The sequence below is a fragment of the Podarcis erhardii genome, assembly GCF_964252035.2.
Source record: "Podarcis erhardii genome assembly, chromosome: 13".
NCBI lineage: Eukaryota > Metazoa > Chordata > Lepidosauria > Squamata > Lacertidae > Podarcis > Podarcis erhardii.
Genome location: NC_138502.1, coordinates 34,446,996 through 34,864,831, shown reverse-complemented (window position 1 = coordinate 34,864,831; position 417,836 = coordinate 34,446,996). Strand labels below are relative to the sequence as shown.

Genomic DNA, 417,836 nt, shown 5'->3' with positions numbered 1-417,836 from the left:
GGGGTTTGGGGAATGGGTTCCATTTACCCTGTGGAAAAACAGGGTAGCAGTTTATCAATGCTTGTTGGATGGAATGTGTGCTGTCTTTCACACTTACCATTTGTTGACGCCAGGTGGTGCCCTGACGCCTTCGTTCCGGGCAGGAGGCCCTGCAACTTCCACCTTCAGCAGTGCCGCTCGATGGCATTCCTATGCTCCCTTTCCATCTTAGAGGGATGGAGCATGCTGCTCTCAGCATCAAAGGGGTGTGGGGCCCACAAAAGCCAATCATGCATAGTGGTTTCATTCCCCATTGGGTGTGCGCATGGCACATGCATTCAGCATCTTTGCTACAATCCTTTTCTTTCTTGGGCTGACTGATGCTGGTCAGTACATGTGGCTAGAAAAAACAGCCGTGTGCAATTTTCCGTTTGCCCCCTGATTTCTAGGCACGGCTACAAGCAATTTCCCCTGGGCTTGCTGATTCCCCTGGGGAAACCTGTTCTTTACAGTTGCATCAGAGCAAACGTCAATTTGCAGAAAGCCTGGTTGGTGTTTGCTCCGATTCGGCGGTAAAAAGCTGGTTTTCCCTGGGGGAAGGGGGGAGGACAAGCAGAGGTGTGTGGATTGGCCCCTAGTTGTGCCATTGATCTGCCTCTGTAGAAAACTACTGTGCTACACTGCCTAACCTGCCTCACAAGGGACGCGGGTGGCACTGTGGTCTAAACCACTGAGCCTCTTGGGCTTGCCGATCGGAAGGTCAGCAGTTCGAATCTTCGTGACAGGGTGAGCTCCCTTTGCTCTGTCCCAGCTCCTGCCAACCTAGCGGTTTGAAAGCATGCCAGTGCAAGTAGATAAATAGGTACGGCTCAGGTGGGAAGGTAAACGGCGTTTCCGTGCGCTCTGGTTTCTGTCATGGTGCTCCATTGCACCAGAAGCGGTTTAGTCCTGATGGCCACATGTCCCAGAAAGCTGTCTGTGGACAAACCTGCTCCCTCAGCCTGAAAGCAAGATGAGCGCCGCAACCCCATAGTCACCTTTGACTGGATTTAACTGCCCAGGTGTCCTTTACCTTTTAACTTTACCTCACAGGCTTTTTGTGAGGTTAAAATGGCAAAAGGGAGAAAACCACGTATGCCGCTGCCTTGAGGCCCGTGGAGTGAAGCTGGGGTAGAAATCGAATAACTAATATACCCCCCCCCACTCCTATTCACGAGGCCGTCGTCTACACATGGGCTGTCCCCTGTGCATGTGCAAAGGGCTGCCTCAAACGCACAGACCACAACCAAACTGCAAAAGTGAATATGGCTCACATTTTAAAATTGGATGGAAGATAGGAAAAACCCAACCCAACGGGTATTTCCGCAGTGCACTTAAGAGCCAGCACAGAATCAGTTGTAAAAAGCGTTGTAGAATACAAAAGTTTCTGACAGAAGAAGAGGAGGCAGAGAACATACAGTGCAACATTCCTCTGATTAAAATTGGGACATCCTATTCAACAACAATAACAACGATTTTACTATTTATTCTCCACCCATTTGACTGGCTTTCCCTAGCCACTCTAGGCAGCTTCCAACATATATTAAACCATTATAAAACATTAAACATTTTAAGAACATCCCTAGACAGAGCTGCCTTCAGATGACTCAGGGGCTGGACAACTCTATATCCTCCCAACGTGTCTCGGATCAAAATAGGGACATCCTAAGGAAAAGCGGGGCATTCTGGGATCAAATGAGAAACCGGGGTGGCTTCTGTAAAATAGGTACACTTTGGAGTGGCTGAGAGGAGGGGCTTGAGAGGCCTGCCTGAGATTTCAGGAGGGAATTGCAAAACTGCAGAGCCGCTATGAAGAAGGCTGGCAGGGACCTTCTCAAAGGACCAACTTGCCACCCCGATGCCGATCTAGGGACAGTGTTTCTCATGGGTGCAAACCGACCTTCAGATTACCTGTCGCTACCTAGGCTTTTAAGCCCCTGCTCACACCTTCACGGGATCAGGTTTCCAGAGGAGATTCCAGGCTGTTGCACAATTATATTTATTATATCATATTATATATTTTTATGTGCTGCTGTATTTCATACTGTTAAACATTTCTCTGATGAAAATAAGGATTTCCTGTATAACAACAACAACAACAACACTCCACCCATCTGACTGGGTTGCCCCAGGAATTCCATTTAAATTGGCATCCATTTAAAATGCTTTCGCACTGCAGTAGAGTTAATTGAACGATGCTCAAGGGTGCTGCACTGCATTTTCCCATTTTTTAAAAAAACGCTTCATGGGTGGATTTAGGAATGTAGCTAACTTTCCTCTCGCAAATGCCCTGGAGAAAGGGAAACAGGCTCCACGCTAAATTACAAGGAAATGCAAAGCTGCCTAGGCATGCCTCAGGGTGAAGCAACAGGTTGTATTTTTAAAGGTGAGGTTCGGCCCCTGCTTTTAATACTCAACCTTGGAAGATGTGGAACAATATTAAGGAAAGAACCAAGTGCCTCTGCTTTCATCTCCGGGGTGTGTGTGTGTGTTATAAGTACTCCCCCCCTCAGGAGGCACAGTTAATAAAAGACACACAAGGAACGTTAAACTTCCTTAAGGGTTTGCATGTTGTGTTTGCGAAATAAGACACCTTCTGCTTGGTGACACAGACCCCCACACTAAAGGTAAAGGTAAAGGGACCCCTGACTGTTAAGTCCAGTCGCAGACGACTCTGGGGTTGCGGCGCTCATCTCGCTTTACGGGCCAAGGGAGCTGGCGTTTGTCCGCAGACAACTTCTGGGTCATGTGGCCAGCAGGACTAAGCGGCTTCTGGCCAACCAGAGCAGCGCACGGAAACACTGTTTACCTTCCTGCTGGAGTGGTCCCTATTTATCTACTTGCACTTTGATGTGCTTTCGAACTGCTAGGTTGGCAGGAGCAGGGACCGAACAACGGGAGCTCACCTGTCCCAGGGATTTGAACCGCCAACCTTATCGGCAAGCCTTAGGCTCTGTGTTTTAGACTTAAAGGTAAAGGGACCCCTGACACTCTAGATTTCTGCAGTTATGTTCTTATCGTCAGAGTCCTATAGGGGGAAAGAAACAATGGGGATGGAATGCTTGCTTAAATGTCCAAGCTGGGCACCACAATGCGTCCTATCAGGGGACAGTTTCCGGAGAAGTGTTGCACAAACAGGGAGCCCCATTCATGAAGGAAACAGGAAACAGGGGTGGGGGGGTGGGGCGTGCGTTGGGAACGGGGAGGGTAGAGAGAACAATCCCAGATAAATATATTCCCAAGGGAAGCTGTCTGGGGCAAGGTGGACAGAGGAGACAGCGAGGGGGAAACAGAACAAATTAAACATCTGCTTTTAGGATCTCAGCTGGGAATATAGTGCAGCTATAATGCAAAACATCAGGACAGGTTCCAGCAAAGATGGAGGAGGGGGAGAGAGCCTATATTTTGAAAGGAGGAAGTCCGAAGCAGCTGCTACCAAGGGCTAAGCTAGGACAAATGTGTTTACAGTGGTACCTCGGGTTAAGAACTTAATTCGTTTTGGAGGTCCGTTCTTAACCTGAAACTGTTCTTAACCTGAGGTACCACTTTAGCTAATGGGGCCTCCCGCTGCCGCCGTGCGATTTCTGAATGCAAAGTTCTATCCTGAAGCAAAGTTCTTAACCCAAGGTACCATTTCTGGGTTAGCAAAGTCTGTAACCTGAAGCGTCTGTAACTCGAGGTACCACTGTACAGAAACGGGGTGGGGTGTCTTCCAGATGTCACTGAATTATTATGATTTCTGTTATTCCTTCCCATCGGCCATGCTAGGAGTTGGGAATCCGACAACGCCTGTAGGGCCACTTTAGATGGTAATGCAGGCTGTTTTATTTGCCACCACAATGTGGTAAGCCAGCCTCGTTGCATTTGAGGACCACCTTGGCCCTTCACCTGGACTTCTGCCCTGCAATTCCTGGCCTGATAACACCACTTGAGAGAAGGACAAGAGATGGCAACCAAGCCTTTTGAGTTCTCCAGATGTGGTTTTAGGTCTAATGCAGGGAATTCTGAGCAGCCTTCAAAGTGTTGGTGCTGATCTTAAAGCCCTAAAAGGCCTCGGCCCAGTATACCTGAAGGAGCGTCTCCACCTTCATCGTCCAGCCCGGACACTAAGGTCCAGCTCTGAGGGCCTTCTGGCGGTTCCCTCACTGTGAGAAGTGAGGTTACAGGGAACCAGGCAGAGGGCCTTCTTGGTAGTGGCTCCCTCCCTGTGGAATGCTCTCCCACCAGATGTCAAGGAAATAATAAACTATCTGACTTTTAGAAGATATCTGAAGGCAGCCCTGTTTAGGGTAGTTTTAAAAGTTTGGTGTTTTATCTTGTTTTTAATATTCTGTTGGGAGCCGCCCAGAGTGGCTGGGGAAACCCAGCCAGATGGGCGGGGTATAAATATATTATTCTTCTTGTTGTTGTTGTTGTTGTTGACCTATGTATTCTTGCATTGCAGTGGGTTGGACTAGATGACCCTTGGGGTCCCTTCGAACTCTACAATTCTATGATTCGATGGGCCTTCCAGTGTAATAGTGCTTTGAGTGTAATATCTTCCATTCCTGTCTCCCTGCCATCCGACCGTCACATGCAATGTTAATGCAAACGCACATGTCATCTGCATGCTGTGCTCATGTGCATCTCTGATTAACCCTTTCCTACCATCTCTCCACAATCCACAAGGGACGCGGGTGGCGCTGTGGGTAAAACCTCAGCGCCTAGGACTTGCCGATCGCATGGTCGGCGGTCCGAATCCCCACGGCAGGGTGTGCTCCCATTGCTCAGTCTCAGCGCCTGCCAACCTAGCAGTTCAAAAGCACCCCCAGGTGCAAGTAGATAAATAGGGACCGCTTACCAGCAGGAAGGTAAACGGCGTTCCGTGTGCTGCGCTGGCTCGCCAGATGCAGCTGGTCATGCTGGCCATGTGACCCGGAAGTGTCTAGAGTGAGATGAGCGCACAACCCTAGAGTCTGTCAAGACTGGTCCGTACGGGCAGGGGTACCTTTACCTTTACCTTTTTACCATCTCTCCACAATCCTATTTGCCCCCGGGGACTTTTGTGTTGGCCTTTTAAATGCCTGACCTGATGTTTGCAAACATTCCAAGACATCTTAGTCGGCAGCTAAGCCAATACCTAGGGTGAGCTCAGGTCCAACTACTGAAGCCAACGCTCTGACAAGCTGTGAGAGTTTCGAAGATGACAGCCTGTGCTTTAAAGTTTTTGTTTATACTTTTCAAGTTTATACATTTCATTAGTTTTGCAATCAATTTAACATTTCTAAGTTTGACTTCCTTCCCCCTCTTTCTGTGGTCCTTTAAATGTATTTTTAAAATATCTTCTGCATATCCAAATTCATTTAATTTGCTCATTGAATTATCCACTTTAAATATATACTCTTATGAAACTGCAGGTTGTTACAATAACCCTGCCAATGTTTTTATCTGTTTGCAATTTATCTGTAAATATTCAACAAGCCATTTCCATTCTTTTATGTAAAAAGTTTGTTATCTTTTTATAACATCTTGATTTCTTATTCTTCCGGGAAGTTTTGCCATTTCTGCATATTCTGTAAGTTTTTGTATCCATTCTTCCTTTGCTGGGACTTCTTTCCCCTTTTGGGCAAGTAACATTCTTGCTGCTGTAGTAGCATACATAAATAAATTTCTATACAATTTAGGTAGCTCTGTCCCTATAATTCCCCAAAGAAACGCTTCTGTTTGTTTTTTTAAAAGTTATTTTTAACTCTTTCTCTGCACGTTTAAGAGTTTTGTGCTGTAACTAGACACATCATGAATCTTCCCCAGTAAGTGCGCTAGATTTTCCGAAGCTGGTTTAAACTTTGCAAATGGACAATGAAATCAAATTTGTTGTTGAAACCCTAGATGAGCTCCATTGGTGGAGCATGAGCCTCTTAGAAGCATAGAATTGTAGAGCAGGAAGGGACCCTGAGGATCATCTAGTCCAACCCCCTGCAATGCAGGAATCAAACCCGCAACTTTGGCATTATTTGGCATTATAGCTCTAGCCAACTGAGCTATCCAGGCTCTTAATCTCACGGTCAAGGGTTCAAGCCCCATGTTGAGTTAAAGATTCTTGCATTGAAGCGGGTATGACCTGTGGTCCCTTCCAATCAGTGCCGGATTTATGTATAAGCTAAACAAGCTATAGCTTAGGGCCCCAGGGCCCCCCCAAAAAATTAAAGAAAAAAAACCTGGATGTACATTTCCAAAATATAGTATAAAAAACAAATAAAATAAAACCTACATACAGCAACAGTATTTTGTGTTGGGTAGGCTCCTATTTGTTATGTGCAAATGGTTTTAGATACCTATAAGCTCTATAAATTACCATATAGCATATATTCAACACAAAAAAACCAGCGACAATTTGTTGTTGACAAAGGACAGCTGGACATACAGTGGTGCCCCGCAAGACAAACGCCTCGCAAGACGAAAAACCCGCTAGACGAAAGGGTTTTCCGTTTTGGAGGCGCTTCGCAAAACGAATTTCCCTATGGACTTGCTTCGCAAGACGAAAATGTCTTGCGAGTTCCTGCGGGGTTTCCCCCCCCCCCTTTTTCTAAGCAGCTAAGCCGCTTATCAGCTGATCCGCTAAGCTGATAAGCCGCTAAAAGCCGCTAAACCGCTAATAGCGCTAATCCGCTAAGCTGTCAATGGGCTTGCTTCACAAGACAAAAAAACCGCTAGACGAAGAGACTCACGGAACAGATTAATTTCGTCTTGCGAGGCACCACTGTATAAAGGGCCCCATTATCTTCAGTAGCTTAGGGCCTCAGCAAACCTAAATCTGGCCCTGCTTACAACGCTACAATTCTATGATTCTTTGAGGATGAAAAGCTTGCCTTATGCTCCCTTTCCTCCCGTTAGCAGTAAAAACCATAATTATAATAATGTAGCATGTTCCTGAGCGTCCACAGCTCTTTATCTTAGTAAGCCTTACAACAAACCTATAAGGTAGGCTAATGTTGCCCCCATATTACAGATGGGATGGTTTTAACTTTAGAGATTAGTGGCTTGCCTGAGGCTACACAACAATGAGCATGAAATTGGAACATAACTGCCTATCCATAGCTGGGATTGCTGTTTCCTTTCACTAACAACACAGCCTTTCTGTGGGGTCTTCCGATGAAGCGTTCTGTGTGACTGGAAAAGCTTTCACATTCCTTTGCTCGATCCTGATGATTCGCACGCAGTGCAGATGGAAAAAAGCTTTCCCTAAACTGGGGGGAAAGAGAATATAGATATTCCCGCGTGGTCATGGAGAAAATCTGAGTCCTGAACGGTCGCGTAGCTCTCAAAGTATGAAAGAAGCACCAGGATGCGACAGAGCCAATTCACATGTAAAGCATGGATAGTTTGGGGCCCCAGGCCAATTATCTTCCAAAACATTATTTCAGAAAGTCGCTCTCCCCCTCCTCCTCTGAGCCCCACGCGAGAGCCCAGATCTGGATTAGCCTTCCACCCACAGCCTTTGAAAGAAAAAAGGGCAAGCCACAAAATTAACATAACATTTAGTTTGGCCCATTGTTCACCACTTGGGGGGTCGTCCTCCCCAAAAAGGCTCGGCCTCCATTAAAGAGGCAGAAGGCTGATCTGAAATTCTGGACTGAGATCTCTCTCTCCCCCCCCCCCCCCGCATTATCCTGATCGAATCCTTCTCCGCTCTCGCATTTGTGGCACACATTCACCAGTTGTTTAATTTCTTCTGGTGACAATATCATTTTAAGATCTCCCTCGTGTGTCAATCTACTCATGGGTGCCATTTTGCAAGCTCCATGCCTACTGAGAAACGGCGGCGGCGGCAAAATACATAAAACCCCTCAAAGCTCATAACCTTTTCTAAGAAACCAGAGGCTTTTCTTTTCAGGATATTGGGATTAGAGATATCTGAAAAATATAAAAACTTATTTACATGTGCGACCACAGCAGCTCGTATGATATTTGCCCCCCCAAAATGGAAAGAAGACAATGTTTCGACCAAAGAAGAATGGCAGCAAAAACTATTGGAATATGCAGAAATGGCGAAACTTGCTGGAAGACTAAGAAATCAAGAAGATTCAAGACTCTTTTAATTTAGAGTGGAAATCGTTTACTGGGTATTAAAAAAATTATTGTCAACAGATACAATCATTAGCAGGGTTAACGTAAAGACACACAGTGAGAAAATAGTAATCTTGAATGTATGGGATAATAATTAGGCTTAATGTAGGAGATGCAGCTAAGATATTATGAACATAAGCAACTGCAGAAAGGGGAGGGGAGGGAGGTCAAAATGGGGTACTGGAATTTGAAGTGAAATTATATCTTTTTGTTTGATGTAAAATGACATACACACACACACACACTCCACAAAACTCAGCACTTTAGGAACAAGAAGAACGTATGCACTGGAAATGAATGAAGTCGGTACCCAAACGACTTCATCTTTGGATGGATTCATCTTTGCATACACTGGTTTACAGAAAAGGCGGCCAATCTGAGATGCTTTGGGGCTACCACGTTCAGAGGTGATATGGGGGCAGGAGAGAATATACGTGGTTTGCAGGATTCCCAGAAGCACGTCCGCTTGGTCATTGTGAGAAATAGGAGACTAAAGGAGCTGAACCGTGTGTCTGGCCCAGTAGAACTTTGGAGAAGTTGCTCAGCAGTAGAACATCTGCTTCCCTTGCGGTTCTAAGTAGGATCGGGGGAAAGTCCTTTTCTAAAACCCTGGAGAACTGCTGCTGATCAGTGCAGACAGATAGACTCAATATGGGCAGGACTCGAACCCATCACTTCAAATTACAAGAAAGTCAATTCTGACTAAACACTGGGAAGAACTTTCTGCCAGTAAGAGCTGAGTAGAACAGAGAAGTGGTGGGCTCTCCTTCCTTGGTATTTTAAGCGGAGGTTGGGTGGCCATCTGTTATGGATGCTTTAGCTGAGATTCTTCCATTGCATGGGGTTGGTCTAGATGACCCTTGGGATCCCTTCCAACTCTCCAGTTCTATGATTCTATGAATATAAGGCCGCTTGCAGTATTCGTAAAGGTAAACGGGCCCCTGACCATTAGGTCCAGTCGTGGCCAACTCTGGGGTTGCGGCGCTCATCTCGCTTTATTGGCCGAGGGAGCCAGCGTACAGCTTCCGGGTCATGTGGCCAGCATGACTAAGCTGCTTCTAACGAACCAGAGCAGCGCACGGAAACGCCGTTTACCTTCCCGCCGGAGTGGTACCTATTTATCTACTTGCACTTTGATGTGCTTTCGAACTGCTAGGTTGGCAGGAGCAGGGACTGAGCAACGGGAGCTCACCCCATCACGGGGATTTGAACCGCCGACCTTCTGCTCAGCAAGTCCTAGGCTCTGTGGTTTAACCCACAGCGCCATCCGCGTCCCTTCCAGTATTCTTACCATTGTTTTATATTCTTAATCCCTTGGGAATTTCTCTCCTCTGACACCAAGTGGAATTTCTGCTAAACAAGATCTTCGATCAGGATCCTCGGGTCAGAAGGAGACTTGTTAAATAGGAGAATTGCCTGTCAGATTGGCCCAAGTTTGGGCTTCATTTTGTCTCCAGAGAGCTATGTCGAGCACACGGTAGCTGCTTGAAAATCGTAGGTGTATCAATTTCCCAGTCTGGGTTTGTGTGCAGTTTTCCGACACACAGTTTCGCCATCCCTTCATACTTGATGATCGGGAGACTCTGCAATCTAAGCTCTGAACCGTTCAGAAAACTCACTGGAGTCCAGGCAGCCAAAAAAAGAAGAAAAAAGTTTTATTTTATTTCACTTTTTTTTTTTGTCCAAGTGGCTGGAGAAATGTCTGGCAGATCTATACAAACCATGACAACCCACTCATAGTCCGAGCCTTGCCAGTTTTTCTTTCCTTGAAAGAAGCAAGCAAGAAAAGCTTGGGTGAGGGTAAACAGAGTTTGTAGATGCTGCAACCGCAGCTCCCCCCTCCCTCAAATTCCTCTCTGTCTCTCTCTCTCTCTCTCTGCACAGACAAATTGGCATGAATGAATCTTCAAACACCCCACTCAACACCCCTACACACCCCTGGCCCCTCCCACTCCCTTGCCATTGGCCGGCCGGTTTCTAAGAAGGAATTTAAAAAGGAGGCCTTGGTTTTGCATCGCTTAGGCTCCAAGAGGACAAGAAGGCAGAAAGGCATCTCTCCCACAGCCTTCCCCACTGCTGCCTGGCCTGAACATGCAGACGTCTCAGGCTCTCTGCTCTTTCTGCATCTTCTTCCAAGTCTTCCTCCCTTCGGGCCGAGGCTGGCAAGTGCTTAAAAACGATGCCACGGAAATCGTGCCCGACTTCCCGGAGAATACCGAGCCGCCGGCCGAGCAACCGTACGTCCAGAGTGACAACAACACCATGAACAACCGGGCGCAGCAAGGAGAGAGGCACCTGCAAGTTGCCCTGGGCAGGACGGGTAAGGAAAACAATATATATACAGAGAGAGAGAGGGAGAAAGCAACCTCTTTTAGTTCTCAGGTGTGTGGGCATCTCTAGCTGGCTGTTGTAGCAGAGCAAGCAGGTACCATTTGCTGCAGGTTAGTGCACACATTTGATGCTGTTCCATGGATAAGGGAAAACCTGTGGACACACAGATGTGGTCGGACTCCAACTCCCATCATTCCCAGTGGTCCAGGATGATAGCAGTTGGAGTCCATCAGGATCTGGAAGCCAACAGGTGCCATCATCCCTGGTTTTCATTTTTATAGAGTTGGAAGGGACCCCAAAGCCATCTAAGTCCACCTCTCTGCAATGCAGGTAACTTTTGCCCAATGCAGGGTTCAAACCCACAACCCTGAGATCAAGAGTCTCATGCTCTTACCAGCTGAGCTATCTGTGAGCTTTGCCTCGCAGGAGCTCTCCAGGGTCTCTAGGTGAAGGCAGAGGTATTTCCCATTAGCTGGGATCGGAGGAGGAACAGCAGAAGGTGCCCTCTCTGGAGTCAGACCATTGGCTCAGCATTGCTCACATGGACCAGTAGCAGCTGTCCAGGGATGCTGGGAATCACACTCAGGAGGAAAGCAATTGCTCTACTTCTAAGCAACGGACCTTTCCCTTGCAACCTGAGATCCTTTCCCTGGAGGAGCTGGGAATTGAACCTGGAGTGCTTGGCATCCAGAGCCTGTGCTTTCTCCCCTGAGCTATGGTCCCACCCCACCACAGGTGCTAAAGATTTAGTGATTGGGCTCCTGAAATGACTTTTCAGGAATTACATTGATTTACCCTACGAAAGGCAGCATTGTGCAGTCTTCACAGGTGGTCTCCCGCCCAGGCACTGGTCAGACACAGATCCGTACAGAATCATAGAAGAGTTAGAAGGTACATCTAGTCCAACCCTCTGTAATGCAAGAATCTTTCGCCCAACGTGGGTTTCAAACCCAGGACCCTGAGATTAAGAGTCTCATGCTCTACCAACTGAGCTATCTGCTTGCCTTCATGAAGGCTGTAGCACAACCTGCCTTCAAACCATTGCTTGGGACTAGGACAGCCCCACGTGGTCTCCCAGGACTAGATCCTGACCCGCTTTGTTTCAGGAAGGTCCCTGCAATACAACGTGCCTTCATAACCACACCTTCTGCCTCTTGTAATCTGCCTTGCTTGTTGCACACAGCCAAGAACTGTCCCCTAGCAAAGGAGCTCTGTGTAACATGAAAGCTTTCACACTTCATGGGCCAATAATTTTTTACAGCCATTTGGTCCCCCAGTAGCCGTTTTCATCCGTGAGACTTAAAAGTGGCTTTTGTTTCGACCAGATTTTGTTAAACATAAAACCTATTCGGCCAGAATGTTTGTTGGCATTGCAAGCATGTCTCCTTTGCTTCCTGTCCTGCAAGATCAATGATTAGATCAAAACAAAATAAAAAAATTCCTTCCAGTAGCACCTTAAAGACCAGCTGAGTTAGTTCTAGGTATGAGCTTTTGTGTGCATGCACACTTCTTCAGATACACACTTCTTTCGTGTGCATGCACACGAAAGCTCATACCTAGAACTAACTCAGTTGGTCTTTAAGGTGCTACTGGAAGGAATTTTTTTATTTTATTTTATTTTTTTTATTTTGTTTTGACCATGGCAGACCAACACGGCTACCTATCTGTAAATGATTAGATCGTAACAGGAACGCTTGCCAAAGGACATGTGTGAAAATGCTCTTAAGAAGGTAGCAATTTGTCCTGAAATATGACCCATGAACACTGCGGAGTATTGCGGGATGGGATCTTCAATTAGGGCTCTATTTACAGGTTTTGCAATGAGACAGTATGATGTTCTGACCTCTAGGGGTGGAGGAGAAATTGGATTCAATTTGCATTTAAAGGCGAACCTACTTAATTCACATTCTCTAAAACAAGATGCGAAATATAGGAACTTTAAAAAAAAATTGTACTGCTCTGAATTTTGCAGTGCTGCTCTTCAGCTAAGTAATGTGTGCAAAAGGGCACATACTAGGGTAAATGTCCATTTTTGTAAGTGCAAAAAAGGACAATTTTTAAAAGATAAATGTGCATAGAAAGTCATATGTTGGTGAAAATAAGATACAAAAAATGCATTATATTAGGGAAAACTGATTTTGCAAAAAAACAAACAAAAAAACATTAGAAGATATTTGCACTAAAATGCTGATGAATTTTCATGAGAAAAAAATTGCTAACTGATGTGGAGATCTGGAGACTGGAAAAAACGAAACCAGCCTATTTCCCAGTCCTTACGAACTACAGTGCTCTTTGCAATGTCCCGTGCCAAACTAGAAGGCTGCTCCCCACAAACTTGCTAGAAAGGCAGGCTGGGTGGGAAGGACTGACTGACTGAGCTACTTCGCCTGAAAAACAGATCCGTGCATGGATGAGCACCTAGCATGTGCCTTGCCATGACAGGGTGAGAGTAGGGGGTTTTACTCATAAAGTAATTCCGACTCATACAGTTTGCAGATGGGGAAAACAAAACTACTGTTTGTTTCCCCTTTATTTTGGTCCCATTATAAAATATGAGAGCGAGAACTGATGCAAACAAAGCCTTTTGGGTGCACCCTAGATGTAACTCATTCCATTTTGAGGTTGCTGATGTATGAAAGTTCCTGTTTTCTCCACAACCTGGAAATGTACCTGGAAATGGGGATTTGATCTGGAATAGCTCAGCCTGTAGACCATGAGACTCTTAATCTCAGGGCGGTGGGATTGAGCCCCTTCTAAAAACATCTCTCTCTCTCTCTCTCTCTCTCTCTCTCTGTGTGTGTGTGTGTGTGTGTGTGTGTGAATCCTAACTTCGATATCCTTGCAAAAATCCTACTGCACAGGGTTGTATCCAACTAGGAGCAAACCCGTTGCAATTAATGAACCGAAGTGAGCCGTGTCCTTTAATGGGCTTACTCTGAGTAGGACCAGTATTGGCAGCAACCCACAGGATCCTGTCCTCCCCTCAATCACAAGAGGACAAGGGCTAGAATCACAGAATTGCAAGGAGCCCTGGGGAGCAAGGTCTGAGCTATCTTGTACCATAGAACAGAACCATATACTTGGTTAGGCTTTGCATGACAAGCTTGTAGCTACACGGAGGTGCAGAAGCCTTGTTCTCTTTTTCACTTGTGTGTGCAGAGGAGGGGGTTCCCTGTCAGGGCTGCAGCTGGGGAAGGGAGGCTCAAACCTCCTCTTCCCCACGCCCTGTGGTCCTGATGAAAACCCTGCCCACCCCACAATGCCAATTGCTAAGTTAAAAAAATAAAATAAAAATACAAGCAGGTGCCGTTGCTATTTGTGCAATGAAAGTGACTTCTCGCTTGGCCCGGAGCGTGCGGCTGCTTCGAGGCGTAAGTGACAGCCCTCTGACAATGTGTGTCTGTGGGATCTTGTCACCAAAAACCGCATGAGAAGTTGGCACACTCGCAAGCTCCTTCTCATGATCTGTCTCGGATTATCAACCCACTTCCTGCTTCTGTCCGCATGGGGGAAGCTCATACTTTGCTTAGGAAACAGTCCCCTTCCTGAAATTGGGCTGAGCAAGCAATTCTAGAATGTTCTTCCTCTGGGTCATAACCATACCTGTTCCTCTCCGTTATCAGAACAGCTCCCCTTTTAGAAACAAATCTTTTGTGTAGTCTATCTGCATATCACTCCTTGCTGATTGTTGTTGTTGTTGTTGTTGTTAAAGGGATTGTGGGCTGCTTTGGATCTTTCACAGCCCCGACGCCTTCACATTCCCATTGAATGATCTCCTTCCTCTCTTTTTTTTTTTTTTTTGGCAAGTTACATCGAAGTTTTTGGCTGAGTCCAATTTATGGATGGGCATTGTGCTGTCCTATTACTCAGAGGCCTGCAAAAATGCAAGCCAGAGACTGCCTCCTGAGACCCCACATTTTCCAAATTAGCTGGAGGGCCAGTCTAAGGTTGAACAATCCATGGGGCTCTCTTGATGAAGAGAATCTAAGTACATAAGAAGAGCCCCACTGGATCAGGCCAAAAAAGGTCTCCACCCCCATCGTTCAGCCCAGACACTGAGATCCAGCACCGAGGGCCTTCTGACGGTTCCCTCATTGCGAGAAGTGAGGTTATAGGGAACCAGACAGAGGGCCTTCTCGGTGGTGGCGCCCGCCCTGTGGAACGCCCTCCCTTCAGATGTGAAGGAAATAAGTAGCTATCTTATCTTTAAAAGACATCTGAAGGCAGCCCTGTTTAGGGAAGTTTTTAATATTTAATGCTGTATTGTTTTTAATACTCTATTGGAAGCCGCCCAGAGTGGCTGGGAAGACTCAGCCAGATGGGCGGGGTATAAATAATAAATTATTATTATTATTAAAGATGATGTGGTGCTGATGATGATAATACCCTGCCTATCTGGCTGGGTTTCCCCAACAATGGCTTCCAGCAAAATATTAAAATACAATAATTCATCAAATATTAAAAGCTTCCCTAAACAGGGCTGCCTTCAGATGTCTTCTAAAAGTCAGATAGTTGTTTATTTCTTTGACATCTGGTAGGAAGGTGCCACTACCGAGAAGGCCCTCTGCCTGGTTCCCTAGGCAGCTTCCTGTTCTCACAGGGGCCAGCCAAATAACTATAGGAAACCCACAAGCAGGTCCTGTGTGTGACAGCACTCTCCACAGTAACCAGTATTCAGAAGCACACCACTTACAATGTTGGAAAATCATCGCTAGTAGCCATTCATAGCCTTATCCTCCAGGGATTTGTCTAAACTCCATTTACAGCCATCCAAGTTTCACTCCGTTCTGCTCTGGAGAACGGGGGTTCATATTCTACAAGCAAGGAATATGAATCCACAGCCTTCACTCACAGTCACCAAGGTCTCTGTGACTCCTCTGAGATCTCCTGATCAAAAAGGAAAGTCTTGGAGATGTCTAACCATGCCAAAGTGGCCAGCTTCAAGGAAGCGCCCTGTCCTTTTAAATTCCTGCTGGCTAAGAAGCAGGAGCCGACAGACATCCAGCAAAACTATTCCGCTAATAAAGTTCCCTGTTGACATTTGGTCATAGTTGGAGCAACACCTGCTTCCCCCCAGGAGCTCTCCAAGGTCCTGTAGAATCTGCCTAAGGCCTAGTTCTGACATAGCAGGTGAGGAGATCGTAAACCTGTTTCTGGGTTGTACCACTTCAGCCTGCCGGTGGGTTTAATAAAATGTATATATTGCTAATTGCAAGAGGTGGGGGGAAAACTCCAAGTGGTTTACAGTTAGTCTGTAGCGTGTTCCATGTAAACTCTCACTACTCCCCCCACTCCACATATTTTTTATGTATTAAGGCTTTTTTTAAATGGAAGAGCGTTCAGCCATTGAGCGCCCTCCATTGGTCTGAAGTGGAACAGCTCAGTGGTACAGCTGTTCTTTTTCTGAACTTGGAATGGGCTAGCTGATGCCCTGTCAGGTGAGCTCACCGACTGGCCAGAACTTTAGTGGTGCGTAGAAAACTCTACTTGACTCCTGCCAAATAGCAAATCAGATAGAATCCACTGACGACTTTGACGGCTGGTTTTGTACTCATTCAGAGCATCTAGTGCTGTCTGGACGTGTGTGGAATATTTTCAGGATCGAAGCCTGCATTTCCTTCTGGGGGAAGTGGCGAATGCGGCATACTGGTGGTAGGTGGGACAAAATACAAAAGTGTGCAGGCCCAAAGATCCTAGTACTTGGTGGGGCTACTGAGGGGAAACAATAGGTTTGATTACCCTCCTCCCAAGGTGAGGGGAAGCGACCTAGCTGAGCCTGACAGGGCAGCTAACTCTATAGTATTAACCCCTTCATGCAGTAATTCGACTATTCCGCAAAAAACAACCCACCCTTCTTTCTCTCTTAGAACCACTGGAGTTCAGCTGCCGGGAAACATACTCGACCCGCTACATCACTGACGGTCTGTGCCGCAGCATCAAGCCGCTAAGGGAGCTGGTCTGTTCTGGCCAGTGCCTCCCCTCCCACCTCCTCCCCAACTCCATCGGCAAGGGGAAATGGTGGCGGCAGAACGCTTTGGATTACCGCTGCATCCCGGCGCACAGCCACTCCCAGCGCATCCAGCTGGCGTGCCACGACGAGGAGCTGCGGACTATCAAGATCAGAGCCGTCACCGCTTGCAAGTGCAAGCGCTACACCCGCTACCACAACCGCTCCCAGCTCAAGGATTTCAGCAAAGAGGCCACCCGGCCCCAGAAGAACAAAAAGCCACGTCTCTCCAGGGCCAGGGCCAGTAAGGCCAACCAGCCGGAGCTGGAGAACTCCTACTAAGCGGAGGGGCCTTTGGCGAGGCCCAGCCCAGATTTTTGTTTTCTGCATGGCCCACCCTCTCTTTTCATTGTTGTTGATGGCGACTGGATAAACATGGAATGGAGTGAGTGGTGTCGAGGGGTCTCCATGGCCGCTGCCCCGGTTGGAGGTTCAGAGCTCATGCAGCCCAAAAGCTATCCGACTCTCCTCAAGGTGGTCGGACGAGAGAGGTGAAGGGTGGGGTGGGGGGAATGGACAGAGCGAAACTGAGCTGGAGGAGGCCTGAGAGATGAGTCGCTCAGAGGGTCCGCAAGGGGTGGTGTGATTCGAAAGGCCAAAGCGAGTGAGCAGGGTGCACTTGTTCCGCTGCCTCCCTTTCCTTGCCCTGACTCTGTTTGACAAAGGACTGGCGCCTCTCTGCGAAAGCAAACATCAGTTTAGAACCAGGTGACATCTCTCCAGGTGTGTGCTCAGCTGCACGCCTTCTCTGCTATCCTTGCTTCTTCACACGTTGCACATTAATGCGTCGCTTCTTGCTGTGCCATGGCATTGCCTGAACTATGCGCTAACCTCTTGGTCAGCGGGACGTATTTGCTTCCTGTCCTGTGATCTGTTGGGTTGCCCTTCCATTCACCAGGAGAAATGGGACACTTAAAAAATTAAAAATGAAATCACACCTTATTGTACAGTGCCAAATCCACGCACGTCTTTGCAGACAGCTCACTTTGCAGGGGCAAGCTGGACCAGGAAACCCGAAAGAATGGAGGGGGGGAGATTTTAAAACCATGCAGTATTGTACAGAGCCTGACTTGTATATAAATATAGGGTGCTCGAAGGCTGAATGTGGCTTGCTATTTTAGGGTCAAAAAGTATATACCGTGCAGCAGCCTTTTACTAGTATTCTGGGAGTCCCAATTCTTTTTTAAAAAAGGGAAAGGCAAAATAAGTTTCTAGTCCTCAAAGTAGCTGAAAAAAATATTTCTTTTAGGGCTGGGGGTGTTTTTTAGGAACACAAGGGCAATTCAGAGGGGACCCAGATTCATTTGCTCCAGTCAAGTGGATTCAATCTTTTTGTGGAAATAGGTTTCTAAACGTGGACCAGATATGCTAGCTGTGCAGAAGTTAGAAGTCTGCACCATGGAGTTACTCCTTTCATTTGTGATGTGTTCATCAACAGGTGCGTCAACCTTGGCACACGTGGAGCCACCCTGGTGTTCCCTTGTTTGTCTTGAGCATTTGTTGATTCTTAGGATGCCGTTGATCTGGTGCAACTCAGTATAATGTGGCTTGTCGGTTTAGGCATTTGCCACTTCCCGCCCCCTTCCTAGCCTTTGATCTCGATTAGAACTGGAATGTTGTTTCTACAATGCCAACACACAGCTGATGCTTAAAAGCTGTTCTCTGCAACAATGAGGGCTAGAAACCTCCTTTTAAAACACCGAGGAAGACCGTTTCTCTGCTGCAGCAGCAACAATAATAATAACCAAGCATAAAGAATTTCCATTGCACTCGATAAAAACCTTTTGTGCAGGAAGTCATAGATATCCCCATTTTGCTCCAGCGAGGCTTGCAGTCCGAGCCTATGGGTGCAAGTCTCACTGCAGTCAAAAGGGGCTTCCTCCATATGTGTTAGTTTTGTGTCCGTTACAGTCCTATCCATGCCTAATTCCCACTGATTTCAGCAAGGCTTAGGGATGATTCCCACTTACCTTTCCTCTGCTCTTTCCAGGCACGGTCCATGCTTTAATGCTCCGTGTCTGAGCACCTTTGTTGTTTGTTTTGCTCCAGAGATTTTCCTCAAAAACCAGCTCTTTAAAGCTGAATCGGAGCAAATGGCAATCTGCAGAAAACCCAGCTTGACATTTGCTCCGACTGAGCGCCAAAAAGCGGGTTTTTGCAAGGAAAGCTCCAGGGCAAACACACACACACACACACACACACACACACACACACACACAATGTTCAGATCAGAGTTTAAACCACAGACATGTGCCTGGAAAGAGAAGGAGGAAAAGTTAAAAGATGACCCCTGAGTCCTAAGTAAGTGGGTATATTTAGATACACTGACTTGCCAGAAGGCACCCAATAGACTTATGGCCAAGCTAGGATTTGAAGCCCAAGAAAGACCAATATTCTGTCCACTGGAGACCTACGTAGTTCTAGATGCCTCATGGCTGATCCAGAGAACTTTGAACGTGTTGCCAATTCTGCCGTCACTGAAACAGGAATCAAAGTAATTTTCCGTTTCTGAAACGAGCAGCACCCAGGCCTCAAGCCTCCTTGGAGTTCATTCCCTCGACTTGGACACCTTCCCCCCTAAATCCAGATGTGTGAGTCTCGGTTATTTGGCAGTGGGAAACATGTGCTGCACATGAGCTCAGCTGCGCTTGGTTTAGTGCTCCCTTCCCATTCTTTTAGCATCCTCCAGGCATCAACATCTGGATAGCCCATACGGAATCGGCAGCCCTTCCAGATGTTGCTGGACTCCAAACCTGCTTTAAACAAGAAGAAAATTCAGCACCTGGGCATGTCCCTTCCCCCAGTTGTTCCTGCTTCGTCAACTTGTAAGATATATGTGTGTGTGTGGCCTTTAGGATTTGTTTCCACTGGTGGACTTGGCAACGGAAAAACTGCATTTCCCAAGATTAAAATGGCATATTTATTATTTCCCTGTAAAAAGTATTTATGCGACGACTTTCTTTCTTCTCTGCTCTTCATCATGTAGCAACCGGGCAATCCTGCTCCTGAGATATTTAGCTTGATGTTTCAGAGTTATACAGATATATTCCTAAAAAGTATTAAATGAATAAAGTCATGTCCATGGAAAATAATGACTGGTGTTTTTTGTTTTTTTAAATGTGCAGTGCAGGGGTTGTTAACCCGAGGGCCATGTGGCTCCTTTAGCCATCTGGAGGCTACATAGCTGCGGTGGGCGGGGTCAGAGGCAAAAGTGGGTGGAGCCACAGACATGAATTTTACACCCTCTCTATCCTCTGCCCAGACAACGAAGAGGCGTTATCGGAGCTCAAGGACTGTCAAGGGGCTGACAGGACAAGCAGGTCACTCACAGACCAAAGAGGCTAACATGCAGTTACCGTAGCTTCTTTATTAAAGCTCGTAAATAATAATAATAATAATACAGTGGTACCTCAGGTTACATACGCTTCAGGTTACAGACTCCGCTAACCCAGAAATAGTGCTTCAGGTTGCTTCAGGATGAGAACAGAAATCGTGCTCTGGCAGCGCGGCGGCAGCAGGAGGCCCCATTAGCTAAAATGGTGCTTCAGGTTAAGAACAGTTTCAGGTTAAGTACGGACCTCCAGAACGAATTAAGTACTTAACCTGAGGTACCACTGTAATAATAATAGTAATAATAAATTTTATTTATACCCCGCCCTCCGCAGCCAAGACCGTGCTCAGGGCTGCTAACACCGGATATAAAAACAATTGATTGAAATACAACTTAAAAACAAGATTAAAATACAACATTAAAATGCAGCCTCATTTCAGTAGGAACTCAAATCAAAAACTTTTTTGGGGATTGTCAGGGAACTGCCATCAGGGCCAGAGGGAGAGAGCGGGCTCCGGAGGGGTCCCAGAGAGCGTCCCGGGATGGGGAGAGGCAGCCCATCTTCTGGGGAAGAGAATCAGCGTAGCACCAGTGGAGAAGGGGGGCAGATGGGGGAATCGGCGAGGCGGTCCCATGACTCCTTGTCAGGGACCAGCGGGGAGAGTAAGGGTCCTCCGCTGCCTACACCCTCCTTGCGCAGAAGGCTTCCGCTCAGGGAGAGTAGGAGGAGACTAGGCGTCAAAGAGCTTCTTTGCTGGAAGAAGTTCAAGAAATGCCCACTGACGGATTCTGCCAGCGATTGAGACAGCCTCCGGACAGAAAAGGTTCACTCAGGCAACCCAGCCAGGTGTTGCACCGGCACCGGTTTACGCACGAGCAACCCCTAGAACCATTACAGGGATGAAAACGCCTCTCCTTTGCTCTCTAGCCCTCTGAGTCAGGACTTCGCCCCTGTAATCTTCCCCTATGGCAGAAACCTCCTTTCTGTGCCTGTCTGGCCTGTTCCTCAGCAACATCCTTTGCATTCTGGGAGTCAGGGGGCTGGAGAGGCTGTGCTGTTGGTGGCGCAGGAGAGCTCTGTGGCAATTATGCTTTAATCATGCGGAAGTTTCCCAAAGTCGTTTGGCCCTTTTTAAACAGTTCTCTTTTCCCCCTCCTAGAAAAGACTGCACAAAACTCGTGGTTTAAAAGTTTAAAATAACACATTGCTTTACTTGGTATACTGGAACATATTTACATGAATTTATATACGAGGCTGACTAATATTTGCAGAACTGATTCTGAGGCACATAGCAGCATAAAACAACATCTGCTGCTCTCACAGTTTAAAATCCCTCTCAAAAGCTGCAGGGTCTGGCTCCCCTCTGTCAGAGTCAGCATGCAAACTGGAAACCTCACCTCTCTGTCCTGTACTGGGCCCACCTGCCTCTCCGTGATCCCTCACACTTCCTGCTACTCGTACCTCCCCGCGGGTCCCCCACTCTGAAGCGTGGCTGGTATTTCACCACCAGGATCCGGGATCTAAATCATCATCTTCTGCGCTCTCCCTGGGGGCTCTTGGGCAGGCAACTCCTACCACCCTTCCTAATCCTGCCAGTTCCTGACAAGGACACCATCCAGAGAGGCAAAAAACCCCCAAACAAACAACCCCCCCACACACATACAAGGAGCCTATGAAGTAAGACTTTTGAAGGGGGTAGTGTGACTCATGCAATACGTTGGTGATCAATATACACAGAATAAAAAATTATCTATTCTTTATCAACCTTCTGAGAAAAATACAAAACATTAAACAAAGCCACAGAGACTTGAGAACTACCCAACCGAAGATGAACTTATAATGTCTGGTTTCAATAGGTTTTTCAAATGCGTAACTCAGTCTTTTAGATAAGTTCATGAAGATACCAACAAAAGGTAATTTCGGAGTTATTCACAATACCGAGAGATGCTAGTGGAGTTGTAGATAGGTGTTAATGAAGTTGTAGATGACAGGGTGCCAGCGTTTTGCACCTGTTTCGCCCTGGCAGTCCAAGTAATCAAGAGGCCGCTGTTTGCCCCTGATGGGGCCCTTTTATTGGGGTTTGCAGGTAGCACACTCCCAAGATAGTATTCCAGGCTTCTCCAGTGGGCTAATCTCAACGTCTTGATACGTACAGTGGTACCTTGGGTTACATACGCTTCAGGTTACAGACTTCGCTAACCCAAAATTAGTGCTTCAGGTTAAGAACTTTGCTTCAGGAAGAGAACAGAAATCGTGCTCCGGTGGCGTGGCGGCAGCAGGAGGCCCCATTAGCTAAAGTGGTGCTTCAGGTTAAGAAAAGTTTCATGTTAAGAACGGACCTCTGGAACGAATTAAGTACTTAACCCGAGGTACCACTGTATATTGATATTCAATCTTATAGAGAATGCTCTTTCCCGGCTTAAGCTCAAGAGACTGATTAGCTTTGAAGGGTGTAGCCTGGGAAGAGAGTGTTTGGTTTGGGAGAGTGTGTGGTCTGGGGGGGAAGTCTGAGGGTTGGATAAACTGGACTTGTATTTCGCACCTGAGCCTGAGGTCTCCCACCTTGTTGGTGTAATGCAAATACTGGAGGCCATAGTGTAGGAGGGGGGATGGGGGCAGTTGCCCTGGGCTCAAAACTGGCACAAAATTCCAACACCCGGTGCTGGCTTAATACAGTTGTGCGCATCTGTTGAAAATGGCTTCTCCTGTGCGAACCAGGAAGTGACCTCTCCAGACAACGGAACAATTCTTCTTTTCTTATCTCTGCAGCTGCAATATCCTGGGTGATGTCGACATTGTTAGGCAATTGAATGTGCATGGGTACTCCATCCATTTCCCTCCCACCCGCCCTGGGCACTGGCAATCCATGCTACACCACTCTTCGCAGGATAGGAGAGTTGGAGGAAACCAGACGGTTGCCCCATCTCATCAGTACCTCTCCAGTTGCTGCCTAAGCAGGCATATTTTCATTTTGTTTCACTTTTAATTTGTATGTTGCCTTTTTGTTTACTATACACAAGGTGATTTACAAGATGAAGAAGAAACAAAATAGACGGGGGAGATTGCACATGTAATAACAATCTGATAAAATACAAAAAAGGTCACAATAACTTTAAAACAGTCAGCTTATATCAAACAAAGCAGTGTTCAATAATCCAGTATTCAATAGAATAGTAAATGGTAAAATTAAATATCAGCAAAATATCAGCACCTGCCCTGCACACAGAAGGCCACAAATTCATCTCTAGGAGAGACCCCAGTCTGAAATCCAGGAGAGCTGTCAGTACAGACAGTAAGGTAAAAGGGTAAAGGACCACTGGACGGTTAGGTCCAGTCAAAGGCGACTATGATTTGCAGTGCTCATCTTGCTTTCAGGCTGAGGGAGCCGGTGTTTGTCCACAGACAGCTTTCCGGGGCGTGTGGCCAGCACGACTGAACCGCTTCTGGTGCAACAGAACACCATGAGGGAAGCCAGAGTGCACAGAAATGCCATTTACCTTCCCGCCACAGCCGTACCTATTTACTTGCGCTGGTGTGCTTCGAACTGCTAGGTTGGCAGGAGTTAGGACTGAGCAACGGGAGCTCACTCCGTCAAGGGGATTCAAACCGCCGCCCTTCTGATCGGCAAGCCCAAGAAGTTCAGTGGTTTAGACCACAGCACCGCCCACGTCCTGTAGAGCTGTCAGTACGGAAAGTCAAACCAAAGGTCTGACTCAGTATAAGGCAGCATTCTATAGCTGTAATTTTACTTCCAAGGAAGAGGAAACAGAGCAAAACCTCACTTCCTGACTGGAAGTTTGAGAAGGGGCATTTCCTGAGGCTACAACCACACCCTAATTATTTTTATTTCATTTATTAGATTCATATGCCACCCTTTACCATAAGATCTCAGGGCAGTTCACAGAATAAAATACAGGATAAAAGAACAAGTAAATAAGTAAAGCAAAACAGCAAAACAATAACCCACCGCCCATTCCTACAGACACATTTAAAGCCCTGGTTGAAGAGAAAGGTTTTCGCCTGGTGCCTACCAATATACAATGAAGGCGCCAGGCGAGCCTCCCTAGGGAGAGTATTCTACAAATGGGGAGCCACCACAGAAAAGGCCTGTTCTCGTGTTGCCACCCTCTGGATCTCATGTGGAGGAAGGCACATGTAGAAGGGCTTTAGAGGGTGAACACAGAGTTTGGGATAGTTTGGGATGGTTTATATGGGGAGAGTCAGTCCTTGAGGTATCCTGAGCCGTTTAAGGCTTTATAGGTCAAAACCAGCACTTTGAATTGGCAGACAGTGAGGTTGGGCCAGGATCGGTGTACTGTCTTGTTCTAGTGAGCAACCTGGCTGCTGAATTCAGAGGCAGCCCTACATATATTGCGTTGCAGTAATGTAAGCTAGGGGGACGCGGGTGGCACTGTGGGTTAAACCACAGAGCCTAGGACTTGCCGATCAGAAGGCCGGCGGTTCGAATCCCAGCGACGGGGTGAGCTCCCGTTGCTCGGTCCCTGCTCCTGCCAACCTAGCAGTTCGAAAGCACATCAAAGTGCAAGTAGATAAATAGGTACTGCTCCAGCGGGAAGGTAAACAGCGTTTCCATGCGCTGCTCTGGTTCGCCAGAAGCGGCTTAGTCATGCTGGCCACATGACCCAGAAGCTGTACGCCGGCTCCCTCGGCCAATAAAGCGAGATGAGCGCCGCAACCCCAGAGTCGGCCACGACTGGACCTAATGGTCAGGGGTCCCTTTACCTTTACTTTAATGTAAGCTAGAGGTTACCAGAGCATAGACAACAGTAGTCAGGCTATCCCTGTCCAGATAGGGGAGTAGCGGGGCCGCCAGCCAAAGCCGATGGAAGGGACTCTGGGCCACTAAGGCCACCTGAACCTCAACGGACAGCAGCAGATCCAGGAACACCCGAAAGCTACCTACCTGCTCCTCCAGAGGGTGTGGAAAGCCCTTACCTCAAAGGATCCTGGGAAGTGTAGTTTCTAAAGGGTGCTGTGAGTTGCTAGGAGACCTCTATTCCTCTCATGGAGCTACAATGTCAGAATGGTTCAACAAATGATCTCACTTCCTAGCAGAATTCTTGGGGGGGGGGAGCAGTGCTTTTTTTCTGGGGGGAAGCAGAGGTACGCATACCCCTAAACATTTTGTGAATCTAAGTTTGGCCTCATTGAGGGGCAGTATTTCAATAGGAGTAGGAAAATGAGAGTACCTCTAAACATTTATTTTTTTTTAAGAAAAAAAGCACTGGGGGATTCATCAAAATGTATTACAGTGCTTTAAATGTATGGTGTGAATTTGGCCAGAGAAACTTGGGGTTTGTGTCAGTTCGTGACATCCCTGTGCATATGAAGGGAAGACTGAAAAGGCTCCAACCCCCTGCAATGCAGGGATATGCAGCTGTCCCACATGGGGATCGAACCTGCAACCTTGGCGTTATCAGCCCCATGCTCTAACCAACTGAGCTATGGCGACCTCAGCTCATGGCAGGAAGTTTTAGACGATTGTCCACAGACTCATGCTTAGCCCTGCTGACATGCAGTACATGTTGGTTTCTGCTCTCTTCACTGTGCAGCGAAATGCTTGTCACAAGACAATGTTTACATTCCACAGTCAGAGTTACTGTTGGGTTTTCCCATGGGAAAGGGAGACTGGATGTGACGTACACTGGTTTCCTGTTTTTCACTGTCCTTTGCAGTTCAGTGTGTGCTTTAGAGGAGAGAGGATGCTTTTCTCTGCTCCGGCAGAGGCAAGATGTTTTCTGTAACATACCAGCTTTGAAATGTAAATAAAGCAATATACAGTATGTAGCACGTACTCCTCATCCTTCCGCTGTGCACGGGACTACTGCTTATCAACTACATTTGGTTATGGGCCCAGAAAAACGCAGTCATCTTAAGAATGGGCTCCAGAAGTCGAATCGGAGTGCCGGCAAAGGATCGGAATGCAGGGGGACAGATCGGAACGGAATCTGCTCTGCGCGTCAAGATGATTGATGAGGTATGTGCTACTGCTCCGGGCAGCCTGCCAGCTTCTAATTAATGGCTTTATGGCTGGACTTTGAACTTTTAAGGCAGTTTTGCCGGGCTGGGGAAATCGAAAGTAACTTTTAAAAGTGCTCTTGGAATAAGCAGAGTGGCACAGGCAGAGGCTGTTTTGAACTTGCTTTTGGAATGAAGCAGCACAGACGCAGCTTGTATAAAGCAGCCTGATTTAAAGCAGCAGAGATGACACAGAAGGCTAATGCCAGAGTCATGATGGCCCTTCAGGATGCTTGTGGAATTCCTAAGCTCAATAAGAATAACTATGCGGACTGGGTTCTCTATGCAGAGGCTATTCTGCGGAAAGAGGGTCTGTTTGAAGTTATTACAGACACCCCCCCAGCTCCAGTTACAGATGCATGGGAAGCTAAAGATTCCAAAGCAAGGGGAACTCTTACATTGATAGTATCCCCAGAAGAGCTCTGTCTATTGCGTGATAAGACCTCAGCCAGACAAATTTGGGACGCTTTGAGAGAGGCTCACTTGAGGACAGAAGCTGGATCCACCATGTTTTACTTTAACAAGCTGCATAATATGGCTCTTGCTGAAGGTGGAGATGTGCGTAAACATCTGATGGAGATGCAGAATCTGAGACATGAGCTGCAACAGAGAGGACTCAACTTTCCAGAGGCTGTGTATTCCTTCATGATACTACAATCTTTGGGTTCAGGTTGGGAGTCTGTTGCGACTCAGATTGCTGTACAGCCTACTGCTCAGCTGACAGTGGACTATGTTACTGCCGTGATTCTGAATGAAGCAGACCGCCGGGGTGCTGGCTGCATGGGCAAGTGGGAGACTTCACAGACGTCATCCCATAGTGCAGTGGAACCACCAGATGGCGCCAAAGCTTTGAAGGCAGTGAAATGCTACTCGTGTGGACGTCTAGGCCATATGAAGAGGGAATGCAAATATCCCAGGGCCAAGACAGAGCAGCGCAGTGGAAGCTCATCGCGTGGAAGAGGCCAGAGCAAAGGCAAAGGTCCAGTGTCCAGGACAACGCAGCACAAGGCAATGGTCTCACGCTTCACTCCAAAAGTTGCAGAGGTCCAGAAGACGTCTAGATCTTTCTTCGTTGTTGATTCAGCGGCGACCCATCACATGTGCAACGATAAGCGACTGTTCGTGTCTTTTACACCGCAGGAAGGTGCGATTCACCAGGCAGATGACCACACAATCCCCAGTAAAGGCTACGGAACTGTTGTTCTTCACAGTTTGGACTTATTGATACAGAATGTGCTTTATGTGCCGGATGCCAAACATAATCTGCTCAGCGTTGGACAGCTGAATGAGCGGAATATTGACGTTTCCTTTAAGAACAAAAGGTGCATCATCACAAAGAAAAATGATTATGTATTGTATGCTGAATATGTTGATCGTTTATATGTTTTGTATTATGATGATGTTGTGCAGGATGACACTTGTTGCATTGCAGGTTCTAACAAAAGTTTGCATGCAGAATGTATTCATGATTTTCATCGAAAACTTGGTCATTTGCATTTTGAGGCAGTATCTAAGATGCCTGCCTTGGTTGAAGGTATGACTATTAAACCCTGCAGGTACCACATGAAGTGCAAGGCATGCGCAGCAAACAAGGTGAAAATGGCTGCGAAAGGTAAGGTGTCTAGTAGGCAAGCTACAGAACCATACCAAATTGTTCATGCTGATTTGGTTGGGCCACTAGCGCCCTCTTTGGGAGGAAACAGGTACTTCATGGTTCTCATTGATGCATTTTCCAGGTATATTTATGTGTACAATCTCAAGCAGAAATCAGAGGCTTTTCCTAGGTTCAAGGAATTCTGTGCTTGGTTGAAAATGTGCATGGTAAGAAGGTAAAGACTCTTTTCAGTGATCGCGGGGGAGAATTCACTTCTCAGCAGTTTGAAGCTTTTCTGACTGAGAAAGGAATTCAACACGATTTGTCTAGTCCTCGCTCGCCATGGCAGAATGGACTTGCGGAACGAGCAAATCAGACATTGCTTCAAGGGTTAAAAACCTTGCTGCATGATGCTAATCTTCCAGAGAGTTATTGGGCCGAAGCTCTCTCTTGTTTCACTTACAGTTATAATCGCAGGTTATCTTCAGCGATTGGTTGTACCCCGTATGAGAAGATGTTTGGCGAGAAGCCATACATCAAACACATGAAAATTTTTGGTTCTGACATGTGGGTTCACTCACCACAAAACTCCAAGTTAGACAAGCGTGGATTGCATGGTATCTTTCTAGGTTATCAGAAAGGGTCTTACAGAATAATGATGACTGACTCAAAGGCAATTAAGCTCACAAGAAGTGTTGAGTACAATGCCAAGTGGGGGGAGAATGTGGGAATTTTCCAATGTTATCCTGATGACAGTGATGAGACTGAGGATAGTCAAAAGCAACCACAACAACCCACACCCACTGATGAAGGTTCTGATTCTGAGTCTGAAACTGAATCGGGTGATTCAGAGGATTTCAAGAGTGCGAAAGCCTCTATGCGACCCTCTGAAAGCTCTGATCAAGAATTGGAGGAACCATTGTTCACAATAGGCCACTTTTCTCCCAAGAAGGAAGAGGAGAGTGTTGAAGACCTACGGCTAATTCGCAGGTCACAGAGAGCCACAAAAGGCAGACCTCCAAAGAGATTTGCTGATGAGTTTGCTAAGATAGCAGTAACAGCTGTTAAAAGCTCCAAGAAGGTATTTGAACCTTCAAGTTTCCAAGAAATCCAGGATTTGGATTCAAAGGAAGCTGAGCCATGGTTAAATGCCATGAAGGCTGAGCTTGATTCCTTGGAAAGGAACAAAACGTGGGACCTTGTTCCAGTAGTTCCAGGAATGAAATTGCTTGGAAGCAAATGGGTCTTCAAAGCGAAGACTGATCAAAATGGCAAGATAGTCAGACACAAAGCCAGATTGGTAGCCAGAGGTTTTGCACAAGTACCAGGTGAAGACTATCACGAGACCTACTCACCCACAGTGAGGTATGAGAGCATTAGGCTTATGCTCAAGCTAGCTGCAGAGGAGAATCTACACATTAGTCACCATGATGTAAATACAGCTTTTCTGTACGGATCTCTAGATGAATCACTTTATATGCTTCCACCTGATGGCGTACAGGTAAAACAGGGATTTGTTTGTGCTCTGAAGAAGTCCCTTTATGGTCTCAAACAAAGTGCACGGTGTTGGCACACAAAACTCACTGAAGTATTGTTTTCTCTAGGTTTTAAGCAAGGGAAAGCTGATCCATGTGTATTTGTCAAAGAGGAGGGGCAAAAGAAACTGTATTGTTTGTTTTATGTTGATGATCTTTTATTCTTTTGGAAAGATGTCACAATGTATAATAACGCCCTAGCTCAACTGAAAGAGCACTTTGACATGAAAGATCTTGGTGAGGTAAACAACTACCTATCTCTGGAAATAGAGAGAGATCAAGATGGTAACATTCTAGTACACCAGTCACAGAAAATTGCTGATGTGTTAAGCAAACTAAACCTGATGGATGCTAACCCTGTAGACACACCGATGACAACAGGTTATCAGGTAGATGACACTGAAGAAGCATTTTCTGACACTACACTGTACAGAAGTGTGCTAGGCAAGCTAAACTTCATTGCCAGATGTTCAAGACCAGACATTGCTGTTAGCTGTAATTTGCTAAGCAGACAAGTCAACAATCCTACTGTTAAGGATTGGAAAGCTCTGAAACGCATAGCGCGGTATTTGAAAGGCACTATGCATTACAGACTGAGATTTAACAATCAGAAGTCTGGTGGTCTTGAGATATTTGCAGATGCAAGTTTTGGAAGTGACACTACAGACAGGAAAAGTACGTCTGGAGTTTGCTACATGTACAATCAGGGTCTATTTGATTGGTCATGCAAGAAGCAAACAACAGTTAGCTTAAGTACTTGTGAAGCTGAACTGAATGCACTGTCTTATTCACTTAAAGATTGTGAATGGTTGTTACAATTGTGCAAAGACATGAAAATTCCTGTCAAATGTCCAATCCAGGTTTACCAGGACAACAAAGCATGTTTGGCTTTGCTGAATTCTGAAGGTTGTAAGCAAAGCACAAAGCACTTGCAATTGAAGTTGCAACATGCTAGGGAACGTATTCAGAAGGGACTCGTAACGGTGTCCTATATGCCAGGTAATGAAATTCCTGCTGATGTATTGTCCAAGATTGTATCAAGGGATCAACACTGTACCTATGTGCAGAAGTTGGGTTTGTACTGATATTGTACAAACACGCTGCCCAGTGATGTTCACAGAAAGGGGGAGGATGTTGGTTTCTGCTCTCTTCACTGTGCAGCGAAATGCTTGTCACAAGACAATGTTTACATTCCACAGTCAGAGTTACTGTTGGGTTTTCCCATGGGAAAGGGAGACTGGATGTGACGTACACTGGTTTCCTGTTTTTCACTGTCCTTTGCAGTTCAGTGTGTGCTTTAGAGGAGAGAGGATGCTTTTCTCTGCTCCGGCAGAGGCAAGATGTTTTCTGTAACATACCAGCTTTGAAATGTAAATAAAGCAATATACAGTATGTAGCACGTACTCCTCATCCTTCCGCTGTGCACGGGACTACTGCTTATCAACTACAGTACACTGAGTCAGCTGCTACCTCACTGCAAAGGTGCACAGGAAACCCTCCCCGGCGGTCAAAGGTCTTAACGGTTAGGAGAGGATTTATTAATTGCAATTTATCCCTCCAAGTGCCCATGGGTATGGGCTGAAGAGAGTTTCACAAACCCCATCCTTGGCAGCAGCAAAATCAAAAGCATAGGAATTAGGTTGCAAAGCCTTCTTTTGAGCAATGAAATAAGCTGGCGTTCCCCCTCATACTTAAAAAAGAATCAGGCAGCAACTTGAATCAGGCAGCAACTAAGTAAGTTTAAAGATAAGATTTACTTACTTTATAACCATGCATTGGTTGTCAGCAACAGTAGCAGTAAAAGCTATGCAGGCAAAATACTTATATTCAGCGCTATTTTTCTAGAAAAATAGGTGCCGGAGCTCACCACAAACATCTCCCTTGTTCTCTTAGAATGGCAATGGCACCCACCTGAGAGGTACCGGAGCTGAGCTCCAGTGAGCTCTGGTTGGGGAAAAAGAAGAAGCCATGCTTATATCTCTCCACTTAGCAAGTGGAGGCATGTCTGCAGCCCATGTTGGTCAAAGGAAGAGAGAGAGAAACAGGAAGTACTCTATGCTCCTTTCTCTCCAGGAGAGGAGGGGAAATGACACGGCACAGAGCCCTCTCTACCAATCGCATTTCTATGGTCTGAGTATCTGCCTGTCAGCAGTGGTCTGTGATGTTAGCCCCTTCTCATGCCAACTAAAAAGTGTGATAGGAATTTTGAGGTCTTAGATATATGTTAAATGTTCATAAATGTACCAACCAAGCACGTACATAGATCAGCACAGGAAGACCGACCTGAAACCATTTTGATTCCCAAACTGAGCAAATGTTTTCTCTGCAAGGTCAAAGGAAAATGGAAAAGCCTCCCCATTGTCTTTTCCTTCACAAATCCTTTCTTAAGGGTATGTCTATGTTTGAATAGGTTGAGCCTATGACCTGACTCAGGAACTAAGTATTTATCGTTACAAAAGACTGGCCAGGCAGCGTATCCAATCAAATAAGCAGACAATCCAATCAAGTGACCATTAAACAGGTAACCTGTCAGACGAGATAAACAAGTCACTCAGATTTCTGTTTTAGACCACCTTTTCTGTGTTGTAGGTATGATGTATCTGGGGGGTGGTCTTAGGTTACACCCCTTCTGTGATGTATGTATGATGTATGGAGGGGTGGTCTTGAGCTTCAGGACGGGCAATTTAAAATGTCTATATAAGGGCCTTTCGTGCCATTGTTCTGGGTTCCTCCTCCTTTCCTGTGTGTGAGGGGAGCACCCTGTTGCAACAGATCAATAAAGATCAGGCTTATTAGCTGCTTTACTTCTCAATATTCTCTGGTTGGCCTCTGTTATTTTCTCCTACCAATAGGGAACCTACGTAAGGACTCTATATGGGCTCTTGGATAACCCATAAGGGGAAAAGGGTAGGTTTTGTTTACAACAGAAGAATATGCATATGTTAGGTTTGGCCGCTACTCTCCCATGAAAGCAAGGTCCTCTGCAAACCACAAGGCCCTTTTATTGGTTGCATTGCATTGCTTTGATGCCCCAAAGACCTCAGGTGGCATACATGGTCCCTTTCCTTCCTCAATTAATCCCCACAACAACAGGTGGGTTAGGCTGAGAGGCAGTGACTGGCCCAAGGTCACCCAGTGATTTTCATGACCAAGGGGAGATTTGAACCCTGGGCTCCCAGGTCCTAGTCTCACGCTCTAACCACTACTCCACACTGACCTGGTATTGCTGGGTTAGGCCAAACAAGGCCTGTTGTTTTGTGCTATTGTGGGGAGAAAACACAGGCAGGGTACCCCTATCCCTCTGAGGTGTCCTTTACAAGTTTTGGCCTAACCAGCCTTCTTCTCTCTCTCTCCTTCTCTCGAGGTATTTTTCAGCTAAATCAGTCCTTCTGTCCATCCTCTGTGTCCTTTCCGACCTCCTCCCGCCAAGCAGGGGCCAGCCAGTTTTGTTTACATGGCGGGTTATCGGGCCCCCGGGCTAAACAGTGCACGCCTTTATCGCTTTGCCAATTTCTGTAGTGCTTGTGGCGTGAGGTTATTTCCATGACTTAAGAAAACAGCTCACGCCTGGCCAGACAAACACACACAATGAGCTCATCCTTCATTCGGATTCTTTCTGTGCAGAACACCCCCTGCGGGAACGGCCTTGGGACAGCCTGGCTCCTGAGAGACTATTTGTATCTGATCGTTTTTTCTTCCTCCTTTCCCTTCCTTCCTTCTCTCTGCTTCCTTCCTCCCCTCTGCTATAAAACACAGCCCGTTTCACGCTTGTGTGTAATAAATCCAGCTTTCAGGGAGGGGGGGGGAAAGCTCAGGCTTTCGTGGTTTATTCCCCCCCCCCTTAAGCCTGAAATAAGTCTCCAATTTGACATAATTACACCCTCATTTTGAGGGGTGAGAGCTATTTGTAGGGACTTGAGGTCTGTTTCCTCTTTACTTCTGCTCTGGCAAGTGGTGGGAGGTGGTGGTGGGGGTATGAACGCGAGGAATTGGGGGCCAGGAAAGTGAGGAGAAGAACGCAAGAAGAAGATTGCAGAAGGAGAAGTAGAGTCCTGCTGGAATAGACCAAAGGCAATCTAGTCTAGCTTATTCTCACGGTGGTCAAATAGATGCTTAAGGGGAGCTAGCCAGCATGACCTGAGAGCACTAGAATTCCCCCCACTAGGGATGGGGGCGGGGGAACAATGACGATGAAGATGAAGATGATGATAACATGAGATGAGCCTGCTGGATCAAGCCAGTCTTGTCTAGGATCCTGTTCCAACAGCGATCAACCAGATTCTTATGGGAAGTCAGCAAGCAGTAATGGGAGGCACCAGCTAGGGAACACCCCCCCAAGGGAATAGGTGGTAAGATGACTGTGTGTGGTCAGAGGGAGAAGGAGGAGAAGTCTGGAAAGAGGAGGTGTTGGAAGCCGAAGAGGTAACAGGGCTTCGTGAGCAGGGAGACTCTGTGGCAGACAGAAGTCCAGAATCAGTGGCAGAAGCAGAGGCAACTCTACAGGATTTTGGGAAGGGGTCTTTCCCAATTCTACCTGAAGATGCCAAGGATGGAACCCGGGACATTTCTGGTACTTTGTCACTGACCTATGCCCCTTCTGGCAGTTTTTGAGATGCTGGATGACACTGAGGTCCAGCGCCGAGGGCCTTCTGGCGGTTCCCTCGCTGCAAGAAGCCAAGTTACAGGGAAGCAGGCAGAGGGCCTTCTCGGTGGTGGCGCCAGCCCTGTGGAAACCCTCTCACCAGATGTCAAACAGAACAACAATGACCAGACTTTTAGAAGACATCTGAAGGCAGCCCTGTTTAGGGAAGTTTTTAATGTTTAACAGACTATTGTATTTTAATATTTTGTTGGAAGCCACTCAGAGTGGCTGGGGAAACCCAGCCAGATGGGTGGGGTATAAATAAATTATTATTATTATTATTATTATTATTATTATTATTATTATTATTAACAGTTGATAGTAACGATGCTCCTGTGTCAGGGATAATGAAACGGACAAGCTTGGATGAGGCCAGACAGTTGCTTAGCAGAGGGTAGCAAGTTTGCTATGGATGCTCGCTCACAGGGAAACTCTCCATTCCTTGAAGGCTGTTGGTACATTTCATTCCTTCTCTGGAACAAGATGTGGCCTCCTGGCTTCCTCCTTGATAGAGACCAAATAGAAGTGTGCACTGCTTTTTTTATGGTTTCTCCCGTTGCTTAGCTTTTCAGCCATTATCCTCTGCTGCCGGGACACATTTTCTCAATCAACCTTGGCAACTGCGCAGTCTCTGCTCTCCTGTAAACAGCTGTGAAATAAACCAGCCATATGTCTGTGGGGTTCATTGAAGGCAGAAGCACAGGGACCTGCTTTTTTTGGGGGGTGGGGGTGGGAGTTGGGACACGTGCCTGGAAAAGTGCAGTGTGGACAGTTCCAGCTCCATGTTGGCCCCTGTGACATCTTTCGGCTCCACCCTGATTCTACAAAGCAGAGCTTCCTAACTGTGTCGCGATACGTCAGTGTGTCGGCTGCAGTGTGTAGTTGTGTTGTGCAAACACTCCCGGTGCTCTTACTGACGCTGGAAAGGGATTAGTTTAACCTCCAGTTTTGCTTATAAAACTGCATGTTTAAAAAGTGTGTCACCAACATGAAATGCTCTGCTGTGAAGCAACACTACCTGAGCATGTACAGAATTCCTCCCATTATTGTCGAATGAATGCAAGCAGCTCCCATGCTCTTGGGACTGGGAGGAGATGGAGTGGCAGGTAAGGATGCTTGAGGAATTCAATTTGTGCTAATCCAGATACAAATTGGCCTGACCCACACTAATGGTAAATCTCATTTGGGTTTCACAGCTCTCTTAACAATGCAGTTTTTGGCTCAAGAAAATATTATTTTAAAGATGAAATGTGCACTTCTTTTCCTTTTTGTAATAATATTTTATTCTTTTTTCCCATATAGGAAACCACATTTGTTACTCAACAATTATATTCCAATTCGACAAGTGAATTTCTGCTTACCCACCAGCAAAGTTTATAACTCAAATTACATGCAATTGCATTTTAAGGTTCCATCTTATCTGATTTCATCCTCTCTAATGTGTTTCTTAACATATTCTGCTGTTTTCCTACACTTCAAACCCTGCTGTGGTCTTTGCATATGAATAATATATTTTTATATAGACTAGAACTGGTTTCCAGTCTTCTTTATAAGATTCTAACTTTGTATCTTCTATCAGTGCCATCAGTTTTGCCATCTCTGCATGTTCCAAGATTTTCATCAACAGTTCCTCCTTGGAGGGTATGTGTTGAGTGAGATAGGAACATTTAGAAAGGTGCACAACGAACTAAAATCAGCTGATCTGCTAGCAGGGCTGTCAAAAGCATATGCAGCACCGGGGGCAAAGATCCGCCCAGTGTTCCCCTCTGGTTGCCCAGTCCCAGGTGCGCAGGAGGGCAGAACCACCCGCCTGCCTCAGTGTCTCGCTGGCTCGGGTGCCCCTGAACTCACGGCACAGAGCTGCCAGCAGCAGAAGAACCTGCCATGGTGCTCTGACTGACGGACGGGCTCTTCCCCAGACTCAACTCTCATGCCTTGGACTCTTGGCCTGGTGCCCCTGAGAGCCTGGCGCCTGGGTGCCCTGCACCTCTAGCACCTATGGATAAGATGGCCCTGTCTGCTAGGGTTGCCATATTCCTGACACCTGCAACATTGTTGGGCTTTTTTTTTAAGGAAGACCCCTAAATTGTTAAGCATTTTTGAAACCTCCAAATAAAATGGCAATTCTAAGCTTTTCCATTGCATTCCCATATGTCCATACCAGGGGTCAGCAAACTTTTTCAGCAGGGGGACAGTCCACTGTCTCTCAGACCTTGTGGGGGCCAGACTACATTTTTTTTTAAAAAAAATGAACGAATTCCTATGCCGCACAAATAAACCAGAGATGCATTTTGAATAAAAACGCACATTCTACTCATGTAAAAACACCAGGCAGGCCCCACAAATAATCCAGAGATGCATTTTAAATAAAAGGACACATTCTACTCATGTAAAAACACTCTGATTCCCGGACTGTCCACGGGCTGGATTGAGAAGGCGATTGGCCCGGATCCGGCCCCCGGGTCTTAGTTTGCCTACCCCTGGTCCATACCATACCAATTTGGCAAAATTCCGCCCGACACCATTTTTACACCCGAAAACCAGGACATGGCAAGCCTATGACCTGCGCTTGTGAAAAACTGTGCATGGAGCTTCACAAGTTCCGGCAATCAGCTGGTGCTCATTGTGATTTCAGGTGACTGACAGGTGTGTAGGAAAGACACCAGTAGTCTGGCTCTTTGGCTCAATCCACTTCCCCACTGGAGCTCCTGGCCAATCAAAATGGGAGTCATTTAAAGGTCTGGAAGGAGTCAGGAATTTTGTGAATGGAAATGACATATACTTTCTCTCACCCTCTAAAATTGCTCAAAACTCTCCCATGGTGCGTATTTCCTGAAAATCCTCTAGATGGGTGAATATTTTATATTCCGTTCCAGCATTCAAATGCCACTATAACAGTCATGACTTTCCCCAAAGTAGCCTTGTGAAAGGTGCTCAGATTTCCTAGGGGACCCCCTTTGCTGAGCTGCAATTCCCAGCCCCTTTAATAAACTACAGTTCCTGGGATTCTTCAGAGAAAGCCAGAAGAGGGCTTCAAATGTATGGTGTGGATTAGTGACCTTAGAGCCTGCACTGAGACTTCACAGCCCATCACTAGACGTGGCATGAGAACCCAGGGTGTGCCAAGCTAATTGGTGCCTTTGGATGGTATGGAAACAGCCCTGTGTTTCTAGCCTTCCTGGTTGGCATAAAGTATTTATTCAGGGCTTCTCCAAATGATCTGTTTATTCAGCACTCATCCTGATTTGCTGGCACACAGCTTATGCTAAGGTTAGACTATGCTCAGGCTTTGTACCACATTTATTCTGATACAGTCATACCTCGGGTTACAGCTGCTTCGGGTTGTGCGATTTTGGGTTGCACACTGCGCTGAAACTGGAAGTACAGTGGTACCTCAGGTTACATATGCTTCAGGTTACAGACGCTTCAGGTTACAGACTCCGCTAACTCAGAAATAGTACCTCAGGTTAAGAACTTTGCTTCAGGATGAGAACAGAAATTGTGCTCTTGCGGTGCGGCGGCAGCAGGAGGCCCCATTAGCTAAAGTGTTCCTTCAGGTTAAGAACAGTTTCAGGTTAAGAACGGACCTCCAGAACAAATTAAGTACTTAACCCAAGGTACCACTGTACTGGAATGGGTTACTTCCGGGTGTCGGTGCATGCGCATGCACAGAAGCACTAAATCGCGCTTTGCGCATAAGTGCCGAATCGCGACCCGCACGTGCGCAGAAGCGGCGCTGCGGGTTGCAAACGCTACGGCTTCCAGCATGGATCATGTTCACAACCTGAGTGTCCACTGTATGATTATAGGGTGGTTATATTACAGTGATCATCCTTTCTGATTTGCTTGCAAGGTGTTCATACATCTCCCCATTAATCATTTGTTCCTTCCACACACTTTTCAATGCATTTCCTTATTCCTCTCCCAAACACCAAAGGCTGCTTTTTAAAAAGTATATTTGTTGCACTTAGAGATGTGAAGGTCCAGGAAAACCCCCAGAGAAACTCCCCCTTGGTGTGTTTTGGCGGGCGGGAGGGAATGGTAGAAGGTAGTTTTTCCCACCCCACCCTATTTTTTTCCAGGCCTTCACATCTCTAATTGCTCCTACATCTTCAATCTCTTCTAAATGTGCAAACCTAAATTTCTAGGATGCACTTGAATCCCTACTGCAAAATGCTGACAGCCCGGATGCAAGCTTCTTTTTATCCTTTTTATTTATAATTGATGTTAAATGCATCATAGTATCTCACCTGCAGGATTTTTAAAATGCACATTTTATCAGCTTGTGTGTTGGGAGGACTGATAATTTTTGAGATCAGAGCAAGCGTGGAGGAGGAATGTAATCAATGGTCCGAGGGGTCAATAGATGAATCCCCGGCCAGCAAATAGCATCTTCAGAAGAGGGGTTTTTCCTCAGGACCACAGTAGAAGAGCAAAGGGTTGCCTTGCAGGATTTCTATGGGAGCTAGACTGGTGACTGGGAGCGGCCGCCGAGACCACATAACACCAGTCTTGAAAGACCTACGCTGGCTCCCAATATGTTTCTGAGTACAATTCAAAGTGTTGGTTCTGACCTTTAAAGCCCTAAATGGCCTTGGTCCAGTATACCTAAAGGAGTGCCTCCACCTCCACCGTTCTACCCGGACACTGAGGTCCATCTCCGAGGGCCTTCTGGTGGTTCCCTCGCTGAAAGAAGCCAAGTTACAGGGAACCAGGCAGAGGGCCTTCTTGGTAGTGGCTCCCACCCTGTGGAACGCCCTCCCACCAGATGTCAAAGAGAAAAACAACTACCAGACTTTTAGAAGACATCTGAAGGCAGCCCTGTTTAGGGAAGTTTTGAATGTTTAATAGACTATTGTATTTTAATATTCTGTTGGAAGCCGCCCAGAGTGGCTGGGGAAACCCAGCCAGATGGGCAGGGTATAAATATTATTATTATTATTATTATTATTATTATTATTATTATTATTATTATTAGAAATGGCTAAGAAGTAAACCCTACACAAATCCAGAGTGGAGTCCCTAAGATAGTTTGATGGCGCCTATTATGTCACCTTCTTGTCTCTCCTTGCTATTTTTTGGAAATCTGCATTCAATTTCCTGTATCTTTCACTATCTCCCTCGCATTTTGCTTGCCTTCTCTCCCCCGCTATTTGTAAGGCCTCGATGGACAGCCACTTTGCTTTCTTGCATTTCCTTGCTCTGGTCCATGGGGTCACAAAGAGTCAGACGCGACTAAACAACAACAATTATGTCACCTTGCAGCAACTCCTGCAACCAAGCTGGTGCCAAACATATTGCTCTGTTTCGCTTTGGGCCCCATCAGTGAAGCTGAGAGGGGGGTGTCTTATCATCTGGGCAGCCCAGGACCTTCATAAACACTGCCCAGGCTTGCACCCCGGGGGGGGGGTGACTTTGGTGCTGCTAAAGCAGTGGTTTGACATCACCCCTGGAATCACACTCCATTGTCTCTCGAGGCAAACAAATGCCAACAACCACATGGACATATGTTACAGACAACCGGCTCCCCACATGGCTGCAGCTATCCATGTGGACCACATCAGCGAGGCCAAGACGAGAGTCTTGTTGTTGTCTAAACACACTGCCTGGGCTTGTGCCCTGGGGCTGTTCATGCAGTGGGTTTCACTTCACCCCTGGAGGTGCACTCCATTGTCTCTCAAGACAAATGGTTTCCCCCAGTGCACACTGGCTCTGTACCTAGTTAGGCCGTGTACCCACCATATATTAAATGCACACACGCCTTTGCAAGAATCCTGGGACGTGTCGTTTGTTAAGGATGCTGGGAACTGTAGCGCTGTGAGGGGGCAAACTACAGTTTCCACGATTCTTTGGTGGTGGGGGAGGGTGAACTTTAATTGTTTGTTGTGTTGTTGTTGTTTAGTCGTTTAGTCGTGTCCGACTCTTCGTGACCCATGGACCAGAGCACGCCAGGCACTCCTGTCTTCCACTGCTTCCAGCAGTTTGGTCAAACTCATGCGGGTAGCTTTGAGAATACTATCCAACCATCTCGTCCTCTGTCGTCCCCTTCTCCTTGTGCCCTCCATCTTTCCCAACATCAGGGTCTTTTCCAGGGAGTCTTCCCTTCTCATGAGGTGGCCAAAGTATTGGAGCCTCAGCTTCAGGATCTGTCCTTCCAGTGAGCACTCAGGGCTGATTTCCTTCAGAATGGATAGGTTTGATCTTGCAGCCCATGGGACTCTCAAAAGTCTCCTCCAGCACCATAATTCAAAAGCATCAATTCTTCGGCGATCTGCCTTCTTTATGGTCCAGCTGTCACTTCCATACATCACTACTGGGAAAACCATAGCTTTAACTATACGGACCTTTGTCGGCAAGGTGATGTCTCTGCTTTTTAAGATGCTGTCTAGGTTTGTCATTGCTTTTCTCCCAAGAAGCAGGCTTCTTTTAATTTCGTGATTGCTGCCACCATCTGCAGTGATCATGGAGCCCAAGAAAGTAAAATCTCTCACTGCCTCCATTTCTTCCCCTTCTATTTGCCAGGAGGCAATGGGACCAGTGGCCATGATCTTCGTTTTTTTGATGTTGAGCTTCAGACCATATTTTGCGCTCTCCTCTTTCACCCTCAATAAAAGGTTCTTTAATTCCTCCTCACTTTCTGCCATCAAGGTTGTGTCATCTGCATATCTGAGGTTGTTGATATTTCTTCCGGCAATCTTAATTCCGGCTAGGGATTCATCCAGCCCCGCCTTTCGCATGATGAATTCTGCATATAAGTTAAATAAGCAGGGAGACAATATACAGCCTTGTCGTACTCCTTTCCTAATTTTGAACCAATTGGGAAAGGAGTGTAACAGAAAGGAGTCTGTTGTGTATGCAGAATTACCAATTTTTTTGCTCTATAAGACTCACTTTTCCCCTCCTAAAAGGTAAGGGGAAATGTGTGTGCGTCTTATGGGGCGAATGCAGGCTGCGCAGCTATCGCTGAAGCCAGAACAGCAAGAGGGATTGCTGCTTTCAGTGCGCAGCAATCCCTCTTGCTGTTCTGGCTTCTGAGATTCAGAATATTTTTTTTCTTGTTTTCCTCCTCCAAAAACTAGGTGCGCCTTATGGTCTGGTGTGTCTTATAGAGCGAAATATACAGTAGTTGTCAGCCCTCTTCATCAGCAGATGCAGTTTGCATTTTTAAAAACCCTTGCACGCTTGTTGCTGAGACCCACTTGCCATCAAGTGTGGTTTGACCCCGTGCCCGGATCTCTCGTCCAAGCAAAGCGCCCTTTTGCTTTTCATGCATTGGCTGCAGAACAGCCTCGTGATCCCCAAAGAAGAACTTCTTAGGTTCTCCCTGGAAAGCTACAGACCAAGACATCTCCAAACCACATGGCCGAAACACTGGAAAATAATTGTGTGTATGTGAACCAAGCCAGCGAGTTCAAACAGATTTCTGCAAGAAGACAACAGAACTAGAACTATTTCCCCGTTGTTGATACACAGCCTAACCTGCCCACATCCTCTGTAATTCCAACCGCAGGCACGAGAAGTCGCTATAAATTCCTTCCTGTGGCTTAACAAGTAGAGAAGATGCCGGGCTGTGGTCGACAAATTGTTTTCTGGTACGCAAATGGGAAGTGTTGCTGAGGACAGGAGATGCTGTCTTGAGTAATAATCTCTAGGCAATAACAATACACAGCAGCCAGCCAAGTCCGTGGATTTCATGTTGGTGTGCGAGCCAGGCTTAAGAATGATGGGAAATCATGCTTTGGGTTTCGGGTGCAAAACCCAAGCCCTTGGTCTGCAGGCACATGATACAGCCACCTCATTGAAGCAACGCTAAGCAGGTCTGGTTCGCATCCAGACTTGGATGGGAGACAGCCTGGGAACTCCGCATAAACTGCTTGGAGTTCCAAGAGAGAAGAAAAATAGGATAGATGATATATGATAGATGATAGACAGTCAGTCAGACAGACAGACAGACAGACAGATAGTTGATAGAGTCTTCAACAAGTTCAACAGGGAGAAATGTAAACACCTGGTGCTATCTCAGTACAGTGGTACCTCGGGTTACATACGCTTCAGGTTACAGACTCCACTAACCCAGAAATAGTACCTCAGGTTAAGAACTTTGCTTCAGGATGAGAACAGAAATCGTGCTCCGGTGGCGCAGCAGCAGCAGGAGGCCTCATTAGCTAAAGTGGTCTTCAGGTTAAGAACAGTTTCAGGTTAAGAACGGACCTCTGGAACGAATTAAGTACTTAACCTGAGGTACCACTGTACAGTTGCTCGTTTCCATTGCTGGCCTCTGCTGAAAACAGCTTATCCATGCGAACCAGGAAGTGAGCTCTCCAGAACACGGAACGACTCATCTTTTCTTACCACTGCGGCGGAGATCTCCTGGGTGACGCAGATGCCATTAGCAGTGGCGTAGCGTGGGGGGTGCAGGGGGGGCCGGCCGCACCGGGCGCAACTTCTGGGGTTAGGGCAAATCCACGGGTTAGGGGGCGCAAATCCACGGGTTAGGGGGCGCAAATCACTTGCCTTGCCCCGGGTGCTGACAACCCACGCTACGCCACTGGCCATTAGGCAGTTGAATGCGCATGCCTACTCCGTTTCCCTCCCACCCCACCCCCTTCGTGTGGCCCTAGGTGCTAGCAAACCATGCTATGCCACTGTTGTCCTTTGCAAAGTCCAAGACTCTGGCCGAACATTGCCATAAAGCAGCCTTCACTAACCCGGTATCCTTCAGATGTTATGGCCTGCGACTCCTATCAGCTCCAATCAGCATGATGAGATGCAGACGCCTGTTAATTAAATGTGCCCAGACCTGTTGAGAAGACTTAAGAAAGAAGTAAACAAACAAACAAACCTTGATCTTCCTTCTGCCCTTCCATCCTGAAAAAGTGTCCTCCACTCCACCCTGTTTGGATTAAGTCTACAAGCTTGGCTTAAGTGCAAAAAGGGTGCGGGGACGAATTGGATTTTGTCCGCTGTTTAAGGAGAAGCTACCTCAATTGCACTTCTCAGAACGATACATAATCATCAATAGGCACAACTATTCTTTGACATTTGCATTTCTCCAGGTTTTTCAGTGTAGTTCTTCATCCTACCCATGGGTACGAGAAAAGTGCATATAACATACAAAATGCAATTATATCAGAGGAAAATGCTTGCGAAAATGTGGGTATTAGTCAAAACTGCACACCAAAACTTATTCAATGGGATAAATTTGCAGCAGAAATTTCCATGGCATTTTTAAAACAATTCTGTTTTTTGCAACTTTCTGCAGAAATGTGGGGAACGCAATTGGAGGCAGGTGAGAAATGGAGAGGAACCAAAATGACAGATAATGTCCATCCTTTACAGGCAAGTATCATCATTCTACGGGGGCGCAGGTGGCACTGTGGGTTAAACCACAGAGCCTAGGACTTGCTGATCAGAAGGTCGGTGGTTCAAATCCCCACGACGGGGTGAGCTGCTCCTGCCAACCTAGCAGTCCAAAAGCACGTCAAAGTCAATGTAGATAAATAGGTACCTTTCTGGCGGGAAGGTAAACGGCATTTCCGTGCGCTGCTCTGGTTCGCCAGAAGCGGCTTAGTCATGCTGGCCACGTGACCCGGAAGCTGTACGCCGGCTCCCTCGGACAATAAAGCTAGATGAGCGCCGCAACCCCAGAGTCAGCCACAACTGGACCTAATGGTCAGGGGTCCCTTTACCTTTACCTTTACTATCATCATTCTATAGCCTGGGAACATTTGCTTGGGGAGGTAATGGTGGAATTCAGCATCAAAGAGCTTCTTAAGAGAAGTTTTGCTCCTCTTAAGCAAAAAATCCTCCCCTCAAATGGTCATATGGTGTGCACCTGTGTACCTGCAGAATACCTTCTTCACAAGCTGAGGTGTGGGGCATGGCCTGGTCTGCACGAGACACTTTTAAGCGGAATATACTTTGTTCATGCTCAGAGGTTATCATTCCACTTTCTCAGGGATGCACTGATTCTCTGAGTACTGAAAACCAGTTCGGGGTCTCATGCTCCTGAAGTCTAATTGTGACTGCATGTGACGAATTTTCTGCACATATTCAAAGGTCCTGTTCCTTTGTGGTGTGTGTGCATCAAAAATATATATAAAATATATAAAAATATATATATATATAAATATATATATATAAATAAGTTATGGTCCGGTCTACAGCTGACACATCGCACATTGAAATCAGGTTTCGTAGCTACTAGGCCCTTGCACAAATTAAGCCCTGCCGACCACACAAGCGCACAACCTCAACTCCTGTGGTCCGGCAGGCATCTATATACCACACAGGAAACACATTCGTTCTAAATTATCGGCTAGCTAACGCGGAAGATTTCTGCAAGCTATACATGGCGCTCCATTTTAGACGAGGGCCAGCTCCTCCTTGCTTTTCAAACGGGAGGCTGGACCGGAAAATTTGCTCAGATCTTTAACGCGGAAAGGGTTTTTCCGTTTTGTTTCTTAGTACCATCTGCAGTCTCAAAGTAGAAACAGTGGCCAGTACCGCAGATCCACCTGTGGAGACCTGGGTCACATCTGCACAGTATGTTTTTAAAGTCCTCATATACCACTTATAGCTTCCCCCCAAAAGAATCATGGGAACTGTAGTTTGCTAAGAGTGCTTGGAACTGTAGTTCTGTGATGGGTCTCCAAACCTCTCCTTCACATGCAGGGGCTCGACAGCACCAGCACCACTGCATGACAGCAGAATCCAATCTGGCTACAACCACAGCTCACTTCTCCAAACATTATGAGAACAAGGACTGGAATTTCCCACTTAATGACTGCTGCATGACAGACATGTCATCAGGGTGGTGGTGATGGGGGGGGGCGAGGACGTGATGAAAAGCACTTTTCAAGAAGGGGCCAGGACGTTGCTTGGTGGCAGCCCCCTCAGAGTGCGTCAGGGACACATGCAACTGGTTTTGAGCAGGTTTCTGGTGGCTATTCGTGTTCGGTTGTTTACAAAGAGCGGAATTCAGCATCAAACTAAGGCAGTCATTCCATCAGCACGGACGTTTCGGCTTGACAGGTGGGGGAGTCCTGTGGTGCTGGAATAATAATAATAATAATAATAATAATACCCTACCCATCTGGCTGGGTTGCCCCAGCCCAGGGGTCAGCAACCTTTTTCAGCTGGGGGCCGGTCCACTGTCCCTCAGACCATGTGGTGGGCCGGACTATATATATTTTTGCGGGGGGAAATGAACGAATTCCTATGCCTCACAAATAACCCAGAGATGCATTTTAAATAAAAGTGCACATTCTACTCATGTAAAAACACCAGGCAGGCCCCACAAATAACCCAGAGATGCATTTTCAATAAAAGTGCACATTCTACTCATGTAAAACACCAGGCAGACCCCACAAATAACCCAGAGATGCATTTTCAATAAAAGGACACATTCTACTCATGTAAATCACATTGATTCCCAGACCGTCCATGGGCCGGATTGAGAAGGTGATTGGGCCGCATCCGGCCTGCCCCTGCCCCAGCCACTCTGGGTGGCTTCCAACAAGTTATAAAACCACAGCGTAACTTTAAACATTAAAAACGTCCCTATACAGGGCTACGCTCGGTTGTCTTCTAAAAGTCAAGATAGTTGTTTATTTCTTTGACATCTGACAGGAAGGCGTTTCACAAGGTGGGCGCCACTACCGAGAAGGCCCTCTGCCTGGTTCCCTGTAGCTTCACTTCTTGCAGTGAAGGAACTGCCAGAAGCCCTCAGAGCTGGACCTCAGTGTCTGGGCAGAACGATGGGGGTGGAGACGCCAGTGACAGAGCAAGCTGATTGGGCTCCTGGGGCGGTGCATGCGCCCTGCAGCCAGAGGCGGGGCCAGCCAGGGCAGGACGCTCCGCAAGGCCTCCGAGAAGTCTGCCTGCCTCCTCCCCCTCAGCTGCCCTATAACTGAGAGGGAGGCGGCAGGCGGACCATTTGGGGCAGGGCAGAGCCTGCGAGCGCCCAAACCAACGCGTCACTCCCTGGAGCACGCTGCAGGCGCCGCCCGGCATTTTGTCACCCCCCTCAGTGGTGACACCCGGAGTAGCCCGCCCCCACTGCCCCCCCTTTCCTCCGCTCCTGGGAGACGCTCCTTCAGTTTCATGAGGGAGCTGTCAGGCGGCACATTGGCGAATAGCCGAGAGAAACCAGGCCTGCAGTGAGATTCTTTGTTAGTTCATTTATTAGTATTAAACAGAAATACAAGAAGATCCATAAAATGTACTTCCTGGAGGCTTGAGCTGCTGCCCAGAATGCCTGCTCCTTCTCACAGCAGCTCACTTCCTATGTATCTCATCCCTCCTGCTGCCAGCGACGGCTGCCAAGGGACCCGTTCTGCTTCTGTTTGGTTTTCTGCTCTGTGATGGGGATGAAACTCCTGGTTTTATGAGTGGGGATCTATCAGGCTCTCAAGGAACATAAGGTAGGTAAAGGTAAAGGACTCCTGGATGGTTAAGTCCAGTAAAAGGCGACTATGGGGTTGTGGGTCTCATCTTGCTTTTCAGGCCGAGGGAGCCGGCGTTTGTCCACAGACAGCTTTCCAGGTCACGTGGCCAGCATGACTGAACAGCTTCTGGCGCAATGGGACACCATAATCGAAAACAGAGCGCACAGAAACTCAGTTTACCTTCCTGCCACAGGTGTCCCTATTTATCTATTTGCACTGGTATGCTTTCAAACTGATAGGTTGGCAGGAGCTGGGCCAGAGCAAGGGGAGCTCACTCTGTAGCGGGGATTCCAACTGCCAACCTTCTTATCGGCAAACCCAAGAGGTTCAGTGGTTTAGACCACAGCGCCACCCACATCCCTTTCAAGGAACATAGTATCAACTGGCTGAGGTACTGTCTCTATCGCATCTGACTCCTGTCTCTGCTCAGGGCTGGTGCATCTGTTAGCTTGCCCCTGTTCCTCACCCTCCAATATTTCCCAGCTCTTTTCTTCTTCTTGGGTGTGTCCTGTTATCCCATCACCATAAACCTGGGTCTCCATACACTCTTCATCTGCCCCGTCCCTGGAAGACCACCACACCTCCTTATCTGCCTAGTTCCTGACATTCAGGTATACAGGGCCGAGGCCATTTAGGGATTTGAAGGTCAGCACCAACACTTTGAATTGTGCTCAGAAACGTACTGGGAGCTAGTCCAGATCCTTTAAGGACTGGTGTTATATGGTCCTGGTGGCCGCTCCCAGTCACCAATCTTTGTTGAGCCAAGGAACATAAAAAGCTGCATTATACTGAGTCAGGCTATTGATGCTTTTTGATCAGTACTGACTTCTTCTTCTTTGGTGATCATTCGTAGCCGAGTAAGATTGTCTTCCATAAACACAGTTTTAACAGTGGGTCCGTAAGTGACAGTGCAGGCCAATTCTGGATTCACATGTCCTTCCACAGTGGGGACATAGGTTTCCAGGCAGGAGTTGATCACTGTGAGGGTTTGCCAAGTGTGCCTTCCTCCTAGCACGTTTCTTCCTGCGTTCGAGCTTCTTCAAAGCCCATGACACCTTTGGTAAAGGCTGTTCTCCAATTGGAGCGCTCGCAGGCCTGTGTTTCCCAGTTGTCGGTGTTTATACTACATTTTTAAAGATTTGCCTTGAGGGAGTCTTTGAACCTCTTTTGTTGACCACCAGCATTACACTTTCCATATTTAAGTTCGGAATAGAGTACAGTGGTACCTTGGGTTAAGAACTTAATTCGTTCTGGAGGTCTGTTCTTAACCTGAAACTGTTCTTAACCTGAAGCACCACTTTAGCTAATGGGGCCTCCTGCTGCCGCTGCACCGCTGAAGTGCGATTTCTGTTCTCATCCTGAAGCAAAGTTCTTAACCCGAGGTACTATTTCTGGGTTAGCGGAGTCTGTAACCTGAAGAGTATGTAACCTGAGGTACCAGTGTAGTTGCTTTGGAAGACTATAATCTGGCACCCACACAACATGACCAGTCCAATGAAGTTGATGTTGAAGAATCATTGCTTTGACACTGGTGATCTTTGCTTCTTCCAGTACACTGGCATTAGTGTCTTCCCAAGTGATGTGTAAAAATTTTTGGAGACACTGTTGATGGAATCTTTTGAGGATTTGGAGATGGTGTTTATAATTACTGGCTACACTCTGGCTCAACAGAGTTTCAGGCAGGATTTTCTCCCAGTCCTTCCTGGAGAAGCTGGGGTTTGAACCCAGGACCTTGTGGCTGCAAGGCTAATGGAAGGCCACACTGACCCCGGCCAACTTTCCAGTGACTGCATGCCAAGCGAGCATGGCTGAAGCATAGAAGCAGGCATTGCCAAAGTAAAAAAATAAATCTACCTTTCCCCTGTAATTAAGAGCAGCGACTTTATTCTTTTCTGATCTATCAAGAAGTCACATCCACCTTAACTCATCAAATTACTTTCACTGCCTTCCATGATTAATATTACTTTATGCTCCAGAAATGCATCACCCCACCTTCCCCTTTTCTGCCCCCAAACTAATTGCCTTCCATGATTAGCAATTAATTGGTTCTCTATCTCTTTCCTCCTATCAATCTTCTTTCCTTTTACTCCCCAGTCCCTCCAGTATTTTAGTCTTTGAGCTTCAGCAAGTAAACTGCAGCAGGTGGGTCTCCCCCACTGAATTTAAAGCACACTCCCCTTCCAGAAAATCCTGCGAACTGTAGTTGGTTAAGGGTGCTGGAAACTGTAGCCCGGGGGGGGGGTCGAACTACAGTTCCCAGAATCCATTGTGAGGGGGAGCCATATGCTTTAAATGCATGGTTTTTGTATGTAGCTTTATTGTTAGTAAAGGTAAAGGGACCCCTGACCATTAGGTCCAGTCGTGGCCGACTCTGGGGTTGCGGCGCTCATCTTGCTTTACTGGCCGAGGGAGCCGGTGTACAGCTTTCGGGTCATGTGGCCAGCATGACTAAGCTGCTTCTGGCGAACCAGAGCAGCGCACGGAAACGCTGTTTACCTTCCCGCCGGAGCGGTACCTATTTATCTTCTTGCACTTTGATGTGCTTTTAAACTGCTAGGTTGGCAGGAGCGGGGACCGAGCAATGGGAGATCACCCCCTCACAGTGATTCGAACGGCCGACCTTCTGATCGGCAAGTCCTAGGCTCTGTGGTTTAACCCACAGCGCCACCCGCATCCCTAGCCTTATTGTTAACGGGTGATGAACCGCACCAGCATTTTGTGGGGAAGAAAGAACACGGCGGGCAAGGGAGAGCTGCCCGTGCGTAATAACTCATCTGTGTCACTTTCTGGAAGACAAGGAGATGTTGTTGCTGCGTCTAAATTGTTTGCAGATTTTGAATGCAGCCCCCATCCCAAGTGTGGGGGGGACATACGGGAGAGATGAAGCCGGGTCAAGAGTCAGTACATTGGAAGAGAAAATTGGGGAGGCAGTGGGTGGCAAGAGGGATTCTACTGAAAACACATTTAGAGCTGCCTTTTGGGGAGAGGGGAAGGCGAGGGGGGAAGACCTCACACGCAGGCCTCGTGAGGAACCAGTCATGGAAGCAGAGCCTCTCCAGCCAAGCATAACATGGAGTGGATGAGGTAGCATTGGCCGAGAGCATTGGCAAGGGAGTCTTCCTGAAAGCCCCTTCGACGCAGGATGTGGGGAATGGTCTGGGGTCTTTACAGAGCATGCAGATTCACGGGGAAGGAAGGTTAAGACGGTGGAAGACAACATGGGTCTCTCGACAGGCATCCTGGGAGTTCCAGTTCTGCTGTTTTCAGCCCATCACATGACAAAAGTGCGGGGAGGGGGTGTCAGAGAGGCCTCTCTTAACCAGATATAAGCATGCAGGATGCTTTGACAACTACAGTGGTACCTCAGGTTAAGAACTTAATTCGTTCCAGAGGTCTGTTCTTAACCTGAGGTACCACTTTGTGCCGCTGCCGCCGCACAATTTCTGTTCTCATCCTGAGGTAAAGTTCTTAACCCGAGGTACTACTTTTGGGTTAGCGGAGTCTGTAACCTGAAGCGTTTGTAACCAGAGGTACCACTGTACTTCCATTTCTCCCAAGGCAGCATATTACCTACCAGTGTTAGAAACTCTCATATACAGTGGTACCTTGGGTTAAGAACTTAATTTTTTCTGGAGGTCCGTTCTTAACCTGAAACTGTTCTTAACCTGAAGCACCACTTTAGCTAATGGGGCCTCCCACTGCTGCCAAGTGATTTCTGTTCTCATCCTGAAGCAAAGTTCTTACCCCGAGGTATTATTTCTGGGTTAGCAGAGTCTGTAACCTGAAGCATCTGTAACCTGAGGTACCACTGTATCTGACTTTTAGAAGACATCTGTTAGAAGACATCTGAAGGCAGCCCTGTTTAGGGAAGCTTCTAATGTTTGATGTCTTATCACTTTATTATTATTAATAATAATAATAATAATAATAATAATAATAATACAGTCGTACCTTGGTTCTCGAATGCCTTGGTACTCAGACGTTTTGGCTCCCAAATGCTGAAAACTCGGAAGTGAGTTTTGGCTCCCGATTGAGTTCAGGAAGCTCCTGCAGCCAATTGGAAGCCGCGCTGTGATTTTCGAACATTTTCAGAGGTGGAATGGAGTTCCAGAACAGATTACGTTCGAGAACCAAGGTACAACTGTACTCTGCTGGGAGCTGCCCAGCAGATGAGTGGGGTATAAATAAAAAATTACCGGTATGGTGATTTTGATGATGATGATGATGATGACAGGATCATGGACAGGGATTCAGAGGTTTCTCCGCAGCTGTAAATTTCCACAGGCCCCAAGCCTTGAGGATAAACAGCCATTTTAGATTTGGTCCTAACCAATGTTGATGACCTGGTTAGTGGGGTAGAAGTGGAAGGATCATTAGGCGCGAGTGATCATGCTCTTCTGAAGTTTACTATACAGCGGAAAGGAGCAGCCAAGCATACTAGGACTCAATTTCTTGACTTTAAGAAAGCCGACTTCATAAAACTTAGGGAAGTGCTGGGTGAGATCCCATGGACAGTAATACTAAAAGGAAAGGGAGTTCATGATGGCTGGGAGTTTGTTAAGAGGGAGATAGTAAAAGCACAACTTCAGGCAATACCAATGAGACGGAAACATGGAAGGTGCCTAAAGAAGCCAGGGTGGCTATCTAAAGAACTTTTAACTGTGTTAAGATTAAAAAAGGATGTGTACAAAAAATGGAAAAGGGGGGAAACCACCAAAGAGGAATTCAAACAAATAGCCAGCACGTGTAGACACAAAGTCAGAAAAGCTAAAGCACAGAATGAACTCAGGCTTGCTAGAGAGGTTAAAAGCAACAAAAAAGGCTTTTATGGGTATGTTCGTAGCAAAAGGAAGAACAAAGAAACAGTGGGGTCGCTCAGAGGAGAAGATGGTGAAATGCAAACAGGGGATACCGAAAGGGCTGAACTCCTCAATGCCTTCTTTGCCTCAGTCTTCTCCGATAAAGAAAACAATGCCCGACCTGAAGAATTTGGAGCAAATGATTCAGCAGAGGAAACACAGCCCAGAATAACTAAGGAGATAGTACAAGAATACTTGGCTAGTTTAGATGTATTCAAGTCTCCAGGGCCAGATGAACTGCATCCAAGAGTATTAAAAGAACTGGCAGATGTGATCTCAGAACCACTGGCACTCATCTTTGAGAATTCCTGGAGAACAGGCGAAGTCCCGGCAGACTGGAGGAGGGCAAATGTTGTCCCTATTTTCAAAAAGGGGAAAAGAGAGGACCCAAATAATTACCGCCCAGTCAGTCTGACATCAATACCAGGGAAGATTCTGGAGCAGATCATTAAGCAAACAGTCTGTGAGCACCTAGAAAGGAATGCTGTGATCACCAATAGTCAGCATGGATTTCTGAAAAATAAGTCATGTCAGACTAACATGATCTCGTTTTTTGACAGAATTAAAAGCCTGGTAGATGAAGGGAACGCAGTGGATGTAGTCTACCTTGATTTCAGCAAGGCATTTGACAAGGTGCCCCATGATATTCTTGTAAAGAAGCTGGTAAAATGCGGACTTGACTATGCTACCACTCAGTGGATTTGTAACTGGCTGACTGACCGAACCCAAAGGGTGCTCATCAATGGTTCCTCTTCATCCTGGAGAAGAGTGACTAGTGGGTTGCCACAGGGTTCTGTCTTGGGCCCGGTCTTATTCAACATCTTTATCAACGACTTGGATGATGGACTCAAGGGCATCCTGATCAAATTTGCAGATGACACCAAACTGGGAGGGGTGGCTAACACCCCAGAGGACAGGATCACACTTCAAAACGACCTTGACAGATTAGAGAACTGGGCCAAAACAAACAAGATGAATTTTAACAGGGAGAAATGTAAAGTATTGCACTTGGGCAAAAAAAATGAGAGGCACAAATACAAGATGCGTGACACCTGGCTTGAGAGCAGTACATGTGAAAAGGATCTAGGAGTCTTGGTTGACCACAAACTTGACATGAGCCAACAGTGTGACGCGGCAGCTAAAAAAGCCAATGCAATTCTGGGCTGCATCAATAGGAGTATTGCATCTAGATCAAGGGAAGTAATAGTGCCACTGTATTCTGCTCTGGTCAGACCTCACCTGGAGTACTGTGTCCAGTTCTGGGCACCACAGTTCAAGAAGGACACTGACAAACTGGAACGTGTCCAGAGGAGGGCAACCAAAATGGTCAAAGGCCTGGAAACGATGCCTTATGAGGAACGACTAAAGGAGCTGGGCATGTTTAGCCTGGAGAAGAGGAGGTTAAGGGGTGATATGATAGCCATGTTCAAATATATAAAAGGATGTCACATAGAGGAGGGAGAAAGGTTGTTTTCTGCTGCTCCAGAGAAGCGGATACGGAGCAATGGTTCCAAACTACAAGAAAAAAGATTCCACCTAAACATTAGGAGGAACTTCCTGACAGTGAGAGCTCTTCGACAGTGGAATTTGCTGCCAAGGAGTGTGGTGGAGTCTCCTTCTTTGGAGGTCTTTAAGCAGAGGCTTGACGACCATATGTCAGGAGTACTCTGATGGCGTTTCCTGCTTGGCAGGGGGTTGGACTCGATGGCCCTTGTGGTCTCTTCCAACTCTATGATTCTATGATTCTATGATTCTATTCTATAAACTTCATAGGATGATGTTCAGGTCCATATTCACGCGGAGAAAGAAAATAATTTATTTCTATATTATTTTATCTAGCTTCTATCCTGCTACCCTTCCTCCCAAAGGGTATAAACAATACAATTAATTGGTATAAACTGGTATAAACAATACAATTAATTATTATTTTTTGGAAAGACATTTAAAACCAATGAAGACCGTTTAAAAAGTAAGCAGGGCAAAATGGGATATATGTATGTAGATGTTGTTGCATGTATTACATTTATACCCCACCTGTTTTCCAAGGAGCTCCACATGGCATTGCATGGGTCTCCCTCCTCTTGTTTTATCCCCACAACAGCCCTGTGAGGTGGTTTGGGCTGTACTAGGGTTGCCAAATGACTGCGAGAACCTGCATAGGTGTGCTCCTGTGCTTTTAGCAACTGCAGGCCATCCGATTTTCCAGAGATTTACAGAACCCATCCCAGTTTCTGATTTGATCCCAGAATGTCCGGCTTTTCCATAGGACGTTCCTATTTTCATCAGAGAAATGTTGGACGGTATGGAGTTATGCGACCCCCGAGCCAAGGAGATAGGTAAAGATTGTAACCTTTAGAAGATATCTGAAGTTTTTAAATGTTTAGTGTTTTAATATGTTTTTATAGGTGCTGGAAGCCGCCCAGAGTGGCTGGGGCAACACAGTCAGATGGGCAGAATATAAATAATAAAATTATTATTATTGTAGAATAGGACGTCCCTATTTTCATCAGAGAAATGTTGGAGGGTACGCAACTGCACAAAATGGAGAAGGAGAAAAACATTCTGCCAGTGATGCTTCTTGGGGAGCATAGAGATAATCTATGCAAATAGAAGAAGAAGAAGAGTTTGGATTTAATATCCCGCTTTATCACTACCTGAAGGAATCTCAGAGCGGCTAACATTCTCCTTTCCCTTCCTCCCCCACAACAAACACTCTGTGAGGTGAGTGAGGCTGAGAGACTTCAGAGAAGTGTGACTAGCCCAAGGTCACCCAGCAGCTGCATGTGGAGGAGCGGAGACGCGAACCCAGTTCACCAGATTACAAGTCCACCACTCTTAACCACTACACCACACTGGCTCTCTGCAGAACAAGCATATAAAGTATTGTAAATAGCTGCAGAACACGCTGGTTACTGACAGCGGAGGAGCAAGAGCTGGTAAAAATGTTGGCAACTCCGCTAGGAAATTGTGGCAGCAGCACTCAGGTCAGCGTGCTATTTAGGGCTTTTTGAGCTCTCTTTTGAAGAAACTAAACAGCCACCACCTCTAAATATTTTGTACCGTGCCTGAAAGCAAAATTGGCACCTCTGCCATAGTGGGCTCCCTGGGTGGTCCCCTTGGCCAAGAACTCTCTGTTCTCCCAAGTTCAGCTCCTCATCTGGAAAACTAGAATACATCTGGCCCTTACTGCAATCGACACAGCAGAGTATGATTTAGTTCACTTGCCGACCTCACCTGCTGTGCACCTGGATGGGAAAAAAGGAAGGGGGGAGTGAAGGAAGGGCAGTGCCTCAGACAGCTCACAATTTATTTAGATGGGATTCCCTCACCTCTCACCTGCGTAGTCCATCTCTTTAGAGGAAAGCATGCACAGATCTCTGTGCACACACCTGTTTTGCCACAGGTGCACACACGATGCGCAGCCAGGAAAAAGCCACCGGTGCTCTCAGCCCTGGCTTTGCCTGCAAATCTCCTCTGCAGCCCACAACCCGTCTCAGTCCAATGATTGAAATTACCACGAGCAACGATTATCATGCCTCTCCTCTCTCCCCCCCCCCCAGTTGTTGTGTTGTTGTTGTTGTTTTTGCCGCAGTCATTTGTCCTGTTCGGATGGAGCCAGGCCGAAATAGCAACAGGAAATCATGACCGTATCGTGCTCGGAGCCGCCTTGGTTTTTTTTTTTGCAAAGTGATAAGTGAAGCCACAACAAATTAATTTCATTGGTCCCAGATGGAGCCGTTCAGGAGCTGCCATCGTCCTTCCAGGCCGCAGTGTGTGGGCTGGGAAAGTTATTTCCCCACCCCCACCCCGCAGTTTGACCAATTTAAGGCATGTTTTGTAGGAGGTTTATTATTATAAGACAAATGGTTCTGTTCCTTGCTGGGCCTGTCTTGCAAAGCAGAACCCAGAGATACACAAACTACTTTGGCCTTAATTTTTTAAAAATAAAATATTTGTAATAGGACATTGACTGATGCGGTATTAATCAGTGTGCCCATGGTATCTGGCGGAACTGGTATCTGGCTCCAATACCTGCCTCTTGGCTCCATTAACCTCCTGATAGGAAAAAAAGATGTTTCTTAGCACCATCAGGGTAGTCCAGGCTTCTACTCAGCAAAAATCCACTCCTGGATCCTCAGCAGACAATTGACCCTGGAACAGGGTTCAATGTCTAAAACCATATTTGCCCTGCAAGACAAAGGCTTGCCGGAACAAGAAATTTCGGGTGGGGTGTGGGAAGTCATTAATTTCACATTTCAGTGCGAAATGACCTAATTCGCACTTCACCAACCTGTACATAGCTATCCTTTGAAAAGTGCAATTCTCTAAATTTTGTTCCCCAACACAAATGCGTTAACTTTAGCAATGATCCCTCAGGATGGATGGATGGTTTGATTTCAGTCCCCCGCCCCAGTTTTTTAGTTTTCCTGCATTAAAAAAAGTCCTCAGGGAAATTCACCAGTGTTTTAGTGAGAATATATCCTGATGTTCATATTTGTGTATGTGATCTGCCCTAATATACACACTGCTGGATCAGTGGATCAGGAATCCACTGAGCAGGAGGACTCCTTGATGTAGCAGCTCTAGCTTACCACAATTTTTGCAGTTATCACACCCACACCGTCCGTTTCAAGCACTCTTGTGCCAGGTAAACAGCCATAGCTTTCCGCAAATAATCCTGATACGTATGGTTTGTTAAGGGTGCTGGGAACTGCAGCTCTGGGAAGGGTCCCCTAACAGCGCACATCAACCTTAACAAACTTCAGTTCCCAGGATTCTTTGCGGGAGGCCATGCTTGTGTACGCACAACATTTTATTCTAGAACAACTTGCTGTTGTTGCTTTCTGCGTAGTCCGCATACGATCTAGATCTGTTGCATTGTTATTATTATTTTGGCCCCTGAAAAGTGCTTGCTGAGAAATTGAACTAGAAGCTCCCTGCAGATTGATTCTGCAATATCTCATAGTGTGTCCACTTGAAATCGGATGTAGATAGTATCCTCAGCTGCCCAATGATGTTCTGGTATTTGATATATACCAAGATTGCAATCTCCACTTCTTCTTCCTCCTTCATTCATCCATCAGGGGCTTAGGTGGGCGGGCGGAGGCATGGATATCAAGGGGAGGTTTTTACAAATGCACATTGAATAAGCACACCCATTCTTATGGATGGCAGGTTCTAGATTCAAAGGCGTACTGTCCCTAGGCTCCTTTGTGTACTTGGCAAGGCATTGTATAAGTCCGTTCGACTTCCAAAAACATCTGAAACCAAGGCGCAGCTTCTGATTGGCTGAAGGAGCTTCCTGTACTCAATTGGAAGCTGTGGAAACTGCGTCGGACGTTTGGGTTCCAAAGAAAGTTCACAAACCGGAACACTCACTTCCAGGGTTTGCGGTGTTTGGGAGCCAAAACGGTTGAGTCCCAAGGCGTTTGACAACCAAGGTACTACTGTATGGGGTAGCACTTGCGTTGATGCAACATGGCCTTGCTCTCCCTGCAAACAAATCAGGATGAATCCTCACTAAACAGCTCATCTGGAAGTAAACACCGCTCCAGATGTTGACGTGCCATGAATTTATAGGAGTGCATTATTATACTGACTGATTTATTGCCAGCCTCTTCCCTCAAAATCCCCAGCATGGAATTTTCCTTCTTCACTGATGCACCACACTTGAGGTGACATTTTTATCGAGTAATCCGCCCTTTCCTGGTTAGTCACTGTTAGCGTCTGTGCGGTGAAAGTTAGGATTTATTTTTTTCCTTCCACATGTCTCACTTTACAGTAACATGGAACCTAATTTGCATACCCACCATTCACCCTGTTTGGAAATGTTCTTTTTGAATTCTTCACAGTTCCACGTGGGTTTTCACTGGGCTCAATTATTTTGTGTCATCCATGAACTCATACCCTTCAACATTTCTCGGGCGAAAAGAAGGACATTTCTCACTACCCCAACTGACCTTCTTTGACCTCCATTTTTTTCTTCCACCACTAAAATGTAAAGGTCAAGGACCTCTGGACGGTTAAGTCCAGTCAAAGGCGACTATGGGGTTGCGGCGCTCATCTCACTTTCAGGCCGAGGGAGCTGCCATTTGTCCATAGACAGCTTTCCGGGTCATGTGGCCAGCAGGACTAAACTGCTTCTGGCGCAATGGAACACTGTGATGGAAGCCAGAGTGCACGGAAATGCCATTTACCTTCCTGCCACAGCAATACCTATTTATCTACTTGCACTGGTGTGCTTTCGAACTGCTAGGTTGGCAGGAGCTGGGACAGAACAATGGGAGCTCACTCCGCCATGGGGATTCGAACTGCCGACCTTCTGATCAGTAAGCCCAAGAGGCTCAGTGGTTTAGACCACAGCGCCACCCGCATCCTCCACCACTATATCCACAGGACACAGTACATACACACACACACTGCCATCCTTAGAAAACTCCTTAAACCCAATTTTATTTCATCTTTGGTAGATTTGCAAAAAGAGAAACATACTTCTGTTTGCGGACCACTTCGGCAGTGTTGGACATCATAAAACAAAGCTTTACGGATTGTTTTCACCAGATAAGAATCTGACCCATTGCTTCTTTCAAAGACTTGCATAGTCCACAAAGACTATCGTAGACTTATAAGATTTATGTTTGTTTGGTTCTATGTTTTCAAGAGAATCCATCAAGAGTGCACATTTTGTGACTTTCAGAGATTTATCAGATCTCTGTTTATTTGGTTTTGCAGAGAGTGCAAATTTCATATATTTCATATTGTTCAATGTTCTGTATAGATTATATAAAGAGTTTATATTGATATTGCATTGTTGTACAGTGGTACCTCGGGTAACAAACGCTTCAGGTTACAAACTCTGCTAACCCAGAAATAGTATCTCAGGTTAAGAACTTTGCTTCGGGATGAGAACAGAAATCGTGCTCCAGCGGCGCGGCGGCAGCAGGAGGCCCCATTTGCTAAAGTGGTGCTTCACGTTAAGAACAGTTTCAGGTTAAGAACGGACCTCCGGAACGAATTAAGTACCTAACCCAAGGTACCACTGTTAAGTTGTGGGTGAACATATGAGACGACACAGCGATTCTTCAAACAGCTCTTGTTTATTCACAGGCCAGAACAGAACTGGGCTGAAGGGTTCAGCCAATCTGCTTATATAGAGCTCCACTACAACGCAACAGTAACCATTTTCTGTAACTATCCAATCACTGAACGTCACTTTCAATCCCTTATTTGCATATGTGGCCCTGAGTGAAAACTATCTACAGTATCCCCCTGCTGGCCCAGGGTGAGTACATAACAACAGGAATTCGTTCATTTCCCCCCCTTCAAAATATAGTCCGGCCCCCCACAAGGTCTGAGGGACAGTGGACCGGCCCCCTGCTGAAAAAGTTTGCTGACCCCTGGCATAGACAATAGATAGGGCAGAGCTTCCCAAACTTTTCATGTCGGTGACACACTTTTTAGACACGCATCGTTTCACGGCACAGTAATTCAGTTTTACTAGCAAACCGGGGGTCAAACCAGGCATAGGCAAACTCGTCCCTCCAGATGTTTTGGGACTACAACTCCCATCATCCCTAGCTAACAGGACCAGTGGTCAGGGATGATGGGAGTTGTAGTCCCAAAACATCTGGAGGGCCGAGTTTGCCTATGCCTGGGTCAAATTGACCCCTTTCCAGCCCCAAGGAGAGCTCGCGAGACATACCTACTGTGATGGCCTGGGATTCCGATTCAGAGGATGAACCAGAGGAATCCCAGCCTGCACAGGAGTCCCCGCCTCCAGGGCCGGCTGAACTGGGGCAAGGCCTAGATGCTGAAGAGCCTGCACCTGTGACAGAGCATCAGGAGCTGGCCCCAGGTGAAGCCCTTCTGGCCCCAGAGGGGCTTGACGACTCAGTGGCCACAGGTGAGCCTCCTCCAGGGCCCAGTAACCCTTCGGCCTCTCCTGATCTGCAGAGGCTTAGGGCAGAGAGGCGAAGGGAACTGGTTGCCCCCAGGAGGAGTGCTCGCCTTAAGGCCAGAGGAGGCGGGGCTCCTGGGGGTCGGGACCGCCCCCGGCCTTAGAAGAGAATAAAAGCCCAGTCAGCCTGGCCCCAGGTTGCGGGAGCAACGTCGTTGTTGGCTTTGGACCTTCCTGTGTTCCTGATCCCTGCTTGGCCTCCTGTTCCTGACTATCCGGTGTTCCAGTTCCCAGCTCGGCCTCCTGTTCCAGCGTACCTGTTCTCCGCCCGGCTCCCCGTCTTGGACCTCGCCCCTCTTCGTGTGGACTCTGCTTACACCCACGGTACCTTCCCCCGGGACCAGCACACCTACACATTGCAGCCAATACACTAACCTGTCGTGACACCCAGTTTGGAAAGCTTTGAGACAGGGGTTCAGCTGGGACACCAGTGAAGCTGGTGGAAGGCACTCTTTGCCACTGAGGCCACCTGAGCCGCCCACCTGTGACTCCCAAGTCTCCCCCAAGTTGTCAAAATGAAGGGGGAAGGGAGGAATGCTGTTGGCAAAGCGGCGCAGCTCCCCCCCTTACCCCGATGGCTCGGGGTAGGTTTGGGAGTCGAGGGTGCCTGGCACGCCGAATGTCACCTCCCTCAGTGAGGGAACCCGGGGCGGTCCACCCCCACTGCCCCCCTTCCTGCGCCCCTGCCCCCAAGCTGTGTACCTGCTCCTTCAGAGGGAGCGCAATCCCATCGAGAGCAGGCCACCTCCCACCCATCTGGTCTAGGGAACCACCCACTAACAGTGCCTCCAGTCTTAATCCGGATCGAGCTTCAGTTTCTTGGCTCTCGTCCATCCCGTTCCCAAGGCAAGACAATGGTCCAGCGCATCCATTAAGGAATTAAAAACCTGCTTTGGTAAGTTTTAAACTGTTTAAAGGGTGAAACTAGTCAGAATGCCACCAACCTATTATTGCATGGATGATATGTTACAGAATAATCCTGCAAACAAGGGGCGGGGGGAGGTAACAACAACATCCATCTGAGGGGCTCTAAATGGCTGCTAAGTTTATTCAGGAGGTTTTAATGAGGGATATTTTCAAACATTTAATGTCCCCTGAGCTGCCTCTATCTACATGTTTGTTAACAATGTCAAAGAATAGAAGGTTTGTGAGGCCAGACTTTCTGTTGCAGAAGGAAAGATTCTTCTCTCCCCCTCTGCCCCCAAAGATAGCAATTCTGGCTTTAATCAGTGTTTCTATGAATGAATTTTGGATAGGCGTTATTTTACATTTTATACCCTGCTTCACCACTGGAATACAGTGGTACCTTGGGTTACATACGCTTCAGGTTACAGACTCTGCTAACCCAGAAATAGTACCTTGGGTTAAGAACTTTGCTTCAGGATGAGAACAGAAATCGTGCTCTGGCAGCAGGAGGCCCCATTTGCTAAAGTGGTGCTTCAAGTTAAGAACAGTTTCAGGTTAAGAACGGACCTCCGGAACGAATTAAGTTCTTAACCCGAGGTACCACTGTATAGCAGTCAACAAAAGGCAATCTAAAATTAACACTCCTTGCACACCAAAAGAGATAAGATTAAGTTCATCCATCACTAATTCTAGTATGACTTCTGGTCCCCTAAGTAAGGTTCCTTATGCTGCACATTTAACTTTGTATCTCCTAAGTTCTTCTGTTGGTTTATATCTGTAACAATCTCTTATTTCATGCAGAAATCAATCCAGGCCTGCAAAAGAATTTATTTTATTACCATGTTCTTTTAAGTATTCTCTGTAGATATTCCACGCTTTATTGAATATTTGGTCTGTATGGTCTCGGAATCTTGCTGTTAATCTTGCTAGTTCTGCAAGATATACTAGCATTTTATTTTGCCAATCTAGTTTAGAGGGGGCAGAGTCCCCTTTCCATACCTTAGCAATTAGAATTCTAGCTGCTACTACCACATACATAAAGATTTTCCTTACTCTTTTTGGAATTTCGTTGCTCGTTATGCCTAGTAAGAAGGCTTTGGGCTTCTTTGGGAAGGAACATTTAAACATTTTTTAAAGTCCATCGTAAATTATTTCCCAAAATTCCCTGGTTGTTGTTGTTGTTTTTTTTTTTTTGCAGTTCCACCACATGTGAATCACGGTGCCTTTGCTCTTTGTCTTCCAAGGAACTCACCTGACTGGTTTGCCAATCTCTCCAGAACTCTTAACACCTTGAAGTAAGCAAAACTCATGTTTGCTAAGGCTGTACTGAATCAGGAAGATAAGGAATTGTAGACAGGCCAGAGCTGGTCACAGCACAATTAAGGATGTTCCTATGTGTATGTACAGTCATACCTCAGGTCGCGCGTTTTCAGGTTGCGCATCGGAATGGGTTACTTCCGGGTTTCGGCGCTTGCACATAAGCACCAAATCGCACTTTGTGCATGCACAGAAGCGCCAAATTGCAACCTGCACATGCGCAGACGCAGCGCTGCGGGTTGCAAACATGCCTCCCGCACGGATCACGTTCGCAACCCGAGCGTCCGCTGTATCTGAATAGATGTGTATGAATGTGTGTGTGAATGCCTTTGGGTGGCTATGCTCCACTTTCCCCACACCTGTTTGTTCTAGCTCCACCCATTTTTGGCTCTGGTTATGCCTGCGGCCCAGTTCTGGCTGGGGCAATGCAGATGTCAACAGGAAAAAATATTCTCCAACCCAGCCCTCGGTAAACTGGAATTCACGATAAGTGTGACGCAGGTCAGAACGAACCAGTAAAACAGTAGGAACAAAATGGGGTGTGTGTGTGTGGAGTTCTCATGTTCCCTACCTGTAACCTGCATGTGGTCGCTCTAAAATGGTTGTGTGAATCAGTGCTGAGAAGAGAGATGTGGATCAAAGCTACATCTGGCTTTGAAGCTTCCTGCTCTCAGATGCGTGTGCATAAGCTGCTGTGAGTCAGTGTGCTGGTGCCGAGGGTTAACCGTGCGGTGAGGTCCGAGTCCAGTCCGAGGTTGAGGATGCAGTATGGAGGCTGTCTGTCAAAGCTGAAGCTGGGTCCAAGACAGGGAGTCGGGTGAGGTCAGGAACTCTGGCAGGAGAGCAGGACAGGGTGCAGGCAGGAACAGGCTGCCAACAATGTTGCTCCCGCAACCTGGGACTGGGGCTGGCTGGCTTTTATCTGCCCCGAGGCATAGGGCAGCCCCGGTCCACAGGTGACTCGCCTCTCCTGGCCTGGAGGCGAGCACTCCTCCTGCAAGAACTTAGTTCCCTCTGCCTCTCTGCCCTGAGCCTCTGCAGCTCAGAAGAGGCTGGAGGGTTACCGGACCCAGAGGCAACCTCAGCTTCCTCTGATGGGGCTGAGAGTGGAGCACCTGCAGGCAATGGGTCCTCCATCACCTCAGGAGCCAGAGCAGACTCAGCTGGTGCCTGCATCTGAGGATCCAGCACAGGTGAGGACTCTTCAGGCTCAAGCCCCAGCCCCGGCTCAGCTGGTTCTGGAGGCAGGGACTCCTGTGCAGGCTGGGATTCCCCAGGTTCAGCATCCGAATCCGAATCCCAGGCCATCACACCCAGCAGTGGAGGGGAGGGGAGGGGAGGAAGGCAGTCTGCACTTGCTCAGAGTTCCTCTTTCCCTGTGTTGTTGTTGTTATTACTTCCTTCCAACGTATGAAACTTACACCTGCAAAGGGAACTGTTGGCATTAACCCCTGTGGAAAGCCACAAGCCTTTCCCATACTTTAATTGCAGACCTACTCAGTGCTCCACCCGGTCTCCTGTTGTTTGGGTTGCGTGCTCCTCGTTGGATAAATATAAATATAAACCCAGCCGCGGCCAATTTAACCTGGACGAAACGGCGGGGGGAGGGGGGGAAAGTAATTTCATGGTAAACCATAATTACTAGTACAAACCAATCCCTTCATTTGCAGACCCATTTGGAGGAGGTGTTTGGCGACATGAATTGGCATAATTAGAATTCTGTCTGCTTGTAATAAATAAGAGACGATTGCTTATAGTGTTCTGGGTTTGACAATATATATAATATAATATATACATTGCAATGGATGGACTATTTTGGATATGAAGAAACGTGGGCATCTTGGGCGTTTCCTGAGATCAACATCTACGGCAAAACTTTCTGGATGCTCAATTGCTAAGTCTTCAAACTTAACTTACCCCCTCCTCCCTGTTTCTCTCTTTTACACACACACACTTCAATGGAGGCGAATTTCGTCTGCGCTGCAGTTTTAAGAGAAGCAACCTAATTTACACCTCCTGGACTAACAGGCAGCTCAGAACATAATTATTCTTCTTCGGATTCTGCAAGAAAATATGTACCAGCACATGCAAGGATGGGGGGGGGGTGTATTTTAAGAGAAGCTACATTTAGAAATGAGCATTAGTATCAAGATAACAGTAAAAATGTGGTAAAATACTATTCACATAAGCATTGGAAGTATGAATCTTTACATGGACTTTGCCAGTGTTATTTTTCTAGAAAAAGAGGTGCCAGAACACATCCTGAACACATCCCTCGTTCTCTTAGAACGGCAAAGGTTCACACCAGTGAAGGCGGTGAAGGTCTTGTGTGAGTGTCTGGAGGCGATTGGAGGATGGATGGTGGCTAATGGGTTGAGGTTGAATCCTGACAAGACAGGGGGGGGGGGACTCCCTGGTCCTGAAAGAGGTAACTGTGCCCTTGAAGGACCAGGTGCGCAACCTGGGAGTCATTTTGGACTCACAGCTATCCATGGAGGTGCAGGTCAATTCTGTGTCCAGGACAGCTGTCTACCAGCTCCATCTGGTACACAGGCTGAGACCTCCCTGCCCATGGACTGTCTCGCCAGAGTGGTGCGTGCTCTAGTTATCTCCTGCTTGGACTACTGCAATGCGCTCTACGTGGGGCTACCTTTGAAGGTGACCCGGAAACTGCAACTAATCCAGAATGCGGCAGCTAGACTGGTGACTGGGAGTGGCCGCCGAGACCATATAACACCAGTCCTCAAAGACCTACATTGGCTCCCAATACGTTTCCAAGCACAATTCAAAGTGTTGGTGCTGACCTTTGAAGTCCTAAACAGCCTCAGCTGAGGTCCAGCCCAGATGGCCTTCTGACGGTTCCCTCACTACGAGAAGCCAAGTTACAGGGAACCAGGCAGAGGGCCTTCTCTATGGTGGCACCCACCCTGTGGAATGCCCTCCCACCAGATGTCAAGGCAATAAACAACTATCTGACTTTTAGAAGACATCTGAAGGCAGCCCTGTTTTGGGAAGTTTTTAATGTTTGATGTTTTATTGCTTTATTATTATTATTATTATTATTATTATTATTATTATTCTGTTTGGAGCTGCTTAGAGTGGCTGGGGAAACCCAGCCAGATGGGCGAGGTATAAATAAATTATTATTATTATTATTATTATTACTACCTGAGAGGTGCCAGAACTGAGTTCTGTCTGGGGGGGGAAAAAAGCCATGGGCTTTGCTGTAAAAAGATCAGAAATATGAGGAAGTGTCACAGAAATCACTTGTGTTACAAATGAGCAGATGCAAAATTGACAGGGAATGGAAATAGACAATTCATCCGTAGTCACTCATCACAGATGGCTTGGGGGATCCATTTGTTTCATTTGGTTGTTAGTTAAGACGATTTTCAGAATTTATTTTTTTTAATTTAATCTGGCGGTTCTCAGTTGTTTGCTTATTTTATGTCAGGCTGCGTATTGTTTTATGTTTGCGGTTATCGCTCCTTGGCTGTCAAATCTTTGTTTTGGAATCGTAATTCCAATTTCGTAAAGCCACTCGACGTTTCGCACAAACAAGAAGCAGACCTGTTGGAAGGATGCTGGAAGCGCAAGCTCAATATGCAATTCTGTGCTCCCGGTCTGAACGCAAGCTTCCACGCTGTACTCCTTTCCAACGGAGGAAGGGAAATGCAGGCTATATTTTAAGAAAAGGGGAAGCCATGGCACTCCAGATGTTGTTTTACTCTTGTCTTCCATCGTCTCCAGTCAGTATGGCCCAATGGTCAGGGATGATGCAACATCTGGAGGGTTGTAGGTCCTCAGCCCTGTTATATTGAATTGTCTATATGTACCGTATTTTTCACTCTATAAGACGCACCAGACCATAAGACACACCTAGTTTTTGGAGGAGGAAAGCAAGAAAAAAAATATTCTGAATCCCAGAAGCCAGAATAGCAAGAGGGATCGCTGTGCAGTGAAAGCAGCGATCCCTCTTGCTGTTCTGGCTTCTGGGATAGCTGCGCAGCCTGCATTCGCTCCATAAGACGCACACACATTTCCCCTTACTTTTTAGGAGGGAAAAAGTGAGTCTTATAGAGCAAAAAATACGGTATTTTATTTATTTATTTATTGAATTTATATACCGCCCTATACCCGGAGGTCTCAGGGAGGTTTACACAAAAGATTACAATATATAAAATCAAAATAAGAACAATAGCCCAATAACAACCCACCCCCGCAAAGCCACATTTTAAAAGGGTGTTGGATGTTGATCAGGTCAACCAAGGCCTGGCGCCTAAAGGTGTGTAATGAAGGCACCAGGCGAACTTCCTTGGGGAGAGCATTCCACAGATGGGGAGCCACTGCAGAGAAGGCCCCGTTCTTGTGTTGCCACTTTCTGGACCTCTGGAGGAGGGGACACACAATGGAGGGCCTCAGAAGGTGATTTCAGGGTCTGGGTAGGTTCATATGGGAAGAGGCAGTCTTTGAGGTATTGTGGTCCTGAGTCGTTTATTGCTGGACCAAGGTTGAGAAAGTGGACTGAAAGGGACGGTTGTCCCAAAGAAGATGATTAAATCATTCATGTATGCAACAACAGCAGCCAGAATCCCATATGTGCAAAAATGGAAAGAAGGGGAAAGTCCCATCCAAGGCTTTTAAAACTAATGGACTATGCAGAAATGTCAAAGTTGAGAACAAGACTAAGGGCAGATCTACACTCGTGTTTTTTTTATCATTAAGGAAGGGTTAAGGAATGGTATAGATAAGGTAAAGGGACCCCTGACCATTAGGTCCAGTCATGGCCGACTCTGGAGTTGTGGCGCTCATCTCGCTTTATTGGCCAAGGGAGCCGGCATCATGTGGCCAGCATGACTCAGCCGCTTCTGGCGAACCAGAGCAGCGTACAGAAACGCCATTTACCTTCCCGCCGGAGCAGTACCTATTTATCTACTTGTACTTTGATGTGCTTTTGAGCTGCTAGGTTGGCAGGAGCAGGGACCGAGCAACAGGAGCTCACCCCGTCGTGGGGATTCGAACCGCCGACCTTCTGATCGACAAGTCCTAGGCTCTGTGGTTTAATCCACAGCACCACCTGCGTCCCATGGTATAGATAGGGTTGCCGTATTTCAGAAAGGCCGCTTTTCGGAAATTCCCCCCAGACATCAAACCCGCCTTTGAAAATCCGGTAATGTCCGGGGAAATCTGGATGTATGGGAGCCCTAAGATAACCATATGGACACAAGACGTTCTGCTTTTAACATTCAGAATGCTCTATTAAAATTTGATACTGGAGGGTGCTGCAGAACAACCAGCAACGAGCAGTAGGGGATCAGCCATTTTGACGGAAAAAACCCCAAAGGTAAGAAACACTTTATTTTAAAATTATGCCTTGTGATGCTTTAGAGCGATATACAGTGGTACCTTGGGTTACATACGCTTCAGGTTACAGACTCTGCTAACCCAGAAATAGTATTTCAGGTTAAGAACTTTGCTTCAGGATGAGAACAGAAATCGTGCTCCGGTGGCTCAGCGGCAGGCCCCATTAGCTAAAGAGGTGCTTCAGGTTAAGAACAGCTTCAGGTTAAGAACAGACCTCCGGAACGAATTAAGTACAGTGGTGCCTCGCAAGACGAAAATAATCCATTCCGCGAGTCTCTTCGTCTAGCGGTTTTTTTGTCTTGCGAAGCATCCCTATTAGCGGCTTAGCGGATTAGCGCTATTAGCGGCTTAGCGGTTAAGCGGCTATTAGCGGCTTAGAAAAAGGGGGGGGGAGGGAAAAAACTCGCAAGACTTGCAAGACGTTTTTGTCTTGTGAAGCAAACCCATAGGGAAATTCGTCTTGCGAAGTGCCTCGAAAAACGGAAAACCCTTTCGTCTAGCGGATTTTTCGTCTTGCGAGGCATTCGTCTTGCGGGGCACCACTGTACTTAACCCGAGGTACCACGGTATCTACTATCGTTCTAATAATGTTAAACAGGCCCATGTTGCCCCAGCCCAAGAGATCCAAGGCATGAATTTTTTACTGAAGGGTGGACTACTTGAGAAAGTTATCGTAGTCAAATAAAGTCGGAGGCAGGATTTAAAATATGAGCAGCGGAAGGGAAAGGATTATAATTGTAACAGAGGAAATATGTATTAGATAAAAGTTATGCTGTGTGATGCAGTAGGAAAAGGATGGGAACAAAAACACCTTGGTGGTGAGGCTGGGAAGTCAAATTGTTAGGGGAAATAAGCATTGAAGCTGAAGTTAATTTGTTAATTTGTTTGGGAGTCTCCCTACCTGTGGATCCTAGCAACGGACATTCAGACATGCAGGTCGGCCGAGTGGGTAGATGCTGAGACTCTTAATATTGGGGTCATGGGTTTGAGCCCAACGTCGGGCAAAAAGATTCCTGCTTTGCAGGGGGTTGGACTAGATGACCGTGAGGTTCCCTTCCAACTCCACAATGCTATGGTTCTATGAAGCATCCTGCCTCTTTACCAGGAAATAGGTATTGCACATCGGAAAAGTAGTATCTCCTAGGACCATAAAGATGTTACAACAAACTTTGGTTTCCTTGCTCCTCTGAAGTTTGAAAGCAACTTTCTCCAAGGTGGAGAAAGCAGCAGACACCGTTCTTTGTCTCCCTGTTTTATCCTCACGTCGATCCTGCGATCCTAAATTAAACTAAGAGATGCTTCCTGGACCAAAAACACCCAGGGAGTTTTGTGCTAGATCTTCACGCCTGTTTTATGGTGCGTGGGTGATGGAAAAAAAGAGGACTGTGTATTGTCTCTGATTTTTGTGCACAGATTCTCTTTCTGAAATCGCTGGTTCATGCATACATTATGTTCTGCCCTTTATTCCCAGTTTTTCCACCCATGTGCCTGTTCTGCTTTTCCATCCGCACTGCGAAATCCATTCCTCAGAAACCCAGCGCCACGTTCTTTTAAAACTTCTGATTTTTTTTGTCTTCTTCTCCTTCCTTGAGGCCATCCACGAGGCCCACAATGTAGCTGGAAATAGACACCTATTCTATAACCACTGGCAGTCCCAAACCATGCGCCTGTCAAACCCCAAATTACAGGGTTTGGCTGCTGTGGGCCTCCATCTGCGGCTTTGCAAGAAGGATTTGAGACCAATGCGAAGCGCTCTCCTGACTTGCCTTTGCATATATGCAATCACAGGAAATATTTCGCTGGCCTCTCATTGGCCAGGCCTGCCAAGTGGAGGAAACCAATGGGGTGCACTTAAACACCTCCTGTTGACCACACAGGCTCTTTACCCCATGACCCGAGAAGCTGACAACACAGCCAATGAGCTTCCTAGAAGCAGGTGCCCTGCTGAAGGAAGTGCTTATACAGTGGTACCTCGAGTTAAGTACTTAATTCGTTCTGGAGGTCTGTACTTAACCTGAAACTGTTCTTAACCTGAAGCACCACTTTAGCTAATGGGGCCTCCTGCTGCCGCCGCGCCGCCGGAGCCCGATTTCTGTTCTCATCCTGAAGCAAAGTTCTTAACCTGAAGTACTATTTCTGGGTTAGCGGAGTCTGTAACCTGAAGCGTATGTAACCTGAAGCGCATGCAACCTGAGGTACCACTGTACAATCCAGCTGGGGAGCTTTGCCTGGCCTTACCTCAGGCACAGGCAAACTCGGCCCTCCAGATGTTTTGGGACTACAACTCCCATCATCCCTGACCACTGGTCCTGTTAGCTATGGATGATGGGAGTTGTAGTCCCAAAACATCTGGCGGGCTGAGTTTGCCTATGCCAGCCTTACTTGCACACACCTGGTGAAGCAGCCTTAGATGGGAATCTGCCTTCCCATTAACCAAGGGATTTGGACTAGGGATGGGGAGAAATTTGATCCCATCCACGTTTAAAGCTGAATTGCATGTCCTTCATCAGTTCTCTGATGGAAATAAGGACATCCTATTTCAGGCACAGGCAAACTCGGCCCTCCAGATGTTTTGAGACTACAATTCCCATCATCCCTGACCACTGGTCCTGTTAGCTAGGGATGATGGGAGTTGTAGTCCCAAAACATCTGGAGGGCCGAGTTTGCCTATTTCATACCCTCCAACATTTCTCCAATGAAAAATAGAGACACCCCCTCCAACGTTTCTCTGATGAAAATAGGGACATCCTATTCCATATCCTCCAACACTTTTCTGGTGAAAATAGGGATCTCCTAAGGAAAAGCAGGGATCAAATCAGAAACTGGGATGGCTTCTGTAAATCTGGGACAGTTCCTGGAGAACAGGGGTGCTTGGAGGGTCTGGAATTGATCAAATCCATGCTTTCCCAAACAAAATGGGAACTGAAACAAAACCATATTTCAAAATTCACACTTATTTGAATTTTGCGCACATCTCCCACTCTTACATATTAGCCTTATCTGAGACTAAGTCCCATTGAATTCAGTGAGACTTGCCTCCAAGTGGAAATGCAAAGGATGTCCTCCGGCAAATTAGCTTCACTTGAGTCCCATTGAACTCAACAGGTCAAGTATATCCCATAGATTTCAACTGGAATTAAATGTAACCATCAATATGGATCAAACCCATAGGAAGAGTATATGCAGAGTTTCTTACTGAATGAGAAATGTCAGCTGGTCTGAACAGATCTTTTTTTTTTCAACTTAAATTTTTATTAGTTTTCATCAAACATACATTCCAATACATTCGTTGTATTAATACATCTCATACATAACATTAGCTCTATTGAGCTTTGGACTTCCTTCCTCCCCTTCGGTAAGTAGCTGGTCTGAACAGATCTAGAACTCAGCCTGGCCTGCACATATTAGCAGAAGGTGGTAGTAGAACGGATTCTACAACTTCAAACTATAGGTGTGGGGTGTTTCTGATTTGATCCCAGAATGTCCCGCTTGTCCTTAGGACGTCCCTATTTTCATCAGAGAAATGTTGGAGGATATGGAGTTATGCGACCCCCGAGCCAAGGAGTTACTTAGTTTAATCGCAAAGTATTGGAAGACACAAGATTTACCCACTCTGGAAGAATGGCAGATGCAAGTGATAGACTATATGGAATTGGCAGAAATGACTGGCAGAATCCGAGACCTGGGAGAAGAGTCGGTGGAAGAGGACTGGAAGAAGTTCAAAGAATATCTCCAAAAACATTGTAAAATGTTTGAATGTTAAAATGATGTTGGATATAAAGATAACATGGCATCAGTGACATAGTTAAAAGGAATATGCAAAAATGTTTTAAAATGGAAAGGGTGAAAAGACCAGAGTAATATTATGTCAAATCTAAACAAAATGATCCAAGGGATTAAGTTATAAAGAACATGCAAAAATGGATTTAAAAGAAAGGAAAACCGAAGACATAATAGGTTGAAATGTATAATATTAAATAAGATTGGAAAGAGGGTAAGGAATTGCTGAATTTGATTGTGTAAAGGGGAACGCAGAAAAGGGAGATGCGAGGAAGTCAGGAAAGAGGGTTATGAAGATGGTTAGTAAAAAAATGGGATTTTTATGTTTTTTCTGTTTGTTTTTTCTGTTATGCCTTTTATTGTGTTTAAATGTCTATGTTGAATATTTGTTTTATTATGTAAAATTTCAATAAATATTTCATTAAAAAAAGGAGTTACTTAGTTTAATCTAGTTACTTTAGTCCAGTTACTTTAGACAACCTTTAGAAGGCAGCCCTGTATGGGGAAGTTTGATAAGGTTTGATGTTTTATTATGTTTTTATATATGTTGGAAGCAGCCCAGAGTGGCTGGAGCAGCTCAGATGGGCTGGGTATTATAATAATAATACAGTGGTGCCTCACAAGACGAAAAGAATCCGTTCCGCGATTCTCTTCGTCTAGCGGTTTTTTCGTCTTGCGAAGCAAGCCCATCGACGGCTTAGCAGCTTAGCGCTATTAGCGGCTTAGCGGCTTTTAGTGGCTTTTAGCGGCTTAGCAGCTTAGTGGATCAGCTGATAAGCGGCTTAGCGGCTTAGAAAAAGGGGGGGGGAGGAAAAAAAAGTCGGAAAAACTCACAAGACATTTCGTCTTGCGAAGCAAGCCCATAGGAAAATTCATTTTGCGAAGCGCCTCCAAAACGGAAAACCCTTTCGTCTAGCGGGTTTTCCATCTTGCGAGGCATTCGTCTTGCAGGGCACCACTGTAATAATAATAATAATAATAATAATAATAATAATAATAATAGAAAAGGAAGCCCCTTTTTTCATCAGAGGAATGCTGGAGGGTATGCGTAAATTGGAGTTTTCATGAGGACGAAGCAGCTTTTAACTGGTTCAAATAGCTCACCCCACAAACAGCGAGATAAATCGTCTCCTCTCCTGTCCACTGAAGTGAAATACCGCCATCTAGAGCCTACATTCTGTAATATCCAAAGGAAGCTGTTCACTGGCGCAGAGGCGAGGGGAATCCATTGCTTTTAGTTACTATAGTGGTACCTTGGTTCTCAAACTTAATCTGTTCCGGAAGTCTGTTCCAAAACCAAAGCGTTACAAAACCAAGGCATGCTTTCCCATAGAAAGTAATGCAAAATAGATTAATCCATTCCAGACTTTTAAAAACAACCCCTAAAACAGGATTCCACATGAATTTTACTATCTAACGAGACCATTGATCCATAAAATGAATGCAATAAACAATGTAGTGCAGTCACACAGTCTATTAATCAGTAGCTGAACTGGGTTCCACACAGTCACAAAAACAAAAAAAGAGCTGCAGAAACAAAAATGCAAAATAAATAGCAAAAGCAGACAGACCTCAGTGTAACACTCAAATCAAAAGCATAACACTCAAAACGGAGCATGTTCAGCTTCTGAAAAAAGTTCGCAAACCAGAACACTTACTTCCAGGTTTGCAGTGTTTGGGTTCCAAGTTGTTTGAGTACCAAGGAGTTTGAGAACCAAGGTACCACTGTACTGCCATTTCAGTGTCTCCCCTTCATAGCTTTCAGTCTCAAAGTGGGTTAGGACTACAGGGGGTACCTCCAGTTAAGAGCTTAATTCGTTCTGGAGGTCCGTTCTTAACCTGAAACTGTTCTTAACCTGAAGCACCACTTTAGCTAATGGGGCCTCCTGCTGCTGCTGCGCCGCTGCTGCACAATTTCTGTTCTCATCCTGAAGCAAAGTTCTTAACCCGAGGTTCTATTTCTGGGTTAGCGGAGTCTGTAACTTGAAGTGTATGTAACCTGAAGCATCTGTAACCCGAGGTACCACTGTATGTCCAAATAGAAACCGTGTTAAATACACATAACTATCCCTGTAGTCATCTGTGGCCATGATATGGTTATGCAAATAAAAAAGGACATTTTTGTATCCAAGGTGGACTTAAAATCCATGAACTCCCTCCCTTGCCCCTGCTCAGCCAAGACACCCCAGAAATTCAGTAAGGAGACCTGATCTCTTTGAAAACTGCTTATGCAACAGGCAAAGTAGCTAAACATATAACACAGGATTTACTCCTGGACCAAACTGCCCTTTACATAGAAAAACATTCTTGATTTGATCTCCCAACTTAAGAAAGAAAGAAAGAAAGAAAGAAAGAAAGAAAGAAAGAAAGAAAGAAAGAAAGAAGGAAGGAAGGAAGGAAGGAAGGAAGGAAGGAAGGAAGGAAGGAAGGAAGGAATGCAGACATCTCTGGGAGTGGCAGACAGTTTCACTGGACCACTAGCAGAGGGGAAAATGGATGTTTAACCATCTCCCAGTGAAAACCACTGCCGTTGTCTTTCCCCCAGTTTGGGGGGAGGGAGATTATCTTCCCCTTTTTCCACTGTTCCTGCTACAATTGCAAATAAACTCCCTGCCATCTTGCTCCAACGAACTGCCTTTCGGTTAAACAAAAGATGAAAAAACACCAGCATCCTCAGGGAGATTCAGTAGCCGGTTTTCTGCATGAAGCGCAGTTTGGCCGCAAGTGTTCTGTTATGAGAAAAACTGTTCCCTTATGGGGTATTCCGGAGCCCGTATAGAGTCCTTAAGTGGGTTCCCTATCGGTAGGAGAAAACAGCAGAGGCCAAGCAGAGTATATTGAGAAGCAAAGTGGCTGGAAAGCCTGATCTTTATTAAAGGAACTGTTGCAATAGGGTCCTCACTCACCACACGCAGGAGGGAGGAGGAACCCTGAACAACGGTGCACAAGCCCTTATATAGTCTTTTGAAATTGCCCACCCTGTAGCCCATGACCCCACCCCAAAACATCATACATACATCACAGAAGGAGGCTTTCCACAACAGAAATCCTGTCTGCCAGGATACTTGATAATGGTCACTGATGGCATTACCTGGGCAGCCTGGCCATTCTTTGGTGATGGTTAATACTTTAGTTCCTGAGTCCAGGGCACAGGCTCACCCTATTCATACACAAATACGCCCTTTAAGGTAGGATTTGCAAGCAAAATGACAATGGGGAGGCTTTCCCCATTTGCCTCCCTTACTGCAGAAGAATATCTGAGGTCATTGGGAGAGTCAAAACGGCTTCAGGATTGCTCTCCCATTCTATTTCAGACACGTGGTTCATGTATTTAGATATGTGTGCATTTATGAATATTTATTCTATATTTGAGACCTGAAAATTCTTATAACATTATTATTACATTTGGATACAACCCTTCATCTGTTGCAGTTATCTAACCTAGAAGTTACCAGAGCATAGACCATGGGTAGGCAACCTAAGGCCCGGGGGCCGAATCCGGTCCAGTAGCCCTCTCAATCTGGCCCGCGGACAGTTTGGGAATCGCCGTGTTTTTAATGAGTAGAATGTATCCTTTTATGCAAAATGCGTCTTTGGGTTATTTGTGGGGCCTGCCTGGTGTTTTTACATGAGTAGAATGTGTCCTTTTACTTAAAATGCGTCTCTGGGTTATTTGTGGGGCATAGGAATATTTTCCAAAATATAGTCCGGCCCCAGACAAGGTCTGAGGGACAGTGGACCGGCCCCCGCTGAAAAAGTTTGCTGACCCCTGGCATAGACAATAGAAGGGCAGAACTTCCCAAACTTTTCATGTCGGTGACACACTTTTTAGACATTTAGGTGTGTGTGCATTTATGAATATTCTATATTTGAGACCCTGAAATTCTTGTAACAGTTCCAAAGGGAGAATCCTGCAACCGAATCGGTAGCAGCCAGTGCACATTCAGACAGGCAGGAAGACCAACAGTAGGGGGAGCCAGAGCCAACAGTGGCTAGAGCACTGGTGGGCCCAGCCCACTGCTTGAAAAACACTGTGCTAGTGCAAATGTAAGAATTATAGACATGCCCACTTGACTGCTCTGATTTGCAGAGCCAGCACTGTTACTGGTGAAGTATAGCAGCCATGTTACAGCTACAAGAAATCAGTCTTTCAGCATGATGGCACCCACACTTGAGAAACCTGCCTATTGACATCAGGTAGGAAATCAATCTTCGGAACTCCTGCCTATTGACACCAGAAAGAGACTGTCACTGGGTTCGTTTTTGGTGCCTGCTCAAAACATTTTTGTTTTTGAAGCAGAATTTGACAGAAGCAATCCTCGAGTACCACGTTTGACAGCAAACACGACAATTCATTTATTTTTTAGCTGGGGCAATTAGAATTAGATCTACCATCTGACTAACCTGTTTGGTGCCTAGTAAAGAAAGCCCAGGGACGTGGGTGGCACTGTGGGTTAAACCACAGAGCCTAGGGCTTGCCAATCAGAAGGTCGGCGGTTCGAATCCCCGCGACAGGATGAGCTCCCATTGCTTGGTCCCTGCTCCTGCCAACCTAGAGTTCGAAAGCACGTCAAAGTGCAAGTAGATAAATAGGTACCGCACCGGCAGGAAGATAAACGGTGTTTCCGTGCGCTGCTCTGGTTCACCAGAAGCGGCTTAGTCATGCTGGCCACATGACCCGGAAGCTGTACGCCGGCTCCCTCGGCCAGTAAAGCGAGATGAGCGCCGCAACCCCAGAGTCGGCCACGACCGGACCTAATGGTCAGGGGTCCCTTTACCTTTACCTTTAAAGAAAGCACACTCGTCCATATGTTGTTGTTTTTTGTGGTCAAGGACAGTTATTCACTCTTTTATTTGTATCATTGTGAACTTTCAGAACGCATTTTGTCTAGCCAACCCTCTAGCTATATCTGTATTTTATTGTATCTGATTCCTTTGCTACGGCGTGTGGCAGACGCAAATAAAGATTTTATCTCTCTCAAACATTTTTGTTTAGGCAAGTCTATCCAGCCACACCAATGCCAAGGAGCTTTAATCTTTTTTATTGTTAATTTTAATGACCTTTAAATGTTTTAAATGTTTTAAATCAGTTTTTAAACTGTTGTTATTGATGATTTTAATATTTCTTGTAAACCACTTGGAGGTTTTACAACAATCAAGTGGCATATACATTTTGTGAAATAAAATGAAAGTTTCCCCTCTCATTTTTTCCATAGAGAAGTGCAATATCTGTCCTAGATTAGAAAACCAAACCATTTACTGAGAGCACAAAGCAGTCTCTCGATGAAATTGCCTTCTTTATCCTTCTTCTTTATCCTTTTGTGTGTGTGTGTGTGTGTGGAGGGGAGAATCAAGGTAATTATTCCACGCTATCTAGGATGCTGTAAATCATCTCTATGCTCACAAAGCAATCCAATTATTATCCAACATTTTCTCTTAATTTTCTCAAGTATCTTCAGTGGCAGAAATGCACAAAGCCTCTGACTGTTCTACAGGCAAATTAGTAAATTGCCTTTATAAAATTTGTGCAAATTTAATCAGCTCTGGGGAGAGAAAAGCTGTTTTATACCAGGCGGCATATGGAGGTAGTGTGGTATAGTGGTTTGGGTGTCAGACTAGGACCTGTGAAAAGTACACACATAATTAAAAAACGCGGTGAAAATGCTTTTTTAAAAAAGTTTTAAAAAATACATTGAGTTTTGCGTAGCTCACGGTCGCCATCTAATGTCACATTTGTACATTGCACCTTGTTGTTGTTTACTTGTTTAGTCATGTCCGACTCTTTGTGAACCTGTGGACTAGAGCACGCCAGGCACTCCTGTCTTCCACTGCCACCCACAGCTTGGTCAAACTCATGCTGGTAGCTTCGAGAACACTGTCCAACCATCTCGTCCTCTGTCGTCCCCTTCTCCTTGCGCCCTCCATCTTTCCCAACATCAGGGTCTTTTCCAGGGAGTCTTCTCTTCTCATGAGGTGGCCAAAGTATTGGAGCCTCAGCTTCAGGACCTGTCCTTCCAGTGAGCACTCAGGGCTGATTTCCTTCAGAATGGATCAGTTTGATCTTCTTGCAGTCCATGGGACTCTCAAGAGACTCCTCCAGCACCATAATTCAAAAGCATCAATTCTTCGGCGATCAGCCTTCTTGATGGTCCAGCTCTCACTTCCATACATCACTACTGGGAAAACCATAGCTTTAACTATACGGACCATTGTTGGCAAGGTGATGTCTCTGCTTTTTAAGATACTGTCTAGGTTTGCCATTGCCTTTCTCCCAAGGAGCAGGTGTCTTTTAATTTCGTGACTGCTGTCACCATCTGCAGTGATCATGGAGCCCAAGAAAGTAAAATCTCTCACTGCCTCCATTTCTTCCCCTTCTATTTGCCAGGAGGTGATGGGACCTTAGAGCACATTTAAAACATTTTATTTGCAGCTGTGTAGCTGAGGACCAGGGTTTGAATCCCCACTCAGCCATGAAGTTCACTGGGTGGCTTTTTTGAACTGCTGACCCAGACGAGGTCTTGCAGGAGTAGTTTGGTGCAGGGATACTGAAGAAGAGTCATCAGTTCTGATGCTTTATTAAAGAAAGGTGTAGACTTACAGCCTGCCAGGTCTCCTAGGCTTGGCAGATGCAAGACAGGCACAGCAGCAAGGAGAAGGCTTGTCCGTGCTCAAGCAAACATTTGCACATTCTTTGTACACAAAGCAGCATACGTTACTTTGCCAATGACTTCCCTTCACTCCACCTGCCCAGATGAGGGCATAGGATTTACGTATAAGCTAAAAAGCCACTCTCTTGGGGCCCCCCAAAAAATGTAAAGGGAAAAAAACACCTGGATGAACATTTCCAAAATATAAGATAAAATAAAATGAAATAAAACCTACATACAGCAACAGTGTTTTGTGTTGTGTAGTGGTGTAGGACACAGGTGGCGCTGTGGGTTAAACCACAGAGCCTAGGACTTGCTGATCAGAAGGCTGAGGGTTTGAATCCCTGTGACAGGGTGAGCTCCCGTTGCTCGGTCCCTGCTCCTGCCAACCTAGCAGTTCAAAAGCACGTCAAAGTGCAAGTAGATAAATAGGTACCGCTCCGGCGGGAAGGTAAACGGTGTTTCTGTGCGCTGCTCTGGTTCGCCAGAAGTGGCTTAGTCATGCTGGCCACATGACCCGGAAGCGTTTTTATTCCTTCTTATTTATGATTATTACTTTGCCAAAATAAAATAAAAAAATAAAAAAAAATTAAACATGGAAAAGGAAAAAATATATATGAGAAAGTGAAAGAGACCGACATTGACAGACCCTTCCATCCCTGCGTCTGTGTAAAATGCAGAAGATTGCTCTGTAAGCCTGCACTTCCAAAACCCAATTGCTTTTAAAATCCTTTTCCCAAGCAAAGCCTCGCTCGTTAGATTTCCTAACACCCCCTTGACATTCCTTGGATGTCCTGCCCGGCTGGAACACCCAGGTTTTCCTCAAGTTTCATTGTAGGCGAAGTTCGCTGGCAACTCTAGATCTCTCCCAGCCCACGGCCTGAGATCCTTTAACGGGAGGCTCTGCCAGAACTCCCAGTCTGGGACTTGGAATTGCAGAGCCAAGCCACAGAATGTTTGCTCTGCTGCTGATCTATAGGGACCCACCTCCAGGCCCTTTAAATTCTCCCATCACTTCACCCATAAGCAGATAGCAGTCGAGCATGAGACTATTAATCTCAGGGTCGTGGGTTCGAGCCCCTTATGTTGAACAAAAGTTTCCTGTAGGCAGTTGGGCTAGATGACAACAACAACAACAACAACAACAACAACAACAACAACAACAACAACAACAACAATAATAATAATTTATTATTTGTATAATAATAAATAAACTATAATAAACTATAATAAACTAAGATGTCACACATTAAAAACTTCCCTGAACAGGGCTGCCTTAAGATGTCTTCTGAATCTCAGGTAGTTGTTTATCTCTTTGACATCTGATGGGAGGGTGTTCTACAGGGCAGGCGCCACTACCGAGAAGGCCCTCTGCCTGGTTCCCTGTAGCTTTGCTTCTTGCAGGGAGGGAACCGCCAGAAGGCCCTCGGCGCTGGACCTCAGTGTCCGGGCCGAACGACGGGGGTGGAGACGCTCCTTCAGATATACTGGGCTGAGGCCATTTAGGGCTTTAAAGGTCAGCACCAACACTTTGAATTGTGCTCGGAAATGTACTGGGAGCCATTGTAGGTCTTTCAAGACTGGTGTTATGTGGTCTCGGCGGCCACTCCCAGTCACCAGTCTAGCTGCCGCATTCTGGATTAGTTGTAGTTTCCGGGTCACCTTCAAAGGTAGCCCCACGTAGAGCGCATTGCAGTAGACCAAGCGGGAGATAACTAGAGCATGCAGGTAGGGTCTCAGCCAGAGATTCTTTCCCTAAGAATCAGGAAAGCAGGCTAGACTTTTAAAAAGTCACATTCATCTCTAAATGTGTGCTCAGCACAAATGGTGCTTCCTGTGAGAACGAATTAAGGCTGAGCAGTGGATCGGACTATTATGGATGGGCAGAATTGTCATAAATAACTGTTGCACATTTGCAATAGCTCAGTTGTTTAGTTCTACACTTTGGAGCTCCCTGCCTATTGAGATCAAGCAGGCTGCACTCTTTTTGGTGCCTACTAAAGGCATTCTTATGGGACACAGGTGGAGCTGTGGTCTAAACCACAGAGTCTAGGGCTTGCCAATTGGAAGGTTGGCGGTTCGAATCCCCATGATGGGATGAGCTCCCGTTGCTCGGTCCCTGCTCCTGCCAACCTAGCAGTTCAAAAGCATGCCAGTGGAAGTAGATAAATAGGTACCGCTCCAGCGGGAAGGTAAACGGCATTTCCGTGCACTGTTCTGGTTTGCCAGAAGCGACTTAGTTATGCCGGCCACATGACCTGGAAAAACTGTCTACGGACAAACGCCGGCTCCCTCGACCAATAAAGTGAGATGAGCGCCGCGACCCCAGAGTCGTTCGCAACTGGACTTAACTGTCAGGGGTCCTTTACCTTTACCTTTTTTAAAGGCATTCTTGTTTAGGGAAACCTACCCAGATGCTTAGAAAGTTTTTAACCTGTTTTAGTATTTTAGCTTGAGTGTCTTTTTAAGCAGGGTCGTGAACTTCTCGCTATTTTACTGTTTTATATCTTGTGAACCACTTCAAGGGTTCGTTTTTCAAATGCAGCCCTTCAGGCTGTGGTATATGACCCTGCCCACCCCAGGACTCTGTCCTCAAGGCACACATCCCTCCCTCTCTCTCTCTCTCTCTCTCTCTCTCACCCACCCACCCACCCACCCCTTTCCACCTTCCATGAGTGTTTTCACCTGGATGGAAAAGTGTCCTCTAGCTCTGATCATGTTTCTCGTTTGCCTGGATGGAGGTCAGAGTGGGGTTTGTTTATTTATTTACCTACCCCATTTAGATCCTGCCCACTTGAATTCGTACCCTTCCTAAGGAGCCCAAGGCAGGAAACGGATACACTCATACCTTGGGATGAATACGCTTCAGGTTGAGCATTTTCGGGTTGTGCTCCGCAGCAACCCAGAAGTAACGTAGCACGTTACTTCCAGGTTTCGCCGCTCGCGCATGCACAGACGCTCAAAATAACATCATGTGCATGCGCGGAAGCAGAGAAACGCGACCCACGCATGTGCAGACGCGTGTTATGTTCGCTTCAGGATACAAACGGGGCTCCAGAACGAATCCCGTTCGCATCTAGAGGTACCACTGTACATCATTTAAAAAAATAAAACAGAATTCTCAAAGCAGTCACAACCATTCTTGGTCTCTCTCTCTCTCTCTGGGGGCCAAGTCAAACCCGCTGCATTAGCAGCATGGAAAGGGCCTCTCCAAGGCACAAGCCTGGGCAGGATGTGTGGAAAACAACAACAAGACCTTCCTTTCGGCCTCACTGACATGGTACAAAGCAAAGCGGAGCAATACATTTGGCAGCAGGTTGGCTGCAGGAGTTGCTGGAAGGAGGCGTACAAGGCGCCATCTTAGGGACTCTACTCTGGATTTGAGTAGAGTTAACTCCTTAGCCTTTTCTTCTCCTGAAGACATCTCACAAGGCAGCAGAGGTTTAGGATCAGAGTTTCACTTCAAATAAGTGCTGGAGATGCAATGAGGTTGAGGGAACATTCTTTCATATGTGGTGGACCTGTAAAAGGGTAAAAGAGTATTGGGAAATAATCCATAATGAATTGGAAAAAATGTTTAAAAGTACTTTTCCAAAACAAAACAAAACAAAACAAAACAAAACAAAACAAAACAAAACAAAACAAAACAAAACAAAACAAAACAAAACAAAACAGAGTCCTTTTCATTGGGGATAATTCAGACTGAAATTTCCAAGTATCAAAGGTTATTTATGTATGCCACTACTGCGGCCTGTGTTGTGTTAGCCCCCAAATGGAAAAGGAGTGAGGTCCCAACCAAAGAAGAATGGCAGCTTAAACTGATGGAATATGTGCAGCTTGCGGACCTAACATACAGAATAAGAGAACAAGAAGAACATACATTTGAAGAAGATTGGAAAATGTTTTTTGACTGTATGGGGGGTGGGAATTGTGAACACTTGAAAACGTTGGCAGCATTAAGATAAAATTAACAGTGTAAACAAGTTTTGATGGATGTAATAATGGAATACTGAATGGTATAGTTTATGTAAAATATGCAGGGATTTATGTTATGCAAAATGAACCATGGAAGGAGAAGAAGGGAAGTCATTGATATTTCAAGGTTGTTTAAATGAACATTCTAAATTGTAAAACAGAACATTTAATAAAAATTACACACACACACACACATTTTTATGTATACCCTGCCCTTCCCAGTTTAAAAACCAGGCTCAGGGCGGCTAACAGCAAATATAAAACATTGTTTAAAATGCAACTTAAAAACAGCATAAAACAGCATAGAATACAACATAAAACGCAGCATCAATATCAATAAAATTCAAAAATTCAGGGGTCATTTTTGGGGGCGGGGGGGGAACCCCAGTCAGTCAGATTGACCCCCCTGACGATCGTTAGCGTTTTCTATGGGGAGGAGGTTTGGAGGCCAGAGCGATTGGGCTTTATGAGCGAGGCAGTCACATCCATTATCTTCATATCTCCACATTAGACATTTCATTATGTCTGTCCTTTTACTCTCTCTCTCGCTCTCCCCTCTCTGCTCAGAAACACGGGGATAATGATTTCTCTGAAGTGAAGGCTTTAATGGAAGTGACCCATATGTCTCATTAATCAAGTTAACATCATTCTGTTAAAAAAAAATAAAAAATCTGGGTTCGGTTTGCCAATGTTATGATCTTCTTTTCAGATGTATTTTTAGCAAATGTTCCAACCATTACAAAAAAAAGAGGGGGGAGGGGGAGGAAAGGAGAAACTTTCACCACATTTTTATTTTCCATCTCCCTTGCTTGAGTCTCTTTGATACAAATAGTTCAGTTTTGCCTGCCCTCTACAGCTCTGTGACAAGAGAATTGTGGGCACAGGAACCTGTTTGGCCTCTTGTAAAAGGTCAAGGTCAAGGACCCCTGGACGGTTACGTCCAGTCAAAGGCAACTATAGGGTTGCGGCGCTCATCTCGCATTTAGGTCGAGGGAGCTGGCATTTGTCCACAGACAGCTTTCTGAGTCATGCAGCCAGCAGGACTAAATCGCTTCTGGTGCAACGGGACACCGTGACGGAAACCAGGGCGCACGGAAACATCATTTACCTTCCTGCCGCAGTGGTACCTATTTATCTACTTGCACTGGCGTGCTTTCAAACTGCTAGGTTGGCAGGAGCTGGGACAGAGCAAACGGGAGCTCACTCCGTCGTGGGGATTCAAACTGCTGACCTTCCGATAGGCAAGCCCAAGAGGCTCAGTGGTTTAGACCACAGCGCCACCCGGGTCCCTTGGTCTCTTGTATGCACCAAGGAACCCCCCGTGGTGAGGGGGAAGGGAAGGTGCTCTTCTGCACAGCCTGGATAGCTCAGTTGGTTAGAGTATGGTGCTGGCAATGCGAATGTTGTAAGTTCGATCCTCGCATGGGATGGCTGCATTGCAAAGGGAGTTGGACTAGACAATTCTCTTCCAACTCTACAATTCTACGATTCCAAGAGCTGCCACACGGCAAAGTCATTGAGTGGGGTTCTTCTGCATAGCGGTACCAGGTTACAGGATGCTGCCCACGTGACAGGGTTCAGATAGCCAGAGAGAGAGGCATCTCCATGTGGAGAATCCGGCTTGTATTTCATGGCTCGGGGAAAATGGAGTAAGAGAAGACAAAGAAGGAGGGCGTGTTGCGGGCAGGTGTGGCATAAGCGCATGGAATCCTTTTTAAAAATAATAATAATAATATTTTTTTTTGTTGTTTTGCAAGTTTATAATTATAATCATACCACATCAAATCCACAATTAAGATATTCCTCCGAATCTCTGGACTTCCCAGCTTCCCCTCCGTGGGTTCTGTTATCACCCCTTTTCTGCTGCATCTTTTTCCAATAATCCAAATATTATGTTTTTGTCATCCCATGACAGTGGTACCTCTGGTTAAGAACTTAATTCGTTCTGGAGGTCCATACTTAACCTGAAACTGTTCTTAACCTGAAGCACCACTTTAGCTAATGGGGCCTCCTGCTGCCGCTGCGCCACCGCCGCACAATTTCTGTTCTCATCCTGAAGCAAAGTTCTTAACCCGAGGTAATATTTCTGGGTTAGCGGAGTCTGTAACCTGAAGCATATGTAACCTGAAGCATATGTAACCTGAGGTACCACTGTATGTCCATAGTTCTCGTAACATTACAAGTGTCATTGCAGTCCTGCTAATGTTTTCGACTGCTTACAGTGGTTTTCTAGGTAAGTTACAATTTCCCCTCCATTCTGTATTAAAGTTTTGGTCTTCCTGGTTTCTGAGCTTTCCAGTCCGTTTTGCGATTGGAATGCTTGGGCCATTGCCAGACCATCTCCTGGAAGGATGAGCTGTGGCCTCGTGCCAACACACTGGCTGGATGCACAGGGATGGCTCAAGGTGTTTTGACCCCTAAGGTGAAATGCTCCATTGCCTCGACCAGACCTTGTACGCCTCCTTCCGGCAACTCCTGCCGCCACACTGGTGCCAGACGTATTGATCTGCTTTCTTTTGGACCACATCAGCGAGTCCAAGAGGGGTGTCTTGTCGTCCGGGCAGCCCAGGACCTCCAGACACACTGCCCAGACTTGCGCCCTGGGGAGGTAACTTTGGTGCTGCTAAGATAGCAAGAGCAATGCAGGAGGCAGCAGTTATGAGTTACCGGTCTCTGCAGCCACTACAGCCGCCGTGATTCTCCAGCCATTTGATTTCGCTTCCAGAAGCGCACTCCATTGTTTGGCGGATGCCAACAGGGCCAGATTTAGGTTTGATGAGGCCCTAAGCTACTGAAGGTAATGGGGCCCTTTATATGTCCAGCTGTCCTTTGTCAACAACAAATTGCCGCTGTTTTTTGTGTTGAATATACAGTGGTACCTCGGGTTAAGTACTTAATTCGTTCCGGAGGTCCGTTCTTAACCTGAAACTGTTCTTAACCTGAAGCACCACTTTAGCTAATGCTGCCGCCCTGCCGCCGGAGCCCAATTTCTGTTCTCATCCTGAAGCAAAGTTCTTAACCTGAAGCACTATTTCTGGATTAGCAGAGTGTGTAACTTGAAGCGTATGTAACCTGAAGCGTATGTAACCCGAGGTACCACTGTATAATGTATTGTAATTTATGAACCTAGTAGGTATCTAAAGCCATTTGCACATAACAAAATATGTATTTTATCAAAGTAATTGTTGGACTGAAATACAATTAAGAAGAAGTATTTTAATAGTGAAATAATTATTAAGCTCTAACTTAAAATGATTGGGGGCCCATCACTTACATCATACAACACAAAACAGAAACTGGGATGGCTACTGTAATCTGGGACTGTCCCCGGAAAATTGGGACATGTGGACAATCTGGAGTTGACCAAGGATGAATCCAACCTGCAGGTCAAAGAATGTCGCCTACAAACACACCTTAGAATACTGAATCCGAACGCTTCATTGCAAAATGATTTCGGGAGAAAATGATGGTTTCCCATCCCACTCTGTCTCACACTGACTGAACTAAATTGAAACCCCCCTCACCCCCCCCCCCCGTCCACCAGACATCGCCTCCCTGCCTAGACGGTCAGATGCACAAAGGAGCTCAGCTGTTTTGTCTTGAGTCACCAAAGTCTGGAAATCTTCCCCACATGCAGAAAAAGAAATACAATAATAATCTCAGCCCCTCCCCCCCCTCCTCCCACAATTACAGAATAGGACAGAGTCACTCAGTATTAAGAGTGCATTTTGAAATCTGATAGCGGTTGACTAAGCCAGGGGAGAACAGGAGGGCTTTTGGGCTGGAAGACAAAAACCATTATAAAGTCCAACAGCTGGGAGGTGAAGTCAGACGAAAATGAGCCCTGAAATAAACCCCACTTCCTGGTGGAGGAGAATACATACGCTCTGGAGCTTCTTACTTAAGGAAAGAGCGAGGGGGCGGGGGGAATATGCACGCCACCGGCCAATTTTTACATGACTCGCACCTGAAAGACTGCAAATGGAAGCTTAAGAAGTCCACACTCCATCCTGTGTCCTGTTCGGCTTAATACCTTTGTTTCTGCACCTCCTAGGCCTCCCTCCCCAGACTGATTTTTGTGTTTGTATGTGGGTGTATTGTGCAATATGCCATTGGCTGTGTACACCCCAAAGTGCACGTGGGTCACGCAGATCCAATTTCTCCATGTGCAGATCCGGCCGAACACAAGTGCTCCCAACTGCCCCATCCTTGTGTTTTCCAGCCAAACCATAGCTGTCAACCTTCCCTTTTTTTGTGTGAAATTCCCTTATTCCAGCGCCATTTCCCGCTGCTTCCTGCTGCTATCCCGGATTGTTAGATATCCCATAGACTGTCCCCGGGACAGGTGAGGCTGCTGATCCCTTAATTTTGAGGCTGCTGATCCCTTATTTTGAAATCTGAAGGTTGACAGCTATGATCCAAACCTGTGGGCAGTGCTTAAATGGGATGCATTCACACTGCACGCTGTTACCCCCAATCAGTTAGTACTCCCTGAGATCTGAAGCCTAAGGTGCATTGTGGGCATGCACACAAATATTTGTTTACCTGTGTGCATGGCGATTTTTTTTTAAAAAAAAAACTGTGATACCAAGATTTCCACTATACCTGGGATACGGGTGGCGCTGTGGTCTAAACCACTGAGCCTCTTGGGCTTGCCGATCAGAAGGTCAGCAGTTTGAAACCCCGTGACGGGGCGAGCTCCTGTTGCTCTGTCCCAGCTCCTGCCAACCTAGCAGTTCGAAAGCTCACCAGTGCAAGTAGATAAATAGGTACCACTGTGGTGGGAAGGTAAACAGTGTTTCTGTGCGCTCTGGTTTCCGTCATGGTGTCCTGTTGCACCAGAAGCGGTTTAGTCCTGCTGGCCCCATGACCCAGAATGCTATCTGGCGTACTTTCAAACTGCTAGGTTGGCAGGAGCTGGGACAGAGCAACGGGAGCTCATCCCATCGCGGGGATTTGAACTGCCGACCTTCTGATCAGCAAAGCCTAAGAGGCTCAGTGGTTTAGACCACACCCCCCACCCGCATCCCTTTTTCTTGTGCTATAGCACAACGCAAGCAGTATGGCTCCCAGTACGTTTCTGAGCACAATTCAAAGTGTTGGTGCTGACCTTTAAAGCCTTAAACGGCCTCAGCCCAGTATATCTGAAGGAGCGTCTCCACCCCCATCGTTCTACCTGGACACTGAGGTCCAGCTCCGAGGGCCTTCTGGCGGTTCCCTCACTGCGAGAAGCCAAGTTACAGGGAACCAGGCAGAGGGCCTTCTCGGTAGTGGCGCCTGCCCTGTGGAACGCCCTCCCACCAGATGTCAAAGAGAAAAATAACTACCAGACTTTTAGAAGACATCTGAAGGCAGCCCTGTTTAGGGATGCTTTTAATGTTTGATGTATCATAGTATTTTAATACTCTTTTGGAAGCCGCCCAGAGTGGCTGGGGAGGTCCAGCCAGATGGGCGGGGTATAAATAAATTATTATTATTATTATTATTATTATTATTATTATTATTATTATTATAAAACAAGCAAGCAACCAGAGGATTTGTGGTATGAAAAGTTACATGATTTCATGATTTCAGCGATTGAAAATGAAGCAGTACGTCTGCCCCAGAGCTTTTGCAGGAGAAAACCTTCTTAGAAGCGGGACTGCGCATAACTGCACCAACACCATCATAGCCACAGATTATCATGGATGTGCAAGGAAAAGTTTGGAAGTGCCCTTGGTATGTATCAAGACCAGGAGTGGCAAACTAGGCAACTGTCTAGGGTACCCAAATCCTAGGGAAGCCTATCTTGGCTGCATCATATGAAAGTTGGATTGATTGTATCTGCATTTTACTTTTTAAACTTTGCACGCAAGCCACCCTGCATAATCATCATGAAAAGAGGATAGCGATTTGCATGTATATGTATAGACACACACTTCATACCCTCCAACATTTCTGTGATGAAAATAGGGGTGCCCTATTTAATAATAATAATAATAATAATAATAATAATAATAATAATAATAATACCTTGTCCATCTGACTGGGTTGCCCCAGCCACTCTGGGCAGCTTCCAACATATATAAAAACAGAATAGAACACTAAACATTAAAAAGCTTCCCTATACAGGACTGCCTTCAGATGTCTTCTAAAGGTTGTATAGTTACTTATCTCCTTGACTCCATACCTTCCAACATTTCTCCAATGAAAATAGGGATATCTTAAGGAAAAGTGGGACGTTCAGAAACTGGGATGGCTTCTGTAAATCCAGGTCTATCCCTGGAAAATAGGGACACTTGGAGGGTCTGCACACTTGTAAAGAGCACCCTTATTTAAACAGAAATATAATGCATTCCATCATAGTGGAGAAGACGCCAGTGGACTCGAGTGCTCAGCTTGCAGACCTGGTGCTTCAAACTGCTGGTGGGCAACTTCTGAGCTCCTGCTCTCTCCATTGTAGTTCCTTATACAGTGGTACCTTGGATTAAGTACTTAATTCGTTCCGGAGGTCCGTTCTTAACCTGAAACTGTTCTTAACCTGAAGCACCACTTTAGCTAATGGGGCCTCCTGCTGCCGCCGCGCCGCCGGAGCACGATTTCTGTTCTCATCCTGAAGCAAAGTTCTTAACCCGAGCTACTATTTCTGGGTTAGCCGAGTCTGTAACCTGAAGCGTATGTAACCTGAAGCGTCTGTAACCCGAGGTACCACTATATTTAAACCAATTTGGGACTGGACAGCCCTTCAAACAGAAAAATAAGGAGTGTCCTCCTTTATAAAGGAGTGTCCTCTGGCAGGAATCTCAACTAAGGCATCCATGACAGACAGCCATTCGATACCTTTAAAACAGAGGAAGCTAGGGGACAAGGGCAGATTGGAAAATGAAGTAGAATGTCCACCCCAAAACCTTTTGCAGGTACAAACAGTATACCTGAAGGAGCGTCTCCACCCCTATTGTTCAGCCTGGACACTGAGGTCCAGCTCCAAGGGCCTTCTGGCGGTTCCCAGAAGTGAAGTGAGGTTACAGGGAACCAGGCAGAGGGCCTTCTCGGTGGTGGCACCTGCCTGTGGAATGCCCTCCCATCAGATGTCAAGGAAATAAACAACTATCTGACTTTTAGGAGACATCCGAAGGCAGCCCTGTATAGGGAAGTTTTTAAAGTTTGATGTTTTATTATGTTTTTAATATTCTGTTGGGAGCCGCCCAGAGTGGCTGGGGAAACCCAGCCAGGTGGGCGGGGTATAAATAATAAAAAATATCATCATCATCATCATCATCATCATCATCATCATTAATTGCATGTGACTGCCCCAATAGTGTCCTGAGCACAAATAATCACAAATGCACAATAAAAAAGGATACCTGGAGATATCCTTGTTTCTTTGCTCTCTGTTCTCCGGCGAAGAGGACCCTCTCATGAACCTAAACTGTATTTCCATGTTTCCTGTGACTTTGGGGGGGGGGGGTAGAAGGAGTGGAGAGAGAACGGGAATTATAAACCCAAGCACATTTCATCAGCGTCGGAAGCAGTAATCCTGTGCGATAAGACGCACTGCCATTAAATTAGCAATATAGAAATATGATGTCAGAAAACTTAGCAAGAGCCAAAGAGATCAGCCTGCGTTTGGAAGGGAAAGCAGGAGAGGATCCGATTGTGGATGGGCTTGGGAAACGGAGCGTTATTCTTTTCTAAGAAAATGTGGGATTCTGGAGTGCTGAACATGCTCGGGGGAAGAATAATCATTCAGGATCTCCCAGAATCTGAAAAGCAGCCTTTTATAAACTCACTCAGTCACCTTAAAGAGGACATTCCCATTTTCAGTGCCACCCCATCTGTCAAATGGGGATGATGCTATTGACGTACCTTGCAGGGTTGCTGTGAGGGTTGAAACAAGATACAGTCGTATCTCAGAAGTCGAACGGAATCTGTTGCAGAAGTCCGTTCGGCTTCCAAAACGTTCGAACACCAAAGCCCGGCTTCTGATTGGCGGCAGGGAGCTCCTGCCGCCAATCAGAAGCCCCGTCGGATGTTCAGCTTTCAAAAGAATGTTCGAAAACTGGAACAGTCACTTCCGGGTTTCGACTGTTTGGGAGCCGAAACGTTTGAGAACTAGGCTGTTCGAAAACCAAGGTACGGCTGTAATGCCCAGGAACCACTTGGAACATTTGAAAGCATTCTGTAAATGCTGTAGTATTGATACTGAGAAATGCTGCGTACAGCTGAAAACACTGGTGGCATGAAGATAGATTTGGCAGTGTAAATAAGTTCCGGTGGATGTAATAATGGAGTACTGAATGGTTTAGTTTACGTAAAATATGCAGGGATTTATGATACGTAAAATGAACCATAGAAAGAGAAGAAGGGAAGTCAATGATATCTTAAGGATGTAGAAATGAGTGCTTTAAATTGTAAAACAGAAAATTTAATAAAAATTATATATATATACAGTGGTACCTCAGGTTAAGTACTTAATTCGTTCCAGAGGTTCGTTCTTAGCCTGAAACTATTCTTAACCTGAAGCACCACTTTAGCTAATGGGGCGTCCTGCTGCCACCGCGCTGCCGGAGCACGATTTCTGTTCTCATCCTGAAGCAAAGTTCTTAACCTGAAGCACTATTTCTGGGTTAGCCGAGTCTGTAACCTGAAGCGTATGTAACCTGAAGTGTATATAACCTGAGGTACCACTGTGTATATATATGAATGATACTGAGAAATTGTAACAAGTGGCGGGGACACAGGGAGCTGCGACATATTGAGTGGGGGGCTGGACTATATTTTGAAGGGGGGGAATGAACGAATTCCTATGCCGCACAAATAACCCAGAGATGCATTTTAAATAAAAGGACACATTCTACTCATGTAAAAACACGCTGATTCCTGGACCATCCGCAGGCCGGATTGAGAAGGCGATTGGGCCGGATTCGGCCCCTGGGCCTTAGTTTGCCTACTCATGAGTTAGACCATTGGTCCATCAAGTTCAGTACTGTCTACACTGATTGGCAGCATCTCTCTGAGTTTTCATACAGGGGACCCTCTCAGCCCTGCCCGGGATGGAGCCAAGGGCCTTCAACACCCAAAGCAGGTGCTCTACCAACTGAGCCCTGGAAAGAAACGGCAAAGGGGCATTCCTCTTCCCCTTGCTGTGAGCTTTGCCTACTAACAGAAAAGCAAAACAAACCTTAAAGGGCAAGCTTTGTCACACACAAACACACAGGAACGCAAAGCCAGGATCTGGTGTTCACGCTTGACCAGAAGAACGATTTCCAGCTGTCCTGCCGTGAACGCGGGAGATGGTGACTTTTTGGAGGTTAAAGGTGTCTATCTCTTAATGACAAATTGCTTTGCGTGAGTAAGGAGGAGAGGGGGAGGCCGTTTTTCCCTCCTGCCCCCCAACCACCCCCCAGAGAAAAGCACTGCCCCCCTGCAGAGGAGATGCCTGACAACAGCAGCTGTGGAAGGGGTCATGGCCGGAAGGGGTCACGGGTTCCCATTACTGAAGAATGTGAACTGCCCTGTGTAGCCCTAAAGAGAAGCATAGGGTAGCAGAGGACATGTGTGTTTGTGTTTTCTGTGGAATGGCGTTTGCTCTGAATCAGGGGTAAACAGTGAGTTTTCCCAGGGAAAGAAGCAAGCAGAACATATCCCCTCCAACATTTCTCCGCTGAAAAGAGGGACGTCCTGAAAAACCTCTTGGACCAGAGGCGTCGTCTTCGCAAGGTGATCGAGGGGCCCCGGTGTGATGTCCTGATATTAAGCGATGTTCTGATGCTGTGTGTACAGTGCCGTATTTACGTATAAGCTAAACAAGCTATAGCTTAGGGCCCCACTCTCTTGGAGGCCCACAAAAAAATTAAAGGGAAAAAAACCCTGGATGTACATTTCCAAAATATAAGATAAAAAACAAATAAGATAAAACCTACATACATCAGCAGTGTTTTGTGTTGTGTAGGCTCCTATTTGTTATGTGCAAATGGCTTTAGATACCTATTAGGTCCATAGTTTACCATATAGCATATATTCAACACCAAAAGAGCGACAATTTGAGTGGCAGATGCAACTGATGCCTAGCCGAGATGACTGGCAGAATCCGAGACCTGGGAGAGGAGAGAGTCGAAGAAGACTGGAAGAAATTCAAGATTTACTTAAAAAAATACTGTAATTTGGTTGAATGCTAAGAAAGGATGCTAGATCATAAATAATTGTGCACCACTAAATTAGTGAGAATTAAGATGATAAGTAAATTTGAGGAAAAATTATAAACCTTTTGGAGAATTTATAGATTATATTTAAATGAATTTGACATAAGAGTGTAAACAAGATGATAAATTGCTGGCAAGAATTGGCAATGATGCAAATGGGAGCGGGAGGCGCGAGGAAGTCCAAAGATGTTATGAAAAGATGTTATGATATATGTTATACTGTTTTTTATTTTTGCATTTAAGTTTGAAAAATCCAAATAAAATATTATAAAAAACAAAAAACAAAAGAGCGACAATTTGTTGTTGGCAAAGGACAGCTGGACATATAAAGGGCCCTATTACCTTCAGTAGCTTAGGGCCTCATCAAACCTAAATCCGGCCCTGTATGTGTGCAACATCCATGGAGCTGGGGTGTGTGTGTGGAGCTGAACGCCCTCTGAACATTGAGGAGGCCTGTCCCCTCCAAAAATACACTGGGGGGCCAAAACTGCCTTGGCCCCTAGGAGTTGGCGCATACATCTCGGACCTGTGCCTAGAAAGCATGGGCAAAGTGGGAGAAAATACAGGACAAGCAGCAGGGTGGACGAGCCTGATGTTGCATCAAACAAGCACTATATTACATGTTCCAGTACATTTCTGCTTCACTTTCCTTGCAGCAAAAAGTCCCAGTCAACTATCATCGTCCTCCTGGCAGTGAAGCAATAAAACTGCTAGCACATTTGGAAAGCTAAGCAGGGTCCGGTATGGTTTCAAATTGGATGGGTGACATCCTGTTGAGATTGCTGCATTGTGGGTTGTGGGTGTGTTTGGACTGGATGACCCTTGGGGACCCTTCCAAGTTACAGAGTCATAGAGTTGGAAGAGTATGTGTTTTTAAATACCACCCAGAAATAGCGACAATCTGGAAGTGCCCTTATTCTCTCTGTGTGATTAAGCCCCTGCATTCAAACCCTCTTGTAATACAGATAATGTTTGTCCTGGGGTTGCTATAGGGCTCAGTTAGCCCTTTAAAAAAAACAAAAACAAAATAATTGTTATTTGATTTTACAAGTACAGTTATACCTCAGGTTACAGACAGTTTGGGTTGAGCGATTTCGGGTTGTGCACTGTGCCGAACCCGGAAGTACCGGAATGGGTTACTTCCGGGTTTCGGCGCTTGTGCATGCACAGAATCACACTTTGCACATGCACAGAAGTGCCGAATCGTGACCCACGCGTGCACAGACGTGGAGCTGCGGGTTGCGAACGTGCTTCCTGTACGGATGACGTTCGCAACCCAAGTGTCCACTGTATAGAATTATAACAATACCAAAAAAAATCTGTATTTAGAGATTTCTCCGAATCTCTGGGCTTCCCACCTTCCCCTCCATTGGTCCTATTGTCAACTTTTACAACTGCATATTATTTAGTAATCCGTATTTTATGTCTCTCCATTTTGTCCATAATATTTGCTACGTTACAAGCGTTATTACAATCCTCCTAATGTTTCCGTCTGCTTACAGTGGTCTCCCAGGTAAATTATAAATTTTCCCCATTCTTTATTAAAGTTTCGGTCTTCTTGGTTCATGAGCTTTCTGGTCAGTTTTGCCATTTCGGTGTAGTCTGTCAGCTTGGTTTGCCATTCCTCTCTGGTAGGGACCTTGTCTTCTTTCCATCTCTGGGCAAGTAGCATCCGTGCAGCTGTCGTCGCATACATAAAAAGTCTTTTCTGCTTTGTAATCTCGGTCCCTACAATCAGTTAGCCTTTTTGTGTGTGTCACCCGGGCCATGAAGAAGCCTATTCTCCTAATTTCAGCACACCAAGGCCTTGGAGATCCTCTTGTCTAGATCCCTGTTCGATGCAAGGATCTTGACAAAGTCATGGGAGGTGTGTTTCGCTGGTCAGTGGACAAGCCTATTAAGGATTGGTTATTGCCAGTCAGGGAAGAGGTGACTAATGTCAAAGATCCTTCCCGGGGCAGAGGTCAGACGATGAGCTCCTGGTTCTTTTCAGATTCATTAATCTTGTTTGGATGGCTAGCAAGAGCAGATAATTCAGGGCACCTCAGTCAGCAGAGCATGAGACTACTGATCTCAGAGTCGCGGGTCTGAGCCCTGTTTTGAGCGAAAGATTCCTGCGTTTGGACTAGATAACCATCGTGGTCCCTTCCAACTCTGCAATTCTATGAGATTCTATCATTCTTCCCTTGCTCTTGACTCCACTTCTTGGATTGCCCCAAGGCTCTCCTCACCCCAACCTCCTCTTCTAAGCCCGTGTTTACAAAAACAGACATGACCTCATAAATCAACTATCGATGTCTTGCCAGTGGGAGCCATTTGGCGTGAGAATCCCGACAGAGAAGGAAAACAGGTTGTGTGAGGTTTATTTATTTTTTATTTTTTTTATTTTCAGGTTCAGCCAAAGAGGGCTCAGCTTGGGACTACAGTGGTACCTCAGGTTACATACGCTTCAGGTTACATACGCTTCAGGTCACAGACTCCGCTAACCCAGAAATAATACCTCTGGTTAAGAACTTTGCTTCAGGATGAGAACAGAAATCGTGCTCCGGCGGTCCAGCGGCAGCAGGAGGCCCCATTAGCTGAAGTGGAGCTTCAGGTTAAGAACAGTTTCAGGTTAAGAACGGACCTCCAGAATGGACCTCCAAACCTCCAAATAAAACGTACTTAACCCGAGGTACCACTGTACAACTTTTATGCTGCAGATTGAATATTGCGGAAGGCAGAGAGGTCAGCAGTCACTGGAAGAATCAGGGAAGAGTTGGGGTCCCCTGCTTGCTGTCTCTGTGATTTTACTTGGGTAGGAATAGGGGTATTGCTGTTTGATTGCTCTTGGAGGATCAATCCTTCCGTTGCCCTCCCAGTTTTGAGAATGTTCTCTCCAAAGGGATATGAAAAGAGTTCATTCAAATAACACTTGTAGGGAGGAATGCTAAATTCTGATTTAAAAAAACAAAAAACGGGCTCTCCAAGCAGGGACAGGAGCTAGAGCTACATTTAAATTGGACGTTACTGGCTTTAGGATGAGGACAAGCAGTTAAAAAAATACTTCTCTATATTATTTTCAGCAATAACACACATCATTATGCAAGCCTTACCTCCCGCAAGTGCATTTTCATACACATTGCCTGGGTGGAGAATCGGACTAAAAAATTTGGAGAAGTGAATTTCAATGGATGGCTGTGTTTCAGTGTTTGCATACTGGTTTTAGAAAGTGTGAATTATGTAGGTTTGCCTTGAAATGTGAAATGAATCAAATTTCTCCCCAGTCCCTGGATGGAAACAACATTTCCCCAGTACTGTAAGCATCTGACGGGACATAGTTTTACAGCTCAGGCTCATGAAATATTGGCTAGTGGTCAACCTTAATCTGCAAATGATTTGCACAATATTCAGTTTCCAGAAAGCGAGATGTTGCGTCTCAAATGTACCTAGAAGCTCATATGAAGTACTGTACTCTGTGCATGCTCAGGAGCTAAGGTGGCACAATGGCTCAGTGCGTAACCAGAAGGTTGGTGGATTAAGACCACCCAGGAACAGCTGGGGGCAGGATTCCTGCAGCGGGTTGGTGTATAAGATGACGTTTTTTCATAAATCTTTTTAGTCAAAAATTAGGGGTTGTCTTACATACAGATGGTGAATCTACAGCATTTTGTTTTTGGGTCTCAGGCTCTTGAAATATGGCGACCTCCAGAAAACTCAACAACTTTGAACTTTGGCCAACTTCCCTCAAAAAAGCTCAACAACTTTGGGCAACCTCCCTACAGAAAGCTCAACGTTGTTCTGTTTGATGTTTAAAATATTGATTTCTTAAATTTGAGTTCAAAAAAATATAGGCCGTCTTATACATGGGGGCATCTTATACACAGAGAAATACGGTATATCTAAATTTGCACCTATTTAAGGTAGCATATGAAAATTACATGCAAATCTCAGTCCCATTTCGTCCTCATGTTTGGTGATGCATAAGGGACTACCCTATCAGAAGCTCTTTTCTTTGTATGATTACATTAGATTTTGTAAGGCCAAACTGTAGCACTGCTGGCAAATGCTGGGGGACTGAGCCCTCGATCCAAGTACATCCCGCATTCATTTGAACAAAGCCGCAATATGATGTCTAGAATTTTACTTCCAGGCTTATGAATTCAACTCAGGGCTCTTAGCGAAAGAATATGAGTTCAAGGGTTTATGGATGCTTTAATGAATGCTTCTGGTTTGGGTAATGGTATGACAAAGGATTCAATAAAACAGTTATCCAGTACAGAAACATCCACTGAATTTAAAATGCCTTTGTAAAACAACCAGAAAGGAAAGTTAAGCATATATATATATATATAGGCCTGTGACTATCACAGGCCCTCCAAGTTTCCCTATTTTCCAGGGATTTACAGAAGCCGTCCCGGTTTCTGATTTGATCCCAGAATGACCCGCTTTTCCTTAGGACGTCCCTCTTTTCATCGGAGAAGTGTTGGAGGGTATGGAGTCATACAACCCCTTGAGCCAAGGAGATAAGTAACTAGACAACCTATAGAGGACATCTGGAGGCAGCCCTGTATAGGGAAGCTTTTTAATGTTTAATGTTTTTATATGTATGTTGGAAGCCGCCCAGAGTGGCTGGGGCAACCCTGTCAGATGGGCGTGTTATAAATGATCTTCTTCTTCTTCTTCTTCTTCTTCTTCTTCTTCTTCTTCTTGAATAGGACGTCCCTATTTTCATCGGAGGAATGTTGGAGGGTATGGGGGACACCCACTCACCTGTAAGTATTCAGAGGCATACAGCCTTTGACAGAAGAATCAAGTACATAAGAGGTAAGGTCAAGGACCCCTGGATGGTTAAGTCCAGTCAAAGGCGACTCTGGGGTTGCAGCGCTCATCTCATTTTCAGGCCGAGGGAGCCAGCATTTGTCCACAAACAGCTTTCCAGGTCATGTGGCCAGCAGGACTAAATCGCATCTAGCACAACAGAACACCCTGACGGAAACCAGAGCTCACAGAAACGCCATTTACCTTCCCGCCACAGTGGTACCTATTTATCTACTTACACTGGCGTGCTTTAGAACTGCTAGGTTGGCAGGAGCTGGGACAGAGCAACGGGAGCTCACCCCATCGCAAGGATTCGAACCACCAACCTCTTCTGATCGGCAAGCCCAAGAGGCTCAGTGGTTTAGACCACAGCACCACCTGAGTCCCTTTTGGCAAGTATATAGGCGGCACACACACAATACCTTTAAAGGGATTCGAAACATATTTCCCCCCTCAAAGAATTCTGGGTACTGTAGTTTCTTAAGGGTTGCTGGGCATTGTGACTCTATTGGAGGTAAACTACGGTGCCCAGAATTCTTTGAAGGAAAGCAAGTGCTTCATACTCAGCCAGAGCCATCACGGCTAGCAGTCCTTGTTAGCCTAACCCTCCATGTAGCAATTAAATTCACGAAGCAACTCAGGGTTTCCGTTCTGCAGCTTTGCTTAGACCACTCCTGAAGTCTTTGCGCTTCACTCTCCGCATAAGCTTTCAAACTTTTAGGTCACGCCTTAAATTTTTAAATATCTCCCCCTCTTTACCTAGCTTCTCTTTCTTATCTTGTCTCCCTTTGGACTGGCTCGTGGGTCCTTTTCTGAAAATGGAAGGCAAAGGGTTTTCTTTACCGGGGCAATAAAAATAACTCCAGTGTGTGAGAAGGAAACATTAAACCCTCCTTTTGTGTGCGTGTGTACATTTCTCTCCCGCCCCCTCTACAAAAAAAAAAGTGCAGACAATGTTTCTTTAAAACTCTCCATCTGCAGTTCCCATTAGATGCGCCTCTAAGGTTTCGGGTGATTAATAGCTTGCATGCTTGGCTTGGGTTGGAGGGGTTGTGCATGCAGGTTAAGCCCTCCCCCTCGCTCCTCTCTCACATTTCCCTTCCTAAGCTTGTCACTCACACCCCAGCAAAGTATTTAAAAAGTGTTTTCTGGGCTTCAGCACTTCACAGCAAGGAAGCTTCAGGCTTCAAACGCAACAGATGTGAAGTTTCTCCTGTGGAAGCTATGGAGAATTCTGCAGGGTTCCCCCTCACCGGCAAAGCCATGGCGGCGAGCTGGAGAACTGTCTAGCTGCAGAGGACCGGTTTCTTTTCCTGGGCAAAAAGTTAGACCATCGGGCTCCCTTTGCAACCGCGTTTGAAACAAGGCACTCCTAGATGGAGCCACCTGCTACCAGTAGTTGCATGAGAAGCTCTCACCCTACCAATGCGCTCTGGGGTTGCCTGCGAAACCAGCATGCCGAAGGTGGAGGGACCACTGGGCCACACCATTACCCACAAGCCCCCTTTTCGTTCCACCACAAACCGGACTTTGGCATCTACTCGGACTTCTCCAACTCCTGCCTGGCTGCAGCCCCCCAGAGCCTTCCCCGCAACGAGCGAGCTTTCGACGAGCACCACTCTTCCTTCCAGCACCCCACGTGGCATTTTGCAGCCACAGAGGGCAGGCAACGTCTGGCGGCCGAGCTGGCTTTGGTCTCCGGAGAGCCAGAGGGCAGCGGCCCACATGTGGTGGATGCCGCCATTGGCACGAGCGAAGACTACGTCCTGGCAGAGAACGTGGTGAGCGAAACGGAAAAGAAGACATTCAGAAGGAAGAAAGGGAGCGCAGGTAAGGTGGCATTTAAGAATCCTAGACTGGTAGAGTTATGTTTCCTCTGAAGGAGCAGGTTCGTAGCTTGAGGGGTACTCCTGGGTGCTTTGCTGTCGCTTGAGGCTCAGGTGGCCTCAGTGGACCGGAGTGCCTTCCGTCAGCTTTGGCTGGTGGCCCAGCTACGCCCCTATCTGGGCTTTGTTTGTTTGCTTAGTTGTGTCCGACTCTTTGTGACCCCATGGACCAGAGCACGCCAGGCACTCCTGTCTTCCACTGCCTCCCGCAGCTTGGTCAAACTCATGCTGGTAGCTTCAAGAACACTGTCCAACCATCTTGTCCTCTGTCGTCCCCTTCTCCTTGTGCCCTCCATCTTTCCCAACATCAGGGTCTTTTCCAGGGAGTCTTCTCTTCTCATGAGGTGGCCAAAGTACTGGAGCCTCAGCTTCAGGATCTGCCTATCTGGACAGGGATAGCCTAACTACTGTGATCTGTGCTCTGGTAACCTCAGGGTTCGATTACTGCAATGCGTTATATGTAGGACTGCCTCTGAAGACGGTTCGGAAACTTCAGCTGGTGCAGAATTCAGCGGTCAGGTTGCTCACCAGAGCAAGACAGTTTGAACCTATTACACTGATCCTGGTCTGACTGCACCAGCTACCAATTAGTTTCCGGGCCAATTCAAAGTGCTGGCTTTGACCTATGAAACCTTAAACGGCTCAGGACCGAAATACCTCAAGGACCTCCTCTTTCCATATGAACCTACCCGGACCCTGAGGTCATCTTCTGAGGCCCTCCTTTGTGTGAAGAAGGCCCTTCTTCGAGGGGTCTGGAGGGCGGCAACAGGAGAACGGGGCCTTCTCCGCAGTGGCTCCCTGTCTGTGGAATGCTCTCCCCAGGGAAGTTCACCTGGTGCCTTCAGTACACACCTTTAGGCACCAGGCAAAAACAGTCCTTTTTAACTAGGCCTTTGGTTGATCCGGCAAAAACAGTCCTATGCCCTTTTAAAATGTGGCTCTTGTGGGGGTGTATTATTGGGTTATTGCTTTTATTTTGGGTTTATATATTGTGATCTGTTTTGTGAACTGCCCTGAGACCTCCGGGTATAGGGCAGTATATTATTATTATTAATAATAATAATAATAATAATAATAATAATAATAATAGTTGCAAGGGACCCCGAGGGACATCCAGTCCAACCCCCTGCAAAGCAGGAAACTCAGATAAAGCATACATGACAGATGGCCACCCGACTTCTGCTTAAAAATTTCCAAGGAAGCAGCCCCCAAATATATAAATATCTATGTGTGAGTCCAGTTATGCATCACAGAAAAATGTGGACCACAAAAAGACACAGATTTGCATAATTTACATGCATTTGCTAATTTATATGTAGAGATGCAAATTTAGAAATGATTACTGTGATTTGAATAGAAATACATCTCACCCTGGCAGAGAAGACAGTGACCAGATGCCCCATCTGCCTGCTCCACCTCAACCCACAAACAGAGGAATTTGCTGCATACTGTCAGACCACTGGTCCAACTCATAGCTGTCAACTTTCAGATTTGAAAATAAGGGATCAGCAGCCTCACCTGTCCTGGGGACAGTCTATGGGATATCTAACAATCCGGGATAGCAGCAGGAAGCAACGGGAATAAGGGCATTTCCTGCAAAAAAAGAGGGAAGGTTGACAGCTATGGTGCATCTAGCTCAGTACTGTATACAGTGTTTCAGACTTGGGGTCTCTCCCAGCCTTTCCTGGAGAGACCAGGGATCAAACCTGCAACTTCCTGTTTGCAAGGTGTGTGATCTGCCACTGAGCTACGCCCGTTCCTCTGATTTCTCTTCCTGTAGTTCTTTATCTTTAAGGTGCCCTTGGATTAGATGGTACTTCAAAGAGAGGACTGTTCTCTGTGAAGTAGGATACATGGCCACTCTAGTATCTATTATTGATTTGTTTTCATCTGGTCCAAAAACCTTCCTTTCAAAAATAAAATAATTTTTTAAAATCCATTTTTGCCTTTAACGATTACCATCGCAAATGAATCATAATCGTAAACACATAGGTTTCTCTGAATCCCCGGACTCCTTTCCACCCCTTGTTATTCTTTTCCAAATGCACCTTATAATTGTCTCTATATTTTCTTAATACTCCATTCTCACCATAGTTCTCGCTACATTGCAAGTGTTTTCTAAAATCCTGCCAGTGTTTTAAATTGTTTACACAGTGTTCTTTTAAGCACCGTATTTTTTGCTCTATAAGATGCACCAGACCACAAGACGCACCTAGTTTCTGGAGGAGGAAAACAAGAAAACAAATATTCTGAATCTCAGAAGCCAGAACAGCAAGAGGGATCTTCCTGTTCTGGCTTCTGGGATAGCTGCGCAGCCTGCATTCGCTCCATAAGACGCACACACATTTCCCCTTACTTTTTAGAAGGGAAAAAGTGAGTCTTATAGAGCAAAAAATACAGTAACTTATAAATTTCCCCCCATTCTTTATTAAACTTGTTATCTTCTTGATTTTTGATCTTCCCAGTCATTTTCGCCACTTCAGCATAGTCCATCATCTTTGTCAGCCATTCTTCTCTTGTAGATACTTTATCTTCCTTCCATCTTTGGGCAGAAACCTTCCAAACAGTTCGGAATGTAGACAACAAACTCTCTGGCATATTAATCATGGTGATGATGAAAGGAAACAAGACATCATAGAACAGAGATTAAGCAAAACAAGTGGTGGGAAATGCACTGAAATGAATTCCAAGGTAGAGAATCCTGCAGTCCTTCAGATTTTGCTGGACTCCATCTCCCATCATTCCTGACTGCAGCTGCTGGGAGCTGGAGTCCAAGAATGTCTTGAGGGCTCCAAGTTCCCCCAGCCCTGGCCCATCATGGAAAAACAAGATTTCAACAGGCCCATCTAAAAGGCAGTCATAAGAGAAGGTGGACTAATGAGCTTCTTGGGGGAAAGGGAATTCCACAATGTGGGTCCTCTACATAGCTATCAACATTTCCCTTTTTTAAAGGGAAATTCCCTTATTCCAAATAGGATTCCTTGCAAGAAAAGGGAAACATTTACAGCTATGGTCCCCTACAGAAAAGGGCCCTTTCTGGCAGCCCAGCCAGCCAATTGGATGGCAATGGGAATCAGAGCAAGGCCTGCAGTGTCCAATGGACCACAGGGGGAGGGCCGGTTCCTGTGAGAGAAGGTGACCCTGCCCGGCTTTGGACTGGTGTCAATATTGGGTCAAAGCGACCGGGCACCTCTTCCCGACAAACTGAAACGATTCTGAAATGGATTTCAAATGTGATTGCTTTTCTCCCACCAAGAGTCTTGAAAAGTGCAATGCTGAGATTATGCTCAGGTGTCCTTTCTAGAAGATTCTAGAAAGGCGAATCTTCCTCTGTGAAATAGCCGCCATTGCAGATGTTGTTTCACATCATGGAGATGATCGCAACTCCAGATTTTGCAGACAAAGTCTAGTTAAAAGAAAACAATAATAAAGCACAGAGTTCGGCTTATGAGCCAAAGGAGCAAGAAAGGAAGGAAGGCGTTTAGATTATCTAAAATAAAAACATCCCTGATTCCCTCTGGAGATGAGAGTGTGATCATCTCCAGCCTGCAGTCATTACAAATAAGCTTCCCAGGTTGCAACTCAAAGATGGTGTGTAACGTCCTTTAAATGTCACATGTTTTCAAGAGACCATGCCACCTTGGCTGGCCCTCCCCTCTTTTCCCATTGGTTCCCTTCCTTGCCTACTCCCTGTGCCTCCTTTGGGACGGAATCAGATTCCCGCTTGCTATAGCAGGCCCAGGAAGAGCGTGGGCAAGGGGACTAATGGCTGAGAAACCAGGTGCTGCTGGACTACAAGTCCCGACATCACTGATAGTTATCTCCCACTTGGACTACTGCAATGCGCTCTACGTGGGGCTACCTTTGAAGGTGACTCGGAAACTACAACTAATCCAGAATGCGGCAGCTAGACTGGTGACTGGGAGCGGCCGCCGAGTTCACATAACACCAGTCCTGAAAGACCTACATTGGCTCCCGGTATGTTTCTGAGCACAATTCAGAGTGTTGGTGCTGACCTTTAAAGCCCTAAATGGCCTCGGCCCAGTATACCTGAAGGAGCGTCTCCACCCCCATCATTCTGCCCGGACGCTGAGATCCAGCACCGAGGGCCTTCTGGCGGTTCCCTCATTGCGAGAAGCAAAGCTACAGGGAACCAGGCAGAGGGCCTTCTCGGTAGTGGTGCCTGCCCTGTGGAACGCCCTCCCATCAGATGTCAAAGCGATAAATAACTACCTGACATTCAGAAGACATCTTAAGGCAGCCCTGTTCAGGGAAGTTTTTAATCTGTGATATTTTAGTGTATTTTTGGTTTTTATGGAAGCCGCCCAGAGTGGCTGGAGAAACCCAGCCAGATGGGCGGGGTAAAAATAATAAATTATTATTATTATTATTATTATTATTATTATTATTATTATTATTATTACTGACCATTGGCCATGCTAGCTGGGGCTGATGGGAATTGGAGTCCATCAACATCTGGAGGACTGCAAAGCTTCCCCATCCCTGGGATAAGGCATCAGCAGGACCAACAGCTGCACCATCCGACAAAGCCTCGTGAATCATCCCCACCGGAATATGAGACATCCCTAAACCACAACTTGGCAACTCTAGTTACAGTACTCAGCGCACGCAGATTAGATGCTGAGGTTCGAGCATGCCTTGAAAACATGCCCTCTGGCCTGGAAGTTCTGCCAGGCAGGTCAGGCCAAATGCTCAAGCAATGCATTAGCTACCCTATCAGAATTGCGTAGGTCTGTTGAATGACAGCATTTGTCTTAGCTACATAGACAACCACACCTTGCCCCATAACCTTTGAAACAATGCACAAGGAAGCACATGTCTAGCTTGGAGGCAAGGGACCTGGTTCTTTCAGGGCAGACAACACATAATCTCTTCTGCTGGCATCCAGTGAAGGCCCTGAAGAGCTGCTGCCAGTCAGAATAGGTGCTATAGGGAAAGGCTGGCATGAACCTTGGGGAGCCCTGGCAGGGCCCGCTGGCACTGCTGCCCTCACGCCATCATAAAAACACGGGCAAACTCTTCCCTCCCCTAATAAGCAAAAGCTCTTTGAGGTGAATTTTCATTACTCTGGGAGAATAACACCAGGTAACTGAAAATAATAACAACCACCACATCATAGTAGTAATAAAATAACAGTTTAAGACAGTAGTTCTCAAAGGGTGTGGCATACCACACCGATGGCAGAAGAGGATGGCAAGTGTGGCAGGAAAATTCATCAGTATTATATTTTGGGAATGATTCGTGTTCTTACGCGGCTGCGTTGTTTTATACAGTGGTACCTCGGGTTACAGACACTTCAGGTTACAGACTCCACTAACCCAGAAATAGTACCTCGGGTTAAGAACTTTGCTTCAGGATGAGAACAGAAATCGGGCAGCGGCAGTGGGAGGCCCCATTAGCTAAAGTGGTACCTCAGGTTAAGAACAGTTTCAGGTTAAGAACGGACCTCCAGAATGAATTAAGTTCTTAACCCCCAGGTACCACTGTACTTTCTGGGTGTTCCACGATCATATTATAAAGTTGTTGTGTTCTAGCACATGCTAAGAGTTGCTTCTTTTTGTTTCCTAAAAAGAAAACTGGCGTGCTGTGAGCAAATGTTTATTCTGAAAGTGTGGACCAGAGAAAAATAGTTTGAGAACCACTGGTTTAAGACAACAAATCTGAGTAGGCTTAGAGAAGTCCTACGAGCAGGTAAATATATTTTTCTCTAGCAGCAAAAATAGCAGCTGTTTTTTGTGTGTGCGTGCAGGAAAGAAGTCAGAGAAATGCTACAGGAAGAAAGGGCAACCTATTTTTTCAGGTTCTGTTGCTCCAGTTCATTTCAGACCTTGCCTCCTGGCAATGCACAGACACCTGGTTTAAAATAGAATATCAGGAGACCCAAACATTAATCCTTGATCCAATCATGGATTTCCCACACCAAATGTAGCCAGAACCCAATATGCCCTCACAAATGAGAAGTGGCTCATGAATCTTGCAGTGGCAGGTGACTGACGTCCCCACAGTGCCCTGGGCCAGTGCAGGATTTGGGCATTGCGGGGCTGTTCCAATGAATGGTACCAGGTGGGGGCAGATTATCCTTCACGTTCGTTGATGCTACTGCTGCACACGGCCACCATCACTGTTGGGAAGCCTGTTGGCTTCAGTGGGGTGGGGTGGTCACTGTGGAACGGCTGGGGCCTCCCTCACACCCGGCACTGTCCGTGAATCAGGTCTGGTATAAGGCAGTGTTCTTTGTTCCTTCCTAAATTCAATCCTTCCCACTGGACGGAAAACACATGCAGTCATTTTCAGGGGGTTTGGAGGCTAGATAGCATGAGTGGTCGTATCGTTTAATCCAGACCTGTACTGCGGGCCAGGAAAATACAGCCAGCAGCTCCCTGTGAGGCCCAAAAATGTTGCGGCTGAGAGGACGGTTTAGGCAGAAATCCCAGCCCAGGACCTGCATTATGTTAGAGGAGTGTTCTGCAGACAAGAGTGTTGCTTGACACTGAACTTGCTTTTGGGTCTCCCCATGGCATCTGCTTGGCTCTAGATCAGCGGTTCTCAACCTGTGGGTCCCCAGATGTTGTTGGACTACAACTCCCATCATCCCTGAGCTCTGGCCTTGCTAGCTAGGGGTGATGGGAGTTGTAGTCCAACAACATCTGGGGACCCACAGGTTGAGAAAGGCTGCTCTAGATGGACCACTGGCTTGCTCTAGCAGGCTTTTCTCATAGTTGAGTTTGAGACTGATCCTGTTTTGGACACTAAGGTTTGGTTCTGTGGGATAGGTTGAATAGGTAGGAGAGGATATATGAATTGCAGTTTATCCCTCCAAGCACCCATGTGTGTTGGGTTGAACAGACTTTCAAAATCCTGTCCTTGGCAGCAAAACCAGATGCCTAGGAATGAGGCTGCAAAGCCTCCTTTGAGCAAATCTAGCTACAAAGCAAGCTGGCTTCCCCCTCCTCACGAAGCTTGAGAATGAATAAGGCAACAATCTGGGGAGCAAGTTTAAAAATAAGATTTTCTTGCTTTATAATGATGCATTGGTCCACAGCAAAGGCAGCAGTAAAAACTATGCAGGCAAAATACTTACATTTGCAGCATAACCAATCGTAAGGAAGTGTCTAGGACATAAGTACGTAAGAGAGAGGAAGAGGAAGTACTCTGTGCTCCTTCCTCTCCAGGAGAGAGGGGAAATGACACCACACAGAACCCCCTCTAGCAATCGCATTTCTATGGTCTGAGTATCTGCCTATCAGCAATACAGCTCTGTGGATTTAACCCCTTCTTATGCTAACTAGCAAGAATACACATTCTTGCTAGTTAGCATAAGATTTGGCTGCTAATCTTCCACAGGTTCTGGAATATGTGTGATCCTGATGATGAGGAAAATGTATCGAGCCATAGAAGAGGGCCTTTCCCTCATCACCAAACATACCAGAGTGAATTCCCCATACAAGAGCCGCATACTGGGGAACTGAGAAGGTGGACCACTAAACCCACCTTCGTCCCATTCTTTAACCATCTTGATTTGTGAATGCTGGATAAGACAGGAATGAGGAACCTGTGTCTGGACTATAAGTGCCATCATCCCTGGCCACTGGCCATGCTGGCTGGAGCTGATGGGAAGTTAATGTGGGAATGTTCTGGGGTGCAGGAGAGGATATATTGACTAATTATATCCTTATCCAACTTGTGCTAACAAGTTCCCAAAATATCAGCAGAGTTTATAGACATTCCCCTTTAAGTTCGCAACGGTAACGCTTGCACAGGTTCGCTAGAACCTCTATAATAATTACTCTGATAATTTCCCCTTTGTTCCCTCTTAAAATACAAGACACGACACAGTCTTTATAAAAGTATAAAAGAGTTTACTCACGTTCTGTTCACAATATGATCCCAGAAGGTAGGCAGGCTTAAAAAGGTTACATGCAGTTAGAATCTATCTTGTAGCAAGATATTACTGTCCTCTCTTGGCTGGGAGCCAAGAGGGCATCCTTAGATGTTTCCTCATCGAAGGAAGATGGCAGAGAGAGAGGCAAGAGGCAAGAGGCAAGAGGCAAGAGGCAAGAGGCAAGAGAGAGAGTGGCTGCCTGCCCTGTGCTTTTATCATTACCTGCACAGGTGAGGCCACACCCACCTCTGGTCACATGCGGAGGAAGTCCGTCCCCAGGAAGTTTACCTGCTTGCTGGACAGACATCCCTCCCCATGTTCTAACATGTACACTCTAGGAATGTTGTCATTGACTGCTCCTGTGTTTACATCCCACATACCCCTTCTCAGGCAATACAACATACACAAAACATAAACAACTTTATTCAACCACCCAGAGTCCCAGCTTGACATGTAGATTCTGGAAACTCTCTCTTGGTAGGGGTTTCGTCAGGATGTCAGCAGTCATCTCTTGGGTGCTGCAGTAGGATAGTTCCACAAGTCCATCCTGGATCATCTGGCGTATGTAGTGGTATTTAACCCCAATGTGTTTTGTTCTGGCCAGGAACTTCTCACTCTGCGTCAGCTTCAGGCAACTTTGATTGTCCTCTAGCAAGCTGACAGGCCCTTTTCTCACCAACCCAAAGTCCTTTATGAGTTGATCAAGCCAGGCGATCTCTCTGCAGGCTTCTGTTGCTGCAACGTATTCTGATTCTGTGGAAGATAATGCTACACAGCTCTGTTTATAACTGCCCCATGAAACAGGTCCATCACCAAACATGAAAACATGACCACTTGTTGATTTATAATCAGCATTATCCCCAGCCCAATCCGCATCAGTATACCCAACCAACTTAGGGTCTCTGACGGCTGGTAACCTTAATTTACAATTCATGGTACCCTTCAAATATCGCACCACCCTCTTTACACCTGCCCAATCATGCTCAGTGGGAGAATTCACTTTTCTGCTAAGAATCCCCACAGCATTAGCTAAGTCAGGTCTACATGTGGTAACTAAATACAAAAGTTTACCAATCGCCGACCTGTAGTCATTGTTGTCTGGCAACTGCTTCGAATCCTGCTGATTCTTCAGGAAGTCAGTAGCCATCGGTGTAGCAACTGGATGTGCGTCTTGCATCTGCATGTGCTCAATCAGCTCGTGGATCTTCTGTCTTTGGCTGAGAAGAAATGAGCCGTCCTCTTCTCTTTCCACCTGGATCCCGAGGTAGTACTGGACATCTCCTAGCTCCTTGACCTCCACCTCTTTGCTAAGGTGTTTTACTATCTGTGTATAGTCTTTCTCACTTGCTGTGGCAATAATCAGGTCATCAACAAATGCTAAGATATATGAGAACTGTCCATTATTTGACTTACTGTACAAGCACTTGTCAGCGTCGCCTTGCTTGTACCCAAGTTGCGTCAGCATTTTATGCAACTTCTGGTTCCAGGCTCTAGCAGCCTGTTTAAGTCCATAAAGTCCTTTCTGCAGTTTGCACACTAAATGTGCCTCATGTGGTTTCACAAAACCTTTGGGCTGTTTCATATAGATTTCTTCAGAAATCTGCCCGTGTAGAAAAGCGGTAGCAATGTCTATGTGTTTCACTCTCATTTTCTTGGAGGCTGCAATGCTTAAAAGCATTCTTACGCTGCTGTACCTCACGGTTGGTGCAAAAACTTCATCATAGTCTTCACCAAAACGCTGTGAAAATCCCTGTGCTACAAGTCTAGCTTTGTAGCGCTGCACTTCTCCTTCTGACCCCTTCTTAACCTTGAAAACCCATTTACTGCCAATGGCCTTCTTACCGGGAGGCAGCTCAGTGAGTGTCCAGGTCTTGTTCTGATGCAGTGCATCCATCTCCTCCTGCGCGGCCTTCCTCCAGAGACTGGCTTCTGCAGCTGGCATCTCCTGTATCTCTTCCCAAGTGGAAGGTTCCTGTGGAAACGCTGACCCTGCAAAGTAGGACAACCGTAATGGTGGGACACCTTTGTTGGTTCTGGACGAGCGCCTGACCTCTGGTTCTGCGACCGCATCAGCTTCCTCATCCTCCTCCAACGCAGGCATGTCCCCATCTGAGTCCTCATCTTCGTCTCTGGTGCCGCCAGGGTTCTGGTCCTCTGCGTCTTCTGGTGCGTCGCCTGTAGGGGGCGCTGTAACACTTGAAGGCAGATTATTACTTTGTGGGGTCTCAAAAGGGAAATATACAAACTCTTGAGTCCTTTCTGACTCATCTGAAGAATCCACAACAGTGTTCTTAGTGTCTACCTTTCCATATTCATCAACATAAACCGCATGGTATGCATTTGTCTTACCAGTTTGTAAGTCCATAATTCTATATCCTTTGCCTCCAGAGGCGTATCCCACAAGGATACCTGCTTTTGCCCTGGAGTCAAGCTTGTGTCTGTGTTCCTTGGGCACGTGGAAGTAACACGGACTTCCAAACACACGTATGTGCGACAGATTGGGAGCTTTCCCATGCCAAAGTTCAAATGGTGTGCGCTCTGCACCTTTAGTTGGCAGTCTATTCTGCAAATAGACCGACGTGTACACTCCTTCGGCCCACAGCTTCTGTGGCAAACATGCATCCTTTAGCATGCGCCTTGTCATGTCCATAATGGACCTAAACTTTCTCTCAGCTATGGCATTCTGCTGTGGTGTGTAAGGAATTGTGGTTACATGTGCAATTCCTTCCTTGGCCAGGAGAGCCTGCATTTCATTTGAGCAGTACTCACCTCCATTGTCGCTCATTAGCACAGCTGGAGCTCTTTGGAATTTATTCTTGACCATGGCAATGTATTCCTGGAGCTTGTCCACTGTCTCACTCTTCTCTTTGAGGAAATACACAACACAAAATCTTGAAAAGTCATCCAGAAATATTAAAATATATCTATTCTTTCCCAGTGAGGGAACATTCATGGGTCCACATATGTCAGTGTGCACTATGTCAAGCACTTTGTTGCTTCTTTGTTCTGCACAACGTGGAAATGAAGGTTTTACAGCCTTCTCAGTAATACAGCTTATGCACTTTGCTGGAGCTTTGTTGCTCTGCTTTACCTGCAAGCCTCTTACAAGATCTCTTTTCTGTAGATCCAGAATGACGTTGGTGTCTCTATGTCCAAGCCTTCTGTGCCACAGGTCCAGATCTGCTTCATCCTTCTGGCTGGAATGTGCCACTTTTGCAGACTGATTCTCTGAAAGATCAAGCTCATATACACCATTGATTAGCTTTGCTTGAGCAAACACTTTGCCATTTCTAGTCACTTTACATTCTCCATTTCCAAATGTGATCTGGAAACCTTTCTTGTCCAAAGTGGACACGCTGATTAAATTGCAGCTCAGCTCTGGAACATACAAAACTCTAGAGATTGTGTTCTCAATGCATTCATTGTTTATATTGCATTTCAGACTCATGGAACCTGCACCTTTTGCTTTAACAATGTTCCCATCTGCAATTTCAATTTCAGATCCTTCTTCATCATTTATCTCATTAAAATAGTCCTTTTTATATGAAAAATGTGAGCTGGCACCTGAATCAATTATCCATTTATTACGTCTATTCTCACGATTCTGGACAGTTAAATTCCTTTCTTGCAGTAGCCATGTGCATTCACATTTCCCTTTCTTTTCTCCTTTTGGCTGAAAGGGGTGGGGTTTCTTGGCTTTAGGAGCCCTGCAATTCTTTGCAATGTGTCCTTCTTTGTTACAATTGAAACAAATCACTTTCTTAGGCATCTCTTTGGACTTTGTAAATTGCCTAGATGCATAACTGCTGTCCTTGCTTCTAGCATTTCTCACTGGAGATTCAGCTCTATCTCTGCATTCTTCTTTTAAATAACCAATCAAGTCTTTAAAAGTCAGACCTTGTCTATGATCCATCAAACTTACAAATGCGCTAAAGCGTGGTCCAAGTGATGATAACAAAAATGCTATCTTTGTATCTTCATCAAAAGCTTTGGGAGTCAAATCAATTCTTTGAATAATCTCAGTAAACTTGTTGATGTGCTCTGTGAATTCCTCTTTTGAATTCATCCTCACTCTGGTTAATTTACACACCAAGTTTCTGAAGCAGTTTATGCTAGATTCTCCATACACGCGCTCAATATCTCTTAAGATTTGAGATGCATCATCTGTACTATTTATTAATGATAGCTGCTCATCGCGAAGTCCACTCAAAATTATGTGTCTAGCTTCGCTGTTCATGCGTTTCCAAGCACTTATCTTGGCTAAAGCTTCCTCAGACGATCCCGTAGGTTGAGGGTTTAAAGCTTCCAAAATGTGCTTATAATCTAAACATGCTATCAAGAGCTGCTTCCAGTGTATGAAATTGTGTTCATTCAGCACAGGCATTCCTAGCTTTGCATCACTATCAAAAGCTGCTCTAGCCATCTTAAAATACAAAAATTTGAAAATTCTTCAAAATTTCAAAATTTCTCAAAATTTTAAAATCAAAATCTCAAAAATCTAAAAATGCAAAACAATTCTTCACTGCCTTGGGTCACTGTGAACTCTGAGGGAAGGGGGGGTTGCTTAATCCCCACTGCACAATGGAACAAAGGACCATGTGCTTACCAGGAAGTTAACTCAGAAAAATACTACTCAACTCAAAATCACAATCCAACGCAATCCTTCAAAAATACGCAGAAATATGCAATACTGGGCCCAATAACCCTTTGTGGGAATGTTCTGGGGTGCAGGAGAGGATATATTGACTAATTATATCCTTATCCAACTTGTGCTAACAAGTTCCCAAAATATCAGCAGAGTTTATAGACATTCCCCTTTAAGTTCGCAACGGTAACGCTTGCACAGGTTCGCTAGAACCTCTATAATAATTACTCTGATAATTTCCCCTTTGTTCCCTCTTAAAATACAAGACACGACACAGTCTTTATAAAAGTATAAAAGAGTTTACTCACGTTCTGTTCACAATATGATCCCAGAAGGTAGGCAGGCTTAAAAAGGTTACATGCAGTTAGAATCTATCTTGTAGCAAGATATTACTGTCCTCTCTTGGCTGGGAGCCAAGAGGGCATCCTTAGATGTTTCCTCATCGAAGGAAGATGGCAGAGAGAGAGGCAAGAGGCAAGAGGCAAGAGGCAAGAGGCAAGAGGCAAGAGAGAGAGTGGCTGCCTGCCCTGTGCTTTTATCATTACCTGCACAGGTGAGGCCACACCCACCTCTGGTCACATGCGGAGGAAGTCCGTCCCCAGGAAGTTTACCTGCTTGCTGGACAGACATCCCTCCCCATGTTCTAACATGTACACTCTAGGAATGTTGTCATTGACTGCTCCTGTGTTTACATCCCACATACCCCTTCTCAGGCAATACAACATACACAAAACATAAACAACTTTATTCAACCACCCAGAGTCCCAGCTTGACATGTAGATTCTGGAAACTCTCTCTTGGTAGGGGTTTCGTCAGGATGTCAGCAGTCATCTCTTGGGTGCTGCAGTAGGATAGTTCCACAAGTCCATCCTGGATCATCTGGCGTATGTAGTGGTATTTAACCCCAATGTGTTTTGTTCTGGCCAGGAACTTCTCACTCTGCGTCAGCTTCAGGCAACTTTGATTGTCCTCTAGCAACTTTGATTGTCCCCAGGATTGTCCCCAACTTTGATTGTCCTTCAGGCAACTTTGATTGTCCCCAGGAAGTTTACCTGCTTGCTGGACAGACATCCCTCCCCATGTTCTAACATGTACACTCTAGGAATGTTGTCATTGACTGCTCCTGTGTTTACATCCCACAGTTAAGCCTGTTAAATTCAATAGGACTACTCTGGGTAAAATTTAGCTGAATGCTACTCCCTGTTTCCCACCTAGAGGCCCTACCAATGAACTGGGATTGCTTGATCTTTGCATTTCTTTCATTATTTAATAATGTATGTATTGGATCTGTATCCTGCCCTTCATCCAAAAATCACAGCATAAAAATACAAAACGAGAACACAAAATACATAATAAAAACAAGAACAGAAACCAACAAATATCCCCCACACAAATGCATGTAAAATGACATAGAAGGTTAATCGGCCAAAGGGAAACATTTTCACCTGGTGCCTAAAGATGTGTAATGAAGGCACCAGGTGAGCCTCTCTGGGGAGAGCATCCCACAAATGGGGAGCCACTGCAGAGAAGGCCCCGTTCTCGTGTTGCCACCCTCCGGACCTCTCATGGAGGAGGCATGCGAAGAAGGGCCTCAGGTGATGGTCGTAGGGTTTGGGTTGGTTCATATGTTGAGAGGCAGTCCTTCAGGTATTGCGGTTCTTGAACTGGGCCAGCTCTCTTTCCCCTAAAAGGTAAAGGTACCCCTGACCATTAGGTCCAGTCGCGGACGACACTGAGGTTGCGCTCTCATCTCGCTCTGTAGGCTGAGGGAGCCAGCGTTTGTCTGCAGACAGCTTCCAGGTCATGTGGCCAGCATGACTAAGCTGCTTCTGGCAAACCAGAGCAGTGCATGGAAATGCCGTTTACCTTCCTGCTGGAGCGGTACCTATTTATCTACTTGCACTTTTTCAAACTGTTAGGTGGGCAGGAGCTGGGTCCAAACAACGGATGCTAACCCCGTCATGGGGATTCGAACTGCTGACCTTCCGATCGGCAAGCCCTAGGCTCTGTGGTTTAGACCACAGCGGCACCCGCGTCCCTCACTGGACTCACTTTGCTTCCACGAGGAATGTTTCTGTCCTTTCCCTCTTCCAGAAAGCCAGGACACAGGCGGCGGGGGCAGCAGCAGCAGCACAAAAGCAGAAGTCAGCAGCTCCAAAGCAAGGAAGGAACGTACGGCCTTCACTAAGGACCAGTTGCGGGAGCTGGAGGCAGAATTTGCACACCACAACTACCTGACGAGGCTCCGGAGATACGAGATTGCGGTGAACCTCGACTTGACGGAAAGACAGGTGAAGCTCCTCTGCTCCAGTGGTCCCTTGAGGCTGGGCTGCCTCCTCTCCAGCTTTGGGCAACGATGCCTGGAGACAATGGTGGAGAGGAGAGGGAAAATATTGGGTGAATGTTCATTTGCTACCTCGGGTTAAGAACTTAATTCATTTCGGAGGTCCGTTCTAGATATAGGGTGCCTACATTCTGCATGTGCAAATGGCTTTAGATGCCTATTAGGGTCCATAAATTATCATATAGCATATACAGTGATACCTCCGGTTAAGAACTTAATTTGTTCCGGAGGTCCGTTCTTAACCTGAAACTGTTCTTAACCTGAGGTACCACTTTAGCTAACGGGGCCTCCCGCTGCCGCCACGCAATTTCTGTTCTCATATTGAAGCAAAGTTCTTAACCCGAGGTACTTTTTTTGGGTTAGCGGAGTCTGTAACCTGAAGCGTCTGTAACCTGAAGCATCTGTAACCCAAGGTACCACTGTACACTGATTCATTTACCAAAAACAAAAAACAAACCCCACAATCACAAGGCGAATTCACCCAACACAACTCCTCCTCCTCCTCCTCCTCCTCCCCCCTTCTTCTTCTTCTTCTTCTTCTTCTTCTTCTTCTTCTTCTTCTTCTTCTCCTCCTCCTCCTCCTCCTCCTCCGCCTCCTCCTCCTCCTCCTCCTCCTCCTCCTTCTTCTTTATACCCCACTCATCTGGCTGGGTTTCCCCAGCCACCCTGGGCGGCACCCAACAGAATATATAAAAAAGCGACAAAACATAAAACATTAAAAACTTCCCTAAACAGGGCTGCCTTCAGATGTCTTCTAAAAGTCAGATAGTTGTTTATGTCCTTGACATCTGATGGGAGGGCGTTCCACAGGGTGGGTGCCACTACCGAGAAGGCCCTCGGCCTGGTTCCCTGCAACCTTACTTCTCGCAGTGAGGGAACCGCCAGAAGGCCCTCAGTGCTGGACCTCAGTGGGGGTGGAGACGCTCCTTCAGGTATGCTGGGCCGAGGCCGTTTAGGGCTTTAAAGGTCAGCACCAACACTTTGAATTGTGCTTGGAAATGTACTGGGAACCAATGTAGGTCTTTCAGGGCCTGTGTTGTATGGTCTTGACGGCCACTCCTATATAGAATCACAGAGCTGAAAATGGGAATAGGTCAGTGTTTTTCAACCACTGTTTCAACCACACTAGTGTGCTGCGAGATGTTGCCTGGTGTGCCGTGGGAAAAATTGAAAAATTTGAAAGATTTAAAAATAAAGTATTTTATAATTTTTCATATTTCTGTTTACTTACTATTTCATAATAAAGTAATTATAAAATACTTTCTTTGTGTTTATTTGATTCCTATTCAAGAGAATTACTTTATATATAGTCAATATAGGCACAGAGTTAAATTTTTTAACATTTTCTAATGGTGGTGTGCCTCGTGATTTTTTTCATGAAACAAGTGTGCCATTGCCCAAAAAAGGTTGAAAAACACTGGAATAGGTGAATCTGAATTTCAGGTCTGTCTGCCCTTTTCCCTCATTTCACCAACCTTAAACTCAGTTCTCCACATTTGCATCTTACTTGGGGGTTCAGTTCCCAGTGTTCCACATATTCACAAAAACGGCATGTACCCAAAGCCTTTGAGCTGCCCCCAAGGCTAGTGGGTGAGGGGAAGAGAGGGAATCCTCAGTGCTTCCAAGCTCTCTGCCTTGTTTGCATTTACAGTGGTACCTCCAGTTGCAGACAGGATCCGTTCCAGAGGTCCGGTCGGATCCTCAGGTTTCCACGACCTGAGGACCGCTTCTGCACATGCATGCCCGGCGAAACCCAGTAAAATACTTCTGAGTTTGCCGCGCGTGCATCCCGAAGTTTACAGAACCAAAGGGTTTTGTAAATGGAGGTATGACTGTAATTGGCACAATTATAACCAGTCTGTCTTCAACTGTGTATGGTTGAAATGGCGCAAGTTAAACAAGTGTACAGTGGTACCTCAGGTTAAGTACTTAATTCGTTCTGGAGGTCCGTTCTTAACCTGAAACTGTTCTTAACCTGAGGTACCACTTTAACTAATGGGGCCTCCTGCTGCCGCCGCGCCCCCAAAGCATGATTTCTGTTCTCATCCTGAAGCAAAGTTCTTAACCCGAGGTTCTATTTCTGGGTTAGCGGAGTCTGTAACCTGAAGTGTATGTAACCTGAAGTGTATGTAACCTGAAGTGTATGTAACCCGAGGTACCACTGTAAATTCAACAACTATTCAGTGCAGATTTCTCTCAATACGAACATTCTTGCAAGCCATTTCCCTTAATGTGATGCATGATTTATATTCACTAATACAGTGGTACCTTGGTAGTCAAATGGCTTGGCTCCCAAACACCGCAAACCCAGAATTTCAAACGTTTTCTGGAAGCCGGACGTCCGAACGCGGCTTCTGATTGAGTGCAGGAAGTTCCTGCAGCCAATCGGAAGCCGTGCCTTGGTTTTTGAACCTTTTCGGGAGTCGAATGGACTCCCAGAACAATTAAATTCAAGAACCAAGGTACCACTGTACATGCAGTCTCATGCACACTCGACCCTAGCCGGTGCAAATTTTTTGGGGGGACATGTGGCTAGAGAACCGCATTGCAAAATTCGGAAAAGTGTGAATTTGCAAGGGCTGTGTTTGCATGCATGCAAGCTCACCTTAATCCTCTCCCTCTTCTCGCACAGGTCAAAGTGTGGTTTCAGAACCGCAGGATGAAATGGAAACGTGTGAAAGGTGGGCAGCCGGTGTCACCCCAGGACCACAGCCTGGAAGACATGGACTCAGCTGCTTCTCCAAGCTCAGAGTAGCCCTGTACACAGTGTCTCAGAAGGCCTGGACCAATCTCTTGGCATCATCACAGCCCAGATCGTCTGCTCTCTCCCTAAGACTTTGCAAGAGTTGGCTGAAGAAGGAGCAGTTTCGGAAGAGACCTGGCCTTGCTTTCCCAGGTAGATCTGGGCTCTCTCCTTCCTTCCTTCTTATCTCTGACGGAATTGCTTTTCACAAGCCACCAACAAGGGAAATCAAGGCACGGATGGCTTCCCAATCATTCTAACGCTGCAGACATGACATTGTTAGAACCATGAAGCGAGCATGTACGTTGTGTTTGCTCCCAACTTGGCATCCCTCTCCAGGATCACATTCTGGAAAACAGCAACAAGCTGACGTTTCGAGTTTGCAGCAGAAGGAGGCTAGACCACCCAGGAGGTCACCGAAAAAATCTTACAGCCGGTCTCTCAAGCTCCCCAGAAGAAAAAGTGTGCATATAGAATTGCTTTAGGCAGTTTCAAATCCCACTGCGAAGTGTTATAGATCGCCCCTAGTACTATATTATCTTCCGCCATTAAAAGAAATAAAACGATCAGTCCTTGCCAAGGGCTGGACAAGAATCTGCACTCCCAGAATGTGTCAAGAATTGCCACTTTCTTGCCTATGATTAATAGGCTGCTTTGTTGCTTGGAAGTGTGTGCTATGAATTTTGATCCCTGCTGCTCACCGCACCTCCCTGCAAAAACCACTTGAAGAGCTCGGATCTCTCTCAGTAATTACAGGGCAGCTACAGTGGTACCCTGGTTCTCAAACTTAATCTGTTGCGGAAGTCTGTTCCAAAACCAAAGTGTTCCAAAACCAAGGCACGCTTTCCCATAGAAAGTAATGCAAAATGGATTAATCCGTTCCAGACTTTTAAAAACAACCCCTAAAATAGCAATTTAACATGAATTTTACTATCTAACGAGGCCATTGGTCCATAAAATGAAAGCAATAATCAATGTGCTTTACTATAAAATAAGATGGTATTGTAGATGATAAAAAATAAAATTCTTATTTTTTCTTACCTGCACTGCTGATAGTCATTGTTTGGATGGGGGGGGGGTACTTTTATTCATTTCCGCAGCCATACAATCAATCAATCAATCAATCAATCAGTAGCTGAACTAGGTTCCACACTTTCACAAAAACAAGTTAACAGAAAAAGCCTCAAAAACAAAAACGCAAAATAAATAGCAAAAACAAAATCACCAAACTTAATCCGTTCTGGAAGTCCATTTGACTTCCGAAATGTTCGAAAACCAAGGCGAAGCTTCTGATTGGTGCAGGCACCCCAGAAACAATAGCCAACAGCCGCATCGGACATTCGGCTTCTGAAAAACATTCATATACTAGAACACTTACTTCCGGGTTTTCAGTGTTTGGGAACCAAGACGTTTGAGAACCAAGGTACCACTGTACTTGGTTGTGCAACAGTTCTGCAGATTTGGGGGACTTTGCATTTTGATTCCTTCTCTTGGTCGTCCAGGCCTTTCTCTGCTTCTACCATAAACCTGAAGTCTATATACAGGAACTGAGATGACACTGTACTGATAAATTATAAAAAGGAGGGTTGGGTTTGTTCATAGGTGTCTGTAGCCTGCTTCTGTTTGTGACATGAGCTGGCCAGGGCGGGGGTCCCTCTAGGCTGGTGTTTTACCGTGGTTGTATTCTGCAACGCATTTCTGACATAAGGATAGTGTGCTACACAATCACAGAATTGCCAAGCTGGAAGGGGTCTAGGCCACCCCCCTGGAATGCAGGAAATCACAGCTAATTAGTGGTGGGTTTATTCTGCTCTGGTTTGTTCCAGCGATGCTTCCCTAATGCTATGACGCTATCCCTGCCGGGCTATAGGGCAACAAAAGCGAAAGAAAAAGTAAACTAGAAAGTTTGCGGTGTTAAAAGTTGTGGGATTTCCGCAGGAAGTGACTGGAGATGAAGCAGTTTGACTGCCCAGTGCTGGATTTATGTATAAGCTAAACAAGCTATAGCTTAGGCCCCCACAAAATTTAAAGGGGAAAAAACTGGATGTACATTTCCAAAATATAAGACAAAAAACAAACAAAATAAAACCGACATACAGCAACGGTGTTTTGTGTTGTGTAGGCTCCTGTGATGTAAGAAATGGGCTCTGCCTGCTAGTCTGCTCCCTAAAATGTCACTGGTTTGCTCATTTCTAACAGCGACAATTTGTTGTTGACAAAGGACAACTGGACATATAAAGGGCCCCATTACCTTCAGTAGCTTAGGGCCTCATCAAACCTAAATCTGGCCCTGTGACTGCCCCAAAACTTCTGCAGGCCCAAACAGTATTGAAAGCAGGATTGCGTGTAATAATAGCATCGTGCACACAGATCATGTAAAGTAAAGGTAAAGGGACCCCTGACTATTAGGTCCAGTCGTGGCCGACTCTGGGGTTGCAGCGCTCATCTCGCTTTATTGGCCGAGGGAGCCGGCATACAGCTTCCGGGTCATGTGGCCAGCATGACTAAGCTGCTTCTGGCGAACCAGAGCAGCGCACGGAAACGCCGTTTTCCTTCCCGCCAGAGTGGTACCTATTTATCTACTTACACTTTGACGTGCTTTCGAACTGCTAGGTTGGCAGGAGCAGGGACCGAGCAACGGGAGATCACTCCGCTGCGGGGATTCGAACTGCCAACCTTCTGATCGGCAAGTCCTAGGCTCTGTGGTTTAACCCACAGCACCACCCATGCCCCATGTCCCTCCCACAGATCATGAGTGCACCATAAAAAGGATGTCTGGAGGGGCTATTTCTGTTTTAGTGCAGAGAACTTGTCAAATCTTTGAATTTGTTGTGCCATTTGCTGATTCGGATGCTGCTTTAGTCCTGCCACATAACAGATCACTTTGTCGCACCTCCAACAGTCTGATTGTCAGAAGGCTTAAAAATAAAATAAAATAAAACCTAGCTTGCTGGCCACAGGGGACCACCGGAGAGAGCGAACCTGACCATCTGCAGCTCGCTCTTGTTGCTTGCATGGCATCGGAAAACCAGAACCGTCCCTGGTCAACGTCAGCCAGGGGTAGGTACGTGCTGCGCACGGAAGGAGCAGCAGGAAAGTGCTTAGTCGGCAAATAGCGTGGGATGACTCATGCAAGCAGAGATGGGATTGGGAAGCCAATAAGCCCCAAGGGTCACTGCTAGCTTGACCCAGGAGGAAATTACTTCCTGACCACAGAAGCATGTCAGCCCTGGAGCATGAGCAAAGCAAATGGGGGGGGGGAGGAAATGTAATGGGGTGAGTGCTTTGCGTATTACAAAAACCTGTCTCTTGTTGTAGCGGCCACAGGATGCCCCGGGGATAGTCAAGGTGGTGCCCTCCATAAATAACAACAACAACAACAACAGTTTATTATTTATACCCCGCCCATCTGGGTGGGTTTCCCCAGCCACTCTGGGCAGCTTCCAACAGAATATTAAAATACAACAATCTATTAAACATGACCCGGAAGCTGTACGCCGGCTCCCTCGGCCAATAAAGCGAGATGAGCGCCGCAACCCCAGAGTCGTCCGCGACTGAACCTTTACCTTTACCTTTACCTTTACCTTTACCTTTAAGATATGAATAGGGTGTGAGCCTGTGACCTGGCCCAGGAACTAAGTATTTATCATTACAAAAGACTGGCCAGGCTCCCCAGGCAATCCAATCAAGTAAGCATGGTATCCAATCAAGTACAGTAACCTGCCAGGCAGGAGATAAACAACATTCAAATTTCTGTTTTAGACCGACCACCTTTTCTGTGATGTAGGTATCTAGGGGGTGGTCTTAGGTTACACCCCTTCTGTGATGTATGTATGATGTATGGAGGGGTGGTCTTGAGCTCCAGGGCAGAGAATTTAAAATGTCTATATAAGGCCTTGCGCGCCATTGTTCTGGGCTCCTCCTCCCTCCTGCGTGTGGTGAGTGAGGACCTTGTTGCAACAGATCCATAAAGATCAGGCTTACTAGCTGCTTTGCTTCTCAATATTCTCTGGTTGGCCTCTGTTATTTTCTACTACCAATAGGGAACCTGCGTAAGGACTCTGTATGGGCTCTTGGATACCCCATAAGGGAAAAAGGGCGGATTTTGTTTACAACACCACCATGCTGGCTCTCAGAGGTACAACATTCCCTGGATGGCACCACGTTGGCAACCTCTGCTCTAAAGTAAAGCGAGGGGGGTGGAATGCAAGGGCTTAATCTGAGCCAGAGTTCAGACCCATCTTCTGTTTTCAGGCTGGGACTGAGCCCTGAGAACTTCGCATTACTGCCAGTTCGACAATTGAAAAGCGACTCTGCCAATTTTTCTCCGATCCTTTGCCCAATAGGCAAGAAAGCTTCACAGGAAGCCTCCGCCCCCGTCTATTATTATTATTTTGTTTCCTCCATTTGCTTCCAAGCAGGTCCACAGTGCCAGCAGGAGGAGAGTCCCAGAGGCTGGTTGCGGTTTGAGCTCCAGCCGCTCACTTTTGTAAGCACAAGTGAAGTCCTGGGAGCATCGCTTTCGCTGCATCTCTCTGCCTGTGTGAGTTTGAGGCCGGCTTCCTTGGGGATATTCCAGGCCTGCTCCCAGAATTCTCTTCTTTTAGACTGCTGGAGATGTGAGGGAAAGCATGCATATGCAAGGTTCTGGCCAATCTCTCACTAAGGGACAAATCCTATCTCTCTACCACCATCCCAGACTGGAGGGGATTTATTGTCGTTGATGGATCCGCAGCCCTGCCATGCCTGGGGTGGAAAGGTGGAAGCCACAGAGATCAGCCCACAGAGATCAGTCCATGTGACAGCAGCAGGACCATCTCAGGAGTCAATGGATCCTAGGCCAGCTCAACCCTGGACTCAGCTACATTACTGTATTTTTCGCCCCATAGGACGCACTTTTTCCCCTCCAAAAATGAAGGGGAAATGTGTGTGCGTCCTATGGGGTGAATACAGGCTTTCGCTGAAGCCTGGAGAGTGAGAGGCATCGGTGCGCACCAACCCCTCTCGCTCTCCAGGCTTCAGGAAGCTACCCGCAAGCCTTGCAAGCCCGGCGGGAGTTCCCGCGGGCTCACAAGGCTTGCAGGCAGCAGCCTGCAGCCCCGGCGAGTGTTCGCAAGCCTTGTGCGCCCGGCAGGAGCTCCCGCCGAGCGCGCAAGGCTTGGGGCGGCAGCCTGTTGCCCGAAGCACAGGAAGCCCTCTGGAGGGCTCCCTGTGCTTCGGGCGAGTGCCTGCAAGCCTTGCGCGCCCGGCAGGAGCTCCCGCCGGGCGCACGAGGCTTGGGGCGGCAGCCTGCCGCCCGAAGCACGCGGAGCCCTCCGGAGGGTGCCCCGTGCTTTGGGCAGGCGTGTGCAAGGCTTGGGGCAGCAGCCGCGGCTGGTGGGGGGAAATAATTTTTTAAAATTCATTCCCCCCCCCCCAAAAAAAACGATGTGTGTCCTATGGGCCGGTGCGCCGTATAGGACGAAAAATACGGTAGTTAAAAAAAAGAAACAGCAAGCGTTTTGAATGCATTATGAACATTCAACACGAGATGGTACTGGAGAGCAAAAAAAAAAAAATTCTTTGAGATTTTCCATAGCGGTTTTTTGTTTGCTATTACAATTTGATTTATGACTTATTTATAGTGGGGTCCCCCCCCGCGTGCAGATCCACCCCCTGTCTCCAGCGACAGTTCTCTGCCACCTGTGGCACGATGATAGTGCCACTCTGCATGCAGCGGCTGGTGGAAGGATGGAAGGACTGGGCCCAATCCAGTCTCCCTCTGCCCCTAGCTCCTTCCAAGTTGTCATTTGGGTTTGGATTGCTTTGCTGGAAGAAGAAAAAAAGTTTACACCATGCTTTATTCTGGCTAATGAGCAGAATAACAGGCGAGCCCAAGAACCTTAATTTTTAAAATGAATACAATGAAGAATTTTAAATATACTGTGTATACACACACACACACACACACACACACACACACACGCCTGCATTTTTGTTCTGGCTTTTCTGCAATGATTCCCCACCCCTTCAGGCCCCCTCACAACAACATTTCTAGCGATGGGCCCTCCTGGAAAACAACCCAAGATCACATATTAGGGATAAACAAACCAAAAGAGATTGCAGCTGAGACACCAAGTCCCAGAACTTAACTACAGAATGGCAGGAGCGCCTCTGAACATATATGGAGTGCCTTTCGTCTTCCACCCCACCGTCCATTATCCAGTTAATATAACTAGAATGGTAATAATAATTTTAACATTGGGAAACGAAAGGCAGCCTCTCCTTTTATCATCCTGAATAACTATTGATTTAATTTGAAGTGTTTTATCTTGCCAGATAAACTTTGACATTAACCTTTGCCCTTTTTAAAACCTGAACAGTATTTAATATATGATGATAGATTTTTTTAAAAAGACAATCTCTGTAACATAAAGATTTGCTTTGGCATTGACACCAAACTGCACCACTGAAATTTAATAATAATAATTTCCCTATTTTTTCTGTTAGAGAATATCTCTCCTAATAACCATTCATAATTGTTCTTATATACATAATTCAAGAATTTTTTTAACCCTATCCCCAGCTATTCCACTGGCTTGCTCCTGCCCCTCCGGCAAACCAAGGTATAACCAATTTCTTCTTTTAGCTGTTCTTGTTGAATTTATTTTTATTCCCAAAAATTTCGGTGGCCTTTTGGCCTTTAACAACAACAGCAGCAATGTACCGCTCTCAATTTAAAAGGCAAAGGAAAATCTGTTTTGAAAGAACTGCTCTGGGGAATAGGGCTGGAGCGGAGTTTGGGATGCCTGAAGTGTCAGACAGTCAGCAGCTGTGAACTGGCAAATTGTTTCCCCTAAACTTGATCCATATAGGAAATTGTAAATCTGTGCTAGCCAAAACAGAGGAGGTGCCATTTTGGCAGGGGGGAGGGGGGCAGCGGAGAGGGGAATCCCCTTGCCAGACACATGTTTCCCCATTTCAGGATAACTTGGAAGTTCTGTTAAACAGGTCAAAAACGTTCTCCCATTCAGAACTAGGGCTGGAATCAGGGCCGGCCCGGGACATTTTGGCACCTGAGGTAAAGCCATAGCTGTCAACTTACAGATTTGAAAATAAGGGACCAGCAGCATCGGAAATAAAGGATCAGCAGCCAAAATAAGGGATTTTCGGGCACAGGTATGTTCAACTTCTGAGCCCCTCCGAGCTAAAGGCAGAAAGCCCAGCCAGCAGCCAAACGAAGCCTCAAGCGGTGGTTCCCACAGCGCAGCAACCCGGCAAAGGGGATGCAGCAAGGAAAACCACTGTCACCTCTCCGCTGGGAAGCGCTGAGCAAAGGCGAGTCCCCAGGCAACGCAGCCGATTTGATCGGCACAAGGCATGCAAGCTCCACCCCCCAGTCGTTCTTAGACTCCTTATTGGGTGAGCAACACAGCCAAGCAACACCGTTGGAGCCTCCCTCCTCCCTGGCCGGCAGGGAGGGAGGGAGAGGAGCTGCTTCCTTTGAAACCCGGGAAATTTAAGGGACATCATCAATAAGGGGCAGCAGTGGGAAACGGCACTGGGATAAGGGAGTTTCCCGCCAAATAAGGGACGGTTGACAGCTATGGGTAAAGCACAAAATGGTGCCCTCCTCCCTGCCAGGGAAGAACCAGCGAGTGAGGATCTACATCAGGAACAAGGGGGCGGAATAAAGATCTACATGGGGACCTGCTGCCTCTATGGACTGCAGCGCCTGAGGCGGTCGCCTCACCTTGCATCATGCGCGGGCCGGCCCTGGCAGAATTATTGACGTCCTTCCCTCAGATTTGGCTTTGTTGGCATCATCTTGGGCAGCCTTATCTGACCGGCTACATGGTGCCCCATGCTATGGGGTGCCATGGGAAGGAGCCAAGTGATGTGGGAAAGGCAACATTAGGGAAAAGGCCTTTCAGATAACCATGCGAGGGCCCCTAAACTCTGCTTTTCCCACTGAAAATACCCCCTCCCAACTGGCTCAGACCTGGCCACAGCTGAGTTGAGTATTACTACTAATATGCCCTTCACCATAAGGTCCCAGGATGGGCTACAACAATATAACAATGCAATATTAAAATCAGTTTTAAAACATGCAGTCAGAACCATGTTGTTGTTGTTTGTTGTTTAGTCGTGTCTGACTCTTCGTGACCCCATGGACCAGAGCACGCCAGGCACTCCTGTCTTCCACTGCCTCCCGCAGTCTGGTCAAACTCATGCTGGTAGCTTCGAGAACACTATCCAACCATCTCATCCTCTATCGTCCTCTTCTCCTTGTGCCCTCCATCTTTCCAAACATCAGGGTCTTTTCCAGGGAGTCTTCTCTTCTCATGAGGTGGCCAAAATATTGGCGCCTCAGCTTCAGGATCTGTCCTTCCAGTGAGCACTCAGGGTTCATTTCCTTCAGATCAGAACCATAGTTTGGGTTTAAACATCTCCCTCTATCAGGTTTCAATGGGGTACAGAGAAATGTGTATCTTTATAAAATGGCAGTGCTTATGACCTATGAAGGATGTCCATATCAATGATGGGCCTTTGGGACTGAATCTGCCACCCAGACTGCTCATTGGACCTCTCTGGCCTGATAGAAATATAAGAGGGCTTCCTCTGTCAGAAAAGACTTGCTTGAGCAACGATGAGCTGTCGCATGTCTTGCGTGTGTGTGTGTTCTTACTTTTCAGCCCTGATTTGCCCATGGATCCCAATTGCTTCTTGGTCCTGACGTACGGCTTGCTCTTTGACCTTGCCTCTTGGTTTGTCCTTTAGTCTTCTCCTATGGCTTCTGCTTCTTCAGCTCACCTCAGACTGCCCAGCCCTGGTCTCATGACTGGCTCAAGACATTTCCCTGCCTGAGGAGACAGACAAGATGACACCCCCCTCATTCCATTTCAAGTGCAGTACATTTCTTCTTCTTCTTCTTCTTCTTCTTCTTCTTCTTCTTCTTCTTCTTCTTCTTCTTCTTCTTCTTCTTCCACTCATAGCCAAGTAAGATTATCTTCCATAAACACAGAGGCCAATTGCAGATCCACACATCCTTCCACAATGGGGACATAGGTTTCCAGGAGGGAGTTGATCACAGTGAGGGTTTGCAAAGGGAGCCTTTCTCTTATGTTTATCCCTATTGTCCTGAGTTCGAGCATCTTCAAAGCCCATGACTGTTCTCCAATTGGAGCGCTCGCAGGCCAGTGTTTCCCAGTTGTCAGTGTTTATGCTACTTTGCCCTGAGAGGCTTTGAACCTCTTTTGTTGACCACCAGCATTACACATTCCGTTTTCAAGTATGGAATAGAGTAGTTGCTTTGGAAGACGATAATCAGGCAGCAGAGGGGCAGACATGCATATCTCTGTGAATCTGTCTCTCTTAAAGCCAAAGGCCACCAGCACACCTTGTGGCAGTGAGTTCCCTAGGTTATGTAGTGCCATATATGTATTATGCCATCCCCCAAGCTCCTGAAACAAATGTTGGGATCACAGATATAGGAGGCAAGAAATAATCCGTCATAAATAACAACTGCTGGTTCGGATTGTCTTCCATAGAGTAGTTGCTTTGGAAGACGGTAATCAGGCATCCACACAACATGACAGAAGTACACAGACGTGGCAACAGACTTGACGCAACACCATCACCATCTGACTGCTGGCAAATCAGGATGAATGCTCATCAAATAGCCAGTGCTATCTGATCTCCACATGAGGGACGCGGGTGGCACTGTGGGTTAAACCACAGAGCCTAGTGCTTGCCGATCAGAAGGTCGGCGGTTCGAATCCTCGCGACGGGGTGAGCTCCCATTGCTCAGTCCCTGCTCCTGCCAACCTAGCAGTTTGAAAGCACATCAAAGTGCAAGTAGATAAATAGGTACTGCTCCGGTGGGAAGGTAAACGGTGTTTCAGTGCGCTGCTCTGGTTTGCCAGAAGCGGCTTAGTCATGCTGGCCACATGACCCGGAAGCTGTACACTGGCTCCCTTGGCCAATAAAGCAAGATGAGCGCCACGACTGGACCTAACGGTCAGGGGTCCCTTTACCGTTATCTGATCTCCACACCAGTGAATGAGGCTGAATGTTCATGAAAGTGGTTGTCTGGGATCAGTCTGTGTTGGAGGAAAGGCTGGAGGTACTGAGTTCGAGGAACAAGCAGTCCACCTCTAGTCAAAGACGGTTCCCGAACACAAGAATTTCACACAGAACCAAAGCCTGGCTTGGCAGTGTCCCCCTGGTTTGTAAAACTCAAATCTGAAGCAGCTGCTGCTTGGAGAACCCAGAGAAACACACAGTTTCACTCCACCCTCCCTCAGGCTCCCACTGCCGAGATTTCGGAGGGTCTAATTGAAAGAGCAGGCCTGGTGCTGTCAGCGTTACAAGCTGGTGAAAAGCCTCCGGAATGGATACCTGCCGGCGAGTGCATTTCTCGCCAGTTTCGGAGTCACAAAGGTGTCCAATAAAAACACGATGCTTCCTTTTCCAGGAGGCATTACTTAAGTGGATCTGACGGCATTTCACCGGGGAGCTGAGACGGTAAGAAACCGAAGGCGGATGGTTCCGTTTTCCTTCAGTGCGCTTACAAAACCTGTGACACATCCCGTGGCAAAGTTTGTTTATTCCACCTGCTGATCACTTCTCCTCCTCGCTTTCTCCTTGACCAGGCCTGAGGCAAAGCCCTTGATGAAGCTGAACCCGGCTCCACGCCAGCCAATTGTCTCCTGCCCCTCCAAATCCCTCTGATTTCTTCCTCTCATCCTCCCTCTGGGTCCATAGGGAGGGAGGAGGAAAGCGTGGCGCTAAGGAACACAGCGAGCATGACAGAACATTCCAGAAGCTGTGCGTCCCTCAGATCCCCCTCCGCCAAAAAGTAAAATAAAAATGGCCGCTCTTTTTATCCAGCTAAATTTGTTGCCCTTCTGGGATTGGGAAAACGAGTCCCTCCTCACCCGGCATAATATGTCTGGATGAACTACAATCATATGACACAACATTAAATTACTCCTTCCTCTCGGTTTCCTTTCCCTGAGCAGTAATGGATGCCAGAATACGTCAAGGCAGACAATACCTCTTTTGAGCTGGGGTGGATCTGGGTCCGGAGAGCAAAAATGTTCCAGAAGGGGAGGGGTTGGGGCAGGGGAGAGGAAATTAGGCAATGTTTTTGCAATGCAACCTCAAACCCACTCCAATTATTTATTTATTTTGTTTTTAAAAAAACCCTGCTAAATGGTGATTGACCGTCCTAGGCAGTTAAGAAGTATTGCAAGACCCACATGGCAAGTGATTCAAAGAGGGGGAGTCGAAATGCCACCTCTTGTTTCGGGGGAAAGGTTATTTCAACTCCATTTCCTTTCCAGGAGCCCAAGGGGGAACTGTGCTTACCCTCCAACATTTCTCCAATCAAATTAGGGACTTCCCATGGGACGCGGGTGGCGCTGTGGGTTAAACCACTGAGCCTAGGACTTGCCAATCAGAAGGTCAGCGGTTTGAATCTCCACGACGGGGTGAGCTCCTGTTGCTCAGTCCCTGCTCCTGCCCACCTTGCAGTTCAAAAGCACGTCAAAGTGCAAGTAGATAAATAGGTACCACTCCAGCAGGAAGGTAAACGGCGTTTCCGTGCGCTGCTCTGGTTCGCCAGAAGCGGCTTAGTCATGCTGGCCACATGACCTGGAAGCTGTACGCCGGCTCCCTCAGCCAATAAAGCGAGATGAGCACCGCAACCCCAGAGTTGGTCACGACTGGACCTAATGGTCAGGGGTCCCTTTACCTTTACCTATTCCATAATAATAATGATGGTGATAATTTTATTCTTTATATCCCACCCATTTTACTCGGCTGCCCCAGCCACTCTGGATGGCTTCCAACATATATAAAAACATAACAAAGCATTTAAAAACTTACCTAGACAGGGCTGCCTTCAGATGTCTTCTAAAGGTTGTATAGTTATTTATCTCCTTGGCTCAGGGGCCGCATGACTCCATACCCTCCAACATTTCTCTGATGAAAATAGGGGCGTCCTAAGGAAAAGCGGGACATTCCGGGATCAAATTGGAAACTGGGATGGCTTCTCCAAATCCGGGACTGTCCCTGGAAAAAAGGGACACTCGGTGGGTCTGAGCATGTGATCCAACGATTTCCCTTCTTTGCTTTTTTCTGTGCCAGCTTCTGGATTTCCATTAGTGTTGCGTCTGGGGTGGCCAAGTGGCACACTATACAGAGGACGTTCCTCTATTTGCAGAGTGCAGTTTGAAGGGACGCGGGTGGCGCTGTGGGTTAAACCACAGAGCCTAGGACTTGCCGATTGGAAGGTCGGCGGTTCGAATCCCCACGACGGGGTGAGCTCCCGTTGCTCGGTCCCAGCTCCTGCCCACCTAGCAGTTTGAAAGCATGTCAAAGTGCAAGTAGATAAATAGGTACCGCTCCAGCGGGAAGGTAAACGGTGTTTTCGTGCACTGCTCTGGTTCTCCAGAAGCGGCTTATTCATTCTGGCCACATGACCTGGAAGCTGTAGGCCGGCTCCCTCGGCCAATAAAGCGAGATGAGCGCCTCAACCCCAGAGTCGGTCACAACTGGACCTAATGGTCAGGGGTCCCTTTACCTTTACCTAGATGGGTTGGTAATTAACTGTTGAATGTTCTCCACTCTAGTCATACCTTCAATCCCGAACGCCTTGTGACTCGAACATTTTGGCTCCCGAACACCACAAACCCGGAAGTGAGTGTTCTGGTTTGTGAACGTTTTTTGGAAGCCGGCCATCTGACGTGGCTTCTGCAGCTTCTGATTGGCTGCAGGTATATTGTTGCTAAGTCATTCAGAGTACATCATCTGTAAAACCTTGAATTCAGCCTCGAGATTTATCAGCAGCCATGGGCGATTCTTTAAGAACCAGAACACAGTTCTGATAGGTGTCAGAACCTGTACTTAACCACGAAGTTGTTAGTGCCACACTTTTTAACAAAAACAGAAAGAAGTGCTGGTACTGCTGCTTCAAAATAAGAGCGGCTCACTTAAGCATACTTTTATTTGTTATAGGAAAATCCTTGGGCTCACTTGGATTACCAAACAAAGACACCAGCCAGGAACATAGGACCAAAACAGCAGCCAGTAGGCCTGGTCTTTATTTTAAAGGACTGTCACATCAGGACTTCTACTCACCACACGGGAGAAGCAGGAAGAAGCCCAGAACAAAGGATGGCTCCCACTTTTATCAGTTTTACAAAGATACCCACAACACCCCTAAAATTACATCATGCATACATCAGAAATACATCACAAATTGGGTCTGGTGACAGAAACCTGAGCATCAGGTTTGCCCCCACCCTTCCCTTGACCTCCACCTCACACCCATCAAGTAAGACAAAAGAAATATTTACAAGTTCCTGGTTTCCCAGGCCAAGTTAATCACACCTCTTTGTCCCGACCAAGAACCTAATCCATTCCTGGGTGGTTTGCCATTGTCCATGGGATGACTGCCTGTTTGACATCCATTTGCCAGGATGCCAGCGATTACCTCTTGTGCAAGAGGCTGCTGTGTACATGACCCCAGGTTTCAGGGATTATGGGCGCCCACATCCCAAACTCCCCGCTTCGTAAGCCATTCCTTTCCTGAACAGAACAAAGTTGGAATGGTGCAAATCCATACTGGAACAATTTTATTTGACTTTCTAAAAATATTCCCAGGGAGCCAGTACATAGATACACTTATCAGTGAATTGTTACGTTTGGTAATGTGCAGCAGAGGCCCTTTGAATGTTGTTGCTGTTTAGTCGTGTCTGACTCTTCGTGACCCCATGGACCAGAGCACGCCAGGCACTCCTGTCTTCCACTTCCTCCCGCAGTTTGGTCAAACTCATGTTAGTAGTTTCGAGAACACTGTCCAACCATCTCGTCCTCTGTTGTCCCCTTCTCCTTGTGCCCTCAATCTTTCCAAACATCAGGGTCTTTTCCAGGGAGTCTTTTCTTCTCATGAGGTGGCCAAAGTACTGCAGCTTCAGCTTCAGGATCTGTCCTTCCAGTGAACACTCAGGGCTGATTTCCTTCAGAATGGATATGTTTGATCTTCTTGCAGTCCATGGGACTCTCAAGAGTCTCCTCCAGCACCAGAATTCAAAAGCATCAATTCTTCGGCGATCAGCCTTCTTTATGGTCCAGCTCTCACTTCCATACATCACTACTGGGAAAACCATAGCTTTAACTATACGGACCTTTGAAAAGAGATAGGAAAAACTGTGATGAAGTGTTTTGTGATTGTGATAAGAATTTTAGAGTCTTAGATATATAATAAATGCTCATAAATGTACCAACCAAGCACGTACATAGATCAGCACAGGTAGACCGACCTGAAACCATTTTTGATTCCCAAACTGACCAAATGTTTTCTCTGCAAGGAGGGAGAGGGTCAGAGAACCTTCCCATTGTCTCAGGAATTGGAAAATCACCATCTCAAAGGGTGACAGACTACCAGGAAAGGCAATCAGATAAGGCACTATCAGATAACCTGGCAGACAGGAAAAACAACAACACCTTTTCTGTGATGTAGGGGGAAAAGGGCACATTTTTGTTTACAAAATGGGGACACTTTCCGAAGTGATTGTGTTGATTTTGGTAGTCGGGTGTTTGTGTGTGTATGATATGACATGATACCTGCTGGAGGAGCAACCCCCCCAACCTTTACATATATTCCTGCAACATATTAAAAAACAAAAACTTATCATAACGTTTTGTTTGGCCCTCTGTTCCCTACTCCAGGTGTTTATGGAAGCTAAATATCAACCAGGGCTTAACTGTCTGGGCTGCTGTTAGACGAGACCCAGCAGCTGGGATGCAGGAGCTAGGATTTGTGTTGAGAACGCTCAGGGGACGCAGAGAGGAGTCGGAGCCAAGGAACGAAAACCAGGAGTCTGAACATAACCCAAACATGCCAAAGAGCCAGGAGAACCATTGTTTGCCAGACAAAGCCTCAGGACAAACAGGAAGCCCTGAAAACATCTTTCTGTCTAGGTGAGGGACCAGCGGTCTGCTTGGGTGGGCAAGGCCAGTCCGGACTCAGCCAAGGACACCTTGCCGCCCAGGAAGGTGTTCCATGCTGCAGTTCCGGTAGCTCACCACAAAGGGTAGCTGCACAGGGAACTGAAGGTCCCTGGTTCGAATCCCAGCAGCGTTCTCGGAACTGGGATGGTGTTATCTTGATTCTAGTGCAGAGGCAGGAAAGCACGACAACGCCCCGCTGGCCACTTACTGGGATAGTGGGTGTTGCCGCGAATGTGTTTTGAGTTGCAGCTGCCCTGTGGGAGCCAGATCCATTGAGCAAGACTAAACAATCTGAAGCTGGATGGAAAAGGAACCGCAGTTCAGAACTGGACACCAAGCGCAACATTCAGAGCCGGCAAATGCCATGCAACTTAGGCGTAGAAGGATTTGCCCATTTCACTTCTCTCAGCCTCTTGTTTTTCCAAGTCTTAAATTCAATTCTCCACATTTCTGCAGCAATGTGTGTGCGTGCAAGTGTGTGTGGTTGCTCATCGAGAAAGTTATTCAGCATTTTGGTGCAAATTTCTCCTGAGACACATGCAGTTTTGACTAATGTGCGCATTTCTGCAAGCAACTTCTAATATGGTGCAGATTTGCATGCTATTCCCCGCCCCCATGTCTTTGTTTTCATCTGCACTTTGCCCTAAGGCAGGGGTCAGCAAAGATAAGACGATGCTGCACCAAAGCAAATCCCACACTGTCACGTACAGTTTTCCAAGACTTTCCTTATCGTGAAAAGTCCGATCTTAGGGGGAATCCGTTTTGTTGCGCAAGATCTCCTAGTCAATTATAATCAGGTGGCACGAATTTGCTGGTATGCAATTGAATGCCACTCAAAAGTAGTGACAGACTGGGAGTGCCCTGTACTGTTTAAATTGTGTTTTATGTTGTTTTTTATGAGGTTGATGATGTCTTATGGAATTTTATCATTACCTTACCAGAAATCTTTGGATGCTGGGCAGGATATAAACAACCTAAGTACCGTATTTTTCGCTCTATAAGACGCACCAGACCATAAGACGCACCTAGTTTTTGGAGGAGGAAAACAAGGAAAAAAATATTCTGAATCCCAGAAGCCAGAACAGCAAGAGGGATCGCTGTGCAGCGAAAGCAGCGATCCCTCTTGCTGTTCTGGCTTCTGGGATAGCTGCGCAGCCTGCATTTGCTCCATAAGACGCACACACATTTCCCCTTACTTTTTAGGAGGGGAAAAGTAAGTCTTATAGAGCAAAAAATATGGTAAATAAATCAAGCATTTTGCACAAAATCCCACCATTTCCTTCAACCTGCCCAGAGAGAGAGCTCGTTTTAGAAATTACAGCCTCTCTTCCCGAAGTCACTGGAAAAACCAGACTCCCCCTTTCCCTCTCCCCTTCCCTTAGATATGAATCTGTCTTATCGTATGACTGTCAAAGGCTAATGTTTGGTTAAGAGGGGCAAAGGTTAACGTGCAACAGGTGCTCGCATATTTCTAGGGAGAACCGATCTGCTCAAAGCATGCAAGGCTCAAAATCCAGGGAAAATATTAGTTCTTCACTTGAAAGAGGGGAAGCCGCCACCACCATTGAGAGAGGGGTTGTCCAGCAGAAAGACTGCTCACATGATCTCTCATGACACTAGTCCCCTTTGGTCCTGTTAAGTGGGCGAACATAGCAGACGACACAGTGATTTCTCCAGAGCAGCTCTTTATTTGTAAGCTGGACAGAACTGACAGCAAACAGCTCAGCCGGCCTGCTTTTATAGGCAGCCGTCTGTCAACATTTCACTACTGTAGATAGTGAAAACTATCTACAGTATCCCCCTGCTGGCCCAGGGTGAGAACCTCAGTACATAACACCCCTCCCCACTGAGATAAGGCGTTAGTTACAATCATAATGGTTTCCTTATATACAGCACTACACGTAATGGTTCAATTAGGCACAAAAGCATATCGGTTACATTTCCCATACTTAGACCAACAGTGATACATGTCCAACAACATAGTCCTTTAAATAAGTTGGGCGCTTGGAAACTCTGCCAGACCGCCAGGGACTGGTAGCCAAGTCCGGGGGGCCACACAATTCTTGTTAAGGCTGTGGTGTGACTCTAGGTGGCGTTGAAACCAAATCCCCTGGATCCGCTGCTGTGGGTGGAGCCTCCGCAAGTGGAGTGGTCTGAGTCTGTGGTAAGTCTGGCGGAACCTCTGAAGTGGCTTGGTTCGGCTCCACGCTGGCAGTTTGCGAGGGAGGTGTAGGTGGAGCCTCGCCATATGTGTCTCTTCTGGAGCCACAAGCGCAGTTGGGGGCACCACAGTAGTGTCCAAGTCCCCAACCCTGCGCCTAAGCTGGTCTATGTGCCGGCACCACAAGCGTCCGTCTTCGAGTGCCACCTGGTACGAGCGAGGTCCAGTGACTCCCACTACTGTGGCTGGCACCCAAGGAATGTCCCCCACATAGTTCCGGGCAAAGACCTGGTTTCCTGGAACAAATGACCGTGGCGTGTTGGCACAGCCTGGGGGTTTGGCCACGGCAAAGTCCGGGTGCAGCCGGTTGAGCGGTGACCTGAGGCGGTGGCCCATAAGCAGTTCAGCAGGACTCCGCCCTGTGGCCGCATGAGGGGTGATGTGTTGCACGAACAAGTATTCGGCGACCCGCTCGTGCCAGTCTCCCCGGTCCAGGCGCGCCAGTGCCTCTTTTGCCGAGCGCACCATTCTCTCCGCTTGCACGTTGCTGGATGGATGAAAGGGTGCCGTTAGGGCATGGCGGATGCCCAGTCCCAAAAGATACCGCTCAAAAGTGCCTGACGTGAACTGCAGTCCGTTGTCGGAGACAAGGACATCAGGACACCCATGCGTCGCAAACAGGCCTCGAGGCACCCGGATGATGGCCTCGGTAGTGGTGGAGGGCATCAGGGCCACCTCCAGCAATTTGGAATAGGCGTCCACCACTACCATAAAGGTCCGGCCGTGAAAGGGGCCAGCCAGATCAATGTGCACCCTCGACCAGGTGTCTTTGGCGTCTCCCAGGTGTGTCCCTTAGCTGCCGGTGGTGCAGGCCTCAACTCTTGGCACGCTTGACAGGCGAACACCCAGCCAGTGATGGCATCGTCCATGTTAGGGCACCAGACGTAACACCGAGCCAACACCTTCATTTTGACAATTCCCGGGTGGCCAACGTGCAGAGCCTCCAGGACGTGCTGACGGAGTCCCTGGGGAATCACGGCGCAGTCTCCCCACAGCAGACAGCCGTGATGAGCCGAGAGTTCATGTTGTCTGGTTGCGAAGGGCTGGAACTCCGATGCAAAAGGCCCTTGTGGCCACCCCCTCCACACCCAGTTGAGCACCCGGCTGATGGTGCAATCCTGGGCAGATGCGGAGGCCACAGTGGCAGCCGATACAGGCGCTGCTGGAAGATCCTCAATCAGGAGGAGCGATGAAGCTGGAGCCGGGTCTTCCACAAACACTGGAAGAGGGCAACGGCTGAGGGCGTCGGCATGGCCCATCAATTTCCCCGGGCGATGGACGAGCCGGTAGTGGTAGGCAGCCAGTAAAACAGTCCATCACAGCATGCGTGGCGAGAGGACCGGTGGAGTTGGACGATCACCGGCGAGGAGGCCCAGGAGCGGCTTATGGTCAGTGATGAGGTCAAAAGTCCTGCCATAGAGGTAATTATGGAACCTCTTCACTCCAGCCACAAGTGCCAGTGCCTCCTTGTCGAGCTGGCAGTAATTCCGTTCCGTCGGTGATAGCGTCCTGGAAAAGTAGGCGAGCGGTGCTTCTTTCCGTCTGGAAAACGGTGACTAAGGACAACGCCAATGCCAAAAGGTGAGGCGTCGCAGGCAAGGACCAGCGGCCTGGATTCACTGTACTGTACCAGCACACGGTCCGATGAAAGGACAGCCTTGACCGCGTTGAAGGCCGCCGTCTCCCGATGACCCCAGGACCAAGGCGTCTTTGTGCTGAGGAGTCGGTGAAGAGGCTCAGCCACCGTGGCTTTGTGGCTCAGGAACATGTTATAAAAGTTCAGCAGCCCCAGGAACGCCTGCAACTCCGTCTTGTTCTTTGGGATGGGGGCCTGCTGGATAGCATGGATCTTGGATGTGGTCGGGTGAAGGCCGGAGGCATCGATAAGATAGCCCAGGAACTCTACCTGAGGAACGGCGATCTGGCACTTCTCCCTCTTTACCTTGAGCCTGGCCTCTTGGAACCTGGTCAGCACGGCACAGAGGCGCTCGAACAGCTGCTGGTGTGAGTCTGCGGACACCAAGACGTCATCAAAATATGGTACCACGCCCGGAAGCCCTTGCAGGAGATGCTCCATAAGGCTTTGGAAGATGCCAGGAGCCACACTCACCCCGAACTGCAACCGGCGGCAACGGAATGCCCCTCGGTGGGTGACGATCGTCTGGGCTTCAGCAGTGGCATCATCGACGGGTAGTTGTTGATAGGCTTGGGCAAGGTCCAGCTTAGCGAAGACCTTACCCTCACCCAGGGAATGCAGCAGGTGTTGGACAACAGGAACCGGATAAGCGTGCTGCTGAAGTGCCTTGTTGATCGTGCACTTGTAGTCAGTGCAGATTCTCACCGACCCGTCTGGCTTGACAGGCGTGACGATGGGGGTTTCCCACTTGGCGTGGTCAACCGGCTCCAAAACTCCTTGGGCGATCAGCTTGTCCAGTTGTTCATCCACCTTAGCCTTGAGAGCAAAGGGAACCCGGCGTGGCTTTAGCTTGATGGGGGCGACTTGTAGATCAAGGCTAAAGGAGATGGGCGTACCTGAATATTGCCCCAAAGTGCCATCAAAAACCTCGGCAAAGTCTTTGACCAGACCCTCAGTCTTTGCGTTAGAGATACAGTTGATGCCGGTGACTTCCAGGCCAAGGGCATCAAACCAGTCTAGCCCTAGGAGGCTTGGCCGCTGACCTTCGACCACCACCAACCGGAGCAGGCCCGAAAAATCCTTGAAGGCAATCCGGAACTGGCCAACGCCTACCACGGGAATGTCGTTTCCCTGGTAGTCTCTCAGGTGTACGCGGTGAGAGTCGAGTTGCCTTTTGGACACTCTGGGTACCAGTCTTTTGATGGTGCTCCAAGACACGATGGACAGGGCAGACCCGGTGTCGATCTCCATGTCACATGGAGCTCCTTCAATGAGCACCGTGACGTTCAGCTTGCGTCGCGTAGGTGAGTCGGTTTGGCCAATCGTGGTTCCAGACGGGCAGCGGCAGTTGGTGAGAGCGAAACAGCTTTCCCTGGCAGACTGGAGTGAAGACTTGGACTTGCGAGTCGGTGAAGGGGGGGTGTCAGACGGAGCTGATCGGCAGACCTTAGCAATGTGGCCCCTCCTGGAACACTTCCTACAGATGGCGTCTCTGAATCGACACTTGGCACGGGAATGGTTCCCTCCGCAGCCGGCACATTCCGGTTGGCCCTTGGACTTCTGTTGGAACTTCCTGCGCTCCCGCTTTGTCTGGTGCACGTCATCGTCTTCACTGGAGGATGCCTCATCACTGCTGGCCTCTTCATGATGCACTGGAACTGGCTTCCTAGCAAGACGCGGGCTGCTGGATCTCAGCAGCTTCTGAGGCCACAGCCTCCTCAATGGCTTTCTGTAGTGTGAGGTCTGGCTTGGCGAGGAGACGCCGTTGCAGATGGATGCCCCGGACCCTGCAGACGATTCGATCCATCAGGGCATCGTCTAAATCTCGGAACTCGCAGTGCATTGCAGCCTGTCGCAGGGCGGTGGTGTAGTTGTTGATTGACTCCCCCTCTGCCTGGTTCCGGTGATAGAACGCATGGCGGGCAGCAATCTTGGACGGCTTTGGTGCGTAGTGGTTGCGGAGCTTCTCTTGGATCGTGTCCCACGGTGTTGCCTGGACTGCTTCAGGTGCAACCAATGCTTGGGCCGTCTCAAACACCTCAGGCCCACAGAGGCTGAGGAATAGGCCCTGCTTACACTCCTGTGATACTTGAGTCAGCTCGTTGGCTTGGAGGTAGCAGTCAAACTGAGCGAGGTAGGAGTCCCATGATTCAGAGGCTGGCGCAAACGGCGGTAGAGGCACAAGTGAAGCCATGATTCCGATGCCGGCGTGAAGGGCGATGGGTGGAACACTGTGCTCTAGCCAGAACAGTCAGCTCTGAATTGGTTCTGTTCAGTGATTTCACTCAGTGATTCAGCTCAGTGATTCAGCTCTGCTCAGAGGTGGCTGCATCTGGCTGTGCTCTGATGTCCATCGATCCCATCCTCGTCGCCAGTGTTAAGTTGTGGGCGAACATAGCAGACGACACAGCGATTTCTCCAGAGCAGCTCTTTATTTGTAAGCTGGACAGAACTGAACAGCAAACAGCTCAGCCGGCCTGCTTTTATAGGCAGCCGGCTGTCAACATTGTAGCAACAACAACCCAGGGTGCCGTTAGGGCATGGCGGATGCCCAGTCCCAAAAGATACTGACGTGGACCTGAGTGAAAACTATCTACAGTATCCCCCTGCTGGCCCAGGGTGAGAACCTCAGTACATAATAGGTCCCTTCTCTTAGAGAGCTTTTGGGGCGTTCTTTTCAAGCATGCCTATATTACAGACATGTGTGATGTAGGCAAAGCCATATTTTTGCATCTGCAAATCTGCTTGGGTGACTTACATGCTGCCAGTTATGACAAGTGCTGGAGAACTTGCTTTGCACTCACAAGGGACTCAGCTACGCAGCTGTAAATAAAATGTTTCAAGTGCGTTGCAAACTGCAATATACAAATGTGACACTAGGTGGCGATGCCGAGCTATGGCAATGTCAATATATTTTTCAAAACGTTTTAAACAAAAACATTTTCACAGCGTTTTTTAAATATATATGTATGTAGATTTCACCAAGGTCTCGGGTTCCATTCCTGGATGTCTCCAACTAGCATTGCGAAAGAGCCCAGTCTGAAAGCTTGGAAAGCCACCGCCAGTCAGTTGAGACTAAGCTAGATCAGGGGTTGGGAACCTTTTTGGGTTCGAGGGTCCCATTCCCTCACAGAGAACCTTCTGGGAGCTGCGTTCTGCTGCTGGTGGGCAGGGAATAGATCTGACTCTTATGAACTAGCCATAGGTTGCTGTGCTGGTCCCGGGGGAAGGTACCGTGGGTGTAAGCAGAGTCCACACGAAGAGGGGCGAGGTCCAAGACGGGGAGCCGGGCGGGGAACAGGTACGCTGGAACAGGAGGCCGAGCTGGGAACTGGAACACCGGATAGTCAGGAACAGGAGGCCAAGTAGGGATCAGGAACACAGGAAGGTCCAAAGCCAACAACGACGTTGCTCCCGCAACCTGGGGCCAGGCTGACTGGGCTTTTATCCTCTTCTAAGGCTGGGGGCGGTCCCGGCCCCCAGGAGCCCCGCCTCCTCTGGCCTTAAGGCGAGCACTCCTCCTGGGGGCAACCAGTTCCCTTCGCCTCTCTGCCCTAAGCCTCTGCAGATCAGGAGAGGCCGAAGGGTTACTGGGCCCTGGAGGAGGCTCACCTGTGGCCACTGAGTCGTCAAGCCCCTCTGGGGCCAGAAGGGCTTCACCTGGGGCCAGCTCCTGATGCTCTGTCACAGGTGCAGGCTCTTCAGCATCTAGGCCTTGCCCCAGTTCAGCCGGCCCTGGAGGCGGGGACTCCTGTGCAGGCTGGGATTCCTCTGGTTCATCCTCTGAATCGGAATCCCAGGCCATCACACCATCCCCCCTCCCAGGCCCCCCCCTCAACCGAGGGTCCGGACCCGGCTTGCCGGGGTACGTCGCATGGAACTCTCGGAGGCAGGCAGGTGCGTGGACGTTGGCCGCTGGTTCCCAGGAACGGTCCTCCGGTCCATACCCCTTCCAGTCAATGAGATACTGCAGCTTTCCCCTGCGGTATCGGGAGTCCAGGATGCGTTCCACCTCATACTCAGGCTCTCCCTGAACCAACACTGGCTGCGGACGGGGACGGTTCGGGTGGAACTCGTCGGGTGGGGCCACCGGACTCAGCAGGGACCTGTGGAAGACCGGGTGAACCTTCAGGGTTGCGGGTAACCGGAGACGGAATGCTACAGGAGAGACTTGGTCCACGATAGGGAACGGGCCGGTGAAGCGGGCGTCCAACTTCCGCGAAGGTCGAGAGGGGTGGAGGTGGCGAGTGGAGAGCCAAACCAGGTCACCGACGCGAAGTTCCGGCCCCACCTGGCGGTGGCGGTCGGCCTGGGCTTTGTACGCTTCCTTGGCCTGGTGCAGTTGCTCCACCAAAAGCTGTTGCTGGGACTGGAGCTCTTGAAGCCACTCCGTCACCGCCGGGACCGCGGATGCCGGCAGCACATCTGGAAACAGCCGTGGATGATAACCGTAACTGGCCTGGAACGGGGTCTGCTGGGTGGACGCATTCACCGCGTTGTTGTAGGCGAACTCCGCCAATGCCAGGTGGTCGACCCAGTCATCCTGCTGGTAGCTGCAGTAACACCGGAGGTACTGCTCCAGCACCGCGTTCGCCCGTTCCGTCTGGCCATCGGTCTGTGGGTGGTAGGCTGACGAGAGGCAGACCTCTGTCCCGAGGGTCTGGTGTAATGCTCGCCAGAACCGGGATGTGAACTGAACGCCCCGGTCGGACACCACGCGCTCTGGTAGGCCATGCAGGCGGAAGACATGCTGAAGGTACAGCTGAGCGGTTTCCTTGGCTGTGGGTACAGATGGGCAGGGGGTGCAGTGCACCATCTTGGTGAAATGGTCGGAGAACACTAGAAGGCAGGTACAGCCACGAGACGGGGGTAAGTCCACTACAAAGTCCAACGAAACCGTGTGCCAAGGGCGCGGTGGAACTGGCAATGGCTGAAGTAGGCCGGGGGGTCGCCCGGTAGGACCCTTGGCGCGCCGGCAGACATCACAACCAGCAACGTAGCGAGCCACGTCGGCCTTCAGGCGGGGCCACCAAAACTCACGACTGACCAGATGGGTGGTCCGATACCGTCCAAAGTGCCCCGCTGCTGGGGCATCATGGGCCATCCGGAGAACCTCCAGCCGCAGTGGCCCTGGCGGGATGTACAGACGGCCGTGGTGCAGCAGAAGGCCCTGATGCAGGACCAGCCCCGGATACTGTGGGCTGGACCCTTCAGCCAGCTCCCGGAGTCGTTCCTGGGCCCAAGCGTCGACCCGCTGCTGTTCCCGCACCCGAGCCTGCAGTGGTTCCGCCTCCTGGGTGGCCAGGAACGCAGCTGGAGGTAGGATCGTGGTGGGTTCTGCTTGCTGTACCGTGTCTGCGTTGTCTTCAGGTTTCCGGGACAGGGCATCTGCCTTCTGGTTCTGAGAGCTAGGGATATAGCGGATCCGGAACTGGAACCGGGAAAAGAACAACGCCCACCGGATCTGTCTTTGGTTCAGCTTGCGGGTGGTCTGGAGGTACTCCAGATTCCGGTGGTCGGTTCTCACCTCCACCGGATGTCGTGCCCCCTCAAGATGGTGGCGCCAGACCTCAAAGGCCACCTTGATGGCCAGTAGTTCCCGCTCCCACACAGTATAGTTACGCTCCGCTGGTAGGAGCTGGCGGGAATAGAAGGCACAGGGCAAGAGTGGCGCTTCAGGTCCATTCTGTTGAGACAAGACGGCACCGAGAGCCGTACTGGAGGCGTCGGTCTCCACCACAAAGGGTCGAGAGGGGTCAGGATGTTGTAAGATCGGCGCCCTCTGGAAACAGGCCTTCAACCCCTGGAACGCCTCCTCTGCCTCCTCGTCCCAGGAAAACGGCGTCTTTGGGCGCAGTAGCCGGGTCAACGGGGTGGTGCGATGAGCATAATCTGCGATGAAGGTCCGGTAGTAGTTGGCGAACCCCAGGAAACGCTGTAGGTCCTTGCGGTTCCGGGGTGCCGCCCATTCTCGAACCGCTGCCACCTTCCCAGGGTCCATCTGCACCCCATCTGGAGAGAGCCGGTGACCAAGGAAGTCCACAGTCCGCTGATGGAACTCGCACTTGCTGAGCTTTGCGTACAAACGGTGCTCACGCAAGCGCTGCAGCACGGTCCGGACATGTCCCTCATGGCGAGCCGGGTCACGGGAGTAAACCAGTATGTCATCCAAGTACACCACCACGTACTTGTCTAACAAATCCTGGAACACGTGGTTGATGTAGCGTTGGAACACAGCAGGCGCGTTGCATAAACCAAAAGGCATAACCAAGTATTCGAACTGCCCGTACCGGGTCCCAAACGCTGTCTTCCACTCATCCCCGGCTCGGATCCGAATCAAGTTGTAGGCCCCCCGGAGGTCCAGCTTGGTGAACACCTGTGCCCCTTGCACCCGCTCCAGCAACTCCGAAATAAGGGGCAAGGGGTACCGGTCTGGGATGGTGATTTTGTTCAGGGCTCGGTAATCATGGCAAGGACGGAGTTCCCCACATTTCTTCTTAACAAAGAGCACTGGTGCCGCAGTAGGCGAGGTGGAAGGCCTAATGAACCCACGCTCCAGGTTCTTGCGCAAGAAGTCCTGCAAAGCCTCGCGCTCTGGCTCTGTTAGAGAGTATAAGCGACTCACCGGTAGGGGCGCTCCGGGCTGGAGGTCTATGCCGCAGTCAAAAGACCGATGCGGCGGCAGCTGGTCTGCCCCCCGTTCCTCGAACACGTCTTGGTAGTCCCGGTACACGGCTGGGAGCGTGGGTGCTGCCTCCTCCGTGGGTGCGGCCGCTAGCATCTGCGACTGAGCATGGGAACATGGATCTGGGAAGTGTACGGTCCGTTTGACCCAGTCAATCTGAACGTTGTGAGCCTCTAGCCAGTCCATTCCGAGCACCAGGGGGAACCGGGGCATGGAGGCAATGTCCAAGGTTCGCACCTCCCGGTGCTGCTGGAGACACAGGACCAAGGGCTGGGTCTCCCGAGTGACGGCACCCGAACGCAGGAGCCGTCCGTCAATTGCCTCCACCTGTACCGGTTCTGGCTTGTTCTGAAGTGGCACCTGATGATGAGCGGCAAAGGCAGCGTCCATATAGGAGCGGGTTGCCCCCGAATCTACCAAAGCGTGGGTAAGAATCCAGGGCCCACCTGGAGGGTAGAGACGCACCGGTACCATGAGATGTCGCAATTCTACTGGTGAGGGCCCTTCTTGCATGGTTTGGGACCCCACGTTGCTAGGGCCTTCGGCTACCGAGGTTGGCGGTTTCCCTGCGACTGGTAGCTTCTCGGGACAGGAACGGGCGTAATGTCCACCCCCACCGCAGTAAAGGCACAGGTTCCCCTCCCGACGCCGCGACTTCTCCGAGGGGGAGAGCCGAGGTCGCGCAGCCCCGAGCGGCGTTGGCTCGACTGGCAACTCGGCTGTGGGCGTGGACCTGCTGGGAAGGACTGGCGCCAGGAGTCGGGAGTGCTGGCGGTCCCGGGTCTGGCGACGGTCCTCCAACCGATCGTCTATCTGCAGGCTCCGCTGAATGAGGGTATCCAGTGTGGTGGGACGATCCATCATGGCCAACTGGTCCAGTATCTCGTCCGACAGTCCCTCAAGATACTGGTCCCGTAGTGCAGAGTCATTCCAAGACAAGTCTTGTGCCAACAGCCGAAATTCTGTGGCGTAGGCGGCGGCTGTGGACTTGTCCTGTCTCAACCGACGAATCGCCCGATTGGCTTGGCTCTCCTTCAGTGGGTTACCAAACGCAGTCTCTAAGTGGTTACAAAACCCCACATAGTCCGTTAGCAAAGGAGAGTCTTGCCGGAGCAGTGGCAAAGCCCACTTGGCCGCCTGGTCCTTTAACAAACTGATTAAAAAATGCACCTTGGTGCGGTCGTCAGGGAAGTTCCGGGCTCGCCCCTGAATGTACAACTTGGCCTGGGCGAGGAACATGGGAAAACTCGCCTGGGTCCCATCAAATTTCTCTGGCAAGGCCACTGGGTACTTGCCTGGAGCTAGGGCGTCGGCCCCAGGATCTGGAAAGGCTTCCAACCGCTGCTGAAGCGCCGCAACCACATCGCTTAGCTGCTGAACGGTGTGGGTCAAGGCCTGGTTTTCCTGGGCCAATGCCACCAGCGCAGCCGCCTGGTCAGCCATGGCCTCTGGCTCTTCCCGAACGCACCCCAACGAAGGGGGAGTGCGGGTGTGGCGGGAGCAAACTGTGCTGGTCCCGGGGGAAGGTACCGTGGGTGTAAGCAGAGTCCACACGAAGAGGGGCGAGGTCCAAGACGGGGAGCCGGGCGGGGAACAGGTACGCTGGAACAGGAGGCCGAGCTGGGAACTGGAACACCGGATAGTCAGGAACAGGAGGCCAAGTAGGGATCAGGAACACAGGAAGGTCCAAAGCCAACAACGACGTTGCTCCCGCAACCTGGGGCCAGGCTGACTGGGCTTTTATCCTCTTCTAAGGCCGGGGGCGGTCCCGGCCCCCAGGAGCCCCGCCTCCTCTGGCCTTAAGGCGAGCACTCCTCCTGGGGGCAACCAGTTCCCTTCGCCTCTCTGCCCTAAGCCTCTGCAGATCAGGAGAGGCCGAAGGGTTACTGGGCCCTGGAGGAGGCTCACCTGTGGCCACTGAGTCGTCAAGCCCCTCTGGGGCCAGAAGGGCTTCACCTGGGGCCAGCTCCTGATGCTCTGTCACAGGTGCAGGCTCTTCAGCATCTAGGCCTTGCCCCAGTTCAGCCGGCCCTGGAGGCGGGGACTCCTGTGCAGGCTGGGATTCCTCTGGTTCATCCTCTGAATCGGAATCCCAGGCCATCACAGTTGCATTCCAGCCATACAGCTGGGCTTGGGGCAGGGTGTCTTCTCCTGATGGACTACCACGGGAGAAAACTGGGGATGGAGTTCTGGGATAGCTCAGATAGTAGAGCATGAGACTCTTAATCTCAGGGTTGTGGGTTCAAGCCCCACGTTGGGCAAAAGATTCCTACATTGCAGGGGGTGGACTAGATAATCCTAGTGCTCCCTTCCAGTTATGTTTCCTAGCACAATTCAAAGTGTTGCTGCTGATCTTTAAAGCCCTAAACGGCCTCGGCCCAGTATAGCTGAAGGAGCATCTCCACCCCATCATTCAGCCCGGACACTGAGGTCCAGCTCCGAGGGCCTTCTGGTGGTTCCCTCCTAGCAAGAAGTGAGGTTGCAGGGAACCAGGCAGAGGGCCTTCTCGGTGGTGGCACCCGCCCTGTGGAATGCCCTCCTGTCAGATGTCAAGGAAATAGGGAACTACCTGACTTTTAGAATATATCTGAAGGCAGCTCTGTTTAGGGAAGTTTGAAGTTTTATTGTGTTTTTAATATTCTGTTGTAAGCCGCCCAGAGTGGCTGGAGAAACTCAGCCAGATGGGTGGGGTATAAATTATAATAAATAAATAATAATAATTATTATTATTCTAGGAACTGGAGACTCTCTGGCTAGGGCCCCTTCACTAAATCTGGGGCAGCTGGATGCGAAGATGGGGTTCGGTACTGAAGCAAGGGCTCAGATTCATACTGTCCACATTCTGCCACGTGTCTGTGGACGCTCCCAGAGCCCTCGCAAAACAGGACACTTATGCACAGAGAAGCAGTGTGCTTTCTGAGGCCTGGTTTCAGCCGAATGAGCTCACCTGAGACCTCCAAGTGCCCTTATTTTAAATCTGATACGCTGGGGGTTAGCAGTCAAAGATCTTGCCCATCTAGACTACCGGTGGGATTTTCCACTACTCTCCAAATGCATTGTGCTATTTAAGGAGAGAGCCCCTTTGGGTCTCCTTTTCCTTTCTCCCCCGTCTGTGCCGGTGGCTAATATGACATTGCCTCAACCACTACATCATGCCGGGACTTGACTCCTCGCACCAGAGAGGTGCACGTGTTTGTGGAAGATAAGACCCTCCTTGAGAAAGAGGAGACATTTTCCTCTGCGAGCCAGGCGTCCCACACAGGCCAAGGTCTCTGCAGCTCTGACGAAGAGTCAGGAAATGCCTTTCCTCCATTTTCACAATTCCGACACTGGAGGGGCTTCTGGCTGGCTGGGGTTTGCCAGGGACCCCGGGAAGGCTTCCCCTCTCCCACTTCTCCAAACACCCCCCCCTCCGGACAACCTCTTTTGGGGCGGCATGTCTGAATCACGGCGAAGCTGTTTGCGGTATCTATTGCAAGGCTGAGCGCAGGCAGGTGCAAGCTAAGCCGTGTGGCTTCCTCTCCTCGGGTGCGTGGTTTTAATTCTGAGGTAAAAGGGAACAGCTCTGAGTCAGCCTTGGGTCTGTACCCTCCTCTCCCTCCTCCCAACTCTTTTCTCTCTCTTTCTCCACAACAGCCAACGATCGTTTCATTTCTCTGGGCCTGCCATTTCTCTGAGAGGCAATGCGGCACAGTGGTTAGAGTGTCAGACTAGGAACAGGTTAAGTGGGTTATGATACGCCGGGCAAACGACTTGGGACATAATATTCAGATGGCAGGCTGGGAAAGGTTATGGAAATCAGATTTGAAATTTATGGCATGTTGTACATTGAAAGAAAATTACAGCCATACCTCAGGGTACAGACGCTTCAGGTTGTGTTTTTTCAGGTTGCAGACCACTGAAACCTGGAAGTACTGGAATGGGTTACTTCTGGGTTTTGGCGGTCACGCATGCGCAGAAGCACTAAATCACACTTTGCGCATGTGCAGAAGCACCAAATCGCAACCTGCACATGCGCAGACGAGCCGCTGCGGGTTGTGGATGCTGCGGGTTGCAAACGTGCATCCTGCATGGATCACGTTCGCAACCCAAGCGTCCACTATATATAAAAATGATGTACCAATGAAAATGATATACAGGTGGTACATGACACCAGTCAAGCTTGCAAAAATCTATCATTTGCCAGATAATAAATGTTGGAAATGTAAAGAGACTGAAGGTACATTATTTCACCTTTGGTGGACGTGCCCAAGGATTAAGACTTTCTGGGAGATGATCTATAATGAAATGAAAAAGGTATTTAAATATACCTTTCAGAAGAAACCAGAGGCCTTTCTCCTGGGCATGGTCGGCCAATTGGTGCCAAAGAAGGACAGAACTTTCTTTATGTATGTAACAACAGCAGCAAGAGTACTCATCACGAAGTATTGGAAGACACAAGATTTACCCACCCGGGAAGAATGGCAGATGAAAGTGATGGACTATATGGAACTGGCGGAAATGACTGGCAGAATCCGAGACCAAGGTGAAGAGTCGGCGGAATAAGATTGGAAAAAATTTAAAGTTTATTTACAGAAACATTGCAAAATTAAGGAATGTTAGAAGGTTGTTGGAATGAAGTAATGTGGTTTTAGCAGAAATGATATAAGGGATTAGGTTAAAATTGATTTATTAATTGGTGAAAGACGAGAATTACAGTATATTAAGATAAATTATTAGGATAAAAACAAAGCTGGAAAGGATTTGCTGAAACATCTAATTGAACTAGAATACAAAAAAGGGAGGTGTGAGGAGGTCAAGGAATAAGTAAAGGAAAGAAAGCTATGTAAAGGTCTGATCTGTTTTTTTTATTGTTTGTTTGTATTTCTTATGTCTTTTTTATTTTTATTTTTTATTGTTCCTTTTTGTAATTTTCAAAATTTGAATAAATATTATATTAAAAAAAATAAAAAAAATGATGTACCGGTGGTATTTGACTCCTACTAAGTTAGCAAAAATGTATAGGACAAGTTCAAATATCTGCTGGGAATGTAAAGAAGAAGAAGGTACCTTTTATCATATGTGGTTGACATGTAAGGTAATAAAAGCTTTCTGGGAGATGACATATAATGAAAGGGAAAAAATGCTTAAAATAACTTTTGTTAAGAAACCAGAAGCGTTCTTACTAGGAATTACAGGTACCAATATTCCAAAGGAGCACAAAAGACTCTTTATATATGAAACAACAGCCGCCCGGATGCTACTAGCCCAGAGTTGGAAAGAAGACAAAGTCCCTACCAGAGAGGAATGACAAACCAAGCTGATGGACTATGCCAAAATGGCAGAACTGACAGGAAAACTCAGAAACCAATAATAATAATAATAATAATAATAATAATAATAATAATAATAATAATTTATTTATACCCCACCCTCCCCAGCCGAAGCCAGGCTCAGAGCGGGTAACAACAGTAAAATGATACAACATTCTAAAATCATTTCATTATAAAATGAAATTGTTGGGCAAAAGAATGTTGCACCGCAAGGGGTTGAGCTGGATGACCCTCGTGGTCCTTTCCAACAATTCTGCGATTCTATGATTCTAGGGTGGATGATGTGGCATGTGGTCAGTGGGCTAAATGTTCCTGCCTGTCAGGCTTCAGGGAATCAGTTCCCTCTCACAGTGGCAGCCCAGAATCAGAGAAACGGTCAGGGGCTGGTCTGGATCAGAAGACTGGGGGCTGTGCAATCGTGGGGAGATCAGTTCCTAACAGAAGAGGAGGGGGAATATTTGACCCCGCCTGCTTCCAGCGTTTCCAGAAGCAGAGAGACAGGCAGACACAGAAGCTGCACAGTTAGAGAGGAGGTACCCAGCTATGAGATAGTAGCTAAGCAACCAGAAGGGAGGGAGCAGCTGGGCGATACATCAATCAAGAGTGTGGGGGGACCCCCTCCCTCCCCCAAACTTGGAGGTGCGAGCGTGTCAGAGAACAAAGGAAACGGGGGGGGGGACGACTTCCTGTTGGTGCGCTACTTGCTGCGGAAGTGGGGAGGAGTCAGAGTAGGCAACTGATATCTTTGCGGAGGGTTGCCTGTTTGTGCTGGTAACAGAATGCTGTAATAAAAGGACTATAAATCTACCAAATGCTTGTTAATTCTTATCAGTGAGCCACTGGAAGGGAGAGGGGAACTCCCGTACTTGACAGAAACGATAAAAGTTCTTACTAAGCAATTTATTCAATAATTCACAGAGAGCACTGAAGGAATGCAGCCTTCCCTAACGCAGTGGCACCTCCAGTTAAGAACTTAATACGTTCTGGAGGTCTGTTCTTAACCTGAAACTGTTCTTAACCTGAAGCACCACTTTAGCTAATGGGGCCTCCCGCTGCCGCCGCGCTGCCAGAGCACAATTTCTGTTCTCATCCTGAAGCAAAGTTCTTAACCCGAGGTACTATTTCTGGGTTAGCGGAGTCTGCAACCTGAAGCGTATGTAACCTGAGGTAGCACTGTAATGGTGTTGCTCCAAGTAAAGTCCCACTCCCCTACATTTCCCCCATTAGACGTCACTCCTGTGTTGGTTAATCTGACTTTTCTGCCTCTGAGCTCTCTGTTGTAATACCCTCAATGCCCACCTGGTCCTGGGAGAAGGGTGGTGGTCAGGAATGCATTCCAAGGACACTGAGTCTGTCGGCTGTCTCTCCTCTGGTGCTTTTTCTTCTTCCTGCTGTTCCTCCTCCAATATTCCCCAGCTTCTCCCCTCTGCAGCCTCTGAACTATGCCCTTCTTCAAGCCACTGTTCTAAATCTATACTGTCCTCCTGTTCTCGGGAAGGTTCAGGAGAAGGGGCGAGGCCTAGGGAGGGAGGCACGATGCTCACATGCATGACGTCGGCCCTCCCCATCACCCTCGCAAGCTGGCCCCTCTGGCCCTAACTGTTCCCTTGTGGAAAATTTCATTGAATGCCACTGTACACCACCTTAACCTCCTTGGAGACAGAAATGAAGCAAACAAACTTGTAACATTCCCCCCAACTCTCCATCTCACTGGACTGTGCTTCTCTAGACTGAGCATTGGTCCTGGTTTTCTTGCCCAACATTTACACCAAGGTCAGACTACGACCGCATGCACACCATCCTGTAAAGCTCACCCTCAAAGAATCTTGGGAACTGTAGTTTACCACCCCGCACTGAGCTACAATTCCCAGAACCCTTGTCAAACTGCAGTGCTGAGGTTTCTTTGAGCAGGGGGAAGATGGGATTTAAATGTGTGTACACAGCCATGCTGAGCATTCATTCTGATTTCTTTGCTGGGTGGGGATACATCTTCCTGTTCGTTCACTGATTCCTCCCACACTTCTCACCATGTTTCCCCATCACTTTCCTAACTGCAAAAAGTCAGTCTTATCTGTTTTGAAAAACTGGACTGCTGCATTCTGGGTCCTATTGTTCTAGGACCAATCAGACTGCTGCATACTGAATCCTATTGTTCTAGGACCAATCAGACTGATGCATTCTGAATCCTGTTGTTCTAGGACCAATCAGACTGATGCATTTTGGATCCTATTCAACTCAGTACATAACAACTTCCATGTGGCCCTTGAAAAGTCACCTAAAAGGAAATGTGGCCCTCAGACTGAAAAAGGTTTCCTACCTCTGTTTCAAGGCATCACTGAAACAAACGAATGAATTTCAAATGGAGCAAAACGGAAAGCTTCCCCCCCCCAAGCAATTCTGCAATGCTGCCAGATTTGTGCAGAAACCGTAGCCCAGAAGCACTCTTTTTTTTTTTTTTAAAAAAAAAGATATTTATTAGGATTTTGTATAATAAGACAAACATCAGCGTCTATGTCCATGCACAATGAATGAAGTAGAGGACTTCATACATTTCTTTTTCTACTGCCCTATTTATGAGCTAATAAGAACTAAGCTCCTCCTCTTGATCCCGTCCACCATCACATCTAAGGAAGACTGTTTGAAATCGCTTCTTGTGGACGCAAATCCCCAAGTTACACGTGGGGTGGCAATCTTTATAGTGCAGGCCTTGAAACTCAGGGCTACTCTGACGGGGTAGTGTGTCCTAGACCTGGACCTGTCTTAATTCTTTTATTACCTTTTTAACCTAATGTCCCGAGCCTATTTTGGGGCCATTATATGCTTCATATACATTCGCAGTAATATCGCTTTGAATTTTGTTTGGTTGTTTGCCTCTAGCATTTTTATTTTATTTTATTATATTTTTATTTTATTTTTTATCCTGCTATGGCTGTATGCTAATGCAATAAAGGTTTGATTGATTGATTGATTGATTGATTGATTGACAAACATCACAATCCAAACAGAAAAATACAATAAAAAACATAGATAGAATAAAAGAAAACAAAAAACAAAGAAAATCTGGTTTTTTACTTATTATCTTTATAACCCTCTTTCCTGACTTCCTCGCATCTCCCTTTTCTGTGTTCCCCTTTACACAATCAAATTCAGCAATTCCTTACCCTCTTTCAAATCTTATTCAATATTATACATTTCAACCTATTATGTCTCCAATTTTTCCTTTCTTTTTAAAACCATTTTTGCATGTTCTTTATAACTTAATCCCTTGTATCATTTTGTTTAGATTTGACATAATTTTAATCTGGTCTTTTCACCCTTTTCTTTTAAAACATTTTTGCATATTCCTTTTAACTATGTCACTGATGCCATATTATCTTTATAGCCAACATCAATTTAACATACAAACATTTTACAATGTTTTTGGAGATAGTCCTTGAACTTCTTCCAGTCCTCTTCCACCGACTCTTCTCCCAGGTCTCGGATTCTGCCAGTCATTTCTGCCAATTCCATATAGTCTATCACTTGCATCTGCCATTCTTCCAGGGTGGGCAAATCTTGTGTCTTCCAGAAGCACTTTTTACTTTTTCACCGGATCACCTATTCCTGCATTTAAAAAGGGGCCTAAGGCCTCTCTGACATTAGGGACGTTTTGATCTCTATTATTCACACGTGGAAAAAAGCAGCTGCAAGGAAACAAATGTGTGGGATGCTCTAAAAGCCGCAGCTTGGATAGAGACCCTGGGCTCCAAGGCTGCTCCTTCTCCAGATGTTCACGGAGCTGTTTGTTGCTTTGCCATCTCTTACAAATGCCAGGAAAAAAAGAGGGGAAGAGAGAGAGAGAGGATGTAAAGCAGCACTTGGAAAACAATGCAGGTTTATAACATTGGATTTGGACGCAGACGGAATCCAGGAAACTGGCGAGAGAATCACTTTCCTGGCCTGGGACAGGCATCATTATAGGGAGCAAAATTAGTTTGTTTTCCTCCCAGTAAGAGAAATGAGCCAGGAAGAAGGAGAATGTTGCTGCAAAGTACCTGCATTTCTAGTATTCTAAAGAGGGAACAGTGAATCTGTCAATTTCGATTTCCCTCTGCTTCTCATTTTCCTAATCTTAAATTCACTTTGCTAAATTTCCCCATCCGTTTGTTATATTTTAAAGCCCTTGTGCAAAGCCATCAGCATTTCCATGTGAATTTTTTCCTAATAGACACATTTTTTTTGCATGCAAATATGCCCAATTTTTGTGTGCTACGTTCCTTAAGAGTTGCAATTTTTATGCACACCTTAAGGGTTGGAGACTGGGATGTGGGTGGCGCTGTGGGTTAAACCACAGAGCCTAGGACTTGCCGATCAGAAGGTTGGCGGTTTGAATCCCCGCGACAGGGCGAGCCCCCGTTGTTCGGTCCCTGCTCCTGCCAACCTAGCAGTTCAAAAGCACCTCAAAGTGCAAGTAGATAAATAGGTACCGCTCTGGCGGGAAGGTAAACGGCGTTTCCGTGCGCTGCTCTGGTTCGCCAGAAGCAGTTTAGTCATGCTGGCCACATGACCCGGAAGCTGTACGCCGGCTCCCTTGGCCAATAAAGCGAGATGAGTGCTGCAACCCCAGAGTCGGCCACGACTGGACCTAATGGTCACAGGTCCCTTTACCTTTTAAGGGTTGGAGAACAGCACTGCAAAATCCTGAAGATCCATTTCCAGGCTTAGACAGCCAAGGCATGAATGATGTTCCAAGTGACTAGAACAGCTGGCTGCCCATTTGTCCCCACTGTCATCTACAAATCCCAGACTATATGAAAGCCCATTGCGCATTTTGGTTGGCTCACAGTTGTTAAAACCCCTGGTGCTGAAATGTGGGCTGGAATTCTTATTTTTTCAGTGAAAACTGAAGGAGCAACATGTGTTCCGCCTTGGTTTTGTGGGCATTTTAAAAGCATAGGTCACCATCAACCCGCATGACTCAAGCAAGTGAGCAAAGCCAATTGCCACAAGAGAATGAAGGGGCAGGAGGAAACTGCAGGAAAGTTGTGCTTAGTGGAATATAGGAAGGTGCCTTATTGTCATGAATTGGCTGGATGTAGAGGAATGGTGGGAGAAACCAGCTGGGGAACCCCCAAGGGAAGAAGGCTCAGAGCCCAGGGAGTGGGGGTGAGAGAATGATGGGTGGTCACAGGGAGAAGACTGGAAAGAGGAGGAGTCGGAAGCTGAAGAGGTCACAGGGTTTAGTGAGCGGGGAGAATCTGTGGCAGACAGAAGTCTAGCATCAGAGGCAGAAGCTGAAGCAGGAGAGATGGGGGCGGGGCTAAGAAGCAGAGAAGGCTGGCTGCTGAAGAGTCGCAAGTATCTCCCCCTCCTGCTGCAACAAGCTTCCCTCTTCTCTGGTCCCCCAGAACCAGGAGAGGCATGAAAAGGGCGGAGGGGAAGTTAGCTTCACGCGGGCGCAATCTCAGATTGCTTGGGAAGGGCCCAGGAGACGAGGAGACTTAGGCAGCTCTGGGAAGGTGGGGAAAGGAGATTCCAACTAAACATATGAAAAAACTGATAGTAAGAGCTGTTCAACAGGGGAATGGTCTCTCTCGGGAGGTTGTGGACTCTCCTTCCTTGGAGGTATTTAAGCAGAAGTTGGATGGTGTCAGGATGATTGGTGGGTGCTAGAAGAGATAACAGCCCGGGACTCCAGCCAGCTTTACAAGGTTTCTTAAGTCCATTATACTATTTACAATCCGGAGCTCTTAAAAGCATGTCCTTCTTAGTCGGTGTCAGTTGCCGAGACTGGCCCCTCCTTTCGTCCTCTCCAGCATAACAACTTCCTGAAGCCTCCCCTTTTCCTTCCTCCTTTACGTAAAGAGCGAAGCCCCGGAAGTTGCTTCCCCCTCCCTGATTCATTGCTTCCTGACAACCCCTCGTCATCCTCCCTCTCTGACGAGGTGCAGCTGCTCATTATCGGAGGCTGCTCTCTATATTTCCCCAGCGTTTCCCCCTTCTCAGCCCCCATTTGTCATGGGTGCTTTAGCTGAGATGCCTGCATTGCAGGGGGTTGGACTAGATGACCATTGGGGTCCCTTCCAGCTCAACAATTCTATGATTCTATGACCTTCGATCTCCACAACCTTCAGACTTACTTGAGAAGAGCAGCTGTGGTCATTGGGCCTGGCCCTCCTGAGCGGATTCTGTTTCTTCCAGTAAAGAGTTAACTTCATGTAATCCGTGTGATTTATTGCAGGCTTGCTCACGACACTTATACAGGATCAGAGCACTGGTCCATCCAGTTCAGTACTGTCAACACTAGAGGGATTTCAAGCTGGGGATTGTTCCCAGAACTACCTGGAGATGCTGTGGATTGAACTTGAGACCTTCTACATGCGAGGCCAAAGCTCTACGGTTGAGCTACAGCCTCTCCTCCTAAACTGTGTGTGTATAGTTCCTTTGTGGCCCTAAAGGTATATCAAGCGCCAAGCCAGAAGGTGTCCAGCTGCTAAGTGTGCTGACGGCCGCTTCAATTTTGGTGTTATGCAAAAGCCTTTTCGGTGGTCCTTGGGCAGCTAAAGGAGGCCTTCCCCAGCCGTCCAGAATACAGCATCAGCTCCTCCCCCCCCCCTGAGCTGCACAGCCCCATCTTTCCTGTTGAATTCCAGATGGATGACATTTTCCTGGCTGTCGGAATCTGCTCCTGGCAGCTGCTGCAGCAGCAAGTAGCAAACATTTCTTCCTCTGAATCACAGTAAATCAGGGTTTGAGGTTTCATCGACTGAAACCTACAACCGAAAAGACTCTCTGGGCAGGAGCTGCTTTTCTGTTTTTTAAGGGGGGGGGGAGTTGGCATTCACCAAACGGAAACCATGACTTCATCCCTGAGTAAGCCAATCTGGAAAGCCCCAAGTCCCTTTGTTTGCTGGGACCAGGCCAGCCTTTGGGTCGGGACCATCAATGGATGCTCTGCTGTCACATGACATGGAATAGCCCTTTGACTTCTACATAAACCAAGTTCGAAGGGCAAAAGAAGATCCTACTGGATCAGGCTCATCTAAACGGCTTCGGTCCAGTATATCTGAAGGAGCGTCCAGTGCCGAGGGCCTTCTGCCTGGTTCCCTCACTGTGAGAAGCCATGTTACAGGGAACCAGGCAGAAGGCCTTCTCGGTCGAGTGGCGCCCGCCCAGTGGAACGCCCTCCCACCAGATGTCTAAGAGAACAACAACTACCAGGCTTGATTGATGTATTACTGTATTTTAATATTCAGTTGGAAGCCGCCCAGAGTGGCTGGGGAAGCCCAGCCAGATGGGCGGGGTATGTATGTATGTATGTATGTATGTATGTATGTATGTATAAATAAATAAATAAATAAATAAATAATATTATCCAGCATCCTGCTCCCACAGAGACTGAAAAGTTGGGGGAAACCAGGAATCAGGATTCGAGCGCAAGAGCGCTCTTCCTTCCTGTGGATTCCAGCGAGCAGCGTTCCCAAACATGGCTGCCTCCAACTCGCTTACACCTCTGAGTGTCCTGATTTTTCAGGGACAGTCCTGGAATTACAAAAGCCTTCTGATTTGAACCCGGAATGTCCCTATTTTCCCTGCCATCTTCTCCAGCTCCGAGCTCGGGGAGGAGAATGAGCTGGTGCTTGTCCTGAGTGGCGGTGGCAGCAGTGGCGGATGCCAGAGAACATCCCATGGCCTCACTATGGCCACTGCTGCCAGCCTCCTTCCTTGAGCAGCTCGTAGCAGCTGCTGGAGAGTGGGCAAGGAGGAGGAGAAGCTGCCACTGCGAAGGCCCAGCCCTGCGTGACATGCCAGGTCTGAAAGGTAGGCAGTTTTGGAGATTCCTTTTGTTGCAGACATGGGCATAGCTGTCAACTTACAGATTTGAAAATCAGGGACCAGCAGCCTCGAAAATAAGGGATCAGCAGCCAAAATAAGGGATTTTCCTAGCACAGGTATGTTCAATTTCTGAGCCCCTCCGAGCCAAAGGCAGAAAGCCCAGCCAGCAGCCAAACGAAGCCTCAAGCGGTGGTTCCCACAGCGCAGCAACCCAGCAAAGGGGATGCAGCAAGGAAAACCACCGTCACCTCTCCGCTGGGAAGCGCTGAGCAAAGGTGAGTCCCCAGGCAACACGGCCAATTTGATCGGCACAAGGCATGCAAGCTCCACCCCCCAGTTGTTCTTAGACTCCTTATTGGGTGAGCAACGCAGCCAAGCAACACAGTTGGAGTCTCCCTCCTCCCTGGCTGGCAGGAAGGGAGGGAGAGGAGCTGCTTCCTTTGAAACCCTGTAAATTTAAGGGACATCATAAATAAGGGACAGCAGCGGGACACGGCACTGGCATAAGGGACTTTCCCGCCAAATAAGGGACGGTTGACAGCTATGGACATGGGATTGTTGCGTGTCACATGTCTGTTTAAATTCCAGCACAGACTGCTGGGTCCCGTGAGCGGAACTTCCACTCTGTGTATAGCTTTTCTTTTTGTCTCCCTCTCAGAGAAGATGGCAAGGAGAAACGACATGTTTCTTTGTTCTGATTTATGTAAAATAAATCCGTCGTTTTAGTATGTATCCACAGCCTCAGCCTCTTCTCTTGTGCAGTTCACTCTGCTACGTATTGTGTGCTCCAGGCAGCAAGCTTGAGTCACTGATTTACATCGGAGCCGGAGGTTGATGAATCTCCGCAGCGTGAAGGCTGAGAGGGAGATGATCCACCTGGGGCCTAGCCAGCTGTCCTCTCAACCCCCGTATGCTGACATTCAGAGGGCAAGGGCTGCCCTGGGCATGAAGAAAGGGAGAGTCTTGATTTAAAAAGGGGGGGAAATGCTTTGCGTGTCTGCATACATACATAAGGTAAAGGTAAAGGACCCCTGGATGGTTAAGTTCAGTCAAAGGCAACTATGGGGTTGCGGCGCTCATCTTGCTTTCAGGCCGAGGAAGCCGGTGTTTGTCCACAGACAGCATTCCAGGTCATGTGGCCAGCATGACTGAACCGCTTCTAGTGCAACAGAACACCGTGACGGAAACCAGAGTGCATGGAAATGCCGTTTACCTTCCCACTGGAGTGGTACCTATTTATCTACTTGCACTGGTGTGCTTTTGAACTGCTAGGTTGGCAGGAGCTGGGACAGAGCAACGGGAGCTCACCCCGTGGCGGGGATTCAAACCGCTGACCTTCCGATCGGCAAGTCCAAGAGGCTCAATGGTTTAGATCATAGTGCCACCCGCGTCCACATACATACATAACATGGGGGTGGGGATTTCAGCCCCTATAATCCCTATCAGAAACACTTCGGGCTTTCTCATTTTAAACATCTTGTGTTTTTCTTTTTGTCAATCTACCAAAGAATAAAATAAAATAAAATCAGATCAGTTGGGGAGGGGGGAGTGAGAAACGTCCCTATTTTCATTTGAGGAATGTTGCAGGGTTTGCAGCTGCAGAGGCAGAAACTTAACCATTGCGGCTAGTAGCCATCAGTGGCTGTCTCCTCCATGAATTGGTCTGTTGTTGTTGTTTAGTTGTTTAGTCGTGTTGGTTTCTACACTTAATTTGGTTGTTCCTCTTTTCGTACTTCTGAGGGCGTTTCTTTTTCTCCTGCTGCTGTTTTGAATTGCTTTGTTGTTGTTGTTGTTTAGTCGTTTAGTCGTGTCTGACTCTTCGTGACCCCATGGACCAGAGCACGCCAGGCACTCCTGTCTTCCACTGCCTCCCACAGTTTAGTCAAACTCATGCTGGTAGCTTCGAGAACACTGTCCAACCATCTTGTCCTCTATCGTCCCTTTCTCCTTGTGCCCTCCATCTTTCCCAACATCAGGGTCTTTTCCAGGGAGTCTTCTCTTCTCATGAGGTGGCCAAAGTATTGGAGTCTCAGCTTCAGAATCTGTCCTTCCAGTGCGCACTCAGGGCTGATTTCCTTCAGAATGGATACGTTTGATCTTCTTGCAGTCCATGGGACTCTCAAGAGTCTCCTCCAGCACCAGAATTCAAAAGCATCAATTCTTCGGCGATCAGCCTTCTTTATGGTCCAGCTCTCACTTCCATACATTTCCATTCTCTCACTTCCATTCCATCGGTCTAGCCCTCTTTTAAAGCCATGTGGGTTTCACCTGTGGACACATAAGGCCATTTGATCCCTGTTCATCTTGTGAGCATATTCGGGCCATCATTTCAGAGCTCCTTCTTTTCTTTCCCTACCTGCATCACCTAGCATTGCAGTGGGGTGCACTAAGTCATAGAACCATGCTTTCGCATACAGTCGTCCAGCCCAACCCCTTGCAATGCAGGCATCTCAACATGTGGCTCCCCATCCAAATTTAAACCAGACCGGACCCTGCTTAGCTTTGCAAATGCACTGGCAGTTTTAATGCTGCACCACTAGGAGGCTTTTAAAAATAAAACCTTTATTAATTGTTCTATTGAATACCACCCTCTCTTTTTGACACAGAACCGGCTCATCCTATAGGAAGCTGGTGTAAATTAGGCTTGGATAGGTTACCCTAAACTTGGTACAGGAATTCTCTAGGAGGGATGAGCTGGCAGGTGAGTGTGGGACTGAGTTGTGAGGTTTGGGTCACATGAACCCAGCTGAATAGAATTTGGAATAGCTATGAGTTTCTCCTTGCCCCTCTACTCCCCCAGAACACCCATTTTTTGGAGGCTTAACCCAGCATAAATTACGCTGACAGCGGTGCCAACATGAATAAAATATTGGGGAGGCCAAGTGAGCCCTCGACCCCTAGAAATTGGCTCCTATGCTGTCTGATATTCCAGTGTTATCTCTGGCTGAGCGGCTTTCACTGGTGTAGCCCTGGCTCAGCTGAGAAAGCCCAAGATCCACTGAATCCAAAACCTATCCCGGTGGGTCTAGGGTTCGAATTACACTGCTGGGCAATCTAAAAATTAGTCAAGCTGCAAAGATGGAAGGTTAGGCTTTTCCAGAGGTGTGGAGCAAAGGGACTCTTCCTTTCCTTTTTTTAAATAAATCCCAAGCTGCGGCCTGCAACCCCAGAGACCTTCCTTGCCTCCCAGGCCTGCTGTTGCTGCTGAGTTCATCTGGTCTCTTTTCATAACTGCATCCACCCGCTGCCCCAGCTCAGCAGGCAGCTTGGCCTGTTTATTCAGCTGCTAGCAGTGGCGGTGCCCTGGGATCATCAATCATGTAGGTTTTGCTCTCAAGGGAATGGGGGGGGGATGTAGGGGTTGGCAGGGAAGGTTTAAACACAGGCCCTGGTTTACACATCAGCTCAGTATCTAAGAAATGCTCCCCCCCCCCGGCAAATTCAGGCTGCACAATTAAAGGCGATTTGGAGCTCTTGCACAACAAACTTGCTCCCCCTCCACCAAATTGGACTTTTTGCAGTAAGGAAAGTGATGGGGGCGGCAGGAAAACACACTGGGAAAATGAGGGATAACACTTGCTTGACGTAATGCTAGCCTCCCTGCCAACCAAATAAGAATGAAGGTTCACTAAATAGCTGTCGTCATTTAACCGCCCTGCAAATCAAAAGCGCAGGCAAATGAGGAGGAACACTCAATAAGCAGGTGGTCTGGAAACAACCGGGAATTCATTTGTCAAGATCTCCTTTGGTTTCTACACTTAATTTGGTTGTTCCTCTTTTTGTACTTCTGAGGGTGTTTCTTTTTTTCCTGCTTCTGTTTTGAATTGCTTTGTTGTTGTTGTTGTTTAGTCGTTTAGTCGTGTCCGACTCTTCGTGACCCCATGGACCAGAGTATGCCAGGCACTCCTGTCTTCCACTGCCTCCCGCAGTTTGGTCAAACTCATGCTGGTAGCTTCGAGAACACTATCCAACCATCTCGTCCTCTGTCGTCCCCTTCTCCTTGTGCCCTCCATCTTTCCCAACATCAGGGTCTTTTCCAGGGAGTCTTCTCTTCTCATGAGGTGGCCAAAGTATTGGAGCCTCAGCTTCAGGATCTGTCCTTCCAGTGAGCACTCAGGGCTGATTTCCTTAAGAATGGATGTGTTTGATCTTCTTGCAGTCCATGGGACTCTCATGAATTGCTTTACGTTTTGTTAATTATAGGGTTTATCTAATGGAATGGATTCTTCTGTATTGTGTTTATCTCTTAATCTTGGTCTTGGATGGCTTGTGCTAGAAAGGGAGGGAGAAAATATTGGAAATAAATCAATATAAATCCTCACAGCCAAGGGCCCTGGCTCCTGGGGGCCGAGGCACTTTGGGGCCCCTCAATCTTTTTTGTTTGTTTGAGGGGGCTGATCCCCCCATGTTCAATGGGCCTTGTGCGCGACGTCAGACATCGTGTGTCATTACGCACGAGTCAGGACGTCATAGAATCATAGAATCATAGAGTTGGAAGAGACCACAAGGGCCATCGAGTCCAACCCCCTGCCAAGCAGGAAACACCATCAGAGCACTCCTGACATATGGTTGTCAAGCCTCTGCTTAAAGACCTCCAAAGAAGGAGACTCCACCACACTCCTTGGCAGCAAATTCCACTGTCAAACAGCTCTTACTGTCAGGAAGTTCTTCCTAATGTTTAGGTGGAATCTTCTTTCTTGTAGTTGGGATCCATTGCTCCGTGTCCGCTTCTCTGGAGCAGCAGAAAACAACCTTTCTCCCTCCGTCTTATGGGGTCCCCTCAATCCTCTGGAGAAGCTGGTGTCTCTGCTCACAGCACCTCTGCGAGAGAGAGGTCAGATATTATCCCTGTTTTATAGATGGAGAACTAAGGGTGAGGCAGCAACTTATGAGGGACCACACAATGTTATTGCAGAGCGAGGTGGGCCATAAACCCAGATCCTGGGTTGTCATGAACTTCCAAATCTAATACATCTGTATTTTTTAACAGTATCTAATCCCAAAGCCAGCATAGGCAGAACACTTCATAATATAACTTCACATCTGGCAGGGAGAAGCTGCCTCTTTCTTTGGAATCTATTAGTAACTTATATTTCATTCTTGGCTTTCCCCCCTGCCAGATACATTTAGATATTGTTTTTTTTGCCATTCTTTAAAGTGCCCTGCCCCACTGATCATGGGTGTTGATTGAAACAAAAATGGCATTCTTGGTAACACATTCACTTTTATAGCTGATATCCTTCCCCAAAATGATAAATTCATCCTTCCCCACACCTGTAGGTTTTTATTTATTTATATTTTTTGCACTTAACCATAACCCTAGGTATTTGAACACCACTGTAATAAACTAAAATCTGCCCTTATTCCCTTATGGGGGACACAAGAGCCCTTATAGAGTCCTTTGTAGGTTCTCCATCGGTCAGAGGAAAAAAACAGAGGCCAACCAGAGAATATTGAGAGGCAAAACAGCTTGTAAGCCTGATCTTTACTGGACTGTTGCAAGAGGGTGCTCCTCTCACACGCAGGAAAGGAGGAGGACCCAGAACCAAGGTGTGTCCGCCCTTATATAGACATTTTAAATTGCCCACCTTGGAGTCAAAGACCACCCCCAGAAACATCATACCTACATCAAAAAAAGGGCAGGCTAAGGCAGAAATCTGAGTGGGTTGTTTACCTCCTGTCTGGCAAGTTACCTGTTAATGTTTACTGGATTGATAGCCTGGGGAGCCTGGCCAGTCTTTTGTAATGATAAGTACTTAGTTCCTGATCCAGGTCACAGGCTCACCCTATTCATACACAGACATACCCTTAAGACAGCATTTGTGAAAGAAAAGACAATGGGGAGGCTCTTCCATTTGCCCTTGTAGAAAAAACACCTGGTCAGCCTGGGAGTCAAAATGGCTCCATGGCTGCTCTCCTGTGCAGCTTCAGACATGTGGCCTATATATCTATGTACACCTAAAGCCAAAATCGTGAGTTCAACAGCGGGTGAGATTGCCAGTCTTTCCCCCCGGACATCTGCCCCTTTCTGTTTCTTTTAAAAAAAAAAATTGCCAAAAAAGCTGAATGTGCATAAGTTAAATGTGCTCTAATTTCTTACCTATCTGTCCCCGTCTGCTTCCTGTTACTTCCGATGCTGCCACCTCACGGCGACATATCACAAACCACCCTAATGTAATAGAACACTTGGTGTGAAATATGTCTAAAAATGTTTAGACTCTAAAAGCCTGGAGGGCTTAGGGCCAAACTAAATGAAACGTTAGGAGAACCATGATCAGATATGCATTTTTGAAAAAAAGAAGAAGTTAAAAGCAGCCACAAGAGGGAGGCTTAGTTTGGGACTGCAACACCAGAGACAGGAGAAATGTTTTAATTCTTTTCAATGTCTTGCTTTCCTGACCTAATTCTTAACTCGTGCTGCTATTTTGCCATGTGGGAAACGCCTTCAATGTACTCTGTGGGTACCTGTATGTTTTCCTTGGTAGATGCTTGTGATATTTAATATTTTATTGATTTTTGTTAAAAAGTGCAAACATGGGGGGGGTTGCTGTTTTGTTGTTTCTGTTTTAACTATTTATTTGTGCTTTTATCTCATGCCTGGCATGCTCTGGTTCATGGGGTCACAAAGAGTCGGACACGCCTAAACGCCTAAACAGCATCTCATGTTTTTATCTTGTGAATCGCCTTGAGATCTTTTGATCTTTATTAATCTTGATTATGGCCGCAGCATCAAACACCAGCCGTTTTCCTAGGCATACCCTGCCTATTTCTTTCTTCTCTGCAGAGCAGGGATGGGGAACCTGCGGCTCTCTAGGTGCTGTTGGGCTCCCAGACATCAGCCCCAGGCAGACACATGGCCAACCAGCCAGGGATGATGGGAGTTGTAGTTCCAGTAACATCTGGGCTGTGCTACAGGCTTCCCATCGCTGCTGTATAACTGTGTGTATGTGAGAGAGAGATGGAAGGAAGTAAAGGTAAAAGGACCCCTGACCATTAGGTCCAGTCGTGGCCGACTCTGGGGTTGCGGTGCTCATCTCGCTTTATTGGCCGAGGGAGCCAGCGTACAGCTTCCGGGTCTTGTGGCCAGCATGACTAAGCCGCTTCTGGTGAACCAGAGCAGCGCATGGAAACGCCGTTTACCTTCCCGCCGGAGCGGTACCTATTTATCTACTTGCACTTTGATGTGCTTTTGAACTGCTAGGTTGGCAGGAGCAGGGACTGAGCAATGGGAGCTCACCCCATTGCGGGGATTTGAACTGCCGCCCTAGGCTCTGTGGTTTAACCCATAGTGCCACCCGTGTCCCCCATGGAAGGAAGCAGTGGGGTCCTTATTTGTTGGCAAGCACAGCAAAGAAATGTGGGGGTGAATATGACTAGTGGGCCAGCTGGGGTCACCCAAGGGCCATATCCGTGCCGTGTGTCCACCTCCAGTCTGAATTCTGCCCCCTTCTTCAAAAACCGAAAAGGAAAAAGGTACATTGAGAAATGAGCGCCAGGGCTCTGGAGAAAACGGGTGGAACTTAGACATTTGGACAGTACCCTCTTGTGGACAACCCTTGGAAATGCAACATTATTGGGTCTTTTCTGCGGACCAAGCCACATAGCACCTGCTTTTCCGATGCCTTCTCCAGGATGGGTGGCCCAGAACGCTTCCTTTTTCCATTGAATGCAGTCTATTCTTTCCCTTTTTAAAATAATTATTTTGACAAAGCAACAATCACAAATGGACAAGAACAAAAACGTGCACCCCACCACTGAGACCATTCCATTGTAGCTATCCAACCTCCCAAAACCTCTTGCAGTGGTTTGACCCCTTTCCATTTTAACAGTATGAATGCCATCTAATGAGATGCCCTCGCCCCTGGATGCTCTAAGCCAGGCATAGGCAAACTTGGCCCTCCAGATGTTTTTGAGACTACAATTCCCATCATCCCTGACCATTGATCCTGTTAGCTAGGGATGATGGGAGTTGTAGTCCCAAAACATCTGGAGGGCCGAGTTTGCCTATGCCTGGTTTGCCTGGTTTGCCTGGTTGGAAGCAGAGGGAGCTTCCAAGTTGTCACTCATTTCCAGTGGGATTTCACCACGTACAGTGATACCTTGGTTCTCAAACGCCAAATGCTGAAAACCTGAAGCGTTTCAGTCTTCAAACGTTTTGCAGAATCCGAACATCCGATGTGGTTGTTGGCTATTGTTTCTGGGGCACCTGCACCAATCAGAAGCTGTGCCTTGGTTTTCAAACATTTCAGAAGTCAAACAAACTTCCGGAACGGATTAAGTTTGGCGCTTTTGTTTTTGCTATTTATTTTGCATTTCTGTTTCTGAGGCTTTTTTGGTTAATTTGTTTTTGTGACTGTGTGGAACCCAGTTTAGCTACTGATTGACTGATTGTGTGACTGTGGAAATGGATAAAAGCCATCCAAACAATTAGTGCAGGTAAGATATATTTTTTAAAAAATAAATTTTATCATCTACAATATTATCTTATTTATTTTATAGTACAATACATTGATTATTGCTTTCATTTGATGGAACAGTGGCCTCGTTCAATAGTAAAATTCATGTTAAATTGCTGTTTTAGGGGTTGTTTTTAAAAGTCTGGAACGGAATAATCCATTTTGCATTACATTCTATGGGAAAGCACGCCTTGGTTGTGGAACGCTTTGGTTTTGGAATGGACTTCCGGAACGGATTAAGTTTGAGAACCAAGGTACCACTGTACTGCCAAATTCAGGATGCGTGATTATAGTCGCTCAGGAGGCCTTGTGCGACACAAACCCACTTCCCCCCAAAGTTCCCACTTTTTGCACTCAGGGAAATCAGTGAGGAAACGCACCAGACACTGTGAGACAACAGTTGGCTTGGATGCAAAATCCCCACACCTTTCTGCCTACAAACCAGAAGGAAGGCTCACTCAATAGCCAGCATTGTCTAACCTCCCTGCAATCAAATCAGAACAAACATATCGTCTGGAAGTACCCAGAGAAGAACAGGGACTTTCCTACGCCAAATGCACCTGTATCGGCAGCTCTCTGGGGCTCTGAGAGTTAAAAGCCTGCTTGCGCCGTTCGGTGGCTCCTTTCCAAAAGAGGTTGCTGTTAAACCAAAGGTCCCCCCATTGCTCACTCTCGTTAATAGATTTCTCCCATTGATTTCTCCCTTTATTGACTATCACTTCCTTTTTCTGCAGGGGAGCTATTAGCTGGGTCGCTGATCCACCGCAACTTAAAAGGCCGTCCATTGATTGGGTTTTATTGGCGGCTCCTCCAAGTGTGTGTGTGGTGTGTGGCGCAGGAGCGTTGCTAAAGACCCAAACACCCTTGGCTAAGACGTTGGCTGCCTCCCCACCTGCTCCCGTGGCTGGCATGTGGGACTCTCCTCAGCATGGGCAGGCTGCAGGGCCGGATTTAGGTTTGATGAGGCCCTAGGCTGCTGAAGGTAATGGGGCCCTTTATATGTCCAGCTGTCCTTTGTCAACAAGAAATTGCTGCTGTTTTTTGTCTTGAATATATGGGTTAAGCCACTGAATCTAGGGCTTGCCGATCAGAAGGTCGGCGGTTCGATTCCCTGCGACAGGGTGAGCTCCCGTTGATCGGTCCCAGCTCCTGCCAACCTAGCAGTTCAAAAGCACGTCAAAGTGCAAGTAGATAAATAGGTACCGCTCCGGCGGGAAGGTAAACAGCATTTCCTGGTTCGCCAGAAGCGGCTTAGTCATGCTGGCCACATGACCCGGAAGCGGGATGAGCATAGCAACACCAGAGTCGTGCACGACTGGACCTAATGGTCAGGGGTCCAGGGGTTCGCCAGAAGCGGCTTAGTCATGCTGGCCACATGACCCGGAAGCGGGATGAGCATAGCAACACCAGAGTCGTGCACGACTGGACCTAATGGTCAGGGGTCCAGGGGTACTATATGCTATATAGTAATTTATGGACCTAAAAGGTATCTGAAGCCATTTGCACATGTTGCCCTGCAACCAGTCCATGCAGAATGTAGGCACCCTATATATAGAAAGGAGCAAACCAGTGATATTTTAGGGAGCAGGCTAGCAGGTGTGGCCCATGACTTACATCATAGGAGCCTATCCAACACAAAACACTGTTGCTGTATGTAGGTTTTATTTTATTTGTTTTTTATCTTATATTTTGGAAATGTACATCCAGTTCTTTTTTCCTTAAATTTTTTTGGGGGGGCCTAAGCTATAGCTTGTTTAGCTTATCCGTTAATCCGGCACTGGGCAGGCACCTCCAGATGGTGAAAATGTCAGGTGCCACCCTGGCACCTGCACTTGTTCGTAAGTGGCCAATAAGCAGGTGCAAAATGTGCCTGGTGGATTTCAAATGCTGGCTTTGCCCCAGGGACCTGATTGCACCTGAAAGCTACACAACCCATTCACAAATGTCTCAGTGTCAGGGGCTGGACTGAGGAGGAATAGTGGGAACCGCCGGCCCCCTCTTCCTGTACCTTCCTGAGAAGAGGAGGACAGTATAGACTTAGAACAGTGGTTTGTAGAAGGCCATAGATCAGAGGCTGCAGAGGGGAGGAGCTGGAAAATATTGGGAGAGCAGCAGGAAAAAGAAGCACCACCAAGGGAGAGACAGCCGACAGACTCAGTGTCTCTAGAAAGCATTCCTGACCTCCCTTCTCCCAGGACCCGGCATGCATTGAGAGTAGTAGAACAGAAAACTCAGAAGCAGAAAGCACAGATCAGCCGGCACAGGGGAGATGTAGAATAGGAGGGACTGAGAGGGTGGGACTTTACTTGAAGCAATGACATTATCTAAGAGAGACTGCAGTCCTTAGTCTCCCTCTGTGAATACTGAATAAAATACCATGGTACGAACGTCTTGTTTCCCCATTGTGATGGCCTGGGACTCAGGCTCGGACTCAGAACCAGAGGAGACTCCATCTGCACCGGATCCTTTGCCTCAAGCATCATCTGAACCTAGTCTGGGGCCTGATCCTGAAGAGTCCCAGTCTGTACAGATTCCCCTGCAACAAGCACCAGCTGGGCCAAGTCAGGGGCCTGAGCTTGTCCTGGCTCCAGATGCAGGGATCACCTTGTTGCCTTCAGCTGGGCCATCACTTACAGCTGCTCCACTACCGGTTGGGTCAGGGGAGGCTGAGGCGGCTCCTGGGTCTAGTAACCCACCGACGTCTCCCGAGCTGCAGAGACTAAGGTCTGAGAGAAGGAGAGACCTGAGTACTTGCGGGAGGGGTGCTCACCTTCGGGCAAAACAGGGAGGTGAGGCGCCGGGGGATCAGGACCGGCCGTTACCCCGACAGAGATAAAAGGCTGTTGGTGGCGGGAGCAACATTGCTGTATGCTAGATCCTGCCTGAGATCCTGTACCTGTCCTTGCCTGGTTTTCTGCCTCATGTCCCGCCTTGGCCCTGTCGGACTGACTCCCAGCAGAACCTATGGATTCTGGACCAGTCCTGGACCGCGTTTCACAGGTTACCCCCGGGCCCAGCACACCCATTTCTGGCTGCCAGCCGTGAGGGAGGGGGATCAGATTCCCTGAAGCCTTGACACTCAGGGAGTTAGGATCTGCCCTGGTTTGGTGGGTCAGATCAAAAGCCCTCAGGAGTGGCACACCTGCTGCTCCCATGATGCTATCCAGCAAGGTCTGATTAGTGGTGTCCACCCATTTTGTGTTTGTCCTCAGCAGTTGGCCACTAAGGATATACTGCCTTGACAAATGGAGATCAAATGTCTATCTTTTCCCTCAAAAAACATTGAGGAAAAACCTCAGAAATGGTATGGGGTGTTGTTGCGATCACACAAGGTCGCCGGACGTTTAATGGTCTATTGATCCCTGTGCCACCACTGTGCTCGCTTCCCCGCTGCCACCAACCCATTACTCTCGGGTACACACTGAGTCCAGACAGTTGTTAAAATTAAACCAAATAAACAAGTTTATTTTACAAACATTAACAAATTTATGATTTCTCCGATAATATTCCTGTCAGTATCTTAACTTTAGTTTCTTTGCCGGCCTTTACCTTCCTAATACCTTCTGACTGATTATCTCAACTGTTTGACTGACTCCTCTTAACAAATTCTCTCACTCTCTCACACCAGACTAGCCCAACCCAACCCAACCCAACCCAACCCACAGACTTATCTTCTCTGTCTCTTTTAACTCCAGGCTGTCTTCTCAACCACCTTAACTCTAACTCCTCCAAAAAACCCCTCTATGCTTAAAACTTTATACAGTGATACCTCAGGTTAAGTACTTAATTCATTCCAGAGGTCCGTTCTTATTTTTTTTTTATTTTTTTAAAAATAATTTTTATTAATTTTCAACAAACAAAAATACAAACAAAAAATATAACCTGACTTCCCCAAACCTCCCCTTCGCTGCATCCTTATTTTATCAGTTTTTTTAGCATTCTTTCATCCAATTCTTAAATATAATTCTTATTAAAGTTTATCAAACTCCAATTTTACAACTGTAATTCCTTGTGTCTAATCCCTTGACATCTTAGCATTCCATAATATTACAAACGTCCTTAAGATAAATTTTAAATTTTTCCCAGTCCTCTTCCACCGACTTTCTCCTCTGGTCTCGAATTCTGCCGGTCATCTCCGCCAACCCCATAAATTCAGTCACCTTGGTCTGCCATTCTTCCAGAGTAGGTAGTTCTTGCGTCTTCCAATACTTTGCCAGAAGGATTCTTGCTGCTGTCCAGAGGTCCGTTCTTAACCTGAAACTGTTCTTAACCTGAAGCACTACTCTAGCTAATGGGGCCTCCTGCTGCCGCCACGTGATTTCTGTTCTCATCCTGAAGCAAAGTTCTTAAGCTGAGGCACCATTTCTGGGTTAGCGGAGTCTGTAACCTGAAGCGTATGTAACTCGAGGTACCACTGTACACAGTTAACTCTGCCCCTTGGGTTCCCATTGGTTAGTCGTTTTACAATTAGTTAACCCTTTCCTTATCAACCCAGTATGAGGTTACACACCTAGGAGGGCAAACGCGACAGGTGTTTTACTGAATAGACCACGTTTGGAGTCAAGAGTGTTTAATTTTTGTTATTTATTGACCCCACATCCTACTTCACCAAGGCTCATCTTCTGACGTGCCCCAATCCATCAGCCTCCCTTCCCTGCACAGCCAAAGCACAGATTTAATCACACACAGTACACAACCTTTAGAACTATCGCAGAATCACAGAGTTGGAAGGGACCACGAGGGTCATCTAGTCCAACCCCCGGCAATGCAGGAAAGTTTTTAAGTGTGTGACGTTGTATTGTATTTTTCCTATTTTTGGTTGGGAGCCGCCCAGAGTAGCGGGTGAGCCCATAATTGGGGTGAACCTTTACAACAGCAGTGACAGGGGATAAAATGGTAGGCGAGACAGCGCTGAGTTAACAACAGAAGTGGGGAGGCAAACCATTGTCTCTATTCAGACCCAAATGAATAGTTGAACTTCTGGATTGATTGTAGTTCCGTAGTAGTAGTAGTAGTAGTTGTTATTTGAATTTATATGCCACCCTATACCTGGAGGTCTCAGGGTGGTTCTCAGAAAAGATCACAATATATAAAATCAAAATAAAAACCAAAACCCAATAATACCCCCGCAAAGAACCACATTTTAAAAGGGCATAGGATGTAAATCAGATCAACCAAAGGCCTGGTTAAAGAGGAACGTTTTTGCCTGGCGCCTAAAGGTGTATAATGAGGGCACCAGGCGAACTTCCCTGGGGAGAGCATTCCACAGAGGGGGAGCCACTGCAGAGAAGGCCCCGTTCTCGTGTTGCTGCCCTCTGGACCTCTCAGGGTCCACACGAAGGAGGGCCACAGAAGATGATCTCAGGGTCCGGGTAGGTTCATATGGAAAGAGGAGGTCCTTGAGGTATTGCAGTCCTGAGCCTTTTTTTTTTTACGAATAAAACTTTATTTAGAATTCAACAATAATAAAGAGGGGGGGAAACCATGGTGGTCGCTACATCAGATCATGACAGTCAACCAATTTAAACATTTTATAAATACTATTAAAGAAGTTACATAGCATCACTTTTAATTTACTGAGGTTTTCATAATACACTTTTATCTCTTTGTCTTTTTCATAGCATATCGAAAAGAGAAAGACCAAGAGAGGAAACACAAAAAGAAAGAGAGAAAAGGAAGAAGAAGGGAGGGGGTGGAGGTAAGGGGAAAAGAAAGAGGGAGGAAGAAAGAGAGAAAAATAAATAAAAATAAAAATAAAGCAAAACAAACATATTTGACTTCCGATTAGACCCATTGTATTATTATTTCTACAGTTTTTCCAAACACAGTTACAAATTATTATATTTCTTTCTTTGTTTTCATCATATGTCCAGAAAAACATTATATTTGTTGTTTTACAAGGATCATTCTGTTTCTGCCAGGAGATGCTTGCTATTGTAATACTTTCCCAAATATTCTTTAAAGATTTTCCTGAGCCATTTAAGCTTAGTTTCATGCAGGAGTTTCTCTTTAAAGCACCCTTTTCAAGTATGTCCACCGTTAAGATCAGCCATCCTGGCAGATTGCAGTGTTCTACTGATTTATGAATCCCTGCTAGATTTGCGTCTGTTGATTTGTTTGCATAGGGTCCAGTCGCTTTGTCCTGTGTAGAATGCTATGGCTAGCAGATGACGCCATATATCACTTTGGAAGGTATTGACTCAACAGCCTTTATTGTCAACAGGCTTCCAGATCCCAGGCTAAATCCGTAAGGCTGTAGAAGGCAGCGTTTCGCCTGTCGTTGAATATATATCTTGAAAGATATGGGTCTCTTTTGACACCTCTTGCTCCCTCCCCTTTGCCCCACCTCCAACAGCCAGGCAGAAATCCCGGAGGTTTTTTTGTTTTTTTGTAAAGTCACTGCTCTTAGTTCAATTTCCTCCTGTCTAATTAGGCGGTGCTTCCTTTGAGCCAAGGCTCATTTCCAGAGCGGACTTAATTCCGATAGCAGGGAACAGATCACAAGCTGCATTTTGATACTATCTGGACCTCCCCTCGCCCTGTGGGCCAGGTGGAGCGACTCAGTGCACGGGCTGCTTAAGAACAGCATTAATTTATTTTTTAAAATCAAACAACTAACTCTGCCTACCGTATTTTTCGCTCCATAAGACGCACCTAGTTTTTAGAGGGGGAATGCAAGAAAAAAAATATTCTTTAAAGGGAGCGCTGAGCAGAGCCTGTATGCATGCCAGGTTCTGCTCAGCGCTCACTTTCACGAGCCGCGTGGAGCGTGTGTGCGGCGCTTGCAAGCTTTTCCCCAAGGAGGCAGAAGGGCAGCCCGTCACTGACGGGCTGCCCGTCTCCCTCCTCAGGGAAAAGCCCCCAAGAGCCGCACACACGCTCCACGCAGCTCTTTATGATAATAATAATAATTTATTATTTGTACCCCACCCATCTGGCTGGGTTTCCCCAGCCACTCTGGGCGGCTTCCAACAAAAGATTAAAAATACATTAAGACATCAGTCATTAAAAACTTCCCTAAACAGGGCTGCCTTCAGATTTCTTCTAAAATTCAGGTAGTTGTTTATTTCCTTGACATCTGGTGGGAGGGTGTTCCACAGGGCGGGCGCCACTACCAAGAAGGCCCTCTGCCTGGTTCCCTGTAACTTTGCTTCTTGCAGTGACGGAACCGACAGAAGGCCCTCGGCACTGGACCTCAGTGTCCGGGCTGAACGACGGGGGGCTGAGGCCATTTAGGACTTTAAAGGTCAGCACCAACACTTTGAATTGTGCTCAGAAATGTACTGGGAGCCGATGTAAGATTTTCAGGACCAGTGTTATGTGTTCGGCGGCCACTCCCAATCACCAGTCTCACTGCCTCATTCTGGATTAGTTGTAGTTTCCGGGTCACCTTCAAAGGTAGCCCCACGTAGAGCGCATTGCAGTAGTCCAAGCGGGAGATAACCAGAGCATGCACCACTCTGGCAAGACAGTCCGCAGGCAGGTAGGGTCTCAGCCTGCGTACCAGGTGGAGCTGGTAGACAGCTGCCCTGGACACAGAATTGACCTCCACCTCCATGGACATCTGTGAGTCCAAAATGACTCCCAGGCTGCGCACCTGGTCCTTCGGGGGCACAATTACCCCATTCAGGATCAGGAATATGATATAGAAAGTGTTTGCCTGAGCCAGACCCACCTCACTCACCACCAATGAGCCCCCCCAAACCCCTCCTGCACCAGGTGGTAGGTAGCATGCCCTTTTCCCTCTCCACCATTACCTCAAGGGATGAGATCATGCCCTGGGACCTCTGCAGCCTCAGCCACCCCTTGTTCAGTCCTTTTGGGGTTTTCTACCCAAGTGCCCTCGCGGGTGAAGCGGACCCCTGCAGTTAGCAGGACTGCACCCTCCTCCACTCACCAGTTGGTGAGCAAAGGGTTCGAGCCTGCTGACTTTTGCTCTACGCAAGTCTTTGCCTGCTGAGACCAGGCACGTGCAGCCAAAGAAGAGCGTGGGACTGTTTAAAAGCCCTTTTGCAAAGAACCCTGTACAGTGGAATCTTGGGTTGCGAACGTGATCCGTGCGGGAGGCACATTCGCAACCCGCAGCACCGCGTCTGTAAACGCATGGATTGCAATTTGGCGCTTCTGCGCATGTGCAAAGCATAATTTAGTGCTTCTGCACTAAATTCTGGTACTTCTGGGTTCAGTGCAGTGTGCAACCCAAAAACGCATAACCTGAAGCGTCTGTAACCTGAGGTACCACTGTGCCGCTCTTTACAGAGGCTGCCTGCTTACCACTCCTAATCCCAGATATTTGACAGGCCCAGATAGTTCCTTGCGCCGCAGCCCAAAACAGGATCATAGAGTCATAGAGAATCATAGAATTGGAAGAGACCACAAGGGCCATCGAGTCCAACCCCCTGCCAAGCAGGAAACACCATCAGAGCACTCCTGACATATGGTTGTCAAGCCTCTGCTTAAAGACCTCCAAAGAAGGAGACTCCACCACACTCCTTGGCAGCAAATTCCACTGTCAAACAGCTCTTACTGTCAGGAAGTTCTTCCTAATGTTTAGGTGGAATCTTCTTTCTTGTAGTTGGGATCCATTGCTCCGTGTCCGCTTCTCTGGAGCAGCAGAAAACAACCTTTCTCCCTCCTTTATGTGATACCCTTTTATATATTTGAACATGGCTATCATATCACCCCTTAACCTCCTCTTCTCCAGGCTAAACATGCCCAGCTCCCTTAGCCGTTCCTCATAAGGCATCGTTTCCAGGCCTTTGACCATTTTGGTTGCCCTCCTCTGGGTGATGGATGATTCACGGCTGATTCAACCAGTCTCAGTCAAAGCCCGGATCCACTCAGATCCCCCTGATTCTGTCTAGGATTGGGGCGTCAGCCAATCCAGTGCACAGGCCAATTAGTTTCCTGACAAATTTGGTTCAAAACCAGCACTTGATTCAAAGCCTCATCTGAAGAGGTGTTGAAATGCACACAGTTTGGAACAATTTAGTCCTCCATCTTGATACAAAATGGCCCCCAGTGGTTTACAAGGTGTGACTGGAAAGTTCAGTGAATGGTCACAGAAATCGGACAGCGAGAAATGTTCGAAAATACAATAGGCATCAGAAACCCATGAAATGCTCACAATTGTGTACGGAGATGAAGCTGTAACTCGAAAGACAGTGTATGAGTGGTTTAAGGCGTTTCCATGAAGGGCGGCAAACCATCGAAGATGACCCTCAGTCTGGCAGACCGTCGACGAGCAGAACGGAGGCAAATGTCAACAGAGTTTGTGAGTTATTGATGCTTGATCAGCGTTTGTCCATCCGAATGATGGCGGAAGAATTGCATAGTCCGCGTGAAATTGATACTGAGGTTACTGAGTTGTCCCACCCTCCATGTTCTCCCGATTTGGCCCCACTGGATTTCTTTCTTTTTCCAAAACTGAAATCTGCACTGAAAGGGCACAGATTTCCCAACATTTCACACGTCCAAGCTGCTGTGACGAGGGAACTGAAAGCAGTACGAAAAGAGGACTTCTCCAGAAGTTTCCAACAGCTCTGAGAACGCTGTCAACAGTGCATTGTATCAGAAGGGGCCTGATTTGAAGGCTTGTAAGGCATGTATGTTTGAATGTCTCTCGCTGTCTGATTTCTGTGACCATTCACCAAACTTTCCGGTCGCACCTTGTACAAACATAGACCCGAACTTGCTCCTCAGACTCAGGAACTGTTGCCGTTTGGAACAGTTTGGTCTGTCACTTTTATAGCTGCCTCTTGTGCCAACTCTCAGCATCCTCAGATTACAGTTCCCGGGACTCTGTAGAAGCCATGACTGTTGAAAGTGGTGTAACACTATCTTAAATGTATGAGACCAGAGCTACAATTCCCAGGAAACCTTAATGAACTACAATTCCCAGGACTGTTTGGGTGAAATCTTGTACTTTAACTGTATGGTGTATACGCAGTCTCTCTCTCTCTCTGTGTGTGTGACAAAATGGTCCTTTTACTCTTCTGTGTGTACATTACTGTACTTTCTAACAAGCCCCCCCCCTTCAGCCACGGTGATTTTTCCCTTCCTCGCCTTCGCACTTCCTGAGCCACGGCCATTTACTGCTCTGCTGCCCCTGCCCCCAGTCCAATCTTACAAGATGGCAATCAATTAACGGCGCACTCCATCACAATAAAACCATTGCCCACCCTGAGATAACTCTTTTTAATTGTTTTCTTACATTATAACATTTTGAGAGAAACTTCGGCGGCTGTAAGTTATGGCATTTAATCTCTCAAAGTGCTAAGAATTTAATGGCTTCCTTCCTGCATGCAAAGTGCCCCCAACACGATTCCCACTCGGAAAATTATATCTATATAAAAGGGGGGACTTGGGAGGAATAGTAAGAGGTGGCGCCCTGCAGTCAAAGGGGCATCAGAGTGGGGAAGGGCGCTGGGCTTGGAAGCGCCAAGGGGGCACGTCACACACTTGTGGGGACCCCAAACTCTGGATTCCCACGATGGCGATGGTGCTGAGCTCTCGTATTTTATTGCAGGGGTGCGGGTGGGAATATATTGCCTTGCAATATGTTATCGGCAGTGCCTGGTGCTCGATGGTACTGGTAGGGCAGAAAGCAGGAAGACTCTAAGTTGGCAGAACCAAAGACAGGCTGTGGTCTAAACCACTGAGCCTCTTGGGCTTGGCGATCAGAAGGTCAGCAGTTCTAATCACCGCGATGGAGTGAGCTCCCGTTGCTTGGTCCCAGCTCCTGCCAACCTAACAGCTCGAAAGCACACCAGTGCAAGTAGATAAATAGGTACCACTGTAGTGGGAAGGTAAACAGCGTTTTCGTGCACTCTGGTTTCTGTCACGGTTTTCGGATACACCAGTAGCGGTTTAGTCCTGCTGGCCACAGGACCCGGAAAGCTGTCTGTGGACAAACGCTGGCTCCCTTGGCCTGAAAGTGAGATGAGCACCGCAACCCCAGAGTTGCCTTTGACTTGACTTAACCGTCCAGGGATCTTTTACCTATTATTATTATTATTATTATTATTATTATTATTATTATTTTACCTCTCTTGAGTTCTGCAAGGGGCAAAGATAATACTAGGGAGGATGATGCAGACAGCCAGGGACTCCCCTTGCTGTATTGCTTGGAAGTAAGAAGCCAGGTAAGAGGGACCGCGGGTGGCACTGTGGGTTAAACCACAGTTCCTAGGACTTGCCGATTGGAAGGTCGGCGGTTCGAATCCCCGCGACGGGGTGAGCTCCCGTTGTCGGTCCCAGCTCCTGTCAACCTAGCAGTTCGAAAGCACCTCGCAGTGCAAATAGATAAATGGGGACTGCTTTCTAGCGGGAAGGTAAACAGCGTTTCCGTGTGCTGCGCTGGTGCTGGCTCGCCAGATGCAGCTTCGTCACGCTGGCCACGTGACCCGGAAGTGTCTTCGGACAGCGCCGGCTCACGGCCTCTTGAGCGAGATGAGCGCGCAACCCTAGAGTCAGTCACGACTGGCCCTGACGGGCAGGGGTACCTTTACCTTTACCTTTTAAGAAGGCAGGTGGGGAAAGCAAGTTTGGTGAGGTGGTGCCCCATTTACCCTCATGGTAATTTACCCTTGATTATTAACAGTTCTTCAAAACCAGCCCAAGCTGTGCTTGAAAAGACAGGTTGTACATTACACATACCCGCCAATATTTCTCCCAAGAAAATAGGGACATCCTATTCTATTATTATTATTATTATTATTATTATTATTATTATTATTATTACAGTGGTACCTCGGGTTACATACGCTTCAGGTTACATATGCTTCAGGTTACAGACTCCACTAACCCAGAAATAGTATCTCGGGTTAAGAACTTTGCTTCAGGATGAGAACAGAAATCGTGCTCCGGTGGCACGGCAGCAGCAGGAGGCTCCATTAGCTAAAGTGCTGCTTCAGGTTAAGAACAGTTTCAGGTTAAGAACAGACCTCTGGAACGAATTAAGTACTTAACCCGAGGTATTATTATTTTACTATTTCTACCCCGCCCATCTGACAGGGTTGCCCCAGCCACTCTGGGTAGCTTCTGGCATATATAAAAAACATAGTAAAACATTTTTTTAAACTTCCCTATACAGGGCTGCCTTCAGATGTCTTCTAAAGGTTGTCTAGTTACTTATTTCCCTGGCTCAGGGTGTGTGTGTTGCATAACTCCATACCCTCCAACATTTCTCCGATGAAAATAGGGACATCCTAAGGGAAAGCGGGACATTCTGGGATCAAATCAGAAACTGAGGCGGCTTCTGTAAATCCAGGACTGTCCCTGGAAAATAGGGACACTTGGAGGGTCTGATTACATGGCGTGGTGATGTTCAGGCAGCTATATTTACATTTACATGACCGGATTGCTGAAATGCACTCTCTTTGGGTGTCTGTCGCGCCTTGTGCGGAAGCTGCAGTTAGTGCAGAATGCTGTGGCACAATTGTGGACAGGAGCGAGGCCTTGTCAGCATAGAACCCTTGTGTGCAGAGATCTGCACCGGTTTCCGATTTACCACCGAACCAAGCTCAAGGTTATCATAGTGTATAAAGCCCTTAAGAACTTGGAGCCAGTTTGCCTATGAGACCGCCTTACCCCATTGTGTGCCCACTGGCTGTTTTGACTGGCAGAACTGGCACTTCTACGGGTGCCAGGTTCCTATTCCGCCTTTGCAAGAACTCAGCCATTTCTTGTGGCGGTACCTGCACTTTGGAACTCCCTGCCAATGGAAATTGAGCAGGGGCCTTCGCTGCACTTTTCCCAGTGCCTGCTAAAAATGTTCGCGTTTAAACAAGCGTACCCAGATGCTTAGAAAGTTGAGGCAATTTTAAAGTTTTAGTTTTTATTTAAAAATCTTTTCTGTGTTTTAAAGCACGGCAGTGATTCCCCCCCCGCCCCGCTCTCGATGTTCTTGCTTTAGCTTTTCGTAAATGGCTTGGAGGTTTTCTTACAATCACGCAGTACATACAATTTTATGGAATAAAACAAACAAAAAAAAAAATACAGTGGTACCTTGGGTTAAGTACTTAATTCGTTCTGGAGGTCTCTTCTTAACCTTAAACTGTTCTTAACCTGAAGCACCACTTTAGCTAATGGGGCCTCCTGCTGCCATACGATTTCTATTCTCATCCTGAGGTAAAGTTCTTAACCTGAGGTGCTATTTCTGGGTTAGCGGAGTCTGTAACCTGAAGCCTATGTAACGCGAGGTATCATTGTAAATCCAGGGTGGGGGACTTTATGCCTGGGTCAGGCCTCCCTGCCTGACCCTTAGGACTTTTGTCCAGGCCACACCCACTCCCTAAGCCCCACCCCTAAAGGCCTTTTTCTACATCCTCCTAGCCGGTTTTTTGCTCAAATTGCAATGTGCTCTTGATCTGTGATACTACTTCTTGCTTGCATTGGTGTTTACAGAACATCTGACTGAACATCAGTTACTGTACAAAGGGAAATCTCATCTCTTTTGTTCCGCCTGGCCCCACCCACACCAGAATGCGGCCCCTAGAAGTTTGCCAACAGGGGCATACAGCCCTGGTTTGCATGGGGTCACGTTGGAGACCAGACGTATCCCCACATCCTGAGCTTCAACTCCTAGAATAATACAATGGTACCTCGGGTTAAGTACTTAATTCATTCCGGAGGTCCATACTTAACCTGAAACTGTTCTTAACCTGAAGCACCACTTTAGCTAATGGGGCTTCCTGCTGCTGCCGCGCCGCCGCTGCACGATTTCTGTTCTCATCTTGAAGCAAAGTTCTTAACCCAAGGTACTATTTCTGGGTTAGTGGAGTTTGTAACCTGAAGCGTATGTAACCTGAGGTACCACTGTAATGCACTCAAGTTCTCTGAGTGTGGATCCTTGCAGAACCATAACAGTACTGCCCACCACACGAGAAAGAAATGTTTGCAGGATTCAGGGAACTCACACACAGCCTAGATAGATGCAAAAAGGGGGGGAGAGCCTCTAAGGTTGTGCCCCCCCCCCAAAACAGAGAAGTGCGCATGCTGATCAGCCCCAGAATGCAGCCTGGGAACGGAACGAGTATTCTCGAAAAGGGCATGATTGGGACCCGGAGAGGGAGAACAACAACATTTTGTTGCAGGTCTCACTTGTGCACATTCCGCAGCCCCCCTTCATTTCTCCTGCAAGACCTGCCCATTTTCACTTGCGGTTGCACTGCTATGTGTGTTAGTTTTCCGAGTCCTTCAACAACAGGGCAGCATGAGGACCTGCCCTCAGGCAGTGCACACATTCCTTGCCAATTGCACTTGCCATAAGGAATGTGACTGTGCAGAAGCCTGCTGAATATTGCTTTGGCACTGAACACAACCTCTCTCCCTGCATGCATGCATGCCTGCACCATTCTGCAAGCCCCTTTTCACTTTCAGTTATACATTGCATTTCTTCTGAAGCTCTGTACTCCCCTGGCGTGCAGCCATGGCTTTGCGATGGGACCGTCAGCAATATTTTTAAAATTGAAGTGTTAAACAGCAACCCCCCCCCCCAAACCTCCTATATGCCATTTTGCGGGAGGCAGTGGAAGACAGGAGTGCCTGGCGTGCTCTGGTCCATGGGGTCACAAAGAGTCAGACACGACTAAATGACTAAACAACAACAACAATATGTCATTTATTTGTACAGTGGTACCTTGGGTTACATACGCTTCAGGTTACAGACTCCGCTAACCCAGAAATAGTACAGGTTAAGAACTTTGCTTCAGGATGAGAACAGAAATCGTGCTCCGGCAGCACAGCAGCAGCAGGAGGCCCCATTAGCTAAAGTGGTGCTTCAGGTTAAGAACAGTTTCAGGTTAACAACGGACCTCTAGAACGAATTAAGTACTGAACCCGAGGTACCATTGTACTCTGCTATTCTCTGCTTTACCGTGTCTCAAACAATTTGCAGTACGGTGGTACCTCGGGATGCGAACGGGATCCGTTCCGCAGCCCTGTTCACATCCCAAAGCAAATGTAACCTATGTCCGCGCATCTGCGCGTGTCACGTTTCGTCGCTTCTGCGCATTTGCGTGGCGTCATTTTGACGGTCTGCGCATGCACGCGTGACAAAACCCGGAAGTAACACGCTCCGTTACTTCTGGAAAGCCGCAGAGCACAACCCAAAAATGCTTAACCCGAAGCATATTCATCCCGAGATATGACTGTACAGTGGTACCTTGGTTCTCAAATTTAATCCATTCTGGGAGTCCATTCAACCCCCGAAACGGTTCGAAAACCAAGGAGCGCTTTCCGATTGGCTGGAGCTTCCTGCACTCAAGCGGAAGCTGCTTCGGACGTTCGGCTTCTGAAAAACGTTTGCAAACCGGAACACTCACTTCTGGGTTTGCGGTGTTCAGGAGCCGATTTGTTCAAGAGCTAATAGCTCTTGATAGTTTGACTATCAAGGTACCACCGTAATGCCCTATGTAGCTCTTGGCATCTGTCGGTCTTGAGAGACAATAGAGTGCACATCCAGGGACAAAGTCGGACCGGTGCAGAATCACAGCACCTGCTGTGGCTGCAATAACTCATAACTACTGTTTCCCACATTGTTTCTGCTGCATTAGTAGCCCTGAAGTGACCTCCCCGGGGCGCAAACCTGGGCAGTGTGTTTGGAGGTCCTGGGCTGCCCAGACAACAAGACGCCGCCCCCCCCCCCAGCCTCGCTGATGCAGTCCAAAGGAAAGCAGAGAAATATGTGTGGCACCGGCTTGGCTGCAGGAGTTGCCAGAAGGAGGCGTACAAGGTGCCACCCAACCGTCTTGAGGTCTCCACTAAGATGTCTATGATATATGATCAAAACAAAACAAATTCCTTCCAGTAGCACCTTAAAGACCAACTAAGTCAGTTCTTGGTATGAGCTTTCGTGTGCATGCACACTTCTTCAGATACACTTTGTTTTGACTATGGCAAAACTTTGTTTTTGACTATGGCAAAACTTTGTTTTGACTATGGCAGACCAACACGGCTACCTATCTGTAACTATGATATATGATGATATTCATGAATGACTGAATTCAGGGTGTATGAGCAATGGTAGCTCTGGGAAGGGAATAAAAGGTAAAGGTAAAGGTACCCCTGCCCGTACGGGCCAGTCTTGACACTTCCGGGTCACGTGGCCAGCATGACAAAGCTGCATCTGGCGAGCCAGCGCAGCACACGGAAACGCCGTTTACCTTCCCGCCAGTAAGCGGTCCCTATTTATCTACTTGCACCCGGGGGTGCTTTCAAACTGCTAGGTTGGCAGGCGCTGGGACCGAGCAACGGGAGCGCACCCCACTGCGGGGATTCGAACTGACCATTCAATCGGCAAGCCCTAGGCGTTGAGGCTTTTACCCACAGCGCCACCCTCCTTAACAAACCTCAGCTCTCAGGTTTGTTAAGCACCCTTAACAAACCTCAGCTCTCAGGATTACCTGGGGGGATGCCATGGTATGATATTGACTTAAATATATGGCATGAATGTGGACCTGTTTACTGAGCACAAACCCTGTAACAAGTCAAATGGGCCCATGTATTCATAATTATACACTGGTACCTCAGGTTAAATACTTAATTTGCTCCGGAGGTCCATTCTTAACCTGAAACTGTTCTTAACCTGAAGCACCACTTTAGCTAATGGGGCCTCCTGCTGCTGCCATGCCACCGGAGCACGATTTCTGTTCTCATCCTGAAGCAAAGTTCTTAACCCGAGGTACTATTTGTGGGTTAGCAGAGTCTGTAACCTGAAGCGTATGTAACCCGAGGGACCACTGTATACTGTATTTTTCCATGTATAACACAACCCGTTTTGGGACTCCAAATGAAGAAATCCCCCATATGCACTATCTGTGTATAAGACGACCCCCAATTTTAAACTTGAAAAACAAACAAACAGGGAAAATATATAGCTTTATACATGGAAAAATACGTTATTTTATTGTAGTAGCCTGATGTGGCACTTTGCAGTAAAGGATAAGGAGTAAAATAAAGTGTATGTGGAAAGAAATATTGAAGCTCCTTTGTTTTAAAAAGTGGCATAAAAGGCTTAAAAAGCCAACATTATTAACTATTATTATTTATTAATAATAATCAATTCAGCCTTTAGAATATGCAGCATAAAGGGATCTCCCCACCTTTAAACTGCACCTTCCCTACTAGAAAATCTCCTTCCAGCAAACCTGAAATCCCTAAATAAAATCCCTCTAACTCACTTTTTAAAAGAGGAAGCTCGTTTAGACAAAACTTTCCCAAATGCCTAGGTATAATCTATGATATAGATTAGTTTCCTTTTATCTACTTGATTCCTGCCACCGTCACCACGCCTCGCCTGAGGACGGGCGTAAAGGGGGAGGTAAACCGATCTCAATTCCTTTACAAACGCAGCAACAGAACCAGTTTGAGGCCTAGAGGAAAGGCGGGAGCAGCCGGCTCTACCGCAGCAGCCCAACCAACGTGCTACAACGTTTCCCTCCTTCCCCAGCCTTTTATGAATGAACTTTGGGCGCTCTTGTGCTTCTTTTTTTATGAATGGGAGTTCCAGCCGTGAATGAATCTTAGAGCAGCTCGCGCGGATTGGTTCGGGGCGCTCAAGCCACGCCCCTCCCCGGCCGGATAAGGGAGACGCGGAGCCTTGATTGGCCGAGCGTGTCCCCCGCCCGAGGCGGGGGGGATCCCGCCCCTCCCGCTCCTCCATTCACAAAGTCAATGAAACAAAGAGAAACAGAAAAGAGTCTGTTTCTGTGAAAGAGGAAACGACTCCCGGGCTGGAGGCGGGAGCAACCTTACTCGGCGCCGTCCCACGAGAAGTAGCGTAGCTCTGTTATCGAGGATCAGCTGCCCTGCGGTGGGGGCCGACTGCAAAGACCTGGACTGACCACCCCCCCCGCTACTCTTTTTCCAATCTCAGGTGAGGGCAGTGCTTTTTTTTGCTAAAAAAATATTAAGGGTTACTCTCATTTTGACTCCAGAAAATCACCATTTTATAGTTCAGATCGGGGAAAATAAATACAGCAAATGGACAAACGTACAAAGATTCACCAAAGGTTTAGGGGTATGCTTACCCCTGCGGCCCCCCCCCCCGAAAAAAAGCACTGGGTGAAGACGCGGGGAAAATAACTTTTTAAGGCAAATTGGGGTGGCGATGTCGCCTCACGTCGCAGAAGTGTTTTTTTTTTTTTTTTTTTTTTTTTTTTGGTAAATTATACCGGGGAGGAAAAGGACGTGGGAACTAGCTCTGTGGCCTAGTCCGGGAGGGAGCTGATTTTTGGATAGGGTGTCAGAATGTAGGAAAGATCCGGGGAGGGTGAGGGAGGGAGGCGGGTAGCCAAAGGAAAGGGAGGCAAATAGAAAAGGGGACTGCGTGACCAGGGGCGGGAGACTTTCCCCACGCGACCCTGATGCGTGTCTACTCGGTCTCGCTGGGTCCCGTGGGGCTTACTCCCAGGTAAGCGGGCACAAGCGTGCAATCTTAGGCTAAGAAAAGCGAAGGAAGCCGGTTTTGAGGAAAGCTGGGTTTTGAAGTGAGGGTGGGGGGCGGGTGTTGAAGTCAACATGGGGAGGGCGCATAGCAATCCCGCCCCCCCCGGGGGTGGGAATAAAAGTCAGTAAAGTAAGCAAAGAGAAGAGGCTAGGAAAGGGGTGCGGGGGGGGGATGGGGGGGAAGAGATTAGGAAATGCCCATACTCCTCTCTGTTGAGCACCCTCTTCCTCTGCAGGGGGTCTTTCCTCTTCAATTTGTGGAATGTGGGGAGAGGACGTGCCCCACTTGGGTATTTCTGCTTGTAGCAGTAAAGAGAAGGTCATGGAAGGGGCTGTAATTCCCCCCCCCCTTTGTCATCACCACATTCGGAGCAACCACATAATATCACCTGTCTATATGCAATTCTACGATCCTTGTGTTTTGCTCCGCGTGTCCTGACTGCTATGGGTGCTTTTGGTACTGTACCTGTTTGTTTCTCCTACATTCAATTCTCCTTGCAGGGTTTGCTGCCGGCCCTCCATGTTGGCAAGGGATTCGCACCCATGACCGATGGGAGGATGAAAGGGTATTTGGACCAGCAGGTGCCTTACACTTCTGCACAGGTGAGCGATGAAGGAGAATCGAACCGCCGGACCTCTTTCCTGGTCGGCCTCGCATTTTATCTTTGCAGCCTGTAGATCGGACTGGAGTTGAGTCCAGCATTGTCTTACGTCGTGTGCGTTGTTTTTCTTCTTCTTCAAATACAGAAACCGTCAGGAAATGGCATCCTGGAAGGCAGAGCTGTGATGGCTGCGCGGAAGAAATCCATGGATCCTGGGATGCCCCACGTCCCAGATCCCGAAGGTGTGTATGTGGGAGATCCTGGAGAGAGATGAATGTGGGTTATCTATGGGGAGCACTTGAATATAGCACCTGTGTGAAGCCTGTTGGAATAAAAGGATCCTGATGCAACATTGTGACCTGAAATAATGATATTTTGGTACAGCTTTTGCTCCCGTTTTACAGACTGAGGAACTGAGGCTGAGCAGGAATCCCTTCTCGTGTGACCCCCTTAGCTTGTCATGGGTTGAGTTTTCCATGAGTTTTAATGCTCAGTGTTTGGCTTCTCTCTTTTTTTGACATTTCTGAAGCACTCCTGGTTTATCTTCAGTCAATGTTCTTAGGCTTCCCAATGCTGTCATTGCACAGCCTCTGGAACTGTCTGCAGCCCTGCCTGAGGGGGTTGCCTGATGCAATTGCTACATTCCTCCAACTAACAGCTTTAGGCAGGAGAAGGGAACTTGTAACCTCAGTACCATCTGGAAAGCTACAGCTCCTCCATGTGCCTTCTCCATAAAAGGTCCGGAGGGTAGCAACACAATAATGGGCCTTTTCCACTCCCTGTTTGTAGAATACTCCCCCCCCCCCAGGGAGGTTTGGCTGGTGCCTTCATTATACACCTTTAGGTGCCAGGCAAAAATGTTGTTCTGCAACCAGGCCTTTGGCTGATTTACATACGATGGTCTTTTAAATGTGTTGTGGGAGAGCGGATTATCGGTTTGTTTTCATTTCAATTTTCATTATGTCTTTTGCACTTCTTTTATGTTGTGAACTGCCCCTGAGATCAACGGATGAAGAGTGCATACAGATTTAATTGTTGTTTTTGTTTTAACTGTGCTGCATCACTAGTTGGGCCACGAGATCAGAAATTTGGGCTGCTTGGAGAAGTCAAGCAGGGTGCAAGCTTACCTGTAGCTAAGCTCTGCTGAATTCACCTGCGTTCTAGGCTCCTGTCACTTGTGTGCCTGGGAGCCTCGCCACAAGATGGGTGATAGATAGCTCAGTCAGTAGAGCAGGAGACTCTGAGTACCAGGGTTGTGGGTTCGAGCCCCATGTTAGGCAAAAGATTCCTACCTTGCAGGGGGTTGGTCTCGATGACCCTCTTGGTCCCTTCCAACTCTATGATAATATGATGATGGTGGTGATTAATTGAATTTATATACCGCCCTATAACCAGGAGTCTCAGGGCGGTTCACAGAATAAAAGCAAGATATAAAACCACAAAATACCTAATGAAAATAAAAACAACAACCCAATAACCCCTCCCCCCCAAAGAAAATACATTTTAAAAAGGCATAGGATGTAAAATCGGATCAATCAAAGGCCTGGTTAAAAAGCACCATTTTTGCCTGGTGCCTAAAAGTGTACAGTGGTACTTCAGGTTACATACACTTCAGGTTACAGAGTCTACTAACCCACAAATAGTACCTCGGGTTAAGAACTTTGCTTCAGGATGAGAACAGAAATTGTGCTCCGGCGGCACAGCAGCAGCAGGAGGCCCCATTAGCTAAAGTGGTGCTTCAGGTTAAGAACAGTTTCAGGTTAAGAACGGACCTCCGGAACGAATTAAGTACTTAACCTGAGGTACCACTGTATAATGAAGGCGCCAGGCGAACTTCCCTGGGGAGAGCATTCCACAGACGGGGAGCCACTGCAGAAAGGGCCCTGTTTTCATGTTGCCACCCTCTTGAGGAGAAGGCACACGAAGGAGGGCCACAGAAGATGATCTCAGGATCCAGGTAGGTTTATATGGAAAGAGGCCGTCCTTGAGGCATTGTGGTCCTGAACCATTTAAGGCTTTATTGGTCAAAACCAGGACTTTGAATTGGGCCCGGAAATTAACTGGTAGCCAGGGCAGTTGGACCAGGATCGGTGTAATAGGCTCAAACTGTCTTGCTCTGGTGAGCAACCTGGCTGCTGAGTTCTGCACCAGCTGAGGTTTCCGAACCGTCTTCAGAGGCAGTCCTATGTATCACGCATTGCTCTCGTTCTGCTGCAGCCGCTCCATGGCCATCATAACCTGTCCTGTTCTCTTGCAGATCTCTTCCACGACCTGAACCAATTTCAGGAAACCTGGCTGACTGAAGGTAAGGCTGAGCTGTTGGATTCCTTCCTCTGGCCAACCCCTTCCATCCCCTTCATCTTCTTTGGCCACCTCCCCCCTTCTGCTTCTGGAGACTTTTGCATATGTAGCTCAGGCTTGGGTAAACTTGGGAGTATGAATCACACCATTGTGTCCTTATTTGCTTATGAAAGGAACTTGGCAGGCCCCCCCCCCCAAAAAAAACTTCCTTTTCCAGAATGGGCCGGTCTGGGACCTAAGGTTTGTTTGTTTTAAACTTTCTCCTTCACAGATCTGAAGATCTGCCACCTGCTTTTAAGCTTTTGAATGAGGCACACTTTGGAAAAAAATAAATTAAAGGCTTCGAGTTTCCTTTTCCCCTTGGCTTGTTAGGTTATGATATCTCTCTCCACTGTTTCTCTGCTTCTCGACTGACGTCGGCCTGGGAAGGGGGAACCTGTTGATTCCCTGAGAGCCCAATTAATGCTGATTGTAGTTAATTGCAGCTTTGAAGTGAGTTTTTGGCTTCTGTTCTCGGAGACGGTGGATCTAGGGACCTGGCATTTTGAGAAAGGTTAAAAAGGTTAAAAATTGTATTGTTTACTTCACTTGCCGTTGTTCTTGGGCAGTGGATTGACCTGGAACGTAGCTAAGATTAAGTCATAATTGCATACCGTCGGCACTGATGACAAATTTTTCAAAAGAAAGAAGAAAGTGTGTGTTGTAAGGGGGAATTCCACCAAGATGACTCATGGATATGTTCATATCGCTCCAGGAGATTTATCAACTAGGTGCTACAATGTAGCTTGGTGCTTATTTCTCAGATGCCCAATAATTGCAAGGAAAATAATTTCTCAGTGGAACTGAGCATCTTGAAACACGGCTTCTGTTTATAAATACCTAAAAAGCAAACTATTGGGTCTCATGGTTTTAGAGAGAATCTTCTCCAAAACTTTCCCCCTTCCTGCATTGGAATGATTTAGGAAACTATTTTCAAAAGGTTCCAAATTATTTGAGAGTCTGAATCCTAGAAATGAAATAGATTTTGCAAAGTTGGCCCAGTACACGCAGGAACAATCAATCTGCATGGTGTATTCTGCTTCTGGAATTTCACTTTTCACCCTTAATATTGCCTAAAGAATGTGCCAGTCCTATTGGTAGTATGGTCCTTGGTGTATGGAATTGTGACACTGTGTTGTCAGCTCTATTGCAATAAACATAAGGACTGGAAGCTTGGGCATTGCATTTTCGCTTCTGCTTTTTTAATTTTTCTTAAAATGCTTAGTATGTCAGAAATTCAGTTCCTGTGCTGGAATTCTATGCTCTTAAGATCTGCTGATTCTGTTGGCAGTGGTTTGAGGATATCTGAGAAGAAATGTAGTATCCTTGTTTTGTATTTGTGAAGAGGAGATCTTACAGCTTCGGGGAGGAAGGAAGCACAGAGTCGAAATAAGTTTCATATGGTGGGTCTTTGTCGAACATATATCTGACAAACAACGGGAGAGAGGGAATGGATTCTGGGTGCTTTTACTACAGCGTGTATTCCAAAAGTAGGGCCAAAGTTTCCCCATTCCTGACCTAAAGTATTCTCACCCAGAGGATCACTTCCCTCCCTCCTCTTCAGTACTGCCAAAGTTCGCCCGACTCTTAATGTAGTTTACTCTGTATGAGCCTATCCAGCACTAGTTTAAATCAAACGAGGCTATTTTGGTTCCAGATTGACTAGACAGAAGCACATGATTGCCCATAACATTCTAGCAACAGAAGCAGAGCTTTGCAGCACCCAAAACGCCAGGCTGTGCCTTTGCTTGGTATCCTAAGGTCCATGTGTGTACATTTCACACATATGAACCCCATGCTCTTGGAACTGAAACTTCCAGGGATTTGAAAGAGGAAACTCAAACTTTCAAAGAGCTGCAACTCTTTGCAGCTCAATCACATCGAACTTACAAAAGAAAAGAAAAAAAAGCAATTGCCGGAACAAAATAGTGATGCAACAAGACACATGGATTCATCAGATCTGGGGGAACTGTGCATGTCTCTGGGGAATAGGGACAATTGGAAAATACAGATTCTGGAGGGTGGGTTAGGCCCTCAGAGGAGGGCTGCCCTCCCCACCTGGAAGTGGCAAGACATACAGACAGAGAAACCTTTAACCTGATCTTCCTTGATATGCTGTGCAAAGTGGGAGTAACAGCCCTCTACTAATTGTAGATCCTCTGCTAATTGTGGAGGGTAGCTCTTTGGAAGGGACGCGGGTGGCGCTGTGGGTTAAACCACAGAGCCTAGGACTTGCCGATCAGAAGGTCGGCGGTTCGAATCCCCGCGACAGGGTGACCTCCCGTTGCTCGGTCCCTGCTCCTGCCAACATAGCAGTTCGAAAGTACACCTGTGCAAGTAGATAAATAGGTACCACTCCAGTGGGAAAGTAAATGGCGTTTCTGCGCGCTGCTCTGGTTCGCCAGAAGCGGCTTAGTCAGGCTGGCCACATGACCCGGAAGCTGTACGCCGGCTCCCTCGGCCAGTAAAGCGAGATGAGCGCTGCAACCCCAGAGTCGGCCACGACTGGACCTAATGGCCCTTTACCTGTAGCTCTTTAGAAACAACTTGTGGAATGCAGCTGCCATCAATATCAGACTCTACAGGGGACTCAGAGAATCACAGAGTTGGAAGGGATGCTGAGTGCCATTTAGTCTGACCAGTGTTCAAAATTAGCCATGTGGATTTTGCACCTGACTATTAGCCACTTGCCATCAAGTGAAGATGCCTGGGCCACCAAGATGTCCCCTGACATCTCCACCATCTGGAAGTGCATGCCTGGGGATCCTTGGATTCAGACCGTTTTCACACATTAATACTGTAGAGTTCTATCCGTGAGATTTTACCTGCGCGATCAGGATGAATTTCAGGAAGCAAAATGCTTCTCCTGTGCAGCCTGAGCAGGAGCAGTGAGCAATGTTATAGTGAATTGTTGCAGCTTCTCTTCATTTGCCCCACCCCACTGCTGTGCTCTGAGTTGTGAAAAATATTCTTAACGTTCTGAATGGTCCTTGTCACCATTAAGCAAAAGAGGTCGGAACTGGCCAATATATACAGGGCTGGATTTAGGTTTGATGAGGCCTTAACCTACTGAAGGTAATGGGACCCTTTATATGTCCAGCTGTCCTTTGTCAACAACAAATCGTCGCTGTTTTTTGTGCTGAATATATGCTATATGGAAATGAGCAAACCAGTGATATTTTAGGGAGCAGGCTAGCAGGTGGGGCCCATTACTTACATCATAGGAGCCTACACAACACAAAACGCTGTTGCTGTATGTAGGTTTCATTTTCTTTTTTATCTTATATTTTGGAAATGTGCATCCAGTTTTTTTCCTTTAATTTTTTTGGGGGCCCCCAAGAGAGTGGGGCCTTAAGCTTGTTTAGCTTATATGTAAATCCAGCACTGAATATATATGTGGACTTTCCCTGGATAAAAGTGACTTTTCTTCTTGAATTTCTCAGGGCTCTTAACCTAGCTCAAGGTTGTCATCTGAACTAGCCAGATATTTAACTGGTAATCCATCCCAGTCAGTCTACCGTTTGAAAAATAAGACTTTCAAGCCGTCTTGCTCCAAAATGGCAGCTAGACATTCCCTTTCAGCGACTGCAACCTTGGTTTACGGAGCCATTTGGCCCCTAGCTTATATATCTGAGTTTCAAACACATGAGTCCAACCCGCTATGATGCAGGAATCTCAATACATGGTCCCCCATTCAAGTTGAACCCATACTGGACCTTGCTAAGCTGAGCTCTTTTGCCGCACCCCAGTGAGATTAAGACCCGGCCCAGCAATGTTGTGCCAGAGGACAGGCCCTGAGTCAAGGGCATGGGGAGGGCTGTGGGGCCAAGGCTTCGACCCCCAACCCCAACGCAATGGTTAAACTCTGCGATCTCAGGTTTCTTGGCGTACATCGGAACTTCGGGGACAGGCATGGCTGCATCTCTTTTGACAGGCTTTGTTCTGGGATGGTGTCAATACGAGAGGATGCTGGGAGCTGGTTTGGGGAATGCAGCCGATCGAATGTTAGCTGGCGTTTGGCTAGTCTTGAACGTGCCTTTTCCACCTCCCATCTCGGCACACGTGCTGAGCTCAGCTGGGGTTGTGTGGTCCAGCCTTACCTCCGTGGTGGGTGGGGGAATGTGTGGGAATTTTATCTGGGATCACAATGGCTTACATTTATAAAGGGCACCATCATCACACAGCCGATGTTGTAATTTTTATTTGAGTGATATGAGCGTGTTAACAGACTCTGAGAGATCCCTGCATGACAGCCTTGAAAATAACACGGTAACTACAGTCAATGGGACTCCTAAAGTGTACAGGAGCAGTAGCTTTGAAACAAATAACAGTGCAGTGTTTCACAAGAGTAGTGCATAAAACACTTGTGAAATAGATATAGTATGTTCAATTTTTTTTAAAAAGTAGCCTGCATTTCCATGCTGGCTGTGAAAGAGGGAAAACCCTTTCCAACACAGCCAGCAGGTTAGTTAAAAAAGAAAGGCCTTCTGCCAAGTGTACTGGCTGGAGGTGTGTGACAAGACGATCCATTACGAGTGGCAAGGCTACGTTCAGCAGTTTTGATTTGTGAGAGATATTTATTGGCTCCTATATTTGTAATCCCAACATTGGTTTCAGAAGCTGTGGGTGGGACAGTGTATGGCACAGCACAGAGTTAACATATGGAACTCACTGCCACAAGGTGTGCCAATGGCTTTCAGAGAGACAAATTTACAGAAATATGCATGTCTGTCCCTCTGCTGTATTTCGACGCTGGTTGTGGAGAAGGGAAGTTCGGCAGTGGAACGGTCTCCCTCCCTCCCTCTCCTTCCTTGGAGGTTTTTAAGCAGAGGTTGGGTGGCCATCTGTCATGGATGGTTTAACTGAGATTCCTGCATTGCTGGAGGTTGGTCTGGATGACCCTCGGGGTCCCTTCCAATGCTATGATTTTCCGCTTGCCTGTGGTTACCAGGCGAGCTGTTAAATAAAGCCACTGTTTGAGAAAGAGGTCCGTTGCCTTATAGTGGGCGGCGGGCAAGATGGAAATGCATGACTATAATAACCTCTTTGTTGGATCAGAGCAAAGACTTGTCTAGTCCTGTGGCCGGTCATAAGCCTCTGGAAGCTTTCTTGCAAGGCAGAATGAGAGAGTATAATCCCCCATTGCTTGCCTCTAGATTTGGTGTTCTGTCTTCGATCATGAAGGTTCTATGTAGGTACTGGGGGCAACAGCCCTTGATTTAGGCTCCATGAATCTCTTTTTATTTATTTATTTATTTATTTATGATTTTCAGTTATATACTCAGTTGCAATTTAGCTGATTGTGTGTGTGTGTGTGTGTGTGTGTGTGTGTGTGTGTATACATGGGGCCAATTCTCCAGTGACCCCCAGCTCAAAGGGAGCCTCAGACTGAGAAATTGGTTCTTTTTTGCCATTTCATTTCACAACTTGTGTATGTGTGTGCCTTGGACCAAAATGCGTTGGCCTGTTTGAAAGCAGCTGCTTGCTTTTTTGAAACAAACCCTCTCCCTGCTTCTTAGGCAATGTAGTCTCTGCTTCTTGGGTATCCTGCTAATTTTTAGCCTGTTTCAGATGTGGATTCCCTCTCCCCCTACCCATCTTTCCCCGATTCATTATTTTATATTTTGGAGGCTTGCTGGTATCAAGAACACATCTGACGGAGTCCTATGCAGGGAAGGAACCATGGCTCAACGGTGGACCATTTTCTTTGTGTGCAGAAGGTCCTTTCAGAGCATCCCTAGTTGAGAAAGGGATTGGGTAGCGGGAGAAGGAAGAAGACCTCTGGGTGGAGAACCATTAGCAGCCTTGAAGTGCTTGATGCTAGGCTAAGACAAAATCAGCCTGGCTCTGTATAAGGCAGCTCTCTGTGCTATTAAGGTAGATGTTCCATCTACCTTGGATGAGCTTTCTGGGCTTCTTGGTTCCTTGCCAGTCAACCCCAATGTCTGTTAGAGAGGAATAAATTTGCCGTCTCTAGGAGGAAATGTTGAGCTCTCCTACTGTCTGGCCTCGTTCAAATGCTTTGGCCGGGACAAATGAAATCATGGCATGTTAGATGTCTTTCCAGCTTTGGCTTGAGGATACGCAGAGGAGGTGAGTCCTTTTTTCACAAAACCAATTGATTATCTGTTTTTATGTAAAAGGCGGGCCACTTTGATCTGAAGTTGGGACCATAAGGCTGCAATCCTAGGCATGCTTGCTTTGTTAGTACCCTTGAATCTAGTGGTGTGTTGCTTCTAGGTAAGCGAGCTTGGTATTTCCCCAAAACTCTGTTTTTTAAGGAGAACCATGCAGAATATGTGGTTGGGATGTGATTACCTGCTCTGAGACCCCATAGCTAATTCTCCCCTGGCCTCCTCACTGGTCCAAGTAGACCTAATTCAGCCAGCTAGCCCTGGTGATTATCTAATGCTTATTAGATGGATTTCCCGTAAATTGATTTCTGAACTTTGAATTTTTTTGTTATTCATGTTTTTGCTGTATTTTATGCTGCTTTTACAATTAAGTGTTTTAAATTTGTTGTTAGCTGCCCTGAGCCTGGTTTTTGAACCGGGAAGGGTGGGGTATAAATAAAATTTTATTATTATTATTATCATCTCCATAGCTCTGCATTTGGTAGGATTCCTGTGGTAAATCAGGAAGAACTTTTGACAGCAAGAGCTGTTTGACAGTGAAGCAGTCTTCCTTGGGGATACAGGGCCGTCTTTACCTGGGGGTGCAAGGGGTGCGGGGCACCTGTGCGCCGAATTTGGGGGGGGGCGCCAGGGGCCCACCTCTGAAGCCGCCTAAGCTCTTAACTATTTACCAGTTATGAAATAATAAATAGTTTTGATCAAGCTAGAAAAGCAAAATACATATACAGTGCTACCTCAGGTTAAGTACTTAATTCATTCTGGAGGTCCGTTCTTAACCTGAAACTGTTCTTAACCTGAAGCACCACTTTAGCTAATGGGGCCTCCTGCTGCTGCCGCGCCACCAGAGCCCAATTTCTGTTCTCATCCTGAAGCAAAGTTCTTAACCTGAAGCACTATTTCTGGGTTAGCAGAGTCTGTAACCTGAAGCATATGTAACCCAAGGTACCACTGTATACCTAGGTGTTACCGAAATGTATGCCTACTGTTTCACTAAAGGACTTTCGACTTTGTGCGCTCCTTTACCAAAGACACGCTTGTCATTCACAACGGCGCCGCACATGCGAAATTAACTCTTACATCAAAATATTATGTTACGTATTGTATTGAACTGAACTTTCTCCTAAGTTGAATTGAACTTTCTCCTAAGTAGGTGCCTAAACAATACTGATAAGTTGAAGTGTGGTGGCGTTGTATACTTAAGTAGAAGTGCATTGTAAAGAAGTGAAAGAATAAAAAAGTTTGTTTCCTTTTCCTCTCTTTCATAAACAAGAGATTAAGGCGTAAGCGTGGTGTCTGACAAAAGCATAGTAAAAGTAAATTTGGGGGCTAAACTAAATTTGGAGGAGCTGGGCGGATCTTTGCACCCCGGCGGCGCATATGCTAAAGACAGCACTGTTGGGGCATAGTGGACTTTCCTTCCTTGGAGGTGTTTAAGTAGAGGTTGGATGGCCATGTGTCATGGATGCTTTAGTTGAGATTCCTGCATTGCAGGGGGTTGGACTAGATGACCGTTGTGTCCCTCCCAACTCTTCAATTCTGTGATTCTATATATTTGTGTCCAATGCTTGGGGGGGGGGGAGGAGGTTCTGCTAATGCAATGGGACTTCCCCTTTTCCTGTGGGCCCTCGGAAACTTTTCTGAGGACTGCCGAGGAGGTCAAAGCTCTGTTAAGCATGCCGAAATCTGCTGTGCTCATGATGCAGCAATGTTGGGTAAGATGGTAAATATGCAAACTGCCCAAATTGAAAGCCTGTACCAATTTCTTCCAAAAGTTGAGGTCTGCCTAACCCTCCAAATCTCTGCTCTCAGATCCTGACAAATTTGGGTGAACTTTCAATGCCAACCTTCTCCGTTATTTGTTTCTGCCCAAGATTTCTTCCGAAAGCTGATTCCCACAGTGGAAAATATTGCATCCAGAGAAAGGGCCTAGGATTTGGCAGACGTGTTTTTCCCTAGCTCCCGCTTCTTAAGCATGTCGTTTCAGGAGTCAGTCCTGAGATGTGTTAATTCAGAATGGTCGGTGGTGACAATAATAAACTCTGGGGAACATTATTTTGCAAGTGATCTTACATGGGGGATTTTTAACACCCCGTGTTTTGTAAATTATGTTAAAAATAAGAATGGTTAGAAATCAGACCCTCAAGCTGAAAGGGGCTCCTTCCCAGAACGCATATTGCTTCTTTGCAACATTCAGGAATGACATGCTGGGAGAGAAGGAAGGCATTTGTGAATATTGTAATTTTTTGTGGCGGGGTGGAGTCTTCCTTCAACTCAACTGCTTTGAGTGAGGCAGGTTTCGCACCTGGGCCTCCTGTTTCTTTATTTTGTTTATTTAAAACTTTTTTTAAAAAAATAAAAAATCTGCATTTCATCCAAAGAACTTAAAAGTTTTCTGTGCGTTAGCCTAATTCGATTTTTCCGCTCCCATGGAATGGAAACAGGACTATCTCTTCCCATTTCTCTCCCCCCCCCAAAAAAACACCATCATTCCTTTGAGTTTGATTAGGCTGAGGGTGTGGCCCAAAAGTCAGCTAGTGAGCTTCACTCTGTGCGAAGATTTGAACCTCCCCAAACCAAATACAGTACAGTGGTACCTCTGGTTACGTACTTAATTCGTTCTGGAGGTCCATTCTTAACCTGAAACTGTTCTTAACCTGAAGCACCACTTTAGCTAATGGGGCCTCCCGCTGCTGCTGTGCCGCCACCGCACAATTTCTGTTCTCATCCTGAAGCAAAGTTCTTAACCCAAAGTACTATTTCTGGGTTAGCGGAGTGTGTAACCTGAAGCGTATGTAACCCAAGGTACCACTGTATTTAAACTCCTCTGCTATGGGAGTCTGCCAGTTCCTACTTTACATCCTTTCAGGCTTCTGGCTTGTGAAATCTACTGTGTATGTGTCTCTCTGTGTGTGTCTGTGTCTGTGTTGACTAGAACCTTGAGATCCACCAATCAGATCTTGATGCAAAATACTTGCACTTAGAATCAAGCTATTCTGATCCCAGGAATCTGCTCGGAGCGCCAGAACTGAACAGAGCTCACAATCCTTCAAATCTACTCCTACTATCATTCCTTGCTTCCTTCACTTCAGTAGTATGATGCGGCATGGATGGGAATTATTTTGTTGGCGTTAAACATTTGGGAGTCAGAAATCGTTGCTTATCTACTTCAAATTAGCCAGAGATCTACAGCTAGATCAGGGTCTGTCTTCTGCCTCTCCCTGCTATAAGGTACATTCAGAGCTGTGATCTTGCTTCGTTTCTGTGTTTTACGCTCACACCTGCTTTTTCCGGGAATGGCAGCTTATGCCTTGTATTTGTTTATTTTTAAATCATGCTTGATTGGCATGATACACTCAGTAGACGTCCATATGAAGTTATCACCTTCCATTCAAATAATACTAATGAAATGGTGCCCATCGGTAAACGCGATGAGCAGGTGCTGCAGTTGCCCAAATGTAGCGTTAAAAATAAAAAAAGATAAAAGCTATGATAATGGAAGAGGAGGGGCTGAATAAAGGAGATTGCGGGAGCGGTTTTGCAATTGACCCCACTTCCCAGAAAAGTCCGGGACTGGTAGTTGCTTGAGGAATGGAGGTCCACAGTACAGTGGTACCTCGGGTTACAGATGCTTCAGGTTACAGTCGCTTCAGGTTACAGACTCCGTTAACCCAGAAATAGTACCTCAGGTTAAGATCTTTGCTTCAGGATGAGAACAGAAATCCCGCAGCAGTGGCTCGGTTCGGTTCAATACAATACGTAACATAATATTTTGATGTAAGAGTTAATTTCGCATGTGCGGCGCCGTTGTGAGTGACAAGTGTGTCTTTGGTAAAGGAGCGCACAAAGTCGAAAGTCCTTTAGTGAAATAGTAGGTATACATTTCGATAACACCTAGGTATACAGTGGTACCTTGGGTTACATACGCTTCAGGTTACAGACTCTGCTAACCCAGAAATAGTGCTTCAGGTTAAGAACTTTGCTTCAGGATGAGAACAGAAATTGGGCTCTGGCGGCGCGGCAGCAGCAGGAGGCCCCATTAGCTAAAGTGGTGTTTCAGGTTCAGAACAGTTTCAGGTTAAGAACGGACCTCCAGAATGAATTAAGTACTTAACTTGAGGTACCACTGTATTACTTGGGGGAAACCACGGCTGTGTAAAGTGGTATGATGCCACTTTAAATGTATAGGGTACAGAAACCGCTTAGAAGGGTGCCGTCAAATTTTGCTGTCTAACTTTCCTTCTAGTGGGGCTACTGTAAACTGACCCTGTAATCCTCGGATGTAGGGTGGTATACATAAATTGAATAACTTACAATAATAATACCTACTACCAGACCCTTCAAGTGTCCCTGTTTTCCAGGAACAGTCCCGGATTTACAGAAGCCGTCCCGGTTTCTGAGGTGATCCCAGAATCACCACTTTTCCTTAGGACATCCCTATTTTCATCAGAGAAATGTTGGAGGGTATGGAGTTATGTGACCCCTGAGCCAAGTAACTATATAACCTTTAGAAGACATCTCAAAGCAGCCCTGTATAGGGAAGCAGTTGTTTTAATGTTTAGTTTTTTTATATACGGGCCTTTTCCTTGTTTTTGGAGAGGCACTGCCAGCGACTGTGGACAATAACTCTCTGACTTAGGAAAAGGCAGTTTCCTATGTTTGGTATTCCATTTTCAGTTTTCCAGCTTTCCCCCCTTTCCTTTCATTAGTCCAAGCCAGGTCGAAGTAGGGTGTGTGGAATATCCCTTTAATTCAGTGCCATGTGGAAGGCATTAAAAAGCACCAGCCTCTCAGAGAAGTTCTATTTATACTACGCAAGCGGAAACAAGACATGCATATGAAAGAAACATGAATTGTCCAGGGATGGGGCGGGGGTGGCTCAGGGAATTCAGACTGATGGATTTAAAGTGCAAGTGAAACCGGGCAGTGGATTGCTTATTTTTTATCATTTCAGAGATATTACATCATTTTATGTGACATGGTAACATTTTAGAGCTATCCCTGGTAAAATAATAATTTGGTATGACTTGTTCTTGGCTTGCTACCCTAGATCTGCTTTGTTGGCATCTTTCTGCCTTGAGAGACAATGGAGTGCGCTTCTGGGGGTGGCATCAAACTGCTGATGTCCTCTCCTTCTGGGGTAGTTTGTCACCTGTGAGCCAGTGTGGTGTAGTGGTTAAGAGCGATAGTCTCGTAATCTGGGGAACCGGGTTCGTGTCTCCGCTCCTCCACATGCAGCTGCTGGGTGACCTTGGGCCAGTCACACTTCTCTGAAGTCTCTCAGCCCCACTCACCTCACAGAGTGTTGTGGGGGAGGAAGGGAAAGGAGATTGTTAGCCGCTTTGAGACTCCTTCGGGTAGTGATAAAGCAGGATATCAAATCCAAACTCCTCTTCTTCATCTTCCCCACCCTGGACTCGGCTCTCACATGTGGCTCCATATCTGTTTACCTGGGTGTCTTCTTCTTTGGCGATCGCTTGTAGCCGAGTAAGATTGTCTTCCACGAACACGGTTTTAACAGTGAGTCCGTAAGTGACTGTAGAGGCCAATTCTGGATCCACATGTCCTTCCACCATGGGGACATAGGCTTCCGGGCAGGAGTTGATCACGGTGAGGGTTTGCCAAGCACGCCTTCCTCTTAGCATGCTTCTTCCTTTTGTCCTGAGCTCAAGCGTCTTCAGAACCCATGACACCTTTGGTAAAGGCTGTTCTCTAATTGGAGTGCTCACAGGCCAGTGTTTCCCAGTTGTCGGTGTTTATACTACATTTTTTAGATTTGCCTTGAGAGAGTCTTTAAACCTCTTTTGTTGACCCCCAGCATTGCACTTTCCATTTTTAAGTTTGGAATAGAGTAGTTGCTTTGGAAGACGATAATCAGGCATCCACACAACATCCAACGAAGTTGATGTTGAAGAATCATTGCTTCGACACTGGTGATCTTTGCTTCTTCCAATACACTGGCATTAGTTCACCTGTCTTTCCAAGTGACGTGTAAAATATTTCGGAGACACCGTTAATGGAATCTTTTGAGGTGTTTGAGACAGTGTTTATAAGTGGTCCATGTTTCACAAGCATACAGTAAGGTTGGTAGCACAATAGCTTTGTAAACAAGCATTTTGGTTCCCCTGTGAATGTCCTGGTCCTCACTCACAGAGCTCAGTTTTACCTGGGAGTAAACCTCGTTGAACTCAATATATAAGGACTGTGCTGTCAAATTCCCTAACCTAGACTATTGCTTGGGAAACCTAATGGAAGCCAGAGAGTGATCACAGAACAGATAAAGGCAGGAGATCCCTTTTCACAGAAGCCATTTAGCTTTTAGCATTGACTATGTGTGCAGTCAGCTGCCTTTTTGCAGTGAATAGGCTGCTCATCCCTGGTGCGATATATAATCTGTGTTCCTACCAGGGCATGCCACATTTCTTACTCTCATACGACATACGTTTCCTGGCTTCCTCCCCATTTCGATATCCCCCCAAAACCTTGTCTTTGCATTTAAAAGTCTCCCTTCTCCATCTCTTTGCCATCTTGCAACTGTATATTGCAACCCTGTTCTTGTTCTTAGGAGACCCACTGGCAAAGGAAGGGGGTGTGATGGGTGCAGCACGCCCCAGGTGTCATCCCTGGGGGGGGGGGTGACATTGCTGCCCCTCCCCCCAGGATGCTCGTCGTGGGCAGTGCCCCCCTGGGACACTCACCCCGCCCCTGTGGGTGGCTAGCTCCGCCCCTGGGTGCACAGACCTCATTCCCCTCAGGAAGTTATACAGTGGTACCTCAGTTGTCGAATGTAATCCATTCCGGAAGACTGTTTGACTTCTAAGATGTTCGAGGTGGTTAGCAACATCAATTGAGAAACGTGCCTCAGAAGCCATTCAACTTCCACAGCGCGTTCGAAAACAGAAGCATTCACTTCTGGGTTTTCGGTGTTTGAAAACTGAAACATTAATCTTCCGAGGTGCTTGAAAACTGAGGTACCACTGAAATTCCCTGGAAAGGACTGACTCTTGAACCACTTAGGAAATTGTAGCTCTGCGTGGGTATCTGGGGTCTCTAACAACCGGTGTTTGAAATTAGCCAAGCACCAGGCATGTTATGTGTCTAATTGCAACCACGTGGAGATCTCTGGATGCCGGGCTGGCGACTAGGGAAAGCAAAATGTCACCTAGAGAAGGATCTGAAATATTTTCCTCAAAGCTTGAATTCAGTTTCATTCTGCATTGTTTTATTTGGAGTTTTGATGTGTTGTAAACCCCTTTGAGATTTCTCCTTTAAAATATAAAGTGGTGTAGAAATGGCTTGCTGGTTTTTGAATGTCTGCGGTAGATTTTTTCAATTTCGTTGTTCTGTATGGGACAATGACAATAAGGATTAATATATAAATGAGCAACAACAGCAAACATCAATGAAAAGAAATGGCACTTAGACAATCTGTGGTGGTGACGGCAGCCTAGGTTTAAGGTACCGAATAAGTTATATACCTGAGTTTCTAATGCTGCTAACAGCCCTCAGCACCCTTAACAAACTACAGTTCCCTTAACAAACTACAGTTCCCAAGGTTCTCCTTCTCCCTGGTTAATCCTTTCAGCAACTCAGTGAGGCCGAGAGACGGTGAATGCCCCAAGGTCACGCTTATGGCTGAGTAGGGATTTGAACCCCAGTCTCCCAGGTCCTAGGCCAGCACTCTAACCACTATGCCACACTGGCTGCCACAAGCAGCTTGCTCTGGCTTGCCTTATCTCTTGCTGCTTGTACCTTGCTGTGGTCTGGATCCCTCGGCTGCATGGCGCTGCTCTTTTGTGGCACCCTGTCTCTTGAGCTGGACCAAGCTAGCCTGGGCTTCTATTGCAGCATCGCCCAAAGCGCTAAGAGATCGGCGCTGCACAGTGGGAAAGGAAGCAGAGCACCTGAGTTTTTGATCCTCCGGAGGGAGGAAAACAGCCAGCCGTGCTAATGGGCGAACCTACTGGGGGGAAAAGATTACGTAGAAGTGACTGGAGTCCCAAGGGGGAAACTGGCTCCCGTCTCCTGGCAGTGATCCTTCTCCCATCGTCTCATGTGCAAGCTAGTTCTCCACATCCCTCCCCACTCCCCCCTGCCACAATCCCTCCTGCCTTATTTCTTCTGGAGCCTGGTTTTAATAGAGCGCCGAGTTTGATGCCAAACGTTGCTCTCTCTCTCCTCTCTTGCCCTTTTGCAGCTCAAGTTCCAGACAGCGATGAGCAATTTGTGCCTGACTTTCATTCAGAAAACTGTAAGTACTCTGGCTGGGGAGATGGCGAGGAGGAGGAGGAGGGGAAGGTAGGGCTTTAGTGGGAGAAACCAGAAGGTGGTGAAAATGTCTGGAACGCCAGCATGGCTGATCCCTTTCGCACAACCGGGATGCGCTGAACTGGGAAGTGGCGAACCTCAGGCCTGCGAGCCAGATGTGGCCCTCAAAATCCCTCTGCCTGACTCTGCCACACTCATCATGCTTTGCACTCTCCTTGAATGCTTTCCCTCCTGCCCCCACCCCCATCTTGAACTCTGACAGTGCTTTTGGCATTGTCCAGGGCAGCTGTCTACCAGCTCCATCTGGTACACAGGTTGAGACCCTACCTGCCCACAGACTGTCTCGCCAGAGTGGTGCATGCTCTGGTTATCTCCCGCTTAGACTACTGCGATGCGCTCTACGTGGGGCTACCTTTGAAGGTGACCCGGAAACTACAACTAATCCAGAATGCGGCAGCTAGACTGGTGACTGGGAGTGGCTGCCTAGGCCATATAACACCGGTCCTGAAAGACCTACATTGGCTCCCAATACGTTTCTGAGCACAATTCAAAGTGTTGGTGCTGACCTTTAAAGCCCTAAACGGCCTCGGCCCAGTATATCTGATGGAGTGTCTCCACTCCCATCATTCAACCCAGACACTGAGGTCCAGCTCTGAGGGCCTTCTGGTGGTTCTCTCCCTGCGAGAAGTGAGGTTGCAGGAAACCAGGCAGAGGGCCTTCTTGGTAGTGGCGCCCTCCCTGTGGAACGCCCTCCCATCAGATGTCAAGGAAATAAACAACTATCTGACTTTTAGGAGTCATCTGAAGGCTTAGGGAAGTTCTCAATGTTTGATGTTTTATCGTGTTTTTAATATTCTGTTGGGAGCCGCCCAGAATGGCTGGGGAAACCCAGCCAGGTAGGTGGGGTAGAAATAATAAATTATTATTATTGTTTGGCTTGCCTGGATATAGGCTAGAGAGGGAGATGTAGAAGCTAGCCTGCTGTACAAAGGGAAGTAAACCCTACACAAATCCAAAGTAGCACCCCTGAGATGGTTGGATGGTGCCCTATACAGTGGTGCCCCGCAAGACAAACGCCTCGCAAGACGGAAAACCCGCTAGACGAAAGGGTTTTCCGTTTTGGAGGCGCTTCGCAAAACGAATTTCCCTATGGGCTTGCTTCGCAAGACGAAATGTCTTGCGAGTTCCTGTGGGTTTCCCCCCCTTTCCCCCCCTTTTCCTAAGCCGCTGATCCGCTGATAAGCCGCTTAACAGCTGATAAGCCGCTAAAAGCCGCTAAACCGCTAATAGCGCTAATCCGCTAAGCTGTCAATGGGCTTGCTTCGCAAGACGAAAAAAACACTATACAAAGAGCCTCACGGAACGGATTAAATTCGTCTTGTGAGGCACCACTGTACGCCTTCTTCTGGCAACTCCTGCAGCCAAGCTGGTGCCAAACGTCTTTCTCTGCTTTCCTTTGGACTGAAGCTGAGAGAGCCCAGGACCTCCATACACACTGCCCAGGCTTGGCCTTCCAAATGTTGGGACTACAACTCCCATGATGGCTGGCCACTGGCCACGCTGGACTGGGGCTGATGGGAGTTGGAGTCCGATAGCTTCTGGAGAACCACAGGCTTCCCAATCTAGTCGCAATGCAGGCTCTTTCCTGTTGGAAGGCCTTGACGCCTCAATTTCCTTTTCTCAGTAGCCCTTCACAGCCCCCCAGCTAAGATCAAGAAGGAGCCTCAGAGCCCATGTTCGGAAGCAGCGGGGTCCTGCCGGCGCAGACAGCCTTACCAGTACCGTAATGGGGAGCAATGCCTTTATGCCAGGTAATGTTTTGGGTGAGTGGGTTCCAACCCATCTCCCCTGATCTGACATTCACCTGAAGCACACCTGTCATTATGAGATGCGTTTCCAGTGTTCCTTGAAAGCGTTAAGAATAGATGTGCTTGCAATCTGTCTGTACGAGGATTCCACTAACTCAACCTTCTTCAAGTGGCTGGCCAGTAAGATAGGCCCTTTTCCTCGTCACTCCATCCCACCTCTTTCCCCAAAACAGCCAGCCAGCGTTCCGTGTCCACAGTTCTTATTACGTTGCTTTGGAGATTTCCATCCCATCCATCTCTTCCCCACATTTTAGGACGCCCCTAGCCCAATATTTTTTTACACTGCTGCAAACTTTGAGGTTTTCCCATGTCTGCTGATACCAGGGTGGTCAGTAAGTCAGTAAGACTTGATTTAAATCATTTTTTTTTTTTACAGAAAAACTGACTCTTGCTGGTATAATCTTAATATTTACATCCAGATGACGGTTTCATTTTTGGAACAATAAAATTTCAGAGTAGTTTTTACAGTTATATATTACTAATTTGGTTATACTATTAGAAATACATGGAATTATTGTGAGGTTTAATAAGTTAACTGTTTATATTTGGACAACTCTTCTGCTATACTTTATTGGAAGGAGAAAAATAACCACTTCCTTAATAACAATTTAAAGAATTTACTTAACTAAAACAATAACGTTATAGCACATGTATCCATGTTTGTTAACTGATGCGGTTAAACATTTTTTTTTTTAAAAAAAAAACTTAGACCGAGTTTTAGCACACATGGAAAAACTTAAAACAAATCCTTATTTCCTAATGAATAGCCTTTGGACTATAATGTAACTTAAATACAAAACTATTTTTAGAAAGATTCCCCCCCCCCAAAGCATTTTTTTTTAAAAATCCGATTTAAATAAAAAAACCCATTTTTTTTTAAAAAAAACCATTGCTTTTTATCCACCCTGGCTGATACTCTTCTCTTGTGCATGGGTGGTGCCGTTTTGGCTATGTAATGATCCATACCCAGAGAATGAGGATGCTTAGAAAAATGAGCAACTGTTTGAGAATCGCACCAGTTACCATGTGTCAGGGTTACGCTGGGATAAGTGGAGGAGGTCAGTGGGAGCCAGTAAGATGTATATCCGTCTGCAACTGATGCTTGCGTATTTCTCTAGGCAAGAGTCAAACTTTGTGAGCTCCCACGGCCTGCCCCAGGCTGCGCCCGGACGGGCATACCTTATGGAGCACAGGTGAGCCATGGCATTGAGCAGGTATCGTTTCGCAATGCATCCCAACCAATCCTGGAGGCTCAAGCTTGACCTCCCAGCCACCAAATGCCAGGAGTCCTTGAAAGACTTTAATGTTTCTGTAGGGATGGATTTAGACACCAGGAGAGGATATATTGCCTAGTTGTCATCCTTCCTTGCTCACATTAGCAAGATCAGCAGAGTAGCATCCTTTGCAGGTTAACCTTGGAAGCTAAGACAAGGTGGATTTAACCTTTTAGAAACAATAACCCAGGATGCCATAAGGCAGACTGGATTTTCCTGGTATTACCCCTTACCTTTAGAAAGCAACAATCACACACACATTGTTTTGTGAAGAAATAAAAGTAGTGTTTACTTACATAATCTAGGTATCAGAGCAGCGATTACAGTAGCAATATGAAGGCAGGCTTATAACTACTAAGTTACAAAAGTACAAAATCTCAGTTCAAAAATGATGAGCTCAGACATGCACATGTGGTCAGCTTGGAAGCCCAATGAAGATGGAGGAGGCAGGAAGGAAGTATATAGTGTCACAGCTTCCTGCCAAGGAAGACAAAGGAAGTGATCTCACGGAGTTCTCTCTAGCATATTTTACAGGAGAGCTCTATGAGCCTCAGCCCCTTCATACGCCTCTCTAGCAAAATATGAATTGTTGGTCTGACTGCAATAATATTTCCTCCGACATATGCTAAGGCTAGGGCTCTGGTGGGCCTCTGGGGAAGAGGGTGCTACACATGTGGTCCAGCTGCTTTAAACACTACCAGCTCCTGAGCTAAGTAGTCAACTGGATCGCTAGTGGGTAGGGCAAGGAGGGGGAAGCTGGGGTCCTCCGGCTATTGCTGTTCCACAAATGGCCATCAGTGGGCAGATACTATGGGAGTTCTAGTCCAACAACATATGGAGAGCTGTAGGTTCCCCATCGCTTGGGCAGGGTCCCTACATTTTAAATTTTATTTGTTTTTAGTGGCTGGGGTGGCGAAAGAGCCCCCTGAATCTTGACTCTTATTTCAGAAAAGCTTTACTCTACCTTTTGGTTCTAGGGACACGGGTGGCGCTGTGGGTTAAACCACAGAGCCTAGGACTTGCCGATCAGAAGGTCGGCGGTTCGAATCCCCGCGACGGGGTGAGCTCCCATTGCTCGGTCCCTGCTCCTGCCAACCTAGCAGTTCGAAAGCACCTCAAAGTGCACGTAGATAAATAGGTACCACTCTGGCGGGGAAGGTAAACGGTGTTTCCGTGCACTGCTCTGGTTCACCAGAAGTGGCTTAGTCATGCTGGCCACATGACCCGGAAGCTGTACGCCGGCTCCCTCGGCCAATAAAGCGAGATGAGCGCCGCAACCCCAGAGTCTGTCACGACTGGACCTAATGGTCAGGGGTCCCTTTACCTTTTGGTTGTATATCTTTTATTTTTATTTGTTATAGTTCTATACCACCTTTTCTTCCAAGGAGCTCAAAGTGGAGCACATGGTTCTCCTCCTCTCCAGATGCTGTTGAAGCAAAGCTCCCATCAGGCCTAGGAAGCCTAGCCAACAGCCAGGGATGGTGGGAATTGTAGTTCTGCAACATCTGGAGGGCCAAAGGGTACCCCACATCTGGCGCTGTGGTCTAAACCACTGAGCCTCTTGGGATTGCCGATCAGAAGGTCGGCAGTTTGAATCCCCGTGATGGGGTGAGCTCCTGTTGCTCGGTCCCTGCTCCTGCCAACCTAGCAGTTTGAAAGCACACCAGTTCAAGTAGATAAATAGGTACCGCTGCAGTGGGAAGGTAAATGGTGTTTTTGTGCACTCTGGTTTCTGTCATGGTCTTCCGTTGCTCCAGAAGCGATTTAGTCATGCTGGTCACATGACCCAGAAAGATGTCTGTGGACAAACTGGCTCCCTCGGCCTGAAAGCGAGATGAGCGCTGCAGCCCCATTTGACTGGACTTAACCATCCAGGGGTCCTTTACCTTTACCTTACATATGTTAGAGGTTTCACAACACACTCTCTCTGTGTGTGACGGGCTAACACATTGCTCCACAGAATGGTTTAATTTTAGAATTCAAACAAACTTCCAGGAAGCTCATCTGCCCTATCCCATAATCCAAACCCAGCAAAGAGATAGAGAGACAGACAGAAAGACAGGTATAGAGATCTTCAGAGCTGAGCATCATGTTCACTTTTCACTTCCAATGCAAAACATGCCTGCAGGCTATCTGTGAGTGCCCATTTTTCCGGGGTATGGCTAAACCCCAACTAGTCTCGGCCTGCTCCCGACCAGTTAGCCTATTTGGCGCCTTCCCAACCCGGCATGCCAGAGATCAGAAACTCGGGCTGCTTGGAGATGTTGAGCAAGCTTACCTGCAGCTAAGCCCTGCTGAATTCACCTGGCATTCCAGACTCCGGTAGTTTGCATACCTGAGAGCCTTTGCTGCAAAATGGGCGATAGCTCTGTCGGTGGAGCAGGAGGCTGTGAATCTCAGGGCGTGGGATTGAGCCCCATGTTAGGCAAAAGATTCCTGCATTGCAGGGGGTTGGACTAGATGATCCTTTGAGGTCTCTTCCAACAGTTCTACGATTCTACAAAAGGGTGGTGGCTGTACACTCACATTGCTTTGTATGGGGGAGCTGGCCAGCTTGTACAGTCGTATCTTGGTTTTTAAACAGCTTAGTTCTCAAACATTTTGGCTCCTGAACCCGGAAGTGACTGTTCCGGTCTGCGAACTATTTTTTGGAAGCCGAACTTCCGACGGGGCTTCCTATTGGCTGCAGGAGCTTCCTGCAGCCAATCATAAGCTGTGCTTTGGTTTCTGAACATTTTGGAATGATGGACTTCCGGAATGGATTCGGTTCGACTTCCAAGGTACGACTGTAGTGTGTTTCTTAAATGTTAGCTTTCACTGGAGGCGTTTTAAGCAGAATGTCTGTAGTTGCACCCAGCGCCAGGCAGGTTCCCTCGAAGTCTGTAATCCTGTTATTCTATGCCCATTGTCTTTCTGTCCTCCTCCCAGCTCATCGTACCAGCTGCGTGGCGAGATGGGCCAATCCTTCCCCACCTCTCAAGCCTTGGGATCGGATGCCCCGCCAGCTTATCAGCGCCCGCTGTCTGCCCCATGCCTCCCGTACCCTGCCCAGGGCTTCAAGCAGGAGTTCCACGACCCAATGTACGACCAGGCAAACCCGCTGGGGGCTGGTGGCAGTTCCCGGTATGTGGCAGGAGTGGTAATCAAACAGGAGCAGATGGACTATGCTTTTGACGCAGGTAGGCGGTGAGAAAGTCGGGCTGAATTGTGGGGTGTGTGTGTGTGTGTGTGTGCGCGCGAGAGATGAGATACTCTAGTAGGCAAACTAAGGCCCGGGGGCCGGATCTGGCCCAATCACCTTCTGAATCCGGCCTGTAGACGGTCTGGGAATCAGCCTGTTTTTACATGAGTAGAATGTGTCCTTTTATTTAAAATGCACCTCTGGGTTATTTGTGGGGCATAGGAATTCATCCCCCCCCCAAAAAAAATAGTCTGGCCCCCCACAAGTTCTGAGGGACAACTGCTGAAAAAGTTTGCTGACCCCTGCTTTAGTATTTTTCTTCAGCACAGCATATTAAAGCCCATTAGCCCTGCAGAGTCATGCATAGAGCACCCAAAACATGGAAGTGGTCCTTTAAAAATAATTTTTTAAAATGCTTTTCAGGTTTATACATTTCACTAATTTACAATCATTTTAACATTCAAAACTTGATTTCCTTCCCCCCTCTTTCTGCAGTTCCGTAATGTACCTTAATGTACAGTCACACAGCCCGTTTTGTGTGTGTTTTTTAAAAGCTGCTTTTTCTTAAGCTATTGATTATGTTATGGAAATGTACAAGCTTTTCGGGTTCATAGAATTCTTCATCAGCCAACTATCACTTGAAAGCTATCACTTGAAATCTTGCAGCCTCCCATCCCACACTCAACTGCTTCCCCAAACTCATTGGTCTTAACCGTCTCAGTATTCTTCTACTTTTCGGGCAACAATGACAAAATAAGTCTATAAGATATCTTTCTTTCTTTCTTTCTTTCTTTCTTTCTTTCTTTCTTTCTTTCTTTCTTTCTTTCTTTCTTAAGAAAGCCACAGGTCACTTTCAACCAGGCTGCAAATCTCCCCCTCCCTTCCTTTCTTTGACTGAGAGGCAATCTTTTCTTTCTTTACTCATTTCCTTTTACTTCTCAGCCTGGAATGTTTCTGTGCTCAGTTTCATAGCTTGCAAGCTAATGAGCCTGTGAGATGTGATCAAAAGGTGGCGGCTGTTCTTTAGGCAAACCTACCCTCCTCTCGCACATCTCACTGTGGAGGGATAGCTTACACACTGCAAGATTTCTGAATAATTTCTTCCAGGGCCATCTTCAGCTACAAACCTCCTACAAACCTCTCCCCTGCCCTGGATAAATGACACCCACTCCAGTGAGATTGGTCCTCTCATTCAGTTTTTTCAATAGCCTTCTAAAACCAGAGTGGGAATCACACTGGGCTTGGCATTTATGCATCTATACAAAGGTCCCACTTAATCATACTTTACTTTTTCTTTTCTTTTATATGATTTTTATTACGTTTTCTGTTTTGCAATTTTAAATACAGTGGTACCTCGGGTTACAGATGCTTCAGGTTACATGCGCTTCAGGTTACAGACTCCGCTAACCCAGAAATAGTACCTCGGGTTAAGAACTTTACCTCAGGATGAGAACAAAAATTGTGCGGCGGCAGTGGAAGGCCCCATTAGCTAAAGTGGTACCTCAGGTTAAGAACAGTTTCAGGTTAAGAACGTACCTCCAGAACGAATTAAGGTCTTAACACGAGGTACCACTGTACTTGTTTAAACATCCAGTACACTTCCGAGCACAATTCAAAGTGTTGGTGCTGACCTTTAAGGTCCTAAACGGCCTCAGCCCAAGATACCTGAAGGAGCGTCTCCACCCCCATCGTTCTGCCCGGACACTGAGGTCCAGCGCTGAGGGCCTTCTGGTGGTTCCCTCACTGTGAAGTGAGGTTACAGGGAACCAGGCAGAGGGCCTTCTCGGTGGTGGGGCTTGCCCTGTGGAACGCCCTCCCAGCAGATGTCAAGGCAATAAGCAACTCTTTTATTTTTAAAAGAAGGCGGCCCTGTTTAGGAAAGTTTTTAATGTTTGATGCTGTATTGTTTTTAATATTCGGTTGGAAGCTGCCCAGAGTGGCTGGGGAAACCCAGCCAGATTGGCAGGGTATAAATAATAAATTATTATTATTATTATTATTATTATTATTATTATTATTATTATTATTACTATTATTAACAATCAGTGACTTCCCTTCTTCTCTTTCCATGGTTCATTTTGCATACCATATATCCCTCCATATTTCACATAAACTAAACCATTCAGTATTCTGTTATCACATCCACCAAAACTTATTTACACTGTTGAATTTATCTTACTGCTACCAGCGTTTTAAATGAATATAATTCTCACCCATATATTCAGTAAACATTTTCCAATCTTCTTTAAATGTATGTTCTTCTTGTTCTCTTATTCTATATGTTAAATCTGCAAGTTGCACATATTCCATCAGTTTTTAAGTTGCCATTCTTCTTTAGTTGGGACCTCACTCATTTTCCATTTTTGGGCTAACAAAACATGGGCTGCAGTGGTAGCATACATAAATAGTCTTTTTTGACACCTGGGAATTTCCCTCTGAATTATCCCCAACAAAAAGGACTCTGGGTTGTGGTTTGTGGTTTTTTTTGAAAGGTATTTTAAAATATTTTTTTCAAGTCATTGTATATCATTTCCCAATACTCTTTTACCCTTTTACAAGTCCACCACATATGAGGAAAAGTACCCTCAACCTCGTTACATCTCCAGCACTTATCTGATTCGGACTTATACATTTTAGCAAGTCTCCTCATAGTTAGATACCATCTGTAAATCACTTTCAGGTAGTTTATGTATTTATTCAATGGCCCCGCTTAATCATACAGTGATACAGTACTTTGATTCTCAAACGCCTTGCTACTCAAAACAACTTGGAACCCAAACTCTGCAAACACAGAAGTTTGCGAACTTTTTTTGGAAGCCGAATGTGCTCCGTTTTGAGTGTTACAATTCCAATTTGAGTGTTGCACTGAGTTCTTTCTGTTTTTGCTATTTATTTTGCATTTTTGTTTTTGCGGCGTTTTGTTTTGTTTTGTTTTGTTTTGTTTTTGTGACTGTGTGGAACCCAGTTCAGCCACTGATTGATTGACTGTGTGACTGCAGTACATTGTTTATTGCTTTCATTTTATGGATCTCATTAGATCAGGAGTAGGCAAACTAAGGCCTGTGGGCCAGATGCAGCCCAATCGCCTTCTCACTCCAGCCTTTGGACGATCAGCGTGTTTTTACATGAGTAGAATGTAGAACGTGTCCTTTTATTTAAAATGCATCTCTGGGTTATTTATGGGGCATAGGAATTCGTTCATTTCCCCCCCTTCAAAATATAGTCCAGCCCCCCACATGGTCTGAGGGATGGTAGACCGGCCCACCACTGAAAAAGGTTGCTGACCCCTGTGTTAGATAGTAAAATTCATATTAAATTGCAGTTTTAGGGGTTGTTTTTCAAAGCCTGGAACGGATTAATCCGTTTTGCATTACTTTCTATGGAAAAGCGCACCTTGGTTTTGGAAACGCTTTGGTTTTGGAACGGACTTCCGGAACAGATTAAGTTTGGGAACGAAGGTACCTCTGTACTTTTCTGTGTACAAAAAGAAATGGGCAACCCTTTCATCTGGCCAGAGACTTTTATCTGGCCTGTGAGGCCGTCGGGATTTCCTTTCCATCCCCCCCCTCGCTTAAATTGCACCTTCCCTTTTCAGCTTATCAAACCCCGAGGGCACGCAGTTATTCCGCACTGGGGTGGCGTGACATTTTGTGACCTTCAAATACAAGCAGGGAGGGAGAGAAGAGGCGCTGCTGTGCTTCTTCTGAAGGCCTGGCATTGCGTTGCATTGCATAACCTCGAGCCGCCTCCCCCGCCTGCCTCTGCTTCCTGGCAGGGAGCCCTCCTGTTGCTGAATGGAGCAGAAAGGAATTTCATTCACAAAATGGAGGCACAGGAACTGGGCTCTGGGCTGGCGGGGTGTCGGATTACAGCAAGGCTGCTCTCCTTATGGGCAGCTGACATCAGCACACAGGCTGGTAACCGGAGCCAAATCTTGCTTGGCTCGAAGCCCAGAGGGAAGAAAGTCTGGGCATGCAACTTCGGACTCCCCGAGGCGTCGAAATGCCTGGGTAGAACAGGGGCTTGTTTGGCTGCCAGAGAAGCCGGATAAAAAACCAGCCCCCTCTTTCCGGCAGCCCTTAATTTTCTCCATGGGCAGCCTTTAAAGGCTTTTCCTGGGCTGCCCCATCCTCTCCTGAACCTAGCAAAACTGCAGGCTGCTTTGGGGAGAGTAGCCCCTCTTACCAATGTTATAAGAAAAAACTGGTCCTTTTCCATTAGAGCCCTTATAGAGTCCTTATGTAGGTTCTCTATCGGTAGGAGAAAAATAACAGAGGCCAACCAGAGAAAGTTGAGAAGCAAAGCAGCTAGTAAGCCTGCTCTTTATTAAACTGTTGCAACAGGGTACTCAACCCCCCCCCCCATAAGACCTTGTTGTTGTTGTTTAGTTGTGTCCAACTCTTTTTGACCCCATGGACCAGAGCATGCCAGGCACTCCTGTCTTCCACTGCCTCCGGCAGTTTGGTCAAACTCATGCTGGTAGCTTCGAGAACACTGTCCAACCATCTCATCCTCTGTCATCCCCTTTTCCTTGTGCCCTCCATCTTTCCCAGCATCAGGGTCTTTTCCAGGGAGTCTTCTCTTCTCATGAGGTGGCCAAAGTATTGGAGCCTCAGCTTCACGATCTGTCCTTCCAGTGAGCACTCAGGGCTGATTTCCTTCAGAATGGAGAGGTTTGATCTTCTTGTAGTCCATGGGACTCAAGAGTCTCCTCCAGCACCAGAATTCAAAAGCATCAATTCTTCGGCGATCAGCCTTCTTTATGGTCCAGCTCTCACTTCCATACATCACTACTGGAAAAACCATAGCTTTAACTATACAGACCTTTGTTGGCACCATAAGACCTTAGAATTCCTATAACACCAACTTTTAAACATTTAACCCATGCATTTGAAATACACTGTTTGGAGCCGTGTTTCAGTGTTGGGTTTTAATGCAGGGGGAGCAGGCTTGTGGGGCAAAAAGAGCTTTAGTTGAGCTCAAAACATTAAAGCAATTTAGTGTAATAATCCGAAGAATCAAACCTCTCCACCTGCCATACTGTAAAATCAATTGTAAATATTACAGTGTGTTAATGAAGTGTTAGTAAAGGTGAAGGTAAAGGGATCCCTGACAATTAGGTCCATTCGCAGATGACTCTGGGGTTGTGACGCTCAACTCGCTTTATTGGCCGAGGGAGCCACCGTACAACTTCCGGGTCATGTGGCCAGCATGACTAAGCCGCTTCTGGCGAACCAGAGCAGAGCACGGAAACACTGTTTCCCTTCCCGCCGGAGCTGTACCTATTTATCTATTTGCACTTTGACATGCTTTCGAACTGCTAGGTTGGCAGGAGCTGGGACAGAGCAACAGGAGCTCACCCCGTCATGGGGATTCGAACCGCCGACCTTCTGATTGGCAAGTCCTAGGCTCTGTGGTTTAACCCACAGCGCTACCCTTTAGTAGAGTCTGTCTAATATGGGGGTGGGCTGCCTGGCTGGCTGATTTTCTCCAGAGAGTGTATTCCACAAATATGAAGCCACCACTTTTAGGATTTGCACCTCTGGAGGGTGGAAGCCAAATCCTGCCTACTCAACCCAGCAATTTGTGTCTGTCTGTCTGTTGTTAATAATAATAATAATAATAATAATAATAATAATAATAATAATAATAATAATAATAATTTGGTTATTCAAATTAAAATTTTACAGAGATATATCAAACATGAATCATAAAAACAAGATCCAGAGGAATCTCTTGGACTTCCATCCTCCCCTTTGTGGGTCCTATTATTAATCATTTCCTCTTGCATCTTTTACAGTGATCCAAATCTTTTACATCTCTATTTGTGTCCAGCTGTGGGTAAAACCTCAGTGCCTAGGACTTGCCGATCGTATGGTCGGCAGTTCGAATCCCCGTGGCGGGGTGAGCTCCTATCTTTCAGTCCCAGCTCCTGCCCACCTAGCAGTTCGAAAGCACCCTAAGTGCAAGTAGATAAATAGGTACCGCTTTATAGCGGGAAGGTAAACGGCGTTTCCGTGTGCTGCGCTGGTGCTGGCTCGCCAGAGCAGCTTTGTCACGCTGGCCACGTGACCCGGAAGTGTCTGCGGACAGCTCTGGCTCCCGGCCTCTAGAGTGAGATGAGCGCACAACCCTAGAGTTGGACACGACTGGCCCGTACGGGCAGGGGTACCTTTACCTTTTTTTATTCAGCCTTAAACTACAAGTGATATTCCAATCCTACTAAAAGTTTTAACTGTTTACAATGGTCTTTAAGATAAGTTTTTTTAAAAAAAAATTCCCCATTCCTTAAAATTTTGGTCTTCCTGCTTTTTTATTCTTCCGGTCATTTTAGCCATTTTGGCATAATCCGTCAACTTGATCTGCCATTCTTCTCTGGTCGGGACTCTATCTTCTTTCCATCTCTGAGCCAATAACATCTGCACAGTCGTGGTCGCATACATAAATAGTCTTTTCTGCTCCCTTGGGATGTCGGCACTTAGAATTCCTAAAAGGAAAGCTTCAGGTTTTTTTTAGCAAAGGTTATATTTAAAGCTTTTTTTCCCAACTCATTATATATCATTGCCCAAAATCCTTTTACTACCTTACAATTCCACCACATATGATAGAAGGTGCCTTCTTTTTCCTTACATTTCCAGCATACATTTGAGCATGTTTTATACATTTTTGCCAACGTGCTGTGAACCTTAAATTCCATAACTTCTCCCAAGCTGTAAGTTGTATATTATACCCAAAGTCTCTCGCCCAATGTGATTTGACCTGTTTGTCTTTTGTATCTTTGTGTCTGTCTCATAGATGTCCCAAGCTGCCATTCGATGTATATGAATGTGGAACCCTTCCCAGGACATTCCAATGCTGACGGCACACTCGGTGAGGCATTTCCCATGAAGGCCTTTTCTTGTCCGCAAGCCTATTAGCTGGGCTGTTAGCCGTTTCTCAGTCTACACACATGACCAGGCTGACTAGTAAAAGGTAGGATTGTACACTCAGGGAAGGATCTGTCCTTTGTTTTCTGTACACCTCGGGTTACAGACGCTTCAGGTAACAGACGCTTCAGGTTACAGACTCCGCTAACCCAGAAATAGTACCTCAAGTTAAGAACTTTGCTTCAGAATGAGAACAGAAATTGTGCGGCGGCAGCGGGGGGCCCCATTAGGTAAATTGGTGCTTCAGGTTAAGAACAGTTTCAGGTTAAGAACAGACCTCCAGAACGAATTAAGTTCATAACCCAAGGTACCACTGTATTTTGAGTTCAGCTGCAGTACATATGGGCCGGTAAGAAACGCAAGTACTTTCTGAGCGTTGCAGAGTTTCCATGTCACACAACCCTGGTTGGGCGACACCATGGGAATGCATGTGGTGTTAGAAGCTTTCATAGGGGCGAGCGGTTGTCATGTGATCACTCCCAGCCAACCTGGAGCATTGCGAGGAGCACTGGGACACGTGACCTGTCCCAGCCAATCCAGGAGCACTGGAAAGAAGGTTCTGGCAGCTAACCCTGGTTGTTGATTCAGTCAATCATCCCCCAAACGGGAATGTTCAAGACTCCTACTGCAAGCCAGATCTTTTTCTACGCAGTTATTCACCAAGCAAAACTAAATTATGTTCATTTAGCCAAGCTATCTTTTCGAATCCATGTGAAAAGTTTTTAGTACCGCTCATTTTTGGAATGTCAAAGTTGAAAAAAATTAGCAGGCCCTGCTGATGTGTTCTTTTTTTCACAGGGTACAGTTATGAGAAACAGGTGCGGCCGTTCGCCGATGACGTCTGCGTCGTCCCTGAGAAGTTTGAAGGTCAGATACGCAATTGCCCTGGGCTATATGAGCTGTACCATTGGGCATCCACCATCTTTTCAAAGGCTGCCTGATTGAGCAAAGGAAACATTTTGCATGAATTCAGTATTCTCTAAAACAAACAATTTAAAGAAATCTGAACCAGAATGTCCCAACTATGAGCCACAGATCATAATCCCTCCCTGCATATGAAGAAAAACCCAAGTCTTTACAGTCTTGGAGATTTGTAGCAGATAGGTAGCCGTGTTGGTCTGCCATAGTCAAAACAAAACAAATTCCTTCCAGTAGCACCTTAAAGACCAACTAAGTCAGTTCTTGGTATGAGCTTTCGTGTGCATGCACACTTCTTCAGATACACTGAAACAGAAGTTTCCAGACCCTTCTATATAGTGAGAAGGTGGGGAGGGGTATTACTCAGAAGGGTGGTGGGAATGGGTGATTGGCAGATAGCTGTGATGAGCCTGTTGACGACTCTTAACGACTGCAATAGGTCTTACAGGAAAAAGCAAGGGGTGAAAAGGTGAAAAATGGCTTTGTCATGTATAATGAGATAAGAATCCAAGGTCTTTGTTCAGACCAGGTTTCTCCATGGTTTTAAGTTTGGTGATAAGTTGTAATTCAGCAGCTTCTCTTTCCAGTCTATTTCTGAAATTCCTTTGTAGTAAAACAGCTACTTTGAGATCTTGTATAGAATGTCCTGGGGACATTTGTGTCATTAAAATGTCCTGGGGACATTTGTGTCATTAAAATGTAGGGCCTTTTGTCATGTGCATGGTTCTGGTAAGGAAGCAAATCAAACCTCCTCATTAGAACCGGAGCAATGATCTACATCGTCTTGCCCAAAGCTGAAATCTGCCTTCCTCTCTGAAACTTCAGGTGGAACTAGAACTGGAAAAATTAAATTTGAAATCCAGATTATAATAGAGGTGTGTGTGTGTGTGTGTGTGTGTGTGTGTGTGTGTGTTGGAGCAGGGGGCTAGGCCATTGCGTCTTACCTCATTGATGAGTAAAAAGGGGGTGGGCATCTGGGGAAAAGGACTTTGGCAATCCCATCCACCAAAGGAGCCCAATGTGTTTTGAAAATACAGTGGTACCTCCGGTTGCGAACGAGATCCGTTTCGGAGGTCTGGCCGCATTCTGAGGAATTCGCAACTGGAGGGCCGCTTCTGCGCTTGTGCGTGCTGCAAAATCAGAAAAATACTTCCAGGTTTGCTGCGTTCGCATCCTGAATTTTCCATATCCAGAGGGATAAGTAAGTGGAGGTACGACTATGTAATTTTGGCTTTAGGAACCACCCCCAGAACGTAACTCCGGCATAAGTTGCGAGTTGCCTATAGACTTTGTGCTGGAGTTATTTTTTATAAGGTAAAATTCTTACTCTCTTCCAGGGCTTAATTTGAAGCAAGTCTTAGCTTGGGAATCTGCCTTATGGCCAGACTCTTATCTGCCCTGCAATATATGAAGTAACACGGAAAACCTGCAACAAAATGTTGCAGTGTATCTCCATCTTCTAATGGGAGCGCTCCTATTCCGGGTACCAGCTAACCACACTGGTTTCCAATATGCTCCCTCTGTTGTCTCTTCCACCCAGCCACGAATTTATAGTTGTTTTTTTCCAATGCACATTCAGGGCTCCATGCTACTGAGTCCCTCTAGGGCTGTTTTGGAGGTCTTTTGCAAATACAGTGGTACCTCAGGTTACAAATGCTTCAGGTTACATACGCTTCAGGTTACATACTCCGCTAACCCAGAAATAGTACCTCGGGTTAAGAACTTTGCTTCAGGATAAGAACAGAAATCGTGCTCTGGCGGCGCGGCAGCAGCAGGAGGCCCCATTAGCTAAAGTGGTGCTTCAGGTTAAGAACAGTTTCAGGTTAAGAATGGACCTCCGGAACGAATTAAGTACTTAACCCGTGGTACCACTGTATTTATATATCTCTGCAAAACCTGGGGTTCCACCAAGCATACTGACGCCTGCCTCTTTGTTTGCTGCTGGTCTTATTTTGGCTACTTAGCCCTTGGCACTCACCACCTGAGTTTGATAATAGAGGGAGCGATGAACTTTGGGCCAGCGTTCGAAATTCGCCAGGTGCCTTTTGCACCCGGCTACCGTCCACTTGCGACCAAGTGAAGATGCCCAGGTGCCAGGATTGCGCCTGATGTCTCCACCAACTGGAGGTGCCATGCTTGAGGATCCTTGCATCTGGACTGCTTTCGTATACTAGTAACACATCCTGTAGAATCCTATCCATTATATTTTATCTGTACAATCGGAATGGATTTCAGGAACCAAAAAGGCGCATTGAAAAATACAGCTTTCACCTAGCCCCCAAATGGCAATTAGGCATTTTGTTTTGGCGACTGTAACCCTGGTTTAAGGAACCATTTGGCGCCTGGCTTACACAGTCGTACCTTGGTTAACGAACGACTTGCGAGTCGAATGTTTTGGCTCCCGAACGCCGCAAACCCAGAAGTGAGTGTTCCGGTTTGCGGATGTTCTTTTGGAATCCAAACATCCGGCGCGGCTTCGGATTGGCTGCAGGCTGCAGCCAATCGGAAGCTGCGCCTTGGTTTCTGAACGTTTTGGAAGTTGAACGGACTTCAGGAACGGCTTCCGTTCAGCTTCCAAGGTACCACTGTATACCCGAGATTCTAACACTGCTTTGAGTATATATATATATAGCAGGAGTGGAGAATCTTCCACTCTTCTTCCACCGACTCTTCTCCTTGGTCTCGGATTCTGCCAGTCATCTCAGCCAGTTCCATATAGTCCATCAGCTTCATCTGCCATTCTTCCCGAGTGGGTAAATCTTGTATTTTCCAATACTTTGCGATGAGTATTCTTGCTGCTGTTGTGGCGTACATAAAAAAAGTTCTATCCTTTCGCTATTTTGGGGAGTTTTATTTACAACATAACATAACCCCCCCCACCCCCCCAAAACAGAAATCCACTCTCATTAAACGTGAACATAACATACAATAAGCATAACATACAATACAAACAAACAAATAAAAGACTTCCTTTATCCTGTATCTGGCCTCCTTATTTATTACTTATAAGCTGTTCCCTTTATGAATAATTATTAAGATTTTTCTAATTATAACTAAAATATCCACAAAATCTCCTGCAGACAAGTCCAGGTATGTATTTTAGGGCATTGTTTTGCGAAGTATTCTCTGCATTTCCTCCATGCTTTTTGAAACTCTTGTCTAGCGTGATCTCTAATTGCCTCTGTTAATTCAATATACTCTAACAGTTTGTCTTGCCGTTCCTTTTTTGTTGGCACAGTTTCTTTTCTTATTTTCATTATGTTGGCTGTGCTTGGCAGGGGACATCAAGCAAGAAGGGGGTGGGTACCGTGAGGGCCCCCCTTATCAACGACGAGGGTCTCTACAGCTTTGGCAGTTCCTGGTAGCTTTGCTGGATGACCCAAGCAACTCCCATTTCATTGCCTGGACAGGCCGAGGGATGGAATTCAAACTCATTGAACCAGAGGAGGTGGGTCTTGTTTTAGGGTGAATTAATTTTTATACTTCCCACCAAGTTTTGATTCCGGTGCAATTTACAGCGTAGTGTTATCTCCTCCCTTTCTCCTCCTCCAAATAAACTCCGATATATGTGTCAGTGGCCACTGCTGGATAGGGAAGAGCACTCTGCGTGCACTCAGAGGCCACCTCATCAGCCCAGCTAGCTAGTTTGTAACCCCAAATAAACCAGGCGTCGATGTTCAAACATGGGTTTGTTTTTTTAAAAGTTCCTTAACATGGTCTGTTTCACATTATTGTTATTTATTTAATTTATATACTGCTCTACAGTGATACCTCAGGTTACAGACGCTTCAGGTTACAGACTCCTCTAACCCAGAAATAGTACCTTGGGTTAAGAACTTTGCTTCAGGATGAGAACAGAAATTGTGCTCCGGCAGCACAGTAGCAGCAAGAGGCCCCATTAGCTAAAGTGGTATCTCAGATTAAGAACAGTTTTAGGTTAAGAACCTCCAGAGCGAATTAAGTTCTTAACCCGAGGTACCACTGTATATCCACAGATCTCAGGGTGGTTCACAGGATAAAATCAGAATATAAAACCACAATGTAAATAATAAAAATAATAAAAATAAAAATTAATTATACCCTGCCCATCTGGCTGTGTTTACCCAGCCACTCTGGGCAGCTCCTCACAGGATATTAAAACACGCTAAAATGTCAAACATTAAAAACTTCCCTCAACGGGGCTGCCTTCAGATGGCTCCTAAAAGCCAGAGAGTTGTTTATTTCCTTGACATCTGATGGGAGGGCATTCCACAGGGTGGGTGCCACTACCGAGAAGGCCCTGTGTCTGGTTTCCTGTTACCTCACTTCTTGTGGTGAGGGAACTGCCAAAAGGCCCTCTGAGCTGGACCTGTGTCCAGGCAGAACGATGGGGATGGAGACGCTCCTTCAGGTGTACTGAATAATCAAAATAAAAACAACACCCCCCCCGGAAAAAACCTCCACATTTTTAAAGGGCATAGAATTAAACCTAGCATTGTTTTTTTCTCTGCTCCCCACCTTCGATGGGCACGGCTGCAGGTGGCGCGGCTTTGGGGCATCCAGAAGAATCGCCCAGCCATGAACTACGACAAGCTGAGCCGCTCTCTTCGCTACTATTACGAAAAGGGCATTATGCAAAAGGTTGGTTTTGCGTCTGGAGGGGAGGGCGGTTGTCCAGAGTTGAAGTTGGGTTGCGCTTGGGTGTAGTTTTGTCCCCACTCCTGACTTCTGCAAAGTCAAACTTGTGACTAAGGATAGAGAGGATGACAGTGAGAGTCTCCTCAGAGACTGGTTGTGAGAAAGCCGGCAGGTTGGGGGCTGAATGAGGGCAGACTGACGTTGGTGGGGCAGTGCCTCTCTCCCCCCCCCCCACAATAAATTCGGCTTGTGCAGTTTGAGCTTAGGAGGGGTGTGGAACATGTGCATTAATAGAAATTATTTTTAAAAACAGCTATGAAAAGGGGAAAAGAGAGAAAGAAGCAGGAAGAAGAAAGGAATCAGAGGGATAGAAACAAAAAAGAAAGGGGGAATGAAGCAATAAGGATGCTGCTCAGAATGTTGGGTTCATATATATATATATATACACACACACACACACACACATACACACATACACACACACACACACACACACACACTTATTAGTTTTTTAAACATATCATTTCCAACAATCATATAACATAACTTTTTATCTTATACAATATTTTAGACTTCCGTCAACACCTCTGATGATTTCCCGTTCTTTATCACTTACTCTGCATTTCTTAATTTCTCTATTACTCTTGATTATCATTAACTAATAATTCTCCTCATAGTCTTTCTTGCAATATATCAAATAGTCCTCCTTACAGAACTTCTTGCAGTTCTACTAGCGTAATGTGTTCTTTACACAGAATGTTTGGTTCTATAGTTACTTGACATCTGGTGGGAGGGCGTTCCACAGGGCGGGCGCCACAACTGAGAAGGCCCTCTGCCTGGTTCCCTGCAACCTCACATCTTGCAGGGAGGGAACTACCAGAAGGCCCATGGAGCTGGACCTCAGTGTCTGGGCTGAACGATGGAGGCGGAGACGCTCCTTCAGGTATACTGGGCCAAGGCCTTTTAGGGCTTTAAAGGTCAGCACCAACACTCTGAATTGTGCTCAGAAATGTACTGGGAGCCAATGTAGGTTGTTCAGAACCGGTGTTATAAGGTGCTGGCGGCCACTCCCAGTCAACAGCGACATTCTGGATTAGTTGTAGTTTCTGGGTCACCTTCAAAGGTAGCCTCGCGTAGAGCGTATTTGTCAGAGCTGCCTCTAGCTCACAGAGGACCAACGCCAGGCTGATGTTATGTATAAAAGTCTTTATTGAAGTTTAATTTCCATTTCAAAGCCAGAGCGTGCAGCCCTACGTCTTGACTCTAGATCGGCGAAGTCCCGTCTGAGTCTCCGCCCCTTCCACACCAGTTTCAGATCCTAGCCCTGCTCCACCTCCTGCGCTGCTCTCTTCTCCTCTGGGTCCTCCTGCCCTCTGGGGCATTGCCCTTTCTGGACTCTTCCGACGCTGAGTCGCTTAGTTCCTCCCCCTGCCTCCGGCGTGCTTTAGGTCCTGGTTCCCAATCCTCACTCTCTGCTGTCCCGCGCTCCTGTACATTTGAACTTGCTTCTCGCGCCAACCCAGTGACCTTTCTCCTAACCGTTACACTACTTCTATCACTGCTTCCCTCTTCCGTGACACTGGCCGGATCTGACCTCCCTTCCGTTGTCCGACTCTCCAAGGGAGGCGTGGTAGACTCTGCCTCGTCTCCTCTCCCTGGTGGGGAAAGCACTGGCCCCGATGCCTGGGACTCTTCCCCCCCACTCTGCTCTGGTGGGGAAACTGGTCCTGATTTCCAACTACTGCTCTGGGAGTCCCTGCTGCCCCCTTGCTCCTGGGGCGTTCCCCTTGGGACCCCCCTGCCCCTGGCCACTGGCGCTCCCTTCTGTGAATCTTCCGATTCGCTGGAGAGGCTCATGGAATCCCTCGGACCACTGTCCCCTCCTACGCTCCCTTCAGATTCCTCCCCCTCGCTCTCCATCTCCCATCTTCCCTGTGCCTCAGCTCCTGAGCCCCTGACAGTATTGCTGTAGTCCAAGCAGGAGATAAGTAGAGCATGTACCACTCTGGCCAGACAGGGTCCAGGCAGGTAGGATCTCGGCCTACGTACTAGAAACTGGTAGACAGCTGCCCTAGCACAAAGAATGCACCCAACCTCTGTTCTGGGGTCATCCATGTGGGGTTATTGGCAATAACTGTTTGCTGCAGTACTCTCTTTCGACTCCATTCTCCTGTCTGTCTTACAGGTGGCTGGTGAGCGTTACGTGTACAAGTTTGTGTGCGAACCAGAAGCCCTCTTCTCCCTGGCTTTCCCCGACAATCAGCGCCCGTCCCTGAAGGCCGAATTTGAGTGGCACGTCAGCGAGGAGGACACTGTTCCTCTGTCCCACTTGGACGAGGGCGTAGCCTATCTGCAAGATCTCGGGGGGCAGCCGCCGTATGGGAAAGGGTACACCTATTAACTGCCAGCCGAAGAGACGGGTCAGATAATGGCTGAGTTGTACATATATGAAGACGTTTGTCGGTAATCACCAATGTAGAGTATTGCCTCGGCTTTCCTGACACCGAACCCGGACTGTACAGTGGGCTGCCTTTTCGAGGGGAGGGCAGTACGGTTGCCCAGTATCCAGATCTGGATTCAAATCCTGCCTTAGCCGTGGACTCGCTGGGTGAACTTTGGGCAAACTGCTTTCATTCCAGCCTCTGTTCCTGAGGACGAGCTGCCTACCTCGCAGGGATGTTGTGAGGGCGGGGTCAAATAAAGATTGTAAAGTGCTTTGTACATTATTTTTTGAAAATGCTATCCTGGTTGATTAACTAAGTGTACGCAGCTTGAACGTGGGAGTGGCAAGATCTGCCTGATGAAATGAGAAGCAACCAAGCTAGGGGCTTTGAATGCGCAGACTCCAAATTCGAAGTGTAGCCTTATGAGGCTTTGCCCTCGGGTGGCAAAAATACTGCGCCCGGGAAAGGGAAAATGGGAGTCAACAGACACTCAAGGAATAGTTTTGGAGAAAAAGCTTTATTTCTACCATCCATGAACTGGTAGAAGGAGCAAGTGTGATAGTTCACAAACAAGCACGAGTTCACAGTCATGTGCACAGAGTATATATTCCCCTTCCAGTTCCCTCCCCTTTCTCCTCCCTCAGGAGTCCTGCCCCATGAGTTCCTCTGAGCATGAACAGAAAGCTCCTGTGTTGGGACTCTTTTGGGACTCTTGGTGCCCTTCCCAGGAAAAGGGGAATGAGAGCGGTTCAGCATGTCCAGAGATGTTGCAACTGAATGAGATAAAAGTCAGTTCTCAGGCCTGCTTTGAACAGAGCCTATTCATTAGCTTTTTGAAGCCTTCTTGTGCTGACAGCAGAGCAAATGAGCAGATGCTTAGCTGCTGAGAAAATGATTTTGAAAAGCTTTGAGAAGCTTTGAGCCTGCTTTCAGGGGGGGGGGTGACTTCGGGCCTAGGTGGGGTCACCTGTCCTCACCTTCCTTCAGAAGCAGCTTCTCTGCGACTGAACGGGTATCTGTGCATGGTTCGCAGACTCTTTGAAGCTGTGGCGACTAGGAGAAAATTTGTGTGGCCTGGTTTTCTCCCTATCCACCCTTGCGAATAAACATTGGGCACCTAAACACTGCAATTTTATTAATATTTAAGGGTCTTACCTTATTCCAGAAGGGGTCCTTGCTCTCAGTTTCATGCCACAATAACTACATTACTCAGGAGTAAGCCCTACTGAATTTCATGGGGATTCCTCCCTAATCGGTAAACACATGATTGCAGCTTGAAGTGGCTATTTTGATGGTTACACAGAGGGCTGTTAAGAAGGGACCCTATAAATTTCTGGACCTGTGGGGAAAATATTATTCATGTCTCCCAGTTTATTCATGTTGACATCTTTTTATTTGCAGAATATGGATGAAAGTGGAGGGATATTGAGTGAGCTTAGGATCTGGGAGGCCACAGCTGAAATCAGCCATGGAACTCAATTGTGTGTCCTTGGGCCACTTATGGTCTCCCAGTCTAAGCCTACCACACAGGGTTGTTGTGAGGAAAATATGAGGGGAAGGAGCTCTAGGAATGCTGCCTTCAGCTCCTTGGAGGAATGGATAACATTATAATACAGTTTATATTAATAAACATAATAATAAATAAATATTATAATGAATAATAAAAGCCTTTCTCCAGCGTGTCTGCTCCCAATTTTAAATGTGGGGAGAGGGGGCAGTTTTCAAGTAATGAAAAACGCCTGACCTAAAGCCACAAGAAACAAAAGAATCTTGGATACATCCAGGCCTACAAACACTGGACTTATAAATAGGTTCTTGGCAAATTCGGGGTGTGGGTGTCTGCTGGGCTGGGTGTGGAAGCAGGGCGCAATCACGTCTGCTTAAAAACCTCCAAGAAAGGAGAATCCACGCACCTATATTACATACAGGGATGCGGGTGGCGCTGTGGGTTAAACCACAGAGCCTAGGACTTGCCGATCAGAAGGTCGTTGGTTCGAATCCCCGTGACGGGGTGAGCTCCCGTTGCTCGGTCCCTGCTCCTGCCAACCTAGCAGTTCGAAAGCACGTCAAAGTGCAAGTAGATAAATAGGTACCGCTCCGGCGGGAAGGGAAATGGCATTTCCGTGCGCTGCTCTGGTTCGCCAGAAGTGGCTTAGTCATGCTGGCCACATGACCCGGAAGCTGTATGCCGGCTCCCTCGGCCAATAAAGCGAGATGAGCGCCGCAACCCCAGAGTCGGTCACGGCTGGACCTAACGGTCGGGGGTCCCTTTACCTTTTATATTACATATTACATACACACAAAAGCTCTCCTCTGCAGCACCTTGCTTTTTTCTAACGGAAGTTTGCAAAGTGTCCAACAGTTGTCTTCTCCTTACAAGGAGACCCTAGCGCCTTTTAAAGTAAAACAACAAAAAGGACAGTACTAGCACCCTAAGGACTTGACCAATTACGGTGTGAGCAGAGTTTGCTTCACCAGAAGCCTCGTTCTTGGTAATCCACGAAAAAATTGTGCAATAAATATTCGCTAGCTTTTAAAGTGCTACTGGGCTTAGGGCTGCAGGCAAGACCCCTCTGCTGTCCAAAATTTTCCTGCTCACCTAGATGCTTCCTAGGGGGTCTCCTCCCTCTCCATCAGGGCCAGATTTAGGTTTGATGAGGCCCTAAGCTACTGAAGGTAACAGGGCCCTTTATATGTCCAGCTGTCCTTTGTCAACAACAAATTGATGCTGTTTTTGTGTGTTGAATATCTGCTAGATGGTAATTTATGGACCTAATAGGCAACCAGTCCATGCAGAATGTAGGGACCCTATATATAGAAATGAGCAAACCAGTGATATTTTAAGGGGGCAGGCTAGCAGGCGGGGCCCATTACTTATATCATAGGAGCCTACACAACACAAAACACTGTTATTGTATGTAGGTTTTATTTTGTTTGTTTTTTATCTTATATTTTGGAAATGTACATCCAGTTTTTCCCCTTTAATTTTTTTGGGGGCCCCCAAGAGAGTGGGGCTCTAAGCTATAGCTTGTTTAGCTTATACGTAAATTCGGCACTGCTCTCCATAGAAGGCAGGGGTGTCCTAAAAAGAGATTGTGCTGAGGCTTTCATAGAATTGTTGAATTGTAGAAGGGACCCTGAAGATCATCAAGTTCAGCCCTTGGTGTTATCAGCACCATGCACCAACCAACTGAGGCCCCGTTTCCTTTTCGTTTAGGGAGAATTTTGGTAAAACAAAACGTAAGCCCCCTTGCACAGAAATCATAGCAAAGGCCCATCTAGTCCAGTGGCCAATCAGATGTCTCTATAAAAGCCCACAGCCCCCTCCTGTTGTTTGTCTTCTCGCTGGAGCAATTCAGTGGTAGACTGCCTCTGAACCTGGAGGCTCTATACAGCTGCTATAATTGCCATAGATATCCTCTTCCTCCTCGTCTCCATGAATTTGCACTATCCCCTTTCTGCCCCTCCAAGCGACTCGTCCTCAGCACATCTTGTGTGTGTGTGTGAGATCCATAAATAAATTCCATGTTCCCACAGCCTCTCCTTAATCTTCCCCACCAATGATATTGGATGACCCAAAGTTCCCGTATTAGATGAAAGTAGAGAGATGTTTATGCCTTCAAGCACCTGGGGATCTCAGGGTATAATCTGAATCTATATGTAGGGTTGCCTAAATGGTTGATTGGGGAGGGAAGGAGATACCTCCCCCCCCCAGTGATTTTAAGCTTTTGGATCTGTTTCTGCTGCTTTATCCATCACAATGCCATACACTCCGGTTTTCCCTGACATTTTGCTGATTCGACAAAGTTCCCCCCCCCCGACGTCATTTTTACACCCGAAAACCAGGACGTGTCAGGAATTTTGCTGATGTATGGCAAGCGTGTATATGAAGCTACCACTTTGCTGAAGGTAAGCTAGTTTATTGACCATTCATCCTCAATTGCCTACACTAAACTTACACAGAGGTTAGACTATGTCTGGTCTTTACTGAGCATTCCTTTTTATTTGTGGATAAGTTACACAACAATGATCATTCCTCCTGATCCGGGGTGTTTATTTGTCTTTTGGTTAGTCAGTTGCTCATCCCACACACTTCAACACATTTTCCCATCCCTTTCCAAACCACAAAGGTCTGATGATTATTATTTTTAGTGGCTTTGTTGCTTTAGGGTGACAGAGTCCTTGAAGCCATTCCAAATGCACAAACTTAAATTTCTGGTATGTGCTAGAATTCCACCTGTCCCCGCCCCCCCAAACAAGCAAGCAAGCAAGCAGAAACCACTGAGAGTTTTTAGACCACCTGGGTCTGGTCAGTGCTTAGATGGATGACCCTGGAAACCACATCTAGGGTGCTTTGGGTTCCATGATGGGAGAAAGATCAACATCCTATCCAGCGGTTCTCAACCTGTGGGTCCCCAGATGATGTTGAACTACAACTCCCATCACCCCTAGCTAGCAAGGTCAGAGCTAAGGGATGATGGGAGTTGTAGTCCAACAACATCTGGGGACCCACAGGTTGAGAACCGGACCTATACCCTTTTAAAATGTGGCTCTTTGGGGGGCAGGTGTATTATTGGTTTATTGTTTTTATTTTTATTTTATATATTGTGATCTTGATCTTTTTTGTGAACCGCCCTGAGACCTCTGGGTACAGGGCGGTATATAAATTCAACAAACAAACAAAACAAAGATGGGATACAAATGTAAAGGAATGAAAGTTGTGTGTGTGTGTGGGGGGGGGGAATAAATGCACAAATAACTTTACAGCTGCACGACTGGTGCAAATTCAGCTGGTGTGCAATTGACCGGCTGCGTATGGATGCTTCACCTGATGAATTTCTGCCTGTCTTGGGTGTTGGAAGAAACAGGCGGCAACCTGAAACTTTTTTTGGGGTGGGAAGGGAACACTTTTGTTGCTTCCCGCTGTGACAAGAAGCCGGGGCTACCGATGTGCTGCAGCCAATGCCGGATTTACATATAAGCTAAACAAGCTATAACTTAGGGCCCCACTCTCTTGGTGGCCCCCAAAAAATTGAAAGGAAAAAAATAATAACTGGATGTACATTTCCAAAATATAAGAGGAAAAAAACAAATCAAATAAAACCTACATACAGCGACAGTGTTTTGTGTTGTGTAGGCTCCTATGATGTAAGTCATGGGCCCCACCTGCTAGCCTGCTCGCTAAAATATCACTGGTTTGCTCATTTCTATATATAGGGTGCCTACATTCTGCATGGACTGGTTGCCCATTACGTCCATGAATTACCATATAGCACATATTCAACACACAAAAAAGCGACAATTTGTTGTTGACAAAGGACAGCTGGACATATAAAGGGCCCCATTACCTTCAGTAGCTTAGGGCCTCTTCAAACCTACACCCCGCCCCGGCTGCAGCGCTGCCCAGGTGCGTGGAGGAGAAGGCAGGAACCTTCCATCCCGCGTGTCAGTTCCAGGCCGGAAGACTTTGGGAAACAGACGTCGGCGGGAGCGAAGCCTCGACGGACCACGGCGTCGGGCAGGGAAGCCCGCCCGCGTTGCCCGTACTTCCGCCCTGCAGCAAGATGGCGGCGGGCAGCGGGGGTTCCGGGCACCGTCGGCGGCGCGGGGCGCTGCGGCTGCTGATGCGGGTGGGCTCGGTGCTTCTCACGCGCTTCCCGTTCTGGCACTGCCTCAGCGGCCTCCTCCTCAACGCCGAGCGCGCCGACGCCCGCCGGTGAGCCCGCGCGGCCGGGAAAGCGGTGGCGGTGGCGGTGGCGGTGGCGGCGTCGAGGGCGCTTCTGAGCATGTGCAGAGGGCCTTCTGCGCCTTGCCTCCCCGGCGGGTTGTGGGGTCGGGGAAGGAATCCAGTATTTGCTTTTAGGAGGTCGTGAGCTAAGGGGGCTTCTGGGGTGGGGAAAGGAGAAGGGTGGGGAGCTCTCCAGGGTCTTCATAGAGTGGGGTGCGGTGGGGGAAGAACCACAGAATTGTAAAGTTGGAATTAATTATTATTATTAATAATATTATTCTGTGAACCGTCCTGAGCCCTCCCGCTATAGGACGGTTTATAAATTCAATAAATATTATTATTATTATTATTATTTGAACCACCCTTATTCTGTGAACCGTCCTGAGACCTCCCGGTATGTGGTACAGTGGACGCTCGGGTTGCGAACGTGATCTGCGCAGGAGGCACATTCGCAACCTGCAGCGTTCACAACCCCAGATATGTTTGTATATAAATTCAATAAATATTATTATTTTATTATTGCTATTAGTAGTAGTAGTAGTAGTAGTACCCTGCCCAGCTGAGCGGCTTCCAGCATAATGTTACAGAACTGTGTGTGCCCAACCTAAGCATCAAAATTAACAAATGCCAGAGTTTTGGGCTATTTGTGATAGGAAAGGAGAATATAAGCTGCAAAGGAATTTCTGGGTAGCCTGGCCAAGCCAGGGCCATTGTGGGTCGTTATGATAACGTAATAACATAATAAACCATTAAAGATTAAGAAGCTTCTGTATGCCGGGCTAAAGGTTATATGGTTATTCCCAGGGGTACTTTCATCTAACTAACCCATTGCAATGCAGGAATCTCCATTGAAGCATCTATTCTGCCTTGGTTGGATCACACCTAGAATACTTGTGCCCAGTTCTGGGCAATTTAAAAAGGGTGTTGACAAGGGTCTGGAAAGCAAGACTTATGGGGAACGGTTGAGGAAGCTGAGTATGTCCAAAAAAGAGATAAAGGAGATTTGATAGCCATCTTCAAATATCTAAAGGGCTGTCACATGGAGGACAGAGCAAGCTTGTTTTCTCCTGCTCTGGAAGCTAGGACTGAATGCTTCAGAGATTGCAGGTTGCCTGGAGATGAGTCATAGTTGCCACAGGCGACCTTGCCAGTGGCTGTTTACAAGCCTGCAGGATGGATACCTGAACATAGCTTCTCCAGTGTATTGGCAAATGCATGCGTTTCTTGTCATGCCTGCAGATGGGAAGAGAGATGGTGGAAAAGGAAGTAAAAGAACATGGATGTTTATATGGCTAACTATAATTGGGATAGAAACCTAGAGCTGCTGCTAGTATAGGTAAAGGTAAAGGGACCCCTGACCATTAGGTCCAGTTGTGGCCGACTCTGGGGTTGTGGCGCTCATCTCGCTTTATTGGCCGAGGGAGCCGGTGTGCAGCTTCCAGGTCATGTGGCCAGCATGACTAAGCCACTTCTGGCGAACCAGAGCAGCGCACGGAAATGCCGTTTCCCTTCCCGCCGGAGTGGTACCTATTTATCTACTTCCACTTTGACGTACTTTCGAACTGCTGGGTTGGCAGGAGCAGGGACCGAGCAACGGGAGCTCACCCCGTCGCGGGGATTCAAACTGCCGACCTTCCGATCGATCGGCAAGTCCTAGGCTCTGTGGTTTAACCCACAGCGCCACCCGCGTCCCGTGCTGCTAGTATACTGACTTACTAAAACACACACACACACACATATCGCCCCCAAGTCCAGACTTTCAAAATAACATATCGTGGCAATGAGTTCCATAGCACTTCTAACAGTCTGTGCTTGAAATTGAATTCCCCGTGGTTTCAAAATGTTGCATTTAGCGACGCTAATTAAATCTGCATAGCTTTGCAGCAGTTTGTACGTCACGAAAAAACTTTCCATAGCTGGGTCTGTTTCAGGGTGGAATGATTCCTCCTTGGGGATATAGTTCTTTTTTAAAACAACAACAACATTGCCCTATTTTTCTCTTTCCTTTCTCCTTGTGCTGTATTTGTTTCTTCTGGGTGCCTTTGATGACTAATGTTCTACATTTTATTTCCTTGCCCAGAAAACCAGACATCCCTGTTCCATTTCTCTACTTCGACATGGGCATGGCGGTGCTGTGTGCCAGCTTCATGTCCTTTGGGGTGAAACGCAGGTGGTTTGCCCTGGGGGCTGCCCTTCAGTTGGCTATCAGCACATATGCGGCGTACATTGGAGGCTACGCGCACTATGGAGACTGGCTGAAGGTGAGAGAGAGGAGAGAGGGAGTCTTTGGCTCTCAAAAAGCTGCAGTTGGCTCTCAAAAGCTGCAGTTGGAGTGTACTAGATTGCAGCTGAGTAGAAGAGCGCTTGCTCTGCGTACAAAACGTTCTCAGGTTCAGCCTGCAGCTTGGGAACCACCAAGGGAAGAAGGCTCAGAGCCTGGCGGGTAGTGGTGGGACAGTGAAGAGGGAGAAGACTGGGAGGAGGAGGTGTCAGAAGCCTGAAGAGGTAACAGGGTTTAGTGAGCAGGAAGAATCTGTGGCAGAGAGAATTCCAGAATCAGAGGCAGAAGCTGAAGCAGAAAAGTGGGATGAGAGAGGCAGAGATGAGTCAGGCTAGTGAAGAGTCACAAGTGTCTTCCTCTTGTTGTGACAAGCTCCCCTCCTCTCTGGTCTCCCAGAACCAGAAGAGGCATGAAGAGGGTGGCGCAAAGACACACATGCAGGTGCAGTCTCTGATTGCTTAGGCAGCGGTTCTCAACCTGTGGGTCCCCAGATGTTGTTGCACTACAACTCCCATCATCCCTGAGCTCTGGCCTTGCTAGCTAGGGGTGATGGGAGTTGTAGTTCAACAACATCTGGGGACCCACAGGTTGAGAAAGGCTGGCTTAGAGCATCGTCTCCAATAGCTTATGAGGAAGGGAACCAAACCCTGGTGTTTGCCCTGAGCATCAAGTGGTCAGAGGCATACAGCCAAACCTCAGTTGTCGAACGTAATCCGTTCTGGAAGATCATTCAACTTCCAAAACGTTCAACAACTGAGGCGTGGCTTCTGATTGGTTGCAAGAGCTGCTTGCGCTCGAGCGGAAGCTGTGTCGGATGTTCGGGTTCCAAAAAACGTTCAAAAACTGGAGCATTTCCTTCCGAGTTTTTGGTGTTCGGGAGCCGAAATGTTCGAAAACGGAGCTGTCCGAGAACTGAAGTTTGACTGTAGTTTGTCTATATATGGACCTGCCATGCATGTGTGTATAATCCTTTATATGCTATTGAAGCTATCCTGCATAAATCCCAGATATTGTTTATACATTTATATCAACTGCCCACTTTTTAAAAATCCCCAACTCTTAAATGTTTGGAGCAAAAGTGATCCCCGCTGCTTGCTTTCTACACTCATGTTGCTCTTTGGTCACCTCCCTTTCCAGCCTTAACACCCCCTCCCCCCAAAAAAAAATTGCTTAAAGCTTTCTTTGCAATAAAGGACAGTGGTGAGACTGGATGTGTCCAGAGGGCTCCTCTTTGCTTCCTGAAGGACATCAGAGCAGTCGGCGGATAGATGGTTTCTCTGTTGACTGGATTTACCGCATTTTTCGCCCTATAGGACACACTTTTCCCCCTCCAGAAATGAAGGGGAAATCTGTGTGCGTCCTATGGGGCGAATGCAGGCTTTCGCTGAAGCTTGGAGAGCGAGAGGGGTCAGTGCGCACCAACCCCTCTCACTCTCCAGGCTTCAGGAAGCTATCAGGAAGCCTGGGCAGCCTGCAGGAGTTCCCGCAGGGCTCCCTAGGCTGCGGATAGCAGCCTGCTGCCCGGAGCGCGGGGCGTGCTGAAATCGCAGCTGGGGGGGGGATATATTTTTTTTCTTTATTCCCCCCCCCCAAAAAAAAAACCCTAGGTGCATCCTATGGGCCGGTGCGTCCTATAGGGCGAAAAATACGGTAGCTTGCAGGCTGATAGTTGCCTCCCGGCGTAAGGCTGTGGTGCTGAGCTTTCCTCTGAACAGATCTTCAGGTTTGCCTGAGACTGAGGATTTTCCAGAGGTGAGCAATGTGAGATGCTTTAGTTTGTGCCCATAAGTGCTGAGGGATAAAGAATGGTTGTCTTCTAAAGTGCTTTTAGAGTAAGTACAGGATTAATTTTTTATGCTGGTGTTATCTGCTCTGAGCCTGTGTGGATTAGGCGTTGGTTGTGAATCTAAGCAAGATAGCAAATTGGACAATGACACCTTTAATTTTCACCCTGTTTCTGCTTTCTGTCTAGCCCTTCAGGTCTCAGACCCTGGCCCACTTCAGAAGTACACATCTTGGCTTAATACACCAACATATTCACAAACCTTGGGCCTGCCTGCTTTGTCCTCACCTTTCCCTTCAAGATCAACGTAGGAAGTCTTCCATTAACCTACATTTCCTGTTAATGTACAAACCATTGTTTTAAGATCATGGCTCATTCTAAACCCGGCAACCATAGTTTTGTGGTTTGTGGATGTATCAGAAAACTAATGGAAGACTTCCTGGATTAGTCTCAGCAGTGCTGGGGCCTGCGTAAGGCTGGAATGCACATATGCAACAATCCTGCATGTTTATTAAGCTGGGATTTGTAGGTCTGAACAAGGCCTTTAACTGTAATCTTCCTAAAATGGTCTGTGCTAGACCAGAGTAGAAGAATGCTCTCTCCTTGCAAAAATAGCAGTGTGGCTGTTTGGGAATTCGGGTGCACAGGATGCTGTGCCAGGAGGCAAATGTTTGCAGTTCATATGATACAGTAAACCAGCGTATCTCTGGTTATTGTGGATTTAAGGTGTTTGGTTTGCTTTCCGTTAACTTGCCTGCCTTGTCTTTTGGTGCAGGTGAGGATGTATTCACGAACGATAGCCATCATTGGTGGTCTCTTGGTTTTGTCAAGCGGGGCCGGCGAGATCTACCGGCAGAAACCGCGCAACAGGTCCCTGCAGTCCACGGGGCAGGTTTTCATCGGCATCTACCTCATCTGCGTGGTACGTATGCTGTCAAATCCCAAAATGGTCAAATCCCAAATGTTTGGGACCCTAGATGTTGCTGGACTACACCTCCCATCACCCTCACTTTCTTTGCTTGTCTCCCTTTCCTCTCCCAGGCCTACTCTCTCCAGCACAGCAAGGAAGACCGCCTTGCCTATCTCAGTGGCGTCCCAGGTGGAGAAATTGCCTTACAGCTCCTCTTTGTCCTCTACGGGGTGCTGGCCCTGTCCTTCCTGTCTGGCTACTACATCACCGCAGCCGCTCAGATCTTGTCGGTCATCCTCCCTCTGGTCATTCTCTTCATCGATGGCAACTTGGGTTACTGGCACGATTCCCGCCGGGTCGAATTTTGGAATCAAATGAAGCTGGTTGGGCAGAACGTTGGGATCTTCGGGGCCGCCATAATTTTGGCCACAGATGGCTGACATTAGACTCTGTGAGACATTGAAGCACGGTGCTTTGAAGTGGGAGTGGGGTGCATTTTTGCAGAGGACGGAGACTCTCCCTCTTTTTTATTATTATTTATTTTTTTATCATTTTACTGCATCTTAAAAACACACACCCCATTCCTTGCTATTGGCAGCTAAACGAACGAGCGGGTGGTTGTTTTCATAATCCAGAGCCGTTCCTACATTGTTATTTTCATTTCAAAGGACACCTTAGCAGCTTCCCCCTCCACATGTTGTAGTAATTGCGAGAGTCTCTAGTGGGCTCAGGGCTGCATCAGTGAAGCTTTCGGGTTGTCATCTCATTTCAGCGGGGAAGGGGTGAATCTTTGCTTCCATGCTGGCCAATAGGTTAAAGATAACTTTGCAAAGGTCGCTGTGACCTTGGGTGCGCCAGTTCTGGATCCCAACCCTGGGGTTTGGGTAGCCAAAGACACAGAGATCATTCGACTCATCTTTGCTCTGTATGCAGATGGCAGAGGCCATTGTGGAACATGCATTTCCTTCTAACAAGCAGGTCAGGGCTTTTGAAAGGTTCTCAGAAGTTCGTGTGAACCACAGACTCCTGCTGAGATGGGCTGGCTTCCTCTTTGCCTGTACCGAAGCTTTTGCAAGGCTCCCTGGGCACGTGTGAAGTGCCACCTACAACCAGTTAGGCAAAAACTGTTCCATTTGGAATGTAGCAACTCAGAGAAATATCTCCCTGCTGCCATTCTTGCATGGTACAGAGTGGATACAGCTTTCATGCACACAGGGCGCAGCTGATTAAACGGGATGGCAAACTTTTGGTGTCATCCTTGCACGATGGGAAAAGAAGACCTAATCCAGCGCTACCTTTTACCTAACTCGGGAGTCTTGGAGGCTGCTCTCAAAATCCTTGGTGGATGGGATTGGGTTGGTGGGGAAGAGCAGACTGAAGCTCATTGCCACTCACCCTTGGAAGGGGCAAACTCAGACTTGACAGTATTGGACTAGGTGGGCTGCCTAATGACCCAAGGCAGCTTTCAAGAGCACAGAAACTCCTGCTACTTCCGTCCCCCAGCATTGAGCAGGTTTTGTTCTGGAATAATTTATTTCAGGGCTGGCTGGGGAGGCTGAGGCCCTCCAGATTTTGCTGGACCACAACACCCATCGTCCTTGACCATTGGACACGCTTGCCAGGGCCAATGGCAGTTGCGTTTCATCTGGAGGGCCACTCCAGCATAACTTGGGAAAGGCAGAGAACGGTTCTCTCACCATGAGGAAGTGGGGTACCTTAATTTCCCAGCTGGCTATGTACAAGCACGGGCTCTTTCTATAGCTGCAGGATCATGCTTGGCGCATTTTATTTATTACTTCCGAACTCAAAGGCAACACTGAAAACTGAATCATTGCTCCATAATATTGGCGTCTCTCCAGATTCCCAAGTTTGTTTTCTCTTTTGAAAAGAATGAGGGGGTGGGGATTCTCAGCATGTTCATAAATCTTTAAAACCTAGCATAATCAGCTGAAACGGCACGTGCGCTGAAACACATTGAATTGCGCGGTTATAGGGGCGGGAAGCTGCTTTTGGGGAGTGGAGGCGACCTATCGCCAGAACACGCATTTAATCTCCCCCTGTACCTGATCAGGTTTCTCTTTGTTGACCCCAGTGCGCAAGCTTTCTGCAGTTTAATCTGCCTTCCGTTTCTACAATGGGGATTGTACTTCAGGGAAGAGTGTGCATGAAGAGGAAACAAGAAAACCCTTGTCGGAATTGAACATCCCCTTGGCATTTGGTGTGTATGTTGAAGAGGGTGGGATGTTTGCGTTTGGCTAGGGGTAGTCGGGGGTTTAAAATGCTGCCCAGGAATCACTCCTGGAGAACAGCAGCCACACCATCCATTTGGATTCAATGGTGTGTGTTTGCTTTTTAAAAAGTGTGTACTTCCATTTCGGTCGTATCCAAAGCACTCCTGTGGAGGCACTTTGGAGCTGATTGGGCTCTCTGTTCTAGGCTCAAAGGCCATTGAAACACGGTTGACCATACACTGCATTCCCCCTTTCCCTTATCAGCAGATATCGCTGCTGGCCGCGTCTTCCTTTTGGCTTTTTCTAAACCACACTGTGTTTATGGAGGATCAAGAAGAAAATAAAACACTTTTTCCAGTCTCCCATTTTTTATCTTTCCGTGCCTGTCCTTTCCGCTGCTTCCAAACACTCACCAGTCTTTGAACTTCCAAACAACCCAAGTTTTAGCAGGGCTGCGTGGACCACGGAGGTTTCGGTTATGCAATGCTTGGCATCCCAGGCAGAAACTGGCAGCTGTACAAAGCTCAGCATTTGTACGTCGTCATGTCATGCCAGCATCTTAGGCATTTAAGGTAAAGGTAAAGGGACCCCTGACCATTAGGTCCAGTCATGGCCGACTCTGGGGTTGTGGTGCTCATCTCGCTTTATTGGCTGAGGGAGCTGGCATACAGCTTCTGGGTCATGTGGCCAGCATGACTAAGCTGCTTCTGGCGAACCAGAGCAGTGCATGGAAATGCTGTTTCCCTTCCCGCCTGAGTAGTACCTATTTATCTACTTGCACTTTGACGTGCTTTCGAACTGCTAGGTTGGCAGGAGCTGGGACTGAGCAACGGGAGCTCACCCTGTCATGGGGATTCGAACCGCCGACCTTCTGATTGGCAAGCCCTAAGCTCTGTGGTTTAACCCACAGCACCACCCACATACCTTAGGCATTTAGGAAGCTGCCTTATATCAAGTCAGATCATTGTTCGCTCTAGCTCAGTATCACCTGCACTGACTGGCAGCAGCTCCCCGTGGTTTCTGGCAGGGCATCTTCTCCAACAGCCTGCTACTGGTGCCTAAAGGTGTATAATGAAGGCGCCAGGCAAACCTCCCTGGGGAAAGCAATAAAACAAACACTAAAAACTTCCCTAAACAGTTCCATAAGGAACTGGCAGAAAGAATTCCATGATATTTATTTGTTATTTCTATACCGCCCTTCATCAAAAGATCCCAGGGCATATGATGGAATAAAACAAGATAAAATGCAAGTACAGTGGTACCTCGGGTTAAGTACTTAATTCGTTCCAGAGGTCCGTTCTTAACCTGAAACTTCTTAACCTGAAGCACCACTTTAGCTAATGGGGCCTCCCGCTGCTGCTGCGCCGCCACAGCATGATTTCTGTTCTCATCCTGAAGCAAAGTTCTTAACCTGAAGCACTATTTCTGGGTTAGCGGAGTCTGTAACCTGAAGCGTATGTAACCTGAGGTACCACTGTAAATAATTAAACCAAAATAATAACCCCTCTTCCCACAGCCTGATGGTATGTCTTTAGGTGTTTCAACTAAAAATGCATTTCTGGCTGCTTGGTCCGTCTTGAAATACAAGGGATTGGCACTAGGTGGTCCCCTCTACTAATCTATAGCAGAATTTTATTTTTGCAGCTCTGGGTGTGCACGCAAAGGAAGATTGCATTGAATGCATGCCCAGTTCAGTTCAATGAAGTGCTCCCACTGCTAAATGCAGTATTTCCACTGCTTGTCCTTTCTAAACAATTTTTTTTAAATGTAGAAGTTCTAATATCAGAATATATAAGCATTTAAAATGAAATAAGAGGATCCAAATATTCCTGGAAGTCCGATACTACTATGACTCCAGAATACCAGTAATTTCCTAGCCTGTACATGTGCTTGTCTAGTATTCTGCATCTCTTCAGAGGCAACGCAGCTTCACATCTTTGCTGGACCGAGCAAACCAAATATTGGGGAAAAGAAGACTTGTGCTGGGGCAAAGCCAAGGAAGGCTGGGAAAGAGCCCTGCTTTTTGCCACCATGACTTCTCTGCTCAGTTTCTCCAGGGAGCAACAAGCAGTCATGAAAATACTGAGCTAGATAATGGTCTGACTCTGCATAAAGGACCTTCCTATGGCACCTATTGGTACAAGACTCCTGTATCAGGCCATTTCTCAGGGACTGAAGAATGTGTATCTATATCCTAAGCTCATTTCTCCACATTGTCACATCGGTTTGTAGAGTTTTTGTTATAGAGTCCTCATGAAAATTCATTGGCATTTCAACAGAATTTTCTTCTCATTTTTGCAAGCATTTTTTTTTTTTTTTGCAAAACAATGTTCCCTAACATAATGCATTTTCATAGGTTTTAATTAATACAAGTTGTTTTTAATTAATATATACACTTTACCCCACTATATGCTCCTCCCCCCCTTTAGTATACATCACTGGGCTGGAAAAATGCATTGCAAAATTCAGAGAAGTGTGGTTTTCAAAGGGTGGCTATGTTTCAATTCACTTACTTTGTTTTTGAAAGTGTGAATTAGGTTTGCTTTGAAATGTGAATGGAAATAAAGGTCTTCCTCACCCCTATTTGCTGCATTCCCATCCCAGTTAAATGCGTCCAAATGAACGTTGTGAAATTGAGACATTGGCTACTACAAACCAAAGCAATTTATGGTATAGCATTGTCCTCTGGCTCCTTAATGCCCATTATGGCACACGGGCTTTTATGATATCCACATCTTCACATTGCTCTAAATGGTTCTTCTCTTAGTTTTCCAGAGCTTTGTCAAGATGTAACAACTGAGCTGCCTGGTGCCGCCAGGGCTGGGAGAATAGGGGAGTGCTTTTCGTTTCTGTCAGTTACAGGATAAATTGATGGTGTTAACCAGCATGGAAACTATGACTAATCCAGGATAAAAACCAAAGGCAGTGTGTCCTCTTTGTCCTGAACAAAGCAACCTGTTTCAAACATGCGTCGTGAGGTAAGCATCGAACAACGGCTTCTGTGGCGTTCTGGGTAACACAGTCTTGTCCCGTTGTTCATTTTTGACAGGTCCCTTTCACCGTTTTGCGTGGTGGGGTTTTGTTTGTTTTTGTCACAGTGTTCCTTGCATCAATATGCTGGGAAGAAAATGGACAGATCCAAGAACTGGGTTGTGTTTTTTTTAAGGGGTGTGAAAAGGAGTATGGCTGGATAGCGACTATATAGAGTAAGCATAGTCGGAGCAATTGAGTGCTTCATTTTTAAGACCACCGAAAGAATTGGGAGAAGTGATACAAAGGTGGTTTCTAGACCTTCCTTCAGTCTGAGGAGCGAGCAAGAGAAATAACTCGGCCCAATTTGCCCAGTTATTTGACTCTCCAGATGTTTCTGAACTACAACTCCCATCAAGCCTAGCAAACATCTTCTTTCCTCTTCTTCTTTGGCAATCACTTGTAGCGAGTAAGATTATTTTCCATAAATACTATTTTAAAAGTGAGTCCGTAAGTGACTGTGGAGGCCAATTTGGATCCACACGTTTCTCCCTTTTGTCCTGAGTTTTAGCATCTTCAAAACCCATGACACCTTTCGTAAAGGCTGTTCTCCAATTGGCGCGTTCGCAGGCCAGTGTTTCCCAGTTGTCAATGTTTATACTACATTTTTAAAGATTTGCCTTGAGAGAGTCTTTAAACCTCTTTTGTTGACCACCAGCATTATGCTTTCCATTTTTAAGTTCGGAATAGAGTAGTTGCTTTAGGAGATGATAATCAGGCATCCACAAAACATGACCAGTCCAACAAAATTGATGTTGAAGAATCATTGCTTTGACACTGGTGATCTTTGCCTTTTCCAGTACACTGGCATTAGTTCGCCTCTCTTCCCAGGTGATGAGTAAATTTTTCCGGAGATACTGTTGATGGAATTTTTTGAGGAGTTGGAGATGGCATTTGTCCATGTTTCACAAGCATACAGTACGGTTGGCAGCCAATGTCCTGCCAATAAAATTCAATTGCCATTCTAGTCAGTTGCTCTTCAAGGAAACAGGTGTGTGTGTGTGTCTTTTGTCTTGTGCAGCAAGATGTCTGGGGCCGGCCCTGAGTTGAGTCACCTCCCTGCTGCCTGAAGGCAAGGCCATTGGCCCTTATGTGTGGAATCTTTAGTCTTCTAAATGTTGCTGGACTCCAACTCCCATCAGCCCCAGAAAACATGGCCAATAGCCAGGCATGATGGGAGTCATGGTTAAGCACCGTCTGGAGTGCCAGAAGCTTGCCACACCTGCCAGTAGGGATGAAGATTAATTTCTTTAGATGCTTACCTGAGAGAAGGTTCGCCACACCTTGCCTCATGCCTCAACCCACCAGAAATGCCACGTAATATGTGTGCCCTATATGAACGATGCGAAATGGGATATGCCCAGATAGCTCAGGTAAGCGAAATAAACCTCGTTTATGCATTTCAGTCCATTGTTCTCTATTATTATTATTATTATTATTATTATTATTATTATTATTATTATTACATTTCTCAAAGTGAGTTCTTGCGAACAATTGCAAACACTCCGCCCCCCGGAAATTATTTTTATTTGGTTTTACAAGTATGTATAAATAAATAAATAAATAAATAAATAAATAATGGGATATGCCCAGATAGCTCAGGTAAGCGAAATAAACCTCATTTATGCATTTGAGTCTATTGTTCATTATTATTATTATTATTATTATTATTATTATTATTATTATTATTATTACATTTCTCAAAGTGAGTTCTCGCGAACAATTGCAAACACTTTCTCCCCCCCCCCGAAATTATTTTTATTTGGTTTTACAAGTATAAATAAATAAATAAATAAATAATCCCTGCCCACTCTGGGCAGCTTCCACCAAAAGATTAAAAATACATTAAGACATCACTCTTTAAAAACTTTCCTTCATGTGGAAATAAACTTCTGATAGGATATCTGCAGGAAACCCTCTCCAGCAGGGTGCCCTGACTGTCTGGGAATTTAAGGGGTGAGGCAATCTTTTAGGTATCCTGATCCCAAGCAATATAGGACCTTGTAGACCAGCACTAGGAACCTGAATTTTGCTAGGTTTCCTGTTGTGGGAGGAAGGAAATGTTGAATTCTGCTCCATAGTGGGGAGAATCATAGGCTGTTCTGCTTCGATTTTTAAGGGCGGGGGGAATCAGTGTGTTCTTACTGGGTCAAAGAGAAGGTACAATGTTATTTTTGACTCAAACTGGCCTCTTTTATTTCTCTTTCTCCCTGAAATAATCCAAGCAGATGTTCCTAGGAGACTGCTCGCCTCTGCTTTGTGTTCCAGACGCAGTAAGGTAGAGATTCGAAGCAGACGATAAAGTTTCCAAAGCCATCATGGCAGGCGCCTTCCACTCAATGATTTGCTTTTAAGGACATCATCAATTCCAACTTTGGTGATAATGGGACAGCTGGGACTCTGCTAATCAATCTTTCAAGCGCTGTAATTTTATTTATATGCTCTCCGAAGCATCTGCTGCTTCCCTTTTCTGATCTGGAAATGGAAGGTGACTTTGCTATCTTCCGGACGCTCTTCCCTCTTTCTCTCTTAAAAGAAAAATTAAACTCACAAACCCCCCCTTACTTACACATGTAACATACCCTCCAACACGTTGAGGCGGAAACCAGGCTGCCATTTCCTGGGGCCACGCTTTCTGCACGAGTCATGTGACCTGTGCAACATCACAGTGCGCAAAATGGCCGCCATGCTCTCACGTGAAAAAAAGGGATGTCCCAGTTTTCCTGGGACAGTTGAAGTGTAGGTGAAATCTATGGATCCCCTAATTAGTGATGCTGTTTAACCAATCCCTTGAGAGAGTGAAAGAGTTTTGGATGTAGGAAAACATTCATCCCTTGCCCCCTGCCCACCCTCTGTTTTAATTTGTTCCTGTTGTAAAAAAAATCTGCCCTTTTCCCCTTATGGGGTATCCAAGAGCCCTTATAGAGTCCTTATGTGGGTTCCCTATTGGTAGGAGAAAATAACCAACCAGAGAATATTGAGAAGCAAAGCAGCTAATAAGCCTATTGGTCTGTTGCAACAGGGTGCTCGCCTCTCATGCAGGAAGGGAGGAGGACCCAGAACCAAGACATTTTAAATTCCCTGCCCTAGAGCTCAAGACAACCCCTCCATACATCATCCATCCATCACAGAAGGGGTGTAACCCAAAACCACCCCCCACAAACATCATACCTACACCACAGAAAAGGTGGTCCACAACAGAAATTTGAATGTTGTTGTTTTTCCTGTCTGCCAGGTTATCTGATAATGCCTTATCTGATTGCCTTTCCTGGTAGTCTGTCACCCTTTGAAATGGTGATTACTCAGTTCCTGAGACAATGGGAAGGCTCCCTGACCCCTTCCCTCCTTGCAGAGAAAACATTTGGTCAGCTTGGGAGTCAAACTGGTTTCAGGTCGGTCTTCCTGTGTTAATCTATGCTTGGTTGGTACATTTATAAACATTTATTATATATCTAAGACCTTAAAATTCTTAACACATTCCCTTGCTTGTTACTAAGGTTGAACACAACTCCTTGATGCAATCCCAGGGCTCAACATGGACTCCTTGGATCAGATGATCTGAGCTGGAACCACCTTCCCCAGTTCTGGCCTCAAACCAATTGAAGGGGTGTGTGTTTAATTAGGGTTGGAGGTGTCCTGTTGTGAGTTTCCAGCTTTGCTAAGCCTGTAAACACACAAAACCCCAACTCATTTGGAGGGACCAAACATTTTATCTATATGGTGAGCAGTTCATTGACCCAGAAACCCTAATAGGCTTCTGCATCCCCACCCCAATATTTTAAATCAACATCGTTCCTCCAAAGCTGCTTTGCCCCCCATAACATTTTATTAGTTTTCCAAGAATAACAAAAATAAAACAAACAATAAAAATAAAAACAAAACAGATTGACTTCCCCCTATTCTCTTCCTTGGTTCCATTGTGTGTCAGTGTACTACATGTCCATTGTAAAGTTTAACCATTTGAATGACTTATTCTCCATTCATAATGAAATTACAAGTAGTCTTAAAACCCTGTCAATGTATTGACCTGTATACATTGCTTCTGTATACAGTGGTACCTTGGGTTAAGAACTTAATTCGTTCCGTAGGTCCGTTCTTAACCTGAAACTGTTCTTAACCTGAAGCACCACTTTAGCCAGAGCACGATTTCTGTTCTCATTCTGTTCTCATTCTCATTCTGAAGCAAAGTTCTTAACCCGAGGTACTATTTCTGGGTTAGCGGAGTCTGTAATCTGAAGCGTCTGTAACCTGAAGCACCTGTAACCCGAGGTACCACTGTATATGCAATAAAGTCCTTCCATTCTTCCTTAAATTCGTAGTTGTCTCTTCCTCTTAATTTCATTGTCATTTTTGCCATTTCAGCATATTCCGGTACTTTTAGCTGGGTCACTTTCTTCTTTCCAGTGTTGTGCTAATAGTGTTCATGCAGCTGTTTTGTGTAGTTCTTTTGTGATCTTGGTAAATCCATCCCTGTTATGCCTAATAGGAAAGCTTCTGTTTTTTTAAAAAACAAAAGTTATTTTAAACATCTTCATTTCATTATAAATTATTTCCAAATATTTCTTAAGAATTTTGCAATTTCACCACATATGAAAAAATGTCCCTTCTATTGTTTTACATTTCCAACACTTCCTTTCTTTAGTTTCACACATTTTTTGCAAATTTAACAGGAGTTAGATACCATCTATACATCATTTTCAGGTAATTTTCTTTAATTGCCACACATGCTGTAAATTTTATCTCTTTCTTCCATAGTTTTTCCTATTCCTCCATCCGAATATTGTGTCCCACATCTTCTGCCCATTTAATCATAACTGATTCAACCACTTCATCTTTCATCTCCCAGTCCAGCAACAGATTGTACATTTTTGATATTGATTTCTTATCATTTTCTATTATTTCTCTCTGAAAGGTTGAAATTTCATTCTGAAATTTTTTTGGGGCCCCCAAGAGAGTGGGGCCCTAAGCTATAGCTTGTTTAGCTTATACGTAAATCCGGCACTAAAGGTCCGTATAGTTAAAGCTATGGTTTTCCCCGTAGTGACGTATGGAAGTGAGAGCTGGACCATAAAGAAGGCTGATTGACGAAGACTCTTGAGAGTCCCATGGACTACAAGAAGATCAAACCTCTCCATTCCTAAGGAAATCAGCCCTGAGTGCTCACTGGAAGGACAGATCCTGAAGCTGAGGCTCCAATACTTTGGCCACCTCATGAAAAGAGAAGACGCCCTGGAAAAGACCCTGATGTTGGGAAAGATGGAGGGCACAAGAAGAAGGGGATGGCAGAGGACGAGATTCGTTGGACAGTGTTCTCGAAGCTACCAGCATGAGTTTGACCAAACTGCGGGAGGCAGTGGAAGACGTGCTCTAGTCCTTGGGGTCACGAAGACTCGGACACGACTAAACAACTAAACAACAACAAAATTTGGCACTGGCTTGCTAAGCACTTCCCAGAGTAGCCTATGTGCCAAATATTTCCCCCCTAGCCGTCCTCTCTGGTGCTAAGTGGCTCCGTCTTTGCCACTACGTGCCAGGAGAATTGTGAACTGAATCCAAGGAGCACCGAATGCCGGAACCTGATGATGCCAGGCTCCCTCCCCGCCCGACTGCAGCTGCTTCCTGGACATAAACGGGAACTTGAGATCTCCCCGTGGCATTTGGGAGCTAATCACTGTTGGCTTGGGAGTGAGGGAGCCACCTGCAGCAGGCAGAGCTTCGCTTACGCTTGCGTCCCAGGAGCATCTCACCTTTGCCACTCTGCGCAGCAGCACCTGTCGGGCCATTACAGGAGATTCAATAAAAATGAGAAGAAGAGGTGTCTGTTTCAGGCTTGATCTGGTTCCCAGGACAAGGGATGCAGGTGTCTCTTGCAAATTATATGCCTGGGGGGCCGAAAGAGATCCGGAAAACACAGTGCATGATGGGAAGTGGGATTCCCAGCACAGCTCTGGGTGTGTTTAGGAAGGCAATTTATATTTATATTTATATTTATATTTATATTTATATTTATATTTATATTTATATTTATATTTATATTTATATTTATATTTATATTTATATTTATATTTATGTATGTGTGTTTGTGTATAATCAATTGTATCTATCTAATCAATCGTATTCACACACATAGTGCTTTCCCCCCCTAAAATGAGGGTACTCTCATTTAGATTCAAGAAAATCACCATTTCATAGTTCAGTTCGGGGGAAATAAATACAGTAAATGCACAAAAGTACAAAGATTCACAAAATGTTTAGGGGTATGAGTCCCCCTATGCCCCCCTCCAGAAAAAAAACACTGTGTATGTATGTATTTGATTTTCCAATATCGTTCCAATGACAGCCTCATTGTAACAATACCAATTTTATCTAATTAATACAATCATTACTGCCAATTATTCAAATGTCAAATTATACAATTTCATTAAATTATACAATTTCATTAAACCGCCCCCCCCCCGCATGCTAGAGTTGGTGAGTTCATTCTTCTACATTTTTTCTGCGTTCCAAAATTTAAATATTCTCCATTGCATTGCATTCAGATATCATAATCCCTTATATAACAGCTACAACCTTGTGATTTCTATTTGTGTCGGTCTGTTAGGTAATTTAATATCAACCTTTAGATATTTAGTGGGAAGGGTTGTAGGCTCAGTGGAAGAGCATCAGCTCTGGGGTGTCAGTTTGCGTATTGGCTCAGGAAGCACAAAACAGATTTAAAAAAATAAAAATTGGCAAACCAAAATGAACTTCTCCTCCAGCTCTGCTCCAAGAAACTCAATGCCAAGCAATTACAACCCAGGGGTCAGCAAAAATTTTCAGAAGGGGGCCGGTCCACTGTCCCTCAGACCTTGTGGGGGGGGGGCGGACTATATTTTGAAAAAAATAATGAACAATTCCTATGCCCCACTGTTATGTACTGAAGTTCTCACTCTGGGCCAGCAGGGGGATACTCAGGTCCACATATGCAAATAAGGGACTGAAAGTGATGTTCAGTGATTGGATAGTTACAGAAAGTTGTTACAGTTACGTTGTACTGGAGCTCTATTAAAGCAGGCTGACTGAACCCTTCAGTTCAGTTCTGTTCTGGCCTGTGAATAAACAAGAGCTGTTTGAAGAATCGCTGTGTCGTCTGATATGTTCACTCACAACTTAACGCCCACAAATAACCCAGAGATTCATTTTTTAAAAAGCACACATTCTACTCATGTAAAAACACCAGGCAGGCCGCACAAATAACCCAGAGATGCATTTTAAATAAAAGGACACCTTTTACTCATGTAAAAACACACTGATTCTCAGACCGTCTGCGGGCCGGATTGAGAAGGCGATTAGGCCGCATCCAGCCCACGGGCCTTAGGTTGCCTACCCATGCAACACACCTTCCATATTCCCTAGAAATGACAGAAAAACTGGGTGTAGACAGCATTGGCCTTTTCTCTCCTTCCGGCGGGCAGGCTCACTTATCATGGGTGCCAAACCAATGGTATGCTGGAGATGGAAGGGGAGGCTGGTCTGTTTTTTCACCTTCCCCGAAACCGTTCCCAGAGACATCTGAAAAGAACACGGAACAAACTGTGGCCTTGTCCTGGATGAAAGTGTCCCTTACGTGCCAATATCTGAATTACCCCTGGAAATGAAATGCTGAAAAAGTAAGAAACACAAAGCAAAACAAAACCCCAGCAAACAACATTTTATGAAAAGGAATTCTCTAGACTGTGTGCGGTAGTTTGGGAGCTGAAGAATAAATGGTTCATTATTTATACTCGGTAGGATTTAGGAGGGTTATCATACAATATATGGTTGCAGGTGACAATGGAGAACACCTGCTGTTAATGATCGAGACCGATTAATCATATTTGTTCTACTTGTTCTTTTGTGTGTTGGGGCAGAACTGAATGTTAGCTTGGCAAATGCTTAACCTCTTTCCCTTCTCTCCTGCAAAGGTCTCACTGCACCCCACCCCACACCCAGCCTCCTCTGTTTCTCAGTGAAATTGTAAACTGCCTGGGGAGAGTGGAGATGGGCACATTTGTCCATTTCAGTTTCTCATTTTCCAGTCCAGGTCTCCATGTTTCCCTATCGGTTTGCATGCTAAGCAAGAGGATGTCTACCTTAACAGGAATAGGATATTACCTACCATCATTTGCCCTCTCAATTATTCAGGGGAAAAACAATGCTGTCCAGGGTTGTAAAGACTGCGGAGAGTATAATTGGGTGCACTCTTCCCACCTTGGATCAAATCTATGTTTCCAGGTGCCATAAGAAAGCGGCAGAGATAGCGCAGGATAGTGCACACCCCGGAAATGATCTCTTTCAGCTTCTGCCTTCTGGAAGAAGGTACAGGGTTATAAAGACTAGAACTAGCCGTCTGAGAAACAGTTTCTACCCAAATGCGATTTTGGTTTTAGTGTAAGGAGTCTCTATGGGAGTATATTGTATTTTAAAAATGGGGTATCAGAGTTTTTAGGGGGTTAACCAGGTTGGGATAGCTGGGATAGCAGGCTTGTTGGTTTTGAATGTCTTATGTAGATTCCCCCCCCCCCCCAATTTCGTTGTTCTGTATGGGACAATGACAATAAAGTTTATCGTATCGTATTTGCAAACTGCTTGATCATTTCCCACCCCCTCCTGCAAGCGGGCTTTCTAGTGAAATCAAAGAGAAAACATGGCTGAAATAGAAGAAGAAGGAGGAGGAGGAGGAGGAGGAGGAGGAGGAGGAGGAGGAGGAGGAGGAGGAGTTTGGATTTGATATCCCGCTTTATCACTACCCGAAGGAGTCTCAAAGCGGCTAACATTCTCCTTTCCCTTCCTTCCCCACAACAAACACTCTGTGAGGTGAGTGGGGCTGAGAGACTTCAGAGAAGTGTGACTGGCCCAAGGTCACCCAGAAGCTGCATGTGGAGGAGCGGAGACGCGAACCCGGTTCACCAGATTACAAGACTACCGCTCTTAATCAGTACACCACAATGTGACAAAGCAGCCGATCTTGGTGGCATCATGGAGCTTCAGAAGATGTTCCTTCAGTCCCTGCCATCTCTGGGCCTCGGCCAAGAAGTGTTTCCTTTGCATCGGAGACCTGTCTCGTGGTGCTTTGGGGAGGGAAATGGCTCTTGATTGCTTTCCTAGCAAATGGGATGGAAAACTGGCCTTTTGCTCATCTCAGGGATAGTTCCAGAAAACTAGATGGACACCCCCTGGGGCGTTCCGCAAGCTGTTCCGACAGCATTTTGACATTTGCAGGTTGTTCTAAATGACAGGGCCAGGCTGTGTGCATTAAGAGGAGCAGTGACTAAATGGCCCCTTTTAGCCTCTTCTGTTTGCACACTCTCTTCCTTCAGATTGCTCCGCATTTCGCTGTGTAAACAGCTCCCCCCCCTCCTCTTTCCCCCTCCTAAATGGAAGAACAGAAGGCAGGGAACATGTCACAGGCACAGCAGGGTGAGACAGAGACCACATTGGCACCATTCATTTACAGAACCATGACACCACTTTAAACCAGTTGCTTTTCAGACTACAACTCCCATCATCCCTAGCTAGCGGGACCAGTGGTTAAGGATGATGGGGACTGTAGTCCAAAAACAGCTGGAGAACCAATTTTGCTTTAAACACTCATGGCTTCCCTCACAGAATTCGGGGAGCTGTAATTTGTTGAGAGTTCTGAGATTTGTTAGGAGACCATCCCAAATTTCCCTCACAGAGGTACGATTCCCAGAATTCCCTATGAAGAGAGATTTGTTGTTTAACCACTCAGGGAATCCTAGCTCTCGGACTATTTGTATGTACATTGCCTTTCAAATCACACTGCCACTGGGCCAGGTTTGAATTGTTTTTCTGTTTAAATACCTTTAATAAAGACATTTTTTTGGTGGGGTGCAGCCCTTCTCTGAATTTCACGATGAGGTCCTCCAACAATAAGGTGCACCAAATATGCATATATTAAAGCAAAACGCAGGTAGTAGAAATACAGGTATTTAGGAAAATAATATACAAAATTCATTATATTTGGCAATGGGACGTGTTGGAAGGAATGCAATATGCCTTGTTCTGCCCTAGCCTGGCTATGACAATGCTTCTATTAAGGGGGGGGGGGGGACTACACTGCAGCCTCTTCTCCTTTCTCAAGCAAGGCTTGCTCTTCAAGCAGAGCCAATAACTCGGTCTCCAACTGTTTCTCCCACCCTGGAGGGGGCGAAGCCCAGGCAAAGGTTGTCAGATGCAGCCCCTTCCTTCTCAGCCAGGAGCACTGGAAGCGAAGCCCACCCTGGGAGATCTTCCTGAGTCACCGGGAGGAAGAGGAGGGCAGAGCCAGCAGGGAGCACTTGGCGGAGGGAGCCTGGATACAGGCCATCACTTCCAATTAAAGCAGAGGCACTCGGAGCCGTCTGCAAAGAGCTCTGTCCTCTGCTTTTCACTGGCATGTTAAAAGTACCTTGGATCTCAAACTTAATCCATTCCAGAAGTCCGTTCCAAAACCAAAGTGTTCCAAAACCAAGGCATGCTTTCCCACAGAAAGTACCGTATTTTTCACTCCATAAGAAGACACACCTAGTTTTTAGAGGAGGAAAACAAGAAAAAAAAAAATATTCTGAACGAAACAGTGGATGTACGATTTTTGTGGTGCCTGCTGTAGCCACAGACATGTGATTTGACAGTGAGTTTGGGGTAGCCCAGTGCAAAAATCCTGAGGATCCATGTGGATCCATGCTTTGTAACCACGTTTTTGCGCCACTGCGGCCCCCTGAAACAGTAATTTAACATGAATTTTACTACTGAACGAGACCATTGATCCATCAAATGAAAGCAGTAATCAATGTACTGTACTATAAAATAAATAAGACAGTATTGTAGACGATAACAATTAAAAGTATTTTTTTCCTTTACCTGCACTGATGATAGTCATTGTTTGGATGGGGGGCTTTTATCCATTTCCGCAGTCACACAGTCAATCAGTCAGTAGCTGAACTGGGTTCCACACAGACACAAAAACAAATGAACTGAAAAAGCCTTAAAAATGCAAGATAAATAGCAGAAACAAAAGCGCCAAACCTAATCTGTTCCGGAAGTCCGTTTGTCTTCCGAAATGTTCGAAAACCAAGGCGCAGCTTCTAATTGGTGCTGGTGCACCGGAAACAACAGCTGACAGTCACATTGGACGTTCGGCTTCTGAAAAATGTTCAGAAATCGGAACACTTACTTCTGGGTTTTCGGTGTTTGGGAACCAAGGCATTTGAGAACCAAGGTACCACTGTACAGGCTGAACACAGGGTGGGATCCGACAGTAACAGCCGTTCGGCATTGGAACAGACTCCCTTGGGATGCTGTGGACTCTCCTTCCTTGGGGTTTATAAGCAGAGGTTGGGTGGCCATCTGTCACAGATGCTTTAGTTGAAATTCCTGCATGGGGCGGGGTTTGGGGGGTTGGACTAGATGACCCTTGGAGTCCCTTCCACCTCTATGATTCTATGAGGCTCTTATTGATTCACTTCATTCACATCATTTTCAGATTTTTCACTTCATTTTTTTTTAATCAATTGTGTTTTTAAAGTTGTTCACCTCCCTGGGAACTTCGGATAAAGAAGAGTACTATATATGCTCGAGTATAAGCCGACTTTTTCAGCACATTTTTTATGCTGAAAAAGCCCCCCTCGGCTTATACTCGAGTAAGGCAGGCGGCGGCAGAGGGACAAGTGGCCTGAAAGGAGCCTTTTCGGGCTGCTCCTTCCTCCTCTTCTGCCTTCGCCACTGCTGTCGACGGAGGAGGAGGAACAAGCAGCCCAAAAGCAGCCATTTCGGGCTGATTGTTCTTCCTTTGCCACTGCCGCTACCACCAGGTTTGTGGTGTGGTGAACCGGCTTATACTTGAGTCAATAAGTTTCCCCAGTTTTTTGTGCTAAAATTAGGTGCCTCGGCTTATATTCAGGTTGGCTTATACTCAAGTATATAACGGTATATCCAGTGAACAAATTATTACCATTTCAATTAGTAACGCATTGTTGTAGTAACATTGTTGTGCAAAGTTTTTTGGGGGGGCCCTGGACGTGTGATTTTGGGCGCCGTGCCTGAAAAACGTGCTTTTGTGGGGAGGAAACCATGGTGCGAGATCATGGCAAGCAAAATGGCCGCTGTGCTCTCGCAATAAAAAGCAGGTCCGGGAAGGTGTCCGGGAAATAAAAGGTGTCCGGGAAGATGCCATCCCAGGTTTTGGTATGGACCAATGGGAAGCCAGCTTAACCTAGAAGGGCACCTCTGCTCATCCCAACCCCCCCCCCCCCAGCCTGGCATATCAAGAGTTCAGATTGCTCTGCCCTTTATTTACATTGCTGCAAAGTCCCCGATTTACATTGATAGGGAATAAATAAATAAATACGTGTACACAAAGGGAAACTTTAGCATACAGGTAAATACATAAACATAACAGTAATATTTTACAAGGTTCCTAATAGTACATTGGTACCTCGGGTTAAGTACTTAATTCGTTCCGGAGGTCCGTTCCTAACCTGAAACTGTTCTTAACCTGAGGTACCACTTTAGCTAATGGGGCCTCCCGCTGCCACCACGCCGCCACTGCATGATTTCTGTTCTCATCCTGAAGCAAAGTTCTTAACCTGATGTACTATGTACTATTTCTGGGTTAGTGGAGTCTGTAACCTGAAGCGTCTGTAACCCGAGGTACCACTGTATATGCCAATAACTATTTTATTGAGGCCTCTCTGCTACAACACACTCCACTTTCCAATAAATAAGATGTCCACCTTCCCTTCCCTTTTGTTTATAAGTTTATTCATTCTCATACTCTTAAATTTTTCTCTTTTACAGTTCATGATTTCACCCACCTGGAACGAACTGACATACGACGTGGCTGTTTAGCGATGAACTATCATTTCCACATAATCTGATAAGACATGGTGTTTTATGTACCCAGAGTTACTAATGGATCTGCTGGCAACTCCTAACCTGTTATAGTTTTAATTTTGTTTGTAATAGTCATCCAAGAGGCCTTTATTTTTGGAGCAGGAGTAGACAATATGGAATTATATCAGTGTTTAATGCTCCACATCTTCAACGCTTGTTATTGTCTGCAGTATATATTTGATTGAGCAGTGAGGGTGTCAAACACAAACAAAAGAGAACTTAAAAAAAAAAAAATGTTTGAAACTAGTGCTTAAAGTATGCTGTGACTCTTCCCCAGCCAGACTCCTTTCTCCTTCTTGGCTTCCCTCCTCTTCTGTTTCAGCTTCTGCCTCTGAGTCTAGACTGTTCTCTGCCACCGGCTCGCCCAGCTCACTGAACTCTGTTGCCCCTTCAACTTTTCAAGACCTCCTCTTCCGAGTCTGTTTCTCTTCTCCCTCAGACCACTCACTGGGTGTCGAGGTCCCCAAGACACCCCCCAATAAAAACACGATTGACACTTGATTTTAGTTTAAGGTTTTTGGCATAATTTTGGCCACAACTTTATTAAAATTACAAGAAATGTGAGTGGTTGCTTAGGTATTGGTTACGACTATCTGACCCTGCATGGGGACAGACTGACATTCGCCCGCCCGCAAAGTCAGTAAAGGTAAACACTTGGGGAGAGAGACGGAGCTGGGTACCATGCCCTCAACTCTCCCCAAATGCTCCCAGGGGCTCTTGCCTAGCCCCTTGACAGGGGTTCGAACAAAAGCATGGCGAGCCCCTGGATTCCTTTAACAAAATACCCTTGCAGCAGCAGCAGTTGGAGGGGCAGGCACAGCCAATCCACACCCCTACACCAACCAATTCAATAAAACCAATGCCTAACCACAACCTTACAAGTTGTGATGATTTGCTACGCAGTAGGCAAAAACCGAATGACACCAGCACTATGCACTATTTGTAGGCTCTGAAAAAGTCGCAGGCAGTGCCCTCCAGCTGCAATGCTAAAGCATCTCTTCCCTAACCTAACATCTTCCAGACATTGTCGGACTCCAACTCCCAGGGTCATTTTAGTCAAGCAACATTGGGAAGGCACCAGCTTGGTCAAGGCTGGTCTTAAAAAACCCCATCACCATTTCAGACCAAGCCTCGAAAATGCTTCGTCGCTCAACGTCTTTCGACTGGAAGCACATAAAAAGGGTCGAGGCTGCAATTTGCCGGCAATTGCCGGCAATTTAGGCAACAAGATGGGCATTACTCAGGGAGGGCCAGGTGTCCGACTTCCTGTAGTTTTGCCCCCCCATCATATCCCTGGTTTCTTGTGCCCTGTGCATGACATTATCTGAGCTAATGCGTCCGTGGAAAACCATTGGCGAGGCTACTAAGGATGAACTGGCCTCATTGTGTACACAGAAGAGACAAGGGGGCCCCTGTTTAATTGACTCATTCCACTCAGCCTTATCTTGTTCAAACACACATTCGTCCTCCAATCGATTAGTGGAGGAGGTTCCGGGGCAAACAGCCCAGCGTGTCTTTCTTACAACGATTACATTGATTGCTAATTGACCTCCTGATGTCAAAAGAAAGCAATTGCTCTTTTCTGCATGACCTGGTGTTCTTCTTTTTTTTATTTAACCCATAACACCTGATCACTTTCTCTCTGCATGTTCGGCACACTATGCCTGCTGGGGTTTTTAAGGGAGATTTCCCCCCCTAACAAGCTCTGTGGGCTGCTGTAGAATTGGCACCTCCCTGGGAACAATGTTCAGCACAAAACAAGGACTTGCTTCAGAGTTTGCCAGCTGACAAAGAAACAAGGAACCATCATTCCATTGCAACTCCCTCTTACCTGCCAAACCTTTATTATAACTTTTAAAATTACAATAATACATGAACGGAAGAAAAAGTTTCAACAACAAAGACAGGCAATGAAAGCTGAAGGCTGTTGTTACGTATCTCATTCCTGCACTGAATAACTATAAAATGCAATTTAGAAATAAAGTGATATGTCAGGGGTTGGAGATAATGACTTATCAGAAAGTTGCAACAAAAGTGCACGGCATCAACACTGACTTCTCCCCATTAGTTTCAGGGGCACCAAACTAGTAGTGCATTGATACAGAAATGTTGGAACTAGATTCTTTCCCAGGGACTTTTGATCCAAGCTGGAATTAAACAAAATTGTTAACAATTCTTATTGATGGGTTGGTTTGAAATATTTGTATCCCACCTTTCTGCCCAGCAACAGGCCATCCAAGATGGCTGTCAAGAATCAAAAATTATCAATAGGTAATTTAAACATAATATCCCCCTCCCCAAGGCTAGAGATCAGTAGCCCAAGCTTGCCTGGAAAGCATAACTGAGAAATTCTGTCCTCCAGATCTCTTGACTCTTGGGGTTTAAGAAGGATACAATACAATACAATACAATACAATACAATACAATACAATACAATACAATACAATACAATACAATACAATACAGTACAATACTCTTTATTGTCATTGTCCCATACAGAACAATGAAATTGAAAAAATCTACATCAGACATTCAAAACCAACAAGCCTGCTATCCCAGCTATCTCAGCCTGTTTAGCCGCCTAAAAACTCTGATACCCTATAATTAAATACAATATACTCCCATAGAGACTACCTATGGGATGGAGAGACACATTTGCCCCTGAGTTTACATGAACTCCTGTAGAAAGCATAGAGGAGATAGATGTAGCTCTGGCAATGTTTCCTCTGGTGGAAGACCAGTCCAACGAAGTTGATGTTGATCATCTTCCAAAGCAACTATTCTATTCCAAACTTAAAAATAGAAAGCGTAATGCTGGTGGTCAACAAAAGAGGTATAAAGACTTTCTCAAGGCAAATCTTTAAAAATGTAGTATAAACACTGACAACTGGGAAACACTGGCCTGTGAGCGCTCCAGATGGAGAACAGCCTTTACCAAAGGTGTCATGGGCTTTGAAGACACTTGAACTCAGGACGCAACGTGCTAGGAGGAAGGCACCCTTAGCAAATCCACACCGTGATCTGATCCTGCCCCCAAACCAATGTCCCCACTGTGGAAGGACGTGTGATCCAGAATTGGCCTCCTCGGTCACTTACAAACTAATTGTTAAAACTGTGTTTATGGAAGACAATCTTGCTCCGCTACGAGTGATCGCCATAGAAGAAGAAGGTGGAAGACCACAAAATGAGCGGTCTTGGATCCATTGAATCTAGAGCCCCAGGGCTGTCTTAAAGCATATGTGGCACCGGGTGCAAAGATCCGCCCGGTGCCCCCCCCCCCAGGTTGCCCAGTCCCAGTCGCACAGGAGGGTGGAGCCGGCCGGCCTTCCTCAGCGTCTTGCTGGCTCAGTCGCCCCCGAACTTGTGGCACAGAGCCCGCCGTGGTGCTCCAACCAACGGGCGGCCTCTTCCCCGGACTCAACTCTCGGGCCCCGGACTCTCGGCCTGGCGCCCCTGAGAGACTGGTGCCTGGGTGCCCCGAACCCCTAGTGCCTATGGGTAAGACGGCCCTGCAGAGCCCCCAGAGCCCCCAGGTTCAGACCATTCAACTATGCCAGGCTGGATCTGGCATATCTAATTTCCCAGGGTGGTTTAACAATCAATCCCTCTTCTGGGAATTGTAGTCCTGTGAGAGGAATGAGGCCTCCTAACTACTCACAGTAGGACACAGGTGCCGCTGTGGTCTAAACCACAGAGCCTAGGGCTTGCCGATCAGAAGGTCGGCGGTTCGAATCCCTGCGACGGGGTGAGCTCCTGCTGCTCCTGCCAACCTAGCAGTTCAAAAGCACATCAAAATGTAAGCAGATGAATAGGTGGGAAGGTAAACGGCGTTTCCGTGCGCTGCTCTGGTTCACCAGAAGCAGCTTAGTCCTGCTGGCCACATGACCCGGAAGCTGTACACCGGCTCCCTTGGCCTATAGAGTGAGATGAACGCTGTAACCCCAGAGTTGGTGACGACTGGACCTAATGGTCAGGGGTCCCTTTACCTTTAACTACTCACAGCAGCCTTAACAAACTACAGCTCCCAGAATTCTTTGGTGGAAGCCATGATGGTTTAAAGCATGATCATGTAGTGTGAATGCTGTCCCGGCGTTCAGCTGCACTATGGGAAATGTATTATTAACCTTGGTAGACATCTACCCAAGAAAGCCAAGGGCTGGTGCTGGGCCCAGACATCTGCGATGGTCCGCACATCGTTGCTTTCCCCTTCTTGTTGCTTTCACTTCTTTGTTGTCATTAACCCAGAAGCCGTTAGTGGCAATTAATTACTGAAAAGCTGTTTTTCCTCCATCTTCATTGATTGGGAGATTTTCTCTTGAGTTAGTGCTTAATGACTTCTTGGAAGAAATTAGAAAACAGCATCGATTTTGGTTGCAGCAAATAAACTTTTATTTCCCCTTCCACCACCAAATCCTGTTCTTTTTTCGTCTTTCTTGATTTAGGTCAGGGGATCTGATTAAATGCACACAAGGCTGCTTCCACTACTACTGTCTTCTACTACTACCAGTCATTACACTTCATTGAGGTTGAGCAAGTGTTCTAGGCACTTAGAAAGAATGGAACAGCACCACAATCTTAGCCAGCTAGTGAGATGGAGCCCTCTATCCCAATGCCAACTACGGGATGAGAAGGTTACCCTGTATAATAAAACACACACACAACAAAACCAACAGTAAGACTTTTTGTGCAATGATGGTTGGAGCTCTCCACTCTGTAGCAAAGCCTCACTCGCATGTTACACTGAACCAAGGTACAAGGCTCTTTGTTACGCATGTGCAAGTCTTTATGTGAACTTCACCTTGGATCTACAGAAGCTGTCTAATCAAAGTTCTTAAGGCAAATTTTCTCTGTACCACCCTGTGTCCCAAATGCATCATTGCGCCTAGAGGCTAATCTTCCCTCAGTAGAATTATGGATCTGGCCTAGGGCACTTAACTATTGGCTTCGCCTAAACTCAAATCCCTCCGGTCTAATATCCCCAGTGCTGCAGGATTGTCACAAGAGTGCCTGGACTAAAATTGTCTACCAAACACTTCACTCTTGTGGTTTATCACCACAACAGCTACTCATTTTGGGTTTTAGTAAAGCAAACAGTCTAATTTGTCAGCGCCTAAATGATATCAAGAGTCAGAACAACTTGGCCACAATAAGGAAATTTTGCCCATGGTATGACTATTTTTCACCTTCCCATTTTGACTCTCTAGCACCCTATCTGCATAACCTAGCAATTCTAAAATATGGACATGCTTTTACTCTCGCAAGATTGAATGTATCGCCCTCGGCTGTACTTGAGGGACAATTCCAACAATTCCACACAAAAAACACTTACGTCCCTGTGGAGATGGCAGTACTGAGTCAGTAGCGCATGCCCTTCTGGCTTGCACTGTTTACAAAGCCTTGAGGAATGGGATTATGACCCTTCTTTTATTCTCCATTCTGGGTCACCCAACCACTGCCACAGTGTCCTTTCTCTTGGCAGTTCAAGATGAGTAGGTGACAGCAAAGTCTGCAAGGTTTTTAGCTAGGGCAATCAGAATAAGACCCACTATTTGACTATTGATTCCAAACCCTAAAATGTATTTTATATAATTGACTTTATTTTTCTATTCTTTGTATATCATATTGTTGTTTTATTGCTACGGCTGATGGCCAATGCAAATAAAGATTCATTCATTCATTCTTTGTGTGAAAGAGCTTAGACTTGTTGAATTGTATATCTCAACTCTTGAGTTACCAGGGTAGGCAGAATGTACATTCATTGCACACATTACCGGGAATGACTGTATGGGTGTGTACAGGTTAACTGCTTTGCTGCCCTTTCAGCACTGGACAAAGCCAGTTACGTTTTCTCCCCCTCCAGGATCTTAATAATTCCTTCTATTTCCGACGTTCGGGGTATGGGTGCCGTTACTTATGCATGGCCAAAATGACACCACCCAGACTGGCATAGTGGTTAGAGTGTTGGACTAGGACCAGGGCAGGATTTAGGTTTGATGAGGCCCTAAGCTACTGAAGGTAATGGGGCCCTTTATATGTCCAGCTGCCCTTTGTCAACAACAAATTGTCACTGTTTTTTGTGTTGAATATCTGCTATATGGTAATTTATGGATCTAATAGGTATCTAAAGCCATTTGCACATATAAAGGGCCCCATTACCCTCAGTAGCTTAAGGTAAAGGGACCCCTGACCATTAGGTCCAGTCGTGGATGACTCTGGGGCGCTCACCTCGCTTTATTGGCCAAGGGAGCTGGTGTTTCTCTGCAGACAGCTTCCGGGTCATGTGGCCAGCATGACCAAGCCACTTCTGGTGAACCAGAGCAGTGCACGGAAACACCGTTTACCTTCCCACCAGAGCAGTACCTATTTATCTACTTGCACTTTGATGTGCTTTTGAATTGCTAGATTGGCAGGAGTAGGGACCGAGCAATGGGAGCTCACTCAGTTGTGGGGATTCGAACTGCCAACCTTCTATCGGCAAGTCCTAAGCTCTGTGGTTTGACCCACAGCGCCACCCGCATCCCTTTCAGTAGCTTAGGGCCTCATCAAACCTAAATCCGGCCCTGCTGCAGCCCAACCAGACGCCTTCATCTTCCCCAGCTGCAACAAAACATCTCTCTCCCACACCAGTCTCTGCAGCCACAGCAGGTGCTGCAATGTCCCACCAGTTTGACGTCATCCACAAAGGTGCACTCCTCTGTGGACTCCTGAAACAGGTGGATGCCAACCATTCTTCTTATGTTTGGGCTGCTGTTTTTTTTTTTTTTTTCATGATTGTTTTGGACTGGGGTAGCCAATGGGGTGCCCTTCCGATTTGGTTGGGCTCCACATCTCAACATCTCTGAATACTGGCTGTAGTGAACCCAGGAATTTCTGGAGGGCTACTCCACTTTAAGGGACGCCGGTGGAGCTGTGGGTTAAACCACAGAGCCTAGGACTTTCCAATCAGAAGGTCGGCGGTTCAAATCCCCGCAAGGGGGTGAGCTCCCGTTGCTCGGTCCCTGCTCCTGCCAACCTAGAAGTTCGAAAGGACATCAAAGTGCAAGTAGATAAATAGGTACCACTCTGGTGGGAAGGTAAACAGCGTTTCCGTGCGCTGCTCTGGTTTGCCAGAAGCGGCTTAGTCCTGCTGGCCACATGAGCTGTATGCTGGCTCCCTCAGCCAATAAAGCGAGATGAGTGCCGCAACCCCAGAGTCGGCCACAACTGGACCTAATGGTCAGGGGTCCCTTTACCTTTACCTTTAGCCAATGGGGTGCCCTTCCGATTTGGTTGGGCTCCACATCTCAACATCTCTGAATACTGGCTGTAGTGAACCCAGGAATTTCTGGAGGGCTACTCCAGTTTTAGGCTGTTGACGTTGATGTGAACAGCAAATGGTGCTGCACCATATCAAATTTAGAGGGGCCGTAACCTCCAAGAAATGCTTTCTTCTTCTCAAGGTGATCTTGCCGGGGCAAATAACAGGGAGCTCTTGTTTCGCCAGTGGTACATTTACTCCCTGACTGCACCCAGGCAGAGCCTATTCTCTTCTTAATAGTTCGCACAACCGTGCCAGCCCACCTAGCTGAGCCAGCCATCTGCAGCTGCTTTCAGCCCAACAAAGGAGACATTGAATATAGGACTTGGAATGTTTTCTTGCTTGATCAAGGACGCAGCTAGAGATATGGTGGAGGCATTGTAATGCTTGGTGCACCATTGCTGTAAAAAGGAAGGTTGTCTCACCTGCGTACATAGCTGGTTGTCCACCACTCAGTCAGTAGAGCATGAGACTCTTAAACTCAGGGTCGTGGGTTTGAACCCCACCTTGGGCAAAAGATTCCTGCCTTGCAGGGGGTGGGACTTGACCCTCGTGGTCCCTTCCAGCTCTCCAATTCTATGATTCCTGCAGACACCTCCTCTTCAGGAGGTCTGTTCTGTATGATATAGGAACTGGGCCTTTACTGTGGTGGCACCTATCCTTTGTGACTTCCTCTTGGTACATACCAGATATATACCTATTGTCTTTTTGGGACATGGGTGGCGCTGTGGACTAAACCACCGAGCCTCTTGGGCTTCCTGATAAGAAGGTCGGCGTTTCAAATCCCCGTGATGGAGTGAGCTCTTGTTGCTCTGTCCCAGCTCTTGCCAACCCAGCAGTTCGAAAGCACACAAGTAGATAAATAGGTACCAATGCAGCGGGAAGGTAAACGGTGTTTCTGTGCACTCTGGTTTCCGTCACAGTGTTATGTTGCTCCAGAAGTGGTTTAGTCATGCTGGCCACATGACACAGAAAGCTGTCTGTGGACAAACGCTGGCTCCCTCAGCCTGAAACCTGAGGGAGTGCCACAACCCCATAGTCGCCTTTGACTGGACTTAACTTTAACTTAACCATCCAGGGGGTCCTTTACCTTTACCTTTTACTGTCTTTTTGCCTTTTACTTTCCTTTGTTGACAAGCCTTTTGCAAACAATCTTTGGGCTAGTAATATCCTAGCCGCCGTTATAGCATAGATAAAGAGTTTTTTCTTTTCTTTTGGCAAATCCTGACCTGAAATGCCTAATAAAAAGGCTTCTGGTCTTTTCACAAAAGTTATCTTCCAACTCTACAATTCTAAGCAGCTATCAAGTCTCCTTTTTAAAACCTCTAATGAAAACGAGTCCTTAGGATCCCACATTTGTTTTTAAAGTGAAGCGTTTATGTGCCACGGAGAAAGGTTGTGCTACGAGGCATGCTCCAATGTACATTAGCAGGCGCTTCATCTCACAGCAACAGGTTTAGGAGCAGGGGAAAGAGTACAATGTCCTTTTGAGCTTAAAAAACCTCCACCAGGCAGCAGCAGATTGAGGAAATGGTGGCTACTAAAAGGTGTAAAACAAATTGTGGAACGAAGGTTGTTTTTGGTTGTGTACACACTGCTGTTTACTCTGCATTCAGTGCGCTCCCACTGCTGGCTTTGGAAAGTGGTGTACATACAACATAACTCACAATCCATAGCTATCCTATTTCTTTTTCTAAATTTTATTTATACTTTTCAGATATATACATTTCACCAATTTTACAGTCATTTTAACATTTCAGAACTTGACTTCCTTCCCCCTCTTTCTGCGGTTCCTTAAATTTATTTTTAATATCTTCTGCATATCCAAATTTACTTAAGTTGCTCATTTATTTATCTTCTTTAAATATATAACCTTATGTAGCTGCAGGTTGTTACAATAATCTTGCCAGTGATTTTATCTGTTTACAATTTGTCTGTAAATATTCAATTAACCACTTCCATTCTTTTATAAAAAGTTTGTCAGCTTGATTTCTTATTCTTCTGGTAAGTTTCGCCATTTCTGCATATTCCATAAGTTTTTGGATCCATTCTTCATTTGCCGGGACTTCTTATTCTTTCCATTTTTGGAGCAAGTAACATTCTTGTTGCTGTATGAATAAATTTCTAAACAATTTTGGTAGTTCTATCCCTAGAATTCCAAAGAGAAAGACTTAAGGTTTTTTTTTCAAATGAACGTTATTTTAAACATCCTTTTCATTTTATTGTATATCATTTTCCAGTAATCCTTAACCTCACTACAAGACCACCATAGCTATCCTGTTTCTATCCAGTCATTTTTTACAGAAATGCTGCATGCTGGTGTGCCCCAGCCCCCTGAAAAAGAAACTAGCTTCAATCAGAATTAAGAACAACCTGGGAAAGGCAACCCAAACAATCAACTGGATGCAGCGACTCTCCTATGAAGGTTGCTGTGTTTGGGCCTTTTTAGGTGAGCAGAAAGTGACAGGATAGGAGTTTAAAGGATTATTCATGGAACGGAGAAAGAGGATAGAGAAGAGTTTGTTTTCTCCCGTGGACATCCAAGGAATAATAATAATAATAATAATAATAATAATAATAATAATAATAATATTTTATTTGTACCCCGCCCATCTCGCCGAGTTTCCCCAGCCACTCTGGGCAACTTCCACCACATATAAAAACATCAAGCATTCATAGTAACAATCTGATCCAATGCAAAAAGTCACAATAGCTTTAAAATAAACAACTTATATCAAACAAAGCGACATTCAACAAGCCATCAGAATCTAATAGTAAACAGTAAAATTAAACACCAGCAAATGATAATTAAACAGCTTACACTCATCAGCCACAATCTCTATAATCAATTTAAAAAACCCAGCAAATCGCAATGCATAAAATACCGCAAAGCATACAAACGGATCAAATTGAGGAACGAGGACACACATAAAACTATTGAAAATGCATCCATCTATCTCTGAACTCCTCTCTTCCCAGCTGCTGCTGCTGCTGTTGTTGTCGAGGTCATGGTCAAGGAAAGGCTGGGTCGGGGGAAGGCAGATAGAAACGCCATTGCCTGTTGAGGAATAGAAGGTCTCTCTCCCCTCACAGTTCTTCCTCTGGAGCAGCTCTTACGAAGCCTCCCAGGGCTGGAAGCTGAAGGTTGGAAAATCCAGGCCAGGTAAAAGAAAGCGTGCAGCTGAACTATGGAACTCCCTCCAGCAGGAAGCAGTGGATGGCTTTAAAAGAAAACCTAGCCAGATGAGTGGGGTATAAATATATTATTATTATTATTATTAGTATTAGTAGTAGTAGTAGTAGTAGTAGTATCCACTGTGCGAACAAGATGGGCCATTGGCCTGATCCAGCAACGTTATTCTTAGGTTCTTAATATCTTTACATTGTTAGCTGTATTTCACGCTGGTAATGTGTGCACAACCTTGGTTTTTGGCAGACCTCTTCGCACCCTCTGAAATGGCAGCTTCCCTATTAAAACGGAATGTCACCAAAACGCTGCTCATAGGAGAGCTCTGTTCTTCCAAGAGAACCAGCCAGTGGGCTGGAGAGAAACTGGGATCAAATTCCATGGAGAGCAAAACATCTCCCAATGGCAGTAAAGTAATTGTAGACTCTGGACGTAATGGCCTTATGCCACCCCCCCCCTTCCATGCACAAATACACTTTGCGTGGCTAGTTCCCGACCCCCACAGGTGGAAATAATGGCACATGATGCAATTATTAAGGTTAATAACCTTAATAATAATTAGGTGACGCTATCACCACCACTCTCCATGCTGCTCTGTCCCATCTGGAGCAGCCGGGGAGTTATGTGAGGCTGCTGTTTGTGGATTTTAGCTCTGCTTTTAACACTATCCTCCCCCATAGACTGGTGTCCAAGCTAGAGGCGATTGGACTCTCCAACTCCACCTGTCTCTGGGTTTTGGATTTTTTGTCAGAACGTTCTCAGAGGGTTAGAGTAGGGTCACATATGTCCAAAGCCCTTAGCCTTAACACCGGCTCACCACAGGGTTGTGTGTTGAGTCCCCTGCTCTTTACTCTCTACACGTATGACTGTACAGCCATCTATTCCAGCAACAAAATCATCAAGTTTGCTGATGACACTACGGTGGTGGGGCTCATTTCAGGAGGGGATGAGTCCGCCTATCGGGACGAGGTGGAGCGGCTCTGTGTTTGGTGTGGAGAGAACAATCTGGCTCTTAATACAGCTAAGACCAAGGAATTGGTGGTGGATTACAGGACAAAAAAGGCGGTCATTCAGCCCTTGTATATCAACGGGGAACGGGTGGAGAGGGTGGCGGAATTCAGGTTTTTGGGAGTGACTATCGATCAGGGCATGACTTGGAGCGCAAATACCACTGCTCTGGTGAAGAAGGCTCAGCAGAGAATTTATTTCCTCAGACTTTTAAAGAAGAACAATCTGAGTGAGAAACTGCTGGTGTCCTTCTACCGAGGCTCCATAGAGAGCATTCTCACATACTGTATTTGTGCTTGGTTCTCCAGTTGTACAGCTAGGGAGAAGAAGGTGCTCCAGAAGGTCATAACCACAGCCCAAAGGATTATTGGTCATCCTCTCCCATCTTTGGAAGAACTGTACGGTTCCCGTTGTCTTAGGAAAGCAAACAACATCATGCAGGATTCATCTCACCCGGGATACAGTCTGTTTGCACTACTGCCTTCTGGCAGGAGATATAGAAACATCAAGTCAAGGACAAATAGACTGAAAAATAGTTTCTATCCAAGAGCTGTGGCCTTTTTGAATGCTGTAACTCGATAGTGTGACCTGGAAGTTTGATGGGTGTGGGTGTGGGTGTGGCTGGAATGTGGTTTGTTTGGTTGTTGTTGCTGTTTTGCTTTTGTTGTTTTTTTAAGGGATGGCATCCAATTTCGTTGCACTGTGCAATGTTGCACTTGTGTAATGACAATAAAGAATCTATCTATCTAATGGGCTAAATAAAGGCCAAAACTTTATTGGTTACAGGTGATGAGCGGTATTGGCTTAGGCATTGGTCCTAACCAAGTATATCCGACTTCAGCCCGTCTGCTTGAAGTCCGGGAAGGGTTAACCACCAGTAGGGGGAATCCTGCTGATGCACATCAACTAGGAGCTCCCCCAGGGTCACTGATAGGGGGTGTGCCTTAGGCCCTAACCTCCCTAGGCTTCGGACAGGGCCACGCCCCCCAGAATCCTTTAACAGACTACCCTTCAATATGTGGGGCAGGTGATGGCACTACCTCCCCTCTTCCAGCTACAGAACTATACCAATGCCTAACCGCCAATATCCAGAAAGTTGTGGCAATTTGCTACGAGGCAGGTGAAAACCAAGTGGCTGGTGTCAATTTGCCAAGTGGAAAAATTCCTACCAGGTTCCTCAGTGGTGACCATCCAAGGTCCATAGCAAGGTCAAGGAATGAAAACCTATAGGGTGGGAGAAAAAGCTGGCGGGTGGCAAAGAGGGAGATCCCGATTGGCTGGCTAGGGGGTGACATGGCTGGGAATCCCTCCAATCGCGCGGGGCTGGTCTCTACCCACCGCACGCGTGAAGGGGCCGTGAAGCCCGCAACCCTACCTCCTCCTAAGGGCGGAAGTGGCTTTAGCAGATACTGTGTACCTCAAGATGTGTTGGGAGGGGCATCCTCATGCTGCTGAACGGGGGCCCTGGGCTTCTGCCCCACTCCCAAGTCCTGCCCTGAAGCTGCCACTACTCAGTAGATGTTGCAGTCATGTTCTGCAAGCTTTCAATTGGCATATTTGAAGGCAAGAAGGCCTTCTTGAAAGTGGCGCCTCCCCTATAGAAAGCCCTCCCACCTGGTGTCAAGGAGATAAAGAACTGCACAACTTTTAGAAGACATCTGAAGGCAGCCCTGTATCGGGAAGTTTTTAATGTTTGATGTTTTATTATGCTTTCATATGCGCTAGAAGCTGCTTAGAGTGGCTGGGGTATAAATAATAAAATTATTCCTCTACCTGGCACGCGGGTGCCGTTGTGGTCTAAATCACTGAGCCTCTTGGGCTTGCTGATTGGAAGGTCAGAGGTTCGAATCCCCGTGACAGGGTGAGCTCCCGTTGCTCTGTCCCAGCTCCTGCCAACCTAGCAGTTTGAAAGCACACCAGTGCAAGTAGATAAATAGGTACCACTGTGGCAGGAAGGTAAATGGCGTTTCTGTGCGCTCTGGTTTCCGTCCCGGTGTTCTGTTGCGCCAAAAGTGGTTTAGTCATGCTGGCCACATAACCCAGAAAGCTGTCTGTAGACAAAAGCTGGCTACCTTGGCCTGAAAGTGAGATGAGCGCTGCAACCCCATAGTCGCCTTTGACTGGGCTTAACCACCCAGGGGTTCTTTACCTTTACCTTTTACCTATAACTCAGGTATGCCTCAGAACATGGGAAAGGTGTCCATTGTTCACTCACTAGCCTAGCTTAGGGTGACCAAATGCCCAGAATCAGGGGGGACAACCTGAATAAAATATTGGGGGCCCCAGGTATGCTCCACCCCACATAACCAATCACATGACATGGTGCACACACACCATTTGAATAGCAATGCCCATCAACTTTTTTAGGGGTTGGAGCTGACCACCTCAAATATTTTATTGGGGGATCTATGCCAACCTAGCAGTTCGAAAGCACGTCAAAGTGCAAGTAGATAAATAGGTTCCGCACCAGCAGGAAGGTAAACGGTGTTTCCGTGCGCTCCTCTGGTTCGCCAGAAGCGGCTTACTCATGCTGGCCACATGACCCGGAAGCTGTACGCTGGCTCCCTCGGCCAATAAAGTGAGATGAGCGCCGCAACCCCAGAGTCGGCCACGACTGGACCTAATGGTCAGGGATCCCTTTACCTTTTTACCTTGGGTTAAGAACTTAATTTGTTCTGGAGGTCCGTTCTTAACCTGAAACTGTTCTTAACCTGAGGTACCACTTTAGCTAATGGCGCCTCCCACTGCTGCCACGCTGCCAGAGCATGATTTCTGTTCTCATCCTGAGGTAAAGTTCTTAACCCGAGGTACTATTTCTGGGTTAGTGGAGTCTGTAACCTGAAGCGTCTGTAACCTGAAGCGTCTGTAACCCAAGGTACCACTGTAATTAGATAGAAAGGAGAATTTAACAGCAGGCAAGCTGTATTCCTTCCACTTTGCCCTCCTCCACAGCCATTAGAGGCACGAGCCCCCAGCCATTCCCATAACACAATCCTGAGCATCTGGTCACCCTAACCTTCCTGGAACGAACTAAATCCGAACCGTTTGTTGTAGCTCTGTTCCTCTTGGCTGTTCCCCCTACCACCCACTGCCTGCTTTTGCAAATGAGTTTGGGGAGGGAGGGCAGCTGGAGAAATGCAATACTAGGAAAAACAAGAGCCCCAGCGGGAGCGATGGGGGGAGGTTAGATTGAGAGCCAAGCCATGCTCTGATTGCCTACCTTTATTCCTCAGTACCTGGCCTGCTCTCCTGCCATGCCTTGGAGAATAAGCCTGATTGTGTTAGCAGCTTTCATTTAGCCAACCGCCTGCTAATACAGACACACCTGAGCGACTAAATGGACTCCCTGCTTTCTGTACTTATTACTCAGAATGTTTTGCAACTGAGCCGCCACGCTTGGCTTCGAGAGAAAGCTCCAGAGGTGGATGTAACTTGCACACGGATGAACAGACACTGGTCTTGTTTACGCTGCCTGTTCTCCTGGGTACAATACGGGGCGGGGGGTGGGCAGAAGGACACAGCAGGAAGTGCAGAGTTCTTGGCTCAGGGCTTATGCACAGACAAGAGGGGTTAGACTGCACCCATCCTTTGTCCTCTTTCTTCCTGGCCTTGGGTTGCAGGCAGCCAGAGAATCAGAGAAGAGAAGCCTCTTGATTTCAACCTCAGTTGCTGCTCCCTAAGCCATGCCTCTTTCCTTTCCCAGCCTTGCTTCTCTGTTCACCTGCCCTTAGATCACAGATTTGGAAGAGACCCTAAGAATCACCTAGTCCCTGAAACACAGGAATCTCAGCTAATGTCACACGGCCCACAGTGGTTGTTTAAATGGCCCACAAGCCGCCCCCAAATTGAGCCCATGCGCTGCGCTAAACTGATGCAGCGTAGAGCGGCGACTCGCTTCCGTGGAACCATAAATCGCATCTGCGCAGACACAGACACTAGAAATCGCATCTGTGCAGACACAATCTGGCCCGTGGAGCGATCTCTGTGGGAGTGAACCATCCCAGGTGAGGTAAACCTTGCCTACCCCTGAATTAAAGGCACAACGGATAGAGACACCTTCACAAGAAATGCAAACCTCTTTCTTTAACCATGTTAATGACCAGAATCAAGACCTTTTTATACCAACCGCTCAATATTCTCAGTGGAGGGGTTACGTTAAGTAATATGTTTGGATGTTGAATGTGTAGGTCTATGTCGAGAGACAACGGATAAAACAAACACCATTAGCTGTACTGCTGGATAAGGGTTTAATGGTTATTGTATTTGTTTAAAAACCAATAATAGATTTGGTTTTTGGTTTAAAAAGGAACATGTAGCTGTCTCATGCAGGGATCAAACCTGCAACCTTGGTGTTATCAGCACCATGTTCTAACCCAGGCATAGGCAAACTCCAGCCCTCCAGATGTTTGTAGCTGAATGGGAAAATGTTTCCCCCTCCCAATGTTTTAAAGTAAGCCTAACTCTTGCTTTTGCAACAGGGATGTCCCTCCCTGCCACAGCATTAAAAAAAAACCCTGTACTGCAAAGTAGGATCCCATCATTACTGTGCTGGGCCCGGGGGTAACCCATGAAACACGGTCCAGGACCAGTCCAGAATCCAAAGGTTCCGCTAGGAGTCAGTCTGACAGGGCCAAGGAAGGACACGAGTCAGGAAACCAGGCAAGGACAGGTACAGGATCTAGCATACAGCAATGTTGCTCCCGCAACCTGGGGTGGGGTCCGACAGCCTTTTATCTTTATTGGGGTAGTGGCCGGTCCTGATCCCCTGGTGACTCACCTCCCTGTTTCGCCCGAAGGTGAGCACTCCTCCTGCGAGTACTCAGGTCTCTTCTTCTCTCAGACCTTAGTCTCTGCAGCTCGGGAGACATCGGTGGGTTACTAGACCCAGGGGCCGCCTCAGCCTCCCCTGACCAAACCAGTAGTGGAGCAGGTGTAAGTGATGGCCCAGCTGAAGGCAACAAGGTGATCCCCACATCTGGAGCCAGGACAAGCTCAGGCCCCTGACTCGGCCCAGCTGGTGTTTGTTGCAGGGGAACCTGTGCAGACTGGGACTCTTCAGGATCAGGCCCCAGACTTGGTTCAGATGATGCCTGAGGCAGAGGATCCAGTGCAGACTGAGACTCCTCTGGTTCTGAGTCCCAGGCCACCACAATTACAGTATCTAAGGAACTTGGGGGGGGGAGGTGTGGGGCAGGCTGTTGAGGACACTCACAATGTGATGCTTTGCCTTATAGGGATGGGTGGATATATCAGGTTCTGCTTCTCTCACTGCCTCATCGCTCCCATTTTAAGTTCAGTTCTCCACAATTTTGCATCCGCTGGTGAATATTTTCATGAAAATTCATCAGCATTTTTGCACGGATTTCTCCCCCAACCCACATTTTTACATGCCCCCATATACGTTTGCAGTAATAGAATTCAGTATTACATGTCATCCCCCCCAAAAACATGCATTTATAGGCACACATGACCTCATAATATGCATATTTACACAGTTTGTGGCCGGAGACCTGGATTGCAAAATTCGGAGACGTGTGACATTTGAAGAATGGTTTTGTATTGGTTCCCATGTTGTTTTGGAAATGGCTCCTCCATCCCTGCTTGCCTCTCACACACCACGCAACGGGAGCTTACAAACACTACAGTGAGAAACGATTGTGTGGAAGATATGTGGGTGTGTGAACATGGATTGAAGTAGGGAAATCCTCACCTCGGGAGAAATGGCACATTTTGTGCACATGTGAAGGGCTTCTGCTGCTGGGCTGCTTCTAAAGAACTGCCAAGAATGTCTCACCTACGCTGGTGAGAAGGCTAAGACCTTATCAATGCCTGCAATGAAGGGAGGTGGGATGACTATATCTATGTACGACAGGGTTTCATGGAAAGAAGGGCAATATTTCTGAGGAGCAATGGTGGTTAACTGCTGGCGTATGCGCATGTGAGCAGGCAGCTGAGTTTGCTTTGCAGCCAGTTCTGTGGCTCCCAATGACCTTGAAGCTCATGCACTGCACACCTCCATTGCCTGGGGATACACTCTCCCCGCTGCGCACATGAGTTTTCTCTCGGGTGAGAGGAGGGTCACTTGCTAACGGTGTCGGTGGCATTGGAGGAAGATGTCTGTAAACTGGGTACTCTTCTGAGGCAAGGAAGGGGCATGGCTGAAGAAGCTTTCGGTATTAGGAGCTGGCAGACCTTGCTGTACCACAAGGTCTCGGCCCAGTATACCTGAAGGAGCATCTTCACCCCCATCGTTCAGCCCGGACACTGAGGTCCAGCTCCGAGGGCCTTCTGGCAGTTCCCTCGCTGTGAGAAGTGAAGTTACAGGGAACCAGGCAGAGGGCCTTCTCAGTAGTGGTGCCAGCCCGGTGGAACGCCCTCCCATCAAGTGTCAAGGAAATAAACAACTATCTGACTTTTAGAAGACATCTGAAGGCAACCCTACTTAGAGAAGTTTCAAATGCTTGATGTTTTATCGTGTTTTTAATATTCTGTTGGGAGCCGCCCAGAGTGGCTGGGGAAACCCAGCCAGATGGGTGGGGTATAAATCAATTGTTGCTGTTGTTGTTGTTCCTTTACAGTGATTTCTATCTGTAATTATATCACTTTAAAAGATGCATACAGTCATGCCTTGGTTGCTGAATGCCTTGGAACTCGTACGTTTCGGCTCCTGAACGATCAAAAACCGGAAGTGAGTGTTTCGGTTTTCGAACGCTTTTCAGAAGCCGAACGTCTGTTGTGGCTTCCGCGGCTTCTGATTGGCTACAGTATGCTCCTGTAGCCAATCAGAAGCTGCACCTTAGTTTTTGAATGGTTCTGGGAGTCGAGCGGACTCCAGGAATGCATTCCGTTTGAGAACCAAGGTATGGCTGTATACTCAATCATTCAACCATTCTAAAGGGCTAATTTTCATGAAACATGTTCCTTTGGGGGGGGGATAATTTTTATTTGATTTTACAAGTGTGAGGACTTTTAGACCAGCGGTCAATCTAGCTCAATATAGCTTACACTGACTGACAGTATCCCTCCAGGGTTTCAGATGGGTCTACAACTAAGCTATGGCCCTTCCCAAGAAAGCTAGCTCAGATGCAGGGAAGGACCCTGTCCCATCACTGGGGTCATCCAGCTTCCAAACATCATTCAGCTTCGGTGTGTGGATTGGGAAGACAGCACCATCTTGTCCTCCCACAAGTTTTCTCCAGCCTGATTCACTTGTAGACCCACCTTGTCCAATCCGTCACTTCAGTTTTTGAGGGACTGTTGACGTCTGAGATTACAGCAGCATCCAATTTTCCTTCTTCAGCTGGAGCCATCAGACGACAAGCTGGCAAGTTCCGCAGTGGTTTATATGACTACGACTAAGCGATCCTTTTATTTATTTTGGCGCAGGCTTCAGAGAATGGATTTGTCAGGGCTGTTCTGAGCAGTAAGTGATATCCATGATAGGATTTGTCAGACGGGCCTCGTCATCTCTCCGAATGGCGCGTCTCGCCCACAAGGCTGGTTTTCCATCCATCATGGAGGCTTGGGCTATCTCTGCCTTCTGAAAAGACCCCTGGGGGACTTTGTAAGGAGGAGATCAATATTGCATGATGTCCACTTAAAACGACAGCAGGGGAAATGAAAGGAGGACAGGGTGCGCACGATAACCTTCCAGCCGATCCTTCCCTCGAGCAACCTCTGCGCACATGCGCTACTTTGAATCCTGGTCCAGGAGTAACTACAAAAGTGAAACCAGGCCTGCTCTTACAAAAGAATTAGGACAGGCTGAAGGAACTGAAGAGATGTTGCCTGCAGAAAACAAAACTTTGTGTGTGTGTTTCTGGGAACCATGTGGAGAGGGGCGCCCTCTAAGATTTCCAAAGATGTAAAGAAGGAAGTCAAGTTTTGAAATGTTAAAATGACTCTAAAACTATTGAAATGTATATAACTGAAAATTAAATACTACTACTACTACTTTGTTGTTGTTTAGTCATTTAGTCGTGTCCGACTCTTCGTGACCCCATGGACCAGAGCACGCCAGGCACTCCTGTCTTCCACTGCCTCCCGCAGTTTGGTCAAACTCATGCTGGTAGCTTCGAGAACACTGTCCAACCATCTTGTCCTCTGTCGTCCCCTTCTCCTTGTGCCCTCCATCTTCCCCAACATCAGGGTCTTTTCCAGGGAGTCTTCTCTTCTCATGAGGTGGCCAAAGTATTGGAGTCTCAGCTTCAGGATCTGTCCTTCCAGTGAGCACTACTGATAATAATAATAATACCTACGGGACCGCCTCTTCTGGTATGCCCCATGGAGGACCTTAAGGTCTGCAAATAATAACACCCTGAAGATCCCAGGCCCCAAGGAGATAAGACTGGCCTCAACCAGAGCCAGGGCCTTTTCAGCCATGGCCCCGGCCTGGTGGAACACTCTCTCACAAGAGACCAGGGCCCTGTGGGATTTGACATCATTCTGCAGGGCCTGCAAGATGGAGCTGTTCCACCAGGCCTTTGGTCGGGGTTTAGTCTGATTCTTTTCTTTCTGTATAAGAACAAGCATTAAAGAGGCCTCCTAGCCCACTCACAGGTCCTTTATAAGACCAGTGGTAACAGTTGGTCCTGGAGAATATTAACCACTCTCAATTTTACCCGTGGACTGCCATCTGTCCAGATTTTAATTTGCTCTGAACTAATTTTAAGATGTATTTTAATTAATTAATTGCCTGTTTTATGTTTTTATGTTCTTTGTATACTGCGTTAGTTTTATGATGTTAGCCGCCCTGAGCCCAGCTCCGGCCAGGGAGGACGGGGTACAAATAAAAATTTAAAATAAATTTATTATTGATAATAATAAACCTGGTTTATCCAGGTTCAGACCATGTGCATGGCTTACAAGCCACTTTGCAGTTCTAGACCAAGTATTTAGGAACATTTTATCAATTTTTGTAACCTAAGTTTTTCTGCCTCTGTTTTCTTGCTGCTCTGTGGAAAAGCACATGAATCTGACCTTTGAAGAGTTTGTAAGTAACCATTTTAACTTACCGATCATGTGGTCTCTTTCAGTGCTAAGGGAAGAAAGGGAAACTTTGGAAAGAAACTTAAAAGGGGTTATTTTAAAGGTCTAACAGCCTATAATTCCACTCTTTACTTTGGTGCATGTTTTATGATTTTAAATCTCTGCTGGGGCGCTCTCACCAAAGAGTACTTGCCCCAAACCTGGATCTAGACATCCAATGAATTCTCCTTTCATTCTTTTAAAGTAGAAATACCAAGAGGCAATAAGTTATTGACATCTTAGCACCACATCTCTATTCGGGTAAAAATTGCACAGAGCTCCACCATATTGCATAATCCAGGGTGGCGTGATAATGGCGCTTGGCCCCATGGCCTGCAACACCGATGCCCTGAAATATTAACCACTAAAGCTGTAATGTTAATGAAACGAAACCACAAAAGGGTAACTAATCAGTCCATAAAGCGAGGATTTGGATGACTATTGATTAGGTGGGGAGAAATTTCTCTGATGCAATCAGAGTTTTAATGGGAGATTGGACAGCAAAGCAATGATTAATGAACAAATCATCCATCCTTCTAATTAAGAGGAGTGAGAAGAGGCCAGTTGGCTGCCTGGTGACGTACGGAGTTGTGTGCCTCACCGTGAGAAGGTGCACAAGGGCAAAGTTGTGTGTGTGTGAAGCTTTTTATGGATGTCTGAAAACCTGGGGGTTGCAAGCACATTTATTAATTTTTTTACCAACACATTTTAAAATGGGTATTTAAATATGCACTTTAATGCAAATTGTTGTGCAGCTTAGATTAGTTTGGAAATGAGGCTCAGTGGATTTATGTGTAAAAGTAACAAGAACTGGAAGTCAAAAAATATCCCCAGCAGTGGAAAAACTTGAAACTGCTACTGCGTGCTATATTAATGAATGAAATTTAACATTCCTTTAGACACCTGTGATGAAGAAAAGCAGATGACATGCTTTTTGGAGCCAGGCTAAACCTCCAAGAAATGAAAGTAGGCCTGTGTCGAAATGTCTATTCTCACCTGAGCCTTTCTAGCCACCCTCCACATGACAGTTCTAAAACCTCTTTTCTGCTTGCTGTCCTCCGTGTACATTCATTCAGCCATAGCCGGCCCTATCGTTTGATAGGCAGGCAACTGGTTCATACATTGACCAAAGCAGCCGCACTTTCCCTCAGCTTAAAGATGTTCAACTGATGCTCTTGATTCTCTTGATTCATGAGTATCTCGTGAATCAAGATGCTCTTGATTCTCTCATGAACCAAAATCTGCAAGGGAGGCCATCTCTGATTTCACACATGCTGCCCACTTAGATAGAAAGATCAGCCAACCAGTAGACTGATCAGTCAATCAGTCTATCCCAGGCATAGGCAAACTCAGCCCTCCAGATATTTTGGGACTACAACTCTCATCATCCCTAGCTAACAGGACCAGTGGTCAGGGATGATGGAAATTGTAGTCTCAAAACATCTGGAGGGGTTGGTTTGCCTATGCCTGGTCTATCCATCTATCTATTCATTTATGTATCTATCTATCTAGCTATCTAGCTATCATCTATCTATCCATTCACCTATCCATCCTCTTTCTAGCTTTCTAGTTTGTGTGTCTATATCTATTTGTCTGTCTGTCATCTCTCATCTGCCTATTGTCTACCTATGTGTATGTGTCTATCTTGTCATATGTGTGTGTGGTGCGTATGGAATATAAGGTCTCTGCCCTGGGAATCTTGCAATCTAAAAGTCAACACAGGAGTAACAACAGAAGGAGGGCAGGGATGCGGTGGCAGACGTAAACAGGGAAGCTATATGCCGTTGTTTCAGCTGCATCTGTTGTACATAGGCTTAGTTACATGCTGAGCTGCAGCAGCATAAGGTTGCCAAATCCCAAAGGGAACAAGGTGCTCCTGCACCTTTCAGAGTTGCACAGGGAATTTCTGCTTGTTTGGCAATTACGTCTCTTGCCTGGCTAACTCATGAATGGGACCCTCCATTAGATTTTGACCCTTGCAAGATCCAGCAACTGGAAGGGACTCAGGCATCATGCATTGTAACTCCCCCTTACCCAAAAAAACTCACAACAATGTTTTGGAAATATGGGGAAGAGATGCATGAGATGCTTGCCCATCCAGTGAAACTCAAGACAGCGAATGATAGTTCATTAGGTTTGGCTGGGCTAGAGAGGACGTGATTGAGGAACTTTTCAGAAGTACAGTGGTACCTTGGTTTTAGAACAGCTTAGCTTATGAACAACTTGGAAATAGAACGCTGCAAACACAGAAGTACGTAGGTGTTTGGTTTGTGAACTTTGCCTTGGAAGCGGAACATGTTCTGCTTCCCGTCAAGTGTCTTCCGTTTGTAAATTGAGTCCCCTGCTGCTAATCAGAGGCTTCCTGTTGAGTCTGTTGGCTCCCAAGCACTCATGCAACACAGAGGTGATATTTGGAGCTTTTGGTTTTGCTTTTTTTGCTTTTGTTTGTGTGGCTTCTTCGTTTTTGTGACTGTGACTTGTTCTTTGTTTTATGGGACTGACTTGTGGCTGTGGCTTGTGACTTGGTTTTTGTGACTTGGTTTTTGTGACTTGGTTTTTGTGACTGTGTGGAACCCAGTTCAGCTACTGATTGATTGATTGTGTGACTGCAGAAATGGATAAAAGCCCCCATCCAAACAATGACTATCATCAGTGCACATAAGAATATTTTTTTAATCATCTACAATACTGTCTTGTTTATTTTATAGTACAGTGGTACCTCAGGTTAAGTACTTAATTCGTTCCGGAGGTCTGTTCTTAACCTGAAACTGTTCTTAACCTGAAGCACCACTTTAGCTAATGGGGCCTCCCACTGCCGCCACACTGTTGGAACACGATTTCTGTTCTCATCCTGAAGCAAAGTTCTTAACCTGAGGTACTATTTCTGGGTTAGTGGAGTCTGTAACCTGAAGTGTATGTAACCTGAAGCGCCTGTAACCCGAGGTACCACTGTACAGTACATTGATCATTGCTTTCATTTTATGGATCAGTGGTCTCGTTACACAGTAAAATTCATGTTAAATTGCTGTTTTGGGCTTGCTTTGAAAAGTCTGGACTGGATTAATCCATTTTGCATTACTTTCTATGGGAAAGCGTGCCTTGGTTTTGGAACGCTTTGGTTTTGGAACAGATTAAGTTTGGGAACCAAGGTACTACTGTATTGGAGATTGCATGTTGTCATTATGCCTAGGTAGGGGTGGAAGGATCTCTCAAATTTGATTCTCTCCATTTCTCATTTTGCCAATGTTAAATTCAGTTGTCCACATTTCTGCAGCAATTTGTGCTCCCACCACCGCTCCCTGGGCTCTGAGCCTTCTTCCCTTGGTAGTTCCCCAGCTGGTTCCTTTTGTTTGCATTCCTGTGGTTTTTTACAATTTGTTCCTGCAATTGTCAGAGGTTCTCTGTTGCAAATGACCACAGTCTATTGATATTCAATGAGATCCAGCAGTTACTTGCATTTCGAATTTTTCTCCATGATACAGATAGGTTGGTCTGACTCAAGGTTGTGGAGATTATTTGCAAACGCAGAAATAAGTTTAAAGTGTTACAACTGCAGGCAATACATATTGTGTCCCTAGAAAACTATCATCATAAAACAGCTTATGAGATGATGTGAAGGATCTATGTTAATATACCCCTTTGCCATTCCCAGGAAACAATTTTTTGTTCCTTCGTCAGATAAGGTTTCTGCTAATTAGAAAATGCAAAGGGCGCTGGCCTTTGAAAGCTTCTGTCATGCTTGTTAACCTATAAAGTGCCACAATAGACTTTTATTTTTGCAGCAATGGACTAACACATTGAAACCCCACCTGGGCAATCTTCTAAATGACAATTGCAAGTTTGCAATCTAGGAAGCTGCCCAAATTTTTGCAGCAAAAAAATAATCACAGACTGAATGAAATGAAATGCAGTGTCTTGTTATAATGGCGCTACTTATTTACTTGTTTAGGTGATCTAAATAAATTTATGGATTCATTTATTAAATGTATACCCTCCAACAAATTATTAGCGTAGGTTGTCAACAAATATAAAAAACACAGTAAAGGGACATGATAAAGTGTCAGGGACTGGGTACTTTTTATCATATGTGGTGGACAAGTTGGGAAGTAAAAGCTTTCTGGGAAATTATATATAATGAGCTGAAAAAAATGTTTAATATAACTTTTGTTAAAAAACACTGGAGGCTTTTTTGTTAGGTATTAGAGACGTGGAACTACCCAAACAAAATAAAAGACTCTTTAAGTATGCAACAACCACAGCAAGTATGGTTTTCCCAGTAGTGATGTATGGAAGTGAGAGTTGGACCATAAAGAAGGCTGATCGCTGAAGAATTAATGCTTTTGAATTATGGTGCTGGAGGAGACTCCTGAGAGTCCCATGGACTGCAAGAAGATCAAACCTATCCATTCTGAAGGAAATCAGCCCTGAGTGCTCGCTGGAAGGACAGATCCTGAAGCTGAGGCTCCAATACTTTGACCACCTCATGAGAAGAGAAGACTCCCTGGAAAAGATCCTTATGTTGGGAAAGATGGAGGGCACAAGAAGGGGACCTGAAGCGTATGTAACCTGAAGCGTATGTAACCTGAAGTGTATGTAACCCGAGGTACCACTGTATGTATGTATGTATGTATGTATGTATGTATGTATGTATGTATAAATAATCAATCAATTTGTTGTTGTTGTTTTAAAGAATCAAAAAGTAAACTTGGCAGAATTTCTTAGTCCGAGGTGAGATTTTTCTTGGACACCCAAACACAGTGGTACCTCGGGTTACATAGGCTTCCGGTTACAGACTCCGCCAACCCAGAACTAGTACCTCGGGTTAAGAACTTTGCTTCAGGAAGAGAACAGAAATTGTGCTCCAGCGGCGCAACGGCAGCAGGAGGCCCCATTAGCTAAAGTGGTGCTTCAGGTTAAGAACAGTTTCAGGTTAAGAATGGACCTCTGGAATGAATTAAGTACTTAACCTGAGGTACCACTGTACTGTAGAACCTCAGAATATTCGCATAGTATCCTACTGAAATTTTCCACCAACCCCTTTGATTTTGACATGGCCACCCTAGCCAGATAGAAATGTGACAAGTCTGTGGCTGATGGATTCCAGCACACTCTCTTCTCCCAGGAGACAGCTAGTCACCACAGTGAAGTTTACAAGCGGGGCAACGTTCCTCTCCGCTCATCAGACAGATCACTGGAAGAATCTCAGTCCTGAAAGTTAAACTTTGCTTATCAAGGCAACAGAATACTTGATCTGAACCGATCCTTGCCTCCCAGCTCTTTCATATACTGTACTTGTGCGTGTCACAGTATTCACCGGCACTGAGACCAACAGGCTTCTCCTTTCACTGTGTGAGTGAAGTCTGTCTCTCTCCTAAAACTTTGCATCTTACCAGTTTCGGGGGATGAGCACAAACCTGAAGAGTATATACGTCTTCCTCCTCCAGTGTGAGATCTTAGGACTGTGTGAAGCCCCATTATCCTAGTCCCCCCCCCCCATCAGAAGCTCCAGTTATTTAATCGTACAAAGAGCTTGGCTCAGGTCCACAGTTGCTGCCTGTCTAAATTCTGCCCCCCCCCCACTGTCAAGGTTCACCCTGTTCCCCATTCAGCTTCCCCCTCCCTTAGCAAGTGCAGCGCCTGTTCGCTCAGCAATCAAGGTGGCTGATTCAGAATCGCATTGATCAACACATGATGGGTGAGTGAATGACTGAACGAGGAGGGAGGGGAGGAGCCTCCCCCTCCTTAATTTACCCACCTATCCAGGATATAAACCCCTGGCTGAGAGAGAGCTGCTAACAGAGGCGTCAGCAAGAAGAAGCAACTTGAAACTTGCAGAAGGGCTGGCTGAATCCTACTTGCACCCGTCTGCATCTAGCTTTACACCTGCTCCTACCTCGTTTTGACAGTGAGTACCTGGGACAGGCAATTGTTGGTTTGGTTGGTGTGGGGGGGGAAGTCCCTTCGATCTGCTGCTGGGCTTCTTTTAAGGGAAGGAAATAAAGTTGTGGGGACTAGGGAATAAAGCCGAAGCATGACTTAATTTCTAAAAGCCGAGGGCTGCTTGGGGTTCCCGAACACAACAGGATGGCAGGTGTTTTTTGGGCACATGTTCATCTTCTGCTTGCTGTTTCCTGACATTTTATAGCAGGTGCTTCGAGTGACCGAGCTGCTTTGCTGAGCCTTGGGATCAGGGGTCAAAAGGGAAAGAGGCTGTTTCAGGGAACCGGACATTCTGCTGGATGAACATTTGACAGCGGCATGTTTGTACGCAGTTACGTCCACACTGAGCATCTGCCGGTGTTCTGTTTTCCGGGCAGTTTAGGAAAGGCTGATGGCTATGCCAGATCTCAACAAGGTGGCAATGTATTAATGTAAAGCTGGCATTTCCACAAGGGACTATGGGATGCTTTTGCAGGGCTCATCTGGCAGCACTGGTTTAGTTCAGGCTGCTTAGCAGGCTTTGTGCATTCTCGTCTGTTTCCTTCCAGATGGTGGCCTCTCTGAAGCCCTGGCCTCTTGTGATCGCCGTGACCCTGTGCGTCTTGTTCTGCTTGGGGACCTTAGTGGATGCCTACCCTCCCAAGCCAGAGAGTCCCGGAGAAGATGCTTCCCCAGAAGAGATGGCCAAATACTTCTCAGCTCTCCGGCATTACATCAACTTGGTGACACGGCAGAGGTGAGCAGGATTGTGTGGGTTTGGGTGTGCAGTAGTGGTTTCTTATGTACCAGGGAAATGATCACACACACACACACACACACACACACACACACACCACTGCTTGCCTGAATGTTGGTGGGGAATGGGCATTGGGTGTAGAGGTCCAAAGCAATGAAGGAAAGGCTTTAGCTCCCTGCCAAGTAGAGCACACATTCTTAACATTCCCCAGGTGAAGGCAGCAGAGGGAGTGAGTCAGGGCAAGGCTGTATCCAGCTCACTAGCATCCTTGTCTGTCATCAGTTGTGAAGCTGCAAGGAAGCCACAGTGAACCCTTTCGAAAGATGATACCTTTCTTCAACCTTAGACTGTTCCTGTGCCAGGTTTCATTTTCTCTGTGTTGTGAAAGCACGCTAACAGCATACCCTCCAACATTTCTCCAATGAAAGTAGTGATGTCCTATTTAATACTACTACTACTACTACCCCTCCCATCCAACTGGGTTTGCCCCAGCCACTCTGGGTGGCTTCCAACATACAGTCATACCTTGGGTTGAAGTCGCTTCAGGTTAAGCCTTTCTAGGTTGCACTCCGCGGCAACCCGGAAGTAATGGAGTGTGTTATTTCCAGGTTTTGCCACTCACGCATGCACAGATGCTCAAAATGACGTCACACGCATGCACAGAAGTGACAAATCGCAACCCGCGCATGCGCAGACGCGGGTTGCATTCGCTTCAGGATGCAAACGGGGCTCTGGAATGGATCCCGTTCGCATCCAGAGGTAGCACTGTATATAAAAACATAATAAAACATTAAACATTAAAAAAACCGTTCCCTATACAGGGCTGACTTCCGATGTCTTCTAAAGGTTGTAAAGTTACTTGTCTCCTTGGCTCAAGGGGGGGGGGGTGTGTGTCACATGACTCCATACCCTCCAACATTTCTCTGATGAAAATAGGGACGTCCTAAGGAAAAGCAAGACATTCTGGGATCAAATCAGAAATCGGGAAGGCTTCTGTAAATCTGGAAAATAGGGACACTTGGAGGGTCTGCAAACAGTTTTTATCTTCTGCTGACTGAGTGTGTAAGTTAAGAAGGCCCACGAAGCAAGTTCTTAAACCTTATTTGCCTATGCAAATAATCACTACTTTGTCGAGTACGTTAACTATGGTCTGTGCGCCCACAGAGTGTAGCTTTTCATTTGCAGAGATTGCTGAGCCCTGCAGCTTTTAAAGGCAGCCAATCAAGTCAGCAGCCCGGCTGCTTAAAAAGAAAAGAAAAGCCCATTTCAACACCTCCACCATTAGCACCAAGTGCCTGGTACAGCCCATTAACTGTCATCTCATAGAAACTTAATTGGAAATCTGACCCAGGAGGCGATTAGCAAGCCCTCACCCCTCCGGGGTGATTCATTTTGTCTCCATGTCCTTCTTGAACTCCTGACCCAGTTCTGAACCCAGGGGAGCTGTGGATCTGACTTCTGCAAACCACGGAACGGCAGCACATATATTCCTGCGGGGGGGGGGGGAGCACAAGCCTTTTAGAATCCACTGATAAATGCCCACCTTTGCAAGGAGAGTCACACCCTAAGGGTCAGCTCTTGTAGCCAGTCTTCTCTGTTGCTCTTCTCTGACCAACCTTCTTTGGGGATGTTCAAACACAGGCAAGATTTGCAATGCAGGTTTTGCATTTGAGTTGCGTGCCCAAACCATTGTATTGGGAAGTTTTTAATGTTTGAGGTTTTGTGATGTCTTTATGTGTGCTGGAAGCTGCCAAGAGTGGCTGGGGAAGCCCAGGCAGATGGGTGGGGTATTATTATTATTATTATTATTATTGGTTGTTTAGGGCTACTTGAAGTTTCTACCCTCTGCTTTGAAATTCCTTGATGATGATGATGATAATAATAATAATAAATAATTTCTTATTTATACCCTTCCCATCTGGCTGGGTTTCCCCAGCCACTCTGGGTGGGTCCTAACAGAATATTAAAAGCACACTAAAATGTCAAACTTTAAAAACTTCCCTAAACGGGGCTGCCTTCAGATGTCTTCTAAAAGTCGGATACAGTCATACCGCGAGTTGAATGTGCTTCGGGTTGAGCACGTTTGAGTTGCGCTCCGTGGCAACCCGGAAGTAACAGAGCACGTTACTTCCGGGTCTCGCCGCTCGCGCATGCACAGATGCTCAAAATGACATCACACGCATGTGCGGAAGCGGCCAAACGCGACCTGCGCACACGCAGACGAGCCGTCGTGTCTTGCGTTCCATTCGGGATGCGAACAGGGCTCCGGAATGGATCGCATCCCGAGGTACCACTATAGTTGTTTCTTTCCTTCACATCTGATGTGAGGGTGTTACACAGGGCGGGTGCCAATACCAAGAAGGCCCTCTGCCTGGTTCCCTGTAACCTCACTTCTCTCAGGGAGGGAACCGCCAGAAGGCCCTCAGAGCTGGACCTCAGTGTCTGGGCTGAACGATGGGGGTGGAGATGCTCCTTCAGGTATACTGGGCCCAAAGGTGTAGACATGGGTGGCGATGCCCCAGTAGCTCATTCTGTACATGCTTAGAGGAACTCCTTTCTTATCCTTGCTTCATCTGTTGCAAGTTCAGCGTGGGGCTCCTGCTTTGTAGCTGCTGAAATTAGGTGGTGGGGAGAGGAAGAGTAAAAATCTGGACATCTCTCCAAGGGAACTTCTAAGATGGCACTAACTCAGTCCTTCCTCTCCATCCCACTCTCTACACAAGGTATGGCAAGAGATCCAGTCCAGAGAGCTTGATGTCTGAACTCATTTTTGGAGACAGCAGCAGCAGCAGCAGCAGCAACAGTGACCACAACATGAGATCACGGTGAGTCCTCCTAGCATTGCAGGGCATAGCCATTTTTAGAGTACTGGAAGCCACTTGTACCTGACCTGAATTCTATTCTTTCTAGAGGAGAGGGTGGTGCTGTGGTCTAAACCACTGAGCCTCTTGGGCTTGCTGATCGTAAGGTCGGCACTTCGAATCTCCACAATGGAGTGAGCTCCCGTTGCTCTGTCCCAGCTCCTGCCAACCTAGCAGTTTGAAAGCACACCAGTGCAAGTAGATAAATAGGTACCACTGCGGTGGGAAGGTAAACAGCATTTCCGTGCGCTCTGGTTTCCGTCACGGTGTTCTGTTGCACCAGAAGCAGTTTAGACCTGCTGACCACATGACCTGGAAAGCTGTCTGTGGACAAACGCTGGCTCCCTCGGCCTGAAAGTGAGATGAGCGCTGCAACCATAGCTGTCAACTTTCAGATTTGGAAATAAAGGGATCAGCAGCCTCAAAAATAAGGGTTCAGCAGACTCACCTGTCCTGGGGACAGTCTACGGGATATCTAACAGTCCGGGATAGCAGTGGGAAGCAGTGGGAAATGGCGCTGGAATAAGGGAATTTCCCGCAAAAAAAAGGGAAGGTTGACAGCTATGGCCGCAACCCCACAGTCACCTTTGACTGGACATAACTGTCCAGGGGTCCTTTACCTTTCATTTTTACCTGTTCTTTCTAACCGCAACAACCTTTAAGGATTGCTAAATAGGAAGGAAAGAACATGCTCTAAATGCTCAGATACTTTTCTGTGTGATTACTGTGATGTCTAATCTGTAGAAACAAAGGTGAGTTTAAGACTCAGACTTGCTTGGAAGCCACCTCCATCTTGACCCAGTGCAATGTTTCCCCTCCGCCCCCCCCCACAACCCCCCCTGAAAGATTACTCATCACTAGGAAAGCAGCATTCTGCACTTATCCAAAGGAACCTCCCTACTACTATTATGTTTATATGCCACCTTCTCCTCAAAGCTGGTGCATGTGATTCGATTTTATCCTCACAACAACCCTGTTAGGTAGGTTGGGCTGAGAGGCAGTGACTAGCCCAAGGCCACCCCAGCGAGCTTTGTGGCTGCATGGGGATTCGAACCCGGGTCCTGCTCCAGCATTCTGACTGTTACACCACGCTTCCTCTGAAGACAAATGCGGAATAATCCCAGGAATCGTGCACTGCGGATTCAGAGCTGTGCGTGATCCAGTACAATTATTCCATCTGTTTATCTTTTATGGCCCTTATTTCAGATCTAGCACATCCAAGGGCGACACTGAAAAAAGGTTTATATGAAACATATACAGTGGTAGCTCGGGTTACAGACGCTTCAGGTTACGCGATTTCGGGTTGCACTTCATGCCGAACTTGGAAGTACCAGAATAGGTAACTTCTGGGTTTTGGTGCTTGCACATGCGCAGAAGTACTAAATTGCACTTTGCGCATGCAGAGAAGCACCGAATCGTGACCCATACATGTCCAGATGCGTCTCTGCGGGTTGTGAACATGCCTCCCGCACCGATCACGTTCGCAGCCCAAGGTTCCACTGTATTTAACAATGCAATATCATTTAAGCCAGGCTTTCCCAAACTTGGGTCTCTAGCTTCTTTGGGGACTGCAGTTCCCATCATCCCTGACCTAGCTGATGCTAGCTAGGCATGATGGGAGTTGTAGTTCAGAAACAGCTGGCGACCCAAGTGTCAGGTGGCAGAGGAACCAACCCCCACGGCAGGTTGCCAGGAACGGATAAGAGAAGGAAAAGTCCTTACCATCTGCTTTTCATTCAATAGTCACAGAGAGAGGCTCTTGGAATAATGGCATTTTCCCAAGTAAATCTTCACCTCCCTTCTCTTCCACTTCCCCATTCATCAACAGCACTCCCCGCCCCCCATGGTCTCCAAGCCCTTTGGTCTCCTACTTTTAAGGCCTGCCAGGTTCTAGGAGGTTGTGGGTCTGGAATGCTTTCTGGTGATATTCCCACACTTGCCTATTCAGAATCAGAAGTAAGTCATAGTTTTGTGGAGCTTACTCCCTGGAAAAGGGGTATTGTCAGGCAACAGAGGAACCAGCCCCCTCGGCAGGTTGCCAGGAACTGACAAGACAAGGAAAAGTTCTTACCATCTGCTTTTATTCAGTATTCACAGAGAGAGGCTTGGGAATGTGGCCTCTCAGAATTATGGTGTTGCTCAGAGTCAAACCCCACTCCCTCTGTCCCTCCCACTTCTCATGAGTCATAACTATGGGTGCTGAAAAGTTGAAAAATTGAAATACATTCTAAAATCAGTTCAGAATCAAATTAATTGCAACCATTGGGCTAGAGTTCTATGAAGATTGCAGAAGAAGAGAGGGGGTCAGACTGTGCCTTGGCCAAAGGCCTGGTGGAACAGCTCTGTCATGCAGGCCCTGCAGGAAGATGTCAAGTCCTTCAGGGCCCTAGTTTCTTGTGACAGAATGTTCCACCAGATCAGGGCCACAGCTGAAAAAGCCCTGGCTCTGGTTGAGGTCTTTGCTCTCCTACGTTCAAGGTCTGCCATGTTCTGGGAGAGAGAGAGTGTGTGTGTGTCTGGAATGCTTTCTAAAGACACGGTGTCCATCAACTGTTGCCCTTCTCCTCCTCCTCCTCCTCCTCCTCCTTCTTCTTCTTCTTCTTCTTCTTCTTCTTCTTCTTCTTCTTCTTCTTCTTCTTCTTCTTCTTCCTCCTCCTCCTCCTCCTCCTCCTCCTCCTCCTCCTCCTCCTCCTCCTCCTTCTCTCCCATTATTTCCCAACTATCTCCCTCATCTGCCTCTGAGCTGTGACCTCCCTCAAACCCCAGTTGTAATTCTGAATTCTGAGAGCCAGTGTGGTGTAGTGGTTAAGAGCGGTGGACTCGTAATCTGGTGAACTGGGTTTGCGTCTCCGCTCCTCCACATGCAGCTGCTGGGTGACCTTGGGCCAGTCACACTTCTCTAAGTCTCTCAGCCCCACTCACCTCACAGAGTGTTTGTTGTGGGGGAGGAAGGGAAAGGAGAATGTTAGCCGCTTTGAGACTCCTTTGGGTAGTGATAAAGCAGGATATCAAATCCAAACTCCTCTTCTTCTTCTGAACTGTCTTCTTCTTCTCTGGAAGGTCAAAACAAAATAAAAAAATTCCTTCCAGTAGCACCTTAAAGACCAACTGAGTTAGTTCTAGGTATGAGCTTTCGTGTGCATGCACACTTCTCTGGAAGGGTCAGCCTGGGGAGGCGGTCTCCACCATTCTCCCTCTTCCCAGTCCCTAACACCAGGTTTTGGGAAACCCTGGTTTAAAGCACCGACTCTGTGGTGTGCCCTTGCTCTGGGTGGATTTGGGAGGGTGGGTGGCCTTGTTTTTGGGACAGGAGCAGCGAACCTCGCTCCTTCCCCTGCAATTGTGTGATTCTGCCTTTGTTTCCTGCAGATTTGATGATTCCTATGGGTGGTGACGACCTTCGCACACCTTGGCCGATGGCCCGCCGGCTGCCACTTTTTAGACGTTCCAGTTCTGTGGTGTCGTTTTGCGGTTTTTAAATTTTATTTTAAAGAAAAACAATCAACCCGTGACGAGAGCCGAAACTTTTCTTTGAAGAGACCCTCTCCTCTCCCCCACTTCGATTTTCTCCACCTCGTACTCGTGAGGCTTGGGGGATCATTTCCACTCCCCAGACAACACTACAACAAAGCCATGCCTCCGTCTTTCCATAAACCAGCAGGGGGCGACACAAGAGATCTTTGTGTCTGGGGACAAGGTGGGGGTGGGGGTGGGGCTGCCATTGGTGGTGATCTAGGTTGTATTTGTAGTGACGTCTGTGTTGACTCACCAGTGCAAGAGCCTACTATGTCTCCTCTGGGTTGATCTTTATTTTATACACCATTTGTGTGCGCGTGTGTATGTGTGGTTATGGGTGAATGTATGTAAATGTATGCATTTTCAATGAATTTTCTCTGCATCCACAATAAAAAGCAAGTTTAATGGAGAAGCCTCCTGGAGTTTTTCCTTTTTTATGCTCTCTCTCTTAAAAATTATATTATTTTAATTAAATTTCCCCAATCAATTTTCAATCAAATAATTACATAACATATTTGTTTCACGGATGGGCTTCCCACTCACACTCCCACAGTGTTTTTTATTCAAACCCTTTTCTTTCTTTCTTTTTTTTTTGAAATCTTTTTTATTTGATTTCCCCCCAGTACAAAGTTATAAGAATCCAAATATATATCCATATACAGAGATTTCTCCGAATCTCAGGACTCCCCCCTCATCCCCTCCTTGGAGTCCCATTTTAAACATTTAAAACTGTATCTTTTTCCAAACTCTAAGTTTTATATCAATCCATATTGTCCATGGTAATTGTTACACTACGAGTGAAATCAAAGTCCTGCCAAGGTTTCCATCTGCTTTCTTTTTTTATATATATAATAAATTTTTATTCACATTTTAAAGATTACAAAAAATACAAAACACAAAAAACACTCAGGCGAGAAAAGAAAAAACAGTACATATAGGCAAAAAAACACAAACAAAAAGAAAAAGAAAAAAGATAAAAAACAAATCCAACCTTTAACTCACTTTCTTACATTCACTTATTTCCTTGACTTCCTCACGCCTCCCATTTTTGTATTCTAATTCAATTAGGTATTCCAGCAAATCCTTCCAACTTTGTTTTTATCCTAATAATTTGTCTTGAATTATTCTAATTTTACCTTCTCTCTTTCTTTCTTTTTTTTAAAATACATTTTTATTAAAGTTTTGCATAAACAGATATACATCAAACGAAAAAATACACAAAAGGTCATAACAATATGGGTACATATGCTAACATTTCCTTTCTCCCAACTATATATAAAAAAGAATAAAGTAAAATGAAATCGTCAAAAAGGAAAAAAAAAGAAAAAAAAAGAAAAAAGAGGAAAAAAAGGAAAAAACAAAAAACAAAACAAAACCACAATGTTTTGGGCTCAACCGAGCCCTAGACTCCCTTCCACCCTTTTGGTAAGTATCAAATATTTTCCTCTGTTATGTACTTGATTTTTAATCTTTAAGTCTTAAATTCACTCGCTGATAGAATTGTTCTAACCCCGCCAGTTCACTTTATGAATTTGTTCCAATATAATTCCAATATTTACTCCAATTTTTCTGGAATTTCTGTTCATCTTGATCTCGTATCCTGCCTGTTAGTCTATCAAGTTCAGCATAGTTTACCATTTTAATCTGCCAATCATTTATGCTGGGAATGGTTTCCACTTTCCAGTATTGTGCCCACATAATTCTTGCTGCCGTGGTGGCATAAAGAAATATCGTCCTGTCTTCTTTTTTGATTTCTTTACCCATCATTCCCAGCAAAAAGGCTTCAGGTCTTTTGGGAAAGGTATATTTAAATATTTTTTTGAGCTCATTGTAGATTGATTCCCAAAAGCCTTTCGCCTTTTTACATGTCCACCACATATGATAGAGGTCACCCTCCACCTCACCACATTTCCAGCATTTCTTATCCTTTAATCTATACATTTTGGCCAATTTCACTGGTGTATGGTACCATCTGTATAGCATCTTCCAAACATTCTCTCTCAGTGTCATACAGGCCGTAAACTTTATATTGCTATTCCACAATTCCGACCACCTTTCAAAATCAATATTATAGCCAAAGTCAATTGCCCATTTAATCATCGCCTCCTTCACCTCCTCGTCTTTTGTATGCCACTCTAGTAACATATCATAGATTCTGGACAATATTTTGTTTTTACCTTCTATTATCTCTATGTTAAATTTCGATTTTTTATCTTCAAAACCTAGATTCTTTTTATCCTCTTTTAACAAATCATTCACCTGGTGATATTGCAACCAACCAGTGAATGAACTTTTTATCTCTTCATAGGGTCTAAGTTTAGGCCCTTGTTCTGTTTTTCTTAGAAGTTCTTCATAGGTGGCGTTCTTCTCCGAATTTGTTTTCTTGATCGTTAAGACCTCTGTTGGGGATATCCACCAGGGGGTCTTTTTTTCCAGGAGATTTTTATTCCTTTCCCATACCTGGTATATTGGTCCCCTGAAAATATGGTTCATAAAGCTCCTGTGGACCTTCACTTTCCCATACCAAAGGTACGAATGCCATCCGTACCAATTATTAAAACCCTCCAGGTCCAGTAAGTCTTTATTCTCCAGTTTTATCCAGTCTTTTAACCAAAGTATGCACGCCACTTCATAATACAAACTCAAATTCGGAAAAGAAAAACCCCCTCTTTCCTTTTTATCGGTCAAAATTTTCATTTTTATCCATGGTCTTTTCCCCTGCCAGATATATTTCGCCAGGTCTCTCTGCCACTCTTGATCTCTGTTTTAATCCTTTAAGTATGTTTTAATCCTTTAAGTATGGGGATAGTTTGAAATAGAAACAGCATTCTAGGTAGAATATTCATTTTAACGACTGCTATCCTCCCCAAAAAGGAGAATTTTATCCTCCTCCAAATTTCCATGTCTTTCTTTATATTCCTCCAGGTGACCTCATAATTACCCTTATACAAATTTAAGTTTTTAGCCGTAACCCACACTCCAAGATATTTCACTTTCTTAACTACCGTAATTTCCGCCCTTCGTTCCAAATCTATTGCTTCTTCCTTAGTTAGATTTTTAACCAGCGTTTTGGTTTTATTTTTATTTACCTTAAATCCTGCCACAGCTCCAAATTCGTCAATTTTTTGTAAGGCTTCTTTTATGCTATGTTTTGGATCTTCTAGGGTTAATACGATGTCATCTGCGAAAGCTTTGATTTTATATTCCCTCATTCCTACTTTGACTCCTTTGACTTCTGTTGCCCCTCTCAGTCTCTCGTTAAGTATTTCTAATACTGTTATAAATAGTAAAGGAGACAGGGGGCAACCCTGTCTAGTTCCTTTATGTATACTGAAGTATTCTGTTGTGGTATTATTTATTACCAATTTTGCCTTCTGTTCCTTATATATTGCTTCTATGCCTTTTCTGAACTTTTCTCCCAGTCCCATCATTTCCAAACTTTTCTTTAGGAAGTCCCACGAGATATTATCAAATGCCTTTTCGGCATCTATAAACACCAAGGCCGCTTGTCTATCTATTCTCATATCCAGGTATTCAATAATATCTATCAAATTCCTTACATTGTCCCTTAATTGTCTCCCTGGAAGGAAGCCCGTTTGATCTTTATGTATTTTATTATTCAAGACCTTTTTTAATCGTTCTGCCATTACATCTGCAAATAATTTATAATCATTATTTAATAATGAAATTGGCCTGTAATTCTTCACATCCAAAGTATCTGCATCTTTTTTAGGAATTAATGTAATATATGCTTCCTTCCAGGTATTCGGGATCCTTCCTTCTTTTAATATATTATTCATCACTTCTCCTAGCACTGGGGATACTTGATTGCTTAGTATTTTATAGTATTTGGCCGGAAGGCCATCCGGCCCCGGCGCTTTCCCGCTTTTCATCTTTTTAACAATTTTAACAATCTCTTTCAACAATTCATTTTTACTTAATCCTTTATATCTTTTCTGCTAAAACCACATAATTTTCTTTTCCCAACAACTTTCTAACAGTCCTTAATTTTACAATATTTTTGAAGATAAACTTTAAATTTTTTCCAATCTTCTTCCACCAACTCTTCTCCTTGGTCCCAGATTCTGCCAGTCATCTCAGCCAATTCCATGTATTCCATCACCTTCATCTGCCATTCTTCCCGGGTGGATAGGTTTCCATCTGCTTTCAGTGGTCTCTTAAATAACTTATAGTTCCCCCCCATTCCTTTGTAAAAATGTTACCCCCTTGCATCCTGAGTTTTCCAGTCGGTTTTGCCATATTGGCATAGTCCATCAGCTTAGTTTGCCATTCCTCTCTGATAGGGACCTTGACTTGTTTCCATCTCTGGGCTAGCAGCATTCGGGCAGCTGTTGTTCCATATATAAAAAGTCTTTTCTGCTCCTTTGGGATGTAGTACCTATAATTCCTAATAAAAAAGCTTCTGGTTTTTTTTAAAAAAAACAAAAGTTAATTTAAACATTCCCCTCCCTATTTCATAGAATCATAGAGTTGGAAGAGACCACAAGGGCCATCGAGTCCAACCCCCTGCCAAGCAGGAAACACCATCAGAGCACTCCCGACATATGGTTGTCAAGCCTCTGCTTAAAGACCTCCAAAGAAGGAGACTCCACCACACTCCTTGGCAGCAAATTCCACTGTCGAACAGCTCTTACTGTCAGGAAGTTCTTCCTAATGTTTAGGTGGAATCTTCTTTCTTGTAGTTTGGAATCATTGCTCCGTGCCCGCTTCTCTGGAGCAGCAGAAAACAACCTTTCATTTCATTATACATCATCTCCCAGAAAGCTTTTACCACCTTACAGGTCAACAACATAGGATAAAAAGTGCCTTCTTTTTCTTTACATTCCCAGGAGGTATTTGTACTTGTCCTATACATTTTTGCCAGCTTAGCTGGGGTCAAATATCACGGTGCAATGTTTTCATATAGCTTTCTTTCAAAGTACAGTGCTACCTCGGGTTACATACGCTTCAGGTTACATCCGCTTCAGGTTACAGACTCCGCTACATTTCAGAGCATCCTTAGCAAACCACAGTCCCTGGGATTCTCTGGGAAGCTGCAGGTAGACTCAGGGACTGACTGGTGGTTGCCATTTTATCCATGAGCATAGGAGCCAACTCTTAGGGGCCGAGGGATCTTTGCCCCCAAATAAAATATTTGAGGGGGCCACTCCCCAAAGTTGATGTGCATTGCCATTCAAATTGTGTGTATAAAACCGCATCAAGCAGCCAGTTATGCAGGGCGGAGCTTACCTCATAGCTGTCAATGTTTCCCTTTTTAAAAGGGAAATTCCCTTATTCTGAATAGGATTCCTCGCAAGAAAAGGGAAAAGTTGACAGCTATGGCTTACCTGGGCCCCCCAATATTTTGTTCAAGTTGGCACTCCTGTCCATGAGGGAGAGACAGAGGTACGGTGAGGTTTTAATAATAGGATGGCTCCAGATGAGTGTTTTAATGTGGGGTCAATACTCCTCAGGCAACCTCCCCCTGCTATAATTAGATTTTATTTTATTTCTTTCAGACATATATACTCTACTCAAACCCATTCATGACGATAGTTACTAAATAAATACGCCATGTATTTCTATAATGCCCAAAGAACAAGTGTTTACGAGTCAAAATACACCTGGCGTGTTTTTTGAAACACATCTTCATCAAACAGCCTTTGTCCTCAGGATAGCAAGGATTGGGGCAACCATGTATTTGAATTTCATCGCTGTGGTCCAGACAGTGTTTGAAAGACATATATCCAGTTAGTACAGCAAGATATTTCGGAATACAGTGATGTCGTATTATACATATTATCTTCATTTCAGCATCGCGAAGCCACACACAATGGTTTGTTTATTACGGTAACTGTACAGCCTATTGGCCATAGGCCAGGGATTTAATCTTTGTGAAGTTTTTACATCATTTCATATCTATGTTGTAGATATACATGATGTTTATTTAGTACCTTGACTTTATTTGTTCTTTTGCATCTATTGATTGGTCGGGGAAGGTTTGCCTCACAATGACAGAGCACAATACAACAAGCAAGAACCAAATACACCCAAAAAGTCATAAAACATCATTTGGTGACATAAGAGTACCAGCTGCTGGTAAGGGAAAATGTCATCAGCTGTGACATTTCCCATCACAATGGCTGTGATGCAGAGTTAAGTCACCCTGGGTGAAATTCCCCCTTAAGGTTACAGGATCCTTTTAGGGTGCGAATATTTATTAAATTTAGGGATGCTGGAGAATTCTGGAAGGTTTGCAGGCTATGAATGACTTGCTCACCAATTTATTGGCAGCTAGGAAGTGGAATGGGGCAAGCAGAATATAAAATGGAAGAATGGTATAAAGAGATGTGGGATATAGCTATTCATGATAAATTAACTTGTGCCATTAAGGTAAGACGAGGAATATGCAGGAGAAATGATTTCGATGAGATATGGAGGGTGTTTTTTTAGAATTTGTACTGTTAAAATGAAGGGACGCGGGTGGCGCTGTGGGTTAAATCACAGAGCCTAGGACTTGCTGATCAGAAGGTCGGTGATTCGAATCCTTGCGACAGGGTGAGCTCCCGTTGCTCGGTCCCTGCTCCTGCCAACCTAGCATATCAAAGTGCAAGTAGATAAATAGGTACTGCTCTGGCAGGAAGGTAAACAGCGTTTCCATGCGCTGCTCTGGTTCGCCAGAAGCGGCTTAGTCATGCTGGCCACATGACCCGGAAGCTGTACGCCAGCTCCCTTGGCCAATAAAGCGAGATGAGCGCCGCAACCCCAGAGTCGGCCACGACTAGACCTAATGGTCAGGGGTCCCTTTACCTTTATGTATGCTTATTACCTTGTCAAAATAAAAGAAGAAGAATAATTCAAAAAACCCCCACAAAAAACAGAAACAAGGGCAGGAATGGCTGATGCTCGCTTACTCAACCCTTGTCCAGAATCAAAATCAATCCCGCAAACACAATCGGTATTTGCTGTTGCTGCTGATTTCATCTCGCAAATTATTCGCAATTGCCTTCCCCTCCATTTGGATCACATTTCCTTGACATTGAGATAAGCAGGGGTGGAGCAACATAATGATGACATAATTTACATAATGAAGCTGAGGGAGTTTATAGCAAGACCTGCATTCATGGCCAGATGGAACTGAAAGAAGATGTGAAGGCTTTGTTTAGAGGTTATCGTATTCCCTCACATGGAGGATGTGGACAGAAGGACAGAAGAAACCATTTTTAACCGCCGTACCCAGATCATAGGATAATTGGAAGGGAACAGACGTAGGAGTTATCAGAGACTGGGATGTTCCCTTCAGGCCAAAGTACAGTGGTGCCTTGCAAGACGAAAAGAATCCGTTCCACGAGTCTCTTCGTCTAGCGGTTTTTTCGTCTTGCGAAGCAAGCCCATTGACGGCTTAGCGGATTAGCGCTATTAGCGGCTTAGCGGATAAGCGGATAAGCGGATAAGTGGCTTAGTGGCTTAGAAAAGGGGGGGGGGGAGGAAAAAAACCTGCAGGAACTCACAAGACATTTTTGTCTTGCAAAGCAAGCCCATAGGAAATTCGTTTTGCGAAGCGCCTCCAAAACGGAAAACTCTTTCGTCTAGCGAGTTTTCTGTCTTGCGAGGCATTCGTCTTGCGTGGCACCACTGTATATTCTAGCGCATGAAGGAGAATTCAAAGACTGATGTTGCTGCAACCAAATACCTTGAAACTTTATTCAGATAGTAGATTGGGAAAGGTTATGGAACCATCATGCAACGTTTTGTCATATGTGGTGGAATTGTAAAATAATCAAAAAGTATTGGGAAATGATTTGTAATGAAATGAAGAAAATGTTTAAAATAACTTTTGTTAAAAAACCAGAAGCTTTTCTTTTAGGCATTACAGGACAAGAATTACCAAAATAAATGAAGAACTCATTTATGTACGCCACAACAGCAGACAGGATTCTATGGGCACAACTTTGGAAAGATTAGAGGTATACCTACAAAAGAGATTATGAAGTTAGGTAGAACAACAATAGCAGAAGGAATAAATGCATCAAAAAACCAGAAGAAGTTGGGGGAAGTCCCTGGGGTAGGGGGACGAGGGATAGGGGTGTGTGATTTGTGGCTTTTTTGGCTTTTTTCATTATACGATGTCATTATGTTGACTGAATATAAAATGGTAAAATCTAATAAAAGGAAAGGTCATGGAAAACATGTTGTACGCTGAAAGAAAATTATATGAAAATGATGTACTGGTGGTATTTGACTCCTAGTAAGTTAGCAAAAATGTTTAGAAAAAGTACAAATACCTACTGGAAATATATATAAAAAAAGAAGGTACCTTTTATCACATGTGGTGGTTATGTAAGGCAATAAAAGCTTTCTGGGAAATGATATATAATGAACTGAAAAGAATGTTTAAAAGAACTTTTGTTAAAAAACCAGAAACTTTTCTATTAGGAACAGATGTTCCAAAGGAGCAGAAAAGACATTTTATGTACGTGACAACAGCTGCAGAGATGCTACTAGCTCAGCGATGGAAAAGAAGTGTCCCTATCAGAGAAGAATAGCAAACTAGGCTGATGGACTATGCAGAAATGGCGAAGCTGACTGGAAAGCTCAGGAACCGAGAGGACAAAAACTTCAAAAAAGAATGGGGAAAATTTATAATCGATTTAGGAGACCATTGCAAGCAGATAAAAACATTAGCAGGATTTTGATCTCACTTGTAATGTAACAAATATTATGGACAATATGGATTGGTAGAAAATATAGATTACAGAGTAATATGCATTTGTAAATGTTGGCAATAGGACCCGTGGAGAGGGTGGGGGGAAGTCATGAGATTCAGAGTAATCACGAGTAATTCAGAGTAATGAATGGATATGTATTTGCATTGTTATAATTTTATATTTGTAAAATCAAATAAAAATGATTTTAAAAAAAAGAAACTTTAGAGGAAGCCTGGGGAAATTCAGATGGTCTAGTCCTCAGGACTCTTCCTCCCCAGACCACATCTCTCACCAGCCCTGTTCCAGTACCCACAAAGCGCTTTTCATTGGCTGAGTCCTTGAACTGAATCAGGCTGATCTGGGGCAATCCAGGCTTTGCTAGCCAGCTAGACTGGTGACTGGGAGTGGCCGCCGACACCATATAACACCGGTTCTGAAAGATCTTCATTGGCTCCCAGTACGTTTCCAAGCACAATTCAAAGTTTTGGTGCTGACCTTTAAAGCCCTAAACGACTTTGGTCCTGTATACCTGAAGGAGCATCTCCACCCCCATCATCCAGCTCGGATACTAAGGTCCGGTGCCAAGGGCCTTCTGGTGGTTCCCTCCCTGTGAGAAGCCAAGTTACAGGGAACCAGGCAGAGGGCCTTCTTGGTAGTGGCGCCTGCCCTGTGGAACGCCCTCCCACCAGATGTCAAGGCAATAAACAACTATCTGACTTTTAAAAGACAACTGAAGGCGGCCCTGTTTAGGGAAGTTTTTAATGTCTGATGGTTTTTAATATTTGGTTGGAAGCCGCCCAGAATGACTGGGGAAACCCAGCCAGATGGGCGGGGTATAAATAATAAATTGTTGTTGTTGTTGTTGTTGTTGTTGTTGTTGTTGTTGTTGTTGTTGTTGTTATGGGACAGCTCTGGACCACTTCAGTACAGCACAGTTAAATTCTGAATAGACCACTTTCTTTTGATGCTTCTAGTCAGTGCTCCCCCCCCCGGGGGGACACAGGGGGACGTAGACCCCTAAACATTTTCTGAATCTAAGCTTGGCCTCATTGAGGGGCAGTATTTCAATACGAATAGGAAAATAAGAAAACCGCTAAACATTTTTTTAATAGAAAAAAAAGCACTACTTCTAGTGCCCTTCATCTGAGCACTCAATGTGTGCAAAAAGTTGTAGCTCATGGAATCTTGGAAGAGTTCATTCTCCACCCCTGAAGTATTTCTTCTGAGTAAGAATTACTATCTTTGGCCGCTCAGCATCTTCTCTCCTAGGGATGGACAAATTGGTCCATTTCAGGTTTTCTTAGTTTCTCATCTTCCCAGTCTTAGACTTGGTTTTTACGCATTTAAACAGCAATCTGCCAATACTTTAAAAATAAATAAATAAATAAATAAATAAATAAATAAAAACCTTCATGAAAATTTGCCAGAATTTTAGGGCAAATTCCTCCCAATATACACATTTTTGTATTTAGCCGTGAATAATATACGCATTTCGGCAGTTATCTTCACAAATATACACATTTTTGTACGTGTTGGAGAACAGCATCACAAAATTCAAAGAAGTGCAAATTTCAGTGGATAGTTGTCTTCCAGCTTCAAAAACCAGGTAGTGTTACCAAGCCCTTCACAATGTGCCTGTCACAACAATTATCAGTGCCGAGAATAACAGTAACTTCTGCCATGATGTAAGCAAAGGCCACCCCTTCTTTAAACATTGCAGCTGATCAGCTTATATTGATGCTTCTCTTAAACTTCGAGAATACAGTGGTACCTTGGGTTAAGAACTTAATTCATTCTGGAGGTCTGTTCTTAACCTGAAACTGTTCTTAACCTAAAGCACCACATTAGCTAATGAGGCCTCCAGCTGCCCCCATGCCGCCGGAGCATGGTTTCTGTTCTCATCCTGAAGCAAAGTTCTTAACCTGAGGCACTATTTCTGGGTTAGCGGAGTCTGTAACCTGAAGTGTCTGTAACCTGAAGCGTCTGTAACCCGAGGTACCACTGTATACCCCCTAACTCTATAACCAGAATGTCTGTATGAATGTATAAAGCGCTATCATCCTAGCCCCATCCATGTTCCACAACAGTTCCAGTTATTCAATCCTACAAAGAGCTCAGCTCAGGAATACAGTCGCTGTGTCTATAAATCCCCACACCCTGTCTGGGTTGAACCCGTTCTCCTTCCTGCTCCCCCCCTTTACTGGGTGCAGCTTCCTCGCAGAGTAATCAAGGTGCCTGATACAGAATTGCGTCGATCAACAAAAGATGGGCGAGTAGGACGGGGAGGGAGGAGCCACCCCCGCCTTCGTTTACCTACCTCCCAAGGATATAAACCCTCAGCCGAGAGAGCGCTGCTAGCAGAGGCGACTTGAAATTTGCACCCCTCGGCACCCAGCTTTTGCACCTGTTTCGATCTCTTTTGAACAGTGAGTACAGTGCGGCAGGAAAGCAGTTGCGCTTCAATGTGTTGTGCTTCTTTTCGGGGGGGGGGGAGTTGTGGGGAGTAGGGAAGCAGAGGCCGGCTGAAGCACGACTTTGTTTCAAAAATCTGGGGGCTGTTTGCGGCTGACAAACACAAGATGCTCTGTGCGTTTTGGGGCAGCCGGTTCCAAGTTTAGATGTGAATGGGAGGAGATCTGATTTTAGAAGCAAAATAAAATAGCAGCTGAGGAGTGACGATCGTCTCCTTGACCTTCTTCTCCTTAAGTCACTTGAAGCCCCTCTTTCCAGCCATTTTCAACCAGTGGAGGGCTTGGATATTGGAACTGTTCCTGGCTTAGGACAGAGGGCCTTGGGGAGAGAAACTGCAAGGGAGAGGAGGCCAAAATAGGGAGGAGGGATATCACTGGAGTACCATCAGCCTCAACCAGCATGGTTTATTGTCAGCAATGGTGGGGGCTGCAGTCCATCAAGATCAGGAGGGACACAGGTTACTCATCCTTGTTTTAGGTAAAGGTAAAGGGACCCCTGACCATTAGGTCCAGTCGTGGCCGACTCTGGGGTTGCGGCGCTCATCTCACTTTATTGGCCGAGGGAGCCGGCATACAGCTTCCGGGTCATGTGGCCAGCATGACTAAGCTGCTTCTGGCGAACCAGAACAGCACACGGAAACGCCGTTTACCTTCCCGCCGGAGTGGTACCTATTTATCTACTTGCACTTTGATGTGCTTTTGAACTGCTAGGTTGGCAGGAGCTGGGACCGAGCAACGGGAGCTCACCCTGTCGCGGGGATTCGAACCGCCGACCTTCTGATCAGCAAGTCCTAGGCTCTGTGGTTTAACCCACAGCGCCACCCATGTCCCATCCTTTTTTAAAGGATGCTTAAAAGTCCAGTATGGAGAGGGTTTGCTGTGGAAAAGCATTCTTGTCTCCACTACACTGTACAAGGAGCTATTGTCTAGATAGGTAAATCTCCAATAAGCTTATGGCCAAGTGTGATTTGAACTCTCCCGTGCAGGAAGGGGGAGAAGGTCAATTCAGTTTTTATGTCAAGCTGAATAGATCAAATCCATACTTTCCGAAACAACGTGAGACTCAAAACACAGCCACCCTTCAAAATCCGCACTCTTCTAAATTTTGCGATTCAGTTCTAGAAACAAGAACCAAAAAGTGTTTGCCAAAATGGATACATTATGTAGGAAAATCAACCTATTTGCAGAAATGAAATGTGTAAATGTATTCTATTAGGAGAAACTGCTTTTATCAAAACCGCTTACCAAAATACGTTTTTAAGGCTTCATTTGCACTAAAATCTGAATAATTTTTATGAGGGTTTTTTTTTAAAAAAAAAAAAATGCTGCGGAAACATGGGGCACTGAATTTAAGATTAAGAGAAACTGAGAAATGAGAAACTCAGGAGAACTGAAATCAACAGACCTTTCATTCGTACTCCCATATGAACCCAACACACTCTCTCTATTACCCAAGTGCTTCCTTCAGATTCTGCACATCAGATCTTCCTGTTCTGCTTGCTTTCAGTCTGCTTCTTGAATATTAGCAGCAGATGCTTCAAGACACGGAAACCCTAACTGCTTTCTATGCTGAGCTTCAGAATTGGGGCAAATGTGTTATGAATGTAGAAAGAGGGCATATCTGTAAGCAGGATGTTCTGGAGCATGGCCTCTGCAGCAGGAGGTGCTTATTCCCACACAGAACATCTGCTTATGTTTTGCTTTCCAGGCAGTTTAGGTAAGCCTGATGTACAGTGGTACCTCAGGTTAAGAACTTAATTCATTCTGGAGGTCCGTTCTTAACCTGAAACTGTTCTTTTTGGTTTTCGCATATTATATTACAATACAGATGTACCAAAGCCAAACCATTTCTTCCCCATCCCCCCATACATTTACATTTATATTTCCTCAATCCATCATATTATTCTTTTCTCCTTCCTCCCACTTCCCTCTGCCCCCACTCGATTTCCTCCACATTATACAATTTACAATAATCTTTGCATTCTACAATCTTCTCAAATCGTCTGTATATTCTTATTATCTTTCCTTACTAATTTTTCTTCCATCCAGTACTTCACATGTTAATCTAGGCATATTAGCGTATCTTTTTTTTGAGCAACTTTTTGCCATATATTCATCAAAACATTTCCATTCCTTTTTAAATTTTTGATTCGACTGATTTCTTATCATAGCAGTTAATTTTGCCAAAATTAAATATTCATTTAGTTTACAAATCCATTCTTCCTTTGTGGGTATAATTTGTGACTTCCACTTAGCAGCAAGCACTATTCTAGCAGCTGTACTAGAAACTGAAACTGTTATTAACCTGAGGTACCCCTTTAGCTAATGGGGCCTCCTGCTGCCGCTGCGCCGCTGGAGCACGATTTCTCTTCTCATCCTGAAGCATAGTTCTTAACCCGAGGTACTATTTCTGGGTTAGCGGAGTCTGTAACCTGAAGCGTCTGTAACCCGAGGTACCACTGTACTTGACAAGTTGGCGACATGTAAGACAGCTAACGTAATGTAAAACTGGCGCTTCCACAAGGGACTGGAAGCACGGGGAGCTTTTGCAGTGCAAACCTGGCAACACTCAGTTAGCTAAAGCTGCTTTTTGGACTCTGTACATTCTTGTCTCTTTTACGCTAGATGGTGGCCTCCCTGAAGTCCTGGCCTCTCATGATTGCTGTGACTCTGTGCATCTTGTTCTGCCTGGGAACCTTGGTAGAGGCCTACCCTCAACAGCCAGAGCACCCTGGAGAAAATGCCTCTGCTGAAGAAATGGCCAGATACCTGTCAGCGCTCCGACACTACCTTAACCTGGTGACAAGGCCAAGGTGCGGGTTGCTTTTAAAGTGGTGCGGTGATGGTCTCTGGAGTGGTGTCTGTGAGCCCTGTCTACACCCCCCCACACACCCTCCTACCTGCTGAATGTTGGTGGTGAATGAGCATTATGCGCAGGGTTCCCAAGGAAGGGAGAGAAAAATGCAGCCTTCTTCCATCCTGAGCACATTTATTTAACATTCCCCAGGCGAAGCCAGCAGTGGGAGCGACTCCCTATGTGGGTGAGTGTGTGAGTCAGAGCAAGATTAGCGGCCGAGGCAGTACAGGTGTCCCTGGGGATGTGGGTGACGCTGTGGTCTAAACCACTGAGCCTCTTGGGCTTGCCAATCGTAAGGTCAGCAGTTCGAATCCCTGCGACGGGGTGAGCTCCCATTGCTCTGTCTCAGTTTCTGCCAACCTAGCAGTTCAAAAGCATGCCAGCGCAAGTAGATAAACAGGTACCTATGCGGCGGGAAGGTGAACGGCATTTCCGTGTTCTCTGGCTTCCATCATGGTGTCCCGTTGCACCAGAAGCGGTTTAGTCATGCTGGCCACATGACCTGAAAAGCTGTCTGTGGACAAATGCCGGCTCCCTCATGAGGCCTGAAGCGAGATGAGTGCCACAATCCCATAGTTGCCTTTCACTGGACTTAACTATCAAGGAGTCCTTTACCTTTCCCCCCTTTACAGGCGTCCCTCCACTTGCGCAGGGGTTATGTTCCAGGTATCGGTGAAATTGCGTAAAACGGGAAGCACTCTCTAAACACCTTTTAAACGCTTTCTCGGCCGCTCTCCCTCAAATTGATTCAATAGATTGTTTTATTGTTTATCACCAATGGCCATCACCATACAAGCACAAATCGAAAAACTACAGAATGAAAGACCCTACATGCACCAGACAAAAACAAACCTAAAATGTCCAACTTTTAAATCCAGACCAAAAAATACTGCACCCAAAAATACCCACAGCTAGAATTGAAGCTCTGAGTATGGCAGGAGGCTGGGAGACACATGGGAAAGCTGCTGCTGTGATACCCCGCACATCAGCTATGGGGCGGGGAGGCTAGGCAGCCTAAACAAAGCCCCACTGGTCTCTTCTCTACCCTCACTGATGTCCTCTTCAGGCTCTGGGGAAAGACTCCTAGCCTGCCACAAGGACTCCCCAGCTCCCTCCCACAATTTCCGGGTTTGAACTGAATTTTAAAATTATTTCCCAGCGGCCGTGCAGGAATAAAATGCGCACCAGTGGTGTGGGTGTGTGCTAGTGTTCAATTCCTTGCCATGCATGTCTGCTGTCATTAAATAACAGGAAGGCTGCCTCATGGCTGTGGAAATCAGAGGTAGGGTGGGGAGGAGTAAAAATCCCCCTTTCTGCCTCAAAATAGGATGACATTAACTCAGTTATTCCTCTCCCAACTGAAGGTTTGGCAAGAGGTCCAGCCCAGAGACCTTGATGTCTGAGCTTATTTTTGGAGACAGCGGCAGCAACAGTGGAGCGAGCCATGATGACCGGTCAAGGTAAGTCCTAGTAGTGCAGAGAGCAATCATTTTTGCAGTAAACCTACCCAGGACCTGCCTGTTTCTGACCCAGAGCCAATTCTTTCTAACCACCACAACCTTGCAAAAGGGAAGGGCAAGCTCTAGGCTTGGAGACCCATTGTGTTTTCTGTGTCATCCATTGGGATGGGGAGGGGCATCCCAAGGGCCTCATAAACAGAAAGAAAAGTGATTCTCAAGAGATTGGAAACCACCTTGTCTGCTCCAGATTACCCAGCAATGGGGAAGCAGCTTTCTGCACATATGCAATCCTTTTCCAAGCTAAACCGCAGACACATAGAAGAATCCCAGGAATCATGTAATATAGATTCAGGGCCATTCGTGATTCAGTCTAAGCATGGTATCAACCCTATTTTATGACATTTGTTGAGATCTAGAGCTTATCCTAGCCCATATGCTCAAGCAAATCATGGAAGCATAGAGTTGAAAGGTACCCTGAGGATCATCTAGTCCAACCTCCTGCATTGCAGGGATATGCAGCTGTCCCTTATGGGAACTGAACGTACAACCTTGGCATTATCAGTACCACACTCTATCCAATGGAGCTAGCCAGCTGATAATACAATGCAATGCAATAATAAAATAAAATAAAATAAAATAAAATAAAATAAAATAAAATAAAATAAAATAAAATAAAATAAAATAAAATAAAAGGTGTTGTTGTTGTTGTTGTTAGAATTTATATACTGCCCTATACCCAGAGGTCTCAGGGTGGTTCACAGAACAATTTTTTTTAACTTATTGGAATCACTTCATCATGGAAGTTTCACTATCAATAATCTATCTCTAACTTGCTCATGAGTAAAAACAATATTTCTGAAGCAACCAGCATTTTTGAAGCCGCAATGTATGTAAAATATATGCTTGCTAAGAAACCATTTTTAAAAGTTTGTGCACGCCTGGTACACCAGTGCTCTGGGTTCTGCAGGTAGATGGTCTTGGCCTTTGGAACAGGGAGCAGCAGCAGATTGTACTTGAGCTTCTTCCTACAATTCTCTACGCTCACAACAATTTCTTTCTTTTTTGCAGGTTCGATGACACCAACATGTGGTAATGATCTTGATACTTCTCAGCCAGTGGTCCATCTGCTGCTTCTTTTTAGACAGGCAAATCGTCGTGTTCATTCTGCATTTCTCAAAACCAATTAAGCTGTGATGATTTAAAGAGTCCACTCCCCACCTCAACTTTCTCCATCCAATACTGAAGAGGCTTGGGAAAGAAATTCTCACTGCATCCCCCCCCCCCTTTCAAGACAACAACATTGCAATGAGCCAGGCCTCTTTCTCCCTACAAGCCAGCAGGGGGTGCCAGAAGAGTGCTTTGTGGTTGGAGGCACAAAGGTTGCCCCCAGCCCTTGGAAGCAGCCAAGGTTGTAAGACCCCCCCCCCCCCGTGCAAGCCCTTATTATGTCTACTCTGGGTTGTCCTGTACATCATGTCTGCGGGTGTGAATAGGAGTATGTGTGTGTCTAAATGTATGTATTTGAAATTATTTCTGTTTGTCTCAAGAATAAAAAGCAAGTTTGATGGAGAAGCTTATTGCATTCCTCCCTTTGTTCCCAACCAACTGAAGTGGGACAGTCTTTGGGTGCTGGGGTACAGAAACTGCTACAGCAAATATACTATTTACCAAACCAATTTGGTGTTTCGCAACTTTCTGACTAGTTGCAGGACCTTAGCCAGACCTAGCAGAGTACACGCAGAATCCACGGAAGCAATTGGCAACTTGGCTGCAGACAGGATAGACAAAGCAGGAACCAGGAACTTGTAGTTAGGTGTTTATTATATACAGCGGACTATTTACAGGAACAGAACACGGATCTTATGCTAGCTCTCTCTGACACGACTCACAACTCCTATACTCACTGACACACTGAACTCTGAACACGAAACTCTGAACTAACACATTCCAGTTGGTAGACCATTAATTATCACTCTCTTGAGAGAGCTTGACCAATCAGGGAGCAGTCTCTATGTCTCTGTTATCACCAGGCAGACTTACTCCTTCAGATTGCCTTCTGGCTGTCTGCCAAAGCTTAATGGAGTGTGAGTAGCTGTACATACACAGTTTGCCAGTGTATACAAGAGAATTCCAACTGGGAAACAGAATCCCGGGATACCATTTTCCAAGTCCTTGTCATGCCAAAATGTCCTCCAAGGAGAACCCTTTCTCTACTGCAGAGAAAGCCTCCGGTTCTACCCTTTGCTTTCTGTGCCCGTTTTCTATGTCCAGAGAAGCTTCTGATGGAGGAGGGCATTAAAAAACACCCTTCCCCGCTTACTGTCTGAAATAGAACGAACCATCTATTCTGACATCTTGTTCTGGTGACTGGGTAGGCCGGGTTCTGTCCTTCATGTATGGCCTGAACAATGGTCCCCTCTCTACTTCTCCACACCCCTTTAAATATTAAAATCGGTCACCTTTCCCAGTGGCCTAGTGTGGTTTGCCAGCACCCACAGCTACACAGAGGGTGTGTATGGGAGAGAAATGGTCTCGATTGGTGTTTGTTCCCCTTCAGCACTAAAGATCAAGTTTCCTCAGGGGAAAGCAAATGGAGGTACGCAGAAGCCCAAAGTCAAGATTGGCTCCCAAGGTGGCCTACACAGCTCTACCACAAAAAAACCCACAATCTAATTTATGTCAAATGGTTATAACCAAACCTTTTCCAAAAGGTGGCTTAGAATATCATGTAAGATATTCTAAGACATGTGCCAACCAGCAAACCATGGAAGAACAGCAACATCATCAAAATCAGGGGTCAGCAAGGTTTTTGTGGCTTGGGTCAGTTCATGGTCCCACTAATGTCGTGGTGGGACGGAGTGCGCGCGCACACGCACACACTATTTCTGGTGTTCCTTCCGGTGCGGAGGAGGCGTGCACAGCTTCCCATTGGCTGCAGGAGCTTCCTGCAGCCAATGGGAAGCCAGCTAGCGTTGTGGAGGGCGGTCCCCGCTCTGCTCCACACCGGTTTGGCGTGGTGCATGGGAGTCGACTGAGCGGGTGGTGGGGGTCCCCAAGAGGGTGGCAGGGGTCCATGGGCCGGTTAAATGACCCCCATGGACCGCTTGTGGCCCATGGGCCTTACGTTGCCGACCCCTGATCAAAATATAAGAAACTCAGTTAAATATCGAGAGTGAGTACTTTATAAAATAGTGATTAAAAGGGAGCACCATTAATGTAATACACAAAAGGAGAAAACGATATGCTTTAAAAACATGAGCCCCCCACCAACCCCCCTTATTGAGAGTCGCTGTACCTTTATGGATTTATTTTCTTGATTTATCTTTTAAACGGTTAGGGCTAACCTGGCTAATGTAGCTCCTCTCTGTTTTTATAAAAGCACGCACACACATCCATATATGTTTGGGGCAGTAGGTCTCAACCTCCCAGGCAAGTTTCCTTCTTAAAGAAAAAAGAAAACAAACCCTTTGTGCAATTGCCGAAATGGCCATAATGACTGCAAGAATCAGAAATCAGGAAGACCAGAATTTTAATAAGGAATGGGGAAAATTCGTAATTTATCTTAAAAACCATTGTAAACAGTTAAAAATCGTTAGCAGGTTTGGAAACTCACTTGTAGTTTCATGGTGAATTTTGGATATAATGGAGATGCAAAAGATTTGGATTATTAGAAAAGATGCGGGAGGAAATGATTAACAATAGGACCCCCACAAAGGGGAGGAGGGGAAAGTGCAGGGGGTTCTTTGGAATCTTGATTTTATGTTGTATGTTGAATACGTGATTGTAAAATTGTAATTTGAAAAACCAATTTTTTTTAAAAAAAATATAGATAGATAGATAGATAGATAGATAGATAGATAGATAGAAGGTAAAGGGACCCCTGACCATTAGGTCCAGTTGTGGCCGACTCTGGGGTTGCGGCGCTCATCGCGCTTTATTGGCCGAGGGAGCCGGCGTACAGCTTCCGGGTCATGTGGCCAGCATGACTAAGCCGCTTCTGGCGAACCAGAGCAGGGCACGGAAACGCCGTTTACCTTCCTGCCGGAGGGGTACCTATTTATTTACTTGCACTTTGACATGCTTTCAAACTGCTATGTTGGCAGGAGCAACGGGAGCTCACCCCGTCACGGGGATTCGAACTGCCAACCTTCTGATCGGCAAGCCCTAGGCTCTGTGGTTTAACCCACAGCGCCACCCGCGTCCCTAGATAACAGCAAAATTCACAATTATTAATGAAAGGTGCAGGAGCCCTTTTGCATCTGTCCACTCCAGAGGTTTGAAAAGAGATGTCCTTTCCAAGGGTGGAGGGCCAAAATTCTGAAGACTTGACACTTACACTTTCGTAAGTTTGGAGTCTAAATTAATACTTGCTAGACAGTTGAAACAAGGGGAGAAGAAAGAACCAGACAGTTGACACCTGCTGGAAAATGGACAGCTACTGCAAGGACAAAAAATAAAATAAAATGCCCTTATATTCTGGATGAACTGTTGGGATTCTGGGACTTCATGAATAACTGGGGTGCCACCTGCTGGATGCAGGAAGCAACAGCAAGGAAGTTCCATTCAGCTGCAGCGTAACATCTTATTCTTAGAAGAAACAACGCTAAAAGTCACCAAGAGGGCCAGGTTGCAGCAAACGGAAACAGATGTTTCTTAGCACGACGTAAGCCCAAATTTGTGGCCTGTTGCAGTCTCAGACTGGAATTAAGGAGGTGCGATGGAGACATGATTAATTTTAGACGATGCTCAGATTGCACCCAAAGTCTACTGGGGCAAAGTCTGAAAACACAGCAGCCAGCCAGCAGTTATTTAAATCTGCCTCTGGCATTAATCAGCTTTCAGGTCATAGATAGCGACATCTGTTCTTTCCCTTTCTTTCATTGAACCCGAAGAAGTACACCCGCTTGGACCGCTTCGTTGGTCCTGTTAAAGATCTGTTTTGCAAACGCCTTTCCGAAGATGGAAGGGAAACTTAAATGAAAATTGCGTCGAAGGATCAAGGGGTGGAGGGACCCCAAACAACCCCCCCAAAGTCCGCCTGTCGCTTTTTATTGGAATCCACTGCACGTGTTGCCAAATTCAACATTGCTTTCTCCAATTTTCACCCAATGTGTTTGTCTACAAGGTGTTTAATAGACAGACACTTAGCACACCTTGACCTAAGTGAAATTATTGCATGTGTGGTAAGAGGTTTCCATGCAGGGATCCACTGCCCTTGACGTGGAAATGGGAGAACTGGTCAGATTTTGCCTCTCTGTTTCTCATTTTTAAAATCTTATGTTCAGTTCTGTGCATTTGAACATCTGTTAACTTTTTTAAAAAATTCATTGTGAAAATTCACTGGGATGTTAGTGCTAATTTTTCCTAATGCAGACCTTTTTTTGCAAAGCAATTTCCCCTAATGCAACACATTTTTATCTGTTATTTTTACCGGTATATGCATCCATACGTTTAATTTAACCCAATATATGCTATTTTGCACACATTACTTGGCTGGAGAACAACATTACAAGATTTGGATGGCTGTGTTTATGCATTGTTTCAGAAAGTGAAAATTATTTATGTAGGTTTGCTTATATAAGTGAACTGAAGTGGATTTCTCCACCCACTCCTACTCTCTCTCTCTCTCTCTATATATATATATATATAGACAGAGAGAGAGAGAACCTCTTTCACAGGGAGCAAAACCCAGAAACCTAGCAACACATGCATAATTATAAAAGTAGCTCATAGATATGTTCATGTGGAAGCACTATGCACGTCCATATGCTCAGCCTTCTGTGGTTTATACAGTTCTCTGAATCTTAGCGCTGTGGATCCCTGGTCTTAGTGCTGTGGGAGTTCCAAAATGCAAAGGATTTTATAAAATATAAATTTAAATATATACAGTTCTCTGAATCTTAGCACTGTGGATCCCTGGTCTTAGTGCTGTGGGAGTCCCAAAATGCAAAGGATTTTTTAAAATATAATTATATATATATATATATATATATGAATGAAAATGGTTTATTGAATATTTACAGATAAATTATAAACAAATCAAAACGTTGGCAGGATTATTGTAACAATCTGCAGTTTTATAAGAGTATATATTTAAAGAATATGAATGAATGAGCAAATTAAGTTAATTTGGATAGGCAGAAGATATTAAAAATAAATTTAAGGAACTGCAGAAAGCAGGGGCTGGAAGTCAAGTTTTGAAATGTCAAAATGAATGTAAAACTAGTGAAATGTATAAACTTGAAAAGTATAAAGAAATAAATAAAATGAAAGAAAGTCAGGCATATTGATATTGAAAGCACACCCATTTCCTACTCCCTTTAATACATAGCAAAGCAGTGTCTTTATTGGCACCAGAATATCTTTCTCTCCCAGGGCCATCTGGATTGCAGCAAGAGAGAAAAGAGTTAAACCAACTGCTGCATTCTAAAACCAGAAAGATTGCCTTGCAGAAATTAATTGTTCGATTAAACCAGCACAGTCCCCCCAAGTGACCCATTTAGCATCACATATAAAAAGCTGTAATCCTGTATATGCTTAAGTAAAGGTAAAGGTAAAGGGACCCCTGACCGTTAAGTCCAGTCGTGGCCGACTCTGGGGTTGCGGCGCTCATCTCGCTTTATTGGCCGAGGGAGCCGGTGTTTGTCTGCAGACAGCTTCCGGGTCATGTGGCCAGCATGACTAAGCCACTTCTGGCGAACCAGAGAAGCACACGGAAATGCTGTTTACCTTCCCGCTGGAGCGGTACCTATTTATCTACTTGCACTTTGAGGTGCTTTCGAACTGCTAGGTTGGCAGGAGCTGGGACCGAGCAAGGGGAGCTCACCCCGTTGCAAGGATTCGAAACACTGACCTTCTGATTGGCAAGCCCTAGGCTCTGTGGTTTAACCCACAGTGCCACCCGCATCGATCAGGGGGTAAATCTCATTGGACTCAATGGGAAGAGGTTTTAGATGCCATCAGTGTGACCTATGAAGCAGATCTCTTTGGTTTTATTTCATTATTTGCCTTTCATTAGCTACACCCATTGTGTGTGGGCAGGTTGGCACTGAGACTATTATCAGTCCAATTTTTTTTGGTAATAGATTTGCAGGACCATGAAGACACGGTATGATGAAAGCTCACCTTTTCCTCTTTCATTCTAAACAGAAGTTGTCTGTTTTGTCGTTACTACTCTACGGACCTGAAGTACAGAATAAAAGTCCAAACCAGAAATTTTCAGGCCCTGCTGTGAAAACAGCTTTTGAGGAATGAAGTTGAGGGAAGCCGAAGGCAAGTGGTAGGAGCTGAACATTTCCCTTTGCACCAGGAAAGAGAGGTTTGCTGAGGGTGAAGGATCCGGCCTCTGAGACTTAAAAATAGTAGCACTCTCTGAATGATTGCCACTTGGCAGATTACTGCAGGCAACATATATCTCCTATTTTGGGTTGGGGAGGAAATTCAATTCCATTTGCATCCCACCTATCAAATTTGCCATTTCCAAAAATGAATGAGAACTGAAACACAGCGATCTTTCGATGTTTTCACTCCTCTGAATTTTGCGATGCAGCTCTCCAACCCAACAATGTTTGCAAAAATGCAAATACAGTGGTACCTCGGGTTAAGAACTTAATTCGTTCTGGAGGTCCGTTCTTAACCTGAAACTGTTCTTAACCTGAGGTACCACTTTAGCTAATGGGGCCTCCCGCTGCCGCTGCGTGATTTCTGTTCTCATCCTGAAGCAAAGTTCTTAACCCGAGGTACTATTTCTGGGTTAGCAGAGTCTGTAACCTGAAGCGTATGTAACCTGAAGCATATGTAACTCGAGGTACCACTGTATCAGCAAGGTATAAATAAAAATTGGCATATTATTGAAAATAACATACAGTGGTACCTCAGGTTAAGTACTTAATTCGTTCCTGAGGTCCGTTCTTAACATGAAATTGTTCTTAACCTGAAGCACCACTTTAGCTAATGGGGCCTCCTGCTGCTGCCGCACCGCCGGAGCACGGTTTCTGTTCTCATCCTGAAGCAAAGTTCTTAACCTGAAGCACTATTTCTGGGTTAGCAGAGTCTGTAACCTGAAGCGTATGTAACCCGAGGTACCACAGTGCACACCAAGAGCTATAACACTAGATGCTTTGTGCTACTGTTTTTTTTTTCCCTTTCCCCCTTTTAAAGGCGATTCTTTCCATTTTATCTTCAGGTGGACCAAAAACAAATAAGTAATTAATCACTCGCATTGGGGGGGGGGGAAACCCCCACAATCTAGTTCTTGCCAGCAAAATGTTTTCAGGTGGGTGAACTGTCAGGGGAGGGACGGAACTCACTGGTTGCAAAGGGCTATTAAGAGTATCCCCCTTTACGCTGTGTGGAGCTGTGAGGGGGAGGGGTGGAGCGGAAAAAAAAGGTATAAAAATCCCCCAGGAGCTGCCACAGATTGAGACTGAGAGGAAACACAGAAGGACCCACCCAGCCCAGCACATTCCTGTTTCCAGCTTCCAAAAGGCTCAGGGTAAAAACTTGTTGTGGTTGTGATGAAGCGCCTGGGACCAATTTCTCTAGTCAGTTGTCTTGCTTGGAGGAAATTTCCTTTCAAGGCTCTTGAAATCTTGCTGTGCACCCTGATATTTTCCTGGCTTGTAGGACAGGAGGGAACAACTACAGTGGTACCTCAGGTTAAGAACTTACCGTATTTTTTGCACCATAGGACGCACCGGACAATAGGATGCACCTTGTTTTAGAGAAACAAGAAAAAATAATTCTCCCCCTCTCTGCCCAGCGCCCCTTCAGCGAAGCGGCAGGAGGCGCTGCACAGAGAGGGGGAGAATTTCCCCCCTCTTGTTTTCCCGCTCTAAAACAAGGTGCCGTTCAGGCGGCTACCTTGGAAGCCTGGAGAGTGAGAGGGGTCGGTGCACACCGACCCCTCTCACTCTCCAGGCTTCAGGTTCCTTTCGACCTGCTCTTTGGGGCTGGCGGGGGAAGCCCACCACCAGCCCCCAAAGAGCAGGTCAGGGAGCAGCGGAAAGGTGCAGTGGAGAGGCTGCTGCCATAGTCGCACGTCACCTCTCCAACTGGGAGAGGGTCGCGGGGCTATGGCTTCTTTAGCCCCTCATGCGCTCTCCCAGCTGGAGAGGTGGCGCGCGCCTATAGAGGATCCTGCCATAGCCGTGCGTCACCTCTCCAGCCGGGAGAGGGTCGCAGGGGGCTTCTTTAGCCCCGCACGCGCTCTCCCGGCTGGAGAGGTGATGCGTGGTTATAGAGGCTGCTGCCATAGCTGCGCGTCACCTCTCCAGCTGGGAGAGGGTCGCGGGGCTATGGCGTCTTCGCTGCATAGGACGCACACACATTTCCCCTTCATTTTTGAAGGGGGAAAAGTGCGTCCTATATAGCGAAAAATACGGTAATTTGTTCCGGAGGTCAGTTCTTAACCTGAAACTGTTCTTAACCTGAGGTAAAACTTTAGCTAATGGGGCCTCCCACTGCCGCTGCACGATTTCTGTTCTCACCCTGAAGCAAAGTTCTTAACCCAAGGTACTATTTCTGGGTTAGCGGAGTCTGTAACCTGAAGCGTCTGTAACCCAAGGTACCACTGTATAGGATTTTCTCTCTCCCTTTTTTGCTAGCTTCTGCTGGGGAAACGGGTCCAAGTAAAAGCGGGGAGTGTTTGGCACTAGTGATGGAAAGGTCTTGAGAGGTGATAAAAGTATTTTCTTTTTCAAAAATGCCGTATTTTTCACTCCATAAGACGCACCAGACCATAAGACGCACCTAGTTTTTGGAGGAGGAAAACAAGAAAAAAAATATTCTGAATCTCAGAAGCCAGAACAGCAAGAGGGATCACTGTGTAGCGAAAGCAGCAATCCCTCTTGCTGTTCTGGCTTCTGGGATAGCTGTGCAGCCTGCATTCGCTCCATAAGACGCACACACATTTCCCCTCACTTTTTAGGAGGGGAAAAGTGAGTCTTATAGAGCAAAAAATACTGTAATTTTTATTGCTTTTCAATGACAACAATCCAATAATAGCCTCATTATAACAATGCCAAATTATAACACAATTAATAATACCAATCACTGAGGTGCCAAATTATGCAAATTAGGTTGCCCCCCGCGTGCTAGAATTAACGATTTGATGATTTTCTTTGTTTCTGCATTCCAAAATCTTATAAATTTCAATTACGCCCCAGTCCAAATACCAATCCCTTATATCGCAACTGCAGTTTTAACGACCTCCATTCGTATTGACACATGGAATGATTTCTACAACTACAGCTGCAGCATTCAAACTCTCTCCCTCCTGTGGGTGGCAATTATTCTGTCCGTAATGTTTCTTTTTTTTTTTCCTTGAAAAGTTTTTATTGTTAAAATAATTCAGCATTAATACACACATATTGTGAATATACAAACATGCAAACATACATTTCATACAATCCTTAAAAGTGTTCAAACGTACTTACACTCAATCCCACAAATAATTCCTTTTCCCATCACCACCCCTCACCCCACCTTTGTGTTAGACTTCCAATCTACTCAATTGCAATTTCTTTCCACTTTGATTACTTTCTTTCACACACCTTTGACCTAATTTCATGCTTCTTTTTCTATTACACATTGTTATCCATCTTCTTTAGTATTCCAGTATTTAAAACGGAACTTGTTTATTCATACTGATTTTTCAATATGGTTTTGCAAGTATCCTTTAAACACCTTCCAGTCCCTATCTATCTTCTCTTTAGAAAGCCTTCCAATTTCTCCCATTGTTTTGGATATATTGTAGCACTCCAATATTCTACAATACAATATTCTGTCCGTAGTGTTTCTTCCTGTCCTTGTAATATATTATCTCCATCTTTTGCCAGCCGTTGCTGCTCTCCATCACGCCTTGGGCGGTGCTACTTGTTGTTTCAGAATATCTCCGTTGCGCCGTCCCTGGTTCATTGCTTGCAGTTACAAAAGTCACACAGTGAATTTTCTGTTTTCGCCATCTTTCTCTCAGATAAAATCGTCTTGCTTGGAGGAAGTTTCCTTCCAAAGCTCTGTCACCTGCTGTGCATTCTGATACTTTCCTGGCTTGTGGGGCAGGAGGAGATGACTATAGTATTTTCTTTCTCCTTCCTAAGCTTCTGCTGGGGAAACGGGTCCAAGGGGAAGCTGAGAGCGTTTGGCACTAGTGATGGAAAAGTCTTGGGAGGCGATAAAAGTATTTTTGACCATTGTGAACTATCAAGTGAAGCCTGCTGTGGATGGAGGAAAGTTTTCACAGACAAGTCTGTGGGCTTCCATGAAACTTCTTTTTTTAAAAAAAGATTTTTTATTAGCATATAAAACACATACTTATACATTTACACAATACACATACATAACACACTACTTTATTTTCATAACATAAAACATACCTACATTACTCTATATAATACCTACCTATACCATATCAACATACCTACACACCTACCCCACACCAAGTGACTTGACTTCCAGCCATTCTCATTACATTACTTTATTTTTCCAACTAGCTTAAACGCATTTCTTTATTTCTTTAATCTCTTCTTCTATCTTGACTTTACTCTCCTTTCACTTTAATCATTTTCTGGATTCACTCAATATCTGTCAGAAATTCTACTTTTTCCACATAAATTTTGATGTCTCCCTTAAAGATAGCCCACTCCTTATTCACAGGCTTTCATGAAACTTCTGGCTGGCCAGAGACGTGAACAGAAGGATGGGCTTTGACCTAGTTCAGGATAGCTCAGAGCTCATCCTTTTGCGCTGCGCTTTCAAAGCACAGATCCACACTTGGAAGCTTTGTGTCCAGGCAGTGTTCCCCTCCCCCCCCCGGGAAAACCTATGTTTTACTGCTGGATCTGAGCAAACGCCATTCTGCAGAAAACCCAGTTGCCATTTGCTCTAATCAAACATGGGTTTTGTTTTGTTTTTTGGCTCCCTGTCGGGGAATTAAACATGTGTTTTTCTGGAGAAAGAAAGAAAGAAAGAAAGAAAGAAAGAAAGAGTTCAGACACAGAGCTTTAAAGCCTGCATCTGTGCCTCAAAACATAGCACAAAAGTCAGATTGAGCCCTTAGGTTCACTGTATCGGATGCAAAAGGATAAGGTTGCCGTAATGTTTCTAAGAACAGGCACCGAGAAGGAGGATCAGTGCTGCAGAACATGTCTAGCACTGGGGTCAGCACTCACGTGCATCTGCCTACTTGCTTCACACAGTTTCCAGACCCTCCAAGTGTCCCTATTTTCCAGGGACAGTTTCGGATTTACAAAAGACATCCTGGTTTCTGATTTGATCCTGGAATGTCCTGCTTTTCCTTAGGACGTCCCTAATTTCATTGGAGAAATGTTGGAGGGTGTGGAGTTATGTGACCCCTGAGCCAAGGAGATAAGTAACTAGACTACCTTTAGAAGACTTCTGAAGGCAAATCTGAAGGGTTTTTGTTTTTTAAAGCTTAATGCTTTATTAGGTTTTTATATATGTTGGAAGTTGCCCAGAGCAGCTGGGGCAACCCAGTTAGATGGGTAGTGTATAAATAATAAAATTATTATTATTATTATTATTATTATTATTATTATTATTGGATAGGATGTCCCTATTTTCATCGGAGAAATGTTGGAGGGTATGAGTTCCCCATACACTAGCTCATATTGAACTTACACAATTCCATGGACATAGCAATGTGTGGTTAATAAAATAATATATGGCCTTTTAAACTGTTTTGTCTGTGTACTGTTTTTGTTAGTTACTATTTATGCATTTTTGTGTTTTTACAATGTAAACTGCCCTGTGATCCTCGGATGAAGGGTGGTATAGAATAATAGCAATAATAATTTTAATTATGAATAGTAGCGCACTAGCTCATTAGCTACATACACATATACCATAATAAGGCTTAGTGATGTTGACATCCAATGGCTCCCAAGACGCCTTGGTATCATAGGGACTTTTCCCTTCCTTTCTCAATACAGATGATCGCTCCACGGAGATTCCGTCTCACTTTCTTCACCTTCGCTTGCTGTCTGGCTTTGTTTCTCAGCCACGTTGGGGACACGGCACGCCTTGCTCCCGAATTCCCCGGTGAAGATGCTCCACTCGACCAACTGGTTCAATATTACAATGAGTACCAGCAATACCACAACTCAATCAACCGTCCCAGGTTAAGTGAAATGCATTTAATTCTTCATGTAGACTGTCCCACCAGAGTGGTGCATGCTCTGGTTATCTCTCGCTTGGACTACTGCAATGCGCTCAATGTGGGGCTACCTTTGAAGGTGACCCGGAAACTACAACTAATCCAGAATGCGGCAGCTAGATAGTGACTGGGAGCAGCCGGCGAGACAACATAATAATGGTCTTGAAAGACCTACATTGGCTCCCAGTACGTTTCCGAGCACAATTCAAAGTGTTGGTGCTGACCTTTAAAGCCCTAAATGGCCTCGGTCCAGTATACCTGAAGGAGAGTCTCCACCCCCATCATTCAGCCCGGACACTGAGGTCCAGCTCCGAGGGCCTTCTGGCGGTTCCCTCACTGTGAAAAGCCAAGTTACAGGGAACCAGGCAGAGAGCCTTCTCGGTAGTGGCACCTGCCTTGTGGAATGCCCTCCCACCAGATGTCAAAGAGAACAACAACTACCAGAATTTTAGAAGACATCTGACGGCAGACGTGTTTAGGGAAGCTTTTAATGTTTGATGGATTACTGTATTTTAATATTTTGTTGGAAGCTGCCCAGAGTGGCTGGGGAAGCCCAGCCAGATGGGTGGGGTATAATAATAGATTATTATTATGTAGACCCCCTTTTTACCTTGTAGAGCATTTTGAGAAACCAGGGCTGAGCATATGTGGTGCCGGGTGGAAAGATCCGCCCGGCACACCCACCCACCCGGTTGCCCAGAGTTGCCCACCTTTTTTAAGAGAGAGTTGACACCATGCTTATCTCTGCTCTAGAAAAGAAAACAGGAAACATAAGGAGCCCAGCACAACAAATCAGACCAAGGCGTTGGAGACTGAGTGAAGTCGGGTGCCTTGTAGTGTAAGCAGCATGCGCTGGGCAGGCCTCTCCACAGCCCTACGCCAATCCCAGGCACACAGGAGGGTGGAGCCAGCTGGCTGCCTCAAAGCCTCACTGGCTCGCTCGCCCCCGAACTCACGGCGCAAAACTGCCCACAGCAGAAGAGCCCACCGCGGTGCTCCAACCGACGGGCGGGCTCTTCCCCGGACTCCAACTCTTGGGCCCTGGACTCTTGGCCTGGCGCCCCTGAGAGCCTGGTGCCTGGTGCCCTACACCCCTAGTACCTATGGTTAAGATGGCCCTGAGAGAAATGCTCCACAGGACTCTCTAGTTCTCATTAAAAGCCAGAATACAGAGAGAGAGAGAGAGAGAGAGAGAGAGAGAGAGTGTGTCTGTGGTACTGCATAGGAATGAATATTGTTAGTGATGGTAAAGACCGTTTGACAAACCAGCTTTTCATCTTTACCCAGATTTGGTAAGCGATCCAGCAGCCAGGCACTCTGCGGAGATCCAAGCACCAGATTGGACTGTTCAAACTGACAAGTAAGTTTTATTTTTGGAACCGGTGCAAATTTCTCAGACGCATATCCCAAGGTACTTTCCATCCATACGCACATTTCTGCAAGCAGTTTTTCCCAATTATAACACACTTTTCTGGGTTCTTTTTGCTAATATGTCTGCACACGTTTTGCTAATGCACACATTTTTGCACTCGTTGTTTGGGTTGGAGAACTGCATTGCAAAAAATAAAATAGAAATAAAAATAAAAATAAAAACAACCCCCCCAGAGATGTGTGAATGTCAAAGGATAGTCGTGTTTCAGCCTGCTTATTGGTTTGAGAACTGCGAATTAGGTGGTTTCTCATTAGAATGCAAACAAAGTTGAATTTCTCCCCAAGAAATATGGCATGCTGGAAGGTGGTGTCCTTGGTTTTTGCCTTCAGTGCTGGAGTACTTTTGTCCCCAATGTAGGGTTGCCATATTTCAAGAGGTAAGAAGCCAGACAGAAAAAGTTGTTGAGCCGTCAGCCACTGCCCGTGCTGGAGGCAGAGCCCTGGCCAATTGCGCCAAAGCCCAAGCCTGCACCTGAATCGCAGGTGCACAAAATAATATTAAACAAAACAAAACAAAAAATCCCAAACCCAGACAATTGCTATAAATTGTAAAACACCCCCCCCCAAGGATGGGCATGTAGCTCCCCCCTCAAGGGATAAGTCTGGGATTTCCTGGATGTATGGCAACCCCACTCAAATGTCTATCAGCACCAGATCCTGGTTGTTGGGACAAGCATTGTGGTTTGCAACGCAGGAGGTCGAGGAGGTATATTACAGTGTGTATCGAGCTGACTGGGCTTGTGACAGCCCATATGACCTTTCTGGGTGAACAGGAGCTATAACACAATAGGATTCACAGGTGTAGCCTCAAGGTGTCAGGATGCTGTCGGCAGCTCCTGGCTGGTTGCCCAGGAAAGTATAAAGACAAGGAAAAGTTCCTTGCTGTCCTTTTTTATTTCAATCTTTACAGAGAGAGGCTATAGAACCCAGCCTCTTGGATAACGGCATGGTCCCGAGTGAATTCTTCATACCCAGTCTCTCCCACTTCCTCATTAGTCATTCTCATCATCTCCTCTACTGTCAGGGACCATGCTGAGGAGGAAGAAGGGTGGGAACCTCCCCCCCCCCTGCTCCTGCTCCTGAATCTTCCCAGGAGCAGGAGGACAGTATAGATTTGGAACTGTGGTTTGCAGAGGGACATAGTTCAGAAGGCAGAAGCTGGGAGATACTGAATGGGGAACAGCTAGGAAAAGGAAACATTGGAGAGAGAAAGTTAACAGATTCACAGTCTCTGCACAGCATTCCTCCAGTCAGCCCAAGGTCAAGAAGAGCTCAGAAAGGGGCAGAACAGAATGCACATAGGGTACAAGGTCAGATTACAAGACGTGGGATTGACATAGATTAATAGAGACAGAGGGGGTGTAAGCCTTAATTGGGAGCACTGCCATTCTGGGTAGATGCATGCTTTTGCCCTGCACTGTGTTTATTAAAGAAACTAACTGGTAAGAATTCACTTACGTTTGATTTGCTCATTTATGGCCATGGGGCAGGAAGCCGATTTCCTGAACCCTGACATCTACAGGTGCTGAAATGTGCCCTCTGTCTTTGAGCTCTTTGCTCTCCTACTTTCAAGGCTTGCCGGGTTCTGGGAGATGGAGGGGTAGGAATGCTTTCTAAGGACAATGTGTCAGCCGGGTGTTGTTCCGGCTCTCCCATGATTTCCCAACTTTCCCCCTCATCTGCCTCCGAGCTGCGACCTCCTTCAGATTGAAAATCTATACTGTCTTCCTCTTCCACCTTCCTGGAAGGGGAGGCGGTCTCCACCATTTCTCCTCCTCTCCCTAGCCCCAGACATAAGAAGAGATGAGGAATCCCCCACTTACAGCTTCTGTTGGATTCTTCCATTGCTTCTTACAGGAACATGTCCACAAGGAGGATGTCTGCAAGCCTTCCAGACTGAACCCTGATTGCTCCATGAGCCTCTTCACCTGACTTTTTCTTCATATGATGGCCGCCTGCTTCCGAGCAAGACATTCCCTACTGGGCATTCTCTTTCCTCTCCTCTTCAACTAACTGTTGAATTTAATCATTATAATAAAGCAAGATTATTGTTGCAATCTGGTCGCCTTTCAATGTAAGACCACTGTAATCAAATGTGGACACATCTTGCAGTATCTGCTGTTGAATCGCTTTGGTGGTATTTTAAACCCAGCTTTGCAGGAGGTATCAGTGGTCCTGGGCCTGATGTACATTCATGCCATACATTTACAGCACAATGAATGCACGTTCAGTGGCTGGTGGTGGTTAGAGGATGGATGACGGCTAACAGATTGTGGCTGAATCCAGACAAGACAGAAGTACTGTTTTGGGGGGACGGGGGGCAGGTGTGGGGGACTCCCTGGTCCTGAATGGGGTAACTGTGGCCCTGAAAGACCAGGTGCGCAGCCTGGGAGTCATTTAGGACTCACAGCTGTCCAGGGAGATGCAGGTCAATTCTGTGTCAAGGGCAGCTGTGTACCAGCTCCATCTGGTATGCAGGCTGAGACCCTACCTGCCCGTGGACTGTCTTGCCAGAGTGGTGCATGCTCTGGTTATCTCCCGCTTGGACTACTGCAACGCGCTCTATGTGGAGCTACCTTTGAAGGTGACCCGGAAACTACAATTAATCCACAATGCGGCAGCTAGACGGGAGACTAGGAGTGGCCACCGAGACCATATAATACCAGTCCTGAAAGACCTATATTGGGTCCCAGTACGTTTCAGAGCACAATTCCAAGTGTTGGTGCTGACCTTTAAAGCCCTAAACGGCCTCGGCCCAGTATACCTGAAGGAGCATCTCCACCCCCATTGTTCAGCCCAGACACTGAGGTCCAGCCTTCTGGCCGTTCCCTCCCTGCAAGAAGTGAGGTTACAGGGAACCAGGCAGAGGGCCTTCTCAGTAGTTGCGCCTACCCTTTGGAACACCCTCCTATCAGTTGTCAAGGAAATTAAAAACTATCTGATTTTTAGAAGACACCTGAAGGCAGCCCTGTTTAGGGAAGTTTTTAATGTTTGATGTTTTTTCATGTTTTTAATATTCTGTGGGAGCCTCCCAGAGTGGCTGGGGAAACACAGACAGAAGTGTGGGGTGTAAATGAATCATCATCATCATCATCATCATCATCATCATCAATGAATCATTGGAACTGAAACTTAGCCATCACAGATCCACAATTCACAGCACCAATTTAAATTTTTTTAGTTGTCGTCCCCATTAGATTCACAAAATGTTTAGGGGTATGTGTACCCCTGCATCCCCCCAGAAAAAAGCACTGACCTTAACAAACTACAGTCCACACACTTTGAACCATTCCTGGAGCTTGTTCTGTGAACCACCCTGAGACCTCCTGGTATAGGGCGGTATATTAATAATAATAATAATAATAATAATAATACATTTTATTTTATTTTATTTTATTGTTTTATTTTATTTTATTTTATTGCCTTGCCTTGCCTTCCATTGCATTATCAGCTGGATAGCTGGTTGTAGGTTCGATCCCTGTAAGGTACAGCCACATATCCCTACATTGCAGGAGGTTGTGGCTTGAGCATATAGGATAAGCTCTAGATCTCAACAAATGTCATAAAATAGGGTTGATACCATGCTAGATACCATGTTACCATGCTTAAACCGAATCATGAATGGCCCTGAAACCATATTACATGATTCCTGGGATTCTTCTATGTGTCTGCGGTTTAGCTTGGAAAAGGGTTACATATGTGCAGACATCACCTTGCCAACAAAGGTCCGTATAGTTAAAGCCATGGTTTTCAGAAGTTGAACTGGAAATGCGGCTTCTGTTTTGAGCTTTCCATATTGAGGCTTCCATTTTGAGGCTTCCGCTTTCAGTTTTCAAACCTTTTGGAACTCGAATGGACTTCCAGAAACCGAGGTACCACTGTACTTTTTTTTTATTTGCAGAAGATGGAAAGACATCTTTTCCAGACAAGAGCAAGAGCATCGCGTGATACTGAGGACAATCCTAGGATGACGGTAGGAGTTTTCCCTTTTTGTTTTCCAATGTATTTCTTATCAATAATAATAATAATAATAATAATAATTCAGTGTGGAGCGAGCAATTTTTCATTCTGATAGCGTGGCCCAGAGGAAAAAGATTTGAGAACCACCGATCTATATGCTAACTCTAAGCCTCTAAGTTCTGTTCGAGATATAGCCACATAAATGCACACGTTCATCTGCAAGATGGGGCTACTTACTTGATAAGTGAAAGTGTTGTTGTATATAATCGGAGCTCAACAAGGAACATCTGGAGTTGCTCCAATGATGCATCATCACTGGGGTATTTCGGAGGCATTGGTCTGTCATCATTAGCATAGCTGAGGAACATGGCCACACAGCAGGTGAGGGCAAAGAGAGATACCCAGCTGTTCCGCGGAAAGACCGTCTGTTGCAGGGAGGAGATAAAGAAAATACAGGGCACTCTCATGATTTTGGGCAGGTGGAAAACTGGCAGCGAAATAATAATAATAATAATAATAATAATAATAATAATAATAATAGTAACAATAGTAATAGTAATAATGATAATAATAATAATATATTTATACCTCGCCCATCTGGCTGAGTCTCCCCAGTCACTCTGGGCGGCTCCCAACAGAATATTAAAAACACGATAAAACATCAGCCATTAAAAACTTCCCTAAACAAGGCTGCCTTCAGATGACTCCTAAAAGCCAGGTAGTTGTTTATTTCCCTGATATCTGATGGGAGGATGTTCTACAGGGTGGGCGCCACCACTGAGAAGGCCCTCTGCCTGGTTCCCTGTAACTTGGCTTCTCACAGTGAGGGATCCGCCAGAAGGCCCTTGGAGCTGGACCTCAGCGTCCGGGCAGAACAATGGGGGTGGAGACGCTCCTTCAGGTATACTGGGCTGAGGCCGTTTATGGCTTTAAAGGTCAGCAGCAACACTTTGAATTGTGCTCAGAAACATACTGGGAGCCAATGTAGGTCTTTCAGGACCGGTGTTATGTGGTCTCAGTGGCCACCCCAGTCACCAGTCTAGCTGCCGCATTCTGGATTAATTGTAGTTTCCGGGTCACCTTCAAAGGTAGCCCAACGTAGAGCGCATTGCAGTAGTTTAAGCGGGAGATAACCAGAGCATGCACCACTCTGGCGAGACAGTCTGCAGGTAGGTAGGGTCTCAGCCTGCATACCAGATGGAGCTTGTAGACAGCTGCCCTGGACACAGAATTGACCTGTGCATCCATGGACAGCTGTGAGTCTAAAATAGCTTCCAGGTTACGCACCAGGTCCTTCAGGGGCACAGTTACCCCATTCTTCAATCCCGTATGCTGATAGCAAATCCAAGGTTGCATCCACACTAAACATCTAAAGCACCACTTTAACAGTCACAGAGAACCGTGAGAAGTGTGGTTTGTTAAGAGTGCTGGAAACTGTAGCTCTTCTTAACAATCCAGAGTTCCCATGACTCTTTGGGAGATGTTATGAATGTTAAAGTGGTGTCAGGGTGTGGATGTGACCCCTACGTGACTAAAATGAGACCTTCCACATGAGAGGGAAGTATCAGCAGAAACATACACAAACACATTAAGTGGGGGGGGGACCCTAAGAAGTGAGCCTCAGAAATAGCCCGGTGTAGACTGTACCAGTCACTGTAAGTCACCACAGAAAGCTGGTTGAAGCAGAAAATTGGACTTGGGCAGAGGAAGGGAATGGAGTATCCTGAGGAAGGGCATGCACGGCAGAGGAATGGAATGGAGTATCCTGCGAAAGGGTATTCAAGGTAGAGGAACGGAACAGAGTATCCTGCAGAAGGGTATTCAAGGCAGAGGAATGGAACGGAGTATCCTGCGAAAGGGCATGCAAGGCAGAGGAATGGAACGGAGTATCCTGCGAAAGAGCATGCAAGGCAGAGGAATGGAACAGAGTATCCTGCATAATTCCCTCTTGCTGTTGTTTTCCCCTGCGGCAGATGAAACGAGGAAGCTGGATCGGCCTCTTGGCCATTGCCTGCTGTGTGGCTTTGCTCCTGGGCTGCCTTGAGAGCGCCGGAACCACCCCAATTCCCTGGGTATGATGAAGACTATGAAGAGCAACTTGAAGGATTTATCGAGTAAGAGAGAAGGTAAAAAGCGTTGTCTCCTATCCTGTTTATCTACATGAAACCACTGTTAGTGGGGTCATCCATAGTTTTGGAGTATGTAAGGAATATACTGGGACGCGGGTGGCACTGTAGTCTAAATCACTGAGCCTCTTGGGCTTGCCAGTTAGAAGGTTGGGGGTTCGAATCCCCACAATGGGGTGAGCTCCCATTGCTCTGTTCTAGCTCCTGCCAACCTAGCAGTTCGAAAGCACACCAGTGCAAGTAGATAAATAGGTACCACTCCGGTGGGAAGGTAAACAGTGTTTCGTTGCGTTCTGGCTTCTGTCACAATGTCCCATTGTGCAGAAGCGGTTTAGTCATGCTGGCCAAGGTAAATGGCGTTTCCGTGCACTGCTCTGGTTCGCCAGAAGTGGCATAGTCATGCTGGCCACATGACCCTTTACCTTTAAGGAATATACTGATGACACGCAGCTCTGCTTCTCCTTTACATCGGCAGGAGGGGCAGTGGATGTGCTGGGCTGGATGAGAGCCAACAAACTGAAGCTCAATCCAGACACTGGATTGAGGCACTGTTAGTGGCTGTTTCTCTAGAACAGATGGATGGGAGGTTGCCTGCTCTCTCTCTCTCTCTTTGAAATTGTTTTTATTTGACTTTACAAATATAAATTTATAACAACATCAAATACATATCCATACAGTGGTATCTTGGTTTACGGCATGGGTAGGCAAACTGAGGCTCGGGGGGGCAAGATCCGGCGCAATCGCCTTCTAAATCTGGCCTGCGGACAGTCCGGGAATCAGCGTCAAAAGTTATTTTAAACATTCTTTTCAGTTCATTATATATCATTTCCCGGAAAGCTTTTATTACCTTACATGACCACCACATATGATAAAAGGTACCTTCTTTTTTGTTCACATTTTCAGCAGGTATTTTCACTTGTTTTATACATTTTTGCTAACTACATGAGTAGAATGTGCCCTTTTATTTAAAATGCATCTCTGGGTTATTTGTGGGGCATGGGAATTCATTCATTTCCCCCCTCCAAAATGTAGTTCCATCCCCCCCAAGGTCTGAGGGACAGTGGACCGGCCCCCTGCTGAAAAAGTTTGCTGACCCCTGGTTTACGAACTTAATCCATTCCCGAAGTCCGTTCTTAAACCAAAGCATTCTCAAACCAAGGCATGCTTTCCCATAGCAGCGGGGGACTCAATTTACAAATGGAACATACTCAATATGTTCTGCTTCCAAGGCAAAGTTCACAAACCAAAACACCTACTTCTGGGTTTGCAGCGTTGTTTCCAAGTTGTTCATAAACTAAGCTGTTCTTAAACCAAGGTACCACTGTTTAAAGAGATTTCTCTGAATCTTGAGACTTCCCCCATCCCCTCCATGGGTCCTATTATCAGAATTTGATTTTGAATTGATTTTAGAATGTATTTTAATTAATTGACTGTGATTTTATGTAAATTGTGCTATTTTTACTGTTGTTAACCACTCTGAGTCCGGCTTTGGCTGGGGTGGGTGGGATATAAATATTATTATTATTATTATTATGCCTGCACTCCACAAACACAATTTTCTTTCTCCACACTGAGGTGTCAGAAACACACACCAGCTGAGGACGACCAGTAATACAAGACCCAAAGGGCCGTTCTCTGTGCATGCACAGCCTAAGCGAGAACTGATTCGCTTTACTTCTATCCCCAAGGGCACGGGCAAAAGATGGAAGGCTATATGTTGGACTGACCAGTGCCTAGACTGACTGATGAACAGCCCTGGTAAGTCGGATTCTAGGAGCTGGGCTGGTGTGGGAAGCAGAGAAGCGGCGCCCGCCCAGTGGAACGCCCTCCCATCAGTTGTCAAAGAGATAAACAACTATCTGACTTTTAGAAGACATCTGAAGGCAGCCCTGTTCAAGGAAGTTTTTCATGTGTGACATTTGAATGTATCTTTAATCTTTGTTGGAAGCAGACCAGAGTGGCTGGGGAAACCTAGCCAGATGGGCAGGGTACAAATAAATTATTATTATTATTATTATTATTATTATTATTATTATTATTATTATTATTTTCACTTATATTATTATATTTTCGCTTACAAAATGAGACGAGCCATTTGTGAACATCATGTGCTCAGCTCCAGGAACATCTTACCTCTCGCTTGGCATGTGTCGAGGCAGTTTTTGTGAGTGGCCAATGGTGAGAGAGTGGCACTCTACAGATGCTCAGAGGCATCTGGTTCTGGTTGACTAGCATCAACACTGCCCTGGAAGCCATGCTCTAGTGGGCATGATTCCCAGGGTCCCTTCCAACTCAACAATTCTATGGTTCTAGGCCAGTGGTGGTGAACCTATGGCACACATGCCAGAGAGGGCACTCAGAGTCCTCTCTGTGGGCACGGGCAACCTCACCCCAATAGGACCATAGCTTCTGTGCTGGGGGTGGGGGAGGAGTGAGGAGGAGAGGAGGGCTGGCGCTAGGGTTAGGGTCAGGATTAGAATTAGGGTTAGGGTCAGTGTTGTTTTATGTTTTCTTGTGATTTTGAGTCATTTGCGGTTGGTTTGCTTTTTCCAATTTCTTGTGCTGCTGCTTTTTCACGAGTTGCAAGTTTGTGAGCTTTGTGGTTTTCTGGAAAGTCTCAGTTTTTATTTAAAATGCAGCCCTGCGGCCCTGGCGCTGAGGGAGAGAAGGCTGGACCGGGGCAGCAAGCAATCAGGCAAGGGATGTTGCTGCTGCCCCCTATCACTGTTCTAGGCGAATGCGGGTGACACTGTGGGTTAAACCACAGAGCCTAGGACTTGCCGATCAGAAGGTCAGCAGTTCGAATCCCTCTGATGGGGTGAGCTCCTGTTGCTCGGATCCTGCTCCTGCCAACCTAGCAGTTCGAAAGCATGTCAAAGTCCGGTGGGAAGGTAAATGGTTTTCCCGTGCGCTGCTCTGGTTCGCCAGAAGCGGCTTAGTCATGCTGGCCACATGACCTGGAAGCTGCACGCCGGCTCCCTCGGCCAATAAAGTGAGATGAGCACCGCAACCCCAGAGTCAGTCACGACTGGACCTACAGTTCAGGGGTCCCTTTACCTTTACCTTGTCTCATTCTTTTCAGTTCCATTTCCCACAAATGCCCACTAGATGGAGCTAAATTATTATTTTTTTAACCTTTGCTGTGTAGCGCAGAATATTCTTCATCTGCAGCTACCACTGACCACCAATTTTTTAAAATTCATTGCTTGGCTTTAAAAAAAAAATCTTTTGATATTGCTTTTGATATTAATTTTTTGGAGGTGGTGGTAGAGGCTGGCAGGTCATCCTGGAAATGTTCTGGGCACCACAGTTCTGGGCACCACAGTTCTGGGCACCACAGTTCAAGAAGGACACTGACAAACTGGAACGTGTCCAGAGGAGGGCAACCAAAATGGTCAAAGGCCTGGAAACGATGCCTTATGAGGAACGGCTAAGGGAGCTGGGCATGTTTAGCCTGGAGAAGAGGAGGTTAAGGGGTGATATGATAGCCATGTTCAAATATATAAAAGGATGTCACATAGAGGAGGGAGAAAGGTTGTTTTCTGCTGCTCCAGAGAAGCGGACACGGAGCAATGGATCCAAACTACAAGAAAGAAGATTCCACCTAAACATTAGGAAGAACTTCCTGACAGTAAGAGCTGTTTGACAGTGGAATTTGCTGCCAAGGAGTGTGGTGGAGTCTCCTTCTTTGGAGGTCTTTAAGCAGAGGCTTGACAACCATATGTCCGGAGTGCTCTGATGGTGTTTCCTGCTTGGCAGGGGGTTGGACTTGATGGTCTCTTCCAACTCTATGATTCTATGATTCTATGATTCTATTCTATGTTTTTACATGGAGTGGGGGTGGTGGCGGCGGTGGACTCAATATATATATTTGTTGGGAAATATTGGATTTTTTTATTTTTTTCTCCAGGTCTGTGCCAAGAAAAGTTGGACTACATTACTGCCATAGTGGACATGTTGGAAAAGTGATCTCTTTTCGATTTTGTCCAGTTTCCTTTTCCACAGATGCGAACCTGTGTTGCCCACAGAAGCCCTTTCTGTCTTTCTTACTTAATTATGGCTCAATCAGATAATTAGAATTTAAATGAAGTGAAAACTGCATTTTCTCACTTCTTTTATTTCCCCCCTTTTCAGATTGTTAGATCTCAAATCATATCCAATGGGGCTTATTTTCGATAACGGGAATAAGAAAACCCTGACCTACTAGATAATGTCAGCCATGTGTTTGACAGCTGCGAAAATACACAAATTCCATGCTAGAAATCATTAGGAAAAGTATAGAAAACACTTATCAAAATGAGGATAAGGCTGTTTTAGGCTCTGGACTTGATGGTGGTGGGCTCTTTAGATGCTATCCTGGATTACTCTGTTTCCTTCAAAATGTGGCAAGATGATGATGATGATGATAATAATAATAATAATAATAATAATAATAATAATAATAATAATATCATTTATACCTCGCCCATCTGGCCGGGTTTCCCCAGCCACTCTGGGCAGCTCCTAACAGAATATTAAAAACACAATTAAACATCAAACATTCAAAAATTTCCGAAACAGGGCTGCCTTCAGATGTCTTCTAAAAGTCAGATTGCACCCTCCTCATTGAGATAAGTGGGGTTCTGTCCTTTTGCCCCACAATTGTGGCTTAGGGTGGCTATTTTACACCCCTCACACAAACACCAATGACAAACGAGGATGCAGGTATGCAATGTTGTTGTTGTTGTTTAGTCGTTTAGTCGTGTCCGACTCTTTGTGACCCCATGGACCAGAGTATGCCAGGCACTCCTGTCTTCCACTGCCTCCCGCAGTTTGGTCAAACTCATGCTGGTAGCTTCGAGAACACTATCCAACCATCTCGTCCTCTGTCGTCCCCTTCTCCTTGTGCCCTCCATCTTTCCCAACATCAGGGTCTTTTCCAGGGAGTCTTCTCTTCTCATGAGGTGGCCAAAGTATTGGAGCCTCAGCTTCAGGATCTGTCCTTCCAGTGAGCACTCAGGGCTGATTTCCTTCAGAATGGATGCGTTTGATCTTCTTGCAGTCCATGGGAGTCTCCTCCAGCACCATAATTCAAAAGCATCAATTCTTCATCGATCAGCCTTCTTTACGGTCCAGCTCTCCCTTCCATACATCACTACTGGGAAAACCATAGCTTTAACTATACGGGACCTTCGTTGGCTTTGTTGGCAAGGTGATGTCTCTGCTTTAACCCAAACCCTGCTTTTGCACAAATAAAGGCTGCTGGGACCCAGAGAAATCATGTTTGCCGGGAGCGTCGCCCTTTTAAGGAGGCGCTGCCCCCTAGAGGCCACTCCGAGGAGCGACGCGAGACAGTCCTGAGCCTCGCCTCGCCAGATCCAGAGCCGCGGGAATTCGCAGCGGCTTCGGAGCGCAGCGACTCCATCCATCCATCCATCCATCCCATCGCATCCCAGCCTCGCTCGCTCGCTCCTCCGGCGTCTCCGTCGTCTGTGCACCGAAGCAGGTGAGCGGCGGCCGCGTTCCTTTCCCTCTTTGCCTCCCCTGTTCATTCACGCCGTTTCCCCTTCCTACACGCCATGGAGCGTGTTTAATCAGAGCGCGCCTAACAACGTGGGAGTTCCCCCCCCCGCCGGGTCTTTGATCTTCCTCCCCTCTTCTCCGTTCTACCCCCCCCCCCCCGCCGCCGCCTCCTCTAAACACACCGGTCAGTTCCAACGCTATCAATCCCAGGCTTCCATTACGCGACCCCGACACCCAAGTCGGATTTTAACACACCCCTCTTCTTGCGTGAAATAGAGTCCTTCGTCTTTGATGGCGAAGACGCGCCTCTTCATTTTCAAGCTCTCGCCGACCACCCCACCCCCTAATTCTTGCCGCTAGGTCGCAGGGGCGACTTTCACACAGCCCCCCCCCAACCCCTTTATGATCTGAATATTTGCAGTGGGTCCCTTTCCTCTTCATTGCATCCTCCTCCCCGCCCCCTACTCTTGCCTTACTCCTTGCTTTTGATGATGGCTGCTTCGCGCGTGGAAATCCGGCGTTGCAATTCATTCCCCAACCCGGAACAGGAGGAGGGTGATGCCCTGGGTGCTACTGTCGGCTTTTAATCCGGTTTCTCTTTAATTATTTTTATTTTAACTATTTATTTTAATTAATTTTTATTTTAATTATTTAATTATTTTTATTTTTAATTAAATTTGTATACTGCCCTATACCCCACCCCCGCACCCCACGGGTCATATTGATTGATGGATTGCGTTTGATCGCATCCCTTTTCTCTCCACGGAGCTCAAAGGGGGCATAGATGGTTCTTCTGTCTCCCCTCATTTAATCCCCACAACAACCATGCGAGGGAGGCTGCCAGTGAGCGAGTTTCACGGCCGAGTGGGGATTTGAAACCTGGCCTCCTAGTCCAACGCTCTTAACCCATTTTAATGTATTTTTAATCTTTGTTGGAAGCCGCCCAGAGTGGCTGGGGAAACCCAGCAAGAAGGGTGGGGTGCAAATAATAAATTACTATTACTGTGCCACGCTGGCTCCTAGTGCCATAGACCTGCCCTTACCCCAGAAGTAAGTCCCACATGGTTTACTCGCAAGCAAGCTGGTAGAGCATTGCAGCCTCCGTTTTTCGGTTTCCTTCTCCTATCCTCCAATCACGTTTTTTATTTTGGTTGCTTTTGGGTGAGGCTTGCAAAGTGGGGTCCCTCTTCTCATTCTGTTCTGGCAGAGAGGAAGGGGATAATTGTCACAGACATTGTACAGTGGTACCTCGGGTTAAGTGTTTAATTTGTTCCGGAGGTCCGTACTTAACCTGAAACTGTTCTTAACCTGAAGCACTACTTTAGCTAATGGGGCCTCCTGCTGCTGCTGCGCCGCCAGGGCACTATTTCTGTTCTCATCCTGAAGCAAAGTTCCTAACCTGAAGCACTATTTCTGGGTTAGCGGAGTCTGTAACCTGAAGCGTATGTAACTTGAAGCGTATGTAACCTGAGGTACCACTGTAGAGTTAAAAGGGATGCGGGTGGCGTTGTGGGTTAAACCACAGAGCCCAGGACTTGCCGATCAGAAGGTCAGTGGTTCGAATCCCCACGATGGGGTGAGCTCCCCTTGCTCGGTCCCCGCTCCTGCCAGCCTAGCAGTTCGAAAGCACGTCAAAGTGCAAGTAGATAAATAGGTACAGCTCCGGCGGGAAGGTAAACGGCGTTTCCGTGCGCTGCTCTGGTTCGCCAGAAGCGGCTTAGTCATGCTGGCCACATGAACCGGAAGCTGTACGCCGGCTCCCTCGGCCAGTAAAGCGAGATGAGCGCCGCAACCCCAGAGTCGGCCATGACTGGACCTAACGGCCAGGGGTACCTTTACCTTTACAAGGGTCATCTAGTCCAGCCCCCTGCAATGCAGAACTACTTTTGCCCTATGTGGGACTTGAACCCACAACCCTGAGATGAAGAGTCTCATGCTGTACCAGCCGAGCTATCCCAGGGTATATACATCACCACAGCCTGTTGGTTTAGAGTTGTACATCCTGGAATATCAAAGGACCTGAAATGCTATACAACCCTAAACCAGGCGGGGCAATAAATTCTATATATATATATATATGTGTGTGTGTGTGTGTGTGTGTGTGTGTATGTATGTATTAAAAGCCCTACCCGATGTGGAAGGTTAAAGGTCAACCATTTTAGGAAACGGAGTAGCACTTGAGAGCCATAATGCCTAAGAGTGCTCCTTTTTATCCCCCCCATTAATGTTATTGTCATCGTAACAGTTACAATAAAGAAACATGTCATCTGTCATCTTTAGCTGAGATTCCTGCATTGTAGGGGGGGTTGGGCTAGATGACCTCTGAGGTCCCTTCCAACTTTATAATTCTATGTCCAATGTGACATTCTGGTGAGTCTTTCAGCTCAGAAACTGTTCTATAGAATACAGTTCTGTCGAGTTCAGTTGTGCTCCTTTTAATTTTTAATCCCATCCTTATCCAAGGAAATTATTATTATTATTATTATTATTATTATTATTATTATTATTATTATTCGTTTCATTTCTATACCATCATGTATTTTAAAGAAAAAAGGGTGATGTATTCAGTTCTCTCCTCCCGGGTTTATCCTTGCAACAACCCTGAGAGGTAGGTTAGGCAGAGAGAAAGGGAGGGACAGAGAGGCAGAAAGAGATACTGGCCCAATGTCTCCTAGTGAACTTAAATGACTGAATGAGGATTTGAACCCAGGTCTTGCCAGTCCTAGGGCAGATTCACACCATGCATCAGGATAATCATAAAACAGAACAGGAATACAATGAATTGCAATTGGGTATAACAGAGGCAATACAGATATAGCGGCGGTTAAAAATATATATTAAATCCTGATCACTAAAATATAACCTAAAATTGTCATTTAAAACCTTAATCATTTTGGTAGTACAGCTTGTTCCCTAAGTTTTATGGCACCATGCATCTAAAGCCCATGAACAACCCTCCACCCCCCCCAAAAAAATCTTAGGAACGGGGCGGGTGTGTGTGTGGAACTTTGGTCACACAGCACCCTGAGCAAGGACACAATTTGGTGCCCTCCCCTCTCTCACCTTCCATTCTGCGCGTGCTCTCAGTGCCCTGTGCGGGTGAACTGAATCCGGCGCTGCTGAGAACTACAGTTCCCTGAATTCTTGTGGGGTAGCCATCTGCTTTAAACGTGTGTTGGATGTGCTTTAAGTGCAAGGTGTAAATCGGCCTCTAGTCTGTCACCCAAACCACTCTGCTGCCCTGGTTCTTGCTGGTGAGGGTGCCATCATATCAGTATCATACTTACTATCTGGGTCTCGACAGGAACCTGTTGTCCACTAGATGCCCTTATTCTCCAACTCCAGGGGTCAGCAAACTTTTTCAGCAGGGGGCTGGTCCACTGTCCCTCACACCTTGTGGGGGGCCAGACTATATTTTGAAAAAATAAAATAAAAATGAATGAATTCCTATGCCCCACAAATAACCCAGAGATGCATTTTAAATAAAAGGGCACATTCTACTCATGTAAAAACACGCTGATTCCTGGACTGTCCATGGGCCGGATTTAGAAGGCGATAGGGCCAGATCCAGCCCCCAGATTTGCCTACCCATGTCCAATTCCCATCTGCCCCAGTGAGCATGCTCATTGGTCAGGGATGACTGAAAACAATAGTGTGCGGACATATGGGTGAATTAGCACACCTTCGCCAGGTAGATGCAAGAGAGGCAAAGAGGGATAATAATAATAATAATAATAATAATAATAATAATAATAATAATAATAATAATAATTTATTTATTTATACCCCGCCCATCTGGCTGGGTTTCCCCAGCCACTCTGGGCGGCTTCCAACAGAACACTAAAATACAGTAACCTTTTAACCATTAAAAGCTTCCCTAAACAGGGCTGCCTTCAGATGTCTTCTAAAAGTTTGGTAGTTATTTTTCTCTTTGACATCTGATAGGAGGGCGTTCCACAGGGTGGGTGCCACTACCGAGAAGGCCCTCTGTCTGGTTCCCTGTAACCTGGCTTCTTGTAGGTAGTGAGGGAACCGCCAGAAGGCCCTTGGCGCTGGACCTCAGTGTCCGGGCAGAACGATGGAAGTGGAGACGCTCCTTCGGATATACTGGACCGAGGCCGTTTAGGGCTTTAAAGGTCAGCACCAACACATTGAATTGTGCTCGGAAACGTACTGGGAGCCAGTGTAGGTCTTTCAAGACCAGTGTTATATGGTCTCAGCAGCTGCTCCCAGTCACCAGTCTAGCTGCCGCATTCTGGATTAGTTGTAGTTTCCGGGTCACCTTCAAAGGTAGCCCCACATAGAGCGCATTGCAGTAGTCCAAGCGGGAGATAACTAGAGCATGCACCACTCTGGCGAGACAGTCCGTGGGCAGGTAGGGTCTCAGCCTGCATCCCAGATGGAGCTGATAAACAGCTGCCCTGGACACAGAATTGACCTGCACCTCCATGGACAGCTGTGAGTCCAAAATGACTCCCAGGCTGCGCACCTGGTTCTTCAGGGGCACAGTTACCCCATTCAGGACCAGGAAACTGGATTGGTGCTACTCTGTAGCAGGAGAGGAGAACCTGTGGCCCACCAGAGCTCTCTAGGTGGCCCTCAGATCTCCCCCCCCCTCAGGTTACACCCATCACTTGTCCTGATTTGCACCCCCAAATATTTTTGCCTAGTTAGTATGAAAGAGGTGCATGCGAAGATGTGTAGAAATAAGCCTACTTACATGGGTAAAATTTGCAATTATTACTCCACCCACTTTTGGCCCTTGCCCCTCCCACCACTGACAACGTGGCCCTCAAACGGTTGCCCAGAAGAGGCACATGGCCCTTCAGCTGAAATCGGTTCCCCACTTTTGGCCTTGACACAACAAGTTTCACCTGCCAAGTTTCCCTCTTCCGCACAATTTTCAAAGTTGCAGATCCAGGCACAGACATTGTGTACTTTTAGAAAGTTGATTAGCGAAACGTGGTGTTACTAGGAACCACCCTCAGTATTTTGTGTCTATTTTTGATTTGTTGGGTTTCTAATACGGTAGAAAATAAAGTGCCTCTTGGCTTGCCTTGTGGGCAGAAAGTCTTTAGTTTTTAAGCAAAAAAAGGTAAAGGACCCCTGACAGTTAAGTCCAGTCACAGATGACTCTGGGGTTGCAGCGTTCATCTCGCTTTAAAGGCCGAGGAAGCTGGCGTTTGTCTGCAGACAGATTTTCCGGGTCATGTGGCCAGCATGATTAAGCCGCTTCTGGCGAAACCAGAGCAGCGTACGGAAACGCTGTTTACCTTCCCGCCAGAGAGGTACCTATTTATCCACTTGCACTGGCATGCTTTTGAACTGCTAGGCTGGCAGGAGCAGGGACCGAGCAATGGGAGCTCACCCCGTCACAGGGATTCGAACCACTGACCTTCTGATCGGCAAGCCCAAGAGGCTCAGTGGTTTAGACCACAGCGCCATTTGCGTCCCATGCTTTTAAATAAATAGTTTTTAAGAACTATTATTTAATTCATAGTAGCTTATATAGCTTCGTATATAACTCAGTTGGTAAAACATGGGACTCTTAATTTCAGGGTTGTGGGTTTGAGAACCATGTTGGGGTTGGACTAGATGACCCCTGGTCCAATTTTACAATTCTATGTTTCTATAATAAACAAAAGTGATTTACCATGATTTCGGCATTCTAGAGGTGAAAATGGTTGGAGCGGGGCAGCAGCAGCGGCGGCACAAACTCCCCTCCCCTCCAGGTTTCTTGCAAATCAAAGCTCATATTCTAATTGCAGTTTCAAGATTTATAGTTCTAGGAATGGTTGTGGCGGGGGAGGGATGAGTTGCACGCTGACACCTAAAACAATTACTTAAGAATTCCCAAGGATAAGAGGACTTTAAAAAGAGAAAAAAAGCAACCATTTAAATGTGGTGTTGACAAAAGTGGAAATATAATGGAAACTAAATCTCATTGCTTCTTTTTAAAATGCGTATGAAATTTTATTTCAGCTGCTCTCTGCTCACCCTCAAAATGGCTCTCTCCGTGGTACCGCTTCTGCCTGTTTTGAAAACCGCTGACAATAAAGAGGGCATTTGTGTGTTTTCTTTGAAAACAAAGAGCTGCAAACATTGGAGCTTTCCATCAGCCTGAGTGGAGCAGGGTCTTACATAAGGGGGAATGTGGTGATAGGCTGGCAGCACAGAGCAGCTCAGCAGCCTACGATTTCCCCCTTTCCCCTCCCTCAGCCCCATGGCAGGTCCTAGCTTGTCACGTGAAATCAGGCTCCTATAATCCAGAACACTTCTGCTTTTGAATGGATGATGTCGGAATCCTTTTCAGCTGCTGGGGAGGGGAAAAAAGGCTGGAGGAGGCTGCTGAGTGAGTAGGTAGGATTTCTATCTGTCTCTCTGTGTGTGAGAGAGCTGTTTTACGATGAGATTGATGCTTCCCTAGAGACTATGGCGGTGTAGGCACTAACCTGCTTGCAGCACAAAAATGTCATTTCCCCCTCAATCTGGAATTGTGCATGCTCATCCTGAGTGCACTGCTTTCAGCCTAGATTGGATCATAGCTGTCAACTTTCCCCTTTTTTAAAGGGAAGTTCCCTTCTTCCGAATAGGATTCCTCGCAAGAAAAGGGAAAAGCTATGGTCTGGATCCTGCCATCCCCAACGGTTGGGGTGGATTCAAGTTTCAAGAAAGGGGATTTCGACTAACTACCAGGTGGCTCTGGGGTTAAACCACAGAGCCTAGGACTTGCTGATCAGAAGGTCGGGGATTTGAATCCCCACGACAGGGTGAGCTCCCGTTGCTCGGTCCCTGCTCCTGCCAACCTAGCAGTTCGAAAGCATGTCAAAGTGCAAGTAGATAAATAGGTACAGCTCCGGCGGGAAGGTAAACGGCGTTTCCGTGCGCTGCTCTGGTTCGCCAGAAGCGGCTTAGTCATGCTGGCCACATGACCCAGAAGCTGTACACCTCGGCCAGTAAAGCGAGATGAGCGCCACAACCCCAGAGTCGGTCACGACTGGACCTAATGGTCAGGGGTCCCTTTACCTTTACCAGGAAGAACTTTTTGGTGGTGGAAGCTGTTGGGTAGTGGAATGGACTCCCTCAAAAACTGGTGGGCTTCACTGGTTTGTTTTTTATAGCAGAGGTTGGACGGCCATCTGTCATGGATGCTTAAGTTTGAGATTCCTGCATTGCCAGGGGTTGGGATGGATGACCCTGAGGATCCCTTGCAGCTCGATAGTTCTGTGATTCGATGGTTCCTTGATACGTGCTTGAAAATCCGCTCTTAGATGAGGTTTTCCTTTTCCTCCCTGCTCGTGCCCCAGGTGAACAGAAGAGGAGGAAGCGGTGATCAGGGTGGATAAAAATCAATGATATTTTTTAAATAAATAAATCAGATTTTTAAAATTTAAATCGGATTTTTTTTTAAAAAAAATCGGATTTTTGAAATAAAATGCTTTTGGAGGAAAAATCTTTCTAAAGATAGTTTAAGTTTCTGTTTCTGTTTCTGTTTCTGTTTCTGTTTCTGTTTAAGTTACATTATAGTCCAAAGGCTATTCATCAGGAAATAAGGACTTGTTCAAAGTTTTTCATGTGTGCTAAAACTCAGTCTAAGTTTTTTTAAAAATTGTTTAACCACAACAGTTAACAAACATGGATACATATGCTATAATGTTACTGTTTTAGTTAAATAAATTGTTTAAATTGTTATGAAGGAAATGATTATTTTTCTCCTTCCAATAAAGTACAGCAGAAAAGTTAAAAGAGTTAACTTATTAAACCTAGCAATAATTTTATAATTATCGGTCTATGTATTTCTAACAGTATAACCAAGTCGGTAATTTTGGATATAACTTGTAAAAACTACTCTGACAATTTATTAGTCCAAAAATGAAACCTTCATCTGGTTGTAAATATTAAGATTATACCAGCAAGAATGAGTCTTTCTGTAAAAACAAACAAACAAGCAGATTTAAATCAAGTCTTACTGACTAGTGATTTAAATCAATTTGATTTAAATCAAATCCACCCTGGCGGTGCACACCTAGCCACAACATCATGGGGCAGGTATGGATACACACACAAACACAAACACACACACACCACACACAATGCACAGACCACCTTCATCTGTTTTCCAATGAACACATTGTGGGGTAAAGCAGAATCAATCTGTGGTTTTTGGAACGGAACCAGTTCCCCAAGAAGCACTTTTCAGGGACTAAAAATACGCAAGATCTCGATGGTGTTTGGACTATGTAGAATAAACAAGTACTCAATCACCATTGATTCTAAAATAAAACGTCGCAGCCCTCAACAAATCTCTCACCAAGCCTGGACTGCTTGTAAGTATGCAGACAGGCATGTGGCAACTGGCTGACCATTAGGTCCAGTCGTGGCCGACTCAGGAGTTGTGGCGCTCATCTCGCTTTATTGGCCGAGGGAGCCGGCGTACAGCTTCCTGGTCATGTGGCCAGCATGACTAAGCTGCTTCTGGCGAACCAGAGCAGTGCACGGAAACACTGTTTACCTTCCCGCTGGAGCGGTACCTGTTTATCTACTTGCACTTTGACATGCTTTTGAACTGCTAGGTTGGCAGGAGCAGGAACCGAGCAACAGGAGCTAACCCCATCGCGGGAGGGAACCGCCAGAAGGCCCTCGAAGCTGGACATCAGTGTCTGGGCTGAACGAAGGGGGTGGAGACGCTCCTTCAGGTATACTGGGCTGAGGTCCCTGCCTTTCACACTGTGTTTCGCTACTCTGATTTCCAGCTAGCCTCCCTGCCAGCTCAGAAACCCTCTGGCTCTCTCTCCATGCTCTCATCCCGACAATAAATTCCATTTCTTGTTAGACCAGAGATGGGCAATCTTTGGTCCTGGAAGCTGAATGTGACCCCCAGGTCTCTCTGTCTGGCCCTTGGGAAATACCCCGGGCGATATTTTCCCCAGTGTTGCTCCACACCCTCTTTGAGTGCTTTTGCCTGGCTAGCAGAATGCACCTTTGACCTGCTGTAAAGAGTATTTCTTGCTCTGCTGGCTAGAAGATGGAAAGATGGTGTGAGCTGATGTGTACTGTATGGAGAAACCTTTCGATTCTGTGTGTGCCTGTCACATAGCCTACTTTACAAAGGTACTTCCTGCAGCCAACCTGTTTCTTTCTGTCCCTTCCTCCAGGGATGCCTTGCCACTGATCATAAATAGCCAATTGATTTTATTTATACGCTTGCAAGAATTTTAGAAGAAAGTTCACCTTCATTTCCAGCTCCAGACTGATTAAAACATTCTATTGCAGGCAACTTCTATAATTGGACTACAGTCGTACCTTGGTTCTTGAATGCCTTGGTACTCACATGTTTTTGTTCCCAAACGCTGCAAACCCGGAAGTGAGTGTTCTGGTTTGCAAACGTTTTTCGGAAGCCAAAAATCCACGTGGCTTCCACAGCTTCCAATTGAGTGCAGGAAATTCCTGCAGCCAATCAGAAGCTGTGCCTTAGGTTTTTGAATGTTTTTGGAAGTCAAATGGACTTCCGGAACAGATTACGTTCGAGAACCAAGGTACGGCTGTATTTATGTGTAGCCCAGATCATCAAATCAGTGCAGAAAAAGTGTTCTAGAAGTTTCCTGGCTGCCTCCGCTGCCAGAAAAACTTTTGCACTTTGCTTTACAGTTTTTCCCATTGGGATTTTAAGATTTTATAAAACTAGCATCTTTAAAATGCTTACAAAACATTTGCAGAATGCTGTAACGTTTTTAGCTGCTTAGTTCAGGCAGCAAGGATGGAAAAATATCTGCTCAAGATATTTACGCAGTCTTTAGATTACAGATCCGTGATGCAGCGGAGCTGGAGACAGAATATGCATGTGTGATTATATCTGAGGCCCCACTGTAATGGAAGCAATCCTCTGATAATTCAAGGCCAAAGATCCCACCCCCACTAGATTGAAAGACAAAATTCTTCCTTGCGGGTTTTAATATCCCTAATTTAAGTGGCTGAGGGTAGTATTCAGGAAATGTTCATCAGGGTCCTGCCTTGGAATCTGCTAGCCTAGGAAGCTGTGAGTAAGGAGGTGATACAGGTGCCTCTGGGCATGTGCAGAAGGCCAGCTCCAGAAGGTGGGCATTTGCCAGAGCTCAGTTGGTAGAGTATGACTCTCAAGGTTGTGGGTTCGAGCCCCATGTTGGGCAAAAGCTTCCTGCATGGCAGGGGGTTGGACTAGATGATTCTTTTGGTCCCTTCCAACTCTACAATATGGAGAAGCTCCAAAACGAGTGGGGCTCCTGAAAGCAGCTCAGCATTTCAACTTTGCACAGAGCATCCCAATCAGATAAGACGCAGCCCGAGAGAATTCTCATTTTGCACATTCAACCTATTCCAGTTTAGCCGGGTCGCTTGACTCCCTCTCTCCCAGATTCTGGATCTGGCTCTGCCTTCGGGCCCCACCAAACATCTACGAGTCCATTAGCAAAAGGGATGTGACTCCTCCGTCCCCAGAGTACTATTGATCCCTCAGTTATTGATGGAGCCCCTGCTCGTGGGCATGTTAGCTGTGTTGTGTGATGGATTATTTCCCTCTGCTGCCAGAAGACCAGGTTGAGATTTCTCTTGCGAGCTGTCAGCGAGGGCTGCATTAATAATGGAGTGTCTTAGGGGTGACCGGCCAGGGCAATTTCCTTGGCTTGTGTTTTTATTTATTTTTTAAGTGGCTTGCTTGGAAAGAGAAGCCTGCAAATTGCATGGCTTCTGTTTGCTGAAACCCTGGAAGGTGTAGAAGTGAAACCTGAAGCTCAGGAGAAGCTCATCATTGCAGCCCCCATAGCCCCCAAATACCAGCAACTATGTTGAATTATGGTGCTGGAGGAGACTCTTGAGAGTCCCATGGACTGCAAGAAGATCAAACCTCTCCCTTCTTAAGGAAATCAGCCCTGAGTGCTCACTAGAAGGACAGATCCTGAAGCTGAGGCTCCAATACTTGGGCCACCTCATGAGAAAAGAAGACTCCTTGGAAAAGACCCTGATGTTGGGAAAGATGGAGGGCACAAGGAGAAGGGGACGACAGAGGATGAGATGGTTGGACAGTGTTCTTGAAGCTACAAACATGAGTCTGACCAAACTGTGGGAGGCAGTGGAAGACAGGAGTGCCTGGCGTGCTCTGGTCCATGGGGTCACAAAGAGTCGGATACGACTAAACGACTAAACAACAACAACAACAACAACAACATGTTGATCATATGTAATATAAAATAAAAAAAATCCTTCCAGTAGCACCTTAGAGACCAGCTAAGTTTGTTATTGGTATGAGCTTTCGTGTGCATGCACACTTCTTCGGATACCTTCATGCATGCACACGAAAGCTCATACCAATAACAAACTTAGCTGGTCTCTAAGGTGCTACTGGAAGGAATTTTTTTATTTTGTTTTGACTACGGCAGACCAACACGGCCACCTACCTTTAACTAGAAATATGTAATACAAATAGGGATGTTCAGATGTTGTTGTACTACAACATTCATCATCCCTGACCATTGGCTGTGCTGACTGGGGCTGATGGGAGTTGGAATGCAATGACAGCAGGAGGGCCACAGGTTCCCCTTTCCAGATATAATTCTGAAAGAGTAGTACCTGCTCCCCAGTTTATTATGTTCCACTAACAGTTACAAGATGGCGAGCTGGCAAAGGGCAATGCAGTGGTTAACATGTGTCACTTTGGGGAGAGCTGGGCTCATGTGCCTTGATCAGCCCTAGTTGTGGAATATTATCCTGACAGAGAAGGGGTTGGGAATCTTTTTAGGTTCCCTCATGGTCTTCCCGGGACCGCAATACCTCAAGGACCACCTCCCCCATATGAACTGACTTGGACTCTGCAACCATCCTCTGAGACCCCTCTTTGTGTGCCTCCTCCACGAGAGGTTCAGAGGGCGGCAACACAAGAGCAGGGCCTTTTTCTGCAGTGGCTCCCAATTTGTGGAATGCTCTCCACAGGGAGGCCTCCTTGCTGTTGGGAGGGGGCGAGATTAAATTTAGTTTGCATTTAAATGCAAACAACTTGAATAATTTGCAAACTGATGCAGAAATGTGGAGAACTGAATTTGAGATTGGAGGAAAAAAGAGAGAGAAACCAAGTTGACAGATTCGTCTATCCCTTGTCTGGAGATGGCGTGTGGTCCCCTCTGGGGGTGGGCCTTTGCCCGACAGACCCAGTGTCCTCAGCGTTATACTCCCAAAGGATGTGTAAGTCTAGAAATAGATTTTTGCTGTTCATATTTTAATCAAAGTGGGAAGATTATCTTGGAGGGCATCTAATGCTCACCTCTTCTTCTAGGAGGCAAGCATTGCCAAGCCCACAACACTCATTTCTGGAACTGAGCCCAGAGAACACAAGCATCTCATTTGAACCATGGGCCTCCCTGATCCAAATCCAGCACTGTTATTGTTCCCCAGCCTCCCCACTCTGGTGCCTTCTGTATTCTGTCAGACTACAACTCCCATCATCCCTGACCATTGGCCAGCTGGGAGCTGGAATCCAAGAATATTTTGAGGGCAGCATGTTGGTGCTGGCTGCTCAACCCCTTGTAGCAACCTGGTTTTAAATAGGTAAAGCTGCACGAGGTTTGAAAAGCTGCTTTGCCTGCTTATGGTTAGTAGCTAGCTTAGAACTATTTTTATGCTTTGAGTGTGAGCATCTGTTGAGCTGTTCAGCTCCAGTTTCGAGAAGGGAGAGGGTGCAACGAATAAAGCCCATCCTGTACAGGGAAAGCACAGGGAGCAGTCCAAGATCTGCCAAGAGATGCAAAAAGAAAACAATCCAAAAATCATAAGCAGTATAGTGAGAAGCACTGCTGCAGGCAAATCCCCCGCGATGGAGTCGAATGCCTTATCCCGAGCATCCTGAGTATACTGCTTCCGTCAGAAGCGTCTCCATAGGCTTGCAAGCAGCAATCACAACTCTGCAAATGGAATAAACCCAAAAGGACAGCATCCCAAAGCTGAATCAAATGGGAGGGGGGAGATGCAGGAGGCAGACTTATGAACTCATGTCTTATAACCCCCACCCGTGTGTTTTGAACTATTAGGTCCCCATAAGATGATTGTCTCTGTTGAGATTTCTTAGCCGACTAGTTTCTAAGGAGCTACAGATTCCGATGATTGTAGAGCTTAGAAAGGTTAAGGGAAGAAAGTGTTCACTCCCTTTCCTGGAGTGCTGATCTTCAAAACATAGGTAGGGGGTCCACTGGGAGGGTTTTTTTGCCTGAAACCTAGGCTTGGTCCTGTTAGCAGTGTGGGTAGACAATCTCATCCTGCTTTTTAATGCTTTTAAAAAGCTCTTAAAGAGAAGCTTTCCAACACCAAAGCTTAAGCAGAGAGCGCAGAGAGACCCACCTGTCTTTAGTTCTGGCTCCGCCCACCACTGACATTGGCTCCGCCCATTATGGACATTGGGTCCTCGACCAGTTACCAGTAGGGGAAGTGATCCTCAACAATGAAAGCTCAGGGACCAGGGCATGGTCAGTGTGCTGGTCCCGGGGGAAGGTACCGTGGGTGTAAGCAGAGTCCACACGAAGAGGGGCGAGGTCCAAGACGGGGAGCCGGGCGGGGAACAGGTACGCTGGAACAGGAGGCCGAGCTGGGAACTGGAACACCGGATAGTCAGGAACAGGAGGCCAAGCAGGGATCAGGAACACAGGAAGGTCCAAAGCCAACAACGACGTTGCTTCCGCAACCTGGGGCCAGGCTGACTGGGCTTTTATCCTCTTCTAAGGCCGGGGGCGGTCCCGGCCCCCAGGAGCCCCGCCTCCTCTGGCCTTAAGGCGAGCACTCCTCCTGGGGGCAACCAGTTCCCTTCGCCTCTCTGCCCTAAGCCTCTGCAGATCAGGAGAGGCCGAAGGGTTACTGGGCCCTGGAGGAGGCTCACCTGTGGCCACTGAGTCGTCAAGCCCCTCTGGGGCCAGAAGGGCTTCACCTGGGGCCAGCTCCTGATGCTCTGTCACAGGTGCAGGCTCTTCAGCATCTAGGCCTTGCCCCAGTTCAGCCGGCCCTGGAGGCGGGGACTCCTGTGCAGGCTGGGATTCCTCTGGTTCATCTTCTGAATCGGAATCCCAGGCCATCACAGTCAGGGAGTCAGCCAGCAATAAATCACACAGAGTAAGTGAACTTACTGCTCAGGGGCGCGAGGCCTAATGAGCACAGCAGCTCTTCTCAAGGTAGGGCTTGCCCCTTTGAGGCAGTTGTGGGAGAAGAAGGTCCCTGGCTGCCTAAATCTCCTCCTCCCCATGGTCTTTCCCAAGCAGTCTGAGACTACACCGCCGTGCCTATCTCTGCTGCTCTCTCTTCATACCTCTTCTGGTTCTGGGAGACTTGGTGGGAGGGGAGCTTCTTCACCAGTCTGACTCATCTCTGCCTCTTGGCCTCTCTCCTCTCCTGCTTCTGCTGCTGGCTCTGGACTTCTCTCTGCCATAGACTCTCCCTGCTCACTAAGCCCTGTCACCCCTTCATCTTCTGACACTTCTTTCTCCCAGTCTCCTCCCTCTGACCATTCATCATCATCCCACTAACACTCTCCAGTCTCTGAGCCTTCTTCCCTTGGGGTTTCCCCAGCTGGTGCCTCCCACCATTCCTCTGTGTCCAGCCAGCCCATGACAGGCGTTTGCTGTCTCTGGGTTCAGTACAGAAGACCCTCTGAATGCGCCCCTTGGGGGCCTTGACTGACTCCTCCCCAACTTTCTGGAAATGAGAGCTGGTTTTGTAAGCTCAGCTCTGTTCTGGTCCTAGATTCAAAACATGCTCGGAGTTCCCTGTTCTCTAATTCTAGGTGCGTTTCTGCAGTTGGCAGATCTTGTGGTTGTAGGCACAGATGAGACAGGCTGGAAGCTGTCCTCCTCATGCCCTAGACTAGGCATGTCCAACAGGTCGATCTGTGGTCTCCTATCCACCAAGAAAAAGCTCAAGAACTTTGGCTCTCTAAAAGCATAGATCACTGTCAGTTTTTTTTATACTGTGAGTGGATCGCAATCTCTTGGGAGTTGGATGTGCCGCGCCTGCCCTAGACCATCTATCAGTTGTTCCATTTCTCTCCTCTTCACAGCACCGCCAAGAAGACTCATCAGAAGGAACGCCAGCCACCTGAACTTCTGACACTGCGCAAACACCCCCAGTTGCTGAGATGCCTGTTGCTTCCACCGACTCAGAGACAGGTAAAGATTTGCTCCTATCTCAGCATCCCCAAACCTGCTCCACTCCAAGTACAGTCGTACCTTGGTTTTCAAACAGCTTAGTTCTCGAACATTTTGGCTCCCGAATGCCGCAAACCCGGAAGCGACTGTTCCGGTTTGCGAACTGCTTTTGGAAGCTGAACGTCCATCGGGGCTTCCGATTGGCTGCAGGAGCTTCCTGCAGCCAATCGGAAGCCATGCTTTGGTTTCCGAACGTTTTGGAAGTTGAAGGGACTTCCAGAACGGATTCTGTTCGACTTCCAAGGTACGACTGTGCTATGGATTATTCCCCAAATATCTGCTTTGTACCGTTTTATGACTGTGCCTGCAAGTATGCGGGGCTACAGCTGGGACCAAACACCTTGACAGACAAATCCAGGTGGGAAAAGTTTCCTTGATGAAGGGGGAGGGGGGGAGCTCACAAAAGCAGCTATAGAAAACAAACGTGCCTATACGTAAAGGTATATAAGAAAATTCTAAAATCCACGGTAGGGTGGTACCTTCAATTAGGCCAACCAAAATCTCACAAAACAGTGGGAAAGCTGTTGAGTTCTCCAGTGCTCTTCATCTGATCAGGTGTGGGGAAGCCCTCAAGATGTTGCTGGACTCCAGCTCCCATCAGACCCAGAAAGCATGACCAATGGCCAGGGATGATGGGAGTTGTAGTTCAGCCATATCTGGAGGGCCACAGGTTTTCTGCCCCTGGGCTAGATAGCAAATGGAGCAATGTGAGGTGGAAGACTTCATTGTTGTTGTTTTTTGGGGCTGATGTTGAAGCCAAGGAGTCTGCCTCTAGGGCTGGGCAATATACCGTCCAAAACTGTTTTGAAGTCCATATCAAGATATTGGTTTAATAATTTTTGACCTGACGATATATATCCCCAATCGTGATGTTTGTTTGCTATGCAAAAATCACCATTTGGGAGAGGGTGATGCTTCTGAAGGGTCCTGTTGACTCCTCCATTCATGAGCATCCCGCTGGCCCTCAATGCCTCTTACCGGGTCTAGCCTACAGGGGTGGTGGCGGCAGCGGCTGGCACGGGCTACGGAGGTTACTACTGGCCCTCGGTGAAGGAGGAGATGGAGCCGGGGGGGTTCCCTGCCCCCGAGGCTGTTAGCGGCCTGGAAGGGAAGGGCCCCAGCAATAACCCAGATCTCTCCCCATGGTCTTGCAGCTCTGGGATATTCACTTATTATACACCAGATTCTGCAAACAGCCCCAACAAGCTGTCCCCTCCCCAGATCTGACTTCTACTCCCCAGCAGTGCAAGGAGGAAAGTAAAGGAGGCAAGAAGAGCAAGAAGAAGAAGAAGAAGAGTTTGGATTTGATATCCCGCCTTTCACTCCCCTTCAGGAGTCTCAAAGCGGCTAACATTCTCCTTTCCCTTTCTCCCCCACAACAAACACTCTGTGAGGTGAGTGGGGCTGAGAGACTTCAGAGAAGTGTGACTGGCCCAAGGTCACCCAGCAGCTGCATGTGGAGGAGCGGGGAATCAAACCCGGTTCCCCAGATTACGAGACCACCACTCTTAACCACTACACCACACTGGCTGCAAGCAAGACCCGCACTGCTTTCTCTCAAAAGCAGCTGCAGATCTTGCACCACAGATTCTAGATGCAGAAATATCTCAGTCCACAACAGATCCGAGAACTGGCCTCAGCCTTGGGACTCACCGTGTGGGAGAAAGCGTGATAGCTCCATCCTTATTCCAGACATTGTGATTTATCAGTATATTGCGATATTTGGTTGGTGATACATTGTGATGTTGAAAACCATGTACCACCCAGCCCTGGTGATGCAATTGGGGGGGGGGGGAGAGAAGGTAGCAGACATCAAAATGTGGTCCTGTGCAGGTATTTGGTTTCCTTTGCCCTCGCTTTTGTTGCTGCGGAGCCGAGTGCACTTTCCCATGGCGTAACATGATCCTGACTCATTCTGCTTTTTGTATCAGGGTTTGCGTGGCCTTCCTTTTCTGCGGTGTTTTGCATCAAAAGTTCTTATTGTTGCTGGGAAATATAAGCAGGAGCTGGGTGAACAGTGCTGAGTATCTTAATTTCCCTCCAGATTCTTTGAGGTGTTTAGTCTAAGCGGGGCTCTCAGAGTTTGTTGTCATTCCTACGAGTTTCTCATAAACTATCTTTTGTGCTTTTGTTTTCTTGGCGCTGAGGACAAAATTATAACATTTTGGAAGTACTTGATAGGGTGCTGTGTATATGGCACAGACTTCTTGTCAATAACTTTTGGGATTTTCACCATTCCAAATATTCCGACTCTCATTTTGACTCAAAAAGGTGCATATTTTGAGAGAAACTGCAGCTGCATTCACACAGCAGTTTGTTCCATGCGGTCTTTGTTTCAGAAATGCTGTTGGGCTACTTCAGTTGCTTTTGTTTGATTTGGAAACAGCCAAAAGTCTGTGAATTTTGATAACAAACGTGGTTTGCGATGGGGGTTGAATAACTTCGAATGCAGCTATACATCATAACATGGTTTGTCGCTTGACGGAGGCGGCCTTTGTTCTTTCAAATTTCAGTGGTGCCTACAAGAAATATGCAAAATAACTAAGCAAGTATTAGAAGTCACCCCAGAACTGGCCCTACTAAACATCTTCCAAGATAATAATGCCCACTCACCTCATAAAGAGCTCATAACCCATCTACTCTCAGCAGCCAGAAACATCATAACCAGACACTGGAGAGACCTGTCAGGAGTAAGCATAGACTATTGGTATCAAATAGTATGGGAAGCAGTCTTATTAGAAAAACTAACCAATAAACAGAAACTGATATGGGGACAATTAGAAGAAGACGCCTTAACCCAGTATGGTTCCCCTTTATCACATACATAGTCCAACAAGACAACAACACGAATCCCCTGACAGCATATGGATCAATCTGGCTAACCTGATCCAAACACACACACACACACACACACACACACTCCTACTTACACACAAAAACAAACCTCACTACAGCCAACCAAAGACAACTAACCACATCCTAAGCCACCACTAACCTCTCTTACCACCAAGGAAATACAATAAGCCAAGGGTCAGCAAACTTTTTCAGCAGGGGGCCTGTCCTCTGTCCCTCAGACCTTGCAGGGGGCTGGACTATGTTTTGAAGAAGAAAAATGAACGAATTCCTATGCCCCACAAATAACCCAGAAATGCATTTTAAATAAAAGCACACATTCTCTAATGTAAAAACATGCTGTTTCCCGGACCGTCCGGGGGCCGGATGTAGAAGGTGATTGGGCCACATCCGGCCCCCCAGGCCTTAGATCAAGGAGAAATAATAATAATAATAATAATAATTAATTATTTATACCACGCCCATCTGGCTGGGTTTCCCCAGCCACTCTGGGCGGCTTCCAACAGAACACTAAAATACAACAACCTATTAAACATTAAAAGCTTCCCTAAACAGGGCTGCCTTCAGATGTCTTCTAAAAGTCTGGTAGTTGTTTTTCTCTTTGACATCTGGTGGGAGGGCGTTCCAAAGGGAGGGAGCCACCACCGAGATGGCCCTCTGCCTGGTTCCCTGTAACTTGGCTTCTCGCAGTGAGGGAACCGCCAGAAGGTCCTTGGTGCTGGACCTCAGTGTCTGGGCAGAATGATGGGGGTGGAGACGCTCCTTCAGGTAGACTGGAGGAGGAGCTTTCATGCAGCTTTGGGGACACAAGTGCGCCAGAGGTGCAGTGATGAGCCGCTGTGCATGGGGGTGGCGAGGCGAGCCCCCCGCGGTGTGCCTTTTTGTCACCCCTCCTCTGAGATGGCACCCGGGCCACGCTGCCTCCCGCCCCCCCTCGTATGCCTCTGATCCCAGGGTGCACATCTCATGGACCACAGGAGCCATTTGGTTTCAAGTCTCTGCACTCATCCTCAGCATCTACCTGCTAGCTCTTGTCTCGATTTCTAAGCTCCTGCCTGTCCAATCATATCTCCTCTCTGAATCTTCCGATTACACAGGGAGCACAGCCTGTAATCCTCGCAGCTCTGCCTAAGCCGGTTAACCACACACGGTAGTGAAAGTGACAGGTCTTGCCCTAAGCTGAGAGCTACCACAACTGTGGATGAAGTTTGCAGGCTAGAATTCCAAACAGCCTTAATACATACCCACAGCCCCTATTAGACTGGATATTAAAGGTAAAGGTAAAGGGACCCCTGACCATTAGGTCCAGTCGTGGCCGACTCTGGGGTTGTGGCGCTTATCTCGCTTTACTGGCCGAGGGAGCCGGCATGCAGCTTCCGGGTCATGTGGCCAGCATGACTAAGCCACTTCTGGCAAACCAGAGCAGTGCACGGAAACGCCATTTATCTTCCCGCCGGAGCGGTACCTATTTATCTACTTGTACTTTGATGTGCTTTCGAACTGCCAGGTTGGCAGGAGCAGGGACCAAGCAATGGGAGCTCACCCCGTCGCAGGGATTCAAACCGCCGACCTTCTGATTGGCATGTCCTAGGCTCTGTGGTTTAACCCACAGCGCCACCCGCATCCCAGTCTGGATATTAGGCAGCCCCTATTTCCTCTCTCCTTTCCTTTTCTCTAGCCAAGTACAAAAACCCATCTGCTAGAGTAAAGTGTGTCTCTGTGTGCATATAATAGGGGTACAAGAATGTTTTCTATTGGGGAACGTGGGTGGCGCTGTGCTCTAAACCACTGAGCCTCTAGGGCTTGCCGATCAGAATGTCAGCGGTTCAAATTCCCACAAAAGGTGAGCTCCCGTTTCTCTGTGCCAGCTCCTGCCAACCTAGCAGTTCAAAAGCACACCAGTGCAGTTAGATAAATAGGTACCGCTGCAGCAGGAAGGTAAACGGCGTTTCCGTGTTTCTGGTTTCTGTCACTGTGTTCCGTTGTGCCAGAAGCGGTTTAGTCCTGCTGGCCACGTGACCCAGAAAGCTTTCTGTGGACAAACGCCGGCTCCCTCAGCCTGAAAGTGAGATGAGTGCTGCAACCCCATAGTCACCTTTGACTGGACTTAACCGTCCAGGGGTCCTTTACCTTTTGCCTTACCTTATATTAGGGGAAATTGCTTTGCAAAAAATGTGTGCAACAGGCAAAATTGCATATTTTAAAAATATATATATTTGGAGAACTTCGCACTAAAATGCTGATGAATTGTCAGGAGGGTGCTTTTATTTTTAAGTAACACATTGCAAAACTGACATGGACATGCCGAGAACTGAATTCAGTATTGGATAAATGAGAAATTGGGTTTATTTGCCCCTTCCAGTTTGTGACTTCTCCCATTCTGAGAGATTTGATGTGCTGGTGGGATTTGGGTTCAGGGCTGCAGCCAGAGTTGTGCTCTCTCTGTCTCTGCTTCTCTCTTTAAATCTTTCTTTCATCCATCCCTAGTTTTAGCGTAACCTTGGATGCAAATCTCTTCCCCCCGTTGCCACAGAAACGAGGATGTAATAGAGCAGGCGCCGGGGAAGGGGAGGAGTAGGGGGAAATCAGGGAGCATCTTAAAGAGATTAGAAAACTGATGGCTTCCTGTGCAAAAACGCTGCATCAGGTGGAGCTCATGAGGGAGGCAAGGGGGGAATGAACAAACACATCCCCCCCCTCCCAAGCATCTTGGCCTCTTTCCAAAGCCTCAACAAGTACAGTGATTCAAATGATTGCCATGCTTCAGTGAAAATGTTTGAATATATATACAGGTGTACCTTGTTTCTTGAACAGAATCCATTCCGGAAGTCCATTCGACTTCCAAAACGTCTGGAAACCAAAGGGCCGGACGTTTGGCTTCCAAAAATTGTTTGAAAACCGGAACAGTCACTTCAGGGGTTCGATTGTCTGGGAGTCGATTTGTTCGGAAGCCAAGTTATTCGAGATCCAAGATACCCCGCCCCCCCCCTCTCTCTCTTTCTCTCTCTCTCTCAGTATCCTATTCTTCCTCCCAAAGGAGCCCAAGGTGGAAGACAACAGAAGAGCAAAACAATAGAATACAACACAAACACACAATGTTTTAAACCATTTCAGAATATTGGAAAACACTTCAAAATAACCTATTTTCACAGCTAACAATTTCAGGCTTGTCAGAAGTTGAATATTTTAGACATTTGACGTCTGGATGAGGAGCAATGCTGATAATAATAATAATATGAATAATAATAATATCCTCCAGTTGGTTAATATGAGGGAGACACTGTGGATGATGCTGAACTTGGCAGGATGGTTTTCAGGTTCTCAAGTTTTGGTTGTCTTTTCAGCACCTGCAGTTGAAAGAAGTAGGTCTTGGGGTGATTGGTTAGACTTAGAGCACGGGTAGGCAAACTGAGGCCCGGGGGCAGGATCTGGCCCAATCACCTTCTAAATCTAGTTTACAGACGGTCTGGGAATCAGTGTGTTTTTACACGAGTAGAATGTGTGCTTTTATTTAAAATGCATCTCTGGGTTATTTGTGGGGCATAGGAATTCGTTCACCCCCCCCCAAATATAGGCTGGGCCCCACATGGTCTGAGGGACAGTGGACTGGCTCCCTGCTGAAAAAGTTTGCTGACCCCTGAATTAGTGGCGGTGGCGAAGCTGTTATCTGATTGGCTTCAGCCCTTTTGTCCTTAGCTCCGCCCATGCCAATCAAGCCTTGCCTCTGAGCCTTCAGGCTCTAATCCCCACTCCAAACCATAGCTGACAAGCGTCCCTTATTTGGCGGGACAGTCCCTTATCCCAGCTCTATGTCCCGCTGCTGTCCCTTATTGATAATGTCCCTTAAATAAGCTACTGAAGGTAATGGGGCGCTTTCTATGTCCAGCTGTGCTTTGTCAACAACAAATTGTTGCGGTTTTTTTGTGTTGAATATATGCTATATGGTAATTTATGGACCTAATAGGTATCCTAATAGGTAATTGTTGATCCCTTATTTTGGCTGCTGATCCCTTATTTTCAAGGCTGCTGGTCCCTTATTTTCAAATCTGTAAGTTGACAGCTATGTTCCAAACCCTGGCAGTGCGCTCCCCACCAGCTATGGAGGGACCATAGCTCAGGGGGAGTGTGCATAAAGTCTCCCATTCATTCCCTGGCACTTCCAGCTGAAAGAATTACATAACAGGTGATGGGAAAGACGCTCTGCTGGAGTGGAGACCCATCTCCTGGCATGCCCCGTGGAGGATCTTAAGGTTCACTAATGACAACATTTTGGAGGTCCCAAGTCGCAAGGTGGTTAGATTGGTCTTCACTAGGGCCAGGGCCTTTTCAGTACTGGCCCCGACTTGGTGGAACGCTCTGTCACAAGAGATTAGGGCCCTGCGGGACTTGACATCTTTCCGCAGGGCCTGCAAGACAGAGCTGTTCCGCCTGGCCTTTGGTTTCGATTCAGTCTGACCCTTATGTTTCCCTCCCCTTTATGATTTTGACTTTTAAAATGAGGCTGCATTTTAAATTGCATTTTAACCTGTATTTTAAATTGTTCTTTTTCTTTTCTTTTTTCTTATTATGCTTTTACTGACATTTTATTGGTGTTAGCTGCTCTGAGCCCGGCTCTGGTCGCGGAGGGCAGGGTATAAATTATTATTATTATTATTATTATTATTATTATTATTATCATCATCATCTAGAGTAGATGGTCAAAATAGCTTGGCAAGACAGCTACTTCTTATGCCCTGCTCCATATTTGAATGCTAACCAGGCTTTGCCCCAACCTCACCAGGCTCCACCCTTTAAATTTCAGAATCTGAGCCTCTAGAGTCCTAGCAAACTGGCTTGGGAGGTGGCAGGAATCAAGACCACTCCTTTCTTCAACAGTCAAGATAAATTTGTGCTGCATCCGTAGTTGGCACCTGGAATTCTTCATCCCATCCAGCAACTGTTAAAATAGAAGCCCGGCTAGCTTTCTGGCAGGGCGATAGCCTGGGTGATGGGCCATTAAGGAAACAAAGGAAGTGGGTCTGTGTCAGATACCAAATGGGTGGGGTTCCTCCCTCAACTCTCGAATAGTTAGAAGGACAAAGGGCAGAGTGGAGAGAGTTGGGTGGTGTGAACTAAAAGCTGGTAGGAAAGTGGTAGATTGGGAAGTCAGAGGGATGCTTGATTTCTGTTTGAATCCAAGGCTGTGACTATGAGGGAAGCAAGTTATTAGGTAAAGGTAAAGGGACCCCTGGCCATTAGGTCCAGTCGTGGCCGACTCTGGGGTTGCGGCGCTCATCTCGCTTTATTGGCCGAGGGAGCTGGTGTACAGCTTCCGGGTCATGTGGCCAGCATGACTAAGTCGCTTCTGTCGAACCAGAGCAGCACATGGAAACGCCGTTTACCTTCCCGCCAGAGCGGTACCTATTTATCTACTTGCACTTTGATGTGCTTTCGAACTGCTAGGTGGACAGGAGCTCACCCTGTCGCAGGGATTCAAACCGCCGACCTTCTGATCGGCAAGTTCTAGGCTCTGTGGTTTAACCCACAGCGCCACCCACGTCCCAAAGCAAGTCATTGCTGGGGTGCTGTGAACACCCCCCCCCTCGGTTGTAGGCTCAGGTTGTGTGTGTGTGTGTGTGTGTGTGTGTGTACAGGCTGGGGGAGGCATTTTGCCAAATTTTCCCCTGGGTCTGCTAATACTTTCCAACAGTTTGAGGGGAGACTGAAAGTTCTCTGGTAACTTTTGCTGATAAAGTTTGGCTCAACTCCAGCCTGAACAGGCTTGATGGATTTAAGTACCCTTTATAAGATTTAAGTACCCTTATAAGATTTAAGTACCCTGTAGCTGGAAGTGGCACCCAGTTCCTAAAAAACACTGGCAGCAATCTTTTAAAGAGACAACATTATAATTTTGAGAACCAAGCTGAATAGATAATTATTCAATTTCTGGCCACTTTGGGAGGGTTTGTAGCCTAAAAGTGGAATTTATGTACATAAAAATAGATTCCTAGGTGTCTGGGCTACAAGTATTTGGGAAGGTTCCATATTTGGTTTAAAAGCTGAGCTTTTTAGCTAGACCTTCAGGGTGTTGAAAGCCCATTTTTAATGCACAGTAGTAGTGAGGGTTCATGGCAGCAAAGCACATTTACATCTGGCCCAATCGCCGTCTAAGCCCGGCCCACGGACGGTCCGGGAATCAGCGTGCTTTTACCTGAGTAGAACGTGTGCTTTTATTTAAAATGCATCTCTGGGTTATTTGTGGGGCCTGCCTGGTGTTTTTACATGAGTAGAATGTGTGCTTTTATTTAAAATGCATCTCTGGGTTATTTGTGGGGCATAGGCATTCGTTCCTCCTTCTTTTTTTCAAAATATAGTCTGGCCCTCCAAAGATCTGAGGGACAGTGGACCAACCCCCTGCTGAAAATGTTTGCTGACCCCTGGATAAGAGAGCCAGTTTAAGCCTGCTGTACAGTGGTACCTCGGGTTACATATGCTTCAGGTTACATACGCTTCAGGTTACAAACTCCGCTAACCCAGAAATAGTACCTCAGATTAAGAACTTTGCTGCAGGATGAGAACAGAAATCGCGTGGCAGCAGCAGGAAGCCCCATTAGCTAAAGTGGTGCTTCAGGTTAAGAACAGTTTCAGGTTAAGTACAGATCTCGGGAACGAATTAAGAACTTAACCTGAGGTACCACTGTATATCACATTTAAAGGGCGGTAGCTGCTGGTCCAAATCCATTAATCTGCCAGTTTCACTTGTTGCCCCATCAGAGTTCAGTCCAAATTTGCTGGCAGTACAAGAGAGAACACAATTCACAATGCCAACCTCCCTTACAAGTGTTACTTGCTCTCGTAAGCAGGCACAAATGCATGCTCGCACACACAGAGTTTATATATTTTGCATCTCATTGTCTGGCAATTTTTTTTCTGCCTCATTTGAGACTGTTAGAAAAGAGGTGGGGAAGAACTGCCTCCCCTTGCCTTTGGTTCCGCTGCAAAACTGAGCTGAGAGCAATCTTAACAGGGCTGTGGTACCCTGAGACGGTTGCCACGGCAGCAGGAAGAAGTGCCCTCAGCATCTTTCCAGAAGACAGCTGTGAATGGCAACCCAGTGAGTGACCTCTTTTCGGAAGAGAGGTTCTTCGTTTCCTCTCTGAAATCGGAGCTTCATAGAGGAGGTAGAAGATAGCTGTCCCTGAGGCAAGGGACTGTGGGGATGATAATGCTGCCCACTTCCCTGGTGTTCCAGATTAAAGCTCCGTCCTAGATATGTGTGAAATATTTAGTAGGGTTAATTCTGTGGAAGCTGCTTTCTGTCTACCCAGGGGTGGAAGCAACAGCAGCCAGTTGAGAGACAGAAAGAGAGAGGTGTAAAGCCAAGCCACACATTCTGCTGTAGCAAAGATGACCTGGATAGCTCAGTTGGTTAGAGTGTGGTGCTGATAGTGCCAAGGTTGTAGGTTCGATCCTTGCATGGGACAAAATGCATATTTCTGTCAGTTTGCATTTCTTAGTACAGAAAGTGTTGATCTTATGTGTAGAGATCTTTCCTGTTCTACTCTGTGTGACAGAAACAAGCAGAAGGTTCGTGAAGTTTGGGTTATTCCTTCAGAGAAGCTGAGTACAGCAGGCTTAAACTGGCTCTCTTATCCAGGGGTCAGCAAACGTTTTCAGATCTTTGGGGGCCCAGACTATATTTTGAAAAAAAGGAGGAACGAATGCCTATGCCCCACAAATAACCCAGAGATGCATTTTAAATAAAAGCACACATTCTACTCATGTAAAAACACACTGATTCCTGGACCTTCCGTGGACCTGACTTAGAAGGCGATTGGCTGGATCTGGCCCCCAGGCCTTAGTTTTCCTACCCATGTTCTTATCTATATCTCTCAAGGTCATGCTGACTATAATAGTAAGGCCAGAAGGAGCCTGGGTTTCACTTTCTCTTTCTGTCTCTCTTCCTTCTGGTGTGGTGGTCTGTATGCTTAGTGTTAAGGTTTCGACTTCTTATAAGTTATTGGAAGTTTAAGATGAGCCTGCTACAACTGGATTTCTTATGGACTGTGCCAATCCTGAATGTATTGGATTTGTGACCATAATGCTCATATGCCTTCAGTAGCGGTAAAGCTCTGCTGGAGGGAATACAGTTGCCTCTGGTCTGTATTTTGGAGTGGGAATTCTGCAATGTGTTTAAGTTGTTACTCTGCTAACTATACACTGGAATCTGCTCTGGATCAATATTGAGTAGAATTCCATGACAATTCCTGCAATGGCAAAGGGTTGGACCGGTGGTGGGCTTGCACCTGGAGGGAGGGGCTAGTGTCCTGGGGGCAGTGGCGATGTCAACCCCACCCCCCAGGGATGACATCCAGGGCAGACCACACCCACCACACCCACCTTGCTCTGCCTCTCGGTTGGACTTGATGATCCTCAGGGTCCCTTCTAACTCTACAATTCTGTGATTCTATGTCAGCTTTCAGATGGGCAGCCATAAATGCTGGGGCTTGAACCTAGGAGCTTCTGCATGCAAAACAGATGCAAAACTGCTGAGCTTTGCTTCTTCATCTAGGCTTTGTGCAAGGAAAGAGTTCTGCACAACCTGGAAGCTTTGTGAATGTTCTGAGTGGCATTCGTGTAGGGAAAGATGCCATCATGCCTGTTTTGGTTAAACTGAAATAAAAGTCCGCTTTCCCCTCCTTTCTTTGCATTCACGGAGCTGAAAAGGATCCTGAGGAATATTGTTATTTACGGAAGTTTTTAATGACTGATGTTTTAATGTATTTTTAATCTTTTGTTGGAAGCCGCCCAGAGTGGCTGGGGAAACCCAGCCAGATGGGTGGGGCAGAAATAATAAATTATTATTATAGAAATAATAAAAAATTATTATTATCTAGTTCCGTGGTTCCCAACATGGGGCACATGCCCCACAGGGGGGCAATTTGATTTTTAAGGGGGGGGCAATTTGGAAGCTTGTTTAGATCAAGCCAATGGCCTTTTAGGCTTCCTCCATGTGAATAGGAGTTCACTTTTTGAATAATAAGAATTATGTCACCGGTGGTGGTGGGGTGGGGGTGGGGGCAGTGCACCAGGAATTTAGAGATGCTTAGGTGGGGCATGGCCAAAAGAAGGTTGGGAGCCACTGATCTCATCCAACCCCCTGCAATGGAGGAATATGCAGCTGTTCCTTACGGGGATCGAACCTGCAACCTTGGTGTCATCAGCACCACGCTCTAAGCAACTGAGCTTTCCAAATACCTTTTCTGACTCTGGCTGAACTAACAGTTCAGCCAACTGGACAATAGGGGTCCAGCCCCCTGGTTAGGATGTGCTAATGCATACCTATCTACACTTCCCATTTGAAACTGGGTTGACCCCAACCCCTCATCCCTGGCATCTCCCCACACATCCATGATTGAACATGGTTAATATGTACCTTCTTTTGTCACTAAGTGCTGCTTGCTGGTGGCAGCTAAATTCCTCCACAAATGCTGCTACCCACCAGCTGCCTGTTGAGCTATTGCAGGTGGCACATTCCTATCTTGGTAACAGACTCTGACAGCTCAGCCTTCTTTAAGTTATCGGGAGTGTGTGTTGACAACGACAAAGAAGTGGTAATTCATAGCTTCTGGTTGTGGCAAAAAGGGGGGGGGGCGCGGCTTTCTGCGTTTTAGGGAAATGTACAATTTCGGGTTGATCTTTCCAAATGTGCCCCTGGACATTTCGAAAATGCATTTGGCTTCTTTGGAACCACGCTTTGAATTCTCTTGTTCACTTAACGCACAATGAAGACTGCCCATTTCCCTCCATCGGATGGGGAAAGGAGTAGATTCAAAAGCATTGGTGGCGGGTGGCGCTGTGGTCTAAACCACTGAACCTCTTGGGCTTGCCCATTAGAAGATCGGCGGTTCGAATCCCTGCAGTGAAGTGAACTCCCGTTGCTCTCTCTCAGCTCCTGCCAGCCTAGCAGTTTGAAAGCAGGACAGTGCAAGCTGATAAATAGGTACCTCTGCGGCGGGAAGATAAACGGCGTTTCCGTGCACTCTGGTTTCTGACACAGTGCCCCACCGCGCCAGTAGTGGTTTAGTAGCAGTTTAGTCATGCTGGCCACATGACCTGGAAAGCTGCCTGTGGACAAACGCTGGCTTCCTCAGCCTGCAAGTGAGATGAGCGCCGCAACCCCAGAGTTGGCCACGACTGGACCTAATGGTCAGGGGTCCCTTTACCTTTACTTTTATTCCATATCTTCCAACATTTCTCTGATGGAAATAGGGACATCCTATTCCATACCCTCCATCATTTCTCCAATGAAAACAGAGACATCCTAAGGAAAAGTGGGACATTCCTGGATCAGATCAGAAACTTTGATGGCTTCTGTAAATCCGGGACTGTCCCTGGAAAATATGGATACTTTGGGGGCCTGCCGTATCCAGGCCTCCTGCCAACAAGAGGGAAGCGGTGGCAACCCAGCCCAAGCTCCCAAACCTGAGCATGCAAGGCAGGCTCTGAAGCCTGGTCTGCTACAGGTGCAGCAGAATATGGCAGTAATATCCCATTGCGGAATAATAATAATAATAATAATAATTTATTTATACCCCGCCCACTCTGGGCGGAAAGATGGTGCTGTTTCAGAACCTTTCTCCCTGGTGTGATAGTTTTTATTTTCAGGATTTTTTTTTTGTTTTCAATCGAGGGAGCAGAGTTTTAAAATATGCCCTGTGGAACCCTGCTGTCTGAAGTACAGTGGAACCTTGGTTCCCAAACGTTTTGGCTCCTGAACGCCGAAAACCCGGAAGTAAATGCTTCCGTTTTCGAACGTTTTCCGGAACCTGAACGTGCGACGCGGCTTCTGCTGAGTGCAAGAAGCTCTTGTAACCGGTGGGAAGCCAAGCCTCGGTTTCCAAACGTTTCGGAAGCCGAACGGGCTTCCGGAACGGATTTTGTTCGAGAACCGAGGTTGCCACTGTCATACGGTCTAAGTTGCCCCCTCAGGGTTGAGAGTCCCAAAACTCCCGTCAAGGGCTGGCAGAGACTCCAGCCGAGGCAAAACCCCCTCATGAGGAGAGGGAACTGCTGGCTCGCTTCTCCCTCTCCATCTGCTGTCTGCCCTGTCCCCTCATAACTCACAGGGACAATTAGCCACTATAGCGGGGGGGTGGGATACACGAGAAGAACAGCTGTCCGTCTCTGGGAGAGCCTCACAATAGCCTCACAATTCTCAGCAGTTAGTGCCTGGTGTTTGTGTGTGGCTATTTCTCTCACAATGTTTTCAATAGCCTCTCAACCATTCGCCCCACAGCGGTCAGTCATCTTCAGAGGCCTCTCTGCCTGCTCTGCGGACTGACAGGCAAGAGAGGAACCCCAGTTATATCCTGTATTAATGAATTTATCATCTGGGGATGAAGCAGATGTTTGTGGCTGTCTGCCAAGACCCACAAACGCTACTTGTTTGTTTGTTTGTGCTCTGTGTGCGCATGTGGCCAAAGGCACAGAGGCTGCAGTCTGGTTTTTCCTTCCCTCTCAGGGAATGCAAATATGAGGGGGAATTCCCCCCCCCCACTGAACACAGCAAATGAAGTAGGATTGGTGATCCAGTCAGTAAATTGATCAACAAAAGCGTCCGTCGTTAATGAAACGTTCTCCTGAATTAGCTAGTGGGCCTGGAAATGTAGGGCACACTACTGACTAGTCTGTGCCAAATACCTCCTCATTTGGTTAAATTTTGTGAAGGGAAATGGCCTTTCCCCCTTCCCGTTTGTATTCCGATGAAGCAAGATTCTTTAGTTATTTAGGGTGTTAACGGAAAAATCCGAGGGCTCCCTTGGACAAAAACAAAGACACCAAACAGGATAACTTGGAGCAAAACAGCAGCCTGTATGCTTGGCCTTTATTGAACTGTTGCAACAGGGTGCTCCCCTCACTTGCAGGAGAGAGGAAGGACCCACAAAAATGGTGTGCAAGACCTTATAAAGACTTTTGAAATTGCCACCCTGTAGATCAAGACCACCCCCAGAAACATACATCAAAGAAAGGAGGGGTTGAGGGAGGAGTTGTGGTGGTAACCTGAGTGTCCTGTCACCTGGCTGGTTCCCCCTTTCCCCCTCCCCATGAGTACTTTCCAGGTGACAGAGGGGAGTTTGCAGTTTCCTGCCCCCAGAGGGAAGAGCTGATTATTGTCCTTTGTTCCAGTCCATGCTGAATCCACTCCCATATGAAAGTTCTTTGTGATCTTGATTGTCTTCTGTCTAGGACCATCAGGGTTGGCATAGCAACTGGGCAGGGCTCCTGTGGATGTGCTGGTATGCTGAAGGGATTATGGCTGGCCTGTATCAAACCTTCCCCATTTTGTAGTCCTTCCTTCATGGAGTAAAATAAAAGTGGAACCGTGCAAATCCGATGTATGGTTGATTTTCTATGAATTTATAACAGAAGTGTAGCGTATGTAGTGTGTGAGTGTGAGTGTGTGTGAAGTTTGTACAAACTGAATGATTTGGGGGGGGGGTTTCCTGTGACAAGGGCATTTGTCTAAGATAAAAAGCCCCCCAGAACAGCTGAAAACAGGCCCTATTTTCCAGGGACAGTTCCAGATTTACAAAAGCCTCCCTGGTTTCTGATTTGATCCCGGAATGTCCCACTTTTCCTTAGGACATCCCTATTTTCTTCAGAGAAATGTTGGAAGGTATGGAGTTATCTGACCGCGGGCAGAGCCAAGGAGATAAGTACAGTAACTATACAACCATTAGAAGACATCTGAAGGCAGCGCTTTATAGAGAAATTTAAAAATAAAAATAAAAATTAATGTTTTATTATGTTTGTATATATGCCAGAAGCGGCTGAGGCAACCAAGTGAGATGGGCAGGGCAGGAACAGTAAAATTATTATTATTATGGGATAGGATGTCCCTATTTTCATCAGAGAAATGTTGGAGGCTATGGTGGGGAGGTAGGTTACATTTTGTGGCCTGCCTCAGGTGCCAGAATGTCTTGGGCTGGCCCTGATCACACCTGTTTTGTTATGATTTCTGTCCCCGCCGCAATAAAAAATGAAATAACATCCCTAATTGCAATAGGTAAAAGTAAAGGGACCCCTGACCATTAGGTCCAGTTGTGACCGACTCTTGGGTTGCAGTGCTCATCTCACTTTATTGGCCGAGGGAGCCGGCGTACAGCTTCCGGGTCATGTGGCCAGCATGACTAAGCCGCTTCTGGCAAACCAGGGCAGCACATGGAAACGCCATTTACCTTCCCGCTGGAGCGGTACCTATTTATCTACTTGCACTTTGACGTGCTTTCGAACTGCTAGGTTGGCAGGAGCAGGGACCGAGCAACGTGACTCACCCCGTCACGGGGATTCGAACCGCTGACCTTCTGATCAGCAAGTCCTAGGTTCTGTGGTTTAACCCACAGCGCCACCCGTGTCCCAATAGTACATAAAATAATACAATACAAATTGAGAAGCAGAGACTAGAGGGTGGCAAACCAGAGCAGCGCGCGGAAATGCCGTTTACCTTCCCGCCTATTTATCTACTTGCCCTTTGACGTGCTTTCGAACTGCTAGGTGTGCAGGAGCAGGGACCAAGCAACGGGAGTTCACCCTGTCGCGGGGATTTGAACCGCCAACCTTCTAATCGGCAAGTCCTAGGCTCTGTGGTTTAACCCACAGCCTCACCCACGTCCCTAACTGCAATACCTAATTGCAAATTCAAATGTATCCCTATTGTGTTATATGACTTCCTTGATATTGTATGTGGGCTGGAACTAGTCTGTGACCGAAATAATAAATTCATTCATCCCTGTTGTTTCTCTACACAGCAATGCAGCAGGTCTTGGACAACCTCAGTGACCTCCCGAACTCTATGGGAGCCGGAGACCTGGACCTCATCTTTCTCCGTGGCCTCATGGAGAGTCCAATAGTAAGATCATTGGCTAAGGTACAGTTACATGGGGTAGTTGGGAGAAGGGCAGTTTGCTGCAACAGATCCTGCTTCTCCAGTTCCACCCACTTCCGCTGCATCGCTTACTCCTTCTTAATCTTGCTCTTAACGCATTTGCCGAATAGATTAGCTGACAACCTATTCTCTGCTCGCTTTAATTCCCCCTTACCTGGATACACAATCTGGCCTTCACACTGCACACACATAATACAAATGCACAGACACACACATTAATGCACACACATATATGCCTTCTTCCGTGTTTTTTAGCTGAATGGGTCCCATGTGGTGTGACAGAATGGATGGTGGTATCCAGCCAAGTGCTAGGTGGTTCTTTTAAAATGAGATTCAGGAGGAATACAAAACAGAAGTGGGTGAGAAGATTAAAGATTCCATTCTAAACTGGTTACGACACATCTGGATAAATGAATGATTTAAAAATGATAAGGGGAAAAAAGATTTGCTCACGAAATCTCAAAATTCCAAAGGGAAATAATACAATGTGATATTAAAGCAAACGGCCTGGGTCCAGTCTACCTGAAGGAGCGTCTCCACCGCCATCGTTCAGCCTGGACACTGAGGTCCAGCTCCAAGGGCCTTCTGGCGGTTCCCTCACTGCGAGAAGCCAAGTTACAGGGAAGCAGGCAGAGGGCCTTCTCGGTGGTGGTGCCTGCCCTGTGGAACACCCTCGCACCAGATGTCAAGGAAATAAACAACTATCTGGCTTTTAGAAGACATCTGAAGGCAGCCCTGTTTAGGGAAGCTTTTAATGTTTAACAGACCACTGTATTTTAATATTTTGTTGGGCTATAATGTAACTTAAACAGAAAACTATCTTTAGAAAGACTTTTCCTCCAAAAGCATTTTATTTAAAAATCCAATTTAAAAAAAAAATCTGATTTATTTTTTTTAAAAAATCTTAAAAAAAAAAATCATTGATTTTTATCCACCCTGTTGGGGACCATCCCCCCTGCCCAGCCTATTTCTGCTATTACAGACAACTTCATTTTAGCCATAGTTCATCACAGCACAGCTCCAGCTTTGGATTCTACAGGACACAGGCCTGAGACACATGAACTGCCTGCCTGTATGCAGGCTCAATCTTTCTTTCTTTCTTTCTTTCTTTCTTTCTTTCTTTCTTTCTTTCTATGTTCCAGGAGAGAGGTGGTGGTCAGAATCTGCAGAAATATAAAACTCTGGCAATTTTGGGACAAGACATTTTAAGTTTAAAAGTGCCATTTTAAGCAGGAAAAACTTCCTCCTCAAAATTCAACCGCTTTAAGCCACGGGTATCTCTCAGGGTAGTTTTTCAAAAAACAAATCTCTTAAGTTGTCCAGCTGTCTAACGCTGTCAAGTACTAACTACCATTGCATGCTGTCCATCGTGTGGGCTGGCTGGTATTTTTGTTTGTTTTAAAAGCCATTGCATATCAGCTGGGGACCTCTGCCTGATTCCCCGCTGCTAAGTAGTTTTGTGTATTATTTACTCTCCTCTGCTTGTTCATATTCTTTGTTTTTGTTGATGTTTATTGATCAGACATTGATTTTGCTGCAAGCTGCCTCTAGCTGAGGCAGAAAGGCCCGGTTATAAATGGGTTTTTCATTTAGTGTTTTTATAAGAAAAAATGTTACAAACAAGGTGTAACACAGGATAAACTGCGGGGTGGGGGTGGGGGTGGGAGCAATGCTAGTCTTACTCAAGAGTAGACTAATGGACATCACTAACAAAATTCATATTTTATTTTGTCTACTCTGTGTAGGAATTACCGTATTTTTCTGTGTATAAGATGCCCCCATGTATAAGACGACCTCTATTTTTTGAACCCAAAATTAAGAAATAATGAATTGCAACATTCTATGTCTAAGACGACCCCCAATTTTAAACTTAAAAAAATTGGGGGGAAATATAGTCTTATGCACGGAAAAATACAGTAATTGAATAGAGCCCAAACATGTTTACCCCCAGTTTTAGAATGAGCTTTCAACTCTTGTTTAGCATAGGGTGGGATACTATCCCCCAATTCTATTATTCCAAAAATGTATAAATAAACCCCACATTTCAAGAAATTTGCTTCCTTGAACATTTATTCCAGCTGTTGCTTGGTGTGCCAGTTTAAATACCAATGCTGATTCCCACGTTTTTTTTTCTTAACTACTCTGGTATGGAAAGTGGTTTTTTATTTTTCTAGTATAACATGTTTTCATTTACTTTTTCTTATTTAAAATATTTATGGATCACCCTTCAGTGGGGCTTTCCCAAAAGAAGATAATAACCATCTTATTAGTAGATATAATTAGCCGTAATCTGAGTGTGGTTTTTGGTTTGATGCTCAATACTACAATTTGTGTACTTGCTATCTGTCCAGCCTGCACTATCAAACACAATTGCTAGCATCAACCAATAAATTATTGTCAAAACCTGTCAGGCATCAAACAACAAAATTCAGTGTAGCTGGATGTCAAAAGCAGCCATCAAATATTCAGCCACTTAGAGAATAGAGGGAGAGTATTTGAGAAAAGCATTCACTAGTTAGAATTTGGAGGAGATAATTTTGTTTCAGCACACATTGCTGTGCAGAGAACTCCTGTTCAGGCTTCTAGCCAGCGATGTGCTTTTCCAGAATAATTCCTTCCATCCTCCCTGTCCATAGTTTTCCATTTTCTTCCCTCAACAGTCAGGCAGTATTCTGCACCTACCGTATTTTTCGCCCCATAGGACGCACCGCCCTATAGGACGCACCTAGTTTTTTTGGGGGGGGAAATGAAGAAAAAAAATTATTCCCCCCCCCCGAGGGACGGGGCTGGCCCAGGGGAAGCCCGAGCTTCCCCCAACCCCAGCCCCCAGAACAGCCTGCTATCCACAAGCCTAGGGAGCCGCGCCGGTCTCCCCAGGCTTGCGGACAACTGTGTGCTCTTCAGCGCACCCGAGGCTTCGGAATGCAGGCAGCTCTGTGCGACCCTCCGGAGGCCGGCGTGGCTTCACCGGGTTCCGGAGTGTTGCGCAGAGCTTCCTGAAGCCTGGAGAGCGAGAGCCTCTCACTCTCCAGGCTTCAGAGAAAGCCTGTATTCGCCCCATAGGACGCACACACATTTCCCCTTCATTTTTGGAGGGGGAAAAGTGTGTCCTATAGGGCGAAAAATACAGTACTTAGCATGCTTATTCCTCCTCATTGGGCTGTTTTGGGTACTTCTGCAAATCTTGAGTCCCCACACTCCATTGATCCACCCCTCTTCTGATTGGATGGCATTGTTTTGGCTGCACAAGAATGCACACTTGAAGAATGAGTTCCCTGTTAGAATATGGGATACCATGGAAATAGCCTGATGAACCTGCAAGGGCTTATATATCCATAATCGGAACGGGTGGCACTGTGGTCTAAACCATTGAGCCTCTTGGGCTTGCCAATCGGAAGGTCAGCGGTTCAAATCCCCGCGACTGAATGAGCACCTGTTACTCTGTCCCAGCTCCTGCCAACCTAGCAGTTTGAAAGCACATCAGTGCAAGTACAGTGGTAGCTCAGGTTACAGACGCTTCAGGTTACAGACACTTCAGGTTACAGAGGCATTTCCCCTAGAGGCAGGCAGAGGAAGATGGGGTGTGTGAGAAATACTCACAGTTGCGGGTGCACACACACTCTCAGAGACATTAATCCCTGGCCACCTTTCTGTTGTTTACCTCTGCTTAGCTTTCTTCTAGCAGCTAATTGTCCCTCATTCTCTCCACTGCAGCCACTAGGGAAAATTAGCCATTAAAATGAAAGATAATATAAGCAAACAACCCAGGAAGGGTAGACAGCCAACAGCGCCTGCTCTCAAGTGTGTGCAGTCGTTATTGTCATGGAATTCTACTCAATATTGATCCAGAGCAGAACTCCAACGTATAGTTAGCAGAGTAAAAACTTAACAGACCAGAGGCAGAGCTTTACTGCTGCTGAAGGCAAATGAGAACAATGGTTACAAATCCAATACATTCAGGATTGGCACCGTCCGTAAGAAATCCAGTTCCGAGACAATACCTACAAAAGATGACTGGCTACACAAATTAAGCGAATTTCTAGAAATGGCAAGCTAACTGCAAATATAAAAATGCAGTCAAATAAAAAACTTAGACAAGAATGGCAATGTTTTGAAGAATATATGGATAAACACTGTTCAGAAAAGAATATGCTGATATGTTTAGATTAAAGGAGTAAAGTGGAACAGAAACCATTAATAAGTCATGTCATAACAAGATCAAAATATAAAACTTAAAATATTGCAAAGTTTTATACGAAATTCAAAATAAATGGTAGTCGAGGTGTGGTGGAGGGAAGCGGTGGGGTGTGGTGATGGGTAGTCACGGGGTGGGAATGACTTTTGTTTGTGTAAATAGTAATTTATTTTTGTCTTATCTATGTATTTCCTTTTCTCTCTTTTTTGTTTTGTTTTATTATTCCCCCCCCCCGTACCAATAAATTCAATAAAATTAAAAAAGAAATTAAAATAAAAAAAGAAATCCAGTTGCAGTAGACTTAATTTAAACTTACAATAACTTATAAGAAGTCTAAACCTTAACACTCAGCATACTATGTACAGAACACCACACCAGAAGGGAGCGAGACAGAAAGAGAAAGTGAAACCCAGGCTCCTTCTGGCCTATTATTTTAGTCAGCATGATCTTGGCAGAAAGAGATAACAGAGCCAGTTTTAACCAGCTGTATTCAGCTTCTCCGAAGGAATAACCCAAACTTCAGACACTTTCTGCTTGCTTCTTTCACACAGAGAAGCTTCCAGAACTCTCTTGAATGAATTAGAATAGGAAATATTTCTATACATCAGATCAATGCTTTCTGCACTAAGAAATGCAAAGAGGGAAGAACAGAGGCAGAATTATGCACGCTCTGCCGACAGGTGTGGGGACCCAGAAACAGACCCCCGTGCGAAATGGTTGTCACCTAGATCATTAATACACCACCCTCCACCCGAAGATGGCAGGGCAGTTCACAGCAAACCTGTTTCTGGCTTCGGTATTTTTAGTCATTTGGAGCCAGGTTGCTTTTGGAATGGGGAATACATCAGCAGGATCTGAAACACATATTTTATTTCAACCAAGTTCAGATAATATTTATAATCAAGTAACAATAACTGAAATAGTAATTGAAAATGAAATGGGCAGCATCTCTCTGAAATGCTGAATTCATTTCTAACTAAGCCAGCGGTAACACATAGTCTTTCAATTCTCTTGATTTCTCGCTTTTCAAATCTTAATTTCAGTCCTTCGCATTGCCACTTCAGTTTGATTTTTTAAAATGTCCTCATTAAAATTCACCAGCATTTAAAATACACATTTTTTTAAATGTGATATACCCATTTCTGTAAAACATATTTGTCTTCATTGTATGCTTTAACAGTTAATATGCATTTTTATGCACATTTTACCTCAGTTGTACGCATTTTTGTACACAATACTTGGCTGGAGAATGGCAAAATTCAGAGAATCTCGAAGGATTGTTGCGTTTCCGTTTACATGCAGTTTCAGGAAACTGCACATTAGGTAGATCTGCCTAAGGTAGAAATTTCTCTCTCTCCTCTCCTGCCACATCCCTACCCCAAACAGCTTTTCTCCTTGAGGGGGGAAAAGATACAGGGACCACATATCTTCCAGCCACAGGCTGAAAAAAGAGCTGGGGGAGTGATTTTGAGCAGGGAAATGGCAGGAAGGATAAGGGTTAAGCGGACCCTCCCTCATGCTGTACCTCTGATCCCAATCACTGTATCTCCCTTTTAATAATAGTAGAAATAATAATAATAATAATAATAATAATAATAATAATAATAATAATAATAAAATAAAATAAGTGGTTTCCCCATCCACTCTGGGCAACTCCCAACATCATCATCATCATCATCATCATCATCATAATAATAATTATTATTTAAAAATATATAATTTATTATTTATACCCTTCCCATCTGGCTGGGTTTCCCCAGCCACTCTGGGCAACTCCCAACAGAATAATAATAATAATAATAATAATAATAATAATAATAATAAATGTGATTAAAACATCAAACATTAAAAACTTCCCTAAACAGGGCTGCTTTCAGATACTGTAAGAAAACTGGACATCTCCTGTTTCTCCTTTAGTTGGGCCCTGAGCTGGCCGCAGAAACCTAGCGAAACTTGTATGTTAATGTTTCCTGGATTGAGGGCCCAAATGCATTCTCCCTTCTCACCTAATCCCCTGTCAAATAGTGGAGTCTGGGAAAGTTACTCTCGAGAGGGATTTTTTGTCCCATTTTCCAGATAAAGCTATCCAGAAACATCCCACCTCGCTATCCAGTCCTGGATTCCAGAACTGGCTCATATTAAGCTCTCCTTCCCACCCCCCTCCTGCTGACTTCAGGCAGGCAACGCTAAGCTTCTCCTTGAGAGCCTTCTTATTTTTAGTTCCTTCTCTTTTGTGTCTGCCTCCCTTTTGACAGCCTTTCTCAAGGCTCCTTCAGAGCCAGCGATTCATCCCTTTTGCAGCAAAGACCTGCCTGATTTCTGGCTGTGCTCCCTGTCAAAGGCTGGAGAGGCTCTGATCTTTCTGGGGGTGCTGCTCTGAGCAAGTGGGCTGTGTGTTTGTGTGAGAGTGGCATGTGTGAGTAATTCTTCCAATCCCCTTTCCTTTACACAGTTCACAACACACACCCTCTCCCCCCCCCCCAACCTTACACTTTTGGCTCTGGAAAGTGCTGATGAGTTTTCCCAAACTCCGCAGGCACCCATATTTAAAATTTGGAGAGCTCTATCAACCACACACACGTGCTTTTGGTTTAATTTGAGGGACAGGGCTGTGGGTTTTTCAGGCATCCACAGAAACATAACCCCGTAGGTCTCCAGCATCCACAGTGTCGGAAGGACAAAGGGTTCACAGGGCTTTGTTGGTTTATTTACATGTGCCTCTCTAATCCACCCCCCTCCTTCACCCTTTTGCCACCCGCCCACTGTACAGGCTCACGAGCGACTGGAGGAGACAAAGCTGGAAGCCGTGAGGGACAACAATCTGGAGCTGGTCCAGGAGATACTCAAAGACATCACACGCATCGCTCAGCAAGACAGCACGGCCGCCGAACTGGCTCGCATTCTCCAGGAGCCTCACTTCCAGGTAGGAAGCAGCTGTCTCTCAAGATCCGGGGAAATGGTGAAACTTACCGGAAGACTAAGAAATCAAGATAACTAAACTTTTATTATAAAAAAATGGAAATGGTTTCTCGAATATTTACAGATAAATTGTAAACCAAAACATGAGCAGGGTCATTGTAATAACCTGCAGTTTTATAAGAGTGTGTATTTACAGTAGATAATTAAATGTATTTGGATATGCAGAAGATCTTAAAAAATAAATTTTAGGAACCGCAGAAAGGGGGAAGGAAGTCAAATTTTCAAATGTTAGTTTGATTGTAAAACTAATGAAATGTATAAATTTGAAAAGTATAAACAAAAAATTAAAATCAACAACAACAACAGCTTCCCGATACAAGGCTGCCTTCAGATGTCTTCTAAAAGTTGTGAAGTTTTTTATCTGAAGGGAGCCTCACTTCCAGGTGAGAGGCAGCTGTCTCTCAAGATCCGGGGAGTGAGAAAAAGGTGTTATTTCCAGACCTGATGTGGGCTCGTTGCAAGTGACCCTGAAAAGAGGACAGACAATTCACTAAGGGTTCATTTCTCATAAGGAGGTGTTAGCAGGTATCCCAGCGCATATCAGCTCGGTCTGTGTGTGACACACACAGAGAGAAAAGTGTCGGGAGAAGTGCCCTTTCGCACAAAGACCCCCAGGGCCAGGATATTAATAAGGGACATCTGTGGATGTGCCCTGTTTGGCAGCTGGAGTTGGGGGGAGGGTTCCGACTTGGCGATGGATAAAGCTTTCTGCTTCATGCCTTTGGTCAGCAATGTGCGACAGCGAGATGTATTTTATTTCCCCCCGTGTGTATAAGAAAGACATGGTTTATGTCCTCTTTTTTTGCAGAGACACCTGAGGCATCTGGCTTAATGCTGTTGGTTTATTTGCTTGTTTCCTTATTGCATTTGCATCTGGTCTTTCTTCTGTATGGGCTGTGTGGCGACACACCAGGAGTTCCCAGGTGTTTTCCCACTTAGGAACTGACCAGATGAATACCTGCTTAGCTTCGGCAAATTTGCTGGATTGTTTAACTTCAGACTGTTGATGTATATACGCAAAGTGTAGATTCTCTGTGCTAGTGTTGCCTCTCTGTGTCTTGTGCCTAAGGTGGCATGAGGGAGGGGTTTAAGTTCTCAAAAGGATTTGCCTGTCTTGTTTTAACTGGTAGGTTTATGCATCATCATCATCATCATCATCATCATCATCATCATTTATTTATACCCTGCCCATCTGGCTGGGTTTCCCCAGCCACTCTAGGCAACTCCCAACAGAATATTAAAAACACAATAAAACATCAAAGATTAAGAACTTCCCTAAACAGGGCTGCCTTCAGTTTTCACAGGAAACTGAAGTAGAAGCTTTTTAACAGTGAAAGCTTGATTTATTGCCTAGTTAAAAGCTTAAGACTATATTTAAACAATATTTAAACGGCCTTGGCCCAGTATACCTGAAGGAGCATCTCCACCCCCATCGTTCTACCCAGACACTGAGGTCCAGCTCCGAGGGCCTTCTGGCGGTTCCCTCCCTGCGAGAAGTGAGGTTATAGGGAACCAGGCCGAGGGCCTTCTCAGTAGTGGCCCCCGCCCTGTGGAAAACCCTCCCATCAGATGTTAGGGAAATAAACAACTATCTGACTTTTAGAAGACATCTGAAGGCAGCCCTGTTTAGAAGTTTTTAATGTTTGATGTTTTAACGTGTTTTTAATATTCTGTTGGGAGCTGCCCAGAGTGGCTGGGGAAACCCAGCCAGATGGGCGGGGTAATAATAATAATAATAATAATAATAATAATAATAATAATAATAATTATTTAATAGTCAGGTATCAGAAGCCAAGTTGTAATACACTTGGAATGCTGCTCTTTAGATTCCGTCCGCCTCCCAATGTCATTCAGATGTTGTGATCCCACCTCCCTCTAAAGAGTTCAAGGTGACACACATGATATTATCTCTGCAATAATCCTGTGGGCTCAGAGAGAATGAATGACCCACAATTACCCAGTGACCGTCATGGCTAAGTGGGGATTTGAAGCCTGGTCCACTCCCTAGTCCCAGCTTGATAGGCACCTCTACACCTGTTGTACTATACAGTGGTGCCCCGCAAGAGGAACGCCTCAGAAGACGAAAAACTCGCTAGACAAAGGAGTTTTTCGTTTTCTTAGCCGCTTCGCAAGACGCATCTCCCTATGGGCTTGCTTCGCAAAACGAAGCTTGCCCCGCAAGCTCCGGGGATAGCGGGGAAGTGCAGCGCACCTTCCCCTCTGTCCCCGGACCCCTTTTGAACCAAGGGGCGGCAACGGGGAGAAGCGATTCTCCCCGCTGCCCCTTCCCTTGCTTTAAACAGGTCCGGGGACAGAGGGGAAGGCGCTTGGTGCTTCCCCTCTGTCCCCGGACGGTCTCCATAGGAACGCATTGATTGATTTTCAATGCATTCCTATGGGAAACCGTGCTTCGCAAGACGAAAAACTCGCAAGAAGAAAAAACTTGCGGAACGAATTAATTTCGTGTTGTGAGGCACCACTGTATATCTAACCATTGATATATGGCTTAATAGTTCCCCAGGGCACTGTGCGTTTGTGTATGTTCTTGCTGGACTTAATCTAGCGATTTCGGAAATCACCGTGGAAGAGATCCTCTTCTGATCAAGAACATACCGTATTTTTCTGTCTATAAGACGCCCCCATGTATAAGACTTCTCCTATTTTGGGGGACTCAGATTTAAGAAAATGGGGGGGGGGATGTATCCGTATATAAGACACCACTTTATTTTTGACATTATTTTAAAGGAAAAAAACCTAGTCTTATACATGGAAAAATACGGTATTTATTTTATTTTTAATTGCATTGTTTCGCTTCTGTTGTTTGCCACCCTGGGCTTATTTGGGAGGAACAGTGGGATAGAAGTAAGGCTACAGCAGCAGTTGGTCCTTCCAGGAGGCTGGGGAAGGGAATGACCACCATTGCCCTCCCCAACATTTGCCGTTCGCTGCGTCCAGCCTCCTCTAGGAACCAGTTGTTTGTTGTCCAGCTTGGAGAGAGTCCCCCACCCACTCTGAACCATATTTAAGCCAGCCTCCTTGGAGTCCAGAAAGACCAGTGCCCGGAACTGCATTGTTAGTTAACTCTTGTTTTGCTTTGTACTTATGTATTTAAACCTGGATTTATTATTTATTTATTTATTCTGTGCATTTTAAATGGTTGATTGTTGCCATTATGTGCTCTGCATTCTATATATATTTGTATTTTGATGTTTCGAACGTTTACTGTAAGCCACTTTGGGCCCAGCTCATTGTGAAACAGTGGCATATAAGTACAGTGGTACCTTGGTTCTTGAAGTCCGTTCCAAAACCAAAGCGTTCCAAAACCAAGGCTCACTTTCCCACAGAAAGTAATGCAAAACAGATTAATCCGTTCCAGACTTTCAAAAACAACCCCATGGAGAGCTCACCCCATGGCGGGGATTCAAACCGCCAACCTTCCGATCGGCAATCCCTAGGCTCTGTGGTTTAGACCACAGCACCACCCACGTCCCGTTGTTGTTAGTACTGTATTGTTATTGTTACTAATAATAATCTCCAGGGGATCCCATTCTGCGTATGACTTGGAAGCCTTGCCCCTGCTTCCAGAATTGTAACTAGGGACTTTAAGGTCTCTGGACACAGGCCCATGGCACAAATTTGCACAAATATGCATATTAGCTGCAGAAGGGTTGTAGCTCAGTGGTAGAGCACCTGTTTATGTGCACACAGAAGGTTCTGGGTTCATTCATGGGCATATCCCAGTGGGAATGCATGAATCCCTGGAGAGCTGCTACCAGTCAGTGTAGGCAGTGCTGATGGACCAAGGGTTTGACTCAGCATAGGGCAGTTTCTTAGGCTTCCTATATGAATGGATGCCTCTAGGCAAGCCATCACTGTGCTTTCTGGGGGTATCATGAGTGTGCTGTTTGGAGAGCAAGGCCTGGAGATCCAGGACCTAGTGCAAAAGACTTGATCCTCATGACCCCCCGTAACGAGGCCCGTTCCCCTCCTTTACGTTTTACTTAATCTGTCTCTGGTCTCAGCTGAGTGAGTCTTTCTGCTGTCTCCTTTTTCCCACCCCTGCCACTCCCCTTTCTCAGTCCCTCTTGGAAACCCACGATTCCGTTGCCTCCAAGAGCTACGAGACGCCACCACCCAGTCCAGTCCTGGACCCCATGTTCAACAACCAGCCGGTGCCCCCAGATGCCGTGCGCATGGTGGGGATTCGTAAGACTGCTGGGGAGCACCTGGTGAGTAAAGTCTTTTCCCACTGTCGTTGGCCTTGCCATATTTTAGTTTAAAGGCCAGTGTACTGAGCAGACCTGTAACAAACCAACTAACCAACTAACTAATCAACAACTAACCAACCAACCAACCAACCAACCAACCAATTAACCAACCAATTAACCAACCAATTAACCAACCAGCCAGCCAACCAACCAACCAACCAACTAACCAACCAACCAATTAACCAGCCAACCAACCAACTAACTAACCAGTGCTGGATTTATATATAAACTAAACAAGCTATAGCTTAGGGCCCCACTCTCTTGGCCCCCCCCAAAAAAAAATTAAAGGAAAAAAACCTGGATGTACATTTCCAAAATATAAGATTAAAAAAAATGAAATAAAACCCACATACAGCAACAGTGTTTTGTGTTGTGTAGGCTCCTATTTGTTATGTGCAAATGGCTTTAGATACCTATTAGGCCCATAAATTACCATCTAGCACAGTGTTTCCCAACCTTGGGTCTCCAGCTGTTTTTGGACTACAACTCCCATCATACTTAGCGAGCAAGACCAGTGGTTAGGGATGATGGGAAGTGTAGTCCCAAAACAGCTAGAGACCAAAGGTTGGGAAACACTGATTAGCATATATTCAAGACAAAAAACAGCGGCACTTTGTTGTTGACAAAGGACAGCTGGACATATAAAGGGCCCCACTACCTTCAGTAGCTTAGGGCCTTGTCAAACCTAAATCTGGCCCTGTAACCCACCAACTAATCAACCAACCAACCAACCAACCAACCAACCAACCAACCAACCTGTCACTTACATAGCAATAGGGTAGCCCAGGTGGAACAGCTGCTTCAGCCGGCCTCATAGTAGGGCTGGACCTGCCCCCATTACCCATAACTGCTTTGCATTGACCCTGCGCTCTTGCTGGTTTCTTTTCCCTCAGGGTGTGACGTTCCGGGTGGAGCGTGGCGAGCTTGTCATTGCCCGCATCCTGCACGGAGGCATGATTGACCAGCAGGGGCTGCTGCATGTGGGTGACATCATCAAGGAGGTGAATGGGCAGGAGGTGGGCAGTGACCCACGGGCATTGCAAGAGGTGCTGAAAAATGCCAGCGGAAGCGTGGTGCTCAAGATCCTGCCCAGTTACCAGGAGCCACACCCACCTCGCCAGGTAGGAGGCGCATCATTTAGTTACTTGTCTCTCCTGTGCTAAATAAGGTCTTGCTAATTGCCCCCCCCCCACCTCTGCCTGGAACAAAGATAAAATGTGATCGTCATCTCTGACTGAAACAGGCAGGCTTTCCACTTTATTCTTTCAATTTTCTCCACTCTTTTCTTGCTTCTCTCTTCCGTTCAGAAAGATTCCCCGTCCTAAAATCATCATGATTGTGCTTTCGGCTGATTAAAGAATTCATCAATTATTTATCTATTTTCTTTTTTTGGATATTATTAGAACATCCGTATTGGTGCCTTTCTGAGCTGCTGGGGGGAAGTCTATGATAATGTCCCAAAGCTCTTTTTCCGAAAAGGAAAGGCCGTCCGTAGTATTTTCTTCTGCATTCCCTGTGGCAGGAGGAGCACACCAAGAATTAAAATAGCCCCTGAAAACAAACAAGTTTCGCGTTCTTAACATGCAGGGCCACCAATTTAAATTTGGCCACCACAACCTGTTAATCAACAAAACGTTGAGTCAGTACCGATTAAACCTTTGAAAGCTCAAAGTGCTTTTAAAGCCCCCCTGTTTTCGGTAGCTGCATGTTTGGCATAGGCTGATAATTATTTAGGTCATTGGAAATTGCTGGATAAGAAGACTCTGTAAGAGCTGAGCATGGAGACTTTCTTGGCATTTGCAAGTGTTGCTCAGATGCTCTCGTGTTCATAGCTGGCACCTACAAGAGAGCCACGAAGGACCCTTTATGGCCCTTCAGCAATATCTGCAGCCTTATAGCATGAATATCCCCTGCCCCGAGTGACTGTTTTGAACGCTGTGATGCTGTTAACTACTGTGATATTTTTTTGCTGAAAGATTCAGAACAGATAAAAGAAAGTACTTCTTCATGCAGCACATAGGAAGCAGTGATGGCCACCAACTTGGACGGATGGTTTTGAAAGATTAGACAAAATCATGGAGGAGAGGGCTATCGATGGCTATTACCGGGTGGCGCTGTGGTCTAAACCACTGAGCCTCTTGGGCTTGCCGATTGGAAGGTCGGTGGTTTGAATCCCCATGATGGGGTGAGCTCCCAGTGCTCTGTCCCAGCTCCTGACAACCTAGCAGTTCGAAAGCACACCAGTGCAAATAGATAAATAGGTACCACTGTGGCGGGAAGGTAAATGGTGTTTCCTTGCGCTCTGGCTTCTGTCACAGTGTCCCGTTGTGCAGAAGTGGTTTAGTCATGCTGGCCACATGACCTGGAAAGCTGTCTGTGGACAGACGCCGGCTCCCTTGGCCTAAAAGCGAGATGGACTACTGCAATGCGCTCTACGTGGGGCTACCTTTGAAGGTGACCCGGAAACTGCAATTAATCCAGAATGCGGCAGCTAGACTGGTGACTGGGAGTGGCTGCCGGGACCACATAACACCGGTCCTGAGAGATATGCATTGGCTCACAGTATGTTTCTGAGCACAATTCAAAGTGTTGGTGCTGACTTTTAAAGCCCTAAATGGCCTCAGTCCTGTATACCTGAAGGAGTGTCTCCACTCCCATCGTTGAGCCTGCACACTGAGGTCCAGCTCCGAGGGCCTTCTGGTGGTTCCCTCGCTGCGAGAAGTGAGGTTACAGGGAACCAGGCAGAGTGCCTTCTCGGTAGTGGTGCCTGCCCTGTGGAAAACCCTCCCATCACATGTGAAGAAAATAAGCAGCTTTCTTATCTTTAAAAGACATCCCTGTTTAGGGGAGTTTTTAATATTTAATGCTGTATTGTTTTTAAAACTCAATTGGGAGCCGCCCAGAGTGGCTGGGGAAACTCGGCCAGATGGGCGGGCTATAAATAATAAATAAATAAATAAATAAATAAATAAATAATAATAATAATAATAATAATAATTATTATTATTATTATTATTATTATTGCTGTAAGTCCCCTAGTCGCCTTTGACTGGACTTAACCATCCGGGGGTCCTTTACCTTTTACCTTTTTACTAGCCCCAATGGCTATGCTGTGCCGCTAAGGGAGCTGGGCATGTTTAGCTTGGAGAAGAGGAGGTTAAGGGGTGATATGATAGCCATGTTCAAATATATAAAAGGATGTCACATAGAGGAGGGAGAAAGGTTGTTTTCTGCTGCTCCAGAGAAGCGGACACGGAGCAATGGTTCCAAACTACAAGAAAGAAGATTCCACCTAAACATTAGGAAGAACTTCTTGACAGTAAGAGCTGTTCGACAGTGGAATTTGCTGCCAAGGAGTGTGGTGGAGTCTCCTTCTTTGGAGGTCTTTAAGCAGAGGCTTGACAACCATATGTCAGGAGTGCTCTGATGGTGTTTCCTGCTTGGCAGGGGGTTGGACTCGATGGCCCTTGTGGTCTCTTCCAACTCTATGATTCTATGATTCACAGTTGGAGGCAACCATGTTTCCAAATACCGGCTGCTGGAAACCGCAGGAGGGAAGAGCAGCGTTCTTGTGCTTGCATCCTGCTTGCTGGTTTCCCACAGGCATCTGGTTGGCCATGGTGAGAACAGGATGCCAGACCAGATGGGCCTGATCCTGCAGGCTCTTCTTAATGTTCTTACACTAACCTCCGCAAGCTGCCCAGCTTTCTGTTTGCAGCTGTTGCCAGTGATTTCTTCATCTTGTTTTATGTAATACTGTATTGGGAAAGTTGGCCAAACTTTCTATATGCTGTATCTAAAACGAGCCGTCGCGAGGCGGGTCATCTGGGGAACAACCATCAGTCTCAACCGAGGATGGGTAATAGATTCTGACAGGCAGGCAACAGAGTGGAATGAAATTCAGCACCTTGGTCAGCGCACTTTGGAGTCAGAGACAAGATTTTGCATTTGCAAGCAGTGCTCCCTCAGCAAACTGAAGTCTTGCCCCAGCACCAGTCTGAAGCCTAATGACAACTGATATAGTCTTGTTTTTCAGTCAGGGGTGCAAAAATCCAAGGTTTCACCTCCCTGGAGGAACTCCGTCTTCAACCAAAGGGGCCACAGGCTGCAGTGTCTCTTGTCTCCCTGGAACTTGCACGCTTTATCATCATTTTTTAATTTGTATACCGTCTTTCTATCTTGCAATACTCAAGGTGGTTTACAAGCTGAAGAAACAGAAAATGTACATCTTATAACAATCTAATGCAATACAAAAATGTGATAATAAAACTTTAAAATAGGCAACCTACGTCAAAAAAGTAATAGTCAATCGTATTATATAATAATAACATATAAAAGCTAAACAGTTACAATAAATAATTTCTAAACTATAATCAGTAAAACAACGGCAAGCCACAGTACATAAAATAGGTAAAGGGACCCCTGACCATTAAGTCCAGTCGTGGCCAGCTGTGGGGTTGTAGCGCTCATCTTGCTTTATTGGCTGAGGGAGCCGGCGTACAGCTTCTGGGTCATGTGGCCAGCATGACTAAGCCGCTTCTGGCAAACCAGGGCAGCGCACGGAAACACCGTTTACCTTCCCGCTGGAAAATCCTTACCTATTTATCTACTTGCACTTTGACATGCTTTCGAACTGCTAGGTTGGCAGGAGCAGGGACCGAGCAACGTGACTCACCCCGTCACAGGGATTCGAACCACCGACCTTCTGATCAGCAAGTCCTAGGTTCTGTGGTTTAACCCACAGCGCCACCCGTGTCCCAATAGTACATAAAATAATACAATACAAATTGAGAAGCAGAGACTAGAGGGTGGGGCAAGGCAGGTGGAAGGAGGCCTTGCCTGACAAAGTCTCTCCCCTCACAGTTCTTCCTCCAGGAACAGCTCCCTTATGAGGACTCCTGGGGTCAGAGGGTGGGGCAAGGTAGGTGGAAAGAGGCCTTGCCTGATGGAGTCTCTCCCCTCACAGTCATGGAAGGCCGGGTGTCCAGAGGGAGTTTTTTTGGAGAAGAGCTGTTAGTGTCACAGGATATAGGCAAGGAAACCTTAGGAGCAGGAAACCACATCGCAGATTTCTCCTCCTGGAAGTACATGCCAAAGTATTTGACACTCTGGCTGCTTCCTGAGATTGTCCAAGGAGAGGATCGCTCCATCTTCCATGACTCTTGGTGCATAAAGCATTTCTCGTGTGTCCTGAGTTATGACAGATGGCCTTGCTCAGAGGCTCCTGCTGTCAATCTCACAATGGACTCAGGAAAAGATTTCTTCATAACCAATGCATTGTTGTGTTTGCATCTCAGATTTTCAGCTCGCCTGAGATGGTGTGCAGATTCCAACTTAAAATAAAATAAAATATGTGAATCTAAGGAACCCTATAGAAACCATCCCCATTCCAGCCACAGTTGAGTACATGGCTCTTCCCTGTATACTCTCTCCCTGTTCCTCACTTTTCTTTGAATTATGATCTGGCAACCATTACTTCTGGCAGCGTTCTTACACAGTTGGACATACCACCTCCTGGTATATCTTCTTAGATGTTCCTAATCCCTATCTATATTTATTTATTTGATGGCCACAGGGGTCGCCAGCCTTTTCGGACCAGGGGGCACATTTTGAATGTTGAGAGTTCTGAGGGCACAAGTCACAAAATGGCTGCTGTGGGAGCACAAAATCAGAAAGTGTGCAGTCGGGGAAATGCTTTCCTCATAACTGTATTTCCATATGAGAGCAAGCATAAACTGTTGAATTTCTGCCTGGAAAATACAGTGGTGCCTTGCAAGATGAAAAGAATCCGTTCTGCGATTCTCTTCATCTAGCGGTTTTTTCGTCTTGCGAAGCAAGACCATTGACGGATTAGCGGATTAGCGCTATTAGCGGTTTAGCGGCTTTTAGCGGCTTTTAGTGGCTTATCGGCTTATCGGATAAGCGGCTTAGCGGCTTAGAAAAAGGGGGGGGGAAACCTGCAGGAACTCGCAAGACATTTTCGTCTTGCAAAGCATTCGTTTTGTGAAGCACCTCCAAAACGGAAAACTCTTTCGTCTAGCGAGTTTTCCGTCTTGCGAGGCATTCGTCTTGCGGGGCACCACTGTAAGACAGAAGCAGGGGGAAAAAAATACATTAAAAAGGACAAAACAGCAGGCCTTTAAGACCCCAGGAATTCCTCTTGCCTGTTGGCTCAACAATTCACTTATCAACCACAGCTCTGACTTCACTCATTGGTTAAAAACACTAGCAAGCTAGATCAGCCGGGCTTGCTCATTTCACAAAAAATGCTTGAAAGGGTATCTGCATATTTTTGTTTCAAAACTTTCTTTCTAGGAGAAAGCTCAAAAGACTGAGGCCGCTGTGCAGGGGTGCAAATGAAGACCCTCATGGGCGCAATGGCTCCTACAGGCATGAGGTTGGCAGCCCTTGAATTTCTGCATTGACTAGAACCCTAAATCTTTGCAGATTCTTGTACAAAATTAACACCTCTTGGTTTGATTTCTATCTCTTGGACAAGTGTGCAGATTGCATCTACCCAACAGTTTTCATACTTCTCATAATGTTTGTGCATTTATTAAAACAACTCATTCGCCACCTTTAAACCAGAAGTTATAATGTTGCGACATAAACATATCAAAATACAGCCATACCTTGGTTTTTGAACTGATTAGTTCTTGAATGTTTCGGCTCCCGAATGATCGAAACCCGGAAGTGACAGTTCTGGTTTGCAAACTATTTTTGGAAGCCGAAGATCCGATGGGGCTTCCGCGGTTTCCGATTGGCTTTAGGAGCTTCCTGCAGCCAATCACAAGCCATGCTTTGGTTTCCAAACATTTTGGAAGTCAAACAGACTTCCGGAACGGATTCTGTTTGACTTCCAAGGTACGACTGTATGTATTTAAATGCTTTATTGGAGATAAAAAAATATGCATTTTTGAATATTAAAGGAAGTAGAAATTTAAATGAATACTTAAATGGAGAGTTTTTGGTTTTTTTAAATCACAGATTAATTCACAAATGGCACAAACAGATTTAATGGGTAAAAACAGAAATACCGATTTGTCCCTCCCAGGCTGAGGGCTGTAACTCCTCATCTCTCACAACCCTTTGGGAAGGAAAGAGAGAGAAATCTGCTGCCTCAGCCAATGTCCGTGTCCCTCTCTGTTCCATCCCTCCTTTGCCAAGTGACTTTTCCATTCTGCTCTGTCACGCGTCCCCTCTCTTTGTCTCATGCGGCGGAGTTCAGAAGTGACTTAATGCTTGGGTGCTTTGGGTATAGTGGCGTAAGAATTTAATGAGCAGGTGTCAAATCAATTACACATAGCCGTCTCAGGCTCCGAGCATGGGAAGCTGTGTAGGTGTGTCACACAGCCCCCCCTTTTTTTTGGCAACCTGGTTCTGGGTAAGGCTAAGTCGACGCGAGCAAATTTCTCCTCAGGAGGTAGCGCTTTTCTACCTCAGGCATTCGTCTCTGGCCTAAACCAACCTGGACTTCACACCTTGGAGGGGACCCTGGCGCAGCCATTAGTCCTTCGGGGTGCAAGAAAAGGATGGGGAAAGGCTTTCTGCTTCCTAAGACCACCCCATCTCTGCTTCTCACATAAGATTTGTTGCCTGAGACATCCTCTCCAGGCGTCCTGCTACGGTGTATAGCAGGAATGCCTGAGGCAGGGGGACCAGGGGAGAACCAGCTTCTCCCACCTCTCCTCAGTGTCGTTCTTGCCATCTTCTGTGAGTCGGAAGGTGCCTTCATGAAGCACAGTCACTCCCCGTGCAAGGTACTGAACGAATTGTGGAATTCCCATCTGCAGTTACAGACGATTCCCCACTTCACTGTCTCGCCAGAGTGGTGCATGCTCTAGTTATCTCCCGCTTGGACTACTGCAATGCACTCTACGTGGGGCTACCTTTGAAGGTGACCCGGAAACTACAACTAATCCAGAATGCGGCAGTTGCTCTGGGGGGCTCCCAACAGAATATTAAAAACACGATAAAACATCAAATGTTAAGAACTTCCCTAAACAGGGCTGCCTTCAGATGTCTTCTAAAAGCCAGATACAGTGGTACCTCGGGTTACATACGCTTCAGGTTACATACGCTTCAGGTTACAGGCTCCATTAACCCAGAAATAGTACCTCGGGTTAAGAACTTTGCTTCAGGATGAGAACAGAAATCGTGCTCTGACGGCAGTGGGAGGCCCCATTAGCTAAAGTGATTTTTCAGGTTAAGAACAGTTTCAGGTTAAGAACGGACCTCTGGAACGAATTAAGTTCTTAACCCGAGGTACCACTGTAGTTGTTTATTTCCTTGACATCTGATGGGAGGGTGTTCCACAGGGCGGGCGCCGCTACCAAGAAGGCCCTCTGCCTGGTTCCCTGTAACCTCAGTTATTGCAGTGAGGGAACCGCCAGAAGGCCCTCGGAGCTGGCCCTCAGGTGGAGACGCTCTTTTCAGATATATGGGGCCGAGGCCCTTTAGGGCTTTAAAGGTCAGCACCAACACTTTGAATCATTCATATATACAGACACCGCTGAGAAGTAATGTCCATTGCGCTGAACGAACGGGAGTTAACTCCTAACTCCTAAGCAGGTATTGTTTTTCAGCCAAAGTCGGGGCTGCACTCTGCATCAAATTGCAAGCAGCTGCAGAACACTTAAGTTTATGGTGGGCAGGGTAAAAGGAAGCCAAACAATCTTCACAGTAAGCAGAGTGGAGGTGCTGCTTTTGTAGCCTCCTGCATTTAACTGGAAATGCCTCAAAAGACTCCTGATCTTTGCAAGTTTTGATGGGAATCAACCTGCTCTGTACCTCTTAGACTAATGTTCAGGTTGGAACATGGCAGATATCAAAATACCTTTAGAAAACCATATGGAATTGTGCATGTTGAGTGAAAATACATATAGGGATGTGTCTTTTGAGAGGAAATGTGTGTACTGCAAGGGCAAAGATGTTTAGTATTGCATATTTAAATGCTGGTTTTTGTGCAGTTTGTTCAAAAATGCAGTTGAATGCAGGAATGGGGTAGAGTGGAATTATGGATTAAGAGAAGTGAAAGTGACATGGAGCAGAAGTAAACTGATACTCTTACCCTTATCTCCAACATCCTTATTCTCATTCCCCTTCAGATGTCAAGGAAATAAACAACTATCTGTGACTTTTAGAAGACATCTGAAGGCAGCCCTGTTTAGGGAAGTTTTTGATGTTTGATGTTTTATTGTGCTTTTAATATTCTGTTGGGAGCCGCCCAGACTGGCTGGGGAAACCCAGCCAGATGGGCGGCATATAAATTATTTTTATTTTTATTTTTATTTTTATTTTTATTTTTATTTTTATTTTTATTTTTATTTTTATTTTTATTTTTATTTTTATTTTTATTTTTATTTTTATTTTTATTTTTATTTTTATTTCAGGACCAGTTAGGCCTGGCATGCATCCCCGTTTGGCCCATGCGGTTATTTTTCCGAAATCAGACCCATCTGCCCCTCACCTGATATCATACATGAGGTGGGGAGAGATATAAGAATGTAGCTGCAACTGGGAGCTTGAAACGAGCTCCCGATTATTTCCAATAGGAACTCCCCAGTGCAGCTGAGTGAGGCACAACCCTTTGCAAGTCCCGACAATCCGCTCATCCTCAGTGCCTGCAGGGCCCTGTGCTGTGCAAGTAGGGGGCTTGCAAAGTACTGTATCTTTGCCTACAGCTGTTTTGATTTCAGACTGCGCAGCCAAAGGAAAATGGGTCACCCAATGTCATGGTGACATCAGGTGATTGACAGGTGGCTGGCCCTGCAAGGGGAGAGGGGGGTGGAGATAAGAATCCACCCGCCCCCCCACCAGCTGCATCCAGTTCCTTACCCCTTCTTTATTCCATAGAATCTATGCTGTGTTTTGCAGCCTTTTAAAAGCAGCCTTAGCACCTGATGGTTGTTCTTTTGGCTAAACTAAAGCTGTACAAGGAAACATCATTTCCCTACAGTGATGCAGTTCTTCTTTAATACATATAATAATATTGTATTCTTTTTCCGTACAGAAAGTTACATTTGCTACTCTGTATTAAAAAATACTATTGATTTCCCGCTCGTCCAGCATCAATGCTTATAACCCAAATCACATACAATTGCATTTTAGGTTTCCTCTTTATCTGATTCCATCCTCTGTGACATATTTCTCAATATGTTCTGCTGTTTTCTTACACTTCAGACACCGCTGTGGTCCTCATGTGTGGAAAATAACTTTTTATATAGACTAGGAAAAGTTTCCAGTCTTCTTTAAAAGATTCTAAATTTAGACAGCATCTTAAGAAGCAGAGACATCACCTTGCCAACAAAGGTCCGTATAGTTAAAGCTTTGGTTTTCCCAGTAGTGATGTATGGAAGTGAGAGCTGGACCATAAAGAAGGCTGATCGCCAAAGAATTGATGCTTTTGAATTATGGTGCTGGAGGAGACTCTTGAGAGTCCCATGGACTGCAAGAAGATCAAACCTATCCATTCTGAAGGAAATCAGCCCTGAGTGCTCACTGGAAGGACAGATCCTGAAGTTGAGGCTCCAATACTTTGGCCACCTCATGAGAAGAGAAGACTCCCTGGGAAAGACCCTGATGTTGGGACGACAGAGGGTGAGATGGTTGGACAGTGTTCTCGAAGCTACCAACATGAGTTTGACCAAACTGCGGGAGGCAGTGGAAGACAGGAGTGCCTGGCGTGCTCTGGTCCATGGGGGCACGAAGAGTCGGACTAAATGACTAAACAGCAACAACAAAAATTTGTATCTTTCATCAGTGCCATCAGTTTTGCCATCTCTGCCTGTTCCAAGATTTTCATCAAACGTTCTTCCTTGGAGGGTGTTCTCTCTTCCTTCCATTTAGAATCCTTGCTGCTGTAGTCACATGTGCACATAAAATACTGTTGAGGCTTCTTTTGGGATTTCACCGTCTACTCTCCCAGTGATGCAGTTTTCACGTAATGCTAAGCCAAACCGTAGCTTAGCCAAACCAAAAATTGTGGCTGTCCTCAGTCCTGCTGTGCCAACTAAGCTATGGTTTGGCTTAGCATGTCGTCCGGGCCCAGCTTCATGGTTCTGCTCACTGCAGACAAAGATTTCTTCTTGGTTTCCTGCCTATGGGTTTGTCTTGCGGATGCCAGCCCAGGTTTAGATGTAGTGCTCAGTGGTGGACGTAAAAGGATAAAATGCTTCTTAGGCATTTAAGTAAGCAAAAGAAACAACATTTTCCTGCTCCTAGCAGACTTGTTAAAATATATAAGTGTCAGGGGCTCAGGAGCAGAAGCGCAGGGAAGGGAGGAAAGGGAGAGCGAAGGGGAAGAATCGGAGGGCAGCGTAGGAGAAGATGACAGTGGCCCGAGAGATTCCATGAGCCTCTCCAGCGAATCGGAAGATTCACAGAAGGGGGCACCGGTGGCCAGGGCAAGGGGGGTCCCAAGGGGGACACTCCAGAAGCAAGGGGCCAGCGGGGACTCCCAGAGCAGCAGTTGGAGATCAGGGCCAGCTTCCCCACCAGAGCATAGTGGGGGGGGGGAAGTCCCAGGTATCGGGGCCAGCGTATCCCCCAGCAGGGAGAGAAGATGGGTCAGGGCTGACCACGCCTCCATCGGAGAGTCAGGCAACGGAGGGGAGGTCAGGTCCAGCCAGCATCCCGGAAGAGGGAAGCAGTGACAGAAGCAGTATAACAGTCAGGAGGAAGGTCACTGGGTTGGCGCGAGAGCCAAGTTCAAATGTGCAGGCGCGCGGGACAGCAGAGAACGAGGATTGGGAACCAGGTCCTAAAGCCCGCCGGAGGCAGGGGGAGGAGTCAGGCGACTCAACGTCAGAAGAGTCCAGAAAGGGGAATGCCCCAGAGGGCAGGAGGACCCAGAGGAGAAGAGAGCAGAGGAAGAGGTGGAGCAGGGCTAGAATCTTAAACTGGTGTCAGGGGGGAGGAGATTCAGACGGAACTTCGGCGGTCTAGGGTTTAAGACGTAGAGCTGCGCGCTACGGCTTTGAAATGGAAACTGAACTTCAATAAAGACTTTTGTATATAACGACGACCTGGCGTTGGTCCTCTGTGAGCTGGGACCTTGGGGCAGCTCTGACAGTAAGTCTAAATCAGATAAGTGCTAGAGATGTAACAAGGTTGAGGGTACATTTTATCATATGTGGTGGACTTGTAAAAGGGTAAAAGAGTATTGGGAAATGATATATAATGAATTGAAAAAAAAACCAATGATTAAATGTACCTTTCCAAAACAAACTAGAGTCTTTTTTGTTAGGAATAATTCAGAGGGAAATTCCCAGGTGTCAAAAAAGAGTACAGTGGTACCTCGGGTTACAGACGCTTCAGGTTACAGACGCTTCAGGTTACAGACTCCGGTAACCCAGAAATAGTACCTTGGGTTAAAAACTTTGCTTCAGGATGAGAACAGAAATCGTGCAGCAGCAGCAGGAGGCCCCATTAGCTAAAGTGGTGCTTCAGGTTAAGAACAGACCTCCGGAACGAATTAAGTTCTTAACCTGAGGTACCACTATATTTATGTATGCTACAACCACGGCCCGTGTTTTGTTACCCCCAAAATGGAAAACGAGCAAGGTCCCAACCAAAGAAGAATGGCAACTTAACTACTGATGGAATACACGCAACTAGCAGATTTAACATATAAGAATAAGAGAACAAGAAGAATGTATGTTTAAAGAAAACTGGAAAATGTTTACTGAATATATGGGTGAAAATTGTGTTCATTTAAAAATGCTGGTAGCAGTAAGATAAATTCAACAGTGAAAGCAAGTTTTAATGGATGTAACCATGGATTACTGAATGATTTAGTTCATGTAAAATATCCAGGGATGTGTGGTATGCAAAATGAACCACGGAAAGGGAAGAAGGGAAGTCATGGATTTAAGGTTGTTTAAATGAATATTTTGAAAAACGATAGATAGATAGATAGATAGATAGATAGATAGATAGATAGATAGATGGATGTAGTGCTCAGCCAGAGCATGGCATAGCCCTGGGTAGCACAGGTCATGCTAAACCATGTTTTGGCATGGTATATCACGTCCAAACATATGTAAAAACCTGTGCTCTCCCACTATAGGATGATATGCATTGACTCATCCACTGGGAGTTTGAATTTCTAGATGCCACTGGCGAGGAACTAAACTTTGAAGAACGATGCCAATGCCTCACCCCTACAAAATGTACTGAATAGTGATCTATTTACAGGGAAACTGTTCCTGGTAAACATGGACACTTGATTCTTCCTTAAAGTCTGGAGCAAATTTCAAGCCTTGCTTGCAGGGCGCTGTGTCAGAGATGTTATCCTCCGAACACGGGTAGCAGAATGTTTGCAGCATCCCTCTGCTATCCACCAGTCTTCGGAGTACATCTGGGATCGCTCAGTGGAAACACTTCAGCATAAAACGTGAAACGCAGGGAATAAAAAGTAGGGGGGAACGATTTGAGGGCATACGTGCATTCTGTATGGAATACTCGAGTGTTCTCCCTGTTGCGATGGTGCAGGCGGGGATTTGAGAGTAACGTCTGGTGATGCTAGAAGCATTCCAGAGGGAGGGACTGTGTAATGAGTTAGCAACAGCTCCTTGTCACAAAGCCCATGCTGATTCCAAAGCGAGCGGCAGAGGGGTGGGGGAAGTATGACGTGACTGGTGGTGATGGAGACGAGCACTGCTTGTTTTCATGTGAATATAATCCTGCTGCTTTGTGGAAGCAAAGAGGATTATTTCACACCAACAAGCCCAAATAGCGGCCTAAAAAACGACAGCAGGGGCATGTGTGTGTGTGTGTGTGTGTGTGTGTGTGTGTGCGCGCGCGCGCGCCTGGGAAGACATGTTAACTTATTACACAATCCTCCTCTGCTTCCCCACCTCAATCTTTCCCTCTGTCTGGAGAGATAATATATAACTTGCTCAAGGGCTTTGGGAGGGAACAACTTAGAGCAGAGAAGCAACAGGGGAAGGATGTATTCAGGGCCGGCCCTGCTGTTAGGTAGAATGAGGAGGCTGCTTCAGAAGGCAAATGCTGGGAGGGAGGGGGGAAGAACAGCATTCTGCCCTCAGGTGCCAGTGGAAGACACAGTCCACCATCACCTGTCAGGTTTCCTTGTGCTCCCTTCCAACTCTAGGACTCTATGATCCTAGACTGCATTTATGCACATTTGCAGGACTGTACTGCAACATTTGGGACTCGGGTGGCGCTGTGAGTTAGACCACAGAGCCTAGGGATTCCGATCAGGAGGTCGGCGGTTTGAATCCCTGTGACGGGGTGAGCTCCCGTTGCTCGGTCCCTGCTCCTGCCAACCTATCAGTTCAACAGCACATCAAAGTGCAAGTAGATAAATAGGTACCGCTCTGGCGGGAAGGTAAACGGCGTTTTCATGCACTGCTCTGGTTTGCCAGAAGCGGCTTAGTCATGCTGGCCACATGATCCGGAAGCTGTATGCCAGCTCCCTCAGCCAATAAAGCGAGATGAGCGCCGCAACCCCAGAGTCATCCATGACTGGACCTAATGGTCAAGGGTCCCTTTACTTTTACTGCAGCATTCAGGGACACAGGTGATGCTGTGGTCTAAACCTCAGAGCCACTTGGGTTTGCTGATCAGAAGGTCAGCAGTTCGAATCTGTTTGACGGTGGTGAGTTCCCATTGCTCTGTCCCAGCTTCTGCCAACCTGGCAGTTCAAAAGCACACCAGCGCAAGTAGATAAATAGGTACCACTGCGGCGGGAAGGTAAACGGCATTTCTGTGCACTCTGGTTTCTGTCACTGTGTCCCATTGTGTGAGAAGCGGTTTAGTCATGCTGGCCACCTAACCCGGAATGCTGTCTGTGGAGAAACGCCGGCTCCCTTGGCCTGAAAGAGAAATGAGCGCCGCAACCCCATAGTTGCCTTTGACTGGACTTAACCATCCAGGGGTACTTTACTGCAACATTCAGAGCAGTACACATTTTAAAGGACAGCTGGGTTTCACTTTGCGTATTGCTTCCTGAAAGTGCAAGTGATTTAAGTTCTCCAGACTCACAATGCCTACAATAGCAATTTCTCGCTCCAAATGTAACTGAGCTGTAGAAAAAGTCTCTATGAACTGAAAGCAGAGATGCTCTATGTGGCTTTTTTATCCATTAAAATGTTTCAAGGAAAACATTTTTAATGGAATCACATTTCTCCCACATCCCCGGCCAGCCAGTGCCTTAGCCCATTTCCCTTGATCTGTGAGAAGTAGAGACGAGTTTGATCTTCGACAACATTTCATTTTTGAGATTCAATGGGGGGCTGCAAGGGTGGGGATCGAGAGAGCCTGAACTGGGGTTCTCTTCTCCCTTTGCTACTGCTCAAGCGCTGAGCCCCTGAGTTTCTTTGCAAAAATCCTTCTGTGTTTTCATCCCCACAAGCGTTCAGATTGGGCAGGGAGGGGGACAAGTGAAAGGTCTCGACAGACAGGCTCAGATATGATCTGTTTCCCGGGAGACGTCAGCAGTGTGTGTCTCCTGCGAATGCAAATAAAAGGAGTCTATAATGAAGAGAGAGAGAGGCTAGTGTTTTTTCCTCGCTGCCTTCCACCACCAGGATTTATTGTTTGAAGATAACAGGGCAAAATGAGTACTGTACTGGCCATGCTCTTGCTCTGCAGTCTCTCTGGCAAATTGCTGGATTCGCCTCCTGACTACCGGATTGTTCTTTTCAGTCCACAAGGAGGGAGGAGGTGTTTGCAGTTAGAGCGTTACAATGAAAACCAGCAATTTATTGCTAAAGAAAAGGGTACCAAGCTTCAGTTCGGCTAGGAAGCCTCATGTTGCCAACTCCCCACCTCCCCCAAGTTTCTGAGCTGTGGTTTAATTTGCAAGGCTAAGTTTGCTCATCTCTGTGCTGCAAGTTATTTATTTCACTGGTTTCTGCAGGTCAAGCTGTGTGTGTATGTGTGTGTGTGTTGTTGTTGTTTGTAGCTAGTCCTAGATGGAATTGCACTCCTGAAGGACCATGCCGGCTGTTTGGGAGTTCAGCTGCACCCATCATGCCCGGGGATGCCCCGGTGGTGGCAGGGCCTGGAGTGCTTTTTACCAGCTTAGGCTGGCACACCAATACCTGATGCCACCACTTCTTCTTTTGCCCTGCTATAAGTTTTCTGGGAAGGTTTAGGGGTTGGTGGTATGGGGCTACCTTTGAAGGTGACCCAGAAACTACAACTAATCCAGAATGCGGCAACTAGACTGGTGACTGGAAGCGGCCGCCAAGACCACATAACACCGATCCTAAAAGACCTACATTGACTCCCAGTACGTTTCCAAGCACAATTCCAAGTGTTGGTGCTGACCTTTAAAGCCCTGAACAGCCTCGGCCCAGTATACCTGAAGGAGCGTCTCCACCCCCATCATTCAGCCTGGACACTGATGTCCAGCTCTGAGGGCCTTCTGGTGGTTCCCTCACTGTGAGAAGTGAGGTTGCAGGGAACCAGGCAGAGGGCCTTCTCGGTAGTGGCGCCCGCTCTGTGGAACGCACTCCCATCAGATGTCAAGGAAGTAAACAACTATCTGACTTTTAGAAGACATCTGAAGGCAGCCCTGTTTAGGGAAGTTTTTAATGTATGATGTTTTATTGTGTTTTTAGTATTCTGCTGGGAGCTGCTCAGAGTGGCTGGGAAAACCCAGCCAGATGGGTAGGGTATAAATAATCAATGATAACAAATTATAATCATAATTGTTACTATTTTATTATTGCAGGGTTGGGACAGGCATAGCTATCTCTCACAGAACTGGAGACTTGAGATGGGTAGAACTGTCCTGTTCACATTTCCCTGTAATATGTATCTTTCATGCCTTCCTGTTTTCAATTCCATGGTTTCTGGTGTCAATGCCACATTCTACCGTGACCTGCAAGCCCACTTTGTTTCAATCTTGGCTGGCTCGTGATGTCAACCCCCCTCGGATCGGTCCTTCTGAGTCTCCTCTCTCACTCCAGAGCCTCCCTGCTCATCTCACCTTGCTTCCCCTTCCATAGGTGTTTGTGAAGGCCCACTTTGACTATGACCCAGCCTCTGACAACCTCATTCCATGTAAGGAAGCCGGGCTGAAGTTCATTGCTGGAGACCTCCTCCAGATCGTCAACCAAGATGACCCCAACTGGTGGCAGGTATGGACCTTGTGTCGAATAAATGAGCCATGGGCCAGGATCAGGCCTGGGTGCATGTTCATGGGATAAGGCATGGGTGGCGTTCAGGGAGAGCTGTTTGCCACCAAGAAATCAGTTTGTAGGGAGCTAGGCCAGAACTAGCCAGGGAAATCAGAGTGGCTCCATGCAAAACAGAATAGGACATCTGCACATTTAGGTGTCCTGGAAAGGAATGCAATTCCTAGGCAAAAAAGAAGAAGTCTGTATGAGGGGTCTCCACCTCTACTTTACTGCAGTTCTTTTATTAATACTGCAACTGCTAAAAATGTCAGAATGAAGAAAATGGGTTGCGTGTCTTTGTGGGAGTGGGAAAGGTTTTTCCGTGATCTCGGGTCCCGCAATTTACCTCCCCACCCAGGTGCTCAGAACTAACCTTTGGTTGTTTCAGGCCTGCCATGTGGAAGGCGGCAGTGCTGGTCTGATCCCAAGCCAGCTGCTGGAAGAGAAACGCAAGGCCTTTGTGAAGCGAGACCTCGAAGTCACCCCCTCATCAGGTAAAAGGCACAACCCCTCCCAGAGCCTCAGTTCTCAGAGTTCACTGGGAAGAGAGACATAGGTTTGAGGGGGGAAATGGGACTCTCCTAACAACTCTCAGCACTTTAGACAGTCGTGACTTCTTCCCCCAAGGCAGCCTTTCTCAACCTGTGGGTCCCCAGATGTTGTTGAACTACAACTCCCATCACCCCTAGCTAGCAAGGACAGAGCTCAGGGATGATGGGAGTTGTAGTCCAACAATATCTGGGGACCCACAGGTTGAGAACCACTGCCCCAAGGAATTCTGGGAGCTGCCGTTTGTCAAGGACGCTGAGAATTCTTACGAGACCCTCTGTTCCCCTCCCTGAGCAACAATTCTCAGAGTGAATCTGTCTTCCTGGGGAACTCTGGGAGATAGCTCTGAGAGGAGAATACAGTGGTATATTGGTTCTCGAATGGCTTAATTGTCAAACAACTTGAAACCCGAATGCTGCAAACCCAGAAGAAAGTGTTCTGGTTTGCGAACTTTTATCAGAAGCCGAACATGCTCCAATTTGAGGGCCACGCTTCTTTTCTGAGTGCTACATTCAGGTCTGTCTGTTTTTGCCATTTATTTTAGGGTTGTTTTTTTAAAAAAAGTGTGGAACGGATTAATCCATTTTGCATTACTTTCTATGGGAAAGCGCGCCTTGGTTTTGGAACGCTTTGGTTTTGGAATGGACTTCCGGAACGGATTAAGTTTGAGAACCAAGGTGCCACTGTAAAGGGTCTTCTAAGAACTGTCGACAATCTGCAGCTCCCAGAATTCCCTGGGGGAAGCGATGGCCGTTTAAAGTGGCATTGTGGTGCTTTCAAGGTGTGTCGTGTGAATGTGCCCCTACTCGCACCTTCTTCCACACGTGCAATAGCTTTCTCTCTCCACAGCTTTGCTTAGTGCCTCCTTTTCCCCCTCTTGGCAGGTGCCTTGTGTGGAAGCCTCAGCGGCAAGAAGAAGAAGAGGATGATGTATCTGACCACTAAAAATGCAGGCAAGGGATCTCAGTGTGCCTTCACATTTCTCCATCGCGCTTCCTCTGCATTAATGGCTGATGGCGATTTCTTTCCCTCCCACTTCAGAGTTTGACCGGCACGAGCTGCTGATCTATGAGGAAGTGGCTCGCATGCCTCCGTTCCGCAGAAAAACCTTGGTGCTGATCGGGGCTCAGGGGGTTGGCCGGCGCAGTCTTAAGAACAAGCTCATCATGTCTGACCAGTCGCAGTACGGAACCACCATCCCGTGTGAGTCTTGCTGATTGCAGACGGGGTGTCAGGAATGAGCCAGCTCCAAGCGAAGGTTTGCAGCCAACTGCAGAAAGCAGCCAGGAACAGAGAGGCTTAGATGTTAGTCAATGCAGGGGAGAGCCAGCAGCTCCAGACTTCCGCTCTTCCTGACCTTGACAGGTTGGCTGATAAGGCCGTAGCTAAGAGCAGCCTAAGCCAAAGCTCTCAGGAAGCACAAATAGGCATGAATAGACTCAGCCTCTCAGACCAGGAAGAGGTTGGAGATGACCCACTAAGTCCAAGGAGTCGGCGAATGGGAGGGTTGCTAGACAGGAAGCAAAACAAGAGGCGTAAGAGCCCTAAGTTCAATATCTTCTGTCGTGGCCGGATGCACTCTTCAGAAGGGTCATCTTGAGTAATGATGCTGGAGCCGTCCGGAGCTATCTGTTTGTTTTTGCAATAAATCCTCCTTTTTCATTACCTACCCTTACTGTGTTATCAAGCTGGGAACCTGGACTCCTGACATGGGGGCATGGAGGGCATCTTAATATCCTGGCAGATCCTAGTCCTGTTGTTGCACTTTGCCCTGGGTCTGTGTGTGTATGCGAAGGAGAGTCCTGCATCTTGTGTTAGGAATGGATGAATCGGTCTACTTCTGGGTCCGTTTCACATTCACACACCTTGATTTATTTGTAAAATAATATTTGTGGTTGTGTGTGTGTGTGTGTACACACACACACACACACACACACACACATTGTTTTTTTGGTTTCTCAGATTAAAGTTTTACAGCCACATATCCAACATACAACATAAAAACAAGATCCAAAACAATCTCCTGGACTTCCCTCCTCCCCTTTGCAGTTCCTATTATTAATCATTTCTTCCTGCCATCTTTGACGATAATCCAAATCTTATAGCTCTCTATTGTGTCCAAACTGGAGATCCCATCTCCAGTTTCAGTTTCCAGGTGATCTTTCTTTGTTCATCTGTGCTTCTGCAGATACTTCGCGGAGACCCAAGGAGCACGAGAAGACCGGGCAGGTGTACTGCTTTGTGACCAGGAGTGAGATGGAGGGAGACATCAAAGCAGGCCGCTACCTGGAACACGGCGAGTATGAAGGGAACCTCTATGGGACCAAGATTGACTCCATCCATGAAGTCGTAGAGTCAGGCAAGATGTGCATTCTGGATGTGAACCCCCAGGTACTACTTCTTTTCTGGCTCCAAGGGTTGGGATCGAGGGAGGAGTGGGAGAGAGTCTTCCCTTGGCCGGCTGTGCCAGGAACCTTGGTTGGCTGTTGCAATGCTAGGTCTTGGATTGCATAATTTATTCAGGTCACATAATTTGTAAGTACAGAATTGCAACTCGACTCTCATCAGTGTTGCAGTACTGGAAGTCAGTCTCTCTCCCTTCCTTCCTTCCTTCCTTCCTTCCTTCCTTCCTTCCTTCCTTCCTTTCCTCCTTTCCTCCTTTCTCTCTTTCTTTCCTCCTCCCTCCCTCCCTCCCTCCCTCTTTCTTTCTTTCTTTCTTTCTTTCTTTCTTTCTTTCTTTCTTTCTTTCTTTTCCTTCCTTCCTTCCTTCCTCCTCTCCTCCCTCCTATCTCTCTTTCTTTCTTCTCTCTTCTCTCTCTCTTCCTCTCTCTCGTTCTTTCCTCTCTCTTCTCTCTCTTTCTTTCCTCTTTCTTTCCTCTCTCTCTCTCCCCCTCTCTTCTCTCTTCTTTCTTTCTTTCTCTCTCTTTCTTTCTTCTTTCTTTGCCCCCCCTCTCTTTCGGATGCGTCAAAAGGCTGTGAAAGTTTTGAGGACAGCGGAGTTCGTCCCCTACGTGGTGTTCATTGAGGCACCAGATTTTGAAACCCTTCGAGCCATGAACAAGGCAGCGCTGGAGAACGGTGTGGCAACCAAGCAGCTTGCGGTGAGTCCCCTCAGCGCCCACATGGCAAGCAAGGAGGCAGAAGCAGTGGCGGGGAAGAGGGGTAGCAGCAGGAGCTGGGGCTAGCGGCCGCAAGGAAGGAGTCCTCTGGTGGCGGCCTTGCCAAGCACACCTCCTGCACAGAACTTGGCCTGGCCTGGCCTGGCCTGGGGGGAGCAAGTCCCCCCACAATAACCCCTAGCGTAACACAGAAGGGTTGTTAGAATCTAAGCTAAATACCATCATTTTGATATAAGGTGTGGTCCTCATAAATATATCAGCTATGTTAATGGAAATGCTGTTAATGGGAGACCTCCAGCCATCCATTTAGGGGGAGAGACTATGGCATGGAAATCTTGCTGATGTATTCAGTGGTCCAGTTATTTGGCAGTGTTCCTGCTCAATTTTCCTTTCTTCTTCTTCTTTGTCTTTAATAATAATAATAATTCAATTTACAGTCATACCTCAGGTTACAGATGCTCAGGTTGCGTTTGTTTTGGGTTACGGACCCGCCAAAACCCAGAAGTACCGGAACGGGTTACTTCTGGGTTTTGGCGGTCGTGCATGCGCCAAATCGTTAAATCGCTCTTTGCGCATGCACAGAAGCGTCGAATCGCAACCCACGCATGCGCAGACGTGTCGCTGCAGGTTGCGGACGCTGTGGGTTGTGAACGTGCATCCCGCACGGATCACGTTCGCAACCCGAGCGTCCACCGTATATACCACCCTTTATCAAAAGACCCCAGGGTGATGTAGCATATTATTATTAATAACCCCCTCTATTCTTTATATTCTAATAAAATTTATTCAAAAAACCCACACGGAGCATAAAAACAAAAACATAATAATGGACAGCATAATAATAAAATAATCATAATAACAGCCCTCCGCTGCACAACTTTAACAGGCCATAGGTTATGTAATGGCCAAAGGGATGGGTTAAGAGGAATGTTTTTGCCTGGCTCCTAAAGACATGTAATGATGGTACCAGGCGAGCCTCTCTGGGGAGAGCATTCCACAGATGGGGAGCCACCACAGAGAAAGCCCGTTCTCTTGTTGCCACCCTTCAAACCTCTCTGGGATGGGGGGCATAGAGAAAGGCCTCAGGTGACAAGCACAGGTCAGTTTGGATGAGGAGGGGCGGACCCTAAGGTATCAAGGTCCTGAGCCGTGGAAGGTTTGTTGGTTTGTTTTATTGTTTTATTACGAAACGATAACAAATTTTGCACAGTAAGAGAAGAAACATGACAGCTTGCACTTTTGATATCGACAAGCTAGAACATGTGCAAAAGAGGGCAACTAATATGGTCAAGGGTCTGGAAACCAAGCCTTATGAGGAGTGGTTATGGGAGCTGGTTATGTTTAGCCTGGATAAGAGGAGATTGAGAGGAGATAAGATAGCCACCTTCAAATATCTAAAAGACTCGTTGTCACATGGAAAATGGAGCAAGCTTCTTTTCTCATGCTCTGGAGCACGCACCCCCAACCTTCGGCCCTCCAGATGTTTTGGACTACAATTCCCATCATCCCAGACCACTGGTCCTGTTAAGCTAGGGATCGTGGGAGTTGTAGGTCAAAACATCTGGAGGGCCGCTGGTTGGGGATGCCTGCTCTGGAGGGTAGGACCTGAACCAACGCCTTCAAGTTAAAAGAAAGGAGACTTTTCGGGTTACAGTGGATGCTCGCATCTGCACACGCGCAGGTTGCAACCCGGCGCTTCTGCGCATGCGCAAAGCGCAATTTAGTGCTTCTGCACATGCATGGCTGTCGAAATCTGGACGTAACCTGTTCCGGTACTTCCGGGTTTCGGCGGTCCGTAACTCGAAAAAACGCAACCTGCTTTTATTTTGAGGTTTTGTATTTTGAGGTTTCATTTACAGTGGTACCTCGGGTTACATACGCTTCAGGTTACATACGCTGCATGTTACAGACTCCGCTAACCCAGAAATAGTGCTTCAGGTTAAGTACTTTGCTTCAGGATGAGAACAGAAACTGTGCTCCAGTGGCGCGGCGGCAGCAGGAGGCCCCATTAGCTAAAGTGGTGCTTCAGGTTACGAACAGTTTCAGGTTAAGAACGGACCTCCGGAACGAATTAAGTACTTAACCCAAGGTACCTCTGTTTTGAGTTTGTTCTTTGAACCGCCCTGAGACCTCCGGGTATAAATTCAATTAATAATAATACTACTAATAATAATAATTTGCATGTCCTGCCAGGATGCCGACCTGAAGCGGACGGTTGATGAGAGCTGCCGGATCCAGCGGGGCTACGGTCACTACTTTGACCTCTGCTTGGTCAACGACAACATGGAGCAGACATTCCAGCAGCTGCAGGAAGCCTTGGAGAAGTTGCACAGCGAACCACAATGGGTCCCCGTCAGCTGGGTCTATTAGAGGGACGCCCTGCCTCTCCTCCTCCTCCTCCTCCTCCTCTTCCCCACAGCCTCACAAGTGTCGGCTTTGTCCTCACTTGGCCAAGAATCCCAGATCTCTTAACCTGCAGCACCCAGCACATGCCCCCCCCCGACGTCTTTCTCCTTTCCCCAACCACCGGGCACCACCTGAATAGCCCAGGCAAATCAGGCGCAGCAAAAAAGTTGGCTTTATTAGATTCGAAAAGCAAAGGTGCTTCCTTGATGGTCCGGCCCCAGATCACCTCCAACCAGCCAAGAACTCTGCCACAGATGTGGGGGGCGGCTGCTCTCCCCCACCCTCTCCTACCATTGCTGGCAACGCAGGAAGAATTCATCTCATGGCGGACGTGAGGGGTTGGTCAGAGGGGTCGAGCCAGGCTACCAGTTACCCACAATGCCTTGCCCCGTCGGCTCCACCCAATTGTGTCCGGCTCCTCTGATTGGGTCAGGCGGAAGACGGGTGGGCGGGAACACAACGCCTCTCCAGTCACAGCTAACTCACTGCCAAAATCACAGCTTTGTCGATGGACCACAATCTCAATATTGCCAAAAGAACTGGTAGCCTGGGGTGTTGCCCCCTCCCGCCCCCCGAACATACCACGCTAAGTAGATTGGAGGAGGGGAGGGGCGAATGCCTTGCCAACCTTGGTCAGCACGAGATTTTGCGGGGTGTTGAAAAAGAACAGAGGAACGCCTGAAAGGTTTGTAAGCGAGGCAAGGAAGAATGTGATGCAAGATAGCCTGGTGGTGGGGACTTTGCACTTGGACTTGTTCCCGTGGGCCGTGGTAGCTGGCAGCTGAATGAGATCCTTCGGCCTCAGTTTAGCTGTCTGTAAAATGGGGCTATTTATTATGGTTTGTTTTTGTTTTACGCTGTTTGCAGAGGCGGGCTCCTTCGCCGCAAATATCCCCAAAGTGCTGTTGGGCGCATTGTGTCTGGTACAACCTGGGTCTCCCTCGGCCTCCCCATAGACCCAAAGACCTCTCTCCCTGCCCCAAGCTCTTTCAACTCTCCTAGGCAACACTGGGCAAGGTGGGCTTATGGTTCAACACTGCAAAAGGCAGCGTTGTATCAGGTAGGAAGTCATTCTTCTCCAGCCTCCGGGAAGCTGACCTGCTAGTAGGAAAGCAGTGTAGGGAGGCTGCGAGGGAAACCCAGGGCTGGCATCAGGGATCAGCATTGGTGGGCACCGGCCAAGGCCCACACCTTTGCAAGGGGGGTACCACAACCTCCCTGCTCCTCAGCTGACTGCTTGCCTCCAAGCATGTAAACATTAAGAGCATAGAGCTATAGCATGCTACTCCACCTGCCTTATGTTCTCCCTGTAGGTGGATGCATGGATCTAGCCTGGGGGAGAGTGGGCATCTTAGAGGGGAAGTGGGGGGGGGGCACCATGAGCACCCATTGTCCAAGGTGCCCCACCCCTTGCAAACAAACCCCTAAAAGCACCACCAGAGAAAGCAATAGCAATTACAGTCATCTTTGATCCTAATCCTTGCTGTTCCTGCTCACAGCCCTCTTTGTCCCTTTTTACAACATCAAAAAGCAAAACAGATTATCAGGCATTTAAAATCCATAGTGCATAAATACGGACTCCCCTTGCAGATCCCCCTTCATGGATTTTCCGTTACCTGCAGTTGCTTCCCTCGAGTTCCAGGGTTCTCCTTTTCTCCTGCCAAGGACCAACAATCACTACCTCACAACTCTATGGCAGCTGTTAACTGGCGGGACTACCCGCTGCAGGGCAAGGGCAGAACCTTGGACTTGGGGAGTTTTTTTATTGCCAGGTAAAGAAAAGAAGCTTCTCTGCAGTGCTTCTCCCACATGCCAATTTCTTTCTCCCCCGCTTAAAAAAAACAAACCGGATTTCCTCCCACCCATCACCCACCTCTGAGATGATGCTGAGTCCGTGGGGAGCTGGTCAGCAGGGCAACGTGGGGCAGAGCCCAACCAGTATATTTGCCACCGTATCTTTGCGAGGGAGGAGGATGGAGAGAAACCCAGAACAAAACAGCCCCATCTCAGGCAGACCCACACTTATGCACCGGGTCTAGCGGTTATCAGGCTACAGAGCCAGTGTGGTGTAGTGGTTAACAGCGATAGACTCGTAATCTGGTGAACCGGGTTCGCTTCCCTGCTCCTCCACATGCAGCTGCTGGGTGACCTTGGGCCAGTCACACTTCTCTGAAGTCTCTCAGCCCCACTCACCTCACAGAGTGTTTGTTGTGGGGGAGGAAGGGAAAGGAGAATGTTAGCCGCTTTGAGACTCCTTTGGGTAGTGATAAAGCGGGATATCAAATCCAAACTCTTCTTTCATGGGGTCAGGAGAGGGAGGAGGTTACAGAGCTGGGATATTTTCCTTTATAAGTCAGGAGAGAGGATAGCAGAGGAACTGCCCCAACTTTCTCCCCCCACTGTATTATGAACATTCCTCCTGATTCGTTCACAGAATGTTTGTGGAGAAAGGTAGACACTGTTAGTTATTTATGGAGCATTTTTTGTTTGTGGCAAGGTTAGGCCACGTTTCTTGTGCATTTCCCTGTCCTGGTTGCAAGAAGTCCAGTTTTGGGGAGAGGGAAGGGGCAGTAGGTTTGCTGTGCAAGAGCACGAATCAACTGTAAGGGTGTGCTACCTGAATTTGCCAGGGGCAGCCTGGTAGCTCCTCACGTCCCTGGCCAGGTTTCCTGTTTCTTGCAAAACCTAGTGTTAATTTGAAAAGAAAAAAATAGCAATAACTCCACCGGCTGGTGATCAAGTGTGTGCTTTTCCAGTAACTATAAAACCCACTTGCTCATGGACAAAACTGCAAGGAGAAGGCAGTGCATTGATACTGTTGGGGGAAATATTGGGGTTCAGTACCCAAGACCCTGGACAGGCAGTTAGATGCAGAGTCCAATTGTCCGTCAAACAGAATATTTATTAAATCACCGCAATGCGTTCTGGCTTACTCTCACCGTGCTGATGGGGCAAGCGGGACCCCAAGAGCTGAAACACACTGCTATTTCTACCAAACATATATTAAGATGTATTTCAGACGTGGCGAGAGTCAGGATTTTCCACTCCACAATAGCAAGGCTGCGAAACAGGATCTTCTGATCTTAGTTGTCCCCTCATTGTTTGCTCAACAACCTTCCTTGGGAGATAAGCAGGTCTGGAGATAAGGGCTACGTAAGGAGGACATCTGCGGTTATCAGTTTATGCAGACCTGACATTCCACCCAGCCCAGAGTTGCAGGCACCCCCTTGCTCACAAACACGTTTCTGATTCTTACATCTGTTGATAACTTCAGATTTTCAATTCCCACCCACCCACTGCCCGGCAATACTTTGTGAGTGGTTGCTGTTGATGTGGGGACTGTCAGGAGCTTGTCCTACTCTCGAGTAGGACCCTGGCAGAGACACATGCCCGACTGGCATGTTCCTTCCCTCCTGGTCGATCGGGAGCTTCAAAAGCTTTCTTCTGCCCAAACATCACAGCGACTGATGCCAACAGACATTGGCACAATTAGGGATCCGCAGTCTTCGCAGCTTGCGTAACAGACCTCAGCAACTCAGCATTTTGGCTAATCTACTTTATTTACATATAAACACATGTGGAGCACTGCAACATGGCTCCCTCTCTTTCCAGCATCAGACAGCAAAGAGAAAAAGAACAAAGGACAATAGTCCCACTTCACGGAACACAGTAATACAAACATCCTGTCTCCGTCACTTCCCACTTTGTGGAGTCAAAACATACACTGTCATGTGATAGACAAAAATCCCATGACTGCAATCATGGAGCAGGAATTCTAACAAGGACTGCTTCTTCTGCTCCACAAATATAAGGAGGGGACGATGCAGAAAGCTGCTGCAGACTGCACACCCAGTAACCCCCCCCCCCACCCAAGTAGGGGTCTGGATAAATTGAAATGGAGAAGTTGTGGAACAAGGAGGCAAAGCAACCCCCCCCCCACACCACCCAGAACAATAACAGGGACATTTCAGAAGAAACCTGCACAACTCTGGCTTTGGAGTATTGGTAGGCATCTGCTAATCTGCTTTGAAACTGCCATTATATACCACAGGAATGAGGAAGCTGTGGTTCTCTGGATGTTGTCGGAACCCAACTCCCATTGGTTCCAGCCACCATGACCCACGATGAGCACTGATGGGAGCTGAAATCCACCGATATTTGGGAAGGCCAAGCCTTCCGCCTTCCATCCTTGGATCCCGAACGCCTTGCGGGTCAAACGTTTTGGCTCCTGAACGCCGCAAACCCGGAAGTGAGTGTTTCAGTTGGCGAACATCCTTCGGAACTCGAACGTCCGACGCGGCTTCCAGTTGGCTGCAGGAGCTTCCTGCAGCCAATCGGAAGCTGCGCCTTGGTTTTGAAGGGGAACGGACTTCTGGAACGGACTCCGTTTGGCTTCCGAGGTACCACTGTACTTGCTTATCCAGAAAGAAGGTTGAACATGGTGGGACTTACTTCTCAGTAGACATATTCAGGATTGTGCTGCAGCGTGGATGCAAATCTGGCAAGATAAAATCAGTGCCGGATTACCAAACGGGTATACTAGACACCGGCCCCATGCCTTTTAGGGTCAATGGATCAAAATAATATTGATTTGATCTTGAAAGAAAATTACAATCAAACTTTCTCAGTTCCGTGTCATCCCTCTAAAATCAGAAACGTGTTAGGAGATAATTTGCGAGGGGGACCCTGAGATTTCAATGCCCTAGAGGCCTCCACAGGGTTTAATCCGGCATGGGCTAAAATCCTCATTTGAATTTGCCTTATGGCAATGCCTTCTCTCCAGACACAGTGGGAATGGTTTGATCTGCGGCCCTTACCTTCTTGCCACCCTCCCAAGAACCACGCCTTATTTATTAGCTTCTCAAATAACCACTCTTTGGGATCTTAACTCTCTCGTGATCAGTGGCTTCCAAATCTTTCTCATGTGCTTTTTATATCCCACAAAATGTATGCGTGCATGAGTTTTTAATTTTGTACAGATAGCTAAAATAGAGGAGAGATTTATGTACCTTTATTTGGGGCGGGGGAAAACATGTATATTTAAAGAGAGAGAAATCTATATAAATTGGTAGCAGTTACGGGTGCGCTAAGAGGAATTGAGTATTATTAACTGTAGCACCCTGGCTAGAAATGGCCAAAAGGACATGCCTGATGTTATAGCAAAACAGGCGTTAAAAATCAAAGGATGTTTTTTGGGGGGAGGCAGTAATTTAAAAGCAGTTATGCTGTTGTTTACATGAATTAAGTCACAGAGTGGGGGGGGGGGCTGTCTCTTTTCCTCTGAGGCCCAGCTGACACACACACGTAGCTACATAGTGGTCACTCAGAATCCAGACATGGGTTTTGTAGAGGGTGTCCGGCAGAAACTTGCCAATTATTACACTGCCTTGTGGCTGCAGTGGCATAGCAGAATTGCTGGATTTACAGTGGGGCCGTGGCACCCACTGAACTTAGTGGGACTTAATTCAAAGTAGATACATGCGCGGGGTCGAGCTGTTGGTGACATTAATTGTGCGCATTCCCACCAATGACTCCTAGGTTCATTCTGAATGGGGTTTTGCTTATATTTGCATTTCTGCTCGGAATCATTTAAATTTTTATTTTTTTTACTGCAAATGCTCCTGCGGTTTTGTCCTGTCACCCACTTCTCATGGTTTTGATCTTTGTACCTGCTCATCTCTCCATAGTAGTTCTGTGCCTCTGTTTCTTTCTTTCTTTCTTTTACGCATGTTTCTTAGCTGGGAGAAAGATAAAGTCAGGGACTTGCATCTAAATGGGGCCACAAATACCGGTATTTTAAAGCTTTGGGCTTAGTGGGGATGGGGCACCTTTGGGGTTCTGCTTCAGGCAGCGAAATATCTTGGACAAGCACCGACCGTGTTTTATTCCTTTTGGGCCACATTCACACCATACTTTTAAAGCACTGTGTTGCCACGTTAAACAGTCATGGCTTTCCCCAAAGAATCCTGGGAACTGTAGTTTATCAAGAGTGGTTAGAAGACTCCCTCAGCTACAGTTCCCAGAATTCCCTGGGAAGAGGGATGGACTGTTAAGCTACTCTGGGAAGGGAACTGGGGTTCTCCTATCAATTCTCAGTGTCCTTGACAAATGTCAGCTCCCAGAATTCTTCGGGGGAAGCCACAACTATTTAAAGTGGAATCCTAGTGCTTTTTATGACATGAATGTGTCCTTGGCCTCCTCCATCACTTTTTTATCTTTCCCCTGTTTCCAGTTGAGCTAACATCCCCCCTAACTCATTCTCTCCATCTGTCTCTGTTTTTAAAATAATAACTGCGGGTTTTGCCTGGGGCTCCACTCACAAGTCTTGCTTCCAGTATTATATCAATGACTACAAGGGCTAAAAATGTTATTAAAGTGGAACTTTAGGCATAAAGAACACCACACGCTTAAAATGCACGATGAAATCGCAAGAAGTGGAAAGTCTGGAGAACAACCCCACTTCACGGACCTGGCAGCATATAGTGGCTTTCTTTCCCCTTATTTATTTTTATAAAATGTTTATACTGTGCAACAGTCTCATACTGGAAATGTCACATTCTTAATTTCTATCTTTCTCCCTCTCTTTTGGAAAGGAGTGCAGTCTGCTGTCATGTATTTTTACCGTTACCTTTACTTTAAAGAAGATGAACAGTTCAGTATCTTGTCTATTGTGTGTGCGTGTGTGATAGAAAAGTCGTCTCTCTTGAGAGTGTCGTGTTATTTTCAGTAGCGCCACATTTTAGATGGTGATTTTGTCCTGGATGTTTTGAAAGCTCGGTAGGTTCTCTTCTAACTGATTTGGTGGGTCCTTTCCTGTTGTCATTGCTATAGGGTGGGGGAGAGAAGCATTGTACACGTTTTCCTGTTCTGAATTTTTATTATGGTTATTATAGTTATCTATTTATTTATTTATAAAGAACGATAAGAACGACACTTTCCGATTAAGAGCGTTCGGATTTTTCCCTTGCAGTTGCTGCAGGCAAACTCAAGAGGGTGCTGCGGCCAGAACAATACCTAGGTACAAACGGGAATACAGAGGCTTAGATTCCAGTACAGTGGAACCTCGGTTTTTGAACATAATCCATTCCAGAAGACGGCTCGACTTCCAAAACATTTGAAAACTGAAAGAGGAAGCCTCAATTCAACAGGGAAACTCAAAACAGAAGCCGCTTCTGACATTCGGGTTCGAAAACCGGAGCATTTACTTCCGAGTTTTCGGCGTTCAGGAGCTGAAATGTTTGAAAACGGAGCCGTTCAAGAACCGAGGTTTGACTGTACCTATTTTATTTTACTTTATTTTATTTCAAAGCATTTCTACAGCTCTCGCTTGCAAAAGCAAACAAGCCTCAAAGCGGTTAACGAAAAGATAAAAACAAGAAAACCAGGGGGGAAATACAAAACATTAAAATGCTAAAGCAGATGAAACTTCACGTCGCCTACGAGCTATGGCAGCTACCTTGCCACCCTAGTTCTGGTGTTGGTGTTCAAGTTATTGCTGTGCTGCGAACCCCTTGGTGGTTGTTTTTTTAGCAGGTCGCCAAGGAGAACTTTGAAGGAAAGCTTCACATCTGAGGTGGCCAGGGGGTTGTAACTCTTACTCTCCTGCCGCACTCCTGAGGAGATGAGTGCCGCAACCCCAGAGTCGTTCGCGACTGGACTTAACTGTCAGGGGTCCTTTACCTTTTTAAACGTCACAATATATCAATATGATTCCTGAAATAAGGATGGCTCTGTGTTGCATTGGCTGGCTTCACGGCTTTCCCCACATTTTTGCACAGTGCACACACATACACACCATGATTTGCGATATATCACCAGGTCAAAAATTATGACACTGATATGACGATATGGACTGGTTTTGGAATATACAGTGTTACCTTGGTTCCTGAACTTCATTCGTTCCAGGAGTCCATTCGACTCCCAAAAACGTTCGAAAACCAAGGCGCAGCTTCCGATTGGCTGCAGGAGCCTCCTGCACTCAAGCGGAAGCCATGTCAGTCAGACGTGAAGCATCATCACGACACGTTTCTCCCTGGAATGGCAGTGTTTCACCACCTCAGCAGTGTCAGGCGCCGGTCACAGTGCCCTCTTGGCAGCTGGCCTGATGTAGTTGGTGACAAGCTTGTTGCCGTTGCTACAGTGCAGTCCAAAGAGCAAAACATCGCTGGCTGTGAAGCCAGGAAGGAAAGGACTCCAAGCGAAATCAGGGTGTGGCGGAGCCAGACATTGGGCCCAGGAATTCCCTGCGGCTGAAAACACAGGAGATGATGACCTATTTATCGACACCTGACCTTTTTCCCTGAAAGAGACTCAAAGTGGCTTACAGTCAAATTAAGAAGTGCTGAAACCACACGCACAGAGAGAATCATTAAAAAAAATAATAATAGAATTGTTATGCATATGTATAATGTATATGCAAGGCTTTTTTTCAGCCAGAGCTGAGCTCCTGTCTCAGGTGGGTGCCGTTGCCATTCTAAGAGCTGCTGCACCTCTTTTCCTAGAAAAATGGCATCGGAAACACAAGGACCAATCTAACTGAGTTTGAGAAATAAGTACATGAATTTTAAAAAATAGGGAAGGATTTGTGTGTGTAACACTGAAGGAAATGGACCGACACAGCAGAAGTTTTAATGGAAGTTCATATTTATACAGAAGTTCAAATGTACCATATTATGTAATGTTGTGACATTAGTTGTGCAGACTCTATATTTCACAGAATTGCAGTGCCATTGCTTCTCAAAAGAGACACTGCAGCCCCCAAATAAGACACACATTTGCGTAAAATTTGCATTTGCTAATTCATGCAGAATTGCCGTATTTCAAAAAGTGAAAATCCAGACACACAGGTTGCTGAGCTTTGTTTGGCAAAGTTTGTGGCTGGTTTTCCCCCCATTTTATTTCAGGTGGAATAAAGGCGAAAGTGGTGCTGTTGGATACAGTGGTTGCTGCAGTGACAATGCACCCTGGTGGAGGGCAAGAGATTTGGTTTCTTTTGCATTTTAATGCAAACCAACCAAGCTGGCACTTCCCCGATACAATTCTTCGATGGAAATGCAGCATATTATTCAGAAACTGCACTTCCTTGAATGAGCGATACAGCTTTCCAACACAAGAGTACATATACAAAAAGGCATCTTACAGGGGAAAGTATTTGCGAAAATGCATGAATTAGTGAAAGCAGCATACAGAAATGCGTTATCTTAGGGGGAATTGCGCCCATCAGTAGGTGCACTGCTTTATGGTAGGCGAGAGCCATGTTTATATTATGTGCTCACATGCAACGAAATGTGGGAAGAGCAAATGTGGAAGAATGGTTTCTTACCATGAAACAAAGGACTGAAACACCCCAAAACTTAAAAGATCTTGATAGATCGGAGCAAAATTCAGCTTTGTGTTCCCGCTAGATATGGCCTGAGAGCCCCGCTTTCAGAACATGTAGACAAGAGCTCTAGTAAAATGAGAGGTTTTTTTAATGCTAGGAAGCATCCTTGGTCTCAACAACAGGGTGCCAAAGCAGCAGTCAGAGGAATAATAATAATATAATAACAACATCATCATCAACAACAACAACGAGATGGCAGTGGCTGGGCAAGAGGATAGGATAGGATTCAACTGGACTGTAAACCCCAGCCCCTGAAAGTATCCATTCCAAACTAAAAAAACACATGCTCTCATTTTAACACTTCGATCTATATGTCTGAGATATTTGGAATTAATCTGGGTCCGGCCCTGCTGTTAGGCAGAGTGAGGAGGATGCCTCATGTGAAGGATGCTCATGGGCAGCAGAGGGCAGCAGCGAGCAAGTTGTTGGAAGACCTGTTGCCAATGCGGATGTAAAATTCAGGAACCAATCTGGTTGGCTTCTGTATCAAATTCAGACTGCCGGGGTGGGGGCAGAGGCAGGGGGAGAGATGATAACCTCATTAAATAAACTGCCCTTTTAAAGAAGCCCATCTCTCTAGCGGTGTAACTGCCCAAGGATAAAGCATGGACACTGCCAAACATTTACCAACTTGGGGGGAGACTTGGACCTCAATGGAATCATTTAGCTGTGATTCCTGCATTGCAGAGGGTTGGACTAGATGGCCACTCGGGTCCCTTCCAAGTCTACAATGATTCCATGAGAACAGGTGTGAGGAAGCTTAGGCCCTCCAGATGTTGCAAGCATGGCCAATGGCCGGGGATGATAGGAGCTGTCATTCAGCAAGATCTGGGAGGCTTAAACCTTCCCCTACAATAGACAATAAGAACGTTACCTTTGCCTCTCTTTCTAAAAATCTGTTTCTACCTCTCCAACTGTTTGTCTGGCGTTGGTGGCTGTCCTGGTTGTTTTTTATGTTTACACTTTCCTCTCACTTTCCCTTTTCTTCGTGCTGTTTTATACTCCTAAGTAATAGGAGAAAGAAGTAGCTGCTTTTGAGAACCCAGGATGCTGTTGTAACTTATTTTCTTCTCTCTGGTGCACGTTGTGCCCCTGTAGCCACTACTGATACAGACCCCTTTTGTTACACATTTCTGTCGACTTTTATTAAATTTCAAAGAAAGAACACACAAAATTCGAAACTCTTGTCTTCTTGTGTCTTCTTCCAGCTTCTCGGCCTGAAACTCGTGGCATTTGGGGGAAATTTGGAACACCGGGGTTTTCTGTTCTTGTTAGCAAGACCGAGCGTGCATGATAGCAACTCGTCCGATTGCCCCACTCTTGAGAAATGCAGGTAATGGGCGATGTTAAAGCTTTACTCAAGAGTAGACCCATTGGGATTTAAGAACACTGCAAAGGGTCCCAGTGGTTTTGACTTGGGCCGTGCTTTCTAGGCTTGGGCCTGAGTGCTTTTGGCCTTGGCCTGCTGTTTTCCTCGGGAAAAGGTATTCTTTAGCAATAAATTGGAGCAAACATCTAGCTGGAGAAAAACTGGCTCAGGTTTGCTCCAGTTCAGTGGTAAATATTGGGTTTCCCTGGGGGAAAGGGGCAGGGCAAGGGCAAGTCTGGATGAGCCAGATGTCTAGGGTTGCCATATGTCCGGTTACCATCTTTTGGGGCAATATCCCCCCAAAAAACTCAACTTTTCTCCAAAAAGCTCAACTTTTTGTGTCCAGATTTTTACTTCTTTAAATATGGGGAACCCTACACAAGTCAGGCCCATGTACTGCTGGTGAATTAGGACCTCAGTAACTGCCCACAGAAAGGACGCGGGTGGCACTGTGGGTTAAACCACAGAGCCTAGGACTTGCTGATCAGAAGGTCGGCGGTTCAAATCCCCGCAACGGGGTGAGCTCCCGTTGCTCGGTCCCTGCTCCTGCCAACCTAGCAGTTTGAAAGTGTAAGTAGATAAGTAGGTACCACTCTGTCGGGAAGGCAAACGACGTTTCCGTGTGCTGCTCTGATTTGCCAGAAGCGGCTTAGTTATGCTGGCCACATGACCCAGAAGCTGTACGCCGGCTCCCTCTGCCAATAAAGCGAGATGAGCGCCGCAACCACAGAGTTGTCCACGACTGGATCTAATGGTCAGGGGTCCCTTTACCTTTACCTAACTGCACACAGACAGTGTTGGTGCCAAGCCTGCCTCTAATTTATGAGCTTTGAAACCTTGCATTGCGAAGATTTTGGTTTGTCTTCCAATGTAAGTCCGCAGAGCACTTCAGTCAGTCGTGAAGCACTGTCACGACACTTTTTTCCCTGGAATGACAGTGTTTCACCACCTCAGCAGTGTCAGGTGCCGGTCACGGTGCCCTCTTGGCATCTGGCCTGATGTAGTTAGTGACAAGCTTGTTGCGTCGCCACAGTGCAGTCCAAAGAGCAAAACATTGCTGGCTGTTAAGCCGGGAAGGAAAGGACTCCAAGCGAAATCAGGGTGTGGCGGAGCCAGACAGTGGGCCCAGGAATTCCATGCGGCTGAAAACACAGGAGATGGTTACCTCTTTATTGACACCCTACCTGTTTCCCTGACAGAGACTCAAAGTGGCTTACAGTCAAATTAAGAAGTGCTGAAACCACACACATAGAGAGAATCATTAAAAGAAATTCAATAGAATTTTTATTCATATGTGTAATGTATATGCAAGGCTTTTTTTCAGCTGGAGCTGAGCTCCTGTCTCAGGTATTTGCCGTTGCCATTCTAAGAGCTGTAGCACCTCTTTTACTAAAAAAATAGCATTGGAAACACAAGGACCATATTGCAATATGAATTTAAGAAATACAGAAGAAGTGATAAGAATGGTGGATCATCAGAGGTGCTGATGGAAGTCCAAAAAGATTGTATGTATGATAATCAATATGTTAAAATTAATAAAAAATTATTTTTTAAAAAAGGAAACACAAGGACCAATCTAACTGAGTTTGAGAAATAAGTACATGAATTTTAAAAATAGGGAAGGATTTGTGTGTGTAACACTGAAGGGAAGGTAGAAGGAAATGGACAGACACAGCAGAAGTTTTAATATCAGAACAGACATGGAAGTTCATATTTATACAGAAGTTCAAATGTACCATATTATGTAATGTTGTGATATTAGTTGTGCAGACTGTATATTTCACAGAATTGCAATGCCATTGCTTTTCAAAAGAGGAGCTGCAGCCCCCAAATAAGACACAGATTTGTGTAAAATTTGCATTTGCTAATTTATATAGGGTTGGCATTGTTACTTCTGAGCAGTGCTTTTTTTTCCTAAAAAGAATATTTAGGAGTACTCTCATTTTCAAAAAGTGAAAATCCGGACACAAAAGTTTTTTGGTAAAATCTCCAAGAAAATTGATTTTGTGAGCTATTTTTAAGGGAAAAAATCAACACATTGCCAAATCCCAGTAATGTCTGAGACATCCCGGGTGTATGGCAACCCTAGATTTATAGTAATTGAGGAACAAGAGCAGGAGAAGGCCATTTGCTTAGTCACTGTGGGAAACTGTGTGCTGGATTAAAGTCATTTCATTTCCTTTATTATATTTCTGTGCTGGTTTTCACTCAACATGAGTCAAAAAGCGGCTTACATACAATAAATAATAACATGGCAGAACATCACAATTATGACATAAATAAAATAAATCATAAGCCTTTGGGTCTCATCCAGCAGGGCTAGATGTTCAGCAAAGTAGATCTGGGGGAAAAAAGCAAAGTAGATCTGGAAGCCGAAGTGTGTGTGTGTGTGTGTGTGTGTGTGTGTGTGTGTGAGAGAGAGAGAGAGAGAGAGAGAGAGAGAGATTTGTACTGATTCCTTACCTACAAGTGACCGTAGCATTGCTTTGGAAACCACAAGCAACGTGATATGCCGGATAACATTTCAGATGAACACAACCATAACAAGAACCAGGGGAAGGAGTGAGGAGACGTTTCAAAGATTTGGTTCCAGCCAGTCCCTGGGAATCCACTAATATGCAAGAAATGAATGTGTGCAGATCTTCTGCTTGGAAATCCCACACGATAACCACTTTCTCAATCTCAGACCTGCCCCGTTTAAGGTTCCTGGTCACCTTGCATGCTGGGCATTGGTACTTCTGAGCAGCCCTTTTTTTTCTAAAAAGAATGTTTAGGGGGTACAGTGGTACCTCAGGTTACAAACGCTTAGGGTTACAAACTCCGCTAACCCGGAAGTACCGTATTTTTCGCCCTATAGGACGTACTTTTCCCCCTCCAAAAATGAAGGGGAAATGTGTGTGCGTCCTATGGGACGAATGCAGGCTTTCGCTGAAGCCTGGAGAGCGGGAGGGGTCAGCCCCCCAGGCATCGGGCTTTGTGCAGCTCTCCCATGGCTTGTGGAGAGCTTGCCTGCACCCAGAAGCTTGGGGCGCGCTGAGCTCAGCATCTCCCAGGCTTCGGGCTTCGCGCAGCTCTCCCACGGCTTGCAAATAGCAGCCTGTTATGGGGGCTGGGCCCCAGCCCCGCACCTGGGGGAAAAATATTTTTTTTTCTTTATTCCCCCCCCCCAAAAAAAAAACCCTAGGTGCGCCCTATGGGCCGGTGTGCCCTATGGGGCGAAAAATACGGTAGTTGCTCTGGGTTGCAAACTTTGCCCCAGGATGAGAACGGAAATCGTGCACCGGTGGCATCGGGAGGTCCCATTAGCGAAAGCACGCCTCCGGTTAAGAACAGGTTTGGGTTAAGAACAGGCCTCCGGAACGAATTAAATTCGTAACCCGAGGTACCACTGTATTCTCATTTTGACTCAAGAAAATCACCATTTTATAGTTCAAATCGGGGGAAATAAATACAGTAAATGGACAAAAGTACAAAGGTTTACAAAATGTTTAGGGGTATGCGTTACCCCCTGCGTCCCCCCAGAAAAAAAGCACTGCTTCTGAGCAACATACTCACTGGTGCTGCGAAAGGGAGGTTGCCATGAGGTGGATTTCGTAGAACCTTATAAACGAAGGGAAAGAGCCATATATTCTCTTGGAAGAGTTCTTGCAGAGGGTATGCCTGCAAGCCAGGGTAGTATAGTGATGGACTAGGATCCAGGAGACCCGGGTCCACACCCCCACTTGGCTAAGAAACCCACTTGGGGGGGGCCTTCGGCCAGTCCCTGTCTCTCCAGCCTCATCTCAGCCTTGTTTTGTTCTCCCAATAACCTTGTTATGTTGTTTAGTCTGAGGGGAGGTGGGTGAGCTGGAGGGGATGAGCAGGGAGAACCACGTTTGCCATCTTGAGGTCCGTGGAGGAAAGGTCAATAAACAAACAAACAGACAGACATACCAGAGAACATCCCCCATATAATTCGCCATGTGTTGATTTCTATACAGTTGTACCTTGGTTCTCGAATGCCTTGCGATGAACGTTTTGGCTCCCAAATGCTGCAAACCTGGAAGTGAGTGTTCCGGTTTGCAGACTTTTTTGGAAGCCGGCTTCCACAGCTTCTGATTGGCTGCAGGAAGCTCCTGCAGCCAATCGGAAGCCGATCCTTGGTTTTTAGAACATTTTCAGAAGTCAAATGGACTTCTGGAACGGATTCCATCCGAGAGCCAAAGTATGACTGCACTGGGCAATCACACAACCCTTTGACCTGGAAGTCCCAGGAACCAAATTTCAGAAGTGTGTAGTGCAGACAGTTCTCTGTCTGATCGCACACAGAGTTCAAGAATGTAAAGAAGATGAGATACCGACAAATGACAGATGGTTTATGAGAATGATGGAGAAATGGGCAGAAATGGCAAGGTTAGCAGCCAAAATTAGAGATAAAAAATGAAGGAACGTTTTTGGAGGAATAGAAGTATTTCATAGCATATCTAAAGAAACAGTGTTATGAAAACACGAACAGGATTTGAAATACGAGTAACAGCTTAGAAATAGTAAGATGAATAACTTAGGATGATAATTATAAAGATAATATGCATCACAAGGGAAACCACAGAATATAGAAGGGTGGATGAGAAGTCACAAGGAGAGTCCAATGTCTAGGGGGAAATGTGCAAAATTTGAAAATTCAATAAATATATTTTTTTAAACAACAACAACAACAGGGAGGTTTCCTCAGCTGACGAGAGAATTAAAAGGAGTGGGGGGAACTGTGGCTGAGGTTTGTAGCTTAGAATTAAGAGCCTTGTGGAGGCAATGAGTATGGAGACACTTTCTTCTGTATCTGATGAACCAAAGTAGGTGCTTCTTCAACACATAACTGCTGAGACCTCCAGGTATAGGGCTGTGTATAAGTTCAATAAATAACAACAACAACAATAATAATATACTTACTAGCCTGATTAGTTAATAGCTGATAAGCATGGAGTAAGTCCCACAAGATGTGAAGGTGGCCACAAGCTCAGGCAGATTTTTAACAGGGGCTAGGCAAAGTAATAATAAAGCACAGATCTGTCAACAACTATTCAGCATAATGTCTAATGGAACCTTCATGAGGCAGTATATCTGTGAATACCAAATGTTCGTGGAAGGGAAAGGCCATCATCTATATTCCCCGCTTTTGTGCTTCATAAGGACACCTTGCAGACTGGGAAGGGAATGCGAGCCTCGATCGATCCACCCATTATTATTATTATTATGTTCTTCTCACAGTTCTGGTTGTAATAGCAGCAGAAACACGGCGCTCTTCAGCTGTCATCTTTCGGTTATGTACGCAGGAGGCTCGGAGATATCCAGAGCTATGTTGTCATAAGCAGGCGGCTGTCCCTCAGGAGTTGGGTAGCAGGGTAGCTTCCGAGCAACCTGGAGAGAATGATAGGAACGGTGTCAATGTCAAAACACGAAGAATTCGGGGGGGGGGCTCTTAAAGACACACATCTACCCTACACAACCATTGGGAATGAAAAGGGAAGGAGATTTTCTACAGGGTGGAAAGAAGGTTGCGTGGCGAGTTCCCGACCCCCCCAGGTGGAAATAATGACACATGACACAATTATTAAGGTTAAAAAATGGTCACAACTTTATTGATTACTGGTGATGAGCGGTATTGGCTTAGGCATTGGACCTAACCAATGACATCTGACTCCAGCCCGTCTGCTTGAAGTCCGGGAAGGGTTAACCACCAGTCGGGGGAGTCCTGCTGATGCACATCAACTAGGAACTCCCCCAGGGTCACCAATAGGGGGTGTGCCTTAGGCCCTAACTTCCTAGGCTTCGGTCAGGGCAACGCCCCCCTGAATCCTTTAACAGACTACCCTTCAATATGTGGGGCAGGTGATGGCGCTTCCTCCCCTCTTCCAGCTACAGAACTATACCAATGCCTAACTGCCAATACCCAGGAAGTTGTGACGATTTGCTACGAGGTAGGCGAAAACCAAGTGGCTGGTGCCAATTTGCCAAGTGGAAAAATTCCTACCAGGTCCCTCAACGGCAACCAACCAAGGTCCATAGCAAGGTCAAAGAAAGCAAACCTTAGAGAGCAGGAGGGTGGGAAAGCCGGAGCTGCTGGTGGGCAGACAAACAGGGAGATTCCTAGCTGCGTCCTGCCATTAAGGGCCAGGCCACACTCCCAGACCAACCCGATTGGCCGGCTAGGGGGTGACACAGCCGGGAACTCCCCAGTTGTGCAGGGGCTGCCCTCCCACCCCCTGAGCATGTGGAGGGGTCGTGGGCTTCACGGCCCCTCCACATGCTCAGGGGGTGGGAGGGCAGCCCCTGCACAACTGGGGAGTTCCCGGCTGTGTCACCTCCTCCTTAAGGCAGATGTGGCTTTCTCAGAAGACAACGGCCATCTGCAAAAAGTGAGTTCCAGCCAGGAGGGACTCAGTGGACATAACACCATGCTTTGCCTGCAGAAAGCCTCAGGCTCCATCTCTGGTGCCTCCATGTAAATGAAGGTGGCAGATGGTGGGAAAGGACCCTGCCTGAGGCCACGGAGAGCTGCTGCCTGTCAGTGCAGGCTATACTAGATTGACAAATGTTGTGAAGCTCCCCACCACAAAGCGGTGGAACTCCCTCTTCAACACCACTGTGAAGCTCACCGGAAGCAGGCTAGCTGTCGTCATTGCAGGAATACCTGCCGTATCTCACGAGCAGAAGAAAGAGTCACATGAGATGGTTACCTCACTGTAGGGAGGAGGATCCATGCTCTCTTGCTGTGGAGGAGCTGTGGGCACAGGTGGGGCAAAGGCAGGCGGCAAGGTGGGCATGTGTATTGCCACTTCTTCTCGGTCGGTCTCCTCTGGGTCTTTGCAAATTGCACAGCAACACTTAAAAAGCACCGTCAGGCAGCCCACGCCCACGCCGATCCCAATGACAGTGACAAGACCTCTGCATGGAGACAAAGGAGAGGCATAGCATAAGTCTAGCTCCTGCATCTTCCAAACCCCATCAAAGAAACGTTTTATCTTTTTAAAAAAGTTAAAGGGACCCCTGACCAATAGGTCCAGTCACGGACGACTCTGGGGTTGCGGCACTCATCTCGCTTTACTGGCCGAGGGAGCTGGCGTACAGCTTCCGGGTCATGTGGCCAGCATGACTAAGCAGCCTCTGGCGAACCAGAGCAGCGCATAGAAACGCCGTTTGCCTTCCCGCCGGAGCGATACCTATTTATCTACTTGCACTTTGATGTCTTTCGAACTGCTAAGTTGGCAGGAGCAGGGACCGAGCAACGGGAGCTCACCCCGTCGCGGGGATTTGAACCACTGACCTTCTGATCGGCAAGTCCTAGGCTCTGTGGTTTAACCCACAGCACCACCCGCGTCCTTATCTTTTACCATGCTGCTAATACAGAATATCTGTATCAGGAATAAAATGCTTGCAAAAAAGAAAAACTGTATAGCAGTGGAAGATTAGACTACGGCAATGCACTCTCTGTGGGGCTTCCCTCACGCTTGATCTGAAAGCAGCTGAGAGGACAGAATGTGGCAGCACAACTGCTGAGAGGAATGAGATCCTTTCAGTGTACAATACTCATGACTTTTAATGTTTTTAAGGAAGGCTTAAGGAATTGTTATATAATGCAGACGGGCACATGACCAGGGCCAGATTTAGGTTTGATGAGGCCCTAAGCAACTGAAGGTAATGGGGCCCTTTATATGTCCAGCTGTCCTTTGTCAACAACAAATTGTCGCTGTTTTTTGTGTGTTGAATATATGCTCTATGGTAATTTATGGACCTAATAGGTATCTATAGCCATTTGCACATAACAAAATAGGTATTTTATCAAAGTAATTAATGAACTGAAATACAATTAAGAAGAAGTATATTAATAGTGAAATAATTATTAAGCTCTAACTTAAAATAATTTTTTATTCATAACAAACTTAATAATGCAAACACACTGGTGTTTGGTAATAACAAAAGTTCCTTTAGAAACGCAATGTACAGACTCATAATCTCGTCTCTAGAAACTTGCTATAACATGAAATAATAATAGGTGTAAATATATGATGCAAACTACTAATAATTATAAATTGCAGAATGTAGGCACCCTATATATAGAAATGAGCAAACCAGTGATATTTTAGGGAGCAGACTGGCAGACGGGACCCATTACTTACATCATAGGAGCCTACACAACACAAACACTGTTGCTGCATGTTATTTGTTTTTTAGCTTATATTTTGGAAATGTACATCCATATTTTTTTCCTTTAATTTTTTTGGGGGGCCCCAAGAGAGTGAGGTCCTAAGCTAGAACTTGTTTAGCTTATATGTAAATCCGGCACTGGGTGTGGCTTCGGGAGAGGGGGTGTGGCTGGGAAGGGGGCATAGCCTGGACCACATTTGGTTCCCGACCCCTGGCAGCACACAAACGCAATCCTCCAGTCCATCGATCTGATAATGGACTAGTCTCAACACTGGTGTGATCAGGGACAAACCAAAGTCTTCTCCTGCCAATTCACAAGCAGTGATTCCCCCACCTAATCCACTCTCCAGGGAGGGGATCCCACACTCGCTCCATACGTACATGGACCAGCCAGGCATTGCCCATTCAATGCAGGTGCAGTAGCTGCCTATACACCTTGAAGAAGGAGAGAGGCAAAGGTTTAGAAAACCACATTGTAGAACATTAGTAATGCATAATAATAAAACAGGAAAAGGCCGCTCTCGCTTTGCCCGCCACTCCTCTCTACCAGCTGCTCCTGGATTTTCCCTAACTTTCTGGGTAGAGGCTGCATCTCAGTGGCACAACATGTGTTTTGCATGCAAGTTTCTAGGCTCAAACTTTGCATGCAAGTTTCTAGCTCTCAGCAGCGAGAGCTGGGGAAGGAAACCCTGGAGAGGGTCTGGATTTCTTCTCAAGCCTAGTTTTTTTGCTCATGCCAATTGTTTTTGCTTGGGTTTTCCTCACCTCCACCCCTGTTGTCTTAAAGGTAAAGGGACCCCTGACCATTAGGTCCAGTTGTGACCGACTCTGGGGTTGCGGCGCTCATCTCACTTTACTGGCCGAGGGAGCCGGCGTACAGCTTCCGGGTCATGTGGCCAGCATGACTAAGCCACATCTGGGGAACCAGAGCAGCACATGGAAACGCCGTTTACCTTCCTGCCGGAGCAGTACCTATTTATCTACTTGCACTTTGACGTGCTTTTGAACTGCTAGGATGGCAGGAGCAGGGACTGAGCGACGGGAGGTCACCCGTCGTGGGGATTTGAACTGCCGACCTTCTGATCGGCAAGCCCTAGGTGCTGTGGTTTAACCCACAGCGCCACCCGCGTTGCACCAATTTCTACCCAATTTTTTTATCTACCCAATTTTCCCACGCCCAGGTTGGACGCTCATCCATTTAAGGTCTGATCCAGTCCTTCTAGCATATTCAGTACAGGAGAACAGGCCAGAGGAAAAAGCTGGAGCTGTAACTTACGAGTAATCCAAACAGTCTCCTTCTCCTTTGAACATCAAAACCTAGAAAGAGAACGAATCTGGAAGTGAACGACTGGAAAGGAATATGTCTTTATTTAAAGAGCATTTATTTATTTAGTTTATATCCCACCCTTCCTTCAGCAAGATATTTTTATCTTGATCTTCACAGGAAAAATGTTACCAGTGAAGGTTGTGGACCAATTATTTAAAAAACCAAGTTCCCTACCTTGAGCTAAAGGACACAACACGAAAGGAGGAGGGTTGGGGGCGGAGGAGGAAAAAGCAAATTTGGGCACAACCGTATTTTTCCGTGTATAAGGTGCCCCCACATATAAGACAACCCCTATTTTTTTAAACCCAAAATTAAGTTGTTTAGCTTTGGGTGGGGGAGGTCACTTCCGACAATCGCTCACCCGCCTGCCCGCCACTGCCGATCGCTTGCCACAGCCACTGCCGATTGCACACCTCACCGCAGCCGCCAATTGTCTGCCTGCTCACCTCCACCAACAGCCCACCCGCCCACTTTTCACAGCTGCCAATCGCCTGCCCAATTGCCACAGCCACATCCAATCAGCAGCAGGCCTTGCCACAGCCACCAATCAACCGCCCAATCACCGCTGCCAATCTTCTGATGCTGCTGCCACTAATCACATGTCCCCCCTCTGCATTCACTATCCTCGTATGAGACGACACCCAATTTTTGCCTAGCTTTTTTTTTTTTTTTAAAGCGAAAAGCATCGTCTTATACACAGAAAAATATGGTAGTTTCCAAAGTTGTGAAGTTCTTCTAATGAGCTGGTCTCGCAGCAAATCCACTTCTTCTTCCCTTGTCTTCCTCTAACGATGGAATATTAATGGAATATATGTTGTTTTTATATCCATCTGCTTGATAAACACACCTTTAGTTGGCAAGCAAGAAAGAAATGAGGCTGAGTGACAAAATATTTGCTTACAAATTTCCCACCTAGGGTCAATGTGCATGCTGAGAAGCCACTTCTGGTTTATTCCAAAGAGGAACTGGAAGTCTTGGTGTGATTGCCTGCCATACTGCAAGAAGCTTAGGGGACCATGGGACAAAGAGTTCAGGGATGCTTTGTGCACCAAACAATCTCAGTGAGAGTCTGACTAAATGTTCGTGAGACGCTGGTGTGATGTGGTACTTAGAGCATGGGTAAACAAACTAAGGCCCGGGGGCCGGATCCGGCCCAATCACCTTCTCAATCCAGCCCACAGACGGTCCAGGAATCAGCGTGTTTTCACCTGAGTAGAATGTGTCCTTTTATTTAAAATGCATCTCTGGGTTATTTGTGGGGCCTGCCTGGTGTTTTTACATGAGTGGAATGTGTGCTTCTATTTAAAATGCATCTCTGGGTTATTTGTGGGGCATAGGAATTTGTTCTTTTTTTCCTTCAAAATATAGTCCAACCCCCCAGGGCCCCCTGCTGAAAAAGTTTGCTGACCCCTGGCTTAGAGTGATGCCCTGGGCAGAACCAGGTTCACATACCCACTCAACCGCCGGGTGATTTAGTCACCCTCTCTTAGCCTAACCTACCTCACAGGGGAAGCAGGTATGCCAGAGATGGGGAGCCCATGGCCCGGCAGCAGTTATTACACAGCTCCCATCAGCCCTAGCAAATGGTATGGGAAGATGGGAGGTTAGTAAGTGATGGCAGTGGCAGAGCTAGCTGCTTGGGTACCCAGAGTGGTCACATGATGTGCACGCGGGGGCGGGGCGATCCGCCCAAGGGGAGGGGCGATCCTTCTGGCAGGGGTCCGTTTGTGGTGCGGCAGCATGATTCACCTAGTGGGGAGTCTGATCATGGCGCGGCGGCGTGATCTGCCATGGGGGGATTTTGTCACCCCCCAGATGACACTCAGAGCGGACCACCCCCACTGCCCTATTCTGTGCCCTAGGAAAGGCAGGCTATTCTGTGCCCTAGGAAAGACTAACTGCTTGCACTCCCCGCACAAAGAAAAAAGGAAAATTGCTAACTTCGATGTTCAAAAAGAGATGCCTTGTAGGGGGAAAATGGAAAAGGACTCGAAACTGCTAACTTTATTTTCATTGCGAGGATAAGGAATACGACGATATTTGGTCACCTTTCTCAAATAGAAAAGAAAATGTTTTATAGCTCACAGATTATTTTGAACAATCTTGTGAATTGTAATTAAAAAATGTAAGTGTCTTAAAAGTTTCAGTTTGTGGCACATCTCCTTTTCCGTCACAAATTTTGACACCAATTTCTTCAGACCAAGTGCTGACACTTGCACATGTTTAATCTGATTAGTTGCCGAGCCAACTAGTCTCTTTCGCAACGTTGTTGAGCGTATGTAAATTGATAAAATTAATGATTTTACATGTATTTTTTCCTTGTTTCTATAGATGCAATTATTTCCACTGTTTTTATATCTGTAATTGGTTCATTCTTGTTGGCACCCGTCTGTCATGAGAGACAATGGCCATCGTATTGAAGAAGAAGAAGAAGAAGAGTTGGATTTGATATCCCGCCTTTCACTCCCCTTCAGGAATCTCAGAGCGGCTAACATTCTCCTTTCCCTTCCTCCCCCACAACAAACACTCTGTGAGGTGAGTGGGGCTGAGAGACTTCAAAGAAGTGTGACTGGCCCAAGGTCACCCAGCAGCTGCATGTGGAGGAGCGGAGACACGAACCCGGTTCCCCAGATTAGGAGACTACCGCTCTTAACCACTACACCACATCCCCTCCAATATTTCTCAAAGGAAAATGGGAATATGCTTCAAAAAGGACAAGCAGGACAGTCTGGAAACAAATCAGAAATTGGAACAGTTTCTGTAATTCGGGGGCTATCCCTGTGAAATCAGGGCACTTGGAGGGTCTGGCTGTCCAGGCAACAAGACTGCCCACTCTCAGTAATTGATAGATCACATGCAATGATAATACTTAGTATTTGACAGCCCACGAGATTTCATATTTGAAAGCTGCCAAAATAAAAAATATTGTGAGGGAGCATGAGCCTAAATTTTGAAGCCAGCATTTGCCATTCAACACCCCCTGCCAAATTTAAATAATTAATTCAAACTGTCTCAGAAAAAAATACAGGGCAAATAGGGAAAGAATTCATTTCAGCATCAGTAAAACTTGTCTATCCCCTTCTGAACTATTTCTAAGGATGGAGATGTCCTACCCTCCCTCAGTTGCAGACTGCCATTCAATCATGTATTACAAACCAACGTCCCTTTTCTGTTTTAATACTTCTTTCTGAATGTTAAAAGGACAGGTTAGGAAGGGGAAATCTATTTCCCTACCTTTAACAATCTTACACTCTTCACACCATTAATTTGCAGAAATATAAAAACAGCCGTGCTGAATCAGACCGGATTTGCCAAAAAAAAACCCTTCATGTCCATCTAAACTAAGGGGCACCACCATATCTTGTGGCAAGGAGTTCCATAAACCACTTAATGTGCCAGGTGAAAGGGTACTGCTTTTCTTTTGTTCCAAATTTGACTGCCCATCGGTTCCATTGGGAGACACACAGCAATACTGGGGGAGAAGAATAACAACTTCTCTCTATGGCATGTCTTGCCTCTCGGCAACTTAGTTCCCCACCCACTCAAAACCTAAAATATCCCCAAAGTCGGAGCCTTTCATCACAGATAAGGTTCCCTCCCTTCCACAGCTCATTGGGGCTGCCTCTTCCAACAACGTCCCCAGCTCTGTGCTATGAGTCCCACGGCATCCGGCAAACTCACCTCCCGGTAAACAGCGAAGAGGCAAGTCAAGAGCCTTGCTGCTTGGTTTGGCCATGTCGCCATCCTCTTGCCTTGCAGTTCAGTGCCCTGTGTATGACTCGGATCGCTCGGAGACAGTCTTATCTCGCTCGCCGCCCTGTGGACTTTGCCTGAGGGTGGGGAACGGGGTCATTGCCACCGGGTGCAAGACACCACCTTGTGCTGTGCTGAGCACACAGCAAGGTGCGGAGAAGGAGATCAGGCGTTTGCCAGGGCTCCCCAGACCAGCAGAGGGTTCCCCTGCCCCACCAGGGCCACCATTTCTGAAACTTTGTATGGAATTTCCAAGGAGATCAGGTGAAGCATGAGAGAATTGTGCGTCTTGCCTCTCCTAAGTTAGGAGGAGCATGGATTCCATGTGAAACAGCAAGGCAGGAGTTTACAACCCACTGGACGTGGGGTATTACGATATGATAATCTTTATTGTCATTGTCCCATACAGAACAACAAAATTGGGGGGGGGCGGGAATCTACATAAGACACTCAAAACCAATAAGCCTGCTATCCCAGCTATCCCAACCTGGTTAGCCCCATAAAAACTCTGATACCCCATTTTAAAAATACAATACACTCCCATAGAGACTCCTTACACTGCGTTTAAAACCAAAATCGCATTTGGATAGAAACTGTTTCTCAGGCGGCTAGTTTTTAAGATCTTCTGCATGTTCAAATTCATTTTACTTGCTCGTTTAATTGTCTGCTGTAAATACACACTCTTATAAAACTGCAGGTTATTACAATAATCCTGCTAATGTTTTTGTTTACAATTTATCTGTAAATATTCAATAAACCATTTCCATTCGTTTATAAAAAGTTTGTTATCTTGATTTCTTAGTCTTCTGGTAAGTTTTGCCATTTCTGCATAGGTTTTTGTATCCATTCTTCCTTTACTGCAATTGTAGCGGGAAGTTTTTAATGCTTGATGTTTTACTATGTTTTTATATGCGCTTTAAGCCAGCCAGAGCAGCTGGGGAAAAGTTGTTGTTGTTGTTTAGGGGTAAGCACCATTGTTTTTAACAGAACTTACTCCCAGTTAAGGGACACGGGTGGCGCTGTGGGTTAAACCACAGAGCCTAGGACTTGCCGATCAGAAGGTCGGTGGTTTGAATCCCTGCGACGGGGTGAGCTCCCGTTGCTCGGTCCCTGCTCCTGCCAACCTAGCAGTTGGAAAGCACCTCAAATTGCAAGTAGATAAATAGGTACCGCTCCGGCAAGCAGGTAAACGGCGCTTCCGTGTGCTGCTCTGGTTCGCCAGAAGCGGCTTAATCATGCTGGCCACATGACCTGGAAGCTGTACGCCGGCTCCCTCAGCCAATAAAGCAAGATGAGCGCTACAACCCCAGAGTTGGCCACGACTGGACCTAATGGTCAGGGGTCCCTTTACCTTTACTCCCAGTTAAGTGTATATAGGGTTTCAGTTGCTATCAATCGTCCTGTGTCACTTAATTTTTTTCCTAGATGCTTTCATTGTTATTGTTGTTGTTGTTGTTGTTGTTGTTGTTGTTGTTGTTGTTTGACTTCCTTCCCGCTCTTCCTTTCCCCCTTTATTACATTTCTATCACCTGAAGATCACAGGGTGCTTTACGATATAAATTGTGTAACCAGCTGATCCCTGATTTGCCTGTCACCACGAGGCAATGACTCATCCTTAGCCATGGCAGGAGCCACTCAAACTACTGGTGTGTCCTTCAGCGTCATGGAAACAGCTTGAGGCGTCATGTGCTTTGTGATAGTGAACTTTAGAAGGGGAATCCCGTGTAGTCCGATATCTTGCTGGTGACACGGGTACCTGTGGAGAAAAGTGTGTGTCCTCCTAAAATGTGAGATTACTTCCTGTTTTAGAGGGAAACTGAGGCCGGAGGGGGAAGGCAAATCAACTCTCCAGGACATGACTCTTACCATAGGAGCCAATTTCTAGGAGGCGAGGTTCCTTCAGCCCCACCCCCCATAAAATATTTGAGGGGGCCTGATTCCTCCCCAAATTCATGGGCGTTGCCATTCACATGGTATCCGTGTGTCTCATCTTGCAATTGATTATGTGGAATAAAATATTTTATTCAAGTTGGCACCCCTGACTGCTATCTTGAGCAGGAGGCAGCTGAATTCATAAGGAATGGGTTGTGTTAATTTTTTATTTTAATTTTTTTAAAAACCATTTTAAAGACTCAGTGCTATTTGGTTACTCTCAACTTTCAAGGCAGGCATTCAAATGTAGGTTATTTTAAGGGGAGACAATATCTTAACACCCGGGAAGATCTGTAGGGAAGGAGGTAGTCTTTCATATATCTGAGGCCCAAGTCATATAGGGCTTATACAAGGGCAATAAAATGGAATGCTGACTGTTGCAAGTGAATGGAAAACTGGGATGGGGCAATGGACTGGAATATCCTGGAATAGGGCATAGGGACCATGAATAGGAGCCGCACTCCATGCTGCAACATCCTGTTGCACCGCCGTGTGAAACTTCCTGTGATGTCGATGCCATTTTGCAAATGTTGTGCAGAAGATTTCAGAACCTATGGACCATTTTAAAGACTCAGTGCTATTTGGTTACTCTCAACTTTCAAGGCAAGCATTCAAATGTATATTATTTTAAGGGGAGACAATATCTTAACACCCGGGAAAATCTGTAAGGAAGGAGGTGGTCTTTCAGATATCCGAGGCCTAAGTCATGTAGGGCTTATACAAGGGCAGACATTGATGCCGAAATCCAGCATCGCCTGAGGTTTGCGAGTGCAGCTTTCTCCCGATTGAAGTGCAGAGTGTTTGAGGACCGGGACATTCGCAGGGGAACCAAAATGCTTGTTTACAAAGCTATTGTACTACCAAGCTTACTGTATGCTTGCGAAACGTGGGCCACTTATAAATGCCATCTCCAACTCCTCGAAGGATTCCATCAACGGTGTCTCAAAAATTTTTTACATAGCACTTGGGAAGACAGGTGAACTAATACCAATGTACCAGAAGATGCAAAGATCACCAGTGCCAAAGCTATGATTCTTCAACATCAACTTTGTTGGAATGTTCATGTTGTGAGTATGCCTGATTACCGTCTTCCAAATCAGCTACTCTATTCCAAACTTAAAAATGGAAAGCGTGATGCGAGTAGTCAACAAAAGAGGTTCAAAGATTCTCTCAAGGCAAATCTTTAAAAATGTAGTATAAACACTGACAACTGGGAAACACTGGCCTGCGAGCGCTCCAGTTGGAGAACAGCCTTTACCAAAGGTGTCAAGGGCTTTCAAGACGCTCAAACTCAGGACACAAGGGAGAAATGTGCTGAGAGGAAGGCATGCTTGGCAAATCCACACCATGATCAACTCCCGCCCAGAAACTTATGTCCCCAGTGTGGAAGGATGTGTGGATCCAGAATTGGCCTCCACAGCCACATATGGACACACTGTTAAAACTGTGTTTATGGAAGACAATCTTACTTGGCTATGAGTGATCGTCAAAGAAGAACATACGGAGAACTGAATCCAAGGCTAGAAAAATGAGGCAGTGGGAGAAATAAAACGGACAGATTCACCCACCCTGAAGTAAAGCAAAGCCCACCAAA

At 46.4% G+C, this 417,836-nt stretch overlaps 8 protein-coding genes, 3 long non-coding RNA genes and 1 pseudogene across 16 annotated transcripts; 10 read left to right on the top strand and 2 right to left on the bottom strand.

The window, feature by feature from the left end:
- The first annotated feature begins 10,024 nt into the window (after positions 1–10,024).
- On the top strand, positions 10,025–19,239 carry SOST (sclerostin). Its single transcript, XM_081838282.1, has 2 exons — positions 10,025–10,444; positions 16,323–19,239. The coding sequence occupies exons 1-2, from the start codon at positions 10,216–10,218 to the stop codon at positions 16,742–16,744; spliced, it is 651 nt and encodes a 216-aa protein (XP_081694408.1). The 5' UTR covers positions 10,025–10,215; the 3' UTR covers positions 16,745–19,239.
- A 129-nt stretch (positions 19,240–19,368) lies between these two features.
- Positions 19,369–21,892, bottom strand: LOC309328345. The gene is made up of 2 exons (XR_014150800.1): positions 21,733–21,892; positions 19,369–19,511 (listed from the first exon to the last, which is right to left on the bottom strand). It is a non-coding gene; the product is annotated as an uncharacterized lncRNA (long non-coding RNA).
- Positions 21,893–49,992: 28,100 nt separating this feature from the next.
- Positions 49,993–415,437, bottom strand: TMEM92 (transmembrane protein 92). 2 transcript variants are annotated; one of them, XR_014150712.1, is made up of 6 exons: positions 414,239–415,437; positions 410,507–410,547; positions 409,612–409,665; positions 407,763–407,970; positions 405,036–406,443; positions 49,993–50,004 (listed from the first exon to the last, which is right to left on the bottom strand). XR_014150712.1 is itself a non-coding variant. In XM_081838312.1 (5 exons), exons 1-5 carry the CDS (start codon positions 414,299–414,301, stop codon positions 406,336–406,338), a joined length of 474 nt encoding a protein of 157 aa, XP_081694438.1. In that variant the 5' UTR covers positions 414,302–415,437; the 3' UTR covers positions 404,283–406,335. The 2 variants fall into 2 exon arrangements, 1 of the variants encoding a protein (XP_081694438.1); XM_081838312.1 differs by lacking the exon at positions 49,993–50,004 and having other exon boundaries at positions 404,283–406,443.
- On the top strand, positions 96,941–117,743 carry MEOX1 (mesenchyme homeobox 1). The gene is made up of 3 exons (XM_081838241.1): positions 96,941–97,669; positions 112,368–112,564; positions 115,250–117,743. The coding sequence occupies exons 1-3, from the start codon at positions 97,216–97,218 to the stop codon at positions 115,370–115,372; spliced, it is 774 nt and encodes a 257-aa protein (XP_081694367.1). The 5' UTR covers positions 96,941–97,215; the 3' UTR covers positions 115,373–117,743.
- ETV4 (ETS variant transcription factor 4) lies at positions 180,163–219,781 on the top strand. Of its 4 annotated transcripts, none has more exons than XM_081838037.1 (13): positions 180,163–180,363; positions 181,437–181,538; positions 181,683–181,779; positions 183,795–183,842; positions 198,206–198,259; positions 199,964–200,087; positions 201,263–201,337; positions 204,347–204,597; positions 211,395–211,469; positions 212,324–212,392; positions 215,722–215,891; positions 216,962–217,063; positions 219,246–219,781. In XM_081838037.1, exons 2-13 carry the CDS (start codon positions 181,479–181,481, stop codon positions 219,459–219,461), a joined length of 1,341 nt encoding a protein of 446 aa, XP_081694163.1. In that variant the 5' UTR covers positions 180,163–180,363; positions 181,437–181,478; the 3' UTR covers positions 219,462–219,781. The 4 variants fall into 4 exon arrangements, with proteins under 4 accessions (XP_081694163.1, XP_081694162.1, XP_081694164.1 ...); XM_081838036.1 differs by having other exon boundaries at positions 199,961–200,087; XM_081838038.1 differs by lacking the exons at positions 180,163–180,363; positions 181,437–181,538; positions 181,683–181,779; positions 183,795–183,842 and adding an exon at positions 188,987–189,068 and having other exon boundaries at positions 199,961–200,087.
- TMEM101 (transmembrane protein 101) lies at positions 225,067–232,797 on the top strand. The gene is made up of 4 exons (XM_081838238.1): positions 225,067–225,220; positions 227,313–227,493; positions 230,072–230,218; positions 230,338–232,797. The coding sequence occupies exons 1-4, from the start codon at positions 225,069–225,071 to the stop codon at positions 230,644–230,646; spliced, it is 789 nt and encodes a 262-aa protein (XP_081694364.1). The 5' UTR covers positions 225,067–225,068; the 3' UTR covers positions 230,647–232,797.
- Positions 274,685–282,363, top strand: LOC309328260 (goannatyrotoxin-Vere1-like). Its single transcript, XM_081838341.1, has 4 exons — positions 274,685–274,803; positions 275,387–275,574; positions 278,298–278,399; positions 281,805–282,363. The coding sequence occupies exons 2-4, from the start codon at positions 275,387–275,389 to the stop codon at positions 281,827–281,829; spliced, it is 315 nt and encodes a 104-aa protein (XP_081694467.1). The 5' UTR covers positions 274,685–274,803; the 3' UTR covers positions 281,830–282,363.
- Positions 293,016–299,013, top strand: LOC309328261 (goannatyrotoxin-Vere1-like). The gene is made up of 4 exons (XM_081838342.1): positions 293,016–293,085; positions 295,756–295,943; positions 297,352–297,447; positions 298,516–299,013. Exons 2-4 carry the CDS (start codon positions 295,756–295,758, stop codon positions 298,538–298,540), a joined length of 309 nt encoding a protein of 102 aa, XP_081694468.1. The 5' UTR covers positions 293,016–293,085; the 3' UTR covers positions 298,541–299,013.
- LOC309328344 lies at positions 305,887–314,032 on the top strand. Its single transcript, XR_014150799.1, has 4 exons — positions 305,887–305,941; positions 310,398–310,585; positions 311,909–311,981; positions 313,910–314,032. It is a non-coding gene; the product is annotated as an uncharacterized lncRNA (long non-coding RNA).
- Positions 323,448–394,236, top strand: MPP2 (MAGUK p55 scaffold protein 2). The gene is made up of 13 exons (XM_081838352.1): positions 323,448–323,623; positions 338,702–338,810; positions 355,493–355,593; positions 362,595–362,747; positions 366,883–367,032; positions 367,965–368,192; positions 384,054–384,185; positions 384,613–384,718; positions 385,658–385,726; positions 385,815–385,976; positions 386,962–387,164; positions 387,746–387,874; positions 390,086–394,236. Exons 2-13 carry the CDS (start codon positions 338,780–338,782, stop codon positions 390,260–390,262), a joined length of 1,641 nt encoding a protein of 546 aa, XP_081694478.1. The 5' UTR covers positions 323,448–323,623; positions 338,702–338,779; the 3' UTR covers positions 390,263–394,236.
- Positions 339,107–340,521, top strand: LOC309328496 (homeobox protein NANOG-like; annotated as a pseudogene). The gene is made up of 3 exons: positions 339,107–339,133; positions 339,837–340,075; positions 340,386–340,521. The product of its transcript is annotated as a homeobox protein NANOG-like (transcript).
- Positions 398,861–403,886, top strand: LOC309327809. Its single transcript, XR_014150656.1, has 3 exons — positions 398,861–398,888; positions 402,696–402,950; positions 403,796–403,886. It is a non-coding gene; the product is annotated as an uncharacterized lncRNA (long non-coding RNA).
- Positions 415,438–417,836: the final 2,399 nt, after the last annotated feature.

Coding starts and splice junctions, on each gene's coding strand:
- SOST (XM_081838282.1), top strand. CDS start 10,216: ATGCAGACGTCTCAGGCTCTCTGCTCTTTCTGCATCTTCTTCCAAGTC. Junction 10,445..16,322: donor AGTTGCCCTGGGCAGGACGG/GTAAGGAAAACA, acceptor TTTCTCTCTTAG/AACCACTGGAGTTCAGCTGC.
- MEOX1 (XM_081838241.1), top strand. CDS start 97,216: ATGGAGCCACCTGCTACCAGTAGTTGCATGAGAAGCTCTCACCCTACC. Junction 97,670..112,367: donor AAGGAAGAAAGGGAGCGCAG/GTAAGGTGGCAT, acceptor TCCCTCTTCCAG/AAAGCCAGGACACAGGCGGC. Junction 112,565..115,249: donor TCGACTTGACGGAAAGACAG/GTGAAGCTCCTC, acceptor CTTCTCGCACAG/GTCAAAGTGTGGTTTCAGAA.
- ETV4 (XM_081838036.1), top strand. CDS start 181,479: ATGACCGATGGGAGGATGAAAGGGTATTTGGACCAGCAGGTGCCTTAC. Junction 181,539..181,682: donor TGCCTTACACTTCTGCACAG/GTGAGCGATGAA, acceptor CTTCAAATACAG/AAACCGTCAGGAAATGGCAT. Junction 204,598..211,394: donor GGACTATGCTTTTGACGCAG/GTAGGCGGTGAG, acceptor TCTGTCTCATAG/ATGTCCCAAGCTGCCATTCG.
- TMEM101 (XM_081838238.1), top strand. CDS start 225,069: ATGGCGGCGGGCAGCGGGGGTTCCGGGCACCGTCGGCGGCGCGGGGCG. Junction 225,221..227,312: donor GAGCGCGCCGACGCCCGCCG/GTGAGCCCGCGC, acceptor TTCCTTGCCCAG/AAAACCAGACATCCCTGTTC. Junction 230,219..230,337: donor GCATCTACCTCATCTGCGTG/GTACGTATGCTG, acceptor TTCCTCTCCCAG/GCCTACTCTCTCCAGCACAG.
- LOC309328260 (XM_081838341.1), top strand. CDS start 275,387: ATGGTGGCCTCTCTGAAGCCCTGGCCTCTTGTGATCGCCGTGACCCTG. Junction 275,575..278,297: donor AACTTGGTGACACGGCAGAG/GTGAGCAGGATT, acceptor TCTCTACACAAG/GTATGGCAAGAGATCCAGTC. Junction 278,400..281,804: donor GACCACAACATGAGATCACG/GTGAGTCCTCCT, acceptor TGTTTCCTGCAG/ATTTGATGATTCCTATGGGT.
- LOC309328261 (XM_081838342.1), top strand. CDS start 295,756: ATGGTGGCCTCCCTGAAGTCCTGGCCTCTCATGATTGCTGTGACTCTG. Junction 295,944..297,351: donor AACCTGGTGACAAGGCCAAG/GTGCGGGTTGCT, acceptor TCCCAACTGAAG/GTTTGGCAAGAGGTCCAGCC. Junction 297,448..298,515: donor AGCCATGATGACCGGTCAAG/GTAAGTCCTAGT, acceptor TCTTTTTTGCAG/GTTCGATGACACCAACATGT.
- MPP2 (XM_081838352.1), top strand. CDS start 338,780: ATGCCTGTTGCTTCCACCGACTCAGAGACAG. Junction 338,811..355,492: donor TTCCACCGACTCAGAGACAG/GTAAAGATTTGC, acceptor TTCTCTACACAG/CAATGCAGCAGGTCTTGGAC. Junction 385,727..385,814: donor TCTGACCACTAAAAATGCAG/GCAAGGGATCTC, acceptor CTCCCACTTCAG/AGTTTGACCGGCACGAGCTG.
- TMEM92 (XM_081838312.1), bottom strand. CDS start 414,301: ATGGCGACATGGCCAAACCAAGCAGCAAGGCTCTTGACTTGCCTCTTC. Junction 410,548..414,238: donor TCTTCGCTGTTTACCGGGAG/GTGAGTTTGCCG, acceptor TTCTCTTTCTAG/GTTTTGATGTTCAAAGGAGA. Junction 406,444..407,762: donor ATCCTCCTCCCTACAGTGAG/GTAACCATCTCA, acceptor CATTCTCTCCAG/GTTGCTCGGAAGCTACCCTG.